Source organism: Balaenoptera ricei, chromosome 15 (genome assembly GCF_028023285.1).
Source record: "Balaenoptera ricei isolate mBalRic1 chromosome 15, mBalRic1.hap2, whole genome shotgun sequence".
Lineage (NCBI taxonomy): Eukaryota > Metazoa > Chordata > Mammalia > Artiodactyla > Balaenopteridae > Balaenoptera > Balaenoptera ricei.
The window spans coordinates 83,995,095-84,567,653 of record NC_082653.1 but is presented as its reverse complement, the minus strand read 5'-3'; the positions used below and the strand labels follow the sequence as shown (position 1 = coordinate 84,567,653).

The following is a 572,559-nucleotide window of genomic DNA, read 5'->3' as shown; positions in this document are numbered from 1 at the left end:
TCAGGGAGCTTACGTTCTGACAAGCGGGCAGTAAACAATAGAAAAAGAAAAATACATGGGGTGTTAGGTGGTGGTAGGTGTTAAGGAGAAACATAAAGCAGTGAAGGGCATTAGAAAATGTTGGGAGGGGCCGTGTAGCGTGGCAGGTAGGACCTCGCTGAGACAGGAGCAAGGAGCTGAGGTGGAGGAATGCATCACGCGGAGAGGAAGCATTCCAGGCAGAGGAGCAGCTGTGTGCTGGCATGTTTGTGAGGCTGACAGGCAGCCAGTGGTGGAGGTTGGAGTAAGCAAGGGGGCATATGGGAGAGGCGGGGCCGAGGGGCGGATGGAGATGGACCGTTTTAATGTCCTTGGTTTTCACTCAGTAACATGAGAAGTGCTGCAGGGTTCTGAGCACGGGAGTGACATAGCCTGACTTTAACGGGTTCTCCCCAGCTGCTGTGTTGAGAATACATAGAGGAGGGGACTGAGGGCAGAAGCAGGGAGACACGTGCAGTCATACAGGCACAAGGTGCTGGCGGCTTGGAACGGTGACACGGGAGCAGTGGTCAGTTTCTGCTTTTATGTGAAAGGGAAGCTGGCGTTGTTTGCCGGTGGCAACTCCTTGGTAAATCTCAGCTTTGTCCTTGGATGGCAAGAATATAGCTTTTTCACGGGTGATCTTTTAGTTAAGAGAAAAATGTCTTCAATTGCAAACTCTTAAGTAATATTGAAAAAGCCATTGGGTGGGTGTGGTTTTTTTTTTTTAATATTAGTTTGAGCATTTATACTGATCTAACATTGAATTTTAATAGATTCCTTATTCCATGAAATTTTCAAAATGCTTTTTAAAAATAACTTTTTGATTTTAGGGTCCTTGTGAGGATAATTCTCATATCCAGAAGATCAGGTATGTGTTGAATACTTTCTTGACTATGCAAGGAGTAAACTGGTCCAAAAGAAATCAGGATTAAGAATTAATCCTGGGGTTTAGTAGTGGGGTTAAATTAGTAGTGGGGTTAAAAATAACATAGTTAGGGTAGTTTATGAAAACTAAAAACATTGTAAGATTAAAAACTTTTTAAGATTTGCTAAAAACTTTGTAAGATTTCTCATTCTCTCTTTGACCACCCTTCCCCCACAATTCCACATGGATTCCATAAACCCCACTCTTAATTCAGAGCACTGACATCCAGTCTCTGTCAGGGGAACACCACTGAATTTCGGCTGTATGTAGGAAATGCTCGTTTAAAATCTGTAACTGGTCTGAATCATTCAGAAATTTAAGTAAACTTATCACTGAGCTTAGCTACTTAACTCCTGCCTGTTAGTCATCCTTAGGATTCCTCTTAAAACAATAATAAATCATAATATTAACTTAATAATTATTAAAACAATAATTTCTAATTGGAATACTAATTACTGATAAAATACTTAAAATTAATGATCCCCTTGCTATCTCTATTACGCTATTGATTTGCTAATTATCAAATGTTTTCTTCATAGAGAATGAAAACTTTCATTTTAGCTCATCCTTTCCAAATTATCACAGTTTAGTGATAAACGAGGTTTGCCAGGTTAGTAATACAGTGAACATGATCTGTCTTAGAACATTTCGGTTCTCTCATGTTTGGGGATTGATTGATTGATTGTGTTTAACTTTCAGATCAAGGGAAGTAGGCTTTGAAGCACAAACTTCACGTTACTTGAATGAATTTGAAGAGCTTGCCATCTTAGGAAAAGGTGGCTATGGAAGAGTATACAAGGTGGTTTTCCACATATTTGTTTTGACCCCCTACTCTAAACAATGTATTTGCAGAAGTTGTTTTCATTATTATTATTTAAAGTGCTCAAAGGAAAATTCCTAGAAATCATGTATGTTTACTTTTAATTTAGATTTGTCATTTACAGGCACGTGGGCAGGTTTTAATTTTTTCCTAACCACGTTGGTGATTTAGGTGGATTCTGGAAACTCTGAGTTTTTGTTCTTTAGTTAATTTTTATTAAAAAATGTATTAGTTGAAAAAGTTTTGCTGCTGTGTTTTTGCACATAGCCTTTTTGCTAACATTCCCATTCTTCAGACCTAGAGATTCTAGGAGTTGGACTGTCAGTACAGTTGGAAAAACTATTAGTCTAGTTGACTGCGGCTGACTTCCCTGAACACATAGGAAAGAGGATGCGTAAAGCGTGGAGTCCAAACCACAGGACCGCCAGGGAATTCCCCAGGACGTGTGCCTTTAGCTTAATTTTATCTCTTTGGCTAGTTTGGATTATCTAAGGTCAGGTTAAAAGAACTTTCTTTATTCAGTTGGATTTAATGGTACAATATACTTTGTCTTTTCCTCTACTTTTAGGTCAGGAATAAATTAGATGGTCAGTACTATGCAATTAAAAAAATCCTGATTAAGGGTGCAACTAAAACAGATTGCATGAAGGTATGATTTAAAACATTTACTTATTTTGAATAATTGAGTATGTAGGTCCTTTTGAAAGAGTTTGTGCGTGTTTGTGTGTATTTGGGAAATACTTGGTGGTACGGATTGCAGTTTGCTAGGAATGGGTTACCGTAAAATAAACATCAAGATTAAATTTTTATTTGACTTAAATTTTTTATAGGCACTTTAGGTTGACCACATTTCAGGGTCATTGCTGGGGAAATTAATTTTTTAAGTAAACGATTCATATACAATATATAACAAGCTTTTTATGAAAAACACAGGCGCTCAATTCAGGTCCAGGTCTTCTCCCTGACATACTGTGTGGTCCCAGGCAAACGACCTAGTCCTCTAAGCCACTTCTGTCTCCTGCCCTTGAAATAGTGGTGACAAGAATGGTTTTATTTACCTTGGAGGTCTGGACTAACTTGTAGGAATGAAATGAGGGAATGATTATATATGAGCCATGAAAAGTGTAAAGTGCTATATGCATGTAAGTTATTTAGTTGCTATAACAACTGCATTTGTCTCTCACAAAAGTATTCCCATTATTTTAACACAGTCTAGATTCCTCGTACAGAGGGAACAAGTATTATTTAATACCATGAACATTTAACAAATTTGTAAGTAAAAACCAGCTCTAAGTATGTTTCTTCTTCAGGTACTACGGGAAGTTAAGGTGCTGGCTGGTCTTCAGCATCCTAATATTGTCGGCTATCACACTGCCTGGATAGAACATGTTCACGTGGCCCAAAGGCAAGGTGAGCGGTTTCAGATGAAACAGTTGAAGCGTTGGTAAATTTCGGCCCGTGGGTGACACCAGGCCTACGTCTGTTTTTGTGCACCCCACAAGCTGAGAATTTTTTTTTTTTAAAGAGTTAAATCAAAGGAAGAATTATTTTGTAAAGATTATATGAAATTCAAATTTCAGTGTCAGTAAAGTTTATTGGAACACAGGCTTGCTCGCGTGTGTTATCTTTGGCTGCTTTTGCAGTACGAAAGCAGAGTTGAGTAGTGGCAGCAGAGTCCCCTAGGGCCCACAGAACCTGAAATATTTACTGTCAGTTCCTGTACGGAAGGTTCGATGAGCCCTCGCATAGTTGAACAGCTCTGTTTTTGTCTTTTCTAAAATCTGCCAGTCATTTGAATAAGCTTGGTGTATTTGCATTTTGCCAGAAGGTCGTGACATTTTTAACTTGTTGTCTCATTTGGTCTTACTTATGTATTTTAGCTCTGCCTTTGACTATAAATTAGAAAACTGGGCTGCTTGAAGATTTCCTTTTGTTTCTGTTCAGCAGATAGAATTTCTATTCAGTTGCCATCTCTGGAAGTGATCTCTGACCAGGAGGACCCCAGGTACGTGGGCTGCCGTGTCCTTTCACGCCCTGGACGTTACCTCCAGTCACCTGCCTTGGGTCACCTTTGCCTTTTACAACTAGGAGCTCAGGAGTGTTTTAGACTTTCTTTTTGCTTATTTTCATTACAAAAATGTTAAGTTATTTTCTTCCTCCTCTCAGGTATTTCCTGTCAGTGTTTTTAAGTAAATGCTGCTGCTAGACAGATTGGCTGTCTCTTTTGTCAGGAGTTTACCAGTCAGGTTCATACAGGCTTGAAGGAACAGTTGAGGTACTCTGGATCTTTTTTTACGTTGGTTTTTATCGTTACTGTTTTTTTTTGGCCTCCAGAGATCAGTGTGATGTTAAAAGTGATGAAAGTAACAGCTCATTCATTATCTTTGCCGAATTCACCCCAGAAGAAGAAAAATCCTTGGGAGAATCTGGCGTTGAAAATCAGAATAATAGATTGGTGAACTGCAGCGCCAGTGTAGTCACAAGAGATGCTGGTGGATTTGCACCATCCCTTGAGCCCCAAGAAGAAGGTGTGGCTGACGGGTCTTCCAGATCGACTGTTGGGCGTCGGCTGCCAGTTCGGCATAATTCAGACCTGGAAGAGAACTTCGCGTCCACTGAAGAATCTTCTGAAGAAAACTTCAACTTGCTGGGGCAGACGGAGGTAGATGACTCTCCCAGAACCTGCCCATTTGCTGTTTCCCTGTAATAGCGGTGTGGAGGGCTGTGATTGGATACGGCCGGCCCTCCTCCTCAGCTGGCTTCCCCCGGCTCCTCCTCCCTGTCTCTGCTCTCGTGCTCCCTCCTGACACGTGGCCCTTGTATTTGGTCTTCCCTCCTTCTCTTAGTTAACTCCTCCTGGTCCTTTTCTGACCTCCCTGACGGGGGCATTTCACAGGTACACCCTGGAGCAGGAAGCATCACACACGCTCTATTTCTGTGGTTGTTTAGCATCATGCTATCAAAATATATTTATTCAGAAAGATTTTCTGTATTTTGGAACGTGACTTTAGGAGACAAGTCCTAGGCAGATCACCAGGTCAGCTTTCAGTGTCCTAATTGCAGTAATTAGGATTACACTGATGTGCTGGTACTCTCACCCTTACTGAGTGTTAGTATTTAAACTTGAACGTTAACAGGGTCTGCGCATAACCTGTCGTGTTGGGATCACAAAACTGTATATACCATCTGTACACTCCCACGGAGAATTAATTCTGGCTGTCCAGGAATATGAGGTTCTGTACTTTTATGAAACACAAAAAACTTTGAGTAGGTTCCCTGAATATAAAGGAGTTGAGTTTGAGGGACTTTTCATCAGAATCATTTCACTGCTCTGTAATAAATTTGGAAAATTTTCCTGAATGGGCTACAGTGAGCTTAATTTTTGCTTACTTTTTTCTCAGACAAATTATGAGTTATGTGAAGCCAGATAAAGTGTGTGTACACTCTGGGGTATCCATAGAGTAGTAGAATACCATACAGCCAGCCTGATGCTTTATCTTCAGCTTTAAAAACTGTTTATCTCGAGAGCAGACTAAACAGTTTCGGGCCCACGGACTCTGTCACGTTCAAGAGCTTCTTCCATTTAATACCTGCCTAACCCCAGCCGGGCCTGCCTCTGCCCACTTGGGTCATGACGCATTGTGTTAAGTATTGCTTTATTCCTCTGTCTCCTTCACTAGAGTTCAGGCTTCTCGGGCAGGCTTGTGTCTGTAGTCTCTGCCCACAGCACATAGCCTGGTGCTTGGCCTAGGGCAGGCAAGGGAGCATTTGTCCGCTAAATCGTGCAGATGGGAGCCAGCGGTGTGTCGCCCCCTAGGTGCAGTACCACCTGATGCTGCACATCCAGATGCAGCTGTGTGAGCTCTCGCTGTGGGACTGGATCACGGAGAGGAACCAGCAGGGCCGGGAGAGCATGGATGAATCCGCGTGTAAGTACCACGTGGGTGTTCGAGGGCTGGGCTGGGAACTACAGACAGACCTGCCGCCTTCTGCCTCCACGTGCTTTGGATCGGGGGAAAAATCACATTTTTAAAATATAAGTAGGTATTTGGAAGTTAATATTTTCTGCTATAGATACATAGTTTGTTGATATTTAAGAGTACTATGCTGGAATTTAGTATAATGATTTCAGGTAGAAAAGGTCTTTTAAACATTTTTTAAGGGAAAATTTAAATATTTGTTTTATTTTTTTAACCTGAAAATGTGATACTTTGGGACTTCCCTGGCGGTCCAGTGGTTAAGACTCTGCCCTTCCAGTGCAGGGGGCATGGGTTCGATCCCTAGTCGGGGAACTAAGATCCTACATGCCGTGCGGTGTGGCCAAGAAAAAAAGAAAAGACTGAAAATGCGATACTTCTATAAAAAGAAACCTTTAAAGAAACCCTTATAGAAGGGCATGTGGTCAAAAGTTTGTCTCCTTCAAGATCCATATCCCCCCCGCTCCCCTGCAGTTATACAATAGCCTCTAGAAGTACTCTGTTAGGTTAATATTTGTAGAATATTATAACACTGGTTCTCAACTTAACTGCATGTTGAAATCACCTGGGGAACTTTTACAAAGATGTTGTCAATAAAAAAAGAATAACTTTACAGTGGAAGAAACGTGACAAACACCCCCTCAGCAAGTAATCAAGGTCAGCATCAACAGCGATAACTCATGTTGATAGTATGTGCCCTTGATAAGAGGCTATGAGAAGGGCACGGTATCTCTGTGATTTTCCTCCCCAAAACCCATAACCCCAGTCTAATCGTGAGACAAACAGACAAATCCCAACAGAGGGACATTCTACAAAACACCTGACCAGTACTTCTGAAAACTGTCAAGGTCATCATAAACAGGAAAAGTCTGAGAAACTGTCACAGACCAGAGGACCCTCAAGAGGCGTGACAACTCAATGTAATGTGGTATCCTGGATGGAATCCTGGAACAGAAAAAGGACATTAGATAAACACTAGGGACGTCTGAATAGCCTGTGGACTTGTATCAGGATCGGTGCATTGTGACATGTACCAGACTGATGTAAGGTGTTGGTGACAGGGAAACTGGGTGTGGGGTAAGTGGGAACTGTCTTCTCAGGTTTTCTGTAAATCTAAGACTATTTTTAAAAATGAAATCTTTTTAGAAAAAGGGTGTTTTCTGGGACCACACCAGTAATTTTTATATAATTGGTCTTGGATAGGGCTTGGCCTTTGTTATTTTTTTGTGAAAGTTCTCTTGTTGATTCTAATGTGTGGCCACAGTTGAAATTCACTGCGGTAGATGATCAAAATAGGGGATGCAAGTGACCTGATTTTAAGTAAAGGCTCAACTAAATATCGATCATTAATCATTTGCTGTTCACTCCTAGTGACACTATAACCCTTTATTTGGCCTAAAACACAGGTCAGTTGGCCTACTCAGAATCTTAGACTAGCTTCCCATGGAGACGGAGACATAACGTCTCTCTCCAGCAGCTCCTCAGTGCCCCTCGGTTTACCATGAAATTAGAACATGCCAGACTTTGTTCAGTTCAGTCCAGTCATGGTTAAGTGGTGCGTGGGGTATTTTTAGGGCCCAGTAAAACTGGATCCTTGGCCTGCTGCATGCGCATTATAGTGCTATGTGCCCATCTTTGTGGAAAGAGAAGGGTTCATTCCAGCCCCGTGTGCAGTTGATCTTGAAGCTTACGTTTGGAAAATGAGTCTTTAATGAAGTGTGGGGTGAGAACTCTAATCTATACCATCCAGTACGATAAACCCGTCAAAACAGTGAAGGCAAGAGATGGATCATACTGCTAGCAGGATGTATATTTTTCTTTTAAAGAATGTTTTAAAATAAAAAGTTTTATCTTTGTAGCATTCCAGCCCTGTGTGTCCAGCTTTACATCAATCACATTTTTTAGGTGAATCATTCCCCACACTCCCATGAGGGGCACACCTGGGTTTGAGTCATGGCTCTGGTACTCACCAGCTAGGAGGTTTGGGGTAAGTCAGTTAACAGTTCTCAGTCTCTATCCTCACCTGTAAAATGTGGATCATCCCCATTTTATGGGGTCGTTGTGAGGATTAAAGCAGTGCCTGCAAAGGATGTAGCACTGAGTGGAAACTGCGATCACTGGAGCAGGTCTGTGTATGATTACTGAATCCTCCAGCAGTTGCCTACCGTTTGGATGTGTTAGGTGAGTTAAAAGGAAAACCGAATTAAAGACAGACCAAAGCAAGGTAGTTATTCTGAATAGTTGGGAAAGTCAGAAAGGCCTTCTTGCATTTCTTCCCAGACAGGTTGGTCACTTCAGGGGCGGGGGGGTCATACTAGAGGTACTTGTAGTGGAACCATTGTTTTTATTTTATTTTTTAAATATTTGTTTACTTTTTGGCTGTGCCACGAGGCTTGCAGGATCTTAAGTTCCCCGACCAGGGACTTAACGCGGGCCCCGGCAGTGAAAGCGCAGAGTCCTAACTACTGGACCACCAGGGAATTCCCTGGAACCATTGTTTTTACACACACACACACACACACACACGCACACAGAGAGTTTTCTGTCTTAAGTACTTGAGGTCCCTAAATTATATGCTAGACAGTGTAAAAGGAGGGTGTGGAATAGGTTTGAACTCTATAACAAAGTCGGCTCATTCAGGGAGAAGGGACCACGTGGTGCTCTCGTGCTCAAAGGTAAACAATAGGCTTATGATTTTATTTTATTTATTTATTTATTTATTTAATATATTTATTTATTTTTGGCTGCATTGGGTCTTCGTTGCTGCATGGGGGCTTTCACTAGTTGCGGCCAGCTGGGGGCTACTCTTCGTTGCGGTGCACGGGCTTCCGTTGCAGTGGCTTCTCTTGTTTCGGAGCACGGGCTCTAGGTGCTCAGACTTCGGTAGTTGTGGTTCGTGGGCTCTAGAGCGCAGGCTCAGTAGTTGTGGCGCACGGGCTTAGTTGCTCTGCGGCATGTGGGGTCTTCCCGGACCGGCGCTCGAACCCTTGTGCCTTGCATTGGGAGGTGGATTCTTAACCACTGTGCCACCAGGGAAGTCCCTGATTTAGTCTTACCAAACCTCTCTACCCTCTAAATTCCCATATTATGTTATGATATTAATAGATTAATTAATTCATTTACCTTTTCGCCCCTATACTTCATTTGTCCATCATTTTTGGAAAATGCGGCATTCCAAATCTTCCAGGCAATAGAAGCTCACCCCTTGGGCTAACATAATTTATCTTTTTTCTTATTCTGTTATTCGTAATAATGTGTTTAATCCACAGCGGGCCAGGACACCAGATTTATTAGCATTAAACCCCAGATGTCAGGGGTTGAAGGGGACTGAAACGTAGTTTAATCTAGCCACCCGATGCCTGAGAATTGTTTACAAAGCAGTTAATACAGGGGCTCTGAGTGACATGAGAGGTCCTCTCTTCCTGGTGACAGGAAGTCCATCGACTCTTGGGAGCTAATTTGCAGTGGCTTCTTGGTTTGCTGATTTCTAGGTTTGAAACCATTGTGGAGTATTGACTGTGTTGACAATCTGAATGTTGTGTGGTGTCAGGTGTTAATGTACTTATAACTACTTTCATTACATTTTTTTTTTATAAAGTTATTTATTTTTGGTTGCGTTGGGTCTTCATTCCTGTGCACGGGTTTTTCTCTGGTTGTGGCGAGTGGGGGCTACTCTTCATTGCGGTGCGCGGGCTTCTCATTGCGGTGGCTTATCTAGTTGTGGAGCAGGGACTCTAGGCGCACGGGCTTCAATAGTTGTGGCACGTGGGCTCAGTAGTTGTGGCTCGCGGGCTCTAGAGCGTAGGCTCAGTAGTTGTGGTGCATGGGCTTAGTTGCTCCGCGGCATGTGGGATCTTCCTGGACCAGGGCTCGAACCCATGTCCCCTGCATTGGCAGGCAGATTCTGAACTATTGCGCCACCAGGGAAGTCCCCTCATTACATTTTGATGTTATGTAACAAGTGAAAAACTATTAGAGAAATAAAACTTTTTTTTTTTTAACTTAAAGGTCCTTATGTTATGGCCAGTGTTGCAACAAAAATTTTTCAAGAATTGGTGGAAGGTGTATTTCACATACATAACATGGGAATTGTACACAGAGATCTAAAGGTAAGTGGGGAAGATTAAATCATTGACAGCTGCTTACAGGGATGACTTGGGTATTGGTTTACTGAATTAAATGAGATCATGTACCCTAGTTTATTTACCTCGGAGGTTATCATTACCTTTATATTGTATAAATCATTGTTCCATAGGTCTAGAATGTGAAAACTTTAGATTGAATTTAAAAGGAGTAATCTTTGGGCATTCGAAAATTCTAGCTGTCTTCAGGTAGTAAGTGTGCTTTGAGTACTAATATAACTGATGATGCTAAATGTATTTCATGCTGACAAAAATACTCATTTCTGCCTTAGAGGTAAAATGTTTCTGTAATTATCCCTCTTAAAAGAAATTTAACGTGGGAAATTTTTTTCTGCTGTTTTAAATATCTGTAATGACTATTCCAATTTTTATAAAAGAATATCAAGAAAGAGAGAAAATAGGGAATTCCCTGGCGGTCCAGTGGTTAGGACTCCATGCTTTCACTGCTGGGGGTGCGGGTTCAGTCGCTGGTTGGGGAACTAAGATCCCGCAAGCCGTGCGGCATGGCCAGAAAATAAAAAAAGAGAGAGCGAGAGAGAGAAAATATATTTACTACTTTGGCTGAGAGTTTTAATTTACTTACTTTTGGGGCAAAAATTTAATCATGGAAAATGCATTTAAAAGACTGTTTAGGAAGAAAAAGTTAATGTGCAAATCATTTTATTTTTTGAAAAAGGTTTAAGAACCAGTAGTTTGTACATTTGGGATGTATAAGGTGATGGGTTAAGTATTTTCTGGGTACACGTCTAGCCAGAAAATGCGACGTGAGTTACTGAAGTTCTGTGGCTCTGTGCAACTTTGAGATCTTATTTCAGGAGGTGAGCTAAATCATAATAACCATATACAGAATTCCAGATCTTCCCTGGGAGAAGTCGCTTCAAGTGCTGTTTGTATGTCTCCCCATAAATATTTCTGACGTTTCTTTTACAGTTGTCCTCTAGGGATAAGGGTTTTTGAGATAACTTTATTGGGGTTTCCCTTAGGAGGTGGAATTCTGGGAGCATGATTCCTGCAGGTAGAATTCCTTGGTTATTGGTCAGTCTCAAAGGATAAGAGTGGTAAAGCAGCCTGGTGAGAAGTGCCGTGTCTCTTATATTGGAACCGCGCAGAAGGTACATATATATCGGAGATTCCCCATTTCTTGTTAATATGTTAACATTGGCTTCAAATTCGAGCAAGAGATTGATTATTGCCTCTCTGCCTCCAAAACACACCTCGTGGATCGCGGCTTGACCTTCATGGTCCTGGGTATTTACCTGGGCTCCGTGAACAAGCAGCAGGCGGGTGCAGCTCAGGCCCGCGGCCAGCAGCTGGCCGGCCTTGCTTGACGCGGTGCACACCGCCAGCTTCAGGGCCGTGTTGCCCGTGGAGGAGACGGCGCAGTTGACGTTCGCCCCGTGGGCAGTGAGCGTTTCCATCGTCTCCTTATTCAGTACATCTGCAGCCACGTGCAGGGGTGTCATGCTGGACTCGTTCATGGCGTTGACCTGGGCACCGTTCTGGGCCAGGATGGAGAGAACCGGGGAGGTGCCGTACGTGATGGCCAGATGGAGGGGGGAGCGCCAGTTGTCGGCCACTCGCGCATTCACCTGGGCCCCGTGCTCGCACAAAATGCACAGACACAGGACTGCGTCGTTCTGGATGTCCGTCAGCATCCTTTGGATTCTGTTGCCTGGCTTCGTCCACGTGGTAGAGGCGATGGGCCAGTGCAGGAGCATCAGGCGGAGCGTGGTGAGGCCTCTCGTGTCCCTGGAATAGGTACTGATGGCAGATTACACTCAATTCACAGCGGGAATGGCTCGACGCGGAGAGCTACTACTTAAGAAGGCAACATTTATTTAAGATAATCCTCCGTAATTACTCTAAAGAAGTGTTTGAGAATCTGCATTGCTGTTTAATTTCTTGGGGTATCCCAGCGTCTTGGGGGGACAGAGTGGTATGCATCCCAGCACGGAGGGGCCCAGCTTCCTGTCGCAGCTCGTGTCAGCTGTGTTACTCCTGCTGGGACGGCGGCCTCTTCCAGGCTGCATCTCAGTTAGCTCTGTGTCCACAGCCCCTCAGGGCTGTGCTGAGATAGCAGCCAGTCAGTAGAATTGTGCGGACTCAAGTGTGATCCGGGATTCCCACAGAAGTGAGCCGTGAAGGGCCAGAACGCCCGCTAACTCAGTCCCTGGCGGCCCCGCACCTGCTCCTCTACCTGACCTTTTCACTCACGTGTGTGGATGGCAGGGGCTGCAGCTGGAGTTTATCGTCAGTCCCTGCCCAGCACAGGCGGAGTGAGAGTTTGACAACTCGGCCCTCATCTCCTTTCCTGAAATCTCTCAGGATTGCCTCCAAAATTCCTTGATTGTGGCAGAGAAAAGGGAAGGTCTCTTATGAGCATCTGACCGCTCCACTGGGATTAGAAGATGACTTTCAGATCACCTGTTGATTTAGTGTAAGCCCTGCACCAGGGGTGTGGGGAAACAGCAGAGTCCCCACGCTGCAGAGCTTACAGTCAGGTGTGGAAGCATTAATCCGAAAGAGCTAAGTAAACAGGCCAGTGGGCAAAGTTCTCGAGAGGTCTGCAGGCCGCATTCAAGGGGAGAAAGGGTGGGAAGGGTGTACTGAGGAATCCTCTGGGTCGTGGGGGGGAAGGTGATGGTCCAGTCCTGGGAGGACCTGCAGAGCTGGGGTGGGGCTCGGGGGCAGGGTGAGAGCACGACGGGGTGGGGGCGCCCTTCCGGAGCGTGGTAAGGATTTGGGGCTCGACTCTCTTTTATACCGTGTACTTCTCCCATTCATTCAGATGGTATTTATTGGGCACTTAGGAAGTGTCAGCATTGGTTTAGGTGGTGAAGATATATTGGGAAGCAAGATAAACTTCTTTCCAAGAAAATCCCTTGCCTATTTCCATTTTCTTATTTTTCATATCTAACTTAGGTTGTTAAACTCCCTGAGGGCTGTGACCAGGACTTAATTTGCCACAACACCATTGCTGAGCGCTTAATACTCACGATGCTTTAAGTGAGCTGACTGATTTGTGTTCCTGTATTATTTCCGGTTTTTCAGAGGATCTCATCTAGTCAGTAAGGAAATTGGTTTATTCCAAACGTGGTAACCTGTAGTCCATCGCCCATGGAGAATGGATGAGTCCAGACATGACCGGGAAGGGAACACAGATCGTGTGTGTCCTCATTTAGAAACAGTCGCCTGTTGAGTTAACTTACCTTACTTCTGGGTCTGCACCGTGTTCTAACAAACAAAGCAAACTCTGTGCCTCGCGGTATTCCGCGGCCAGGTAGATGGGGATGATGGACTGCGTCTGCTTTGGGGGGAAAAAATACATTACAAGTAGCCCAATATAGTTAGAATAATTGTGTTAGCTTGCTATTTCAAAGGAAATAATTGTATTTAGCATCTCTTTGGTTCAGTATTTCTCTGTTATGTGCATTGAAATTCTCCTTTTGCCTGTTTTAAATTACCCCAAACCAGTCAATTTTATATTGATATTATAAAAATCTGTATTTTACATAAATGCAGATTTACCAAGGCAGCAGATATAATTTACTTAAAGCTTCGAAAGTTGATTCTTGTGAAGAGCTCATTGTGTAAAATTAATGGTCATTGCTATCAAGTCCCTTAGGCCTTAAATTAACCCAGAGAGTCATTGACAAGTAGGTTTTGTTTTTTCAGGCTTCGCCAAAGTCATAGTATCAGTAGTATAACCTGCACTTTTAGGGTTTCAAAGTTAATGCTGCTTGTATTCTGTCTATGATTAGCAGAGCTGTTTATGCAAGTTCTTTATACACACACACACACACACACACACACACACACAGGCCTTTACAGCACGACTGCAAGATAAGGGCAGAGGGTGACTTTCTGAAAAAAATTTAAGTTATAAGGGTAATAATTACTGTATAAAAATTCAGAAAATGAAAAAGTATATGTAAAAAAGGGAGAAATAATTCCAGCACACAGACATAATCAGCATTGGCACGTTTGAGAGGATGAGATCAATGTTCCTCCAGCCACGCGAGCCCCAGTCTCTGCTCAGTCAGTGCCCCTGTGATCCCTGGCAGGAGTCGTCGCAGACTCAGCAGAACACGGCTTTGCGTGTGCAGGTGCTCGGCGTGGACCATCCAGCCTCGGGCACGGTGAGGGCAGCCAGGTGTAGTGAGTCCTCAGGAATCAGGTGGCGTTCCTTCTGAAGCATCACGTCTTTTTTCTAAAAGTGACCGAGACAAGGAAGAGGGTACCTGGCTCAGCAGTAATCTGTAGCCGGTGGAGCTGGCCAGAACGGTCATGGGCTCGTTGACGGGGCGGCTTCTGAGCAGAGCCCCGAGTGCGGTGCAGTCCTCCCTCAGGATGGCCTCGTAGAGCCTGGTGTGGAATGACACCGCCGCCCCCTCTTGCAGGGCCTGGGCCCCGTCAGCCACCAGCCCCCTGCTGCCTCTCTTGGTTATGTTTCCCATGAGTACAACTTCGAGAGGGGACTTAGGAATTCAGGGCAAACGCGTTACAGAATTGGTCAGTCTCAGTCTCTTTATGATTCTTTCCATTCAGTTCTAGAACTGTTGAGAATGGTATCCGTGAAGATGATGCATTTTTATATCAGAACCAAACTTTTTCACGTGTTGTTCCTGTATCTATAGTGCCAGATACAGGAGCACAGTTTCCAGGACTTTCTACTTAGTCACAAAAGCGTATCCAGATTATCATCTTGTACCTAAGATTGTTTCTGTTTTCTCTTCCCATTCACCTACTGTTAAAAAAAACCTGACAACGCTAAAATAAGGGAATTTATACAAACAAAACATTTACATTAAGAAGACCTAACTTTTAAGCTAAACACTTTCTAGTTTTTAATGGAATTCCGCCCCACCTCCAACAGAGGTGCGTTTTCCACTGGTCTCGGGGTAGTTCCATCGGGAAATGTGTTGGGTCTGTGATGATTGCTTCAGTAGAGTGAAATGTGTACCTTTAGAGTGTGACCTGGCCGTCCCCAACCCTGGCTAACATGTTAGATCATCTGGGAGCTTTAAAAAAATCAGTGTTTTCATTAAAAATAATAATAATCAAAGTCTTTGACTTGTTGAGAGGATAGTAGTTGTTAAAACCTTCTCGGTGACTCTGAGGTTCCGTCAGGGCTGAAATGCACTTGTGCACAAGCACGCTCTACATTAGTGGAATAAGCTGGGGACTGTAAGTAACGTTGATGCCTGTGTCCACCTCCAGGCAATCTGATTTAATCCGTCTGGGGAGTGGCTTGGCGGCTGAGATTTGTTTAAAGTTCCTCCGGTTATGCTAATGTGCGACTGAGTTTGAGAACCACTGCTCTCATTTTTAATTCTTGAGGGGCTATTGGCTCCTGAGTTGAAAACTCTTAACATCCACACGTTTTCACTGTTCATTCTAGAACACCGTGGAGTTGACCTGTTCTGTTTGTTTACAGCCCAGAAATATTTTTCTTCACGGCCCCGATCAGCAAGTAAAAATAGGAGACTTTGGCCTGGCCTGTGCAGACATCATACAGAACACAGACTGGGCCAATGGAAATGGAAAGAGTAAGTTTCTTTTGGTGGTTGTTTTTGTTTGTTTTTGCATTAAAAAAAGAGAGAGAGAGACATGGTTGAACGCTGTCAGTATTTAAAGAGAATCATAAAGACTTAACAGCAAAGGTGAGATTTAAAAAAAAAAGCAACTGTCATTTCCTTGGGAGCTGCAGTGCCCTGCTCAGTCAGGGGTCTTTATGTAGACAGTGCTAACCCCACCATGCTTCATCTCTGGCTTTTCAAATTACAGGAACACCCACACATACCTCCAGAGTGGGCACTTGCCTGTACGCTTCCCCTGAACAGTTGGAGGGATCCGAGTATGATGCCAAGGTAGTGTTTGTTCCCGTCTACCCTTTCAGTGGACTTACCCTGCAGTCATAAGTAACAAGAAGTACAGTAAATGCAGTGGAAGGTCTGACATCGAAGTGATTTGGAAATAGCGGAGTGTGGTAGGTTATCTCTTACATCAAACTACCATAGTGCGAAGCCTCACTTTTCAACTGAATCTGACTTTTTTAGGCTGTTTTACTATTTCCAAATCCGTGGGTGTCACAAAATAATTTTTGCAATGAGCTTTCCCTTTAAGATATCACCTTCCCCTCCGGAAGGCAGGATTCACCAAAGTCTGTTTTCAGCTGTTCATTCTGCTTTCAAGCTTAGGTAAATCAGTGCCCCCGACAAGTGTGACACTTGCTTCCCTCTGAGGTAGAATGAAGATGTGGAAAAGTTTTAATCCAGCTCGTTCCTCAAAGGAATGTTAAGTAAATTCTTTTCTCAAAATAACAGCCTAGTAAATTTTCTTCCTTTTGATGAATCATTCAACTTTTTAGTGACTGGGAAAGAGCTGCCAGAAAAACCATGGCAGCTCCGAAAATCCTACGTAGTAAACACCTTCCTAAAAGACTGTTTTTAGGAAAAGTGACAGGTTTTATGCAGAGTTTGCTAAAACTTTACCAAGAATGCCTAACTCTGAGCGGAGGCAGAGGTGGGACCAGGGTAGGCCGCAGGGACCCTCGGTGGCCTCTCATGTCTCTCTCAGGCTATACCTGGCCTGGGTTTTCAAGGAGCAGTGGAGTCAGTTGTATGGTAGTGACCGCTCTGGGTGGCCGCGATCACCCCTGCCCCTCGCCTGGCCCTCAGTCCTTCGTGCCCCTGGATGCCCCTTTTTGGTGTTAGAGCTGGGGATTGCGAGAGTACAGTCACCTGTCTGTAGATCACCTACAGTAGATCCAGCTGGCAGACACCTGCCTCTGTGAGGGACGAGCCCGCCCGCTGTGTTCCCTCCGTTGTAGGGACTGTCAATCATCCTTCTGTAGAAAATCCTCTCGCTTTTGAAAGGAAGGTGGGTGGGAATGGAAATGTTACTCTGTGTATTTCACTACTCATTGACCGTTTCCCCCCTTTTCCAGTCAGATATGTATAGCTTGGGTGTTATCCTGCTGGAGCTCTTTCAGCCGTTTGGGACAGAAATGGAGCGAGCACATGTTTTAACAGGTTTAAGAACTGGGCAGATCCCCGAGTCCCTCAGTAAAAGGTGTCCCGTCCAAGCCAAGTACATCCAGCACTTAACCAGAAAGAACTCATCCCAGAGGCCATCTGCTGTTCAGCTGCTGCAGAGTGAACTGTTCCAAAATTCTGGAAATGTATGTATGATTTTTTTAATACTGGGGGAAATATGAAGCTTAAAATGGAATTTGTTTAAATTGTGAATCCCATTTCACGAAGAGCAGTTGAGCTTAGAATCAGGTTTATGGAAACAAAATATTTCAACCCATTCTCAGAGCTGCCAGTGGCATACCTGTCAGGTAAGCTAGATGACCGCTGCCAACTGTCTGCTCTGAAAATGGTCACATGGGCTCCAGTTTCGAGCCTCAGCTTGCTAAGTCAAAAGGTTTTAGTTTTCCTTTCCAACTATGGTATATGGCCTTTTATGAATTATTGCAAAGTCTCTACTAGTAGAAAGGCACACACACCAAAGGATGTAGGACAGCAGTGATTTCTCAGGGGAGCTGGAGCATCTGTGGCCGAGACCGCCTTACCCAACCTAAGATCTCAGCATCCCAGTGTGCGAGTCTGGTTTTCTGTCCTGTGAGGAGGTCCTGCTCCAGGCAGCCCAACCCCTTCCTCCTTCCTGACATGTCGTTTCAGTGCCAGGTATAAACAGAAACTTTCTAAGACTTAAAAAAGCTTGATTCAAAGAGAAAGTCACAGGTTCTCTAGTGCTTTGCTACTCAGAGTGGGTCCTCCGACCAGCGGCATCAGCCTTACCTGGGAGCTTGTTAGAAACACAGGCTCCGGGGCGCCACCCCAGACCTGCATTGTAGCGAGATTGCCGAGTAATTTATACGCAGCGTTGTGTGGATGCACCGGTTCCAGAGTGCAGTCTCCAGACCAGCATAAAATCACCATGAATCACCAGAATTCTTAGACCCTCCCCTTCCCCCACCGACCTATTAAAAGAGACATCTGGGGGAGAAGGGGCTGCTCTCTGTGCTTCCACAAACCCTCGAAGCGGTTCTGATGCACACGAGTTGGGGAACCACTTGCAACTGGTTAGTTGATTTGTCTTTTGTTTAAGGCTTATTTCTTTTCAAGTAAAACAGTGAATTTTAGTAGATTGAACGGTAAACAGGTAGGTGTAGTGCTTTTCTCTCAGTCTCTGAAAATAGCATATGTGGTTGTTGAATTGATATCCTTGTATGGAGAGAATTTTCTAACTCCCTGTGAAGCTAGAGTAGAGACCGTAGTTATTTGTTGTTAATGGTAAGGATTTCTCCTTCTTGTAGAATTGTTTATAGAGTAACCTATGCATACCTGTACAGATAAATTTGCATAGACAGGTGGCCCTCACTTTGCACTTTGTGTAGTGCAGGACTGTGAAAATGACCACGCAGAGCTCACAGCATACAAAAGGAGCTTAAAAATCAATGGGAAAAGTTACAGTTGTTCCATGACCTTTAAAAATGTTTGTCAGAACATTAAAACTCTCTTATTATCAGTTACAGATATATGCGGAAATGAAAAAAATTATAAAACTATAATTGAGAATTAAAGTGTTTCAAGAGTAGCTTGAATAGTGCCCACCTTCATCTTGTCCTGTAACTTAGCACACGGAGTGAGCACCTTTTCTTTGCCTTGGTGACTTGTCATACTCCTTGCTAAGTTTGGATCAGTTTCTGGCATTTTACCTTTGGCACTTTTGATGTTATGGTCTGCCTCCAGGAGTTCTTTTAATGTGAAGTTTTCTTGGGGACATCTTCACCCTCTTCCTGTTCACGTTGATAAGCTGTCTGCACTCAGTGCGTCTGATGGTGGCGGGATCGGCGTTCCCGCGATCAGCTGCTCCGTCTGTAACACCGTGCGTTTGATACTCACTTCCCGCGTCCTCACTTTTCATTACTTTGCTGTACTTTCATCTTTGTTGGCCAGTTCCCTCTTTCAAAAATGTCACGTGGGCTTATCACTGGGAGACAGGAGGCAGCACAACTCCACACGCTGCCTGTGTGTGAACCGACTAACAGGTGCACGGTGACCAACCACCAGAGCCTTTGAAAGAAGTGATGATTGTTCCTGATGATGACATGTATGGTGGGTCACAGTGTTTTGTGGACTGAAGCGCTAAGGCAATTAGAGTCACTGTACCTTGGTAACTGACACTTGACCCACTTTGCTGGGTGACGCGTAATAAGCTGTGAGAACTGGAATCCACGCATATTGGAACTGTGCAAAGAGAGGCAGCCCTGTATATTTAAAAGTAAAGGAAGAAGCCGTTGTAACGGAGCTTAAAATTTTCTCTCTGTACAGGTTAATCTCACCCTACAGATGAAGATACTAGAGCAAGAAAAAGAAATTGAAGAACTAAAGAAGCAGCTAAGTCTCCTCTCTCAAGGCAAAGGGGTTAAGAGAGTGACATGAAAGATGGGGGTGTGCCCATCTAGCCTCAATAGGCTCTATAAATATGAGTGGACTTTTTAAGCTAAATAGTCAACTGGAATGTAAATTTTCAATCTTTATTAGGGTATGGCTGGTATAACTCTAATCGTATTTAGTAAGCCTGTATAAGACTTACTAAAGTGAGGTTGTGAAAGTACCTTTTAAGGCTGGCATTTTGAACCTAAGACTGCTCGAGACGAAACCTGTTCTGTTCTTGCCTTTCTCCTACCCCACACACTCCTTTTCCTGGACTTCTCACTTTAATATTACCATCCATCCAGTCTCTGAAAGTGAAAGTGTAGGCCTCATCCTCAGCTGTTCTTTCTCTTTTGAACTCTGCCTGTTGACCACCAAGTCCTCCTCTAGGTTCTACTGCAGAGACCTAAGTGTGCTCTGGACCCATCGCTGCCCAAGCCCAGGCCCGCGCACTAGCTGCACCGTTCCAGGTTGACAGCTGCTGGCCTTCCTACCCTCCACGCTGTGCTGTTCCCACGGGCTCCCTCCTTCCTCACAGACTTGCTTCCCCCCAAGTCTACATTCCTCGAAGGCAGTGATATGATACGTTCATATTTGTACCCCAGTGTGCCTGCCACGTAGCTGGCAATTGTCACGGTATATTGCATACAGTGTTGCTAGATTTTAAATAAAATGAAAACCACAGATTAATTATATGATGCATTTATTGATATTTAACCACTGGCCTAAATAAAGACTTTGATTTTAGTACAAGTCCCTTTACCAATAATAGGCACAAAACAGCACCATCCTTAAAATTTAAACCCTTTAAAATCAGTGACTGAGGTTCACTGAAGGAGCTTGAGGGCCGTGTGAAAAGGGGCCAGGTTTTCACAGGCCCTCATCCACTTCTGCACGTTGGCTGGCGCTGTCCCACTGCAGCCCCCTGTCTGCTGGAGAACGGACCACAGCACGACATCCGCCACTGTGAGTTCATTCCCAACGAGCCAGGGGCTCTTCCCGAGAGCAGAGTTCATGGAGCGGAACACAGCGGCTTTTTCTTTACTGCTTCCCTCTTTTAGCTGAAAAATAGCTATATCTACCCAGCTATCTATGAGGGTTAAATTCACAGCATCCTGCTTCTGGCCAAAGAGAGAGAACAGGAAGCGTGCAATGTTCCCTTCTCCTTCGATGGGACACATCGTTTGGACACTGAACTTCATCTGAGTCTTCGGCACTGAAAAGAAATAAGCACTCTGTGAAATGTCAACAAGAGCAGCGCCGCCGGAGGAAGTGCTTGTAGAGCGTGGCAAGGGGAGTCCCTGTTAGTCACGAACCGGTGGCGAGGGAAAGTGTATTTTCAAGAAAATCGCAGTTTTAGTCGGCCTCCAAAAGGTTAGTAATATTCAAGAAAGTTTAAACTGCAGGTTTAAACAGTGCAAACTGTAAGTTATAAAGCAACCATTTCTGGTATTTGATGATGACAGTTTTCAAGCTAGAAGGGACCTCAGACCATCTGTTCCAACCCCTGTTCCTAAGGATCTAGGCATGAGGCCTGCAGACCAGGGGTCCCATCTCCCGGGCCAGGACCTCCTGCCGCCCTCACCCTGGCTCTCCACGTGTGGCTGAGGGCAGCAAGGCCTCGATGGATGGACATGAACTCAATTCCCTCCGTAGGAACTTAACCGGGAGAAGCGCACACACCAGTGAGATAATGAATAAATGACATCCTGCCAGCCTTTAATGGGTAACGTCCATTACAAGAGGACGTCGATGTCCCCATAATGATAGGTTTTGGAATGTGAGGGCAAGACAGCCGTGACTCCCCTGCCCTGGCTGGTTAGACAGGATTCCCTCGGAGACTGCTCTCAGTCAAGACCTCCACCTTCCCAGAGGAAGGAGAGCATCTCTGGGCCGAGGTGCACCTGCTCCTCTTGGAGAACCCCCCCCACCCCCACCCCCGCAAGCTCTCTGGACTTTGCCGGCCAGCAGCTGCAGACCGCCCCTTTCCCATCCCCCACTGCCTCCCAGTCACCCGGCCCCTCCGCTTACCGTCCTTCCAAATCAGAGTGAAACCCAGCTGGTACTCATGACGGGGCTGTTGCCTCGTCTGCTCGCCGAAGCACCTGAGGAGGTTTGCCGGCACGCTCTTGACCGCTGAGTGCGTGTGGACGGTGGACAGGACCTTGTAGTGGTCACAGAGCAGCCGGTGCAGCACGAGCAGGGAGAGGGGTGGCGAGGCGGGGTTGGCGTTGATCACGATGTCCTTCAGCGCCCCGTAATCCTGGGGAGCAAACCCCAACAGGGCAGATGACACCAACAGCAACCTGAGTGCCGACACTATACCAGGTGCTGTGCTTAGACCCCCACCAGGCTTCTCTAAAGAATCGTCACCTCCCGGGAAGAAGGAACTAATGTCACCCCACCTGCAGCCAAGGCTGCGAGTGCTGGGGATGGAAGGAAGCTACCAAGGGGGCTCGGCTCGGTAGGAAGCAGGGGACGGCAGCCGACTCCACCCCTCCACCCCTGCACCGCTGCTCCCAATAAATAACAGGTGACTCCACTCAAATTAGCGCAACGTGTTAGGATTGACACCTCTATTTGTCCCTAAGTTAAAAAAAAAAATCACACGTGTAACTACTCCATTTACTAAATCTTTCTAATGCCCGACAGGATATAGTTTCTACAGCGATTTGTTTGAGTTACGTGTCAGTGAAGAACCCCTTGGAAAAGGGTCTTCGCTCAGGGAGATTTTAAAAAACTAGGTGTGAATTCAAGTGCCAAAACGCACTGCCTTTTTATTTTATTTTGTTTTTAAAATGTATTTTATTGAAGTATAGTTGATCTGCAACACGCACTGCCTTTAGATGCGGACTATCTTCTTTCTGTACATCCGCTCTTCATAACTAATGAACTCATATGATACGACAGAGGCCAGACTCTGTGGCTTTCTGTCCACAGCCGGCCACAATCTGGCCTCTGGTCTTGCACTCCTGACCGATGCCCTTCATGTGGACCTATGCTGGATGCTCTGCATTTCTCTGAGCGTAGCGTGTTACTTGATGCTGTGCCTTCTGCGGTATCAAGATTTATCTGAAGCACCGTGTGCTCTGGGAGGCCCCCCCGGCACGCTGGGACACCCGGCACAGCTGTCTTACCGACTCACCCCCTGTGCAGACTGGCTCCCTGGGGGACTGGCTGAGAGGGGTCTCATGGGCCCCCGCTGCATGCAAACACGAACTGGGCGATGAAGGGACACATGAGTGCAGAGGGACGGACGTTACCAAAAACAGCTCTGGGGGAGACATGGCGGTGCTGCCTCCGCTTGCTAGGTCTTTAAGCAGGACCGTTTTCTATCACCAATTCCAGGGGGGTGGTGCTAGCAGGGATTCTCGGGACGAACCCTCTTGCACCCACTTGTAACAAGACATTCTTTCTTTGCGTAGCAGATTGTCCTCTAAATCAACTGAAGCCTGTAGACTGACATTAAAGGTGGCTGATGCAAGTGAATTTTAACACAGCAAACTGAATTTAAGCAAAATATGTCTGAGGTATGAGACTGTGACTGGCTTTTAGCAACAAATTGCAAAAGGATCGGTGGGATTTTTGCGCCTGGACAGCCAAGGCTCTGAAATTCAGGCCGCTCTCAAAGAGTTAGGGTTGACTCGGCTGAACCTCAGAGAAGCACTGAGTGAACGACCATTTCTCCAGGGCTCGGAGTCTGCCGGGAGCTGCCCCGAGTGGCAGGAAGCAGGGACTCTTGACTTCCTCTTCTGCCTAAGGATCGCCCCCGTTCTCCACCGGGTCTGAGAAATCCAGAAGCTGCATTAGAGCCTGCCTGGCTTCACTCAAAGCTCATGAATCTGTTCTGTGCAAAGGCACAATCAGAGGAGGAATGTGCTTTTTGCACCACCTTTGAAAACTCGAAAACCAAGGCTTTGGTCACACCGGCACAATTTTCCAGCACTAACATCCACCTAGCGCGCTGATGTTCTTTATCCTTCTAGATGCACTTACCTTTCCAAGCACGGAATTTAAGTCCAATGCACCGGTCGATAAAGCAGCGGGCTCGTCAGCTTGGATTATGTTGGTTACATCCAAGTCCGCATCTGGTGTCTGAATCATCTTGGAGAGACCATCGACCGCAGCTTTCAATTCATACAGACGTTTTAAAATATCATCTTGGCGGGACTCAAGAGCTTGAAGAGATGGGTCCGACTCTTCCTAAACAGACCAACATCAAAACGTTCACTTCCTCTCACATCAAAGCAGTCTGTTTGATCACTTGTCTTCCACTTAGTTCGAACCTCCCACCTTTCAGAAGACATTACAATGAGGTAGCAGAATCATCTCATTTGCCCCAGTCCAATAGGTAATGCAAATCAATCCCCAAATGCTATAAAACAAATAATGTTGTGCCTGAAAGCCACTCTGAAATTGTAGGACTCCTATTTCAGGTGATTTAGTCTTTAAGAACAGAGAATGAGAGAAGACGAACACAAATTGTCCTTTCTATCAAACTAGTTCAAAATACTTTGCGTAAATGAATAGAAAAAGATTGGGGGTGGCGATGAGGATGTAATCAACCATTTATACTAATAGAAGGAAAAAGGGAGCACACAGGTTAAAAAAACAGTGTCCTTAAGCTTGGAAGTATGTCTGGGGGGGGGTCAAATGATTCATTCCCCAAATCATTTTCTAGGCAATACTGGCACTCACATTATCTTAGAATCATCTAGAACTTTTTCACTGCTGAAATGTATTACTTCATAAAGAGGGAATATTCACATCCTTCATTCACTGAATCTTTGCATCTTTCTTGCCTGGTACAGTGGATTAGTACACCATAAGTAACTAACAATATTGGGTTGGCCAAAAAGTTCGTCTGGGTTTTTCCATAACGGGACTTTTTGGCCAACCCAATATTTGCTGAGAAATAAATCTCAAATCTCTACAGACTTACTTTATTATTTATTTAATTAATTAATTAATTTAATTTATTTATTTTTGGCTGCGTTGGGTCTTCGTTGCTGTGCGCGGGCTTTCTCTAGTTGCGGCGAGCGGAGGCCACTCCTCACCATGGTACATGGGCTTCTCACTGCGGTGGCTTCTCTTGTTGTGGAGCAAGGGCTCCAGGTGCGTGGGCTTCAGTAGTTGTGGCACACAGGCTCAGCAGTTGTGGCGCACAGGCCTAGCTGCTCTGCGGCATGTGGGATCTTTCTGGACCAGGGCTCGAACCCCTGTTCCCTGCGTTGGCAGGTGGATTCTTAATCACCGCGCCACCAGGGAAGTCCCTACCGACTTACTTTAAAAAGCAATAACAAGAAACCTCCCAGCAGTCACACTGTGCAACCTATTTTCAGATTCACAAGCTCTCACAAAAGATAATCCATTTGAGTCAAGAGAACAAAGAACACGTTAAGCGTGAGTAAGACACTCATGACTAGACAAAAGGGTCAGTAGGCAATGACCTTGAGTTTATTATAAACATGCACTCGTGGCCTTCCCCCGCATCCGCAACGAAGAGTAGCCCCCGCTCGCTGCAACTAGAGAAAGCTCATGTGCAGCAACGAAGACCCAATGCAGCCAAAAATAAATTAAATAAATAAATTTATTTTAAAAAATAATAAAAAATAAACATGCACTCATGATACAATGTGAGTGTTGGAAGAGTGCCTGCTCACATTTGTATGCTGGTGAGTTTAAGGAACATTTTGTTTCTCCCCTTGTCACTCACAACACTGCCCTCTTCGCAGAGCCAATTCATCACCAGCGGTTGTCAATTTTCTGGAATCCAATGACTTGTAAGTGTGCCTCCATGGTCAATGCCTGAGTCCAAGACACCATTTTTCACCTGGCCTACTTCCACTGGTCACCTTGCATCCATTCTGGTCCACCCCTCCAACCCACCCATCCCTATGATGGCAGCCAGAAATCAAAACAACCTCTTAGGCTAAAAAGCCTAACCCGGATTGATAAATAGCTTGTATGAATGGTTCTCTGGTTACCTCCTCTCCCATCATTCCCCCCATTGCTCTGGGCTCTGGCCATGCTGTTCTTTGGATCCTAAAACACACAGGCCCCCACCTGCCACAGAGCTTTTCCTCATCAGGTTCCCTCTGTCTGCAACATCCCTCCCCCTTCTCTCGGCTGGTTAATGCCGATTTACCCTAGAGCTGGATCTCCACGATCTCAGCTCCCCTCACCTGCTGCTCTTGTTTAAGATCAAACAGCAGAGAAATGCAAGATGACTACCATCTGGGTGGGATAAAGAAGGATAGAGTTCAGTGTGCCAATTAAATAATGTGGTGCTGACTGGAAATAAGTGTGCAAATGTGTGACTGGTAAGGCTACCACCTGTGTGATATCCTCATGTTACTCAATATCAGTCCTCCTGAGTAATACTTCCAATCTTTTAATCCAGCCTGTATGTGTGCATTCTTTGTGTACAACTTTGCTCATTTCTACAAATGGCAGTCGGGTCCCTGCCCAACCAGGGGCGAAGCACCTATTGTATTCAAAACCCGTCAACACTCACTGAAGACTGAACCCAGTACTGCGTGTGGAATGTGGCCTGTGATAAGAGCCCAGCATAGCTCGATCTGAGGAACACAAGATGCTCAAGTTCTGCTTTACCTACCACACCTTCTAATGCTGGCCTGTTGTTTCCTTTGTTCAGGAGAGACTGTGACTTGGCATGTTGTGTTTATCCATTTGTGTTGTTTTACATGGATTTAGAAGCATTTTATTCTTTGTGTTGCTCTCATTTCCTCTGGAGATGCTAGATTTCTACTGATCTGTCCACATTGTTATCATCTGCTAAGTTATCACCTTCAAAGTTGCAAGTTCACAGTTAAATGCCCAAAGGAAGTTAGGCAGCATACTTAAAAAAAAAAAAAAAAAAGAAAGGGGGACTTGGTCTCAAAAGGGATGTTATGCTCCCCACTCTGGGGTTTTCTTTTTGATTCCATGGGACTGTCCAGTTAAGGGGCACCAGACCATGCCTCCATGGGAATCTCCAGGTGAAGAGATACTGGACCATGCCTGCGTTTTTGCCTTAGCTCTGCAGTGAGACAACAGTTGTGTTATTTGGTTTCAAACTAAACTAACCACCACTCTTCCAATCGAGGCAGAAAGGTCTTACAACAAAGGATGACAGGGAAAACAAGCCACGAACGTTATCTATTCACTCATCTTGAGTCAGAAAGGACAGAAAATCTCTCCAGCTGGAAAATTAAAATGTGTATTTGCAATTAATAAAAAAAGTCAAAGTTGAGCAGGTACTTTACAAAAGAGGTGAAATCAAAATGCCCAATAAACATGAAAAGGGGCTCGGCTGATTTAGAGGTCTCGGAGATCTGAACTAAATTACAGTAGGATGCCACTGTACACCCACCAGCTTTGGGGAGGGTGCCAGCATCAGAAATTCGTATACACCGCGGGTGAGAGCATAAACTGGGATGACCGCTTTGGAAAGCAATCTAGTCCAGTTGAAGACAGACCAGCCCACTGAGCCAGCGATCCCATCCCTTAGTATATACCCTATGCCTGCTCGTGTACAAGAATATTCTGCAGAATAATTCATAACGGCCTAAAATGCAAAACCAGCCGACGCCCGTGAGCAGCGGGACGGATAAAGCCGTGGGGGCACAGTCAAGCCAAGGAGCAGCAGACCGCAGAGCAGAAAACGCTTCGCTTTTTCATGGCAGCAAAGGGATTCTTCAAATCATATCTAGAAGAGGCAGCCAGACACTGCAGGGTACACGCTGCATGCTTCCACTTACGCCAAGACTACATGGTTTAGGGATGCATACTCAGGTGACAAAATAAGAGAGAAAAGCTGGACGCAATGACCGCGGAAGTCGGGAACTTTGGGGGTAGTTTTAAATGGGGCGCTGACAACGTGTTAACTTGAGTGGTGGTGACACTGGGATTCGCTTTATAATTCCTCAAAACGAGCATTTACGTGCTATTCGCTTTTCTGTGGGTAAAATTTCGTCATATAAAAGTTTAAGTAGTCATAAGCGCAAAAACAGATACCAGATGGATAGCTCCTTTAATAGATAAGAGTTACGGTCGTTCGGAGGCCGGCGGGCGCGTGAGGCTGGAGTGGGGTAGGCGATCGGGTCTGGTCCCCACGGTTTGTTCGAGACAGTTCGGGTCCCAAGGTCCGGGCCTGGAAGGACCCATGCCCCTAGTCCTCCAAGTGAGGGCCAGGGCGGCAGCGCGTGCGCACTGAACAAGAGGGCGGCGGGGCGGGGCGGGACCGCGGTGGAGCCAGGGCGCCTGAGCACTGGACGGGCGGGCGGTGGGACTAGAGCCTTGGCGCCTGGCACTGGGCTGGTGCGGGGCCGGGGCAAGGGCCGCGCGCTCCTACCTGCACGTGGCTCGCGGCTGGCGCGGGGCTGCCGATCCTACCGTGCACGTTGGGGAGCCGGTACATGCAGGTGGGAAGCTCTACACGGAGAGATCCACTGCCCTCGTGATAGGGCTTTACCTGGTACATCGGCATTGTGGAACCCAAGGGAGGGAAGGTGGCGGGTGAGAGACACGAACGCTCAGAAACCGTCCGAGTCCACGACAGGCTGCTGCCACCTCCTTTCCGACCCGGAGGCTGGCGTCCGGGAAAGCGCAATTCCTGTGCTCTAATTGGCCCCTGCTCATTCGACGTCATGGACTCGACCTTTGACACAACCAGTCAGCGAGAAGGAGAGGTGGGAGGCGTTCGTAGCCTTATCCGGAAGTGGCGGGACACCGTGTCGGAAGCAGCCAATGGGCGGCAGGGGGGGAGATTCCCTCCACCCCCCCAAACCGTGGGAGCGGCGGCGCAAACTGTTCCGATTCCCGAGTTAGGCTCTGCATCCATGGAGCGAGCCGACGGGCCGAGGTGAGCCGAGCTTGCAGCCTCCCCTCGCGGTCTCCCTGTCTAAGGCCCACAGCGTTCCAGACCCCTGAGGGGAAAGTGACCGCGGCGCTGAGCGAGCCGGCGGCACGGAGGCCCCAGGCCAGGCTCCTCGGCGCTCCCCCAACCCGCTGCCCTGTGGGTGCACTTTGAGGTCGGGGTCCGCGGGGGATTCGGCCCGCTGCCCGGAGGCCGCCATGCATCTGTGGACCTGAAGCCGGAGCTTGAAATCCCAGTAGACGGAATTAATTTCCTTTTTACCTGGTTGCTCTCTTTTAATTTTTAAAATTGAGGGTTATTTTCGGGGAGGCTTTAAGGCACATGCTAATTTGCGGCGGACAGTTTTAAAAAACGCATTGCTTCTGTATCTCCTTGAGTATGCGATTACCGGCAGCTACACCGAATTAGGGGTAGCGAATCTTCGGGTAGCACTGTTGCACTGTGTCAGATTCCTGAATCCAGATTCGCTGTCTGTGTTTAAATGTTTTATCTCCACCCCTCCAAATAAATATCAGGAATGGACCTGTAGCCTATGGTGTCTTGCCAAATCAACAAATTTTTTAGAGATACTTTATTCCATTTTAAGTGGTGTCATCTGCAGTTTTTCCATTTAAGACAAATTTGAGTGGAATTCTTTGCAAGGTCGAATAAGAGTAAAGATGTTTGTTCTTTTTTTTTTTTTTTAACAAGGGTTTACCGAGGGTCTATTATGTGTTATATGTTGTGGGAAATACCCAAAGATTTCCCTCCCAAGGATGCTCCTGTGTTCAGTTACACCCAAGTTATCAGTAAAACCGTTTACTAGAAATTGCTAAATTAGTGAACACGTAGACGAGAGGTAGTTCGCCAGGCAGAGGAGGAGGAGGCTACACACCTGTATGGGCAAGATGCAGTGTCTAAAAGAGCTTGTGATATTCAGGAAACAGTTGTTTGCTGTGACCAGAATGCAGGGGAATTGGCAATGGGAGGATTGGAGAGAGAGAGAAAATAAGGTAGATTGGGGTCCAATTGTGACTAGATTTGAAACTTCATATAGCGGACAGTGGGATGCTAGTAAGTTTTTTTCTTTTTTAAATAATTATTTTTTGGCTGCGTTGGGTCTTCATTGCTGTGTGCAGGCTTCTCATTGCTGTGGCTTTTCTTGTTGTGGAGCAGGGGCTCTAGGCGTGGTGGCTTCAGTAGTTGCAGCACGTGGGCTCAGTAGTTGTGGCTCGTGGGCTCTAGAGCGCAGGCTCAGTAGTTGTGGCGCACGGGCTTAGTTGCTCCGCAGCATGTGGGATCTTCCCGGACCAGGGCTCGAACCCACGTCTTCTGCATTGGCAGGCGGATTCTTAACCACCACGCGACAAGGGAAGTCTGCTAGTAAGTTCTTAAAGCAGAAAAATTATTTGACCAGATTTGTGATTTCTAAAGTAACTCTGGTGGTAGCATGGAGGATTGATTGAAGTAGAGAGAAAATGGAGACAAACCAGTTGGAAAATTCTGAAGGTAGGTACAGCCAGAACTGTGAGGGCCTTTGCTAAGGCAGGAGCTGGCAGCCTGGATTTGGAGTGGGGATTTGTAGGCAACCATAGGTATAGTTACCCAACTGGTACCCGATTTCTGAGATGGTTTTGATTTTGACACGAACACTGGATTTCCCAGCAAAATTTTGGCTTTTCAAATTGTGTGGGAAACATTGCTTTCAATTTTCAAGAAAGAAGATACTATTGTTGCAAAAGATTATTCACCCATAGCTTTAGGGGGATGTGTCTCCTCCATGTAGATCCCAGTTTAATTAGATTTTAAATGTCTGTTTCATTTGAAGTATCTATTCAGAAAACTTTCTGACAGATGTTTAAGGATTGTAGACCAACATTTATATTTGTGAATATAATAAATGGATATGTTAATATAATGAATGGATTAGACCCATTAGCTATTAACGGAGATGAATCATTTCCCACAGTTAAACCAGGATGAAAATGCATAATTGCCTCCTTGCTGTTTCTTGTAACCCGTTTCTTTAGTTCAGAACTTGCTAAGGCCATCAAACCTATCGATCGGAAGTCAGTCCATCAGATTTGTTCTGGGCAAGTGGTTCTTAGTCTAAGCACTGCTGTGAAGGAGTTGGTAGAAAACAGTGTGGATGCCAGTGCCACTAACATTGGTAAGTTTAGGAGAGTTTTAAACCACAAGAAATAATCAGTTTATGCTGTTTTATTCAAGAAATGTTTGTTAGTGTAATAAGACAATCAGGTATTGATATACAGAGAAATTATTATTTTTTAAACATAAATTTAGCGCTTATTATGTGCCTAGTATTTAGCTAGGTAGTAATAATAATAATAGCGGTTAACTTTTATTGTGTTCTTACTATGTGCCAGGCAGGCATTGTGCTAAGAACTATACAGATGGGATACCTCATTTAATCTGTAGAATGACTTTATGAGATTGGAATTATTATTATTGTTATAATTATCATCTCCATTTTACAAATGAGGAAATTAAGGCACAAGGAATTTACTTTTTTTTTTTGAGGTTATAAAGCTAGTAAAATATGGTCCCAGGGAGTCTGATTCCAGAACTTGTTCTCTTTAATGACTGTGTTAAAATTATCCTCCTGAAGGAAAGAAAAAAGAAAGAAAATAAAAACAAAACTATTTTATCTGTGCTAGTAAATAGCCAAGAAGGACTTTAAAAAATAAAATATACAAAATGACAGTAGTACATTTAAATAAATATAGTTAGGACTCAAAGTTGCATTTTGTAAGTTATAAGTACTGTCACTCTAAAGGCTTTTCGCATGGATCAATTTGAGAAATCAATATTTTAAACTTTTTAGAGCTCAGGCTTAAAGACTATGGCGTGGAGCTCATTGAAGTTTCAGACAATGGATGTGGGGTAGAAGAGGAAAACTTTGAAGGCTTAAGTAAGTTGAATTTTGCTAATCCTATTTTAAAATATTTGGGCCAAATGTCTGAGAATTTGGGGTAACACTGTCTTAGGAAACACAAAACAGCTTTTTAAAACCAGTCACTTGGGTGGGTATGGTGTGTGTTCATTGCTGTATCACTTGCGATCTCTTCGGCCTTACTCTCCACCTCTCTTTCAGCTCTGAAGCATCACACTTCTAAGATACAGGAGTTTGCTGACCTCACTCAGGTTGAAACTTTTGGCTTTCGGGGGGAAGCTCTGAGCTCACTCTGTGCACTGAGGTGATGCAATAATTTTATCCACTAACTTGACCCCTTATAAAAATCTCTCTGAAAATTAAAAAGTATGATTAGAATCATTATTGTTTACACTTTTCCATCTGAATGTCTCAACTACTAACTTCTGCATTCTGTTTTATCTTACTACCAACCTAAGTGGTAATACTTCTGAAATGTAAGCAATGAATGAACGAAATGAAGCAAATAGTGTTGTAAAAAAATTGTTACCCTTATTAAAGCAGTAACTTCTCAATTTAAAAGTGACATATAGATAATACATTATAGATGCCATATGCTATTGGTTTTAATTTATTTTGACGTTGAGGAAAAAATTTAGCTGAAGCACTTATTTAATTACACAACAGCTTCTAAGATTTTGTTAGAACAGTAGTAGCCAAACTGAGAAATAAATCTTTATTGGTGAATATGTAAGTTTTGAGATCTTTTATTTTGCAGTTTAACCAAAATAAGTATCAAAGCTTTTATCAAAACAAAACATTTACAGAACTCTCTCACTATCTACTGGGGGCCAAACCTTGGATTTTATGATGACTCCTCACCCATTTAAACTCTCTTGATGATCTCGGAGGGATCATCATCTTTTTAGGGGAGTTTAGAGAGAACAGAAGTGAGAAAATGAGCACGTGATGACCAGCACCTGGGAGTCTCTAGCTGACTGTGCTCTGCTGGCTTTTTCGTACAGTGATGTAACTATTTCTACCTGCCACACATCTGCGAAGGTTGGGACTCGACTGGTGTTTGATCACAATGGAAAAATCCTCCAGAAAACCCCGTACCCACGACCCAGAGGGACGACAGTCAGCGTGCAGCAGTTATTTTATACGCTACCTGTGCGCCATAAGGAGTTTCAAAGGAATATTAAAAAGGTACGGTGGGGCTTCCCTGGTGGTGCAGTGGTTGAGAATTCACCTGCCAATGCAGGGCACACGGGTTCGAGCCCTGGTCCGGGAAGATCCCACATGCTGCGGAGCAACTAAGCCCGTGCACCACAACTACTGAGCCTGTGCTCTAGAGCCCGCGAGCCACAACTACTGAGCCCACACACCTAGAGCCCATGCTCTGCAACAAGAGAAGTCACTGCAATGAGAAGCCCGCACACCGCAACAAAGAGTAGCCCCTGCTTGCCGCAGTAGAGAAAGCCTGCGCACAGCAACAAAGACCCAGTGCAGCCAAAAAATAAATAAATTAATAAATAAATAAATTAGTTAAAAAAAGAAAGGTACGGTAAATTCAGAATCCGAGAGCCTAGAGAGTGTGATGCCCAAATGTAGTACAAGATCAGTCCGGGTGGTTTGCACTCCCGTTCATTCTCTTCCCTTAATTTTTGGAGAAGTGCTTAGCTTGCTTCTTCCCCTCAAAGACCTAACTTTTGGGTGATTTACCCTTTTCTTTTCTTTTTTAATATATCTATTTATTTTATTTATCTATTTATTTATTTTTTTGGCTGCGTTGGGTCTTTGTTGCTGCACATGGGCTTCCTCTAGTTGTGGTGAGCGGGGGCTACTCTTCATTGCAGTGCGCGGACTTCGCGTTGCAGTAGTTTCTCTTGTTGCGGAGCACGGTCTCTAGGTGCGAGGGCTTCAGTACGTGTGTGTGTGTGTGTGTGTGTATGATTACAGTTTTGTAAAAACAAAGCAACTGGCCAAAATATGCATAGAAAAAAGCGTGGGAGAGTAGACGCATGAATGCTACCAGTGGTTATTCTTGGATGTGTGATCACTTGTGCTTTTTGCCATCTTCCTTGTACTTTTCTGTTTTGTACCTATATTCTTTGTAATCAAAAAACTTAAACATATGCTGCTAAAAACTTTCTTTACCTCTAAAGCAACTTGTGCGAGTTTTAACTTTATTAATTTTGCAAAAATATAAACTTTAAAAATGTTTTTTAATTTAAATATTAAAAATTTTTTGTACAGAGAAAATTTTTATTATTATTTTGTATCTTAAGGTAAAAAAAAATTGGTGTCTCAGAAAATATAGGCATAAAGAACTTGTACTTGCCAGAGATGACCATTGTTAACAGTTTGGTGAGTCTTTCCAGACTCCTTTTAGTTTCATGTATTTATAAATCTTGGAAAATTTTTCAAGATAAATACTAAAAAAATGAAATAAAGTGACATAGAATATTAAACATTTAAGTCACATGGAATTGTGTGCAGTAGAAAGTTGGTATTGTCTCTGCCTACCTCCCAGAGTTTGGTTTACATCCCTTAGACTTTATTTTTTATTTTTAATATTTATTATTTATTTATTTGGCTGCTCTAGGTCTTAGTTGCAGCATGCGGGATCTTTAGTTGCGGTGTGCAGGGTCTTTAGTTGCAGCTTGCAAACTCTTAGTTGTGGCATGCAGGTGGGATATAGTTCCCTGACCAGGGATCGAACCCGGACCCCCTGCATTGGGAGTGTGGAGTCTTAACCACTGGACCACCAGGGAAGTCCCTATATCCCTTAGACTTTAAATGCGTACATGTGTATACAATCTTTATACATATGTTTCTATTTTTCTTTAAACAATTGGGATCATATTATATATACTGTTCTATACCTTGACTTTTTAATATAGTATATTGTAGATACCTTTTTTTGGTCGATTGGTAACTACCTATTTTTTATCATGGCACCATTATGTGGATATAGTGTAATTAATTAGCCCCTGGTTGATGGTTGCTTAGGTTGTTTATAATTTTTCACAATTACAGATTGTTTCAGTGAACATTTTCATAATATATCTTTTTTAAAAAATTTTTAAAATTTATTTTTTATGTTTATGTTTGGCTGTGTTGGGTCTTCATTGCTGCGTGCAGGCTTTTCTCTAGTTGTGGCGAGCGGGGGCTACTCTTCGTTGCAGTGTGCGGGCTTCTTACTGCGGTGGCTTCTCTTGTTGCAGAGCTCAGGCTCTAGGCACACGGGCTCTAGGCACGCGTGTTCAGTAGTTGTGGCTCGCGGGCTCTAGAGCGCAGGCTCAGTAGTTGTGGCACACGGGGTTAGTTGCTCTGTGGCATGTGGGGTCTTCCCGGACCACGTCTCAAACCCGTGTGCCCTGCATTGGCAGGCGGATTCTTAGTGACTGTGCCACCAGGGAAGCCCTTTCATAATAGATCTTTGATTGTTTATGCCAGTCTTTCTACAAGGATAAATTTCCAGAGGAGGGATTTCAAGGTCAAAGGGAACATACTTCTCGATTTTTAGAGCAGAAGGCCTGGACATTCTGGAAATGAGGGAAGTGTGGTGAAGAACCTCATCCTCTGATTTCCCTTTGGTACCACGTAGGGAGATTCAACTCATCGCTCATTCTGTCAGGAATAATTTGCCTTATTTGTGAGATGATAGGAGAACCTTGAATTGACTGTATAACTTGAATCATGCGCTTCTTGTAAGATTGAAGTAAGGTTGAGTCCTTGCGTTTGTGTTTTTTAAACAGGAGTTCTCCAAAATGGTCCAGGTCTTACACGCCTACTGTATCATTTCAGCGGGCGTCCGTTTAAGTTGCACCAATCAGATTGGACAGGGTAAGAGGCAGCCTGTGGTGTGCACCAGTGGAGGCTCCAGCATGAAGGAAAATATCGGATCTGTATTTGGGCAGAAACAGGTAGTGGTGGCCCGTTTTTTGGTTTTTTGTTTTTTTTTCTTGATTCAGGTGCTCCAGTCTCTCACCTGGAGCTCTCCGGCAGTCTTTTCACTGATCACCTAGCCTCTAGACTGAAGCTCACTCGTATCCATCCACCACCACGCAATGAAAGTAATCATTCTAAAACAAAAAACTGGGTGGCCAGTTGTTTAAAAACATTTTATTGCTCTAGTGATTATGGCAGGTTTCTCCTGTCCTTTCCAGTAGCATAGAGAATAAAATCTAAGAATTGATTTTTTAAAAAATTATGTCCCTATCACAAAAATTAATCTTAGGAGCTGCAAGTTTTAAAATCATCCTTTTACTCTCTCCTTGAAAAAAAAATATTGTGGGCAATGTATTGTTTATGGATGAGTAGGAGCACAAGTGTTTCATCTTGCTAATAAATCAAAATTATTTATTATAGAACTGCAAAATGCAACTATTGAGATTCTTTGTCCTCTTGATGTGGATAGCTTGGCTAGGAAGGAAAACACACGAAACCTTCGTTATATCTTTCTTTCTGAAGTCAGGCTGGTTCTCGCTTTATTAGGAAATAACTGTAAACCTTGATTTCTTTCAGTTGCAAAGCCTCATCCCTTTCGTGCAGCTGCCCCCTAGTGACACTGTGTGTGAAGAATACGGGCTGAGCTCTTCCCAGGCTCTGCATAACCTGTTTTGGTAAGTTGATTGGTGCCAGGAAAATTACGATCAAACAATTTTTTTGAGTTTTTTTTTTTCCCCTTTGGTTTTGTTTTTAAAGATTGTGATTTTAAAGCTTATAGTTTCTTATTTCCATTATAAACTGTAGGCAGTATTGTTGCTGAGAAAGAGGATTTATATGGAGGAGCCAGGTTTTTAATGTAAACAATATTCTGGGTAACTGGTGCATTTTAGGGGGTTTCTTATTAAATTAGCGTTTGTGTAAGAGGCTCTGTTTAGTGAACAATTAGAATAACTCTTCAATTATGTATAATGTTTCACTTTGTCAGGGCCTGGCATAGAGGGACAGGGGCGCTTTTTCCTTTAACTCGTGCCTTACCCAGAATCCAATCCAGCATCATTAGTTTTAGTGTAAGAAAAATAGACATTTTTCCATAAGCAGAATTGGGCCCATATTGCTTACCCTCCCTCCACTTGCCTTTGGCTTATCCCTGAAATTAAAGATGGGGATTCATTTTTTATGCTAAGGTATCATTCTTATGGAAACTCAAATATCCCTGGGGTAAATCTCAGGTGAAGCCCTTAACCAACGCCATAGGTGATAGAAGTTTGCTAACTGAGAACAGATTTTATGTTTTATATTTATTTTTTTGACCGCACCGTACAGATCTTAGTTTCCCGACTAGGGATTGAACCTGCACCCCCTGCACTGGAAGTGCGGAGTCTTAGCCACTGGACCTCCAGGGAAATCCCAAGAGAACAGATTTTAAAAAGGCGGGGAATGTGGGCAAAGAGCCTGGATACAGGTCCTTGGGCTCCCTGGACAGCTTGGTGGGGACTGCACGAAGGTTCTAGAATGTGAGTGTGGGGTGAGACCCACTCCTTGTGTGGAGGCCAAGGATTTAATAGGGAAAGCGAGAGCTGAAACGAATCAGTTTTGAACCCGCTGGGTTGCCCATGGAGGATTTGTTAACGATGGGAGCTTTGGAACATTCCAGAGGGTCTGTGTTCCTTAATGATTCACCAGAATGGAGCACAGATACACGTTACCTGAAATGTTAATACTTGTCAGCTCGTCACCAGGGGTTATGTTTTTATTTTTCACTTTGAGAATGTGCTGTTTGTTGTGTGTCTGATCCTTTCTGCTCTGGAATCCCGCCCTAATGGCATTAACATTGAACAGTATCTCAGGTTTTATTTCTCACTGTGCTCACGGCGTGGGAAGAAGTTCAACGGACAGACAGTTTTTCTTTATCAATCGGCGGCCTTGTGACCCAGCAAAGGTATTTCAGAATATGGGGGGATTAGTTTTTTCTTTTAGCTTTTAGTTTTAATTTTATTTTTTATTAAATAACATTTTCTGACACAGGCAATTTACATGGAACTTGGGACTTTGACTCAGAAACATTACTTTATCTTTTTTTTCATTCTTCTAATCAATTTTATTCTAAAAACATGTTTTTATGCAAATATATTGATATTATTTATTTTAACAGACAATGCTATATTGTCATTTTAAAATATTTTAAAAAATATCTTTAAAATGTCTCGCTGTTAATTTCTTTTTAAAAAAATTTTTTATTATATTGGGGTATAGTTGATTTATAGTGTTGTGTTAATTTTAGGTGTATAGCAGAGTGATTCAGTTATACATATATATGTGTCTATTCTTTTTCAAATTCTTTTCCAGTTTTGGTTATTACAGAATATTGACTACAGTTCCCTGTGCTCTACAGTAGATCCTTTGTTGGTTATCTATAAATTATCTTATTTTAGGCATTTAAAAACGCCTACCATACAGTGGTTTCAATTATATATATGTGCACGTGCATACATATGGACACATATTAATAACCAATATATTTATTATCGTAAAAATTATCACTATTAGAAGAAAGTAAACATTTTAAAACATTCACCATTATCTAGACTTTTTGGTATAGACTGACACACGTGCACATGCTTTTGTATTTTCTCTTTGTTCTGTCCATTTTCCAAGAAAATAAGGGCCCAGGTTACTTCTGCCTCAAACTTAAACTGATCATCTTGATGTGATTATAGCACTTTTAGTAGCCAGTTTTGACTTTGCATCTTCAGCAACATTATACCTAGCAGTGAAAGCGCCGAGTCTTAATCACTGGACTGCCAGGGGATTCCCCAAAATTACTTCTATAAACCAGATATGGTTCAGCTTCTATTATTTTTCTTTTCTTTTTTTTTTTAAATATTTTTTAGCATATATAGCGTAGAAGTTTTTATTTTTATTTATTTTTTTCTTTTTTTGGCTGCGCCATGCAGCATGCGGGATCTTAGTTCCCCACCCAGGGATCCAACCCGTGCCCCCTGCATTGGGAGCACAGAGTCTTAACCACTGGACCACCGGGGGAAGTCCCTCAGCTTCTAAATTTTTAACCTATATTGTAATTGGTGTGATTTTATGGCTTATCCCTAATGCCATTTAATAATCTCATTATAAAGTCATATAAATACATTTCTGTGTACATTTGAATGTGTTTTATGAGCATTTAAACCACACCTCATTTTATTGACATTTCTTCAAGAGCATCTTGAGGGCTTCCCTGGTGGCGCAGTGGTTGAGAATCTGCCTGCCAATGCAGGGGACACGGGTTCGAGCCCTGGTCTGGGAAGATCCCACATGCCGCGGAGCAACTGGGCCCGTGAGCCACAACTACCGAGCCTGAGCGTCTGGAGCCTGTGCTCCGCAACAAGAGAGGCCGCGATAGTGAGAGGCCTGTGCACCGCGATGAAGAGTGGCCCCCACTCGCCGCAACTGGAGAAAGCCCTCACACAGAAACGAAGACCCAACACAGCCAAAAATAAAAACAATAAATAAATAATAAATAAAAAATTTTAATTAAAAAAAAAAGAGCATCTTGAGTATGGAAAAAGATTCAGTTTTATGAATCTATGATTAAAGATACCCCCTTGAGAGGAAAGAGGAGACTTTTTGGGTGATGGATATCTTCATTATCTTGATTATGGGGATGGGTTCGTGGGTGTATATATATATCAGAATTTATCAATTGTATACTTTTTTTTTAAAATTAATTAATTAATTTATTTTTGACTGTGTTGGGTCTTCGTTTCTGTGCAAGGGCTTTCTCTAGTTGCGGCAAGCGGGGGCCGCTCTTCATCGCGGTGCGCGGGCTTCTCACTATCGCGGCCTCTCTTGTTGCGGAGCACAGGCTCCAGACGCTCAGGCTCAGTAGTTGTGGCTCACGGGCCTAGTTGCTCTGTGGCATGTGGGATCTTCCCAGACCAGGGCTCGAACCCGTGTCGCCTGCATTGGCAGGCAGATTCTCAACCACTGCGCCACCAGGGAAGCCCTCAAATTGTATACTTTAAGTGCAGTTTGTTTTAGGCCAGTTATACCTCAAGAAAGCTGTTCAAAATGTATCCTTTTAATGGTTGGTTAGAGTAGCATGTTATTAGAAACTGGGGGAAGGAAACATTTATTCTTTTCTATGTTTTTTGTATAGGTTTCCAGACTTGTGAATGAGATCTATCACATGTATAACCGGCATCAGTATCCATTTGTTGTTCTTAACATTTCTGTTGATATGGGTAAGTTCCACTGACATTTCAGTAAAATTGGTGACTTACTCTTTTTTTTTTTTCTGGCTGCACATGGGCTTTCTCTCGTTGTGGCGAGCAAGGGCTGCTCTTCGTTGCGGTGCATGGGCTTCTCATTGTGGTGGCTTCTCTTGTTGCAGAGCACGGGCTCTAGGCGCGCGGGCTTCAGTAGTTGTGGCACGTGGGCTCTAGAGCACAGGCTCAGTAGTTGTGGCGCACGGGCTTAGTTGCTCCATGGCATGTGGGATCTTCCCGGACCAGGGATCGAACCGTGTCCCCTGCATTGGCAGGTGGATTCTTAACCAATGTGCCACCAGGGAAGTCCCTGGTGACTTACTCCTAAAAGAATAAAATGAGATTATAAAGCTCTGATATGACCAGAAAGAGACTTTTATAGTAACAATTAATGGTGATATATATTTTTATAGACTTAAAAAAATTTTTTTAATTAAAAAAAAATCTTTTTAGACTTTTATTTTTTATACAGACTTTCCTGCTTTCTACTAGAAAGTACGTTAATTGTATTATTCGGAAAATGTGACTTTTTCATGTCAGCCGAGGGAGAAAGTAGACTAAATGTTCTCCCTGATTTTGAAAATAATTCATTTCATGTAGTTATTTTTCTTCTGATTGCTAATATTATGGTTTATTGTTATCCAATATTTTTTTTAGGTGCTTAGAAATATATATGTGCACACCTTAAAAAAATGTATATATAATGATATATATATATCTATCCATATTTTTTGGAGTGAGAAAATAATTTTGGGTAATTTTGTGCTCTTTATCCTTAGATGTGAACATTTTCTTTTCCATGTCATTAAAGTTTATTCAGAAACATGATTTTAATATCTGTATTGTATTTCAATGTGTGGATATATCTTGATTATAAACTTTTATGTTTGTGCCTATTTTAGTTGTTTTCAGTTTTTAGAAATTCAAATAATGTTCTTATAGATAAGTCATTACCTATATTTTTGATTATTTCTTTAAGATAAATTTCTAGAAGTAGAATCATTGGGTCAGTGAATGTGATCCTGTTATACCGATTTACACACCTACCAACAATGTACTAGGTATTATAATTTTTAACCAGATTCAATAGGTGATAAAAATGACATTTTAGTTTGCAATTTTATCATACCTTTTTATGGGTTTATTTGCTTTTTTTCTTTTGCAATTTACCTACTCAAATGCTTGCATATTTCATGTGTTTAAAAAATTATTCATCTTTTCCTTGTTTATTTGAAAGGGCTAGTTTTATAGTATGAATATGAATCTGGACACGGCTTTTGGCAAGTGCAAGTGAATAAAATAGTCGATGGGGAAATCTCTCTTGTTAAACGTGAACTTAAACACAATTGGCATCTTTTCTATTTTGCTGTAGAATGTGTCGACATCAACGTTACTCCAGATAAGAGGCAAATTTTACTACAGGAGGAGAAGCTTTTGTTGGCAGTTTTAAAGACGTCTTTGATAGGAATGTTCGATAATGACGTTAACAAACTCAACGTCAGTCAGCAGCCGCTGTTTGATGTCGAAGGTAAGAAAAACACAAGTGTATAAACAGCTTCTAAAACTTGTAGCTGTTGTGATACTTTCCTCATTTTTCCGGAGGTAAAGTTTTTTTTGGCATGAAACAAAATCTATCAGATTTTGATCGGTACCTACCACCTCCATCTCTGTACAATGCACAAATAGACATGGAGATGGGGGGCAGGCGGGCCTAGAGGAGTATCTGCCCCAAGAAGTGCATCTGGCTGTCAGAGGGGGTAACGGCCAACTCAGAGAGGACGTGTCACCCTAGAAAGTATGTAGCTGCAGATTTAAGGTAATCTGGATTAAAACGGTTGCAAGCCACCTCCGTTATCACCCAGGGATACATTCTTACCAAGACTCACCCATTCTCCTTTCAATAAACACGCCCCCATTGGAATTCCCTGGCAGTCCATTGGTTAGGACTCAGCACTTTCACTGCCGGGGCCTGGGTTCAATCCCTGGTTGGGGAACTGAGATTCTGCAAGCCAAGCAGCGCGGCCAAAACCAAAAACCAAACAAACAAAAACACTCCCCGATCATGACGAGCCTTTTGTTAATTTCCAGAGTTCTGAAAAAGTTGATTCTGACCATTTTTGCCCGTTTTCTCCTATCTTTTGTGGAGTAGGGAATTTGGGGGGGCCCTTACTCTGCCGTTTTCCCTCACGGCCCCCCTGTGCATTCATCTCTGAGTAGCATGTTGAGATGAGACTTGGCCCAAGGCTGGTTTGACCTCTGTAAAAATATGCACAATCACTGTTTTACTTCCTGGTCCTGAGTGAGCAGCCTGTCGTTTAAATAGTTGGTTTTATTCTTTTGCATCCAAACCAAGTGCATCCGGGGCACCTTGGGAGGAGTCCACAGCTGAGCCCCAGCAGCCTTCTGTAGCAGAGGCAGGAGCTGGCGGCTACCCCTTCTGACAGCCAGATCCACTCCTTGGGGTGGATACCCTTCTCTAGGCCAACCTGCCCCCGACCTCCACGTCTGTTTGTGCAGAGACTGAGGTGGCGGGTCCCCATCACTGTGTCCTCCGGGGTGTGGGGGGGGAAGACCAGAGCAGCTCAGGAAGCTGAAATTATGTTTGGTGGAAAGCTCAGGTGACAGTGGGAGGAAGTCGTTCTGGGATGAGGCTTCGTAACCCCAGGGTACCAGGAGCCATAAGCCAGGGGTTAAGAGGAGGGGCGGGACCCAGAGTGGCTCTCTCCTCGCATTTCCTAACACCCGGGGGGTTGGGGGGCGGAGAGGCTGACTTGGAAGACAGTGAGGTGCGCTCTCATCAAGTGCCACGGTCGGCAGTTGTGACAGTCGGAGAGTATGGTGGGGACACAAGCTCCTAAGGGTGGGGAGGGGCTGCTGGGTGGTGGGAGAGGCACACAGGAGCCCTGCCATGAGTGCAGCCGAGCTACTGACCTCACATCTCTGCCTCCCACTCTCTGCATGGGATAGGATGGCTGCGTGCGTGCGTGTGTGCGTGTGCGCGTGCGCGCGCACGGGCGGGGGATGGGGCGGAGGATGGTAGGGAGCGTCACATCTTTGTGGAACGGGCCGGTGGTGGCAGCTCTGAGCGCACGCACACACACACACACGCGCGCGCGCACGTTTTCAGAGAGGCCACCCCATACAGAGAGAAACTGCTCAACTTACCTCTGCATCTTGAGGCACAGTCAAATCAACGCCCTCTTCTTAGCCCTTTCATCGAAGGACAGCATCCACACAGAAGCAAATGTGTCGTGAGTGCATCCGCCCTGAGATCAGGAAATAGCACCCACAGAACCACCTTTGTACCCCTTTTCAGACACTAACCCCCAGTGGGAACTGTTTTCCTGACTTCTAACACCATGGATTCGTTTTATCTGTTTTTAATTTGAAGGCATCCAGTATTTACATTTTTCCATCGTTGGTTTCTCTCTCAATATTTTGTATGTGAGATTCATCCAAGTCCTGTGTGACAATTCATTTATTCATTCTCGTTGCTGTACAGTGTTCTGTTGTATTTAAATACCACGACTTATTTGTGGACAAGTGGGTTGTTTCCAGGATTGGGCTGCCATGAATATAGCTGTCACGAATATCCCCATCCATGGTTTAGGCCAGCACAGGTAGACATTTCTGGTAGGATAACAGTGCGGGGTCACAGGTGTGCATGTTCAGATTAGATGTTCCCAGAGAGTTTTACAAAGCAGTTATACCAATTTCAACACCACCAGTAGTAATTAAGCATCCCATTTGATCCTCAGCCTTGTAAACATTTTTTCTTTAAATTTTACCTGTTCTGTTGAGTATATAGTGGCATCACATTGTGGTTTTAATTCGTGTCTCCTTTATGGTTCATGTAGAACTGTGTTCACACATTGGATCAGCCATTCGGAGCTCCTCTTTTGTGAAGTGCCTGTTCACGTAAAAGTATCCACTTATTCTATTTCTGCGCAGCCCCTGATGCCCTTCTCTGTTCACATCTGCTTAGGTCACTTAATAAAAAGGCATTCAGCAGAGGTGGAGAAGCCCGTGCCAGAAAAGCAGGATGATCCCGCCCCGTTAAGGACTCGCGGGGAAGAGAAAAGGGCAGTGACCATTTCCAGACTGAGAGAGGCCTTTTCCCTTCGTCACACAGTGGAGAACAAGTCTCGGGGCCCGAAGGCCACTGACCCAAGACGGATTTCTCCACGACAGAAAAGCAGCACCCCATTTCCTAGCGCTTCAGGGCCCCTCTGCTCCCGGAAGCACATCTCTGAACCTCGGGAGGAAGGGATGACTTCCACTCAGGGGCCCTGTGACCCGATGGGCAGAGTGGACACGGAGGAGGGCTGGGGGCACAGCAATGCATCTGCTGGCTCTGAGGAGGGGTCCAGCGCCCCAAAAACGGGCAGCCACCCCAGCAGTGACCATGTGGCAAGCTCCCCCAAAGATGGGTTTTCGCAAGAAAATGTGGAGTCTTTGGAGAAGTTACCTGAAACTGACCATCGTCCTTCGGGCACGAATTGCCACTTAGACCACGAAGAAAGCGGCTCCCGACCTAGAGTTTTGCTGCAGCCTACTCACCTCTCATCCCCAAATGCAAAACGTTTTAAAAAAGAAGGGGTTCCTTTAAATCCCGATGTCCCTCCAGAGTCCGTGAAAACTCAGAACGCTTCAACGTATGAGGTGGATGTAGCTGTTGAAATTAACAAGAAAATAGTGCCCCTTGACTTTTCTATGAGTTCTTTAGCCAAACGAATAAAGCAGTTATGTCAGCAAGAACAGCAACGAGAAGGTGGACAAAATTATAGGAAGTTTCGGGCAAAGATTTGCCCTGGAGAAAATCAAGCAGCAGAAGATGAACTAAGTAAAGAGATAAGGTAACACTTTTTCCACTCACCAGCTTCTTTTACTTGCCTCTCACATCCATCACATTAATTTTCTTTAAAGAACTCTTTCACCAGGCAGTTCTGCAGCCTGAAATCTTACAAGAATTTTTTTCCTTAGATTTTCTCTGCGTATCTTTTCCATCGGTCCAAATCAATCAAGGCCTTCTTGACCCCAATTTTATTCCTTTTCCTGGAGGTTTTCAGCCCATGGTGACTTCTCCCTGCATTGAATTCAGGGCAGCTTTGGGGAACATTGCTATTTCCCATCTTTCCATTTTAACATGTATGAGGAAAAATTATCACATTATCAAAGCTATGATTTCAAGAAGATTGCATCAGATAAGGCTAAGTAAAAAAGTCAGTTTAAAGAAAAATCTTCACAATACAGATAATAGAAAACACTGGTCACCAGCACTTTCTTGACAGTGGTCATGTCCAACATTGTGACTCTTAAAAATGATGAATTCTTTTGAAATAGTTTTTATTTTTAAAATTTTGTCTTTGTTTTGTGTCACCAGTTACTGAAATGTGCTGTGTCCTGTGCACAGTGCAACTCAGCAAGTACATTGCATTTTTATAGCACTTTTAGCCTGGACCACACAGGCTTTGCCTAATTTCAGTTATAAATTCTTCACCGAGTGTTATATAATTTCTTTGTTATTCATAGTGCCTAGCTTACACGGAGAAGGGTTTTCAGGAACCTTTCTTTCTTTTAAAAAGTGTGTAATTAATGGAAATGAACCTCTCTGGTTGTGAACTCAGAGGGAGCCAGTGAAGAGAGCCAGGTTACTTAAATATTTTTAAATTTATTTTATTTTATTTTTATTTATTTATTTATTTACTTATGGCTGTGTTGGGTCTTTGTTTCTGTGCGAGGGCTTTCTCCAGTTGCAGCGAGCGGGGGCCACTCTTCATCGCGGTGCGCGGGCCTCTCACTATCGCGGCCTCTCTTGTTGCGGAGCGTAGGCTCCAGACACGCAGGCTCAGCAGTTGTGGCTCACGGGCCCAGTTGCTCTGCGGCATGTGGGATCCTCCCAGACCAGGGCTCGAACCCGTGTCCCCTGCATTGGCAGGCGGATTCTCAACCACTGCACCACCAGGGAAGCCCCTTAAATATTTTTAAATAGAGATTTTAAAGTTTGCGAACATGTATTGATCACCTGTTACTGTGGTTTTTGAATGTTGGTATGCCTAAGAATCTCTTGGAGAGCTTGTTAAACAAGCAGGACCTATGTATGGCCAGATTCCAGTGTTTCTGCTATAGTAGATCTGGTGGATCTTGGGTGTGGAGCCCAGGAATCAGCATTTTTGACAAGTACCCCAGAAGGTCACATTGAGAAGCTGATCCACAAGGGCCTGGCATTGGCTTCTGGCTTTCAGGGCACGGCTGTTGGATTGGCTGTACTTCTGAGCTATTGGTCTGATGAGGTTTACTTTTTCCTGAGAAGCACAGGAAAAAGTACTGAGCTAAAGATTAGGCAGCAGTGAAGATATTGAGGTTGTGTTTACCAGCTCCTGTTTCTGCATTTTGAATTATAACTAAATATACCAAGCTGTAAAACTTTGTTTCTTTAAGCCAGATGCTAGGTTCTAGTTTATGGTGGGAGATACACCTGCCAAAGACACAGAAGACCCGGGTCTTCAGGCCGGCACAAGTTCTTCCCCTGGGCAATCTGCCTGGGCAACCGGAGCAGACTCAGATGGTTCCTGGAAGAGCAATCAGAGCCAGGGAGTTGGTATTTGTGCCAATTACCAGTTTATTGCCTCTCAGTTCCAAATCCACTCTTTGCCCTGCTTTGCAGTCCTAGAGGCTGAACCATGTAAGCATTTCTCCTGGTGCACTGTTAGACTTGATCAGCAGGGGGCGCTGTGATGCCCTTGTCTTTTCCTCCTACAAGGCAGCCACTGGCAGCAGGCAGGAGGCCCAGCAGTGCTCACTCTGCTACTCCAACCAACTTATTTTCATTCATAAATAAATGAAATGCAGCCACGCCTGTTCCAACAAAGTCTGAAGCTCAGCCTGGGGTGGGCAGGGGGTGGGGGGCAGGTGCTCCCCATTAGAAGGATTGATATCCACTATTGACAAAAAGGTACTCATATACAGGTAGCCCTCCGTATCTGCCGGTTCTGCAACTGCAGATCGAAAATTTAAAAAAATTCCAGAAAGTTCCAAAAAGCAAAACTTGAATTTGCTGCGTGCTGGCAACTATTTTACATAGCATTGACATTGTAGTAGGTATTATGAGTAATCTAGAGATGATTTAAAGTATATGGGAAGGATGTGCATAGGTTATATGCAAGTACTGTGCCATTTTATGTAAGGGACGTGAGCATCTGTGCATTTTTGTATCCTGGGGGTCCTGGAACCAATCACCTGCATATACCCAGGGACAACTGTACATATTGGTGGGAGTGTAAACTTTTATAGATCTCCTATCAAAGTAAAGTGTACATATATAATAACACATCTAGGGATTTATCATACAGATACATCCAAAGTAGAGAAGATCTATGTACAGGGATGTTGCACCTTTGTTTGTGTTTCTTAAAATGGATACAACTGAAGTGTCCTTTAGTAGAGAGTTTGTCAGACAAATTGGTACATCCACATAATGAATTCCTACATGGACATTAAAAAGAATGAAGTAGGTCTATATATATGGGTCTGAAAAAATATCTGAGATTCATTGTTAAGTGATGAGAGTGAAACGTTATGAAGAATTGATTCCATTTTTGTTTTTTTTTTTTAAACAGTGTATAGTCAAAGGTCTGGAAGGATATGGACCAAACCATTAATAGTAGTAACTAATGTCACCTGGAGAGTTGGAGGAATGAATAATGTTATCCTTAGAAAGTGGGATTTTTAGGGACTTTGTCTATTTTATGTTTTTGTACCTTTTTATTAGTGTTTTATAAGCAGAGAAGGAATCTTTTAAAATGTCTTCTAAAATGGGAATTCCCTGGCAGTCCAGTGGTTAGGACTCCATGCTTTCATCGCTAAGGGCGCGGGTTCAATCCCTGGTTAGGGAACTAAGACCCCACAAGCCGTGCAGCGCGGACAAAAAAAGAAATTAAAATGTTTTCTAATTAATATTTTCTACCTGCAGCAAAACGATGTTTGCAGAAATGGAAATCATTGGTCAGTTTAACTTGGGATTTATCATCACCAAACTGAATGCGGATATCTTCATAGTGGACCAGCATGCCACGGATGAGAAATACAACTTCGAGATGCTTCAACAGCACACTGTTCTCCAGGGTCAAAGGCTTATAGCGTAAGTTCATTTCAGTGTTCAGAATTTTCAGTGTTGTTTCATCCCCCAAATTTAAGATCTCTTAGCTATAGGTGTGTCTATCTTTATCTCTATCTAAACCTATCTATACCTATCTATCTATCTATATTTTTTGGCTGTACGTATCCTTGCAGCAGATTTTTATACTTTTTGCGTAATAATAGTCATACCTGCCATTTATGGAGTGCTTATTTGGTGCCAGGCACTGTTGAAGCAATTTATATTTAATCCTCACAAAGTTTGAAGTAGTTACTATGTATTACCACCAACATCTTACAGGTGATAAAACTTAGAGACGTTTAATAACTTGCCCAAGGTCACACAGCTAATGGATTCTTTAAGTATCAAAAGATACTTAAAGTTCTTTTAAGCTGTTCAAAAATGCTGATCACTGGTTGGCCAGAAAATCCTTTTGAAGAAGAGCAATTTATAGTACAGAGTATATCTACTTAGAGTACGTGGAATTCACGCGTTCAGAAGGTCAGCAGTGCCTGTGTGTCTGTCCTCAGCTATGGTAGAGCAATTCCAGTGATTAGTCACTGCAGAATTTGGTATTTATCTCTCTTTTGCCAAATTGAATGTTTTACACTGACCATTTTACAAGGCGGTGTGATGGTGTAGCATATAAACCAGAAGTCTTTTCTGAAGCGAAGTCGTAAGGAGAGGTCTTGGATTTTCATTTGGGAAATTAAACTACATAATTAACTCAGATCCCAACAGCAGCAGATCCCAGCATGAAGAAGTTACCACTAAAACAGCCACTCAGCTGGAAAACATACCTAGTTTATTTGCTGAGTACTCTGTATCCTACAGAATGGCTTAATTATATTTATTTTCAGTAGGAGTAAGTAGTAATAGTAAAGACATTGAATGAGCCACTTTATAATACTGAGCTATTCCTGCCCCTGTTACAGAGGTCGTTTATTTTTTAGCCATTTGGTGTAAGTACGGTCTCGTTTGTGGCATTTCAAGTTGACCTGGATAATCACAGGCCACTGTGGGTCCCACATGGATCACACTTCAGGATGAAAGGATAAAGACCACAACTGCATCCTTTCCTACCTGCCCTGCATAGTTTGGCCCTGATGACCTCTTCAGCTGTTCCTAAGCCCTCTTCTCCTGTTCTCTATACTCTGGCCATCCTTCCTTTTCCCTTGACAGGCCTGATGAATTCCTACAGAGCCATTAAGCAGAATGAAGCAGATCTTTGTGTGTGGCTCTGGGAACATCCATGGTCCATCCTAGGGCCTTTTTACAGACTGTTGTCTCTGCCTAGAATACTTGCCCTTGCGCCCACCCCTCACCCCCATCACCTGCTAACTGCCACTCAGCCCCAGATCTCAGCTCAAAGGTCACTTCCTCAGAGAAGCCTTCCCTGACGCCCTCTCTCTCCAGGCCAAGTCTCACATGCTCTGTGCTCCTATGGCCCTGGGTGTCTCTTCTTCCTGATTCTCAGTGTAGTTTGTAATTATAATTTGTTTGTTTGACTGTTTGATCAGTGTCTTTTTTTCCCCACTAGACTGTTTGTTTCATGAGAGCAGAGAACGGGTCTGTGTTTGCTCACCTTTATATCTCCTGCCTTTAGCGGTGTCTGTCTTACTAAGCACTCAGTAAATCCAAGAGGAGAGATGGATGGATGAAGAATGCAGGCAGGGGGGACTTCCCTGGCAGTCTAGTGGTCAAGACTTCGCCTCCAGTGCAGTGGGGACGGGTTCGATCCCTGGAGCTGAGATCCCACATGCCTTGGGGCCAAAAAACCAAAACATAAAACAAAAGCAATATTGTAACAAATTCAATAAAGACTTCAAAAATGGTCCACATCAAAAAATAAAATCTTTTAAAAAAAAGAAAAAAAAAGATGCAAGCAGAAGGAGCAGGATAGCAAAACAGATGCTGTTTCTTCTGTTTTCAAATGTCTGTAGTGACCGAACCCAACTTTTCAAATCGTCTTTATTGTGAGGAGGAAAAATAGCATTTTTAGGTCATATTGTTATCTTGGAGAAGAGAATTTTTAAAAAGACAGTCATTGGGGTGGTACGGCAGATTGAGGAAAGGCAAACTACTTTTGGAGTTACTCTAACTTCTAAAAAGAACTTAGAAAAAAAAGAAATTAAAAGGAAATGCTCAGAGTTTTGTGACAGGAGACGCTCATAGCTGAAAGCATGTTATTCGTGTTGCTTTTTGAAATGAATTCAAAGGATCACAGAATGGTTATTTTAGTTTCATTTCTGCTTTAGAGCCAAATGTTTGACTTCAAGGTCTAGTTTGGGTCTCTGTTTTTCAGACCTCAGACTCTCAACTTAACGGCTGTCAATGAAGCAGTTCTAATAGAAAATCTGGAAATATTCAGAAAGAATGGCTTTGACTTTGTTATCGATGAAGACGGTAAGTTATTACTTAGGACTGTAGAACTGTGTCCTTTTAGAGCTGAGAACGATCTTTTTTTTTTTTGATAAATTTATTTATTTTATTTATTTATTTTTGGCTGTGTTGGGTCTTCGTTGCTGCACACAGGCTTTCTCTAGTTGCGGCGAGCGGAGGCTACTCTTCGTTGTGGTGCGCAGGTTTGTCATTGCAGTGGCTTCTCTTGTTGCAGAGCACGGGCTCCAGGTGTGTGGGCTTCAGTAGTTGTGGCGCGCAGGCTTCAGTAGTTGTGGCGCGCGGGCTGTAGAGCGCAGGCTTCAGTAGTTGTGGCACACGGGCTTAGCTGCTCCACGGCATGTGGGATCTTCCCGGACCAGGGCTCGAACCCGTGTCCCCTGAATTGGCAGGCGGATTCTTAACCACTGCGCCACCAGGGAAGCCCAAGAACGATCGTTGAGGTCATACACTTCAGCGTATTTTATAAGAGATGAACATGCTTCCCCGCAAAAGCGTTTTGCTTCTGCCCTCTCTTTCAGATGTTCCTTACAAATAGCACCCAAATGAAACGGATTTTTCAAATGACGGCTTTTTCTCCAAATTTTCTTCTTTTAGCGCCGGTCACTGAAAGAGCTAAATTGATTTCCTTGCCAACTAGTAAAAGCTGGACCTTTGGACCCCAGGACATAGATGAACTGATCTTCATGCTGAGCGACAGCCCCGGTGTCATGTGCCGGCCTTCCCGGGTCAGGCAGATGTTTGCCTCCAGGGCCTGTCGGAAGTCTGTAAGTAAAGAAAGCTTGTCTGCAGGAGCCTGGCGGGTCTGCTCCAGCTCGTGGGCCTTGGAAGTTCTCAGTTCAGCCCCTGATTTGTCAGCCTTATTAAATGTGGGTGATGGTCGCTCTGGGCTGTGTACGTAGAGTCCCATTGTCCTCAGCCATTGTAACACATAAGCCCTGCACGTCTGCCCGAGGTCAGACCTCCGACCCATAATTACTGCTCTTTCTTGGCGTCTCTGAAGCAGTGTCCTCAGAGCCTTCGTCACTCCCACGCAGTTAGCTGGGTATCCACGTGGTTCGTCTGTGGACCTTATGGGTATTAATGACGCTGGTGGGTAAAGATTAGGTGCTGCCAGCCCTCAGGGGCCCTGCACGAGATTATCCAGAACCCTGCGGTCAGCTCGCTCTTCACAGGAGCCCCAGGGGCGGGCACTGCGTGTTGTCTGGCTGCCGCTGCTCAGACTGGTTCTAGAAGACGATAGCAGTGGTTGGTGATGAGCCTGACGTCAGAGCGGAGCGCGTGTGTTTGCGTCACCTGGCCCCCCCTTCCCTCACTCACTCAGCAGAGACCCCTTGAGCCCCCGCTGGGTGGCCGGCCCTGGTCCGGGCTCTGGGGGCACAGGTGACCCGGCAGATGAGGTCCTTGCCCTCGTGGAGCTTACAGTTTAGTGGGGGAAATGGAAATAACGTTAAGAACGGCAGCCTCAGGTACAAGTTCGGTACAGAAAACAGTATGGGGGTGGGGAGTGAGCACCGGGAAGCGAGGTGGGTAGTCGGGGTGAGGCTGTCTGAGGAGGTGACCTCCCAGCTGACGCTTGGAAGGTGAGCTGGAGCCCCTTGGGGAAGAACTTTCCAGATAGAAGAAACAGCAAGTGCAAAGGTTTGGCGTGTTTGGCGAAGCCAGAGGCTGACCCCGTGTGACTGGGGCGGGGGACCAGGATGGGAGCGGGGCCCCGTCCGGGGACCCACTTAGGGTCCTTGGGATCCTGGTCCGAACCTGGGCGTCTGCGCTGCACGTGTCAGGAGGTGCTGGAGGGTGACCATGGGGAAGAGACCACAGAGAGGGTGTCATAACGGAAATGAGGGAGGTGGGGCAAGGGCTGCGGCATTTTCACCTTTGGGGGCGGTGGGGTTCAGCCTTCTCTGTTAGACACGTTGTATTTGAGATCCTATTAGACGTGAGAGGAGGTGTCTGAGAACAGTCAAGTCAGTGAATCCAGAGCCAGGGGAAGTGTCAGTGCTGGAGAGGAAGGTTTAGGTTTTCTAAGTTACTCCCATGGCATTGGATGAAATTCCTCCAGGCAAGAGTTTGAGGAGAGAATAGGGCCCAGGACCTGACTTCAGCCACAAATGGTTCTTTGATAAAGGCCTAACCTTGATCTTCCCATCCTGGAGTCGGGGCTAAGAGTCAGAGCTGGGCCTGGCCTGTGCTGATGGCCAGGCGTTCACAATGCCGTGTCCTCGTGTGACGCAAAGATCTTTGGGGCCGCGGGCCGCTCCTCAGTCCCCACACTGGCGGGTCCCTGGCGCTGCAGCACTGTCTCCACGCAGCACACGGGCTGACAGGGGCGGGCTGTCCTCTGTTGCACCCGTGGGCCCCGTGTCCTACGCTCGGCTCTAGCCACGCCGACCACACCATCTCCTTCCCGCCTCAAGTCCTCGCCCGCTGTCCCTCTGCCTGGATGTCCCTCTCCGCACGCCTTCTTCACCCATCTGGTCCCCTCCCATCCTCGGGCCTCCCTGAGCACCCAACTGACATAGCCTCTCCCGGGTGCTTAGGCACAGCCCGAGGGCTACAGAGGACAGACAAGGCGAGCTGTTTCACTGCGGGGAGGCAGGGACATTTGAGCAGCAGCCTGCGGGAGAGGGAACATGAGAGATGCAGATATCTGAGGGAAGCATATCCTGGGTAGAGGGCACAGCCAGTGACAAGGTCCTGAGGCAGGTACTCGCTTTATGGGCTTGTACTAGAGGCAAGGGGGTGCCAGTGTGGCTGCAGTGGGGGCGGAAGGGCTGCTTGCTCGCTGGTGTGGGCACTAAGGCCAGTGAGGGCCAAGTCAGGTGATGCACTTGGGCTTTTATCCAGGTGGGGGGCGGGGCTTCGAAGAGGAGCCACGTGATCTGACGCGCCTTTAAAAGGAATCACTGGCCGCCGAGTGGAGGACGAGTTGAAGGGAGAAAGAGGAAAGCGAGGAGGCCCGTCAGGGGGCCGCTGCAGTCACGATGGTGGGAGGTCGGGGCGGCTGGGATGTGGATGCTGGTGGAGCTGGCGAGACTGGTTGGCCCTGGACGGGAGTGGTCGGCGTCTCTCCTGAGGATGTGCTGCCACGACAGAGCCACGGAGGGGCTGGATTTCACAAAGAGGCCGAGGGCTGAGATACTAGAAGGTAGGGTTCTTCAGGGGAGGACTTTTCAGAGAATTGTTGCTTTTGTTGTAATCTTGTCCAGCCTCTTTGTAGAGAACAGGGCTTCTGAAGAGTTGCTTTTCTAAACAAAAACCAGTAAAACTTTAATTTAAGCCATCATGTCTCACATGCAGGTGATGATTGGAACTGCTCTTAACACAAGTGAGATGAAGAAACTCATCACTCACATGGGGGAGATGGACCATCCCTGGAACTGTCCCCACGGAAGGCCCACCATGAGACACATTGCCAATCTGGACATCATTTCTCAAAACTGACAACATTTCTCATTTTAAAGAGCTATTGATCTTATTGCAGATTTTTCTGTTTTGCAAGGCAGGGTTTTAAGTAACCATTTTGGGGGTTTGTTTCTAAATGAACCTGCTACTTAAAAATGCATCAGATCCGTTTAGAAATGATCTTGAGAACTTTTTCATTCCATATGGAGCATGGCTTGCAACATGTTTTGTTTCACATTTGAACATACGTGTGTGTGTGTGTGTGGTGTGTAGCCGCAAGAGCATGTTTTACAAAAAGAGAGCACTTTGGAAGTCACCTAGACCTCTGCTCTGGCCCGACGTATTTTAGCCTGCCACTTTCAGCTCTTAATGATGATTAAATCCGTAATGGTTTAACTTCATAAATTGAAAATTATGATCCTTTTGAGTTAGTCATTCTCAACCCTGATGCATATTAAATTTAGAAGATAATCCAAAAAAACTCAAGGGATATACTCTGTCCAGCTGGAAGAAATCGACCACGTGGGGTGATGTCTCTCTTGTTTTTGTTTTTTTGTTTTTGGTTGCGCTGCGCTGCTTGCGGGATCTCAGTTCCCTGATCAGGGATTGAACCCAGACCACGGCAGCAAAAGCCTGGAATCCTAACCAGGAGGCCACCAGGCAGGGCACTCCTGGGGGTCTCTATTTTTAAATGTTCCCCGCTGCAGCCAGGGTGGCAAAGAGCGTTGTAGGCAAGGGGAAATAAAAGACTGATTTTTCTGTAACTTTGATGCTGTGATTTGGTTTTCTGGGAGTGTGAACTGCAAGATGGTCTCGTTACTGACTGGTACTGGAGGTAGAAGAATCCCTGTCTGTTGTCAAGTGGTTTTTCATGGAGTCTCGTCCCATTTGAACTCTGCCAGAAATGGAAGTAAAAATGCCCTCTGCGGGGTCCAGATGGCAGTTGGGGTACAGTGGCCAGTGTGGACCTCCCACCCGCACTCTGCTCTTGACCTCTCTGCCCAGACAGTGGGCTTCCTTCCATTTACAAACTTAGAATCCCTTAGGTGTAAGGAGACAGTCAAGTAATGATCATCGCCACTTGTGCAAGCACTGCGCTGGTGGACCTGTCCAAAAGATTTAATATTTGCAAGAACTCTGCATTTTGGGGTTTGTGGGAGGCAGGCCTTCTCCAGAGACCACCTGTCCTCATCCCAGAACCCTTGAAAACCTGCTCTATGTGGCCAAAGGGGCTCCGCAGGTGTGAGTAAGGGAAAGGTGGTGAGATGGGGCGAGTACCCTCGATTGGCTGGGTGGGCCCCGTCTAGCCCGTGGCTTCTGAAAAGTGGAGAACTTTCCCCAGCTGGGCCAGAGAGAGGAACGTTGCTGATTTCGAAGACGGAGGAAGGCGGCCTCTAGAAACTGGAAAAGGCAAGGACGTAGATTCTCCCTTGGAGCCGCCAAAGGAACCAGTCCTGTTGGTTTCCTAACTTACAGAACTGTGAGATGATAAACTTGTGTTGCTTTAAGCCTCTAAGTTTGGGGTAATTCGTTTAGGGCCATAATGAAAAAGTAACACCTGAGTTATTCTAGTGTTAAGCGAAGATAAAGGCTGAGAGAGGCCTCGCGGGCGGCAATTAGCAGAGCTGGGAAAACCCAGGTCAGGTGCTTCCAGCTTCAGAGCTCTGCTCTAAGGGCTGAGCACGCGCGGCGGCCCCTTTAAGAGGGGGGCGGGGCCCGCGGCTGCCTGGAGACCGGCAGGATCAGGACGCCGCGCCGCCTCCGTCCGGGCTTGGCGGAGCCCCACGGCGTCCGCAGCGAGGTGAGCGCCCCCTGCGGGGTCCCGGGGTCCCAGGCCGGTGGCCGTGCTTGCGCCGCGACGGGCGTGACGGCCAGGTCCGGCTCTTCCTCGGCCTCCGAGGACCCGAGCAGGTGCGCGGGAGGCGGGGAGGGCCCTAGGAAGGGGTAGGACCGAGCTGGAACCCCCAGCTCAGAGAATGCGCGCCCCTCCTGTGCGGCCTGAGGAAGGTCAACGGTCGATGATAGAGTCTCAAGGCAGGGAGAACAGAAGATATACAAAAGTTAATGGGAAACACGCCACGAGAAAGTAAGTTTGCCCTGTTAGCAGCTCAGGCTTCACTGATGGAGGACCAGAAAGCCTATGGTAAAGGAGAGCTTAGAAGCGAGAGCAGCTTGCTTCGCTGACAGTCGTGGAGTGAGGGTGCGGGGAAGGGAGGACTCATGGAGTCTTGACGGAAGAGGGAAGCCGGACCATGTTGGTGCGAGCAGAGCCTAGAGGTGGGGTGAGCGGGAGGATGCCAGAGGGTGCCATGCAGGCAGAGGAGGGCATGGGGCGTCCACTGCACCCCGCGGGCACGGGAAGGGGACCTTGCCTTGCACTCCGGGACTCACCTGTGCGTCCTGCTGGATGCACCGGGATGTCTTCAGTGGGGCCAGTTCGGGAGGGCCACGGAAACTATGGCTTTGGAGCCCTGCCCCTCAGCTCTAAGACCTTGGGCAAATAATTAGCACAAGATTTTTTGCTTGACCCTGGCAGTGCTGTCCTAGGGAGTAGGTAGCCGATGATTTCAAGTTCAGAAACAGGAAAGTGAAAAAATAACCACTTCGTTATTGATTGTGCACACTGTCTGATCCATAGGGAGTTTGTGCATCATCTCATCCTTATAACCAGACAAGGTGCTGTTGTTCCTGTTTGACAACTGAAGCAGAAGGACATCAAGTAACAGCTGGGAAGGGGCAGTGCAGCTCACGAGCACTTTGCCATGCTGACGTACAAAGAGACGGGCTTTTAAAGCATGATCTGGTGGCATGTAGGATTTTAGAGGTTAAGTCGGTATTTTTCACACACAGGATTGCTCTTCTTACTGGAGCACTATTTGAAAAGAAGTGGTAGATGGTGGTTCCAATTTAAAAAATTTTAGGAAACAACCAATGCAATATTGAAATAGTATTATTTTTATAAACTGGTGAGACTCGATACTTGTAATTTTTCAGGCTGTAGGAAGAGAATGATAATGACATTGGGGTTGTAAAACGAGACATAATTTTTATTTTTCAGGTAAAACTCATCAACGCCTTGAAACAAAGAGCTTTCAACCAAAGGAGTCATTTGATACTTACCTATATAAAGCAAACCTTAGGTCTTCTAAAGGCAATGGTGAAAGAAAAGAAAAGAGCAGATAAAAAAGGGGATAAGTTGGCCTGCTCTCCCTCGTCTCTCTCTGATTATACAGAGTTTTCCAAACAAGATGGCAACGCTGCTAGGCAAGATATGTCCCCAGGTGCTGTGCCACCGTTGGACATGCAGCTCAAAGAACCAGGACTCAAGAGAGAGTGCAAAAATGATAATCTGCAGAATGAAGATACCACCCAGTATGAAGAGCCCATTCTGACCAAACTCATAGTAGAAAGGTGATTTTTTTTTCTTTTGAAAGGTGATTTTAATGAGCTGCATCGTCCATGCTCCCTTTTCTACGACTTTCATGCTCTCTGTTCTCTGTCTCTTGATAATCTTTTTTTTTTTTTTAAATGAAAGCTTATTTATTTATGTATTTATTTTTGGCTGTGTTGGGTCTTAGTTTCTGTGCGAGGGCTTTCTCTAGTTGCGGCGAGCGGGGGCCACTCTTCATCGCGGTGCGCGGGCCTCTCACTGTCGTGGCCTCTCTTGTTGCGGAGCACAAGCTCCAGAAGTGCAGGCTCAGTAATTGTGGCTCACGGGCCCAGTTGCTCCGCGGCATGTGGGATCTTCCCAGACCAGGGCTCGAACCCGTGTCGCCTGCATTGGCAGGCAGATTCTCAACCACTGCGCCACCAGGGAAGCCCCTGATAACCTCTTACTGTAGCTTTACTTCCATCTCCCTAGATGACGGTAAACATCTATGTCTTTAGCACTGTTCTCTCTCCAAGAGTTTTAGGTTCAGATTTTTACCCCCCTAGTGGACATCGTCCACTGGACTTCAAACTTTGTGTCCCAACGCAAAGACTGCAGGACTTGAAGTACCATGATCTGGATTTGAGTCTTAGCTCTAGGACATGAACCCTATCGCCGAACCTTTCTGAGCCTCAGGTTCTTAATGGGGGGAAATAAATGAGTATTCGCACCTTAGAAGGTTCCTCTAAACGTTGCTGTTTCTCTCGCAGCCTTTGGCTCCTCCCTTGGTCCCTGTTTCTATCAGGGCATCCAGGCTCCAAGTCACAGAACTAATCTCTTCCCTCCCCCTGCCTTTTGTGTTTCTTTTTCCTCCGTGCTTCTCTCATTCGTCCTTTTCACTGTGCACAGACTTGTCTTCATACCTCTTGCTTGGGCCATTGGACTCACTTCCTAAAGAGTCCCTGCTTCTAGCCTCTCTCCCCAGGCCTCCTGTGTAGATTTACCTTCCTAATGCTGACTTGGTTTACATCACTCCCTGTATTAATTGTCTATGTAACAAGTCACCCCAAAACATGACAATCAAAGCAATAAATATCACGTAGTTTATGGGGCTCAGGAGTCGGAGCAAGCAGCTTTGCTGGATGCTGGATGGTATTGGGTTAGGATCTCGTGAGGCTCAGCGAAGATGTCAACCAGGGTTTGTCTAAAGGCTTGGCCGGCTGGACAGTCTTTCACAGTGGCTCCCTGCAGTGGCCGTGAGTCTCAGTTCCTCATCACGTGGACTGTCTCCACAGGGCGGCTTGAGTGTCCTCCCAGCATGGCAGCTGGCTTCCCTGGAGAGTGATCAAGAGAGAGCAAGCTTGGGAGCCTCAGTGTCTTTTATGACCTAGTCTCGGACGTCACCTTCTGTCATTTCCACAACAGCCTAGTGGTCACACAGGTTGCTTCCCTGGCTTGACTATTGTATACAGTGCTGCTATGAACATTGGGGGTACATGTATCTTTTTGAATTAGAATTTCTGTTTTTTCTGGATATGTGCCCAAGAGTGGGGTTGCTGGATCATATGGTAACTGTATTTTTAGTTTTTTTAAGGAACCTCCATACTGTTTTCCGTAGTGACTGCCATTAATTAGAATTTTTAAAAAATGATTGCTGAATTTTATCAAATACTTTTCTGGCATCTTGATATAAACATGGTTTTTCTTCTTTGATTTACCGATATCATGAATTACATTTATAGGTTTTCTAATGTTTACTCTTCCTTGGATTCTTGGAATAAGCCCAATGTGGTCATAGCTGTCACAGGTCCGTTTGTTTTCCACCTCACTTACCTCAGAGCTTAGAGGCGAGCTAGGTGACACATCACACATTATCCATTCAGTGCTGAACTAAAAATCTGGGTGCTGTTCTCGGTACCTCCCTTCCCCAAAGGCAGCACGTCAGCAAGCCCTGTTGGTTCTATGTCCAGAATATATCTCGAAAATTTTAAAATATTATCATAGTAAAATACACATAGCATAAAATGTACTATTTTAACCATTTTAAGTATAAATCCACAGGCATTAAATACACTCACCATGTCATGCAACAATCCCCACTACCCATTTTCAGAATGTTTTCATCACCCCAGACAGAAAACTGTCCAGAATATTCCATACGCCTCCATCTCTCTCCCCTCCCACTACTCCCTCCCGGCAGTTAGCTCCCCCCCACACACAGTCCGTTCTCCACGGCAGCTGGAGTGATCTTTTTAAGACGTAAATATGGTCTTGTCCAACCCACCTCTTAAAACCCTCTCATGATTCCTCCTAGAGCTTTTCGATTTTATAGCAAGTCTTTATCACAGCCCAGCCTCTTCTTCCCCTGGTCTCCCTCCCATCCATTGCTCCCCTACTCAGTGTGGTCCAGCTGTGCAGCTGAACTTGAGCCGGCAGGCTCTTTCCTGCCTCAGGGCCTTTGCACTTGCTATTTCCTCTTCCTGGGGATCCTCTTCTCCAGGTTCTTTGTTACAAGTAGCCGTCTCCTTACTCCTGATCATGTTCCCCGATCATTTCTTTCACAAAAACTGAACACGATCTGGAATGATCTTGTTCATTTGGTTCCTTTTTACTGTCTGTCTCTCCTCTTTGAACCATAAACTCCCGAGGGCAGGAACTTGTTCACAGGTGCAGCCCTGGTACTTAGAAGGGGGCAGGCACACACAGTGGTCCTCGGCGGGGAACGCTTGTTGAGTGAATGTGAGATATTTGTACTTTTTCGTTGATGTTCATTACGTATTTTAACACACAGTCACTGAGGTGTGCTCACATGATTCATTGCCTTGAGCTTCATTTCGTCGTAGCTATGAAGGGGAGAAAGTCCGTGGACTGTATGAGGGAGAAGCCTTTGCCATCTTTCAAGGCGGCTGCACCTACCGCGTGAGTTATACCTTTTGGGACTGGGCAGGGCACACAGTGCAGGGTGATAATTTTAGATTTGCATCTTCGGAAAGTCCACTGATTCCCCAAAAGAAATTGGAAGTACTTGATGCTGATTTTATTTTGAACCCTGAGTACATATTTTAAGGTAAAAACATGACTACTTCAGTACAAAGTAGTCATTTTAGATTTTTTCCTTTTGCCAAGTTTTATTTTGTACAAACAACATTAAGGTCACTAAAGTAAAAAACAAAGAGTAAAAATCCCAGTATCCTTTTGCCATAAATGTTTTCAATTTGTTGTGTCTTTTTTTTGGGGGGGGGGGGGGAGGCGGTGCACCACGTGGCTTGCGGGATCTTAGTTCCCCGACCAGGGATCCAACCTGCGCCCCCTGCCGTGGAAGTGCAGAGTCTTAACCATTGGACCACCAGGGAAGTTCCTCTTTTATTTCTTGAATGGATGGATCAGTGCTTTTACATGGGCGTATTAATTTTGTAGATAACACCTTGAATCTTTTTTCAGTTAGGAAGACATTGCTGTATTAATGTATGGTTTCCATAACTTAAAAGTTTGTTTGTGGTAAAATGTACATTAAACTTACCATTTTTAAGTGTTAGTTTCAGTGGCATTAAGTACATTTACATTGTTGTACAACCATCACCACCGTCATCTCCAGAACTTTTTCATCATCCCAAACTGAAACCCTGTTCCCATTAAACACTAAATTCCCATTCCCTCTTCCATAATTATTTAAAATATTGCATAGTGCTCTAATTTACCATTCAGAACTATGCCATAATCATTAGATACTTTTGGGGTGTTTTCATTTTTTGTCTTTATCAATGAGGCTACAGTGGCAGTAGTCATTCATCCGTTCGTTCAGATTATCCAGGAAACGTGTGCTTATTATAGGAGAACAGATTTTTGTAGTTGAGGTCAAAAAGCATGGGTTTCAGTATCCTGATTTTTCCCATTAACATATAACATGTTCATTTTCCTGTGTTGTAAAAACTCTTAAAAATGCCATTTATGGGAATTCCCTGGCGGTCCAGTGGTTAGGACTCTGTGCTTTCACTGCCGAGGGCCCGGGTTCAGTCCCTGGTCGGGGAACTAAGATACCACAAGCCATGCAGCTGGCCAAAAACAAAACAAAACAAAATAAAAAAACCCCACGCCATTTATTATGGCTGGATGATACTCATGAAAATGACTGTCCCGTCTGGCCTCGGCCAGTTCTGGCCTTTATAGTGTTTCTTTTTTTTTTTTTTTTTTAAATATTTACTTATGTATTTATTCTAGCTGCGCCAGGTCTTAGTTTTTTTTAGAAATTCACGTTCTTTTATTTATTTATTTATTTATTTATGACTGTGCTGGGTCCTAGTTTCTGTGCGAGGGCCCTCTCCAGCCGCGGCAAGCGGGGACCACTCTTCATCGCGGTGCGCGGGCCTCTCACCATCGCGGCCTCTCCCGTTGCGGAGCACAGGCTCCAGACGCGCAGGCTCAGCAATTGTGGCCCACGGGCCCAGTCGCTCCGCGGCACGCGGGATCATCCCAGACCAGGGCTCGAACCCGTGTCCCCCGCACTGGCAGGCGGACCCCCAACCACTGCGCCACTATAGGGAAGCCCCTATAGTGTTTCTTTATCCTGATGAGAATCTTCTTTCACCGCTGTGGTGCTTCTACAAGGCACCAGTGTGTATACCACCCAAAGATAGCTAGTGCTTGACCACACGGGCTAAACCCCTCCCGGGCTGCTGAGGATGTGATCACAGCTCCTGCTAACCCTGGTAACCTGGTACCTCAGGTACGCCGTCACCTGGTGGCTCAAGCCGGGCCAAGCAGCCTTGCCCTTCCCACTAATGAGAGGCAAACACCCCTTTATTTCTGGAGGAGCCCCCTTCCTCGCTGCCAGCTACCTGCTTTGTAAACTTTGCATATTTTCCTTAGACTCAGATTCTTCCGATTGAAAGTAATCATCGGTTGGATCCCCTTTAAATGGTGAAGGAGGCAGACCCAGTGGAACGACCCAGTAGCCCCACGCCCCACATGGGTCAGACCTGCATTGGTCACATGTTTAGATCACAATTTCCTAAAGAGAAAACTTGAAAACAAACATTTCACGAAACACTTGCCCTTCCCGTGTAGATGAAGCGCGATCCTTTCTGTTCTATCAATACTCTGTTAAAAAAAACAAAACAAAACAAAACTCTGCTTCTTGCGACCACGGTTGATTCCATAATCCAAACGAGCGCCTCAGCCTGCAGTAGGAAGATCTCTGGCTGCCCCCAGTTTCCCTGAGCTTCAGCCCTGCCTGATGTGCGGCCAGGGCCAGGTTCACCTGGATGGATGACATAACGGACCTTCTCGCTAGTGAAGTTAAGGCAGTGGTTCTTAAAGCGTGTTCCCAGGGACCAGCAGCAGCACCTGGGAATTTGTGCAGAGTACAAATTCTTGGGCCCCAGCCCAGACCTGGTGATGAATCAGAATCTCCAGCGTGCAGGGTGGGCCCAGTAATCTGTGCTTTCACCTCCCCGCACCCCGGTGGCTCTGATGCACAGTTGAGTCTAGAACCACTGCGTCAGGACACTGTTTACAGATTCTCGGTTCTCTCCAGTCATCAACCCCTGACCTCACCACCTCTAAAGAAGTGATTCCGAGGAAGAACTGGGTGTAATGTTACACACGTTTTCTCTGATTGCATTGTGACATTCAGGTGTGTTAAGTTTTTAACAACTAGTTCCTATACATTAACAATAGACACTTTAAATGAACGATATGGACAACTGTACATTATGTACACTTGTGTTTGTGTCAATACACACACACACACGTACTGATAATTCCCAGTAAGGGAAAACAAAGTGTGATGTTGATGTTGACAAATGTCATAATTTCTGATATCCAGATAATGGTTTTAATCTAGTCTAAATAATTTTCAAAAGACCCTTAAACTTTGAAATGCAAAGCCCAAAGCATATGAGTTCTTTTGAACTACAGAGTTTTCCAACAGCTTAATTAGGTGAGGAAGGCTGAATTTACAGCTCAGTTTAACAGCTGCGCAGCACTGCCTAGTGTCAGTTTTAGGGAACTGGGTTTTTTTTGGACTCCTCCTCAGATCCTTTTTAGAACAGGATGGACGCCAGTGTGGTGCCAGCTCCCAGCTGAACACTGGACAAGCATATTTGTGGAACATGGTTCCATTTTAAAAGCTGAATCCCTGGGTGGCAGTTGTGTAAATCAAGATTGGGCCTAACGCTTTGTTGCTCTGTTTCAAAGGGTATGTTTTCAGAAGGACTCATGCATGGACGGGGGACTTACGTCTGGGCCGATGGATTGAAATATGAGGTAAAGTGTATAGTATGTTATAGTTCTAAATGAATTATGTGATTTAATGGTCAGGTTCCCACAATTAAACATACTAGTTTCATAAAAGTAACTCAGCACATGGGTTAAAAAAATATCCATAGAACCAAAGAACAGAGGTGACAAGTAAGTTGTTACCGCAGGGGACCCTCTGTAAATTGTCACCAGTTTCCAGTTTCGTTTGTATATTCTAGAGGTATTCTTCAGCCTCTCCCACTTTTTTGCAAACACAAATAGTTTGTTTATTTTTTTTTAAGATTTAATTTTATTTATTTTTGGCTGCGTTGGGTCTTCGTTGCTGTGCATGGGCTTTCTCGAGTTGCGGCGAGCGGGGGCTACTCTTCGTTGCGGTACGCGGGCTTCTCATTGCGGTGGCTTCTCTTGTTGTGGAGCACGGGCTCTAGGCGTGCGAGCTTCAGTAGTTGCGGCGTGTGGGCTCAGTAGTTGTAGCGCATGGGCTTAGATGCTCTGTGGCACGTGGGATCTTCCCGGACCAGGGCTCAAACCCGTGTCCCCTGCATTGGCAGGCGGATTCTTAACCCCTGTGCCACCAGGGAAGCCCCACAAATAGTTTGTTATACACTCTCTTCTGTACCTTTTTTCTCTAGAGACCAAACCATACCCACTCACTCAGATCTCTACTGGCTGCTTGTGCTGCATTCAGGCCTCACTTAACGGTCTTGCCGGGTTGGGGAATGTGTGTTTTTAGACCAGTGCCTCCACAGTGCGTGTGGGTCTGAAACGCTGCCCTGAAAATCACAGTTGCAGAGCTGCTAACGCGATGGTGTTCATAAGTGGTAATGAAAGTATTTAAAACAGGGGATGTAAGGCTCACATGCAAACAACAGCCAGGTGAGGGAAAGAGGCACGTTTGGGCCAGGTGGGCAGCTAAGTGGACTGGGCAGTGGGAGATGAGGCTGGGGAAGAGCGAGGGGAGGGTCCACCTTCATCGTCACGGAGGGGAGAGAACAGCCGAGGTCCAGGACGGCCAGAGGATTGAGTCCCAACTGCCGTTTCAGGCCAGTCTTTCCCAGGAAACTCCCCACTGCCCCCAAGCCCCGCCTCCTGGCCTGGACCTCTGGTTCATCAGCTCTGGAAGGTCAGGTGGGGCTCATTCTTGCAGACACAGACCCGCCCCCATCACAGACACACACACACCCAGTCAGGGGAGGGTTTATGGGCAGGATTCAGGCTCTCACAGAAGCCTCCTCTGGGAGGTTGGCTGGCCTCTTGGGACCTCTGCTGGGACCTCGCCTCCAGGAGTTCATGTTCCTGGAAAAGAACCCGATGCCTCTGGGCTGAGGTGTGGGGGCACCGCACGCTGGCCGCTCATCCTGGGGCAGGCGGTTGGCTGGTGTGTCTGCAGTATGTTAGGGTTTCCACCAGTGATCCCGGAGCCTGGCTAATCGTCAGCATCTCCTGGGGGTAACACTGGAACCCAGTGAATTAGCCGCCTTCGAGGCGGGTTCCAGAATCCAAAATTCTCAAGGCCAGGCTTGGAAGCCACCACTGTACCACGTCACCTGCTGGTTTCTTGGAGCTTAGTCTGCACACAGCTTTCCCGATAGCTCATTCCGCCTGGGCTTCTGCCCGGTGGAGGGACCAGGTGTGGGAGGATGGGATGTGTAGAGATGGGAGGAGGGGGGTGAGAGCTGGAGGGGGTATTCAACCGCTTCCAAGGGAGGAGAGACCGGCGTGGTATCCGCATCTCCAGCAGCCCACAAGACGAGGGATCTCTCCACTGCTTTCTTTCTGCCACACTGATGACCATTTTGCCCTAGGGGGACTTTGTGAAAAACATCCCCATGAACCATGGCGTCTACACATGGCCGGACGGCAGCACCTACGAAGGAGAAGTGGTCAACGGCGTGAGACACGGATTCGGCATGTTCAAGTGCAGCACGCAGCCCGTGTCCTACATCGGCCACTGGTGCCACGGCAAGAGACACGGCAAGGTGGGTGAGGCAGCCACGTGACCCCTGGCTATGAATAGGATGTGCAAACACAGAGAGCAGGAGGTGGGGGGCTGTGAAGAGTATATTCACTTTTTTCCTTATGAGGTGAAATTCACATCACGTGAAATTAACCATTTTACAGTGAACAATTCAGTGGCATTTAGTACATTCACAATATTGTGCCACCACCACCTCTGTCTAGTCCCAAAACATTTTCATCATCCCAAAATAAAACCCCCTACCCATTAGGCAGTTACTCCCCACCTCCCCAGCCCTGGGCAACCACCGATCGGCTTTCTCACTCTATGGGTTTACCTATTATGGATATTTTGTATAAATGGAATCATACAATATGTGACCTTTTGTGTCTGGCTTCTTTCACTGAGTATCATGTTTTTTAGGTTCATCTGTGTTGTAGGTAGTTCATTCCTTTTTTACAGCTGAGTAATATTCCACTGTACGGATAGACCACATTTTGTTTATCCATTCATCCATTGATGGACATGTGGGCTGTTTCCATCTCTTGGCTACTGTGAATAGTGCTGCTATGACTATGAGTGCAAAGGTTTATTTGAGTACTTGTTTTTAGTTCTTTTGGGGATATACCTAGGGGTGGAATTGCCAGGTCCTACGGTAACTTGATGTTTAACATTTTGAAGGACCACCAAACTGTTTTCCATGGTGGCTAAACCAGTTTACACTCTCACCAGCAATGTAGGTTATAGGTACTTTGAAGCGAGGTTGCTGTTTTTGGTACTATTGTTTCACTTTTATATAGGATGATAAAATACTGTAGCACTGTTTTTAGAAAATGTCAAAAGAAAAAGAAAGTCTGTCTTCATAATTATCACCTTACTCAGATTTAGACTGTTCCCTTGTGTTCTGCATTCTGTTTTTTTTTTTTTTTTAGCTCAGAGCAGATCAGTTCAGATATTTGGGAGAGTTGGGGATGGTGACTTCTAGATGGAGGTACCAGGATGGCTGAAAGAAGGAACAAGTTAGCGTGATAATGAGGAAGAAGGTGGAAAACTCACACACACACAGAAAAAAACCAATGAATAAACAAGCAATTTGAGGCCATTTAGCGTAGATCCAAATGCTTTGCACAGTGGCTACTCCCACTCCCTTAATGGAATCGTCAAAGAAAAATTATGCCATGTTCACTTATGCTCGGAGGCAGTAAAATAAGATGTCAAAATGGATAAAACAAACTGGTTTTGGTACATAAAAGAGAGTGACCTTCAGTTATAAGGAAGGTACTACTCTTCACTTTAGGTGACAACAAAATAAGATTTCTTTAGGTACTTATTTGACTAATAATTACTGAATATACTGAATGTAATGGATGTAGTCGTTTCATCCCGTATGTGACACTTTGTCATTCAGGGGTAACTGATTTGTGACATTATCTCATTCTCACTTGGTGGGCACTTTACAGTATTCTTAATCACAAACCAGAAACATAACACGGATTATATGTCTTACCTAAGGATGACATTTTCTGCATCATTTAGACTCCTTAAAATCATACATTTGAATCTTTACCTTTAAAAAAGCATTTGTTTTATGAGGCTTGATGATTTTATAAAATGATATTCTTTGTTCTAGGGCTCCATTTATTACAATCAAGAGGGCACCTCTTGGTACGAGGGAGACTGGGTGCACAACGTCAAAAAAGGCTGGGGGATAAGGTGGTAGGTATCCCCCCACCATGTTTGGGGTGTTGGCGAAAAGCGTTTGTGGGCCCAGATAACTTTCACATAGGCTATTTAAAGATAAGGCGCAGAACTTCCAGAGAACACGTTTTCTATATAAGCAGGGTGGAATATTTAAATTAACCCCAATATAATCTTAACAGGGATGAAGTATTCTTCGGAAAATTTAGAAAAACACCATATTAAATATGATGTCTAATCATACTGTTTCACTTTATTATACGTAGAAACCGCCTCCCTTTGTTTTCTATATTAATCATGGGTCTCCATTATTAGTTTCATATTTTCTGAGGGATATTGACATATCGACTTGATCTTAGATTGAGCTGATGGAGCCAAATATTTTAAAGATTAAAATATTTGGGGGCAAAATATTAACCAATCATAATACTATAGGGAATTACTTAAAAAGATTAAAAACACTATTCTTACCCACTGTCACCTTATTAAGTAATCAGAAGTTTTTACAAAGTGATTTATTCTACCCCTCCCCCCACCCAGATGATTGTTTTTATGGACCACATGCCTATTCATTGAATTTAGATACAGGGAAGATAGTATGGGCACAAGGATTGGATTTCTTCAAAGGTATTTAGGGAGAAAGTTTAAGAAAGTCTTAAAGGTAAATGTTGTACATGAGATAACTGATTTTTTTTTTGTCCTAGTTACAAATCTGGAAATATATATGAAGGTCAGTGGGAGAACAACATGCGTCATGGGGAAGGCAGGATGAGGTGGCTGACAGCTAATGAAGAGTACACCGGTCAGTGGGAGAAGGGGGTCCAGGTACTGTGCTAGCTGGTTTTACTGGTCTTAGCAGAATACACCCAGAGGTGGGTGCTCTGCTGATCCTCAGCCCATGAATTATTTGGTGTAGGGTATTGCCTGGTCATCTGAAATTCAAGCTATGTTAAATTTAGAAACTCACAAACTCATGTTATGATTACTTATCTAAATCAGCCTTTTTTTAAAAAATATATTTTGTTGACATATAGTTGATTTACACTGTTGTGTTAATTTCTGCTCTACAGCAAAGTGATGCAGTTATACATGTATATATGTTCTTTTTCATATTCTTTTCCATATGGTTTCTCACAGGATATTGAATATAGTTCCCCGTGCCTTACAGTAGGATCTGGTTGTTTATCCATTCTATGTATAATAGTTCGCATCTGCTCATCCCAAACTCCCAATCCATCCCTCTCCACCCTCCCCTCCCCCTTGGCAACCATAAGTCTGTTCTCTATGTCTGTGAGTCTGTTTTTGTTTTGTAGATACGTTCATTTGTGTCGTCTTTTAGATTCCACATACAAGTGATATCATAGGGTGTCTTTCTCTTTCTGACTTACTTCACTTAGTATGATAATCTCTAGATCTATCCATGTTGCTGCAAATGGCATTATTCCATTCTTTCTTATGGCTAAATTGACCTTTTTTTTTTTTAAGTGCTGTTTTATTAGTATTTAGTTTTCTCTAGAGGTCTCACACACAAGCAAGTTTCTTCCATTGGCAAATTCATAAGTCACATGACTCTTGGGAGGACTATTATTTACATTTTATTTTATTTTATTTATTTATTTATTTATTTTTTGGACTTACTTGGCTAGACACAATTTTATTGGGTACAAGATGATCATTTTTGATAAAGCATTATAGTAGAGATCTTAAATGAAGAGAACAAGGCTCAAAGAAGTTTGGTCAAAAGACCAAAGCAGATCCAGACTTGCCACCTGCCTTGGAATATGGGATTATTACCTGTTACCATTTCTCTGCAGTGCTTCAAGATGCTACTTGTTACAGCGCTTGAGAAGCAGCTATCCCCTAAATGACGGTACCTGCCTCAGAGGGTTATTATGGAGACTGAATAAATACGAAATAGTGCCTGGCATATATAATAAGCTATTATTGAAGGCCCCAGGAATCCCATACTACAGCTCAAAGCTCTTGCTTGTCTGAAGACTGGAGGGGTAGGTAGGCTGGGGCAGCTGTGTCTGGAAGGTGTCCAGAAGGGCACCACATGATACACAGAAGGATTCTCAGTCCTGACTCTGCCCTAGCCTCAAGACCCCAGGAGGAATCCGCCTTTGCCCCACTGACAACCCTCCCTCAGGACAATGATATGAGGACATGAACTACCCGTAAATCAAGGACAGAAGCCCAGGGAAGCCACGAGGTGCTCAGCACTGTGCTTTTTTTTTTAAAAGAGATTGGAGTTTATTTATTTATTTATTTATTTATTTATTTATTTATTTATTTATTTTTGGCTGTGTTGGGTCTTCGTTTCTGTGCGAGGGCTTTCTCTAGTTGCGGCAAGTGGGGGCCACTCTTCATTGCGGTGCGCGGGGCTCTCATTGTCGCGGCCTCTCTTGTTGCGGAGCACAGGCTCCAGATGCGCAGGTTCAGTAGTTGTGGCTCACGGGCCTAGTTGCTCCGCGGCATGTGGAATCCTCCCAGACCAGGGATCGAACCCGTGTCCCCTGCATTGGCAGGCAGATTCTCAACCACTGCGCCACCAGGGAAGCCCCCAGCACTGTGCTTTTGACACAGAAAGCCTACCCTGTGAACACCAGCGCTGTGTTTGTCTCCCCCTCCCCCTTTTAGTTCCAAAGGTACTGAAGCCTCTTAACTCTGATCGTTTTACAGAACCAGTACCAGGCATTTATCAGAAGAGGCCAGGCTTCAGGTTTTCATACAGCCCTCCCTTGGCCAATACTGTAGTAGGCCTTGCTCTTCTCCAGATATGGTGAAATGAAACACCTTGCTTCAAGGTCCATTCCCTGTATCTACTTGCATTTCCCCTCAATATAATTTCCTGATTCTGAGGCACTCTCACACCTCATTTTCCCCTAAAGAGGGAAAGCAAAAAGTCAATTCCTCTTACACTCAAAGACTAATGTCCCCCTAAAATAAAGAATCAACAAGGTCTCAGCTCAAGTTTAGTAAAACTACAAAAGACCAAAAGTGACATCCTACTACTATACACATCAGTTTGCCTGCCCCATAATACAGCTCAGGCCATTCCCTGCAGAGGAAGCAAGGCTGGCCTCCCTAACCCCTGCCGGAAAGGCCTGTCCTGTCCCACAGCACATCTGGGCTGAGTGTAAGGTCTTGTGTTTGAAGCATGACAGTGGTACAGAAGAGGTTTTGCTCTCATGGCCACCTGCTGCAGCCTGGCCCTAAAATGGCCCAGCGCTCACTTCTGCTTAGAGAAATATTCTTTGCTCTTCTGGACATCAGGCTCGATGGTATCACTGCCAGGCTTCCAGCCAGCTGGGCACACTTCCCCATGTTTGTCAGTAAACTGGAAAGCCTGAACTAGTCTCAGTGTCTCCTCCACAGAACGGCCAACAGGAAGGTCATTTATGGTGATCTGTCGAAGGATACCTTTATCATCAATATTAAAAAGGCCCCTGAATGAGATGCCTTCATCGGCCTTTAAGACCCCATAGTCCTGAGCAATGATGCGCTTGGGGTCTGATATCAAGGGAATGTTCACGGGTCCCAGTCCTCCTTGTTTCTTGGGTGTGTAGATCCATGCCAGGTGACAGAAGTGACAATCCACAGAAGCACCAATCACTTGGCAGTTGAGTTTCTTAAATTCTTCTGCCCTATCACTGAAAGCAGTGATCTCCGTGGGGCACACAAAGGTGAAGTCAAGAGGGTAAAAGAAGAACACAACATATTTTCCTTTGTAGTCAGATAGGCTGATATCTTTGAACTGACCATCTGGCATTACAGCAGTTGCTTTGAACTGGTGGGCACGGTGCCCAATTTTGGCATTTCCTGAAGACATATTGCGATCAGCACTTCTCACAAACCACAAAGGACAGTCAGGAAGCACACACACTATTTACATTTTAAAAGCTATGTATTGGGCTTCCCTGGTGGCGCAGTGGTTAGGAATCCACCTGCTAATGCAGGGGACACAGGTTCGAGTCCTGGTCCAGGAAGATCCCACATGCCGCGGAGCAACTAGACCCGTGCGCGACAACTACAGAGCCTGCGAGCCACAACTACTGAAGCCCGTGCGCCTAGAGCTGTGCTCTGCAACAAGAGAAGCCACCGCAATGAGCAGCCTGCGCACTGCAACGAAGAGTAGCCCCCGCTCGCCGCAACTAGAGAAAGCCCGCGCACAGCAATGAAGACCCAACGCAGCCAAAAGTAAATAAACTAAATAAATAAAATTTTTTTAAAAAGCTATTTATTTCCTGCATAGAAAAGGAAAGCTTTCTATGGTTAATTTTATATAGTTTATATAGCTAGGATTTTCTGATGACATCTTGTATATTAACCTACTAATTGGGGACCTTGCTAAACTCACATAATAGTTCTAGTCGCTTTTTTGTAGACTCTCTAGGACTTTCTAATCTAGATAACCATGCCTGCAAATACAGTCAACTTTATATGTTTCTTTCTAATCTGTATGCCATTTCTTTCTCTTGCTTTATTGCACTGGCTAAGACCTCCAGGGTATTTTGTGATATTGACTAGGAGTAGAGGGAGTGGACATCCCCACATTGTTCCTGATCTTAGTGTGAAAGAATTCAGCCTCTCATCAAGCATGATGTTAGCTGTAGGTTTTTTGTAGCTACCCTTTATCAGGTTGAGGAAGCTCTTTTTTAATTCTTAATTTGCTTAACAGTTTTCATCATGAATAGATACTGAATTTTGTCTAGTGCTTTTTCTGCCTCCAGTCAGATGATCATGTGGTTTTTCTTCTCCAGTCTATTGATCGGTTGAGTTAGATTAATTGATTTTCAAATGTTGAGCCAATCTTGCATTCCTGGGACAAACCCGACTTGGTCATGATGATATCATCCTTTTTATATCTTGCTGGGTTTAATTTCCTAATGTTTTGTTGAGAATTTTTATGTCCATGTTCATGAGGGATATTGATCTATAGTATTATTTCCTTATAACATCTTGTCAGCTTGTAGTAATCAGGGTAATGTCAGCTTCATAAAATGAATTGGGAAGTGTTCTCTTCAAGTTTTTGGAAGTTTGTAGCATTGGCATTATCTCTTCCTTAGCCATATAGTTGAATATGCCAGTGAAGCCTTCTGGGCCTGGAGTTGTCTTTGTGGGATGATTAAATTAACAATATATTAACTATAAAATCAATTTCTTTAGTAAATAATGTGCTATTCAGGTTATCTATTTCTTCTTAAGTAAGCTGTGGAAGTTTGTGTTATACTGAAGGAGTTTGCTTGCTTCATAGAAATTGTTAATGTTATTGGCACAAGGTTGTTTATAACATTCCCTTATTCTTTTAATATATATAGGATCTATAGTGATGGTCCCTCTTTCTTCTAATATTAGTAATTTGTGCTTTCTCTCTCCTTCATCAGTCTTGCTAGAGATGGATCAATTTCATTAAAATTATCAAAGAGCCAGTTTTAGTTTTGTTTTCTTTGATGTTTTTCAAAATAACTGATATCTATTCTTGTTATTACCTTCCTTCTGCATGCTTTGGGTTTAATTTGCTCTTTTCCTAGAGTTGTATGGATGCTTTATTGATTTGAGACATTTCTTTTTTCCTAATATAAACATTTAATACTACAATTTTTCCTCTTAGCACTGCTTTATCTGTATCCCACTTATTTTGATATATTATGTTCTTTAAGTTTTGTTCAGTTCAAAATATTTTCTAATTTCCCCATGACTTTCTCTTTGGCCTATAAATTATTTTGAAGTATGTTGTTTAATTTTCAGATATTTGGGTATTTTCCCAGATACTTTTCTATTGTTTTTTTTGTGTGTTTAATTCCACTGTGGTCAGAGAACATACTGTCTATAATTGCATTTCTTTTCAGTATGTTGAGGTTTATTTTGGTCTATCTTGGTGAATGTTACGTGTATTTCTGATTTGGTTGAGTGGAGTTTTCTATAGATATCAGTTAGATCAAGTTGGTTGATAGTGTTGTTCAGATCTTCTATATCATTACTCATTTTCTGTCAACTTTTTCTATCCATTTCTGAGAGAAGCGTGTTTAAGTATCCAAGTATAGTTGTGGATTTGTCTATTTCTCCTTTCAGATCTATCAGTTTTTGCTTCATATATTTTGACAGTTTGTTGTTATGTGTATACACATTTAGGGTTGTTATGTCTTCCTGGTGAGTTGACCCTTTTTATAATTTTATAATGTCATTCTTTAACCCTGGTGATTTTTATTTCTCTGAGCTCTACTTTTTCTGATATGAATATGGCCACTCCAACTTTGTTTTCTTTTTAATTTTAATGGTGGTAAAATATACATATAACTTACCATCTTAACCATTTTTAAGTGTATATAGTTCAGTGTTAAGTACATTCACACTGTGTTCAGCCGTCACCGCCATCCATCCACAGAATTCTTTTCACCTTGCAAAACTGAGACTCTGTACCTATTAAACAGTAACTCCCCACTTCCTCCTCCCCCCAGCCCCTGGCACCCACCCACCATTCTACTGTCTGTCTCTGTGAATGTGACTATTCTAGATACCTCATCTAAGTAAAATCATATAGTATTTGTCCTTTCGTGAACATCCTATTTCACTTAGCATACTGTCTTCAAGGTTCATCCATGCTGTAAGCATGTGTCAGAATTTCCTTCCTTTTTAAGGCTGAATCATATTCCGTTGTATGGATGGACCACATTTTGTTTATTCATTCCTCAACAGACACCTGGGTTGCTTCCACCTTTCGGCTGTTGCAAACGTTGCTATGAACATGAGTGTACACATTGTTTGTTCGATTCCCTGCTTTCATTTCTCTTCAGTATGTACCCAGAATTTACAGAATGGTATATATATCCAAGCTGTCTAAGCTTGTATAACAATGAATAAAGTCAGATAGGATTTAAAAAAAAAAAAAAGAATGGTGTATATATAGAAACATTCCATTGTTGAAAAAATTGTGTATGTCTTTATATATGTATATAATATGTTGATTTAGTATGATTGTATGTGCATGGGGAAAACAGAGATGAATTTCAAACCCAACTAGTGGTTACCTCTGGAATGTGGGATTGAGGAGGGAATATTTTTATCAATCTGTATGTTAAAAATAATTAAAATTTAAAATAATATTAAGCCAGGCAGTTTATATACACCATTTTCAATTATTACATCCAACCTGTGGTAGGTGTTATTTCCCTTTACAGATGAGACCCAGAGGGCTTAACTAATTAGCCTTACGTCAAAGGGCTGGTTTGTAAATAACTGAGCTGAGGCTGAACCCAGGTCTGTGAGACTCCATCACGCATGCTCTTTGCCCCTTCGAATGAGTCCCTGTATTTGATTCATACCTAATTTTAAATGGATTTAGGTAAAAAGAGGAAACATTTTGAGCATTTCTCATGGAAATTTGCTTTCTTTTCAGAATGGTTTTGGCACACACACGTGGTTTCTAAAGAGAATCCCCTACTCCCAGTATCCTTTGAGAAATGAATACGTAGGAGAGTTTGTGAATGGATACCGTCATGGCCATGGAAAGTTCTACTATGCCAGTGGAGCCATGTATGAAGGAGAATGGGTTGCCAATAAAAAACATGGCATGGTGAGTACAGACCTGTGAAGATTACATTTTAAAGATTATGTAAAGGCATGTCATCCTCTGTCTAGTAAAGTGCATTATCCATTTTGCATAGGATAACTTACTGTTTTGTTAAGACGATTACATAAATTTTAAAATAACTTCTAACATATCAATTTCCTTTGTATTTAGAGGCTATTTAATTAGTCTGGTGTGTGTGTGTATGTTAGGGTGGTTTTGGTTGCAAGTAACAGAAAATCTAACTTAATCTTCCATAAATGATAAAGAATAATGTGGGTTTCAGTGTTGGTTTGATTCAGCAGCTCCATGACGTCAGGGTTTCTCCTCCATCCATCCATGTCTCCTACCATGTCAGCTTCACAATTATGCTGCCCTCCCTTATGACTGCAAGATGGCTGCTGTGGTTCCAGGCTTCACGTCTACATACCCCACTAAGTAGAAGGAGAGAAGAAACTCTTTTTGGACAAGTTTTCCACAAACATCTTTAGCTTCACTGAGCTGAACTGGGAGTCATTTGCCCACCTTTGAGTCAGACCAACCACTGGCCTGGGTTTGATAAATACCAAGAGAGTCCCCATTCTGTGATAGGCACCTCTGCTGGTCATCAGCATACTTAATAAGCCACATTCTGCGACCTAGGGGTGCTTAAAGTTGGGGAGAGGTTGTGGGGCAGATACAGTGAGAGGAGAGAAGGGGGATCGGGAAGAGGAGAGGATCTACATGGTGACAAGAGACTCCAGGAGCCTGACTGTATGTGGACTAAGTGCAGATCTTTTTTTTTTTTAATTAATTTATTTATTTATTTATTTTTGGCTGTGTTGGGTCTTCGTTTCTGTGTGAGGGCTTTCTCTAGTTGCGGCGAGCGGGGGCCCCTCTTCATCACGGTGCGCGGGCCTCTCACTATCGTGGCCTCTCTTGTTGTGGAGCACAGGCTCCAGACGCGCAGGCTCAGCAGTTGTGGCTCACGGGCCCAGTTGCTCCGCGGCATGTGGGATCCTCCCGGACCCGGGCTCGAACCCGTGTCCCCTGCATTGGCAGGCAGATTCTCAACCACTGCGCCACCAGGGAAGCCCTAAGTGCAGATCTTAACAAGCAAACAGAAGCCTCCAAACCCTTGAAAAAGATATTGATGTACATTTACCAGTGGTTTTCTTTTTCTAGAATTTTAAAAAAATATTTATTTATTTATTTGGCTGCATTGGGTCCTAGTTGTGGCATGCAGGCTCCAGGGCATGCGGGCTCAGTAGTTGGGACACACGGGCTCTCTAGTTGTGGCACGCAGGCTCTGGAGCACTTGGGCTTAGTCGCCCCACAGCATGTGGGATCTTAGTTCCCCGACCAGGGATTGAACCCACGTCCCCTGCATTGGAAGGGGAATTCTTAACCACTAGACCACCAGGGAAGTCCCTACCAATGGTTTTCTAAAAACACTTCCTAAGCTGCAAAAAGTTATTTTTCTCTCTGCAGGGCCGATTAACTTTTAAGAATGGGCGTGTGTATGACGGCCCATTTTCCAATGACCACCTAGCAGAGTTTCCAAATCTTGAAGGTGAACTGATCAGCTACCTGGACACGACTCCAGAATCTGCCCTCAGGAGCCAGTATCGCAGATCCTCCAACAGTGCCGGTAGGGAGCGTCCACCTGTCAGCTAAAGGCAAATTAATGTGAAACATCGCATCGAAAATACACCTAATATTTCAGAAAACACAAGTTTCCTGTGAGCAACTGCTTTCTTACAGGTTTTTGAATACTCCTGCAGAAAATCATTCTGCAGAAAATCACACTTCTGCAGAAAATCATTTTGACATGACATTGAAATATTTTAACATTGTTTTTCACATTTATCCTGTATATTTGTCCTCATCTGCTAGAAATCATCAGAAAGCTTGATGGCAGTGAAAGTAATTCCATGTTAGGCTCGAGCATCGAGCTGGATCTCAGTTTGTTGCTGCAGATGTACCCGGAGAGAGACCAATCAGAAGAAAAGAAGCAGGTAAAAACCTTCTGTATTGTTATAAATTTGTATTTTAGGCTAAAACATTAGCAGACTCTCCACAGTCCTGGGAAGATGCAGTTGATGACTGCTGTCATGTATTGAATGTCTTTTATTTTCTAAGAATTTTTAAATTAATTAATTATTTATTTTTGGCCACGCTGCGTGGCTTGTGAGATCTCAGTTTCCTGACTAGGGATCAAACCCAGGCTCCCGGTGGTGGAAGTGTGGAGTCCTAACCGCTGGACCACCAGGGAATTCCCTGGTTTGCTAATATTTTGTTGAAGATTTTTGTCTGTGTCCATGAGGGATATCGATCTGTAGACAAGAGAATTTTATCGCTGTCATTGAGATAGGATGAAACAGGATATGATTGGACAGAGCAGTATGAAAGTAATTCCACTGTCCAGATAACAGCATGACTTTCTACTCTTACTCAGAAATTGCACTTTACTGACCTGGGGATGGGTGGGGAGAATATAACATTTATTGAGGTAAATGCTATTGCATGTGTTACCTCGTTTAATTTAGAAAACAGGTTTTCTTTTACCTTTGCTCTTATCAGGTAAGATGAAGATATGTATGGCTTTCCCTTTTCAGGTAGAATATGCTATCTTAAGAAATATTACAGAATTAAGAAGAATCTATAGCTTTTACAGCAGCCTAGGATGTGATCACTCTCTGGATAACACCTTTCTGATGACAAAGCTTCAATTCTGGAGGTTTCTAAAAGACTGCAAATTCCATCACCATAAAATAACCCTTGCCGATATGGACAGGGTACTAAGTGGTAAGTATTCCAGATCCTTCACATCTGGTTTAAAGAGTAGTATAACATCGCAGCACCCTGACACCAGTTAGGAAATGTTGAGGGAGTGAGGAAGGCAGATGTTGGGAGAGGTGTTACAGAAAGCAACACATGGTCGTGTTCCCAAGGTGCTTAAAATGTGACTGAGGAGAGAATCTCGTGAAATAACAGCAACAGTCAAAGACCATCTCTAGCAGGGACAGCAAAGTCGGCCCATGGGCCAAATCCAGCCCAACTCCGTGTTCTTGTAAATGAAGTTTTATTGGAACACAGCCATGCTCATTTGTTGTCATCTTGTCTGCGGCTTCTTTTGCCCCACACCAGCAGAGCTGAGTGGCTGTGACAGAGGCTGGCCCACAGAGCCTAAAATATTTACCGTCTGGCCCTTTACAGAGAAGCCTGCCTATCCCTGAGAAAATAACAACAAAGCCCCAAAACCACCCAGTTGTCAGGTCAAAAGCAGAGAGGATCAGGGAGGGCTTGGAATAGCCTAGAAAAGGCTTTAGAGGGCTTCCCTGGTGGCACAGAGGTTAAGAATCCGCCTGCCAATGCAGGGGACACGTGTTCGAGCCCTGGTCCGGGAAGATCCCATGTGCCGCGGAGCAATTAAGCCCATGGGCCACAACTACTGAGCCTGCACTCTAGAGCCCACGAGCCACAACTATTGAGCCCGTGCGCCACAACTACTGCAGCCCGCACGCCTGGAGCCCGTGCTCTGCAACAAGAGAAGCCACTGCAATGAGAAGCCCGCGCACCACAACGAAGAGTAGCCCCCGCTCGCTGCAACTAGAGGAAGCCAGCGCGCAGCAATGAAGACCCAGTGCAGCCAAAAATAAATAAAGAAATTTAAAAAGAAAAAAGAAAGAAAAGGCTTTAGATAATCTTGGGCTTGGGCTTGATTTCAACTTGAAAAGTCCCTGCAGTAAAATTAACAACTTTGAAGGCTTTATTCCTTTCAGCTGAATTGTGGCAGGCAGGCAGGCTCGAAGGCCTCAGATCACCTTCTTGATGTTAGAACTAACGCCTATTTACTTCAAATTTCAGTGTCTGAAACACACTTCAAACCCACTTAGAATTAGCAGCGTTAATCAGACTGTGGCTCAGACCACTTTGAAAAACACCAGGATGAGGTATCTCATAAGTTTCTTGTAAAGTGACCCGATGGAGCTCTTCCGTGTGGACCTTAATGTTTAGGTGGACGCTTATATGCTGTTCAGGGTAGTCTCTAGGAAAAAAATGTACTCCATTGTATTCAGTTCTTTGAGTTGTGTACCAGCAGCAAATAAGATAGAAGGTTCTAGAGACCACCAGCCATCCTCCCCAATGTTCTTGTTTTAGCCAATAAGGACATACCAGTTGAAGAAATTCATTCTCCATTTACAACAATACTTTTGAGAACATTTTTGGATTATCTCCTGCAGTTGGCTTACCACATCCATCACAAAGAATACCAGTAAGTACTCCTTCTGGACCCTGTGATAGGATGAGGGCTGAGCTCACCGTTAGGATTGTTATGATATTGTTCTGTTTTCTTCGATATTATTATTTTTCATACTCTTGAAATGAAGGATCAGAAACAAAAGTTTCCCACAAATATTAACCACACAACCGCGAGAAACGAGATTAAATTCTGAAAACCCTTCTGACGTGGGTCATGTTTCAATTCTGCACATAGCCCTCAAGTTTTTATTCAGAAATAGTCACCACCAGCTCTTCCTTAGACCAGAATTTCCTGTCTTTCTTAGAGCAAAATTGATATTGTATCTTTAAAAAAAAAAAACTATTTTGAAATAATTGTTGATTTACAGAGTGTCGCCAACACAATTCTCGTAACACAGAGGATTCCTATACACCCTTCATCCAGCTTCCCCTAATTATTACATCTTACAGAACCACGGTACACTTAACAAAATTAAGGAATTAACATTGCTACAACACCATTAACTAAATTACAGGTTTTTTTAGGACTTCCTGAGTTTTTTCCCTTTTCTGTTTCAAGACCAAATCCAGGATCCCACCTTGTGTTTATCACATCTCCTTAGTCCCCTACAGCTGTGATAGTTTCTTTGTCTTTTATGGCCATGACACTTCGGAAGAATATTGGTCAGTTATTTTGTAAAATGCCCCTCGATTTCAGTTTGCTGATGTTTTTCATCATCACACTGAGGTTATGAGTTTGGGGGAAGAATACCATCCTATCAGGTAAATGATGTCGATCTGTCTCATTACTGGGGAATGTTAACCTTGATCACGTGGTTAAGTGCTGCCAGCCAGGTTTCTCTACTGCAGACTTACTGTTTTCCCCGTGCTATACTCTACTTGTTAGAAGCCAGTTACTAAGCCCACCGCATACTCAAGGGGAGGGGAATTAAGTTCCACCTCCTGGAAGGAGCAGTGATTATGGTATCTTCTTAATCACAGAGACAGAAGCCCATCACTCTTTCTGTCTTTTACAAAACTGATGAATGAGAACATTCGCCCAAATGCCTGCCGTGTAAAAGGTAAATACAAAACCAATAGGATTATATTTACCATAATTTTTTCCAAAATAGAGTTTTGTAATCATCTTTTGAATGTTTATTTTTCCATTACATCTTTAGGCAATTTATTCTGCGAAGCCCACCGGACACTCTATTCAATGAATTACGTGGATAAGTGCTGGGAGATCTACACAGTTTACTGCAGACCAAATGCAGCCCCTCCCCATGAGCTCACAATGGACATGAGACACTTCCTCTGGATGTTGAAGGTAACCACTCATGGCTGATACTGGCTTTATATTTATAGGTACTTTGATTTTAATTTAAGAAAGGCAAAATATTCTAGCTATGATGTGCAAGGAACAAGGTGAAGGTCTGAGATAAATTTTCGTAGCCATCAGCAGAGGAGAGTAACTCTAATGGCCTGTGATAGTGGAAGGAAGAGAAACAGAAGGAGCTTCTGCCCAGTGGGCTTCCCAGCGAGGGGCGAGGGGTATGGTCGGCGGGGCCTCCAGCATCTTTATTGATGCAGACCTTTCCATTTAAAGGAAGATGGGGGGATGGATGTCACTTAAAAAAAACTATTGTTCATCAAAAAAGTGATTTAAGAAAGTTATTAGTTTGGAAAATAGTGAGAATATCTAATTTATACAATATTCTCATATTCTTGGTAGTTTTTCTTTCATGATATTTTTAATTTATACTTGTGGGTAGATAAAGGATAAAACTAAAAGGATTGACTACTAATAAGGGATAGAGTGATTTTAAAAATTTAAGTGTCACATGTATACAAAAAACTGGTTTTACAAATTTAAATGTCATATATATGAAAAACTAGTATTGATAGGAAATATTTTTTTTGAAGTATGTGGTTTTTTGGGATAGAATATTATACAGCTGTTTATTCACTTTCCCTCTTCTCCGTGGTCCCTTATTATTGATGAAATGAGGCCATTTGTCCCTGTAGATTGGTCAGACTTCAGTTTTGGTTGGCTGCATCCTCAGAGAGTTGATGACAGGTGTTCCTTTTCCCCTTTATTTCTATCAAAGTGGTCACTAGAATTAGAAGCTTGATTAGATTCAGGTTTTGTTTTTTAAAAAGAAGCTGTTTAATTTTTATTTATTTATTATTTTTGGCTGTGTTGTGTCTTCACTGCTGCACGCAGGCTTTCTCTAGTTGTGGCGAGCGGGGGCTACTCTTCGTGGTGGTGCACGGGCTTCTCATTGTGGTGGCTTCTCTTGTGGAGCACAGGCTCTAGGCACGTGGGCTCAGTAGTTGTGGCGCACAGGCTCAGTAGTTGTGGCGCATGGGCTTAGTTGCTCCGCGGCATGTGGGATCTTCCTGGACCAGGGCTCAAACCTGTGTCCCCTGCATTGGCAGGCGGATTCTTAACCACTGCACCACCAGGGAAGTCCCTCAGGTTTTGTTTTTTTTCATGACAAAGCTGCAGGTGCTTCTGGCTAATTCCTGTTGTGTCACATCAGGGATGCTCCCTTTTAGTGATGCTGAGATCAACCAGTGGGTCATATGGTGTCAGCAGAATCCTTCCATTTCAACATTCCCTTTCACTAGTGGTTCGAGTAGCCCTGACAGTCATTGCTAACATCCGTTATTTCCTTAAGGGTCCCACAATAGTAATTTTCTATCATTCCATCTGCATTTCTTAGCTGTGAATCCGATATAAAGAAGAACTTTACCTCATCAGCTATTTGATGACTCTGAAATACACAGGAAAGGAAGGATAAGTGCTCAATTTTTCCCTTTATTAATTTTCAGAATGAGTTGATATCCTGGCAGTTCTTCAACAGTGACTAATGAGCTTTTGAAAATATCATTATAACTCCTGGACTTACACATATTTGATGTGTTTCAATCCACTGCAGTCTTCCCTCCATCCCCCATGGTCAAATTGTCCCATATTTGGCCAGTAAGAATCTCTCCAACTTGCTACCTGCTACCTTGAGTTCATCAGTTTTAAAAAAATTTCCACTATTACTTGTTTAATCATTGCTTCAGAACCATTTTTTCACTCTGGGACTCTAGCTAAAATAGTTTATAATACTATATCCTCTGTATCTCTTTTCTCTATTTTCTCTTTGTGTAGCTTCTTTCAGCATAGTTATTTTGAGATTCATCCATGTTGTTGCATGTATAGTTTGCTCTTTGTTATTGCTGAATAGCATTCCATTCGATGGATATACCGTGATGATTTGTTTATGCATCCATCTATCAATGGACATTTGGGTTGTTTATAGTTTGTGGCTGTAGAATAAATATAGTATGAACAACTGTGTACAAGTTTTTCTGTGGACAAGTTTTGATTTCTATGGGATAAATGCCCCAGGTGGCAATTATTGAGTTATATAGTGAGTATTTGTCTAATTTTTCTTAAAAGACTGCCAAACTATTTTTCATAGTGGCTGGATCATTTTATAGTCCCACCAGCAATATTTGCCAGTATCTGTCTTTCAATTGGTGTATTTAGAGCATGTACATTTAATATAATTGGTTTGTTAGGTGTAAGTTTGCCATTTAATTTTTTGATTTTTGTTTGTTCTCTGTTTTTGTTTTCTTTTTCCTTCCTTCCCGTAGGTTACTTAAACATTTTTTAGAATTTCATTTTGATTGATCTAATAGTGTTTTTTTGAGTATCTATAAATATATTAGACTTATCATAGTCTAATGGTGTCATCATTTGACCAATTCGAGTGAAGTACAGAAACCCTTACTTCCCTTTACATCTTTTTACCCCCTACCATTTATAATATAATTGATATTTCCTCTACCTATCTTTAGAACATCAGATAGTATTATAATTTTTGCTTTAACTGCCAAATATAATTTATAAAACTCAAGAGGAAAAGGAAAGTATATTGTACTGATCCATATTTTTGCTTACAATATTTGTTCTTCCTTCCTGAAGTTCCTGGATTCCTTATCATTTCCTTTCTATTTAGAGAATTTTCTCCAGCCATCCTTTTCAGGTAGGTCTGCTAGCAACAAATTCTTAGTTTGCCTTCATCTGAGAATGTCTTGAATTCCCCTTCAGTCCTGAAGGATATTTTCTCTGGCTAGAGGATTCTGAGTTGATAGTCCTCTTTCAGCACTTGAAAAATGCTGTGCCCCTTCCTTCTGGCTCCCGTGCTTTCTGATGAGAAATCTGCTGTCATGTGAATTTTTTCCATTATAGGAAGGTGTCGTTTCACTATCACTTTCAAGATTTTTCTCTTTGTCTTTAGTTTTCAGAAGTTTGATTTGTGTCTTGATGTGAATTTCTTTGGGTTTATCTTATGTGGGATTCACTCAAATTCTTAGATCTGTAGGTTTGTGTTTCTACCAAGTTTAAGAAGTTTTCAGCCATTATTTATTCATGTACTTTTTCAACCCACCTTTCTTTCTCCTTTCCTTCTGTGACTCTGATAACATGAATGTTAGATCTTTTATTACAGGCCCATGGGTCTCTGAGTCTGTTTTTTTCAGTCTATTTTCTCTCTGTTGTTCAGGTTGGATAATTTCTATTATTCCATTTTCGGGTTCACTGATTCTTTCTCGTATCCCTTTCTTTATGCTGTTGAGCCCATCTATTGAGTTTTTAATTTAATTATTATAGTTTTCGGTTCTAAAATTTCCATTTAGTGCTTTATTTCTTCCATTCATTTGCTGAGACTTTCTTTTTTCCCCCATTTGTTTCAAGCACGTTTGTAATGGCTCATTTAAGCATTTTAATTAAAATCTTTGTCACTTAATTCTGTGTTCTCTGTCATCTTGGTGTTGGCATATGTTGATTGTCTTTGTTCATTCAATTTGAGATCTTCCTGGTTCTTGGCACCATGAGTCAGTGATTTCCCACTGAAACCTGAACATTTGAGTATGTTATGTTATGAGACTCTGATTTATTTAAAACCTTCTGTTTTTGCTGGTTTCTGATGAAGTCCAATTATCTATTTTTTTCTTTTCTCACTTGTGCTTTTGGTGTTAAATCTAAGAATCCATTGTCAATCCAAGATCATGAAGACTAACCTCTATGTTGTCTTCTGAGTTTTCTCTCTTACTTTTAGGTCATTTTGAATTAATTTTTGTACAATATATGGTCTGAGGTAGGGGGTCCAACAATTCTTTTGTGTGTGGATACCCAGTTGTCCCAGCACCATTTGTTGAAAAGACTGTTTTTCCCTCTATTGATTGGTCTTGGCATTCTAGTCAAAACTCAGTTGGCCATAGATGTATGGCTTTATTTCTGGATTCTCAATTGTGTTTCATTTATCTGTATGTTTATCCTCTTACCAGTACCACACTATCTTGATTACTGTTGCTTCTCAATCATTTTGATGTAATTTCTTTTCCTCGCTGAAATATTTTACAATCTACTTTTATCCTTGTTCCGAAATTTCACAGTGATGCAGCTTTGGCATTTGTCTTTTTACATTTATTTCGTGAGCTTTAACATTGGAAACCTGTGCCCTTCAGTCCTGCAAAATGCTCTGGAATTACTTGTTCAGATTTCCTGCCTTGCATTTTCTCCATCCTTTTTGTGGAACATGGGTGTCAAACCTCCTGGACCAATTTAATTTTATTTTAGTCTTTCTCTCTGACCATCCACATCTTTGTCATTTTTTGTTCTCCTTTAGGAGAGATTTCCTGCATTATCTTTCCCCTTCTATTTGAGTTTCTGCTATCAAATTTCTGATCCTTTGTCCCTTTTTTTAAGCATTTTGTTTGTTTTTAAAACATGGATGCAATCTCTCTTATTCCACTAAAGAAATGAATTGGGGGTGAGGGAGCTAAATGGAATTTTTTTTTTCTCGGCTTTTTACATTGCCTCTGTTCCTTCCAAGTCCCGATCTCCCTTCCCCACCTCTGTTGGTTTTGTTCTTTGGCTTTTATATTAAGGCTTTGCCCATAGCATGTGTGGTGAACCTTGGCTGTCCACTCATAGATAGGACTGTGGCACTCTAAGGCTGACTGGGGGCTTCCCTGGTGGCACAGTGGTTAAGAATCCACCTGCCAATGCAGGGGACACGGGTTCGAGCCCTGGTCCGGGAAGATCCCACATGCCGCAGAGCAAACTAAGCTCGTGCGCCACAACTACTGAGCCTGCGCTCTGGAGCCCGCGAGCCACAACTACTAAGCCCATGTGCCACAACTACTGAAGCCTGTGTGCCTAGAGCCCGTGCTCCACAACAAGAGAAGCCACCGCAATGAGAGGCCTGCGCACCGCAACAAAGAGTAGCCCCCGCTCGCCGCAGCCAGAGAAAAGCCCAAGCACAGCAACAAAGACCCAACGCAGCCAAAAATAAAAAAATAAAATAAATAAATTAAGGCTGATTGGAAGCTCTTGTGGATGAGCGGCACTTGTCAACGATTCGGTTTCACTGTGGAGTAACCAAGCCAGGAAACTGCCCCACCTCTCCCCTTTCTCCTCCCCAGCCTACAGTTTTGTCTTTTGTTTTTTGGCTGTGCCGCGAGGCATGTGGGATCTTAGTTCCCTGACCAGGGAGTGAACCCAAACCCCTTGCACTGGAAGTGTGGAGTCTTAACCACTGGACTGCCAGGGAAGACCCTCCACCAGCCTACGGTTGACAGAGCTTTTCTCTTGGATGTTCGATTTTCCAGGGGAGGATTTCTCCTAACTCCTGCCTGGGGGATATGAAGCCGGTTTTCATGGTTCTTAGAGTCGAGTGGAGGGAAGGGTGAGTGTGAAGGGAGGGCCCTGCCCACACGCACTTGCCCCTCATTCTTGCTTTCAGCAGGACTGTGACTTCAGGGGAGCCAAATGCGCTGTGCTTCAGTGTCTCCAGTGAGTCAACCTTCTGTTTTCAGTCTAGATGCGGAAAGGGTCTTCACCTAGACTTTCTGGGAGTCTTCCTGTGTTCAGCCTTACCTGAGGCACGGCTTTCAGAGCCGACTCCTTCCTGAGTTCCGACTGGACTCGACTTGCCTCTTGACTCCCTGAGCTCTCTGTTCCTTGTTCTGCTAAGCCCATCGGTCCAGCGCTTTCCCACCAGTAGAGCTGTGTTGACATCTCACATCTGGGTCATCCACTCTCCCGTTCTCTGTCCTATGTTTATGCCTCTAAAAAAATCTTTATTGTTGTCTTAGAGGGATTAGGGAAGGAGTAGAGAGGTAAATACCAATGTTAATCCAGAATGCTTTTCAAAATTACCAGTTTTTAAGATACTTATTTCTAGACCATCTCCTTAAAGTGCTGTATTGGTATAAACTAACTTTAAAAATATATAGCTGTTTGTAATTATCGGCCATTATGATTTGATTGGTTGTTTCTTTTACAGAGCTTTAAAATGATAAATAAAGAATTAACAGCAAGCAAATTTGTGGAGGTCATAGCAGAGGATAATCCTTTCATGCATGATGGAATTGACAGCAACTTTAAACTTGAGGTTTGTAAAGAGGCATCACGAATGGTACAGGTCCAACTCAGGCTGTTTGTTCTACCTTGGATACCAAGATTGGATTGGCACCAATGGTGCCAGCACGGCCACCTCTCTGGGTCCATGTCTGACACTGAGTCACACCTGCTGCTTAGCTGTCCCCTGAATACGCCCACCACACCCCTACCTCAGGACATTTGTACTTGCTAACCTCCGCCCCCACCACCTGTTTTTGGCTTATATAACACATATCTTGCCTGTAGTTCTGAAGGCTAACAGTCAGAAATCAAGGTGTTGCTGGAATTGGATCCTTCTGAGGGCTGTGGGGAAGGATCTGCTCCAGGCCTCTCTCCTTGGCTTGTTAGAGGTCGTCTGCTCCCCGTGTCTCTTCACATTGTCTTCTATGTTTCTGTCTGTGGGTCCAAATTTCCCTCTTCTTGTAAGGACAGCCGCCATATTGAACTAGGGCCCACCCTAATGGCCTCACTTTAGCTCAATTATCTGTAAATCTGAGGATACTGGGGGTTAGGACTCACTCCAACGCTTATTTGGGAGGCACAGTTCAAACCGTAACAGTCTTCCCTTTGCAACCCCCCTCCCCATTCATATCCTCCTTGTGTACAAAATACGTTCACCCTATCCCAGCATCTCCAGAGGGCTTAGCCATTCCAGCACCAACTCTTACAGGTGCCACTTCTCTAGTTGTCCAAGAAAGAAAGAAATACTTCTGAAAGTGACTGTCCTCAATTAGCTAATATAAAATGTTTCCGTCAAATAGAAAAATGACTTACAAAGGAGAGAATGTACATCCTCACAGATCTTTTAAATGCTGTAGTTTTTATTGCAAACTGGTGTGCGGCCATGATGCCTGAGTGCTGAACAAGGTGGTACCTTCTGGAGAACAAACACCCAGAAGAACTGCTGGTCCACCTCGAGGTGTGTCAGGATGAATAAGACCCTTTATATTTTCTTATATTTCAGCTGGTTTTCCTGGAATTCTTTGAAGCTCTGTTAAGCTTCGCACTCATCTCTGTTACTAACCAATCGACTAAATTCTATTTAAATTTTCCAAATGATGACTTGTCTGGAAACAAAGCTGGAAGCACTTATACAGTGATAAATCAGGTAACAAATAATACCTCAGAATTTACAGAGTAAGGAATGGGTTTTATTCTGGAATGGTTAAACCATCATCAAGACTATCTTGGGCTTTTGTAACCCTTCAGGAAATAACTTAAATAATTTAAGACTTCTTTTCACGTTCTGAAAGGAGTGTATTGTCTTTTTTCTACATTAGGGAAAATGTATTTTCTGGTCATGACCTATGATAGTGGAGATACGTAATGAGTGTCAGAGCGCCTGCTGACACCCTCAGGGGTGTGGGGCTCCCCTGGCTGGACCACGAGGCCTACGGCATCTGAGGTGGTTTTTATGAAACGTTTCATCCCATGATCTAGTGTTTACAAGAGTGGCTCGCCCGTCCCAGAGCACAGATGCCAAGGAACAGCTCCCGAGAGTGTGCAGGATGCTGGGCGCCTCCCAGAGGACAGGACCTGCTCCTGGGGCTGGACACTGGGCTTCCCACCAAAGCCCTGGGGGAGCATGGACAGCGTGGGCCGTTGACCGAAAGATCTAGCCGCTGGGTCAGATGGAGCGGGGGTTTCAGGGTCGTGGGCTGGAAGGGTTTCTGATCGTTGAGTCCTTCATTCGGAGCCACAAGGGAGCGTGTTGGGGGCCAGCGGAACCCCCAGCGGGGAAACTCGCCAGAGCTGCTCGCTCAGGGAGACCTCTCACTGTTGGTCACCTAAGGAGCGCCTCTGACCACGAGTCCCAGGATGTGCCTCGGACCCTCGTGCAGGTTCAACGTCAGTAGCACAGAGTCCACCCGATCAGCAGATGCGCGCCCTCCAGGTCATCCGAGAGCCTGGCCACAGGCGGGGTCTGGGGCTCTGCTCGGAAGGAAGTGCAGGAAGGAAGTGCAGCGTCCACCTTAAAACTCATCCAGGCCGTCGTGGACGGCAGCACCGCGGACTCCAGCAACCACACACAGACGCGCTGGCCTCGGGGCAGCCTCAGAAACCATCCGATCAAGTTCACGTCTGGTTTCCAATCTGGCACCACACATCCATCTAGATAAACAAGTCCTATTATAACCATACAACGGAGAATGAGCCAGCAGTGAAATAACTCATGACACATGGCAACAGCATGGGTGAATTAATTATGCTGGGTGAAAGCAGCGAGACAGAAAAGGATACATACCTCTGTGATTCCAATGACAGAAAATTCTAGAAATGCCAAGTGATCTGTAGTGACAGAAAACAGATAAGTAGTTGCCCGAGGATGAGGGAAGAGGGCTTCCTGGGGCACAGGAAACCTGGGGTGATGGATACGTCCCCTCCCTGAGGTGATGGTCTCACAGGTGTGGACACATCGAAACTCACCGTCATAGTGTGCGTTATGTGCAGGTCATTGTAAATCAATCATACCACGTTAAAATCACGTGCACGTGTGTCTCCACGGAAAACAGAAATCCTCTTATGTGTTTGTCGTTGATCAGAACACCCAGAACAGGAGTCCAAGTGCGCTAAGAAGCCAGGAGTCTGAGGCGCAGTACGGCAGCACTAAGTCGTCTTCAAGCAAGTTAGGAGTCTTGCTTGACATGAGCAAGATAAGGAAATCAGAGGTTTGTATTCACAGCGAACCATGAAAACAGTGCCGCGGCCATGGTATCTACCGCTGTTGCGCACCTGCTATGTGGTGAGGGCTCTTCTGGTGCCAGGGTTCTGGCGGGAACACACAGCCCGTCCTCTCGTGGGCATCACATTCCGGGGGAGAGAGGGACGTGGTGACGCGTGAGGAACAGGAAGAGTGAACACCCTCGGGGTGCTTACCAGGTGCTGCGCACTTCCCAGGGGTCCGCTCATTTAATGCCCGGACGACCTGTAGGTGCTTCATCGGCTCCAAGGGGGAACTGAGGCACAGAGAGGTCGAGTAACTTGCCCACCATCACAGAACTGGTAAGCAGTGGAGCTGGGGGTTTGCACGCAGGCAGTTCGACTCCAGGATTTACACCCGTTACCGCAGTGCTATACTTCTTTACACTTGGGAGGGATCAGTGAGGCAATGGAAAGCGAGGCAGGCGGTGGAGACTGAGAGACAGGGTGGGGCGGGAAGGGAAGGTCTTCGGACGAAGCCACACTTGAGCGCAGCTGCGGGGAGACTGTCCTGTGCGGGGGCCTTGAGGCGGGAGCACCTCTGGGGTGTTGGAAGGGGTGCAGCAGCAGGCGTGGCCACGTCGGGGTGGCCCAGGAAGACGCACTGAGTGAGGCAGTGCCCGGCCGGGAGGGGGCCCTGAGCAAGGGGGGTCAGTAGGCTCACGATGGCTTTGCTGTTGACAAACCCGTAAGGAAGCTCTTGGAGTTATCTGCATGTATTTTGAAGGCTGTGGAGTTTGAGAGGGAAAGAGAAGGCAAAGATGATTCTAAGATTTTTTTTTTGGCCTGAACGACTGGAAGAACAGAGCTGCCATTTATCATGAAGGGGAGGACTGGGGTTTGAGGGGGAGATGAGTTTTGGGGGAGAAATTAAAGGGTTGGGTTTGGGCATGTCAGACTTAAGGTACCGGATGAGACATCCACGTGGTGACAGCAAGTGGCAGCTGGTAACAAAGTCTGGAGTTCAAGGGTGAGATCTACTGGAGATAAAAATGTGGGCATAAACAGCATGTATTGATATATGGTTTTATATATATATATAGAGAGAGAGAGAGAGAAAGAGAGAGAGTAATTAAAGCCACTAAGAGATGGATTAATACTTTCCCAACAGACCCAGGGAGTATTTTCTAGTCTTTGGTTTCCTGGGGGAAGCCTTCCAGCAGATACAATAGCTCTGTTATTCATTTCCTTAACAGGACAAATATACAGGTTAAAAAGTCAAATTTTAGGCAGATTAAAAAGTCAAATTAGCATAATGGCCTCATTAATACTTTTCTAATTGTTTATAATGTAGAAAATTAGTTTTAGTCCATAATGATGCAGAAGTTATATTTTGCTTTATGATTTCTTTTTTTTTTTTTTTAACGAAAAAGCCCAAGATCAAGAAGTCTCTAAGTGATGGAAAAACTTCCAAAATGAATTTTAAATCTCCAGGAAAGGAGCTAACCTTTCTTTTATCTCAAAATGGTGAGTATTTTAATTACACAACTTTGGTATTAGCAAACTGTTGCTTATAAATGATTTAACATTTACAAAAATGTACAACCATCTTTTTTTTTTTTTTTTTTTTAATTTATGGCTGTGTTGGGTCTTCGTTTCTGTGCGAGGGCTTTCTCTAGTTGCGGCAAGCGGGGGCCACTCCTCATCGCGGTGCGCGGGCCTCTCACTATCGCGGCCTCTCTTGTTGCGGAGCACAGGCTCCAGACGTGCAGGCTCAGTAATTGTGGCTCACAGGCCTAGTTGCTCCGCGGTATGTGTGATCTTCCCAGACCAGGGCTCGAACCCGTGTCCCCTGCATTGGCAGGCAGATTCTCAACCACTGCGCCACCAGGGAAGCCCTACAACCATCTTTTAAAATATAATTAGGCTGGGACAGCTGCTCCCAACTCTGCCCCCTGGCTTGACAGAGTTCCTTTTCAAGGCATTGATCTTTTTCCCCTTTTCTTTCCCCAGTTTTACTGAGATATAATTGACATACAGTGCTGAATAAGTTTAAGGTGTACAACATAATGACTTGACTTACATGTATTGTGACATGATGACCACAATACGTTTAGTTAACATCTATCATCTCATAAATACAAAAAAAAAAATTCTTCTTGTGATGAGAACTCTTAGGGTTTATTCTCTTAACAACTTCCACAGATATCATTCAGCAGTGTCAGCTACAGTCATCGTGTTGTACGTTACATCCCTGGTACTTAATGTACCTTATAACTGGAAGTCTGTACCTTTGACCACCTTCCTCCAGCGTCCCCCATCTCCCTCCTCTCGTAACCACACATCTGATCTCTTTTTATATGTCTGTATTTTTTAAAAATAGATTCTACTTATAAGTGAGATCATACAGTATTTGTATGTCTCTGACTTATTTCACTTAGCGTAATGCCCTCAAGGTCCATCCATGTTGTTGTGAATGGCAGGCTCTCCTCCTTTTTATGGCTGAGTACTATTCCATTGTGTATATATACCTCTTCTTTATCCATTCATCTGTTGAGGGACACTCAGGCCGTCTCCTGTCTTGGCTGTTGTAAATGGTGCCACTGTGAACGTGATGGTGCAGCTATCTCTTCGACATAGTGTTTTCATTTCCTTTGGATATATTCCCAGAAGTGGAAATGCTGGATCATAGGGTAGTTCTTCTTTTATTTTTTGAGGAAACCCATACTGTTTTCCATACTGGCTGTACCAGTTTACAGTCCCACCAAAACTGTACAAGGGTCCTGTTTTCCCACATCCTTGACAGAGCATCTCTCTTCTTTTAGAAGCAAGCCATTCTAGCAGGTGTGAGTTGGTGCTTTTTTTTTTTTTTGGCCTTGTTTCGTGGTTTGTGGGATTTTAGTTTCCCAACCAGGGATTGAACCTGGGCCCTCGGCACTGAGAGTGCAAAGTCCTAACCTCTGGACCGCCAGGGAATTCCCTCTCATTGTTTTTATTTTTTTTTTTTAACATCTTTATTGGAGTATAATTGCTTTACAATGGTGTGTTAGTTTCTGCTTTATAACAAAGTGAATCAGCTGTATGTATACATATATCCCCATATCTCCTCCCTCTTGTGTCTCCCTCCCACCCTCCCTATCCCACCCCTGTAGGTGGTCACAAAGCACTGAGCTGATCTCCCTGTGCTATGTGGCTGCTGCCCACCAGCTATCTGTTTTATATTTGGTAGTGTATATAAGTCCATCTCATTGTGGTTTTGATTTGCACTTCCCTGATGATCAGTGACGTTGAGCACCTTTTCATGTACCTTGCTTTCCCAAGGTCGGTGCTAAAGCTCGAGTTTGTGGTCCTTCCGTGGCCCACAGATTTGGGCCAGCTTTCTGTGTGTGCTCACTAGTCACCTGCCAGAGCTCACTCTCACCACCACAGGGAGCTGGCCACAGGGTGGAGGTATGTGTGGGTGAGGTGCCTGGAGCCCTGAGGGTGCCTGTGGGCCACCTGGTGCCACTGACTTACTTTCTCCATGGATTTGCCTTTTCTGGACATTTCCTAGAAATGGAATCATATTCTTTTGCATCTGCTTCTTTCACTTATAATTATTTTGGGATTCGTTCATGTTGTAGCACATAGTAGTATTTTGTTCCTTTGTATTGCTGAGTAGTATTCCACTGTGTGGATACACCACATTTTATCTACTCATCAGTTGATGGACGGTTGGGTGGTTTCCATTTTTGGCTATCAGGAGTAACGCTGCTATGAACACTGGTGTGCAAGTCTTTATGGATATGTTTTCATTTCTCTTAGTCCTTGTAAAATCTGGTACTGGTGGGACTTCCCCGGTGGTCCAGTGGGTAAGACTCCACGCTCCCAATGCAGGGGCCCCAGATTTGATCCCTGGTCAGGGAACTAGATCCCACATGCATGCCGCAACTAAGAGTCCATGTGCTGCAACCAAGACCCAGAGCAGCCAAAATAAATAAATAAATAAATATTAAAAAAAAAAAAAAATCTGGCACCGGCATCAAGGTTCTCCGCACTAGTCTTCCACTCTTGGGCCCTTCACAGTGGCTCCTGGATGGAGGGTAGATGGGTCACACAATGCTACGAGTACCTGTGCCCATACTCCTTCCTCTCCCATCACTGCCATCAAACAGCAGATCAGCCCAAGCTGTAGACACAGTCAAAGAACAATTGCTCTCTTGAAAGATCCCCAGTCTTATTGATATTATAGAACCAACCAAAGCATTATCTTCCTGGAATCAACTATATTAAACACATTCCAAAGTGCATATCTGCTGGCCTTAGTAGATGTGAAGCAACTCCTTACCAAGTCAATAATTTTACCTACCTCTTAGTCAATTCAGAGTTAAAATCCTTCTTAAAATTTTCTTGGAATTCCCTAGAGGTCCAGTGGTTAGGACCCTTGTGCTTTCACTGCCAAGGGTGCGGCTTTGATCCCTGGTGGGGGAACTAAGATCCTGCAAGCTGCGTGGTGCGGCCAAACAAAACAAAATAAAATTTTCATAATGAAAACTGCCTTTAAAGACAAAGTATGCAAAAGCCAAGAGTTTTTTTTCTTTCTCTGAAACATGGGAATGTTGTAAATTTTCTAAGATTTTAATTTTAGAAAACCAAAATATTTAAGCTATTTAGGAAAAAAATAACAGGTACCAGGAGATTTGAAGGAAGTGTTGACAACCATGGCTGTGGTCAGCTGACACCAGCCTTGTTCCAGGTGGTCCCTGAAGCATTTTGCAGTTACCTTAATCCTCACAGGCCCACGAGAAGCACAGTGTCACCCACCTTATGGGGGGATGAGGACACTCAGCCCAGCACAGGAAGTGACAGAACTGGGGAACAGGAACACAGACCCCAGAGTTACTGCAAGACTGTATTAATGCTCATTTTAATCAAACTTTCTTCCAGAGAAAAAAGAAAAATCCAAGGATGAACAAAAGGAAAAATCCAACACATGGAGCAGTAACATGTACATCTTTTTTGTGAACACTCTCTTCCAAGCACATAAACATGAAGAAACCCTCAAGGAGAAAGTAAAGGAAAACAGGCTGCACAATGAAGCGATGGCCCATCAGAGGAAGATGGAGAATGAGGAGCTGGAGGCGAGGTAACTCAATAAAACCTCTCGGCTCCATCCCTCCCTCCCGGGCTCTCGGGCATCTTTCTTTCCTGTCCTCTGTAGCCGCCAGAAGCTTCAGGACCAAACACTTTCATTAAAAGTCTACAACCTCTGGGCTTCCCTGGTGGCACAGTGGTTAAGAATCCACCTGCCAATGCAGGGGACACAGGTTCAAGCCCTGGTCCAGGATGATCCCACATGCTGCGGAGAATTAAGCCCGTGCACCACAACTACTGAGCCCACGAGCCACAACTACTGAAGCCCGCACGCCTAGAGCCCACGCTCCGCAACAAGAGAAGCCACTGCAGTGAGAGGCCTGCGCACCACAATGAAGAGTAGCCCCTGCTCGCTGCAACTAGAGAAAGCCCGCATGCAGCAACGAAGACCCAACGCAGCCAAAAAAAAAAATGAATAAAATAATTTTAAAATATATATTAAAAAAAAAAAGTCTCCGCCTTCCGAAGGGCGGCACGTCCTCCTGTGGGGCTGGGAACCCGTAGCCACCAGTTCTGTCCTGGTTGTCTAAGGCATCCCCAGGCATCCACGAGGAGGCAGCGTGACGTAGATCCAGACTGCCCGGGTTCACATCCCAGCCCCATCACTTATATCACCTGGGTGACCTTGGGTGAGGTCTGTCCCTGTGTGCCTGTTTCTGCATCTTTAAGGTGGAGGTGATACCTCGTAGGACTGTTGTGAGGACTGAGTGAGCGAGTGTTTGTGAAGCATCGAGAACAATGCTTGGTGCGTGGTGAGCACCTAGCAAAGGCCGCACGCTTACCTTTCTAGAACCACCGTCCAGGCTTCGTTCCATGCAGACAGGTCAGTCCCAAGTGCAGATGTCTGACCTCTGTAAAGGGCATCTCAAGCCCATTGGTCTGTGGAAGAGAGCATTAGACTTAAGGAAAACGGCTACAACAGTATTTTTTTACAACAGTATTTTAAAAGGCTACTTAGTAGCTAAGTTGCTTCAGAGACAAGTGCGTCACAAGTCACCTTAGATGTGTGAAAACTTTGTCTTAAACTATCTAGCTGATCTTTCCGAGCCTGCCTGGAGATTAGGGTATTTCTGGGCGCGGAAAGTTTGCCCGGCTCCCCGTTTGTGGAGACTAGGGCTACTTCACAGGAAGACTTGGTATTACCGCACACAGCTTTTGATTGCACACCTCCCTGGTGCGATCAGGCTCTTCCCTCTGCCGGATCGTTCATTCATTCATCCTTCCATCAAACCGTGATGGAGCCTATGAACTAGCGAGTGGAGGAGTGGAGCACAGCGCCAGACACTGGAGACACAGTGGTGAACAAGACAGGCCCAGGCGCTGTTCCCTCTGAGCTCATGGTCTCCAGGAGACACAGGGAGGTTGGAGCTGAGGGAAAAGCCGTGAGCGCCTCTGGATTGGTCACCAGGGAGTTCTGAGACTGAAGGAAAAATAGCTAATAACCGAGTCAGGGTGAGGGGGGAACGGCATGGGTAAGATTCCGGCCTGTCACAGGAGGAGAGGAGAGAAGAGAAGGTGCAAGGCCAGCGTTTTGACCCTTGGAGCGTTGCTAGGAAGGTGTGGACTGATGAGATGAGTTTTTTGGAAGATGCAAAACCAGGGGTGCTCTCACATGAAGAGCTGGCTGGCTGTTTACGTGAGGGATGCAAGAGCAAGAGGGAGTTGGGCAGACAGAGGCGGGAAAGGGAACGGCTGAGCAAGGGCTGGTTGTAGAAATCCGACATGTGCAGGAGCCTTCCTGGGCCTTAGTTTGCCCATCTGTAAAGTGTGAGGGCTGGACTCCACCTTTAAGGTCCTCCCACCTGTGATTCGAATTTAGCAACACTCCAGGGAGGTGAGGGTTTATAAGTGATTACAGCAGGGAGAGAGAAGGAAGGGAGGCGGGAGAGAGTGACACAAACACAAAAGGGACACTGGGAAGAGCAGGACCCAGGGGCCTGCCCAGGTCAGAACCATCCTTAGATTCAGACCCTCAGTTGTCCTGCTGTGGGACCTTGGGCAGTTCACTCCAGCTCCCAAGGGCTCAGGTTTTGTCTTTGTGATATGGGGATAGTTAGTAATAATAATGCTAGGTGACACTGTCTCTGGGTTTTTGGGGATACCGTAGCCAGGGAACTGCAACTCAGAAAAAAACAACTACAATGTTGATTTGCATACATATAAAATAATCTCTGGAAAAATAAGCAAGTTTGCCTCCAGGGAGTGGAACTGGGTGAGTGGATGGTAGAGGGCAGAGAGGGCAGAGAGGAGAGGAAGGAAAGTTGTTTTCTTTCTTTTTTTTACTGTTTTTCTTTTTGAATTTTGAACCACATGGCAAGTCAGAGAGCAATGCCAGGCCTTCGTGTTTCTGCACTGGTCACAGCCAGGGGCATACCAGACTTGAAGGCAGAGGGCACATTAGCAAGGGCACGTTCTGGGTATCTGGACACCTGAGTTCTGATTGAGGTCTCCCACCAACACACCCTGGATTTATTTTCTTCACTCATAAATGTGGAGACAAGTGGGGGCTTTATAGAGGGTAAAGCAAAATCTTAGGACCCTGCTGGCTTGCAGGGATTCGGATTCTACCAGTGACTAGCTGGTGAGCTTGGGTAAATCACTTAATCCCTCAGAATCTCAGTGTTCTCATCTGAAAAATGGGGATTAACGCCACCAACCTAATTGTTGTGAGAATTTGATAAGATGCTGTGTGCGGGGGGACAGTCCAGCACGTGGTAGGTGCTCAGAAAGAATTACTTCCGGGTGGGGGAGGGACGGACTGGGAGTTTGGGATTCGCAAATGCAAACTATTACATACAGAATGGAGAAACAACAAGGTCCTACTGTATAGCACAGGGAACTGTATTCAATATCCTGAGATAAACCATAATGGAAAAGAATATAAAAAAGAAGGCTTTCAGAATGTGTGATGCAGGGAGAACGCGTCAAGAAGCACAGCGTGTCCAGTTTACAGTACAATCTGACCAGCGATTATGTAAAAATACCTGAGCAAGAGGAGGCTCAAGGCAGGCATCCCATGTGCTGGGAGGCGGTGGCGTGACCCGGCGGGTGCTCCTGGCGGCCCTCTGGTGGTGAGGAGGGAGACTGCGTGTCAGCGGAACGGCCTGAGCGTCTCGCATCAGGACCTGGCTGATTCCAAGTGTTGCAACCTGGAACAGGAATGTACACTTGTAAAATGTAAAACGTACACTTGTAAAATTAGTGCACGTATTCCAGAAATATATAAGCTCTTGAAATATTTATTTTTGGCACATACTGACGTTATATATAGTATATGATATATATATTCTGTTTGGGGATATTATATATGTGTATGCATATAATATGATTCTGTTAAGCAAACTGTTTTGGAACTTGCTTGTTTCATCTAAACATATATTTTGAATAACGTTCCATGTAAGAACATATAGTTTTAACACAGTCTCCATTTTTAAAAACTTTTATGGAACAGTTGAAAGCATAAAATATACTAATCTTAAACTATCTAGCTATTGCACCAGTTTTTATTTCAGGCAAAGTGATGACAGTTTAGTTCTGTTCACAAAAACTGTTGAGATCCAGGTATGGACTACTTTACACCACATACAACATAAAATTTGTTGAAATTTTGAAATTTCAAAGACAAAAAAAGATACCTTCTTGTGTTTGCTTCTTGTTAGGCTGAACAGCTTGAGAGAGGAAGAGACCACAAGGCAAGACTATGAGGTCGCCATCACTGTGATCAAGGAACCAGTGGATGCCCCATCCTTGAATGTCGCGCCGAGCCCCCTGAAAGAGGACACAGTGGTGTCCCAGTCCAGCAAATCCATTGCAAGTAAGAAGAAGAAAAAGTAGACATCACTGGGTTTGTAAATGAGCCACGAGAACAAGCAGGTGTGAAGGGAATTTAGAACCAAAGCCTGTGACAAACTTCCTACCCAATAAAATTATTTGTGTTTTACGTCTTGTCTAAGTGTTTCTTGAAATACCACTACCTGGGCCCACTGGGTTTTGGGTTTCTAATATGGCTGGATCACTGAAATGCCTGCGTTTTGACAACTGAGCTGAATGAAAATACACACATGTGGGTATTAAATGAGCGTGTATTGTTTTTTTTTTTTAAATCCAAGTATAAAACTAGTGATTAAATTTAGAATCTGATAAAACCAGTGGGGAGTGAAGTTGTTTAAACATTTCTTTAGGCCTCCCTCCCCTGAGCCTGGCACGCCTCCTTTGCCCCTTGTAACTGCCCTGTGCCCACATCCTACCTGGCCTTCACATGCTGCCTCTTATATGGCCTCTTCCCTGGTCCTTTCCCATCCATTCCCACAGCATCGCAAACACCACTGCATGGACAAAAGGCCGAACAACGTAGGATAAAGAGCCAGGTGTGCAGTCAGCAGTTAAGTGAATACTTTAAGTCTGTTAGGGAAATGTTACAGCTAATAGTTGTGTTAAATATAAGAGTAACCACCAAAAGCATAAAAATACAACCTAAAGCTTCCAAACTAGCAAAAAGGAAGGAAACTATCATCTGACATAAAGCTGGGAAAAAGAATAAAAAAAAGAATGGAAACAGAAAATGCAAAAGATGGCAGGGAAAGTACAAATCTACCCGTCATCACCAAGCAAACAGGTTAACTCACCTCTTCCTCCCCTTCAAAATCCCATAAATAGATTGGGTTTAAAAAAAATAAAAATTCACTTCAATGTTATTCTTTACAAGGCAAACATCTTAAACAAAACCAGATAGAAAGGATGAAAATAAAGATACAGAAAAAGATGTACCAGGACAATCTAATCAAGATGACCGGAATAACAAGCAATATTAAGAACAGACAAAACAGAATTTAAAGCAAACATCTGCATGATACAGATAAAAATAAAGGTAACAGTAAAAGCCCCAACAACCAAAGAGATGCATTACTCACATACATCGTACATACTAGCCTTGCAAGAGCAGAGAGAATTACAGGGAAGACTACAACCATGAGGGAAGAAACAGATCAGGAAGACACACACTTAGTAAGGATACAGATAATTTTACCAACCAAACTACAAAGTTGGAACTAACAGAGTTAGCAACAAGGATGCAACAGAGAATAAACACAGACAAAAACAGTGACTACGTTTTAGGTTGAAAACTGCAACAACTTCAAATAATACATCAGAGGCCATGATCTATTTTTGCTGCAGTTACTAAGTCAGCAATAAACACACAGTAAAGAAAGCCTAAGATCACTGGAAACTAAAACATACCATTTTAAGTAACTCACGGGGCAAGAGGAAATCATAAGGGAGGCTGTGAATTAGCGGGTGACAGTGACAATAACTGCAAACAGATGAGAAGTCATTTCCCTGCTCCACCCTCCCTCCCTCACAGGCTGGGTGCAGGGGCGCGGTGGAGAGCTCCTATTAGGGCCGGGTTGGTACCGGTTTTTCCAGACCATGCCAGTTTTCAACCAAACTCTGGGATGTCCAGACCACCAAAAGTTAAGTTAAATCAAGTCCTGCCAGGCTTAATCTCAGTTGTGAGCATGCAGGTGGGGTTGTGCCTACCTGGGAGTTCTGCGTGGCTTTATGTTTGGAGCACACCGGGGCACTTGCATTACGTTCTTTGTCTGATGTTTATCTGTGGTCTAAAAATCACATTAGTGCTCAAGATAAAAACCAAGTCCAGCAATTACTTTGGGCAAATGCCTCACAGTTTACCACTTCAGGCCTAGGGACCGGGGAAGGAATCCCAACTCTGAGCACCTTTAGCTGCTAGAATATTCCTGAGGATGAACCAGGGACCCATGGCTGGTGTGGTCTACAAACAAGCAACCAGAGAGACTCAATGCAAGACCAGAATTTTAAAAACTTTAACAATTTATTAGTCTTATTTTCCAGTAAAATAGTCACATAATGTCAAAAGAATGGAATGAAAGAGATGTAGCTGACTACCTTTAATTCCACATAAATATTTAAAATCTAAAAACCTCAGGGGATCATCAGGCTGAGTAGAAATTTGATTCTTCAAAGCAAGTATTGCTTTACTATTGTCATTAATCCAGTCAATAATATGACCAATAACCTGCAATGGTAAACAAAATGCTTGCTGAGCTGTTTTTTTAAAAGATGTTTTGGTGAGCCCTTGTCAGTCAATCCAAGAAGAATATGTTACTGAACTGCGTCGCACAAAGCTTCTTGACCTCTTCTGCAAAAAGAAGAGAAAACGGTAAGGTACAGAAATTCTCACTGGAAAGGTTATATAATATATATCAGTACCTTAAATTCCCTGGAGTAAAGTTGGTCATAAATAAACGTCTGCATTAATTTCGACCTTAAATCTCAGAAGCCTTGATAAATGTTAAGCTCAAACCCAAAGTGTCTAAGACACCCGCAGGTTGGGGGGTGAGGAGCACAACTTCTAAAATCTTGAGGAATCTGATTCAAAAACACAGAAACTCTAGCTGCAACCCTGAATTGTGGGTCAGGAGCTCCAACAGTGGCGTCATTATCTGGACTTTACTCAATTCCCGTTTTAAATGAGGTGTGTAGGGGCTTCCCTGGTGGCGCAGTGGTTAAGAATCCGCCTGCCAATGCAGGGGACACGGGTTCAAGCCCTGGTCCAGCAAGATCCCACATGCCGCGGAGCAATTAAGCCCACGCGCCACAACTACTGAGCCTGTGCTCTAGAGCCCGCGAGCCACAAATACTGAGCCCGCATGCCACAACTACTGAAGCCCGTGCGCCTAGGACCTGTGCTCCGCAACAAGAGTAGCCACTCCAATGAGAAGCCCGCGCACGGCAACAAAGAGTAGCCCCCACTCGCCACAACTAGAGAAAGCCCGCGTGCAGCAACAAGACCCAACACAGCCAAAAATAAATAAATAAATAAATGAGGCATGTATTCACTGAGGTTGTTTCTAATGCACAGACTATTAATACAAGTATTGGTATCAAGAGAAAAGTGTAATACACCCCAGAAGATGTCTGCAGAAGAAACCTCACACCTGATTGTCCTTACAGTTGACACTTGGGGTGCACCGCCCCACTGTCCCACTCCCGAATAGACCAAATGATGATTTCTTTTAAGCAACAGGGGCATCTGCTTAAAATCTCAACAGTCATGATTTGTCCTATTTAGCATGCTCCTTAGTACACTGAAAAGATAGTTTTTAAATATCAGTAGCATTAAAATTCTGCTCAAATACCAAACCCTATTTACCATTTACTTCAATGAGGTTTGCATTTTTTTGATTCAAAATAACATACAGCTCCCGCTGGTCAGACTTTTTCCCAACAACCCAATAATCACTCATTGCTTTCACGATGATTTCTTCATCTTCATCCACTCTGTAAGAAAAGAGTTTCAAAACGCGATTGTTTATTTTATATACATAGCTGGATTGTGAAAAACATTCTAAAACAAGAAACAGGAAACTTGAGCCATTTGAAAAGTTCAGGGAGCCCCCTGTGAGTGACCAGCCCCTTCTGGGCTTAATGATGTTTGGAACTGGTGCCCAGGGAGGTGGTTGAGACCTCTGAAGGGGCCTGGGGTCACTCGGTTTTTGAAGATGATTCCTTTAATGTCTCTTATTAGAAAGTGGACGTCTAATTGGTGAGGTGGTTAGAATTACCTTGTAAAATCACTGTTGATGTCACCCAGAATCTTCATTAAATCTGGATGAACAGATGTAAGTGACACACTGGGTGTTTTCCTCATGTGAATTGTACTTTTTTCTGCTAAATTCATATGGTTGAAGTAGATAAACTTAAACTGGGGTTCTTTTTCAGACCTGTGAAAACATGTTATTGAGGTGGTAACATTCTGAAAGAACAATTACCCAAATATACAACTACACTGTAAAAACTCTAAATGTGTAATGGCTAAGGTGGTATTTTCAATGGCTGGGCCTTCAAATCAAGAACCTCAGTTAAGACGTAACATTCAGCAGTAACTTATTTGGTATCCGTGAGGTATTCAAAATGACTGAATTTCCCAGCAAGCTCAAGTATGTACTTTTAAAACCCCAAATATTTTAACCATTATGTGATGATTTTTTTTTCAAGTACAGTGTTTTATAAATGGCAGTCACTCAGTTATTTGTTCACTTAAAAAACAAAAAACAAAGTAAATCAAGGCAGGTCATTTATCTTCCAGTGAAGGGATCAGCAAACTATGGCTCTAGGACCAAACCAGGCCCTGTTTTTCTAAAGGAAGTTTTACTGGGACACCCATATGCCTATGTATTGTCTACAGCTGATCTCGCGCTTAAAGGATAGTTGAGTACTTGGAACATACACAGCCCACAGAGCCTAAAGTACTTACTATTTGGCCCTTTGCAGAAAAAGGTTGCTGACCCCCGTACATCTCATTTATCCCGCAGCTGCATGTATGTAAACGGCCACAGAACGGAAGCTTAGCTCTGTGAGTAACAAAGCTTCCATCATCCTACTCAGAGATCATTCTAAAACGTATGAACCTCCTCTGAAGTATTTAACTGGGATTTACCCCTTTATTATTCTGGATGACTGGGCAATGCTACTTCGCTGTCTCCCGGCTCAGAGTCTGAGACCCCTCGGGGAGCCACCCTGATGGCTGGGCCACGCGGCTCTCAGGGCCTCCCCTCCCTCACCTCTCGCTGTGCCTTAAATTCACAATCGGGGGTCTGGGTGAGAGCCTGGACAGCCCTGCCACTGGGGGCCAGAAGCCTTCTCTGCTTACCGCAGGCGGAGCAGCCAGGCGCTGGGGGGCTGAGCGTGCCGGAAATCCGACCTCCGGGGAAGTGGGTTACTACTGTAATACTCTACCTCTAGGCAGAGGAAGAATGTGGACGATTTAGTTCCCAGGAAAATGAAAACAGAATTCTTATAAAACCAGAATTTGTTTTTAGTAGGCCCCTAAATCTAAGAAAAGCAAGTATAACTACAAGAAAAATTGTCTGGAAAGATGAAAATTTTAAAAGAAGTTTGGAAAGAGTTGTAAATTTAGTTGTTTGGACAGACTAACTTCTATGACCTTCGATCAGGCTTAAAGTTCTGGTTATTTGTCTAACACTCTGTGTGGCGTTCCTCTTTCTCTCATTTATAACATGTACAACACTCTTCTAAGAAGATCGGAATTCTTCCCTTTGTAACCCCACATGGACATTCACATGAGAGATGTTATTTAGGTAGTTAGGACAGGGGCAAATGTGGCCTCTTTCCACTCCACCCACCATGAAGGATGATGTAAAAACGAAAATAGAAAAAAAGTTAACTTGCAATGTACTGTTTTTTTTTTTTTTTAAAAGCTCAACTGTTTGTTTTTTTTTTTTTTTTTAATATTTGTTTTTATTTATTTATTTTATGGCTGTGCTGGGTCTTCGCTTCTGTGCGAGGGCTCTCTCTAGTTGCGGCAAGTGGGGGCCACTCTTCATCGCGGTGCGCAGGCCTCTCACTATCGCGGCCTCTCTTGTTGCGGAGCACAGGCTCCAGACGCGCAGGCTCAGCAGTTGTGGCTCACGGGCCCAGTTGCTCCGCGGCATGTGGGATCTTCCCAGACCAGGGCCCGAACCCGTATCCCCTGCATTGGCAGGCAGACTCTCAACCACTGCGCCACCAGGGAAGCCCAATGTACTGTTAATAAAAGAAAACAAGATCTGCTCACATTAAAAATAGTGGGGATTCCCTGGTGGCGCAGTAGTTAAGAATCCGCCTGCCAGTGCAGGGGACACGGGTTCCAGCCCTGGTCCAGGAAGATCCCACATGCCGCACAGCAACTAAGCCCGTGTGCCACAACTACTGAGCCTGTGCTCTAGAGCCCGTGAGCCACAACTACTAAGCTCGCATGCCTAGAGCCCATGCTCTGCAACAAGAGAAGCCACCGCAATGAGAAGCCCGTGCACCGCAACGAAGAGTAGCCCCCACTCGCCGCAGCTAGAGAAAGCCCACACGCAGCAGCAAAGACCCAACGCAGCCAAAAACATTAATTTAAAAAATAAAAATAAAAATAAAAAAAGAAAAGATAACAAGATTGCTCACATTAAAAATAGCAGGGCTTCCCTGGTGGCACAGTGGTTAAGAATCCGCCTGCCAACGCAGGGGACACGGGTTCGAGCCCTGGTCTGGGAAGATCCCACATGCCGCGGAGCAACTAAGCCCGTGAGCCACAACTACTGAGCCTGCGCCTAGAGCCCATGAGCCACAACTACTGAGCCCACGTGCCACAACTACTGAAGCCCGTGCGCCTGGAGCCCGTGCTCCACAAGAGAAGCCACCGTGATGAGAAGCCTGCGCAACGCAACGAAGACCCCACGCAGCCAAAAATAAAATAAATTTATATTAAAAAAAAGAGGTCACAGGGATATCTCCCATGAGTAAAGAGCATCAATTTCACTGAGATGCCAGAGACTTAAGTGTTTAAGGACCAGTTATGTGAAAACCTTTCCAAACTTCCAAAGCCTACCTGGAAAGGTTACTGTGAGCTGTGAACCAGGGGAGGAAATGACCGGCTGTTCAGTGCGCACCTAACTGCTCGCAGAGTTTCGCCTGTGGACTTGGGCAGCTGGCTGGGAGCAGGGACCAGCTGTGGTTTTCATTTGTTCTGGGCTGTGTTCCAGAGAGCTGAAGGTTGCCAGATAGATGATTTCTAGCTGAATACGGCTACTGGACATTCCTCACTTATCAGACCAAACTTAAGGCAAAGAAGACTTCCTCCATCCCGCTCCGCCATTAGACACCACTGACCACAGCCGGGGCCAGGTCTTCCCATCTCGCTTTCCTCCTGCTCCTGCCCGTGTCCAATCCCGGGTCTGCTCATAACCGACCTGTACTGTTAATGGTTACACCCCTCACTTGTGGTAGGAATCCCAGCGCACTCAGCCTCCCAGGCAACTGGGTTACTTTACACATTTATTCAAGAAGACTGATAAAAAAGGATTATAAAAAAAAATTGCTCACGGGACAGAGGTTCCGTTTCTAATAACTTTCTACATCCTCCTCCTCCTTCCTGCCTTTTCAGATTTAATATTAGAATTGGCTGGTGAATAGGGGTGTGTGAAAGAAACAAAAACTAAAGTCTCAGATTCAGAAAACTATCGATTTGGGGGAAAATTTTAAGTTACAGCCCTCCTGCAAGCCCTTAAAAATTCTAGGTGAATTAGAGATTTACCACAGAAAATAAAGCCAGGAATGTACCAGAGATAAAAATGGGACATTTTTACAATATTGGGGTGGAAAGCTCCAAGTGTGCCACTAAAGAGAAATCCAAAGGCAATGATTAACAAAACTGACTGAATATAAAGGAGAGAGGATGCAACATGACTAAAGGGTATTACATTAGGAGTAATACCTAACGTAAAAGTAATACCAGATGTATTGTAAAAGTAATGCCTGATGTAAAAGAAAAAAGACAAAGCACTTCAATGGAAAGAGCCGGAGGACGGGGACAACTTGTGGAGGAGACAGAAATGCCCATGAACAGACGAGGAGATGCCCAACCTCAGTGTCCCTGTCAAAGTGCGAGAGCACGGAGAACGGGAGCTGGTGGCACCGGCGGGAGGGGAAGATGGCCCCACCCTCGCGGGAGCCGAGCCACGCGGTAAATGTGCATTTCCTTTGCCCCAGAGCTCAATCCTAGGGATTTCTCTTGAGGAGATAATTAGGTGTTTAAGTACCAGACTGTTCAATACAGAACTGTTTGTAATACTAATAGCCATAACCAGCCCTAACCATTAAATGGGAGAACGATTAAGCAAATAGGACACACTTTTCCTATTAAATACTATGAAGCCATTAAAAAGAATGAGGTAGGTCTGTATTTATTGGTTTAAACTGATGCTCATACCGTATATTTATTTACTTATTTATTTAAAGCTACAGATTTACAGCATGATATATTTTCAAAAGTCCATGTGTAAAAAATACCATGTGTGTATGTCACCGTGTTTATATGTGTGTACAAGTCCAGAAAGACAGAAGCCAAATAAGATTTCCAATATTTCTATTTTGGAATTGTTTAAAAATTGAGGACATAAATTACTCTCAAAAAAAGAAAAATAATAGAATTTTAAGTTCTGGAGAAGAAAAATACTGAGGTGGCCCACAAAGGAATAGAAACCAATCACCAAACAAACCTACTTCACACCATTCTTTAAAGGGCTGACCTCAATTTCATAAGGAACGTTAAGAGCTGCAGTTTATAAATCTGGACTCAACGCTGAACACTGGCGCACAGCCCCGTGGGCACTTTCTAGCGGGGGCTGCAGCTGAGACAGCAGAGGTCCCGGAGCTGGCCTCTGGGATCAGGACGGCTGGCTAACATAGCCCCCTCCGCCCCCCAACAATGCCCCTGACATGCTGCTGGCTGGGGTCTTTCCTCCCTCAGGGCTGCCTCTAATTTCTCTGGGATATGACTTATGGAGGTCCCAGGACTGGCATGTAAAATGGCTTGATTTGCATCAGAAGGATTTCTGGAAGAAAACTACATTATCTTTTGTACTCAAAAGCTTTTATCTTTAGTCAGTTGATGGTTACGGTTTGGCAATCAAAGCTCCTCATATATAAAACATCTCAGATGCATCGAGAACCATCTTCAGGTCATGGTTTCAAAGATAAGAACAACTACGTTCCTAGAATTCCTGTTATTGGGCACACCCCTAAATTGTGTGGCACTTATTTCACCATCACGTTTGCCAGGTACCCTATCCTCCAGGGGCTAATGGTACTGTTCAGTGATTCTCCTAACAGTCAAGAAATTGTCCGTTAGACAGGAATTGACAGATCTGTGCCCAAACATACATGGCAAAATGCCGATGGAAGAATCTAAGTGGGGGTATATGTGTATCCACTGTACAATTTTTTCAACCTATGTTTGAAAATTTTCATAATAAAATATCGGAGAGAAAACTGCTAATGATAGGTTAATTAATATCCAAGGCCATCTCCTTTCTTCTGTACAATCCCAAAGAGGGTTAACCTGATTTGTAAAATAAAAGGTACCAGACAGCAAGTTTACCTCTGGATATTTGTCAATGAGTTACTTGATATTCATCATATCTGCCGAAAGCACGGGCAGAGCAGTTAAAATGTCCAGTCATCTCCCAAGGGTTTGGGGATGCAGGTAAGTACACTTAATCATTCTCCACTCATAACTTGCATGATCCAACACAGATTTAAGTCACATGCTTCCTTCAAAATTGAAAATCTGTCAGGTTCATGGTCAAAAAGTTAGATTAAACAGCACTGTCAAGATGTAAGCTGGTCAGGCACTTGCATTCCTTGGCTGTATCTTTTCTAAAACTAAGTAAGCTGTCAGCAGTAAAAATCCACTTGCAGATACAAAACCTACCCGTGCTTTCACCTGGAGGCCGTGTGGGACCTCTCTGTGGGCTGGTGCTTATGTAAGACCACATACATACAACATATGATCACTACAAGCACAAGCTTATATATAAATTCACAGCATTTTAGTAACTTCTCAAACACGTGGGAAGCCCATATAAAGAAGCCTTTTATTACTTAAAGTACTTTCCATCTACACACTTTACCTTTACAGTCATTCGACTTTGCACTGAGAAGAGAGTAGAAAGAGGTTCACTGACTTTTCAGGGTGTTTTTAGAACCAAGGTGAGTTTAACCTCGAGTCTCCTGATACTCAGCCTAGAGGCTTTCAAGATGCCAGACTCAGCACCAACGCCTACTGGCTTACGTCACAGGCAACCTCACCAGGAACATTTCTGCACAAGAGGCAAAGTACTTTCCATCTATGCAAAGCAAAACCCTGCTGATTACCTCTGCCAGTGTGGATTTCACAACCTGGGCAGGTCATGTGGGATGTGAGGTGAACTCACAAGGCCAAGACCACAGGCAGAGCTAGCACACCTAACCCCACATGTTCACACCACCATTGCGGAGGGCTGAGGGGACGCATTAAGAGAAGACCCGGCTCCGACCGTCATTGTGGGGCAGAAAAACTCAGGAACAGCTCCCCAGGAAGCTTTGCAGACAGGACCAAACAGCACATTTGTTCTCTGGATTCAGAGTTTATATGAACCTTAACACCATCCATGTTCTAAGCAAAAACCACCCTTATTCTTCCAAAGCCAGTTAAATGCTTGAAAGCAAACGCAAAGCAAAGTACAAACCCAGATATTCTTTTGTTGATGTTAAACTGCTCACAAATGTCAGAGGCCAGCACTGTGAGCTGGGGCCCGACAATGCTGTCCAGTCTTCGGCAAAAGTCCAACGTAGGCTGGATAGAGGCTAACAAGTAATTCAAGAAACACCAGTGAGTGTCAGGACACTGTGTTAAAAAGGTCAATTTTCATTTTACCATCTTAACAACAATATTCAAATGAAAACGGTACTGATCTGGGAAATAAAACAATTAAATGATCAGATCCCCCTCCCCTCCCAAATAGAAGAGAAACAGAGGAGCCAGAATTAGTTATATTTAAGATGAAAAAGAGGCAAAGACCTATCTCACTGTGAATGTTGACTGAAGCACTCCCTGCGGGGTAGTAAATTGACTGCCTACCCCCAGCAGACCTAGGAAGGTCAAATATTTATTTAACAAACACTACACAGCACTCACAGGCCAGGCACTGTTGGCGCTTTACAAATATTCCCTCATTTAATCCTAAAGCCCCCTTTGAGATGGGTACTCCCGTAATCGTTTCAGGGGCAGGAAGGCACAGAAAGGTGCCCAGGTCCTACTGCTAGGAAGCAGGAAAGCTGGGACTTCAACGATATTAGAAATAGCTGGTTAAGATGGCAGAGGCCCCAGATGGAGGCTTAATACAGCCTCCCTGTTGCTACGACAACTTGTTTATCATATAGGAACAGACCACAGCAAAGTGTAAAGAGAAAAGGCTCAGCTAATCAGGTGAAATCAGATACAGGTGTGTACCTACCGTCAATCATAAAGCACACAGCTGCACTCATGGCCTGCGGGAGGAGGGGAGAAAAGAAACCAAAGATTAGAAAATGGTACAAAAAAAGACTTAAATAATCAAATGCAGTGGCCTTGTTTAAATCTTTATTTAAATATATCAACTTTATAAAGACTTTTTTAGTCAACTGGAGAAATCTGGATAGGGGCTGGATAATAGATGGTATTAAGGAAGTTATTAACGTTATTTTGGTCCAGTGTGATAATGGCAGGGTGGTGATATTAAAACTGAGGTCCTTATTAGTTAGAGACGCAAAATGAACTATTTATAAGGGAAATGAGATGATTTAAAATGCTCTAACAAAAATCCAGAACATGGGGCTTCCCTGGTGGTGCAGTGGTTAAGAATCCACCTGCCAATGCAGGGGACACGGGTTCCAGCCCTGGTCCGGGAAGATCCCACATGTCGCGGAGCAACTAAGCCCGTGCACCACAACTACTGAGCTTGCGCTCTACAGCCTGCGAGCCACGACGACTGAGCCCGTGTTCCACAACTACCGCCCTCGCACCTAGAGCCCGTGTTCCACAACAAGCGAAGCCACCGCAATGAGAAGCCCGCGCATCGCAATGAAGAGTAGCCCCCGCTCACCGCAACTAGAGAAAGCCCGCGCGCAGCAACGAAGACCCAATGCAGCCAAAAATAAATAAATAAAATAAATAAATTTATTAAAAAAACCCAAAACACCAGAACATGTAGAGAAGAGAGATGAAACATTAGCATGTTATTAATTAAGCTGTGTGATAGGTACCTGGGTATCCATTATTCTAATCTATTTTTGTGAATGTTTGATAATCTCCATTAACACAACTTAAAAAAAAACAGCAAATTAATGTCACCTCATCTCACTTTTTATTATAGCAAATACTGCAGTTATGACATGAGTAACAGGAACCTACAGCAAGCCAGATCATAAATAAATAGCCCTAAATATATAAATTTATCAAAGCAATGTATAGTGTTAGAAACAAGGTCAAACAGAACATATAGGCTTATGATGAAAATGCAAAGGACTTCCTTCTCTGAGGCCTGTTCGCCCGGCAACCACTGTTAACGTTCTAGATAACATGGTCAACACCACTGTCGCCTTTGGCCGTCATGAGGGATGAGGCCCCTCTCCAGCCGCTCCCCCCACCCCCAGAGCTTACAGACCCTCTAGTTCCTCCACTGGATGGTCACCTTACAGCCTCAAATGGCTCACTTCTCACGCCACCAGTCACAGGCACAAGCTCCTGAACTGCCACTTCTGAACGAGAATATTAACATTGCCCCTGTCCCTGCACCTCTCCCCACTTCTGCCTCTCAACCTCTATCAGCTGTTAACTTTATTTTTAAGTGGCCAAAGTTAATAACATTTATGCTATTTTGCAACCGAATCATAATTATTATTTGCCCATAAACAGGGTGCAAACTGGGAGACTTACAGGCCAGTTCCATCCAATATAGGCGTTTCTTTGTGTTTAAAGTAATTTTGACTCAGATGCCAACTGGTTTTCTACCAGAATTCCGATATCCAGCCTCTCCTAAAGCGTCAAGAGATCTGGGACCGCTGGCTCTTCACTCTGGTCACTACCTGGCAGACCTGCACAACGGCTGGTCTCCTTGGGACACGAACTCTGTGTGTCACAGGGTCCTGAAGTCTGATCCAGCTTGCTTCCCTTATGTCTGCGCCTCAGGCATTTGCACAACTGATCCCTTACAGGTTGATTTTTTTTTAAAAAAGTGCCTGGGGTGGGATGGGGAGGGTGGGAGGGAGGGAGATGCAAGAGGGAAGAGATATGGGAACATATTGTATATGTATAACTGATTCACTTTGTTATAAAGCAGAAGCTAACACACCATTGTAAGGCAATTATACTTCAATAAAGATGTTTAAAAAAAAAAAGTGCCTTTTCAAGTCTCTATTTAAAAAGTTGAAGAATTTCAAATATATTAAAAATGTACACAGAATGGTACATGTGAACCCCACTGACCATCGTTTTCTCAGTCACTGTCACCTCGTGGACAATCCTGCCCCATTCACCGCCCCGGTCCACATATTAATGCTCCCTCCCCAGTGAAACACCATCACTGGAGAAAAATATAAAAAACAATCACTTAAATTTCCAGAGGAAAATTGTCCTAACGGCAGACAGCAAATGGAGGAATGGTTATAAAAGACAATCTACTACATCTTAGTATTACAGTCTCCCAGCTTTATAGCTGTAAACACATGTATTAAAAAGAAGAAAGATCTCAAATCAATAATGTAAACTTCCATCTTAAGACCTTGGAAAAAAAGAGCAAACTAAACCCAAAGCAAGCAGAAGGAAGGAAATAACAATGATTAGAGCAGAAATAAGTTGAAATAGCAGAAATAAGTTGAAATAGAGAACAGAAAGACAGAAGAGGAAAAAACGAAATCAAAAGATGATTCTCTGAAAAGATCAACAAAACTGAAAAATCTTTAGCTAACCTGTCTAGACCAAGGAAAAAAGAGAGAAGACTCAAATTACTAAAATCAGGAATGAAAGGAGACATCATTACTGACTTTAAAGGAAGAGAAAGATTATAAGGCTATAATATTATGAAAAATTATACACCAACTTGAATAACTTAAAATGGACAAATCCCTAGAAAGATACAAACCACTGAAACTAACTCAAAGAGAAGTAGAAAATCAGAAAAGATCTATAATAAGCAGAGACTAATTAACAATTTAAACACTACCCACAAAGAAAAGCCCAGATGTAGATGGCTTCAATGTAACCAAACATTTGAAGAAGAATTCACACCAATCCTTCACAAAGTCTTCCAAAAAACAGGGTGTTAACCCTGATACCAAAACCAGACAAAGACTTCAAAAGGACCCCTGAACTAGCAGTTGGTGTGAGAAGTGAAGGTGATCTTGGGCACCCTTGAACTTTGCTTTACCATAAGCCATTGAATTGTGCACTTAAAATGGATGAATACACGCTGTGTGAACTGTATCTCAGTAAAGCTGTTTTAAAAAAAGACACAGGGACTTCCCTGGTGGCGCAGTGGTTAAGAATCCGCCTGCCAATGCAGGGGACACAGGTTAGAGCCCTGGTCCGGGAAGATCCCACGTGCCATGAAGCAACTAAGCCTGTGTGCCACAACTACTGAGCCTGCGCTCTAGAGCCCGCGAGCCACAACTAGTGAAGCCCACGCGCCTAGAGCACGTGCTCCGCAACAAGAGAAGCCACCGCAGTGAGAAGCCTTTGCACTACAATGAAGAGCCCTGCTCGCCACAACTAGAGAAAGCCCGCGTGCAGCAATGAAGACCCGATGCAGCCAAAAATAAATAAATAAATAAATAAATTTATTTAAAAAAAAAAAAGACACGAACTCTTAATGTAACTGAAATGCCATCATTACACCTAAAATTACATCTATGGTTGACTCTAAAAATGAAAATCCAATACACAACACAGCAAGCCAGGTTCGTGTTTCCTTCATTAAGGGATCAAAGTCATTACCCCTGAGTCATTCAAAGGAGAATGAGTTTAGCCTGACATAAAAATGGACATTTCCCCTCCAATTACTGCTCTAAATTATGCCTTATTTTAGTTTGGCTCATTTTCAGACCACACCTTTTTGTATACTTTCCCTACAATTCCCTCCTCCCTCCCCACTCCTTATCACATCACATACTGAATCAAATCTTTTTTTTTTAACTTTTTTTTTTTTTTTTAATTTTATTTTCTGGCCGTGCCATGCAGCATGTGGGATTCTAGCTCCCCAACCAGGGATCGAACCCGTGTCCCCTGTATTGGAAGCACGCATCTCAACCACTGGACTGCCAGATAAGTCCCTGAGTCAAAGCTCTTAGTCATACTACCTTATGAATGAAGCCTCTTTTCATTATGGGGCCCCTGCCCCTAATACAGAGCCAGCCCCCCACCCCTCTGGTCCACTGTGGAAGCATCTCAGGTGAGAAGTCCCTCAGCAGACCTGAGGAGTGCTGTCATCTCAAGCCTTCCTTTCACTGTTCTCATGGGTAAGATCCACTGTTCTGGATTCCAAGGTGTTTTTTTTTTTTTTTTTTAAATTATTTATTTATTTGTTTGTTTTATTTTTGGCTGTGTTGGGTCTTCGTTTCTGTGCGAGGGCTTTCTCTGGTTGTGGCAAGCGGGGGCCACTCTTCATTGCGATGTGCGGGCCTCTCACTATCGCAGCCTCTCTTGTTGCGGAGCACAGGCTCCAGACGCGCAGGCTCAGTAATTGTGGCTCACGGGCCTAGTTGCTCCGCGGCATGTGGGATCTTCCCAGACCAGGGCTCGAACCCGTGTCCCCTGCATCAGCAGGCAGACTCTCAACGACTGCGCCACCAGGGAAGCCCCCCAAGGTGTTTTGTTTCTTGGTTTCCTGACTTGTTCTACTGAGATACAACCTCATGCAACATCCTAAGAAAGGATGCACAGGGAGCCTTTTGAGACTTTTCATGTTTAATCTCTCTCTCTTCTATCTCAGCCACCATTCTACACCAAAAATCATTTCCTCTCAGAACTCGAAAGTCTTTCTTCCATTGTCACCTGACATCTAGTGCTGGTAAGGAAACTGCTAATCTCAGCTTTATCTTTTATAGGTGACCTGGTTTTCCTTCTGGAAGCTTTGAGGATCTTCTCTACACTTCTGAAATTGCCCACTGTTGTGTGCAGGCATGGGTCATTTACACTTACTGTGCTAGACACTCAGTTGGGCCTTTCAACCTGGAAAACGTGTTCTTCTTCAGCTACACATTTCTTCATAAGACCACTTTACTAATTTCCTCTCCTCCACTTTGTTAATTAGATGTTGAAATTCCTCTCTCTCATCTTTCTGCTCATATTTTATCGTTGGTCATTTTATCTTACATTCGGGGACAGGCCAACATCTTTAACACTTCTAATAAATTTCTGAAGTCAACAATTACATTTTCAGGGGGAGGGGAGATGAGGGGTTATTGCTTGGTGGGTTGGGAATTTCTCTTTGGGGTGAAGAAAGGTTTTGGAAACAGTGCTGATGGTTGCACAACATACTGAATGTACACTGAATTGTACACTTAAAAATGGTTAAAATGACAAATTTTATGTTATACATATCTTACCATAATAAAAATTTTTTTAATTATATTTTCAATTAACCTAAGCTTAACATAACCCCGAATCTCTGTCGTCCTATTTCATTTTTATAGATACAACTTCTCTAGTCTTCGTGGATGTTAATTTTTAAAAGTTCTCTTCTGATCCCAGAATCATTCTTGCATCTCTCAGGACCCACAGTTTTGGTTTCCCAGTCACACTTCCGGATGAGGGAACCGAAAGGCTGACGGCGTGAAGAGGCCTGGCCTGGAGCTGAGGGCAGCAGGTGCCGACATCCACGTGAGCCGCTCCAGCTTTCCCCAGGTCATTACTTCCTTTCAGAAGCTCCTCAGTTTGCATCCAGGGGTAGATGCTCAGCTGTCTGTGTTGAGCATGGGGAACAGGTGGCTGGCTGGCTTACATCCAACACTTCACTCACTACCCTTCTTGCCAAGCCCACTGCCCACTCCTGACTCCTTGGGTCACTGCCTGCCTCCAAGCCGGAGCTGCTCAGGCCCCTCGGGGCGGGCGGGCTCCCGCCTCAGCGCACCCTGTCCTCCACTCACATTCCAGGCTGCAGCTTCCTCACTCTCCGCTGCCAAACACATCTTTCCATCTTCCCGGAAGTTACAGGATCCCCCTCATCCTCTGATTTCACCTCCTTCCTGTGCACTTACCGCATCACCTCTAAGCCTTTATGAACTAAAATGTAACTGCACTCTCAGGCAGGAAAGAAGAAAAACAACACAGGCTCAGCCTTCTTTCTTGAACCAAAAACTGCTTTTAAAAAACCCAACCTGGGACTTCCCTGGTGGCACAGTGGTTAAGAATCCGCCTGCCAATGCAGGGGACACAGGTTCGAGCCCTGGTCCGGGAAGATCCCACAGGCCGTGGAGCAACTAGGCCCGTGTGCCACAACTACTGAGCCTGTGCTCTAGAGCCCCTGAGCCACAACTACTGAGCCCGTGTGCCACAACTACTGAAGCCTGAGCCCATGCTCCACAACGAGAAGCCACCGCAATGAGAAGCCCACGCACCGCAACGAAGAGTAGCCCCTGCTCGCCGCAACTAGAGAAAGCTTGCGTGCAGCAACAAAGACCCAACACAGCCAAAAATAAGTAAATAAATAAATTTATAAAAAAACCCCAACCTAACATAAATATACATCCTTACAAGATAATATCCTGACAGAAACTCAGACTATCCTTATGGAATTAGCAAGTCCTCAGCTTTCAAATCAGAGCGAAGGCAGAATCCACTGGAGTGTGGGCAGGCATCGAACAACAGGCAACACGGGCCTTGACGGCCTCTGATCTGTCCACATGCAGGACTTGAAACATGTGAGTCACAGCCTCAGACAGTGACTCTTGCTAATCACAGAACTACTGTTTAATGGGGACTGAAAGTAACCCTCTTACTCCAGAAAGCACCCATTTTGAGTTTTACAATAATCAGAACTTGCGACACCTGTTCCAAGAAACACATACGAGGTCTGCCCACCGACTAGTGTACCCGTGCAAGAAAGATTTACTTTAGTATCAATCTGTAACCCTGGAGAGAAAGACCACGGTTACCTTATAAACAATTAAATGCAGAGCTTCATAAGTGTCATCTGTATTTACAAAAATTTTGGGGAATCTGCATTTTGCTTCTGGATCATTAAGGTTCAAGGGTCCAGTGAGAAATCTGAAAAGGAAGCACAGAGATGACTTGATTCAATTAGGCAGATTATAAACAGGAATATATAAACAGTGCATTCCTATAAGGGTGTTAGTTAATATATGGCCTTTTTGGGAAGCTAGACATTACTTAGAAAACACCAGATCAGAATATAAAAAAGTAATCGTTTTAATTCATTGGAAACAAAAGAATTTCCTTTGTTGATTATTGTCAATAAAGTAGCACAAAGGTAATTCAGTGTTCATGATTTTATCTTTACCAAAAACGATAATAAAATCCAATACTGTCTATCAAAGGACAGAAGTCCTACCTTCCATAGTGTTGAAGATTTCCGGGCATTTCTGCCCTTATTGGAGAATCCCTTCCCGCCAACTGTAAACAAATTTAATGTTGACAAGTGACTTATTAGATTTCCTATATTCAAAGCTTTGAAAAACAGCATTTACTAGTTGGCTCCATGCCATTTTTCTATATCAATTTTCCATATTCCTCCCCACCAAAAAAAAGGGAGGGGGGATTACAGGGGTACAGAAAGAACTCACTGGTTTTAAACAGAACTATCATAACTTCACTGTGCCCTAAATTCCACATACTGATTTAGTTCCTTTTACAGCAATAATTGAAATCTCCCATGTGTTTAATACGTGCTAGGCAATGACATAAATCACGTAATTTCATCTCATATCGCCCCTATGGGGAATGCCGTCTTCCTATTTTCTAGAAATGGAAACAAGTTTGAAGAAGTTCACCAACACACCTAGCCCCTGAGTGGAGGGGCCAGGCATCAAACCCAAGCCTGTGTGACCTGAAAGTCCCTGCCTTCAGCCATGACATGGTGCCTCCTCATAGATCTATATTTGTAGCCCATTCCTGGTTTCTTCTGCTGAAGATACACTACTTCAATATGCATAGGAAATGAAAAAAAATTCCAAATCTAATAGTCACATTAGCTAACACGTATTATTCCTCTAAAACTTTTTGATGTTCTTCTAGTCTATATAAAATTCTAGCATGTAACTGAAAATGAAAGACTGAAAAACAGTGAATCCAACAGTGAAAATGCACAGCTAAGTCTCACGCGTGCAGCCTGTACCGAGAGAAGTCCTCACACATCCGTGTCCTCACTGCCACTTCATACATTCCCATTTTATAAGCCCGGCTCTTTAGACATATAATAACGCACCAATGGAGTGTTCTGCTGTTACAACAGCACCGTCCACCATGGGAAAGCCTCCTGAAGGATCCTTCTGAGGGTGTGGTTGGAAGCAGGTGCTTTAGCATTAGGCAGACCCCAAGATCAAGTCCTGGCTCCGTCACTTACTAGCTGGGTGACACGGGGTTAAATCATGTAAGCCCCCCAAGCCTGGGTCTCCTATCTGTAAGATGGAGATAAGGTACCCGGCTTTCAGGATGGCTGTCAGGATGTCATGAGATAATGCGAGTTTGCTGGGCACTTACACCGTGTCTGGCGTGTGGTACACACTCCAGAAACGTTAGCCACTGTATTCAAACTACCCAGAAAGGAGCAAAGTGCAGGACCAGGTCCTTCTCAAAACCTTGAGATTTCTTATCAAAGAGACTTTTTTCCTGTTGTTTCAAGTCATGGCCTTAAAAAACAGAGCTAGGGAGAGGGTGCGTGTGCGCGCTCCTGGGTCAAAATGATAATGTTATGGGTTACGAACACTTTTCACTTCCAACCTAACTAAAGCTAAAAAAAGATACTTTGCGGAAAACACTGCAGTATTATTTACAGTTCTCTGCAGAAAACTGAGAAATTAAGTGCCAGAATGGAAAAGTCAGGCAGGAAGTATATAGTCAACTCAAAATCAGATCTCATGTTTGCACATGAAAAGACCACAGAATCAACCACTGTTTTGTCCAAGATCCCTGGCATTTTCAGAGTTCCCAGAACCCGACCTAAAAATCCAGTTTTTCCTCTACTCAATGAATTGCTCCCCTTAAAAACATAGCTTTGCAATTGCATTTGAATGTAACAAAATAAAGAAAAGCTGACATACGTGGTTTTCTGTGCTAAGTGACACACGCTAAATATATACAGTTGGCCTTCAGTATCTGAGGTTTCCACATCTGCAGATTCCACATTTGTGGATTCAACCAACCGCAGGTTGAAAATATTTGGGGCAAAAATTTCTTTTGAAAGTTCCAAAAAGCAAAACTTGAATTTTCTGCACACTGGCAACTATTTACACAGCATTTGCATTGTATTAGGGTTTATTTTTTCAATTTTATTAGGTATTATGATAATCTAGAGACAGTTCAAAGTATAAGGGAGGATGTGTGTAGGTTACATGCAAATACTATGCCGTTTTATATAAGGGACTTGAGCATATGTGTGTGGATTTGGGTATCTGGGGGGTCCTGGGAGCAAGCCCCCATGGATACCAACGGACAGCTGCATGACTAAACATCACACTAATAATGTAAAATATATGGATTAAATTAATTGAATGCAACACTCTTGAAAAAAAAAATGTAAAATATAGATCAGAACTGCCCCACCCACCAAGTTACTCCACCCCCAAATCTGTGTATGTGTGTGTGTGTGTGTGTGTGTGTGTATGTATATATATATGTCTGTCTATATATTTATCCATCTATCTATTTATCTAGAGATTAGTACCCCATCATACCTCAGGTTCGATATGCCTTGGAAATAGAGATGTGGTGAGGTATTTGTATAAAATTCTCATGTCATCTTGTTCTAATCCACTCCTGAAACATCAGAAAAGCACTGTGTTAAAAGTCTGGAATTGGTCTTCTGTCTTTCCATTGCTCTGTGATAAAAGTTCATCTCTCTCTCTCTTTTTTTTTTTTTTTTACATGATATCAAGAAGCCCTTTCCTTGATGGAAAGTTCAAGAATGGAATGAATTAAACTTGAGTCCAGCACTAGAACTCTACCCTGACCTGCTAAAGGCTACTACTACATAGTCCTGCATTTTATATGCCATTTGAAGTAAAAAGTCACAGCAGATTTGATTTGCCTTCCACGTGGGATTAGCCAGGGAGCGTTAGCAGCCGCGACACTCCCTTCGGGTAGCAGGTTTCTGCCCACGCTCTGGGTTACACGGGAGGGCCACTTTCTTTCACCCCGCATCCTGAACACACTGCTATGCTGGCTGTAGACGGGGAACTCAAAACGCTATGTCTCAGAAATGTATTTGGATTTTAATTCTCTCCATTCAGTGTAGGCAAAAAGTGGGAAGAGAAAGAAACTTTTGGGCACACCATCCAATCTGAAACGAGGCAAGAATAAGTGGCACCTGGGAAAGTGCTGAGAAACTAGCAGGTGTTGTTGGACTCTACCTGAAACCGGTTTTTCAGATAAGGATATAAACAGACAATGAGTCTGTATCTGGGTTTTTTTTTCTATTCAAGATAATTGAAAAAATCCTTGAGGAAGTCTAACTTGATATAAACCAAGCCTCTGCACCACATTCCAGGGGCTCTGTCTTCTTTCCCAGTGGAATCGCAGGTCATGTTAGAAGTCCGGCCTGGCTCAGCACAGAAACGCTGCCTGCTTCCCTGGACTCCTCCCGTTTGTCTTATCTCCTCCTCCTCCTACACCACCCTCTCCTCTCCCATTTTCAGAATGTCTGTCCACAGCTAAAACTCTAAAGGGGCCAAACACCCTGAAGCAGGTTTGAAGCTTCCTGCCAAGTAGAACGAAGTCCCGGGTCCAAAGGTGAGGCCAAAACAGAAACAGCTGAGAACTGTCAGCGCTTGGCCTGTGACAACACCAATTCTGCAAGTAACCTGCAGCTGACCGGGCAGATGGACCTTTCAAATCAAACACACAGAAGGTACCCAACTCTTTTCTTTTGCGGAGATAACTGAGGGCAGGGGAAAGAAAGAGAAAGACACAAAACAGGTTCTGGATGTTACTTTCCTTTCAAGACATAAATCCTGGTGGAGAGAGCTTGCTAATGGTAAGCAGCAGACAGTATGTAAAGAATCACGCTCTGCGCAATTTCTTCCAGAGCTGCGCTTCCGGAAACGGTAGCTACTGGGTACATCTGGCTACTGAACACCTGAAATGTGGCTGGTGGAAATGAGTGTAAAATACACACTGGACTTTTAGGATTGAACACAAAAAGAATAGCTCGTTAATAATTTTTTATAGTGTTTACATGTTGAAAAAATCTTTGAGATATATTGGGCTAAAAAATATACTGTTAAAATTGATTTCTCCAGTTTCTTTTTATTTTATTGTGGCTACTAGAAAACTTAAAATGATACTTGTGGCCTGCATTATATGCTTATTGGACAGCACTACTCCAGACCAGAGGACACTGAACAGAAAACACCCTATAAAAGGAAATGGAAGACATTTCTTAACTACTTACTATGTGCGCTGTGCTTAGGGCTTTGCATTTATTATTGCACTTAAGATTTAAGGCTAGGCATTAAGTAATTTGATGCTGGTTTTCTGGGTAGAAAATTTAAAAAGAAAATAAGTCGCAGCCAGCTGTTCAGAGCATGAAGCAGCAAGTAGGTGATTCCCATTCTGCCTATGGGGAGGCCTGCCCGGGGTTGTGGAATGTCCACTAGCTCCGACTGTAGCAACCCTCTTCCCAGTATCTGCCACCCCCATCCCTATTCCTGCTCCCCAACAAAAGTCAATGAAGTAATACTGTGTTATAATTATGCCGGATGTTACCATTGGAGAAAAGTTGTTACAACTGCATGTCAATCTTCAATAATGTCAAAATAAAAAGTAAAAACAAACAAAAAAACCCCCCAAAAACAAGAGTTCCTTTCTTAGCACAAGTAAACAAATAAAAGCAAACAAAACCCTGTACTGACAGGTCCACATGATTCAGGACTCTGTCACTGGCTCACGTCAAACAGGAAACAGCCTACTGGTGCTCAGAAGTACAGATGTTCTCAAAGTTTCTCAAATAGTCATTTGATATGAATGATTTAAAAAAAAAAAGAAAAATTATTCTTCTGCTCAACTGATTCATTTGTGTGCATGAGATGCTACTACTTTCTCAAGACTGATTTTTCTTTCTGTTTTAAATATCACTCTGCGCCTTGTTTTTACTTCAATGCTAAATGGACTTCACCTGTTTTGCTCTAAGACCTCCACACCTGCTCTGAGTGAAGCCTCAACTCCAGCGCTGTGAGCTGCGCACAGCCGTGGTCCGGGATCTGTGCACTCCTCCAGAGCCCGCCAACTCTGTTTCTGGTGGCGATGCCAAGTTATTCGAGAATCTCTTTCAGCGGGAGCGTTACCGAGAATGAAGTGGCCATCATTCGACAGAATCCTTCACGGTAGGATCAGTTTAGTCTATAATACAGACTATGTCACTGTCAAGTGTTGAATGTAAAATAATCTAGCCAAGATCAAAGAGTCTGGTCAACTCTGCTTAACTTAAGAAAGAGCTAAGGCATTTATTCATAAAAGCATTCACCCCTGAAAAAGGAAATCAATTCACTAAAAAGAAAGTCCTCTCAAAAAACAGGCCAAAAACTCTGGGCGAGACAGTCAACTGACACCCTCCTCCCAACAGAGGAGGGGCCACTGCTAAATCCTTTCACAGCCGCTGCTAAAACCAAATCCACGACTTAGACGCAACACGGTCCAAACGGAACTCTAAGGTATTTCCTACCATCTGCTTTGAGCTCACCGTCAACGCTCTCGGAGCACAAACAACGTGCCAGAAGATACAAACACAAAAACCGAGTGCACTTGAGCAGCTGCCGGAGGGCTTTCAGCTGGCGGCTCCCCGCGGACCTCAGCGGCTCACCACAGGCAGACCGGGCTCAGCTGCGCACAGACAGGCTGGCCCCCCGTCAGGTCTTCAGGGACCTCTCCCCGCGGTCTCAGGCACGTTCACACAGCTCCTCCGGAGTCCGTGTTCGGGAGTTGAAAGGTTTTAGTAACAGTTTGTTTGCTTCTTGAGTATCAGTGCTTTCATCAAAGAAATTATGTATTTGTCCCTGCTACAGGACGCAAACACAGTTTGATGACAGTGGGTTACTTCTTGGTTTTATAGCACTTATAACTTGTTGGATATTTTTAAAAAACTAGCTTCCTTAAAAGAAAGTATGAAAATTATGCGGCCTCCCTGGTGGCACAGTGGTTAAGAATCCGCCTGCCTATGCAGGGGACACGGGTTCCAGCCCTGGTCCGGGAAGATCTCACATGCCACGGAGCAATTAAGCCCGTGCGCCACAACTACTGAGGCTGTGCTCTACAACTACTGAGCCTGTGCTTTAGAGCCCACGAGCCACAACTACTGAGCCTGTGTGCTGCAACTACTGAAGCCCGCACACCTAAAGCCCGTGCTTCGCAACAAGAGATGCCACTGCAACGAGGAGCCCGCACTCACTCCAACTAGAGAAAGCCTGCGTGCAGCAATGAAGACCCAACACAGCCAAAAATAAAAATAAATAAAATAAATAAATTTATTTAAAAAAAAAGTATGAAAATTATGCTTTCCACATTTACCATACTGTTTCTTTGAAGATGTTTTTGGAAAAATACCAAAATAAAAATAGGATTCTTGGGATTTCCCTGGTGGCGCAGTGGTTAAGAATCTGCCTGCCAATGCAGGGGACACAGGTTCGAGCCCTGGTCCGGGAAGATGCCACATGCCGTGGAGCAACTAAGCCCGGGTGCCACAACTACTGAGCCTGCGCTCTAGAGCCCGCGAGCCACAACTACTGAGCCCGTGTGCCTAGAGCCCATTATCCGCAACAAGAGAAGCCACCGCAATGAGAAGCCTGTGCACTGAAATGAGTAGCCCCCACTCCGCAATGAGTAGCCCTGCTCGCCGGAACTAGAGAAAGCCTGCGCGCAGCAACAAAGATCCAATGCAGCCAAATATAAATAAATTAATCAATTAAAAAAAAATAGGATTCTTCAATCTAACATTTTCTCTATCTTCCGTGGAACCAGTTTTAAACTCCCCTGCTTGGTAATTTTAAACAAAATTACCCTAATTTTGGTTTAAACAATCACTGCCTTATTTTAACAATATCTAAAAAGATGCATCCTACCCCTCCACCCCCCACCAGCTATTACTTCCAGTTTGACAACATGATATCAACGCAGTCATTGCTATTTTTTATGATCCTAAAAGACTTTCTTCTTCTATACACCAAGCTGTAGGGTATACCTACCAGATGAGTTGATCATTATAGAGAAAGGCAGTGTACTTGACTATACTCAGGCTTTCTTCCATTCTATTAATAAAGGACTGGATTTTCAAGTAAGTCATTTTATCCAATGGGAAGAAGCTGATCCCGCCAAAAATGTCAAGTAGATCACATGACTGCAAATGCAACGTTTGCAAATACTGTAGGAAAAAAATAAGGCATAAAAGTTACTAATACTATACTGAAGATAGTACTCTGACAACTGAAAATAATTAGTCTTAATTTATGGTACAATTACATGCTAGCAAACAGCACACTGCCAAGACCAACACGGAGGTGAGCCACAGGGAACTGGATTTGAAATCAGTACCAATTTCAAAAAATTAAGTTCAAACATAAGTAGTGCTCATTCAGCATTGTGTTATCTCTCTTTGAAGCGTTTAAGTCTTCATATCAGTGCTCCTCAGATTAGACTGACCTCCACACATGATACCATCTTATACTAAAATCATGCTGGAAGGGCATACAGTCAGTGTTGATGGACAGAAAAGAAATGAAGACAAGAAGAGGAAGAGGGGACAGTCAGAGTGAATAATTATGGTCATTAAAGTGAAGAAACAAGAAAGAAAAGTACTTCATAAAAACAAAACAATTCAAAAATAGACATCAAAGGTAGTGGTGGGAGAAAGATAAATTGAGAGTCATTTCTCTAAGATAAACTGGATTTGACCAGGGGAAGGTCAAACATGCAAAATTTACATTGAAGGAGAATGGCAACTGTGTAGACACATTCACATCAGTTGGGAAAGAAAAATCACACTAATCACCACTAAGGGAAGAAAGTCTGTGTCACAGCCACAGACTTCACCTTGAGTCAATACAGATTATGCCTGTTTAGTGAACATAATCGATCTGTAAGGATGTGAGATTTTGCTAATTAACCGATCCACCACACAGGAAGTTTGCTTTTGAGTAAAGCCCACAGGGACAGACACAGGTGGGGCAAGATGAAGCCGAAAGACATCTCCAAGATGCTCTAAGGAGCCGTGTACAAATGTCAAGAAGCTCTGATCCAAGAGTGCAAATCTAATGAGTCTCCTCACTGGTCTGATCCTGTCACACTATGCCTGAGGCTCTTTGCCATTTCCAACTTCTAGGGTTTTTTTGTATGTGAGAAACAAACCTGTCTGTGTCTCTCTCTAACAGTCTGTTTGGACAACTACCAAGATTACAAATAAAATTCAAAATACTTACCCGATGGAAGAATTTCTCTAATCTTTCTTTTAGGAGCTTGACACCTCCATCTTCCATGGCTCTCAGAAATGTACCATTAAAAAGCTAATGGTGTAAAAGATTAAAAAAAAAAAGTCAATTTCTTATGTCCTTCAATTTCCCAATATAACAAGTTCTTCTTTTCCTTTTACATTAATTCTGCTAATTTCATCCCCCAGTTCCTTCTGAATATAGAAAATACTTACACGAGAAAGCCTGAGTTATAAGTCACAAAATACTGAAACACTGTTAAGTGATACTGTAAATTTTATAAAATCACCTAACTGTTTTAGGCATTTTTTTTTTAAACCTGAACTCACACCTAAGTTTCAGTTTATATAAATAATATCGCCAGACTTCTTCAATCATGCAAATACCTGCACTATGTACTTTCCGCAAGAACACAGACTCTATTGTTCACTAATGCAGATATACTCCTAGCACAAGTCTGCGAAGAGAGAAGGGCTCAGTACTGAGTAAGTGCACGCATAAACCTCAATACTGTTTCAAAGGCCCCATTATTTCCTCCCCCTAAAATGGACACATAGTCACCTTGCAGTCATGTAAAGAGTTAAGAATTATTTTAAGCATCCCATGTAAACTGGGGTAACTGGCTAGACTCTCAATTCAGAAAGCATGTCACGCTTACCTTGTACATGCTGTAGCACTGTTGGAGCACCGAACTATAAACCTTGTCCTACAAACAACACAAAGACATGGCACAGATCTTAATTTAAGGGAAAGCAAAAAGTCTTTGCATAGCAAAGGTACAGTGACTCTTGGCAAAGCAATACAACGCTCATAAACTTGGTCCTATAGTAGTTGTGTGCTGAAAATAAGAGGTATTTAAATTCAATTATGAACCAGTAAGCCTAATTTTTAGTAGGGCTTTAAACACAGATGATCAGTAGAAGGCATTCGTAAGAGACGGTACATATACATTTTTATAAGATTGTGCTAATGGAAACGATAAGCATAAAATTTTGCTGTGTGTACCCTGAGAAACTTCTGCAGAAGTGACATAGCTTAAATCTGAAAAAATAAGTCACTCAAGATACTAACAAATTTTTTTCTAAAAATATGAAATAGAAAATGACACATTACCAGCAACTCCTCCTCTTGGTATTCGACAACTGGTTTTCCGTCCTTACTTTGCTTTTCAATTATGGGATTCCTAACAACCTACAAAGTTTGATCAACTGAAATTACACAATGTATCAACTATATGTGTTTTAAATTTTCCCCTAAATTAAAAAACTTGGACATGTCCCAACCCAAAACTTCTTAAAAGAGCCCCAATAACAAATACACCAAACAGGAGTCTGATTTTTAAACTGCCGCCAACTTTATGGTAACTCTCTTCAGATGCAATGACTGGAGGACTTTCCTGAATTCCTAACGGTAAAGATCACCCATCACTTTATGATACAAATTCAAAAAGGTGTACTGTGTATGTAAATACCATGACCATCCAGAAATTTTCTTCTGGTTCGTTGAAGAACTGTCTGTTCTTCTGTGTATGTAAAGATTTTGCAGGTTTTGATGGACTAAAGGTCCTAAAAAGGTTAAAAGAATGTTAGGGACAATTCTCCAGCATAAGTTTTAAGAATTCACTGAACTCTGCAAAAGCACATTGAAAGGTATTACCTTGTAAACTGTACAATAGCTTCACATAATCCGACATTTCTAATTTTTTCATTCTTTTCTACTTCATTTGGATAGTAAAACAAAATTTTATTTTCCTCCTAAAGTATGAAGAAACAGAATCACAACATTGACATAAGCATTTTTTCCGTCTTAGCTGTTGAAAGTGCTACATTTACTGTCAATCTCTCACACCATACACCTTAGCTGGCAAAAACAAAAGCCCCTTTTTCAGAAAAACAAAAATTATCTTCTCCTCACGGTGTAAACAACGCCCACCTGCCTGAAAGGCAACTGTGATATTCAGTAAGTCACATGCCATCTGAAATAGCATTAGACAACTATTCTGAAAACTCAGTCTTTGGATTTCTTTCCTCATGCTAATTTGTAATACACCAACGCTTGTTAAGAAACAAGCGTGTGTGCAGGTGCACAGACTTACACCTCCCCACAAATTAAACCCAGCAGGTTCACAGGCATTTGGACTGACAGCCTTTAAAAGGACCGTGATTTCCTGCCAACACAACCTACCGCCGGACATCCGTTGAGAAAGTCACCGTCCCCACCTTAAAAAATAACCATTAAAAAAAACCCACCCGCCCCCATCCGATTTAATTTATTAATTTGGAAAAAAAAAACCTTTCCGAAGATCCCCCCAAGCCTGCATTTAAAGGACTACAGTCTCCCACTCTTGTTCCACGCTTCTAGGCGGGGACTTCTAGCAACAAAGACGTAAACTCAACTTTAATCACCCAGGATTGATGTAGAGAAGAGAGACTCCACCTGTGTGGAGTGATTAGCCTGACGAACCTTCACTCAATACACAGGCTTTGATCCAGGACCTAGAACAGACCCTGCCCGCGTTGTCTGGCCCCCGCCGTAGCCCCTGGCCCGGGCACACACCTGGCACAAAGCAGCCCGGTAAATGCCGCTCGACGAGGGCGGGGTGACAGGTGCTGCCCGGCTCCGGGAGGGCCGGGGCCGCCTCCCGGGCGCACCCCGCGGCTGCTCGGGCCCGACGCCGTACGACCGCCCCACGCCCTCCTCAGCCGCTTACGGACGCCAGCGCGCGGCCCCGCTCCGCTTACCTCTCCCTCGCGCGGCCCGAAGCGCGGGTTGTAGATGAAGAAGCTCAGTAGCGCCGGCGGGAACTGCTTCTCCTGGGCCGCCCCAGCTCCTGTGCCGGCCGCCGCTGCCGCCATCCCGGCCCGGCCCCCCAGCCTCGGGAGCCTCCCTCCGCCCGCCCAAAGACAGCTGCCGCGAGGAGACCGCACTTCCGCCTCGCTCGCCGTCGCCCCGGAAGTGGCCGCTGCCGGCCCGGAAGAAGAATTCGCAGCCCACCTTCAACTTCTGGCGCGCCTCCGTGGGTTCGTTCCCGTTTGTGTCCTGGGTAGGTGTTTCTTATAACTGTAAGAGTTAAGTTGAGGGTGAAATCGGTTTTTGTAGTTTGTTCGCAGATTTCTGGCCTGGCTGAAGGCGAGGGTTGCGTGTTTAAAGAAAAATGAAACGGACATAGTTTTCTGTAGAAGGGAGTGTGAAGGTGCAAAGGAAGCCCCTGCGTTAGGGGCGGTCGTGCATTCAGCCAGGCAACTTGCCCATTTTCATCATCTACACGGTCCCTCCGGGCATTTGTGGGCTTTTTATCCCCCCTCTTTGAGAGACCTCAGGTGACCGCTGAATCAAACCAAACCGTACGGACTGCGCCGTACGCGGATTCCTCTGGCTTCAGGGAGAAAGTTTGCTGCACATGGCGAGGCACGGTGTGTGGCCTAAGCGGGACAGAGCGTGGCATCTCCCCATAGTGCCCAGTCCCAGACCTTGGAGCGCAGGGCATCGCCCTTTTCAGCTTTTGGGGCCTGTGAATTGTGGCAGTTGGAACGGCTCAGTATGTCTGGCACTTGGAGTTCAAGCCCTTGCAGCAAACCGCTTGACCAAACTCAAGATTTTAGTTTAGGTTATCCCTCACAGATTAGGTTTGGAAACAGGACTTCTTATCCAGCCTGGCAGAATAGACCTTCACGTTTAGGGAGGCGGTGTTGGAATTTGGACATGAGACAGATCTGGGTACTTATTCTAGCTCTGTCACTCCTTAGGCGTGCATCCTTGGACTGATTATGTAACCTTTCTCAAGTCTCTGTGTCTTATATGTAAAATAACTAATAGTAAATGCTTTTCTAGTTGGAATTTCACTTTAAGAATTAAATGGGTGGGGCTTCCCTGGTGGCGCAGTGGTTAAGAATCTGCCTGCCAATGCAGGGCACACGGGTTTGAGCCCTGGTCCGGGAAGATCCCACATGCCACAGAGCAACTAAGCCCGTGCACCACAACTACTGAGCCTGCTCTCTAGAGCCTGCGTTCCACAGCTACTTAAGCCCAGGTGCCACAACTACTGAAGCCCAGGTGCCACAACTACTGAAGCCCACATGCCTAGAGCCTGTGCTCTGCAACAAGAGAAACCACCACAGTGAGAAGCCCGTGCACCGCAACAAAGAGCAGACCCCGCTCTCTGCAGCTAGTGAAAGCCCGCGTGCAGCAAGAAGACCCAATGCAGCCAAAAATAAATAAGTAAAAAAAAAAAAAAAAAAAAAAGGTGTGAATTCCCTGGTGGTCCAGTGGTTAGGACTTGGCACTCTCACTGCCTGGCCTGTGTTCAGTCCCTGGTTGGGGAACTAAGATCCTGCAAGCTGCACTGTGCCGGGCAAAAAAAAAAAAATTAAATGGGACTATGATTGTATGTATAGTAGTTACCAGCCCTTAATCATTATTCAACAAAAGACTACTGTCCTTACTTGCTTTAGTGTATGACATTCTCCTGTTAGAAAGACTTGTTTTGACATTAAAGTAATAATTTTCAAAGAATTTTAGGGTAGCAAAATCCCCTCTCCCCTTTTTATCCCCCCCCCAAAGTCTGTCAGAACTTCTAATATATTAAATAGACACAGAGCTACCCTGCTTGAATGTGAGAGGATTGAGATCTAAGAGTACATCCCTCTGGCCTTTTCCAGGAACTACCCGCCCCTCAATCTCTATCTCCCTGGGGGACCCTAAGGCACCTGCACAGGACCCTGGGGCTCCAGGAACCATAATTTGAAAACTCCAGGTTAAAGAATTCTTTCCTCTGTCTCAGAACAAATGCTGTTGGAAGAGTAGTAGAAAGAGCCCAGGGCTTAGGTGGGAACACCTGAATTTTAGTTCTGGTTTTGTCACTTACCAGTTGTATGACCTTTGACTACTCACTTAACTTCTTTGACCTCAGTTTCCTCCTCTGTAAAATGAGATTAATACCTGCCTCAAAGGGTTATTGCAAATATTACATTAGATGATACAAATGAAGTGCAAAGTCCTATGTACATGTGGTGAGATAACATTTTATAGCATTATAGCATTCTCCCCAGCAGGCCTCTACTTCCTTGATTACTTTGCCTCCTGTGCCCCGTTCAGTCAGTTGCATTGATTGCCACAGGAGAGAGATGATATAAAAACAAAAACAAACAAACAAAACCAGAAATCAAAATGCTTTTAAGTTTCAAAAGCCAAGGAAGCAAGAAAGCTTAGGTAGTGATGCATCCCCCTCTCTCACACTCCTAGGGTGTTGCCTGGGTGTGAGGTGGGAGAAGTAATGATGATAGATACTTAGATGTGCTTGGAGATCTCAGAGGAGAGAGGATGTGGATGTGTACATTGTTCCCTGTGGAGCTGGGGAGGTGGCAAGCCTTGCAGAGTTCCCCTCAGTGTCAAGCATGATGCAACAACAGTAGGGTAGCTGTGGCCACGTGAGTGTCTAGGCGGTAAGCGCTACTTTGATGCAGGAAGCAACCAAATGTTTTACTTGTGCACAGAAGTAATTCAGAGAAAGCCAGACCTGAGATGCCATAAGATGAGGACAAAGAGAAGCTAGCTGTGGCCTAGGTGGAACCACCACCGAAGGCCACAAGACTAGAGAGGAATGAAGATGACTCAGTGGTCACTAGTATGGACTGAGCACCAGATACTCCTTTCCCATGAAGGGCTTTGGAGTACCCACTTCCTCTCTCCAACCAGGGAAAGAAGGGTGAGGAGGAGGCTGATTGCCTTATGTCATCCTGAATTATTATTCTGTCGCCCAGCATGATGGGGATTCAAAACTAAGTCCAGTTATAGAAATAGAAAATTAGATCCTTTGCACAGACAATTTGTGAACTCAGAAGGGGAGACCAAGTTGGAGACATAGGACGTTCCTGAGCATCCTTTGTCCCACAAATGCACTGAATGTACAGCTACACACAGAGTCGTTTCATCTGAGAGAAATCCAGAAACTAGCTGAATGACTCCCACATGGAAGGTGAATGAGAAAATACCAACATCAAAACGGGCAAGACGGGAATAAAGACACAGACCTACTAGAGAATGGACTTGAGGATATGGGGAGGGGGAAGGGTAAGCTGTGACAAAGTGAGAGAGTGGCATGGACACATATACACTACCAAACGTAAAATAGGTAGCTAGTGGGAAGCAACTGCATAGCACAGGGAGATCAGCTTGGTGCTTTGTGTCCACCTAGAGAGGTGGGATAGGGAGGGTGGGAGGGAGGGAGATGCAAGAGGGAAGAGATATGGGGACATATGTATATGTATAACTGATTCACTTTGTTATAAAGCAGAAACTAACACACCATTGTAAAGCAATTATACTCCAATAAAGATGTTAAAAAAAAAAAAAAAGGGCAGCAAAGTCTGAGACACACTCTTGCCATATAAGCCCCACCTCCTGCACAGCTCCATACAATTGGGAAGAAATCCCCAATGCCTAGCTTCTCCTTGAGGAGTGACGGGTTTGGACTGCACATCCAGCACCTCAACTTTTAAGAGTCTCACTGAGGGCCAGTCCCCCAAAACACTTGACTCTGAAATCCAGTGGGATTTGCATCCACCAGACCCACAGGACTATAGCAAGCAAAGGAGCAGTTCTTAATGGGCACATGAGCACGTGCAATGGCTGTTTCCCCAAGGCTCAGTGCAGAGGGAGCAGACAAAAATGCCTATCGTTCTGTCTTTCCCTGGAAGGGATTTGACTGCATACTTTCCAAGCTGCTGCCTAAGGGTCTCCTTCTAATTTAGCACTCATCTAAAGGCTGGCTGTGATCCTCCTTGAAACCCCAAATAGCTGATGGGTGCTTTCCCTGACTTTCCCACTGGTTCACTCCAACAATGAAACCAAGTCACCGTTTCTTCCTGGAGGACCTTGTCCACACATCTAGTGCCCCAGCTGCCACCCAAGTGTGGACCCCCAAGTTACCTGGCTTTGATAGCCAACCAGGCTTACATTCACAAGTCCCACAGCACCACATCAAACAAAAAGCAGTTTTTAAACAGATTCAAGAGCACCTCCTAGTGGCTGTACTCCTGGGCTCAGTGCAGAAGGAGTAGGCTCCTCTGGACGAATTTCACTGTCCTGTAACCCGATAGAATATCAATAAGGAAACATTGGACTTAAACTACATGTTAGACGAGATGGCCCTAACAGACATACACAGAACATTCCATCCAACAGCAGCAGAATAACCATTCTTAAGCACACATGAAACATTTTCCAGGATGGATCATATGTTACACCACAAAATAAGTTTTAATAAATTTAAAAAGATTGAAATCCTATCAAGCATCTTTTCCAATGACAAATGGTATGAAACTAGAAATCAGTTACAAGAAGAAAACTGGAAAATTCATAAATATGTGGAGATTAAACAACATGCTTTTGAAGAACCAGTAGGTCAAAGAAGAAATCAAAAAGGGAAATAAAAAAATCTAGAGACAAATGACAGTGGAAACATACCCTACCAAAACTTATTGGATGCAGCAAAAGCAGTTCCAAGAGGGAAGTTTGTAGCAATAAATACCTATAATAAGAACAAAGAAAGAACTCAAACAATTTAATTTGAAACCTCAAGGAACTAGAAGAAGAACAAACTAATCCCAAATTTAGTAGAAGGAAGGAAATAACAAAGGTCAGATTGAAAATAAATAGATACTAAAAAGACGATAGAAAATACCAATGAGAATAAGAGCTGGTTTTTTGAAAAGATGAACAAGATAGACAAACTGTTAGCTAAACTAAAGAAAAGAAGGAGGACCCAAAGTCAGAAATGAAAGAGAAGACATTACAATTGATAATACAGAAATACCAAGGATCATAAGAAACTACTATGAACAACCAACAAATTATATAACCTAGAAGAAATGGATAAGTCACTAGAAATATACAGCCTGCCAAGACTGAATCATGAAGAAATAAAAAATCTGAACAGACTAATTACTAATTTGGACATTGAATTAGTAATCAAAACTTCCCAACAACAAAAGTTCAGGACCAGATGGCTTCACTGGTGAATTCTACCAAACATTTAAAGAATTAATACCAATACTCTCAAACTCTTCTAAAAAACAGAAGAGGAGAAAACACTTCTAAACTCATTTCACAAAGCCAGCATTATCCTGACACCAAAGTCAGAAAAAGATACTACAAGAAAAGAAGATGACAGGCCAATACCCCTGATGGACATAGATGTAAAAAACCCGCAACAAAATATTAGTAAACTGAATTCAACAGTACATTAAAAGGATCATACACCATGACCAAGTGGAATTTATTCCAGGGATGGAAGGATGGTTCAGCATCCATAAATCAATCAATATGATACACTACATTAACAAAATGAAGGATAAAAGTCATATAATCCTCACAGTGGATGGAGGAAAAGCATTTGACAAAATTCAACATCCTTTTATGATAAAAACTCCCAAAAAACTGGATATAGAAGGAATGTACCTCAACATAATAAAGCCCATAAATGATAAAACCACAGCTAACATCATGCTCTACAGTGAACAGCTGAAAGCTTTTCCTTTAAGATCAAGAACAAGACAAGAATGCCCACTCTAATCACTTTTATTCAACAAAGTACTGGAGGCCCTAGCCTGAGCAATTAGGCAACAGAAAGAAATAAAAAGTCATCCAAGTCATAAAGGAAGAAGTAAAATGGTCTCTTTTGCAGACAACATGATCTTATATAAAGAAAATCCTTAAAGACTCTACCAAAAATCTGTTAGAATAAACAAATTCAGTAAAGTTGCAGGATATAATATAAATACACAAAAATTAGTTGTGTTTCTATACACTAACAAAATATCAGAAAGTGAAATTAAGAAAACAATCCTATTTACAGTAGTATCAAAAAGAATTAACTACTTAGGAATAAATTTAACTGAAGTGAAAGATCTGCGCACTTAAAATTATAAAACATTGATGAAAGAAATTGAAGAAGACAAAATAAATGGAAGATATTTTGTGTTCATGGATTGGAAGAATTAATATTACTAAAATGTCAATACTACCAAAGTGATCTACAGATTCAGTGTAATTCTTATCAAAATTCTAATGGCATTTTCCATAGATATAGGAAAAAAAATCCTAAAATTCATGTGGCACTACAGAAGACCCCATATAGCCAAAGCAATCTTGAAAAAGAAGAACAAAGCTGGAGGCATCTCATTTCTGTATTTCAAACTATACTACAAGGCTATAGGAATAAAAACAGAATGGTATTGTCATAAAACAGACACATAGATCAATAGAACAGAATAGAGAGCCCAGAAATAAACCCATGTATATAGATCTCTATTTTAAACAATACACACAATCAACTCAAAATGGATTAAAGACTTGAGCTTAAAAGCTGAAACAGTAAAACTACTAGAAAAACACAGGGGGTAAACTCCTTGACAGTGGTCCTGGCAATGATTTTTTGGATTTGGCACCAAACGAGAAAGCAACAAAATAAAAAATGAGACTACATCAAACTAAAAAGCCTCTGCACAGCAAAAGGAAACCATAAATAAAATGAAAAGTCAACCTACGGAATGGAGGAAAATATTTGCAAACCACACATCTGATAAGGGGTTAATATCCAAAATATCAAGGAATTAATACAACTCAATAGAAAAAAAATAACACAAAAAATGGGCAAAGGATCTGAATAGACATCTTTCCAAAGAAGACATCCAAATGGCCAACAGGTAAATGAAAAGTTACTCAACATCACTAATCAGGGAAATACAAATCAAAACTACAATAAGATATCACCTAACACCAGTCAGGTTTATTTTTAAAAAGGCAAGAGATAGTAAATACTGGCCAGGATGTAGAGAAAAAGGAACTCTGGTGCACTATGAGTGGGAATGTAAATTGGTGCAGCCACTATGGAAAACAGTATGGAGATTCCTCAAAAAGTTAAAAATAGAACTACTGTGTGATTCAGCCATTCCACTTGTGAGTATATATCCAAAGGAAATGAAATCACTATCTGGAAGAGATATCTGTACTCGCATGTTCATTGCAGCATGATTCACACTATCCAAGGTATGGAAACAACCTAAGTGTCCACTGATGGATGAATGAATAAACAAAATATGGCATATATGTACACAATAGAATATTATTCAGCCATGAGAAAAAAGGAAATCCTGCCATTTGTGACAACATGGATGAGGCTGGAGGGAATTATGCTAAGTGAAATAAGCCAGACAGAGAAAGACAAATAGTGTGTGGCATCACTTATATGTGGAAACTTTTAAAAAAATAAATGGAACTCAAAGAAACAGAGAGTAGAATAACGATGGTTGCCAGGGACCGGGTGGTGCTGGTGAGGGAAATAGGGAGAGGCTGGTAAAAGGGTACAGACTTTCAGTTAATAAGATAAATAAGGTCTAAGGATCTAATGTAAACATGGTGACTATAGTTAATAACACTGTATTGTATAATTGAAACTTGCTAAGAAAGTAGAATTAAGTGTTTTCATAAAAAAAAGTAAATATATGAGGCAATGGATGTGTTTCTTAACTTGATGGTGGGAATCCTTTCACAATCCAAGCGTATATAAAATCACCACGTCCTACACTTTAAATATATCACAATTTTAAATGTCAACTATACCTCAATAAAGCTGAAAAAAAGAAAAAGAATTTGTGGACTCAAAATTCCAGGGGAATAAGATACAGGCACAGTTCCAGGTAAGAAGGCACAGTTCCAGGGAGGGAGGTTCTAGACATGTTCTCACATATGTCTGTCTCCCCGCTAACAAGAAAAGTGAGCATGTCAATGGAAGGACCCAATTGGAGTCATCCTCTTGTTCCTATTGTGCAGTGCAATGCCTGCCTTAAAGGACACAGTGTAAGTGTATTGATGGATCAATTATGGAGGTAGGAACAGGGAGGATGGAGAAACGGACTTTTCCCCTTCATAGTTCTGTCTGCTGCATGCTGTGTGGACAGAGCTCAGGTACAGGCTGATCAGACGTTCTACTGAGTTCTCTCCTCCCTACGCTCATCTCAGTACTGAGCTCCAAGAGGAAACTGCTGACTAGAGGTCTGGGTGTGATATACACCTCCAAGGCCACCTGTACAAAGAGCCACTTCCTCTCTGCTGGCAGAAATAACAGACCCATGAGTCAAGTAATCGATCTTTTCTCTGTTGACTTAGAGCCCAGAGACTGTGTCATTCAGAGGTGACCTTCATCCTGAGGGTACATCTCTCTCCTGCAGTTAAAATTGTCCTCGATCTCCGTCTCCTCCTGTGATCACCTGTAAAGGATCTTCCAAAATGTGTGATTCTTTTTATTAAAAAATGAAAAACCTGAAGGAAATTTGGTAAATCGGTGTTCAGTTGGAGAATGAGAACCATCTAGAAAAAATATATATATGTGTATTATATATAATGTAACTTTTTAGATATGAATTACAGGTATTATGCAATTATGTAGTCATGTAATATATACAGTGATATATATAAATATATGTATTACAGGTACTATGAGCTTGTGAGGTCTGGTTCAATAGTCTCTATAAGGCTGTTGCCTTCATCTGATGCTGAAGCTTGAAATCTGCAGAGCAGACAGTCAGGAAGGGAAGATGGATGTAAAGAGGGGGAGAGTGAGGACAAACTGGAACCCCTAGGGACAGACTGGAACTCATGTCAGTCTCTCACTGCTCCCAACTCTGATGTCCTTCAGGAAAGGCTGGTGTCCTTTGTCACAGAAGGAAGCGCACCTGGAGCTGGAAGCAGGAGGGCCCCGCAGCAAGGAGGGGAGCCAGCAGGTAAGCTACCCCCGCACCGACCTCTGGAGCATCAGTACCATGGCTGCTTCACTCCCACCCTCCTAATCCCAGGCAAGATGTCTCCTGCGGCCCACCCTGACCAGATACCTACAGCCTAAGCAAGATGACATATTACAAAGCAACCAGATAGTTCCTGCCAAGGTTTGATACAGTGAGGCGGTAGGTACACAGGTGTTTGCTACACCTCTGTGTAGTCTCAGATGTATGTTTGAAATACCTTACAATTTAAGGTGTGAATCCATCTACATTCATTGTAGAACCCGTAAGAAAACGATGTCAAAATCCACCCCCTTCCAAAAACAGTTGACATTTTGGAACCAGTTAAAACATTATGTAAATGAGTAGCCTTTCCAGCGAATAAATTAACAGGCCAGATGGAAACGATCCCGGTGATTCCAATTTCATCTGTCTTCTTAAGTGTTTGCAAAGTAATACCATACCTTAACATTAGCAGAAGAGATATAAGATAGGTTTTTGCTTGAAATTGGATTCCCGAGTACTCATTACACAAAATTAAACTGCAGTCGTTACACGAAATTAACTATGTAGCTTGTAAACCTGAACAACTAGACAAATATTTCACATCTTCACCATTTTGCTACACTTTGTGTTCGAGCTGGAAAGAACTGCAAAAACCTATACGTTAAAAAATTGTTTATGTATTTCATAATGTGCAGAGGCTGAAGCAAAATACTAAATAACGTTTCAAGTATTTTAATAATTTTCATTAGTCTCAACAATTAAGCACATTCACGAAGCTGACTTTGCGATCGTGTTCTGTTAAATTGTAACTACCAAACTATAAACTAAAATTATAGTTAAGTAAGAATAGTCCAAATTAAAGCCACTGTTGCCACCCTATTTTATTAGCAATTAGGGAAAATAAGAGACACCAGGTTTTTCAGCTCTGTGACCTGCTAGGCAATCTAGGCCCTCGTTTCAAAGACAAAATAACATCATTCTGCTGCTGAGAACATGCTTTCTTGAGGTGGGTTGATTGGGTGAATTCTACATGTCTGTTTTTTGTTTTCTCTAGTTACTATGCTCCCCCACTGAAAAAGCCTTCATGCTCATCTCATTGTTCTGTAATCCTACCAGCTGGAGATAACTACTGTTAACATTTTGCTATATGTCCTTTCACTCTTTTTTTTCCATGAGGCACATATTGAATAGGACCCATTTAAAAATTAGTTGTTTGTACTATATTTACATGATGACTAAAACTAGGGAAATTTTTGAAAACATTTTTTGTTTTCAAATTATACTTAACACTAAAATTTGGAAATGCTACTGTTTCTACAAAATTTCAACTTAGAAAAATAACCCCCAAAATGAAAAGTGCTAATTCACAGATATGTTCAAATGCCCAGAGCTGTTATTACCTGCATTCAGAGTAGAATACTCACCCCCTGCCCCAAACACCCCAGATGCAAACAACATAATTAAAAATTGGTATGAATCAAGACCACACAAGATTATTGTTTCATTTAAGCATACCAGCTGACATTTTTTGGGTGTTAAATATAGAGAGATGGCTCCTTTTGATTGCTGTTTATTATCTATCAACAGAGACTGAAATTAAATTCCTAAGACTGGGTTAGAAGAATGAAAAAGTGATGTAATTGAAATGGGCAAAAATAATTTGAATTGTACTTTTGAAACAGTAGAATGAACACAATTCATGAATAACGGACCATCATTCTATGTATGGAAAATTTGTGGCGATTCATCCTTTTGTATACATCCAACCTCTAAGCAGTTTCCCCAAGACATTCAGAACATCAGTACGATCCAATGACACAGTGTCCCCTGGGTGCTCCAAATAACCCCTCCAGTGATTATTCCCATGCAGATCCCCTCTCGAGTGACAGAAAAGAAATAACAGAAATCCACGATCTTTACCTAGATGCTGTGAGGCTGCCTTTGCTGCTCCAGTGGATGATGGATTGCTTAGTCAATTAAAAGCTCATCACCATTATTTAAAAGCGTCATCATTCACATTGTTTCTCCGAGGCATATGGTAGCCAGAGCCCCATGGAAAGAGGGCTACAGGATCACGCTGAGTTATTTAAAGTGTCCCCCTTCAGAATGGTTGGGATGAAGAGCCCTCAGCTGGGAAGGGCCAACGGCGTGAATAGAAATATCAGGAGGATCAGAGTATCCACGTGGTGCGGCGGTGAAGGCAACATGTGGATTGTTTTAGGAATCAGGGCTCTTAGGTCATCAGTCCTGGCCCGGAAAGCCCTCTGCTGGTACCTGCGAGACATTGTCACACACCCAGGGAAGCTAGAGGTGGGGAGGAACTAACCCAATTCCTGCCAGGGTGGCCGGGGAAAGAGGAGAGCATGAAGGTGCAGGTGTGTACCGGGAGAGGGGAAAAGAGAGCCGTGAAATGACACAGCTCCATTCTTTGGCTCTCCCCAAAGAGTGCTTCATTTTCAGGCTAGATTTCCCCAGTTTGACTCCTCTGAAAACAACCTTTGTGGGTTTTGTCCCTTCAACGTGACTTAATATTCTTCAAATCTTCAAATCGATACACTTTCAAATGTCTAATAGCCTCATTCTAAAGCGGCGATATTGAAATCAGGTTTGTGCTACTTTTATTTTCCTGATTCCTATTAAAATAAATACACGGTTATTAAATTTAACACTGTTGACCCCTGTCCCCCTAAAATCATCTTGAGGCCCCCTTGTGGTACATGCCCCACACTTTGAAAAGCTGCTCTGCCGCAACCCTCCAAAAAACAGAAGTTCAGAGTTGCTAAGCTACTTAGCAGGATGGCAGCAAACCCAGGAGAGGCCAGGGCGTTGTTAACTTGTGTGTTGGGGTAAAAAGTGCGAGCTTTTAAACAAGCTCCCCGGGAAGATGCCTCGCTTCCTCCCAGGAGTCCTCAACCCCGGGGGTCAGCCCAAGAGAACAGCTTGAACCTGCCACCTGGAAATCAGCCTAATGAGAATTTCCTGGCTTGAGATTGCCCCACCCTAATGAAAGTCCTGTAATGGGACCCCGAGGCTCGCCTCAAATGTTCGGGCAATTCTGGGTGTAATTGGCTCAGGTGGTATCAAATAAGAGCCAGGAAAGTAGTGGCTGAGAAAGTGGAGAGGGGTAGGGAGAACTGGGGGTGTGGGGGAGAGAAAGGGGGGAGGAGAAAGGGAGGGGGAGGGGAGAGACAGGAGAATGGGTCAGAGCCGGCAAGTGTCTGAGAGCTTGTTTTTCTAAGAAAAAAAAAAAAAAGCTTGAAAATATGTCTGCCTGTCTCAACCAGCATAGCAAGTCTTAGCTTTAGGGCCACGGTAGCCTCGCACTTTTTCCTGTCTTGTACTGTTTGCTTTAACTTAAATCTCGCTTATGGCAATCTAACACCCAGTAGCAGAAAACACATAAGCAAGCATGACTTTCTGCTGGCTAAAATCTCTTCATAGGCATTTCAGACTCAGATAAATCGCTGAGAAAACCCTAGCCTGACGCCCGGTAAGACCAGAATTCTTCCTAAAAGCCTTCGGTCTCCAAATTACTTTCATCCCTCTACCTCTCAGAGGAAAAAAACCACACCCACACATCAGCAGATGATGAGAAAGATGTCTTTATTGGATGATTTTTTTAAAAGGCATTTTTTGTCTGCTGAGGATCTTACGGGAGTCATCAGGGCATACCCACCACCAAAAGGTCACGGATGACTGTCTTATGACCTCACTAAAACAATGGGCAAATTGCAGAAGCATTTCGGGGGAAATTAATAAATAAATTAGGAGGAGGATGCGGGGTGTCCCAGTTCCTGGGGCTTTGGAGGCCTTCCAGCTGATTCTATCTCCATAGTCTGGGCCCTTTAAGAATGTACCATTTCCTGGAATTCTAGAACAGAAGAGGTGAGAACAGGGTCAGCGAGGATGGCTTGGTACTTTACAGACGTGCTATGGCCAATGAGAGTTCTGAAGAGGAAAGGGAACGAAGCAGATTGTCAGATGATGGACATGGCCCCCTCCAAGGGCACAAAAGGAAGAAAAGGTGTCACTGCCCACCGGTCCTGACAGTCTGCAGCATTCCATCTTCCTGCCTAATCTAACAAACATTTTAGCTTTTTGATAGAGCCCCTTGTGTTAGAATTTGCCAACCCAGTTATTTCTCTCTGACAATAAGTGAATTCAGTATAGTGGCCCATCACAATCTGTGCTCACTCAACCTTTTGTCTGGTCAATTCAGGACAGAAATGGGAGGTTTTCTTTTTCTATTAAGTAGCTACGTATTGCATATTTAGGAAACATTTAATAGAGCGGGACTTTGAACTAACTTTTCTTTACTGAACCCTAACCTTACCCCCCAAATTTATATTACTAAAAGATAATAATAATAATAATAAGGTGTGGATGCTACAGACTGAAATTGAAAACTGGGGGTTTGCTTTATATTTATCGGTAAGTTTTGCTTATTTGGAAATCTTTCATGGTTAGGTTTAAATAAATCAACTTTCCCTTACCTAAGTTATTTTTCTGACCTATCTATACAAGGTGCGTTAAGTCCCATGTAGTAAGTTATAGTGGTATCATTTTGAATAGATTTTTAAAATGAGGATCTAATGTAGCAGTTTTACATTTTAATTAGTACCACCATAAGAACCACACATAAGTTCTCCTGAGTTGACATGCACAAAGTAGGTGAAAATCATGTAACCAACATGACAAAGTCAGATAAACATAATCCTACGGCCATGCAATTATGCTAAAATTTGAATATAAGGCTCTGCATACAGAAGACTGCATAAATGATGATTGATTTATTTGTTCTCTAATATTTCAGGCTACTGTCCAATAAAACGTATTTGTTTAAACCCTTGAAAGCTAAGAGGCTTTCCTACTCAAGTCAGTAGACTCTTTAGTATGAGACATACTTGAGAATATCAGTCCTTCCCTTATTCAGAGAGACTCACATGCCACTGGTGGAGATTCCTTACATTATTTTCAAGGTGCATTAGGGTGTCTTGCAAATAATTGGCCAGGAAAGTAGCTAGTACCCTGGTCAGGTGAAGAGTATTTTCTGGTTCATAGACAGTGACCAGTGGGACCAGCTTCTATGGTACATCCCCAGGCATCACACCAGAGTGTTGACACACATCATTTGCATCCTCATTTTAGTTCTGATTTGCAGATGAGGAGACTGAGGCTCAGCAAGGTTAAGAAAGGGGGATTTTCACCCATATCTGTCCGATCTCATGGCCTAAGCTCCCTGCCCCGGATGCTGCCTGAGCTAAAGTCTCTTATGCTGTGTACAGGTGTGAACATACCATCAGCCCCAATTTTCCCGTCTCCATCATTATCTGCAGCCGCCATCAAGGACTTGGTTTCTGACTCAGTCAGTTCTCTAGCACCACTCTCAAACTTCTGGAGGAAAAACCTACAGGATAATAGAGATTGGGGGACTGTTTTGAAAACCCACACACATTTCTATGCTTACCCCTTTCTCTTGAAGCAAACCATCTGTTCCAACAGTTGCAATAATCAGTCAAGATCTTAGCAGGCAAAGGTTTCCTTCATTGTAGAGAATAACAGTGGGCATTTTGTTTTAAAACATCTTTCCAGAATTTTGTTAAGACCGTTTGCCCAAGAAAACCTCTAAGACTAATGAATTTTTGCACCCACGGTCTTTGGTGCCCATGTTTAGTGTTTTGCGTGGGTAGATATGTGGCCCACCGACTCATGTTCTTCCCTTTCACGAGAATCTGCTGAGTGTCCAGCATCAAGGCTGGACACTGAAGGATACCGAGGAGGCTGGCCCCCACTACACCCCAGCCCCACCTAGCAATGTTGGGGTGCCGGATGGGCTTAGGACAAAGCTTACTTCAGCTCTTCTTCATCCAGGTACCCACTCTGGTCGTTGTCTATGAAACGAAAAACATCCTTCACCTGACTGGCTGACATCTTGGCGAGGCCCGATGTCTGGAAGAATTTTTGGGGTTCAAAAGTATCCGGGTCTGAAGAACAGAGAATGGGTTATTCTGATGCTCACTGGATTGCATTCTGTCTTTGGGCCAAAGTGCTGAAAACATAGGTTATTAAAAATACTACTTTTCACAATAGCATTGAGCTACAGGGACCAAGATTTTGAGGCATCCAAGACTGGATGGCTTTGTGCTATCATCTCCTTTCCCCCTTCCCAGCTTTCCCTCTCCACTTGACTTTGTCCGTCTCCCCTTCTCTCGCCTCCTCTCCTCTGTGCCTCCCCCTGCTCTTTTTACTGGCTGTGTATCCAAGATGCCAGCATCACTGGTCTAGTTGGTGGGAGAAATGCAATCATGGGATTCAAACAGGCTACATGGCATCCACCGATTCCTTTTTTTCACGTTTAGTAAGTTTCTTTCACTTTACGGAAATGTGATCGTATGTTCAGATCTCATATTTTTATCATTGTAGTTATCTAGTTAATAAGTTTTTCTCTGATCCCATGAATTTTCAGCAAAGTTCACATTTTAATTTTTGTAGCTTTTCGGGAGGTAGAGGTACGTGAGGGAAACCCACCCCTGCCTTGTTTCCGCTTTACCTTGGCACTCCTGCAGGGCTGCTGCAATGTCATCAGCACTAAGGACATCTGTGATGCTCATTTTCCACCTGTTCACACAGAATAAACAAGATGTGGTGAATGGCAAACAGAAACATGCACATCTGGGGGGACTACACCCCCCCCACCCCCAGGCCCACAGAAAATGCAAATTTGTTGAAAAATTTTAAAATGTGATAAGCATAGTGTTGTATTAAGAGCTGGGACAGAATATCCAAATAAAAACCAAATATCGAAAAGATCCCAGTCCCCTGTGTCTCAGTGCCCTCTCCTGAATGGAGTTAAAGATGAAATTTAAAAATACAACCTAAAGAGCAATTTGATACTGTTTTCTTGTAAAAATTATAATTACATCATCGACCACTTACATAGTCATCTAGAAGTAAACCATTCAGAAGTAAACCATGCTACAAATGCAATAGCATTTTAACACACCAGCCAGAGAAATGCAGTGTTGCAAATTCCATTTAGGGAAGGATAGAGCTTGGGCTGCTTGCAGACCTTCTATGGAAGGGTTGCTATCTGTCCTGAAGAATGGGAATCAGAGACATCAAAAAACCCATTTACCAGAGATCAAAATCCATCCATGTGTCAACTCCATGGGAAAAGAGAATCTGAGCACAGCATGCACCAACCTAATATGAATGTGTGTAAGAAAGAAGAGTCTGGGGTCTGGTAGGTCCACCAGCTACTCACCGTTTTAGATTTTCCTCTAAGAAGAATCAGGGAAAAGAGTTGAAAGAGCCAAAAAAAAAAAAAAAAAAAGATGCGGTTTTGCTGCCTTACTGACCTACCTTATATAGGATTGAAAAAGCGATAGTAAGAACCTCTCAGATTTCCTTTTCAAGGATCAGGTGGACGTAGCTCAGATGTCTTGCTTTACTAATTAAACCTCTTTTTTTTTTTCCTATTTATATCTCAAGGGAATGTGGGTGGGAACAGCCAATTTTCAAAAACAAACCTCAACAAGCCTTAACAAAGGTTTCAATTCTGCAAACCAACCCTGCTGGCAAAGTGTAAAGGCACCAGAGGCCTGGTAAAGAGGAGACAGTGGTTGAAGTGAGGTAAACACATCTGGGGGTGCTCTGTAAACTGAAAAGGGCCCCCCAGATGTTAGAAGCTGCTGCCAGAGGCAGGTCTGTGGTCAGCCTCTGAAACTGTGGACACGTGAGGCCGACCTCAGTCTAGGCCTGACAGACTCGAAGTCAGTGTCACATGGATACGAAGGACTTGTCCAGCCCGGGGGATGGCACTGGTTAGATGACTTTCCAAAAAAGTCTTGACTTTGGTTTTTCTCACCTATATCTTTTTTTTTATTATTAAAGTATAGTTGATTTACAATGTTGTGTTAATTTCTGCTGAACAGCAAAGTGATTTAGTTATACACATACATACATTCTTTTTTAAGATATTCTTTTCCATTATGGTTTATCATAGGATACTGAATCTAGTTCTCTGTGCCATACAGTAGGACCTTGTCAGTTATCCATTCTACGTATAAAAGCTCACATCTGCTCATCCCAGCCTCCCACTCCATCCCTCCCCCAACCTCCTCCCCCTTGGCAGCCATAAGTCTGTTCTCTATGTCCGTGATCCTGTTTCTGTTTTGTAGATAGGTTCGTTTGTGTCATATTTTAGATTCCACATATAAGTGATATCATATGGTATTTGTCTTTCTCTTTCTGACTTCACTTAGTATGATAATCTCTAGCTGCATCCATGTTGCTCTCAGCTGTATCTTAAATTGCACACACTGAAAAGGCAAAAAGGAGGAAAACAACCCACCATTCCCAACCCCATCGGTAAAATTTGCAGAAAATATATGAGGCCAGGACTTGGGACCTCATGATTTGTTTTTGTTTGTTTGTTATTTTTTTTTGTTTTACTTTTAGCAAACACTTATAGAGTCTCTATGTGGCCATCAGTGTGCTAGACTCTTTTTTAAAAACTGTGGTAAAAAAACACATAACATAAAATTTACCATCTTACCCATTTTTAAGTATACACACCGTATAGTAGCGTTAACTACATGTTCATGGTTGGACAACAAATCTCTAGAACTTTTTCATCCGACAAAACCGATCTCTATACCCATTGAACAAGAATCCCCATTTCCCCTCCCCGAGCCTCTGGCGACCACCATGCTACTTCCTGTCTCTAAGAGTTAGACTACTTTAGATGCCCCTTAGAAGTGGAATCATGCAGTATTTGTCTTTCTGTGACTGGTTTCTTTCACTTAGCAAAATGCCCTCAAGCTTCATCCATGTGGTAGCATATGACAGGATTTCCTTCTTTTTTTAAGGCTGAATTCAAGTGTTTTAAAAGTCAAAACTGATCCCATGTTGCAAACAGAATTATTCAGTGGTTTTTTAGAGAAGGGCCTCAGACTCTTCCCCGGGGGGTACAACCTGGATAGTCATCTTCAGTTTGCTCCCAGATATATTTCCCTACCCCCATCCCTGCTCTGTACTTTTGCTAGTGTCATCAATGGAAAGTTTCTCTCAGGAACAACTACAGCATTTTTTTTGCATTTTATAAGGTTTTTATTTTTATTCTTTTAATGAAATATAGTTGACTTACAATGTTGTGTTAGTTTCAGGTATACAGCAAAGTGATTTAGTTTTTTATATATATATATATATATATATATATTCAGATATATATATATATATATATATTCAGATATATATATATATATATATTCAGATATATATATATATATATATATATATTCAGATATATATATATATTCTTTTTCAGATTCTTTTCCCTTATAGATTATTACAAAATATTGAGTATAGTTACCTGTGCTATACAGTAGGTCCTTGTTGGTTATCTATTTCATGTATAGTATTGTGTATATGTTAATCCCACACGCCTAATTTATCCCTCCCCCCCTCTCCCCTTTGGTAACCATAAGTTTGTTTTCTATGTCCCTACAGCATTTCTTAAATTACCAAACCTCAGGTCAGCACCATTTCTGTCTTGCCCACATGATGTTGCCCCAATGCCTAGCACATGCCTGACCTAGTTAGGTACTCGGAAATTATTTGATGAATAGATATATAAAAACAGCAAAAAAGAACTTGAAAACAAGATTACCAGCCAGCATCCACTTGCCCAGCCTTTAAAAAAACAGTTTCTGAAAATAAGTCTCAAGAAATTAGGTTGCTGACATTAAGTTGCCATAGAAACTGGCTGAGTCCTTTCTTTCTGTGGAAAGGTTTACAACCGTCCACAGAGATAAAGACATTTTTAAAAATCTGCTCATTTAAATGAAAACAGTATATGGGTTAAACCAAGACACTTTAGATTTTCATGCTGTTTTTCTGATAGAAACTAAAGATAACAGAGACCCAGTAAACATGATGTCTGAATCAACAGTGTAACCAGGATTCTGACTTGAATTCCACCATGTGCAATCTGGGGGTCAAAATGTTGACTCACACAGAAGGACAAACAGTCTGTGATTTCACTAATATGAGATCCCTGGAGGAGTCAAAATCATGGAGACAGAAAGCAGAAGGTGGGGGCCGGGGGGGGTGGGGGAGGGGGAGGGGGAGTTAGTGTTTAATGGGGACAGAGATTCCGTTTGGGAGGATGAAAAAGGTCTGGAGATGGATGGTGGTGATGGTTGCATAACAGTGTGAGTGTACTTAAAGCCACAGAACTGTACACTTAAAATGGTTAAAATGGTAATGTTTATGTTATGAGTATTTTACTGCAATAAAAAATGTTGATTCAGTAATCTTCCTTATTTTGGCCACCAACTCACAGCTGCTCCAGGGAAAGAGCAGAGGGAAGCTTTAGAAGTAGAAGACCTTAGCTTGAGCCCAGATCTGTCCTTTATTAGTTGTGTAACTCTGGGTCCCAGTTTCCTCTCGTGGGAAACAGGAGTAATGCAAGTGTCTGCTCCGTCAACTTCCCTGGGTTCTTTTGAGGATCAAGGGACCAAGTGCAGGTCTGCAAGTGTCCAGAGAGGTCTCAGAGTCCCCTGTTGAATCCCACCCCTGTCCTGGGATTGCAAGAGTATTTCCTTTGTGTATGCATTCCACTCGATTGGTAGGGACTTCCCAGAGTGGAAGGGATGGATGTCTGGGTCGACTAGCAATGTCTGCAGAGGGGAAGCCCGGCAGCAGGGAGCGGGGAACTTGGCGATTCTGGCCAGGCTGTGTGTTTGGACTTTGCTACTGCCAAGGGCCCTGGACTCTGAGATCGCACTCCTGTCTCGGATATTTGATGCTGTCCCCAGTCACCTGTTTCAATCCAAATCCCTGGTGTGCCTCTTAATCCTGCAGACTTCCTCTACTCTGAGCCCACACACCTGCTGATGGTGTAGCTCTGCGATGTCGTCTTTCCAGCCACACTGGCCTGACCCACTGGCCTGTCCGAGATGTCATCACTGCCTATGCCCAACCCCAGCTGCCTTGCTGGTGACTAATTTCCTAGAAGTGTCTGAGGCTTTTTCGGTGTGTGTGATGCTATAGATAAAAGCACAGCTGACCTACTTCCATACTTTCTCAATGGATGTCACCTCCTAACATTTCTCAACTTCATCTTCTCTCCATGCCCCACTGTCACCACCCTAGTCCAAGCCACCATCATCTCTTTGGGGAATAATTGCAGTGAACTCCTAACTGGCCAAGCCTCATCCACTTGGGTTCCCCTTCCAGCCTAACTGGGTGGACCTTTCTAAAAACCCACCTGTGTTAGTTTCCTAGGGCTGATGTAACAGACTGAGTGGCTTAAAATCTGTTGTCTCAAGTTCTGGAGGCCAGAGGCCCAAATCAAGGTGACAGCAGAGCCGTGCTCCCTCTGAAAGGCTCTAAGGGAGGGTCCGTCCCTGCCTCTTCCAGCTTCTGGTTTTGCTGGCAGTCCTCAGCATTCCTTGGCTTGTAGCTGCATCACTACAATATCTGCCTCTGTCATCACATGGCCATCTTCTCCCTTTGTGTCCTCTTCTTAGAGGGACACCAGTCATAATGGATTGTGTTCACCCTACTTTAGTATGACCTCATTTTAACTAATTACATCTGCAGTGACCTTATTTCTAAATAAGGTCACATTTTGAGGGATGGGGATTAGGACTTCAGCATATCTTTTGGGGGAGAGGACACGATTCAACCTATAACTTCAAGCATATGGCTCCCCATCCCTCTCTCCCGCCTCTGCCGCCAAACCACAAGTCCTTCACTGGGTTCCACTTGTTCTTGGAATAAAGACAGAAGTCCTTCCCATGGCCTTGAAGGCCCTGCCTGATCTGTCCCCTGAGGACTTCTCCAGCCTCATCTCACACTGTCTCCCACTTCAGTCCCTCGAGTTACCTTTCCACCATCCATGGCCTCTTTGTACTGTTGACTTTGCCTGAAACACTCTTCTCCTTCTTCTCGCCATAGGTGTCTCATACACAGCCTTTCTATCTCTGCTCCAGCGTCACTTCTTCCAGGAAGCCTTCCTTGACTCCCAGACCAGGTCAGACCCCCCACTTCACAGGCGGTTGAACCACCATGCTTCTCTCTTATAGCAAAATCACAGCTGCACGGTCCCACTTGCTGTGATTGCTTGAATAGTGTCTCTCTGCCCACTGGCCAGTAAGATGCATGAGGGCAGGGGCAGGGGCTGTGTTTGTTCAACTCTGTTTCCCCACATGGACACAAACGAAGACCAACCAAATGAGAACACGCAAAGGCTATTTATTCAGAGCATCCTGAGGCAAGGGAGTCGATCACCATCACTTGTGTTTGGCAGAGCCCCGAAGGCAGGCAAAGGAGCAGGAAAGCTTTATTTTATTTTATTTTTTATAAATTTACTTATTTATTTATTTATTTTTGGCTGCGTTGGGTCTTTGTTGTTGCATGCGGGCTTTCTCTAGTTGCAGCGAGCAGGGGCTGCGGTTTGTTGCGGTGCGCGGGCTTCTCATTGCGGTGGCTTCTCTTGTTGCGGAGCATGGGTTCTAGGTGCGAGGGCTTCAGTAGTTGTGGCACGTGGGCTCAGTAGTTGTGGCTCTCAGGCTCTAGGGTGCAGGCTCAGTAGTTGTGGCACACGGGCTTAGTTGCTCCGCGGCATGTGGGATCTTCCTGGACTAGGGCTCAAACCCATGTCCCCTCCATTGGCAGGCGGATTCTTAACCACTGCACCACCAGGGAAGCCCAGGAAAGCTTTATAGTGGAAAAAAAGGAAGGCTCTGATAGGAGGCTGTCAGCCGGGGAAGCCGGAGGCAGGCTAGTAGAAGCTGGACATCCTATGTGAGTACGTCGGGGAGTGTATTTGGCTTTCTCTGATTGGTCCTAAGTTGGAAGCAGGAACAAAAATGAGGGGAGCTGTCAGTTATTAGTCAAGTCCCCATTGTTTTGGGCCGACTGTTACAGGGGTTAGTTTGGCTTGCTGGATTACTTGCTGGAGATAGTGTTCTGACTTCCTACAACTCTGACTTATAGGCTGGTTTCCTGGCTGGTGGGTCAGAGTTCTGTTTTCACATGTGCTCTGACCATTGTCCATTTTTATATTCAGTCTCTCACCAGCACCTTCCTTGTCACATTGTAAATAATTCAGTAAATACATTGAAGCGAATGGACTTGAGCAGGTCTCTTATCCTGAGCCTCAATTTCCCCCTTTTATAGTGGAGATAATAATACAACCTACTCCATCTATAGGTTGTTGACAGGTCATCCATGTGAAGCACCTGGCATTGGGCCAGGCACTCAGCGAACGAGGAATAAATGGTGGCCGTTGTTGTTGCCGTTATTGCTGTTTTAAAACAAAGACATCCCAGGCAAAACTCATCCAAAGAGTTAGAAAAGGAGAGAACAGTAACTGGGGGTGAGGAGATCCCGGAGAGTTGATAATATGTTGGTTTTTGATCTGGGTGCTGGTTACATGGGTGTGTTTACTTTATGGATATGCATTGAGCACTTTTCTGTACCTGTGTTGTACTTCAATAGAAAGTTTACTTTTAAAAAGTGGTTGTGGGACTTTCCTGGTGGCGCAGTGGTTAAGAATCCGCCTGCCAATGCAAGGGACACGGGTTCGATCCCTGGTCCGGGAAGATGCCACATGCTGCAAGCAGCTAAGCCACGAGCACAACTACCGAGCCTGCGCTCTAGAGTGCACAAGCCACAACTACTGAGCCCACGTGCTGCAACTATTGAAGTCCGTGTGCTCTAGGGCATGTGTGCTGCAACTACTGAGCCTGCGTGCTGGAACTACTGAAGCCCGTGCACCTAGAACCCATGCTCCACAACAAGAGAAGCCACCACATTGAGAAGCCCGAGCAACGAAGAGTAGCTCCCACTCGCCGCAACTAGAGAAAGCCCGCGCACAGCAACGAAGACCCAATGCAGCCAAAAAAAAAAAAAAGTGGTTGTTACTCCCCCAAGGTTGAGCAGAGAAGGACGGAGGGTCCTGCCCTGTGACTTTGGCCTTGACGTGTGGTGGGTGGAGGAGGTGGGATCAGGCGTGGCCGGCTGCAGCCTCTCTCTGTCCTCTGGGCTGAATGATCATGGGGTTCTGTGGACTTCCACCAGAGGAGACCCAGATGCTGAGCTGGGGTGCTTCCGATGTTCATAGCAGGGCTGTGATGAGAGATGCTTAACCAGAACCAGGCTGTACCCTCTGAACGAGGAAAATTACCTCAGAGCTCAGAAAGAGAAGTCATTCTGGCCCTAAAGGGGATCAGAATATGCTGCCCAAAAATATGCCACTTGGACCACTTTGGGCTGAAGGCAATTGAGAAACAACAAATGCAAGAAGAGTTCTCTTCTCTGCCCTTATCTGCCTAAAGCAGGTTATAAATTTCCTGCAAGAAAAGTGCTTTTCCTGTACCAGGAAAGGGAGAGCAACTCATCACTGGCGGTGGAGAGTTGACACCAGGATGAGTCTGCATAAACAGTCCTTTCTAAAAGAACCCTTATCTTCCGTTAGTTCCCCACATATTTCCTAGTCACTTCCCCATGATCTGTCACCCCCAGAAGCCCAAACCCCCGTTCCTTTGTCTAGTCACTTCTCCAGAATTTATCATCCTTTGTTAAAATGGTATGTAAGCCCCCAAGTTTAATTGCTTCTTTTTTTTTTTAAACATCCTTATTAGAGTATAATTGCTTTACAATGGTATGTCAGTTTCTGCTTTATAACAAAGTGAATCAGTTATACATATACATATGTCCCCATATCTCTTCCCTCTTGCATCTCCCTCCCTCCCACCCTCCCTATCCCACCCCTCTAGGTGGTCACAAAACACCGAGCTGATCTCTCTGTGCTATGCGGCTGCTTCCCACTAGCTATCTGTTTTATGTTTGGTAGTGTATATATGTCCATGCCACTCTCTCACTTTGTCCCAGCTTACCCTTCCCCTTCCCCGTATCCTCAAGTCCATTCTCTAGTAGGTCGGCATCTTCTTTCCTCTGAACTCCCATGCAGGTAAAATAAAATTGTACCTTTTCTACTGTTAACCTGTCTTTTGTCAGTTTAATTCACAGGCTCCATGAACTGAACCTAAGAGACTGGAGGAAAAGTTTTTTTCCTCCCTGACTGCTGCCTTCATCTCATCACTCTGTATTTTTTTTTCTTGAGAGCACTTACCATGGTCTGAAATTATCTGGTTTACTTCTTTGTTTGCTTGGAATCTGCTGAAAAGTAAGGACTGTATGTATGTCCTGTTCACCCTCAATCCTCAGGGCCTGGCACTTACTAGCACCAGGGGCCCCCGCAGTGGAGAACAGAGGGCCTGGCCTCATCTGGGAGACGTGAGTAGTCATAAGGTGGATCAGGTGGGAGTCTGAAGTCTTACTTAAACAGTGGCCAGTGTGGTTAAAAACATCCCTCATGCTTTGTCATTCTCCATCTAGTCTAAGGGAGTCTCCAAGGTCTTGCAGGACTGTGGCAAATTTGAGGACATTAAGAGCTGAGATTCTTAAATGTTGGTGATTAAATTCCAAGGCCCATGGGAAAGCAACTCCTGAGTGACAGGTTAGAAAACCTGAAAAAATCTGAATTTCAACATCAAGCTGATGCCTCTGTACAGTGATATGGGTGGAAATCTAGAGCTACCCACCTGTTCCCCTGGATAATTCACTTCAGACCCAGGGTCATGTGTGGCCTGGACCTGTTTCCTTAGGGGGAATTTCTTTTTTTTAAATTGAAGTAGAGTTGATTTACAATATTGTGTTAATTTCTGCTGTACAGCAAAGTAATTCAGTTATACATACATATATTCTTTTTCTAAAATATTCTTTTCCATTATGGTTTATCATAGGATATTGAATATAGTTCTCTGTGTTATACAGTAGGACCTTGTTGTTTTTCCATCCTGTATATAATAGGTTACATCTGCTAACCCCTACCTCCCAGTCCACTCCTCCCCAACCCCCCTCCCCCTTGGCAACCACCAGTCTGTTCTCTGTGTCCATGAGTCTGTTTCTGTTTTGTAGATAAGTTCATTTGTGTCATATTTTAGATTCCACATATAAGTGATATCATATGGTATTTGTCTTTCTCTTTCTGACTTACTTCACTTAGTAAGATAATCTCTAGTTGCATCCATGTTGCTGCAAATGGCATTATTTCATTCTTTTTTATGACTGAGTAGTATTCCATTGTATATATGTACTTAGGGGGAATTTCTAAGGGCAAGACAGGATACAGTAATTTAAGATATGATAATGTTAGGATAGCTTGACTTAGCATAACATGTATCTGGACTACACTTAGGATAGTAAGCACTCATATGATACCTGGCTAGGCTGGGGCACTTTCAGTAAATGAATGAACAAGCCACCAGCCTGGCTTACATGCACTGTGTGTGTGTGTGTGTGTGTGTGAAGGTTAAATACAGAAAGAGAGAAGGAGAAGAAGGGGAGGAGAGGGGAGAATGGAGAAGAGAGAAGAGAAGGAAACACGGGCCCTCCTGTCACTCGAGCCTGGGGGGACTTGTAACTAAACATCCACTCGCCTGGCTAACACTTCTCAGATCCCAGGAAAATGCTTCTTCACATCTCTTGCTCTGTGTCCTCAAAACAAAAGACAACTGTGTCTAAAGATGTGGAGGCTGTGCCTCTCCGATCCCAGAGATAGGGGACGAGGGAAGATTTGAGTGGCGGGAACCTTAGGAAACAAACAAACAAAAAGACAAAATTAAGTCATCAAATGCTTTTTCTCAGATACGGTGAATATGATAGATTCTCATATAACAAAGTATTGTTTCCTGGTAGTGCTAAATGTCTGTTTTTTTCCTTTTCTTGGTGTTTTAATTTGTATTATAGTTATAGTTAATTTGTATGGACTAGTTCCAGAGGTATTCACAGAGTAGCTTGTTAGTTACAACAATTGCACATGGTGACTAGGAAAATTTGCAATATTAAACAACTCATGTTATTATTTTTTTTTTAAATGGCAGCTGCTATTCTTCTCGTCATTCTTTTTTTTTAATTATTATTTATTTATTTATTTATGTCTGTGTTGGGTCTTCGTTTCTGTGCGAGGGCTTTCTCTAGTTGTGGCAAGCGGGGGCCACTCTTCATCGCGGTGCGCGGGCCTCTCACTATCGCGGCCTCTCTTCTTGCGGAGCACAGGCTCCAGACGCGCAGGCTCAGTAATTGTGGCTCACGGGCCCAGTTGCTCCGCGGCATGTGGGATCTTCCCAGACCAGGGCTCGAACCCGCGTCCCCTGCATTAGCAGGCAGATTCTCAACCACTGCGCCACCAGGGAAGCCCTCATGTTATTTTTGATTTGTGTACATATAGGTCTAGATGTTGCATGAGAGAAGTGGTATATCAATTTTTTATTTGGCAACTAGTTAGACATTGAATATTAGAATTGTGAACTGTCATGTTTAGAAAAATTTAGCAAGGTTTAATGAAATTCAGTGAGTATTTTAAAACATTAAAAACTTTCATTTTATTTAAATCATTTTGATTAAAAATTTTGGTTTTCCTTACCTATAATTCATAGTTTACCTTTTATTTGTAATAGCTGACTTTGAATGCTTTAGAAGAAAACAAGTTTGTGAAAACATACAAAAATAATTTTGATTTTAAAATCTTTTACCTTTAATATGCATTTTTGATGAAAATATATTCAAGTGTCATAGTTTGAATACAGTTGCATTTTATTATTTATTCTTTATTTATGTTTGGCTGTGTTGGGTCTTCATTGCCGCGTGTGGGCTTTCTCTAGTTGTGGCGAGCGTGAGCTACTCTTCATTGTGGTGTGCAGGCTTCTCATTGCAGTGGCCTCTCTTGTTGCGGAGCACAGGCTCTAGGCGTGTGGGCTTTACTAGTTGTGGCACGAGGGCTCAGTAGTTGTGGCTCGCAGGCTCTAGAGTGCAGGCTCAGTAGTTGTGGCACATGGGCTTAGTTGCTCCACAGCATGTGGGATCTTCCTGGACCAGGGCTCGAACCTGTGTCCCCTGCATTGGCAGGCGGATTCTTAACCACTGCACCACCAGGAAAGTCCCTACAGTTGCATTTTATTTTTCAGTCCTTGAGCTCATTATTGACAGTAGAACATTAATTATGTGAAAATTTTATGATATCATTACATAGTTTTTGCTAAAAAGAAAGGGAAGAAAAACAAATTCTACAAATTTAAAATATAATAATTTATGAATTTTGTACATCATTGTTTTTTGTTTTTGTTTTTGGTCACACCACATGACATGCGGGATCTTAGTTTCCCGACCAGGGATCGAACCCGTGCCCCCTGCAGTGAAAGTGTGGCATCCTAACCACTGGACTGCCAGGCAATTCCCCTAATTGGATGAGTTTTTTTTGTTTTCGTCATTGTTTTATTATTCATCCAAACATTGTTGACTCGGCAATACTGACATATAAAATAATAAAAGCTAGTCATTTTTTATATTTTGCCTATTTTGTTCATGCAAAAAGCCGTACACAGCCTATCCACTTAAAATGTGTGTGAAGCACTTGTGTATCTCACGTCTCAGAACATTCCTGAAAGACAGGTATTGATGCTTCCTTATAGATGAGGAAGCTAAGCTAAATTCCAGAGAATGTGCCAGTCCTCAGCTTCCTACTGAAATCTTCCTGGTTCCCTGCTCTTTCTACAGTGCCTGGACTAACTGCTTAGTTTTGTAAGACACAGAGAGCAGAGTCCCAGTGAGATGATCGTTTTTAGGAAGGGCCTGCCCTGGCCCCAGTCAATGGAGAGGCTGCTATGAGAATGTATAAAGAATTCTGCAGATGTCAATCGCCTTTGCCAAAAATGTTAGAAAAAAACAAAGAAGCCGTAGCTGTGGTTCAGTTGCTGTGAGAAGGCATTTGTCAAGGTCGGAGGACAGCACGGTGTACGCTAACGCTTCTTTGCATCGCTTGTAATTCACACATGTGGTGCGTGGGCCTCTGTGCTGTCACCCTGGGCCAGCAAATGCCAGGGCCGGGAGCGAGGGCAAGAATATGTGGAGAGGGAAGGATGGATCAGCTGTGTCGAATGCTTCTGCGGGGTTCAGATGAGGCCTGAGAATGTCCATGAGGCTTAGCATGTGGGGACGATGAATGCGCGTGTTTTGGGGCAATGCAGGTGGGAGCTGCTAGGTGGGAGGAGGCGGGAGGTGAACAGGTGGGAGGGAGACCGAGGTGGGCAGCAGGAGGGGATGCAGAGCTGCAGGAAATCTTTTCAGATGTCAGCTGCCAATGGCTTTGCAGAAAGTTTGGTTTCAGGAGAGGGTCTGCGAGGGCCGAGCACCCCACTTGTGGGGACGATGTATGCGCGTGTTTTGGGGCAATGCAGGTGGGAGCTGCTAGGTGGGAGGAGGCGGGAGGTGAACAGGTGGGAGGGAGACCGAGGTGGGCAGCAGGAGGGGATGCAGAGCTGCAGGAAATCTTTTCAGATGTCAGCTGCCAATGGCTTTGCAGAAAGTTTGGGTTCAGGAGAGGGTCTGCGAGGGCCGAGCACCCCACTTGTGAGAACGTTGATGCGTCCTGGGTTTTCGTTCTTCTTCTCTCTCGGGTCTTCCTCCAGCTTTCTGTTAGGCCTGTATTCTGAGTGTTTGGAATGTTGGATCCATCGCTCCAGGCTTCAGTAATGGTCCAGCTGGCATTCTGGGTGTCCTTAGATCCCTTATGGGCATCAGGGCCCCCCATACCCCCTCCCTTAGCCTCCTCACTGGCTCTCAGAGGACAGCATAAGCCACAGCATTTTTTACCCAAATGTTGCCAGAGAGGACAATTCCTTCTCTCCACCTTCCCTTCTAACGCCTTAAAATCATCCCAGAGATGACAGCACTTATGTCTTTCTTTTCCTCTTTGAGATTTACTTTAATGACTCAGTGGAATTGATGGCAAACATCTATTAATTCATTTGCACATAAGCCTTTGCCTGGCTCTGTCTTTGCGGGCTTTGAGAAGCATTGTAGGAAGAAAAGGCTGACATTGAGATGTGGGCCAAGCTTTCCAATCCACCAGCACCTTCTGAGCTCACGGGCTGCACTCCCCTCTTGAACAGCCTGCGTTTACTGCCACGGATCCTCTACTGTCTAGGAAGCCCTCCGTTCTCCTGTGTCTCTCCTTAACTCTCACATCCCTACCCCACTCACAACACTTCTGACACCAGATGTGTGTGTCTGGGTTTCCCCACAACGAGCAATTCTCTGCGACACCAGCTGGGTGTCCTACAGTTTAACTCAATTCTGACACTATCCACCTGGAGTCTAGGCCGTCACCTGTGCTTCTGACTGATCAGCTGTAAATCAGAGGTTCCCACGACCCCCTCCTTGGGTTGGATTAATTTGCTAGAGCAGCTCACAAAACTCGGGAAAACAGGTTACTTACTGTTTACCAGTTTATTGTAACTGGATATGATCAAAGATACAGATGAACATCCAGAGGGGAGAGATGCGTAGGGCAAGGTAGGTGGGAAGGGGCACAGAGCTTCCGTGCCCCCTCCAGGCAAGCCACTCTCCCGGCATCTTCACATGTTCACCATGTGAAGCCCGCTGAACTCCGTACTTCGGGGATTTTTATGGAGGCTTCCTCACGTAGGCATGATCAACTATTAACTCCATTTCCAGCTCCTCTCCCCTCTCTGGGGGATGCAGGGTGGGGCTGAAACTCTGAGCTTCTAATCGTGGCTTGGTCTTTCTGGTGACCAGCCGCCATCCAGGAGCCCACCAAGAGTCACCTCATTAGAACAAGAGACTCCTATCACCCCCGAAATTCCAAGGCACTTAGGAGCTGGTGTCAGGAACCAGAGTTAAAGACCAAGTATTGGCACAAAAGATGCTCCCAGTGCTCTTATCACTTAGGAAATGCCAAGGGTCCAGCAGCTGTGTGCCCGGAGCTGGGGGCAGAGACCAGTATATATATTTTCTATTATCTCACGTACACGGTGAGATCTCTGGCGCTCTGTGATGTACATGATCGTTTTATATTTATTATTTCTACACCAGTAATATTTAATTAATTAGCCAACCAGTTAATTAATAACTTTTATTACTCATGCCAGGCATGTAATAGGTACTCCATAAAAATTTATTGCATATAAGACAGACTGTGTACCAATATTTTGATAAGCTATATTATAAGTTCTGTGATGTCTTTTTTCTGGGATTTCTTTTCTTCCTTAATACAGGTAACTTATAAGGAATCTATATAGTTTGCATTTGAATGACTTGAATATCCTTTAGTTCCACTTTGATTTGACACAAAGAAGCACTAGTAGGTCTCGAGTATCACCTGTGTTAGAAGCCTCCTGTCTGTAAGAGGAAACCCGATATCAAGAATTTGAAACAAATTAACTTCTGTGGAAGGAATGTAAAGAAAACGTTGGGTAGCTTGGCTAGAGCATTATCAGAGCAGCGTGTTGAATTGTAATGAAAATTTTTGATGTGCTGTTTCAATTTTCAGTAGCAAATCAATGTGTGTATAGAGGATCTTATTAAAAAGTTTATTGCGTAAATGATAAGAAAAGTGACGTTCTAAGAGCTTGGGCGAATTCCCCAAGGTCAGACAGCTGGAAAAGTCAGAGCGAGGGCGAGCTCCTACGTCTTCTGATTGTGTATCTGTTCAAGATCACGCCTAGATAAGAACATGAGGGGCCCCGGAGGCTTTAGAACAATCTCCTAGATTTGGACCTGGCCTTGATGTCTGTGGTCTCCAGAACTTCTGGATGACAGTGCCCCCTTCCTTGAAGTTTCTCTTACTAGATGGTTTTCCCGGGTCTGATTCTCAGGGGATATCTGTCCAATTCAAGGAGCTTCCCTCCCCCCCCACCACCATAGCACCTGTATGTTAGGAAAGAGCAGGCAGATATGAAGAGGGTGCCCTGGAGTGAGAGCTGCGGCCTCTCTCGTTATGTTGGGTTTCGTTGCTATTTCTCCTTAATTAACTCACTTAGTCTCCATTAAGTGTTACCTGCAGCCCATCGGTAAGTTGAGATGGAGATGCTCACATTTCTCGTTCATGAAAGAATCAGCCTTCTAAAGCATTTTGTTTCTTCTCTCCTCTAACATTTCATATGTGCCTGAGCAGTTTGGGGCTCTCCTAATATTTTTTGTCCTTGGTCAAAAATAGATACATTTATCAAATACATCACAGAGTTGGTCAGATAGCAAAAACTTCAAGGATAGGTTTTTACTGAAAAATACTCAGAAACTTCTTGGCAAGAAGTCTTTGAACGTGGGGACAGCCCCACTGCTGACACGGGCTGTGTTGTAGCAGGTGGTGGTGGTTGTTGTTGTTTTTAATTGGATGGGAGGGAGGACGTGCCTTGGGAATCCCGACTCCAGTGGAGGAAGCTGGAGTGGAAAAGCTGGGTCATATAGTAGTTTTAAGACACTGTCAACCCGTTTTCCAAAGAATTTTAAATTCAGGAGAGAAAACATGTTGAAAAGTAACCTAAGAGCCCAAGAGATCTTATCGGCACTTGGGTAACACACCTGTTCACACAGAGAAAGCAACTCCAGCAGTGAAGAGAGTTCCAGTCCCTTCCATGTCCTCACCAACACTTGGTATGGCAGGCCTTTTTTAAAATTAGGACATTTTCATTGATTTGTAAGTGGGATTCTCCTAATGACTATGATGTTCAGCATCTTTCCATGTGCCTATGCTATGGACCGAGTGTATCTCTCCAAAATTCAAAGGTTGAAACCTAATCCCAAGTATGAGGATATTAGGAGATGGGTCCTTTGGGAGGTGATTAGGTCATGAGGGTGGTGCCCTCATGAGTGAGATTAGCGCCCTTATAAAACAGACCCGCAGGCATCTCCCTTGCCCCCTTCTGCCATGTGAGGACACAGCTGGGAGGCACTGGCTGTGAATCAGGAAGAGGGTTCTCACCAGACACCAGATCTGTCAGTGCCTTGATCTTGGACTTCCCGGCCTCCCGAACTGTGAGGAATAAATTTCTGTTGTTTAAGCCACTCAGTCTGTCGTATTCTGTTATAGGAGCCTAAATGAAGTAAGACATCCATATTGAGAATTACAAGCATACCTCGTTATATTGTGTTTCACAGATATTGCATTTTTTACAAATTGAAGGTTTGTGGCAATCCGGCATCAAGTAAGTCTATTTGTGCTATTTTTCCAACAGCATTTGCTCACATCATGTCTCTGTGTCACATTTTGGTAATTTTTGCAATTTCCAAACTTTATCATTATTATTATATTTGTTTTAGTGATCTGTGATCTTTTTTTTTTTCTATTTTTTAATTTATTTATTTATTTATTTATTTTTGGCTGCATTGGGTCTTCTTTGCTGCGCACAGGCTTTCTCTAGTTGTGGCGAGCGGGGGCTACTCTTTGTTGTGGTGCGAGGGCTTCTCATTGCAGTGGCTTCTCTTGTTGTGGAGCACGGGCTCTAGGCGTGCGGGCTTCAGTAGTTGTGGCACACGGGCTCAGTAGTTGTGGCTTGCAGGCTCTAGAGCGCAGGCTCAGTAGTTGTGGCGCACGGGCTTAGTTGCTCCGTGGCATGTGGGATCTTCCCTGACCAGGGCTGGAACCCATGTCCCCTGCATTGGCAGGCGGATTCTTAACCACTGTGCCACCACGGAAGTCCCCGATCTGTGATCTTTGATGTCACTACTATTATGACTTGCTGAAGGCTCAGATAATGGTTAACATTTTTTAGCAATGAAGTATCTTAAAAATTAAGGTATGTACATTTTTTTTTAGACATAATGCTATTGCCCACGTAATAGACTATGGTATAGTGTAAACATAACTTTTATATGCACTGGAAAACCAAAAAGTTATTGTGACCCACCTTATTGCAAGATTCGCTTTATTGGGGTGGTCTGGAACTAAACTTGAAATGTCTCAGAGTCTGCCTGTAGTTTTAAAGGTAGGATCAATAACAGCATATTTGTACACCAATGAGAAAGATTTATTAGGCAGTGAAAAATCAGTGACTGAGAGGAGAGTGATTGGAGTGATGTCCTTGAGTGTGATGGGGTCCTGTGTCCACATGGAGAAGCTGGCTTAGGTAGGATGGGGCTGGAGCATCTTATACATAAGGATAGAAGGCAGAGTATGTGGGTTGCAGGTGCTGGTGGTGGACAAATGGGTTTGGGAGAGGGGCAAAAAGCTCTCTTCTGATGGTTTCTGTTTTCTCAGTGAAGAAGTAAGTTCACCTGCTGAGGATGAAGATGTTTTGGGGTTTGAGGATTGAAAGAGTGATCTGGGGAAGAGAGAGAGAGAGAGAGAGAGAGAGAGAGAAGACTAGAGATATAGAGTGTGGTTTCTTTGTGAAACATTTCAGACTTCAACGACCTGTAAAACGTAGCAGGCAGTGCCCGTAGTTTGATACCACTGGATCTGACCTGGGATTCCCATTAACCAAATTTGGTGTCATCATGACCCAGCCACCTGATCTAGTCACCTTGAGCCTCTTTATAAGTGCTCACGGTATTTTTGACCAGTGTCAGCACAGCTGAGCAGTATGATTCGCCAGTGCCCTGAATTATTCATGTTTTTGACCTATTCTAACGAGAACTTTGCCCAAAAGGCTAAATTATTAAGCACCTGGGTGTGATCTTGGAGGATGCTGCCTAGAAAACCGGGACACGGTGAATATTCTTGCTGGTTTTGCTTCTCACGGGAGTTGAGCCTTCACTAACGACGCACAGTTGCTCCCCAAATGAAAGATGGTGATGCCGAGTGGCATTAACGTCACAGAACCCAGAGGAGAGAAGAGAACCCTGACTAATTAGAGGAGGAGAGATCCCCACCTGGCCTGAAAGTCAGCGCTTTTTTAGAGCATCATGAAGGTGTTGTGGATGATGACCACACCATTCCCTTAGCTTGTCAGGCCGAGGCGTTTTTTTTAAAGAAACATGAATCACTTCTAGCGACAGAAGAAAATGAAATTCTGGAAATAAAACAGTTCAGCAGTGCCCTAGGGATCCATGAGGGCTGTTCAGCACTTAGGCAACACATATCCTGTGCATTTAGAGAAAGTGAGTTTAGATGTGTATTTAAGTAAATAGATAATGACAACACTGAACTCCTTAGTTCTTGAGTCATTTTTGGAAAGCAAAACGAATACACACATCTAGATGTGAGGTAAATGTGCCAACTTTTAAATAATGGTATAGTTGTCTTCTTTTAGTTTTCCATTTGCATAAAGATTTTAATTGCTGCAGTTCTGTAACTGCAGGGCAATTTAAAGACTTCATGAATATTATATGTACTTATGCAAAATTCCAGAGCTAAAATTTTCCATATAAATAACACTAGGTTTTCCTGCTTTGTAGTCAAGAATTTCTAAGGATGTTGGGTATTATTAAAAGAACATTGGGGCTTCCCTGGTGGCGCAGTTGTTAGAATCTGCCTGCCAATGCAGGGGACAAAGGTTCGATCCCTGGTCTGGGAAGATTCCACAAGCCCATGTGCCACAACTACTGAGCCTGTGCTCTAGAGCCCGCGAGCCACAACTACTGAGCCCACATGCCTAGAGCCCGTGCTCCGCAACAAGAGAAGCCACCACAATGAGAAGCCCACGTACCGCAACAAAGAGTAGCCCCCACTCGCCACAACTAGAGAAAGCCCACGCACAACAACGAAGACCCAACGCAGCCAAAAATAAATAAGTAAAATAAATAATAAAAATTAAAAAAAAGAACACCGTACGCACACTGAAGCATTTACAGGTAAAGGACATTCTGTCTAGGATTTATTTTTTTATCCAGCAAAAACGGGGTGGAGCTGGGAATAAATGGAGAAAAAATATTTATGGGCAATAGATGCACAGCAATTACAGTATAGTATGGAAAGCTTTTCTGCTGTTATTTCTTCAAATATTTTCTTTCTCCTACTCCCGCTTTTCTTCCTGGATTCAATTACACATATATTATTATGCCTCTTGAAGATGTCTTATAGCTCACTGATGCCTGGGTTGTTTTTTTTTTTTCCCCCCAGAATTTTTTCCTTCTATATTTTAGTCGTATCTTTTCTGTTGCTGTGTTTTCAAGTACATTACTCTTTTCTTCTACGGTGTCTAATCTGTTAATACCGTTCAGTGTATTTTTCATCTCCAGAAGTTCAATTTCGGTCTTTTGTATCTCTTCCGTGTTTCTTCTTAACCTGCTCACATTTTCCTCAATCTTCCTGACCATATCAAATGTAGTTGTAGTAACTGTTTTAATGTCTTTTTCTATTAGTTTTATCTGTGTGATTTCACTTGATTGATTTTTCTCCTCATTATGGGGTATAGTCCTTGCTTCTTTGCATGTCTGGTTATTTTTGACTGGGTGCCAGATATTGTGAATCTTACCTTGTTGGGTGTTGGATATTCTTCTATTAAAAAAAATATCTTCTCGAGCTTTGTTCTGGGACATAGTTAAGTTACTTGGAAGTAGTTTGATCCTTTTGAGGCTTGCTTTTAAGCTTTGTCAGACGGAACCAGAGCAATCTTTAGTTTCGGGCCAATTTTGCCCCACCTTCTGAGTACTTGACTTCATGCTCCGTATATTATGGAGCTTTTCATTCTGCCTGTTGAGACAATTCCCAGCAATCTATGGGCTTCTGCCTGCTTATTTCAAGCATTTCCCCCCCTGACTCCAGGTAGTTTCCTCCTGTGCATGCGCTGATGATACTCAGCTGAAGACTCAAGGGGGCTCCTTTGCAAATCTCCAGAGCCGGCTTTCTAAGCACCCTCTCCTCTGTGGCACTCTGCCCTGCAAATTCATGCTGCTTTGCCCCCCCCTCGCGAACTCTTAACTCAGGGAGACTTCCAGGCTCTGCCTGGGTCCCCCTCCTTGCACCGCAGCCTAGAAAACTCTTTGCCTCGTTTTCCCCCTCTATCAGGGATCATTGTCCTATGCTGCCTGCCATCCAGTGTCTAAAAGCTGCTGTTTCTTATGTTTTGTCCAGTTTTGTAGGTGCTTAAGGCAGGAGGGTTCATCCAGTCCCTGCTATTTCATCTTGGCCAGAAGTGGAGGAGATCGCCACAATTTTTTTTTATTTTAATAGATCTTTATTGGAATATGGTTTCTGTTGTATACCAAGGTGAATCAGCCATATGCATACATATGTCCCCATATCCCTTCCCTCTTGAGCCTCCCTCCCATCCTCCGTATCCCACCCCTCTAGGTCATTGCAAAGCACCGAGCTGATCTCCCTGTGCTATGCTGCTGCTTCCTACTAGCTATCTGTTTTACATTTGGTAGTGTATATATGTCCATGCCACTCTCTCGCTTCGTCCCAGCTTACCCTTCCCCCTCCCCGTGTCCTCAAGTGCATTCTCTACATCTGCGTCTTTATTCCTGTCCTGCCACTAGGTTCATCAGAACCACTTTTTTTTTTCTTTAGAGTCCATAAATATGTGTTAGCATACGGTATTTGTTTTTCTCTTTCTGACTTATTTCACTCTGTATGACAGACTCTAGGTCCATCCACCTCACTACAAATAACTCAATTTCATTTCTTTTTATGGCTGAGTAATATTCCATTGTATATATGTGCCACATCTTCTTTATCCATTCATCTGTTGATGGACATTTAGGTTGGTTCCATGTCCTGGCTATTTTAAATAGGGCTGCAATGAACACTGTGGTACATGTCTCTTTTTGACTTATGGTTTTCTCAGGGTATATGCCCAGTAGTGGGATTACTGGGTCATATGGTAGTTCTATTTTTAGTTTTTTAGGGAACTTCCATGCTGTTTTCCACAGTGGTTGTATCAATTTACATTCCCACCAATAGTGCAGGAGGGTTCCCTTTTCACCACACCCTTTCCAGCATTTATTGTTTCTAGATTTTTTGATAATGACCATTCTGACTGGCATGAGGTGATACCTCATTGTAGGTTTGATTTGCATTTCTCTAATAATTAGTGATGTTAAGCATCTTTTCACATGCCTCTTGGCCATCTGTATGTCTTCCTTGGTGAAATGTCTATATAGGTCTTGCGCCCATTTTTTAATTGGATTGCTTGTTTTTTTGATATTGAGCTCCATGAGCTGTTTGTATATTTTTGAGATTAATCCGTTGTCTGTTGTTTCATTTGCAAATATTTTCTCCCATTCTGAGGGTTGTCTTTTTGTCTTGTTTATGGTTCCCTTTGCTGTGCAAAAGCTTTTAAGTCCCATTTGTTTATTTTTGTTTTTATTTCCATTACTCTAGGAGGTGGGTCAAAAAAGATCTTGCTGTGGTTTATGTTGAAGAGTGTTTTTCCTATGTTTTCCTCTAAGAGTTTTATAGTGTCTGGTCTTACATTTAGGTCTTTAATCCATTTGGAGTTTATTTTTGTGTATGGTGTTAGGGAGTGTTCTAATTTCATTCTTTTACATGTAGCTGTCCAGTTTGCCCAGCACCACTTATTGAAGAGACTGTCTTTTCTCCATTGTATGTTCTTGCCTCCTTTGTCGTAAATTAGGTGACCATATGTGTGTGGGTTTATCTCTGGGCATTCTATCCTGTACCATTGATCTATATTTCTGTCTTTGTGCCAGTACCATACTGTCTTGATTACTGTAGCTTTGTGGTATAGTTTGAAGTTGGGGAGCCTGAGTCCCCCAACTCCATTTTTCTTTCTCAAGATTGCTTTGACTATTCAGGGTCTTTTGTGTTTCCATATGAATTGTAAAATTTTTTGTTCTAATTCTGTGAAGAATGCCATTGGTAGTTTGATAGGGATTGCATTGAATCTGTAGACTGCTTTGGGTAGTATAGTCATTTTCACAACATTGATTCTTCCAATCCAAGAACGTGGTATATTTCTCCATCTGTTTATGTCATCTTTCATTTCTTTCATCAGTGTTTTATAGTTTTCTGAGTACAAGTCTTTCACCTCCTTAGGCGGGTTTATTCCCAGGTATTTTATTCTTTTTATTGTGATGGTAAATGGGATTGTTTCCTTAATTTCTCTTTCTGATTTTTTGTTGTTGGTGTATAGGAATGCCAGAGATTTCTGTGCATTAATTTTGTATCCTGCAACCTTACCAAATTCATTGATTAGTTCTAGTAGTTTTCTGGTGGCATCTTTAGGATTTTCTATGTATACTATCATGTCATCTGCAAACAGTGACAGTTTTACCTCTTTTCCAATTTGTATTCCTTTTATTTCTTTTTCTTCTCTGATTGCCATGGCTAGGACTTCCAAAACTGTGTTGAATAAGAGTGGTGAGAGTGGGCATCCTTGTCTTCTTCCTGATCTTAGTGGAAATGCTTTCAGTTTTTCACCATTGAGTATGATGCTTGCTGTGGTTTTGTCATATATGGCCTTTATTATGTTGAGGTAGTTTCCCTCTATGCCCATTTTCTGGAGAGTTTTTTATTATAAATTGTGTTGAATTTTGTCAAAAGCTTTTTCTGCATCTATTGAGATGATCATATGGCTTTTATCCCTTAATTTGTTAATGTGGTGTATCACATTGATTGATCTGTGTATATTGAAGAATACTTACATCCCTGGGATAAATCCCACTTGATCATGGTGTATGATCCTTTTAATGTGTTGTTGGATTCTGTTTGCTAGTATTTTGTTCAGGATTTTTGCATCTATGTTCATCAGTCATATTGGTCTATAATTTTCTTTTTTTGTGATATCTTTTTCTGGTTTTGGTATCAGGTTGATGGTGGCTTCATATAATGAATTTGGGAGTGTTTCTTCCTCTGCAATTATTTGGAAGAGTTTGAGAAGGATCGGTGTTAGCTCTTCTCTAAATGTTTGATAGAATTTGCCTGTGAAGCCATCTGGTCTTGGACTTTTGTTTGTTGGAAGATTTTTAATTACAGTTTCAATTTCATTATTTGTGATAGGTCTGTTTATATTTTCTGATTCTTCCTGGTTCAGTCTTGGAAAATTGTACCCTTCCAAGAGTTTGTCCATTTCTTCATGGTTGTCCATTTTATTGGCATAGAGTTGCTTGTAGTAGTCTCTTAGGATGCTTTGTATTTCTGCAGTGTCAGTTGTGATTTCTCCTTTTTCATCTCTAATTTTATTGATTTGCATCCTCTCCCTTTTTTTATTGATGAGTCTGGCTAAGGGTTTATCAATTTTGTTTATCTTTTCAAAGAACCAGCTTTTAGTTTTATTGATCTTTGCTATTGTTTTCTTTGTTTCTATTTCATTTATTTCTGCCCTGATCTTTATGATTTCTTTCCTTCTACTGACTTTGGGTTTTCTTTGTTCTTCTTTCTCTAGGTGTTTTAAGTGTAGGGTTAGATTGTTTATTTGAGATTTTTCTTGTTTCTTGAGGTGAGATTGGATTGCTATAAGCTTCCCTCTTAGAACTGCTTTTGCTGCATCCCATAGGTTTTGCATCGTTGTGTTTTTGTTGTCATTTGTTTCTATGTATTTTTTTATTTCTTCTTTGATTTCTTCAATGATCTCTTGGTTATTTAGTAGCACACTGTTTAGCCTCCATGTATTTGTGTTTTTTTACAGTTTTTTTCCTGTAAATGATTTCCAATCTTATAGCGTTGTGGTCACAAAAGATGCTTGATACTATTTCAGTTTTCTTAAATTTTCCGAGGCTTGATTTGTGACCCAAGATGTGGTCTATCCTGAGGAATGTTCTGTGTGCACTTGAGAAGAAAGTGTATTCTGCCACTTTGGGGTGGAATGTTCTATAAATATCAATTAGATCTATCTGGTCTGTTGTGTCATTTAAAGCTTGTGTTTCCTTATTTATTTTCTGTTTGGATGATCTGTCCATTGGTGTAAGTGAGGTGTTAAAGTCCCCTACTATTATTGTGTTACTGTCGATTTCTCCTTTCATGGTTGTTAGCCTTATGTATTGAGGTGCTCCTATGTTGGGTGCATAAACATTTATCATTGTTATACCTTCTTCTTGGATTGATCCTTCGATCAGTATGTAGTGTCCCTCCTTATCTCTTGTAACAGTCTTTATTTTAAAGTCTATTTTATCTGATACGAGTATTGCTCCTCCAGCTTTCTTTTGATTTTCATTTGCATGGAATATCTTTTTCCATCCCTTCACTTTCAGTCTGTATGTGTCCCTAGGTCTGAAGTGGGTCTCTTGTAGACAGCATATATATAGGTCTTGTTTTTGTATCCATTCAGCCAGTCTGTGTCTTTTGGTTGGGGCATTTAACCCATTTACATTCAAGGTTATTATGTGCCTATTACCATTTTCTTAATTGTTTTGGGTTTGTTTTTGTGGGTCTTTATCTTCTTTTGTGTTTCCCGCCTAGAGAAGTTTCTTTAGCATTTGTTGTAAAGCTGGTTTGGTGGTGCTGAATTCTCTTAGCTTTTGCTTGTCTGAAAAGCTTTTGATTTCTCTGCCGAATCTGAATGAGATCGTTGCTGGGTAGCATAATCTTGGTTGTAGGTTTTTCTGTTTCATCACTTTAAGTATATCCTGCCACTCCCTTCTGGCCTGCAGAGTTTCTGCTGAGAAATCAGCTGATAACCTTATGGGGATTCCTTTGTATGTTATTTTTTGTTTTTCCCTTGCTGCTTTTAATATTTTTTCTTTTTAATTTTTGTTAGTTTGATTAATATGTGTCTTGGTGTGTTTTTCCTAGGGTTTATCCTGTATGGGACTATCTGTGCTTCCTGGACTTGGGTGACTATTTCCTTTCCCATGTTAGGGAAGTTTTCAATTGTAATCTCTTCAAATATTTTCTTGGGCCCTTTCTTTTTCTCTTCTTCTGGGACCCCTGTAATTCGAATGTTGGTGCATTTAGTGTTGTCCCAGAGGTTTTGAGATTGTCTTCAATTCTTTTCATTCTTTTTTCTTTATTCTGCCCCTTGGCAGTTATTTCCACCATTTTGTCTTCCAGTTCACTTATTCGTTCTTCTGCCTCAGTTATTCTGTTATTGATTCCTTCTAGTGTATTTTTCATTTCAGTTATTGTGTTGTTCATCTCTGTTTATTTGTTCTTTAGTTCTTCTAGAGCTTGTTAAACATTTCGTGTATTTTCTCAATCCATGCCTCCCTTCTATTTCTGAGATTCTGGATCATCTTTACTATCATTACTCTGAATTCTTTTTCAGGTAGATTGCCTATTTCCTCTTCATTTATTTGGTCCTGTAGGTTTTTACCTTGCTGCTTCATCTGTGACATATTTTTTTGCCATCTCATTTTTTTTTTTTTTTTAATGAGTGGGATTGTGTTCCTGTCTTACTGGTTGTTTGGCCTGAGGCTTCCAACACTGGAGTTTGTAAGCTGTTGGGTAGAGCTGGGTCTTGGTGCTGAGATGAGGACCTCCATAAGACCCCACTCCCATGAATATTCCCTGGGGTCTGAGGTTCTCTGTTAGTCCAGTGGTTTGGACTCAGAGCTCCCACCGCAGGAGCTTCTGCCCGACCCCTGGCTTGTGAACCAAGATCCCACAAGCTGTGTGAGGTGGCAAAAAGAAAAAAAAAAAGAGAGAGAATAACAAAGTAAAAAATAAAATTAGACTAGGAAACTAACAGATATGTTAGAAAAAGTATAAAAATAAAAATATAGATGAATCAACAACCGGAAGATACAACCGTATCACTATAGTAAAAACGAGGAGGAGGGAAAAGAAAAATAAAAGAAAAAAGGGGGGAAGGGCTTGGCTGCGAGGTTTGGGCGGTGGGTGAGGCCAATGCTCAGGACCCTCAGGGCTGGGGGCTGTGGGGGGTGGGGCTTAGGCTCACGGAACAGAAGGGGCCCAGGCGTGCCCCCCACCCTGGTCTCAGAGGGCAGGGACGTCACCTGGGAGCCCAGCAGGCCTCCTGGGCTCGAGTGGGCAGGGCAAACACCCTCTGCTCCTTTCCGCTCCTCCCGCAGGGCCCCTCCCGCCAGCCTCTCCTGATCTCGGGGCCTCAGGGGTGTGGATCCTGTCTGGCCTCCACTTCTCCCCCCTCAGTCCCCCGACGTCCTAACAGTTCACTTGGGGGTTCCTCCCATCTCCTTGGGCGTCAGGGTCCTGCCCCAGTGGCTGGCAGCCACCCTAGTTGTGGGGAGACCCTAACTCAGCGTCTTCCCACACTGCCATCTTGACTCCACCCCCCCACAATTTTTTTAAAAAATTGTAAGTTACTAGGAGAATTTTTGGTTAAAGACTATATAATGCATTAAGCTTCCTGATAATAAGTAAATAAGAAATTTAAATAATTTTTATGTGTGTATAGATGCCAGAATATTTATTTCCCATGGAACCCTGAGTTCTCCAGACTCCTTGGTAATTCTGTTTGTGGGCATAAATTTTGCAGCTGCCTGTAGGTGTCACCAGAGGAAGGCAAGTCAGAGGGCACAGAAATCCTGGAGTGAAAACCACAGCATCATAGCAGAGGGCAAAAAAATGAATGGAAGAAGGTTGTAGTTTAAATCAAGAAAATCAGTCCACAAAACCAAAATGTGTTAACAAGGATATAATGAAACCCTTCTTAAAACAAATATTGTCATAAGCAACCAAATTAAACATTGTCCAAGTTAAAAGCAAATGAGGAGGGCTTCCCTGGTGGCGCAGTTGTTGAGAGTCTGCCTGCCAACGCAGGGGACACGGGTTCGAGCCCTGGGTTGGGAAGATCCCACATGCCGCAGAGCACCTGGGCCCGTGAGCCACAACTACCGAGCCTGCGCGTCTGGAGCCTGTGCTCCGCAACAAGAGAGGCAGCGATAGTGAGAGGCCCGCGCACCGTGAAGAAGAGTGCCCCCCGCTTGCCACAACTAGAGAAAGCCCTCGCACAGAAACGAAGACCCAACACAGCCAAAAATAAATAAATAAATAAATAAATAAAAAGCAAATGAGGAAAGATTTGGTTATATGTTCAGGGATTCAGACTGATTTAATTGAGCTCACATTTGATCAAATTCTTCTTTTTAAAAGCTGGGGGTTTGGGCTGGAGCTTAAGCACGTGTTTCTCATAAAGGGCCCTTTGTGTGTCTGTGGGTGGGATATCATTAATTGAATACAACTTTTGTTGTTCAAGTTGCTGAAGATAGAGTGTTGATCAAGGCACAAGATCCCCACTGCCATGAAGCTAACCTTCCAGGGAAGGGGGACAATAAACAAACAAGAAAACACTAATGTGCAAATAAGACACAGCGGAGCGGCTCAGTGTTACTGCCTTAAGAACTCATGTTCTCATGTCACCATATGCCCAGCACTAGGGAAACAGTTTGGAGATTTATTTTTTTATTTTTTATTTTTTATTTTTTTAAAGGAACTCCTTTATTTATTTATTTATTTATTTATGGCTGTGTTGGGTCTTCATTTCTGTGCGAGGGCTTTCTCTAGTTGTGGCAAGCGGGGGCCACTCTTCATCGCGGTGCGCGGGCCTCTCACTATCGCGGCCTCTCACTATCGCGGCCTCTCTTGTTGCGGAGCACAGGCTCCAGACGCGCAGGCTCAGTAATTGTGGCTCACGGGCCCAGTTGCTCCGCGGCATGTGGGATCTTCCCAGGCCAGGGCTCGAACCCGTGTCCCCTGCATTGGCAGGCAGATTCTCAACCACTGCGCCACCAGGGAAGCCCTGGAGATTTATTAACATGTGTCTGAATCTCTTTTTGGCAAAGCATTTAGACATGTTTCTTGTTTAAGTGGCTGAGTTGCTTTGTATCCTAAAAGCCAACCAACTCCAGCAGAGGGAGACATGGTGATGTCTGGGACCCTGTGTTTTGCCTGCAGGGGCCGCAGGTCCCGCCCCATCCTCCAGTACATTCTGGGACTGGCACATGCACGTTGCATAGACAGTGCCAGGCAACCCGCAGAAGAGCTGGGATCCAGTTCCAGCTCAGCTGCGTTTAGAAGCTGCGTGATCTCAGACAAGCCCCGTCGTCTCTCTGCGTCGGTTTTCTCAGCTCTAATGGTCCTAATAAGACCTGCCCCTAAGTGCAGCGAGAGGTGTTTGTAAGGAACACGTGGAATGAGGTGCCCCAGGCAATTCTGTGTACTGTATACATCTCCACATATTGACTTTCCTGTCTTGGGCAGGTCAACTGCCCTCTCCAAACCTCAGTTTTCTCATCTGTAAAGGGGGTTGTAATAGGTCTTTCCGTAAGTTCTAGTTCTGTTCAACATTTTGCCTATAGTTAACAACACTGTGTTGTACACTTGCAAATTTGTTAAGAGGGTAGATCTCACGTTAAGTATCCTTACCACAGTAATTTTTTAAAAGTGTTTTCATCCAGGCGGCACCATAAAGAAGCCCAGTCAGTGGTGTCTGGCTGAGCTCGCAGGACCCCAGACCCTCCTCTTTCCCGGCTGCAGTTGAGAGGACTGCTGACCGCCATGGCCACTCCCTGCTGTCCCCTCGCTGGCTCCTACTGCCCCTAGGCCACGGGCTCCTCTTCCTGTCTCCACATCCCAGGGCCGGCGGGTCCAGGAAGCCCACCCAAGCCACAGCTCTCCAAGCTGTTCTCTGCCAGGCCAGGGCCCGGAGCGCTGCCCTCACGTGGCGAGAAGAATTAACCTTACCCCGAGAGATGGCTGCCCTTTGCCCTGGGCTACTGGGGGGTGATTTTTCTAGGCTCCTGGAATGTCCTGCCTGATAGGAGTGTCTTTGTTTGGGGGGGCTCTGGCCATCGGACCGTCGAACAGTGTGATTTATTGTAATTTATACCAAAGAGAAACAGAGCCAGACATTGGTGATGGGCAGCATGACAGATTTTATTCAGGCTTTTTATACAGGAGGGGCTTCTGTATAAATTGAGCTCAACCCTGATCTGTGCAGAGGTGACTGGGCGTGTTTTAAAGGGAGGGTGAGAAAGCATTCAGGAGGAATGGGCAGGGGCTCACGCAGAGTCAGGGGAGTGGAAAATGACGAAGAGTGGGTGAGGGGGCTGTTTTATGAGGACTGCTGGGCAAAGCAGGCGTCGGGCCAGAGTGTATCTCACACATTATTTTGGCTGCCTTGAGCTTTCCCAGTGACTAAAGCTTAGTCAAGGAGCATCTTTGTCAGGGTTTGGGGGCAGGTGTAGCCCTCCCTCCAGGAGGGGCTAGAGAGAGCAAAGCCACTGGGCTGTGTGTGATGGAGCCCCAACAAAACCTCTGGACACTGGAGCGTGATGGTTGGCAATACTCTGTGCATGATGTCACCTGTGTGATTCCATGGGAGGGAACAGCAGAGTCTCTGCACACGGAACCCTCCTGGACCTGCCCATGTGCCAGTTCCCTTGGCTGACTTTCTTCTGGATCCTTGATATCATAAACCATAGTCGTGGGTACAGCAGCTCTCAGTGAGTTCTGTGAGTCCTTCCAGCAAATTACCAGACTTGAGAGGGGTTTCGGGGAATCTCCCGAACTTGCAGTTGGCATCAGTAGTGAAAATGCCACTGTCGCCTCTGACTTTGTAGTTGGGTAACTCTCGCAGTTGGACTCCACTCCTTGTGTCTCGATGGTTGGACACCCCATCTTCATGGGGGGGCATGATGTGAGGCTGGGAGCACGGTCTTTGCTGTGAGGTCCTGAGGCCGGGGCCTGGTGACCACCTGACCACTCTGGATACACATGCTGTCTCAAGATTTGAGGCATATTTGTCGAGCACACACAATGATTGGTGTCTGCTGATACTTTCTGTGCATCTTGCAGAAGGGACTTGGGGGGTCATCATCCTGCCTGTCCCCATCTCACCCGTACCGGCGTCTCCCGAGGCCACAGATTCTGTGATGCCCGTAGAGAAAGTCCCAGATGCTCTGAGCCCGCGCCACTCTCTGGGGGCACAGGCCTCGCTCTTCACATGGGGCTGCTCAGCCTCTAGGCAGTCCCGCTGGTTCCGCAGCCTCTCGCCCCTCACCCTGTAATTCTTCACTATTTTATACTTCTCTACTTTTTATTTACTTTCCCCACCACATCCTATTTCCAATGGATAAATCTGGACTGAAACCCCAATTTGGGGCTAAGTGACATAGTTTGGGAACCAAGTCCATGCTAAAAAAGGGTTCATGGGAATAGAATGTGGGATTACAAGTAGTGAATTCACATGATTTTTAAAAATACCACATAACTTCCCTTCACATGATGCCTCTTGATCCACAGTCTGACAACATAGGCAAGTGTACACAGTGTTATCAAGAATATCAGTCTGTTAAAAAATAAAATAATATTATCCAGATTTGACGAACAGCCTGCATTTTCTTTTATTTTCCCTTTAAAAAATTAACTCCACAAGGAAAGTAAGGTATTTGCTTTTCGTATTCACCGTAATATACATTGAACACATATTCAAATGTCTCAGAAGCACCCAGAGAAGGACAAAAAAATATATCAATGCGATAACATGAGATTCAGCAGGCCCACGAGGAAATCTGTGGTTCCGGATCTAAGGAAAGTGAGCCGACCCTGACAAAATACATTTGGCGAGGGTGTGAGTCACTGCTGATTCCCAGTGCAGACGGTCATCAGTCGTGTTTATGCAGCTTCCATCTGTGAATTGTAAACGATTTGTAAAATGCTATATCTGGCTTCAAATATTAATAATTCATTGAGGTGGGTGGTGGCAATTAACCACACCAGTGGTACACACACCCACGTGTTTCTGAAAACTGAAGCTTCAGCAACATCCCCCTGAGTCTCAGAGAAGATTCCCTGAAGCTGGGTAGCAGAAATGGCTTGGAGAGAGAGGGGTGCCATGAAGGGTTTCCTAAGGACTTGATTCAGACCAAGGTCATGATGATGTTGGTGAAGGCAGAGGAAGCTGTCAGTGGCCTGTGTCATTTATTTGTGTTTGTCCTCTTCCTATCCTCATCATGGCAAACGCAGAACTCCCACCACATGGTATGGCTTGGGTTATGTCCACCCACCAAAATAAGATACGTCGAAGTCATAACCCCCAGTACCCAGGAAAATGACCTTTTTTGGATATAGAGTTTTTACAGAGGTGATCAAATCAAAATCAGGTCATTCGGGTGAGCCCTAATTCAATATGACTGTGTCCTTATAAAAAGGGGAAATTTGGACACAGACCCACCACAGGGAGAAGGCCATGTGAAGATGAAGGCAGAGATTGAGGTGATGCATCCACATGCCAGAAAATACCAAAGATGGCCAGCCAACCACCAGCAGATAGGGGAGAGGCCTGGAAAAGATGATCCCTCACAGTCTCAGAAAGAACCAACCCTGCTGACACCTTGATCTTGGACTTCCGGCTTCCAGACTGTGTAAGAATATCCACCAATTGGATTGGTTGGTTGGTTGAGGGACGCTCAACCTGGGGCCGTTGCCTCCCCAGCACTTCCAGCCTTCCTGGCACGTGGAGTTGTCCATCAACGTCGCAAAGCTAAGTGTGCTAAGGCCAGATTGCTTCGGATCAAGCCCCAAGTGTATCATGTACAAACTTTGGGTAAATCCCTCTGGTGCGGGCAAGAGGGTAGGGTGAGGCACCAACAGCGTCTACTACATCACCCCTTAGTCCTTTCACGTCCTTTCTTCCTCTCCATGTTCGCCATCGAAATGCCTACAGTGAGGAAGAGAAAAAAATCATGCATTGTCCTTACTAAATAATGATAATATTTCTTGAAGGACTTCCTCTGTGCCCAGCACTGTGTGACATATGATGTAGTTACAGTTATTAACTCCATGACTTTACAGATGGGGAAACTTGAGGCTTGAGGGCTGTGCTCAAATTTGGTAAATTAGATAGAGTTGGGGCTGAGCTGAAGCAATCTGACCCTGGCACATGTATCCTTGCCCCCTGCAGACAAGGGCACTCCAGGAGCAAGGGGTGCAAAAAACATGACCTGCCTCACTCTTTTGGCTCCAGCAGCAAGAATAAGACAAATTGATGTTTCAATAAACATTATTATTTTGTAAAGTAAATGAAGTTGCCCTTTTCATGTGTTTCTCAGTTGACCAGGTGGGGGAATTCTCACTGGAAAAGTTTTCTCTGGGTGAAGAAAGTGTTGACTATTGTACATTTTAAAAGTTGCCAGTTTGTTATAAATCAGGCTGAGAAGGAGCACGTTGAAGGCAAAAATATGAAAGACTGTAGTCCAAACAGGCAAGACCAAGGATGTATTTTTTACAGACTTTGCAGAGAATTCTTGGATCAAGCTAGCAACTCGGTGGCTGATTATAAGACGAGCTATGAGGAGTCTAACTCCTTTAGTCACGAAAGCATCTGGGACCCTGCTACCCCATGGAACCTTCAACCACCTGTTCTCCATGATCAGAGGAGACCTTGCACCCCAGGTCCCGGCTGGAAGGGCCTGACCGCTCTCTGGAGAGCGGGGATGGAAGGGAAGGTGATAAACGTGTAGAGGTTGTTCAGCTGGGGTGATGCTGGCACCAGGTTGATGAGCAAGCCAGAGAGGAGCCCCTTCCCACCCGCAAGCCTGAACCGCCCTGAGCCTGAGTCTGCAGTGACGGAATGGATTCCCGCCCTGCTCTGGGGGAGAGAGATGAGTGATGCCTGCACCCACCAGCCTTGCCTGGAACAGGGCATGTTCTGTTTCCCTCTCGAGGGCCCAGCAGCAAAAGCCTTTGCTTTCATGAGTGTCGTGAGGCAAGGAAGGTTGAGGTGTGAGAGAAAGGAGAGAGAGCATCTGATCCTTGCTCAGTAAAGGGAAAACATACAGGTCAGGTAAGTATATTCACATTGCACCACCATCCATCTCCAGAAAGTTTTCATCTTTATAAACTGAAACTCTGTCCCCATTAAACACTAAGTCCCCATTCCCCCCTCCCCCAGCCCCTGGCACCCTACTCTAGGGCACCGACAGCATTCCACTGTCTGTCTCAATGAATTTGATGATGCTAGGGTTTTCATCTAAGTGGAAACACACAGTATTTGACCTTTTGTGACTGGCCCTTTCACTTGGCATCATGTCCTCAAGGTTCATCCATGTTGCAGCATGTGTTATAATTTTCTTCCTTTTTGAGGCTGAATAATCTTCCATTGTATGGATGGACCACCATTCATCCACTGATGGACATTTGCGTTGCTTCTATCCTTTCGGCTCTTGCGAATAATACTGCTATGAACATGGACGAGCAGATATCTAGCCCTGTTTTCAGTTCTTCGGGGCGTATACCCAGAAGTGGAACTGCTGGATCTGCTTTTGTTTTTGAAGTGGGTCAGCACTGGGTAGGGGAGCCAGGGCGCTTCTGCTCTAATCCGGCACAGCCGTGGGATGTGATAAGTTAGTTTGATTCTCAGAACCTGCGTTTCCTCAACGGTAAAAAGGAATAATGATAGTAGCACTAATCACAGGATTGTTGCGAGAGGTATTTAAAATCACGTGTTTTGTACATTGGCTGGTGCTGGGTGCCCACCCAGCTGTCCATCATTTTCACCATGATTGTCGTCAGCTTTAAGATTCGGGGAAAGGGGGGAGCATGCTTCGTCACGTCCACCAGGGGTCGCTATTGCCCTCGGGGCTGAGTCCTGGCTGGGCCGTAACAGCCTCCCGCCTCCGCCCTCCGTCAGCTCCCACCATTTGGCCCCTAACTCTCTACTCTCTCCCAGTTCCTTTTGACTCTACAGTTCCAACTGTCTTCCTGTGTCGCTGCTTTCACCCAGGAACAAGAAGTTCCCCAATGATCCAGGCCACATCACCTTATCTGGTTACCCGTGCCCCATTCCTCCCAGCGGGAGTTCCTTCTGCAGGAATTTCAGGCCATCATGTGGGCAGATTTATCTGGGCCAGATGATGTCCTGCTGCAGGTAATTACCATGTTCTGTTTCCCTCTTGAGGGCTTTTATGAGAGTTAAGTGAGGCCATGTGTGGGGAAGTACTCATAAACATTTGGGACAGCTGCCGTGAGTCTCAGGCCTGGGCCCCGAGGAGTCCTTCCTGGTGAGAACCACCTTCGGGATTAACTGCAGTTTCTGAGCAGGAACGGAGCATTTAGGCGTCCACAGGGTCCGAGCAGATGCGGCCCTGGGGGAGAGGCCCTGGGCACCGTGACCACCTCTAAGGGGGTGCTGGGTAGCTGCTCCTGAAGCCCGGCCCATGGTCACTTGCTGGGCCTGAATGTGGGCTCAGCGTGGCCAGATATTCTCATTTTTCAAGAGAATCTGAAAATGCAGATTTTTTTTTTTCATGTGAAATCTCCAAAATTTTCAATATGGGCAGTTAGGGACAATTTTTCTCAGGCTCTGCATGGGCCAATCAAAACACTCTGCAGGCTGGTCTTGGCCCGTGGGTACCACATTGCATCCTCTGATGGGGTCTTGTTTAAGACGTGGTCGGTGGCTGATGGTAAATACCACTGGCATTGACCATGGGGATGACCTGGGTTTCTGGCTGCCGGGTGCTCTTTGGCGCTCACCTCCTCAGGGACAGACCAGGACTCCCGGCTTCTCCTGTGGAGAGTGGGGGGAGGGGTCCTTTGAGTGTCTCCCCTGGGACCCAAGCTGAACCAGTAACCTAGAGATTCAAAAAGCCCCACTTGTATCCCACTTCCCCGAGCTGTTCAGCTTCACTCCTTCTCCCGCAAGACTTTTTGCCCAAGGAGCAAGAGACACTTGATAACCCACTCACGGCATCAGTGCCAGGCTCTTAAATGTAAGGAACATCATAACTCCCTCTGTCGCCAGGATGGCATTTCTGGGTGCTCCCAAATGACCCAAGAAACTGCTAATTGTACACTGATGGTTCAACCACCCCTTGAAAGGTCAGCCTCACGCTGTCCATGGACTGTGTGGGTGGTCCTCTGAATGGAGGGACCCTGTGCAGGAGTCAGAGGCAGGGGCTGGGAGGAAAGAGTGTCCCTGTGGGTTGGGTTGGAAAGTCCTGATGTTCAGCTCTTCACACCACCCAGTGAGTGTGATTGCAGCTGTGGAATCCAACACAGATGCGCTTGGCAGAGGGGCCTCTTAAGGGGCTGAAATGGGACTTTGCAGGGCGGGCTAGTATTGAGGTGCAATAAGCAGCCAGACACCCTGCCCCTCCCACCCGCCCCACGTGCGTCCAGGGGACGGGACTTACGGTGGAGGTCCCAGTTTGCCTTCGCTTCTGACCCCGAGCCGGCAGCTGGATCAAGCAGTCCTGAGGACGTGACCCATTTCCCTGATTTGGGAAATGCTAAAGTGTGAAATACTGAATGCAGCTCTCCCAGGCACATTTATCCCACACCTCCTCCCCCAGGCTTAACTTCCATGGCATGAACGAAGTCAGATTTTAATGAGGATGATACAGCCAAGGGCAAAATAATTCTGGTTCTTTCTCTGTAGCTCCCCAAAGAGCTGACTACACACACACACACACACCCCTTTTAAATCAGTGCAGTTGAAACAGAATTGCCTAAAACAAATGAAGGTTATCACAGAAACATTTTTTGTGATTCAGAAATTTTGTATCCAATCGAGGGAAAGCTATTCCCCTTGCCAATCCCAAGAAGTGAAGGTAACCACAGATTTCTCGAGCACTTCATTATGAGAGGCGGCCTCTGTCTCTGGAGAAGGGAGAAACATACAAGTTTGCCGCTGGAGTCTTCTTCTGCTGATGCCAGGGAGGAATTTGACGGGCATCCATCCTGGAGGGTAGCTGAAGTCATAAGAGCTCTGTACTCTTTACCTCACCAACAAAACCGCCACTATTTTTTCTCCGTTTCCTAAGTTCTCAGCAAGAGGCTTTCTCCTCATTTCCCTTACCCCTGCAGTGGGCCTAGATTTGAGAGTTCACAGTGAATCATAATCACACCTGGCCTTCTTGGGTCCTAATGATGGACTGGGCACTGCACATGCCCCAGACCAGCTCTGTCCAGCAGAACCTTCTACCTTGATGGACGTGTTCTGTATCTGCTCTGTCCAATGCAGGAGCCACTAGCCACATGTGGCTATTGAGCCCTTGAAATGTGACCAGTAGGACTGACAGACTGAAGTTTAATACATTTACAGTGAAATAGCCATATGTGGCTAGCGGCTATCACATTGGACAGTTCAGCATTAGACCCTCGAAGCAAGCTTGTAAGTACTGGTGTTATTCACCCATTTTGCAGATAAAGAAATAAAGTCTCCGAGGGATTAAGTAACTTGCTTGGGGTCACAGAACTAGCTCTAACCATGGTCCCAAGTCTTGTGTTTGGAGGGAATGTTGCTTGGGAAGCTTGATTCTCAACTCTCCTTCCTCCCCCACCAGGGACCTGGCTCAGGTGTGCAAATGAAGGTGGCTTTCTGCATGCTACGTTTGCTTAGTTAGTCCTTTCTTTCCTTTTCCCCTCCTTTAAAAAATGTCTTTTTCTGAATATTGAGGAAATATAGGTGCATCAGGGTGAAATTACAGGAAACAATAAAAAGAAAAATATTTATCCATAATTCCTTCAACTAGATGAAACCACTACATACAATTGCATCATAAGGAAAAAAATACCTAGGAATAAATTTAACCAAGGAGGTGAAAGAACTAACTGTACACTGAAAACTATAAGACACTGATGAAAGAAACTGAAGAAGATGCAAATAAATGGAAAGATATTCTGTGTTCATGAATTGGAAAAATTAATATGTTAAAATTTCCATAATACCCAAAGCAATCTACAGATTCAATGCAATCCCTATCAAAATTCAAAAATGGCATTTTTCACAGAGATAAAACAAAGAATTCTAAAATTTCTGTGAAACCACAAAAGACCCCAAATAGCTAAAACAATTTTGAGAAAGAACAAAACTGGAGGCATATGCTCCTTGATTTCAAACTGTATTACAGAACTATAGTAATAAAAGCAGTGTGGTATTGGCAGAGAGAAAAAACAGAAATAGATCAATGAAATAGAATAGAGAGCCAGAAATAAGCCCACACTATATGGTCAATTGATCTACAACAAAGGAGCTAAGACTATACAATGGGAAAATGACAGCATCTTCTATAAATGGTGTTGGGAAAACCGGACAGCCACACGCAAAAGAATAAAGCTGGACCGCTGCAGGTACACCCGTTTTACTGTGCTTCCCTTTAGTGCACTTCACAGATACTGCATTTTTTACAGATTGAAGGTTTGTGGCAACCCTGCATCAAGCAAGTCTATTGGTGCCATTTTTCTAACACCTTCATCAAATATTATCGTTTCTTTTGTTAAATTAATAGACAAAGCAATGGTATCTTGTTTTTATTCATTTTTTTTCTAGTGTGTGTGGTCATATGTATCATACAAATATTCATTTTATATATATATTTTTAAATTAATTTATTTATTTTTGGCTGTGTTGGGTCTTCGTTTCTGTGCGAGGGCTTTCTCTAGTTGTGGCAAGCGGGGGCACTCTCCATCGCAGTGCGCGGGCCTCTCACTATCGCGGCCTCTCTTGTTGCGGAGCACAGGCTCCAGAGGCGCAGGCTCAGTAGTTGTGGCTCACGGGCCCAGCTGCTCCGCAGCATGTGGGATCTTCCCAGACCAGGGCTCGAACCCGTGTCCCCTGCACTGGCAGGCAGACTCTCAACCACTGCGCCACCAGGGAAGCCCTATATATATATTTTAAATAACTTACTTTCATTATGTCTTAGTATTTTTCATCTTGATTTGTGTGATATCCTGATATGATAAAGCTACTTAGTTTTTGTGGGTTAGGCTTGTGGCAAATATTTTCCCAACTTGTTTGCCTTTTAACTTTTTATGATTTTTTTTTTTTTTTTTTTTTTTTACTAGTATTTCATTACCAGCTCCATCATGGTTGGTCCCCCTGGTTTCAAGCGTAAAGTCTTCTCTGTTCCGTGGCTGAGCTGGCTTCAGTGTGCCCGATGCTTCTGGTGGGAAAAAGCACTCCTATCTCCCAGCCTCCGTGTGCGGAACCCGAGGAGCATGAGGCCATTTGATCTGGGGTGAAGCCTGAGAAGGAGGAGGGAGTTTTGTGCAGGGAACTAAGGAGCCAGGGAAGGGAGGAGAGGAAATGGGGCGCCGGCGGGGGTGAGGGGTGAGGAGGGGTGGCAGCAAAGAGCTGGTCGTGGGCACAGACATGGGGAGGAGAGGGGCCAGGAGCTGAACGACGCCGCTTAGGAGTCCAGGTGATTGAGTGCCACAGGGGCAGGAAAGGGGCCTTTACCCTCTTCCTTCATTCATATGTATTCATCCACCCACCCACCCAGTCATTCATTCATCCATCCACCCACTCGCCCATCCTTCCATTCATTCATGCATGCATGCATTCATGCCTTCCTGCTTTCAGCGATGGGGCAGGAATATGAGAACAGGCCTAAGTATAATGTGGTGGGATGGGTCAGGAGCTCAGACTGAGCCACAGGTCTGGGTGGGTCTCGATCATCCTCACACCTGCAGCCACGGGGCAGACAAGTCCCCGTAGGGACAGAGTGACAGCCAGGTGAGGTCCCAAAACACAGGCAAAGGGCACTGGACCTCCTGTACACGCCACAGGAGCGATCGTGACAGCAGACAACCTAGCTCTATCTTCAGAGTAGACAAAATATTGTGATGAGTGAAAGTGAAATCCACAGCCCCCTAACTTCAGTTCAAGTTCATATTCATGGGTGAAGCCTCAGATGACAGTCTCTTTTTTTTTTTTTAACCGACAAATGGGTTTTATTTGGCCTGCGTAGTGTTAGATTACAAAGTATTTTTTTAACTTTTTGAATTCACTCCCAATGAACTTAACCTAAAAATCAGGATTTCTCGTTCTTTTGAAAATCAAGCAATCCGATGACACTGGCCCTGCCCCCACTGGACACTGACTTCCCATCCCCCTCCTCCAACCCCCAGCTGCCTCTCTTCTGCTTTCTGTCTATGAGTTGGGCTCCTCCAGGGGCCTCATGTAAGTGGGATCATATGGTATGTGTCCCTCTGTGCCTGGCTTATTTCACTTAGCATCATGCCCTCAAGGTTCATCCAGGTTAACTTTACTTTGCCACTATCTCAATGTTGAGTGGAATTTCCCTTTTCTAAGCTTTTTAACTGCTTCCTTGTCCCAGGCATTGCAATCCAGGCAGATCAGTGTCTCCACGGGATCCCACAGACAAAGGCACCCAGTCATGGGAGGCCGGGCAGCCACGAGGGTCGGCACAGAAAAAAAGAGACACATCCTTTTGTAGGCTGCTCCTTGCTGTATCTTTTCACTCCTGGATGAGATGCCACATTGTGGGTTGCCACAGTCTCTCGCCTTTGGTTCTGCCCATGGGGACCCATGGCTGTGTCACCCCACATGCTGACTTGGCCATTGGTCCTGATGGGACAAGGACTGTATGCCTTCACGCGATGGGGACCCAGAGCCACAGCTCCCAGCTCCCTAGGCCTGGGGACTGTCCCGCCTTCACAAGAGGTTTTCATCTATGCTGAGAACTTCAGGGAGATTCCCAGGCAAAGACGTGGGCAGCGAGCATGTCCTTGTGTGGCGTCGAAAGCATGGAGCCTCAGAATGGGGTGAGATGGAGTTTAATTCCAGAAGGCTCTCCCACATGAACGAGGTCATCTGGATGGGACCAAATCCAGGCTTTTTGTCTTTGGGTCCTGAGCCGCCTCCAGGGTGACTCCAGCATTGGGTCCCCTTCATAGCCAGGGCTCTGGCTGGGGAAGCAGGTGAGGGAGTGGGGCAGAGCAAGAGCTGTTGGTGGTTTACCTAATTTGATGTCCCATTTGGGTCCCTGGATTAGAGGTTTGAGCACACTCCCCTGGCAGTCGGTCCCTGAAAATTCCTGCTAAGACAGCATGTTTGTCAGCCCCCAGGACACCTGCCTGGCTGGTGGGGCCTCCCGGGACTCATAGCTCATCCGACGCATCATCCAGAGTGGGGAACTTTTTTTTTTTTTTTTATCAATCCTTCCATTACTTTCTTTTAATTCAAACATTCATAGACGAAGAAAGGTTTCCATGCTTAATTTTTTAACATAATATACAGAACCACAATACTATTTAAATTTCAAATTATGGGAGATCACATTCAAATGTGCTTAGATTTGACGAGTTGCTATGACAATACTGAGAGATTTCACGGAGAAGGTATTTAGAATTTGTAAGATAGTCCAATGTCTTTTTGCTACGTGGGCCGGGGTGAGCGTCATTCTCCCCATGCTACAGGTGGGCACACCGAGTCCCGCGGAGCGTGGGGAGGAGCCGGGAGTGGAGCCCGGGGCCGCCTTTTCCAAGCGGTGGGAATCCTTGGAACTTTAGAGCGTCCTCATCTCAAGGCTCACTCAGTGATCAACTGCTTCCTCTTAAAGATGGGGCCTCGGGGGCACTGAGGCTGAGGGAGGTGCTCAGGGTCACACGGCCACTCGGGGCCAGGCCACCTGGAGAACTGGAGTCTGTGGTGTCTTGTTTGAGGCCTATCTGGGCACCTCTGCCCCACCACACAGGCATGCGTGGTCTCGTCGGAACGGAGGGTTCTGAGTTACTCAGAATAACTTAGTTATTCTGTAAAGGAGGCCTCGATACAGTCGGGTGGGACAGGGCTCCGGGAGGTGGAAGGAGGTGAGAGATGGGAGGCACCTGGAATACACAGCCCATATTCCTGGCACCTGGCCTGCGGCCCTGACTGGCACAGGTGGGCTGGAAGATCTGGGGCCAGGCGCTAACTCAGCTGACGTCCCCAGCCAGCGTTTCTCAGACTAGGGCCTGATATCTCTACAGGAGTATTTAAAATTCTGTTTCAATTTTTATCATTTTTTTGGCTTTTATAAAATATGTTTTAATTTTACAATCACCAATTGATGCTGTACTAGGAGAGATGAGACTAACTCCTTTGTGTCTTGTTTATTCAACTGAGGTGTAATTAACATATATTAGTTTCACGTGTACAGCATCATGATCTGCCATTTGTATAGACTGAGAAATGATCACCACAGCAAGTCTAGTTAACATACATCACCTTTGTGTCTTCCCACCTCCCTTTCCCTTCTCCAGGATTTTTACCTGACAAAGTTTATCCCATTTACATCCCATTCAGCTACCATAATTTCCTTTCCAAAAGAAAGATTTGTGGTTGAAGCTGCCAGATTCTGAAAAAGATACAGAGACCCTTAAGGGTTATGTTTTTCTTTTGTTTTTAACATAAGATGTGGCCCAACCTAAGTCAGCGCCTCATGCTTTTATCTGCCATCTCCACAGAAGTTCCTCATAGATGGGTAACGAGTGTGTGTGTGTGTGTTTATTGAGGTGAAATTCACATAACGTTAACCATTTTAAAGTGAACAATTCAGTGGGATCAAAGGCATTCACAATGTTGTACAGCCACCCCTCTATCTTGTTCCAAAACATTTTCATCACCCCCGAAAGGAAACCCCACACCAATAAGCCATTGCTCCTCACTCCCCCTCTTCTTTCTCCCCTGACAGCCACCCATCTACTTGCTCTCTATGGATTTGCCTATTCTTAATATTTCATATACATGGAGTTATAGAATATTTGTCCTTTTGTGTCAAGCTTTATCTGTGTTGTAGCAGGTGTCAGTACTTCATTCCTTTTCGTGGCCAAATAATATTCCATTGTATGTATAAATCACATTTTGTTTGTCCATTCATCCAGGGTGGGCATTTGAGTCATTTCTACCTTCGAGCTATTGTAAATAATGCTGCTCTATCCATCCTAGTGGGTGTGAAGGGATTTGGTGTTTTTATAGGATGTATTTGGCATACAGTCATTAAGGAAATCATATCAAATATCCCGTTCTAGAGGAGCCGGGGTATCTACATCTAGAAGTAGTCATCACAGGTAGACTTTTTTATGTATATACTATCTATAGGCATGATTGGATGCTAATGGCAACTGAAGCAATATTTCAGATTTACAGACCTGGCCACAGATAGCAAAGGAAGGCTCTCATTTCCTTCCCCAGAATATAAATTTTCTCTAATTCACAAAGATGTCTCAATGAAAGATGTCAAAATTAATAACAATAATATCCAGAATTTATTGAGCGCTTAACCACATGTCAGATACTGGGCTCTATTGTATGAAACAGCTTCTATTTTTATCTCCGTCTTACAAATGAACTCCCTGAGGCGAAATGGCTATTAAATGGGAATTAAATGGCTGTTTGGTGTCCTGGGGTTGGTAAGTGGCCAAGCAGAGGCCAAGGCTGGGCAGACTGAGCCCAGGGCCTGTGCACTTAACCGTGATCCCATGCTGTCTCTCAAGGTAATCCGCCCCCTTGCATTCCAGGTGCTACAGGAGGAGCTGTGGTCTCCACGCCAGCAGCAGAACCCGGGAGTCTGGAAGCCCTGTGATGGCCCTGGGGAAACCAACCCCCTCTGAGCCTCAGTTTCCTCATCTGAAAGCAGGAGGATTGGACTGAGTGCTGGAGGTCCAGCTGCTCTGACACCCCAGGACCCTCCTCACTTGGGGAAGAGAGCAGACGCCCTCACTTTGCTGCTGGACAGAGTAACCTTCGTGTCCTTTGGGGAGACAATGTTGGTCATCGCCATGGCTGGGCTGAGAAGTGACAAGCAAGAGTGAGTCTCTCTGTCCTGGACTATTTTGTCCCCAGTCTGCCTCTGCTAACACTTGAAACCAAAATGAAGCCTGAGAGTTTGGAGTCTGGTGATGAGGGAGGCGTTCTCAGAAACGGAAGGAGAGGAAAGCCCCACATTTCAGGCCCGTCCCTGTGTTGGCCCATTCACACCTGTGAGCTGGGGACAGGACATGCACTCCTGGTCACCATCCCCAGGGCTGACTTGCACTGGCCCCCCTGCCAGTGGGGACCCACAGACACTGAATCCAGTCCGACTCCAAGTCTGGAATCCAGAACTTCTGGTCAGCAAATGCATTCTCCGTTTAATCAGGAAAACTGGATCCCTGGACCTGGCCTCCACCACTCTGAGCTGATGCTTTGGAAAGAGATATTAGATTTGCAGCCACGGAGGACGGTAAGGAAAAGCCTTTCTGCCTTGTCATTATGACTCTTTTCAGAGGAAGCCAGAAATAGCCGTGCTGGGGAGGGGGTTCTGCCTGGGAATGGTCCCCCCAGAGAGCAGGTCTCAGTATGGACTCAAAAGAACTTATCTAATTAACAGATCAGAGAACTTGTAAATCTCTTTATGACTGGCCAAGGCAACTTCTCTTTTCTATCGTGAACTAACTCATCTCTCTGGGAGCAGGATGACGCAGGCAGGAATCAATAAAAATAGATGCCGGGGATGAGGGTGGGGTCCTGGGTGAGCCTCACACCCTCTCTGGAGCTGCTTCAGGTCAGCCTTATGTGTGATGTTTCAAATTTTCATATGGAGAAGGTATTATGTGTAACCCGTGTATTACTTGGGTAATTAAATCTTAAATTTTGAAAGACCACTCAATTGGAAACCACCGTGGTTTTCCTCCCACAGTCATTAAGAATGTCCTGATTTGCATATTACTGTGTTCCCAAATTCAGGTCTGCCTTCCCTGTTTTGTTTTCTTCATAAATGTTATGTCTTTGAAATTATCTCAGGCATTGGTTTACTTTTGGGGAGGTCTGTCTCCACTCATTAGAATGTAACAATAATAACATCATATAGAGCTTATTCTGTGCCAGGCACTGTTCTAAGTGCTTTGTATGTAAATTAATTCATTTAAACGTCACAACCAACCCTAGGAGGGAATGTCACTTTAACATCCCCATCTTACAGATGAGGACACTGAGGCTCAGAGAGGTGAAAAGATTTGCCCAAGGTCACCAACGCTAGAATTTGGCTCTTAACTGCCAGCCATGCTGTCGCTGGGACCAACTTGCTGGTCCTAAGGGCAGATCTCATAGCTGAGGGATCTTTCAAGGGGAGTTTGTTGACTGCCCTGTGGGCACGTAGTGAGGAGGAGGAGGAGGAGGAGGAGGGGGAGGGGAGGAGGAGGGGGAGGGAGAGGGGGAGGGGAGGGGAGGAGGGGGAGGAGGGGAGGAGGGGGAAGGGGAGGAAAGTGGTTGCATCTGTGCCTGCTGGTCCACAGGTGGTCTTTCTATCAGCTCATCGCTAGGGTCTGGCCTGAAAGAGGGTCCTGAGCCCACCAAGAAAGGGCCCCTCAGAGATGCTCAGGCCTGGCCCGGGCCTCAGTTCTCCAATTAGCCCCCACACTCCAGGGACTTGACGTCAGAAATCACCTCCCCCCAGGTTTCTGGCAGCACACACTCGGCCTCCAGGCTCCTCCTGGAGAAATGCAGAGAGATTCCCCAGGCTCACCTTTGGGTGCTCCTGGATGGGGCCCTACGGGTGTCCGGGCAGCAGGGTGCTGCCTCCTGCGGGATTCCCCGCCATTACACACCCTAAGCTGAGCCCATGCACAGACCCCCGGGCCTGGCGTCCAAACAGAGCCCTGCCAGATAATGACCTCTCGCTATTTTTATCTTGAGAGAATGCACCTGATATTTGCAAACAAAACAGGATAAGTGGCTAAATCTGGGGAAAGTGCTTGGCCAGATCGAATTTCTTATGATTTAAGCAGAAAGTTTAAACTTCTCCTTAAGCCCAGAGCCAAGGACGAAGGCGAGTGCTGGGCTGCGCCCCAGGGTGCAGGGTGAGCCAAGAGACGAGCGGGCAGCAGAGGGGAGCGGAGAGGCTCTGAAATGTGCTAACTTGTCCCTGCTGTGTGCAGACGGTGCCCGGGGGCAGGGCCCTCCTGCCAACGTCTGCGGGATAAACCAATCCTGCGCCATGCAGCTCAGGTTTTGTTTTGGGGCAAAGGAACAGAAACAGCGTTGACTCAGATGCTGGAAAGAGGAAAAGAGGGTGGGATTCCCTGGTTTGTTCCCTCGTCAGTGGAGGGGGTCTCGTCTCCCGGACGCTTGGGGACCCCGCTGATGTTGGACCCAAAGCTGCTGACTGTCCCCCGGGTTGGCAGATTTCCAGATTTCTTCCAAATTGACGAAAGGGAATCTTGTACTTATTTTATTTTATTTTTTTCGTTCAATAGTGTTTTTGTATTTTAATGCAAAATGTTTTTCTTTATTGTGTTAAAACGCACATACCATAAAATTTAGCATCCTAACCATTTTCAGGTGTACAGTTCAGTTGTATGAAGTGCATTCACATTGTTGTGCAGTCATCACCACCATCCATCCCCATAACTCTTGTAAATCTGAAACCATCCGTATTAAACACTAATTCCCTCCCCTCCCCCAACCCCCAGCCAACCACCATTCTACTTCCTGTCTCTATGAATTTGATGACTCCAGGTACCTCGTCTAAGTGGAATCATACAGAATTTGTCCTTTTGTGACTGGCTTCTTTTACTCTGCATAATGTCCTCAAGGTCCATCCATGTTGTAGCGGGTGTCAGAATTTCCTGTCTTTGTAAGGCTGAATCATATTCCACTGTATTACCACGTTTTGCTTATTCATTCATCTGTCGATGGACACTCGGGTTGCGTCCACGTTTTAGCCATTGTGAATAATGCCGCTATGAACAAGGGTGTGAAAATATCTCTTCAAGACCCTGCTTTCAGTTCTTTGGGTGTATACGCAGAAGTGAAATTGCTGGATCATATGGTAATTCTACTTTTAGTTTTTTGGGGAACCATCGTCCTGTTTTCCACAGCAGCGTCGTCATTTTACACTTCCTAACAACAGTGCACTAGTGTTCTAATTTTCCCACATCCTAGCCAACACTTGTCATTGTCTTTTTTTTTTAATATAGTAGACATCCTGTGGGTATGAAGTGGTGTCTCATTGTGGTTTTTATTTCCAGTTCCCTAATGATTAGACATGTTAAGCATCTTTTCCTGTTGATCATTTGTATATCTTCTTTGGAGAAATGTCAACTTGAATCCTTTGCCCGTTTTTAAAAATATTTATTTATTTATTTATTTGGTGCACCGCGTCTTAGTTGCAGCCGGTGGGCTCCTTAGCTGTGGCTCGTGGGCTCCTTAGTTGTGGCATGCAAACTCTTAGCTGCGGCATGCATGTGGGATCTAGTTCCCTGACCAGGGATTGAACCTGTGCCCCATGCATTGGGAGCACAGAGTCTTATCCACTGCACCACCAGGGGAAGTCCACCTTTGCCCATTTTTAATCATATTGTTTGCGGGGGGTGGGGGTTGTTGAATTGTAGGAGTTCTTTATATATGTTGGACATTAACCCCTTATCAGATATAAGCTTTGCATCTATTTCCCCCCATGCCACGGGTTGCTTTTTCACTCTGTTGATAGTGTCCTTAGATGCACACAAGTTTTAAATTCTGAGGTATTCCAGTTTATCTATTTTTTCCTTTGCTGCCTGCAGATTTGCTTAACGTTTAAAAAGCCGTTTTCTTGGAAACCACCATGGTTTTTCTCCCGCTGTTCTTAGAAATGTCCTGATATACATATCATTGTGTTTTTCTAGTAAGGTCTTCCTTCCAAGTGATTCCCACGGGTTCTGCCTTCAGGACATCCTGGGAGATGGTGTCTGTGGCCTGGTCATCTGCACCCCCCAGGGGCCCACATCCATCCTGAAATCCCCCAGTTACCCACCATTTGGGGTTAAGGCCCCTTGGAGAAAGGCAGCCTGTTCCTGGGATCGTGGCTCTTGGACCTCTTTTAGGCAGAAAGCCCTGGGTGATGGGCTTCCCGTGAGAGCTGGGCCTGGTCTCAGCACTAAGACCAACCCAGGAGAGATGTTCAGAACCCCCAGTGTCACCCTGACCAGAGGCATCTGGGCTTCCTCAAGGCCCCCTGAGGGCCAGGCCCGGCATTGTGGCCCAGGCAGAAGGCAGCACTGCCCACATGTAGAGAAAGCTCCAGAAAAGACCTCTCGACCCTTCTCTGCTGGCTCTCACCTCTGGACTCACTGTTCTCCACATGCATGTTCCTTCAGAGGGCCTTGAAAATGGCTCATTTTGGTCAATCTTTTTCATTCTGGCACTAAGTCATTTTCTGCCAAAGACAGAATCTATTTTGGACTGCCTTTTTTTGGCCTGCTTGCTTCATACGTGTGGGTCTCCCGTGGGCTCCACATCAGAGATGCTTCATCCCCTTGCTGGTTTCCAGAAACGGAGCCAGCCACACGGGGCGAGCTGTTCTCAGGCACAGATGGCGCCTGCGGTGAGGGCGGTGGGGAGACGGGCTCTGGTTCTCCTCTGCCTGCACCGGCCGTGGGGACGCGGCCGTACTTCGAAATCAGAAAGGGGTGACCACAAAACCCCTTTTAAAGCCACCGTCCCAAAGCCCTGGATCTTGTAAACACGTCCCACAGTTGCTTTCCATTCCCTGGGCTGAGATGGTGGTAGTTTGTACGTTGACATCTTTTAAATTCAGATGTCTATGCATAGATACCCTCTGCTACATTGGTGCCAGCTGATTTGGGGGGTGGGATTTCAGGAACAAAGGCAAGGTGCTCTCTCTGGGTCTGGCCCTGAGCAGCTGGGGAGGGGGCGGGGGGGGCGGGGGGCCTGGAGAGTCAGAGGGCTCAGGGGCTCTGCTGTACTTCCTCCACGGCCGTCCCCCAGGGCCCACGGCACTCCCTGGTGACTCTGGGGTCCTGTCACTCCCCCACACTCTGCGATAACCATTTCAACCTCCCCCTTCTCTCCTCCAACCTTGGATCTCTGCCCCTTACCTCCCCCCAACACCCCCTCACCAGTGGCCTCGCCTCCCCCTTCACAAAGATCCTGGGAGCCTCCAGTTAGAAACGCCCAATGCCCCTCTTCCCTCCCTCCATCCGGCCCCCCCCATGGGACTTGGACCCCTCCCTCTTCCCCCACCCCCCCCCCATCTTTCCGGCCGCTGGATCCTCCCTGTCGGCTTTTCAACGGACCTCAGCCTCTCTCATTGGAAACAAAACAAAGCACACAAAAAAGAACACTCTCAGGACCCCTCACCCCCTTTAATTAACACCAGCTTTCTCTCTTCTCCCTTTCACAGCCAAACTCCCCAAAAGATGTCTCTGAACTAACAGCCTCCCATCCCCCATGCTCTCTTGAGCCCCTGTCTGTCCCCACCCTGCCACTGAGGTCACCAATGATGACCTCCATGTCACTAGAGCCGGGGCATTTCAGTTCTGTTCTCACCTGTCCTCTTGGCAGGAGGGATGCCAGAAGGTTCTTTCTGCTGGGCTTGGTGGAGTTTCCTCTGCCTCATTGGAGCTGCCTTCCCAGTCTCCTTTTCAGGCCTCTCCTCCTGCACCAGGCTGGACGCTGTCCTCCTTCACCCTATGCTGTCTTCTGTGATATTCTCATCCCACCCATGACTTCACTTACAGTCAATTCCTATTATTCGAGGTCATTATATTCTATAAAATCTCCGCCAACACTGAATTAGTGAACACAGAACCATTGCTCATGGGGAAAATATGGGGTTAGGTTCCCACCAGCCTCTGATCACATTTTCATCAACCAATCAATACATAACCTCATTCTTTGGGAGATTTAGCTCTGTCCATGCCTCCACTGGAGAGAGGCAACTAGAGGCTCTGTGTGTAGAACCTGCCTGGACTTTGCCCCCATGAGCCTCTGCCCTTGGCTGACCTTAATATATGTCCTTTCGCTATAATAAACCGTAACCATGAGTACAGTGGCTTTGCAGAGTTCTCTGAGTCCTTCTGGGAAATTATCGAACTTGAGGCTGGCCCTGGGCTCCCTCGAACTTGAAATTGCAAAAGTTTGGCAGCATCCATGTGGCCCATGTAGGTACCTGTGTCCCACAGTGTGTGCTCCCTTCTGGGGTCCTCTTGGGGTCCACTAATGGCTCAGGCGCTTCCCCAACCTTGGCTCTTTGAGCGCCTGCTCTAGCTCCTGGGGTTCTTGGAGACGCTCTGGGACGTGGCCAGGGCACATCGTCTCATGCTGGTCTGAGACTCAAGGACGAAATCTTGATGCATGAAAGTGCTCAGCTGGCCAGGCCACTCCTTAAATTCGTGGGAGACTAAAAACAGGCCACACGTCCAAAAGTAGGAGAAGGGCAAAATAAATTATGGTACATTGACCAGATGGGATGTTGTTACCGAGCTCTTAAAAATAACAACCACGAGGACTGCAGCCATGTATGAAAATGTCCACAACATTAAAGTAAAACAAGCAGAATCCAAAAGTGTCTCTGTGCTGACTCAAACTGGGTAAAAATACACCTGCAGGTGAACAAAGACTGGACAGAAGGCAGAAAGATGTATGTGTTGGTGTGGACGACTTTTATTTTGTTTTGTCCTCTGTTGTTGTTGGTGCAGTTGATGTAGCTTGAGGCAGGGCGTGAGTACAGAGCCTCACAAGGAGGGAGACAGGCAGTTCGCCTCCCGCCTCTGCACCGAGGGCTGGCAGGGTGAACATCTCGGTCCGCGGTGCTCTGCACGCAAAGGGGCTGGGCCCCTTCAAGGGGGTTATACTGATGTGCTCACAGGTCCACAGACACTCAGGGCTGCCATCTGGACCTGCATTTCCCCCAGCATGAAACATGTCCCACCTAATTTCAAGGTAAGTGGGGTCTTTTTTTTTGCTGGTGGTGATGATTTTTATTAAGGTAAAACATATCTAACATAAAATTTACCACTTTAGCCATTTATTAAGAGTATGGTTCAGTGGCATTAAGTACATTCATATTGTTCTGCAACCGTCACCACCATCCGTCCCCAGAACTTTTTCGTCTTCCCAGACTGAAACTCTGTATCCATTCAACAAAAACTCCACATCTTCCCTTCCTCCAGCCCCTGGCAACCTCCCTCAAACTTTCTGTCTCTATGAATGTGACTATTCTAGGAACCTAGAATAGGTTCATGTCAGTGGAATCATACAACATTTGCCCTTTTGTGACTGGCTTATTTCACTGAGCCTAATGTCCTCAAGGTTCATCCATGTTGCGGCCTGTATCAGAATTTTCTCCCTTTTAAGGCTGAATGACATTCCATGGTGTGGATGGGCCCCGTTTTGCTTACCCCTTATCCTAGCTTTGAGCCTCCCTGAACTCCCACACATCATGGGTCCATCGGAGCATCAGGAATGTCATTAAGCAAATGGGGTGACAAACGACCATGGACATGCTTATTTCAGGTATCTCTCTTGTTTATGTACCTGTGCCGTTGTCCCATCGGACCTCACTCAACAAACACGGGTTCAAAGAGAAAATTATTAAGAATTTCAAGACAGTGAGAGCAGAGCATGAAGCTAAACATGGGACTCCTCTGAGCGTGGGGTCCTGCCAACTGTACGTGTCACTCACTCAGGAAGCCGGCCCTGCTCTGCTGACTCTGCTGGGACTGGGCAGATTAAGAGCATAGCGAGGAAGAAGATGGGGTGGGAGGAAGGCAGCAAGCAGAGGTGACAAGGAGTGCGGTCAAGGGCATTCATTCTGATGGCATTGTGGGCACTTAGAAGAAACCGATGGTACCCAGGGCAGGAGCCTGCCCTACTCCCCACAGGTCTGTGCAAAAGGAGAAGCTGCAAAACGTATTCTTCAAAGTCCACTAGGGATGCAGTTCGAAGATCAGCCACTGTTATCAGTGGGCCACCTCCTCTCACCTCCCTGAGGAGTAGGCAGGAAGACATGAAGCTGAAAAATGGAAAGGGTAACAACACTAAGTCCTGGTGAGGACTTGGGGAAATGGGAACTTGCACGCTGCTGGTGGGAGCAGAGGTTGCCTCCCTCACTTACCAAGCAATCAGCAATCCCTGGTGACTGGAGGCTGCTCATCTCACAACCCAGAACTCGTGTTCCTAGACGTACTCCAGAGAGAATCTCTCGTATGGGGCACTGGGAGCAAAGAGCAAGGATGTTCACTGCAGCATTGTTTGTAATAGCAAAAAATTGTCAACAATAGAAATGACCTTATTTATTTATTTATTTATTTATTTATTTATTTATTTATTTATTTATTTTTGACTGTGTTGGGTCTTCGTTTCTATGCTAGGGCTTTCTCCAGTTGCGGCAAGCGGAAGCCACTCTTCATCGCGGTGCGCAGGCCTCTCACTATCGTGGCCTCTCTTGTTGCGGAGCACAGGCTCCAGACGCGCAGGCTCAGTAGTTGTGGCTCACGGGCCCAGTTGCTCCGCGGCATGTGGGATCCTCCCAGACCAGGGCTCGAACCTGTGTCCCCTGCATTAGCAGGCAGATTCTCAACCACTGCACCACCAGGGAAGCCCAAAATGACCATATTTAAACAAAATAAAAATGGGTATGTTGAAACAAAGGACGTCTATAAGGCAGTTAAAATGAACATCTATCAAGAATAAATCTCAACAACATGTTGGGTGAAAAACCAGTTTGAAGACTATGTTCGGTGTGAAAATGTACATTTGAAAACAAAAACAATACTCTCCATCGTTTATGGATTCGACTGAGGTAGTGAAAGTAGAAACGCATGGACAGAAGGATACAGGCCAACTCCAAGTTAGGGATTTTGCCTCCAGGGAGAGGAAAGTGAGATTCCGGAGGGATCCAAAGGGGATTTCTTAAAAATCAGAAACATGTGAAACAAAAACGTTGACATATATTTATTCTGGATGGAGGGTGCATGAGAGTTTTTTTTTTACTCTGTATAGTTTTCTGTATGTTTGAACCGTTCCATAATTTTTAATAAGAAAGAAAAAATAAGCAGTGCTGAAAAGTTTTCCTTTTGTTTTTCACTCCTCCCCAGTCTCTGCCTTTTAAAGACAGGGAAACTGAGAGCTGCGGGTGGGGCGACAGGATTGGAGGCGATGGGGTGGGGATTGGTAACAGGAGGGTGGCAGACAGATGAGACCAGCCCCTTCCTTCTCGGCTCCAGTTTGGCTCCGCCCCCGCCCAGCTGTATCCACGGCAAGCAGAGTCCGTTGTGTTGGCTGGACCAGTCGTCGAGTCAGGCTGCCGCGCGCCACCTAGTGGCCAATCTGGTGGCGCGGTCTGTGAGGGGGGTCCCCAGGCGTGAGTCAGAGGGGCCGCACTGAGAGGCGCTCCTTAAATATAAAGAGCAGCGTTGTCCTGTCGCAGCAGGTCCCTTATAGCTGCGTCTGCTGCCCTTAGGGCAATGGCGGTTCATTTCAGAAACTGCTTTCATCAAACTTACACTGTAGCCATTGACCATCAAGTGTTTTCTGAGCATCTTCTGGAGCACTGTGCTGCTCTGGGCATTTACGGGTGTGTCTCTTCATGGGGACCCCCAGAGCCCGTGGTTACAAATTCCTTAGAGACCCCAAGAGAGGAGAGTTTTTTATGACATGCTGGTGTGGACTTATATATAGCGTATGCCCCTTCTTTTATATGGGTTTTATAGATTTGTTTCAATCTTTTTTTTTTTTTTTTTTTTGCCGCACCGCTAAACTTGGGGGATCTTAGGTTCCCCAACAGGGACTGAACCTGGGCCCTCGGCAATGAAAGTGTGGAGTCCTAACCACTGGACCGCCAGGGAATTCCCTAAATTTGTTTTACTTTAAAAGCAACATAAATTTGTGGAGAGTGTGGAAAATCATCTCACCACCCATGCTTAACCAGAGCTAACATTTGGGCCTCTATCCTTCCAGTATCCCTCTGCTCCATTCATTTTTTTAAAAATTAATTAATTTGTGGTTTTTTTTGTCTGCGTTGGGTCTTTTTTGCTGCGCGGGGGCTTTCTCTAGTTGTGGTGCGCGGGGGTTACTCTTCTTTGCGATGCACAGGCCTCTCATTGTCGTGGCTTCTCTTGTTGCAGAGCACGGGCTCTAGGCATGTGAGCTTCAGTAGTTGTGGCACGCAGGCTTAGTAGTTGTGGCTTGTGGGCTCTAGAGTGCAGGCTCAGTAGTTGTGGTGCACGGGCTTAGTTGCTCCGTGGCATGTGGGATCTTCCGGGGCCAGGGATCGAACCCATGTCCCCTGCATTGGCAGGCGGATTCTTAACCACTGCGCCACCAGGGAAGCCCTCCATTCATTTTTTGAGGGGTTTGTTTCTTACAAAACTGGAAATTCACGGCCCCTGAGTGATTTTTCGCCAGGGCTCTGGAGACAGGTACGCCTGGGTTACAAGCCCAGCTCCTCAGGCAAAGGAATGAATTTCTCTGCACCTCAGCCTTTTAACCTGTAAAATAGGAATATTAACTGTGCCTACCTCACAGGGTCATTGGGGAAATTTCAGTGATATAGACAGTACAGTGCTGAGTACATAGGAAGCAATAGAACCTCAGCCATCGCTAAAATTATAGCAAAGGATAGCATGGTATAATTACAATATTTTGCAATCCACATTTTTCGTTTAATACAGCCTGAGCATTTTCCCTTAGTTTTCTCCTTTCCATGTAGGGAAAACCCCAGCTCTTCTCTATATGTTTCTTTCACCTGTGAGTCTCCTTTACGAAGAGAAAACACTTCACTGTGACAATTCTGGTCAGCAAATGAGAAGAGGTTTTTCCCACAATACGCAATTCTCTGTGACACCAGCTGGGTGTCCTACAATTTAACTCAACTCTAATGTTGTCTACCCGGAGGCAGTGTCAGATCCCACAAGTTAAGTGCCCAGTCCCGCAAGACTGCCCCCCACCCCCACTCCAGTGCCAGTCGCAAGCCCAAGTTATCACACATGCTAGGTTCCAACAACGCCCTCCTTGGCTTCAATTAATTTGCTAGAGTGGCTCACAGCACTCAGGGAAACACTTACTTACGTTTACCAGTATATTAAAGTTATAATAAAGGATACAGATGAACATCCAGATGAAGAGATACATAGGGTGAAGTCTGGGAGGGTCCCAAGTGTAGGAGCTCTGTCCCCATGGATTTGAGGTGTGTCACCCTCCCAATGTGGATGTGTTTGCCAGCCTGAAAGCTCTCTGAACCCCCTCCTATTGGGATTTCATGGAGACGTCCTCACATAGATATAAATTATTTTTTTTAATTTATTTATTTAATTAATTTATTTTTGGCTGTGTTGGGTCTTAGTTGCCGTGCGCGGGCTTTCTCTAGTTGCGGCAAGCAGGGGCTTCTCATTGCGGTGGCTTCTCTTGTTGCGGAGCATGGGCTCTAGGCATGCGGGCTTAGCAGTTGTGGCGCACGGGCTTAGTTGCTCCGCGGCATGTGGGATCTTCCCGGACCAGGGCTCGAATCCATGTCCCCTGCATTGGCAGGTGGATTCTTAACCACTGTGCCACCAGGGAAGCCCCCGATATGGTAAATTATTAACTCTATTTCTAGCCTCTCTCCCCTCTCTAGAGGATGGGGGGATAAGGCTGAAGATTCCAAGCTTCTAATCCTGGCTTGGTCTTTCTGGAGGCCCCCATCCAGGAGTCCATTAAGAGTCACCTCATCAGAGCAAGGGATGCTCCTAGTGGTCTTCTCATGTAGGAATTGACGAGGGTTTTAGGAGCCCTGGGTCAGGGAAGGGGTCAAAGACAAATATTAGAAGGAGATGCTCTTAGTGTTCTTATCGCTTAGGAAATTACAAGGGGTTTAGGAGCTCTGTGCCAGGAACCAGGGGCACAGGCCAGTATATAATTTCTATTATCTCACACCCTATATCCCTAAATATTATTTAAGAACGTGATTCTTAATGATCACATGGTATTTAAACATGCAGACGTATCTAATAACTTATTTAACCAATTCTCCACCTTTGGATTTGAGGGTTCCTGACTTTTCCCTTTTACAAACAATGCCACAGAGGATGTTCCTTATTAGTCGCTTCCTTTATTGATGATTTGTTCCTTTCTATGTTCAGAAAGACCTTCCCCTCCCCAGGATCAGATAAACATTTTCAGCTAAATGTGCTTTGTGCCTTTATGGCTTTTAATTAAATTCTTTAATCCATCTGGAATGTATTTTGATACCATAAGGTGAGAGCTAAGAAGTCTAATTGTATTCTCATTCACTATAACCCAACCAGTTGTCCCAGCATTATTTATCAGAGCATCCAATCCCTCTGCACTGATCTGTGAGACCACCTGTAGTAGATTCTAAACTTATCTCCATGCTGGCCTTCTGTTGGGCTCATTGCTCTGGCTCCAACCCCACATACATGGGCTGGATGTTTGTGGCTCTGCTGGTCAAAAGGCATCACTTTGCTGAGTCCCACAGAAGTCCAGAAGCGCCGGCAACACATGACAAACAGGAGTAGCCAAGCCTTGGGCTCTTCTCCAGTCTGCATTGACTGCCTTCACTATCTTTTCCCCACCGCGAAAAATCCTATATTCCTGTCAAGACCAGAACTCACCTCCTCCACGGTCATATCCATACTTAGAAATGTCTCAGCACTTATGTATTCAGCCTCCTCAAGTGCAACAGATTGTGTTTTCCGAAGAGGGCCTCACCAGTATATTTATCCATCCTACGTGCTCTTCTTACAAAAATTGAGTGACTTGCCTCCCCCTGAGAAGTGGAGTCTCTGTGCCCTCCTCATGAATCTGGACCTTGTGGCTGCCCCATCCAATGGGGCACAGCCAGAGTGAGGCTATGTGACTTCTGGGATGAGGCCATAAAAAGAATACAGCTTCCTACCCACCCCTCCTCCTTCTCCTCCTCCTCTTCCTCCTCTTCCTCCTCTTTCATCTTCTTCTTCTTCTTCTTTTCCTTCTTCTTCTTCTTTCCCTCTCTCTCTCTCTCTCTCCCCTTCTCTCAGTGCTTGCCTTCAGAATCCAGCCACCATTTTTAGAGGAAGCCCAGGTCACATGAAGAGGCCATGTATAGGTGTTCCAGCCCACAGCCCCAGCCTATCAACTGCCAGATATGTGAGTGAATGAGATGATTCCAGTACCCAGCCTTCCAGTCTTCCGGAATTCCATCTTAGAACCCAAACATTAAGAAGCAAAGACAACACAATGGGGAATTGTTATTTAATGGGCACAGAGTTTCTGTTTGGAATGTTAAAAAGTTTTGGAAATAATGGTGATGGTTGTACAACATTGTGAATGTACTTAATGCCACTGAACTGTATACTTAAAATGGTCAAAATGATAAATTTTATGTTATTTATATTTTACCATAATTAAAAATAGTTTTAAAAAACCCAAGAAACAAAGACAAGCCATCTCCACTTTGCCCTCTCAAAATTCCAGAGGCACAGAAATCACCCACACTAAGTCCTGAAATAATTTGTTATGCAGCAGTAGCTAACTAATACAGGCATTCTCTCCTGCCTTGCAAAACAAAACGAAACAAAACAAATCCAAAAACAAACAAAAAACCTCTGGGGAATAATACATGCCTTTTCCAGAAATAAATTATAAGCTCTCAGAGCAGAATCTCTCCCTAAAGCACCTAAAATACTATAGGTACTCAGTAAATGTTTATAGACTTGAACCGACGGTGCTCTAAGGTACCCCGGTGATCTTCAATTCTTTAATAGTGATTAAAGTTACATCCTCTCTCAGAGACTTTAAGTAGCTCAGCCTATTGTAGAGAATTCAACTAACAGTTACTGGGCTCTCCTGTGTGCCCAGCACATCGTATTCGTTATGGTTAAGTACACAGGTTTTGGAGTCGGGCAAACCTGGGTTCAAATTGTAGACATCATACTTATCAGCAGTGTGGACTTGGGCAAGTTATGTGATCTCCCTGGAGCTCAGTTTCCTGAACAATAACATGGGTGTAACAGAACCTATTTCAAAGAGTTGCTGTGAGGATCAAACAAGATAAATGCAAAATAAATCATGAGCAAAGGTTTGGCATGTATTTAGTGCCCAAGAAATGTTGACTCATTCACTGCTCATAACAGCTCGAGAAAGTAGGTGTATAGTAGCTGTCTTATTCTCTTCATCTCACTGATGAAAGCGGTGAGCCTCAGGGAGGGGAGGCAGACCTGCCTATGAGTACATGAGCAGTGAGGGGTTGGTCCCTGTGTCACCTTGCCAGGGCTGTCACCACAACTGCAGACTGGGCGGCTTAAACAACAAAAATTAATTTTCTCCCAGTTCTGGAGGCTAGAAGTCCAAGGTCAAGGTGTCGGCAAGGTTGGTTTCTTCCGAGGCCTCTCTCCTTGGCTTATAGATGGCCATCTTCTCCCTGTGTCTTCACCTGGGCTTCCCTCTGTGCACCTCTGTGTTCTAAATTATAAGGACATGACTCAGAAGGGATGGGGACCCACCCATATGACCTCATTTAATTTAATCACCTCTTTAGAGGCCCCATCTCTAATTATAGTCACATTCTGAGGTCCTGGGTTTGAGGCTGCAACACATGAATTTGGGGGACACAGCTTATCCCATAACAGCCCCCCTTCTGTTATTTTGGGGTTCTCATTCTGAACGAAGTGGACGTTTAGAGACCTCAGTTCCAGCATCTCCTGGTTCTAGGGCTGCATGTCTAGACCAGGAGGAAACACGCAGCTGGGGAGGTGCGCTCGGGGAGAACAGTTTATTTTACGCAAGGCGAGGCTGACCCTCACAGCCTTGGCAGGACTAGAAAGTGCTAGAAAAACTGTGTGGAGTGATGATTGTTCAGACAGGTCCAGGCTGGCAGCGCTCACCTCCACACAAAGACCTGGGAGAAGGGAAAAAGTATCTGTTAGCTAAATGGAAAAGAACCACCCTTCAGTTGATGACTCCCTGGGGATTCTGGGGGTGCGAACTGGTGGGGAGATGGCTAGACAGTAAAAATTTCCATCCGCAGTGGCTGTGCAAATCCGCCAGGGCACCCTAGTGGAGGAAGACAGACTTTAAGTCAAAATAAACAGGCAAGATAGTTTCAAACAATGATAGGGACCATGAAGAGAGTGAAACCATGTGATGGGATAAGGGAGTGACAGGAAGTGCCCCCTTCACACAGGGTGGTCTGGAGGGCCTATAAGAACAGGTGGCGTTTGAGCAGAGGCCTGAAAGAGGAGGACTGAGTTATGGAAAGATCCAGAGCCGGCTTTCCCTACCTCGGCCCTTGGGGGGCAGGGTAATTCCTGGCTGTGGGGGCGTCCTGCGCCCTGTGGGGTGATGGGCAGCCCCCAACCCCTGGCCTCTACCCACTAGATGCCGTAGCAACCTCCTCACGTTGTGAAAACCAGAAATGTCTCCAGATATCGCCAAAAGTCCCCTGGGAGGCGAAATCGCCCCGTGGAGATCCACTGACCCAGAGGAAGGGCATTCCGGGAAGAGGGAACAATAAACATGAAGGTTCCGAGGTGGGGACAAACAGCAGATTTTCTGGGAACAGAAGTGTCCGGAAGTGGAAGTTTTCAAGGAAATGAGAGTTCAGGGGTGGAGTCCAGGGAGGGAGGGGATGAGGGGAGAGGCAGGCAAGAGCCCGATGCTATGGGGAGGGGGTGGAATGCCTTCTGACCTGAGAGAGCCCTCCAGGGTGGGGTGGGGTCGGGGCACAGGTCAGAGGGCATGTGTATGAGTGTCCTGGGGTTGCTGTAATAAATCACACAAACTCAGTGGCTTCAAGCAACAGAAATGTATTCTCTTATTCTGGAGGCCAGAGTCCAAAGTCAAGGTGTCAGTGGGGCCACGTTCCATCCAAAGGCTCCAAAGGAGGACCCTTCCTGCCTCTTCCAGCTTCTGGTGGCCCCAGGTGTTCCTTGGCTTGTGGCCGCATCACCCCAATCCCTGCCTCTGTCGTCATGTGAGCTGCTTCCCTGTGTGTCTCTGTGTCCTGTGTCCTGACACCAGTCACTGGAGTTAGGGCCCACCCTAAATCCAGCATGATTTCAGCCGGAGATGCTTAAGTAATGACATCTACGAAGACCCTGTTTCCAAGTCAGGTCATATTCTGAGGTTCCAGGTGGATGTGAATTTGGGGGAAACACTACCGAAGCCACCCCAGCAAACAAGGAGGAGGCGGGGGGGCTGCTGCCGTCCCCAGACAAGAAGTGGTGGGGCCTGGACCACAGGGCACCCGGGAGATGGAGCGCCGAGGTCAGGCCGGGCCGCGCACACAGTGCACACCCCACGTTCTCGCCGGCTGTGTCATGTTGGGCACACAGGCCAGGCCTTGCCCCCAGCATCTCCCCTCTCACCCACCGGGCGGGATCCAGGCCACCCTAGCGCCGTGGCCACCTTCTCCTGATCCCGAGCTTGGCGCCGTTTGGGGCTCCCCTGCTTTCTCTCCTGCATCACGCGGGGGTTCTCCTGGGCGCAGAAGTTTCTGAGAAAGCACGAATTAGTCCCTGGCTCCTGCCTTCCCCCTGAAGCTCTCACATGAACGTGAATTCAAGAATGGAGGTTAGGAGCCTTGATCTCTGAGCCAAGGGCTACATAGAAGAATGTCGCTGGGCTCCCTCAGCAGCGCTGGGCTGGGCTTGTTCTTCAGGTTTGGGACAATGGAGGGTTTTTGCTTTCTACAGAAACAAAACCCAGAGCGCTGGGTCCTGTCCTACTGGAAGGTATTGGGCATCGCTGGCAAATGGTCCCAGGTGTTCTCGGCGTGCCCCTCGCCCCACACCCAGAGCCCCGCCCTCCTGGGACCGCTCCAGGAAGGAATGTTCCACCCGAGGGAAGCCTGGCCTCTCTTATAGTGATCCTTAGGGTGGGGGCCAAGTGCAGGCAGGTCTCAGGGTGAAAATGAGGCATTGAGAGGTCAAGGGAGGGGTGCAGAGGGGAGTGGGCAGGGATGGGAGGAGGGGCACGTCCCAGATGGTCCCCTGGATTGGATGTCTGTGCCACTGCTTAGCCCACAAATACACGCCTCCTGCCAGCACTTGCCCGAACTAGGTGGAGAGCCCCGGGACTCCGCCCGGAGTTGACGCTCAGAGCCCAAATTCTTGGACGCAGACACTGACAGTAATTGACCTGCCACCCCGTGCCACCTTGCCCTTCTGTGACACTCACTGCCCTGTGTGGGAACAGGTGTGTTACTGCCCGTGCCTTCCGTTGAGACTCAACACACAAACCGACAGTGGGCAGACCACAGATGACAATAGAACTCTGACCACCACCTCTGCAGCCACCGGCCCCAGACAGCTGGGACTCCGTCAAGAACTGCCCCTTCCTGACTCTTTGTCCCCACTTCTAACTTAGGACCAAACAGAGCAAGCCACACAGCACTGCTGCAATCGCACAGCATGTCCGGCTGCAGCATCCCCAGGCCGACAGCCTCCTATCAGGGCAGACCTGCAGCCTCTCCTTTCTTCCGCTGTAAAGAAGGAGGAGGCATCTCCCCGCCTCTTGGCTGTTATCCTGGTGGTTGCACCTCTTCCACGTGGCCCGTGAAGGTGTTTTTTTCCTTTCTCTTTTTCTAAGATGGAATTCACATCACATGAAATTAACCATTTAAAAGTGAACAATTCAGTGGCATTTAGTACATTCACCATGTCGTTTAAACACCTCCTCCATCTAGATGCAAACATTTTCATCATCCCGAAGGCCCACCCACCCCCTCCCCCGAGCCCCTGCAGCTTGGTGGGCCAAGTTTATGCGACGCCGATCAGATGATTTTTAACACTCCCCTTCTCTATAAGACAAAATTGTTTTCAGTAATAATTATGTAAAGATGATCATTTCCTAGATTTGTTCCTTGGTTTTCAAACCATCGATTTAGGAAAGAATTCATTTCTATTTTTAAAGATATGATCCAAAGTCAGTAAACTATTTCACATGTGAACTGAACGTTACACTTAATAAAAAAAATCACACCTCGCAATTCGCACTTTATTTCACGGTTTTAAATTTTAAGCCCAAATGCAAATCCCCAAGTGGCCATGTGAGAGGACAGAACCGAAGAAGCTCACGTTCTGGGTCTGGTCTTTACGGTCTCTGTCCCTGAAGATGAAGAGACACCACAGGGGTGAGAGACACAAACGGTGCCAAAAGTCGGTTCCAGCAGCACTGAACTGTTACAAAGCGGTCCGTGCATGGCGGGGCCAGCTGTCTAACTGGGAGCTCTGTGAGTTAACTTCCAGGTAGAACGAAATGCTTAGAAATAAAGACGTGCAGGGACTTCCCTGGAGGTCCAGTGGTTAAGGATCCGCGCTTCCACCACAGGGGGACACGGGTCCGATCCCTGGTCGGGGAACTAGGATCCCGCATGCTGTGCGGTGCTGTCAAAAAAAAAAGGATGTGCAAATTTGAATTTCAATCTATGATATTAAAACCCAACACTAGGGACTTCCCTGGTGGCGCAGTGGTTAAGAATCCGCCTGCCAATGCAGGGGACATGGGTTCGATCTGTGGTCCGGGAAGATCCCACATGCCACGGAGCAACAAAGCCCGTGCGCCACAAATACTGAGCCTGCACTCTCGAGCCCATGCGCCACAACTACTGAGCCCACGTGCAGCAACTACTGAAGCCTGCGCGCCTAGAGCCCGTGCTCCGCAACAAGGGAAGCCACCGCAACGAGAAGCGCGCGCACCGCAACGAAGAGTAGCCCCCATTCACCGTAACTAGAGAGAAAGCCCGCATGCAGCAACGAAGACCCGAAGCAACCAAAAAAAAATTAAAAAAAAAAAGAAGGAGGTGCATTATCTGTTGAGGACTTAATAACAATAAGCTTGATCCAACATTCATCTGCTTTTTATGATCACCTTGTGCCAGCAACTCTCAACAATGTCAATGATAAAATACTCCTCTTCGGAAAAAAAAGAATTACAGTTGGTTTAAGTTTTATGCAATTTGCTGCAGTTAGTGTTGGGTTGGTTTTTTTAAATTATTATTATTATTTTTTGGCTGCATTGGGTCTTCATTGCTGCACGTGGGCTCTCTCTAGTTGCGTCGAGCGGGGGCTACTCTTCCTTGCATTGCACAGGCTTCTCATTGCGGTGGCTTCTCTTGTTGAGGAGCACGGGCTCTAGGCGTGTGGGCTTCAGTAGTTGTGGCACGTGGGTTCAGTGGTTGTGGCTCATGGGCTGTAGAGCACAGGCTCAGTAGTTGTGGTGCATGGGCTTAGTTGCTCCGCAGCATGTGGGATCTTCCCAGACCAGGGATCGAACCTGCGTCCCCTGCATTGGCAGGTGGTTTCTTAAACACTGCACCACCAGGGAAGTCCCATTGCACCTCCTTGACTGCAGTTGGAAGGTGGGGTCTGCTCCCCCTACACTGCCCTTAGTTTGCCATTGGCTGGGGGCTCCTGGGAGAAAGACTGGAAGCAGCCTCCCAGCCCCTCACTGGACATGGGGAGGAAGGCTGCAGCCCTGGTGGTTGTTGGTTATCTGCATGTAAATCAAGGAGAGCATATACTTTACAAAAGAAAGGGAAGAGACAGTAAAAACCCAACACTGAAGCAGGCATGGATCACTTCTGAATATACATACAGACCAACAATGGCCAGACCATATAGTAAAATAGAAGTCTGACCCCCAACCTCTGCAGCAACCAGCCCAGAGCCATCAGGACTTGATCACTGACTGCCAGCTTCTCGTGTTCAACTTACTCTGGTGTTCATTTCACCATGTGCGTAAATCAAATCATTATATCGCACACTTTCCCTTAGTGCTGTGTGTCAATTATATCTCAATAAAACTGGAAGAAAAAAATAAATTGGATGACTAAATGCAACATGGTATCCTGGATTGGCCCCAGGAACAGAAAAAGGACATTAGTGGAAAAACTGGTGAAGAGGTCAAGCTGATACCACATGGCCCCAAGCCCTCACTCTAGATGACATTGTTAGACTGTCCGGCATGGCCCAAGGCCCCCAGGTGAATGAAGACCCTCTTATCAGCAGGACATTCCAAGGCTTACAGATCACCTCCTAGGAGCTGAGGGCAAAGGCCAGACCTATCTGTGGGCAGGGTCAGTCCTTTACTGCATACAGACTATTTAGCTAAAAGCTGTCTTTGGAGACTTTGAAATCACCAGTGCCTTTCAGGGAAACCAAGAAGGGGCCAGGGAAAGCAGGTCTGAAAATCCCAAGTTGAGTTCCCCAGAAACACTGGGGGACCACGTTCATGGTTCTTCATCATCCTTCCTTGAACTTGCCCATCAATGGCTCCCTGGGCATCTTGATTAGGGGACCTTCCCAAACAAGAGTGTTTGGTGGCTAATTAAAAAACAAAAGAAAGGAATTTAGGGGGAAGGGGGGGGTCTCATCCCCAGGCCCAAGTGTTTGATAGAATGGCAAGTGCAGAAGTGAGTGCCGGCACCCCTCCCTGGTTAACTGTGGGTTTGTCTCCAAGGGGTGGAAGTTCATTTTTGCCTTAATTAGGTGAAAACTCTGCTGCTATCATGTAATTGCTGTGCTCACACCAAAAGTCAGGGCTGAGTGGCCAGCCCTTGGGAACTCAAGCCCAAGGCCCTGCCAGCATCTCCATGGAGGGAGGCCACAATCTGCTCTTAGCTCAGGTGCCTGGGGCTCAGAGCTTGTATCTGAGGATCTGACACTGTCTGGGTGTTGAAACACAAGTCCCAGGAGTTGTTGCAATTGTGATTTTCACCATTTCTTGAACACCCAGTTATGTGAATACAGTTCATACATTTTTTGCATTTAGTCCTCGAAATAATTCAAAGAGCTAGGTCCCTGTTTACAGAAGAAACTGAGGTTCAGAGAAGTAAAGTAACAGACCCGAAGTCACACAGCTAAAGGCAGCAGAGCTGGGTTTGCACTGAATGAAGGTGGGGATAGTTGAAATTCCTTGAAACCCAGATTTTAATCACTAGCATTTCTCTTATTATAGATGCATAATGGTGTCTTCACTCAAACTTTAAGGTAGAAAACCGTGTGCCCAAGTGGAGGGCTCTGCAGGCCAGCCGAAGAATTTTCCTACAACACACGAGCCATCCACATACTATACACACTCCAGCTCAAAACTGTGTGTTTCAAACATTAATAGAAAGTCAGAAAAACAAATATCGTATATTAATGCATATATGTGGAATCTAGAAAAATAGTACAGATGAACCTATTTCCAGGGCAGGAATAGAGATGCAGATGTAGAGAATGGACATGTGGATACAGTGGGAGAAAGGGAGGGTGGGATGAATTGGGAGATTAGGTTTGACATAAATACACTACCATGTATAAAATAGATAGCTAGTGGGAACCTGCTACAGGGAGCTCAGGTCAGTGCTCTGTGGTGACCTAGATGGGTGGGATAGGGGGGGAGTGTGGGAGGGAGGTCCAAGAGGGAGGGGATGTAGTTATGCATACAGCTGATTCACTTCGTTGTACAGCAGAAACTAACACAACATTGTAAAGCAAGTATACTCCAATAGGGACTTCCCTGGTGGCACAGTGGTTAAGAATCCGCCTGCCAATGCAGGGGACATGGGTTCGATCCCTGGTCCGGGAAGATCCCACGTGCCTCAGAGCACCTAAGCCCGTGAGCCACAACTACTGAGCCTGCGCTCTAGAGCCCGTGTGCCACAACTCTGAAGCCTGCGTGCCTAGAGCCTGTGCTCCGCAACAAGAGAAGCCACCGCAATGAGAAGCCTACTCACCGCAACGAAGAGTAGCCCCTGCTCGCTGCAACTAGAGAAAACCTGCGCGAAGCGACGAAGACCCAACGCAGCCAAAAATAATTAAATTAATTAATTTAAAAATAATTATACTCCAAAAAAAAATTAATAGAAAATGTGAGGTATAGTAAGGCCAGCAGATCAAGAGATGATGCCGTCGAAAAAGAATTGGTTACTCACAGTTCCCAAGAGGAGGGGGCACACCATGCCATGCAGGGTCACAGGGGGAAGCGCCAGCGTTGGTCAGGGGGCAGGGGGAGGGGGGAGCTGGGGGCAAGACCTTTTATTGTGGCTTTTGCAGGAGGGAATGGGCGAGGCAGGGTGAGCAGGCTTAATATCGGCTAGTTTGGATCATTTCAGCAGACTCTGGGGCAGAGGGACTGTCCCCAGTTGTCTGGTACCTGCCCTGGGTGATGAGGGCAGGGGGATAGTGGCCCAGAGTGTGCGAGCCCCATAGAGGACGGGGTTGGGGGGTGGGCTCTGGGTTGGTTGGTTTGCATAGGAGAGGAGCACCTGGGTCATTTGCTATCTCCAGGATTTGGCTAACCCTGGGAGCGGCGGTCCCTCTAGGGTTAAGAAGGCCCCAGATGTGAAAACATCAGAACACAAAATGAAAGACACGATTGATACACTGTAAGAGCTTTTCATCCTCCTTTGATCACAAGTAAACACTGGACGGCAAGAGAGGAGCAGGACTTCACCGGCCTGATAGGGGAGTGGAAAGGGATTTGCAAGCAGAGGAAATGCTGTGAGCAGGTAAGGAGCAGGAAGATGCAGGCGTGTGTGCCATTGACGTCTGGAAAGGCCTGGAAGGGCAGATGGGCCAGGGCACCTCTTCCTTTTCATGCCAACCCCTCTGCATCCTATCAGATTCCACATCATGGGGGCACCATACCCCACAACGCCTCTCACACCTGAGCCTTTGCATCATCTCCATTGCTCAGCTCAAGCCCAGGCCACGGTCAGCTTTCCCCTGGTGGAACACCGTAGCCTCCTAGCTGGTTTCCCACCTTCCTGATCCTCCCTCCCTCCTCCGACTTTGTAAGACGTCAATCAGACTGTGTTATTTATTTCTCCATTCAAAACCTTCAATGGAGGGCTTCCCTGGTGGCGCAGTGGTTAAGAATACGCCTGCCAATTCAGGGAACACGGGTTCGAGCCCCAGTCCGGGAAGATCCCAAATGCCGCGGAGCAACTAAGCCCGTGCGCCACAACTACTGAGCCTGAGCTCTAGAGCCCGCGAGCCACAACTACTGAAGCCTGCGTGCCTAGAGCCCATGCTCCACAACAAGAGAAGCCACCGCAATGAGAAGCCCGTACACTGCAACGAAGAGGAGCCCCTGCTCACCGCAACTAGAGAAAGCCTGCGTGCACCAACAAAGACCCAACACAGCCAAAAAAAAACCTTCAGTGGGGGACCTCCCTGGTGGCATGGTGGTTAAGGCTCCACACTCCCAATGCAGGGCGCCCGGGTTTGATCCCTGGTCAGGGAACTAGATCCCACATGCATGCTGCAACTAAGAGTTCGCATGCCACAGCTAAGGAGCTGGTGAACCGCAACTAAGGAGCCCACGAGCAGCAACCAGGAGCCCATCGGCTGCAACTAAGGAGCCCGCCTGCCACAACTAAGACCCAGCACAACCAAAGTAAAATAAATAAATAAAATGTTAAAAACAAAAAATGTTCAGTGGAATTGGAGATTTGGAGATATTAAGGAATTGTTTATTTTTTGTTGATATTTGTTTCAATCGAACATGTTTGTCTTTTGGAGGTGCACCACGAAACATTCGCAAATGAAAAGGTAGGATGTCTGGAATTTGCTGTGTAGTAATATGGGAGGGGCAAGGAGCAGGTGGAGGTGAGACCAGGCTGGCCTTGAGTTGAAGGTTTGCTAAAGCTGGTGACAGGTGTGTGCAGGGGGGGGCTGTCCTTACACTCCATCATCTATGTTTGTAGGTTTGAAATGTCCCCAGCAAAAAGTTGAGTGAAAAAACCCTTCAGCAGTCCCTAAGAGTGGCTGGACAGATTCCAAACCCTGGAGCTGGCAACTCCTCACCCCGTGACCTGCCCTCTGTTCTCCCCAGCCCACCTCCTCTGGGCACTAACACATGCCCTGGGCCCCACAGCAGCCTCTAACACTTGCCCCTGGTCTTTCCCTGTACAGAGAACACATACACCTAAGCTGGATACCCCCAGGCTGGCTAGGTGCCTCCAGGGCTCTCTACCTCCTTTACAGCCCCAAACACCTTGTATTTCTAACACCTGTTTCCTTATCGCTGGCATGCATTCATTCAGTCAATCAGCCAATGAATAGTTCTTGGGCATTTTTAGTAAGTATTTAATCCAGTCATTGGTGGTACAGGGGGGATTGTGTATATTTAACCCGGCCTAGGACCTGCCTTGTTACAACCCAAGTGGTGGGATAAAAGGGCTGAGATGGGGAACATATGATCCACCTGGAACTCTCTCCATGGCTCATAGACATCTGAACAGCAGGAATAAAAAGGCAAACGGTGGGCGTTGTGTGTCTTTGAGTGAATGAATTCAGAGGTGTTCAAAATGTCCCAATGTCCTTTCAAACGATCCACACGTTGGGCCTCACCGTGATCTGAGGGAAAGTCGTCTCTTTAAGAGTCTCTGAACAGGGTCCACTGTTCCCTCCTCCATGCAGCTCTGGCTGAGAAGTAGGACTCCCAGGCGGCAGCCAATCTTGAAGCAATAAAGGAGAATTCTGCAGACGCCACATCAAGCCCTGGTGATGTGGGACATAAACCTTTGACTACTGCCTGTCTCAAATGCTTTGCAACCCCAGACCTGTTTTTTTTAAACGAGAAACTCTAGTGAATTTCAGGGGAAAAAATACCTACACATCATTAAACCCCACACTCTCTCCGAATGATCTTTTAATCTTTCTTGAGGGCCTTGGGTTTGTACACAGCTGTAATCAGTAGGTACAGATATTTGGGGTTGTGTTTTTTTTCTTCTTTTTCTTAGTCTGTTTTTTACTGCAGAGACTCTGTATAGTGTGGCTGGTTAGCTTGAAGACTGTGCAGCCAGCTGCCTGGGTATGAATCCCAGTTTGCTGTGTGGCTCTGGGAAATTTACTTAATCTCTCTGTGCCTCTGTTTCCTCATCTGTAAAATCAAGTTGGTAATAGTACCTACCTCATTGGGTTGATGGGATGATTAAATGAGTTAATACGTGCGCATGGGCCAGGGCCGTGGCTAAAGCAGATGGGCAGCTGCACAAGGCAGAAACTCAGAGCCACCCACGTGCCTCCCTTTTGCTTTCTGCCCCGCCCCGGCTGCTGTATGCAATTGATGACCACGTTCTGTGGGTTACATCTAGGGAGGCTTTCTCCAGTCCTCTCATTTCTCTTCATCTCTGTCCTCGCCACCTAGCCCATCACTTCCGGCTTGAATGACTGCAGTGTTCTCTCTCCTGACTGGTCTCCCCTCTTTCCTCCGTCCTGATAACTTTTCAAGATAGTGATTTTGTTTCCTTTGGATAAATACCGAGAAGTGGGATTGCTGGATCATATGGAAGTTCTCTTTTTAACTTTTTGAGGAACTTCCATACTCTTTTCCATAGTGGGTGCAGCAGTTTACATTCCCGTCAACAGAGCACAGAGTTCCCTTTTCTCAACACTTATCTCTTGTCTTTTTGATGACAGCCCTCCTAACAGGTGTGAGATGATATCTCACTGTGGCTTTGCTTTGCATTTTCCTGATGATTAGTGATACTGAGCACATTTTCATGTACCTATCGGCCATCTGTATGTCGTCTCTGAAAAATATGTCTGTTCTGTTCCTCTGCCTACTTTTTAATTGGATTATTTGTCTGCTTTTGCTATTGAGTTGTGTGAGTTCTTTATATATTTTGGGTATAAACCCTTTATCAGATATATGATTTGCAAATATTTTCTCTCATTCTGAAGGTTGCCTTTTCATTTTGTTGATGGTTTCTTTTGCTGTGTGGTTTTTTGGTTTGATGTAGGTCAGTGTCCTTTATAAAGGCCCCCAATATTTAACTACCCTCCCCTTCCCCTTGCATATTCAGTCCCCCACCTGCATGTCTCTGAGATGAACCTTTTCTCAGAGATGCCGAAAAACACGCGTGGGGAAAAGTTTCAAGTGACGGCCCTGGTACATTTGGTAGACTGTCCGAACCTTCTGCCTTTTTGAAGGATGTGTCACTCAAAAGATGCTGATGCCAAGAGAGAACGGAGTGCCGTGGGAGCTGTATCTGTGCTGTTTGGCACGTGGTCTTTAGCCACATGTGACTATTTACATTTAAATGTAAAATTCAGTTCCTTAGTATGGCAATTCTTCAGAAAATTAAACATAGAATTACCATATGACCCAACAATTCCACTTCTGGGTATAAGCCCAAAAGAAGTGAAAGCAGGGGCTTGAACAGATATTTGCTCACAGTATTATTCACAACCAAAAGGTAGAAGCAACCCGTGCCCATCAATGGATGAATGGATAGACAAAATGTCGTCTATCCATACAATGGAGTATTAGCTTTAAAAAGGAAGGAAGGGCTTCCCTGGTGGCGCAGTGGTTGAGAATCTGCCTGCTAATGCAGGGGACACGGGTTCGAGCCCTGGTCTGGGAAGATCCCACATGCCGCGGAGCAACTAGACCCGTGAGCCACAACTACTGAGCCTGCGCGTCTGGAGCCTGTGCTCTGCAACAAGAGAGGCCACGATAGTGAGAGGCCCGCGCACCGTGGTGAAGAGTGGCCCCCGTTTGCCACAACTAGAGAAAGCCCTAGCACAGAAACGAAGACCCAACATAGTAATCAATCAATCAATCAATCAATCAATCTTTAAAAAAAAAAAAAAAAGGAAGGAAATTCTGACACCTGCTACAACATGGTTGAACCTTGAGCACATTATGCTCAGTGAAAGAGCCAGTTACAAAAGGACAAATACTGTATGATTTCACTTAGATGAGGCACCTAGAATCGTCAGCTTTACAGAGTCAGAAAGTAGAATGGCATTTGCCACGGGCTAGGGGGGCGCGGAAATGGGGACTTGGTGTTTAATGGGGACAGAGTTTCAGTCTGGAAAGATGAAAAGCTTCTGGACATGGATGGTGGTGATGGTTGTACAACAATGTGAATGTGCTTAATGCCACCGAAAGGTACACTTAAAAATGATTAAATGGTTAAAATGGTAAATTAAAAATGGTAACTGATTAATGTGGTAAATTTTATGTTATGTGTATTTTCCCACAATAAAAAACATCAGTTCCTCAGTAACACCAGCCACATTTCAAGTGCCCAACACGTAGCCAGTGGCTACCATAGCTCAAAGATATACAACGTTTCTGTCATCTCGGAAAGTTCTATTGGCCAGCCCTGATACCAGGATGTCGTTAAGGAGGAGCTGGGTGCCATGGACCCCAGTGGTTCTCCTTATTGATCTCATCATCATGGGTGAAACATGAAGACAAAGGGAGCCTGATGCTGAGGGAGTGATGCCCCCTTGGGCTTTCCTATCATCCTCCTGGATGGTTTGAGCACAAACCGGAATTGATCACATAAGCAGAGCCCTCAGCTCTGTGCTTACCTTTACAGACAAAAGAGATGTGTGATCTCACCCATCTTTATAGAGACTGTAGCACGTCCATCTCCCTCCAAATGGCTTCAAACTTATTTTCCCTCATCGAGGAGTCTTTGCACCCTTGAAATTTGCCCTCACAATGTACACCGGGGTTCCTTGAGGACAGAGGCTGCATCTCACCTATTGTTTGCTTGTTTGTTTGTTTGTTTACATTCTGTAGCACCTATTACAAAGTTTGGCACAAATTAGCCACTTGAGACATTTTATTTTTAGTTAAAAAAACTTGTATCTGGGGACTTCCCTGGCGGTCCAGTGGTTAAGACTCCACCCTTCCAATGCAGGGGGAGCGGGTTCGATCCTTTGTCAGGGAACTAAGATCCCATGTGGCGTGGCCAAAAAAAAAAACCCCAAGAAACAAAAAACAAAACAAAAAACAAAACCCTTGTATCTGTGCCAGGATTCCTGCCACAAAGGCTGAGATGACTTACAAAAGGAAAATGTGCAATAAAATCATCACAGTTCAGGAGGAAGGAAACAGGGCCAATTAAATGGGGGAAAAAAAGTGACAGTTAAGGACAAAAGAAGTCAAAAGGCAAATCAAAGGCTGACGTAGTTGCTGTGCACAAGCCTCTTATTTGGCTCAGAGCTTCCTGGCAGGCAAAGTAAAGAGGGAGATGCCATCAGTCACATCTGTCTTGTTGTCAGGGACACCAGATATCTCCCCTTTACTGCATCAGATCTGCTCTCAGCCCTTCTCCAGGCCAGTCTCTGTCCCACATAGTGGCGCTGTATGGACCGTACCAGCAGGTTCCTGTGCCCTCCAGCTTCTAGCTGGGTTCACTCCATGCAGAGCTCTGGCGTGAGATCAGAGGAGAGAGGAGAGTGAGGTTGGACTAGTCATCTCCCCCTCCATCCCCAGCTCCTCATCCTTCAAGGTCAAGTTGCCTTGAGCTGGCTGTCCTCTCAACTGAAGGTCATCCCTCCCTCCCTAGCTCTCTCCCCTCCTGGGTCTGGTAACTCCTTCTTCCCTACTCCTTCCAGCCAGGGGTGATAGCAGCTTGACTGCTGTTATCCACACCTTTGTAAATAGCTCCGTTGTAAACAAACCCTCCTAAAATGATCCTATTTTGAGTGTGCCATCTGGATCCTGATGGGACCTTGACTGATACAATATCCATTTCTCAGGGGAAGCAAGCTCTTTTGGCCCTAAGTTTGAAAATAAATGTCTCATGTGGAGTGTGATCTAGGAGATAGGGAATGGGGGTGGGTGGGTGGTGGTGGACGATATCCCCCCAGCAAAATCAGCAATGAATGTCAATGGAGTTTCCTTCATGAGCGCCAAGAACATCTTATTCATTCATTCAACAAATAATTCTTGAGCACCTATGATGCTCAAGATGTTGGGAATTACACTCATGAACAAAATGCAACCCCGTGAAGACAGCTCTGTAAGAGGAAGAGCTACTGCATCCCCGTATATGGTCTTGGGAGGGTGGTTCTCAAACATCAGCATCAGATCCCCCTGGAAGGCTGGTTTAGACACAGATCACTGGCCCCGCCCCCAGTTTCTGTTGCCGGAGCGCCAGGCTGGGGCCTGAGAATGTGCATTTCTAACATGTTCCCAGATGATGCTGATGCCTCTGGTCTGGGTACCACACTAAATTCTGATGCCCAGATCCCAAGGGTGGCACATAGAAGGCCTCTTGGGATGAGCATATTCTTCAAACCCTCTATCAGTAAGACATCTTCACCTTGGCTTTTGTAGGCCACTTGGGGCTGTATTCTCCAGCCAGTGTCCAGGATGCTAAAATTAACCACTCTGAGTTAACTGGGGCTTGGTCATAAGAAACCAGGGGGATGTGCCTTTATGAAAACAAAGGCACCCATTCCAGGAGTCTGACTAGCGTGGGAGTGCTGAAGGATAAGACCTAAACCTTCTAAGTGTCTGAATACCCTCTTCTGTGTCCCTTTACTCTGACAGAGACTGCCAACTCTCCACCATATCTGCTGTTCCTTAATTCCCCAGTAAATGAAAGCCCCAATTCTTAGCTGGCCACACAGCCACCTAGAAAAAAGCCTACATTTCCCAGCTTCCCTTGCAGGTAGGTATGGCTATGTGTCTAAGTTCTGACCAATGAGTTGTTTTTTTTTTCAGTGCATTCTCAGCCCATGCTGCTTTATTGCCAAAATATATATATACACAGGTGCAAAGTTTCCAACTCTTACAGCAGTTTCTTTTTACAGCAAAGAATAAAATTTCTTCTAAAATCCCAAAGGTGCGTAGATTAGAAAGCAAGCTGCCTTCTGTAAAACTTCATTCAATGAAATTCTTTTAGCATTATCTTATATACCAATGGGGCAATGGAGAAGATGCTGAACAGCAAGTAAAAGTTTTTTTTTAATTGAAATATAATTCACGTACCATAAAATTCACCCTTTTTAAAGGGAATTTCAGTGATTTTCAGTGTCATTAACAAAGTTGTACAACCATCACCACTATTGAATTCCAGAATGGCTAATGAGTTTTAAGTTTCCAGGAACCTTCCCTGAAAGATAGCTGTGACAAACTCTTTGCCCCTTATTTGTCCTTTCTTCCAGTTTGTAATCTGGGATGTGAATATGATGGCTGGAATTCCAGTTGCCACCTTGGACCATGAGGATGGGACCACACCCTAGGGATGACAGAGCAGGAAGCTGAAAGGAGCCAGGACATCTGGGGCCTTCATGCTGCCAGGACTGTTTGCCCAGACTTTTAAATGAGAAAGGAATAAACTTTTGTCTTGTTTAAGGCTCTCTAATTTGGGAGTCACCGATATTCACAGCTGAACCTAATTCTAACTGATAACCAGTAATCTGATGAATCAGCCTGGGTTCTTAGTTGTAACCACAGAAACTAATTCTAGCTGGTTTGAACAGAAAAGAGATGTGTTAAAGGGTGCTAAGTAACTCACAATCTCCAGAAAGGCTGGAGAACCTGGCTTGGAGTCTACACCACCAGGAACAAGCCCAAGCACACTACAGAACAGGTTTAGATGGGAACCCCGTTAGAATAACATTCCCTTTGATTCCCTCCCTGCTTCAAAGTGGATATGCCTGCTCCCATTTCTAGCCTCTTGACTAGGCACCCGTGCATCTGACTTGTGGAATACAGTCACATGGCAGGGCCCTAGCTTCAAAGGAGGCTGGGAAAATGATTGGCAGCCTCCCATGGCTGGCACTGGGAGCCAGAAAGAATGATAAAAGGCCACGACACCCATCTCTGGCATTCCACACAGCTGTTGCCAAACCAGAATCTCAGATGGCTTTTCGCTGCACGGAGCCTCTGATTTATGTCTGTGTGGAGGGGATCTCTGGTGGACAGGGGCTTATCTCTAGGATTTAATCAGCCGCACCTTTTAATGCTTTGCATTGCCTGTCACTTTGGATGTAATTCAATCTGTGTGGTGCCTCTTGAAATTCACCTCCGTCCTTAGGAGAAGTGAATGCATGTGTGGCGAGCTCCTACGGGGCACAAGTAACTCCTGATCCAGCAGAAAATTCCCCCTACAACTCCTACTCCGGAGTTCCGGCTTTCTCTTCTTTATCCCTGAGAGGAGAAGGGCTCAGGCTTCACGACCAGGACAGAGGAACTGTCTCGCTGTAAGGCCTGAACTCAATGCAGATTCTTCATCCACAAAGAGAGCTTTGGGCTCCATGCTTCTGAAGACCCTTCCAGCCCAAACTGATGTTCTGGGCCTCAGTGCTGCTGCATTTTCTAAACTTCCTGGGGTCCCTCCGGGATGCAGGTGTTGTTGACACCAAGGACCGGGAGCCAGAAGACTTTCCAATTGGCCTCGTCTCCTTTTCTATGAAAATGCCTGCTTGCTCAGCAATTCCACTTCTGGGTATATATACACCCCAAAGAATTGAAGGCAGGGACACGAGCAGATATTTGCACACCCATGTTCCTAGCAGCATTATTCACAAGAGCCCAAAGGGTGGAAACAACCTAAGTGTCCACCAACAGATGAGTGGTCTACCCTTACAATGGAGTATTATTCAGCCTTAAAAAGGAAGGAAATTGACACCTGCTACAACGTGGACCAACCTTGAGGACATTATTATGTTCAGTGTAAGAAGACAGTCACAAAAGGACAAATAGTACATGATTCCACTTATATGAGGCACTTAGAAGAGTCAGATTCATGGAGACAGAAAGTAGAATGGTAGTAGCCAGGGGCTGGGGGAGGAGGATGGGGAGTTATTTAGTGGGGACAGAGTTTCAGTTTGGGAAGATGAAAAGGTTCTGAAGATGGATGGTGGTGATGGTTGCACAACGATGTGAATGTACTTAATGTACACTTAAAAATAAAGTGTTGCATTGTATGTCATATATTTTACCATAATAATAATTTGAAAACGTCGGCTTGCTCAGAGCCCAGTGTCTTCAAAGACCCTCTCTGCTGGATCTCACTAGCAGGGCTAAATCCAAGTAACCTATTGCCAAAACATCCCATCAACTCACTCAGTCCATAAATAATTGTAATCAATACAGAGAAAAATAACCAGTCAACCCTTCCCTGTTCTCGCATAAGGGAGACAGCACCCGCTGAGCCCTCAAACCTGACTCGTGGAAAAGTGGCGATTTCTGCTTAGATATTCCAAAATCTACATAGGAAGTCTTGTCCCCAAACAATCCAGCTCATGACTCCAGCTTCCTTCTGAACATAGACACACATACCCAGATTTGAATAAAGACATAACAAATAGAATTTCAACTCCATGTATCTATACCTCGCACAGGAACAATGCAGAACCAAATGGAAAAGCTACCCGCCATCACCAGACAGCAACAATCTTTCAAGTCAAATTTAAAGAGAATACATGGAACATAGCCAACCACCCCACCAAAAATAAAACACTCCACTGCCCTCAGCCGATTCAATTATCTCTCTAAAAAAGGGCTTTTTTTAACACCTCCCAGCAAGCAGCAGATTCAGCGAGTTGGTGAGGATAACAGTACATAATCAAGCAAGTAGAGCCCAAGGTGTAAAATAAAACGCGGACTGGCTCGGCCAGGAGCAGCGGTGCCCTCGCACCATGAATATAAATGTTTAGAAATGGATATTATCGTTTTACTGTCATCTGGAATATTTTCCTCTACGGAAAGCGTATTTTAAAAATTCTTCACGATTCTCTACTTGGGAAGCGATGCTGGTGACCAAGTCTCTGTCCTTGACAGGATATCACCGAGTCGAGTCTGTAAAAATCCACCAGCTTAAAAACAAAAATAAACACACAAAGAAAACAATCTTCCCTTTTCCCTATAAAATAATTCGGGCTCATTATAGAAAAGTGAGAAAATACCAAAAAAAAAAGAAAGAAAAGAAAAGAAAAGAAGAAATGAATAAATAAATAACGGAAGAAAGAAAAAAATGAAGCATCCATAGTTCTACCTTTCAGACATAAGCATGTTAGTATTCTAGTGTTTTGGTGATTTCCGTCTAGCCCTTATGAATATGTATGATATGCATATGAATATGAACATGAGATTATGCTGCCTCCTTTAACTTAACATGGCAACATGGCATTTTCCCTTGTTAACACGGTCACTCTGGTCTTGATCCCCTTCTTGCCTTTTAAGGCCTTTTGGCCTCTGTCCTCTGGATGGACTCTCTCTCTCTTGCCTCGCACTTCCCTTTCTCATCCAGCCTTACTGCGATGTGATTTTCCGCTATTTATGCCTCCTCACTGGAGTTTCTGTGCTCGGGGCCTGTGCGAGGCCATCAGACCCTTCTGGGCACCCAACAGCCAGCCCCGCTGGACCCTGGTTCTCTGGCCAGGCCTCTCATCAGCCAGGGCAACCTCTGCATTCAGTCTCCCCCGCCTCGCCTCCAGCTCTTTCACCAGCCTGGATTTAAATGGCTCAGGAGTCCTCGGGTCTTTTCCTTGAAATGCTTTCTTGGAGGGCAAAGGGGTTTGCAATTGGTTTTCCCCACGGGAATCATTAGCTTCCACGGCTTCGACTCCATAGCTATCTTGATAAGAAGAAAGTCACAGGTGCTTGTTCTCAAAGGAATCTGGGGCGTGGCTGAGCACGACCCACATGAACACAGCAGGAGCAGAGGAGGACGAAGCCTGGGTCCAGGGATGCCCGGAGACGTCCCTCACACCCACGCCTGACACTCCCAGAGCAGGAAAGCCCCGTGTCCAGCTGAAGAGCTGCTGGAGATATTTTGTCTTCTCAAGACCCAGGACAGACCTGGTGTCGGTCCCTGATGCCCAGGTCCCCTCTGCCCCGTCCTTCCTCTGGGTCTCCGCCAGCCCACCCAGCCTGGGACGAGCCTTACCTGTCCACAGATGGCAGCCTCGCCCTTCATGAGGAAAGCTGAGCAGCTGGGACAGGGCCCATCTCCCCCAAGAGGAAACAGGTGTGAGGAGGGAGACTATGGCCTTGGACCCAAGTGAAGCCCATGGCGGAAGGTCAGCCTCCCTATGAGCCCTTCCTGCTGCTGATCAAATATCACCCCACAGCCTCATCATCCGCAGGGAAAATGAAGATGCCCCAATTCCCACATCTGTAAAATGGGCACGGCTCCGACCCCCAGAGGGTCATTCTGGGATGTCATGAAGTAACGCACCATAAATGCCTGTGTGTCACCCAGGACACAGCTCCTGTCTGAGCATCCTGAGCAGAATCTGGCTTGTCTGTCCCTGGAATCAGAGAGAGGGACACACACTTGCCCCCCGGAAGAGCTGTGGTTTATGGTTACAGCCCAGATGTGCAAAGAGCAGCGAAAAGACCTGTTTTAATCAAATCTGGCAACTTTAAGAACGACCACACCTCCCTCTGCTAGTAAGTAATACATTCACTGAGCAACAGAGGAGGAACCACACGTTCAGGCCCAGCCCGTTGGCAGATGTTGGAACCGCCCTAAGCAGCTTCAGGCTCAAGTAGGTGGGGCGCGGGGAGGTGCAGGAAGTCACCTGGGCCTCCCTGACTTGGGCTCCGGCAGTCGAGGTGGGGGTGAGGGTGCCGCTGGTGACCCGAGGCTTCCTCCTGGGCGCTGGGCCCGAAAAGGAGCACGGGCAGGGTCAGGCACCAACTGCAAACAGCGGCCTGTGCTTCATCTGGGTGACTTTGGCCCCAGGTTCCGGCCAGCTGGGTTCTGGCCGAGTCGATTCCTTACTTGTCCTCGTCTTTGGGGTCCCGTGAAGGCCTTGTTTCTCCGACATCTGGGGGCAGACAGACAGAAAAAATACGGAAGGTTCCTGCTTCTTCCGCTCCACCCTGGGGCACCAAGGGCACCTCGGATGGGACGGGGTGGCATTGCTGGGGGAGCCGCCCCAGGGGTCCCTCTGCTCTGAAGCTCCCAGGCCTCGCTTCCCAGTGCTGAGGAAGAGCCAGAGGATGGTGTGCGTCGGCGGATGGGTCCAGGCGAGGCGCCCGCCCGCCCGCCACCCTGTGCCCACGTGCCAGCCCCGCCCTGGTGAAGCTCCCCCCACCCAGGCTGGCCCGGAGGGGCTGATGCCGGCGGCCACCCCTGTACGGCAGCCTCAGCTTTACGGGTCTGGGCCAAGGGGAGCTGAGTCAGGAGGGGACCCCAAAGCAGCCTTGGCGCTCCCTGTCCTAGGACACCACCCCCTGAGGGCAGGGCCCTCATCTTGTTCACTCTGGTGCCTCAACCCGGCCCGACACACCACAGCCGCCTCCAAAGTGTGTTGACATCACAAGTGAATGACTGGTGAGGAGCAGACGTGAGCAGTACACACGCCCTGCCCTAGAGAAGCCCTCGGTCCACAGACACGGGGGAAGGAGTCAGTAGAGGGGTGTGGAGAGCAGCCCAGGTTGCATCAGCAACAAGAAGGAAGGGCCTTCTAGATGGAGGGAACACCTCTGAGGTGAGGGGTCGGTGGGAGTGGGAGAGAGGCAGGGCAGGAGGAGAGGCCAGCAGAGGCTGAGGAAGGCCTGCTGGCCAGAACAGTGGGAGGCCCTTGGTGGACAAGTGCCACTGATGCCTTTCGGAAGAGGACTGGCGTGTAGACCTTCATGCAGGAAGAAGACGCTGCAGAAGGCGGACTGGGGCAGATGGGAGAGACGGGGGAGCGACACAGAGACCGTGAGCTCAGCCGGGGACCCAGCTGGGCAGTGACGCTCAGGTGGGAGCAGAGTGGGCGTGGAGAGACGCAGAAGGAGTTACAATAAAACCCTGTGACTGGCTGCATGAGGATAAGAGGGCTAAGCCTGCACCAGATTTTCCTGGAGAAGCTTCCAGGGGAGAGTGGATGCACATCTGGCCCCGCCTTGGGCTCACCCTGCAGACTGAGGTGGTGCATTGGCCGGACACACGGACATCAGCCCACCTGGGTCCTGACACGCCACGAACCCACAGCCATTCAACAGTGGTGGACGGAGATCCCACTGGCGCCGGGCACCTTCTAGCAGTGGGGATGCAGCCGAGAACTCAACAGGTAGGGGTCCCTACATGGGACTTCTGTTCTAGTAGAGGGCAACAGGCGCTAAGCCTGAGCACAGAGAGTGAAAACTACTCTAGGGAATGACGACGTCGAGTAGGGGGTCAGACAGTGACAGGGACGGGTCACCAAGGGAAGCGACAAGCAGAGGTGTCCATCATGCTCTCTGCCCAGTGCAGTGACTGACTGCAGCTGATGCTCGGTGAATACCTGAGGGTCTGACTCAGGAGCAGCCCCGCGGGTGCTGGCTGGACCCACGGGAGGGAGCCACCAAGAATCCTCGCAGAAGATTGAAATAGCTGAGAGTCGGTTTCAAGGATCTTCCGATACTCTGAGGGGTTGTGCAGGGCTGAGAAGTGGCTGGAGAGCAGTGGACAGAGCTGGGCTTGGGTTCAGGACATGAGCAGCCACCAAGGGGGCGGGGCAGCAGGGAACTGTGTGCCGGGATGACGCAGCTGCCAGCATCACCTTGGACCTGGAAAGATGTGCTATATCCTGGCTGCTGGGGCCCCAGAGGGCATGCCTGGTCCAAAGTCTTCATAGTGGGAGGTGACCTTCCTACTACCAAGATTCATATCATGGGGGTTTCTCAATATGGGAAGGAATTCAGCTTCTGGGCAGGCCAAAGAGAGAAAAAAACCCGAGTGTTCATCCCAGGAGGAGAATCTGTCTTTCGCAACAGATTTATTTTATTGAGCAACTACTGCCTTCAGGGTAGTATTTGTTTCCCCACCTCCTCTCTTCCCCCATCCCCACTTCTGTCCCCGCCAGGAGGCATCCCCTAATAGGGCCTCTCACCTGAGGGGTACGCATAGGGCAATTTGGCTCACAGCTCATATTCACAAAAGTCCTTCAATGTATGCTTTTGACATTATTCAGTTTTGATTTTGAGATTCGCAAGGACCCTGGAGCCAGGCTGCCTGAGTTTGGATCCTGCCTCTGCCACTTACTAGCTATGTGACCTTGGCTAAAGTACTTAACCCCTCTGTTTCTGTTTCCTCATCTGTAAAATGGGAATGTCAATAGCTTACACCAGTCACAAAAAGCCACATATTGAATGATGCCATTTATAGGAAATGTCCAGATTAGGTAAATCCATAGAGACAAAAAGTAGATTCGTGGTTTCCAAGGAGTAGGAGGAGGGGTGCAATGGGGAGTGACAGCAAATGGGTACAGAGTTTCTTTTAGGGATGATGAAAATATTCTAAAATTAGATAAAGTTTAAAGAGTTACCATAAAATGCTTCGAGCAGTACCTGAACTATAGAAAATGATTTCTAAGTCATTGTTAAGTAAAACTCACTTCCAAATGAAGGCATTCACCCTGATGAGCTTGGGAAAAATATGCTCATAATGTGATTTTAAAGTGGTATTCCATTCCTGAATCTCACTGTCTGTTGAGTACTTTTATAAATCCTGTAATTATCTTGAGGATAGCATTGTTCATTCATTCATTTTTACCATAATGGGGCCCCACCTCCATAAATGGGTGGTGGCTCAGGGCTCTGAAAGGCCACCACATCTGGCGAGCTGTCCTTGACTCAGTCAGCTTTAGACAGAGGATCTAGAAGGCAGCAGAAGGTGAGGACTTCATACAAAGGCATTTAGAAGGAGAGCCGAGGATGAGGTGTGTGGCCTTTGTTTCATTGGCAGAGAACTAGGAAGAGGTGATTTCCAAGCTGCATGGTCTCTTTATTTGCTCAAAGCTGAATTAAAGTAATGCAACCACAAAAAGGATTCAAGTCAGCAAGCGGCAGTCATAGAAACCCTATAGAGGGTGCCCTATGGCAAGACCACTAGTGCGCATAACAAGTGGCTCTCTGGGAGGAAAAGAGCCTTTATTAGTAATGTTTGCCAATTTCCATGGTGTAAATACTCAAGCTATAGACATGATATCACTGGAGTCAGAGTTGGCAAGAGTTGTGCAGTAGTACAGTATTATATAGCATTTCTGCTATACTATATAGCTACAACAGATGTAAATAACCTTAAAGCATAGATAACAGTAAATGTAGCAAAATAATTGACTTTTTAGTATTTATAACCTTTGCTTTTTAATAACAACTTTGAGATATAATTCACAAACCACAAAATTCACTCCTTTAAAATGGATTTTAGTATATTCACGGAGTTGTGCAATGATCACCATTATTTAATTTTAGAATATTTCCAACACCCTCCAAAGAAACCCCATACCTATTAGCAGTCACTCCCCATTTCTTCCCTTGGCTCTAGGCAACCACTAACCTAATTTCTGTCTCTATGGATTTGCTTAATCTGGACATTTCATAAAAATGGAATCATACAATATACCTTTCATGACTGGCTCTTTTCACTGAGCATAACGCTGAGGTTCATCTGTGTTGATTGGTCTCACTGAGGTTCATCTGTGTTGTAACATGTATCAGTACTTCACTCCTTTTTATTGCTGAATAGTATTCCATTACAAGGATATACCATATTTTGTTAATCCATTTATCAGTTGATGGACATTTGCGTAGTTTCCACCTTTTGGCTATTATAAATAATGCTGCTATGAATGTTGGTGGACAAGGTTTGATGTGGACATATGTCTTCAATTATATTAGGTGTATATCTAGGAGTAGAATTGTTGGGTCATATGGTGACTCTATGTTTAACATTTTGAGGAACTGTCAGACTATTTTCCAAATCGGCTGCCCATTGGCACCTCATTTCCTAAATTTTTCTTTTACGTTTTCAATCAGCCATCTGCTGTCACTGGCTCAGGAAGCTGCAATGTTAAACAATTGCCACTGATCGTTTTCAACAAACTGGGGGTAGTGCTGTTTGCACTAAGGGAGTTCTGAATCCTGTCAAATAAAGACAAATCCTGAGAATGATGCCTTTCTAGGGAGCTGCCTGACAGGTCAAATAGTGACAGTTTTCTGGGGATGCAGCTTTCGGGAGAGCTCCAAACCTGTTCTGTCCCCTCCAGTAGCTTAGCTAGGCTGTTCATTTTCACAGCTACCATGGTTGTGAGGCTGATGTTTTTCAAGGCTACCACGGAGATGGGAGAGAAGAATGTGGCTACAGCAAGTGAAAACACCACAAAGCTCACTGTTCTTACTGAGGTCAGCCATTTTTCTTTAATAAATACTCCTTGTGTTGTTGCAAACCTTTGGCTAATTTCTAGAGTTCTGAAGAAGTTGATTTTGACAATTTTTGCTAGTCTTCTCATTGCTTTCCTTTCTGAAAATGCTTCTCCTTATTACTTTTGTTTTTAATATAATTAATTTAATTGCAAGTTTATATAAATTAATTTTCAACAATGGCTGTGTCTAACAACTGGCATGCAAAATTCCTGAAGATTTAACAATTGGCTTTCACAAGCTGGTACCAGCTGGCTCCAGTATACCACTGACAGGACCCTCACAGATGCACCCATTTGGTCCAGCTCAGCGCTGCAAACATTTAGGGAACTCGCTGAGTGCCAGATCCTCAGAGATGCATGCTCATCCAGTACTAAAGTGAATCCATATCCCTTGAATCCAGCCCTCAGCCAGAGCTTGCTGGCAGGACAGACAATGCCTGTAGAATCATCCAAGTGATGGCTTGGCATGCAAGAAAAATTGGAAAAGGCCGAGCACAGGTGAGAACAGCTATAGAAACACTGAAAGATATTGCTTCTCATCTTAGGGATCTAATCCCAAATTGTGCCAAAGGTTGTTTTCTGATTCCTAGAGGAAACTAAACAAAGCAAACAAGTTCTTATTTGCTTTATAAATTCTCTAACTGGACGTCTTCAAGAGAAGCACTGGGCAAAGATGTGAGCAGGGAGGTAGGTGGTAGGTTAAAGGTTTCCATTAGACACCGTCCAAGGAATGTGCACCTTAACCCTTGCTCTGTGAAGTGGAAAGGAAAAAAGTTTTTAAAAAAACTTTTCAGCTGGTTGAATAATAACGAAACCTGCTTTGGGATTGTGGTCTGACATGTGGTCGTTGGAGCTCACTTTAATTATGATTAACAACCACAAGGATTATGAGGCAGGGCTTTGGTTGGGCCAGCACTGCTGCAAACAAATCCAGTGACTCCCCATGGGAAACAGTGTGAGCATTCCCTGGCTTTCTCAAACTCAAAGTCCGGAGCTTCCTGATCCAAGGAGAAGCACAACAGGGTGATTGTGTCTCTTTTCCAGACCTTTGCCTTCCTTTCCTTTCCCACATAGAGATCAGCAGACAGCCATATACACTTTAACCCAGTACTTCCACATTCCAGCTATTTGTTTACTTAGGTGTTTGTTGGCTTGCCTTAATCATTCAACAAATATCCCCTGGGCATGGTCCATGTGTCCACACGGGGTTAGCCCCCCGCAGAGAGCTGGCATTTGGGATGGACATTTGAGGAGTCCGGAGAATTGGGGAGGCTCCCCCGTGCTGCCCCATCTGATAAGATTCAAAACAGTCCCTCTCATGCACAAACTGGGCTATGAGTGCATTCTCCGGAAGAGCCCAGCATTTTCCCAGCCTCCAGGCTTCTCTGATCGTTGTCACTTCTACCTGGAAAGTATTTTTTTCTCTACCCTTTCTGCAGAAGGATGCTCTCCTCACCTGTTGGCTGGGTCTTGTCACTTGGTGGGGAGAGGCGGGCACCCGGGACCAGGCACCATTGCTTTGGAGAATTCCTACTGGAGCCACCCCCAGCTGACACGTGCCCAGTTCCTGTCCTTGGGGAGCTTATAGTCACAGGAACAATAAAATATGGCAGCTGGGCTAGCAGTCTGTCCAGGGCCAGGGAGGGGCACTGGGAGCTGCTAGTCATTTCTCCTGAGGTTGGGAGAGGCCTTCTTAGATGACATCATTCTTCAGGTGAGTCTCCACGGTGGAAAGGGAGTGTGCCAGGTGGCCAAGAAAGGACAGGAAGGGCACTCTTGCCAAGAGGAACAGCTTGAGCTCAGGAGCTGAATTAGTGGGTGCGAGGGGAGAGGTATTCTATTCTTGTTGAATTGAAATAAAAAAGCCCAAAGCTCCTTGGTGGCTGATAGGTCAACCTAAGAAGAGTCTAAAACGTCTGTTGCAAGTAAAAAAGGCAGAAGGCAAAACAGGCCTATTTTTACACGTTTTGAAATACTGAGAAAAAAATTCAGAATGGATTCTGGATGCTTTTCATTGTCTTCTTTATACTTTCCTTTTTAAAAAATTGTAAAATAATTGCTGGCATCACCTGCTGCTCACGCACTTCTTGGTCTGCAGGGGGCGCACCGGCGGCCACCCTCCCTCAGCCAGAGTGATGGGCGGGGCCTCCCAGGCGGGTGTGGAGCTGGCGATTGGCGGGATGGGCTGTCTATCACGGCGTCCCGCCCCCCCTACGTCACATGACGCAGCCCATCATGGCGGTGGGAGTGCGGCTGCGCTGGCCCGCGGCTCCGCAGAGCTGCTACCGTTGCTTCTGTTGAGAGGCGGCGGCGGCGGCGCAGGCGGGCGGGCAGGAAGGATGGTGTTTCTGTGGTTGGAGCGGTGGGTGCGGACCAGGATCTGGGCTGAGGTTTGGCCGAAACGACGTGTGCTCAGGAGCAGCCGGCGCGGGTGCCGCTGAGGCAGCGGAGGGAGGCAGGACTGACTGACGGACGGAGGAACGGAAGGCAACCCGAGAGCCAGTCTCCGGGGCCGCGCCGTGGGCGAGATGCCTGGGCCCCCGCCGTTGCTGCTGCTACTCCTGGCCGCCGGCAGTGCCGGGGCCGCGCCACTTCCGCAAACAGGTGCAGGTGAGCGGGCCCGAGGCAGGGACGGGGCTGAGGGGACCGGGCTGCGGGGCCGCTGCGACGGGGGTGGCTGGGAAGGAGGCTGCAGGCCCGGTCTGGCCTCGGCGCCGAGAAATCGGAGGGCCTGCCGGGGCGCGAGGCCCGGGGAAGCGAGTGATTAGGGAGATTTTGCAGCAGGGACGTGTGGCGGGGTTGGGGGGGGGGCGCGGGCTGCCTCTCGAGGGCCGAAGCGGGGGCGAGGCGATGCGGATGGGGCTGGGGAGGACTGCGAGCGGGGCGGCAGCGACCGACCCCTCCCGGGGTAGACTGCAGCACCGGCTCTGGACCTGTTGCCTGAAGGTCCTCAGCCTACATCCCTTGCCGGCAGTTCTGCTTCCTTTTCCAGATGTCACCTGCCTCCTGTGCTTTTCTCACATCTTATAATAAGAACCGTTTCTTAGCCCTAATCATACTTAAATGCAAATGACTTGGAGAGCTGCGCAGAGTTTCCTTCGCTCCCTGTAACTTGTTCTGAAGTTGTAAATTGATTTTTAGACGCTGTGCGTTTTATTCAGATTGAATCTCTGGGGATGAGAAGGAAACCACTCTATAAATATCTCTACTTTAGGAAGCCAGTGATTAGAGTAGCAGCCTTTGAATAACTATTGACAAAATGGCCCAAGGGTGATTGAAGTTTCTATTTTAGCTACGTCAGTGTGTGATTTTCTTTTTTTCTCCCCATCGTTTTCGTTTGTGGATTATTTTCTCAGATAAAACTTCAGTCCAGGAAAGCATCTCAAGTTGGATAATTTTTTTTTTTAAGGAAAAAAATAATCTAGGCCAATTTGCCATTATCATCTGTTGCTTATCTTTGAAATGAGGAGAGACTGAAATTTCATAGAATCATGGAATTTTAGAGATGGGAGAGACCCTAAAGAAAATTTAGTCCAATTTCTTTCGTTTTGCAGTTGAAGATAGTGAGGCCCTGGGGGTCAAATGACCTACCCAAGGTGACACAGCTAAATTTTAGGAGGAACCACAACTAAAACCCAGGTCTTAGATTCCCCTAGCTGTGTGATTTTTCTGCTTTACCACTTCAAGTCTCATATTAGCTGTTTAGAATACCCTTGAGGTCAAGAGTTATTTTAGAATGATGTTAATTGGGTGCAGAATGTGGAAGGTACTGTCCCTAGTAAAGACATATTTTTCAAACACATCTCCAATGGAAGCTAAATATAATTGTTTCCAGAGGCACACCAGGTTATGTCATTGAGTGCCCTTTAGTTGGGTATAAACTGTTATCATTGTACCACGTAGTGTATTGCTAAATTTCTGCCACTGCCTTAGATCAAATATGTGTAAGGTGAATTCTGTTTTGTGACCTGATAGATAAGAAGAGTGAATATTATGAGGAATGTATAGGCAGCCCAGGTAAGAGTCACAGCAAGTACCTGGGAAATTATAAAAGACTGTAGGGAGAAGTGTCGATGTTGATATTGAAACATATTCATAGTGAAATTGAAAATTAGCACTAGAATAGGATAGTGGATAAAGATTACATATGTGAAAGGGATTCAAGAAGTTTCCAGATGACTTTGCTCTTAATCGAAGTTTTACATATTTTGTAAAACAGATTCTATTTAGGAAACTTTGGAAATGTGTCCGCTTATAAACCTTTTTTTGGCCAAACCGTGAGGCATGCAGGATCTTAGTTCCCCGACCAGGGATTGAACCCGTGCCCCCTGCAGTGGAAGCACGGAGTCTTAACCACTGGCCCACCAGGGAAGTCCCTATAAACCTCTTAATGTGTTTATTCCCTTCTTTTACTATTTCATGGAGGTATGAATCAAAAAATTGAATTTTTTTTGGAGTGTTGTAAAACAAAGCAATCAAGAAAATTAATCCATAAATAGAAATATTAAATCTTGGCATTAAAAAAATGTAAAAAACTATTTGGTGACTTGTAGCAGCTTTTGTAGATTTTCCCTTTGTAGATTTTCCCTCATGTTCTATTGCTTGGAGGGTGTATGGTGAGACTTGTGGCCTATGGATGACAGGTACCTACTAGGGTTAAATTATGTGGAAAAGATGCACAATCACACATAGATTTGGGAGTTTTTATTTCCATTCAGAAGAGATTGTTAATCCTGGTAATGGGGGTAGATTCTTGACCAAGAAGAGTAAAGAAACCTTTGAGCTAATCCTGATAAGTGAGTTCGCTGGTTAAGAAAGAGGAACCCCTCTGGAACATACATAGTAGATGAAAGAGCAGTTAAACATTGAAAACAGCTATCAAGCTTTTGATTATCTGGGGGCCTGTACTCCTTACGAAGGGAGAGCTGGCCATTTTCAGATTCAGAGTAGATCCATTGTATATGGTCTTTGCCTCCTTGGCCTTACTCTGCTTAAAGTTCAAACTGGTTAATACTGCCTTGGAGAAAGCATAGCTTATCAACAGTAGGTTGGAAAAAATACTTGAATTGTATCCTTTGCCAGCCTGTTTGCATGGGGAAATGAGACAGTTAACTGAAATTCAGCATTTAAATCGAAGTTCATTTATCCCACGTTTCTTTGTCATCCAAAATCATTTCTAGGTTCTAAAGTTGAAAAAAGATATTTACCCATTCAGTCATAATAAGCTTTGTAAATATGTAGATTGCCTTTGCCCATCAGGCAAGAAGGCATTTCTAGGTTGAATTTTGGGGGGAGAATCTCTTTATCACTCTGAGAGTCCCTTATGTCCTCCCTGGGGGGGGGGAGGTCTTTTCCTGAGAATCTGTATTTCTGCAAGGGCCCTTGTTATATAGACTGAGATCCTGCTGGTCCTCACTTAGGAAGCTTACGTAAAGAGAGGAAGTCCACTGTTTCACACACAGTTCAGTTACCAAACTAAGATTACAGTTAAGAAATTCTTTTTCTCCAGATCACAGTTATCAGACCTTTCTTCTCTTGGCAAATATTTATGTGCCTTTTGTAAGATTCTCAGAATTCACATCATAAAGAAAGATGTTGTATGCGTGAAGGCATTCCTCTAAGTCCACAACTTGTTATTAATATTAGGATAGTGGTGAGACAAGGAAACTCACTTCTATTGTTCTGTGGCATATTAGGTCACAGAGTACAGAGGAAGCTTTTAGCAGTTCCAGATAAAGGACCTCACGGAAGTCTGTGAAGCCGGTGGGACTCAGCTACTGATTAAACAGCAGCTTGTGAAACCGGGGCTTTTGTTTTAGATTAAGCAAACAGGCTTGTATCTTGAAAAAGATTTCTGAAGTAAAGGAAGTGCTTTCTAAAGTGTGAATTTTTGTGTTTATTTTAACAGCTTCTGAGAGCTTTCCATGCAAATTCTTGTCAGGATATATGGCTCTAAGGCTTGAGATCTGATTTAGACCCGGGAATGCTGTTAATTGCTTTCAGTTGGTGATATTTTGGGGTTAACTAAATATGTTCATTTGCATAGTAATAGGAAATCTGTCCAGCAGCTTTGTAGCTAATCAGCATCGAAGTTATCAAATCTCTACAGTTTTGCTGATATCAATGTGCTGACTGTTCACGCAATTCTCTTGAAATTTAGAGTCCTTGGGCCCTCTGTGCTCCCGTGGGCTGTGTCACTTAGAACAGCTGTACGTATAATGAAAAACACTTTGTAATGTAAATGTCATGTAGGGGATAGCCAGGGTTCTGAAACTGTTAAACAGACTAGTCCTCAAAAAAGTCCTTGTAGGTGGACATATAAAAATAATCCACCTTTTCAGCTCAGTTGAGAGTAAAATTCATGAACCAGTCACAGGAGGAGCAGGCGTTGTGGCCAGAGCTTGGACTTTGGAGTTAGTCTGGGTGTGAGGCCTTCCTCTGCCACTTTAAAGCTTTTAAGACCTTGCCCAGTCACTTGACCTCTCCAAGCTTCTTAGAATTCAACTATTAAAAAAGGATGATGATAATATTTAAGGGGTTGCTGTCACATGATAGCCATGTCTGCTACAGGTTAGGACCTTGGCAACATAGATTCCTTCATTGCTTCAGATTTCTTTGTAAATTGGGTGGGTTATCCTAGAATTGACTAATGGTGGGTGGTATGGCTCCAAAGAAGGAAGTCACCGTGGTAGCTGCTTATCATGGAATTGCCTAGAACTTATGGATGTAAAAAAATCTTTGTTTCTCAAAATAGCAAATTATATGATGGGTGAAGATCCTTTAGAGAGAAATCTGGCTTATTGAAGTATGATGTATAAGCTGGTAGTGTTACTTCTTGAAATTCATAGTCTTGGGGAATTATGCTAGAAAACTTTAAGATGATCTGGATTAGCTTGCTTTTATATAATAAACCTGTTTTTGGACATCGAGATGACTAAAGCTCTTGCATGTGAACAATTGCTGGTTTTAATTTACTTAAAGGAACCACGGGCAATCTAAGTTTGGTTGATCCCAAACAAAATTGTATACTCGCAGAAAGCGTCCCTGAAGGCAGCCCGTTCACCCAGACTGTGGTAGGACCAGCACAGGGCTGAGGCTTCCCCTTAGAAAATGTCATTCGGAGAGGCGAATGTGACAGACTTGCTTTCTCTCTCTCTCTCTCTCTCTTTTAAAATTATGTATTTTTGCAGTCCTCTAGCGGTGCTTCACTCTTTGAAATTTTTATTTATTACTCAGACACGAGGAAAGGAATACTATAGAAAGGAGAAGCTGGACAAACGTTCCTGGTCTAAAACAAACTACTGTATCTGGGGTGGTTTTTAGATTCGAGTTTCTGCTTTTCTGTGAATCCTCATATGAAGACGCTGTAAGAAAGCTGAGGAGATGTGGTAAAACCTGTGTCAGAGCAAAATGTTGGAGTGAAGTATTTTTAAGTTGTAGTAAATGACTGATTGGGAACCATGCCTTGGCATTACAGTTCTTTGCTGCAAAGAACAGGCATATCAGAAAAATAACCTCAGTATTTCAAAAGAAGGTTTTGTGCAAAGGTTAGCCCAGTGCAGAGATTCCAGATTTCACTGGACTTTATTGTGATTCAAGTGGGCAACATGAGAACAGCTGATGCCGAGTGTCGCAGGTGCCTGAGACACACAACACGGTGAGCGCCTTTACTTCTCTGAAAGCCTCTGCCCTCCACCCTGACTGCAAAAGAGCGCTTCGTACTCTTCTGCCTTCCTGGGGCTTCAGAGGGGTGGTGGTAAACCTTACATTTTATTTTTAACAGCTTGGCAGATTTTGCATTTTACTATATTATATGTTTGTTTTAAAAGGCTTAAATTCCCATCACCTCAAACAGATGTGCCACGACCAGGTGCTATGGTGCAGCTGGAGTAGCTCTGGGCACCCGGCATCTGACCCCAGTTTGGGAAGCTTTGGGCAGGGAGGTCATGGCAGCTGAGTTTCTGCTGTCCCAGCCTCCGCTCTCCCCCTCTCATGGCACTTTCTTAACAGCTAAATTGATCTGCTCATAGTTTGCAAAATATCCTGTGTAGAGTTCCATCTTCCAGCGCTTCATATTCTGTTTGCAGTTGCCTGACTCTTCCCCTTGTATCTTTTAAGTGCTGTCATCTCTTTCTTTGTCTTTTTTTTTTAACCTCTTTGCAGCCCCAGTTTCCCTACTAAGACCTTTCTCCTTGCCCAGGCTTGGTGATTGCCACCCCTAATGAACTCTTAGAGTGTTTCCTTGTGGGACAAGATGTTCCAGGGGATGCAGCATCAAAACGTGGGAACTTTCTAATTTATTTTCATTTCGCCCTTAAAAATTTTTGACTTATGTGACTTTTGAGGGATAGACTGTATTGGTACACTAATGCATTTGTATGACTTGTAAATAAATTAACATGAAATGGAAGGACTACGAAGAAAATTTACTGGTGGGTTGCGTCATCAAAAAAGGTTTGCGTTTGTTGTACCAGCCTACCACTTGCACTTAGCAAATACCACCTGTTTCTTTAAGTCCTGTCTCTTCACCTGGATTGTAAGCTCTGTGTCTCATCGCCTCGGTATTTCTCGTGTTTGCGTGGTTTTGAAGGTTGTGGGTGATGCTGAAGTATGAGAGAGATGGTGCTGGAGAACTGAGTTCACCAGACCAGTACTCCAGAGCGTGCGTGTGTTAAAAGGAGGGGGTGTCAGCTTAGACCCTGTCATTGTCCTGCGAACTTCACCTTCATCCAGCCCCAGTCCTTCACCTGGAATGAGGCCATGGATAGTTGTTTTATTTTTAGCCATAAACTTTTTCTTTTAGAACAAATGTAGATTTACAGGAAAGTTGCAAAGATGGTACAAAGAGCTCCTGTGTATCCTTTGCCCAGTTTTCCCTTTTGACATTGGTAACAACCAGGAGCCGGTACTAATACATTGTTACTAACCAGCGTCCAGACTTTACTCACATTTCTTTAGTGTTTCCCTAATGTCCTTTTTCTGGTTCAGGATCCCACAGTATGTCTAGTTGTCGTGGCTCCTTGGGCCCCTCCAGTCTGTTCCCTGTTTTTGATGATCCTGACATCTCGAGGAGTCCTGGTCAGGAGTTTTGTAGAATATCCCTCAGCTGGTGCGTGTTTGATGTTTTTCTAGCTGTTAGGCTGGGATTCTGTGTTTTGGGGAGGAAGACCACAGAGTTGAAGTGCTGTTCTCATCACCTCATGTCAAGGGTACGTGCTTTCAAGACTACTAGCCCCTTGATCCCCTGGCCGAGGTGCAGTGTGTCAGCTTCCTCCGCTGTCAGGTTACCCTTTCCTCCCTTCTCCGCGCTGAGCGTATGCACAGCCCGCACTTAGTGGTGATGAGTTCCGTGCCACCTCCTTGAGGTAGAAATTACCTGGGATTCTGTATAGGGTATTTAACTATTCTTCCCCATTTATTTCCTTATTCAATTATTTATATCAGTATGGACACATGGATATTGATTTTACACTTTGAGTTATAATTCAATACTGTTATTTATTTTGCTGCTTAAATTGGCCCCTGGGAGCCCTTTCAGTTGGCTCCTGTGTCCTATAGACATATGTCCATCTTTTTTTTTTTTTTTTAAGCACTTCCTTGTTTTCTGGCGCTATAAGAAGCTATAGGCTCACCTTGTATATTCCCTGCTCCAGCCCTAGGATCAGCCATGTGTCACGTGGCTTCCTTTTATTGGAGACTGATATTAGAAACCGATATCTGGGCACTGGATTTGCTTGCTGCTACTGGTACATTTATAATAGGGTTTTTCTTTTTTGTTTGTTTTTATTTTAGCATCTTTATTGGAGTGTAATTGCTTTAAAATGGTGTGTTAGTTTCTGCTTTATAACAAAGTAAATCAGCTATACATATGCATATATCCCCATATCTCCTCCCTCTTGCGTCTCCCTCCCACCCCTCTAGATGGTTCCAAAGCACGCAGCTGATCTCCCTGTGTTATGCGGCTGCTTCCCACTAGCTATCTGTTTTACATTTGGTAGTGTATATATGTCCATGCCACTCTCTCACTTCGTCCCCGCTTACTCTTCCCACTCCCTGTGTCCTCAAGTCCATTCTCTACGTCTACGTCTTTATTCCTGTCCTGCCCCTAGGTTCTTCAGAACCTTTTTTTTTAGATTCCATATATATGTGTTAGCATACCGTATTTGTATTTCTCTTTCTGACTTACTTCACTCTGTATGACAGACTCTAGGTCCATCCCCCTCACTACAAATAACTCAGTTTCGTTTCTTTTTTTGTCTGAGTAATATTCCATTGTATATATGTGCCACATCTTCTTTATCCATTCATCTGTCGATGGACATTTAGGTTGCTTCCATGTCCTGACTATTGTAAATAGTGCTGCAATGAACATTGTGGTACATGACTCTTTTAGAGTTATAGTTTTCTCAGGGTATATGCCCAGTAGTGGGATTGCTGGGTCGTATGGTAGTTCTATTTTTAGTTTTTTAAGGAACCTCCATACTGTTCTCCATAGTGGCTGTATCAATGTACGTTCCCAGCAACAGTGCAAGAGGGTTCCCTTTTCTCCACACCCTCTCCAGCATTTATTGTTTGTAGATTTTTTGATGATGGCCATTCTGACTGGTGTGAGGTGATACGTCATTGTAGTTTTGATTTGCATTTCTCTAATGATTAGTGATGTTGAGCATCCTTTCATGTGTTTGTTGGCAATCTGTATATCTTCTTTGGAAAAATGTCTATTTAGGTCTTCTGCCCATTTTTGGATTGGGTTGTTTGTATTTTTGATATTGAACTGCATGAGTTGCTTGTAAATTTGGGGGATTAATTCTTCGTCAGTTGCTTCCTTTGCAAATACTTTCTCCCATTCTGAGGGTTGTCTTTTCGTCTTGTTTATGGTTTCCTTTGCTGTGCAAAAGCTTTGAAGTTTCATTAGGTCCCATATTATAGGGGTTTGATCCTCTGCTTCCTGTATCTAATCCCAGGTGTTGGGAAAAGAGAGAGAGCGAGTGAGAGATTTTGGAGGGACAAAGGGCCTCTAAGAGACAGATGACTTGGACGGACCCTGCGCACGTTTGACCCTGTCACTTGACCACCTTTTAACCGCCTATTAATACCATCGTAAATGCTACACATCCCACACTTGTGGTATAATGGTATTGGCAAGATGTTATTTTTATTTTCAGAGCAATGGATAATTTGAAAGATTTTATTGACTCTCTCCAAGAGCAGCCTAATCTCTAAGAATATGAGGGAAACCTTGTAAGCTTAAGAATCTAGTTAGAGAGAATTATTTTAGGGGGCCTGTCAGTCAGCTTTGGAAATTGTTGAAAGGGATCATAGGCAACTCCTTTAATTGGTGAAAGTTCAGATAAAATGTCCAATGACAAGTCTCTTGGAGAGTACAGGGGGCTGTAGACTTGCTGTGATCTTTTTACGGAGCTTTTTGTTTCTTTTCATTTTTGATTATGGAAAATTTCAAACATACACAAAAGTAGAATAATTAATATAATGAACCCTCATGTGCCCGTCACCCAGCATCAGCAACTTTGAATTTATGGTGAATCTTGTTCACGTGTACCTTTCCCACTGGCCCAGCGGCCCCCACTGTTTTGATATAAATGCCAGACACGGTACCAAGTTCAGCTGAAATTGTTTCAGGAGAAAGTAAAGATGTTTTTATAAAACAGGATCATTTGCATCAAGATCACCCAGGTACTTGTAGAAATGCAGGTTTGGGGGCCCCCAAACAAACCAGCTCAATCGGAATTCTGGATGTTGGCCCGGAAATCTGCATTTGTAGTACTTTTCAGGTGATTTCTCCAATCCCAAGACACAAAAATTTTTTTTTTTCACACACACACACTGTATTTTATTTTTACAAGAGATAAATAGACTGACACCAAGCATTGTAAATGGATGACCACAACAAAAGCAACAATGATTGCACTTACCAAACACGAAACACACTCATACTATGTCATAATATTGACATTCAGTCCAGTAATCCTCCACTGTAACAGCTCCTTTACTTTGCAGTGAAAATTGATTTGTATATTCTTTGCCTCTGAGTCCTTGTGGGATTTTTTTTTTTTAAATTCAAACAGAAAGTCACAAAAATTATAATCATCCTCATCAGTTCACTCAGTCCCATGTAATTAATTTTTTTTTTCATCTTGATCTTTTGTTAGCACTTTTATGAGTTCATCAGTTTTTCATTAGAGTTCTGAAAATGCTTATTCATTCAGCTCAGCAGTATAGTCAGTTACCAGAAACCTGTACTTGTCAAAGTCTTTTCTATGAATTCCTTGAAGATGAACCCCTTTTATAGGAACATATTTGCAAAAGCATCAGAGTACACCCAGAACTGTCTGTAAATGACAAAAGACTTAAAAATGACCACGGTTAAAGATTTGATGAAAGTTCATAATAGTGTAGTTGACAAGGAAATTTAGTTATTTCTGAGATATACATTTTAAAGTAATAACTAGAATTATGACTTATAACATTATACCAGAACATATAAGATTTTTAGAAATTTCACGTGATGTCTGAAACATTTATATTAACATATTTCCATACAAATAACCCAATGAAAGTTTAGCATTAGTTGTTTTGTTTGTTTGTTTTTTTATACTGCAGGTTCTTATTAGTCATCAATTTTATACACATCAGTGTATACATGTCAATCCCAATCGCCCAATTCAGCACACCACCATCCCCACCCCACCGCAGTTTTCCCCCCTTGGTGTCCATATGTCTACATCTCTACATCTGTGTCTCAACTTCTGCCCTGCAAACCGGCTCATCTGTACCATTTTTCTAGTTTCCACATACATGCGTTAATATACGATATTTGTTTTTCTCTTTTTGACTTACTTCACTCTGTATGACAGTCTCTAGATCCATCCATGAAAGTGTTGTTTATTTATTTTTTTTGGCTGCATTATGCAGCTTGCAGGATCTTAGTTCTCCGACCAGGGATCAAACCTGGGTCCCCGGCAGTAGAAGCACGGAGTCCTAACCACTGGACCACCAGGGAGTTCCCCCGAGACACAAAATATTTTATCTTCTACTAGAGACAAAATAATATCAGTTATTTAATAGAAATCTGTTGACTTGTGGAGCTAATGAGACTCAAGGAAGGAAGAACAATTTAAAATTAAAAAATTAATGTCAACACCTAAATCTGAAGTGCTCTCTGCTCCTGACTACCATACATGAATATCATTCTGAGGAATCCTCCTGTGAAAAGTATGTGTGCTATAACCACAAAGGAATTTAAACAGGGTAGAACACACTTACAGCACTTACCGCTCCAAAGACCTTTTCTTTCTTTCATTTTTTTTTTTTTTTTGTAACTTTAGCCCCTTCTCTGGGAGTCAGTATAAATAATAACCTCTTTACATTTTATAAATCTCTGTATAAATAATCAGTATAAAAGAACTGTGAGCTGGTAGCCTGACAGTCAGATGCCAGTACTGTGAGCTGTGCACCTCATGGTGTAGACGTTCCTGCCCTGGCCTGCCAGGGTTCTGCCCGCTGCAGCTCAGACCAGCAAGGAAACTAAGCTTGAGCAGGTATAACTCATGACATTCTTAGTTCTCCAGGTGACAGATGTGCATGCTTTGTGAGAGTCCCTTATTCTTGACCTGTACAAGAACTTGCAGGGTTATTTTTTTCCAGTATAATACCATGTTGTTAACATTTTGCTCTAAAAAAGTTTGTTTTTCTAAACTGGTTTATTTTGGAATAGCCTCGGGTTTGTAGCCCATTTTGTATTTTTCAATAGGTACTTTTTTTAAAGCTATTTGGCGTATTTTGATGTATTTGCTGTGGGTGTATTGATATGTACAAAATATTTTTATGACGAGCTAAAGAAAGCAAACTATCTCTCTCTGAAACTGCTACAGTATGATGATTGTATAATCAGTTGGGTTTGATTAAGAACGTCATAGGCCCGGGACTTCCCTGGTGGCGCAGTGGTTAAGGATCCGCCTGCCAATGCAGGGGACACGGGTATGAGCCCTGGTCCAGGAAGATCCCACGTGCTGCGGAGCAACTAAGCCCGTGCGCCACAGCTACTGAACCTGCGCTCTAGAGCCCGCGAGCCACAACTACTGAGCCCGCATGCCACAACTACTGAAGCCCTCGCATCTAGAGCCCGTGCTCTGCAACAAGAGAAGCCACCGCAATAAGTCCGTGCACTGCAACGAAGAGTAGCCCCTAGTCGCTGCAACTGGAGAAAGCCCGCCTGCAGCACTGAAGACCCAACGCAGCCCTAAATAAATAAATAAATAAATAAAAAGAACATCATAGGCCCACACACTAGTACAGATAATTCTGGACTCTTTTTTTTTTTTTTTTTTTTTTGGCAACGCATATGACTTGCATAGGAGAAAAGAATTTCATTCTAGGAATCTAGGATAGTGATTTTTTTTTTTTTAAATAAATTTATTTATTTTTATTTTTGGCTGTGTTGGGTCTTAGTTTCTGTGCAAGGGCTTTCTCTAGTTGTGGCAAGCGGGGCCACTCTTCATCGCAGTGCGCGGGCCTCTCACTGTCGCGGCCTCTCTTGTTGCGGAGCACAGACTCCAGACACGCAGGCTCAGTAGTTGTGGCTCACGGGCCCAGTTACCCTGCAGCATGTGGGATCTTCCCAGACCAGGGCTCGAAGCCATGTCCCCTGCATTGGCAGGCAGATTCTCAACCACTACGCCACCAGGGAAGCCCATAGGATAGTGATTTTTGAGAGAGAAGTTCCTCTTATCCCAAAGTGAAACCACTAGAATTTAATTTTTTTTTTTTTAATTTTTAAAAATTTATTTGGCTGTGTCAGGTTTTAGTTGCAGCACGCGGGATCTTTCGTTGAAGTGCACCGGCTTCTCTAGTTGCAGCGCACAGGCTTCTCTCTAGTTGTGGTGTGTAAGCTCCAGAGCGCGTGGGCCCAGTAGTTGCGGCACGCGGGCTCTCTAGTTGTGGTGCACAGGCTTAGTTGCCCCACGGCATGTGGGATCTTAGTTCCCCGACCAGGGATCGAGTCCGCGTCGCCTGCATTGGAAGGCAGATTTTTAACCACTGGACCACCAGGGAAGTCCAGAATTTAATTTTTAAAAACTCGTGTTGTTTTTTTTTTTCTCCTTGAGGTCCATGTTCAAAGTCCATCCTGAAAGTGTCTTTTACCCCTTTTTGCTACACTGAACAGGAGGCTTGAGTTTGACGTGATATAACTGCAGCCTTTAATTATGGCAAGTAAATCTGTAAGACGTTTTGGACTTAGAAGACAGAAGAGGATGAGTTTGCAGTCATTTTGCACATTTAAAATATCTACCCTAACCAACCAGTAATTGTAAAATTCTGTAGTTTCAGCTTATTGCAAAACCGAAGGTTGTGATCTACTGGTTACCTCTCAGATTAGCCTCTGAATTTAAGTGTAGTGTGTTTTTCACGCTGCAGATTCTTCCTCAGAACCCTCAATAAATTCAACCTGCGCTCCTTTCAGAAGGAAAAAAAATTCCTCTTCCTGGTGCTGCCTGGCAGTGTACCTCCCTAGAATGGTTCTGTGTCAGCAGCAAGTGTTGCTTTCCAAGGATGCAGGCTGCAGGTTCCAGGCGCAGAGCCCCACTTGACTCTGACTTGAGACTGTTACTAAAACGCAACACCCGGACACTGATTGCAGGTGAGGCACTGAAAAATAACAAACGTACCAAAATAGTCCCCTGGGAACACTCCACCAGAGGCCTGATGCCGCAGTGCAATCCAGAAGTCTGTAATTTAACTTTGTTGGCTTTAAAAAAAATAATTTCAATAAAAGATCTGATTACTAATTTTCACTGTAGAGGCACTTGGCGAACTCATGCAATTTTGGAATTATAATCCTTTTGTATAGAACTTTAGAGCTGAAATGCCAGTTTGCAGGTGAGGGAGCTGAGGCCCAGAGCCGTGAAGCAGTAAGTTCGATCCCGTACAGCCTGTCGGAGGCCGACTTCATTCTGGGTTGAGGGGACCTGACATCCAGTGCACCCTGCTCTCCCGTTCACTGCCTCGTGCTTGCAGGAAAACTTTTATTAGTGTGGTGCACACGCATAGACTGATTCCAGTTATTTTTCCTTGGATATTTATTTGTATTTATTATCTGAAAGTCCTGAGTGAAATTTAAAAATATTTATGATATACTTGATTCTTGAAGTACTAAAGATAATTCCGTATTGAATTAGGAAACGTGCTAACGTCCATAATTAGGCTCACAAAACCACATTCATATTTAATTTTTTTAATTTGTAAGAACAACAACTTCCACCTATGAAGTGATTTGCACTGTTTAATTAAAGGTGATTTAAAAATATTTCTGACTTGAAAGAAATGTAATCGTAAACTTGTAAACATTCGCTTGTGAACATGAAAAATACTTAAACACTGTGATTAAATAAATGCTTTTGTGGAGGCGTGGACCATGTCTAGAGTCTGCTGGAGGCTGTGGATCCCAAGAAGAGTGCTCGAGAGCAGATAGTTTGTGTGCACTTTGAAGAGTCACAGGCAGATGTCAAGAAATGTATGTGGCGTCGTAGACACGTCATTTTCCTCCTCTTTCTCTCAGCTCTTTAAGACCACCTCCTTGATTGATGCCCTTGATCCCATCCTTCCTCATCTCTTGCTTCCCTCCAGGGCTCAGTTAGCAGCAGCAGTAGCTTCCATGTTTTCTCCTGGACCCTCTCTCTCAGTTCACATATAAAAGATGACAACTTAATGTATATATTTTCCCGCATAGCTTTATTCTACTTTTGAATAACTTTATTAGTGTAAGTTCTCAGAAGTAGTTAAAAAAAAAAAAAAAGTGAACCATTCTTATGGTTCTTTTGCTACTAATCACCATATTTCTTCTTCTTTTTTTTTTTAAGAAATCACTGATTTATTTTATTTTTTAAATTTATTTATTTTTGGCTGCGTTGGGTCTTCGTTGCGGTGCGCAGGCTTCTCTTGTTGCGGAGCATGGGCTCTAGGCTCACGGGCTTCAGTAGTTGTGGCACACGGGCTCAGTTGCTCCGCAGCATGTGGGATCTTCCCGGGCCAGGGCTCAAACCCGTGTGCCCTGCATTGGCAGGCGGATTCTTAACCACTGCGCCACCAGGGAAGTCCAATCACCATATTTCTTTCCAAGACACTTTTTAAGAGGCTTTCCTCCTCTGCCTTCCGTACACCCTTGTCTCCATCTGCCTCTACAACGTCCTGTTTCCTGTTTGACCCTGTTTCTTTGTCCCATCCCCATCCCTTAAATGTTGTTCCCACCCCCTTGGCCCTCTCGTTTCTATTCCCCTCCCCATCTCCTCTCTATTTGCATCAATTAGTGCATGTAGATATTTTTTAAAGTGAAAGTGTTCCAGGGCTTATAATAAAAATAGCTTAGGGAACCCCTGTCCCATCCTGTTCTTCTTCATCCCTACTCTCTGCTCCCCTGGGCATTGCCCGCCAGCTCTTTTAGACATGTTGCTAAAGAACAGGCTGGAACCACTATTTGTTGGTTTCAGTAGGTACTGAATTTCTGCTATGGAAGAAGAGGATTTGTATACTTACACACGTACACACTCTCCCCCTCCTCAGCATCGTTATTTACAATTTTTGGTTAAATCAGCATTCAGCGTTCATATTTTTATGACTACAGATACTATTCGCAGCTGAGCCTATAGTGTTTCTGATGATTAAATTTCTTCCGCATCTTTTGTTTTTGCTGGATGTTATCATTTCCTTAGCTCTTCCTGAGTGTATCATTAATTTGTCCCACGCTCCTTGGCAGGAGTTGAAACGTCCTCTCGGTGGGTTGGCTGCGCCCTGTGCGGGGCTTGGGTGGCTCTCCCACTGCCCCCAGCGCTCTGCTGCCAGGTCTGAGGCCACCTCATTTCCTTTCCCACGTGGCCTCTGTTCCCTGCCTTGGATAGAAGCTTTTGAGACTTTCTCTGTAAATTCCGGAAGGTTGCAAAGCGATGCCTTGGTGTGAGTCTTTACCGTTCATCCCACTCATCAAGGTGGGTACACAGTGGGCCTTTTGAATCTGGAAAGTGGCATCCTTTAGTTCCAGAAGAATTTCATACACATATTTTTTTAGGGAATTATTTCCTCTTCCTTTTCTTTGTTCTTTTCCTCCTGGAACGTCTGTTAGTTGAATGTTGGGCTTTTTTGGAGTGAGCTTCGACTCTCCTTTTGTTCATGTTTTATCTCTTTGTTCTACTATGTGACGGCCTTTGTTTTTTCTACTACACTTTATTTCCAGGAGTTTTTCCTTCCTCCTCCACCCCCTTTCTAAATAGCATCTTCTCATGAGTGTAGTATCTCCTCTTATTTCTGGGGATATTAATTATAGTTTTGTAGTAATTTTTAGGTTTTTTTTTTTTAACCACTGTACAGTCTGCCTCCTTCAGATCCCTTTTTCTCTCTTTGGGTTGGTCACTTTCTTTCACCTTTTTTTTTTTTTTTTTTAAATTTTATTTATTTATTTATGGCTGTGTTGGGTCTTCGTTTCTGTGCGAGGGCTTTCTCTGGTTGTGGCAAGTGGGGTCCACTCTTCATCGCGGTGCGCGGGCCTCTCACTATCGCGGCCTATCTTGTTGCGGAGCACAGGCTCCAGACGCGCAGGCTCAGTAGTTGTGGCTCACGGGCCCAGCTGCTCCGCAGCATGTGGGATCTTCCCAGACCAGGGCTCGAACCTGTGTCCCCTGCATTGGCAGGCAGATTCTCAACCACTGCGCCACTAGGGAAGCCCTCTTTCACCTTTTTTAAAGAGGGTTTTCTCAAATGTCAGGCGATCCTTGAAAGCCTGCCCGTGTTTAAGAATGAGGGACACTGATGGGAGGTGTCCCCTGCGACCCTTTCCCTTCACACTCCTTGTCGCATCTGCCGCCAGGCCCCGGGCACTCCTGCCTCAGTGCCCTGGACTAGGAGTGTGCCCCGAGCATCACCACGTGGGAGCCGTGTGACCTGGGAGAAGCACCTTTGCCTCTCCCGGCTTCAGCTTCTTCACTTTAAAGCGGGGCTAATAATAGTACCCACCTCAAAGGGTCGTTATGGGGTTGGATGAGTTTAGAACAGTGCCTGGCACATAGTAAGCACCATTTATGTATTAGCTATTTTTATAACCACCTGGGGCCAAACCACCATCATTTCTCATGTGAATTATTCTAATATCAGAATGTGTTCCCTGATCATTTCATATAAAGTAACAATCTCCCACATCCCCTCCCTGCTTTATTTTTCCACATTGCTTATCACCATCCGAGGTACCATATATTTATTAATTTGCCTGTGGTCCGTCTCCTGCACGAGAACGTAAGCTGTGAATGCAGGGGCTTTGTTCTCTCCACTTCTGTACTCCCCAAACCTGTGGCAGTGCCTGTTCTGTAGAAGATGCTTGGTAAACACTTGCTGAATGAATCGATGTGTTGGGTGGGGCTTACTGGTGGGTAGACTTCACAGTCTGGTGATGGAGCAGCTGTTTCCATAAGAGACACCTTGTCCCCAGAACTCTTCTAATTATCTATAGGTCTCTTGACTTGGGCTGGACACCTGAGTGTCTGGAAGCACCTAGTTATATTGGGTTTATTTTTCTGTATAATATAAAGACAGCATCAGAGGAACATTATCAGATAGGAAGCCCTAGGTAATCTTGCCTTGATGTTCCATAGACCCTTGTCCAGTTCAGTATTGTAAGCAGTTTCTGGCTTAGTTATGAAGGTAGTACTTTATTATGGAGAATTTACACAAAGTAGGCAGAAGAGTGTAATGAATTCTCTGTACCCCTCCCCCAGTCCAACCATCCCTATGGCCAGTCCAACTGCATCTGTACCACCATCTGCTTCCTCTAAAGGGAGAACTTTTAAAGACATGGCCAGAGAATATGTGTCAATTATATCGGCAAGACTTTCAATTAGACCTTAGGAAGCTGGAAAGGTTCTGAGACCATAGACTCTATCAAGGTGTTGTAGGAAATATTAAGAAACAGGTAGGGCTTCCCTGGTGGTGCAGTGGTTGAGAATCTGCCTGCCAATGCAGGGGACACGGGTTCGAGCCCTGGTCTGGGAAGATCCCACATGCCGTGGAGCAACTAAGCCCGTGTGCCACAACTACTGAGCCTGCGCGTCTGGAGCCTGTGCTCCGCAACAAGAGAGGCCGCAATAATGAGAGGCCCGCGCACCGCGATGAAGAGTGGCCCTCGCTTGCCGCAACTAGAGAAAGCCCTCACACAGAAACGAAGACCCAACACACCCAAAAATAAAAATTAATTAATTAATTAATTATTTAAAAAAAAGAAAAGAAACGAAACAGGTAGACATGTTTTTCTAGGATGTTTGGGGTCTGCCCTGCCTGGGAAGTAAGGAGCACACATCTAGGTCATCTCTCCTTTCCTTTTGGGCCGTATTTTGCAGAAAGTGTACCGGCTAAGTGTTGTGAATACAATACTGCCATTGACTTGCCTGCACGATGCTACAGATTTCAATGGGAAGTTGTATGGAAAGACAGAATGTCCTTTTCCCCAGACATTAATGGTGCACTGAAGTGGCCAGTTGTGGGGAAAGAAGCCCTGGGAAACTGGCCCAGGGTTTCTACTTCTGGGACCAGATGCTGCCTGTTCATTAGCTGGCTTCCTGGACCACAGGGAGGTCCTGATTCAGAGCCGTTACAAACATCTGACACTGTGGATGACTCCACACCTTAACTATGCCATCAACCTGATTAAGATTCTAATTCATAAAATATTATCCCTGCCGTCATTTTCCTGGGGTATGGGCCCAGGGTAGTCTGGCAGAGGTCATCTAAACCTGACATTCCTTTGGCCAAACTGTGCCACCTGAGATGAGCTCTTTTGTGGTGTTCTCCATCCTAGTTAGTGATTTTAAAATTGGAATAAAATGAGCCTCTGATAACAGATTTTAATGGACACAGCTGAGAGAAACAGCGACTTCATGTGAAATGATCTCATTCACCGGTATTCAGTCAGCACTCAAAGTATATTACCTTTCTGCAGGTGTGAGAGAACAGTGGGGTTGGCTGACCTTGGAAATCGTTTTTGAACAAGAAGAGCACTTCACTGGTTAGCACACAGCATGGTTTGTTTTTCTAGGCTGTTGATGTCCTGGCTTAGGGGTCTTTGTGGAATCTCTGATTCATCAGCTAGATCATCAGCGCACTATTTACTGTTTCCTGCGGTTGGGTATATTTAGTGCTGTGCTTCATTTTCCCTTCCTAATATTAGAATTCATCAGGGAGATTCCAGAGTGTTTAATGTTATTATAAATAGGTGTATTGTTAAATTAAGAGGCAAGGAAAACACTTAGTGACTGAAGATTCTGTGCACAGGAAACCTTTATGATAGATGGGTTTGTAATTTTGAGGTGTTAAGTAAAAATGTGTGATTTGCAATGATTGTCTGAATTTTTTTCCTTGAGTAGTATGATTCATTTGACTGGTCTCCCAGATGTAGGGCTGCTTGTCAGGATGTTGGAAAAGGAAGGTGGACTTGTTGGTCCTACCCTTAAAAAAAAAAAAAGCCTGGGCTTGATGTCAGGTCCAGTTTGGAAGATTGCTGGTCCTTAGCTTCTCTGAGTTCTGCCAAGTTTCCTTTGTCTAGTCAGCCCAGTGGGCACCAGCTTTAATTGTCAAGTAGACACATAAATCTCTCCTGTGCATTTCCTGAGTGTGAGGGTGGAGAACAGAAGGGTTAGGTACGTATCTGACGCTCGCTTTAACTGCTGTAGAGTCCGTTCCCATTTTCAAACCACTGCGTCCTGGGAAGCCAGGGAGGAAGGCTGCGTGTACTTGTCTCTGGTGCTGGCAAGAATGGATCCCCTACCAGTGGGGATGGTGTTCCTAAATTAATAAATTTACAGTGTTCAGGGCTGAACTCAGTCCCCCTCCAACTTCAGAAGGTGACTGACTATATTTGGAGATCAGGCCTTTGAAGAAGTGAATATGTTAAAATAAGGCCATTAGCTCTTTAGTTGCTAATCCAATATGACTGTTGTCCTTACAAGAAGAGGAAATTTGAACACAAAGAGACATCAGGGATGCTCGCTCAGAGGAGAGACCACGTGAGGACACAGCGAGAAGATGGTCATCTGCAAGCCAAGGAGGGAGGCCTCAGAAGGAACCAGCCGTGCCGACCCCTGGGTCTCGGACTTCCAGCCTCCAGATTGTGAGACAGATTTCTGTTGTTGAAGCTGTACAGTGTCTGGTGTCCGGTTATGGTGGCCCGAGCAGACTAATACGCAGGTTTAGACTCGTGTCTTAGAAGGCATCTGTTAAGATTCCCTGTTAGTGGGGGTACCGACAGTGGAGGCTCCTTGTCCAGCACCATCGGGGGCCCGTGGAGGAGAGGGTGTCCTTGGACCCTCTCTGCCGGCATGGGGTGAAACCACTCTGACGGCTTCCAGTGAGATGAGATGTGCAAAGGGCACGGCGTGTGGAAATAAATACCCTCTATCACAGGAGAATGTAAGTCGGGGGAAACCCACTCCTTAAGAAAACTTATTTTTTAAAGAAAACAACTTAAGAGTTACACTGCTAAACATGAATTGCAAAATGGGCAAGTAAAGAGTGTTTGTGGGAGTTGTGTGCAACCTGGGGAACGAGTGATAAGCCATGACTGGGGCAAGGGAGGGACACCCCAGTGCCGTGGACGTAGGGTGATTAGTGATGGGGGAGAATCTTTGCTGAGTAAGAGCATAAAATTACTGAAGGAATGCTACTTGTTGGTCTTATTTGTTTGACCCTGAAAGCATGAGTTTATCCTGTTAACCAGTAGATTAATGATGGATTTCTGGTGGGGGAGAAGGTGAACTTGAAGACTGAGGTCACAGAGAATCCATCTGGAAGGACTGGGAGAGGTCCGTCGTCGCTCCAGGTGGAGAGCTGGGGCTAGTGATGAGGGTGCAGGGCGAAGAGGTGAACGGGGGCTGGAGGACCAGGGACGCTGTAAGGCTTGTTAAGGGGTTTGGACTTTTGGCCGACAACCGTGGGAAGCCCCTGGTACAGAAGTCAAGACGTGAAAGGGTGGAGCACCTCCTCCTGTGTCCCCTCCTCCTGGTCTCCCTCCCTGTAGGTGCCCACTGTCGCCCACTGGTGACGTTGTGTACACACTGTTCCGACCTGTTCTGTTTGTTTCTGTTTTTTTTTTTTTTTCTTGTTTTCATTTAAACATACATCCTGGAGATGGGTTAAATCGTATCCCCCTCCCAGATTCATATATTGAAGTCCTAACCTCTGATAACTCAGAGTGTGATCTTATTTGGAGACAGGGTCTTTACAGAGGTTATAAAGTTAAAATGAGGTCATTAGGAGGGCTGTGATTCAACATGACTGTGTCCTTATAAAAAGGGTAAATTTGGGCACAGAGATAGGCACAGAGGGAAGGTGATGTGAAGATTCCCAGGGAGAAGACAGACCTGGGACAGATCCGTCTCTCACAGCCCTCAGAGGAACCAGCCCTGCTTCATCTTGGACTTGTAGCCTCTGGAATTGTCCGTACCAGTTCGTACTTTGTTACACCATTTCTAGCAAACTATGACACACAGATTGTAAATTGTTATATCTACTTTTTTTTCCTATTTTAACTTTTTATTTAATGGACGTGAAGAAATTATTTAATAAATGGAAAACTTCAAACATACACCAGACTAGACAGAGCCTATAATGAATTCCCACGAACGTACCTTTCACCCACATTGACTAGGCTTGGGACCATCTTTTTTCGTAATACCCCCATCACTTTCTCTACTTTCATACTATTCTGAACCAAATTCCAGACATTGTTAAATAGGTCACTATCTCTGAGAGATAAAGACAACTTTAAAAAGAGAGCCATTATCACTCTCTCCTAGGAGAACTAGATCATGCTTCCCTAATATGGTCAATTGTCAGTGTTCAGATTTCCAATTGTCTCAATGTCATAATTTTTTTAAGGTTTTTGAATCATGATTCAAATTAACACCTGTACATTGCAGGTTGGTTTGTCTTTTAAAATCTCTTTTAATTCCTTCTCCATCTCTCTTTCTCTCTCCTTGTAATTCATCAGGGTTTTCTCCTTGAGTGTTTTTTGTATCCTAAATTTTGCTGATTATGTTCTTGTGAAATTTAATATGTTCCACTATTTTCTTTATTTCCTGTTAATTGGTATTTAGATCTAGAGGCTTGGTCAGATACAGGTTTGATATTTTGTTACTATTGGATTGTTTGTTTTGGGTAGTACTGTGTAGTGGGTGGTGGTGTGTTGTCAGGTTGTCTGTCTTTTTGCATTATTAGCTATTGATACAAATGTCCTGTCATGAAATATTTTTCTTTTGGGTTTTTTTTTAAACAGCTATTTAAGAATGTAAGCACTATTCTTAGCCAGCACGCCATACCAAAACCAACAGTGGGCAGTCTTTCCCCACAGGCCATTGTTTCCTGAGCCCTGTTCTAGGGTCTGTATACCTTGGACATAATAGGAAATATCTGTTTGGTCTTTGTCCCCTTTTCTGGCACAGAGCTCCTGAAACCCTTGGAATTTCCTGAGTGATGGGGTGACAGGAGCACCTCTTGTTATTAATAACAAGTGCCTTCCAACCACACCCGAATTTATGCTATTGAAGTGACTCTTGGCCCCTAAGTAGCTTCAGGATGGGGGCCGGTGGCCAGAGGAACCAACCATGTGATTAAAGGGTTTGAAGTTTCAGTCTCACCCTTTACGACTTGAACCACTGGCTAACCAAATAGTAAATATGGGGAGATTTTCTTTGTAAACATCAGTATATCAGCTGGTAACCAAAGAGGGAATGACAAAATTAGAGTATCAGCATTTTGCAATCCCTCATGGATCTAGACATTGATCATTATTTCTTTTTATCTGTGAACCTTTAAAATTTTTAATCTGAAAAAGGATTCACAGGTGACTTTTCAGTTAATTACGCATGTGTTCAAGTTCTAATCATGGTTCTAGGCAGGGATTTATAATGGTTGAATTAATAATCAGATAGCACTCCTCACTCTGCGTCATTACTGAGAAATTGTGTTCCCCAGATTACCTGTTGATAAAACAGATAATATGCACCTACCTCTCAGAGTTTCTCAGGTTTTCTGCTTATTAAATTAAGTGCTAGGTATCTATTAAAATGGTTTGGAAACTAAAATGAAAACTCATAGACTGTACCTTGGAGATGCCGTGTGTTTTTGCATCGGTGTCCTGGGGAGGTGTATGAAGTACCCCAAACTCCTTGTTCTCAGTTTGTAATCTGCGAGGCGGCCTCAGTGTGCGGAGACACTCCTGTCATTATTGATGTTTTTCTGTAGGCAATGATTGGTTTGACTTAACACGTCTCTGAATGCTGCAGACTTGAGAATGTCAAAAGAAAACTGTCTTTCTTCATAGTTTCCAGTTGTCGCAACCAGGAACCTTCCAGGGGCCTGGGTTGTAGTTTGACCACTGGGGCCACGGGGATTTTAGTTGTAGTTCCTCCAGTCTAGAATTTACTTCCTCTCTGAGGTTTATGCAAACCCATCTCACCTTGCAGCCTGTAGGAGGCTGGTTTGATTTCTTCATTTTATACAAGTTTTTCTTTATTGTATGGAAGTTTTCCTCTGTTGGTATACAGTTGTGTTTTTTTTTTTAAAGCATAGGACTTTGGGCTGATCAAAAGAAAAATACAGTAAATAAAATAGTGTCTAGAAGTGGTAAAACTGTAAAAATTTCTACTAGAGGCTATCTAGTAAATTTCTCAGGTAGTGATTCAGAATCCTTTCAGTGGGCCTGGTAGACATTGAGGTGGAGTGGACTTGTATGCTTTGAGGAAATCTGAGTCCAGGAGAGCAGAGGCCCCTGCAGTGTCTTAACAGAAATAAATACGTTATCAAGGTCGGGCAAAACTCCGCATAACTAGATATTTTTAACACGGGTATGACTTTTCATGCCTGCCTGATGACTCACAGAAGACAGTTTTATGGATCAGATATTGAGCTGGCCCTCAGGCAGTTTTGATCAAATTTTATGATAGGGTGTGATGCTAAATTATGGATGAAAAGAGAGAAAAAAGTTGTTTACTATTCATTCTCTGGAGTTTGGAGAAGTATGAACTGTCTTAATTACAGTGAGAGGCTTCTGTTCGAAGCACTTAGGCTGTTTTTAAATGTTAAAAACAATGAGGCAAATCAGTGTGGTATCAAGGGACTTGTACCCAGCACCCCTGAACCCAGAGTCTGGCCCAGCTGCCTTCCCACCTCGTGTCCTTAGGCACATCGGTGTCCTCGTCTGTGACATGGAGCTGGCGTTGTGATGATCAAATGAAATAATACTATATCAAATCTCAGATATGACCGATAATGACACACCCTTATTTTTGTGCCATTAAGAAAGAAGAAATGCTGCCATTGAAAACAGCTTCTTTCGAGTGTAAGATAGCCCTGAAATTTAGAGATCTTAAAATGCAGTGGGCAAACCTCATCTTAAAAGCCAGTAAAATAGGACTTCCCTGGTGGTGCAGTGGTTAAGAATCCACCTGCCAATGCAGGGGACACGGGTTCGAGCCCTGGTCCGGGAAGATCCCACATGCCGCGGAGCCACTAAGCCCGTGCGCCACAACTACTGAACCTGTGCTCTAGAGCCAGGAACCTAGCTACTGAGCCCACGTGCCTTGAGCCCAGACTCTGCAACAAAGAGAAGCTGCTGCAACGAAGAGTAGCCCCCACTCGCCACAACTAGAGAAAGCCCGTGTGCGGCAACGAAGACCCGATGCGGCCAAAAATAAATAAATAAGTAAATAAATTTATTTAAAAAATCAGTAAAATACAGTGTATATGAAAATGCTTTGCCACATAAGCCTCAGGAGTCGTATTTAATCCTTATTATGAGTCAAGGGGAGTGAAACAGAGTTATAAGAAAATACCAGTGGGCAGCACAGGCCGAGCTGGGTATTGGTTCTAGAAGGTCGGCTCTCAGTGGCTCAGGCTCCTTGCTTCGCTTAGTTTTCCAGATGGACACCAGTGTCCCTTGTTAGGGAATTCTGCCTTCTTCTGTGTTCATGTGTGGATTTCCCTCTGTGTTCGATTTTGTGGGTTTAGAGCTTGCAGGTGCTTGACAACCTTTGGTTAATGACATTCTTTTTAAGGAGGAAGGCTGCAGCAGAGTCCGAGCCCCCTTGTGACAAAGCAGGTTCCAGCAGTGCTCATTCTCCAGTAGACTTTTGTTACCGGGAAGGAATCCACTCCTGCTTCGCACCTGATGTGCCGACTCCTTTAGGCTTCTCTGCTCTTCACTAGAGAAGAGCCTTTTATGTTCAGGAATGTGTTTTACTCACATAAGAGTTTGGTTAGTTTTCGCTTTCTTCAGGTACTGTGATCTCATTTAAGAAAAATGGTGGCATCGTTCCTTAACTTGTCTCCAGGCCTCCTGCTTTGTGCCTCTGAACACATAATTAGCCGTTGGTGGGGATTTTAAGGAAAAGTTTATTTCTGACTTGCCTGTGATAATCATTTCACAATATATATGTATATGAAATTACCATGTCGTACACCTTAAACTTACACCATGTTATGTGTTAGTTATATCTCAAAGCAGGAGAGAAAAAAAGAAAAGTGTATTTCTTAGTAAAACACTGGTAGGTAAGACTTAACAATTTGCTCTAACAAAAAAGGGTTCAAACTAGCCCTAGTTGAGTAAGATGCTTTCCAGATAACTAAGTCTTTGCTGAAAGTAAGCGGAGAGAATCTTTCTGCTCTAGACAGGGGTTGCAGACTTTTTCTGTCAATGGCTCACATGCAGTATCTATTACAAATTCTTTTTTTTTTTTTTTCCCCGAAACAGCCCTTTAAAGATGTAAAAATCATCCTTAGCTGCCCCCGCCCCCGCGAGCAAAAACTGGTCACAGGCTGTAGTTTTCAGTTTCTTTATTGTGACAGGAGCTCCTTGGAGAAGTGGCTGATTCTAAAGCCGGAGGAGGGAAAATATAAGAGGAGCCTGGAGCTTATCATATAGCATCAGAGAGTGACGAAGTATAGGAGGAAAAAAGTAAAGGATGGGGCATGTCTGAAGGACCCAGGAGTCAACTTGAAACAGCTCCCAGGGGCCAAAGCTGGAACAATTTGAGCCACAAAGAAATGAGAATAATGGATTATAACCCAAAGAATAAAATAAATATCTTATGAGTTCATAACTTTGTAAATGACTGAATAAGTGTGGAGGAGGGACAAATCCTCCTTACAGAAGAGTACCAAGTAATAAATGTGGAAGGAATAAGGGAAATAGAAAAATCACCACTAAAACATCACAGTGTTCATTGCTGCAGGGAAGACGCACAACTCCGGTGAAAACTATGGTGTAAAGCTTCCCGGAGACCCGGGGTGTGTGAAGAGCCTCAGAGTGTACCCCCAGGTATCAGTTACTGTAGTCCTTTTGACCTGTGTCTACACATCCTGGGACACTCCTCCCTCCGGGAAGTACAGCTTAATTCCCTTACCCGTGCGTGTTCCCTGGACTTTGTGACCCGCTTCTGAAGAGAGGCGTATGCGAAGGGAAAAGGGTAACTTCACTGTGGTCAAACCTGGCAGAAACCCTCTGGGCCAAGGGATCCAGTTTCACGTCACTGGTAATGATTGTGCCAACATCACATGCCCCAGATACGATGTCATGAGAAGGACCTTTCACCATGTGGTGTTCTAGATTCTTCCCAGATATCTGTAACCTCAGTCCAGTCATGAGAAAACATCAGGCAACCCCATTTGAGGGACATTCTACAAAATAACTGACCAGTACTCTTCAAGAGTGTTGGAGTTACGAAACACGGACAGAGAGACATCAGAGATCAGAGGAGACTAAGGGGACATGATGAGTAAATGCAACATTGGTGGCCTGGATTGAATCCTGGAAAGGAAAAAGGGTGTTGATGGAAAAACTGGTAAAATCCAAATAAAGTCAGAAGTTCAATTAGTATTGATAGTATTGTACCAGTGTTACTGTTTTAGCTTTGATAAATACACTATGTAAGATGCTAATGTTAGTGGAAGCGAGGTGAAGGGTATATGAGGACTGTCTGCATTGTCGCTGCAACTCTTCTGTAAATCTGAAATTATTTCAAAATCAGAAGTTTTTAAGATTTTTTTTTTGATTTGTACCAATTTTAAAGTCTTTATTGAATTTGTTACAATATTGCTTCTGGTCTCGAGGCATGCGGGATCTTAGCTCCCTGACTAGGGATTGAACCCACACCCCCTGCATTGGAAGGTGAAGTCTTAACCACTGGACCGCCAGGGAAGTCCCCAAATCAGAAGTTTTTTAAAAAAAAAACCTCTAACTTCTTATCCTCGGTTGGTCATCAGCTTTATCTTGAGCATTTGAGCATTATTTTATTAACTCTTGGTCCCATTTGTATCTGGCAGAAAATATATTGATTCACTTATTAAAGTTGATTTTGGAATGCGCATGTTAATATTGTTTATTTCTCTTTCCAGGGGAGGCACCTGCTGCAGAAATTTCCTCATATTTTGTGATCCTGTCTGTGTGCAGTTTAATGATATTAATAGTGTTAATTGCAAACTGTGTATCCTGCTGTAAGGACCCAGAAATAGACTTTAAGGTGAGCACAGATGGTAGGAACATTTAAAGTCATCCTCTGATACATTTACCAGTAGAACGGCTGTATATCACTGTTCCTTGGGTGCAGGGGTTGGCAGACTTTTTTCTGTAGGGGCCAGATAGTAAATATTAAAGTTAAATAAAGAGCTATTGTAAATAGTAAATACTGTGGGCCATACAGTCTCTGTCATGGCTACTCAACTCTCAACTCGGCCATTGTGGCCACACGAGCCACAGACAGCATGGGAACAGGTGGTCACCGCTGTGTGCCAGTGAAATCTCGTGTACAGAATAAAGTAGGTCTGGATTTCGCTCACTGGCTGCAGGTGCTGGCCCCGCCTCAGAGCATCATTGACAGTAGCCACTTGCCTGTTTTAATTTAAGTTTTGTCAAGTGAGGAATAAGGAATGAGGATTGAATTCACTTGCTATAAGGCCTATAAGGAGAAGCAGGCTGGTTTTGATTTTTTTCCAAACTATGTGCTGGTGAATTTGTGGTTGTTGAGATCATTGAGGCCAGTGTGTTTTGTGTGTGAGGAAGAGCATCTTTCAGTTTACCTTGAGCCCTGAGTTCCCTAAGGAGGAGAAAAGAAGGGTGCCAGTTGTAAAGCTTGCCCAGGGTCGGGGGTGGAGGTGGGGGAGGTGATAATATAGAAGGACTGTTGTCGTAGCTGCTGAGGATGGGTGGAGTCTGCCAGAAACCAGCTGGGATATCCCCTCTAGAACTTAGTGCTGGCATGTGTTAGGGCTCAGTGAAGACTTATTAAAAAGGAGTACATAAAAGAAGGAAAAAAAGGAATGTGCACATGCAGAGGAAATGGTCTTTAATATAGAGCTTTACCAACTGGACTAGGGCTGTCCCAGGAGTCCTGAGGACCATGGTTCAGATCAGGGGAAAACCTTTTTCGTGGACGTGTGGACCTTATTTCTCGAGCCTCACACCTGTTTCTGTCGTGTGTTCCCTTTACCTTGGGTCTGGTGGCAGCTCTGAGGAGAGAAGATGTGCTGTCCCTTTGGCTGGGCGCCAGTGTTATACACACAGAGGATGGAGGGTGGAGGACTGGGGTGGGGATCTGGGGGAAAAGGCTCATGAGCACAGATCATTTTCTTTAGAAGATTTCGCCCCAGACATGGAGGACATGAGCGCCTAGGCCCTCGGATCAGTGCAGACACTTCTGTGGGAACCCAGCGACTGCGCCGCACGGGGGCACAAAGGTGGGCAGAGAATCCGTGTCCCTTGACTGTCAGTCTTGCTAAGGGACTTTGCACAGACACTTGGCCCTTTGGGGACAAAGATAAAGCCTGATCAGTGTTTCTGAAAATGAAAGCCAGTTTCTCTCTCACATCACGGTACCTCATTCTTGCCTTGAATTGTTCTAACCCCCCCTGATGCTTAGTGTGGACCCAGGGCATTTATGACGACACAGATTCAGGGAGGGTGTGTTTTTATTGGGCTTCCCCAGGTGATTCTGATGCAGGCGGCTCAGGGACCACACCGTACAGAGGATCCTCTCCAGCTTCCAGACTGTAACCGAAGAAGAGTGTCACCATCTATCATTCGTGGGTTTCCTTTAGACTTAGAAGTGTGGCGTTTCAGAACTGAATGGTCCCTGGGAAGTCATTTACAGGCCAAGAAGCTGCAGTCTTTTACAAGTGACCCGGTCTTCTCTCACGACCCCATTGTTGTTATTATTGTTGTTATACTGTTGTTGTTGTTGTTTTTATTGTTGTTATACTGTATTACTTCTGTGAATCTTTAGAATCATCTGCTGCCTAATGGTATATCCTGCCGCTGCCAAGGTTAGGAGTGATGGATGAAGTCTTTTTTTAGGAATGTCCGAAGGGGAAATTGGACAAAGCTGTTCTGTATAGAGGTGACCTCACAGATTGAAGTGTCCTGCTCTCCCCTCCCCCGATACAAATAGTGATAGTGTCCTAATGCATTTGACAACGTGTATGACATATATAAGAATATGCCCTCTCACATGCATGTGAGAGCATAAATGTTATATCAGAGAAATCCACCCTTGCAACTTTCAGCTTCTCCCTTGCATGGGGGCGGGTCGGGTAGAGGGAGGTCGTAGAAAAGGGAGCTGTGTAGACGAGTGGAAAACAGTCTCTTTCAGCTTCTGTCATGGCGCCTGGTGGGGTAATGCTCATTAATTATCTGAATGAAAGACCTTGATAATCATCTGTATCTATGTTAAATTAACATGGACACCACGGTAGGCCCAGCTCACTGGAATGATGATAGGAAGAGTCAGGATAGCTTTCTGCTGGACAGTCACTTAAAAGGTTTCCACAGCTTTATTGGTGCAGCCTCAATATTAAAGTTGCCATCTTTAGAAAGCTGGATGTTCTTAGAATGTTCATTGCACTTATGTGATACAGAGTTTAATACTGACCTTCCTGGTTCAGATCCTGATGATTTTTTTACCCAGTTTAATAATTTATCCATTATTACTCTTTCCAGAGAAATAGGACTCGCTTAAAAATATCTTTTCTGAGTCTTTTAACTATCTTTATTTTGACTGAAATCACACAGCAACTAGAAGTACATATACGATTGAAAAATAAATGTTTTGATTCAATATGCAGACAGATTTGTGAAAGTGAATAATAGTAATAAAAAGAATACCTTAAACTATAGTAACTTAAAAATAAAATGTTGAAACTGGAAGAGTATTTCCATTTTAAGTTCCAGGGTCATTTTAGAAAACTTTGCATTTAACTTCCAAGTTATCAGTTTAAAAAATTACATAAAATATGTATAATTTATTTTCAGATCTTATTTATTCTGCTATTTTGAGTTGGAGAACACAATTACATATGCTTTTTACTTGAAGTCAGTACAAATTGGAAAAAAAAATTATGGCAGTGTGTTCCAAATGAGTGAATAAATGTTCATATCTTAAATGTTAGCAGATGTTTTTGGTATTTACTCTCAAGCTGATTTATATTAGATATAACATTGCTCATCCTTTATTTTAGGAATTTGAAGATAATTTTGATGATGAGATCGATTTCACACCACCAGCAGAAGATACTCCCTCTGTTCAATCCCCAGCAGAAGTTTTCACACTTTCAGTACCAAATATTTCACTACCAGCTCCATCACAATTCCAGCCTTCTATAGGTAAGACCTTCCATCCTGATGTCATGTTTCCATGAATAATTTCTGAGAAGTGAGAAAGGGAGCCTTACTACTAATCATAAAAAAATTGGACTGCCTGTCTCATCTGCTTGCTAATCTTTCTTCCTTCTGCTGTCTGGTGAAGCTGAATTCTAGTGGTCAGGCCCATTGCATTCCCGCAAAAGCTGAGTCCTTTCCTTTTGGACCTTGACTCTGGCATAAGAGTAAATTGGTCTCCTCGATTCTTCAAAATGGAATACTCTGACAGAGGCTGCTGGCCTCTGTGTTGGTAGACAGGCTTCTCTGCCAGTTCTCAACACTGCCTGTCTGGCTGAGTAGGACACTGCTGTTTTCTACTGGGATGTCCTGCGTTTGCGGAGGAGAGGTATATTTGGATATTACTTTCCATGCTAAGATAGAGGATAGAGGTTTCATTAGTTGTTAATTAATTTCTTATTATAAAATAGAATATCACTAGTGGTTCAATAATTAGGGATTTCTAATACTGCTGAGAAGGTTCTTTAAGTCTTTGTAGGTACCAAGCCTGCCTTGGTACTGCACACACAGCGGTGTATGGTTAGGGCAGTATAAACTGAACAGTTGATTAATATTGCTGTAGGCTATATTAAAAAAAAAAGCTAGCTAAAACATGACACAGCTGGTGTGTTTCATACAAAATATTTGTATATGGTGTGAGGTAATGATCCAGGTTAATTCTACAAGTGGATAGCTAGTTGTCCCAGCAACAAGTTTTGAGGAGACGGTTCTTCCCCCCTTGAATTGTCTTGGCACCCTTGTTGAAAATCAGTTGACCATATTCGTTTAGGTTAATTTCTGGACTTTTAGTTGTATTCCATTGATCTATATGTCTATCCTTATGTCAGTACCACACTGTTTTGATTATTGTAGCATTGTAGTAAGATTTGAAATTGGGAAGTATGTGTCTTCCAACTTTTTTTTTTTTCTAGATTGTTTTGGCTATTCTGAGTCCCTTGCAATTCTATATGGATTTTAGGATCAGTTTTTCCATTTCTGCAAGACAGGCCACTGGAATTTGTGTGTGTGTGTGTATGTGTGTATGGGCGCGTGTGTGCCCATGCATGCCTATCATTTGATTCCCGTCTCATTCCCTTTTGTGTATATTTTTTATATTTTTAAAAAGTGATTATAATGGAATTACAATTACCTTAAATTTATAACAACTGAATTTGAATTTATAACAACTGAATTTATATTCACCAGCATATAAAACCTGTTCCTTCCCTTTATGTTGCCACACATTACAGCTTTATACATTGTGTGCCCATTAACATAGATTTATTGTTGACTCTTGAACAATGAGGGGGTTAAGAGTTCTGACCCACACCCCACACAACCACCCCCCCAGCCCTGCACACAGTTGAAAATCTGTGTATAACTTTATAGTCGGCCTTCTGTATCCATGGTTCTGCATCCAACTGTGGATTGTGTAGTACTATAGTATTTATTGAAAAAAATCTACATTTAAGTGGACCCATGCAATTCAAACCTGTGTTGTTCAAGGATCAACTATATAATTTTTTAATGCGTTTGTCTTTTAAGTCATATAAGAAGTAAAAAGAGGAGCTACACACAAAAATACAATAATACTGGCTTTTATTTTACCTATGTAGTTACCAGAAATCTTTATTTCCTCATATGACTTCTAGTTACTCTTTAGTGTCCTTTTATTTTAGCCTGAAGGACTCCCTTTAGCATTTCTTATAGGGCAGGTGTACTGGCAGCAAACTTCTTAAACTTGTTTATCTGGGAATGTCTTAATTTCTCCTTCATTTTTGGAGGACGGTTTTGCTAGGTATAGAATTCTTGGTTGATGGTACTGTTCTTTAGTACTTTATATGTGCCATCCCACTGCCTTCTGGCCTCCATGGTTTCTGATGAGACATGGAATTGTTATTGAAGATCTTATTGAAGATCCCTTGAACGTGATGACTTGTTCTCTCTTGCTGCTTTCAAAATTCTCTATCTTTGGTTTTTGATAGTTCGATTATAATGTGTCTTGGTGTGGATCTCTGAGTTTATCTTACTTGGACTTTGTTGAACTTCTTAGATGTATAGATTCATGTTTCTCATAGATTTGAGACATTTTTTACCATTATATCTTCAAGTATTCTTTCTGCTTCGTTTTCTCCCTCATCCTCTGGGGCTGTCATTATATTTATGTTGGTCCACTTGATGGTATCCCACAAGTCCCTTAGACTTCATTCATTAATGTTTTCATTCTTTTTTTTTCCTGCTCCTCAGATTGGATAATTTCATTTGACCTCCCTTCAGGTTTACTGATTATTCTGTCTGCTCAAATATGTTGTTGAAACCCTCTTGTGATTTTTTTTTTTTTTTTTGGTTATTGCACTTTCAGCTCCAAAATTCTATTTGGCTTCTTTTAATAATTTCTATCACTTTATTGGTCTTCTCTATTTATTGGGATATCATTCTCTCAGTTTCCTTTGGTTCTTTGTCTGTGGTTTCCTCTAGCCTTTTCAGCGTTTTTAAGACAGTTGATTTAAGGTCTTGTCCAGTAAGGCCAATGTCTGTTTTCTCAGGGACACTTCCTTTTAAATATCTTTTGTACCAGTGCATGTAGCATTCTTTGTTGTTTTTTATTTGGTTTGTAATTTTTTGTTGAAAACTGGACATTTTGAATAATATGCAAAAAAAGAAGAAAATAGAAAGGAAACAAACGACAGATGCTGTCTAGGTCCTGGCAGACTGGCTCTGTGTTGGGGCAAGTCCTCAGCCTGGCCGCTGACAGCTCTGCCTTAGCCTTCACTTCCTGCTTTGCTGAGCATGAGACTAGCCAGAGGTGAAGCCTCTGTTCTTCTCGGGTCTCTTCTGAGTGTGTGTGCTTCCCTGGGCATGCACGTGGCTCTCTGAGTTCCCCTGTTTGTGTAATAATTGCTTTTTTTAAAAAAGCCCATATCCCCCCAAACCCCCCAAATTTCACTGGGCTTTTCTGCTAAAGCTCCAGCCTGTCTATTATTGCCTCGGTTGTTTGTTTTTTTTTTTGCCCCAGGCAGCAGCACCTTGTCCACTTGGCTTTCGTTGTTTTTGAGGCACGTGAAGCCTCTCCATCCTGATAGAGCCCAAGTTAGGTGGAACAAGGGGCACCACTGCAACAGGCCTTCCAGGAAACCCCAGTCAGGTCAAAAAGAAGCACAGTTCCTGGGGAAGAAGGTCACTGTGCTCCCTCTGGAACCAGCACCCACTCTGGCACATGGGTCATCTTTAAGATGTGCTGCAAGGGAGGTAGGACATGGGTAAATTAAAGGCCACAAAGCAAGTCTCCCTGTTTCAGTGGCCTTCCTCCTGGTTCTCTTTGGTTGCTATGAACCTTTACCACCCTCCAGAGTTCTGATAAGGTTGATGCTGACAGTTTTTTGACAAGATTTTCAGTGTTTCTAGGGAGGGACAACCCTGGAGGTCCCTACTCTGCCATAAGAGTAAGGACTGAGTAAAGGCCAGTGAGGTGGTGGTGACTGGTGGTTATAGTAGGGTAGTTGGTCAGAGGATTCAGTGCAGGAGCTTAAAGTCAGGGCAGGATACTCATTCACAAATACTGTCAGTTTTAAAATTTGAGACCGTTTTGGCATTATTAGTTTGAGAGAGATGTTTTATGTATTTATTTCTACCTTTATTATCACAAACATTAAATTTATGTTGGTGTTTGTACTTTATAGGTTATATATTTAATATTTATTTCAGTTAAATACTTATCTTTAGTTTTCAATGTTCTTTTTCCTACAGAAGGTTTGAAGTCTCAAGTTGCCCGCCACAGTCTAAACTATATACAGGAAATTGGAAATGGCTGGTTTGGAAAGGTAAAGTTTGTTCACTTTCATTTTTTCCCCTCCTACTTATACTGTTTAGAATTTAAAGCTAATTAAGACTTGTGTTACGTGACAGTCCACATACTGTCTACACACTATGGTACCTATTGAATTTCTCCATTGGCCCCTGAAACCATGTGGAAGTGTGAGTGTCAGCATTCCTGGGTGTGTGAGTTTTTCCAAGAAGGTCTTTTATTTCTATATCAGAGACTTTTCTAGTTGTTGGCAGACAACGGTAAGAAGGGAAAAGAGATGGGAATTTTAGAAGCTTTTTGTCCTCCTCAAATTATTTGTTTCTTCTTTCTTCTCCCCCTTCCCTTATGACACTTAAACCACTTTATAATAGACGGATAGTATGGTTATAATGAAAACCATTGTGAAGAACTCTTGTGTTTCTCGTAGCCTGTCAAGTGACCTATAATAAGGTGCTTTGTCGATCTTTTTACCACAGAAGGAATAATCTTTTTATAACAACTATTTCTATGATGGAGCAATCATTCTTTGTAAAAGGGTGTAACTGAGTGATCATTGCATCATAAGCAGGGCGGTCACGACCAGAAGATGTATTTGCTCTGTAGTCAACCATCTCATGCTTCTTGTCTTTCCGATAAGAGTTGTTTGTCCTGTATCTTTCATGTCATCCAAACTTTATTAGTTACCAGATCTTCTAAGCCATTTAGCAAAACCTATTACGTATCAGACGTTGTTCTTGGTGCTGGGAGTACGATGTGGAGGAAGATGGTAAAGTCCTGGCCTGTGGAGTCCTGGGAATGTAGCAGCAAACGAGATGGAACCCTTGCCCTGTCAAAGCTGAAATTTCTAGTTGGGGCTGGGGGGTGATCAGACAGTAAACAGTCAGTGGTAGGAGACAGGCTCAGAGAGGGGTAGGGGAGCCAGGGGACGTGAGGTATTTCCTGCATTTAGAGACTTTGACTTTTCCTCAGAGGGGGCTAGGAAGGTACTCCAGGATCTGGGGATGAGTGATATCACGTGGCTTACAGGTTGAGAGGATCGCCATGTTGTAGAGGGCCACGGGGAAGCAGGGAAATTGGTAAGAAGGCTGCCGCAATTGTCTAGGGAGAGTTGCAGGCAGGCTTGGACCTGGATGATAGCATGGAGAGGTCGAGGTTCTAACAGGAGCACACAGGACTTGGGATGGAGCAGATACGGAGTCTGGAGAGGGAAAGAAGTTAAGGATGACGGCTTTATGGCCCGATTGGCAAGAAGCATGGAGTTGCTGTGAACTGAGATGGAAAAGATTAGGGAGAAGCAGACGTGGAGGAGGAAGATGGGTTCACTTTTGGATACATCAGGGGTGAGATGGCTCTCAGATGTGCAAATGGAGATACCATGTAGGCAGTTGGAAATGCAAATTGAGAGTTCAAGACAGAGATACAAACTTGGGAGGATTCAGTATAGAGGTGGTACTTGAGGCTAGATGAAATCACCAAGAATGCTAACACAGAGGAGAGGGGGAGGCGCAAGGACCGAGCCCTGAGGCCCTGCAGTGGAGAGATCAGCACAGTCAGGGAGACCCTGTGAGGGAGACAGAAGAGTCAGCCAGTGAGTAGGAGAGGGCACAGGAGAGAGGAGCATTATTCTGAAGGTCTGAGGAGGAGCTCCAGAAGATGAATTGCAGTAGATGCTCGGACACACTGAGCAAGATGAAGGCTGGGAGAATTAGGACCCAGCAGCATGCAGTGCATGGTATCCTCAAAAGATTCAGTCCTTGTGACCTCAAAAGGGCCATGTCACATCCTCACGTGGGGTGGGTTCCAGGGAGAAACTGGAGATAGCACATTTAGACAACTCTGTTAAGGAGTTTTAATCTAAAAGGGAACAGAGAAATTATGAGCTGTTTGTGCCCATCCAAGGGTCAAGGGAAGGTTGTTTTTTTTTTTGTTTTTTTTGTTTTTTTAATTTTATTTATTTATTTATTTATTTATTTATTTATTTATGGCTGTGTTGGATCTTCGTTTCCGTGCGAGGGCCTTCTCCAGTTGCGGCAAGCGGGGGCCACCCCTCATCATGGCACGCGGGTCTCTCACCATCGCAACCCCCCTTGCTGCAGAGCACAGGCTCCAGACGCGCAGGCTCAGTAATTGTGGCTCACGGGCCCATTCGCTCCGCGGCATGTGGGATCTTCCCGGACCAGGGCTCGAACCCGTGTCCCCTGCATTGGCAGGCAGACTCTCAACCACTGCGCCACCAGGGAAGCCCCCAGGAAGGTTTTTTGATTGTTTTTTTTTATAGTATATGCTGCTATTTTAGCATGTTTATATGGGAGGGGGGACTGATACTGTGGGAGGGGGTGTAAGCGTAGAAGGGATCCATAGCATTTTTGTAGGACTTGGTCTTAGGCACAGAGACAGTTTCTCTCCTGAAATGGGAGCAGAAACAGGATGTGTACACAGGTGCAGGTGGATTTGGTGTTAAAATGAGCAGGTTCACTTCTGATCATTTTATTCAGTAAATAGAAGGCCCGTTTGAAATGCAGGAGTGAAAAGATGTACATGAAGTTTGAACAGGAGGAGAAGGTGGGAAGGTATATCAACTGGGGAAATGGGAGGGGTGGTGAGCAGTGCTGAGGACCCTCCCAGATTTAAAATGAGACCACTTATCATGGCTTTTGTCTACTTTTGATGCTTTTTATTGTAGGCAAGTAGATGGATTTAAGCAGCAGTGAGGCTTGGCTGAGCTAATAGACCTCAGTGAGAGGGCGCGGGGGTGATGGGAGTGAAGGGTCGTGGGCTCTAAGCTGTCAGGGAGGGTAGCGGGGCCTGCAGTCAGGACAGGAGGGTGGAAAAGCGGGATCATTAGTGGGTTGGGGGGCAAGTTGTGCACTTGTTGGATTAGACTGTTGAAGTAAGTGAGCTGGAAATCGAAGGACGGGTAGAGAAGAAGTTAAAATTCAAGGTTTTGGACATAACATAATTACTAGCTAGGTCTAGACCCCTGGGAGTGTTTGCTGAGATGGGGTCGTAGGAAAGATGAGCAGGATTGAGGTCAGAGAACTGAGAGGTCCCGGTGTTGAGTGAATAGTCCCTGCAGACGTTGCCCTCCAAGGATGACAACAGTGCTGGCGACAGAGAGGGAGACAGTGAGCCAGATCATTGCACTGGTCCTCTAGTTATTCTCCCCTGTTTGCAAATCGACACCATGGACGTGTTAGGCTTGTTACATCTGTGCAAACTGGTTATTTGAAACAGACAATATGGCTTAGTTAATTATCAGAGTTTCCTGTTCTATGCATTTTTCTGCCCTTATATTCCTAATATAACATTAAATTCTGTTTAGGTTCTTATTCTCTATTTTCAGGGCATTAAAATTAATCTATTTTATAAAAATATAAAAAACCTATTTTAAAAGGAAGCCTTTTAGTTTTGACCATTCTCAAATTAGATAAAAATCTTTACTTCATCATCATTTTCATCTTAAATATTGTATTTTGGAGTGCCTTTGTATTGTCCTATATTAATACTTAATATATCACTTGTAGCTTGTTCTTATTTTCATTCGCATTTTGTGTTCTGTTAACTTCAGTGGAGTGTTTTTTCCCTGTGTTTTGACTGAAGCTTTAGTACAAGATAAAGGCCTGGAATAACTGGCATGCCGTGGATTTTTAATGCAATGATAGTTTGTACACTGGCTGTTTGTCAGTTTATTTTGTCCTATGTGAAGTAGACATAACAAAATAACACAACTCAGTTGAAGTGTTTTTGAGAAATATTTGGGTTATATTTGAACCAAACTAATAAATTACTCTTCTGTAATGTCATTGGCAATTTCCGTGAAAGTATAAAACATTTTTAAGTAAATAGAAAAGAAGTACATATAAATATATGAATGTTGTAAAAGTCTGATGACTGTTTTAAAATTTAAGGAAAATATTTTAGCTTTCCAAGCTTTTTGTGAGGTAGTATTTAAAATAATAGAAAGCCATCTGACTGTTGCTTAATTTGTTTTCCTGTATTCCATTTCCTGGTAAGTGTAACATACTTCTTTATCATGTTGATGGAAGTGAAGTGAAAAACTATTCTTTGGTTTTAGGTGCTCCTTGGAGAGATCTACACGGGCACTAGTGTAGCGAGAGTAATAGTGAAGGAGTTAAAAGCAAGTGCGAGCCCAAAGGAACACGATACTTTTTTGAAAAATGGAGAACCATACTAGTAAGTAAACTGTAACGAATGTTTTGTAAACGTGGTTTGTGGTCTGTTGAAAATCAGGTGTTTAAAACGCCTTTGGGATTTCTGCTTGTAAAATACAAAATTTAAATAAGATCCAGAGTCTCATAAGACCCAAAATGTCCAGGTTTCAGCTGAAATCACTCATCTTTCCAAGAACCAAGAGAACTCAACTCAAGTAAGAAAAGACAACAGATGGTGGGAATGTAAATTGATGCAGTCACTATGGAAAACAGTATGGAGATTCCTCAAAAAACTAAACGTAGAGTTGCCAAATGGTCCAGCAATCCCACTCCTGGTCAGGTACCCAGACAAAACTCTAATTCAAAAAGATACATGCACCCCTCTGTTCATAGCAGCACTGTTCACAATAGCCAAGACATAGAAACAACCTAAATGTCCATCGACAGAGGAATGGATAAAGAAGATGTGGTACGTTATATACGATGGAATACTACTCAGCCATAAAAAAGAATGAAATAATGCCATTTGCAGCAACATGGATGAACCTAGAGATTATCAAACTAAGTGAAGTAAGTCAGACAAAGAAAGACAAATATCATATGATATCACTTATATGTGGAATCTAAAATATGACACAAATGAACTTGTTTACAAAACAGAAACAGACTCACAGATATAGAGAATAGGCATGTGGTTACCAAGTGGGAGGGGGGCCAGGGTAGGGATAGACTGGGAGTTTGGGATTAGCAGATGCACACTGTTATATATAAAATGGATAAACAACAAGGTCCTACTGTTACAGCACAGGGAACTATATTCAATATCCTGTGATAAACCATAATGGAAAAGAATATGAAAAAGAATATATATACATTTACAACTGAATCACTTTGCTGTACAGTACAAATTAGCACAACATTGTAAATCAACTATACTTCAATAAAATAAACACACACAAAAAATAGAAAAGACAACAGATACCAACACCAAGATGACAGAGGTGTTAGGATTATCTGACACGGATTTTAAAGCAGCTATTGTAAAAATGCTTCAATGAGCAATAAATTATAGTACCCTGGGACTTCCCTGGTGGCATAGTGGTTAAGAATCCGCCTGCCAGTGCAGGGGACATGGGTTTGAGCCCTGGTCTGGGAAGATCCCACATGCCGTGGAGCAACTAAGCCTATGTGCCACAACTACTGAAGCCCACATGCCTAGAACCCCTGCTCTGCAACAAGAGAAGCCACCGCAATGAGAAGCCCATGCACGGCAACAAAGAGTAGCCCCCGTTCGCCGCAACTAGAGAAAGCCCGTGTGCAGCAATGAAGACCTAACATAGCCAAAAATAAAATAAATAAATAAATTTATATTTTAAAAAAGTTATAGTACCCTTGAAACAAATGAAAAAAGCAAAGTTTCAGCAAAGACATAGACCACATAAAGAAGACCAAAGTGGACACTTTAGAACTGAAAAATATAATAAAGTAAAAACTCAGTGGATGAGTTCAACAGCAGAATGGAGAGGACAGAGGAAAAAATCAGTGAAGTTGAAGATAATAAATATCGCCCAGTTCAAACAACAAAAAGAAAACAGGTTTAAAAAAATGAAAAGTGCCTCAGGGACTTGGGGGACTTGAACAAAAGATCAAGACATCCCAGATTGAAAGGAGATAGAAAGTGGATAGAAAAAGTATTTGAAGAAATATTAACTGGAAAATGTTCCACATTTTGAAAAGACAAACTTACAGATTCATAAGTTGATCAAATCTCAAACAGGATAAACCCAAAGAAATTCATGCCAACACACATCATAATCAAACTTCTGAAAACGAAAGACAAAAAAATCTCAAAAGCAGGGAGAAAGAAACACCACCTCACCTGTAGAGGGGTTACATTGGAAAAGAGGAGAAGTCTCAAATCAATAACCTAAGCTCATACTTTAAAGGACCAAAAAAAGAGGAGCAAGCTGAACTCAAAGCAAACAGAAGGAGTAGATATTAAAGATAAGAGCAGAGGTCGATAAAAGTGAAAACAATAACAGTAGATAAAAATCATTGAAACATAAAGCTGGCTCTTTGGAAAGATAATAAAATTGACAAACCTCTAACAAGACTGACAGAGAATAAAAGAGAGAAGACACAGATTCCTAATATCAGGAATGAAAGAGACCCTACAGACATCAAAAGGATAATAAGGGACAAACAGCTCTACGTATATATATATTTGACAACTTAGATGAAATGAACCAATTACTCAAAAAGCACAAACCACCACAACTCACCCAGTATGAAATAGGTTATTTGAATAGACCTATAATCATCGAAGAAATGGAGTTTGCAACTTAAAAACTCTGAAAAAGAATCCCCAGGCTTAGACAGTTTCACCAGAGCATTCTACAAAATGACTAAAGATGAATTAATGCCAATTCTACACAATATTTTCTAGAAAATAGAAGAGGAGGGAACACTTCCTAACTCATTTTATGAAGCCAGTATTACACCAATACCAAAACCTGACAAAGATAGCACAAAAAGGAAAACTATAGACCAATATCTGTCATCGATGTTGATGCAGAAATTCTAACCAAAATATTAGCAAATATATAAAAAGCTATATATCATGACCAATTGGAATTTATTCCAGGAATGCTAGTCTGATTCAGTATTTGAAAATCAATCAGTGTAATCCACCATAATTACCGGGTAAAGAAGAAACATCACATGATCCTGTCAGTTGGTGGAGAAAAACATTTGACAAAACTCCACACTAATTCTTCATAAAAACTCTTTGAAAACTAGAATTAGATGAGACTCTCCTCCACTTATTAAAGAACATCTACAAAAAATCTACATCTAGCATCATACTTAATGGTGAAAGACTGAATGCTTTTATCCCTAAGATCAAGAAAGACGTAGATGTTCGCTCTCATCCCTGCTATTCAATAAGAGCCAGAAGTTCTAACTAGCTCAATAAGGCAAGAAAAGGAAACATTCAGAAGCCTGTAGATCAGAAAGAAGGACATAAGTGTCTGTGTTTATATGCAGAAAATCCCAAGGAATCTCCAAAAAAAAAAAATCCCCTAGAACTAGTAAGAGAATTCAACAAGGTTGCAGGATGCATGATCAACATACAAAAGTCAGTTTTATTTCTGTGTACTATCAATGAACATGTGGAAACCAACTTTTAAATAAAATAACTTTTATATTCACTCAAAAACAAAAAAGAAATACTTAAGTACATGTACAGGACTTGCATGCTGAAAACTATAGAAACTGATGAAAGAAATCAAGGTCTAAATAAACGAAGAGACATACCATATTCATGGGTTGGAAGATTCATGAAGATGTCCATTCTTCCCAGTCAGATTCCTGCAATTCCTTTCAAAATCCCAGCAAGATTTTAAAAACCTATATACAAGATTATTCTAAAATTATATATAAAGGCAAAAGTAGAATAGCCAAAAAAATTATGAAAAATAAGAATAAAAATTGGAGGAATCATTTGACCCAATTTCAAGACCTCTTATATAGCTACATAATTAGGACTGTGTTTTTGGCAGAGAGATAGACAAAACTCAACAGTAAAAAACAAAAATAAACAATCTAAAAGACATCAAGTGACACCAAAGAGGATCTGTGGATAGCAATGAAAAGATCAACATCATTAACTAGGGTAATTACGATCATGATGAGAGACCACTTCACAAGTATTAGGAAAGCTAAAATAAAATAGCAACGATACCAGATGCTGGTGAGGACGTGGAGAAACTGGATCTCTCCCACATTGCTGGTGGGAATGTAAAATGGTACAGCCACTTTGGAAAATAGTTTGACAGTTTGTTAAAAAACTAAACATACGCTTACCACTGTATGTATTAGTCAACGTTCTCCAGAGAAACAGAGGCGGTAGAATCTGTAGATAGATAGCTGGTTGGATGCATAGATGGATAGATAGATGGATGGATGGATAGTTGGATGGATGGATAGATGGATGGATGGATGTATGGAAAGATGGATAGATGGATGGATGGATAGATGGATGGATGGATGGATGGATGGATGGAAAGATGGATAGATGGATGGATGGATAGTTGGATGGATGGATAGATGGATGGATGGATGTATGGAAAGATGGATAAATGGATGGATGGATAGATGGATGGATGGATGTATGGAAAGATGGATAGATGGATGGATGGATGGATGGATGGAGAGATGGATGGATGGATAGCGAGAGAGAGAGAGATGGATAGATAGGTAATTTATTTTAGGGAAATGGCTCATGCAGTTATGGAGACTGGCAAGTCTGCAGGGTGGATCAGCAGACTGGAGACCTAGAGCAGAGCCACTGTTCAGTTCATGTCCAAAGGCCATCTGCTGGCAGAATTCCTTCTTCACTGGGCGAGGCTAGTCTTTGTTCTTTGGACAAAGCCCACCCACATTTTGGAGCACCATCTGCTTTTACTGAAAGTCCACTGATTTAAATGATGATCTCATCCAAAAACACCCTCACAGAAGTGTCCAGAATAATGTTTGACCAAATATCTGCACTGTGGCTCAGCCAAGTTGACAGAAAATTAACCATCACATCTTGTAACCCAGCTGTTGCACTCCTAGGCATTTATCTCATAGAAGTGAAAACTTATTTCCATACAAAATCTCGTGTGATTATTTATAGCAGCTTTATTTCTAGTAGCCTCAAACTGGAAAAACTAAAATGCCCTCCATAGGTGACCGGTTAAACAAACTATGGTCCATCCATCCAAGCCATGGAATCCTGCTCAGCAGTAGAAGGGAAGGGACTGCTGGCGCAGGCAGTGACTCGGGTAGTCTGGAGGGCATTGTGCTGAGTGAAAAAATCAATCTCAGAAGGCCACATACTGTGTGATTTCATGTACATAGTATTCTCAAAATGAGAACACTATAGAAAAGGAAACCAGATTCGTGGTTGCCAGGGCTGAGGAATGGTTGGGGGCGGCGGCGGTGTGACTATAAAGGGGTAGCATAAAGGCGTAGCATAGGAGATCTTCGTGGTGGGGGGCAGTTCTGCATTTCTGTTGAGTGGTGGTTGCACAAATCCACACATGTGATAACAGGACTTGCAAGCACACACACACCGCACCCTAGTGTCAGGGCCCTAGTTTCGGGATTGCACTGATTGTGTCAGGTGTCACCAGTGGGAAAAACTGGGTGAAGGGAACATGGGACCGCTTTGTACTATCTTTGCAACTTACTCTTAATTCATTATTGCTTCAAAATAAAGTTTTGAAGTTTAAAAAACCATTTTGGCGTATCTTTTTTTTTTTTTAACTTTGTTTTGGACAAAATATTTTCCAAAAAGAGTTTGTGTGTACTGTGATTTATGAAAATAGTATATAAGCTAGATGGCCTAAGAGGTAACTGAGTATTTTATTATGTGGATTGAAATGCTCATAGAATATAGTTTGCCTTCTTTTAAACGATGCTTCAAAATGATATCTATAAAGTTAAATTACTAAAGTTAAAGATTCTTATGTTAGGAGATGTTTTAATTTGGGAAAATGTTCGCCTGATTGGCTTTCAATTACTTAATCATTACATAACTTAGAATACATCTGTTAAATAGAATCTTATTGTGGTCTTTTCAGTTGATCATATTTAAATCATTAAGAATGTTAAATTTGCGGTTACTGTTTGAACAATTTTACTAGCCTGCTCCCTCATGAACAATACTATGACTTTTATTTTTACCAGTATTCTTCAACATCCAAATATTCTTCAGTGTGTTGGACAGTGTGTAGAAGCAATCCCCTATCTTCTGGTGTTTGAGTTCTGTGACTTGGTAAGTTTTCAGTAGAAATTCAAAGTCAAGTATTCAGAAGTTTTTTACCAAAGTGTTTTTGACAGATAGAAATGCTGGATGAGGGACTGCTTTCACTTCTGTTCCAGCTAGTTAATTCCAAAGAAAAATTATTAATAAACTCGATATATTAGCTTTCAGTGGGTTATATTATAGTAATCCCCCCAAATCTCAGTGGCTGATAAGAGCAAAGTGGTTCTCATTGGCTCTGGGTCAGCTGCAGCTCTGCTCTAGGCTATGTTCACCTCTACCCCAGGGTCAGTGTTTTATTCTATCTGTAGACGCTGGGGAGAAAAACGTGTATTCTGGTGGTCTGTACAGTATGTCTATATGGATCTTTTGGGTCAAGTTTATGAGGCTGTTCAAATCTCTTGTATCCTTCTGATTTGTGGGGAGGGGGCAGGGATAGAGGGAGCCTGGGTCAGTTTTCTATGAGTTATTGAGAGGCATGTTGAAATTTCCTGCTCTGATTATGGATTTTCCTTATTTTTCCTTATAGTTCTAGTTGTTTTGCTTTGTACATTTTGATACCCTGCTGTGTCAGGGATCCAGATTTAGAGTTGATATAACTTCCCTTAATTTGAAACTTTTATCATTATGAATGCACTCTCTTTAAGATTAAAAACATTAGTGAGGATTAAGTCTGTTTTTATTGATGTTAATATAGTTATGCCAGCTTTCTTTTGGTTAGAATTTGCCTGGTTTATCTCTGTCAATCCTCTTCTCTGGTTGACATCTCTTGTAATTAGCTTACGGTTAGAATTTTATTAACCTGTCAGTCTCGGTCACTTAACATGGAACAGGTCATCCAATTATGTTTATTGTACCTACGAGATATTTGGAATGTTATGTGCCTGTTGTGTATTATTTTTTTACCCGCTTCAACTTTTCTTTTTTGCTTTTTTTCTAACCTTCTTTTAGATTCTTGAATTTTTTTGTTTTTCAGTTTTCCCCATCTACTATTTTAGATACTGTTTCTTAATTTTGTGTATGGTTACACTAGAAGTTACAACATGCATATTTAGTGTAACAAGGTCTAAAATTAATCAGTATTTTAACCCTTCTCCAGAGATGCTGGGACCTCATAAAGCTCTCTCTCCATGTAAGGAAACCAGAGTTAATCCTACTTTTCTGTGCCCTCCCCACATTTTCCCCCATCATGGAGGGTGCTTCCTGATTGAACACTTGGTGTAGAAAGGCAGCGTGCTGTTCTCAAGGGACCCAGAGAGAAAACTGGCCATTGTCCTCTAGGTCTCCTACTTAGAGGGAGCAGACACGTGATAATTGCCATTTAGCCTGATTATTTAATAGAGGCACGAGAATGAAGAGGAAGGAGTTCGCAAGGATGTTTCTCATAGTTTTATTGCGTAGCTGGTTTTGATTATCTCAGAATTATCAGAGCTATGGTATGTATGATCCTCACTTATCATAATACGAAAATAACTCCTTTTAGTCTAGCTCTTGGTGACCAGTATGATAGGTGACACAGCATGTGAGGGAAGAAGACCAAAGATGCATTTTTATGTCATGAGACAAGTTTGCTTGTCAGAGTTCTGCTTTTCTGAGACATTTAATGGTATCTTTTTTGGGTCCCTGATATTGATTATAAATAAAAATGGGAACGTTCTTCATGAGTGACTGTAACAGAAATAACAGCAGGAATCACCATCTTCTTGAAGTAGCACATTTCCAGGCTAATCGAGGTGGTTTATAAAACTAGCTCATGTACTTTGGCATTTTCTTATTCTTCACCCTGTTTGTCCATTCCTGAAAGTTTTACTAGACAAGGTTGTTGTTTTTCCTGGAATAGTAAAAGCTTAATGTTTTCTTCTAAGTGGGTTCAGGTAATGGGTTTAGTTTTAGTGCTGTTCTAATTTGTTTTTTTTTGTTTTTTTATTTTTGTCTGCATTGGGTCTTCATTGCTGCGTGCGGGTTTTCTCTAGTTGCGGTGAGTGGGGGCTACTCTCATTGCGGTGGCTTCTCTTGTTGTGGAGCATGGGCTCTAGGTGCGAGGGCTTCAGTAGTTGTGGCACATGGGCTCAGTAGTTGTGGCTCTAGAGCGCAGGCTCAGTAGTTGTGGCTCATGGGCTTAGTTGCTCTACGGCATATGGGATCTTCCCGGACCAGGGCTCAAACCCGTGTCCCCTGCATTGGCAGGCAGATTCTTAACCACTGTGCCACCAGGGAAGCCCTCTAATTTGTTTTTAAATGAAGCTGCCTGGTTTTCTTGGGAATAGTTTATACCTTATAAAGAAACACTAAGACATCACAAAAAACACAAATAACTCCTTTACAATTACCATGAATGACCCAGTATTGACAAGATTGTATTACTGTCACTGTACAGACATTATTTTTATGTAAATATGATAAATACATGTTTTTCGTTAAGGCAACATTCTTTTTTTTAAATTTTATTTATATATCTATCTATCTGTTTATTTATTGGTTGTGTTGGGTCTTTGATGCTGCGCGCGGGCTTTCTCTAGTTGTGGCGAGCAGGGGCTGCTCTTCGTTGCGGTGCGTGGGCTTCTCATTGCAGTGGCTGCTCTTTGTTGTGGAGCACGGGCTCTAGGCATGCAGACTTCAGTAGTTGTGGCTCACGGGCTCTAGAGTGCAGGCTCAGTAGTTGTGGTGCACGGGCTTAGTTGCTCTGCAGCATGTGGGATCTTCCTGGACCAGGGCAGGATCCTGAGTCCCCCACATTGGCAGGCGGATTCTTAACCACTGTGCCACCAGGGAAGTCCCCAACATTCTTTTTGTAGAATTTTTCCCTCGTACTTTTCTATCTCAGATTCAAATGCATATTCTCCAAGTACTTACACTAGACTAAGTATTCAGAACATACATATTAACTTACCTACATTTCTGTTGACTTTCATGTTTTGGGATGAAGATTATGGATACAGCCCTCCAGAATTAGGCAATGTGACTTCTTGAAACACATTTTATGTGACTCTCGTAAGTCATGTTCACTCTCCTCAGTCACTCCTGAAGGCTGAACATCTAGAAAGAGCCCTCATCCCCACCAAAAGCTTTCACTGGCAGTGCAGAGCTAATAGCCATTTTTATTTAAGTGCACTGCCCAAGGGTACATTGATCAATAGTAAAATTAAAAAACAATAATTTTTCTCCCTGAAATTAAAATAGAATTTCCACATGATCTGGCAATTTCACTTCTAGGTACATATATCCAAACAGTTGAGAGCAGGGTCTTATTTTCTTTTCTTTTTTTTTTTTTTTTTTTTTTTTTTTGATGTGGACCATTTTTAAAGTCTTTATTGAGTTTGCTACAATATTGCTTCTGTTTTACGTTTTGGTCTTTTGGCCTCGAGGCATGTGGGATCTTAGCTCCCCGATCAGAGATCGAACCCGCACCCCCTGCATTGGAAGGCGAAGTCCCAACCACTGGACCGCCAGGGAAGTCCCTGGGTCTCATTTTCATGCCCGTGTTCACAGCAGCATTATTCACAGTAGCCACGAGGCAGAAGCAGCCCAGGTGTCCATCAGTGGTTGAACAAGTAAAATTGGGTCTATCCATACACTGGAGTATTATTCAGCCTTAAAAAGGAAGGAAATTCTGACACATGCTGCACTATGGAAGAACCTTGAGGTCATTATGCTCAGTGAAAGAAGCTAAGTCACAAAAACACAAATACTGTAGGATTCCACTTATATGAGGTCCCTGGAGTGGTCAAACTCACGGAGACAGAAGGTAGAAGGGTGGGTGCCAGGGGCTGGGGGGAGGTGGGGATGGGGGAATTAGTGTTTAATGGGGACAGACTTTCAGTTTGGGAAGATGAAGAGAGTTCTGTGGGTAGACAGTGGTGATGGCTGCACAACAGTGTGAGTGTACTTAATGCCACTAAACTGTCCCCTTAGAGACACTTAAGGTGGTACTTTTATGTTACGTGGTTTTTACCACACAAAAGACATTGGTAATTACTACTCTTATGGAAGGGGCTGTACCGCTGTTAACTATACTGGGAGGAGGCTGGTATGCCCTTGGGAAATCTGTCAGTCAGCACTTGGAATGTCCAGCCTCATATCAAGGTAAAGGCCGTTAACCCAGGGAGCCCCCCACCTTGCCCGGCAGTGATGTCACATTTATCTCCGAGGGCAGTTTCGTTCTCATCATCTCTGGACCCTAGTAAGTTGCAGAGGGACCAGCTCCTGGGCAGCGAGGGCTGGGCCTCGACTGGGGGCACTGGCCCTGCAGTTAGGTCCTCGGGGCTCAGTGTGTGCAGAGACCAGGTGGCAGAAACGGTCAGCTCGTGTCAGCCCCGTGAGCCATAGAGGTGCCTTCCTGCCTGGACTGCAGGGCCGTTCCCAGCACACCCCAAAGCCTGGCTTCACCTGAGCCCTGCTCCCAGCCTGGATGCCCCAGAAGCCTCCCAGAAAGAGGCCAGACTGAGCAGAGGGGCGTCGTTCAGGGCAAAAGCACCTTCCGGCCAGGGTCCCGAGGCCAGAGGCCTGTAGCCCAGGATTGGTAATCAGCAGCTGCAGCCACAGTGAAAGGAGCCACTATCTTCACATGTTCTTAGTAGGTCAGGAGCTATTGAGTGAATGTTGGCCTCTTCCGTCGTCACCAGGCAGTGATCATGCTCAGCGATAACATCTTTTAAGGAGAAAGGAGAGAATATTTTCACACTTACTTAAGTCATTCCTTGTGAGATAGAATTACCAGTCTCTGAAAAGCACTTTATCTTAGAATTTTTATGAAAGAAAATGAAAACTCTTCTGAGTTTGGTAGCTGGACCAGAGTCACCGATGTGTACTGCTGATGGTGCAGTGTTCGTGAGGGGAGAGATCACTGCAGCGTGTTGTGTGTAACTTGTGGCCATAGGAGGTACACCATGCTCTCACACGTGCTCTCACAGGTCTACGCGGGCAAGATTGTTCGGGGGTAAGGGTCACTCAACAGAAATGTATGAGCACCTGTTGAGTACAAAGAGCTGTGCCCGGTGCTCCCGGGAACACGGGTGAGTCACCCTGATCCTGCCTTCCCTGCCTGTAGAGCCAGGAGGGCCTGCCTTCAGATGCTGGTCCTGCCACTTACTTGTGTATCACCTTGGGGAGTTACGTGACCTCTTTAAGCCTCAGTGTAGACATCTGTAAAATGGGGGTGATACTGCCCACCGTGTAGGCATAGTAGGTGCTCAGGAAGTGGTAGTTATTTTTATTCATTTTTAGTTTCTTAATTGATAATTTAAAGGTTTGGGTAGTTCTGTGTAGCAATTCTAACTAGGCCTACTGGCTCCTTTGGGAAGGCTTCACAAGGGAAGTGGCGTTTGGTCTGAGTGTGGACAGGTGTGTGGATGGACTTTCCTCAGCAGGAAAGGGTCGTAGGAACAGCGTGAGCCAGGCAGGGAAGCTCAACCGTGCATGTGGTCCGGGGTGGCGGGGGGGGCGATAGATGGTCCCACAGTGGGTGGCGTGGGGACCGGGTGAGAGAGCACTGCGTTAGGAGAGGCTGGTTGGCATCCGCTGGGAAAGATCAGCTGGAAAGGGGACAAGCAGAGACCAACTACTTGGAGGCCAGACTGCAGGCCCAGGTGATAAAGACAAGGAAGTAGATCACCTCCACTCCGTCTTATCTCCCGTGAGAGTCAGCAGTTTCTTCCTCTGTCACCGGACTCTGAAGCAAGAGATGATAGTCTTTTCTTTGCAAGGGAGCGATCTTGGTGTCGTGTACAGATTTCCACAGTCCTCTGCGGGCCGGGCTTGCTTCAGCCGCTCAGGAGAGGCAGGGATGCAGGGTCCCGGGCTCCCAGGGCTGTGGGAAGCTTGGCCGCTGCCCACACAGGGGTGGCGGTGTGAGGAGGGCGGGCTCCGACCTGTGCCTTGTGCTGGGCCTGAGGTGTTTGCTTCTCCTTCACTGAGTCTTCTTGACTCAGTCTTCTTCATTTTACAGATTAGAAAACCGGGCTGCAAGAGATGAAGGGCCTCTCGGGGCCACACCCACGCCCGACCTCAGGACCAGGCTTTCTGTCTTCTCTTCTTTGGTTAATTGACTTGCCTGATGTCACATGATTGCTTGTGGCAAAGTGGGGATTTTAACTGATGACTTAATTTTATTCTATGTACTTCTGTATCAGGTAGTTTAATGGCTGTACATTTGTCTTCCACCAGTGGGAAGCCTCCATTTTCGAATTGGCCTTTTGTACAGAAAATGCCTAGTCCACGTCCGTGTCTTATTTGTAAATGAGTTTGTTACGTAAGCCCATGCACTGGGACCCTCCCATGCAGAGATGGGTGATGTGCCCCTGCCACTCGGGAGTGGCAGTAGAAAAGAAAGGACATGGGCTTACCGTGGAACAGGGGTGCACATAGACGGTGTCTCTCACTTGGAGCCAGCAGCAGGGACACGTGCAGAGCAATGACACGGCATCGTCAGGCTTGAAAGGGGGCGGCTGGTAGGGGCGGCACATCCCCGGTCCCCGGGCCCTGCCAGTGGCTCCACTTCGCCACATGTGGCTGCTGCCCTGGGCCCCGAGGCCCTGGCTCTTTGTGAAAATAGGTCCGGGCCTTGGTGATGGGTTGGGTGTGGGCGTCGGAGAGAGCAAACTCAAGAATGAGGGCTTTGGTTTTTGCCTGCTCCACTGGGAAAGCGGTGATGCCATTTCCTGAGGTGGAACAGATCGTCGGAGCTTTGCACTGGGCGTGTTAGGTTTGAGGTGCCTCTTAGGGCATCTAGGAAAGGGTGTCGAGTCCGCAGCTGGACAGATGAGTCTGGGGCTCAGGAGGTGGAGGGGTCTGAGCCAGAGAAATGTATGAGAGGTGATTTTCAAAGCCACAGGATGATAGGATCACCCGGGAATGAGTGTCACGGTGAGGAGATATGAGGACCACAGACAGAGCCCTGGGCGTGCCGACGCCTACAGACCAGTAAGGGGGAAGGTCCAGCACAGGGACCCCAGAAAGGAGTGGCCGGTGAGCTCGGAAGAAAGCCAGGAGACCGGTGGGGAAGGAAGGGACGGGCCCCTCACTTGGTCCTGCCCAGCAGGAGCAGCTAGAGCCCAGCCTGTTGGGGGGCGGGGGGTTCGAGAGAGATTGGGAGGCCAGGAGGCAGGCCAGCCGGCACAGACCCGGCGTTTGAGGCGTCTGTCCATGAAGAGGGGAGGGAAGTGGGGTGGGAGTGGGAACTGGGTTTGGAGGCAGAGGGGCACTTGCTGGTTCTTTGTGGGATTCACCTGAGAGGTATTTGAGCAGAGAAGGGATGGCTCAGGGAGAATAATCCGTGATAACAGAAGGTGCTGTGCAGGTGTGGATGTGGGGGGCGGGGCGGGACTCGAGTGGTGGAGGGAAAAGTAGGCGCAGTCAGAGGGCTTGAGGGAGTTAAGAAACCCTCGGGCTGGGGGCGTTCCCAGGGCTCCCGCCCTACCTCCCTGTTTCATTTTGTCAGTGAACACCGAGCACGCGGCTGTTGCTGCCATTCTTTCCTCCTTTCACTCAGATTTTTTTTTTTTTTTTTTAAATCTTTAAAATTTTTGGCTGCATTGGGTCTTCATTGCCGCGCCGGCTTTCTCTAGTTGCGGCGAGCGGGGGCTACTCTTTGTTGCAGAGCACGGGCTTCTCACTGCGGTGGCTTCTCTTGCTGCAGAGCACGGGCTCTAGGTGTGCGGCCTTCAGTAGTTGCGGCACACAGGCTCAGTAGTTGTGGCTCACGGGCTCTAGAGCACAGGCTCAGGAGTTGTGGCGCACGGGCTTCAGTAGTTGTGGCTTGCAGGCTCTAGAGCACAGGCTCAGTAGTTGTGGAGCACAGGCTCAGTAGTTGTGGCGCACGGGCTTATTTGCTCCACGGCATGTGGGATCTTCCCAGACCAGGGTTCGCACCCATGTCCCCTGCATTGGCAGGCGGATTCTTAACCACTGCGCTACCAGGGAAGTCCTCAGAGTTTTGTTTAAAAACATAAATTTTCCTCCCAAATCCTTCTATTAAATGTATAAACAACTAATTTTTCAGTTATAAAGCTATTTAATTGTTGGGTTTTTACATTGTATTGAAGTTAATTCATTGTTCTCAGTGTCCTGCGAAAAGCTGGACGAAGCCCTCATGGCAGCTGATGCTGGGATTTAAGAGGACCCTTGTGAGTAACCATCTAAAGGTCTTCGAGTGACTCATTCCAAGAAGTCGGCCAAGGGGCTGCTCTGGTATCTGAGATCTTAGTATAAGCACTTTGCTGCCATCTAGTGTCATACATTTTTCTTTTTGAGTATTTTGCAGAGGGGCACAGTTTAGGGAGGATCTAAGAAATTTTTAAAACTTGGATAAAGGAAACTTTATTTTAGTTCAGAATACATTGCTGTTCTCATTGTTTTTCCTCTTCAAATAATGGACCAAAGTAATAATCCCTGTCTACTCACTAAGCATCATTAAAACATAAATAAAATAAGCCAGATATCTAAATACAGCTTTATCTGTTTTGGATAGAATGAGCCAATTTTTAGTACTTATATAATATAAAAATTTTTTCTGTAATTAAAGATTTTGTGCTGATTTTTCTTTTAAATGGTGGTGCCAGGAGAGCTCTGAGGCTCTTTCTAGAACATAGAAAAAGTCCCTCTCAACCCATCACAGGTCTCATCGTCGAGAAACAGTCATCGGGCTCCTCAGTAATCGCTCATGTTTACTCCCCAGGTTAGAGACGTATTTTCCGGGATCGAGCTCACTTTGCCTCCCCCCAGTGTGGGTTGGGAGAGGCTTTTAGTTTTTGCCAAGCTGGAAACTTTCAGAGCGTTAGCGGTCTGAAGCAAAATCCCCTTCTGTTTATTATACTTTATCTTCTAGTGAAATCTGGGGAGTGGCCTATTGTGGGGAGAAGATAACTTTAGAACAGTGAGTGGTAAGGAATATGCTTTAGGTAACCTTGAAAAATAACTACACCCACTCTGCCATTCCTGCCTTCATGGCCAAAGTCACTTGGGAAGTACTTGCTGTTTGCCCGAAGCTTCTGTTTGTTTTGAGAAGTGGCCAGATGCAGCACAGCATAATCCTACTTTTGTGTGAGGGTAGTTTTTTCCTTAGATGGATATTGCAAGAAAGGGGTTAGACAGATGCATGTAAGTGGTCATTTCACTGGTAATGTAAATAAACTTCAGCTCTTGGTTTTCATATGAGCTACCTTATGAAAATCCCATTAACCTGTAGCCTGGTGCTTTTTGCTGGAGTTTTTCTGGGTTAATTTAATTGTCGCCCAAAGCTGGGTTTATTCCCACCACTCCCATGCTGGACAGAGCCTAGCCTGGGTGAAGGTGGGGTTGGGATGAGGAGGGACATGTATTTTTAAAGGGGAGGAAAAGGTGTCTGTTTCTCCGCTGGAGCAGCTTGTAATTGCTAGGGGAGCAAAAGGGGAAAGCACCACATTCGCAAAGAAACAGGAGGACCGTGACGTGGGTGAGCACACACCTTGGTCCCGAGGGGAGCAGCTGCTGCCCTGGCAGAGCAGTTCACTCAGTTTGGGAGACTCCTCCACAGCTGTGTGATTGGCTTTAATTGACTGGACATTCATTCTTATAGAATAATCGGTTTGATCTACGTACTAATTTGATTTGCTCACCAAATAGAATTTTCTTGACAAGTTGGTAAACTGTAGAAGTGCAGCCCCACTGTTTGTTAGCTCTGTGGCCTTGGGCAAAGTTCTTAACCTCCCGAAGCCTATTCCACATCTGGAAAGTGTTTTAAATTGTGAGAGTTATTTGAGGGTAACAGGTGTGGAAACTCCAAGAACAGTGCTTGGCACACGTTCGAAAGCTCCGGTGGTAACGGTTATTGATATCAACATTGTCGTTCATATTAAGATGATGGAAACTGGGAATGAAAACAAATTTAGATTCTTGGTGTGGACCTAGAAGTTACATTAGAATGTATTTATTATTCAGTGTGGACAAATGCTAGTAAAGGAATATTGTGTTTTAAAGTTTAATTCTGGGAGGAATTTGCTATCTTCAGTAGCAGTTATAAGAAATGTATCAGAATCTTTAATTGGTTGAGAAAAATTTCCTTCCTCCGGAGTCTTTTTTGACTCAGATGTAAAGAAAAGTGAAAGCTGTTGGCTTGCTTTCTAAGTTTTATTAACTGATTATATAAAGCTTAAACTTGGAATTAAATCACATCAATAAATACTTAATCATGTGGTAAGCAGAATGTGGAAGATTGCCTCAAAAGTGTATTTCCCAAAAGAGATACACTATAAATCCCCCAAGACATACCGCCCTAAAATTAAAATCATGAAACAGAAACAGGATAAGATAGGGGAGTTCTGTGCAAATACGTGGGGTACTCGGCATTGAAACACGTGTGCTGGGTGTCTAAATGTGAATTTGTCCATTTTCCTGCCGGTGCTGCTGTCCTTTGAACAGGCTTATTTAAATTAACATCACAAATTTTTCTGGAGTGGCTAGAATGTTCTTTCTCGCAGTGGTCTCTGGGCAACACAGGGCCCTGGGGAAGCCGGCAGAGAACTGAAGCAGTTACCGGCACTGAGAGTACTTTTTCCTCCTCTTCCACCCATTTTTCTTTCCTCATCTCCCTCTCTGTTGCTCATGAGTGCTTTGGTGGTGGCCTTTGTGATGTGATGTTCTCCTGGAATCCCTGAAGGTGGTGTGGATGGCACTTCTTTTACTCTCCATCTCATCTCTTAGTTACCTGGAAATTTCTTTACTTCTGCACTTAAATTGTGCATTATTGCCAATTTATCTTTTTTAAGTGTTGTTATCTGTGTGTTTATATAACAAAGGTAAACTAATGTTTAATTTAGAATGATCCTAAAAGGAGAATAGTGTTTTCTCTACCTTTGAAGTATTTGGTTGGAATTGCTTTTTTGTAATTTCACACTTGTTCAGGGTGAGATTATTAAGCTCAAATCGAAATAATTTCCAATAAGTAATCTTAGCCTCTCGGTCAGCTGAGGCGTGTGTGGAGATGCCCGTTTGTTCCCCCGGTCCTCTCTGGAGACTGACCTGGGCTGGTTTCCGCAGGGCGATCTGAAGGCGTACCTGCGCGGTGGCGAGCCCGAGCCGGCGCGGGGGGACGCGCAGACCACGCTGCTGCAGAGGCTGGCGTGCGAGATCGCGGCGGGGCTGGCGGCCATGCACAAGCGGCACTTCCTGCACAGGTGGGTCCCTCTGCTCGCGTGCACCTCCCGCACTGCTGACCCCAGAAGTGTGGGAAGAGGCCCTGCAGGAAGCTCAAGGAGGACCAGCTGTAACGTGAACTCTCGATGTGTAAACAAGGTGTCCGCTCCTGCCCAGTGTCAGAATAAGGGTTGAGCTGGGCTCCATTTAAACCAATGCCGGGGAACAGAGTGCCTCAATACAGCCTAAGGCCTAGAAATTAGTCCCAGAATTTCAAAGAATGCGAAAGAGTGCAGAGGGAACAGTTCCAGTCTTGCATCCTCCTCCTGTCAGCTTCAGGCTCCGACTCCACCCGCTGGGTTTCACGGTGTGGTCCGCCTCCCGTTCCGGAGATGGGAAGAAGGGGTCTGAGGGGCTGACATCATCTTCTCATAGAAGGTCACAGCATTGGTCTCCGACCAACACAACCCAGGCCAGGCTGGGGGTGATCGGAGGTTGTGTGTGAGCGGCACAGTGGTCGGGATAACACATTTCTGTCCAAGCCTTTCTGTTCCTACTTGAATAGCTGCAGCTCTCTGGAGCGCATCGTATCTTGTTCAGATCGTCAATGTAATTTCCGTAATTAAAACAACAAAGGGCTTTGAGTCCTGTCTGAGATGATGATTCTGTGAATAGCCTTTTGAGCTCTGATTTATGTTTAAAATTATTTCTCAGGTCTCTGGACGAACTGGGCAGTGTCTCTTTAGTTGACTTTAAGTCATTTAACTCTTAACAATCCAAAGACCTGAAAAGGAGCGCCTGTGTGTACTGACGCGGAGATGTCCATGAAGTATTATGTATTTTTTAAAGCAGGTTGCACAGGAGTATATTTATAATATGACAACGTTAAAAAAAAATAACTCTTTTATTTGTAGGGGTGTGTGTGTGTGTGTGTGTGTGTGTGTGTGTGTGAACAGGCATGGAAAAATACCTATCAAATTCTCAACATTACTTCAGGGTGGGAAGAAGGAAAATTCACATTTTTCTTACACATCTGTCTTGTCTGGCTTGCATAGTGAGCAAATCATTCTGATAAAGTGCTTTTTAAGAGACCCAGAAGATCATGAGTTTCTTCAGGCCCAAGGCAGAAACCCTTACACAGAACTTCAAAATATAAAGATCTATTTGTTTTATAATGGAGAAATCTTATATTTTGTTTTTTAACTTCATAACAGGTTAATTCCCAGCATATTTGTATTGTTAATCTTTTGTGAAACACAGATGATTACTACCTAATACTTGGTGTAGGAATTTTTAGATTTTGGAGAATGGAGCATTTAAAAAGAATATCATATCAGAATCAGCAACATAAAGTTATCAAAGACAGCTAGAAATTGTGTTTAAAGCCCAAGTCGGTTTCTACTCTTGTATTTTAAAAATTGGCAAGGATGTCAGAGTAAATGTTATCTTCCTGTGAGTTTCTTTAGGTTAAAGTTTTACTTAATTTAGAATCTTGTGAACTTTAGAACAATTAAAGTTGATAAATTTACTCACGTGGTTTGGATTTAATTCAGGTGCATAAACTCAAGGTAAAGAAAATTCTTGAAACCATTGACAACTGTTTCATTTTATTTTAAAAAGTAGCCATATTTTATGTAAAATTTCCATTTGGGGCAAAATTGTGTGCTTTATTTTTTTGTTGGTAGCACAGCGTAATAGCATCTTTTAAAAATTGAAGTATAGTTGATTTACAGTATTGTGTTAGTTTCACATGTACAGCATAGTGACTCAGTTATATATATATATTTCTTTCAGATTATTTGTCATTATATCAATAGGTTATTATAAGATATTGAATACATAGTAGCATATTTTTAAGTTGGACTTTAGAATATTTATTTGCTAACTCAAAGTCGGACTTTCTGTGTTGGTTGAAAATAGAATATCCTACATGTCCAACTGGAAGCTCATCTAGTAAAGCACCCCCAATTAAATTTTATTTTTACTTATCGTCTAAGAGGAGACGCGTGCCTGGGTCTTGGGTAGCCTGTGTTTCTGCAGTCAAACGCGTGACATTCGTGAAGGCCACGTAAACAGCAGGAGCTGCCAGTGTGTTACGCTGCACACCATCCTGCCCTGCTGGCCGAGGGCCTGGGACTTCCTGTCCCCAGCCTGTCAGTCTCCCTGAAGGAGCAGCTCCCATGAGAAGCCACCAGGTCACTGCAGGGAGCTAAGTGCACAGAGCATCCAGCCTGCGGCGTGGGCCTTGTGGTGGCCCACATAGCTGGAGACCTGTGTGACGGTGGCCTTGAGGAGTGCCCAGGTGGCAGCTGTGCACGAAAGGACCTCTGTAGGATTTGCCCAGTTTTAAAGTTAAAGTTACTCTCTGCTGAGAAACACCGAGGTGACTAAGTCATCCAGCCCTAAGAGTGTGGGTGTCCAGTGTTACAGGAGCCCAGTGTTCCTATAACCCAGCTTACACAGAAGGTACGTGTGAGGGGGTTAGGAAGGACTGCGGTAGACCTGTGGGCTGGCTGTGCTGTGTGTCGGGGAAGAGAAGCATGATGGGGGCTGACCTGATAAGCAGGGGTGAAAGCTGTCCAAACCCTAAGCAGAGTTGCCTTTTTGTGCCATGTCGGAGTCCTCTTGCCTTAATCCTCTACCTATATCTCTGTGAGCTGCATCCCCCCTTCAAGTGGTAAGCGGCAGAGTCTCTTCACAACCCACGTAGAGATTTTTCTTTTTAGACCTTCGTGGCTGCCAGCGGCAGGTTGGTGCTGTTAAGTGGCCTCTCCTCAGCTTTACCAGTGTGAGGCACGTTCCGTAATCCTTCTGAGCCTGTTTCTTCTATGAAATGGGGATAATCTTGCCCTGAAGTGCTCTGGTCAAGATTACATAAGGTAACGTGGGCCAAGCCCTAGAAGAGTATTCTGTAACTTTCGGTTGTTTGTTGCTCTTTTGATCAGGAATTCAGGGTCTCTGGGAGACCCTAAGTGGTAACGTGAATAGAGGAGAGGATGGTTTTGGAAATGGCTGCAGCCACACCGAGCTGTTTGCATGAGAGCAGTCCTCCTGGAGATGGGTAAACTCTCATTCCAGTGGAAGCAGAGAACAAGTGGTGATGCTTCCTTGTGACTCAGGATGGGAAGCTGTTTAGAACCCCTTTCCTCTGTGAACGCACGCTTCCCGCATCTGGCGGCTCTGCTCACGTGGCTGGGTCCCACTGACAGCTGAGGCCACCTCGAGTGCTGCCAGCCAAGGGGGACGGGGCCAGAGCTTTAGAGCCTTTCAGGGCTGGATCGCTTGGCAGCTTTGCCACTAGACCTGTTTTTCAACTTGAAGGAAGAATATACTGGGTATGTTTGTATTTCCTGACCCAAACCAGCCATTGACGTCAAGAGTTACCTCTGCCATTAAAAAGTTACACCTTTGCGTTTTCCTATTCTTTAGCTTGGCATGTTGTTGGCCTTCAGAGAGTGTTTATTTTTACTAATTTTGAATTGAATTATATCATCATTTAGAATCTGGATAACACTTCAATGTTTTGAAAACATTTCATATTTAAAAAAATTTTATTCTTATAAAAACCGTATGAGTTAACCCTTACAGGTTAGGCCCCCCCTTTTTTTGGCAAGGAAAATTGAGGCTCTGATGTGTCAATTGACTTAGCCCAAAGTCACATAGTTCTTAGCGGTGGAGCCAAGATTCGTTCCCAGGTCTCTGACTTTGTCCAGTGCTTTTGCCACTGTACTCTGGTGACGGGATGTTTGGGGTAGAGGGAGGGAGCAGGTTTAGAAGAAATTCTCTCAGTCACACCATTGTTTTCCTCCTCATTACCCCTGGTTTTCAGGTAATGAGAAGCACTTCCTCCTTCTCTGAGAGCAACAGTTGAATTGTATAAGAGTTTCACAATGTTGTTTATAACGAGAGCCGCAGGTCTTTTGCAGGTATAACTTTTCATCTTTTATCTAAGCTTCTCCTTTCCTGTATCTGAAGACCTGCAGGAAACATGTGTGAGGAGAGAGGCGAGGAGGGAGGCAGCTGGGTGGTCCTGGAGTGGATCTAGTGGCCTGAGTGGAAGGTGCCAGGGGCTCTGCAGGTGCCCTGCTGGCCTCGCCCTGCTGCCCCACCACAGATGACACGCAGACGCCCCGGCCGGAACGCTGGCACCCAGCTTTTAATGCTGGTCCTAGGACACAGGTGTTGGGGAGGTTGAGAATGATGTGTTGGGGCTTCCCTGGTGGCGCAGTGGTTAAGATCCGCCTGCCAATGCAGGGGACACGGGTTCGAGCCCTGGTCCGGGAGGATCCCACATGCCACGGAGCCACTAAGCCCGTGTGCCACAACTACTGAGCCTGCTCTCTAGAGCCCGGGAGCCACAACTACTGAGCCCATTTGCCATAACTACTGAAGCCCATGCACCTAGAGCCTGTGCTGTGCAACAAGAGAAGTCACTGCAGTAAGAAGCCTGTGCACCACAACGAAGAGTAGCCCCCGCTTGCCACAACTAGAGAAAAGCCCCCACGCAGCAACGAAGACACAACACAGCCATAAATAAATAAATACATAAATAAATAGAAGGATCTGTTTACAGGGGCTCCAGAAATTCTGGTTGGAGGTGCTCAGAGCCTCTGCGGCAGGACCTGCAGGGCCGCACGGGTGCAGCTCTTGGTCCAGAGGGTCAGGCTGCCTTAGAGCCTTGTATTCTCCTGCCCGCGTGTGGCCCCCCTCCCTTTCTTCCTTCACTCCAAAAGACAGGGACCACTTCTCTCCTTGAGATGGGAGGTTTCTACAGGCACTCCTCGTTTTATCACGCTTCGCAGATGCTGCGGTTTTTTACAAATCAAGGGCCTGTGGCGGCCCTTTGCTGAGCACGTCTGTCAGCGCATTTTTCCAACAGCGTTTGCTCACTTCCTGTCTCTCTGTCACATGGTGGTAATTCTCGCAATATTTCAAACCTTTTCATTGTTATTATGTTTGTTACGATGATCTGTGATCAGTGATCTTTGATGTTACTTATTGTAATTATTTCGGCATTTTTTAAGCAATAAAGTATTTTTTAATTAAGGTTTATACATCGTTTTTTCTTTTTTGGACATAATGCTCTTGCACACCCAATAGACTACAGTGTAGTGTAAACATCACTTTTCTATGCACTAGGAAAGCAAAAAATTCATGTGACTCGTTTTACTGCGAGATATGCTTTATTGCGGTGGTCTGGAACCAGACCCGCAGCATCTCCCACATGCGCCTGTATACTGTCTATAACAGTAGGGGGGTCCCGAGGTGTTCCCCAGACGCCTCCACAGGCCTGATGGCTTCTGGATGGTGCGCCGTGAAAATACGGCTTGTAAACATAGTGTAAAGAAGAACTGAACACATCTTAACTGGCAATTGAGATCAGCATGTTTATTGAGGAGCAGCTGCACACACGGCACCGTGCTCTGACTGGTAATGGATTGGTGGTGGTGGTTACTGATGGTGGAAGACGGAAATACTGACCCTGGCAGAGTCACTTCAGTTCTCTGTGCCTCAGTTTCCTTTTCTATAAACAGGGAACATAATAGTGCCCACCTCAAAGGCTTGTCGTGAAGATTAAGTGAGTTAATACGTGTCAGGTGCTTAGAGAAACACCTTGTGTAAAGTGCTTGGCGCACATTAGCCATTATTGTATGATCGGATCAGTGTCGTCGTACACACCAGGCTGTCACTGAAGTACATCAGCCTTAGCTGCTGCTGTCCCCATTCTCATTATTGTGTTACATTTCAGACATGTGAGCTTTGGAAATTAAAATCGTCGAAAATAAGAATTTGATAAAGTTTTTGGTCTTCAACAGTCATATAAAGACAAACGTTTTAAATTTTGGACTATAGAAATTCAGCTTCTGATTACTTTTATTTGTGATTTAAAACTATAAATTAGGTATCCGATTCTATTTTAATTTAGTGGCTTTTTTATTCATGTGCCAGTTGATAATTAAAAAGATTCTAAGGGGTAAAACTGAAATCCAAAAAATGTAATCTGATGTTTTTATGGGAAGTTCCTTTAGAAGAAGTAGTTTTTACTTTTCAAATTAGGTGTTTTTGAAAATTAACTTGTTCTTAAATAAACTATGTAAGTAAGTTGTTTTACGTGAGTCTTGAAAATATGCTCTTTGCCTCCCTCTTGGGGAGGTGGAGTTTGGAAGAGATGAGAGTGATTTGGAAAGGGTCTCCTTATAATGCTTGCATATCTTTGAAAAAGGAGTTAAAAACCAAACATTTTTAATAATGTAGATTATTTTCGAGCGCTTGAAGTTGTAACTTTATTCTTCTTTACTTACATTAAAGAGACTACTACTAGACTATTACTCAGGTAATGCAAGTTATTTAAAAAAAATTCAGACAATTTAGCCAATTTAGAATTCTTTCTTCACAAGGACTCAGAGGCAAAGAATATACAAATCAATTTTCACTGCAAAGTAAAGGAGCTGTTACAGTGGAGGATTACTGGACTGAATGTCAATACTATGACATAGTATGAGTGTGTTTCATGTTTGGTAATTGCAATCATTGTTGCTTTTGTTGTGGTCATCCATGTACAATGCTTGGTGTCAGTCGATTTATCTCTTGTAAAAATAAAATACAGTGTGTGTGTGTGTGAAAAAAAAAAAAAAAAAAAATAAAGCCCGTGGTAGAAAAAAAAAAAAAAAAAAAAAAAGAATTCTTTCTTGGTAACTCTAAAGATACTAGGAAATGAGCCATAAATCTGGTATTAATGCAGAACAAGGTACGGATATGGTCAGTATTTAACCTTAGCAGTCCGAGTGATTTACAAAAAAATCTGATCATCTCCATTCTTTAAGTAATTAGGAATATGGTATTACCTTTTTCTGTGAAAAAGGATTTTAAAACACGAATTATTAAGCAGGGAGCTCAGTACACTAGCTGCTTACTCAAGAAAGCCTTTATCCATAGCAATTTCGTGTCACATCATCCTGGGTGTTGATTCTCCTTGTTCTCGTGTTCACTTCGCTCTTTCTGTTTTCAGTGATTTAGCCCTGCGGAATTGTTTTCTTACCTCGGACTTAAATGTGAAAGTGGGAGATTATGGAATAGGATTCAGCAGGTACAAGGTAAGCCAAAGGTTTAAGGGTCCTCTCCTTGACGTGATTTAATTTCATACTCATGAAGTGGTCGTATCACGAAATGCCATGCCTTTTTGGAAAGCGGGGTAAATAATTATTGCTACCTGTATAATAAAATACACGTCATATAAATATTTCTCTGTTACATGTTCAGTAAAATTTCAGCTCAAATTCGGTAAGCTTGGGGTTTGGATTTTTAAACTCTGTTATAACTATATCCCCAAAGAAAATAAATGAAGTACGTGAGATTTTCATTTGTGTGTGTTTGCGTAGCCCAGCTGAGTGAGGTGCCATAATGTGGGGCAAAAAAATATCACGCAAATGTAAGTCAGTTCTTTGTCTACATGGTAGCTCTAGCGTCTTGAGCGCTTGCTGTATACCACCCAGGCACTATGAAGTACTTGCCTGCACGATCTCATGTAATCCTCACTGTAAAGGGAGGTAGGTGTGTCTTCCTGATCTTAGGGATCAGGAAGACGGCTCAGTACGTTTGTTGCTTGCCCAGAGTCACAGAGCTGGTAAATGGTTGAACGTGGACTCAACCAGTCTGTCTGACTCGAAAGCCTGCCCTCTTACTCATTAACCGCCCCACTCCCCTGTTCGGGGATACGGCCCAGCATAGTTTACAAGATGTTTTGCTCAGAGTCGTGTTCTGTGCCTCAGACACGGCGTACCTTCCTCTTCCAGGAAGGATGACTGAGCAAACGTTCATGGCTCAGAGACCAGCTCATGAGGCCCAGGAGGCTTCAGGGAAACCCTCACCCACCTTCTGCCCAGAAAGTCGGTCTCGTGCCCCCTTCTTTTTCTGACATGTTTTTTTGGGGTGGAGCTTGTGTTTTCTGAGAATGACCTGGAATTAAATCATTGAGCTCACTAAAAGTGTTATAAAATTCAAAATTCTATATGCTTTCTAACAAAACAGGAGGATTATATTGAAACAGATGATAAAAAATTTTTTCCTCTGCGATGGACTGCTCCAGAATTAGTAACCAGCTTTCAAGACAGACTACTAACTGCAGATCAAACTAAGTATAGTAATATCTGGTATGTATTGATTTATCATTCTGTTAGGCTTTTGTTGTTAGCAAAGTCCTGACTTCTTTCTTCTCAAGTACTTTCTTAAGGGAAAGTAATTGAATAAGACAGAGGAACACCAGAGTGCCTGATGGTGTGAAAAAAAACAATTTATTGACATCATAGCAATTATCACAGTTGCCATGATGCAGTTAACTTTTCTCTTACCCATTTGACAGTAATAATCTCCATAAAAGCAGGAACCAAGGCTATTTTCTTTGCCTACTACAAGGCCTGGCTTACAATAGATGTTTAGTAAATATTTATTGAAGTGAATGAAAAAAACAGAAAGGTTTGGACCATTATGTAATACTGAGATGTATGTCAGTTTAATGGAAGTTGAAAAAATGTATATGAGTCTTTAGCAATTTCTATTACAGCTTCTTTAATTTATGTCTACATTTTTTTGTGTTATTGTCCTGCTTTTTCTATTTTCTTTTTCTCTTCTTGCCTTCTTTTGATTTTTTTTTAAACTGTTTTTTCCTGTTAGCTTGGGAGCTGTATACTCTATTCCTATACTTTTATTGGTTACCCTAGAAATTATAACATGTATACTTCACTTAACTTAGTCTAATGGTAGTTCTCATCTTGACCCTGTTTCTGAGCAATACAAGGGCCCCAGGCTACTTTAACATACTTTAACTTGGTTTAGTTTTACTCTACACACACACACGCAATTATACGTCCTTGTTGGGTATGTTGATTTTTTCTTTTAACCCCACAAGACATTACTATTATTTTTTTAGCATCAGTGTTTGTTTAGGTTTATCCACGTAATCAAATCACTTTGCTGTTTTTTGTTTTTTGTTTTTAAATCTCAGACCTTCCATCTGGGATCACTCTCCTTTTGTCTGAAGTATGTCCTTCAGAATTTCCTTTAGTGAGGTTCGACTGGTAATAGATTCTCAGGTCTTTCTCCGTAGGTCTGAGTGTACCTTTATTTTGTCCTCGTTCTTGAAGTATATTTTTACTTGATGACAGTTATTTTCTCTCAGCATATTGAAGATCTCACTCCACTGTCTTCTGGCTTCCATTGTTGCTCTTGAGAAGTCAGCTGTAAATCTCCCTAAGCTCTTTGAAGGTAACGTGACTTTTTCCTCTCTGGCTGCTTTTAAACTCTTCTCTTTGTCTTTTGATTTTTGTAGCTTCACTATAGTGTGTATTGGTGTGGATTTTTTTGTTTTTCTGCTTGGGATTTATTTGGCTTTTCATATCTTAGGTTGGTGTTCACAGCCCTTATTTACCCTTCAAATACTGCCTCTGCCCCATTTTTTCTCCTTTTGGAAGTCTGATTAGATATATGTTATACCTTCTTGCTCTGTCTTCTGTCTCTTATTCTCTCTTTTATATATTCCATCTCTTTGACTCTCTGTGCCACACTCTAGATAATTTTTCAGACCTGTGCTCTATCTACTAATTCTCTCTCTTTTTAAAATTCTCTCTTCAGCTGTGTCTATTCTTCTACTAAATCTCTCTATTGAATTCTGTAGTTCAGATATTGGCTTTTCGGTTTTAGGAGGTCTATTTGATTATGATCTACATCAGATAATTCCAGTATCTGAAGTCTTTGTGGATTTGATCTTGCTGGCTCTTGATGGTGGTTTGTTTCCTTGGGGACTTTTTTATGGTGAGGATCTTGGAAACCCAAAATTGAGAAACATTTTTCCAGAGGGGGTCCACATTTGCTTTTGTCAGGTACTTGGGTGTCCCGTCATGTAAGGGACTACTCTAATTCAGGGCTTTATGTATCCAGCTCAAGATCTTTTAGAGCACTCAGATGGTGTGAGTTTGGGCTGTAAGTCCAAGTAAGGGCCAACTCTGTGGTTACAACTTCTTTGGGACTACACTTCCCCGCCAGCACACACACACGTACTCACGCTCCCACATGTCCACTAATTCACAGGACCTCAGTGCCAAGGCAGCTTGCCTTCCAGGCCCGTGAGAGAGGCAGGGGGCAGGTTTATTCCCACTGTGAGGAGGTCTCTGTGAGACCCCTTGCCTTGTGCAGGCCCAGGGCTTTGGCCTGTCCACCACCACCATCACCCGCACTGAGCCTGGTACACCACAGACACAGAAGCCCAAGTTCTGTGCTTCAGCAGATGCTGCAGTCAAAGGTGGTTTTAGCGTTCTGCTTAGTTCACTAAGCTCTAGATTTTGTCCAGGTAATTCCCTGCTATCTTGTCTGCTGTTTGTTTTGTTTAAGAAGTTGCTTTTCATGCTTCATTCATATTTTTACTGTTCTTGCAGGGTGATTGACCTGAAAACTTAGCCTACATTCCCAGAGACAGAGCCTCCCCCTTGTTTCTGACGGGTTAAACAGCCTCTGGTGGCAGGGCTGGCAGTGGTGCCAGCTTCCACGAGAGGCAGGGACCAAACTGCCCTGTGCCAGGGGTGAATGAGAGGGTCCTCTCTCAGCGAGTTTGGTGGAAGAGGGGATAAGAGCTACAGGACATTTTTCTTCCCAGAAGAAAGAGGCTTGCTGGTCCTCAGGGAGACACAGGCCAGTGCGAGGCAACGAGCTGGAGAGAAGGGAATGCTGGCGGTGACCAATGGCGCTTGTCCCCGAGGAGACTGGGCGGGAAAGACTAGGGCATAGAGAGCTGCAGGGCAGGGTGGGCACACGTCTCCTCTTTCTCTGTGGCCTGTGCCAGGAGAAAGGGATGCTCAAGGAAGATGTTAGGAGTCGGGGAAGTGGGGAGTTGAGAAGAAAACCCATGCTTCACGGTCTCTGAAGAACTGGGGAGGGGATTGGTTTGGGAACAGGCCTTGCTGGGAGAGAGAAAGGTAGCTACATCGGGGATTTGGAGAAAATAAGGCAGGTAGAGGTACGCGCCCAGGGTCAAACCAGGCTTGGTGCTGATAACACTCATTTTGCCCCTCATCATAGGTCACCTTTGTGGTCTTTAGCATTTCACGTAAACTACTTATTTTCCTCGGTCAAATAAATTGTTAATTCCCTAAAGTCGTTGACAGTATCTTAAACTTCTTTGTATCCAAAACAGCCCTCTGCCCCTAGCAGTTCTGTGCCAGGGAAACTTCTCCCTTCTTGAATTGGATTGGGAGATTCGGGTCCTTTTATTTCCTTTGGTTGAAATGCCCTCTCCACTTAGATACTGAATACGTTGATTTTTCTCACTGATTTGTGAGATTAGTGTAAGAGAGGTTAACTCATACGTTATATTGTACTCTACCACGTCAAATAATAAACTTATTTACTCAAGTACGGCTCGTTATTCACACACGCATTCTGGTGGGCATTGATCATAGTCACGGAAACCATCAATAGCCAAACCTGGCTGGACGTCAGAATCACGAGGGAGCTTTTTAAAGATGCAGCCACACCTGCGTCCACCGACGAAGAGTCCTCGGGGCGGGTGGGGCGGGGAGGGTCCCAAGTACCAGCATCCGGATGGCACCGACGGTCAGCCAGGTTTGGGAGCCGTTGCAGAAAATAGACTGTAATATGCGGCAGAAGTGGAGGTGGTGGGAACGGACGCAGGGATCACACAGGGAGTGGAGAGGAAGTGTCCCTCTGGCTTCAGCCACAGAGGCCGTTTCCATGGGGACAGCACTGGGTGCGCGGGCGAGTGGGCCGGGTACTGCGAAGGTCAGCCCTGCCCGTGGTGACGGCTGTGTACCTGGAGGTGGTGAGGGGCTCAGGCAGGTGGCCGTTTCTGGCAGAGTAGTAGGGGGCGTCCTTCCGAAGAGCAAAAAACCCTGGATACTCAGGAATAGCTACAGCAAGAAATACATGGGGCAAACAGGGAAGGATTGTTCATGTCAAGATTTCCGACGTTTACTGCTGTTGTGAATGGGATGTTTTTTCCCCACCAAAAATCTCAGAACTCAGTGTATTTACCTTGTACCTAGCTGTGTTACTGAACGCTTAAAAGTCATCGTGATGATCTTTCTAATTTCTTGAGTTTTAAGGTCGACAGTCATATTCGCTCCTCCATGTAATTATGCCTCTTAGCTCCATCTCATATTTTTTTGCATTGGCCAAAATTCCTAAAGTAATATTCCGTTAGTAAATCTGAGGAGGTATTCTTGTTGTGGTCCTCATTTTAATGGAAATGCCTGCTTTTTAAATCATGTTAAAGAGCTATCTTGAGGAACCTTTTCAGTAGACACCTTGTGCTTGAAATTACTAGTGACTGTACAAGTAAAAATGTAGGTGTTAAAACTTTGACATCCGAAGAGAGAAAGAAATAACCGTGTTCTTTTTTCCGCAGGTCCCTGGGTGTGACACTTTGGGAGCTTTTTGAGAATGCCGCTCAGCCTTACTCCAACCTTTCCAACTTAGAGGTTCTCAACCAGGTCATTCGAGAGAGAGACACAAAACTCCCAAAGCCCCAGCTGGAGCAGCCTTACTCTGACAGATGGTGGGTAACTTCACGTCACGTTCTTTTCAGAAGATAAGGAAATCCTGTCTGCATGGGTCTTAGTTATGTACTCTCTAATTTTGAACAGTAGATGTTATGAAAAGCAATCGTTTGTATATTATTCATGACTGATTTTAGAATTAACATCCATTTTTTTTAATGTAATCCTATTTTAAAAAAATGTGTAGAGCAAGCAGGAATTTATGTATTACATGCAATAAGAAAAATGTTAAGTCTGAACTAATTAGAAAAGTCAATTCTAAGGGAGTTTCCTGTTGTGGAATTATTTTTAAATGAGGCTGTTTGTTTAAGTGATACCCGACGTGCGAGAAGAGAGATGGGTGGCATAGACGTGATCATATTTAAATTGGCACATGAGACTCATTTGCATAATGTATGTTGACATTTGCAAAACAAATTTACTTCTTATGATGCTCCAGACCAGTTCTTACTCGGTTTCCAATTAGGATCGGGCTCCCCTGTGTCAAGGCCTCTGTCTGCGTCACCCTGTGCCCGGCTGATGTTGCCCCTGGAGCTCGGTGCCCTTCCGTGTGGGCGTTGCTCAGCCCCCCTACTTGCTAGAACTAACTCACCCAGAATAACTGGACATTCACGCCGTAAATTTAATACCATGACATCGTCTTTGTCTTCCCTTCCACTCATGGCTACAGTTTAGGATGCTGGCCGTATTCAGCCAACCCTTTGAGGACCAGCTCCTGGTTGCCACCGTCTCTGGGCTTCTTTCTCTACTGTTTCCCTCCACCCTCAGCTCCTTTCATGACCCGAGGAAACCATGTGCTGCAGGAGATCATGGTGTCACTTTTTGTTGGGGGAATAGTTAGAGATTAGTCACAACAGCATCTGTCTGTGTGACTTCTTGCAAAATAAAGTGAGTAAATCTCAGAACATTGGATACGTGCATCCTTTACTAAGCAGAATACCTATGGCAGTTGTGTTAAGAGGAGAGCGTTTTAGAACTGTTTCTAAATTCGGTGGCTCAGTCCCTGGAAAACGCCAGAAGAACAGATGACAAAGCAAAAGAATTGCAGTGACACTGTGCAGTGTCCTGAGGACACAGAAAAGTAGCGGGCCAACTTTTCTCTTTCTCCATTTTCCCTTTCACACTGATATCGCCGTGAGCTGAACTCCTTCAGGTGGTCGGCAGTGATTAAAGTGTCGGGGCTTCTGGGGTGTTGAGTTGGCCCAGGGGTCCTTGTGAGGTCTTTCCTTATTTTAAAACAATGTATCATCCGTCCACTAATCACCTGTCTGTGTCGCTCAGGTATGAAGTCTTACAGTTCTGCTGGCTGTCACCAGACAAGAGGCCGGCGGCCGAGGACGTGCACAGGCTGCTCACCTACCTGCGGATGCAAAGCCAGAGGGACCCGGAAGTTGACTTTGAGCAGCAGTGGAACGCACTCAAGCCAAACACAAACAGCAGAGATGCTGCAAGTAACGCCGCCTTCCCCATCCTCGACCACTTCGCCAGGGACCGGCTCGGTCGTGAGATGGAGGAGGTCCTCACCGTGACCGAAACCAGCCAGGGCCTGAGCTTCGAGTACGTCTGGGAGGCGGCCAAGCACGACCACTTCGAGGAGCGCGGCCGGGGCCCCCCGGACGAAGCCGTGTCCTACACCGGCATCTTCTTCGCCACCGAAGCATTTGAGAGTCCGCTCTCAGATCCCGGGCCCGGGAAGCAAGATGACAGTGGCCAGGACGTCCCCCTGCGGGCCCCCGGAGTAGTGCCCGTCTTTGATGCCCACAACCTTTCCGTCGGAAGCGACTATTACATCCAATTAGAAGAAAAAAGCGGTAGCAACTTGGAGCTGGATTACCCACCTGCACTGCTCACAACGGAAATGGATAATCCAGAAAGGGTCGGTGACACAGCGTCCCAGCTTCTGACCCTCAGGAATGTCGAATTTGAGGAGTCCAGTACAGATGAGGATTTCTTCCAGAACACTACAGACCCCAAGGATGCCAGGGTACCCGAGGATGTGCCAGTTACCAGGGGCCCGGAGAGCCCTTTCAACAGTATATTTAATGATCTTGACAAATCAGAGGCTTTGCCCAGTCACCAAAAAATATTTGACTTAATGGAACTTAACGGAGTCCAAGCTGACTTTAAGCCGACCACCTTAAGCTCAAGTTTGGATGACCCCAGAGAGTCGGTAATTACACGCCACTTGGAGAAGGAAAAGCCCCGTAAGCTTTTTGACTGTGAGCCTCTTTGCTCATCAGAAAACCTTGTGCATCAAGATGGTTTTGATCAGCTGGATGTTGAAGAATTGTCAGAAAACTTTTTATTTCTTCAAGAGAAGAACTTACTGAAAGGCTCCTTGTCCAGCAAAGAACACATAAATGATCTTCAGACAGAACTTAGAAATGCTGGTTTTCCTGAAACCATATTAGAAAGTCCGAGTAGAAACTCTCTAGATGCTGAGCTTAAGTTTGCTGAAAATAAACCCGGCTCTTCTTTGCTGCAGGAAAACGTCAGCGCGCAGGGCAGAGGCCCGGGCGTGGCGCCCAAGGACGGCACTGGGGACGCGGCCTCGCCGCCTTGCCCGCAGGTGCAGGTACCTCCTACCTCGCTCGAAACAGAGGGGCCGCCTCACGATGTCCCTCCAGGTGTGTCCCTGAAGCAGGGCGGAGCCAAGCCCCTGTGTTTGGATGTCGGTGTCCGTGAAGACGGTGTCTGCCGAGACGTAAACCCAGACCCCGCGCCCGCCCCGGTGGACGCACCCCTCACCGGCGACAGGTCCCGAGACCTGACTCCCCAGAGGGAGGGGGCCTTGAGACCGACCCAGAGCGACTCAGGCCTTGTCCACAGCACTCTTGCCAGTAAGGTGAGTATAGGGAACAGCCTTCCAGAACTGAGGCAGCACTTACAAAGTCAGCCACCTTTGGAAGACCACTGCCGTCGAGGCCTGCCGGAGAGAGCCTTGGAGGCCGTGGGTGCTCTGAGCCAGCTGGGCTGTAACGATGCTGCTGCAGAGGGGCGGGGCTTGGTGTCTGCCCTCTCCTTGGACTCTGCCAGTCAGGACAGCCTTCTCGAGGACAGCTTGTCGACGCCCATCCCGACTTCGGAGCAGTCCGTGGAGACCCCAGGCTCCCTGGACTCGGTGGATGTCCGTGAGGTTCTACTGGGCTCCTTGGGCCCTCACACGCCGCAGAGACTCTTGCCCCCCGATAAGCCTGCGGACAGCGGTTACGAGACGGAGAACCTGGAGTCCCCCGAGTGGACGCTGCACCCGGCCCCCGACGGCGCCATAGCCCCCGACGCAGCCTCGGCGGGCGACGGCGTTCGCGGGGGGCCACCTCCCAACCCCATCATCGTCATCTCAGACGCAGCCGATGGCCACAGGGGTGCAGAGGTCACCTCTCAGACTGCTGCGCCTGGCTGCCAGGGCTCGTACCGAGACTCCGCTTACTTCTCAGACAATGACTCTGAGCCCGATAAGAAGTCGGAGGGGGTCCCGGGAGCCTCGGCCTCGGCCTTGGGAGCGGAGCAGCCCCCGCCTGAGCCAGGCGCCCCAGAGCAGAGTCCCAGCCCCCCAGACGGCTGCCTGGAAACCAGCAGCAGCCAGCCTGGCCAGAGGTGTCCCCCTGCTCCGCAGATCGCCGGTCACCTGGAATCAAGAGAAGCGGCAGAACCAGCACCCGCTGGCGCTTCCAGACAGATGCATCCCCCCGACGACAGTGAGGCCGGCAGCCCCTCAAGTCTGCTGAACTCGGAGCTGAGCAGCGGGGAGGACCTCGAGGCCCAGGAGGAGCCCCCCTGCACGCTGGCTTCCACCGGGACCAACACCAACGAACTCCTGGCGTTTGCAGATGCCCCCCTCCGCTCTGGCGGCCCAGCAGCCCCGATGGTGGAGAAGGCCTTGCGCGGCCACTCCGAGGGCCCCAAGCTGAAGGAGCCAGACGTCGAAGGGAAGTACCTGGGGAAACTGGGCGTGCCAGGGGTGCTCGACCTCACCGAGGATGGAATCGACGCGGATGAGGAGGACGAAAACAGCGACGACTCGGACGAGGACCTGCGGGCCTTCACCCTGCACAGCCTCAGCTCCGAGTCGGAGGACGAGGCGGAGCACCTGGTGCCTGTGGTCCTCGGCTGTGAGGACGGTCGCCACCTGCGGAGCCTGCTGAAACCCTCAGCCTCCGCGGACCAGCCGCCCGACGACTGGAAGAAAGAGAAGAAGGCGGTGACGTTCTTCGATGACGTCACAGTCTATCTCTTTGACCAGGTATCTGTTGTCTCTCACCTCCAGGTTGTCCTGTTAGAGAATTCCAGAACGTGTTAGGGGAACTGGCGTGCTTGGTTTTTCTGATTGCCGTTTCGAGGCCACGGATTGTTTTGTGATTACTCAGAAAAAGGAATTTGGGGTTGGTCACAGTGTCACTTCCAAGAACACGCAGAAATGGGGTTTGCACAGGGAACTCCTGTCACCTTACGGGAAGAAGATCTGCATGCTCTTCCTGGGTGTCCTGGCAGAGTCCTGCTGAAGTTGCTTACCCTATCCAGACCAGATTTTTATACTCTGACAGTCGGCAGTAATGCCCGGCGTGCAGGTGCCGCTGGAACAGTCCGAGGCTCACATGTAGCCCTGGAGACACTGACCAGCGGCCCGGCCTGTGGAGTGGGGACAGGGACGGGGCAGCAGGACAGAGTCTGTGGCCCTCCCGGCCAGGGGCTGGCCCTGCCCTCCTCCCTGCGGTTGGGCAGGCTGCCTGCTGTCACCACTCAGGGGGCCAGCCTTCGGCTTCTTTAAAAATGAGGCAACCTACAATTCAAGCTTTTTTTTTTTTTTTTTTAAATGTTCTTTGTTGACTAGTCTTTGTAGCCCTTGAATTTGCTTCTTTTTTTTTTTTTTTTAAACCTCTTTATTGAAGTATAATTGCCTTACAATGGTGTGTTAGCTTCTGCTTTATAACAAAGTTAATCAGTTATACATATACAATATGTTCCCATATCTCTTCCCTCTTGCATCTCCCTCCCTCCCACCCTCCCCATCCCACCCCTCTAGGTGGTCACAAAGCACCGAGCTGATCTCCCTGTGCTATGCAGCTGCTTCCCACTAGCTATCTATTTTACATTTGGTAGTGTATATATGTCCATGACACTCTCTCACCCTGTCACATCTCACCCCACCCCCTCCCCATATCCTCAAGTCCATTCTCTAGTAGGTCTGTGTCTTTATTCCCGTCTTGCCACTAGGTTCTTCATGGCTTTTTTTTCCCTTAGATTCCATATATATGTGTTAGCATACTGTATTTGTTTTTCTCTTTCTGACTTACTTCACTCTGTATGACAGACTCTAACTCCATCCACCTCATTACAAATACCTCCATTTCATTTCTTTTTATGGCTGAGTAATATTCCATTGTATATATGTGCCACATCTTCTTTATCCATTCATCTGTCGATGGACATTTAGGTTGCTTCCATGTCCTGGCTATTGTAAATAGAGCTGCAATGAACATTTTGGTACATGACTCTTTTTGAACTATGGTTTTCTCAGGGTATATGCCCAGTAGTGGGATTGCTGGATCGTATGGTAGTTCTATTTGTAGTTTTTTAAGGAACCTCCATACTGTTCTCCATAGTGGCTGTATCAATTTACATTCCCACCAACAGTGCAAGAGAGTTCCCTTTCCTCCACACCCTCTCCAGCATTTATTGTTTCTAGATTTTTTGATGATGGCCATTCTGACCGGTGTGAGATGATATCTCATTGTAGTTTTGATTTGCATTTCTCTAATGATTAATGATGTTGAGCATTCTTTCATGTGTCTGTAGGCCATCTGTATATCTTCTTTGGAGAAATGTCTATTTAGGTCTTCTGCCCATTTTTGGATTGGGTTGTTCGTTTTTTTGTTATTGAGCTGCATGAGCTGCTTGTAAATCTTGGAGATTAATCCTTTGTCAGTTGCTTCATTTGCAAATATTTTCTCCCATTCTGATGGTTGTCTTTTGGTCTTGTTTATGATTTCCTTTGCTGTGCAAAAGCTTTTAAGTTTCATTAGGTCCCATTTGTTTATTTGTGTTCTTATTTCCATTTCTCTGGGAGCTGGGTCAAAAAGAATCTTGCTGTGATGTATGTCATAGAGTGTTCTGCCTATGTTTTCCTCTAAGAGTTTGATAGTGTCTGGTCTTACACTTAGGTCTTTAATCCATTTTGAGTTTATTTTTGTGCATGGTGTCAGGGAGTGTTCTAATTTCATACTTTTACATGTACCTGTCCAATTTTCCCAGCACCACTTATTGAAGAGGCTGTCTTTTCTCCACTGTATATGCTTGCCTCCTTTATCAAAGATAAGGTGACCATATGTGCGTGGGTTTATCTCTGGGCTTTCTATCCTGTTCCATTGATCAATATTTCTGTTTTTGTGCCAGTACCAAACTGTCTTGATTACTGTAGCTTTGTGATATAGTCTGAAGTCAGGGAGCCTGATTCCCCCAGCTCCATTTTTCGTTCTCAAGATTGCTTTGGCTATTCGGGGTCTTTTGTGTTTCCATACAAATTGTGAAATTTTTTGTTCTAGTTCTGTGAAAAATGCCAGTGGTAGTTTGATAGGGATTGCATTGAATCTGTAGATTGCTTTGGGTAGTAGAGTCATTTTCACAATGTTGATTCTTCCAATCCAGGAACATGGTATATCTTTCCATCTATTTGTATCATCTTTAATTTCTTTCATCAGTGTCTTATAATTTTCTGCATACAGGTCTTTTGTCTCCTTAGGTAGGTTTATTCCTAGATATTTTATTCTTTTTGTTGCAATGGTAAACGGGAGTGTTTCCTTAATTTCACTTTCAGATTTTTCGTCATTAGTGTATAGAAATGCAAGAGATTTCTGTGCATTAATTTTGTATCCTGCTACTTTACCAAATTCATTGATTAGCTCTAGGAGTTTTCTGGTAGCATCTTTAGGATTCTCTATGTATAGTATCATGTCATCTGCAAACAGTGACAGCTTTACTTCTTCTTTTCCGATTTGGATTCCTTTTATTTCTTTGTCTTCTCTGATTGCTGTGGCTAACACTTCCAAAACTATGTTGAATAATAGTGGTGAGAGTGGGCAACCTTGTCTTGTTCCTGATCTTAGTGGAAATGGTTTCAGTTTTTCACCATTGAGGACAATGTTGGCTGTGGGTTTGTCATATATGGCCTTTATTATGTTGAGGAAAGTTCCCTCTATGCCTACTTTCTGCAGGGCTTTTATCAGAAATGGGTGTTGAATTTTGTCGAAAGCTTTCTCTGCATCTATTGAGATGATCATATGGTTTTTCTCCTTCAGTTTGTTAATATGGTGTATCACATTGATTGATTTGCGTATATTGAAGAATCCTTGCATTCCTGGGATAAACCCCACCTGATCATGGTGTATGATCCTTTTAATGTGCTGTTGGATTCTGTTTGCGAGTATTTTGTTGAGGATTTTTGCATCTATGTTCATCAGTGATATTGGCCTGCAGTTTTCTTTCTTTGTGACATCTTTGTCTGGTTTTGGTATCAGGGTGATGGTGGCCTCGTAGAATGAGTTTGGGAGTGTTCCTCCCTCTGCAATATTTTGGAAGAGTTTGAGAAGGATAGGTGTTAGCTCTTCTCTAAATGTTTGATAGAATTCACCTGTGAAGCCATCTGGTCCTGGGCTTTTGTTTGTTGGAAGGTTTTTAATCACAGTTTCAATTTCAGTGCTTGTGATTGGTCTGTTTATATTTTCTATTTCTTCCTGGTTCAGTCTCGGCAGTTTGTGCATTTCTAAGAATCTGTCCATTTCTTCCAGGTTGTCCATTTTATTGGCGTAGAGTTGCTTGTAGTAATCTCTCATGATCTTTTGTATTTCTGCAGTGTCAGTGGTTACTTCTCCTTTTTCATTTCTAATTCTATTGATTTGAGTCTTCTCTGAATTTGCTTCTTGACTCAGCTGGATTGTAAGTGAAGCTCCCGTTCCAGAAGGCGTAGGAGTCCTTGTTGGTTTCTTCTTTGATCTGCTTGCCCTCCCTTTGTATTTAGTCCTTGGAACCGAGACCTTGGTACCTCAGCCTCTCGTTCAGCCTTGGGCCTCCTGGGCCCCACGCTTGAGGCTCTGCCCACACCCATGGGGGTCCTGGGTGCTGCCCCGCCTCTTCCCTGGGGGCTGGGTCTGCTTTCAGTTGCTCGTTACTTTACGTTTTGTCGTTTCTGTGTGTTCTCTTTCTACGGTGTCGCTCAAAAAAATTTGAACTGTGGCATGTGGGGCAGGGAGGGTAGAGGTAGGTAAGTGTTTGGGAAAAGAAAAAGTAGACTCCTGGCCCCAACCTCAATTCATCAGATCTGTGAGAGGGGCCGGGATGCTTATACACATCCCAGCTTCAGAACCTGAGGGCTCAGGGAGCCTAGGAAACTGGTTTGCCGTTTTTTTACTGAGAGTGGAAGAGAGACGGGATCACCTGGCCCCAGATTTTGTGTTTTGTTATCAGTCGTTCGAATTCACGCATCCCTTTCTTCACCTTCTCTGTGAACTTGAATTGTACGAGACTTCACCACAGAGCAGACGATCTGTAGGTGGGATAGAAAGAGTTACAAAGTGTTTGCCGTGAGCAGTGTGGGTGAGGGCTGGGGAAGATGTCTGGGGGTCTAGTTGCAGCAGAGGGATGGACTCAGCTCCCGTGGAAGCCCCCGCCTGGGCTACAGAAGGGCTGCACTTGTGTGACGACTTTGCGTTGGGGGGAGATGATGTTTTGGTGGCTTCAGAAGACAGGGCAGGATGGCATAAGACCAAGATTCAAGGCATGAGAATGAAGGTACAGAAATCAAGTGTAAGACATACATGCTTAATAGCTGTGAGATTTGAGAAGGCTTAGTGTCGTAGAGAAAGTTGGAAAGTGGGTGAAGTCCAGAATGAAGTCCTGAAAATCTCTCTTTCTGTGATCTCTAGTTAGTTTTCTCATGCGTCCCATGCAGTTTCCTTGGAGTAGTAACAACTACCTGCTGGTTCAGGCTGGTGGCTGGTAGATTTTCTCCTGCTCTTACTGTGCAGCTTAATGAGCTGGTTTTGAAGTAGTTTTGTTTTTGAGTAGTTTCAATACCTTAACTCCAGAGTTTTAACTGAGCACTCCTGGGTTTTGGCAGCTCTGTGTCTTGGTTATTTCACTGTTGGTTCAGCAGATGCTTGGTGAACACTTACTGTATGTAAAGCAACTTTCTCGTAAAATCACGGCCCAGCGAGTGAGCGGTCTGGGTGCCGGCACTTCACGCGCAGGGTCTCCTTAGCTTCCCCCCACATCGGTGGTCTCCCATGTGCCTCTCGTGGGCCCTAAATGAGCCTGGCGGGGTGTTTGACCCTCAGCTCTCACGCTGCCCCTTCCGGATGCACAGTGTTCTCAAGGCCAAAATGGCGGACAGTGATGCTTCCTTGCAGTGAACGGGACGCGCGGTTGCCCTCCGGCCTGTCACAGGGCAGGTGAGCTCTGAGCTCAGTCCCATGCGTCACAGCGCTGGTCGCTGTAACGACGGGCCGGGGCTCGGCAGTGTGGCCTTGGGGCCGTGTAGAGCCCCGCTCGGGACACCTGGGTCGTAGTCTTACAGCCAGGAGCCCCCAGAGGTGTGAGGTGGACTGCCTGTCCTGGGGCAGACGGGGAGCCTGGGGGCCTGTGTGCTGCTTTTCTATGTTCACAAAAATATTCTACTGGGATTTTGATGGGAGTTGCATAGTTTGGGGAGAATTGACATCTTTACTGTGTTGAGGCTTTCAACTCATGAACACAGTATGTTTCTCCATTTATTCAGTTCTTCTTAGTGTTTTGTAGTTTTCAGCAGACAGATCCTCTGCGTGTTTTGTTAGATTTATATCTAAGTATTTTATTTCTTGGGGAGCTACTTTAAAAGGTAATTTAAAAATTTTGGTTTCCATTTGCTCCTTGCCAGTATATAGAAACGTGATTGACTTTTTAAAATAATTAATTAATTCATTAATTAATTTTTTATTTTTGGCTGCGTTGGGTCTTCGTTGCTGCATGCGGGCTTTCTCTAGTTGCAGTGAGCAGGGGCTACTCGTAGATGCGGTGTGCGGTCTTCTCATTGTGGTGGCTTCTCTTGTTGCAGAGCACGGATTCTAGGCACTCGGGCTTCAGTAGTTGTGGCACGTGGGCTCAGTAGTTGTGGCTCGCAGGCTCTAGAGCACAGGCTCAGTAGTTGTGGCACACGGGCTTAGTTGTTCCGCGGCATGTGGGATCTTTCTGGACCAGGGCTCGAACCCGTGTCCCCTACATTGGCAGGCAGATTCTTAACCACTGAGCCACCAGGGAAGTCCCTCAACACATTTTCTGATTTTCCTTGAGACTTTTCCTTTGACCCACGGATTATTTATAAAAAATATTGTTTAATTTCCAAGGGTTGGAGATTTTTTTTTTACCTTTCTGCTACTGATTTCTAGTGTAATTCCATTTTGGTCAGAGAACATATTTTGTAGGGTTTCAACTCCTTTAAATGTGTTATTTTGCTGTAGAGCCAAGATATGGTCTATCTTGGTGAATGTTCCATGTGCACCTGAAAGAGTGTGTATTTTGCTTCTGGTGGGTGGATTGCTCTATAAATGTCAGGTGCAGTTGGTTGTTCATTTCTTCTGTATTGTTGCTGATTTTTCTGTCTACTTGTTCTGTCTATTACTGAGAGGGAAGTGTTGAAGTCTCCGGCTATAATTATGGATTTGTCTGTTTCTCTTTTCATTTCTGTCAGTTTTTGCTTCATCTGTTTTGTAGTTCTGTTGTTAGCTTCATACACATTTAAGATTATTATATCTTCTCGGTGAATTGACCTTTTGTCACTATATGATGTCATTCTTTATTCCTTTCTCTGATATTCATAAAGCTACTGCAGCTTTCTTTTGAGTAGTATTTGTGTGATGTCTCTTTTTTCATCCTTATATGTACCTGCATCCCTGTACTTGACAGTAGTTTCTTGTGGATAGCACATAGGTGGTTTTTAAAATCTATTCTGAAACTTTTTATCTTTTAATTGGTATTTTATGCCACTTACATTTAATAGAATTATTTGGATTTGGATTTAGGTGCACCATTTTATTCAGTGTTTCTGTTTGTTCCTCTGGTTGTTATTTCTTTTCTTCCTCTTTTTGCTTTCTTTTGGGTAATTTGAACAATTTTTAGAATTACCTTTTATCTATTGCATTTCTTACTATACGTCTTCTCTTAGTGTAGTTTTTGGAGTGGTTCTTGGGATCACAATGTACATACTTAACTTTTCACAGCCTCCTTAGAATCAGTGTTTTACCATTTCAAGTGGAATATAAGAATCCCTGTACCCTGTGGGCCCTTCATCCCCCCCATCCCTTTTCTTCAGGTTGTCTGATGTGTCATATGTTTATTCATCAAAAACCCCATCACACAGTGCTCTATGCTTTACTTCTAGTCATCAAACATGTTTTAAGAAACTGAAGAGGTGAGGAATAGTATTATATTCACTCAGATAGTTACTACTGTTCTTTTTTCATTTCTGATGTTCCAGGTTCCTTTTTATTATCATTTCCCTTCTGTTTGAAGAAGTTTGTGTGGCCTTTTTTTTTTTTTTTTAACAAATTCTCTTAGTTTTTCTTCATCTGAGAGTGTCTTTATTTTACACTAATTTCTTAAGGATATTTTCTCTGAACATAGATTTCTGAGGTGATAGTTCTTTTCTTTCAGCATTATCCCTGGCTGCTTTCAGGAGTTTTTTTCTTTGTCTTTGGTTTTCAGTAGTATGATTATGGATTTCTGGATTACAGGCATGGATTTCTTTGTATTTATCTCATTTTAAGTTTGCAAAGCTTCCTGAACCTGTAGTTTTATGTATTTCACCAGATTTGAGAAGCTTTCAGCCATTGTTTCTTCTTTTCTTCTTCACCACACTCTGTCTCTCTGTTTCTGGGACTCCAGCATTACACCTTTTGGTAATATCCTAGTGTATAGGCCCTGAGGCTCTGTTCTTTTCTTTCCCTCCAGTGTTTGCTTTTGCTGTTGTTCAGATTGGATCATTTCTGTTGATCTACTTCACATTAACTTATTCTGTCCTCTCTCATGTCCATCCTGCTATTGAGCCCACCCAGTGAGTTTTTAAATTTTGGTTATTGTATTTTTCTGTTCCGAAATCCACAATTCGTTATTTTTATCTATTCTTTTGCTGAGACTTTTCCATTCATTTCCAGTGTGTTTTCCCATACTTTGTAGGAGCATATTTATAATAGTCTTTTTCAGGTAATTCCAACATCTAAGGACATCTTGGCATTGGCATCTGTTGATTGTTTTTTCTCCTGGGAATTGAGGTTTTCCTTATTCTTTGTTTGCTGAGAAATTTTAGATTGTACCCTTATTATTTTATCTGATTCTGTGCCTTGTTTAGATTCTATGGAGAATGTTGATATTTTCTTCTTAGAAGGCGTTGACCCAGTTGGGTTCAGGTCACAAGTTCCAACCAGCCTTCTGGGGATTGGGGTCCCCTTTCAAAGCCTTTGTTGTGCTGTGTGAACCTGTCCTGTGCACGTGCCATCCCCTGGCCAGACTGGACCATGGCAGTGGTCTCCCTGAAATTCAGTTCTCAACTCTTTGGTGTGCTGTTTAGGGTCAGATCTACCCTGAGCAGCTGGGGGTAAGCCGGGAGCTCATAAACAACTTGATGGGATCCCTTTTCTGAGCTCCCCTCTCCCTGGGCTGTCCAGTTTCTTGGCCTTCTCTTCTTGGTCCTCTGGCCAGAAGGCTGGGCTTTGGGTTACCACAGTACACTGTGCAGCTGCGCAGCGGGAGGACAGAGAGGGAGAAGGCGTGTGGGTTCTCCAGGCAGAGAGGAAGCTCACCGCCCTCAGAATTACAGGTGCCTGCCACCCCTGCTGCTGTCACCCAGGATTGCTTAGGCTGGGAGCAAGAGAACAGGGGGAAAAAAGCAAACCCCTGGAATTTCCTCTCCTCTTTCTAAGCATCAGAAGACCCCCCTTCCTGCATCTGGAGCCAGAACCCACGTGGCGGGGGTGGGGTGGAGGGGTGGGGTTGGTTCACCGATGGCTTGGTGTCCTTTGACTCCAGCGCTCTTCCCCAACCTGCCTGCTGCGTCTCCTCCTCCGAGGTCTCCTGTGGCCGCTTTGTGTGTCTGCCCAGGATTTAGAGCCTGTTCCACGGGAGAGATGGGGCGCGGACTCCCGGCCCACCTTCCCCAGGGGTGGGAGGGACAGGTCACAAATGGTCAGCGAGGGCCCCTGCCCCAGGGCTCCTGAGAGCAGGCACTCGCTGATGGGAACTTCTGCTGGGCTTTTCAGGAGACCCCAACCAAAGAGCTGGGCCACTGCGGAGGAGAGGCGTGCGGGCCGGAGCTGAGCAGCCCCACACCGTCGCCAGGCTCCCCCTACCCGAGCAGGTGCATGAATTCCGAAAGTTCCACTGATGAAGAAGGTATCTCATTGGCAGGTTTAAAAAGCAACTAAACATGAGTGTGATGTGAGCTGTTTCTGAGGATAACTTCACATGTCGCTTTCAAAGACCCCCTCTGACCCCGGGGGGGTGGGGTGGGCAGCTCTGCCGTCTGTGCCCAGGGTGGTCTGTGCCCCTCTGAGCCCACCTGGACGCCTGCACTGCCCTCTCTGTTCCTTAAAACGAAGTCATGAAAGGAGAGTTACTTTTATTTCTTACTTCCAGGTGGAGGCTTTGAATGGGATGATGACTTCTCCCCGGACCCTTTTATGTCAAAGACAACGAGTCACCTCCTGAGCTCCAAACCTTCCCTTCAGACATCCAAGTACTTCTCCCCGCCGCCGCCGCCCCGGAGCACGGAGCCCAGCTGGCCTCACGTGGCGCCCTACTCCAGGTTCTCCATCACGCCCGCCAGCATCGCCAGCTTCTCTCTCACGCACCTCACAGACTCGGACATGGAGCAGGGAGGTGAGGAGGGCGCGGAGCCAGGGGAGGGCCGGCTGCCCGGGAACGGGGTGCTCTCCCGGTGTCGGCAGAGAAGGTTGTACAAGTCTTTACGAAGAGCTCACAGCCTTGACAGCGTGCTCCGGGGCCTCGCCGCCCACCTCCGGGCTCCGTCTCTGCCCTGCTGGGCCGGGTGGCCCTGCGGCTGCTCCACCACCTTTCTTCTCCGTTCTCCCTTTTTTCTGCTAGCCCCCAACCCCCATCTCCCCTCCTTTCCCCCAGAGGAGCAGCTCTTCAGAAAGCTCATGCTCTAAAGAACACTTGGCCCTGACTTCGGGCTTGAACCCAAATGCGCTCTGGCCCTACCCCGGGAATGTTGATTTTGCCATTAAGTCCTAGTCTTCGTGTGCCACCAGAAGGCCCGGGGGAGGTCATGGGCCGGGCACATTTGAAGTAGTGGTATCTGAACATATGGACCCTTTTTTCCCCACAACTAGATTGAAGATAAATGTTAATAGGTACACTTTTTTGATGTGAAGTTTGCAGATCAAATAATAACTGCGAAATATAAAGGCTTTTATTTGTGTTTGTCCTGGGTTTAATTGTGCCGATTAGATAATGCCCATGACCTAATGATCTGTCGGGGGCAGATGTGTGGGGCTCAGAGCCAACTCTCTCCCGCGCCCAAAGCATTGGCATTGAGCAGCGTGTGAGCCGCGCAGATGTGTCTGCGAGAGAGCCTGGCAGGTGCTGCTGTCGCAGGAAGCGGCGAGCGGCCGGGCAGGTAGCTGAGAGCCACACTTCTGGCTCCAGTTCCTCTTTCTGCAGCGAAGCTCAGACGCCGTCCACACTGCTTTTATCTGTGATGATCGTTTTAAAACACAGCCTTGCTTGCTCTCTCCTAACAGGAAGCAGCGAAGACGGGGAAAAAGATTAGGTGATGCTGAGGCACCTCGGGCCCAGGCGGCTCCCCGGCGGCGGCGTTGTTCCCGGCTGCCCAGCGGCGCCCACTCGACAGCTGCTGACACGGGACGGGGAGGAGGACTCAGGAGGCCGAGGGAGCGGCGCGGCGGGACGCCCGGCCCAGGCGTGGTCTCCCAGCTGTTCCAGCTCGTCCAGCTCGTCCAGAGCTATTTGCTGCCCTCGCCGCCCCGCTCGCTGGAAGGGCCCGCGCTCCTGCCGTCCGCGGGGAGCCGGAGCCTGGCCGGCATGGGGGGGCTGTCGTCTCCGGGCGGTTTCTGGTTCCCGCGTGGGGTGTTCTCCGCGTCCGCCCCTGTGCGTCCCATCCACGCACAGGTCCCCGAGGACCACGATGGGATTGGCCCCAGTGAGCCATATTTATTGTTTTTAAGGAAATCACTACTTGCTTTCTGTGATTGCACTGCGGGTAAATGTCCTCAGAGTCCCTGATATTGTACAGAATCTTAAATTATTCAAGGAAAGTAAGGCAGGTCAAGCTGGTGCTATCCACTAGTTTGATTTTTTTTTCTTCTGTTTTATAGTTTGTTTGCTCTGCATGGTACTTGTAAAACTTAAGTATTTTGAGTGTTACGCTGTCTTTAGAAATTGTTGGAATTGTACATATGGTACTCTTTCGTAAATGATAAATGATTCTGAATGTTAGTGTTTTATGTTCTTGTAGGAAATATTTTTGATGAGTCCAGGAAGACTGCTCTGTTTGGCTGATGGAATGAAACACGTTTCTGTCTCTTCCCTCTAAGGTGGCTTTTTCCCTGTTGCAGTTGAGGCTCCTCTGAGGGGCTGACGGGTCTTGCAGCCCCTCTGTGTGATTCTCCCACCCGCCCCTCCCCCAACTTTTAAAAAACCCTTTTGGTACAAATCGACAGGTGGTTCCCTGAGCTCGGCTTGGTTGGAACATCCAGGTCCCCCCGTTGTCCCCAGGGGCCACGAGGCCTCCTCCCAGCTGGGCCCCAAGTCACTTCCCCTCAGAGCTGGCTCTTCCGCTTGGTTTCTAGAAGCGCAGACGGCGGTGGCTTCAGGGCCCTTGTGTGGTCACTCCTTCCTTCAGGAGCATAGAAGCTGCTCCACAGAGGGCCCTGGGGGCCAAGGACGGTTTGAGTTCCTTCTGTCTGTGCCCTTGAGGTGCTGAGCTTCTCATAGCCCCCAGAGCCAGTCCGGATCGTGTCCCGTCCATGTGCGGCTGGCCGCTGTAACCGAGGCAATACACTACGTCCCGCAGCCTTGAGGACGACGGAGGAGCCTCCACAGCCAGCACGTCCTCTTGGTCGGGCCCTCGGGCAGCCCGAGTGGCCGTCGCCCCCAGACGCCTCATCTGCACTGACCCTCCCCTTCTGCGTGAAAGGACCAAGCGTGTCCAGAGCAGCCTCACGACGTTGGCAGGTGTCGGGTGTTGGTAATAAAAAGCTGACGTCACTCTGCGGCCCTCGAGCTCTGCTCTGCCAGCAGCGTGGCAGCCAGTGTGTAGGGTGGGGCCTTGGGGCTGGGTCCCCGCACACCAGCCCCTCAACCCCAGGGGTTTCCGGTGCTGACATGCTTTCCCGACTCGAGCGAGAGTCTGGGATGACCCGCCAGGCCCGCCTGGGGCTGCAGGACATCGGTCACGGGGACTTGGGGACCCGATGCAGGTGTGTGCGCCGGCTAGAGCTGACGTAGTAAATTGTGACCTATGTTATCAATTCTGGCTCGCCCCCTTTTATACTAGCAATGACTTTCCAGAGCGGCAGGGGCGCCCTTCCCCTCCCCCGGTGTGAGCACAGAGCACTGCCAGAGCCGGACCCTGGGACGTGCATGTTGAAAACACAGTTAACAGGGCATTAGGAGGTGATTTTGCCAAAACTGTCATAACTCTCAATTTCTTGCTGTGGAGACTTCCAGAGTTTTCTGAAGTTTTACATCTACCGGTCTTGGTTAAAAGAAAAATGAGAGGCAGTTACACTAGTTTTTTTAAATTTACAGGTTTATGGAGTTCAGGTCTAATGACTAAAATCAAGTAGATCCATAGACTAGAGAGTCTTCTTATACAGTCAGCCTGTGGTAAATTTATTGATGCTTTGGGGCTGTACATTTTTCACTATGATTAAGGAGATTTTTAACAACATAATTCCCATTTTAATTTATTTTAAGGTCTACATCACTCTGATAATGAATTGCCAAAAACATTTTATACAGGGAGCTAGGGGTGGGGCTGGGTTGGAGTAGTGGGTCTTAGTGTGATGTTGCATGGTCGGGAAGATTTTATATTTATAATAAACATGGGAATTAACATGTTCTTTTGAAATCTCAAGCAATACACAAGAAATTATGTAGATTAAAATTTTCTGCCCATTTTTGAAATGTCAGCATGTGCTTTGTTGTTTGTTTCAGTTTTCCTTTCACTCGGTTACCGGTAGTGGGTTTTTAAACCGCTTTTGTTCTAATAAGTTACACAATGAAATAATATCAGTGGAATTCTCTAGATAATGTGGGTGAGGTTTGTCATACCTGGTTCACAACGATATTTCCTGGCCTCCTTTGGGATCTGTCTTACTTTGGTGGAGTTTACGTATCTCAAGTCCTACAATAAAAATAATCTAACCTTCATCTCCTTCCTAGCTAGATGTTAATTTGTGTTATCAAAGGACTTGGTCATAAGCCAGTAAGAGCAATGTAGAAAAAGTGCTCCCCCAAAATCCTTCTGAAACTTGGACTGTGCGTCTGGGTAAGAAGCCATTCATCTTAAGGGTGAAGAAGCTCCAGGAAGCTGAATGGAGAACAGAGTATCTGTTCTATTTTTGAGTGTACAGGCGATTGTTTCTATGAAAATGGGTTTATCTAAGAAAGGTCTTTGTATGTCTTGCTGCCTGAAACCGCTTTCAAAGCCTGTTTTATTAACACTTTCCACAGGGTGTTTGTGGGGTTAATGACTTTCTGTACGTTTGTCCTGAGGGCCCAGGTGCAAGGGAGGCAGCTCCTGGTTTTACTGTACTCAGCCCGTCATCTGAAAATTCCAGAAGCGAACCAAGTGTGAGGCTGGAGATGCCGGGCTTCAGTTACGAGGGGCTTCAAGATATTAGCCTTAGGAGAAGTAGCCTTAAAATAAGAGTGGGTGTACACAGTTACTTCAGACGTAAATCTCAAAAACAACGTTCCTAAGTAGTAGCGGGGTTGGCTCAAGCTTTGGCTATCAAAAAGGAAAACTCTCTTTAGTATGTAAATTAATTCTTAAAAGATGCATGGACAGTATTGAATCACCAACGACCTGTTATTTGAATGGCTGGAACATGGTTAAGTTCAAGTTGGCACAGGCGTAGATAGACGGTAACAGCAGCCCGCTGTGAGTACCCACACTGCTTCATTCCAGCCGCAAATGAGGACGCATGGGGCCATCCCACCTCCCAGGTTTCCCTGTTGTGCTTTAACACAGTTGTAAGAGGTTCACGGCACTATAATAGTTAATGAACTTTCAGTTTAAATCGTGTACATTTTTAAATTGTAAGATTTTTACTGTATATTGATGCATAGTGTGATTCAATAAACTGCTTGTAATTTAAAAACTATTTAATATTCAAAATAAATATAGTTATATATTTATAGATTCTGTTACCGCATTGATTCTGTGTGTTTTCCACGGTGTAAGGCCTGGGGTGGGCGGTCTGGCACTGCCCCACTGTGGGTGCTTGGAGCCTGCAGCCCTGGGTCACTCACTGCCCTGGTCTCTAGAGATGGGATGCCCTTTTCTGTGACAGACCTAAACCCCACGCTCCCGAGAACACGAAGATTTGCATAATCACCGGAAAACTAGCACGGACTGTTTGCGCTGCCATGAAGTGTACCTGTAATTCAAACCTTTGGACTTATTGATGAATTTCAGAAGCATTTTCGTGTTTTGTTTTTTTTTTAGTATTTATTTACTTATTTGGCTGCACCGAGTCTTAGTTGTGGCACGCGGGATCTTCGTTGCCGTGTACAGGATCTTCACTGGGGCGTGCGGGCTTCGTAGTTGCGGCACGCATGTGGGATCTAGTTCCCTGACCAGGGACTGAACTCCGGCCCCCTGCATTGGGAGCGGGAGCGCGGAGTCATAGCCACTGCACCACCAGGGAAGTCCCAGAAGCATTTTAATTTCTGAGATCCAGCCTCGAAGGAGCGCTAAGCCCAGAGGCTAATCAGCTCAAAACCAGCCTTTCTGTTCCCCGAGTGTCCCCTCCTTGCTGTCCTGGTCCCAGCTGTCACAGGCAGGGAAATGGGCCTCCTTGTACCAAAATAGGGGCCTGGCCCCAGCTCAGGTTACACCAACTGCAGAGTGACCCTCAGCGAGTAGATGGAGGAGACCTGTGAACTCCCATTCCCAGAGCCCAAGACAGGCAGCGAGTGGCAGTGTCCGGGGGAAGCGCGGGGGGCAGCGCAGACCCTGGGCCTGCGGGGCCGGAGCCGGTGGGAGCCCAGGCCCGTGTGCCACCGCGGGTCCTGCTGCACTCCAGTGCCTCCCATCAGCCCCCAAGACCCCTGTGCAGTTGCTGCTTTTAACGCCTTAGAGTGCTCCGGTCAAAGGTGAGGAAACAGGCAGGGGACGATGAAGTAAAGCAGGTGGGTGGCAGCCGGTTTTGAGCTCGAGCTGCCTCTCGCCCCTGGGGACCTCCTAAAACCGATGACCAGTTATTTCTCGGTGAGCTGCCCACAGGCGGCCGGGCAGGTGCTCCCCGGGCAGGGCTCCGCCCGCTCGCACCTGGCGCGGCGCCGCGGGCGTGGCGGCGTCGGGTCCTCAAGCCCCCGGTGCTGCAGGGCCCTCCCGAAACGCGGGGTGAGGGCGCGGGGTGCCTGGGCTACTGCTCTTCGGGGCTGTGGCCGCCGCCCGTTTGAGAAACCCGTATTACTGCAAAACGGCTTTTCCACGAATCCGACTTTGGCTCCGTGTGCTGAGCCTTAACCCCAAGGCCAGGTGCGGCGGCCAGGTGCTTCCCCTCCGCGCCGGCCGGCTGGCGGCGAGGCCCGCGGAACTGGCTCCGGGGGGCCTGCGCCGGGCGGGGAGGCGGCCCGGGAACCCTTCGCGGGCGGGGAGGGGCCCCAGGTCCCCAGCCCGCAGGTGCGCCCCGCCCCCGCCGCGGGGCGGGGACACGCGGACTCCGGCCCCGCCCCGCGCCCGCCCCACGGGCTCATTTACATGCGGCCGCCGCCCCGCCCGCGGCGCCTAAAGCGACGTGTCCTTGTCCCCCGTGGGCAGCCCCAGCGCGTGCGGCCACGGATCCCCAGGTAACGGGGGTGGGGTGCGGGTGGGGCGGCGGGGAGAGGACCCTGGGGCAGGGCCGGGTGGCGTCTGGAGGGAAACCTGGGTGGGGGGTCCGGGTCTCGAGCTCTGGCCGCGGCCATCCACGTGTTGGGCCTGGGGACTGCGGCGGGCTCTGGCCACCGTCCACCTCTGACCTCCGACGGCCGCCTCACGTCCACAGCCATTCTGGCACCAGTGTTGTCCCTGCATGTGTGACGTCCAGTGGGGCAGGACGGTGAGTGTGGTGGCCGGAGTTGGTGCCTGTCCGTCCAGGCGACCAGGAGGTAGTGCAGCCTCGGGCAGAGGGCCTGCCCTGGGCTAGGATGGGGCCGCGCCTCTGGGCGCGGGTGTCAACGGCCACCTAAGCTCAGGAGGCACTCAGGAGGCGGTGAGGGGCATGGGGCCGGAGAAAGGTCCAGGGGTCAATACGTGTCACCCAGGGGGAGAGGGGGCCACCAGACCAGGGAAAGGTCTGAGGGGTCAGTGTAAGGTCAAATAGGGGCATGGGGGGTGGGGGTGGGGTCAGCTCAGGGCCCTGCGAGTGACTGGGAAGGACCCTGGCGTCACTGTGCACCAGCTGGGCAGCCGCCACTGGGGACAGCTGCCCTGAGCGTCCACTGGCCTGCCGAGTGACCGCGGGGTGGCCTGTGTTCTGGATTTCAGCTCCAAAGGCGCCCCCCTCAGAGCCACCACCCCCAGGACCACCAGTCTGGAGCCATGAAGACCAAGAGCCGGCCTCCCCGGCGCCGGGCGCCCCCGCAAGACCCAGAAGCCACCCCAGGGGAGCGGACGCCCGACAGGCCACCGCCGGGCTCGGGGCCAGACGCGGCCAAGGCTCTGCGGAGCCGGAGGGCGCGCGCGCAGGGGGCGCGGGCGGAGGGCGGGCGCCGGCGGCCGGGGCCGGGGAGCCGGCGGGAGAGCAGCGTCCAGCGGCGGCTGGAGAGCAACGAGCGGGAGCGGCAGCGCATGCACAAGCTCAACAACGCCTTCCAGGCGCTGCGCGAGGTCATCCCGCACGTGCGCGCCGACAAGAAGCTCTCCAAGATCGAGACGCTCACGCTGGCCAAGAACTACATCAAGTCGCTGACCGCCACCATCCTGACCATGTCCAGCGGCCGCCTCCCGGGCCTGGACGGGCCCGTCCCCAAGCTCTGCCAGCACTACCAGCAGCCGCAGCCGGCGGCCCGGGGCGCGCTCGGGGCCTCCGAGGCCCCGCCCGAGGGCCACCTGCAGAAGTTCTCCACGCAGATCCACAGCTTCCGCGAGGGCTCCTAGCGCGCCGCCCCGCCCGGGTCAGCGGCCCGGCCTGCTCCTCCCAGCCCTGGGCCCTCCGCGCCCCGCGGCTCCGTTCCCCTGCACTCTCAGCGCAGCCCTGGGCACGTCCCAGGGCCCAGGGACAAGACCGGGGAGTGGCCTGGTGGAGGCCACGGCTCGGGGCAGCATGAGGCCCATGCCTCCACAGGGTCCCAGGACCTGCTTCGTCATCGTCTAGGCCGGAGCTGGCCGGCCCTTGTCACTAACTCCTCTTCACTCCCGCTGCCTCCCGAGGTGAGGGGAGATTCCACGCAAAGGTTTGCTTGGGTAAGTTCCCCAGTTACTGCTCAGGCCCGGTCCCAGGCCCAGGCCCAGGGAGGGGCCTCCCCCAACCTGCCCCGTAGCCTCCTCGTTCGGGGTAAACTGAGGCACGGAGCAAACAAAGCCCGCGGCGTCGAGGGGAGTGGGGCTGAGCAGAGGTGCTTGGAGTGTCCAGTTCAGCATCTGTCGGGGAGAAGCCCCAGTCAGGTCCCCTCCCATTAATTCTGAAGGAACCTTGTCGCGGAGAGGGGCTGGGGTCTTTGCTCCCACCTGCGGGTGGGGCTCCTGACCGTGGAGGGTCTGCGGCCCGGCACCGAGGGTACCGGAGACGGGGCTGGGGGGTCGGGCAGAGAGGCTGCTAGGCCGTGGTTCCCCGGAGCGGTCAGGGGTCTCCTGCAGGGAGAGGGTCTGTCCCCAGGCCTCCCTCGGGGTCCCACCCAGGTTTGCTGCTCATTGTCGTGTTTGCGGTCATGTAAGTGGCAGAGGGTGGTCTGACAGACCTCAAGATGTTCTCGGGTCCTGGTTGCACTTGGGGGCCCTGCGGGGAGGAGCCTGGGGTGGCACGGGCTCCCCTCCCCCAGCGGGTGCTGCTCCTTAAAGACGGGACTGAAGCTTGGCAGGTCCCCACCGCCTCGGGCCACGCTTCCTTCTGCGGCGTTCCCGCCCTGCTGGCTCTGACAGGCTTGGTGACTTTGCTCTCAACCCTGCTGGCAACTCCTCTCCCTTGTCCGGCTGCCCACGGCCAACATGGGGAGGGGACAGGGCCCTCTGCATCTCGGGCAGGAAGCCCAGCCACAGGGCTGTGGAGAGGCTGGAGCTGGCCTGGCACGTGGGGCCGGGTTCCCCGTGCCCAGACCTGCCGCAGAGCCGTCGGGGGCCAGGCGCCTCTGCATGCTCTGCGTGGGGCTGAGCCAGGCTGGGAGCGGGGCTGCCGCAGCTGAGGACCCAGCCTCCGTGTACAGCCTCACCCTCCCGCCCCGGCAGTCCCGGCCCCGGCCACGTAACGCCCCACCCAGCTTGGCGTCAGCCCTGGCCTCGTCAAGGACAGCAGGTGGCACCCCTGGAAAGAGCCATGAGGTGCTTCAGTCCCAACTTTCCAGGTCAGACACCAGCCGACACCCCAGGCCCCCCCAACACCCCCGGCGCTAGGCCCCAGTGCCTGGTGGCCCCCGGAGGCCTGGTCTGGCCCTGGCCCCGTCGCCCCAGCCGACCTTCAGCATGGGTGGGGGGACCCCAGGTGTCCTGGCCTGCCCCCCAGGGGTGGCCACGCGGGAAGGTCAGTGGTCAGGGGCCCACCAATGGGAACCGAGATTGAGGGCAACTCTGAGCTCGGGACAGATGGGGCCCACACGGCCCGTGTTAGGAGAGGGAGGCCTGCAAGCCTGGTGCCCCTTGTTCTGGCCGAGCTGAGGCCAGAGCAGGGCTCAGCGCGTCCCTGAACTTGCCGAATGAGCCGGCAAACTGAGCCGAAAGCCTGGGGTGGGGTGTGCCCAGCAGAAGCTCCGTCCAGGAGCCCGTGCCTGGTGACCAGGGGCCTGTGGATCACCACCTTGCAGGACAACAGCCTTTGTGACTCTGTCCCTCTGTCCCAAACTGGCATCTGCACCCCCTCTGCTTCCCAGAGGGTTGCCTGGGCCTAGATGTGCAGTCTTTTCCACCCGAGGCTGGAGGGCACTTGCCTGCCCCGTGGCCACATCACAAAGGAGCCTTAAAGGTCCCAGTCCAGTTTTGGGGTATCGAATATGGGGAAGGGGGTGGTGAGGGGACAGGTCTGGTGAGCCTGCTGCCAGGTCCGCTCCGTCGACCCTCGTCTTGGACTCCAAGCCCAGGCTGGACGCTTCTGTCCCGCGAGAAGGCCCTGCCCTACCCTTCCCGGCTGTGCATTTCCTGAAGTCAGAGACTCACGCACTCTGAGGCCGGGCCACCCGGGCAGCACCGGGGGCCACGGACCCACCTGCAGACTAGACCTGCATGAGCTCGGGGGTGACAGAAACCAGAACTGCGACTTTTCTATAGAGAAAACCTACCTGGAACTGAATGGCCAGTGCCCCCCCGCTATAATTATGGTGAAAATGTTTCTTAAATGATCCCAATTTGCTTTTATTTTTCCTAACAACCTCTTCAAAGTACTAATGAAACCAAAATAAAAGGTTTCACGGCAGTTGCTACTTTTGCCCCAAGCTCGAATGGGTGGGGAACTGTGCATTTTAACCATAGTGCAGCAATAAAACATATCGCGTCCTTGACAGTCTGGCCTAAGTTTTTATTGAATAAAGCATCCGAGGAATCGAGATGGTTCGGTGAGGCTGAGCAGGTCAGCAGTTGGTGCTCCGCAAGGAGGGGACACGGTCGCCCTGGAGAGAGGGCAGGGTGAAACCAGCGAGTCACAGCAGGACGACAGGGCGCTGCCGCAGAAGAAACGGTGATGCCCGCTCGGAGAAACCTGACAACCACGAGTGTAAACAGACAGGAGGGCGCCGCCCACCCGGCCCTTCACTTGCTTTGCCTGGGCACTGCCCCCAGACTCACGCCTCCCGGTCCCACCTCCAGGAGACGAGGCAAAGGCAGAGGCCACCGGCTCCCTCCAATGCCCCTCAGGAGGGGACCCAAGGGAGACCTCCTTAGAGTCAGCTTCTGGGCGGCAAACACTGCACCACAAAACAGTGCACAGCCGAGCCCTCCTGACGGGAACGCCGGGGAAGCTGGCGGTCAGCTCGATCCATCTCAAAATGAGCAGAGACGGGACATGCGCTCTGATGACCCCCGGGCAACGTGTCTGGCTGTGGGAAGCCAACTTGAGGCTGCACCAAATGGGGCCTTTTTCTGATTTAAAAAAGAAAAAGCAGCTGAGAAGCTGCCTGCTGGGAGTGGGGCTGCCTGGGGGGTGCCTCCCTAGGGCTCTGCTCCGGGCTGAGGCCTCCAGGCCCCTCTCAGCAGGTCTCCACCCGCCCCACCCCCTGCGACATGATCCGATGTAAAAGGAGCCCCCAGCCCCCAACCCCATCAGAGGAAGGGCTGGCTGAGGACCGACGACGGTGACTCTGACTCTGCACTTGGACAGCTTCTCGCAGCCACGGGCGGCCCCTCCGTCCTCCGACCACCCCAGGAGGGCCCGGCCCACCCGCCCCTCCCCAGCACTTATTTCCAACCTTCCAACTCCTTCCTTAACTTTTGAAAGGAAACCCCGTTTGCGAATCTTGCTCTGAGAACTGATCAGGTCCAGGCAAAGCCACCCTGAGCCCCACAGCCATTTTTCTTTAGGGGGCAGGGCCGACGCCGTCTGGGGATGCCCAGGGCTCAGGGGTCCTTCGTGGGCTCTCTTCCCCAGGGGCAGTGCTCCTGGAAGGCCCCAGGCTCCCGTCCTGGAGAGGGAGGAGGCAGAGAGGGAAGGGACGGGCAGGAGAGGCCGGGGCGAAGGGGTCTGCACCCCACACCCCACGTTCTTCTCGCAGCCGGGGACACACAGCGTCCACAGGGCTTCACATTTCTGGGTTGTTTCAGTGCCTCCCAGGTGGCCATGACCTCAGGCCAGGTTCCCTCCCCAGTCTCGAATCTGGGCCTGGAGATACCACTTCTGGGATCCACGTTTCAGCATGTTCAGCACGAGAACAGCTCACGACAGGACGGCTTGCATCAACCTTGGTCTTTCAAACCCAGCATCACACCTGCTCCAGGTGAGGGGAAGCGGCCTCAGCAGCAGACGGGATTGGGGGTCTCCTGCGGGGCACCGGCCACCTTCGAGGGCCCACTGGGGAGGCCCTGCTCCCCTCTGCGCTTGCCGGCCGTCTCCTGGGATGAGCTCCTGGGGGCCCTGGTGGCACTGGCCCGGACGGACAGGTGATCCCAGCCCCCCTGAAAGGAGAGAGCGGAGTGACCTGGGGTCAAGGGGCAGAGACCATCCTTCTAGACGGTTGGACTCTTGGGGGGCTCTGCCTGGGGCCTCCCACCTGAGAGCCCTCAGGGCTCGGAGCCCCAGGCCAGCACAGCCGCCCCGTGCCCAGCCCTGCTCACCCCGATGCCATAGTCCCAGCCCTGCCCCTTGGGCTCCAGGGGCTGCACACCCGTGCGGCGACACACGGTTCCCCGGCTCAGGCTGTGGCTCCCCTGGACTTTGTTGGCGATGACCCAGACCTGGAATGCAGACCCACTGAAGGCCCGGCCCCACCGCTGCAGGGGGCCGTGGAGACGGTAGTGGGGAGACCAGAGCAGAAACCCGGATGCCCCCCAAGTCCCCGACCCCAGGGCAAGCCCAGACCTGGTCCAGGGGCCCCACGGACACGCGGCGCACATTGTTGGACACGTGTTCCCAGCTGGTGCCCTGCGGGTAGCTGGGTGTGACCCCCTGGCGGTACCACAGGTTCCCTAGGAGAGAAGCGCCAATACCGTGAGGCCCCGAGCGTCGGGATCCACTTCGGGGTCTGCAAGGCCGGGGGGTCTGACCACGAGACAGGCGGGGTCTCCCTCTGCATCCCCCCCGCTGCCCGGGGCTCCTGCTGACCCACAGCCGGAGAGACCCTGGCCGGAGCCAGCCCTGCCCTCCCACGTTTGCCTCCCCCTCACTTCCTAATTGTCCCGCTGTGCTGGGCTGGCACCCTCCTCTGCTTTCTATGCATGAGAAACCAAGGACAAGGAATTCTTTAAACAATAAAGAGACCTGGTCTGGAATAAAATCCCTGGGTTCCAGTCCCAATTCCGCCTTTCCTCGCCTTGCTCAGCTGTGACAACAACTACAGACCATTAAAGGGCACGGGCGGAGCTGGCTGGAGGTGGCACGGGGGGCGGGGCAGGGATGGCCTGGGCCGGGCAGGTGAGCTCCGCCAGCCCCAGCTGCCGCGGGGCTCCCGAGTCGCGGGCCTGGGTGGCACCGCCTAGAAGATGCTCCCAGGCCTTGGCACTGAGTCCTCCTCCCGAGGTGCAGGCAGGCCTGAGCACCGGTGGGGGGGCTGGTGGCCCCGACCCTGCATGACCTGGGGGAGGGGCCTGCTTGGAGGCTGACCTCAGGCTGGCGGCCTCTCATGGGGCTTAGGAAGGTCTCGTGTTGGGCCTGGGGCGGGCGAGGGGCTGGGCTCATCCGGTCGGGGCGCTCAGGGAACCCCAGACCTCCCCTGGTGACCTCTGGGGATCAGAAACCACTTGCCGTTCTCGTCCAAGGCGAACACCGCTGTGCGCCCCACGGACACCTGTTTCAGTCTCTGTTTGGGAGGAGATGGGATGAGGTACCAGCAGTCGCCTGCGATGGGAGATTGGATTTGGGATGCAGCACCAAAACTGTCACCCCGGTGCTCCTGGAGCACGTGGCCTCCTCTGCAGCTCACAGGGTCGAGCAGGTGCGGCCGGCCTCTGTCCCCAGACTGGCCGGACCACAAGTGTGAGAGGGCCCAGCGCGAGCTGACCCGTGTCCTGCTGTCCCTTCGATGCCCCGCCTGCCCAGGGCCCTCCCCAGGGCCCGCCCGAGGCTGTGGCAGCTTCCAGACGGTGGGGCCCGATGGGCCGCTGTCCCGAACAGGGCCAGGAAGGTGCCCGGCCCAGCACGCGGTGGAGACCCAGCCTCAGGGCCACTGTGCGAACCCACTGCCCCTCGTGGAGGCTGGCGATGCGCCAACCACCACCCACCCGTCGGTCCATCCATCCCCGTGCCGGACACTGCCCAGAAGTCCAGCCAAGAACAAGCCTGCACGGCCTGCGCTCCCGGAGGGCAGCCAGGGTGGACACTGTGGATGGGCTGTGCGGGGTGCCCAGGGCTGGCCCCGAGGGGCAGGAGGCCAAGGACGGTGAAGGGCAGCCCCATCGCCAGGTGACCACCCCTGGGCCAGTCCCAGCGGAGGGGGATGGCCTCGGGGGAGCCCAGCACGGCCCCCGCGCCTGGTCCACAGGTGTGTTCGGTAAATGCTTGTTGAACTACACGGAGACCCGTCAGCCGGCTTCCCCGGAAGCGGAAGCAGCTCCAGCCACCCCCGGGCGCCCGTCACAACATGGCAGCGGTGGCGGCAGGTGGGGATCCCCCCGAGGGGTGGCACTCACCAGCCGGCTTGGACGGGGACACGGAGCCACGGTAGAAGGCGGAACCGTCCCTGGCCACGGCCCACACCTGGTAGCAGCCCCCGATGGAGACGGAGGCGAAGGGCTGGTCGGTGCCCACGTGCAGCCAGGAGGAGCCCTGCAGGCGGGGAGGAGGGACACTCAGGGCAGCCGGGCCCCGCCTCTGTCACCCTCCCGGGCTCCCGGAGCTGGCGGCTCCTCACGCCAACCTCGTCCTCAGCTCCAACTGCCCGCAGGGCTTGGCGACCCCTCGGGCCACGAGCGGTGTCCACCGGTCCCAGGGAACGTCCTGGGCAGAGGCCTGGGGAGGCCTGATCCCTGCCCGACTCCACCAAGGAGTCCCATCTCGGTAAGAATCCGCCAGAGCTTCAAGAGGGCTGGCAGGTGGGCAGGCCCTGGGCCCCACCAGGTGCTCACCGCGGGGTTGAGCTCGCACACGCCCAGACGGCACAACACGTCCCCCTTGTCGCTGACGGCCCAGAGCGCGATGCCGGGCCCGCTCCCGTGGGCACCCGGGGTCTCCGGAATGATGGACACGTCCCCCAGGGCGATGGGGGCCACCTCCAGCCAGGGCCCGCTGGTCACCAGCTTGCACTTTCTGTGCGGCAGGAAGAGAGCAAAGCCCCGGGCACCCTGATGCCGCCGTGAGCCTCAGGGCCGTCTGCTCGGGACAGCCAGGCCCCTGGCCCCGGGGAGGGCGGGGGCCGCAACCTCCGACCCCCCCGAGGAGACAGTGGGCGGCACCCTTCACGCCGTCCGCCCCTGCCTGGCCTCCACCCCCCAGCCAGGCCTTCCTCCCGTCCTGCGGGTCCTGTAGAGCCTGCCAACATTTCTCTTGTTTGTTCTTGAAAACAAACTCTTCAGAAACAGCACTGGGAGCCCGGGGGCACTTCCTGGGCTGACATTTACTTTGATCCTCTTTTCTCCTCCCGCCTCTAACCTCCCCTTTGCTTCCACAGGGACTGAGGCCGAGGCAGGGAGGGTCATGGCGGCACCCCCCAGTTACCTCCCTCCTTACCTGGTCCAGCACCTTCTCCTGACGAAATCCTTCATGGTTTTGTGCCCGTGGTACAAGCTGCAGAGGAAGAAGCTGACGTTGAGATCATGCCGTGGAAGTTCCTGGAAGGTGACGCTGCACGCACATCCCTTCCCCAGGAGTTACAGAGCCCAGCCCTCAGTGTGAGCCGAGGCGGGGCTCGGGGGCAGCAGGTAAGGGAGGACACCGTCCTGCTGCTTCAGATGCCTCTGGCCCCGCCCGGGCCTCCCTGCGGGGTCTCCCTGGGGCTGGCAGCTGCCCAGCTTGGGGGTGGGTTCTAGCTAAGGGGCCTCTGAGCCCTCCCCACCCCCAGGCGCCATCAGAGCCCTTCTGGGGAGCAGTCAAGCTCAGGGCCCGAGGCCAAAGCGGGGGGGATCAGTCCAGGATAAACCAGCCTGGGTTTGCTCAGAAGCCAGGCTCAGGCCCCGGCTCAGTCTGGCCCGGCTCCGTCCTCCGTCTGGACATGAACTGTGTACCGTGAAGGGCCTGCACTGCCGGGCAGGGGGCCGGGACTCTGCCTGGCTGACCAGGCCTGACACCCGGGGTCCCAGCCCCCTCCCCACGCAGAGAGAGACATGCTTACGCAGGGAAGTCGCTGGCGTACTGCCACCCCTCCTGGTCTGTGCCCCCAGGGACGCTGAAATCCACGAACCAGTCAGAAACCTGGGGGACGGGCGGGTCAGTGCGGGCGGACACCCCCCACTGCAGCCCCCGCCCCGCCCCAGCCCGGAGCTTACCCAGGCCCACTGCAGGGACGGGGGCTTCGTGCTGGCCTTGGTGCACTCCTGCAGGCCCGTGGCGTCACTCCACATGTACCGGTCGGTGGGCAGACCCCTGTGCAGGACAACAGGGCCGAGGTGACGCCAGAGAGAGGGGAGAACGGCCCCCCCGCCCAGGCCCCTGGGACGGCTGCATCTCTGGAGGGGTGAGGGGGCGGAAACAGGATGGCCCCAGGGCGGCGACAGCAACGGGGGGACCCCACATCACACGGGGGCCAGGCGCCAACCAACCACAGCCAGGCCACCCCCCCCGAGGAACCCCACACCTCGTTCTCTCGTGATGTGGGTCATCGTGTCCCGAAAAGACGTTGAAGCCCTAACCCCAGTGCCTATGAGTGTGACCTCATTTGGAAATAGAGTCTTTGCAGAGAATCAAGTTGAGATGAGATGGTTATTGAGTGGGCCCTAATCCACTACGACAGCGTCCTTACAAAACGGGGACATCTGGACCCAAGTTTCCCAAATTGGGAAGACGACGTGAAGACAAGGAGAAGGCCATGTGACAACTGAGTCACCAGACAAGGAACACCGGAGGCCCCCGGAAGCCAGGAGAGAGGCCGGAACAGATCCTCCCCAGGGCCCTCAGGAGGAAGCGAGCCTGCTGACACCTGATCTCAGACTCCGCGGCCTCCAGAACGGAGAGAATAAACGTCTGCTGTTTAAGCTGCTCTGCCCGTGGTGTTTTGTTACAGCAGCCCCGGCTGACTGATACACTCCCAGCAACACACAGCGCACGGTGGTCTCCGCGGGCGGCTGTGGCCCTGGCTTTGCACTCTCTACACGGGCTGGGGAGCCCGGCGCTGCTTTTCTTCTCCCGAGGACCAAGTAGGGAGTGAGGAGGAAGGGGAGAGGCAAGCAGGTCAGCATCCCGTGTGGACCCTACACACAGCCGGGGTGGAGGCTTCCAGAACACATGCAGGCAACGTGTATCAGCTCCCTTAGAAGGGCTCAAACCCTGAGTTACTGGGGTGAACAGAGAGACTCACAAATATTTACACACGAGGAAATCCTTTAAACTGTCCAGACGACAGCAAAAGGTCACAAACAGTCTACACGTCCAAGACCGAGGAGAGGTGAGATAAGCCAGGTCCACCCTCGGGGATCAAATTGGGAGGCTGTCACAGGCCATCTGTACATGTCTGACTGTCCCCCTGCCACCAGCAAACGCAGGCACACTGGGGACGGGCAGGGGGAAACACACCAAAATGCTGATAGTGGCTACTATTTTTGGTTGGTGGGATTAGAGTTTATTCTTCATGTTATTTGAAATTTCTTCCTTTCATCAATTTTGAAAAAACAAAGGAAATTTAAAAGTTTGTGCCATTTATCATAGACTCAAAAATATGAAATACCATTTATAAAAGATGTCAAGACCCCGTTATAGAAAATCACAAAACCTTATTAAGAAGAAATTAAAGATCTACATAAATGGAGGTATAAACTGCGTCCAGATTTTGGAGATATAGGAATGTGAGATAACGTTTCTACCCAAACTGACCTACAGATCCAAGGCCATCCTGACCAAGACCCCAAGAGCTTTTGAGGACTGCTTCTGAAATTCATCTAGAACTGATCCAGGAAGAGCCAAAGCTAGATGAAGAAGATGAGAGGCTTTGACAACTTCCCATAAAGGGACGGCAGCTGGAACAATGTAGGGTTAGCACAAGGATGCCCAAGGCTTCACGGAAGAGAAGGGCTTGGGAACGGCCACTGCCCACATGGACGCTGGAGTTAAGGCAGAGGTGGCCACTGTGATGCAAGGGGGAAGGACAGTCTTTTCAATAAATGGTGTGGGTCACTGGAGAGTAAAAAACCAAAAACACTTGATCCCTACCTCACCCTATATACCAAGTAGTTCAGGCCAGGGGGTTCTAGACCTAAATGGACAAGACAGAGGAATAAAGCTTCCAGAACAGGGTGGACAAAACATACCCCACAGGCCTAATCAGGACTGTTTCAGCACAGTCTACAAAGTAAGGGTGGTTTTTACATTTTTAAATGGTTGAAAAAAATTCGAAGAAGGATAATGCTTTGTGACACGTGAAAATTCTGTGCAATTCAAATTTGTGTCCAGGAATAACGTCTTATTGGGACACAGCAATGCTCATTCGTTTACGTGGCTGCTTTCAAGCGGCAGCTGCAGAGTGAGTCACTGTGACAGAGACCCTAAGGTCCACCACACCTGAACTATTTCCTATCTGGTCCTTTATAGAAAAAGTTTGCTGACTGCTGTTCCAGAGATAGAAGGATGTATTAATCCCCTTGGGGTTAATGAGATTTCTTAAGAGGTTTTTTTTAAAGGCCCCATCTTTTTTTTTTTTTTTTTTTTTTTTAAGGCCCCATCTTTATGTAAAGAAAAGGATGATCAACAGGACTACATTTAATAATTAAGTCACCACTAACGGTGAAAAGCAAGCTGCAGAACAGGAGAAATAACAGACAAAGGGCTCACACCTTCATATGTAAAGAGCACTGGCAAATCAAGGAAAAGAGATCATCTGACCAAAACATGGGATAAGGACTCGAAGGGGCATTTCACAAAGGAGGGTATCCAAGTGCCAGTACATGTATGAAAGGTGCTCTGTCCCATTAGCCCCCAGGAAACGGAAACTGGAAACAGGAGATATTACTACACACTCACCAGTGTGGCTAAAACATAAGAAACCAGCAAAGATGTGGGGCATGCCCTGCCTGTGAGAGTGTGGACAGGTCCACCCACTGCAGAGAACTGGCTGTTCCAACACCAACTGGGAGGACTGCAACACCACTCAGCCCCCACAAGGTAAAGGGCATGGTCCCCAGCAAGACTGCCCCCACTTGAGATACCAGCCATACTGCACTTCTGACCAACTGGCTACAAATTGGGGGTGGTTCTCATTACCTCCTCGGGTTTGATAATTTGCTAGAACGACTCAGGGAACTCAGGAAAGCTCTCTACTTAGGATCGTAGTTTTACTATACAGGATGTGAAATGGGACCAGTCGAAAGAAGAGACCCACAGGGCCAAGTCTGGGAGGGGCCCCAGCGCAGAGCTTGGATGAGGCTCAAGTTTGAGAACCGCTGTTCTGGCCGGCCGAAACCCCTGCAGAGGCTTTAAGAGCTAAGAAATACCACAACTAGCTTACTTTCTAAAATGAACGAACCAAATACCCCAGGACAGGGTATGAGAAATACGTTTCTGTGCTGAGTGGGCAGGAAATAAATAGCTGCATACAATCTAGATTTTCTAGAGTGTCCCGCTTCTGGACCAAACACAACGTATTGACTGTCTTGTCCCAAAGCCTCACATTTGGAGAATTAAAATAATTTCGGTGGAGGGTGTGATGTTCTCAGCAGCTTCAGTGAAGCAAAACTTTTTAAGAAAGTTAAGTAACCACCCCACTCAAAAAAAAGCACCAGAGGGGATGGGGAGGGAGGTGGCGATGTTCTATTTCGTGACCCGGATAGTGATTACGCTGGTGTTTGATCTGTGAAAACTTGATGATATATATGGGCATATCAACATATTTAGATACATCTCACCGTATGTACGTATATGTGTATGTTTCACGCACTTTATGTATGTTATGCTCTTAGTAAGTGAGTTTTTAAAATACGCATTATACTTTAAGGGAGAAAATCCTGTAAGCAGTAAGATCCAGTTAGTTCCACATCTGGGGCCAGACGCCAGCTCTCCCGCTACAGCAGATGCGCCCGTTCAGCTCGGTCCTGTTTCCGCGGGCGCCCGACTGGCTCACCTGCTGGTGTAGCCCGTGACAGGGTTCCAGCGCTGGTTCTCATAGATGTAGACACACTTTACGTCCGACTGCGTGTAGATGTTGCTGGTACTGCTGGCCAGGCCTGGGGGTGGAGAGGAGGATGCTGGACCCAGGCCGCACCTGCCCGCCCGACTAGGTGAGAGCAGGCGGGAGGAGAGGGCCGAGAGGAGTTCACAGGCCGGCTGAGCTTATCTCCCAGGGGCTGGCCGGCTTGGGTTTCTCTCCTCTGGGATTATCCTGGGGTTGCATGCCCTGGGTGAGAAGAATCTGACACTCCTCCACCTCATGCCCTGTTCTCACCTGCTCCTCTTCCCCCACCTTCCAGCCCACCCAGCTCATTCCTTACTAACAAAGGTGCCTTGGACCCCTCATGTAACCCCATGAGCCCCACTTTCCTCATCTGTAAGACGAGGACAAAAGTAATTCCTGCCTCACAAACAGGGAAGCTGTTAAACCTGCACGGATGTGCGTTCCTGGGGTCTCAGTGGACCACAGTTCTACAGGATTAGCCACCTCCACTGTAGGGCGTGTGGGCTGTGGCATGGAATGTCCCACTTCGGTGTTTGTTTCTGCCTCCGTTTACCAGTAGGAGACACAGGGACCCTACCTCCAGAACTCGGGGAGCCCCCAGGGGTTCAGCAAGCTCTCGTCCCCTAAGGCACCACCCATCTAAAGGGGAGCTGGAATCTGGGCCTGGGAATCAGGAGACTGGCCCTGGCGGCTGTCTTTCTAGAACCTTCACGGCCTCCAGCTCAGCAGTGGGTGCCCAGGAAGGCCCATTGGGGGGCGAGGCCTGGTCTCTGGGCTCTCACACTTTGTGCGTTGGCCCCGGGATTTGGAGGTTGGCAGTGGTGAAGGTCACCTGTCAGCCAGCTGTCAGCTGAGCGTCAGTACTGGCGCAGCGGCTCTGGCTCCGGCGTGGGGCGGGGAAGCCAGCCAGGGATTAGAGGGGGGACCGGCCCGTGCGGGATGCTGGGGGCAGGGCTGGGGGAGCCGGTCCTGCCACCCTCACCTTGGAAGCAGCCTCCACCGTAGCCACCCGTGTACACCCAGGCCGTGTGGTCGTAGCCGATGCCCCACACCACGCCCCGGCTGTTGGCCTCCACCACCCGCAGGTGGCCTCCCATTTGCCGCCAGAACCTGGAGATGAGGAGGGAGGGAGAGGAGGGGAGAAACCATCCTGAAGGGCTTTCCAGCAGCTACCCCGCTGCTCCGTGGCCTCCTGGGATGTCCTGCTTTACTCACCTTCGGCCTCCAATGACAGACTCTATTGAGCACAAGGGAACCCGCCTGGCTTCCCACTGGGAATTAACCAGCTAAGGCGAACCCTGAGCTGGTGCAGGAGCCGGTCAGGCCCCCAGCGAGCGGGGGCTTCAAGAGCCCCTGATCCCTGGAGTTATGCAGACGGGAGCGAGGTCAGCAGCCTGAGTGCCCCCTGCCTCCTGGGGTCTGGGACGGGCGTGTCACGCCAGACCAGGATGAGCCACCACTCGGGCCAGCACGGCCCCCTGGAGTGCAGGGTGCAGCTGCCACCTGGGGCACGCTCCTGCGGGCGGAGGCCCTGCCACTGTCCAGAGGCAACTCGTCCGACTGGGCGCCGGGCACACAGGGCCGCCAAGAGCGGACGAGCGAAGGGCGGACAGACATCCCCTCTCCCTCCTGTGCAGGGCCTCCCAGCCTCACCCACATCCCCCTGGTCCTCACGGGCTCTGGGTGACCTTCTGGGCCAGGGCCCCAGCTCCGTCAGGCGCAGCCAACTCACATCTGGTCACAGGGCAGCCAGCGCTCGGGGGCCTCGAGGTCTGGGCTGGGCTCGCTCACGAAGATGTCCCCCTTGCAGGTGACGGACCAGATGGCCTGCGGGGAGGGGCGGCCGTGCACCCTCCGGCTCTCGCAGCAGCACAGGTTGAGCAGGGCGAGCTGGCGCGGGGAGGGGGCTGGTCAGCGAGGCCGGGCGGCCCAAGCCCGAGGCTCCCTCACCCCCGCCCGCGGGACCCCCGCCCGCTCACCCAGTCGCTCATGTCCTGCTCGGTGGCAGCGGCCAGGCGCACAGGCCACCTCTGCCGCGTCCTCTCGGGGGTGTACACGGCGAAGGAGTGCTTGGCCTCATTGAGCACGGGGACCAGCGCCGTCACCTCGTTGAGGAACACGTGGATGTACTGTCGGCAGAGGACAGGCAGCAGGGCCGTCACCGGGGAACCCGCGGGGCTGGGGGTGCCGCGGGCCCCTGGGTGGCGCCCCCCTGTGCTGTGGCGACAGGGACAGCTGGGTCACCCCGATTCGAGAGCCGACCCCTGGGGGTCCCGGGCCTACGGGGTTTAGTGGTGGGTGGGCAGGTTCTAATGGGGAGGCCTTGCTCGTGAGCAAGAGCCTTAGTGATGTTTTCGATGTGGACGAGGGCATTTAGAGCCAGACTGACTGGGTTCAAACCCCAGCCCCGGAGGGGGCGGTTCTGTCTCCAGAGCCTGGTTGCTTATCTGGAACCCGAGGGCCCGTCAGCGCTGCTGGGGGTGAGGCCAGCACACGCCTGCCGGCCACTGCCCGGTGCGGCCACCGCAGACGGGTGCTTGAGAGACGCCACACGCTGTCCTGGGCCAAGCACCTCGGGGCCCGTGTCCGTGCCCACTCCTGCACCCCGGCTCTGCAACCCCTCCCCTGGGACACCCCAGCCCCCTGTACCTCCCCTCCCCTACACACCCCACCCCTGCACCTCCCCCCCTCCCCTACACACCCCACCCCTGCACCTCCCCTCCCCTACACACCCCACCCCCCTGCACCTCCCCCTCCCCTACACACCCCACCCGGCACCTCCCCCTCCCCTACACCCCCTCCCCCACCCCCGGCACCTCCCCTATGGCGCCCCCACCCACCTTCTTCTCCTCGTGGATCATGTAGTAGATGAAAAGGATGCTGTCCCGAACTCCATCGTGGCCCGTGAACTGTTCCAGGGCCACACGGACGTCCACCCACTTGTGGGGTTTCCAGTCGCACCACCACTGCAGGGCCCCCGTCTTCACCCACACCGACTGCAGCACAGCGGGACGGTGGGACGGGGTCACAGGCAGGCCCTGGGGCGCCACACTCCGGCCCAGTCCCCGGCACCCCGGGGCCACTGTGCTCCCTTCACTGCCGCACTGGGGGCTCCTGCCCGGCCCTCCCGGCTCCCCCCCTTCACCCTAAGGACAGAAGTGATGCCATCAGACACCCGCCAGGTGCCAGGCCCTGAGCCAGTGAATTCTATGATTCTCAAACAGTCTGTGGGATCGGCACCGTTAGCCCATGCTCTGGATAGGGAAACTGAGGCCCGGGAGGTTCTGTGCCTGGCCCGATGTCAGAGTGAGTCAGCGGCAAAGCCGGGACCCACACCCCCCGAGACGCGGCCAGGTCCTGTGTGCCTACGACGCAGTGGGGCCTGCACGGAGTTCCTGAGGGCAAGTGAATCAACAAAGGGACTCATCTCTTCATCTTTGATTCTCCACGGGCCTGGAGGGGCCGGCTTCACATCCGAGATGGGCAGACAGGAGGCGGGCTGCCTCCGTCTGTGTCCCTCCCACCTCACGTCAGGGCTGGCCTGCAGCGGGCGCCCGATGGACGTGTGCTGGGGAACGTGCCCCCGGGCACTGCCCACCTGCTCCACGGCCTGCTCGTAGTGTCGGAAGTTCTCCAGCTCCCGCTGGGTCCTCTCGGTGAGCTGCTGGAAGATCTGCTTCCGCCAGGCGGCCGTCTGGGCCGGCGTGATGGGCAGCGAGAGCATCTGCATGGAGGCGCGCAGGCCTGCGGGCCGGTCGGAGCCTCAGGGCTGGGCAGCAGGCCAGGCCTCTCTGCTCTTTTCTTCACCAGCCCTTTCTTTCTGGAAAGCTACCATCTCTGTAAAATGTCCCGTGAGCCCTCCCTCCCATCATTCACCCTGATGGGAAAGCTGATGTCCCCCAGGTCAGCCTAGAATGGCCACCACTGCTGGGACAGGGGGAGGGAAGGGGATCCAGGCCCACGCCCTTCCTTCTGACGGCCTGGGCTGGTCTTGGAAGGCTCCAGAAAGACGGGCTGAGCACAGTGGGGGCATCAGGCCTGCTCCACCTCCCCTGGGGCACCCTCTGGGGCGCTGGGCCGCTGCCCTTACCCGAGTGGGCGGTGAACCACTTGAGCGTGGTGTGGGCCTCCACGGCACAGCCTCCTCCGGACACCCAGGCCCACAGCGCGTGGCAGTCGGCACTGTCGGGCTCCTCCAGGCCCAGCGGGAGAAGTGCCAGCGAGGAGAGGTTGGTGGTCTCGGGAAAGTCAGCGGCTGCATGTCTGGGTCCTTTCTTGGGCTCCTTCAGGTCGATGTTGGTCCAGGGCAGCTCGGCCGGGGCGGAGGCAGGGCCGGCGACCTCCACATCACGCTCAGGGTCAGGCCCAGGTCTCTCGGCCTCCGAGTTGCTTGGCACATGGGACTCGCCACCACCCCTCACCTCGTCGCCAAAGAAGCAGCCGGCGCTGGAAGGAGAGGGGCAGACCCGTGATTCCCTTGGGGGAGGACCACGTGCTGTGTGACCCCCGGCCAAGTCACGGCCTCTCTGTGCCACACACACCAATACCTACTCCCCAGGGAGCTGGAACCCCTAGGAACTTTTTTAAATTTTTGGCTGCGTTGGGTCTTCATTGCTGCGTTCGGGCTTTCTCTAGTTGCGGCGAGCGGGGGCTACTCTTCGTTGTGGCGTGTGGGCTTCTCATTGTGGTGGCTTCTCGTTGCAGAGCACGGGCTCTAGGTGCATGGGCTTCAGTAGCTGTGGCACGCGGGCTCAGTAGTTGTGGCTTGCGGGCTCTAGAGCACAGGCTCAGTAGTTGTGGTGCACGGGCTTAGTTGCTCCGCGGCATGTGGGATCTTCCCGGACAAGGGCTCAAACCCGTGTCCCCGGCGTTGGCAGGTGGATTCTTAACCACTGCGCCACCAGGGAAGTCCCACCCTCAGGAACTCTGAAAGGTCCCCAGGCCACACCCAGACCAACCAAATCAACGTTAGGTGGAGATCTGGCAGTATTATTATTTGTTATCGTAAAATATGTGTGATGTAAAATGTACCATTTAAAATTGTAAAATGCAGTGGCGTTAAGTACATTCACAATGTTGTGCAACCACTACCAACTTCCAGAACCTTCTCATCACCCCAAACAGAAACCCTGTACCCATTAAGGAGTCACTCTCTAGCCTACCCTCTTCCCCCAACCTCCTGGCAACCACTAATTTGCTTTCTGTCTCCATGGATTCGCCTATTCTGGACACTTCATATAAACGGCATCGTACACTATGTGACCTTTTGTGACTCACTGCTGTCACTTAGTGTAAGATGTCAGGAGTCATCCGTGCTGTAGCATGTGTCAACACTTCATTCCCTTGTATTGCTAAATAATATTCCATTGTATGGATACGCTATGTCTTATTCATCCATTGATGGACATTTGAATTGTTTCCACGTTTCAGCTATTGTGAATAGTGCTTCTTTTAATATTCATGTTCAAATTTTTGTTCGAACATGTTTTCGGTTCTTCTGCACATCTATCTAGGAGTGAAATTGCTGGGTCCTATGGTGACTCTATCTTTAACTTCTTGAGGAACTGCCAGACTATTTTCTAAAGTGGCTGCCCCATTTTACACCCCACCAGCAGTGCAGGGGAGTTCTAATTTCTCCACATCTTGTCAACACTTGTTACTGTCTCCCTTTTTGATTACAGCTATTCTGGTGGGTGTGAAGTGGTATCTCATGTGGTTTTTTTTTTTTTTAAATGTGGTTTTGTTTGCATTTCCCTCACGTCCCACAACGCTGAGCATCTTTTCCTGTGCTTGTTGGCCACTCGTATCTCTACTTTGGAGAAATATCTATTCAACTCCTTTGCTCTTCTGAGTTGTTTTATTTTTTTGTTTTTGAGTTGCAAGAGCCCTTTATATATTCTAGATAACAGACCTTGTTAAATATATTATTTGCCACTATTTTCTCCCATTCTGTGGGTTGTCTTTTCATTTTCTTGATAGTGTCCGTTGATGTACAAAATTTTAAAATTTTGATGATGTCTGATTTATCTATGTTTTCTTTAGTTTCTTGTGCTTTGGGTGTCATATTTAAGAAGCCACTGCCAGTATATGTATAGCTGATTCACTTTGTTATAAAGTAGAAACTAACACACCATTGTAAAGCGATTATACTCCAATAAAGATGTTTAAAAATATATATATATATATAAAAGAAGCCACTGCCAAGCCTAAGGTCATGAAGATCTGGCGTCAGTGGTTCTGGAAATTCTCAGCTGATTCCAATGTGCTGTTCCCTTTGAGAATGACCAGCTGAAGAGCCTAAACCCTCAGGTGAATGTGAGCAAACCCTGCCTGGCCAGCCTCCGGGCATCTCTAGGCTGACGGTGCAGCCGAGCGCTGACCACCAAGCTGGGGGAGCAGGGGGTGTAGACCAGCGTCTGAGGAGGGCCCAAGCTGCAAACGGATGGCGGCCGGCTGCAGAGTGCTGTCCCGAGGGCCCTGGGCCCCGTGACCGGGCAGGTGAGCGCTGGGGGCGTCCCCAGCTGAGATGCTAAGTCGCCTGCCTGCGTTCTAAGGGCCAGCGGGCAGGGCTGGGACGGGTCCACACACTCTAACCCCTGGGATCTCAAGGCGTGGTCCCCAGAACTGCAGCAGGAGCACACCTGGGACCTTGCAAGACATGCGAAATCTCAAAAAAGTAGCTCTGGGGGCGGGGCGTGGAGATCCTCGGGAACGAGTTCTCCAGGTGATTCTGGGGCGCGTCTTAGTTCAGGGCCTCTCCTCCAGGCTAGAAACCCTCCATCTGCTTCTCTGCTGTCCTTTGACACGGGGGCCTGAGCGTCCTCCCCGCAAAGAAGGCTTTTCTCTCCCAGACCTTGAGGCTTCAGGACCAACAGGCCAGCCCTGCTCGGGGACGGCCCCCGGCCCCGACACGGAAGGACATCCTGGCCTCGCCCGGCTGCCACCTCCCGCCTCCTGCCTCCCGAGTGCTGCCCCCGACCTCGGCCGAGCAGGACCCCAGGCGCAGGAAGGGAGGAGGCCACGCGGCCGCGGCTCTCGTGGGTCGGGACCTGCTTTTCTCCCGCCTGGGCTGAGGCCGGGCGGCAGCCTCCTCCAACACTGCCCCCCCCACCCCGGACCGACCGCGCGGAGCCCCACCGCCTGCTCACCTGAGGAGGCTGGACAAGCTGCCCGCGCGTGAGCCGTCACACTCCCGGCCGGCGACGATGGCCTTCCACGTCTTCCCGCTGAGCTCGCTCTGGGTGACGCCGTGACGGAAGTACAAGGCCCGGTCCGCCCAGCCGATGCCCCAGACCTGGGACAGAGAGAGGTGCTGCTGGGGGGGGAGGGGGGGAAGGGGCGGGGGCAGACTGGGGCTCCCTTCCCTTGGCGGGGTGGGGGGAGCGCCCCAGGTCTGGAGGACACGTCTGCAAATGCAGGCATGGGGTGGGTGGGTGCGCCTGTGTGGGTGGGCTGGGAAGGGGCTGGGGTGGCCGTGAGCTGAGTCCCGGACTCAGATGCAGGACGCGGAGCCCCGAGGGGGCTGGGGGAGGGTGCGGCTCCAAGGTCACGAGGAGCAGGGACCCCCAGCCTGGCTCCCCGACCTCAGGCAGACTTGGGCCTTTGGGGCAACAGCATCCAGAGGAGGTGCTGGTGCCGGTCGGCACTGTGCGGGGACATGAAGTCCACCCATGTCCCCATCTTCCCTGTGGCCTTGGTGGGAAGGGAGCTACTCCCCAAGTGAACCCAGAGGATGGTTCTGGTCCTTTTAAAGATGCAAAATAACCTCCTTGATTCTGACCTCAGTTTTATGGGGAAGGTGGCCGGGCGAGCACTGAGGAAGGAAAGTGTGCTGGGCAGCTGAGGGGCCCAGGGGAGGGGCCTGGGAGCAGCCCCTTGGGAGCCCTGGCCTTGGGGGTGCCTGAAGGCGGAGCCGTGGCCCCAGGTGGCCTGGCTGGGGGGCGCTGCGGCGTCTCTGTCACTTGGTTATCGCACGTGGCCTCCGTGCTCAGGCCCATGGGCACCAGCTAGCACCCGCCTCGCCCCTGCCCTTGCGTGCCCAGCTCACCTGGGCAGGTGAGGCGTGTGTGAGGGCACAGGAAAGGCCGGCCCCCCCGCCCCCAGGAGGAGCTTTCAGAGCATTGGGAAAGGTGTCACCTTCACACCTTAAGTCTTAAAACTAGCCCAACCGCGTTATCCACCAGAACGAGGCTTTGCTATGGGAACCGTGAAGGTGATGTTTAAAAGATGCTGCTCTTACAGAGTTGGAAGATGTTTTGTCCTTTACTCAGTGATCTGATTTCGCCCCGAAACTTCTCAACAAAACTTTCCAGTCTCCAGGATGAATGTCCCTCCCCAGATCCGTGCTCGCTACCACTGCTCTGAGGGTCCTCGGGGGAGCGACCCAGGACAGTGGGGGCTCCAGGACTTGGGGGAAAGCAGCCCCCTCGGGTGCCCTCACGGGCCTGGAGTGGGCAGAGGTGCTGGGATGCCCTCCCGTGTCAGCCTCCTGAGCATGCCCAGTGGAAAGGGACGGCGGGAAGCATGGGGGCCCCATTCTGATTCCTCTGCCGCCCCCCACCCCCACCCCTGGGGACCAAGGCTCGGGACCACACACACCTGGTCGTTTAGCCCCACGTTCACCATCATCATTTCTCCAACCATCTCGATCCAGCTGGTGCCGCAGGGGTTGTGAGAGTTGACGCCTCTTCGGAACCAAACCTGGGAAAGTCAGAAATAAACACGCCTCCCTGGAGGGCCACTGAAATAGAAGGGTTTTTGTTTTAAGGCTTGGGAAGAACAAATAAATAATTTGGTCCTTTGGTTCAGGCCACAGATGAGCACAGCACATTGTTCAGAAAGGATGCCCCTGACGTGGGGTTAGAAAGAGATGATGGAAGCAATGCGAAATCAGCTTATTTCACTGGACTTGCCTCTGATAAAGTCAAAATGACAAGCTCTGGACAGGAGAGAGGGGAGGCATTCATTTAGCTGAGGGTTTCAGAAAATTAGCTTCTGATTATTTGAAATGTTACAGCCTGTTGCGCAATAAATACAGTCATTCTGCACTTTGTACAGGGGCGCAGGCAATGTTTGGGGGGTCACCAAACATCTTGGAGATCACCAGTGACGTCAACAACAGAATACGCACGGTGCCTGGCTGACACTGGATTTATTCCAAAGGGTGTAGACCACTCTCCCGAGAACAAAAAACCACATAACCCTCAATGTTAAACGGAGCCCTTGGACCCAGCCCCCAGGGACCCCGTCCTACCTTCCGGTCCTTGGTGACGGCCCAGACGACACCGACTCCTGCGGAGACATGCAGGATTCCGTTTTCAGACGTGGGAGGCTCCACCACGGACCACGAACTTCCTACCCGGCCCCAGAAGACAGTGCAGGTGGCCCCCATCACTGGGAGCTCCGGGGAGAAGGTGGGCGCCCCCACCCTCCTCTCCCGCGCAAGGTGCAGGGCTGCCCACCTTTGGGATTGTTCCTGTTGATTCCTTCCCGGACCAAGGCCTGTCCCTCCCAGAGCGACACCCACAGCAGGTCGTGCGGCCCACAGCTGATCTGAACCGCCTCCCCTGGGGTGTCCACCAGGGACCACGATGAGCCTTCGGGGTTGGAGTGGCTGACGTCCTCTCTGTACCACACCTGGGTGGAGAGAGAAACCCAAGGGGAGGGTCAGGCAGGGTCAGGCCGGGGCTCTGTGGCCGGGTTGGCTGCCTGAGCTTGGCTTCATTTGCATCAGCCCGTGCACAGCCCAAGCATGGGGTCTCCAGGGGACCAGGGGTCTCCAGGGGACTGGGGACCAGGGTGCCGGGACTGTCCAGATCTTGCTCACCCTGCCCCCACTGCCATTGGGATTCTCGACCAGATTAGATGACTCCTCCACCCCTGCTAAAAAATGCGACACTGACACCAGTATTTTGGTGGTCCTAGGGGACAGAGACCTCTTCTGTCGTCTGCTTGTGAGAACTCCAGCCCCAGCCCGGGTGTCCTGCGCCCCCTAGTGGCACAATGCGCTCAGGACACCTGTCTCTAGGGGAAGCCGGGCCCCAGCGGCTGGATGAGAAAACCCCCAAGCCCCCTTCAAAGGAATGTCTAAAACGTCCACTTCTTTTTCTCCTTAACCTGAAGACAGGGAGCATAATCAAATATTTAAGACTGAGCCACCCGCTCCTATTGTCCAAACTGGCTGATTTCATCTGGAGGGGGCGGCACATTGCTGGCGTGGTCAGGAGGTCTGGGGCCCACGGCCTCCCAACCCTGTCACCTTGCCCTTTTTTTTCTTTTTAAAATTCTTTATTAGTTAGTGGGATTTATTACTCATACTAATTTTATTTGTAAACTTTAAATTCTATGCTATCTGAACAGACTGCCTTAACACTTGTGAATTATGTGACATGATCTCACTTATAATAATGAATAAAACATTTTCAATGATTTAGTACAGACAGAATTTTCCAAGGAAAAAACACAATGGATTGGTTATAAGCCTCCATCATGATCACCATCACTCACAAATGCGTGTGCTATGGGCCCTGTTTGCACATGATGGTTTGCTGGGTGCTTCTTCGAACACCTTATCCAGTGAATAAATCAGCCGCTGGGTCAACTGCCTTCCTGCACTGCAGAACCCGGCCTTGGCAGCCCCGCTTCTGCTACCTGCTGGTTTGGGCCCAACTGTCTGCCCAGCTCCTCCAGGAGCCCCGGGTCCTGGTCTCACCTTTTACGGACCACAGGAGTGATGCGGGGCAGTGCTGGCTCACACCTGGCGCTGCTCTCAAACCCGTCCTCCCCTCTCTTTGCATCCAGGTGGCGTGGCCCCTCGATGGGGGCTCTGTCCCCGGCCAGCTCCCCACCACCCTTCAGTGTGGCTCAGAGAAAACAACTACGGGTTGACCTAAGCCCAGACCAAGCAGGACCTGAAGGTAAGCCTGATAAAAGCCTGCTGTGACTGCTCCAAAGCCAATCAGAGAATTTTGGTCAATTTGTGTTAAGAGTACTGAACAGTCACGAAGTACGCTCTACAGCCACAGCCGAAGTGTTGGGTCACCTGCACCCAGGCCCATCTATGTCACTGTCACTGCTGCTGTCAGCAGTGGGTTTTATTCCTTTGCTTAGTTCACAAGCTCCCCGAGAAAAGAATCTCCTCTCCTCTCTGAACATCTACCCACCCACACAGCTACCCCCACCCACCCATCCAAACAGCCATCCATCCATCCACCCACCTCTCCACTCATCAATATGCTTATCCACCAACCCACCTGCTCATCCATCCGACCAACCATCCATCCATCTATCCATCCCCCTATGCATTCATCCACATAACCATCCATGCATTTATCCATCCACCCACCCATACACGCACACACACGCACATCTATACCCCTATCCATCCCTCTACTTATTCATCCATCCTCCTACCCAACCCCCCACCCACAATACTACTGGAGACCACCATTTGGGAGGCACCACAAGGCAGCGGGCAGGGAGCTGAGATTCTATCTCAGGAGCCAATATTGATGCTGTCTGAGCCCAGGGTGGACACGGTCAGTGCTCCCGGGGCTCAGAGGAGGGACAGGCCAGGACCAGCCATGCGGTGGGAGGTCAGAGGCTTCTGGGAGGAACAGGACCCCATGGGTCCCCAGGACAGCAGGATTCACAGGAGGGGGACTCTGTGGGGACCCCGGTAACAGGCTGACTGCTCAGGGCAGCCCCAGCTGCGGGGACAGGAGGCGAGGAGGAGGTCCCGGGGAGAGCCCTCCTCCCGCCTCCACCTCTGGGAGGACAGCGGACGACAGCTTCTCTCCTGCCCGCTCCCTGCGGCCAACCTCCTTCAGCCGCCTCCCATGCCAGGCCAGGGGGGCACAGGCCTCACCTTCCCCTGCAGAGACACGGCCCACACGGACAGGCGGCCCACGGGCTCGTCTGTGATCTCCCAACCCCCCACAGAGAGGTCGCTGAAGGGGTCAGGCAACTGCTGGGGGTCATCCTCCGACGGGATCTGAAACGAGGAGGCGTGAGGCAGTAGCAGTCAGTGCCTGTGGGCACCTGGGCCAGGAGGTGGCCCTGCTCCCCGCCTGGTGGACACCTGGACGTGCACACTCCCACCCCGGCTTCCCCTCCGGCCCTCAGCACGCTGCCTTCCGTCCTCCAGCTCGGCCCCAACTGACTTCGCAGGGCCGGCAGCATCAGGACGGAGGGTTCCCGGCCCTGGGCCCCCTCTGCCATGTCGTCCCCCTGTTGGCTGCCAGGCCTGGGCTGCTGTCCCCAAGGAGTCACTCCTGCCCCCGCTCTGCAGGGGCCTGACCGCTGTGGCTGCCCCCCGCCCCCGATCACAGAACATGGCCCTGCAGTGGCCGTCACCTTGCTCCCAGGCTGCTCCCAGCCCCAGGGCCAGGCAGGCTGGGCTGGCAGCCCCACCTCGCGGCATGGACCCTGCAAAGGGGTCAGGCGAGGGCCTGAGGCCTTCCTCTCGTTCGAGGGCACCTAGGACCCCAATCCAGGCCTTGCGTCCCTAAGTTGGTTTTTGTGGGTCACTGGAAAAATACAAGAGCCGGAGCGGCTCCCACGCGGGGTGGGGGGCAGGGGAGGAAGACGTGCACAGACTGAGCCTGCGTCTGGGACAGGGCAGCCTGGAGACCAGGTCAAGACAATTCTGTGCTGTCCTGGGCCACGGTCTGGCCCGGCTCCCCGAGCGGCCATCTCCCAAACGAAGGGCCGCCCAGGGCCACAGCCTTCCGAACAGGAGAGCAGGAAAGGCCAGGCCCCGGGGCGGGCATGGCGTCCCCTGAGCAGGGCAGGGAGGGTGGGGCTGAGGGCCGTGTGACCCTCCCCACTACAGGACTGAGCTCTGGGCCCCGCCTCCTGCCCCCAGCCACACGCAGGCCCCCGGACCTTGGCCCAGGTGTCCCGGGACTTGTATCTCCTGTACCGGGTCCACCGCCGGCGCCGCACACAGGAATTCCACTTCTTGTCCCTCGTGTACGTGTGGGGGAAGTCAATGGCATATGTCCACCCCTGCAATACCGAGATGGGGGGAGGGTCCGTAAGGCTCTCGAGGAAGGAGGTGAAGGAGCTGGGGAAGGGGGAGCAGGATGGAGGAGGGGCGCGGCCCGAAGCAGCGTCCTCCCCATGGATCCCGTCCCGCAAGCGGGGAGCACGCGGGGCCCAGGCTGAGGTCTGATGCCACGGGGCGCTGGGGAGAGCGCTGGGGGGACGACGGGCCGAGCCCAAGGCGCTCCCTCCCGCAGGGGGGCCCCGGCGGGACCCGAGTGCACCTACCCCTTTCTCTGTGGGCTCCCCTCCAAAATTCTCGTCCACGTACCAGTCCGACTCCCACTCCCAATGCGGTGAGGGCAGCGCCACCCCATCCAGCGGCCGGTGCTGGAGCCCACTCACGTCGCTCCACGGCCAGCGGTCGCTTGGCAGGAGCGCCTCGCAGAAGCCGCCCATGGGGTTCCAGCGCTGGGGGCCGGAGGCAGAGACCAGCCTTAGGCCTGGTGGCCAGGGCCTCTCCAAGGCCAGCGGGGACCTCCTCTCGTCTCCGGGGCGGGAAGGGAGCAGAGGGCCTGGCTCTGCGTCGTGAGCCAGCGGCCCAGCCCGGTCCCAAAGGGCAGAGGACCTGCCGCGCCGAGCAGTGGAGGACACGGCCTTCCTGGGCTCCTGGAACCCGGCCGGAGCCCCGTGCCTGTGCGGACCCGGCCAGCTGCCTGGATAGGGACCCACAGGGGCTCTGGCCTCAATGACTCGGACGCTGCACCACTCGGACCTCAGCAGAACGAAGGAGATGAAGGCGGGAACAGGCCGGGAGCCTGGGGTGCGGGGGCTCTTATCTCCCGGCAAAGCAACCAACCCAGCAACCCCGCCGCTCGGGACCCCACCTGATTCTCATAGGCCTCCTCCCGGCAGCGGATGGGGACGTCGCTGGCGCCCACGCGCACGTACACCTGGTTGTCGCAGGCGATGCCCCAGCAGCACGGCGCGGCCGCGCTGACCCGCTTGAACTCCAGCTGGGCGTCCCTGCACAGCTCCCATTGCTGCCCGGCCGTGGACAGCGTGAACACCCTGCCGAAGAGATCCACCGCCCACAGCTCCGAGCTGGGCATGGCCGCGGCGCTGCGGGAAGACAGCGGCGGGAGGGCGAGGGTCAGCACCCACAGCCGCTCCCGGCCCGGGGCCAGCCGGGCCAGGCAGGCAGCCCGGGCCATGACCGTCTCCTGCCACAGGGGGCTGAGTGGCCCCCCGCAAAGCAGGGCCAGAGCCCAGCTTCAGAGTCCAGGGCCCTTTTCTGTTCTCTGCCTTTCGCCCTTCTCGTGATGGGGATTTTTTTTCAAACACACAAAAAAGTCCAGAGGACAAAACGTGTAACGTCCGAATACCTACTGCCCCCAATTTAATGAATGTTATTATTATTGGGTCATAGTTCGTTCAGATCTTTCTTGTCTAAAGAAGAAGTGAGAAGTTGTAGATTTAATGAATCCCAAACCTACACGCGTCCTGCTGCCTCCCTGGGAGGCCTCTGCCCCACAGTGGACAGGGACCCCCTCGTGCTGGTCCCCCTGTGACCGTCCTCTGTGCGTTCGTGGGGCGTCCCCACGGGCCCGGCACCTCCCCCCACCCCCAGAGCCCTGCAGGGTCGCGCAGGAGCCCTCTGGCCGTGTGCGTGGCAGGGATGGGAGAGTCCTGTCTCTACCCTCCTTGTGTGACCACCTCCCTCTCTCTCCTTCTGCCATTCTCCACTCCTGTTCCTTCTTCTCTCCTCTTCCTTTCTTTGCAGAGTCACGGCTATGCTCTACCACTGACCCTCCCAACCCCAGGGCTGGCAGTGCTGCTGGGACGTAACTCCTCGAGGTGTGGCAGGGCCACGTGGCCAGGCCCACGGCAGCAAAACAGAGCAGCTGGACGAGGGCAGTACAGGGAACCCCAGTGAGCAGCTCTGCCGGACAGGGCGCCTCCCACACCCAAGACCCATCGCTGCCCCAGGGCGAGGCACGGCTTGCCTGGTTCGGAAACCAGAGCGACGGGGAGACAGAGCCTGGGCGCCTGGAGGCCGAGGCCAGGCTGTTCTGCTCCCGAGACCCGCCGGGGCACCAGGGCGCTTCAGAAAGCGTGACGACTGGAATGACAACACGGACGATGGAACGCGTCTGGAAACAGGAGCATCTGCTACGAGCAATTAGGCTCTTTCGGAAAAAAGTGTGTCTTACAAACACGGAGAAGAAAGAGCGTGGGCGGGAAAGGAAGTGACTGAAGGATAAAGAACAGGAAGCAGGGAAGTGGACCAGGCACGGAGCGGGAAACACCCAGAACAGGAAGTGGAGGAAGACGACGGGGGTGGTGGGCGGGGAGCCTGACCGGCAGAGTGGAGGAGCTTGATCCCTCCACCCGGGGCCCCAACGCCCAGGTCAAACACACGGGAAGTCAGGACGCTAGCCTTCTGAAGCCATTTGAAAACCGGCATCTGTATCCGGGTGCCTGAGATGGGACCCCTGGAAGAGCTGTGGCACCCCCAGATGCCCCTCCACTCCTCCCTGGGCAGGCCTGAGGGTCCACTCTCCCCGCTGAGGCATCTACGCCGTGACTAAGAGTGCCCAGGGCCACGCCGGACCCACACCATCCCGGCCCCACCACTTTCTAGCATGAACAAAAGCCCACTACTGACTAACCTCTCTGTGCCTCGATTTCCTAAGCTGTAAAAGGAAGAAAGGAAGACTGACCCAGTTATGTGGTTGTTGTGAGAACTGAATGAGATAACACAGGCACAGAGTTATAATAAAGTGCCCAGTACCCAGCAAGAACTCAATGAGTGTTACTGAAGTCATTTTATTACTTGCCATTTGCTCTCACAAGCTGCCACTTATCTTCTACCTCTTAAAAACAAAAAACTCAAAGCCCTTTCTGGTCAGCCTGAGTCTTCAGCCTCTTCACTTCCTCTGCATCTCCCAATGCTCTGCACAAAGTGGGTGTTTGGTCAAAGTTATGGAAAATCACCGCCACCTACATTCACCACACCACCACTCCCTGAGCTAAGATGGAAATATGGCTCCAAGGAAGCCGAATGTCACCAGTTACTTAAGGTTAAAAGTAAGGTCCTAGGAGGTGGATAGATATGTGATAAATCAAGTATGGTAAACTGTCAAGAGTAGAATCTAGGTGGTGGGTGTGTGGGTGTTTACTGTATAATTCTTTCAACTTGGCTGTATGTTTGACAATCATCATAAATTGTTGGGGAAAAAAAGTAAGATTTTTACATGGGGGAGGGGAGATGTCGGTTCCCATGGTGACATTTTAATATAAATACAGTCTTCAAAGATATTTCTTGGCTCACAGGTCACTGTACAAGTAGCCAGTTAAGTCAGGCTCAGTCTGCATGTTGAGCTCAATGAATGGTGATGTTGAACTTGGATACAATTTCCTCCAGAGAAATGACTAAGCAGATAGACGTACTTCAGCCTTCTGGGCAACTACCAGAAGACTCTACTGCAGAGAAAAGATGGGGGGGTTATGTTTGCAAATTCCCTTTGGTGTGGAAATCCCGGTATCCGTCACTTCCCACCTAAAGATGACACAAGGTGGACATCCTTGGTCAGCCTCGCCTCCTTTCCATGCCAGCCAGGATGTAGTCCCAAGTTCTCCCAAGCCACTTCCTGGCTGTGAGGTGATGGGGTAACCTGTCCAGGGACATGGGGGTCACTGGATCAGAGGACTCTTGAACGGGAGGTTGGAGCATTAAGTTCCACGATTCTGGGATCTTGGGATCTCTTTGTTTTCTAGGGGTGGAGTGAGGGAGGCAACATCTTCCGAGAAAGCAACCTCCGATTCACCAAGAATTTCTGCACAATGAATTCCAGGTGGACCTTCAGTCATTCTGCTCAGTAGGCCTGCTCACCACCCACAGAGTCATCTACCTTTCTGCTCGGGTTAATTAACAGATCCCTTCAGAGATGTAAAGGTACCCAAGGGAAGGTGGGGGTCGAGGGAGCGTGGAGTGCGGTACAGGGAGGGACACGGTCCCAAGGGAGTGCCTAATGCATTTACTTCCCAGGCCGCCTTAGGACTGCTTCCTGCCCAAGATTTCCTGCGGGTTTTTTTTTTTTTTTTATTACACCCTGTCACACCCACCCCCTGAACAAACAGAGAAAACTGGCTACTAAAGCAGCTCACTGCCCGCCAGTTGTGGGAGCTGCTGGAAGGCGACATCAGGGTCTAAAGAGGTGGGAGAAAACAGCGGGACATGCACGCTAGTTGAGTCCTTCCATTCCCACAGGGAAGGAGGTGCCCTGAGCCGGCAGCTCTGAAGATAAACCCCCGGCTCCCATCATCTGGGCGGTCAGCCTGGTTTCGTTCCGGTTCCGTGCCCTTGGGCGACAGGTGGGTCCCCTGCCCGGCCACCAGTAGCATCTCAGCGCCGGGCCCTGACCATCTGCCTGAGCTAATCCCACGCCAAGCAGCTTTGCTCTCACCACTGCCCAGAGGAGGGACAGACGGCCTCCTCGCAGCTCGATCCTCTACACCCGCCAATCACTTCCCAAGTCACTCCAGCGCAAAGGCTGGTGGGGGTGTCACGTTCAGGGGTCGGGGTGGGGGTCCGGGGGCGGCGCCCCGCCGGGTGTGCAGGAAAGAGCACTGGCACAGCCCCTTCCCACCTCGCTGCGCGTGGGGCAAACGCTGCTGCTGCCTCCGCCGCCCCAACCTGTCCGGAGGGGCGGGGGCGCCCGTCCCACCTCCTGGCCGCCGCTGCACTCACCTGGGCCGGCGCCCGGCGTGCGGAGTCGCGGCGATCGCGCCTCTGAGGCCGGGAGAGCGAGCCGGCGCTCCCCCGGGGCTGGCGAGCCTGTGGGCAGGAAGCGGCAGCCAGGCCCGCGCCCATTGGCCAGCCTCGCAATAACGCAAACGCCGGAGGCGCGCGATTGGCTGCGGCACGCTGCGTCACCAGCCGGCCTTGGGGTCTCGGCGGGGTCGCGCGCCCGCCCACTTCCGGGGTCTCGAAGAAGTTGAGTTTCGGGCTGCGGTGGTGGGGCGAGCTGCCCGCGCTGCCGGGACCGAGGCGGGCCTGCAGACCGCCCGCCGCCCCCCCAGGACCTGGCTGGTCGCCCCCTAAGACCGCCCGCCACCCCCAGGTCCATCCGCCGGAGCAGGCGGTGTGTTCTCTGGGCCGCAGGCGAGGAGCGGGCCCGGGTCGGGAGGTGCCTGGGTGCGCGGCTCTGCAGGGACCGGAGGAGGGGGGAGGGGAGCCGGCTTCTGGGCGCTTGGTCTCGGGCATCGAAACAGGTGTCTAGGTGGTTTCCATCTAACTGAAATGTCTGAGTACACATAAAGTTTTAACCTTCTTGGGAGAAATCGTGACTACGGCATGGTGTGGTAGCAATAACAGGTCACCGTTTTGTTCAGGCTCTTGTGCTGCCAGTGACAGAAGACCTAATTCGAGGTAGCTTATATAGTAATACTGCCATGTGAGCGCCGGCTAGGTGCCAGGCTCTGGTGTAAGTGCTGTACGTGGACCTTGGGATGGAGAAAGAAAAATAAAACCGAAACAAAAAGGAGATGCGACTGATGAAAGGCCAGGCACAGCCAGACAAAGGTTGAAGCAGTGTCACTTGGACCTAGAGTCCCTCCCTTCCTGTCTGGTTCTTGCTCCTTCCTGAGGACGCACTGGGGAAGCCCTCCATGGGTTGACTCCAGAGGGAGAAAAGGCAGAAGCCTCTGATTCACCCTGGATGGCGTTATGGAGTTTTGTGTGTAATGAGGGAATGGCATTTGTGGACTGGCTTAATCTGGAGATGTGGGTTGTTATGGATGATATGTTTGTGTCCCCCCCAGAATTCATACCTTGAAACCCTAATCGCCAGTGGGATGGTGTTTGGAGACAGGGCCTTTGGGAGGTAATTAGGTCATGAGGGTGGAGCCCTGATGAAGAGACTAGTGCCTTCATAAGAAGAGACACAAAAGACCTCACGCCTCTTCCCCTTGTGAGGATACAGTAAGAGGGTTGCTGTCTTCAAGCCAGGAATCAGGCTGTCCCCAGACGCCATCTCTCCTGGTGCCTTGATCTTGGACTTTCAGCTTCCAGAATTGTGAGAAATATTTGTTGTTTAAGCCCCCAGTCTGTGCTATTTTTGTTGTAGCAGCCTGAGCTAAGACCCATAGCATAAGGGCTCAGCCAGACAGAGGGGGTGGTTCCTCAGAGGAAAATTAGGGTACTATTAGCGGGAGCGGGAGTGGCCGCTAGTCTGCAGAAACATTAGTCTCAAAGTAGAGACCACTGGATTCTGTTCTGTGTGTGACACTTTGTAGCCATTTCTTCTCTCTGGCCTTGGTTTCTACTTTAGAAGAAGCGTGAATTCGGAGCTCTCCAAGGTCCTTGCAGTGCTCATGGGCTGTGACAGAGTTCAGTGCCAGTTTTCCTGGATTCAGGGTCTGACCCAGTGGACCCTCTGCGGACCCATGTTCCTCCCCATCGGCCACCCCCACCCCCCAGTCCTTCCAGCCTTCACAGAGCTGACCCTTCAGTTATTGTCAGGAGGTCTGCATTTCTCTGCCCTCACCACAACTGATTATCCTCATTCCTATTTCTGCTTTTTTATCTTAACTTTCATTTCCTGTTTCTTTTTTTAAAAAATTTATTTATTTTTGGCTGCATTGGGTCTTCACTGCTGCACACGGGCTTTCTCTAGTTGCAGTGAGTGGGGGCTACTCTTCGTTGCGGTGTGTGGGCTTCTCATTGCGGTGGCTTCTCTTGTTGCGGAGCACGGGCTCTAGGCTCTTGGGCTTCAGTAGTTGTGGCACGCGGGCTCAGTAGTTGTGGCTTGTGGGCTCTAGAGCGCAGGCTCAGTAGTTGTGGCGCACGGGCTTAGTTGCTCCGTGGCATGTGGGATCTTCCCGGACCAGGGCTTGAACCCGCGTCGCCTGCATTGGCAGGCGGATTCTTAACCACTGCGCCACCAGGGAAGTCCCCATGTCCTGTTTCTTCTCCATCCTAACCCTGCCACTTCTCTCCTGGGCCAGACACAGTGGGTTCAGGTTCCAGGCCCATCACTTAACTATGTGAGTCACTCACTCTCTGAGCCTGGGTCCTCCTCGTCAGCAAAATGGGAATAACACCACCACCTGCCTCTTTGGGTTGGAGGGAGGATGAAGTGAGAAAGTGCATGTGGAGCATTTATGGCGGTGCTTGGCACCCACAGGGCACTCACATATTCCTAGTATTATTCTTATCATCTCTGTGTAGCTGGGTTGGTGCACTTGCCATTTGCATCACTGCTTAGTGGAAGTTCCAGAAACACTTGAGCAACAACCCTGGATCCAGCACCCTCCCAAATGATTGATGGAGAGATGCTTTCAAGGTGACGCACGTTACCGTGTATATTCTGGTATTTGGGACAGGGAGGGATGGCTGGACTGATGCCAGGATGGGCTGGCTAGACTTTCCCAGTGGTTGCCCATCAGCCATAGGCAAGAGCTCAGGCTCTTCCCAACAGCTTTCCCCCCGGCTCCACGTTTTGTGGTAGCCTCGTCTCCCGTGAACCTGTAAGCTTGAGCCTTGGCAGAAGTCCCTATGCGGGCCCTCCCCACTCCGTCAGACCCCTAGGCTTCCCCCACGCAGCTCCCACTGTCACAACGTCCCACCCACCTTCCTTCTTCCACTGTCCATTCTCATTCAGGCTCAAGTCTCAAATCAAAGGTCAAGTCTTACTGAACCCAAGGGAAAGCAGATCTGCGTTATTATGCCCTCATACTTTGTACTTTCTCCATTCTAGCCCCTCACATGTTGTACTGTAATTGTTTGTCTTCCCATCTGTCTCCCTGACCACACTGTGAGATCTCCAAGGGAGTGTCTTTCTTACTGACATTGGAATTTCCAGAGCTTTACCATTGCCTAACACACAATAGGTACTCAATTTTTATTAAAGGAATGAATATCCCTCCCTCAGTCCCCCAGATAATGGGTAAGTCATGCACTAAAAAATGTTGGAAGAGCCTGAACAAAAAGGGTATAGATTAGCAGAACCGGCCCTCACACATCTCAGCCCCCTGCGTCTCCCCCCACCTCCACCAGCACTGTGCGTGGCTCTCTTCACCCTCTCATGACGCAGTAGGCTCTCCGCCATGTGCCAGATGGAGGTGGCCAGGTTGTTCCTAAACTCTCTGATGGCATATCTCTTTGTTAATCACTGTTTGAAGTTTCCTTTCTCTGTGGAAACTATTATTCACTCGGAGTAACCTCTTACTCACAAGTGGTACACAGTGTTTTCACTTTAATTCTGCTTACAGTCATTCCTCCCGTGTAAAGCCAATCAGTCAGATGTCTGCTGTGAGCCTGGTACTCCTAGGGCGGGACCCTGGGCACACTGCCTTCTCCAGGTCCCTTCTCACCACTCAGCCGGCGGTGCCCAGCTCCCGGGGTGGCCCACACCGCACAGGTCCTTCCTTTACACTCTGCTAACGAAATTAATTTCAACACTTTCGTTTTTCCTTTGATACTTACGGTGCTAGATGAAGCAGCTAAATATGTGCTGTTTCCCCCATCTCTGGCAAAGGGAAACTTGCAGAAACGGTCTGTAGAAAAATGCAACTCAAAGTTCATGTGCACGTCCAGATTCACATATCCAAGTACAGGCGATGATGCCTTGAAGTGAAGACGTGATGTTTTTGTGTCTAAGAGAAAACGTACAAAACCTCTAAAAGCAAACAAACAAGAGTGAGCAAAACCTGGAAGCCAGTGAGAGTCGCTGCCCCAGCCGCCTGACCCTCGCCCAGTTATGCAAAGTCATGTAAACACAGCCAAGTCAAGCGTTCATTTGACAAACATTTTAGGAGTGCTTACTATGTGTTAGGCTCCGTGCAAGCGCCGTTGGGAGTTCAGATTGGTCAAGAGACCTTTTCACCTGGAGCTGAAAAGGTCCAAGAGGGGAGAGAGAAATACATTAGAAGGCAGGAAAGACTGTAACCCGTAAGGGTTTTTTTGAGTTGTGTGTATAAAGGCAATTAATTAGGGGTTAAGGAGGAGAAACTGATAAGGTCAGGGGTGAAGTACGAGGGTCAGGAGTAGACCAAAAGATGACCCAGGGTAATTTGCTTAGCATAAGCTATGCTCCAGGAAGCAAAATAAAACTTGCACTCATACCTTCAATCCCTAGTGTTTATATACCTGTAGGTATGTGGGTCTCTGTATTTATCTATTATCTGCCAGAAGCTTCTTAGGCAGGACCCACCTTCCACTTGCTTTCTGTGTTACCCTGCGCTACGCCACATGACGGCTACTGGTTGACAGCAGTTTGAGGAGCTTCTAATGGCACTAAACTCGCACAGAATGTTCAAAAGCAGACCACCAGGGACTTCCCTGGTAGCGCAGTGGATAAGAATCTACCTGCCAATGCAGGGGACACGGGTTCGAGCCCTGGTCCGGGAAGATCCCACATGCCGCAGAACAGCTGAGCCCATGTGCCACAACTACTGAGCCTGCGCTCTAGAGCCCGTGAGCCACAACTACTGAGCCCGCATGCCACAACTACTGAAGCCCGTGTGCCTAGAGCCCATGCTCCGCAACAAGAGAAGCCTGCGCACCGCAATGAAGAGTAGCCCCCGCTCGTCGCAACTAGAGAAAGCCTGCATGCAGCAACAAAGACCCAACGCAGCCAAAAATAAATAAATTTATATTAAAAAAAAAAAAAAGGGCTTCCCTGGTGGCGCAGTGGTTGAGAATCTGCCTGCCAATGCAGGGTACACGGGTTCGAGCCCTGGTCTGGGAAGATCCCACATGCCGCGGAGCGGCTGGGCCCGTGAGCCACAATTACTGAGCCTGCGCGTCTGGAGCCTGTGCTCCACAACAAGAGAGGCCGCGATAGTGAGGGGCCCGCGCACCGCGATGAAGAGTGGCCCCCACTTGCCACAACTAGAGAAAGCCCTCGCACAGAAACGAAGACCCAACACAGCCATAAATAAATAAATAAATAAATAAAAAAGGACAAAGATAAGCATAGATAAAAGACTATAAAAATGAAAAAAAAAAAAAAAAAAAAAAAAACAGTCGTCCCGTAGACCCATTCAGTGGCAGGGCTGAGACTGATGCCCAGGGCTAGGTACAGGAACTTTACTGTCCCTTCCATCTTGCTTTGGCCCCGGGGGGTGGGACGGGTGGTGAACACTGGTCACCAGTGGCAGCGTTCTCACCCCCTTGCATGGTTGCTGGTCTCAGATCCCACATGAACAGAGAGCTCACCCTGCCTGGACTGGAGACCCCTGGCAGGAAGCTCCTGAGGTCCCCTCGCAAGAATAAGTCCCAGCAGCAGCTCTTCAGTTACTTGCAAGCCAATAAATGCGCAGGTGCAGAGAGAAAAACTCCAGGCTCCTGCTCTAAAGAGCTTGCTGCTTACCCTCCTAAAACACCAGCTGTATCTTACTGCTACCTTGAATGCCTTGCATATAAAATTCCTGAATTCCTCTTTCTGGTCCCCCATTGTGTTTCCAAGTATATATTTCAGGGGTCAAGTACTCTGTGTGAAATCTCTTTTCCAATTTATATTTTACAGTTATGGTCACGCCTCTTTCCCCCCAAGTAATAAAGCTCATCTATTAAAGGAAGGTTTAGGAATGCAAATTTCGGGGTTGTTTGACAAGCTACTTCACTGCCTGGTGTGGTTCTTTGGGCATCATGGTAAGTACTTGACAGATACTAGTGAACGGTGAGAGGTGGGGCAGGTCGTGGAGAGAGAGGATGAATCTGATTTAGGTATTGAGAGGCTTCCATAGGTTACCTAAGATAAATGTCGCCTGATCCGAAGGAAGGCCAATTAAGGAAAGCTTCATAAAGGAAATTCCTCCAGAAAGTGAAAAGGACCAGCAAGGGGTCGGGAGCAGCAGGGGATCCCCAAGCAGGGCCTCTGACCACCAAGAAGGCAGGCGAGCTTGCCCTGAAACCACACAAGGAAGCCACTTCCATCCCAGGTAGAAAGGAGTCAGTTGGATAACTGTGTATGTGGGCCAGGGGTCTATGAGAGCCCAGACCCTCGTCCGCACTTGACCAAGGACGACCCTCGGGCCCAGGGTGGGAGGTCACGTGGTGGGTCCAGAGGCAGCTGGGGTTCACCCTTCAGCGCCTGGCTCCTGACCCCTACATTGCTGCCTCTCTGAGCAGTTTTCTGATTTCTCTGACGGGGCGACAGTTTAGCAGAGGCTGGAATACAGTAAAGGAACGAGGATGTGGCTCTCTCAGGGGAGAGGGAAGTGGACAGAGGGAACGTCAAGTGCAAAGGCCCGGGACCAGCAGGGAGGCCAGGTGGCTGGAGACCCGGCGCAGGACACCTTGAGGGAGACGGCCCCTGGGTCTACGGCAAAGCCACAAGCTCATAGTGAAACTCCGAAGGGAACCGTTACTATGATGTGTACACAAAGGGAGCTGTAACTGCAGAAGATGGGGGAGTAATAGACCGTGTTTAGGTTTCACTGATTTCATTGAGTAGGTGTGGCAGACAGACCCTAGAGTGGCCCCCGAGATCTCTGCCCGCCATATAACCCCCTCCCTTGAATGGGGGCTGACCCGTGACATCCTTCTAGCTGGCAGAACACTGTAAAGAGAAAGGGATTTTGCAGGTGTAATTAAGGTGCCCAATCAGCTGATTCTGAGTTAATTGAAATGAAGATTATCCTGGTCGAGCTTGGCTTAATTAGGGAAAAGCCCTTTGAAGAGAGACTTGGCTCTTTGAGGCTAGGAAATCTCTCTCCTGCTGTCCTTGCAGAGGCAAACAGCCGGGCTGTGAATAGCCTCCGGGGACCGGGGGCAGCCTCTGGATCCCAGGGCAGCCAACAGCCAGCAAGAAGCCAGGACCCTCAGTCATCAGCTGTGAGGAAATGAATCCTGTAAACACCTTGCATGGGCCTGGCAGCGGATTCTCCTCACTGAGACCTCCAGGTAAGAATGCAGCCCGGTCAACCCCTTGATAGCAGCCTTGTGAGACCCTGAGCAGAAGACCAGCTAAGCTGAGCCCAGACTCCTGACCCACGGAAACTGTGAGATAATTAATGGGCATTGTTTTCAGCTGCTAAACCTGTGGTCCTCTCTTGTGTAGCACAGAAAACTAATACAGTGGGCGACTGCTAACGTATAGGTATGCTGTCCACCCCACGCCCCGCCCCGTCCCGATTATAAAGTGGTGCTGTGTACTTGTTTCTGTCTGTGTAAGTAGAAACCGGTAAAGGCATGGACCAAGGGACAAAGCTAGTGGCTCCCAAAAAGCAGGAAGTGTCCACACTGGTGGTCACTCATGAGAACCAGGAGGGGTCTGCCCCAGCACTCACACACAGAAGCCAGGTAACGAGCAGGCCCAGCAGGGTGTTCCCAGATCCTGCGCTCCCCAGGTGTCCTAAAGAGAAACCTTAACCACGAAGATTCAACCCTTCATTTCTGGGCGATGGAATTTCTAGATGGCCTTGCTAATTTTAATGCAATACTAATAAGACACACATACTGTTTAATAATGCTAACAGATCAAGTCACTAATTCATAATGACAGGACCAGGTCAGTCAGTCGATCAGAAAAACCCAAAGATGGATACGTAATCCTGTATTACCAAGCAAGATTTTACAAATGCATCGTTTTAGGGGAGACACAAGGTGGCAAAGAATTAAAACCTATGCGAAGGGTTTGAGCTTTCAAATCTGATCGATGTAGCAAATGGCATTTACATATAAACAGCAACTTTCATCTGATGGCCTTGGGAAGAGCCGTCTAGGTCCAGCCCTATCCAGGAATTACTCCATCTATAACCAAAATGCCTTAACTCGGCTGATTAGAGATGGTATTCTTCTCTGGGGCCGTCAATCCTGGAAAAATATCAAAGTAAAGATAGCTGTAACCCGAAAAAGGTATTTGAAAAAAAAATAAAGGAAATAACGAAGATGTTAGTTAAATCCATGATGTTGATATTTGGAGTAAGAAATTGGTTTTGTAATCATCACATTAATACAAGCTTTATCTGCTGTCTGAGGTGTTTGCAATATTCAAAAGAATCAACCATGCCATATTTATAACTTCAGGTTACATTGTTTAAGAGAATTACTTTAATTTATTTGTAATCGTTGTTTAGATGTGCAAAACAAAGAAAGATGTGTAAAATTTGGTTCATTGGACATGAGAGTTACATTGAGCATTAAACAAAGTGCAAGGAGTGTGGATGCTCCTGGGACAATTGGGAACCCCATCAGCAAGTGAAGGGGATCTGGGTATGGAATCCCAGCTGGGGGACGTGGCCTTCCAGCAAGCAGGGACATATATTGATCAGACAGAGGACAGAGATCATGGGTATCTGAGTGGAGGAGCAAAGATCTCCAAGTGGAAAAAACAAATTGCGCAACAAGACAGAACACGTCCCCACGTGGGGAAAAGGCAACCCTAGTCTATTACATATACATGTAACTGACAGGAAAGATGACAAGATCCACTCCACACCATTCACCAAGATTGCTGGGTGGGGGGCAGCAGGGGGACGGTCAGGTCTCACCGAATGTCAATGCTTGATGTGCCGCTGCCCTGTGCAGGGGCCCCAGGCAGCAGCCGGTGCTCGGAGGCAATAACCACACTTGGCTGATGGTCGCTCACTTGGTGCCACGTGCTGTGTCCTGGACCTCTCACAAAGATCGGATGAGTACGTGCTATTAGTACCTCATTTTACAGTTGAGGAAACTGAGTCACGAGTGGGCTCCTCCTTAGCAGGCTAAGGAGACAGAGGAGTGGACCCCAGACTGCCTGACCTCCTGGCACCTGCATCGTGGAGGCTCTTAGGCATGGTGTGAGGGGCGCCTGGAGAGATGGGAGGCCTGCAGGTGACAGAGGCCAGGACCCGCAGCCCCGAGATGGAAAAGCAGGCTGTGTCGCCTTTAAAAGAAAGATCACACGATTACACCTCCAACAGGCTACAGGTAGGAAGACAGGAAGGAGACCGGTTTTCACTAAAGGCCACTCCTCCTAAATGAAAGAGGGGTAAGGGTTACGTAGTGGGTAGCGCCAAAGACCAAAACTTACGCTACAGCACCCAGCTCTGCTTGCTGTAAGGATGTGCACTGCAGGTAACAGTTCAGTTTGCCAATGGGTTCCTTGCGCAAGGCGGTTCGTGGTAAGCATCTGGGAACCCTCCCACGCAGCACACCTGTTACCGCTTTCCACCTGCAGCAGCTGAAAGTACGGACAGCCCCGGGAGCACAGGACACGCCCCGGACTGAGTGCACACCTCTGGGATCCTCCCGCCGGCTCCCTGCACAGGCCCCGGGTACCCCCTCCTCCTGGCGGAGGTGCACGACCCCACTCCCCTTTCCTTGGGTCTTTGTCAAAACGGCAGAAGGAACTTGTCCTCAGAAAGTAAAGGGAGGAACCCGCGAAAGCAAACGAATGAACAGTGGCCCCATTTGAGGGGGGCCAGGCTCCTGGAATTTCAGGGGTTATTCGTGTCAGCATTCTCCACCCCTCCAGTCCAGGCTGACACTTTCTAGGGACACAGGAAAAAGCCTGACACTGGGCCTTTGTCTTTGGTGCCGGTCACATTTTGTCCTCACCTGAGTGGCTCTCCCGCCCCTTCTGACCATAAGTTATGGTTTTCATCGAGGATCCCCTGGGCAGTGCTCTTAAACGGGCTTCTCACCGAACCCTCCCAGCTCCCAGAGGTGAAATCTGGTTGGTGGCACCTCGAGCCTCTTCCTAGTGGCGGGACTCCAGGCTCAGAACCTGAGAATCTTGGATTGTGAGCCAGCATTCTGTCCCCACAGAGGCCCGGCCCTGCCCAGCTCCTCCCGGCCTTCCTGTCGCACGATGGCCCTGCCCCCGTGGCCTTCTCCATCACTCATTCATGTCGGCCCCTGCCCATCTTCTGCTGGAGCGTAAGGGGACTCTTCCTGGCCCCCGTCCTCAGGCTCCCGCCCACCGCCCAGGGGCATCTCACTGACGCCAGCCATGTCCACCGTGCAGGCAGCAGGTAGGAGCCACCGAACAGGGCTGGAGAGGGGGGCCAGGGTGGGCCTGGCCGGAGGAGGGTATGGAGCAGGTGGGGTGGGGGAGAGGGGCCCTCACGGCAGAGGCGGCCTCTTCTTCCTGAGGACCCCTGCCCTCTGCAGTCTTCCGGGCCGCTTGTTTTACAAAGCCAGGGCCCCATGACGACATGGTTTCTTCTGCTTCTCTCTGCGGCCTACAGGAAAACTGAGTTATGTGGCAGAATAGAATAATGACCGAGAGAGCAGGAGACCAAGACTCTCCCAGGCCCTGCAGGGCCCCTTAAAAATCACTCACGATGGGGGGAGGCGGATGGGTGACCCACAGAGGTCCCGCCCTGACCTAAGGAAGTGACCTCTCCCCTCAGCTTGGGAGTGGTCATTTGCTTGCCCCCAACCAAGGAAGATGCCTGGTTGTCACCAGATTCAGTGCTCTGGTAAATGGTAACGAGTCCACTTGGCGGCAGATTTCAAAGGGAAGTACTTTCTGTAAATCTGAGTAACTTTCACTGACGCCTGGCAGAGGGTAGAAAATTTGAGCGGTCCATCATTTCCCCTGAATGATATTCTGTAATCACAGAAAACACCGAGTGAGTCCCAAAGAGCGGTCGTCATCTTAACGAATGTCTCCCCTACTTCCTGGGCACTCTTGATTTTATAAAACCAGGAATGGCCTTCTGGAATGGTCCAGACCTATTTCTAGCCTGAAGCGGGGTTGGGGGTGGGGTGGGGGACACACCTCACAGTCTCTGGGCCGGAGCTCAGTCTGGAGGCAGAAGGACCTAGGTTTGAACCCTCACCTGGGCAAGTGACCCTGAGTTCCATTAGACATTCATTGAGCACCTACTACATTACAGGCACTGGGAAGACAGAGATAAGATACAGAGGAGGGTTCAGTGGACCCAGCTCAGTGGGGATGTGGCCTCTTTCCTCCAAGTTGGGGGTGATACCTGAGTATCACAGCCTTGATACGAAGTATGAGTCCCCACAGCGTCCAACGCACAGCAGGAGCCGGACACACGTTGGTTTCTCCCTCGAAGTTCCATTTAGAATTGGCGATTCTGTCATTCTGGAAGGTGATGGGGTAAAACTGCCCCCACAGAAGAGAGGTTGTTGTATTTCTGAAAGGATGGTGGACATCTTCGTGTAAGAAAGCCCGGCTCCCAGAGGTGAAGTGACTTGTCCAAGTCACACAGGGAGTTTGTAGAACCGTCAGGATGGGGACCGCATGCCTCCTCAGCATCCAAATGTGGCTGAAGTTTTCTTGGACTCCGCCTGCCCTCAGTCAAGAAGTCCTGGAGGAGCACCCTGTTCTTTTACTCTGAATGTGGCAGACGTAAAAGGTGTTCAGTTCATTTTGCGCGTGGTTGCCATAAATGTGTGGACTTTTGTGTTTTAGCTCATCGTTAGTCCAGATACATCACTGACATCTATTGATACTGCAGTGCTTTTCAGAGGTTTTGAGTACAGCTGCTTGGTAACTTATTTAGATAGAAACTTTCTATTCAGAACTCACTCTCTGTTCTTGCGAGAATTGCTAGAAAATGTTGACTTAAAGAGATGCTTCTGTGTTTCATTGCACAAGTAAGTGTGTTCTACCGGGCAGGATTATGCAGTGAGGACCACCTCTTAGAGACTGAAGGGCGTAGTATGGATTTAAATATAGTAATACATCCAGGCAGACCTCGGGGGTATTTTGGGTTTGGTTCCAGACCACCGCAATAAAGCGGGTCACACAATTTTTTCTTTTCCCAGTGCATAGAAAAGTTATGTTTACAACACACTGTAGTCTGTTAAGTGTGCAATAGCATTAGATCTAAAAAAACAATGTGCATACCTTAATTAAAAAATAATTTATTGATAAAAAATACTAATCCTCATCTTAGCCTTCGGTGAGTCGTAGTAGTAACATTAAAGATCGCTGATCATAGATCACCATCACAAAGATAATAATAATGCAAAAGCTTGAAATATTGGGACAATTACCAAATGTGCCGCGGAGACATGAAGTGAGCAAATGCTGTTGGAAAACTGGCGCCGACAGACTTGCCGCGGGCCTTCAACTTGTAAAAAATGCAGGTCTGCAAAGTGCAGTGAAGCAAAGTGCCCTAAAACAAGGTCTGCCCGTGTATTGTACTTGTGATAAGACTGACCTCGTGATTTGCATGAAATTGTTGTTTGTGTTGTGTAAAAACATCTGTGCTTAATTTCTAAAATATTTAGAAAGATTTTCCTGGTAGAACTGTAAGATTTGCCATCAAACGGAAAACTCGGTTTTCATCTAAGGTAAACATTTAGCAAATATTTGGCAAGGGCTTTCTCCAAGCCAGGCACTTGTAATCAGTTACAGCCTTGAATTTGGAAATGATATTTGCTTCCTTTTTTTAAAATTTTACTTTATTTTTGCCACAATCCCGACCACGTGAGGTGCTCGCTTCTCAGATGTGCAGGCAGCCCACGTGACGGGTTATCAGCACTTCTCAAAGCCTGCCAGGAAGGGCGCAGCCCCGGTTTTGGTTTCCTTTGGCTACATCTGAGGACAGTCCTTGGTGACAGTCAAGGTCTGGAGGACAGTGGCACCTTCCCTGGCCCCCTGGCCAGGGGCCAGCACGTCCCCTACCCGACAAGGTCCCCTGCTGAGTGCTCCCAGCGAAAACATGTACGGATAGCAGTTAAAATCATATTCTCACTTCTATGGAACTGGCAATGCTAAAAAAATTCCTTTGTTAATGTATGCATGATATAAAAGTGGATTGGGAGCAGAATTTCAGAGACCTGAAAAATATGCACAGAGGAAGGTATGTTTCCAAGCCTTCTTCAAGAAGAAAGTGTTTCTGTTAAAATCAGCACACGGTGGCTGGCTTTTCTCTCATGCGTTTGTCATGGAGGCCACGTGCGGGCATCGTTAGGGTCACCTGTGCTGGATCAGGGATCCAGAGATCCACCTTCCGTGGCCGGGAGATGGCGGAAAGGTCACGGAACCTCTCTGTGCCTCAGTTTCCTCGTCAAGCGATTGGGGGATGTTGGTGCCTACTTCTCAGGATGGCCCCAAGGATGAGCTGAGATAGGAAGTAGCTTGGAGGTGAGGTTACTCCCGGAGGCTGGCCTTGCTTCCTGTTTCATATAGAAAACAGAAGCAATCAGAAGCGAGCGTCCCCTCCCTCCTCCCGCCCACCTGCCCGAGTGCCCACGTGCTCCACCTTCTCCCGCTTCTGTGGGTGGCTCGTCTGGGACTCTGCCAGGGACCCCACCCCCTTTTTCCTCCTCCCCCCCTCTTTCTCTCACACCCCCCTAGTCTGCATCCAATTGTTCCCACCAACTTACAAACTGTGCTGTTACTTCCCCTTTCCCTTAAAACACTGGCAAACTGGCAAACACACAAAAGCTGGTCCTTCCGGCCTCCTCATGGCTGGCTCTCCGACCTCCTTCCAGACTCTGCCCACCTACTGGACCAGCCTCTCTGAACAGCAAAGTAAAATCGCACACCACTCACTGCACCGCCTTGCCTGCCTCACTCCCTATGCCCTTGACCTGCTCATTCTGACCCCCGCCACCCCATTGGAGTGTCAGCTCCACAAGGCAGGATGTTGCCAGTTTTGTTGCCTCCTAGGGCAGAGTGTCTGCTCCAAAATACTTGTGGGTGAACTGCCACTGAGACGGCCCAGGTCTTTATCCGAAGGATAGTGCTTCACGGACGCGCACACTTGCCTTTGGTTAGGTGTCGCTTCAGGATGTGTGCATTCCAGGTCCACCTGGGCTGCTCAGCCTTCCCACCCGTCCCGTCCCCTCCTGTTGGCTCCTCCTGACCCACATCCAGGTCCTGGCACCACTGTCACCTGAGCTTGAGACCCGAGCGTCCTGAGTCTCCCATGTCCACCCAGGAGGTCGCCAGGTCTTAGCGGGCTCTTCACCTCACGCACCTCGCCTCTCCTCCCCGTTCCTGCAGCTGTCCCTTCCTCGTTGATCCCCCTGCCCCTCTCACCCTTCACGCTGCTGCCGAAGTCATTTTTCTAATAGGAGATCTGATGCTCCTACTTCTCTGTTTCAACTCCCAGCGGTTCAGCGCCCTCCCAGGGCTCCGGCCGCACCAGGTGACCTAGAGTCTCGGCAGGTAGTGGGCTGCTGCTCTCTGGGACCGCAGTTCACTCTGCCTGGAATGCTCGTCCCTTGGTCCCTCAGGACCAGTCACTGCTGGCCATACTTTCAGGTGGGGCACTTTCGGGGCACCCAGGGTTCACGGGCACCTCTAACTCTCCCCCCACAAGCCTCGCTTGCTGCACTGCTGTAGTGAGGCTTCCTACTGGACCGCTCCTTTTCCATGGCCAGTTATCTTTGTTCCCCTCAGGCCTTGCTTGGGGGAAGCTTGGAGAGCCGGTCACCCTCCGCTCAATGCAGGAATGACAGGGAGGGGCCTGCTTTGTTGGGAAGTCCCACATCCTGTCATTCACTGAGACGGATTTCCAAGCTGGGGGGCACTACTGGGGGTGAAAATCTATTATTGGAAGAGAAGGGAGCCTGAGGCTATGGATTCTTCAGAGTTTGATCTGTAAACACAGACACGTGAGGAAGGGAAAAGTAACTATGAAATTGAAGGGACATCTGCCAACTTGAGTCTGATAGGAAAGGCTGAGGGGTAGGCGGGGAAGGATGGGGGCCCCGCAGGAGTGTCCACAGCTGACGAATCTTAGGAGGCCTGCCCTGAACCCACTTTTCCTCGCTCCTTGGTGGGCTTGGGGTTGCGCCTCAGTTTTCCCTAGGGCGGGGGGGGGGGGCAGTCTTGATTTTCGCTGCTCTCACCCTATGGTTGGTCGCAGCTCACAGCTGCCCCTTCGAGCGCAGGGCCTCCCCACCGTAGCCAGGACCTCTGCTGGCCGGAAGTCCTTGGCCACTCGGGGCCAGCCTCCATTCTGGACCTGGCTCTACCCCCAGTGCCAGCCAGGCCCTTACCTGGCCGCCCCTCCTCTCTTACCGCTGGATTGTTGGGCTACACTTGCGATAAAGAATCTCGATGAAAAAAAAAAAAAAGAATCTCGATGGTCTCTTAAGAAAAGTTAAAAATGAGGCGGGGTCTGAGAGTTGTCCCCGAGCTAGAGCAAAGTGCGGGTCACGTGAGAAAGGCTGGGAAACCCCAAACGCTGCAAAAGGCCCGGGGAGGGGTGCAGGGGGAGCTACAGGGTGTCAGGGGCTGAAGCTCACACATCTGTTTGTTTAAAGTTTTATTACAAAACCATTAAGCTCTAGCATGTGCCATAGTGCTTCCGTGAGGGCGTGGGACTGAGCGGCCTTGGCGGTCCAGTCTAGGTCACTCCCCCCTTCTGAGCCATCTCCGGACTGTGGACCAGGGGTCATTACTTCCTTGGGTTGCCGTGAAGATTACCGAACCGAGGAGCAACAGTGGGACAGAACCTGCCACGCACCGGTGCCCGATATTTAGGGTTTGTCCCCAACAGGGGAGTTATTAGTAATCAGTGGCCACAACCCCTATAAATTACTGAATTTAGTTTGTCAGAAAGAAAACCGAGGAATTGAACACCAGCTGAGCACGAGCAGGCACGATGCACAGGCTCGCTCAGAATGCGGAGGCCCCGGCCTCTCTGCCCCGGGCGGTGACAACCAGGGGTCGGCCGGGGGACTCGCCCCGCCAAGCACCTCCTCCAGGCCGCCCCTGCCCCCCAGGCCTCAGCCCTCCTGCGTGGTGGGTGGGCTCGGGCCCCCGAGGCCCAGCGGGCCAGGAGTGTCGGGAGGGACAGGTCGACAGGCCCTAAGGTCACGCCCCTAGTGCGGCGTCTCTGGGTCGGCGTGGGGGCGGGGGATCTCCTCGCGGTGTGAGGTCTGGGGCCGCGGATGCCGGGTGGGGACGCCCGGACTGGAAGCCCGCGGGGCGGCTGAGAGCGGGCGCGGCTCCTTTAAGACGCCGCCGGCCCCGCCCCGCCCCACCCCACCGCGGGAGCCGCGCCACGTGACCCGGGTCTTGTGACCGGCGGGGGGAGGCGCGGGGGGAAGCCCGCGGCACCCGCCTCCAGGGGGCCCAGCCCCGCCGCCGCCGCCGCAGCCCGCGAGGAGCGGGTCCCGCCGCCGGGCGTCCGGGCGTCCCCGCGAGTCCGAGTCGCAGCCGAGTCAGAGCGCGAGCGGGAGCCGGGCCGGGCGCGGTGGGCGCCGCCCGCCATGGACCACAAGCCCCTGCTGCAGGAGCGGCCGCCCGCCTACAACCTGGAGGCCGGCCAGGGCGACTTCGCGTGCGGCCCGCACGGCTACGGCGCCATCCCCGCCGCCGCCCCGCCGCCGCCCTACCCCTACCTCGTCACAGGTGGGCCCGGGGCCCGGGGGGCGGGGTGGGGGTCGGCCGGGACCGGGGCTGGCCGAGCGGGCGGGGCCCGGGGCCCCGGGAGCAAACTTTGGGCGGAGTTCTGTGTCGACCTTTAACCCCGAAACCAACTTTTCTCCGGACGCGGCGGCGGCGGGGGCGCGGCCGAGGGGAGACCCGGTGGCGGGCAGTCTCCGCTCCGCGAACCTGATGTCGGGACCCCGAGTCTGGGTGCCGCCCGAGGGCCCTCAGCCCACCTGCTGGGTCGCGCGCGCCCGGCTTGCCCTTCCCGGGAAGCAGCACCACCTCCCTGCAAATTAACTTTAATAACGAGATGCTGTTTGCAAGTTAGCACCTGATAAAGCCCATAGTAGGCACTTAGTGGACGCTGTTGTTGTCTTGATTTTGAGAAGGCTGCGAGTTTTTGGTGGGGAGAGGGGAAGGGCAGGAGAAGTACACCTCAGACTCCCCGAGTTTTCCTGCCTGCCCCCTTCTGATGTGCTTTCCTGCCCACAGGGTTACCCACGCACCACCCCAGGGTCTACAACATCCACAGTCGAAATGTCACCCGGTACCCTGCCAATTCTATCGTTGTCGTTGGAGGCTGCCCTGTCTGCAGGTACGTCATGGGCCTGGGGGCCCCAGAAACCTCTAAGAACACACTTACTCAAACTCATAAAGGCAGGATCGTTTGGGGACACGGTCAGTCTTGGGACAGGCTGCTCACTGGGGCATGGGAGAGAGTGGGTTCAGTGGTCCTTAGGTCCATGCACCTTTCATGGGGCAGAGGGGGCTGGGTTCTCTTTCCTGGGGGAGTTGCGTGCTTTTGGGGCCACTGAGCCCCAAGTAGGTGGGATGAAGAAATGGTAGCAGTTGGACTGGCAGCCTCTTATCCCCGGTTCTGGAAGCTGCAAGTTTGCTCTGCGGTTGATTCTTGAAGGTGGCAGAAGGTTTCCTTCTCCCGGAAGGGTCAGTTTGAAGTGCATGGGCAGGAGAGCCCTGACTCAGGTGGCCCGTGTTGGAGGAGCTGGAAGGCCAGGGGGCCAGGGGAGCGGCCGCTGTCAGGGCTGCTTCATGCCATCAGGACCGTTCCCTGCATGAGGGCAGCAACGCCGAGGTTCTTTGGGGTGGGAGCGATATTTCAGATTCTCAACCTTGAGCCTCCAGAATTTTCTGTTTTTGTAGGGCCTGAGAGGCAGCTATTAGATGCTTGTTCTGTGTGGGTCCTGAGGATTGAAATTCAGATAAGACTTGGTCCATGCCCTTGGTGGATTCGACTAAATGGACAGTTTAGAAAGTCAGGGCAGACTTGGCAAGGACCGGGTTTTCAGCCTTGGGGGGAGGGGGGGTGGCGGAGGAAGTTGGAGTTCGTGAGATGGAACTGAGAAGCCCTGGTTTATACTTAGTCTTAATTTCAAAAGTGTATCAGGGACACGCAGAGTGGAGTCGAAGGGAAGTTAACAGTTTGAGTCACAAGGGTCAGTTGTGTGGGGAGACAAGGGCCTGGGAAGAGGGGGGATGTCCGGAAGTGGGCGCAGGAGGCTGGACCCCCGGAACCAACCGTGGGCTTACTAAAGGGGCTGTGGGCAGGGGAGAGCCCTCTGGGTTGCGTGCCGGCCAGGTGGACCTTGATTTGCAAATCCTAAGCAGGTGTCTGTTCCGACACATCTGGTGATACTCTGGCCTTTGGAGAATGTGAATGGGGAGGGGAGACAGCTGGCCGCCTCTGGAGAGGAGCTCTCTGCACCGGGCACCTGTGGGCGGCAGAGTTCTTGGGGTTGGGGGCATGTGGGTGGGCTTGGAGATGGGGGGCATGGCCTGGGAGGCCCGTCATGTGCTGCTGGGCAGGGCAAGGGTCAAGGCTCGGTCCCTTGCGGAGAGAGCCATTGGGAATCCTTTTGGAAAGTTGCACAGAGAGGTGGGCGACGGGAAAGCCGCTGTGCTTGGCTTTGAGGCTGGTTCCGGGTGCTCAGAGCCTTGCTGTGTGCACGGCCCTTCTGTCCCCAAGAAGCCTAGCTGGGCGATTCCAAGGGCCTGTCTTCGGGCGGGAGTGGTTCTGAGCGATATCCTAAGTTTAAGGAGGGGTTTCAGGCTGGCAGCTGAGGCGGCTCCGCACCTGGAGCAGAGCCCTCTGGCCGGGGTTTCAGCGTCTCCCCGCAGGGCCCAGCCTGCCAGACGAGCTGGGCTCAGATCCTGGCCTCGCCAGCTGCCAGCTGGGCCCGTTTCCCCATCTGGGAGATGGGGTGTCTGCTGGGATGGTCCAAGGCTCTTGCTGGCCCAAGGCCCTGGGCGTGGAGGAGGGGAGACCAGCAGTGGGTTTATGGGGCACAGGTCCCCCAGGGTTGTGAGCTCCCAGGCCGCTGCAGGACGGGGAGCGTTTCCCCTGACCCCTCCCTTGCCCTGGGGTGGGAGCTGTCACGGCGGGGCCCCCGGCTTCTGCCCTCAGCCCCCAGCGTGCAGAATGCGGGTCACCGTCTCTCTGCTCTTCTGGGGAGGGGCTTGGGCTCAGGGCTGCTCTAAGGCTGAGGGTGGGCGCCTGCATCCGGGAACAAGTTTCTTCCCTTTTGTCGGGATCGCCGTCTTCCCGGCCTCTGGGTGGTGGGTGCAGCGATGGGGAGCAGGTGCTCTGAGAACAAGTTTGGGGGCCCGGGTTGGGAGCAGACACTCTGACTCCCTCCAAGGCGTGTCCTCCGTGGGCCCTTCTGTCAGCTTGAGGACAGATGCCGGCGGTTAGGGCCCTCCCGGCGCTTGGGCTCTTACACAGGGGTGTCCCGGCCCCCTGCCTGCAGTGCCCTCTGCTGCCGGAGAGTGGGCTGGGGGCCCGGGGAGGTGGGCAGCAGGAAGCAGGGGAAGACCGGGTTCTTCCAAGGAAGCTCCGCGGTGGTTTGGGGAGAGGGTGCCTAGTCCCTGGGGACAGCCCGTGTGGCCCCTGTCTGGCGGCGTTGGGAGACAGGCGGCTTCTCATGTGACCACACTTCCTTCCTTCCCAGCCAGCCCGCCAGGCTCCGTCCCTCCCTGGGAGCTTGGCAGGGGTTTGCCCAAGTCACACGTCTGTGATTCCCTCTGAGTGAGGCCTGGCGTCAGAGGCCTGTGCCACTTGTCACTTTGCCACCGTCTGAGCTTTCCCTTAAGCAGCCTGACCCTGTCTTCCCTTTTTAGCCGCTATGAGAGCGTTTCTTTCTACCCCCGCAGACAGTGAGCGTGCGCCTCACCCCACCCCTGCCCGCCCGCGGCCCCTGTGCACTGAGCACCGCCTTGGCTGGTGGGGCTTCGGCCAGGCCTCGGGCCTCTGTGAAGCTGTCCTCCTCCGGGGCGTGGGCTGTCCCTGGATGAGGCCACCTCGGGTCTGGGGGCCCGGGGCTGCAGTGGGAGGGCCTGTGCAGAGGGCGCCGGGCAGCGCGGGTCGGAGGCGGGAAGGTGCGTCGAGGCGCCGGGCCTGGCTGCACCCGGCTCCCCGCTGGGCGTCGCTGGGCGTCGCTGGGCGTCGCTGGGCGTCGCTGGGTGTTCGGTCTTGGGGGTGACCAAAGAGGCAGGAGGGAATCCAGGAACGGCTGGGGTCTTGGAAGCCAAGACAGGGGCTCAGGGAACAGCTGTGGAGGTCAGGTGCTGCCCAGAGGTCAGGACAGTGATGAGGCCGGGGCTCCGGCCTCGCCCCCGGGAGCGGGCTCTCCCCGGCCCGAGCACTGGTGAGCCGGCCCCGGCTCCCGGGCTGCTGCGGGCAGGGCGTGCCGACCGTGGGGGCCTGGGAGCGCTCGGGGCCTCTCCGTCCAGCTGTGCCTGGACCGAGCCTGGGGTCCGGGAAACCCGGGAGCCCCGGGCAGGCCTTGCCACCTTGCAGGCCTCCCGCAGCGTTTGTTCTGCTTGGGGAGGCTCAGGGCTCCCCGGCCGCAGGCTTGCTCAGAAGCGCCCCTGGGGTGGCCAGCGGCTCCCCGCCCCCGTGGGACCCCGGGACAGTTGGGGGTATGACGTGGTCTCTGGAGGGGGCTGGCCAGGTGCTGTGGGGCATCATGCCCCACCCCTGCCTGTCTGCAGGCTCGTGGCCACCTGCACGAAGCCCTCTGCACCCCTCTCCCGGCTTGTCTGGGGTTGTTCCTGGGGTGCATCCTGACCGGAGGCTGCCTTGTGCTGGGAGCAGTGGTGGCACTAACTGGGGGGCGCTCAGAGGGTGGGGAGGCCCTGGGCTGGGGTCTGGACTGTTCCCAGCCAGGCCACTCGCTGCCTGAACGAGGCTCCAGGCTCCAGCTTCGTGTAAGGGGGACGTGATGGGACGGGGAGGACGCTGTGAGGAAACGGGGGGTGGTGAGGATGGGATGGGACATGTGGGTTGCAGGGTCTCGGCTGCGCTCGTCCTGGGGCCCCACCCAGCCCAGCTCCCTGAGCAGATGGGTGTCAGTGGAATCGAGTGACCACTCTCCCTGTAAGGTCAGAGTCAGTTAAGGAAGTGTTTTCAGAATCAGTTCCCAGATTTCTCCAGTTTCCATATCCTCCCCACCCGCATTGCTCAGGAATGGGGGCGGGGCCTTTTAACCACAGCTGGAGCTGCTTGCTCAGTTTGGATTCTGAGCCAGTGGATGAAGAGGTGAAACTCACTCTGAAACGGTGAGGGCTTTTGAGGGGCTTGGAGAGAGAGAGAGGCCAGGCCGCTTAGGAGAGGCTGGCAGGACAGGCAGGGGGTCGCCTCCCTCCTACGTGGCCCCAGAGGGACAGGCTTCCTCTGCAGCCTGCTGTCGCTGCGTCAGGACTGACCTAGAGACCAGACTGTGTTCTCGGTTCAGAAGATTTTGGATTCTTAAAAACAGTAAATCATGCCAGCACTGCTTTTGAGGTTTGGGCGGTACCCATGGTCAAATATTAACATTTCTGCAGCAAGACACAAATATTCCCATTAAGGGGACACATTGAGACTATAAATGGCCACACAGCAGTTCAGGTCACATGTGGCTGCCAGCTGGGTTTGTTACAAACTTATAAAAAAGTTCCGCGTTCAGAGCTTTTGGCATTTGGAATTGTGGGTAAGAGGTGTGGACTGCGGGTAGCAGGTCCCTTGGGCCCGGAAGCCACGTTGGCGGGTCGGGCCGTGGTTCTCCGTGGAAGGTGTGAGTGTGGAGCAGACCTGCTGGCAGGGCCCGGATTCTGCCCACCTCCCTGGCTGCTGAAGGGAAACGGCCTGGCTCTGCCGCCTTCTTGGGGTGGGCTGGAGGTGAACGGGGGAGAGGGCGTGGGGTCTGGTCCCATCAAGCCCGGACTCCTGACTGAGGGTGTCGGAAAGGGGAGGCCCAAGCTGCCTGCCCTGCTCTGGCTCGAGCGAGTGATGGGCCTGGACAGAAGGCGCTGCAGGTTTGTGGACTGAGGGAGTGTGTCCCTCCGGCCTGGGGTGCCGGGCCTCCCCCGGCTGGTCTGGCTGCTGCCGGGGGGCCGTGCCCACGCGGGGCCGGTCCACTGGCCTCATGGCGGGGAGGGCCCGGACGCGAGTGACCAGCCCTCCTGGGCTTCCTCCAGCTTTAGACAGTGTCGACCAGGGTCTGGGGTCAGGGTGGAGGATTAGGGAAGAGGCAGGTGGGGGGCTGTGGCTGTTTGACCCTTGACCCCAGAGGACAGGAGCAAGTCGCAGACAGGCCGGTTCATGTGGACGCGGGCACCAGGCAGCACAGGGCAAGCCCCCGCCCCTCCACTGTGGGGAGACGGCCGCCACTCAGAGGGCTTCTCCGGCCAGGGGGCGCTGGGTGCCCTCCAGGGCACCGAGGGCGGCAGGGCGGGACCCCGCCTGGCCCCAGCCTCCTCCTGGGATCTCCTGGAGCCTTTGAGTGGACACACTGGGTTCTAAGCTCTGCCTCTGAACAGCTTTGATCCTTAAGTGAGAGAGTACAGAGCGCCTGAGATAGTACTGTCCTCGGGCCTCACCGGCCCCTGGAGGGGACACGAGGCACCCTGGTGACTCAGAAGGTTCTCAGCTGGTGCAGGTGACCCAGCTGTGAGGCCTAGTTCAACTCTGTCCTGTGCTTCTCCTCCCTTGGACATTCTAACCGAACAAACCGGTGTGAGCCTGGGGATTCCAGCTGTAGGTGGACCTGGTTCGGTGCCTGGAGGAAGCAGGGAGACGGGGCCATGGCTGCCCGAGTGGTCCCCGGCCGCCTCCAGTTATGCTCAGGTGGCCTGATTAGTACCAGTAGGTGTAGGAGCCGTCGTGTTCCGGGCCGGGGGCAGCCTGTCACGGCCTCCTTTGTGTGGAGCCACAGGTGGTGGCTCAGGGCCTCCTCGAAGCCCCCGCTCCCTACTTGGGCCACGTGGCCTCGGGTGTTTTCTCAGCAGGTTCTTCTGCCACCTGGTCTGAGGGGGCCTCGAAGCTGGGGCAGGTGGGGTCTGGATGGGCACGGGGCACGGTGTGGTGACCCGACAGCCTGTGTTGTACTGTCTGCGCCGGAAATGGCGGCTCGGCTGACAGATGCTGGCCAGCTGATGCGCCTTCCCTTGGGGCGGGCCTGGCCTGTGGGCGGTGTCCAGGTGTCCGTGAGTCTGGGCTCAGCAGGAGTCTCCGCTGCAGGCCTGCTCAGAGCCTTTCCTCAACTAACACGGGGCGTGAGGCAGGTCCCCAGGACCCCCCACCCCACCCCCGCCCTTGGTCTCTCTGCAGCGCTCCCAGGGCTTCCAGTGGCCAGGCCCGCTGGGAGGCGCTGCGGGAGTGGAGTGTCCACCGCACGCTCTCCTCTGGGGCAGGGCTTGGAGTCGGCGTCCCAGCTGAGCTGCCCCTCGCAGCCCTGTTTGCCCCCCGCCCACGCTTGTTGGTTGGGCTGAACCTTTCTCCTCTCCATACAGGTGGCCAGAGGAGGGTCGTGGGCATAAAGGATCCTTACCGTGTTTGAGTGTGATAAGTGGCTTCAGGAAGCCCAAGGACCTTGGTGTGTGTGTGGGGGGATGGGCTGGGGTCCCGAGGGCGGGGCACTGGTTTTGCGCTGCAGCTGGGGCCGGAGAGAAGCGCCTCTGGGGGGCGGGCATCATCAGGTGTCGCCCGAGGAGCTGAGCACAGGGCCCCTGCTTCCCCCCTTTGAAAAGGCCCCGAGACCCGGGGTGGTGCCCTCGTGGGCACATGGTGGGGGGACGGCCCCTTGCGGTCCGAGGGATCATGCACTGTGCATGTTGAAGGTTATCGTGACTTTTTCCGAAGAGGAAGCTTTGAGATTAAATTTCTCAAGATAAGTGACATTGTGTGAACGTGGTGTGAACAAGGCTGATTTTAGTCTTTCACTAAAATCTGCTCCCCCGCCCCCTGCCCAAACCAATAAAAATCACACAAAATTCAAACTCTATCACTATTTTCGGAACTTCCCTGTAGGGAATGGGAAAATAAGTCTAAAACTTTTCAACGTTGGGAAAAAATATCCTAAAGTGATTTGGGTTTCTTGGTCTTGTTCTTTTCAGAGACATACGAATTTTTATAGAAACCAGCATTTGCCTCTTGTAAGAGAAAACGTGGCAGGTTGTATGGCAGCCGGATGTTCTTGCCTTTATCAGTAGGTGCTGGTGCCTCCCAAGCGGCTCTTCTCTCCTCTTCACGTTTTCTGTGCAGCGACCGCTGGCAGCTGGCCGTCCCCTCCACGACCGGCGCCCCAGCTCTGGAGGCACCTAGGCTTGCGGACGTGGGCCGGGGGCGCCTTGGGGACAGGGGTCCGCTGGGCCGGCAGGCCTCGGGTCTGCGAGGGCCCTAACCCGCGTGCCCCCTCTCTCTCCGCAGGGTCGGGGTTCTGGAGGACTCCTTCACCTTCCTGGGCATCTTCTTGGCCATCGTCTTGTTCCCCTTTGGGTTCATCTGCTGTTTTGCCTTGAGGAAGCGAAGATGCCCCAACTGTGGCGCAAACTTTACTTAAAGGGAACAGCACACCCGGCTCCCCACACCCAGCTCGCTTTTTCTAATGTAAATGTCGTGTACAATAGCTTTATGGGATTCAGCTTCAGGACTGTGCTGTAAAGGGAGGTGGGCGGACTGGGCGCTGCCAGGAGGAGCCGAGGGCACAGGGGGCGGGAGTGCGGACGCGCACGGCACTGCTCCCAGGTCAACGACAGCTCAATAAAGCACTGCTTTTATTTTTCGCAGTCTTCAATTTGAGAAAGGTGAGAAATACTGTTTTAAATAAATGAGATCCATACCATTGTTTACCTGGTTTTGCTTATTCAGTGTTTGCACACTGCCACTTACAGAAATCAAGTTTTGTTGTTACGAAAACTTCAAACATATACAGAATTGAGAAGAGCGTTACCTCTCCTAACCCAGCTTCAACATTATCCAGTTCACACCGACCTGTTATTCCTCAGTAGGCATTTACAGCTCAAAAAATGTGCTTGTTTTCAAGTTTGTATTATTATAATGAAACCTAATACCTTGACATTTACAGAGCACGCACCCCAGTGCCCAGGACCTAAGGCAAGGCCTCCCGTGCTGTGTGACGCAGGTAAGTGACGGCTGTCGTCCCTTCTGTGGAGGTGTAGAGGGTCTGGGAGAGCCAGGTGGGCCTGCAAGTGGCATCTGATAATCCCAGGACCTGTGCCATCCCTGTAACCTAACCTAACACAGCCAGAAGACCCCCAGCAGCGGAGCTCTGGGGGCCGGGCCACGGTGTGACACCCCCTGCCCCTTCTCCCTTATTAACAAGCTTCTACACCTCACTCCCTCCACACTGTTGAAGATAGAGGGCTTCTGTGAACCCTACTCTTATTAAACGGTGAGAGGAGCAATGGGCCATGTGACTAATTTGATTGTGTTTTCTTGGCTGGTGGAAGGGTCTGCTCTCAAAAGACAAGTGTGCTGCTTGACAGATGCCCTTAGTCTGCGGGTCCTGGGAGCCCTCACACAGTCCCAGACCCCCACCACCAAGGGGTCATAGCCGACCAGCCACGAGGAAGACGGGACCAAGAACCCAAAGCGTCACACGCTTACACTGGTTTACCTGCATTTGACCTTGACCAATTTCAAGCTTATAGAAGAAAAATATTCATGGCAAAGTGAAAAGCTGTGGTCAGCAACAAGCCCCCCTCCCCTGCCCCCATACAGTGGATGGCCTGCGTGTGAGTGTTCATCACCACTCTCCACCCCTCCAAATTGGGCATAGTCCCTGACAGCCAGAGAGAGACCCTGCCACTGGCTCCAACTCGCCTCGCAGCTGCAGAAGCCCAGGTTCCGGGTGTGCCAGGGTGGGGCTCAGCCGAAACGCAGCCTCCCACTACCTTCGTGGCTCCCAGAGGTCCTCCTGGCTTCAGCAGCGCTGCTGGCAGTTTCAGCACCTGACTGAAAAGTGGAGGAACTTGCACCCCAAGAGGTTTCAGAGTAAATTAGTGATGGAGGCAGCTTTGGTCAACTAGCTTAGTGAGAGGACCCTGGGTTTCTACACACGGAGTCCCCAGATGCATGTGTTACGCTGTGAGCCAGGCCCATGTGTGGCATGGCCTGGCATGTTTTCATTGGTCATTCCAGTTGGTAACTCAGAACGCCGAATTCAGTACCTCTTAGAAATTATTCAAGTGCTAATATCATGGCTGTGTTAGGGACAGGTGAATTCTCAGTGCTCTAGCGATGTGTCTAAATCGCGAGAACTTGCGGGATGCTTCATCTTGGGTAGGGCTGCATTTGATTAAGCAAACATTTTAAAGTGTTTAAGTTAAAAAATTAAATTTTATATAATAGTCTCATAATTTATATTGCTTAAGATTATTTGCATGCTGGGATGCAAATTTACACAGTGTTTTCTTTAAACATCGTAATGCTATTTAAGAGCACATGCTTTATAAAATAAAACTGTGATCTTATTTGCATTCAGGTGCAGAAAGCCAGTCACAAAAGCATCAACTATCCCTTATTCTGGCTATTAAAAAAAAAAAATCATAGAATATTAAAAAAAAATGATACAATAGGATTGGAACTAAATTTACAGTTCTTGAACAGAACAGGAAGAAAATACTTTAAATGATTGAGTTGTATCTAAACTATGACGGATTTATCTTAAAGACAGAAATGTGTAAACCCAACTATGTTAAATTAGAAAATGCACTGATTTGCTCAAGTGGAATACATGTAAAATCAGGCACCCTCCGGTGAAGCTTTACAACAGGACAGCACTTATTACACACGTATACCTATCATTTCCCAAGCGAGAACCGAATGGGGAACCAGAAGAATCTGGGGCCACCTTTTCATCAAATGACTGGTGCTGAGCGATCGTTTGTCACCGTTGGTCGGAGTTTCACAGTAGCAAAGGGATTTTCTCCGCTGGGGAGGCGGGGGGGAGAAAAAAATTGTTGGCAGAAATACTTCAAGACAGGGATTTGGTTCGGAAAAAGAGCTAATAACCCCTGCTCTTGCTCTGTGAAATTATATAGCTTATATAAACCCCAGACATTCTCTGAAGATGGAAGTTTTGTTCTGTGACAGTTCTCTCCATGCGCCCATTATAAGCTGCTAATTTCGTTTTGGCCACAGAGGGGCCTGATGCTGAGAAAGACCTCACGCCTGGGGGTCCTCTGGGAGCGGGGCCTGGAGGGCCTGCCCAGCATCTGCCCTGATCCAGAAGGGAGTTCCCCTGGCCTCGTGTCGTGTTTGGCACTTAATAATGCAGCTGCTGTCCTAGAAGCCTCTCCCACCACCACCTCCCCGCCCCACACTGGACTGCAGAGAGGTGCGCTGCCCTCTGTCAGAAATGTTTAAAGCTCTGGATAGTTCTGTAATGGGCGGCGGGCTTCCCTGGCGGTCCAGTGGTTAGGACTCCACGCTTTCATTGCCGAGGGCCTGGGTTCAGTCCCTGGTCGGGGAACTGAGATCCTGCAAGCCCAGTCCTCCTGGGCTGAGCAAGGGGGAGGGCCCTTGTGGAGGAAAGTAACATACCTGAGAAAAGGAGGCTTTGCAAACCCATTGGCATCATTCTGTGGGAAAGAAAAAGAAGTTTATGGAAGGCTTATGAAATTGGGACATTTTTAATATGACCTGAAGGTAAAGACATCTAAAGCATAAGGGACTGCTTAAAGCTATTATGCATGTTTCAAAGTGCCCTGGAGTCTCAATTTATTTGTCTCATTTATCTAAATTCACTCGGAAGAGTAAGGGCAAGAACAGAAGACATTCTGAAACACAGTGAGGTACCCTCACAAATGCTGGAACATCTTAGAGGGAAACACAGGGTCTGCTGCTCCCTGCCTGTGGCCTGAATTCAGGTGCAAAACTGTAGTGATTATGGTTGGCTTTTTGGGAGCCCGGTCCTGAATGATGCCATGAGAAACAGTAAAAAGAAAACGTTGGGTTTCGGTGCTGTAGACTGGTGCCAACTGCCAACCAGAGATCTGATCTTGTAGAAGTTCCATAATTGCGGGAGAGAGAGGACGCAACAGTGCAGGCACTGTCTTTGCCTTCAGGAATCGCCAGAGCCCTCTCGGAGCCCCGGCCTCCGGCTCCCAGGGGCTCGGGGTCTCCCAGTGTGGCCGGGGACCAGGTGATCGTGTGTCCTCTTCTTCATTCTACAAAGAATCTGCTTTAAATCTGCTCTGGCTGTTGTAAGAAATCACTGGCCCAAACCGGCGGGCTTATTCAGATGGCTGCCCAGGAGAGGGCGGTGTCATGCCGTCTGACCAGGGCCACCAGGCCAGCTCTCAGGATGCCCCATGGTCTCAGGGCTTGCAGACCTCTGAGCTCCTCTCACTTCCCGTTGCCAGTTGCCAGCCTGGGGCTGAAGGCCACGCCTGGAGTAAAAGCCAGGCCAGGGCTCCCTTGGGATGGCCTCTCCTGGGTGCTGGATGTACAGACTCAAGGCAGAGGGGGCTGGGGGCACCAGGGCTACTTTAGACCTGTGCCTGCTGTCTCCGGGCCTCTGGGGACCTCACACCTTGACCTTGAACCTGGGGCCAGCAAGGTCATCCCGAGGGGGAGCCCCAGCACCAGGGGCAGCCAGCCCAGCATCCGGATTCAATGTCTCCCTCTCAGGATTGAAGCACAAAGCAGCTGCCCTGCTCGTTAGCAAGTCCTAAAAGGGCCTCTCCCCACAGGGCGCGCCGGGCTTGCTCAGCAGGCCTCGGAGTGAGCAGTTTCTGGTGTAACATTCATGTTACAGGATGAGTAAGGGCTAACATGATTTATTTTAAAAATACCCCAGAATGCCTGTCGTGCAGTCCCACACGTGCTCAGGGCGCTGGCATTAACCTGCTGCCCAGAGCAGGTGCCCCCAGGCTGGGGAGGCTGAGTCCAGGCTGTGACTGTGGCTCGGGGGAGGCCGGCTGCGTCCTCCCGGCCTGAAAGGCCCACGTCCTGCCAAGCTGGACTCGCCAGATGCGGCCTCCGCAGGGCATGTAACAGAAACCACCTTCCTGCCTGTCCTTGGGGCAGGACACTGTCCCCCTCCCCTGCGTGTCCTCAACTTGAGCAGCGCCCCCGCTGCCCTCAAGGCAGAAACCTTGGAGCCCGACTGAACTCTGAAACGAGCTTAGCCATGGTTTCACAGGCTGTGTTATCTGGGTGACACGACTTGGTGAGAGAAGCAGAAACACTGGAGGAGATGCACTGAAGTCCAGCCCTGGCGGTAAAGTGGCAAGAAGTGACAACTTGTGCTATGAGGAAAGAGAGCAAAATGACTCTTAAGACGGCCGCCCGAAGCTACTGGGCCCTGGCACGTGCCCCAGCGAGCCCACTCCTGGTTGGTACAAGCAACGTGCACGCACATTGGCACTGAGACACCCGCTAGGATGCATGGGGCAGCCCTACCCTAACAACAGGCAAAACATCCTCTGACATAAATTGTAGCAATGTTTTCTTAGGTCAGTTTCCCAAGGGAATAGGAATAAAAGCAAACATAAACAAATGGGACCTAATCAAACTTACAAGCTTTTGCACAGCAAAGGAAACCATAAACAAAACGAAAAGACAACCTACGGACTGGGAGAAAATCTTGGCAAACTATGTGACCGACAAAGGCTTAGTTTCCAAAATATACGAATAGCTCATACAACTCAATAACAAAAAAACAATCCAACCCAAAAATGGACAGAAGACTTAGACATTTCTCCAAAGAAGACATACAGATGGGCAACAGGCACATAAAAAGATGCTCAACATTGCTAATTATTAGAAAAATGCAAATCAAAACTACAGTGAGGTTCCACCTTCACACTGGTTAGAATGGCCATTATTAAAAAGTCCACAAATAACAAATGCTGGAGAGGGTGTGGAGAAAAGGGAACCCTCCTACACTGTTGGTGGGAATGTAAATTGGTGCAGCCACTATGGAGAACAGCATGGAGGTTCCTTTAAAAACTAAAAATAGAATTGCCTTATGAATCAGCAATTCCACTCCTGGGCAGATATCTGGACAAAACTATAATTCAAAAAGATAAATACACCCCAATGTTCATAGCAGCACTATTTACAATAACCAAGACACGGAAACAACCTAAAGTGTCCATCAACAGATGAATGGATAAAGAAGATGGGGTACATATATACAATGGAATATTACTCAGCCATAAAAAAAGTGAAATAATGTCATTTGCAGCAACATGGATGGACCTATGGATTATTGTACTAAGTGAAGGAAGTCAAAAAGAGAAAGACAAATACCAATATCATATCACTTATATGTGGAATCTAAAATATGACATAAGGACTTCCTGGTGGTCCAGTGGGTAAGACGCCACACTCCCAATGTAGGGGGCCCGGGTTTGATCCCTGGTTGCGGAACTAGATCCCACATGCATGCTGCAACTAAGATCCCACGTGCCACAACTAAACATGCCACAAAGAAGATCCCACATACTGCAACTAAGACCCGGTGCAGCCAAAATAAATATTTTAAAGAAATAGAATATGACACAACTTATTTACAAAACAGAAACAGATTCACAGACAGAAAACAAACTTATGGTTACCAAAGGGGAACAGGGGGAGGGATAAATTAGAAGTTTGGGATTAACAGATACACACTACTATACATAAAATAGGTAAACAAGGTCCTACTGTATAGCACAGGGAACTATATTCAGTATCATGTAATATACCATAATGAGAAAGAATATTTTTAGAAGAGAATGTATACATATGTATAACTGAATCACTGTGCTGTATACCTGAAACTAACGCGACGTTGTAAATCAGTTATTCTAACAGGAGGGATGACAGCCTCTGTTGAGACACCAGTGGAACCACAGGAGGACACAGTTCTGTCTGCGCAGGGCCAGACCAGACAGGCACGCAGCGTCCAGAGGAGGGCAGTCTGGACTGTGAGATGGGACAGTGCGGGGGACTTCTGGAGGGCTGGTCACGCTCCAGTTCCTGACTGGGTGTTGGTTATATGGAGTCACTTTGTGAAAAGTGACTTTTCTTTCCTTGCACTTTTCTGTATATGGTATTCTTCAATGTTTACTAAAAAAAAATAGGACCTTTTCAGAAAGGTGTCCTCTTTAACACACCTGCCAGCGAGCTTATTGCCACGGCTGCCCTCCTCCCTGCTCCCTTCTCCTCGGCGAAGGCACCTCCTTTGCCCAGCGAGGAGCTCTGGATCCGCTGGCCTCAGAACTGCCCGCACGGCCCATCCCCCGCCAGCTGAGCCGGGAGCCGCCTGTCCCTCTACCGCCTCCCCCAGTCTGCGCTGAGGGGTTTGGGGTCTCCCCGTCTGCCCCCCACTCCGTCTTTCCCTCCTCCAGCGCCTGGCACATGTCGCCCTGTCCTGCAGCAGCACCGAGGGCTCTGGAGGCCCTTCTTGGTTGTTCTGTGACCCATCTCGGCACAGCTCCTGGCATGCCCGGGGCACCTCCTCTGTCACAGTGCGGGCCACACAGCATGGGCTCGGAACAGCCCCGCCGCCGCCCGCCATCCGGGAGACGCTGGTCCTCACTCACCTCTCGGGCTTTGCTCCGAGTTCGCAGCACGCGTCCCGCCCCAGCTTCCCTCAGGCTTCACAGCATGACTCCCAGGCGCTGGTCCCTCTGCTGGGCTGCACCCGTGGCCACGGCCTGTCGCGTGTTCTGTGTCCCCTCTTGGCAACTCCCTGCGAGTGGCCAGGCTGCCTGGGGACAGCGGGGCCGGGGAGGCCTGGGGACTGGATGGCGAGACAGCCCACAGGCGGGAACGGACGGGACACGCCTGGTGACGTCTCCCGAGAAACCCCAAACCCCAGTCCACCTGGAGGTGGCCCTTGCTGGCTGTCACGGTGTCCGCGTCACCCCCCCTCCCCACCACCCCAGAGCTCTGCCTGGGTGTCTACTGCGTGCCCGTGTGCCTTGAAGAAGACGACGCGGTCCCAGCCTACGGGTCAGCTCAGACCCGCGGCCACAGGCAGACACACAGAGATGATGGAACTCGCGGCCCGGCCAGGGCTCTGTTGAGAAGCCTCGCGGGGAGCCCTCCACTCCCCTGGGGACCGAGCCATCCTGCAGACAGCAGGGCCTGAGGGACGGGCCCTAGGGCTTCCTTGGTGCCTGCCCTCCTGCACGGCTGCTTCCACGGACAGAACGTCCCTTCCTCTCCGCCGCCAGCTGGAGAGCAGCTTCGCATGGCCCACAGTGTGAGCAGCCCTGAGTGACAGACACTGCTTTACCTGTTAACAACTAACTCAGTCCTCAGCTGCAGGCTGGACTCTCCCAGTTCACAACCTCTGACCCAGTTCAACCCCTTTATTCTTTTTTTTTTTAAATTTATTTATTTTTGGCTGCATTGGGTCTTAATTGCTGCGCACAGGCTTCCTCTAGTTGTGGAGAGCAGAGGCTACTCTTAGTTGCGGTGTGCGGGCTTCTCATTGCGGTGGCTTCTCTTGTTGCAGAGCACGGGCTCTAGGTGCACGGGCTTCAGCAGTTGTGGCACGCAGGCTCTAGAGCGCAGGCTCAGTAGTTGTGGCGCATGGGCTCAGTAGTTGTGGCTCACAGGCTCTAGAGTACAGGCTCAGCAGTTGCGGCACACAGGCTCAGTAGTTGTGGTGCACAGGCTTAATTGCTCTGCAGCATGTGGGATCTTCCTGGACCAGGGCTCGAACCCATGTCCCCTGCATTGGCAGGTGGATTCTTAACCACTGCACCACCAGGGAAGCCCAACCCGTTGATTCTTAAATGGGGAACTGAAGCCCAGACAGGGAAAGCCAACTGCCCTGGTCATGGGGCTCTTTTCTGAAACCAAGGTGCCCACTCGGTGAGGTGGGGGGTAGGGGTGGGGGGTGGAGGCAGCACCCACTCAGCGCAGCTCTTACAGGTCAGCAGACACGCTTTGAAATCAAAGCGTGTGGGTTTGAGGGCTTGGTTTCTGAATAGCTATTTAAAGCCCAGTTATCGGATTACTTAAAAGCTGCTGCCACTAAGGCAGAGAGCACGTGACCGACCCCCAGCCCCTGGGTAGTGAGAAGACGGCATCTGATCTCTTGAGATGGGACGTCCCAGGGCAGCTGGGTCCACCTCACTGGGTTCACGAACATTCTCTGGTGGGTGGCTCCCAGGTATACCCTAGGTATCCTGGTGTTTAAACAAAACTCTACGTGTAACTGACAATATTCTGATGGTTGTGTGTGTGTAAAAACTACATATAAAAGTGTTAGGCTGCTTTACCAGCTCCCACGGACCCCAGACTTTGGCTGAGACAGAGCATACTTTTCTCCAGTGTTATCAGCTGGTGTAAACAGTTTAGGAAAGATAAATGACCAGCCCAGTTGGACGTAAGAACCTCTGAGATACGAAATTCCAGGGCTGTGTCTCCAGCCCTCAGGGGCTCCTGGAAGGGCCTCATCATGTACCTGCTTCTCGACCATCACCTTCTGGATCAGGTTTCTAAATGGAATCTCATTCTCTTTTGTGTGATCTATGACTGACTGACTGACATGGCAGCCACTCACTGTGTGACTAGATTAAAATACAAATTTAAAATTAAAAACTCAGTTCCTTACAGTTGCACTCTCCGCTTTTCAGGTGCTCAGCAGCCCGTGTCCAGTGGCCACTCTGCTGGGCCGCCCAGTTCTGGAGCATTTCTGCCTGATCCATAATCTCTCTGGGTTTGTTTACTGATGCACAGATGATTGGATCCTTTGTCTGCTGCCTTTGCAAGAGGCCACCGACGACTAGGTGGCCTATTAAAAACAGGCCTTTTCACCTGCTCCCCAGGGGCTCTCTTTGGGGCAGAGCCGGTCCTTCTGTCCGCTCTGCTGTGCTCTTGGACTCCCGCTCTGACTTGGTAGTGATGAAACGCAGTAGCTTGTCTAACGGACAGGTTGTAGGCAGCGGAGGCATCTGAGGGTGTACACCGCTGACAGTTGCAGCTTTTTCTTTGGCACTTTGCAGAGGATACTGAAATATTACTTCAAAAGATGAAGCGATAGAAATGGAATACGAATCAGTCATTATACCTCATGATGCGTCTGTGAACGCCCTGTACTTACTTTTGGGTTATTACCGTCTTCAGCCCAAGATTAGATGCACGTTTTACAGATATGGAAAATTGAACGTCCAGAAGAGTCAGGGTGACTGGGTGGGAGGCCCTGAAATGACGGCTGGCAGTGCCTCGTTCAGGAAGTGCACGAACCTTGTGGCCTTTGATGATTTTTAAAAGCCAATTAATATTTTCTTGTGGCCTTTATTAATTGGCATTTTCCATTATTCTCCAGATCAGAACAACATAGTAACCTATTGGTACCCCTTAAACAGCACACAGATGACAGTGGTACTTGTCGCATCACAGAGTTCTGATGGAGGGACACCTACACGCTGCTGACCCGTGAGGATGAGAAGGGCGCGGAGGCGCTATTCATGGGCTCACAGGGTTCCTGCCACAGGCCTGCAGCTCATCACAGCCCAGGCAGCAGTGCTGGGGCTTGTTAGAAGCATAAATGCTTCTAAGGTGACATAAGAAAATGCTATGATCCCACCATGCGGGTGGGTGCTGGGGAGGGAGGGGAAAATAGCTGTATATCTAAATATATCAATATTTATCTATATCTCAAAGGAAATATAACGAAATGTTAACAGGAGTTATCCCAGAAGTGAGATTATAAATAGAATTTTCTTTTTAATACTTGTTCTATGTTTTCCAAATTTTCTACCAGAACAAAAATTCTCTGGGTTATTTTTATGAGCAGAAAGTGTTATTTTTAGAAGTAGTATTTAAAATGAGGTGTAATGATTAGATGTTTTAATTTTTACAAAGAGACCCTGACCAAACTTGGACTTTGCTGTTTAGCCAAAACCTGTAGCTTTGACTGCCAGGTGGATTTAAAAGGAAACCTCATTTCAGCATATGTTTAATGTACCCAGCAAATGGCAACATCTGAGGTGAAAAAATATTAAAACATACTTTTGTTTACTTAAAGCATGGGATGGATAAATATTAATTTAAGAGTTCATCCTTATTTCTGTCTCAAGAGTGGGATAATTTATCAGTTTGATTATTTGCAAAGTAGAATTTTAGATAAAAATTTTACCATAAAGCCATTCCTTAATATAGTAGTCAAATAATAAAATATATAAATACCTCCATGAAAGACAACTTTTATCTGTTTTTTAATCAAAAGTGGGAAGGGGGTGGTTTCTCAAGTTGTAGGTACTTTAACAAACCATAAGTAACTTCGTCTTTAATTAATACAGTCATACTTATGGGATGCTGATTATTTTTAATTATTCAGAACCTCCAAAATAAATATTTATATTTTTCTAGTAGTTAAATGTGTAAGAATGTTTTTTCTTTCGAATGCTGGCATGTTAAAGAGCTAATGTATGTGCTCGTTATATAAATTATCCAAAAAAAAAAAGGCTCCAGGATATGTAAACATGAGTAAACCAGACCTGCTCCCAGAGCTGAGACAGAACAGCGCTCTCTCCCGTGTAGGTACCAGCTGTTAGTCACCAGCTCTGTCAGTTCTTCCCCTTAAGTACTGACAACTCCTGTCGCCCCACCCCCAGCACTGGACGGGGCTCCTACCGTCCCCTCCCTGGATGACCGAATGCCGCCCGGAAGGATGGGGAAGGACGCAGTACAGCCCAGGCGGCCTGGCTTGGGGAGCATCACCCCTGGCCTGCCCATCCCGCCACTTCTCCGCCGTTGCCCCGACCGCACCCAGCCACGCAGACCCCGCGACACCGTCGGAATGCTTTGGGTTTCATCAGAGCTCTTCCTTCAGGACTCGGCTCAAATGTTTGCCTCCAAGAAGCCACTTCTGATGCTTCCCAAGAGCCTGAGCCAGGGCCCTCCCCGCCTCCGGTCACCCTGCACCTTTTCCACAGCCCCAATAAACACCGCTCACTGGACTCAGTTCCGGGGTTGATTCCTATTTGTTTCCCTGGAGCCTAGCCCAGGGCCTGGACCGTAATAAGCTTATCAATAAATGTTCCATGGACGAGTTCCAGTGCGACCCGCAGATCCCTTCCACGAAGTGTGCCTTCACGTGCCATGTGATTGTGTTTAAAAAAGTTTTGTTGGTCACAGTAGTCTGATGCCATAGAAATGTTTGTTGCCAGTGTTATAAATGTGACCTCGCTGTAGCTATCAACTCTATACCTGTTCCCTTTTAATGCAAGGTTTCACTTATTATTAAGAAAAGTGTTCGTCAACATTCATTATTCTGACATTTGCAAAATCAACGGCAACTAATCGCCATTGGAATCACAGAAGGAGGGCGTTTTCATTAGATACTTAGAGCTTTTAAATATTCTTATATGAAATAAAATAAAGGCCACTAAAATGAAAGACTGAAAAAGGCCTTCCAGCCTGCAAGACAGAAATAGGGGGCCTATCATCAAAAAATCTACAAACAATAAATGCTGGAGAGGGTGTGGAGAAAAGGGGACCCTCTTGCACTGTTGGTGGGAATGTAAATTGATACAGCCACTGTGGAGAACAGTATGAATGTTCCTTAAAAAACTAAAACTAGAACTACCATACAACCCAGCAATCCCACTACTGGGCCTATACCCTGAGAAAACCATAATTCAAAAAGAGTCATCTACCACAATGTTCACTGCAGCACTGTTTACAATAGCCAGGACATGGAAGCAACCTAACTGTCCATCGACAGATGAATGCTTAAAGAAGGTGTGGCACATATATACAATGGAATATTACTCAGCCATAAAAAGAAACGAAACAGTTATTTGTAGTGAGGTGGATGGACCTAGGGTCTGTCATACAGAGTGAAGTAAGTCAGAAAGAGAAAAACAAATACCGTATGCTAACACATATATGGAATCTAAAAAAAAAATGGTTCTGAAGAACCTAGGGGCAGAACAGGAATAAAGACGCAGAGGTAGAGAATGGACTTAAGGACATGGGGAGGGGGAAGGGTAAGCTGGGACAAAGAGAGTGGCATGGACATATATACACTACCAAATGTAAAACAGCTAGTGGGAAGCAGCCGCATAGCACAGGGAGATCAGCTCTGTGCTTTGTGACCACCTAGAGGGGTGGGATAGGGAGGGTGGGAGGGAGACGCAAGAGGGAGGGGATATGGGGATATATGTGTACGTACAGCTGATTCACTTTGTATACAGCAGCAACTAACACAACATTGTAAAGCAATTATACTCCAATAAAGATGTTAAAAAAAAAAAGAAATAGGGGGCCTGACCGGAGTGTCAGGCGATGCTGGCCTCACAGAATGAGTTAGGAATTCTCTCCTCTCCACTTTTAAGGAAAGTCTGAGTAGGATTGGTATTAGTTCTTCTTTAGACGTTTGATAGAATTCACCAGTGAAGCCATCGGGTTTTGGGCTTTGTCGGGAGACCTTAAGTTACCGGTTCGGTGGGGATGGGATGTGGTGGGGAGGGGCTTCGGGTGTGGAGCTCTGCCTGGAGGCGGCCCCGGGACCGCGCAGACCGGGATCCGCAGGGTGTGAGCTGAGGACCCCTGCACGTGGTCTGGGGGCCAGGGCAGCAGCTTCCACGAGGGCCTGCCACGGAGGAGGCGGCCCAGGGCGGCCAGGCCACCCTGGGCCTCGGGAGAAGGCAGTGTGCTTGAAGCTCTGCTGCTCAGCAAGTGGGAGGGGATACAAAGGGGGGGACCGTGTGCAGTGCTGCTCCCTGGCTGGTCCCCGTGCTTTTCAAGACAGCCTCCTGACGCTGACAGTCTGTTATGACCCAGCCAACAGAGAGGTTTAAAAATAAAGTTAGAGCTCATTTAAACTGCCAAATGCTTAATAATGGATATCATTACTGACTATATTGATATCTAAAACCAGGATTTTTCAATCTATCCATCCAGTGTGGTAAGAGCCACACCAATGCTTTCTTCACTGAGCTTTATCCACGTGGTAAAAATACTGAAAATTAAAACATGTTATTTTCTAAAATCGGTGCTGTTAGCTAAAATGTGTTTTCATTTATAATTCCAGTGCTAGCTATGATTTGGGGGCAAGATTCTTCTACCCTAAAAGGCACTATACAGGCAGACCTCATTTTATTGCGTTTCACTTGACTGTGCTTCACAGATGCTGCTTTTTTTTTTTTCTTACAAGCTGAAGGCCCGTGGCAAGACTATCGGCATCATTTTTCCAACGGCATTTGCTTACTTTGTGTCTCTGCATCACATTTTGGTAATTCTTGCAATATTTCAAGCTTTTCATTATTATTATAGTCACAGTGATCTGTGATCAGTGGTCTTTGGTGTCACTACTACGACCCACTGAAGGCTCCGATGATGGTTAGCATTTTTTATCAATAAAGTATTTTTGGGCTTCCCCGGTGGTGCAGTGGTTGAGAATCCGCCTGCCAATGCAGGGGACACGGGTTCGATCCCTGGTCTGGGAAGATTTCACATGCCACGGAGCAACTAAGCTCGTGTGCCACAACTACTGAGCCTGTGCTCTAGAGCCTGTGAGCCACAACTACTGAGCCCGTGTGCAGCAACTACTGAAGCCCGCGTGCCTAGAGCCCGTGCTCCACAATGAGAGAAGCCACTGCAATGAGAAGCCTGCACACCGCAACGAAGAGTAGCCCCCGCTCGCCGCAACTAGAGAAAGCCCGCACGCAGCAACGAAGACCCAACACAGCCAAAAATAAATAAATAAATAAATTAAATAAATTTTAAAAAAATAAAGTGTTTTTAAATTGAGGTATGTGCATGGCTTTTTTAGACATAATGCTATTACACACTCAACAGACTCCAGTATAGTGTAAACATAACTTTTATATGCACTGGGAAACCAAAAAGTTCCTGTGACCTGCATTATTGAGATGGTCTGGAACCAAACCTGCAACATCTCTGAGGCCTGCCGGTACAACCTGCATCCATGGAGCTGGGCGGTCATTATCAATGGCTGCTGACATCACGGAAGGAAACAAGCAAACACGTGTACCCACCACCACTGCTGGTGAAATGCTCTACCAAACAAAACGGCAAACTAACAACAACAGACTCTGATCAAGGCGGGAAATATAGGACGAAGGGGAACTCAGTCAAGGACACCATGTGGACGCAACCAGCAAAAATCCAGACTGGGGACACCCTCCAGGACCAGTAACCTGGGTTTTCTACAGAGAGATTACAAGGAAAAAGAGACAGGGGAGACCTCTAGATATGGAAATTAGACTCATCACAAGACTGAGCCACCAATTACAACGGAGGGAGCTGGCCTGGGTCCAGATTCGAACAACTATACTGTCAAGAAATTTTTAATGAGACAATCAGAAATTTGAAGTGACCAGGTGATGATATTCAGGAATTACTGTCAATTTTAAAAGATATGATAATTGGCATTGTGGTCAGGAAAAAAAGAGGATCTTTAATATATTTACAGATGAAATGATATGATGTCTGTCGTTAGCTTCAAACTGATCTCGGAGTGGGTTGGGGAGAGATGAAACAAGATTTATAAATGAATTGTTAAAGCTAACCTGTGGGACCAGGTCATTAGATTATTCTGTCCATTTTTATGTGTGTTTGAATATTTCCATAAGAAAAAGTTGAAAATCAAAACCAGGAGAAGGCACTACAGACAGACAGGTCACACCTGAACAATGTGTCGTCTCATGTGCCTGGATTCTGAGTTTTGTGACACGTAAATTGTAAAGTTTTTTTTTCCCCAGCAAAAGGAATTGTTATGCTTTCAGAAATGCCTTAAGATCATTTCCAAAGAGTTTGAATATTGTTTTAAAATATACTGGGGCCTTTAATAAAATAGCATTTCACATGTGCCCTTCCCAAGCAGTTTGTCCAGTTTTGACATCTACTGCTAACAAAATGGAAAAGCTACATTTTCTTCTGAAAATAATTTTTGGAGTTAGTTGGGGTAATTTGCAAACAATCATGCAGTATGCTTATCTAAGAGGAGAAGCCAAAGACATTTTTGAATGCGATTTCAGAACAGTGCATTTCCTGGACCAAAACATGTGCTTCGGCCTGTGAGGAGGCCGGCACGGTCCCCGACACCCGCGCTCGCACTGTAGCATGGGCCCATCTTTGGGAGCGTTCCCATCTCCTGTGACCGACTCCGCCCCCACCCCGCTCGGAGCTGAACAGAGGCCCCCACTAGGGGTGACCACACGGGCGGAGCCGGGGAGACACACACCCCACGGGAGGCATGGCTTCTGCATGCACCACAGGAAGGACCACACGATAACGAAGGATAATGAAAAACAAGCAGACACGGTGGCCCAGGCTTACTGCGCCAACTGCTCGTATCCCGCTTCTCTCCGGAGCACGCTCACTTTCTCACTCTGCAAAACACCTCTGGCACAAATTCTCTTCTTTCCAACTTGTTTAGCACCACCCTGCCCGCCCCGTCCGCCGGTGATCTGTCCTTCGGCACCGAGTGACAGACGTCCCCCAACACAGCCCTCGAGTCTGTCCTCCCAGCTGCACCCGGGCCCCGGCCCTCGGCCTTCCCGTCGGCACAGTGGACCCGCATCCCTGCCCCGGCCGGCCGGCTCCTCCCCGTGTGCTCTTCTTCCTTCTCAGTCATCCCCTTTCCTCCATCCTTTCCCCCTTCTCTACTGTATAATCTACGCTGAAAATAAACTTAAAAGACGAGGACGCCCTCTGGAGGCTCTGCCACCCTGGAACCCTCGCCTCCCTCCTCTGCTCCCTGAGGGTGCCGAGTCCACCCCGTCAGGACTTTCAAACATCCCGCTCCTTCTGTCTGGGAAGCTCCTCCCCTTGACCCCTGGGTCTCAGGTGTCACCCCCTCAGAGAAGTGCTCCGCTGCGGGCTCTGTCATGTGCCGCCCAGATCCCCTTCAGGACTGGGACTGATTCTGGCTGCGGGGAGATGGCCCTCGGCTGGCAGCGCTCCTCGGGAATCGCTCTGGCTAAGACCCCGGCCCCCAGATGCTGCCCCAAATCCAGGCAGCTCCAAGGGCCGTCCCAGCCCGGAGGTCTCGGCGGGGGCAGTGGCGGCACCGGGCCAGCCTCTCCCTTCCGTACGGCGCCCGGGCGGCTCTCATCGGCACCCGCACTCGCTCTCAGAGTCAGCTTCCCAGAAAACCCAACCCCTGACCTCCATCCAAGACGTCACCTGATCCCTCGTCACCTCACCTTGCTTCATTCCTCCACGTAGCTTCTAGCATTGATATTTGTGTTTATTTCTCATCGTCTGCTTCTTATCACTAGAACCTAAGTTCCAGCAGAGCCAGGGGCTGGTCTTGTTTATCTTTGCGTCTCCAGAGCCCACACCAGGGCCTGGCCCAGAAGACAGAGTTGTCAAAGGAACAGACGAAGTGACTCAGCCTCTGTGCCTCTTACCGGCTTGTTTACGATTACAGATAACGTACACACAGGGTTTACACAGCACACTTTCCGAAGGTGTAATGATCAGATCACTATGTTCAACCTTACGTCTTCCTTCAGAAAACAATATGAAAACTGAAGAAAATGCAGAAAAAGGTCACTACAGGTCTAAAGGACTGCAGCCATGACCAAAAGCAAGGAGAGCTTAAAACCTGATACAGTCTGGCAAACAATGGACCTACTGTGTGTAAACTGTCATTTACAGATAAACTAAAAACAAAGGGGGGACTGAAGTTAAGGAAGTTGAAAGGCTGTGTGGCAGGGGAATCTGCAGGCCCTGGGAGGAAGTCTCCACCCCACCTGAGGCTCATCACCTTCCTGTGTGGAGGGAAAAGCACCCCGCATCACCAGAGCCTGCTGTTCAGGATCGGGGTACACCGGGCCTTACTCACAGGAGACGTGGTTTCTGGTTTGGACACTGGCGCTTTAAAGGTAGAAGCGTTTTGGGAAACAACTCCTTTCTTTTCTGCAGCCGCCCCCGTGGATGAACGTTCTAAGTAATCTGGCGGGGGAATGACGACGCTGCTTTTCTCAGACAAGTTCATCGTGCTCATGCTTCGTACTGATATCAAGCTAGCGAACAAGAACCAGAGGATACAAGTTAGATGAGACCTGGCCCCTGCACCCCAAACATGCCCAATCTCCTATGGCCAGAACTACGGTGGATTAATAATCCAATACGGTGAGGGAAGGGGAGATTACAACACACACACACACTATATATATGACACTGCAGTGTTTCTGCTGACTTATAAATGTACACTCGAAAGAAATCCTTTAAAAGACATGACAAAAGAAAAGGAGAGGAAAACTGGCTCAATTAGGGGCTGGCTCTTAATTCAAGGAGTTCAATAAGAAAATACAGCAAATGCCTTGAGCAAAAGCATCGAGCACTTCAGACTAAAAAATCTCAGAATTTTAACATCCTAAAAATATTTAGTTTCATTCCTTGGCCACTGGCAGCTGAGCTATTCTGCAAGGGATGGAGACACACAGATGGCTCGGAGCAAGTATAATGGAAGGACTTGCGGGGGGCATCAGGTGCTGCCTCCACGGTCCGCCGGGGACAGCAGGATGGGTCAGGACGGTTGCTCTGACATGGGAAACACTGTGGCCAAGGTGGTTTGTGGTCAAGACGATGCCACATTCAGTTTGGACATGTTTCTGAGGACCCACGCCACATACAAACATTCACGTCTTGGCTGGGAGAGACCTGTCTGCGTTAGTCTAGTCTTGGCTCCACCACTTCCAGCTCCTTGAGCAAGTTATTACACCTTTCCGTGCCCGTTTTCTCAATTTTCAAGCAGGGACCTATCTCACAAGGTTGTATGATGATTAAATGACCTGGTCAGTGTAAGGCACTTTGGACAGTTCCTAAGTGACGGTGATAATGATCATTATCTGGGTGGGATACAGACGTGGGGGGCGGTGTCGGCACAGAGGTGCTGAGTGAAGCCCGTTGTTGTAATTCGAGCTTAGGGAGCAGACACGGTGGCCAAGGAAGCACTGAAAAGGAAAAAAGAGACTGAGGGCAGATCCCGAGGACACCTATGTCTAAGCACAGGGCAGAGGAGAGATCTGAAACGGTACTGAAGATGGATGGCTGGTGAAGTGGAGGGAAAATAAAGAGTGCAAGGGCAAGAGAACATTCCAGAAAAAGTGTTCATCAGTATTAAAGGCTGCCGAGTAAGACCAAGACAGAGCACACGGGCCTTGGATTCAGCTGTGGTGGGCGGTGGGGAGACTGCTTCTGAGGCTGAAGGGGGGTTCTGGGGCGCGTCTCTTTCCAGCAGATGGTCAGTGAAGTGTGTGGGCAACAGAAGTCAGGAAGGAAACAATCATGGAGCAGCAATCCCCCACTACTCCACACCATCTGCGGCTTCCCCGTGGGCTCTGCTACACATCCAGATTAATTCCGACACGCCTGAGAACACGAGGTCGAGGTGCGTTTTCTGCCCCTGGGCCATCTGAGCCACAGGCAGGTCCTACCTTGGCTCGGGCACGCTCACGGTCTCCTTCTCGTTTTCCTCCAGCAACTTTGTGTATGACGACGGGAACCAACCCCTCCTGCAGGTGAAGAGTGGGGAGAAGAAGACCTTGCTGGGATGCTCACAGCAGACAAGCAAGCCATAAACACACCCAGGAACGGCTTGGTGACAGCTCAGGGGCAGGCCGGGCCACTTTCATCACAGTCTCTCATAGGTATCTTACATACAGCATTACTTTTATTTGGATTCCCTTTTTGTCTTTTGTTTCCATATTGGTTTTACTTAATACCTGAATAATCTACACAGAAACTTGATTTAACCTACTTCCTGTAAAGCTTATGCACGTACAGTTGAAATGATGACACTGGCATTTAAACTATTCACCTGCTAAATCTTAACAAAGTATATCTTGAGAAATCTGAAGTCACGTGAAAAAAAACATTTAAAACTACTTTCAGAAGTGACTCCTATTTATGCATCAAATTCATCTATACGCGCACACACATACAGAAAACAGCTTGGGAATGACTGGGAATAGAATAACCGCAGTTAACTAAACTATAACTATCACTAAGCTATGAGCCTAACTGTGGTGAAAATGCTAATCTGCCCACAAGGAAGACCTGCTACGAGGAGAGACAGCGGCCCTCTCGGCGGGGGACCGCCGGGCCCCGTGCGGAGGCCCCTCCCGAGACCTACACTTTGGTGTCCTCATGCTCTCCGTACAGCCAGCCGTCCTTCTCCTCGGAGACGAGCAGCGTGATGACGTCTCCCTGCGCGAAGCTAAGTAAGGTCTGGTTAGCGCCGGCCGTGTGCGGAAAGATGGTTTTCACTTTCTGCTTTTTTACCCTGTTCAGTCCGGTGGCAACAGAAACCGACCGCTGTAAACTGGGGTCATCTGAAGAACCTGTCAAAAATGAACCGAGCAGTGATGGCTTTTCAAGGAAGGATGATCAGGCAAGTTCAAAGGAGCCAACCCCAGGAAACCACCCGCCCCCATCTCTCCAGCACCCTCATTCCACTGAGACGCCAAGCGGATTGTATTTCCACACCTCCACCTGTGCCTCAATGGACAGGGACAGCAAGGGACAGCAGCAGAGCCATGGCCCGAGGCCTCTCAGAGGAGGGTCCCTGTGGCTAAAGGCTCTTCTCCAGACCGAGAGGATAAAGCAGTGTAGCCAAGCTTCATCTGCACCGATTCAATCAGGATGGCTCTTAAAGAGGCAAAGTGCTCCACCACCAAGTGGCCCACTGCTTTCCTTGCCCCGCTCCCCGAGAACAAATCACAGAGGCGCTGTGAGGCACCAGCTCAGACCAAACTGTCCAAGGCCTGTGCCACAAAAAAGAGAGAAACTGGAAACGTAGACGTTCTTGCTGCCACGGCTGCTCACCTGCGAGCGTGGCAGGGATGTGGTGAGGACGAGTCACGTGTACGGACCCCTCCCTAGGTGCCGTGGCAGAGGCGGGAACCAGACGGAACCAGAAGCGGGCGGCCTGGCGCCATGGCCTAGCGCTGCGCTATGTCGCGTCCCAGCTCAACGCAGCCTGGTATGTGCCAGCCCCACCCCGCCAACCCCAAAATTGGAATGGAAATATTTGTTTCCAGATTTTTTTTCCACTCAAATTTTGCTAGCCCACTATTTACTATAAAACAATGCAAAATCTCTTTCTGCATCATTCTCGCAAATTCTTAACAACTACAATGTAAACTTTGCTATCTCTTCAACATGCCGCATACTCTAATTACCTCGGCTGTATTGAATTCAATGATTTTCATTTAGTTTTTACCAATAAGAACCAAAGAATCATTTGAATGATTGGGCTGCACACAGCACTGTATATTTTAACTGTATGTTATATGTAACTTATAGTTCTTCAAAGGCAAATGGCTACAGAGTATCATCTTTCCAGCTGACATTCTGAAAATCCCATCTCTTCCCCAAGAGCTGCACGCGCTGGACAGCCTGCGGGCTCTCGCGAGCAGCACGCCATGTGACTGCCACAACTTCACACCCAAGGGGCCCGTGAGTCCCCCCCACAGAGACGGGTCTGGCGCCACGACAGTCTCGAGGTCCTGGGTGCCGAAGACTCTGTGTAGGCAGAGTGGAGCCTAACCAAAGCCAGCTGAAATGCCTGCAAACGATAACTGGTCCCAATTTACTGAAATGGAGTCAACCGGGTTAAGAAATTTAAGCAGGTAGAACCTAAGCCCCCAGAAAGCATGAAAGGCTCTGTTAGAGACGATGAAAACACTGATTATAATTCAAACGAAGCCTACTGCTAAGACTGATAACCATTAATTTTGTCATGTGAACTTCTACAGTTTGTTTCATTGAAAAAAAGAAATTTTAGTCCAATTGCCACAAATACGTAACACAGCGCAAGGCTCTGTAAGTTATATCCCATTTCTTTTAAAATATAACACCTTTCAATAGGATGTTCACTCTATGTAAACATCGATCTGTATATAGAATTAGCATGTGTCAAAGCAACGTGTCTTATGGTTTTAGAATAAACCTAGACCCCATCAGGAGGTGTGAGTTCCTCCAAGCCAGTGTGGAGCAGGTGCTACCATACATGTGTATTTACCTCTATCTCAAGGCACACTTATCCTAAATATTTACAAAATTTTAAAGGTACTTTAAAAGAAATCCAACTAAGTATCTTACCTGTTGAATTATATTTTCTTTCTGAATTCTGTGCGACTGTGGCTGGGTTATTAAACATATCAATCAAAGGGCTCGTTGACGCTCTGGCTGAAGGAGCCGAGGGGATCTTTGGTGAATATTTAGAAAGGGTGTCATAATCTCGCCCAACCTGTGAAAAATTCCTTCTTAGTTTAACATTAGTATAACACAGCAATGGCATTAGACAGATCCCCAGGACTGTTCTGCATTACATGCTTTAAATTCCATTTTTTTCCCCAAATTTTTTGTAGGGCAATGCCCCTTTTTGAATTATTTCAAGAACACCATGTCCTTTTTTCCATTTTTGTCTTTTTTTTTTTTTTTAAAGCAGTTACTCCCCATTCCCCCCCCCCCCTTGAAAAGCACTCATCTCCTTCCTGTCCCTATGGATTTTTAGGTTCCCTTTTAAGTGCTGCTTGGCTAAAGGCATCTACATTTAAAATTATTTTTCCACAGAATTTTGAGTGCATTACTCCATTACTTTCTAACATCTTGTTTTCCAGAATCAGTGGGATTCTCTCTTCTTCGTGAGTAATCTATTTTTGCCCTCCCTGAAAGTTTTCAGAATCCTCTCTTTATCGCTAGCATTCTGCCGTCTGTTGAGGTTCTGGTCTTTTCCATTCAGCCAGGATCACCCTGCCTGCGGCGTTAAAGGCCAGGTTACCGCGGTCATCTCCACCGGGACCTCGGTTACAGCAGGGCAGGGGGAGAAGTGGTGGGAAACGACAGTGTGTACCCGTGGGCCAGCCGCGGCCTAAGAGAGGGAGAGGGTCGATGTTTGGTGCCCACGCTGCTGGAAGGATAAGTCGCCATTTACTGGACGGGAAAGACTGAGGAGAAGCGGGGTTAGAGGAAGAGCCTCAGGTATGTGGTTTTGGACACGCTGAGCGGGAAGATCCCCACTTGACATGCGGGCGGTGAGGCCCCAGGTGGTAGCTGGACGTACCTCCTGCGTTTCAACCCAGCTAACATTACGTTTATCCTCTTTGATTTTTTCTTTTAAATCCGGTTTTTGCACTGTATTTTGGGAGAGTTCTTTGGCTTAATTTCCCAAGCTGATCCATTCTGCTAAGGAGCCCAGCTGTTGTTTTGGGGTGTTTTTGGAGGGGACGAGGGGGAAACGAAAAACTTTAATTTTAGAAAAATTTTGAACAGGTACATAAGTAGAGAAAACAGCACAATAAATCTCCATGTACCCAACACCTAGCTTCAACAATGACCAATCCATGGCCATTCTCGTTTCCTGTATGCCCCATCCATCTTCCCCCACAACTGGATTATTTTGAAGCGAATCTCAGACATACCATTTTAACTATAAATAATAATCCTTTTAAATTTCTAAGACAGCTGACTCTTCTCTGTGGTTGTAATAGCCTTTCATCTCTTTTCTCCTCTGCCCTGTTGGCTCTGTTGCCCCTTTTACTGGGCATTCCAGTTTTTACTTTGGTGTGTCTTTTTATGACACTGGTTTCCCCCACCTGTTCAGTGACCGCTGGTTGTCTGTCCATCTTTGTACTGGGTGGCGGTCCCCATTCTGTTTACTGTACACGACAGTCTGTATTTTCCCTGTGCTCCTGACGGCATGCGATGTGGGGAAGAGGCGAGACACACCCCCAGGAGTGAGCCCCACCCTTCAGTCCACACATGCGGTTTCAGTTCACAGACGAAAGCCCGGGCTGCCTGTGGTTTAGCACAAGTGGGACAAGCGGAGGGACCAAGCAGCCTGGACAGCCTGAACCAGCTCCCCAGCCGACAACACACAGGACACCCCAGCTTCTTCCCCGCTTCTTGGATCCACTGGCTCTGAACTGACGGCTCCACCCTCCGCAGGAACCTTGCCCTGCACGTCTTCCCTGGGCCTGAGATGTCCTTCTATTTTCATTCTGCACACGCTGACCTTGCCTTGCTCGCTCTGGAGACTCCTTCAGCGTTTCTGGTCCATTGACAGCACGTGCTCTTTATTTGCCCACGCGGCTATGGATCTATTAGGCAGGTTGATGGCTGGTCATTAATATCTTTGCTGTCATTTCACAGGGCTTTATATGGACAGGGAGGGTGGACTGACTCATGTGTTCAAACTACCTGCTGGATTCGAATCTCCACACGTGTTTGTGAAAAAATAATAAAGCCCATGTTCAAAGAACAGTGAACTACGATGCTTGAATTCATTACCTGGAATACTGGGGTGATTGTTTTTTTCCTCAGGTGCCTTATGTAGTGATGAATGGCACCAGAGTTTTGCTAATCTGTGTCCTAAGACACTTTACACTTCCTTCAATGGGAATAAACTTATAAAGTTGGAATCATTACAATTAAAAACAGTATCAGTAAAAATCTCCAAAACAAAGATTACAGTGCTAACACACTGTGAAACATTTGCACATCTAGTTTCAAATCTGAAGGTAAGGGGATAAAAGAAAAGGTAGGCCCTAGAAGTAATACAGGAGGACCCGTGATTTCCACTAACAAAGAAGGCCTTGGTCTGTCGTGCAAATTTGGCTGAAATCTTATTAGCAAACATAAAACCGAAATCTTGAGGAGACAACCAGCTCTTACCATGCTGCTTCTCTCGATCATGGGTGAAGGCAGAGGTGTTCCAGACATTGGGGTAGAGATTGGGGTCTTAATTTCTTCGATCATATTCATGATTTTCTCTGGTACTTTGGTGGCATCACCACATGTTTCTTGCCACTTAGGCAGTTTGGAATTGATCAATTCTGCAGACTATAAATTCAAAAGAAACAAAACCAAAGACAAATGTGTACTGTTGGAAGGACTGACACAAATTACAAACACTACTAATGTATTCCTGGCTTACCACTGGAAGTGTGGGAGCTATGAGTTAAATTCAGTGAGGAGCTTAAGCACCTATGGGTATCTGCTGTGTCTTATTTGCTGAGGATGTAGGCTCCTGTTCTAAAGGAATTTACCGTCTCCCTCAGGGTGAATACAGAGTTCAAGACTAATACCAGGATTGTACATGATTCAGAAGAAGTTCAAAAACTAAAAGGGAAGGTGGAGCAATCCGTCTTAATCCCCATGTTCCCCCCGCGGCCCCAGAACTGCCAATCCCCGCTGTCTTCCTCCCACGAGAAGCACCTCTGACCGAGCGACAGGACCAGGAGTGGACTCTGTGCGTGTGTGTACGTTCGTGTGCACTAAACACTGTCCTACGTACTTCATCCTTGTTAATTCACTGCATCTGCCCCACAATCCTAAAGTAGGTACCATTCTCATCCCCATTTCACAGATGAGGAAACTGAGAACTTTGAGAGGCTAAGTAACTGGCTAACACAGCTTTCTGTGGTAGATCCAGGACCCTGAGGTTTCAACTACTGGGACCTCAGGGAAACCGGATTGGCGTGTTAGAGGAGTGAATCAGACCTGCCCTGAGAAGTTCCTCTACGGGACAGAGGGACTAGAGCAGAGCACGGTGGGTCTTCAGAGTCAGGGGCACTGCTGAGGGGAAGCCCCGCCCACAGGCCGGCTGGGGCTCTGGGGCAGGCCGACCATGGGCTTTGCAGAAACGCTGGGCTGCAGAACAGAGAGATGCAGAAGGACAGCGACGAGACCCCTTAGCCCCAGAGGCAGAGGCATCTGTCCGGGTTCCCACAGCCTGGCTCTCCCTCCAACTGGACTCCCAGACTCCCCGGAGCCTTTCCGAGAACCCCTTTTTCCAGGGCGGCAATCTAGCTGGAAAAGGGAAGTAGGGGATCTTTTTTGAAACTATTTTCATAACCACCACACTGTTTTCATCTAGGCTCTGTGTCCATCAGAAGTGGGCTGGGGGAGTTGGTGTAAATCCTAAGCCCCGCCCCTCACACCACCCTGTCTCCTGCCTGTGACGCAGACACACCGGGGACCAACTACTAAGCCTGCTTCACCCAGGACTGGGATCAGGGAAGGCACAAAAGCGGTTTCAGAGACTTGAAGAGACTTCTGCTAGAGAAAGGAGGAGACCTGGCTTGCGTCACACTAAAAAACGTAATAGGGACTCAAGGTTAAGTGTAAGAAAGACTCTGTCAACAACTAGAGCTCTCTGGAAATAGGCCATGTTGCCTCATGACACAGCAAGTACCCCATTGCTGGGGGGTGGTGTCACCACAGAGAGCTTCAAGGTTGCTTCTGTGCCCCTCCGGCCCACGACCCTGCCCCAATAGGACACTGTCACCATGGAAACATTAGTACATACGCACTGGTGACAAAAGCGCTCATCTAATGCAGCATATTTTTCTTTCCTGTAACAATCTGAGACCTTAGGTATTTAGATTTGGTAGCTGAATATTCCTTAAAGTTTCAAAAACTTTATGGAATATGTAACCTGTGATATATGCATACCTACAAGTCCAAGTTTTTTTTCCCCCTGAAAGGAGGAAGTTGCGCTATATTCAAGCTCTTACAAAGCTTCTCATATCACGGAGTGCTCTCTAAATTACTTTATTATGAATAACAATGAATATTTGACTTCAGTCAATGCTAGTTCTGGATGCTTACATAAGCCCAATAGAATTCATTATTTAAAAAACAAAAAGAGAGAGGAAAGGAAATTTAACACACGGTTTGTAATGATTCCTGCAAATATAACCTCACAACTGCACGCGCTGAAGGAGGGGGATAAATCCAGTCACGCAGCTGATGCGACCTTGAACAGACACACAACCTGAAGAGGAGTGAAAAAGGAGCCCCCACCAGCTGTCCTGAGGCTGTGAATGGGGTCTGTGGCCTGGGATAGAATTTCCAGCAGCCCCATCTACATGGACCCCCAAGGTGAGCATCTCAGGCCACCCAGGTGGGCTGGACCTGGGGCCTGCCGGAACTCACCCCGTGGTTCTGGGGAAGACACTGATGTTGAAGATGCGTCCGAAAGAGTCCGAGAAAAGCTGACTCATGGGTGAGAAAAGGAAAACAGTGCCGTTTCTCAGTTATTCATTAAATATGAATGTGTTACTAAATTAAACAAGCATTTGACCATTTCATCGACATTTCTAAAAGTTTACACATTCAAGTTGGTCAAAAATTATTTCCTTGGGGAACTTCCCTGGTGGTCCAGTGATTAGGAATCCACCTTCCAATGCAGGGGACGCAGGTTCAATCCCTGGCAGGGAACTAAAATCCCACATGCCATTTGGCAACTAAACGCACGCGTTCTAGAGCCCGCGCGCCGCGATGAAAGGTCCTGCATGCCACAGCTAAGATATCCCGTGTGCCGCAACTAAGACCCAATGCAGCCAGATAAATAAATAAATAACTACTATAAAAAATTTATTTCCTTGGAATCTTCTCCCTGGCAAAATAAGCCTTTTGCTTTATATTTGGGCACGTATGGAAGGTGAAGCATTTCAAGGGCATTTAAATATGAATAAAATTAGTCCACACAATGCAATTTGCCACCACACCCACCTGTAAGTGATATTGATGAATGTGATTTGCGAAGCTGCAGTGTTTGTCAACTAGGAAGCAGAAGCGCCTTTTCTCTTCAAGTAGAGCTTCTTTGCAACCATCTGCAATAAATTTCTGGATTTCATTCTGGCGAGAAGTAATGGTTTCTACATACTAGGAAAATAAATAATAATTATACAAGTATGACATGAGGAATCAAATAGCTACACAACCTGACACTTATCTTCTCCCATCTTTATGCTTGGTTTATTTTGATAATGGAGTAAGTGCTAAATGCAGATAAACATTAGACAAAACGACATACTTGTAACCTGATCTGAGCAGATGGCAAATTCTCATTAAGATCCCTGACTCATGCTTGGAGAGAAGTTGCCAAAGGCCTTACATTTCACTGGGCAATTTGCACAAAATATTACTTTGTAATTCAGGGATATGATCATGTTTTATTGGAAAATCGTGGGACCAAAAAGTTCGGAACCAGAAAGTTCAAGTTCAAATCCCAGTTCCAAGTGCCAACCATGTGACTTAACCTAAGCCTCACTTTCCCCATCTGTAAAATGGAGATAGTAATGCTTACACTGGGGAGTCCCTGACCCTCCCTGAGTTGGGAGAAGATGCCAATGCTCTTGACTAATTATCCTTAATTCCAGGGAACTCTGCAGCCTTCAGCTCCTACCAAGTTGAAATGCTTATTTTTAACTTTCAACAGCTGCACAACAGTGACGGATAAAGTATAGACTGACTGAGGTAAGCACGCTTCCCAGTTAACTGTATAAATCATCAACCCCAAAATAAAGTAAAATAGTGCTGAAAAGTTCACCTCAATCTCCTTGTGTTCATATTTGAGTGCATTTCGTCCTCCTTGACTTTTCCTTCTGATCTTCTTCAATTCAGCTTGAGATTTCTCCAAAGAATCTAATTTATTCCTGTGTTCTGCTTGGTATCTTTTGAGAGTCGCCTGTAAGTTAAACGTTGCACTTATTTTTACTGCAGCACCAGGCAAAGTGTCAGGCGGTTACTCTTGCTGCGTTTCCACTGGGCGTGGTGGCAACAGGCGCACGCTTCACGCTGCCCTGCCTGGCTGCAGGTATCCCCACTTCACACCACCCCCCTCCACTCCGTCAACTTCAATGTCCTGTCCTGAAGTTCCCCGTTTATACGATGAGCCCCTGACCAGAAGGGCAGCTTCTCGGAGGAAAACAATGTCGTTTCTTTCTTTCATTCCTTTTTTCTCCAAGGTTTTTGGACCCTGGGTAGCCTGTAAGTGCTTTGGTGAATAAATGAACAATATCAACTCACACACTCCTGACTGTTTTATGACTTAACGATTTCAAGAAACAGAATGAACAAGAGCCATCGCTTCCGGTGATTCTGAGGGCTGTGAAACAGAGTGTTCTGGAGCCTCACAGACCTGGGTTAGAATTCTGGCTTCATCCCTCATTTCCTGTGTGATCTCAGCAATTACTTAATTTTTCTGAAATCCATGCTTACCCTCTAATCTGTACAGTGGGGATAGTAAGAGTACCTATGTTACAGAGTTTCTGTGGGGATAAAAATCAGGTAATGCACGTAAAGAGCTTGGTATTACATCCTCCTGGCCGCAGAGCGCGTGCACGCAGGGCAGCAGGACGACTTCAGGGTGACCCCCACCGCTTACTGCCATGCGGGGCTCGTGGAGAAGAAGGGGGGCTTCGGGTGGCCAAGGAAGCAGCTACTGTGCAGCAGAAAGGCGAGGCGGAAGGAGCAAACTGCTGGAATCGACACTGCCGTAGGGCAACAGGGGAGAGACACCACGATGGGACCCGGAGCCCCAGGGGGCCCCAGACGGCATCCTCCCACACGGCTCACGTCCGCAAGTGCCGGTGTGTGAAAGCAACAGATGCACTAACGCAGATGCAGGTGTCATCCACATATGCGTGTTCCTTGAAAACAATGTTTTCCAGAAGTGTATGATTCCCTGCAGGATTTCCTGCTATGCTTTTTAGTAAAGATCCCAAGCGTTAGCACTTGGCCCACTCAGCCCAAAGGGACCTTGTCGGTGTTATGTGGCCGTGTACACACTCGACGGCCAGCTCCATCATACCTGCTGCCGCTGAGTCAGCAGTGGGGGAAGTTGTCCTCGAGCTCAGCCATCAGGCAAGTGCAGCCTTCGCGAGAGCTGGGCCCCCGGCCCCGGGCTACCTCCACCCACGGGAGGTGCAGCACAACTAGGTACTCACGTTCATATATTTTACATCAAGTTCCGTCTTCTTCTCCAGCTCATGGATAATCTCCTTATGGAATTTTCTGAACTGTGAACGCAAGGAAATGAAAAATTCAGACCAGGTGTGAGACTTGAAGTGAAATAAAATTTAAAAATAAAAAAGTATATTTGGTAAATATAAAAACAGTTCACATACATTTTCATCAAGGCTCTCGTTGAGTTTCTTGTGGATACTCGAAATCTCTATGAGAACGTGGCCTGTGGACAAAACCAGGTACGTTAGGGCAAAAAGCCACTGCGTGGTTTTTGTAAAGATACAAAGGGAAGTAAAGTGGTGGATGAAGCCCAGTCCCCGGCTGCTCCCAGAGCAGGTGGGCACCAGCCCCGTGGCACTGGGAACACCGGCTGCGTCCTGACAGCGGGTGTGGGTCAGATGGACGCAGCTGACAGCAAACTTACTCCACAACATCGCTCGTCAAAAGCACGCCAACTCTGTCTTCAAACTCACGCTGTTCTCTCGCCATTTACTCATTCCCTACGCTGAATCCTATTTATCTGGTTTAATTGTTAAATTCTCTTACAAGAGATTATTTTGGTCATTATAGTACTAACTGTAGGAACAAGTGACTTATTTTCATCTAATCCTGGGTAATCTGATTATCTGTCAGGCATAAAAGATAGAGGTTATTTTCTCTTTCTCATATTAGTTCTCGTATCATTCTGGAAAATCTCAACGCCACGGGAAACTGCAGCAGGGACAGTGTTCTGCCTCGCGTCTCCTGGGGCTGCACCGTTCTCTGAAACGACTACACAGAAGAGAATGTTCCGGGACAAAGGAATGTTGCTCCAAAAAAGCAGCGAGATGACCACTTGATTTGCAAAGCACATGTCTTGCGGCTCGCGGCAGAGCGCTGCCTCCCCGCTTTTAAAGGTGAACAAGAGCCCCCCTGCCAACTTCTCTACAGGAACCAAATGGGTCTGACACCCAAAAACTGGGAGAGAAAGAGTTATTTGGAACCACCACCAAATCATCCCAAACCACAAAACGTGCCAAGCGGACCATCCTACGGTTCGGTGGGCAGACAAAAAGGAGTTCTTTGGGCAAACTGAAAGGCTGTGGATGAGGGAGAATGAAAAGGACGACTATGGTAGACACGGGGGAAGAGGAAAAGATTACTGACTAGACTCTGGCTTCAGCGAGCACCTCTATGCGAATGACTTTAGTACGCCCGGTTCTGGAAACATCTGAAGACATCTGACTCTAAGGGGGCAGCCCAGGCTCTTCCCCCATCTTCAGACTCAGAAATTCCACCTGTCCTGAACACGTCCACCTGGATGTCCCACTAGGCGCCCCGTATTCAGCAGGCCTACAAGTGAACCCCACCCTACCCCCATCTTCTCTAATCCCAGCTCTTGGCTGCCAGCCAGCCAGTCATGAGGGGTCGACACCCCGCCTACGCGTCACACCCAATGACAAAGACTCATTCCCTTGTGCCATCACTTGGGCCACCTCCGGCATGGAACCATGCCTCTTACTCACCCTGCTTCCTTGGGCAACAAATATGCCAGCCCTCCCCTGCCCAGGAGAGAAGGCACTTGGGGATGACGTGAAGTCGATGTTCGCTCGATGACCTGTTCTAGGAGAAGTGGGGAGGGGTCTCCCCAGGCCCTCTGCCCCACACGTTTACACCTGCCAGTTGGACCTCTTAGGAGGCGCCCTCCTCCTTCAAGCTCTTCTTTCTCATGACTCCCAGCTTGTTCTCTTCTGGATCTCCTCCCTCACAGGTGCCAGGGATCTTTCCAAATCTACATGTAAGATGTCACTCCCTCCCATGGGGTCCCAGATGAAACAACTCCTCGGCCTGAAGCCCACCATGAGCAGTGTTGCTTAAAATAACCATGGTGGGTGGTGGGGACAGAGCATCTCCTGGAAGGATATAACCATGTTAATAGGTGAGAGGTACATGTAAGTCCCTAAGCACCATATGATTCTAGGAACATCTGCTGGATAAGCATGAGAGCGAGGGCAGACACGTCCCCAGCACTCATGGTCCACCTGCCAGGGTATCAAGGTACCCGCTCTGCATCCTCAGTGACACTGACTCCATTTATCCCATAATTCAGTTCTCCTAAAGCTCAACATGAAACAAATAAACCAGAGTTCTTCACAAAGGAAACCTTTATATGACCAAGAATATAATTACATTAATATGTCATTTCATATATTGAAATAATCTGAGTTACCTTCACATCTATTTTAAATCCATAACTCTGAGTTGGAGATGAAAAATAAACAACAAAAACAAAAACCACTTCAATTAATTGAAAATCAAGCACTCTATCCCGGGCAAATCAGATCTACTTAAAAAAGAAAAAGGTCTAAAAATAATTTTGCTTAAATCATTCAGAGTGATTCAGGCTAGAAGCAAAGTGTTCACATTTTTTTTCATGTTGTCATGAACTTTATTTTTACAACCTTATATAACATGGACCTCCGAGAAGCATGTCAAAAGTATGTGCTTGTGCGGTGCCCTCGGGAACGTCAGCGCTGCTAAAGCCGGTGCTCCGGCCTGAGGGCCCCGGCCACCCGAGCCCCCTCCTCACTCTCCCCCTCCTGCCCACAGTCTCTCCCCGCCCCGCAGGCGCCCAGTGAAAAGGCCCAGTGAAACAGCCCATTCACTCTGCGGGCAGAGACGGAACACCTGACCTTCCCCCCGTTATTCCTGTCCCTCACAGTTCGTGGAATTTAAATGCCAACCTCATAGCAGCAGCCACTGAGTCCTCAGTCATAAAAAGGATTAAAAAACATCTTTACTGTGATTTTGCAAGCTGCCAAAAGAGTATCTTGAAACAGAAAATGAAAACAGCCTTTATGTTCAATCTACAGAAGTTTATTCTTAACATAGCAAGTGTTACTTTATGTCTGAAATGTGGTATTGCACGTTTTACTCTTAGCCCTGTAACCTACTTTTTCATAAATTACATTTGGGAAGAAAAAACATTTTTGAAACGAGAGGGTGCAGTCGAGAAAGCACGGCCCAGATTCTAATGGAGCACAACTAAGTAAACGCCTAAACAGGAATCAGCGTGTTGATCCCAGAAATTACAGCACCGTATGTACTGGATTAACCATTTCCTTTTTTCCCTTTTAGGTTCTGAGTCAATATTTTGGGAAGAAACTCATAGTAAGTACAGTAATGTAATTCGGTCTGAATAAATTATATTCTTAAATGGCAATATTAAGGGAATTTAAATATATACAAATTTTTCAAAATCATGAACTTGATACAACTAAAAGTCAATGTCTACCATCAATTTTTCTCTAAAATTCATACAAATAGCAGCTACTCATGGTATCACTCTAATTTTAGGAACTATGAACAAATATGTCCAACATTTTGGACAATACTGTATGAAGATACGCATTTAGCCAATAGGCAGTATGGACTTTAAAAGTTAAACAAAAATTTAAAAATATTACTAGTATGAACACAAAGAAAGTTTTCATCTGAAATATAGGTTAGTCATTGGACTATTAATATATTTTCAACTAGATAATTCTTCATCAATTCACAGCATAAATTTAGAGGAACCAGATGGACACTACTAACAGACTTGAGTAGCACAGAACGTGTAGGCATAAATATTCTTTTTCATTTACATTTGATCGTGGATAATCAGAACATTTATTATTTCCAGATAGCATAGAGCAGTGACAGGAGCACACTACTTCCTCCATGTGACTTTGAGTGGAATCAGACAATAAAACGACAAGATGGAAGCCAACCCACTACTGGCCTAAAGTTACACTGTAATGGATTAAAGGAAAATTGATAGAAAAAATGTCACTGGAAAAAGGATATACTTTTTCTGAGAGTTTTTCAGATACCCAATGTGATTCAGAGAAAATATAATGAAAGTAAAAGCAAATTACACATAGATGGGATACGTTAAAAAACACAAGTATGTACTCAGGGTCACCAACACTGTTAGGAGAGTCGGAGTAGTACCTACCAACATGTGACCCAGCTTGGAAGGCTTTGCCAGCATCTAAGAATAGCTCCCAATGGCTGTTCTCGAGTCCCTGGATGCAGGTGGAGGTGCTCTTCTCTCGTCAGTATTGAAATTGTGCAAATAAACAATGTGCACATAGATAGGCACAATGCCAAGTCAGTGATAGGGTGAGCATTTCATCCAACGTTCCTCCAAAGTCTAGCTTTTGAATTAATCAATCATAGTTCCACAGTTCTAATTAACACCTTGCATGGAGACTATAATTATTCTACCACTGATCATGATTTATCCCATCTGATGAAAACAAGTGAGACAAACTGAAGTTATACAACAGAATTATATAGTGTTCCAAAGTTCTTTCATTGTCAGAAATGAAAGTAAAGTGCCAAGTAACAATTGACTTTGATAAGAAAAGATGCATGGTGAAATCTCCAGGGTAGCTACTAAAAGAATAAAGTTCATATAACTATCAAGCTAATAGAGAGGAGAAAAAATAGTCAAAAAGAGGACTAGAGAAGAAATTAACATAGGACAGAGAGTAGAAAGCAAAAGTAATTACACTGGAGGTAAATGGAGTATATAGTTTAATTAAAAGACAAAGATTGTTAAGGATTAAAAAAACAACACCCAACTATATTCTGCTTACAAGAAACACACTTAAATACAGAAAGGTTGAGAGTAAAAGGATGGAATCAGATACATGGCAAACACTAACCAAAAGAAAGCTGATGCAGGTACATTAAAACCAAATAAAGAAGACAAAATAGTCAAAGAAGGCAAGAAGCATTATTAGAGATAAAGCAGTCATTTCATAATGGCAAAAGGTTCAATTCATCTGGAAGATAGAAAAATTTTGTATTTGTGTGCATCTCAATGTAGTCTCAATGTTTCTAAACCAAAACTGAATTATAAAAAAGAAACAGATAAATCATAGGAGATTTTAATATACCTCTCTTAGTAAACTGATAGAACAAGCAGACAAAAAATCAGTACAGATATAGATGACTGAATAATGCAATAAATAAACTTGATCTAGTGAACATATAAATAATACTATATAATACATATAAAGAATACATTATCTATATATACCCTACATATAAAGCTTATCCAATAACTTCATTTTAAAGCAAACACAAAATACTAAAAAGGAGCCAAAAGAAAGCCTCTTGGTATTTCAAAAAAACTGAAATTATACTTAGAATGTTCTTTAAATGCACAATTAAGCTAGAAATCATTAACAAAAAGGTAACTAGAAAATGTCCATATATTGGAAATGAAACAGACTTCTAAATAACCTGTAAGTCAAAGAAGAGAGCACAATGGAAGTTAAAATGATTTTGAAATGAAATGATAAAGAAAATATAGCATATAAAACATGTAAGATGCAACTAAAGCCATGGTTACAGGTAATTTTATAGCCTTAAAATGCATATATTAGGAAAAAATGAGTGAAAAATCAATGCTCTAAGCACCCATTTCAAGAATTTAATGAAATACTACCCAATAATGAAAAGAAATGAACTAGACATAAAAATATGGATGAATTTCAAACACATTATGCTCAATGAAAGCTACATACTGTATGATTCCATTTATAAAACATTCCAGAAAAGGCAAAACTGACAGTCATCTGATAAACAAATCTGCTTACCCTATTACCCAGCAATTCTACTCCTAGATATTTTTCCCAAGAGAAATGAGTGCATTTGTTCACCAAGACATGCACAAGAATGTTCACAGCAGTTTTATTCATCATATCGCCAAGCTAAGAACAACCCAAACATCCATCAACATAAGAATGGATAAACTGTGGAATACTCACACAATGGAGGAGCAGGGAGACCTCAAACTGTATACAAATTCCCCTCAAATCCTTGACTAACACTTAAATTGCACATGCTCAGGGTGAGACTAGGAAATGCAGCAAAAGCAACAGTTGGAAGGTTGGAAAGCTTAGCGGATGTTCTCAGGATACACAGTGTTGGGAATACAGTTTGGAATTCAAGGTCTGGTAAACACCACAGGCTTCCCACTGAAATTGAGAAGGGCTATACCTTAGGAATGAGGACTAAGTCACAGGACTAAGGGCAAAACCAAAATAGATCCACCAGAAAAAAGTCCAAAATTAAGCCTCCACAAAGTCAGGTGATTCATCAGTAACTTAACTGTCTGCTAGAATAAAACTCCACACTCTTAAGAGGAGGATAACAGAATCCAAAGTCTCTACAATATTTTACCACAATATACAGAATAGGGAAAAAAAAAAAAAACAAAACAGTAGACAGGGTGAATGGTAAAACTACAAACAAACTCTGAACTCTTTTTCCCAAGAGTTAGTATGGTCATTTCTTGGTATTTAAAATATATTTCATAACTCTAATGATATTTAAGTTTATTTATAACTTATAATAAAATATGTTAACATATAATATAAATTTATAATATAAAATTATAAATTTAAAAAAAAAATTATAAATTTATAAAATTCCTAATAATTCCAAAGCTATTTTAGATGTATTATAGGATTGAGAAAGTGTGTAAATATGTTGATGTTACCAGCAGCCAGGGTTCTCAAACATTTCCAAAATACATAAATGTAAGTGCATTTGCTCATTTATTTGTGTATGAATATATGTGTGTATACATATATATATACACACACATGTCTATTTGTGTGTGTGTATGTACACAATATAAGCTATACACATGTATTTATTTCCTAGCTCTGTTGGCTGAAAGGACCCAGATGACATCTCAATAGCAATGAGCACACCTAGTACCCAAATCTTGGTTTCTAAAATCATTCCCCACTAAGGGGAAGCAACACTCCTCAGAAAAATGGCTGTGGATTCCACAGCTGAGGCGTAAAAGGACAAGATGAGCCCGGAACACACTGTTACGCAAGAGTAAGGAAGTGCACAGGAATGAATGAATGAGTAAAAGAGTCAGCTCAAAAGAGCTCCTACTGGCCAAACATGGGACAGTTTGAGCACCAAAATAAGGACAGTAATATATTATAAATCATTGAAAAATTCGTAGAATCCATGAGACCATAGCAATAATAAATAGATAAATTTAAAAAGAAAGAGATGAGGGAGAAGAGAGGGCTCCTGCTACAAGTGGAATGCCAAGTGCCAACTGGTCAGTATGAAGGGAATGTTAGAGCTGGAAAATCATCACAGTAGAGTTTGCAACCATCACAGTAAAGACTGGTTTGGGCAAAAATCATTAATAGGTGCTAAATTTAGGATACAAATGTTGATGAGGAATAAGATATTTACATAGTCTGACAGTAGCAACAGAAAAAAAAAGCAACTGTACATTGGAGAAATCAGACAACACCTCCACTGGACAGTCAAAAATAATGCCACAAATGAGAGGCAGGTAACACTGTGTGTCCAAATTGATACTCTGAGCACAAATTGCCTCAGATAGCATTAATATAACCTGAATCTAATCATGACGACCTGGCATTTGAGAGTTATTATCTTGCGTTCCTGACTATTCATCCCCTTTTAGGGTTTCTGATACAGGGCTATCTCATGCTAGTTCTTTACTGCCAACATTAAATTTATTTGCTTATTGTTGGAGAAGAATAAAATGATTTCACCCTTCTCTGATGGTTCATTCAGTGCTAGCTGACAAAGGTAAGGAAGAGATGAAGAGGTCTGTTGACAGGAGAAATGATATCAATGTTCTACTTATTTAATAGTAAGACCTCTGAAAACCTCGATTTTAGAAAATAGTAGAAATGGCCAAAGATCTGAAAGTAACAAGTCCTCTGAGCCAAACAAAAGTTGTAACCACAAACCTAAACACCACTCCTGCCCCCGACCCCACCAGAGTGGAGTCCCTTTTAGATACAGAACGAACAAAACCTACTTTTATATAAAAGTCTAGAAGAGATTGCCTAAAGGATGTTGGTTTTTCATAATAAGAGGCCAGCAGCTACTGCTGATCTCTTAGTGATAGAACACAAGATCTTTAGCAAGAAGAGCTCATGAAGAAGACGAAAGGCTGGTAAAGGAGTCTGGAAAGGGCCGGGGTACTGTGAAAGCTAAAAGACTGAAGCATCTTCAGAAAGTGGGGTCCTCTGGACTGTCATCCCCCACAGAGAACTCAAGGGACACGAAGACTGGGCAAAGGTCAGAGTCTGCAAGAAGTTACAATGGTGCCAGACAAGCCTCTTAGCTGTGCACACCTGGGAAGTTACTTAACCTCTCTCCAGGTAATCTCACCTGTACGGTGGTAACTAGAATACTTACTTCATAGGCTTGGGTGAGTGTGATACTTTCCTGTGAGTTGAAGAGAAACACTGGCTGGTAAGGTGTGTGCGTCCAGACAGAAGTAGCAAATTAGTTCAATAATGCATGATATATGCCAACAGCATGGGGCCCACACTCCTCAACATGCCATTTTCTGGGTGAGTACTTGTTTTCTAGAAATAAAATCCACATACTAGGTTGTCAACTTGTAACTAGTCACCGTGTTTCATTATTTTTTGTTCCTTATACATATACACCTATACATTCTTTAGTATGCCTTATTGTACTATGTTTAAAATGCTTCGGAATAACTCTTAAAACTTACAGAATGAGAGAAACAGACACCGACCTCTCCTAAACTCATCTCCTCCCTCCCCACCCCCCATTCCCAGGGTCCCCAAAGGAAAAACTGTTACTCTCCTATTATCAAACAGAACACAGTTAGAGAATATACTCTGCTTTCCTCCACCTCACAGCCTTTACAGTACTGTAGTTAAACAGTATCTATCAGGATTGATCCATGATGAGAAGAGGCACATCTGACCACTGCGGGTTAGAACGAATTGCAAGGGCACTTCTGGTTTCTGCTCCAACGCGTAAAAAGCCTGGAAGTCGTCACTCCCTTACTTACAACAAGAAACAAGCTAAACAAACTGAAGAACAACTCTTAGATTCATCAGAGAATGAAGTTCACAGGCTGATGTGGAAAATCAGAGTTTACCAAGAGCAGAGACTGATGCTGGAGCCATGGCTGCCAGGAACCCAAACGGTAGCTGAGGATTTGCTGGAGGCTCAGTGTGGACCAGCTTGAGAGCTAAAAACAACAGGCGGCTCACGTTTTCATGAGTTTTATCTCTAGGAGGCATCCTCGCCACCAGGTTTTTATTGTTAGGAATGGAGAAAATTCCTCTGGGGCTTCTGGCAGGGGGAGGGGGAAAACGACCATTTTGAAATCTGCCCAGAGTTGTTCTGTTCTTGTTCTGTTCTGTGTAAGGAAGGCTAGCCCTCCAGGGAAACACTTTTCGTCAGCTTTATCTGATCTGGGGAAGGACAACTAGCTACCTGCAGCCCCTCTAGCCTTCCTGTCTCAAGTAAGGCGAGGGAAAAAAAGGCTAAGAAACTCTTCCGAAGGTCATATCCCAGATACTGTGGCCCACTGTAAAAACCAAAAATACCCAACAAAACAAAACAATGGAGATTTAAACATGAGATTATAGAATGGTCTCCCTCTCCAGTACTTTACCACCACATCACCCATCAACAGGACTCCAGGATAATAACAGTGGATTATAACTGACACTCCATTTAGAAGGATTTTCAAAAGAAACCCAAAGACAACAGGGGAGACAAAGCCAATGGAGAAAGGATAGTTCTTTCAACAAAGGATGCTAAACAACTAGACATCCACTTGCAGAGAAATGAATCCAGACACTGACCTTACACTTTTAACAAAAAGCAACTCAAAATGGAGCATATACCTAAGTGTAAAATGCAAAACTATAAAACTTTTAGAAGATAACATCAGAGAAAATACACATGACTTTGGTTTAGCAATGAGTTTTTAGATATAATGCCCAAAGCATGATCTATGAAAGAAAAAAACTGGTAAGTTGGACTTCATTAAAATTACAAACTTATGCTCTACAAAAAACACTGTTAATAGAATGAAAAGACAAGCCACAGACTGGGAGAAAATATTTGCAGCACACGTATCTGATAAAGGACTAGTATCCAAAATACATATAAAAAAATACATATAGACTGCTTAAAGCTCAAACATAAGAAAACAAACTCAGTTAAAATGCAAGATATCCAGGTGGCCAATAAGCATATGAAAAGATGACCCACACCATACGATTAGGGAGCTGCAAATTACAACAACAAGACACCACCGTACACCTATCAGAACGGCTATAATCCAGAAAACTGACAACACCAAATGCTGAAGTGGAGCAAGAGGAACGCTCGTTCATTACGGGTGGGAATGCAAAATGGTACAGTCACTTCTCAAGATAGTCTGGCAGTTTCTTACAAAGGTAAACAGTCTTATTCGATCTAGCAATTGTGCTCCTAGGTGTTTAACCAAATGACTAGAAATATTATACCTATGGAAAAACCTGTACAGTGTATGAATGCCTACAGCAGCTTTATTTATATTGCCAAACCCTGGAAACAACCCAGATGAGTGGACAAACAAACTGTGGTACATCTGTACAACTGGATATTATTCAGGGATTAAAAAGAAACCAGCTATTATTTAAACGTATGTTGTTTAGTGAAAGAAGTCAGTCTGAAAAGGCTGCATGGTACACAATTCCAACTAAGTGACATTCTGGAGAAGGCAAAACTATAAAAACAGTAAAAAGATCGGTGACTGCCAAGGACTGGTGGGGGGGTGGCTGTTTATACACTTGTCAACCTCATAGAACCCCAACATAAACTATGGTCTTTAGTTAATAATACTGTACCAATACTGGTTCATCATTTGTAACCAATGCAAGATGTTAAAAACAGGGGAAATAGTGAGTGGGGGAGAGAGTGTGTGTGAGAACTGTGTGAGATCTATTCAATTTTGTATAAACCTAAAACTGCTCTAAAAAATAAAGTCTATTAATTAAAAATAAATTCACAGCAGCCATCTGGAACCTGCAGTGATTAGGAACCAGCACCCTGCTTGGAGGAACACACACGTAGTGTCTGAACGTTTCTGGCAGTTACACATGGAAGAGGACTTGATCTTCTGATCCCGTTACCTATGTGCCCCCCGGTGCCTGCCTGGAACACACCGGCCTTAAAAGTCTGGTTGTTAATGAACACACTGAGCAAACAAATGAAAGGGTGACTGCAGCGAAGCGTGGAAGTTCAGTGGCGGCAGGAGAAGAAAACCAGCAAAAGCTGGACCTATCAGGAAGTGGCATCTGTAGTGTTTGATTGTATCGGTATAACTATACTGATTAGGAATATACAGGGAAAGTGACTTGTGTGGAACCCAAATGCCTGGCCCCTGACTTGTGAGCGCTGGGCACCCATCTGCAGCCACAGCAGAGCCGGCCGGCCGGCTCCAGGTGGGGCTGTTTCCACCCTCAGGGCTCCAGGAGCAAGTTCCTGTCATCTTTTGTTTCCTATCACCAAGACTTAGTAACACTGAGGTCCAGTCTCAGAGGCTTCTGAGTCACAAACAAGATAATTTTTTTAAAAAAAACAAGAGACATATTTGTTTATAAAATTTTCATTTTGCCAAGCAAGAAGCTACAATCCCAGACTCTGTGGGTTCAGTGCTGGACACCTGGCAACCCGAGTTGTGAGGATTAAGTGCCTAACAAGTGGAATGGGCCAAGAGCAAGACACACGCTAGACACTCAGTGTTTGATTCCTTCCAGCTTCCTGATAAAAAGTGGGAGAGGAAGGGAGAGACGAGGGAGAAGGGAGGAAGCTGGTATAAACTACTTATTTTGAAAGTTTGGCAATAGAAGAAAAGTGAATTAAGAAGGTAGCTAGAAAAAGAAACATTAAAACATTTTTTCTTTTTTAAGAAACATTTTCTTTTTCTAAATAAGGTCTGAAGAAAAAATGGAAACTAATAAACCCCATACGACTGACACACTGAATTAACTTTAAGCTTATGTAAAAATGCTTTTAAAAATAAAATATTACTATTATCCTAACAACAGGACTTAAATCTCAATGGGAACTATCACTAGAAAACCTTCTGGATATTTTAAGATCAAGTCTTTTCAGTTAGGTATAGAGCAAATGCAATCCCACAATATCAGAGATCTAGTCTTCTCAATACCTAAGGTAATACCTAATAGAGATGTCCCCTCAGAAAATTATAACCAAGTATTATGTCAAGGAGGGTGGAGATTCGGGGCTTAGGTGATAATTCTGTCATTAGATTGATTCAGGAAGCAAACTGAATGTTTATTATCCACTTCATTTTTGATTAGCAATTAAACTAATTTAGCCTACCTGCTACACATAAGTGCTGTCAAGTTAAACAAAGTACAGGATTTGCAATGAAAATATTTCCCAAGTTGGATTTTAATGTACTGCTCTTATTTTAGCTAAAAGAACAATGTGAATTTATTCAAGTGTATCAATTATATCACACAAATAATTTATCAATTTTGCATCCATATACAGATTATAAACAGTTGTCTTCTTTACATGTGAATGTAAAATACAGCATGAAAAGATTAAAAGTTTTCTATAAGTTATTACATCAAGTGAGGTAAATTAACATTAATTATTTATTTTCCTTTTTCATCAATTAGTAGATTAAGGTTAAAATACAACCATTTTGATGCCAACAAAAATGATAGCAGGTGCGCATTATCAATAATGAATGAAGCTGACAACCAGTTATTCTTATGGAATCACTAATTAACTGCAGGCATTTTCATTTAAGCTTGAAAAATGCTACATCTGAAAAAATTTTAAGTTCTTTAAATTAAAACAGGACCCCCAAACACAAAGATGAGGACAAAACACAGGTAGAGGAGGCACTAAGAGACAGTTTCCGTCCAGTATTACTGAGTAAAACCATCTTAAATTTTTAAGTGAAGAAATTTTTCAAAAGACTATGGTTTTTTGTTGTTTTCTTTTAAGGCAACCAGTTCTAATTAGGCAAGTTTAAAAACACAAAATAAAAGTGGACTACTGCTCCCAACTTTTGGATGGAAAGCCATTAATCTAAAACCATACTCCCCATGTGGATGTTGGTTAGTCCTATTATGACGTGAATTTAAGGGAGATTCCACAAAATCCAGAATCCATTTTATTATATCTCTTACTCCGAAGGGACAACTGAGCAAACAGGATAACTTGGTGCTTTCACAGTTCAAAAGTATTCCTCACCTTCTTCCACTTCAGACGGGAAGATGACAACTGTATGATCCTCACGGGCAGCTTACAGGTGTCAAGTCCTTGCCTTGTGCCAAGCACGGTGCTAGCTGCCTTACAGAAATGGCCTCATTTAGTAATCACAGCCCAAGAAGTAGCTCTATTACCTCACGGTACAGAAGGGGAAGCTGAGACTTCGAGAGGTTAGATGATTTTTCCCCAAATTACACAAGTGCTAAAGGTGGTGGGGCTGGAATTTGAACTCATGTCCGACCCCGAGCCTGTGCTCTTAACTACTTTGCATCCTCACTCAAATATGCAAAAGGAATTAGATTTTCCCTACCGGGTACCCTAGGACAGAATGATGCCCAGTACGTGTGAATTACAGGGACAGGCATGTGTACCCAACATCCACCAGAACACTTTAATTATTAGGGCTGTTTGAAGATAGAACAGGCTACCTCTGGGGGGGCAGTATCACAGAGGCACGGACGCACTGGGTGAGGGCCGGCCTGGCCGCTTGAAGCCATTTCAGCTCAATGTTTGGTTTGTGCAGGAAGTAAAACCAAAGTAGTAGGACTGAATCCCCAAGGCAGCCCATGACAACCAGCCTCCCCACACCTGTCACAGCCCAAACACACCACACACACAGGCCCTAACTCCAAGTCAAACAGAGCGGTCGATGGCCACCTTGCCTGATGCACCTAAACTTTTGAAACAAACTAAAAAAATGCTTTAGGAAAGGAACTAGGGAGGCATAAAGAGATGGCGATCCACTGCAAACGGCAGGGAACCCCACAGCCTGCAGCACAGCTACACTGGGGAAGAGCGCTCAGAACAGGGCTGGGCTGCCAGCCCGACTGGCACGTTCCTGCGGCTGTGAGGCTTTATGTGGGGTGGGGAGGGCTGGTCCCTGCATCCCTGGTTCATCTGTATGATGGACATGTAAACAAACAGCCCCCGATACGACCTGGCGAGAATCAAATGAGAACACAGAGGTGAAGCATCTGACTCGCTGTGATGCTTATAATTGTTGGTTTCTTTGTGACTGAGGGAAGCCACAGGGCACCTTGCGCGAGCGAAAGAGGGCCCGTCTTGCCCACAGGGATAAAAAGCTACAGGCACAATGAACTCCGGACCCACGTTTCCAGCTGCTGCCTCAACATTTCCGCTTGGTCTAACAGGCAGCCCAAACCTAAGACATCTACGAACAAACCCTGACTCTTCATCCACCACACCCCCTCACAGCTGGCGGCCAATGTACAGCAAAACCCACTGCCTCTCCCTTCGATCCCAGGCCGACCCAGCGTTCTGGCTACCTGCACTGGGACAACAGCCTCCCAACCCGTGTCCCTGCTCCCACCCTTCTACAGCCTATTCTTTGAGCAGAGCCGGGAAGAACCTTGCCCCTCCAGAGTTCAAAACCTTCAGAAGCTCGTCACCCTCACCTCAGGCCAAAAGGCAACGTTCTTACCATGACCCACAAGGCCCCACAGGGCCTGGTCCCACCCGTGCAGCCCACCTCCAGCCCTCATCCCCTCCCTCTCCCCATCTTTAACTGCACCTCAACCGACCGGCTTCCCAACTGGGACCCAAGCTCACCAGGCCTCAGGAACGCTGCACTTGCCGGCCTCCACGGAACGGTCTCCTGGGACATCCGCTCTCCCTCCTGACTGCATGTCCCTGACGCCCCACCCAAACCAGCTGCGCCCACCGCTTTCCTCCATCAGTGGCCCCTCGCCTCATTACTGCCTGGCAAATAGACCTGTTTACCACCCACTAGAACACAAGTTCCCGAGAGCAGGGACTTGAACGTACTGACTTATCCCTAAGTGATCAGAACACCGCCTAGCAGACACTCACTGAATTGAGCATACTGCTATGCAAATGAGGGAAGAAACACTACTGTGATCCCCTGATTACTGAATATTTGGTTTTATGTGCTTTTCAGAAAACCACAGAAGGACTTTGTAGTTAAAGGACAATTTTTCACAAGAGCAAAGAAGAACAAACCCTGCACTCGTCCCGCTACCACAATGCTCACTCTCCTCCCCAGCGCTGGGACTCCACCTCGGTGCCAAGAGAGGACAATTTAAAGAAGTGAAGTGTAGGCAGCCATCAAAATGATGAGTAAATGGATTACTTATGAATTCAAAGAAATACGTGTGGAATGTTAAGTTAAAAAAGCAGTGCTCCCTCAATGTTCAGAGTAGCACTCTTTACAATAGCCAAGACATGGAAACAACCTAAGTGTCCATCGACAGATGAATGGATAAAGAAGATGTGGCATATATCAATATATACAATGGAATATTACTCCACCATAAAAAAAAAAGGAATGAAACAATGCCATTTGCAGCAACACGGATGAACCTAGAGATTATCATACTAAGTGAAGTAAGTCAGACAAAGACAAATATCATACGATATCACTTATATATAGAATCTAAAAAAATGATACAAATGAATTTATTTACAAAACAGAAATAAGACTACAGACATAGAAAACAAATTTATGATTACCAAAGGGGAAAGCAGGGAGAGGGATAAATTAGTAGTCTGGGATTAGCAGATACAAACTACTATATATAAAATATAGGTACTACTGTATATAGCACAGGGAACTATATTCAATATTTTGTAATAAACTATAATGGAAAAGAATCTGAAAAAGAATATATATATATATATATATATATATATATATATATATATGACTGAATCACTTTGCTGTACACCACAAACTAATGCAACATTATAAATCAACTATACTTTGATTAAAAAAAAAAAGCAGTGCCCAAGATAGTTTATATAGCCACGGGTTTTAATTATTTTAAAACAGACATTTTAAAATAATAAGGATAGAAACTGTTTCTTAGGTTCATTTTTCAGTAAAAGTATTAATTTTTTAAAAACTTGAAGTGTATTTTAATACTCATTATAAAACAAGTTCTAAACTTCCTAGAGGATTCATAAGTTGTTTTAAAATATTAATATGAAGTGGAAAGTTGGGCAGGATTGAGTAGAGAATAAAAGTGAGATAATATTAAAGCATTTAATCATATATATATATGGAGAGAAAAAAGTCACAAGTTTCTACTGTTATAAAAATGGAAGCTGCTATCAGCTATGGCTTTGAGTTATAAATACCCGAGACATATACACATATCAGCTTCACTGCACTCAAGAGTTACAGGAATAGACTTATTCTGGACACTAAGAGTCCAGTTTTTAGTTGTAAAGAGCGTGCCATTTAATTTGCCTTTTTAGTCATCTCATAATTTTTATCTTTGAACTCATGCTCCTAAAATATTAGTCAGCTTTTAATAATGCAAAACCTTTTAGTCCTAATAATACTAACTCTTACTTCAATTTGAAATGAGACATACAAACACAGAATCTGTAGCCTATCACTCAAAGTAATAAGGCTCCAATTCTAACCTACACTCACGATCCCCTCCATGAGCCCTGAATCCCAGGCAAACTGAAATATCCCCTGTCCCCTCCACCAGAAACCACCCCCTTCCTACTCAGGATTACAGCATCCCCTGACTCAGTCTGCCTCTGCCTCCTCCACCTGCGTGTGGGTGTGATCGCCTCCTCCCATGAAGTCCTGTATAGCCTTTGTACCTTTTACTCTTGCACTGGGTCCTGTATTAAAGCTATGTATGTATATATTTTCATAATCTCCCTTACTAAGCTGTAGATACCCTGAAGGTGGGGACCAAGTTTATTAATGCTGTAAATGACAGTCATGGTTTCAAGAAAGCCTAGAAAAACCTGATTCATAGAGTTAGAATGCAAGAGCCCAACACCCTTATCTGATACACTCATTTAGTCCATCAAAAAACATTTCTAAGCTCATCCTAGAGCTTACTTCTCACTGAACATTTCACTGAGCGGGGCAGTGGTGGCACATTTGTTGTGACTGCTGCCATCTCCCCCTCTGGAACCTCCCTAGAGCAGACACTGCTAAAGGACCATCAGGATACCTCCCCCAGCCTCAGAATCCTTCTCGAGACATTGCTGCAAGCACAGCTCTTCATAGCTCCTTTGCAGGTTTTACAGGAGGACTTGTCCCAAGGCCATTTTCTATACTGACCCAAATGCCGGCTTCCTGTCACTTCCTCCCACTGGATTTCAGGAACAATACACAAGCGACTACACCCTTCTGTTGCACACCCTGTCTTCCAGATTTTAAAGACTACTTTTGTAATTTGTTCCCTGTGTAGAAACCCAACTTTTGTAGGGTCCTCTTTAAGGAGTACAAAATCACAAATTCAAAATTAAGTACAGGTTTTAAAAGATGTCGTGAAACTGAGAGGCCTTAAAGCTTAAACTCGGAGTCTGTGGGAAACCCTGCACTCGCCATGGAATCAACCAACTGGAATTTAAACCCCAGCTTCATTCCTAACTACTTGTGTGAAGTTAGACAAGTTATTTAACCTAAGTTTTCGTTTTCTTGTTTATAAAATGGGAATGATATCTCCTTCCTCAGAGGACTGCTGTGAGAATTACATGAGACTCTTGAATTTTGTATTTCCATTAACGCCAAGAAAATTCATTAAAGTTTTTTTATATTGAGGTATAATTAACATATCATATTGTATTAGTTTCAGGTATACAAAATGATTCAATGTCTGTATACACTGCAAAACATTCACCACAAGAAGTCGTTACCACCTGTTACCATACGTTACCAAAACATTTTGTGTGTGTGTGATGAGAATTTTTAAGTTATACTCTCTTGGCAACTTTCAAATATGCACTACAATATTATCGACTATAGTCATCATGCTGTACATTACATCCCAATGACTTACGTATTTTACAACTGGAAGTGTGCACCTCAAAATTCATTTACTGTGTAATTCATTCTGAGTCGGGCGGGGCCAACTAAAACCCTTCACAGGGGCTGGGAAATGGGTACCACTAGCCTCTTGAATCATTACAATGTCTATTATATTGTTTTTAGTATGAATTAATTAGGATATCCCATATATTGGGGACTTCTCAGAAGTGGCATACTTGGGGTTTTTGGTGGTAGAATACACATAACCTAAATTTACCAATAGTGACATTTAGTACATTCACAATGTTGTACAACCATCAACACTATCCAGTTCAAAAACATTTCACTACCTGAAAAGGAAACCCTGTACCCATCAAGTAGTTATTCCCCATTCTCCCCTCTCCCCAGCCCCCGGCAACCACCAATCTGCTTTTTGTCTCTTATGAATTTGCTCTAGAACTTTTGTATGAATGGAATCTTACAATATGTGGCCTTTTAATCTGGCTTCTGTCACTTGGCACGTTTTCAAGGTTCATCCATGTTGTAGCATGCATCAGTACCTCATTCTTTATGACGGAATAACACCCTACAGTATGGATATACTACATTTTGTTTATCAATTCATCAGTTGCTGGACATTTGGGTTGTTTCCACCTTGTGCCTGCTGGGAATAATGCTAAGATTTTGTATGGGCATATGTTTCATTTCTCTTGAGGAGACATCTAAGGAATGGAATTGCCGGGTCATAAGGTAAACTGTATTTTGAGGAACTGACAGACTCTTTTCCAATGCAGCTGCTCCATTTTACATTCCCACCGGCAATGCACAAGGGTTCCCATTTCTCTACATCTCTGCCAACACATGCCATCGTCTCTTTAATTACAGCTGCTGTGCGGTGTGAAGTGGTATCTCACTGTGGTTATGATGTGCAAATCCCTAATGGCTAATGGTGTTGACCATCTTTTCATGTGCTCCTTGTCATCCTTACTTTTTTTTTTTTTTTCCTTCAATTGAGGGATAGCTGATTTACACTGGCATCCTTACTTTTAATAATCTTGTTAAGGCATCCAGACCAGGAAAGAGTACCTGAGGAAGTGCATTTACTTCCAAGTGGCTGAAGACCAAAAACATTCAGAACCCCATGTGCGCTAACAAGGAATCTATCACACACCCCCCCCCCCCAACCCCGAGGCTGTCACTCTCCTCCGCAGCATGCCCGCGTGCTTGGGAACATGTGGCCAGCAGGGTCAAGGCAGGCCTCACCCGCACCATGATTCTAACTACGCCTGTCTCCGCCGTGTCCCTCTCCCTTTAACTTCGCTGTCCTCCCCCCTCAACCTCCTGCAGGGGCCATACCCTTTGCTGTGTCTGGTGCCTCTGACCAGAGCCACTCTTTCTTGCTGTGAAGTCCCTTCCCCTACTTGTGTGTTAGACCTTTGTGTTTTTGTTTGACTCCTGATTTCAGGTCCAGCATAGCGCCATGAATAGAGTAAGACACCGCGGGCATTTGTGAGAGGATGCGGGTAGCCCTCGTGAATGACGACAGAGGCGGTCACGAGGCAGAGCCCCCAGGCCCCTGCCTCGTGGAGACCTGGACAGTTGCTGCGGCCCTCTGACCACTGTTCTTTGGCCACGGCTGAGAGCCTGAGAATAAGGAGTCCTACCCTCTCCCCATCCGGAGTTGACAGGACACATGATATCCTTTGAGGAGAAAAAGACCAATTTAAGTAACTGTGAAAACTGGGTTTAAACAAGATAATTTTCCCTTCACACACTTCAAAATTCAGAGATTTAAGAGAACGGGCAAGTATCGTGAAGTGCATTGAAAAATAGGCAATGACATTTCAGACTGACATTCAGGATGTGCCCATCATGCCGTCAGGAAGCATTAAATGTTAAAATGACTGATCTCGATTTGACATCTTAGCTTTTATACTTGTAGTTTTTACTAATTATGATATATCATCTGCACATATGGTTACCTCAAAGCTGGGAGAAGGAATGCTTTTCTTATAATAACTTCTATAGAGAGGTACAATTTACAACACAGAACATCCTCTCACAGTTTTAGAAATTTATATATACTTATACCAATATGCCTAGATGATATATGGACTTATATGGTATGTGCTCATATAGCTGTTATAAATTATACATTTATAAATTATAAGCCTATCTTTCTCTACAGTTAGATCTTTTTTTGCTCCCAAAGAGGTGCCACCTGAAGATTGAAATGGCAAGTCATTTGCAAAGTTGGAATAAATGGTCATGGAATAAATGCTCCTAATACAAAATACAAACTCTTGATTAAAGCTGATGAAAACACAAAATACAGAATCATACTCACATGATCAATCAGTTTCAGACTATATTATGGTTCACTATTTAACACAATCTTTTATCTGCTGAACTATAATGGACAGGACAATCTGACTGCCATAAAATAAATCACATCAGAAAAAGTCCATCTTTTCGACGTGTAGAAAATTAAATCAGTGTAATAGGCCACACAGCTGGCAGGTTACCTGGGCTCAAATTAACCAGCCGTTAACCAGTTGGGTGACTTTGGCAAGTTATTTAACTCTCTTTGAACCCCAGTTTCCTCATCTGTAAAATGAAAATAATAATAATAATAGTACCCACTTCAGAGAGCTATCACGATGAGTACTGGAGTTAATATGCATACATCAGGTACAATGTTAAGCAAATAAAATAAATTCCCTATTAACTGTTTCCTTTTTTTGCAAAAAGGATTTTAATCTCTTTAAAGTGAGCCTCACCTGCAACTAAAAGATAAATGGTTTTGGTCAATAACAACTGCTTTGACTCAGCTTAGCTCTCTCATTGACTCTGGCATGAATTCTTTTATTTTATCTAGACCTTAGGAATCTATTTATGATATTTCTCTGAATGAATAACATTTAAAAAAAATATTTCAGGTATTTTTTTCTGCTCTTATTTTTAAGACCCTAGACTGTCAGGTTGGATTTTGAATGTCAACAAGACAAAACTGTAATAAATATATTTTTTTAAATTGCATGACCAATAAACATTCTATCAATAACAAAAGAAAACCTATGATTTTCTAGGTTCCCTGATGGTGAGGAGATAAAATCTTCTGTTTTGTGATCAATTTAAGAAACTGGCCCAAACAATTTAACAGATGATTCAAAATAATGTGGGCTTCACTGGTGGCGCAGTGGTTAAGAATCCACCTGCCAATGCAGGGGACACGGGTTCGAGCCCTGGTCCTAGAAGAACCCACATGCCACGGAGCAGCTAAGCCCGTGTGCCACAATTACTGAGCCTGTGCTCTAGAGCCTGCGTGCAACAACTACTGAGCCCATGTGCTGCAACTACTGAAGCCCACGCACCTAGAGCCCATGCTCTGCAACAGGAGAAGCCATCGCAATGAGAAGCCGACGCACCGCAAGGAAGAGTAGCCCCCGCTCGATGCAACTAAAGAAAGCCCAGGCGCCGCAATGAAGACCCAATGCAGCCATACATACATACATACATACATAATGTAATAGCTGGCTGAATTGGAACATAATAACATAGTCTAAATTTATGTAATGCTGAGGTTCTCATACCTCACAGGAAATTTGTCAACTCCCTGAAGAAAGTCCCCTGTTATTCCTTCAGAAATAAGTGAGAACAAGCTTTATTTTTCTATGGTTTAAAGATGAAAAAACTGGTTCAAAGTTTCTTTTGAATATTTTGCCAAAATATTTTCCCCTGACCATTTCTGTTTTCCCTTTCCGCCATTTCCATATTTCCTAAGTCTTAAAAAATAAATGTCATTTGATTTAGGGACAAAACTGGAAGCTTTAGACAAATTTCAGTTTCCTCTTTTAAATAAGCACTGTTCCTTGAGTTGAACTGTGTACCTGTGATAAGGATTTATGTGCATGGCTACAGGTACACACCCTGACGACCTGACTCACATGAATTATTATTCATATGACTTCCTATTTAACAAACACAGTGGATTAAAATATTTTACCTGCCAAATCCTGACTACAGAGCTCTGGTCTTTGGCTTTGCATTTGTCTGTTCGTTTGTTCCTCCCAACAGGGCAAGGCAGTTTCACCCCAGAGCTGCTTACACGCTGTGGTTATTGGGATCATGCTGTTAATGTGTGTTAAACCCAAGCACTTAGTAACAGACTACAGGAATGATCCCGAAAGTATAGTCTTAAACCCAAGCACTTAGACCGCAGATGGTAAGGAGCTGCTTTTTCTTTGGAGAAAAGGATATCAAATCCCTCACACGATGGCTCTGTCCTGACTGACTTAAGCAACTGGATGACCTTAAAGGCCTTCTGCTGTCAAGTAAGGGCCTGCAAGGGGCCGGGTTGTAAACAGTTCAGGTCTCCTCTGTTGCAACCGCTAAGCTCTGCCACTGTAGCTGCAGACAACACATGAACAAGTGGGCACGGCCGTGTCCCAATAAAATTTTAGTTTCAAATCGGTGCTGGCCAGCCCCTTGGTTCTTGTTTGCTTGGTTAAGGCACAACTGATAAAAGGTGATGCTTTAACAAAGCGAATTTGAAGGCAACTTCAAAATATATGCTAATTCTTACTGTAATCTTCTAGTGGTTCAGCATTTAGCATAAAAATGACTAAAATTTGGCATTTCTCTTGAATCATTAGAATTTTTCTATTACTTTCAATTATAGTTGAGAAAAAGCAATGACACATTTCCTCAATATTCTCTATAATAGGAGAACAGACTCTATTCATAAAGGACCTTTTATTTTCAAGAGAAAACCATTAGGAATGACTCTTGGGAGAAGGATGTGTATCTAGCCTATTTATAGAAAATTAAAACCTGCCATTATTTAAGTTTTAGATAATTAGAATAGCTTACAAATTTTAGACATTTAAAGATATTTTCCATAAAGTCTGAGTCACTTTCCCTGCAAAACTGGCAGAATACCTTTGTTAGTATGGATACAACAGAAAATAAAGGAGCATTTCATTTGCACATTCTAAATATTTTACAAGAATTTTATCAAATGGTAAATCATATTCCATCAACTATTTTTATTTTCTAAGAACTAAACATATTTAAATGAGAGAAGCTCCACCATTGCTTGGCATTTCTACTTTTCATTTCTTGGTGACTTCCAATAGCAAAACTTTTACACCTCCATAGGTGACCCCAACATGGAAGAGAACATGAGATGACAATAAAACCCATACAGAAATGTTTCCACATGAATGAGAATCAAGAGGCACAATAAAGCATCAGCAGAATTAGACTGTCAAGAACTTCAAACTGGGACTTCCCTGGTGGCGCATTGGTTAAGAATGCCTGCCAATGCAGGGGACACGGGTTCGAGCCCTGGACCTGCAAGATCCCACATGACACGGAGCAACTAAGCCTGCGTGCCACAACTACTAAGCCTGCGCTCTAGAGCCCGCGAGCCACAACTACTGAGCCCACATGCTGCTACTACTGCAGCCTGCGTGCCTACAGCCTGTGCTCTGCAACAAAGAGAAGCCACTGCAATGAGAAGCCCGCACACCACAACAAAGAGTAGCCCCTACTCGCCGCAACTAGAGAAAGCCCACGCACGGCAACGAAGACCCAATGCAGCCAATAAATAAATAAATAAATTTAAAAAAAAGAACTTCAAACTGCACTGATAATAAAAAGAATCAAAACAGAAAAACAAAACTTTATTAAAAGTTGATTGGCAAACTCAATAATAAAAAGACAAATAACCCAAGTAAAAATGGGCAAAAGATCTGAATAGACATTTCTCCAAAGATGATATGCAATGACCAGTAAGAACATGAAAAGATACTCAACATTAGCCACTAGGGAAACGTAAATCAAAACTCAAATGAGGTAGTACCTCACACTCACTAGGATGGCTATAATAAAAAAGACAGACAATAACAAGTGTTGGCAAGGACTTAAAGAAGTTGGAACCCTCATACATTACTGGTGGGAATATAAAATGGTGCATTCACTTTGAAAAACACTCTGGCAGTTCCTCAAAGGGTTAAATTTAGAGTTAACATATGAGCCAGCAATGCCACTCCTAAGTGTATACCCAAGAGACAGAAAAACATATGTATACACAAAATTTGTACACAAATGTTCATAGCAGCAGTATGTTTTAATAGCTAAAAGGTAGAAGCAACCTAAATATCAACTGATAAAACAGATAAACAAAACGTGGTATATCTATACAATAGGATATTATCATCCATAAAAAGAAAGGAAGTACTGCTATATGTTACAATGTGAATGACCCCTGAAATCATTGTGCTAAGTGAAAGAAACCAGTGACAAAAGATCACATATTGTATGATTCTATTTATGTGAAAAGTCCAGCAAAACCAACTCCATAGGAGACAAAATATATTAATGGTTAAATACGACTGGAGTTGGGGGTGAATGGGAGGTGACTGCTAATGGGTATGTGATTTCTTTTTGGAGTGAGGAAAATATTCTAAAGTTGACTGTGGTGATAATTTAAAACTTTGTGACTATACTAAAAACCACTGAACTATACACTTTAAATGGGGCAATTGTACTATATGTTAATCAGATCTCAATAGAGCTATTATTAAAATGATAAAAATTAATTCACAGATTTCAAAAGAACTAAATAGAATTTATAGTAATGAAAAAGAATGACAAATTGAAATCTCAACAGAATAAAAAAAGTAGAAAATAAAAAATTTAAAATGACATTTACAATAGGACAAAAATGTCATAAGTATCTAAAAATGCATGTATAAAAATGTGCAAGACTTCTACAATGAAAATTACAAAATAGTGCTAACAGAAATTAAAGAAGTCCCAAGTAATTAAAAGGATGTACCATCTTCATGGATTAGAAGATTGAGTCAGTTCTCCCTAAATTCATCTATAGATTCAATCTATAGTCAAAAATTCGATACTTTTTTTTTTTAGTGAGAATTGACAAGCTGATTCTAAAGAACATGTAGATGCGGAAGTCCTATAATAGCTAAGACAATCTCGAATAAGATCTACTTACTTTACTTGTTATCTCCTACTAGATATCAAGATTTATCATAAAGTTACAGTAATTAAGACAGTGTGGTGTTGCTGCAAGGACTGCAAATAGAGCACACAGACAGCAAAGTGTGTAGGTGTGTTGCCTCCCTGTTTCCCAGTGACAAACCCATGTGATGTGTTACAAATATGAATAATTGAAAGAGGAAGTGCAGCAAAGACATTAAAAGTGGTAACAATGACTGTAACTGGAGTTACAGAAGAAATACCTGCCTGTGGGAACGTCAACACTGCTACTGTTTGAGAGCCCCTGGATGTACAGCCACAAGAATGGAGTGAAGCCCAGAATCATCAACATAATTGAGGAAAGCGGTTGTGGTGAAAAGGATGAAGGTGTTTCAGAGAAAGTGATACCAGCCAAAAAAACTTCACATTAAAAGAACTCTCAAGGCTGTCTCACAACACTGAAATCACCGAGGATAAAATGCCGGAAGCTGATCCAAGCTTAGAAAGGAGCATGACAATTTGCAAAAGCATATTGTATCTTAAATTATACAAGAAGGCGACAAGAGTTGTTGAAACGACTCAAGTTTTTTACAAATAAATAAAAATGCTTTAACTATCAGTGTTTCTAATGCTTTAAAGTACTGTGTACTAAATAAATATCAGTTTTATTTTTTCCATTTCCTTACACATTTATAACTAAAAGTGAGTTTTTAATGTTTCTGACAAACATTTTTAAAGGTCACAGGACAATCATAATTTTCCCCATTGATTATTAAGATGGCTTTGCATGGTTTTAACTTGTATGGTCATCTTTGTGGTCCTACCTGTATTTAAAATTGAAGAATTTGAAGAGTTAAATGTATCATTTCAGAATTTAGAAAAAGAACAGCAGAATAATCCCAAAGATAGTACAAGGAAGAAAACAAGGGTAAGAGTAGAGATTAATGAAATAGAAAATGAAGATACAATGGAGAGAACTGAAATAATTTGTTCTTGAATAATCAAACAAAAACGTATATTCTTACAAACACATCACCTACTTTATGGAAGAGAATAATGTCAATGAAAAAAATTGGTACTGATTTTTGAGTTCTCAAATACTTGTGAACATATGAAGCGGCAACAGAGAGGCATCTTTCTGGTCTGTGAAACTTTAGAAAACACAAGGCACATTATCTCATTTCATCTTCAAACACCCAGAACGTGTTGCTGGCCTCTCCCTTAGTCCTGCCAACCACTCATAAGGTGACGTGTTGCCCAGGGTGGTGTAAGTTGACAGCGGCACTGTAACAACACAAGCTTTCCTGAGCATCTCTCAGGTGTTGGGCAGTCTCAGGGGAAAATAAGATCTGGCCTGGCCTCCCCGTCCTGGGTCACAGGATCGTTCCCAAGCAGCACCAATGCCGCCTACCATCCTCTCGCGGAGGTCACGGCCTCCACAGCCCTTGCTCTGCCTTGCTTGGCCGCAGAGCACATGGCTAAGGACACAGGACCCAATGTGGTTGCCCATGGAGGTTATCTCACCGCCACGCAGAAGGCTCTGACTGCCAAGTTTACCCTTATGGTCTACCAGCCTCCCCAGGGAAATGCGGGGTGGGTGAGCATCCGCCCCGCAGACCTCGGAGGAAACATCTATCCACAAGGCTCCTGAGGATGAGATGAGGCAACACACGAAGGACCCGGCACACAGCACGCACTCAATGAGACCTGAGTTTCTATGTGAAGCACAGCTGTACAAAAGTCAAGCAATACGTGTAAGAAGGCATACATATGTAAGTAAAACTTCTGTTAGTTCCATCTTCCTCAACCCTGTAACACCTGGTGTTTATGGTCAGGACCCTAGTGAAGCCACCATTTCCGAGGGGGCCAGTGAGCTCCAATCACCACACCTGCCAGCCCCTCCCCAGTCTTCGGCTGCTCTGACACCAACGATTCCCTCTCATCTCCTTCTTGAAAAGGTCCCCGTCGTGGGGTTCCCGCTTTCTTCCTCTTCAGCAACCCGTGATTGGCTGCCTCTTTCCTTTCCCTTCGCCTCAGTGAAGTGCAGTAAGTGCAGAGGTGAAGAGCTCAGATCCTCAAGTCGGACCACCTGCTACTGTGTGACCCAGGCACACACTTCACCTCTGGGTCTTATGTGGAAAACGGAGACAGCGGAAGTGCCTGCACCCAGCTCTGTGCAGGACGGCCCTGAGGACTAAATGAGATGCTGAACTAAAGGCCCTGTCGGGCACTGGGTCCTGTGCCCGAGGAGAGCAAGCACTCAATGTTGGCTCTTAGGCACAAACTCACCGGAAAAAAACGCTGGAAAGAAACATGGCAGTGATGAAAGAGGCTGTGAGACCGTGCAGGTACGTCGGCAGAGAGGAAGATGAGAGGAGGAAAGAAAGGAGAGAGAAACGGAGGCAGGGAAGATGCCCCAAGAGTTCGTGATGAAAAGATACCCAAAGGCTTGAGAAGAAAAGCAAAAGGACAGAAAAACAAAAACTACCCCACATCCCTAATTCATCTTCTGTGCTTGGGAGTCCCACTTCCCAAATAGGAATAGACTGGGAAGGATGGCTGTGGTCTACTGGAGAAACAACAATCATAAATAGAGTGTGAAGTACACACATGATAGTAAAACCACACAACCCATGTGGGAGAAAAACACTATCCCAATCAGAGACACAAGCAAAACTCAGCAGCACTTTGCAGCCCACGGCACAGCTAAAGCAGTAACATGTGTGTAAGTTCTTTCCTTTTACTGAAAGCCGTTGAAACAAGACCTTTGATAACCAGAGCTGCCTGACTGGTGGCACCATCGGGTGTCCTCCTAACAGCTGTGCCCTCTCCCCCTCGATGTATCCCTTGGCCAACCATGCCTGGGAAACCTCTGTTGCTGCTGGGTCATGGGCGTGTGATCCAAATCAGGCCAGAGGGAACAAGAGGGTGTGTGCTGGGGCTCCTGGGAAAAGGTTTCCTCCTCTGTAAAGGGTGCTCCTTCCTGCTTTTGGACATAGTGGGAAGAGGGAGGATGTGATACCTGAGACTAGCAATGGCAGGGCAGCCATCTTGGTACCATGAGGAGCTGGGTTTTAGGATGAGAAGAAAGAGAGAAAGTCCCAGAGTCCTTAGTAATGATTAACCAAGAACCCCTCGTTCCTGGCCTTCTTATGTGGGATAATAAACATCCTTATTGTTTACACCACTGTTAGTTGGGTGTTTTGTTACTTGTGGGCAAAAGCATCTTAAATGATTCACACAGCACTGGGTGAGCTGATGCCGAAAGAGGGATATCAAAATGAAAACACCCATAGCTACAAGTCAGAAATGGTACTGCTGCAGCTCTGTGCTACTAACAGAGGCCGACCCAGAAGACGAAAAGTAAAAGGCCAATCAACAGCCCCCCCCCACACACCTCTTCTTTCCTCTAAAGTGAGAAGAGACTGAAATGCTTAGCTTTGCCACCCTGATTTACATTAATAATGTATTTGGCCAAGTTTTCCAAGTTGAATCCTCACTACAAATTTCTATGAATTAAGTAAATATTTTTACTCAGAGGGTATTTTCCTCCCAAAGCAAAAATTTTAAACGGAAAATTGTATAACTATAGGATTTTTTTTTGCGGGGGGTGGGGCGTGGGAAAAGAAAGACTTCAGAGATAATACTCTTCAGGAATGAAAATTTTGAAATGATTCATAATCTTCACATATGTAATACCCCTTCAGTTTTTAACAAATGGAATTTATAACATAAGTTTCATAATAAAGTATGAAGACCGATACCAAAAAGTCAGTAACTAGATCAGAAAATCTTCTTGAGAAACAAGAAAGGTACAATCAACTTTAGGTCTCTCTTTAACAACAAAATAAAAAACTAAGCAAATCAAAAGAAGTAAATGTTAGGCCTCCAAAAGCAACTCCTACTAGGATTGCACTTTATCATGGAATGGCTGCAAGTGAGTAGGAAATTAACTACATGATAGAGTGAATATAAGCAAAAGGACAACTTGAAAAAAAAATGGCAGCAAGTAATTTCCATTCCCTCTGAATGAAATACAAACACATGAAAGAAACTGCACCATTGCAACATATTTTCCTTATTGAAACCGAAATTTTAAGCTCGTGTTTATAACAACATGGTTGCTGTGGAAACAGCTGATTCAACATTATAAACTCACAGCTGAATCAAATAAGGTGTGGAACAGAAGTCTTATTTAAACAGTGGCAAGAACCATAAAACAGTAAAAAGGCAAACTGAATGACGGTGAGTCAAAGCGCCATATGTGTTAACGTAAGGGTCATAGTTTTTTTCCCCCGATGCCTGACACAAATAGGATGTTTCTTTTTAATTTAGTTCTATTTTTGGAACCCTATAATCACCCCAATCAGCCCTCAAATGTCCTAAATTTTACTATCTGCTTCTGTCTACATAACACAGTGTGTATTTTATTAAATTGATCCACTTTGGACAGAGTTACTATAGTTCAGACCTTGCCAGAACAACAGAATACAAGTCAGGGCTTTGAAAATTTTCTACACGTAACTGATTCTATTCAGTATCGCAGTAGTGACTTATTCATCACCCAGCATCACTTCAGGCTTAGCTTTTGCCTACAGGTTTCAAGACTATGAACTCTTCCGGGACAAAAGCTGTCAGAGAATGTTAACGAGCGCCCAGATCCACTGCAAGCGCAGCAGCCCAGCCCCCAACCCCAGAACCATCATCACACCTTGAATTTGTTCCTTGGCTTTTATGGGTCAGTTAGGAGTTTTCCAAGCAATCCTGAAAACCCTCAAGACACTTAACATACGAATGGTGTGAATTATTTGAACCTTAAACATGTGCTCCTTTGCCCCTCTGCTTCCCTTTCCACTTTTTAATTGGAGAGGAACACACCTCTCTTTAAACACACACTTTACCAATCCTTTCCTCTGGTTTTCTGAACCTTTCAAATTCTGACAAACATTTTAAACTCTGAAATGTTACCCTCTGTCAAGTAAAACATATTTAACAAGTTATTAAAATGATGGTTATGTGCGGGGCTATTAAAAAAAAAAAAAAAATCCACCTTTCCCCGCTTCGGAGATGGTACAGCGAACCGGCTCTGTAAACAGAAGCCTTGGTGCTGCCGAGGGTGCGGCTGCCCTCGCCCTCCGCGTGTGCACAGGGGATCGATTCATACCAGCAAAACCGGAAAAATCACAACCGAGAGTGACTGTGGAAACAGCGACGGCCAAGAGCAGAAGGTAAAGGGGCTGGACTCTGCAAGGTGAGTCACAGGAAACGCTCTGCCAGAGGCCGGAGGCTGCGTGCACATCCCCTTCAGTTAGAAATGTGGGTCAAGGCTCCCCCGGCTTCACGCTTCAGGGATCAGCAGGGAACTAGGGCCCAAACCTCAGAGGCAGAAGCCCAGTTCCTAGTGGCCTGCCCTTAACTAAGCCTCCACTTTGGACAGACCGCGGAGGAGTCAATCACTGCAGAGGTGAACAAACCGGAGTGCTGGGCTAGCCCTCTTTTGCATTCTGGATTTGGGCCACTTCGTATGTTCTCATCAGGGCTCACAGGAGGAAGGCTCCGGAACCGCGCTCAAGTTGGGTTTATATGTAACGGACGGTCAGCTCACCCAGCTCTGTCGACACAGGGGACCCGGTGGCAATCTCACCAATCTTGGCCACTCCATCGTAGTAGGCTTTTCCCGCCAGAATCATAGCTAGACAGGGAAGGTGACACACACAATCATCACTTACACACGGAAAGGAGGAAACGACACAGAGGTTTTCTTCCAAACACCCCGGAGTCCCTCGCGGCTGAGGCAAGTGTGGCTCTCAGGGGGCAGGGCTTGAGCGTGAGAGCTGTGCCGGGGGCAGAGGTCCCTCCACTGCACTCCTGCAGGCCCCCCACCCACCGGAAAGCCCTCACGGGATCCTCGCCTCCGACCAGCCCTGGGGAACCTTCAGCAGCGGCAGAGGCCGGGGGTCCGGAGAAGGTTCTGCCTGCTCCTGATGCCAGCTCCAGAGGGGATATGTTCCTAACACGGAACTGGGGCTGGAACACACCCACTGCAGCAAGCTGGTCACTCTACAGCAACACAGGTCTGCAATACTGTTAGCTAGAGGGGATTGTGTGGGCTGGCCTAGGCGCCTAGGCCTTCTATGGCATTTTTACTTTTTCTATTGAAAAAGATATTCTGAGACACAAGCAACTACCATACTTGTTGCAAGGAGAAAAATCTATGAAATCTGAAATATATTATTATTTCAAAAAAAAATGAAATTACCTGAAAAATAACTGAATGCTCTGCTTTTTCTTTCTGCTCCTTTTTGGCAGAGACAGGAAAACTCTTACTGCTATACAAGCTGGATTCTAATGATCTTAAAAATCACATTTCTCCTTTCAAACTGATTCTGAAAACTACATTATAAGGTACAGAAATCTGCTTTTGATTTGTTTTTCTTTTCCTTTTTTTTCCCTTTCCTTTTTCTTTTTTTGGGGGGTGCGGGGAGGTTGTAGGTGGGAGCCAGGAGCAAGACAAATCTGGGTTTGAATTCTACTGTTACTTCCAACAACATGACCTTCTTGGGCAAGTTAGTTATCCTTTTTGAAACAAAGGATTTGAATCTATAAAATGCCCTAGCAGTGCGAGTATTGGACAAACTAATGGAAGCTGCTAATACCCATTCCTTCTGTCACTTTACACAGGCTGGGTTTCAGGAGACGGAAGGCGTACAACAAGCAAGCTTTTCAATAAGATCTAGCCTATTTAGTGTGACTTTGGAGAAAATATTTTATCTTGCTCAAAGGCTAGCTTCATACACAGACATCACTTTGCCCGGTAGCTTTGGAGATCACAGGATTTGGGAGATAAAAGAGCCCTAAGCAACCCCTCTCAGGTTCCTTTCCTCTCACTGAGAAGAAAACCTGAGGCCACACCAGTTTATAATGGGTATTGTTTTTAAAAGATGGATTTTAAAAGGTATTTCAAGTTTTAAAAAGGTGGGGGAGGAGGTCACAGAATGAATTAATGCCCAAGTCCCGCTGAAGATACTGCAGGCCAAAAAAAGTAGTATTTTCATGGCAAATTAATCTATTTTTGCATGTCTTGTAGAATTAAAAAAATTATGAAAGTTACAGCTTTTACTACATATATATACAAGTTCAGGAAATCTAATGCTCTACTCTATTATTATTTCATAAGACTAAGGATAACCATAAAGCGTAATTATAAAAAAGAGCAATAACAAATAGCATTTATGTAAACTTTCCAAATCATTACTTAAATTAATCTACCAGACTACATTAAGACATAGGGTGGTGATGTTATCACCCCGTTTCACGAAGTGGAGCAGAGAAGAGATATTCTGGGACGTGCCCAAGGTCAATGGCGAAGCAGAGGCAGTGCACACAACCCCGGCAGCTCTAAATCATGGTGCTTTTTGACTCTTTGGTCTCAGCTGGCACTGAAAAAGAGATGACTCCACCGAAAAACAAGGTTTATAGCCAGTAAACTGTCAAGTTAATATATGTAATATTTTAGTGGGAAGATTTAAAATTGCAAGGTGCTGATAAGCTGAAAAGCAAATTAACGGGGGAGAATGGTAATACAGGATTACACAACACTTAAATAAAATTTTTGGTTTGCATCCACACATTGAAATTTTTTCATTAACTGTTGACTTATGTTTAAAACTATTTAACCTTCTTAGTCTAGTAAAATATCCTGCTTTTATGATAAAGCTGCATTAACTTAAAAATTATAATTTATCCAGAAAAAAGAATAAACTAATATTTTCATAATTCTGTCCCCTTTTAATGTGGATACATTAGAGATTTTCTACCATTTACTGTTTTAAGGAATGAAGCTTATTAATTTTTAGTGGTTGATCAACTACTTCATCAATCTAAACTATACATTTCTACCAGAAAAACTTTCCTTAAAATATCAATATGATTTCACTACGTTACAGTTCTGCTCAAAAGCCTTCAATGGCCTCCCACTGGCCACAGGGTAAGCCTGTCACACTCCACGGAGTTCATCGTAGATTTTTATAGTCATGGCCTTCAATGAGTCACACCTCCCGGAATTCCCAGCTGGTGTAGTTGTCTAGGACGCTGATAGGCTGTTTGGTCATGTGACTTGCTTTGGCCAATGGGGTACGAGCAGGCATAACTCCCACGGGGTTTGTACTCTTGGGACAGCCAGCTATGCCTGAGAGAGGAAGTGAGCTCAGCCCCAGTGCACTGCAACTGTACAGTCCCAGGTGTACAGACAACTGTACTGCCTTTACAGGACGACTGAAAATAATGAACTACTGTTGTCTTAAGCCACCAAGCTTAGAGGCAGTTTGTTATGCGGCAATAGGTAACAGATGCTGTATCCAAATGCAGTCATAGTAGGACCTTGTTCCACCTTATGTTTAACTGTTCCCTCACAGCTTCTCACCCATGCTAGTGTGGACCCCAGGGCTCGGCTTGGATGCTGTCTTTTCTGCCTGAAGCACTAGTAAGCAGCGTCTGCCTACTGAAACCTAACGTCTGTCAGCTGGCTCAGCTCCTACACGGCCTCCTGCCTGCTCCATACTCCACCGGCCTCTGCTCAAACTCTTGTACAAGACGCTGCTCGTCCTATGCTCTTCATCAGCTGTGCTGCTGCCCTGGGCTATAATCTAACTGTTGACTGCACATCTGGCATCCTCGACTATACTACAGCTTCTTACCAACGACTTTACACATTTTATTGAAGTTTCTCAATGGCTTCAGCCAAAAACAGATGGCCTGCAGAAATCCTGGAACACCTTATGAAATGCAGAATAGGCCCCAGGAGGTGTTAAAGCGGTAGAGGCTGCTGGGGAGAAGCCTTGTTAGCAGGAGGCTAAGCTGTGGGCTCTTCACTGCGTCACCTTGTAAAACTCTGCCTCAGAGAGGCAGCTCATGCTAGAAAGAAAAAAATCACTGCAGGTCAGAGTGATTTCCTTCCCGGGGATGGATAAAGCGATGACTTTGTGGTCTTGTGACTAGGTAATCATCAGGAGAGAGTCAGCTTCCAAAACAAGGCTCCAGTTCTTTGAAGGAGGGAGGGGGCACCTATAGAAGTCACTGGTACTGCTCGAGGGAGAGGGAGGGAAATCCCAGGCCTGCTGCATTTCCTGACACTGAACACGTCTGGCCAAGAGCACAGAGATCCAGAAGGAAGTCAATAAGCAGTTTACTTTTGCAGTGACTGAAACGATAGCTCGTCCGCAATCCAAAGTCCCGAGTCACGCCAGCACCTCCCCTTTCCTGGAGCAGGCTCACACTGAGGGTGTGAGGGCGCAGGTTTACTTTCAAAACATCATCAGGGAGCAGCCAAAGGTGGGGTATCGTGAAAGAGAGAAAGAAGAGGGGAAAAAAAGACACAAAGCTTGGTCTGAAGCCTTCTTCAAATCTCAAACCGCTGGAAACTAAATTTTCTACTTATGTTACGTGCTGGTCTTAGTGAACCAGGGTAGATGGTAAAACTGGGATCTGAATATTTTGGGGGTGACACTTGCTACGTACAGAGAATTGTCCTGACCATGTTAGAATTTGGTGATTGTTAGCATCTTGAGTTTTCAAGGTGATCACTGATAAGGGACTTCCTTGACGGTCCAGTGGTTAAGACTTCACCTTCCAATGCAGGGGGTGTGGGTTCGATCCCTGGTTGGGGAGCTAAGATCCCACATGCCTCGGGGCCAGAAAACCAAAACATAAAACAGATGCAATACAGTAACAAATTCAATAAAGACTTTAAAAAAATGGTCCACATCAAGGTGATCACTGATGACGTTCCCCTTTTGGGAGGGGAATATATGTGTAGATGCACATTGGCTTCCTCAGATGAAATCTGTTCAAACCAGCAAACAACTCTGGTTCACAGAGAGACAAAAGCCAATGCCTGAGTTCATTTTAAATTAAGCACTCATTTTGAAATGAGAATCTAAGTTCAACCTTTAATTTAGATGTCTTTCCATTCAGGTTAAACATTTTATTTCTCATATTACTATCAAAAGTGATACACCCAAAGACAAGAAATTCTTCTACATAAATAAAAAGGAGAATAATTCCTATGCTTCAGGATCTTAAAATTTTAAGTACACTTTTTATATATGTTATTAGTTTACAAAGAATTTGGTGTAAAAAGTAGAAAACATGTTTATGTCAATGATATAAAAGATTAAGCAGTGTCAAAAAGCAAAATCTGATATTTAAGATATGTCACTTTTGGTAGCCTATTATTCAACTTACTCATTTCAAGTATACTAATATCCTATCATTGCAAAGTTCTACAGATTAATTGTAAACAGTTGCTACCAATTTAAAGATATTTTTAAAATTCAGTAGCATTTAAAAATAATTAAGTAAAATATTTAATGAATGGCTTTCATATGCACTCTATATTTATAAATTTAGAAAACAGACTTACCATTAACAGCTTTTTCATAATTTTTTCCTAGGTTTATTAAATTTCGTAGCCCAGGATTGAACTGTTCCATAACATTCTGACAAACAAACAAAAAAACCAAATTAATAAAATAAGCGAACAGCAGACCAAGTAATCTCTAGATGGTGTCACTGCATAGCCTAGGATCCCCACGTGTGCCTGATGGTACCGTCCACAAAGTCATGATTTGAAAGTAGTGAAGAGCACTTCCATCCTAACTGATGGAGTGGCGAGGCGCATGTGACCCTGGCAGTTCCCTGCCTGCCCAGGAGCTGCCTAGAATTTACTGTAAATGAAGCAGGTAGCAGACATTCCATCTCTACAAAGCACACCCTGTGGGGGCCATGAGTCCAGAAGCTGATGCTCCCTTTTGGGTTTAGGTAAGTTAATGGCTGTCATGATAGTGCTAAGAAACAGGGGCGCATGATAGGAACTTAATTATATGGGCAGTGTTTTGGCTATCAGTAGAACAGGAATTTCCAAGAGATGTTGTTTTTGCTCTGCCTAATTACTGGGGAAGGGATGGGGGTGGGTGTTGCTGACGGCCCTAAGACATAGGCCAGCCTAGAACTTTCTTTCTAGGTGGTCACTGGCATTTTTTTCCTAGCCATCAGTTCATTCATTATTCATGGAGTGTGCGGTAGGTCCTGTGCTCACAGCAGTGGAGGGGGAGACGTGGTTTCCCATTATGGACTTCATGATGCTCTATCTCTACAGATGTCATGGTTTTCATTTTTAAAAGTGTCATTTCTATATCACTAGAAGGTCATAAACATAGAGAGAAGTGCTATGACAAGTATAAAACAGGCGACTATTTAGAACATTGGCCTAAATTTAAAATGCTACCCTAAATCTGAAGTACAGACAAGAAATCATTCCTATGGGTCTCTGGCTTCTTGACCCAGAACACATGGTGACAGTATATCTGTCCCACCTACAAACCATAAGCTTCACAATATGAATCATTCCAGATAGACCAGCCAAATCCCTTTACCCCCCTCCCAAAATGTGTACCTTGTTTGTAGAGGACCAAGCAACAAAAAGAATAAAAAAACCACACAACATCCAAAGGGGCAGATACTTGACACATTATTCTTCGGGATAAAAAGGTTCTCCATTACGAGTTAGTAGAGAAAGACTATAATAACTTTATTAGACAGTATAAAGGCTTATCGTGAAAAAGAACCCCTGCCCCAACCCTTCCCCACCCCTGGCCTTACACCCATGTAACAGCTTGCTTGCAAGTGCTCTTTTGTATTTGCTGCCACAGTTTTGATGAATATTCTTGACTTCTCAATTTTGGACAGTAACTGCTGGCTTTCTGCTACGGTAGACAACCCTACTTTCCCTTTCCCAGTCTTTCTGATATAATTAAATAACAGTTTCCTGGGAAATCAACAGTCAAGGTTTATTATGACTCTGTAAATACTGGTCACTACAATGCAAGGAATGTACAAGAATTATGCTTCCTTTCTTGATATACTCTTTTTGTTTCTCCTGGGATTAAGAATTGTCTCATTCCCACCCCCGCCTTAGATTTTTCTATGTATCTACCTTAAATGTTTCCACACGCTCCATCGGATCTCATAGGAGCCTATCACTGTTTTTCAAATGTACAAAGCTGTCAGCTAATCTTCCATTCCATTTTTTTCCCCAGAACTTCCTCCAAGGACTCTCCGTCCTCTTACTCAGTCTGGCCTGACCGTTCCTGCCACACTGTTGCCCTTGCATGTCCCTTTCTGGTCCCCTGTGTGACAGTCTCATTAGCTGGATTCCACATCTTCCTCCTTCTTCATTTTATTGCTATCTGCTGGAGATCATTCTCCAAGAGTGACTTAAGAAATGACGCAGGAGGTAAATTTGAGTCCCCACGTGTCTGAAATTATCTTTACTTTGACATTTAACTGGTATTTCGCTGGGCTGTGTATTACAGGTTGAAAGTGATTTTCCCTTAGGATTTTAAAGATATTGCTCCAGTCTTCAATATCTAGTTTTGCTATTGAGAAGTCGGCTGTCATTTGTATATGACTTTTTTTTTCTGGTGGGGGGCAGGTGGTGGGAGGGGGCTTATTTCTGGAACCCTTCTCTTTATCCCTGTGCTCTGAAACTACCCAATGGTCTGTCTCAGTGTGGGTACTTTTTTCATTTATTTTACTGGGCACTCAACAGACCCTACCCATAGAGAAAATTATGTCCTTCAGGTTTGAAAAGGGTTCCTGTTTTGATTCTTGCCTCGTCATTCTCTGGAACTCTGAGGAGGATTTTATATGACCTGGATTTATTCTTTAATCATCTTACCCTTTTTCTCTGATTTTCCACTTTTTGTTCTATCTCTGACAGATATCCTCAACTGTACATTCTAACTCCTCTTATGTTTTTCAAACTTTTGATATCATATTTTTAATTTGGGCTCTTTCAGGTATTTTTGGTTATTCCTTTTTAAAAGCATCCTGTTGTTTTATGGATGCAGTATCATCTCTTATCTGAATAAACTGTGATTTGGGGGATATTTTCTGCCAGCTCCCCATATTGTCTGGTTATTTCTTCTCATTGTTTGGTATCCAACTGTCTTTTGTGCTGGAGGCTTTCCCCAAATGTCTGGTGATGCTTGACTGGCAGTCTGTGTTTAGGAGTAAAGCCCTAAATGCTGGCTGGAAGCGTGTGTGCGTGCGTACTGGGTGGCTACTGACCAGTACGCTTCATTCAGTGACTGGACAGCCGGTCAGCCGTAAAGAAACTGGCCAAGTGACGGTAACCAGGGGCCACTGGGTCTCTCCAGAGAAGTTTCTAATTTCCTGTCACTGGGCAGGGGAAGGGGCAATCACCAGGTAGTCGGCTTTCCCAGGTCTGGAAGGGGGTTGGGAATCCCAGAGGTTTCCTGTGCTGATTTTTCCTGAATTCCAGTACCTCAGCTGGTGTTTCCAAGTCAAGAGTGCCTCTGATTCAACACATCCTGAGACTGAATCTGAAGGCTGCCACGCCGCGGGAGCAGCTGTAATAGTGGTGGCTGGGGCAGGAAAGGGGACCTGGCAGTTTAACCACCTGTGTAACTGCTATCTTAGCCCTGCGTGTCCCCTCCATCCCTACCTTCTGTGGGGCCTGTTCCCCAGCCTTTGGGGTTCTCTGGGGTGAAGGGCTCAGCTCTCACTGGTACTCCTCTCTGCAGGTTCTTTCGGTTCTCTTAAGGCAGTTACCACACCTCCGTCTATTTCTAACAACCCAAATTTCTTTAGACCTTTTGTCAACTGATATTTCCTTTTTCAGGTCTCTACACTATGGATTTACAGGCGTTTTCTTTAAGTTCCTTTGCCATCATTTTAATGTATTCTCAAAAGGAAGAGAAGAAAAAGACTTGAGGTCAATAGGCCACGCTTAACTGGAAGTCCACTCAGCTTGTTTTCCTGGAGCCAGTCAGCTGTTTGAGCCTCATTCACAACCAGTAGCCATGAAGCTCCAGAGCCGATGCTGACCCCTCACCAGTCCCTCTGCAAGATGGTCAGCCTCAGTACCTGATCACGGGGACCTGTCGCCACAGCTGCTATTTCTATCATCTTTCCTCAAGTTCTTTGTTTTGTTTTTAAGCTTTTAATTTTGAAATAGTTTAAGAGTCACAAGAAGTTATAAAAACTGTACAAAGAGTTCCCATGTATGCTTCCTCCAATCGTAACTTATATGGCCATAGTACATCATCAAAACCAGGAAACCAACATTGGTACAACATCATTAACTATAGACCTTTGGATTTGGATTTACCAGTTTTCATGTCTCTAATCTGCGGGGTGTGTGCCTTGTTCTATGAAATTTTATCACACGTATAGATTTGTATAACAGTCACCACAGTTATTATACGGAACTGTTCCATTAGCACAAAGATCTCCCTGATGCCACCCCTTTACAGCCACACCCTCCCCACCAATCCTAAGCCCTGGCAACTGCTGATCTCAGTCACAATAGTTCTGTCATTGTGAGGATGTAATATAAGTGGGCCACAGTATGTGACCTTTTGAGATTTACTTTTTCACTCAGCACAATGCCTTAAGAACCATCCCAGTTGCTGGGTGTATCAAGTTTGTTCCCTTTCTTTGCTATCAGTGGTCCAGAGAATGAATGTATCACAGTTTATCCATTTAACTGTTGACCATTTGGGTTGTTTCCAGTTTTTGGCAATTACAAATAAACCTGATATGGACAATCATGTACAGGTTTTTGTGTGAACATGAGTGTTCATATCTCTAGAATAAACACCTGGGAGTTCAACTGCTGCGTCACATGGTAGGTATATGTTTAACTTCGTAAGAAACTGCCAAACTGTTTTCCAGAGTTGGCTGTACTATTTTACATTCTCATCGGCAATGTATGAGATTTTAGTAATTTTTAAAATCTAATGACTTCATTAGAAAATGGTTGCTTTCTAATAAAAAGATAAAACTATTTTTCAAATACCTCATCTACAATCCTTATAATAATCTTACAACACCAAGTCTGTATGGTAAGAATATAAGTTCTAATAAAAAGATAAAACTATTTTTAAAACATCATTTAAAGTTCTTAAAATAATCTCACGTGGCTGAGTCTAGATGGTAATATGTATAAGGAAATCAATACAGAGCAAGGTCCGTCCACTAGCAGATAAGCAGTTATAAAAAGAAGCTAAGATCTGTGTTTTTTCTTAAGATTATTCTTTGTTCAGCGTATTCAAATAATGGGAAAGTATAATTTGATTTCTTGATATAAATCTTAAAATGTTTACATATAACTCCTATCTTAAAATTTCAAAAACAATAAAATAATGAGAACTTCCAAAGTTAATACCAAGCATAAACCACTATCCAAATGATTCAACAAGAAAAAAGTTCAACTAAGACAATCAGCTTCAGAGAAAATATAAGAATTTTTAAGCTTGGAAGTTCAACATACACTTCAATTCTTTATTTTAGGTTTAGCTACAGAAATGTTTCCCCTGGAAATTCTGGCCTCTCTGAACAGTGGAAAATCCATTTCTACACTGGCTGTTGGCCATTAATCTAGTTATTTTAGCTGAAGTACATGTATTTTTAAACCCAGGAACAAAAAAGCAGTGCGGCTGTCACATTCCACAATCCATAAAATTTTTACAGTGGATGTCCTTGTGAATTGGATGGGTCCTACATTTTGGAGGGAGGGCAGCAGTTGGGTCAAAGGTCATGCTGTGTCAAGGCTTGTCAAGACCTGAATTGTTTATAGAGCCTCAAATTTAGAGAGAATCACCAGCAGTAATGAACAAATCCATTTTAAGTTTGGCACTAGGAATAAAAGGTTTAAGATTCCAAGTACAAAAACAAAATAAATTATAAAAGGCATTATCGGGCCAAGAAGCACTATTTTGGTACCATCTATAACAAAAGCTTAGTATGTATCCCAACAGTTACTGCTTGGCAAGGAGGATAATGTGGCAAACCAGTTTGAACCAGAATGACTTTCATCTTCATGCAGGGAAGAATACGGACCATCTAGGCTAAAATAAGATGACTGGCAACATCACTGTTGTACCTGTGCTGTGTCTCATAATGAGGAGGGTTGGTCCTGTCACAAGAGCTCCGCGGCACTGGAGAATCAGTGCTTAGCTACTTCCAAACCTGCTGAGGAAGAGGCCACTCGGACCCTACAGGCACTTTCCACCAGATTTCTAGTTGGTCCATTTATCTCATACATTTCCTCTGCCTCCTGTACCGTTACAGATCATAATTTTAAAACGAATTATACAATCTTACGATGGTTTTTAACTTTCTCACCATTTAGATTTTTCTTTCATTACTGAAAAATTATTACCTTTACCAGTATGAAACTATAGACTATGAAACATAAATACAATTATGACTAGCTAGATAGTTAAACTGAGCTGATTTTAAATTCCTAAGAATTAGTTTCTCTTTCCATTTCTTTTTCCAGTTCTCTACAAGACCAAGGACAACTTATTTGATATTTCAGTGCTTAATTTTCTCAGTTGAAAAGTGTGGGTTATATTTACACTGGAATAAGCTTTAAAAGTGATTTAAGAATCTCTAATACAGAGTTTTTTTTATAACTTGATTCAGGTACCGTATGTCTCTGAAAATTTCGATATTTTATTCTAAATAATCTCATACGAATTAATTTAGCAATGGCACAAATGCTTAAACTAATCAAGGCACATTTTAATTTCGTGTGACAAGAATACCTGTTCATAAGGGCTAACTGAGAATACTTCTAGATAGAAGTCATTTGTAAAATATCTCGCTTCCTCTTGCATGTGTTGTCGGAAGCTGCTGTTCCTAGACTAACATCATCAGTATGTAATTATGTCCCCTGCCTTTAGGGAAATTACTGATGAGTAAATTTGGCAAAAAGACAGATGCCTGTGGGCTAACTGATGGTCAGAAGAGCCATGTTTTTCATACCCATCTTGAATGGGGAGCAGAAGCCAAGTTAAAGGAAAGTTAGACAACTAAGATGTTTTTTGTTTGAAATATTGAGTTAGAGCAAAAATACTCATATTCGAAGATATAAATACACAACAATGCTTCCCGTCAGTCAAATGTGAACAATGTTTTGGCCCCCTCAGTCTGTATGATCTATCTAGGCTACCAGCTAGCAACTTGTATTACGTATCAATTTGTATCATTTATAATTTGTAACATGCTACCCTAGTAGCAATGAACCTGAGGGGTGGGGGAATACTGCATAAAAAACACTTTGGCCTTGAGTCCTCCGGCAAATCACATCCCTCCTTGCTGAGCCTCAGTCTCCTCCTCTATATGGGAAAACCTCTAATTTCCACCTCATGAGGGGTAAGAAAATTCACTGAAATAATAACTAATATTTATGGAGCACCTATTGTGTGTTCTTCAAGGCACCTGACACTTAGTGCACTGAATCAACTGTAGTAATTAACGTTGCAAGACAGAAGATAGAAAATATTAGTCAACTCTTCAGATGGATGAGCATTCCTATTTACACAGAAGTCTCCAGGCACTACCGCTTCCTTTCTGTAACATGAAAACAAACGATCCGGGCTCTCCTGCCTCAAAGCGTCACGTCAGGATGAGAGAGACCGTGAACACAAAAACCTCCAGAAGTCTGCAGTACAAAGGAAACTGGAGGTGTAATTATTATCTGCTTTATTCAGTTCAAAACTCTTCATTCCTTTTTTCCTTTTGAGATACATCTTGACACTCTGCAGTCTATGTTTCAGGCTCTATGCCCAGCACTTCACACGGGTTTGCTCATTAGATCCCAACAAGGCGGTGGTGATCCTCCCCATTTTACAGATGAGACATGAAGCTCTGAGATGTTAAATGTAAAAACCTCGCCGAAGGTCCCACAGGCAGTGAGAGGCAGAGTCAGGCCCGGGCACTAACCTTTGCGCTCACCACTCAGGCCTCCAGACAAGTTCCTTGAGAACTGTGCAATAAAGTGAGATGAAAACGCTTTTATGACAGAGAGCGCTATTTTAGGGTGAGAAATTATGGGAGTCTCTACAATATTTTCTTTTTCTTTTTGGATGCCTTCTTGGAATCTTACTCCTGATTTTAGATGAATATAATTAATTTTCCAATAGCATCACAATATGGACCAATTCTACACGGGCAAATATTTCTCATCTTCTCCTTTTCTTTCCCTTAAAAAAAGGAGGGAGTGGGGGAGAAAAAGAAGATTCTCCAACTACCTGCAGTCCTCCTAAGAATTCATAATGGTTAACACTGTCATATTAATTTCCTTTGCTGAAAAGAAATCAAAACGTTACAGAACTACATTGCAAAACCACAAGGTGTTTTGACCACCCCCATCCAAGTCTCATATCCCTTTTTTTGTCTCCCCAGAGAACCACTAATTAAGACTGAAAACTTTCTAACTCATATTTATACACACATATATTTAGTCAGCATTGATAAATAATTTTGCTTTGTACATTTAATAAAACAAACAGTATCATGTAATACATTTTACTTTTACATCCTTTTTTAAATTCAGTGTTATGCTTCTGAGACCTGTCTACCTTGATATGTATTAACTGGGTTTATTCCGATTTAACTTCTGTATGGTATCCCTTTGTGATGGCTAATTTTACGTGTCTGCTACAGTACCTAGTCCACTGAATACTAATTTCGGTGCGGCCGGGTAGGAATTTTGTCCATGTGGTTAACTAGCAGTAGACGTGAAGAGATGACCCTCAGAAATCTGAGTGCGCTTCCTTCCGTCGGTTGAAAGGCTCTGAGAATGAAACTGAGGTTCCCTGAGGAAAAAGACCTTCCGCTCGTAGACTCCGGGCTGCCGGGCTGCCCCACAATTTCACACCTTCCAGGCCGCACAGCAGCGTGAGCCCGTTTCTGGACTTCCTCTACCGAGCGACATTTAGGCGGCTTCCAGGCTTTTTCTAACACCAACTGTGGGGCAAGAAGCTGTCGATGTCTCCTTGTGCACATGGGTGAGAATTCTCCTAGAAACACAACTGCTGGGGCATAGGGTACATGAAGATTTTTCGGTTTTGTCAGCTACTGCCGGGTACTTTCTTCGAAGTGGCTGCTGCAGTCTGTGCTCCTACCACCGCTGCGCTATTTTACCACAATCACCAACACTTGGTGTTATACTTTTTTTGCCCAATGGGTGAAAAACAGTACTTTTTTTTTTAAGTACCATAAACCGTTTCCCTTGTCAGCATTAAAAAAAAGGACACAGGACTGGAACTATCTAAGCAGGGGAAGAGAAACAATGAAAGGTGGTTTTTATCCTCAGCTCTCAAGTCTATCATGGGGTCAAGTCATTAGTGACTTCTGTCCTTTTCACCACAGGGTAAGAAGAGGCACCAAAAGCATGGATCATGCCTGCAATCAAGCCAGTCTGGGCTGTGGCCTCCCCTCCCTACCCCCATCTCTGTGCTCCAGGCCAATGGCCTCTGGGCTGTGCTCGGAACAGGCCAAAGCAACTCCACTGCGGGATCCTGTACCTGCTCTCCTTCTGCCTGGAGGCTCTTCTCCTGGATACCCGCCCACCTGGGTCTCAGAGACAGCTTCCTCCACCCTCCCCCTCCCGCCCTCGGCAGCCCCCTCTCCAGCTGTTTCTTGCTTCCCTTTCATCAAAAGGCTTGTCACTACCTTACAGGATATTACCTGTCTACTCTGCCTCCTTAGTAGAAACTAAGGAAATTAAGTAAATTAAGGCCAAGGACCACTGCACCTCCAGCACCAAGAACAGTACCTGGACTATCTAATGCCCAAGGTGTACTCGCAGCAGCAGTTTTTGAATTCTTTTAAAATTACATGAGAGATGTATGTGCTTGTGGACGAATCAGCTGCATCATGCGCCTTCAGCTCATCGGAACACACAGACACAATGAGCCGGTGGGCTGATTAGCCACAGCAAGGATTGCTGGAGTGAGGTAATGCACTGCTCGCGGCTTCATTAGCTCAAAGTAACAGCTCCAACAGAGGCTCATAGAAGCTGCAAGATTCTGCCCTCTACCTACCAAGTTATAACAGGCTTACAAAATCTCCAAGTGCCACATCTTTCCTTGTGAACTTTGCTTCCCAACCCTATGTTTTTTCCAAGTTGACATTTAAATTACTTTTTAAGTATTAGGCGATAACACAGTCCTTAAAAAAATACGTTGCTGGAAACAACCCAAATGTCCATTAACTGGTGAGTAGATGAAAAAACTATAATTTTATAGTTTATAAGTTACACCTCAATAAAACTATTAAAAACAACAACAACAACCACCCAGCAACAACAAAAACCCTGCTGTTCTCGACATCCCAGGCTGCTAAGGGTTCAGGCTCTAAAGCCTCAATGCCGAGCAATGCCACAAAGCTGTGGTTTCTAATTAGCCTGCCCACAGAAGATCCAGATGTGCTGAGATGCAGGCCATCCACTGTCCTCTGTGAATACTGGTCCAGGACCAGAGAGAACAATGCTCCTGGTCTGCGGAGCACGTCTGCCCATGTAGCTGTTGGCAGCAACTTCCGCTGCTCAGTCAGATCCATTAGTAGAAAAAGATAACCCAGCTATTTTGAGACCAATCTCCTGCTTGGCAGTTATCTTTCCAGCTATGATTGGGGAAGGAGTTTGGCAAATGTTTCTCCAGGCAAAAAATCATTACCGTGTCCCTCTAGAAGGACAGTTTCATAGGAAATCTTCAGCCCACAGAGGGAACTCCCCTCCATGAAACTTTCACTATGACTTAAACCCTGTTTTGCCTTCCTTCTTCCTTTCCTTTCTTTATTCATAACCAGGCTTTGGTTTGTAGATAATTATTTCTGCAAAAGTGGTCCTTCATTCAGAGGGCAAAGGGCAAGCCAGAAATGAAGCCACGAGGCGCCAAGGGTTCCATGGCTCCCCCCCAGCAACATGACCTCTGCACCAGAAGCCACTGGGCTAGTGGTCAGGAAAGAATAGGGCCACCTCTTTGGGCTTAGCCTCTCCTAGAACATTCTGAGAGAGTTCTGAGAGCATCTGGTAGATCCCAAGCTCCTTAAGAACCAACCAAGTGATGAGAACCAGTGTGATGAGAACCAGAAAGGTACGTCTTGCTGCCTCTTAAGATCCGTTACTAGAAGCAATTACATCTCCGGGACCTTTTATTTCATTGTTTAAAGAAACAGATTTCTGTGACAAAACTCCACCTTCCCTACTCATTTAGGCAGCAAGAACTGCTCTGAAGCCAAAGCACAATTAAGCAAAACAAAAAAGGTCCCAACATACTGGTGTGAGAAAGAAGTGTGGTCTGTAACTGTTCAAACGTTCTGGAAGAAATTATCAAGCATGTCAAGAAAACAAAGTCCCAGAGCTATCCCACCCAGTAAACTAGTGTACTAGTTTTCAATCGTTATTTTTAAAGAAAATTGTGGAGGGAGAACCATGTTATAAGCAATCGGTGTTCATGACCATCTGATAACATAACTTGGGGAAAAAAAATGGCCTGAACCCTATTCAACACTTTCAATGAAAGAAAGTTTCATTTTACTTTAAACACTAAAGTTTCGCATGTGTCTATGAGGGGGATCATTTGAAACCATATTTCCTTGTAGTTTTTTTTTTTTTTTAATTTATTTTTGGCTGCATTAGGTCTTCGTTGCTGCGCACGGGCTTTCTCTAGTTGCGGCGAGCGGGGGTTACTCTTCGCTGTGGTGCGCGGGCTTCTCATTGCGGTGGCTTCTCTTGTTGCAGAGCACGAGCTCTAGGTGCGTGGGCTTCAGTAGTTGTGGCACGCGGGCTCAGTAGTTGTGGCTCGTGGGCTCTAGAGCGCAGGCTCAGTAGTTGTGGCATGAGGGCTCTAGAGTGCAGGCTCAGTAGTTGTGGCGCACGGGCTTGGCTGCTCTGCGGCATGTGGGATCTTCCCAAACCGGGGCTCGAACCCGTGTCCCCTGAATTGGCTGGCGGATTCTTAACCACTGCGCCAGCAGGGAAGCCCTTCCTTGTAGTATGTATGTATGTATGTATGTATGTATTTATTTATTTATTTTTGGCTGTGTTGGGTCTTCATTTCTGTGCGAGGGCTTTCTCTAGTTGTGGCAAACGGGGGCCACTCTTCATCATGGTGCGCGGGCCTCTCACTATCGCGGGCTCTCTTGTTGCGGAGAACAGGCTCCAGACACGCGGGCTCAGTAATTGTGGCTCACGGGCCCAGTTGCTCCGCGGCATGCGGGATCCTCCCGGACCAGGGCTCGAACCCGTGTCCCCTGCACTGGCAGGCAGACTCTCAACCACTGCGCCACCAGGGAAGCCCCCCTTGTAGCTTTAAGTATAGATGATTACACTGGGTCCAAGGTCCAGCAGGTGCTATACTCCATATAGTTGCATGTATTTCCTGGCAGCGCTAAAAACCCTTTCCAGGCTGAGAGTAGGCAATCCTAGCTTACTAACTGCCAATGCTATCAGACATGGTAGCAATGTCTGGCCCTCACTGGCCTCCATCAGCAAGAGGATTTGGGGACCCTACCCCAGATTTCAAGCAACTTTTGGACCTTGAACTTCAGAGGAAGTAGTACCTGTGAGACTGAAGTAAAAAATCACTTCTTGAAATTCCAGCTATGACAATATTAGTATCCATTTTTGCTTGGTTCCTACAGGTCCATGTTCTTATTTGAAAGAATGGAAATAATCCTTCCTATAAGCCACAGTGCTAGGACAACTCTTACATAACTTTCAGTCAGAATCTGGAAATTTGCTTCTTTCCTGGTATTTTCATGTGTGTGTGTGTGTGTGTGTGTGTGTGTGTGTGAGAGAGAGAGAGAGAGACAGAGACAGAGACAGAGAGAGAGAGAGGGGGGGTGGGGCTGGGGGGAGAGGGAGGGAGATAGATCATGGCAAGTATTAGATAACACGTACTTATGTATCACTCCACTAACTTGTAAAGTCCCCACGTTTGGGCCTTTGAAAGAACTACACATTTGTTCACTCTTTATTACACACATACAGTGAGCCTAACCTTATGTTGGATGTACAGAACCCAGAGATGAATGAGGTAAGAGTTCCAGCCCGTGAAAATGCACGGTCGGGACGTCCCTGGGGGTCCAGTGGTTAAGACTTCGCCTTTCAGTGCAGGGGATGCAGGTTTGATCCCTGGAGGGGGAGCTAAGATCACACATGCCTCACAGCCAAAAAGCCAAAACATAAAACAGAAGGAATATTGTAACAAATTCAATAAAGACTTTAAAAATGGTACATATAAAAAAAAAAATATTTAAAAAAAAAAAAAAAAAGAAAATGCATGGTCTGAGGGAGACAGGTATGAAAAAATACCCAGGCAATCTAGATTGACATGGTGAAAATAAGAAATGCAAAACACCTTTAATATAACTTGAAAATCATTTAGAAATATATAACTTTACCACAGATAGATGGCATGTATTAAGGAAACAGTAACTGACTAGTTACTGGGTTTAAAATAGCTGTTGACAGACATACACTTTGAAGGCTACAGGGCGCGCTAGACCATTTGGTTAAGTGTTCTTGCCTGCCTGGTTATTAATTTTAAAAGGTGTGTCATGCAATAAAAAGCAAGCAATTAATTTACAGGAAAGAATGTCTCATGTGCTCAGTTGCATTTGTTTAGAAAGCCCCCAAGTACTTAATGAGCAACAGGAACTTTACCAGATCAAAGTACAGTTGACTTTTGAACAACATGAGGGGTAGGGGTGCCCATGCTCCCCACAGTTGAAAATCTGAGTATAGATGGCCCTCTGTATCCACAGATTCAATCAATGCAATGGTGCAGTACTGTAGTATTTACTATTGAGAAAAATCCAAGTATAAGCGAACCTGTACAAATTCAAACCCGTGTTGTTCAAGCGTCAGCGGTAAATTGCTGATTTCATATCGCAAGTGACATTCCTTTTTTTAGTTCACTAGTTCTTTCCAAACACCACTCTTACATAATATCTGGAATATTCTAATGCACTGCCCTCAATAAGATCCCGTGAGACAGGTCATTCTGCTTTGCATTAAAATCCCAGCCCTTGGGACTTCCCTGGTGGTGCAGTGGACAAGACTCCATGCTCCCAATGCAGGCGGCCCGGGTTTGATCCCTGGTCAGGGAACTAGATCCCACATGCATGCTGCAACTAAGAGTTAGCATGCCACAACTAACGAGCTGACAAGCCTCAACTAAGGAGCCCGCCTACCGCAGCTAAGACCCGGTGCAACCAAATAAATTAAAAAAAAAAAAAAAAAAATTCCAGCTCTTGCAATCTGAGAAATATTGTTCAAAAACCCAAAATAATGTAAAAATAGTTCAAGTTTGTTAAATACAGTTCTGATACCAGTAAGGGGAATCAAAACTTCTCAAACTTTTGTTGTTTTGTTTTCATCTACTTCTCTCATATAGCCAACTTTCCAAAGACTTCTTACAAACTGCCTAAGAAACTCTTCTTGACCTTAACCTGCTCATACATCACTCTTCTCCTCCTTTCTTCCAATACTGGGACAAAGCAAACAAAGTCCGAAGAACGGAACTGGTAAAGGCAGGACACCTCTGGTACTGCTGGAGGTGGGGGGAAGGGGCAAGGAAGCAGAACTGATGATCCGGGGCAGGCCACGGTGGAGGGGAAAGGCGGGCATTGTTGTCCTGTCATAAACTATAAACTCGAGAAAAGCACAGGCTCTGTTTCTTCTCTAGGGTGGTTTCCAGTGGTGACCACAGTGCTTGGTACCGCCTGGGGCACAAGAAGAGAGCTGCAGAAGGAAAGAATGTAGGTGGGAAGCTTAGTCAGTGCATCCCGAACAGATGCTCAGAACACGGCAGCTGTGATTGTTAGTGCCACCTCAGTCTCACTGGCCATGGAGCAGGTGAGGATTTAGTTACAACTGTGAGATAAGCATACATCCGTACTTATTCAACAAACATTTCTGAGTTCTTACTGTGCCATCAGCACAATGAGGGATTTCAAAAAAGCCTCAAGGAGTGTACAGCTCATTGACTGAGAGACAAATTTGTGCCAATAATATTAATACTATTCTTTTACCCGCCTATGTGTCAGTCACTCTACTAGATGCTGAGGATAAGCAGTAAACAAAGCACATGAAAATCAATGCACGGAGGGTGGTGTGGTCCAGCCAACACAAGCTACTACTGCTCGCAGCCAACACACTGTTCTAAGAGCTTCGTTTATTATTATGTTTAATCTTCACAACAACCATATGAGGTGGGTACTATCCTCACCCCTGTTCACAGACGTGAAAATTGAAGGCAAGGTCAAATGGAGGAATATGGCATTATCAAGTACATACCAGAATCTGGGGTAACACAAGGATGGACTGGTTTGCTGAAGAAGTCGTCTGTCTCAGGGGCACAACAGTTGGACTGAGTGTCATGTAAGAACAGTGTTTTGCACGTTTAAAGTGTTTACACACTTAGAAATATACTGTACCATCAGACATAGTTACAGCCGGCACCTCAAGCTGCTCCAACTGTAAGATGAAGCCCGTGAAAAAATACACCATTTGGTCAACTGAAACCATTAAAATTTTTTTTTTTAATTGCAGCACTTGAATATAAGGAATTATCATTGCGATTTTCCTGATTCTCTTCTGTCACTGGAGTTTCTGCGTCCAGAAATGGATTGGTCTGTTAGCTTAGGTCTCAGGCATCCGAATCTGATAGGTGACCAGGGTTGTCTCTGGTCTTCCTCTCCCCTCCCTCCTCCCAGCCCCCCAGACTGGAGCTTCTCTTCTCCTAACTCAGGAGGGGGCTGCTCCATCCGGAAGGCCACAGGGAAGCACTTAGGGTGCCTAGTGGCTGGACTCGTCATCTGAGCTCTGTCCTGACCCCCAACCCAGGTCTTTTTCATGTTTATTACAGGCAATATGTTCTTATCATCTGAACTTTTATCCCTTCTTACTTTGGCAGGTTGTTAATACCACTTTTGTACCTTTTCTGGTCCTTCTTACTGCTTTCGTACCGTTCAAGGATACAGCTGCACCTCGTAGTGGATCAGCTGCTTGCAACATCAGGAGTAAGACTTTGAAAAGATAGTTGTAAGAACTAGAATTTGGTTCTCAGTTTTGTTGAATCTTTCTTCTGTTGCACTCATAGTCTCAGATTAGTAAAAGTTAAAAATGTACCCCCATGGGGCTTCCCTGGTGGCGCACTGGTTGAGAATCCGCCTGCCAATGCAGGGGACACGGGTTCGAGCCCTGGTCTGGGAGGATCCCACACACCGCGGAGCAACTGGGCCCGTGAGCCACAATTACTGAGCCTGCGAACTAGAGAAAGCCCTCGCACAGAAACGAAGACCCAACACAGCCATAAATTAAAAAAAAAAAAAAAAAAGTACCCCCATAAATAAAAAATTAAGAGAAAATGGTAAGATTTTAAATTAGGTTTACCCTCAGAAGGTTAATTTGCAAAACAGAGGTAGAAAGTGGCACATTTTACCTTAGTTTTTAAAACTTTTTATCCATTAAAATGGAATAGATTTATCAATTTCTAGGGTTTTTTTTTTTTTCTTAGCTTAAGTATTATAAAAGTAACCCACTCACATAAAATGTAAACACTCCAGAAGGTAGAGTGTAAGAAGTAAAAGCCCCCTGCCCCCTGCCCTAGAGCTAACCACAGCTAGCCCTTAATATTTTTAGTGGAGGAATTGCTACTGTTGAGGGACTTTTAACCTCCAAATTACCATATAAATAAAACCAGTTTAAGCAACAAACCCAGAAGTATCTTCACCCACTGGCTGTTCTCTCTCAGAAGACAGCTCTAGAAGGCCCTGAGCAATCCCTTACATCTCTGAGGTGTGCTTATTTATTTTGCTTCCTAGATTGGGAACACATTTTGGTAATATTTTTCATTTATTTTGGAACGAGAGAGAAACCAGCAACATTTTATCTCATTTCCACAAGTCTTACCTTTAACAATAAAGATCTGAGTTACAACCAGACAAAGTCCTTAATATAATGATAAACCAGAAAGACAGACTCAAGGTCTGGAAAACATAAAGAGAAGTATAAAATCAAGGCTGAGGAAAGTAAGAACAGAAACATACAGGCCTCAGGGGCCACAGAGCTCTAATTACTCTGGACACATCTACAAGTACAAAGTTTATAGGGGAAATTATACCCAGTAGTGCTAGACATGAAATCTCGGGTGTTCTCCCAGCCAATGTCCACAAGCTACTCTATGTTATAGGTATACATGTTTTACTACTTTTTTTTTAAACCCTCTAAAGGTTATAAAAAAAGAAAAAAAGAAAAAAAGGAAGCAGTTTTAAAAGACCTACTTAATTGGCTGAGGTTCAGGAAAGGTACATTCTCACACGATCAGATTACAGCATAAATTGGGGCATGTTTTCTGGAGGGCATTTTGCAATGTATCACAAATATGCTCTACAATGTTGACTACCTTTTGACCCACAACTCCTGCTGGGGATTTAGCTTAAGGAAAAGATCCCAGATTTGTGCAAAGCTTTACCTGCAATGATGTTCAGTGCAGTACTTTAATAGCAAAGTATTGGCAACGATCTTACATCCAAGAAAAGGGGAGTGGATCAATAAATTCTGATGAAGAATGGAGAGTCATCAAAGGGATGAAGCACGCAGTACTGACTGACATGGAAAGATGTACTGAAAGATACTGGAAAGAGTGACAGTAAGAGTTAACAGTGTGGGATTCTGGGTGACTTACTTTCGGTGTAAATATTCATAGAAATTTTGGAAATTCTCAGGTATCAGAGAAAAATATAGTTTTAAAGAGCCTCTGAGATTAAAACCAACACACACATGTAAATTAATAAAACATGAACGACTGTGGGAAATGCTGAGAAGTATAATCTGGGGGACTTGTTCACAAGCATTACAATCTAAGTGGGGAGAAGACCCAAATTAAAAATAACAGGGACTTCCCTGGTGGTCCAGTGGCTGGGACTCCACGCTCCCAATGCAGGGGGCCCAGGTTCGATCCCTGGTCGGGGAACTAGATCCCGCATGCATGGGGGATCTACTAACTACAGTGGAGTTAGATCTACTAACTACAACTACTACAATAATATGGATGAATCCAACAGACACATTGGGTGAAAGAAGGCGGACAAAATAAGCCAAACTAATTAGCGCTGCTAGAAGTTAGGAGAGTAGTTATCTTGGAGGGGATACAGTGACCGGCAGGGGCCATGAGAGGGACTCTGGGGGCTGGTCATGGTCTACTTCTTGATCTGGGCGCTGGTTACACACGTGGGTTCAGTTTGTGACAATTTAGTGAGCTCTATACGCCTAAGCAAACCTTTCAGTGGGCATATTAAAGTTCAATAAAAAGTTTTAGAAATAAGAATGGATAAACAACAAGGTCCTACTGTATAGCACAGGGAACTATTAAACCAGAATGGAAAAGGATTTTTAAAAGAATGTACATATATGTATAACTGAATCACTTTGCTGTACAGCAGAAATTAACACAGCATTGTAAATCAACTATACTTCAATAAAAATTAAAAATAAAAGTTTTAGAAATAAAAATATATACATTTGCAACTGTTAACAGATAAGTTAAATGAATATTTGTGCTGCTTTTATAATGATTTTTACTTTTGAACTGCAGAATAAATACCTGTGTGGAATGTTGAGGGGAAAAAAATCCAACTGGTTGCAATTGCACAGACATTAGGTTTCCCCTGCAGGTCTGCCTGCAGCTCATTACAACAGAAGTGCAAGGCAAGAATTAATGCCTAATCCTGGAATAATGTCACAAGTGTAAACTCAAAAGCAACCTGTAACTTGGTGTCACAAGTCCAAGTGGCCCCAGCCTTCATTAGAAAGGATGTTGCTCTGTCTGCTTAGCAATGTTACTGTAGTTCTAAAACCTCTCTCCAATCAAGAAAAATGTTATGACAAGAAAGGACATTCAGTGTTTGGCTTTGTGCTTTCATTTTACCATACAAAAAGCTACAATACTGGGCTGTGCAGTTTAATATTTGATACCTGGCAACGCTTTCTGCCGCTACCTGGCACCTGATTCTTACAATCCCCTTTTTTAGTCATGGAACCAAGAGCAAGTTGTCTGGTCTTCTGCAAGTCCCATTTTATCTTCAGCATACCTGAAGAAAGTAGTGTTATGGTGGGAACACATGAAGATATCAAGTAGCCTACACAGCAACAACAATAAACATAAACAGCAACTGAAAGCTTCAAAAGTTAGACCTATATGCCACAGTCCACACTGGAAGCCAACCAGGCAGGAACTTTCACTTACATGTCCCCACTTGAACCCAAGTCGAGAAAATAAACCACACTTACACAAACAAAACCTAGCACGTAGGCCTAGACTGCTCGCTTTACCCAGTGAAAGAACAAAAGTACCTCATTTTCTTATTTAAAGAAGGTTTGTTCAAAGCATGTCAATGATGATGAGTTAACGATGACAGAAACTTCTGGGTGACATCTTAGATGACCGAAGTATGAAAATGTATTTGGTTTGTGCATTTGTTGGCCACTACAAGCTAAATTTCTATACAAAAAGGAGAGGGATGGAGGCTGGCAGGGGAACTGGCACGTGGGCACTGGTCTCTCACAGACTCTGGGCCTCACTTTCTCAATGGTAAACAAGATCCACGTCCGCCTAGAGGGCTGATGTACACTTCGAATGAAAGTGTCAAGGGAGGGAGAGGGGAGACTGGCACAGGACAGGTGCTAGCGAAATTAATTAAATGTTCATTTATTCAACAAATATGTACACCTACTAGGTGCCAGGAGCTGTTCTAATTGCTCAGAACACAACCAAACAAAGCTTCTTTCCTTTGGGAGCTCACATTCTAGTTGGAGTAGGAATAAACATACATGATAAGTAAATATATATTACATGCTAAGGTCATAAGCACTGGGGCGGGGGGGAAGGTAAAGTAGGCTTAGGTGGGATTGGGAGACGGATGGCGTCATCTGGGATTTTAAAGCTGTTTGAGTGGGACTCTGAGAAGGTGGCATTTAAACAAAGACCTCTGTGTCCCTTTCCTCATCACTGCTGCTTCAGCAAGATGAATGCAGGGGTGACATCCCTGGATGACATCACATCCAGCCCTCCTCAACTTCCTGAGACCAACAGTTCTGACTTCTAGGAAGGTTGTGGTTACTTTTTTGCGTGCGTGTGGTTACTTTTAATTAAGGGTTTTTTTTGAACTTTACTTCTTCCTTCTACCACTAAAGCATGTACTCAACAGACAACCATGCAAAATCACAAGCAAGCTGCTGAGGGAAAATCATGGGCATAGCATAGGTGGAAGAGTGGGGAGGGAGAGGGACCTTTGGCTTAATTCTAATTAGCAACAGTGACACTACCTGACATTTTGGGACTTAATACCATGCCATTTGTTTGTGACGCCGTAAAATACACATCTTCCTGGGATTTAGCATGGCTCTCCAGTAATCATTTGTCTAAGTATACATTTTAGAAAACTCAGCAAATGTTTAAATAAATATTTAAAGATATTTGATACTGCATACAGAGGAACACAACACTTTATAATTCCCCCTTTTCTCTAAAGAATTTATTCCTTTATTTCAAAGTCAGAGAAATTTGAGTATTAAAAAAAATCTAAAACCCATGTAAGTCATAAAATCTCATTTGCAGGTGGCTTTTGTAAACACACCTGGTTAGGTTGTGTTTCTATTAGTAAAACATTCTAGTTTGCCAGCTAACATAAAGGAGATCTCTTTTCTAGGTTCATCAACACTGCAGGGAGATTTTTACCATATTAAACTTAAATTGTTTTCAGCTTTGGTCTTTGTGGGGTGGGGTGGGGGAGGGGAAGAGCCCAAAGAGGAGGTGGTGAAAAGATGCTGGGCTTTCAATCAGACCTGTGGACGTAAAGTTTCACTGTGCATTCCCATCATAGTCAAGGCGTGACCTAGCAGCATTCACTTCATAGATTACATATAAACTTGTTGTCTGGAGCTGTAAATTATTATCCCACCACCCCAACCTAAACATGACCCCAAAACGTTAACGAGGAAATGGTGATTAAAGTCAGTCAATAAACATCTGTGAGCTTTTCGTATCTTTTAAGACACCTGGGAGTAGAAAGCAATAAGGTACTGGTCTCTAATCTTCAGTGTATTACAGCCTTTCAAAATAGGAAAATGATTTACAATGCTTTATGTCTATAAATACACATAACCAAAACTATAGAATCCACACTTTTTCCCTCCTGCCTCAGTTCTTTGGGTAATGCGACATTGGCATTTGTGGCACTGTAATTCACTTGAGTACAGTCCCTTCACTGAGTCACCACTGAAAGTGAAAGTCAGGAAGAATTGGGAGAAAAAGCAGAGAAGAGTGACTTCAGGATTGCATGCCAGAGTTGGTATCTCAGGTTGGAAAGATATATGTGTCTGTGTTTTGGAGGCAGGAGGAGCGCAACTCCACTCAGATTTGCAATGATCTGCATTCCTCACAAATGTCCAGTTTTACCATCCTTAACTGGCCAGCCATCAAGAGTAGCCACTACTCCCAAGTCCAAGAGTAAAAATGTTATATTTACACACTTTGTCAACATGCCCCACTTCCTACCCCACCATCTTCAGGATCATTTAAATATCAAACAATCTCAACCCAAAGGTAAAACTTTAACATTCAAATTTCTGGGATTTCTAAAAACTGCCCTCTATTAAGCAAACATGAATAAGGAACGGATTTTGGTCACATTTACTTACTGAGCCCAAAAATACCATGACAACTGTACCTACTGTATCTATCTATGCAGTATAATCTACATATGACAGTATTTGTGTATCCAGATGAAGGGAACCAATCTTTTAAACTTCGAAGGATTATGAACTTATTTTCATGCTTTTATTCTTATCCAACAAAAGTCAATAAACTCTGGTTTCAGGAATTCACTCAGACCTTGCAAAACTAGAAACTAAATTTTAGGGTTAAAAAAAAAAAAAAAACTATAAAAATGACCCAACTGTGGGTCTTAAAAATGGCTACAAATGAATTTAGAGAACTTGAGTTCCATGAGCCTAAGCCGAATTAAAACAAAAGTTGTTTTGTATTCTATTAATATCAGATGATTAAACACATATCTTATTTCAACTGGAATTCATTTATAAGTACCTAAACTTACTAAACTGGCCACTAATCCTAAATCTATGTTCGTTTCTGGAAACATTCTCTCGTAATAAGTGCAAGTTAAGAGAATGACCATCGACGCATTCCTTGAGGTTAGGTCAATTTTATTCAAACCTCGGGCGTTCTTGGACTCCCATAAGCTCACAAAATAATCGACGTCTAAAAAGCCAAGCTGAACTTAAAGCTGTGTGAGACAGGGTCTCAGCGGGAGCGCCCCCCGGAGGCCCCCGCGCCGAGCCCAGCTCACCTGGCGCTTGTTAACTACCTGGGAGTTTCCCCCCCACATTCTCAGAGGAAACCCGAGCTTGGCTCTTTGCTCTCCGAGAGCTTAATCGCCGCAGCCACGCCGGCGCGGTCACCGACCCCCAAGGAGAAGCTGGGCAGGAGGACGCGCCCCAGGGGCGACACAAGACGCCCCCGCCCCCAACTCTCCCCACAGACGTTTGCTTGTGAAATGTGTAATCTGTTGGGCGTCTCCAGCGCTGGGAGGGGAGAGGAGGGGGAGGGGGGAGGGGAGAGGAGGGGGGAGGGAAGGACATTCCCGCGTAAAGTCCCCTCCTCACCCCGAAGGTGAAAATTCCCGACCGTCTCCCCCGGCGAGGACTGCCGGCCGCCGGCGGGGCCTCCCCGCTTCCCCGGCCTCGAACCCCGGCGACCCCACTGTCCCCGGGACTCCCGCCCTCGAACCCCGAACCCCGGCACTCCCAGGGTCCTGGGCCGCCCCGGGCCAGCTTACCCGGTAGGTGCTCTCCGTGAGCCGGTTCACCTCCTCCGGCCCCCGCGACATGGCTGCAGCCGCCGGGCTGGAGAGCGCGGGAGGACGCGGCCGGGCCTCGTGGCCGCCCGACCCTGGGCGGCGGGAGCGCCGGGGCGCGGCTGAGGGGCCCTCGAGGGTCAGCCGCCTCCACAGCCGTCGGCCGGGGAGTGCAGGCGCGCGCCTCCGCGTCCGAAACGTCAAAACTTGCAGCGCTACCGCCACCGCCGCGGCCGCCCTGGAGGAGCCGAGGGGAAGCGGCCCAACCCTGCTGAAGCGAGCACGGCTTGCCAGGCGGCTCCACCTGAGGCGGGCGGGGTGGGCGGGGCGGCCGCGAGGCGGGGCGGCCCGGGTGGGCGGGGCTACCCTACCTGAGGCGGCAGGGGCAGTGGGAAGGAGGCGGGCCGAGCGGGCGGCCCGTGGTGGGCGGGTCAGTGAGGCCCGTGTGGGCGGGGCAGAGGCGCACTGGGCCAAGTGAGCCGGGCAACCCTCCTTGAGACGGTGGGTGGGCGGAGTGTAGCGGCCCCATGTGGGCGGGGCGAAGGTGAGCTGGGTCAAGTGGGCGGAGCGTCCCCACCTGAGACGCACTGGCCGGCTGGGGCGCCGGGCCCGGACCCCGCGAGGCTGTTCTGCTTGGAGCCCACACCGAAGTCCGTCAGGCCTCTGTGGTCCTAGAGTCCTCTAGTGTCCCTCGCAGTGCTGGCGACGAATGCCCTGGCACCCACGCTCTCCGCGGGCGCTACCCACAGCTGCCTTTTGGGGACTCGGGAAGAGGGTCCCACGTCCCCCAGTTGTATTGATTTCCCTGCTTGACCCCTTCCTGCGCACCCGTGTCCCTGACCTCAAAGATCTGCGGGACCCCAGGACATAGGCTCTCATAGGTGGAGGAAAGGGGCTGCCACTTAGCCCTTTTTGGAAGCTCCTGATATATGAAAAAATTAATAAATGCCACGATCTGGTTACAGAAATAGCAGTACGTTTTTAAACTTTGCTCTGAGAAGGACCTTTAATTCATTGCGATGTAACTGTGCTATTCACAAGATCGTGCTATTCACAAGATCGAGATTTAGAAGACCGTGGTGAGTGCAGGTGTTGTGGATTAACTCCCCGTTCTGTCTCCATCCCAGCCCCAGCCCAGACCCTGAGGATCCAGAAAAGGCTTCTCGAGCCGGAAACACAGCTTCGTATCTGAGACACTCACCCAACAAGGGCAGGAGATCTTATGCTGGATTTTAAAAACTTCTTTCTGGGTGCAATTTCATCTTTTATGGGCTGTTAGGTCATGAGGCTTCTAAACTGCTCCTGTTATAAAATTCACTGGGAAATGTACACAAAGAAAGCACTGTGTGACCTAGGTGGGAACACCAGAGCATGAGATGCAGCTGGACTTAGAATCAACAACTTGGACTCTGGGACAATGTTATCAGGTTTTGCAAGCTATAAAGCATATCATGCTTGGGAACCAAAAGGTTATGTGTCCTTGGGTGTTGGGGGAAATAACACAACAGCCCTAGGTTTCAGGCAGTGGAAGCAGCTGCCTCTTTCCTTAACAGATTTCTAGCATTTGACTCTTAAGATTTGCCAGGTGGGTTTTATTTGCCATATTGAGTGAACTGATGACCTTATCATTATCACCGTTACCTATTGGGCTCTTCAAGGATGTCTGTTGGTTTTTATTTGAACTTGAAAATCGCTGCCTTAACTTTGCAGGTCGGTTACCTTTTGTTTTAGAACCTCCCTCTGTGCCTTCTGATGAATGGGGTCATTTCACCCTCTGCTGCAAGACAGTCAACCGAGGAGCCGGAAAGAGAGCAGAGGCTTAACCTTTAACACCCCACAGCTCAGCATTGTGGTTTGGGGCAATTAATAAACTGCCATAAAACCAGCACCCTCAGATGGCCCAGTTTGATTTCCAAGGTTGGAATTTGATTGAAGGACCAGGTTCACAATTGTATGCAAATCTTCAAACAGATATTTAACTGTCATATTGAACTCTCCTTTATGGAAATAATTTCCTGGTTAGGACCGTCCTGCTCCTTTAGAAGTCTTAGAGAATGGTCAGCTCTTGGTCTATACCGACATCAGGACTAGTGCCGCTCAGTCCCAAATAACAAGAGAGTATTGATTATCTGCTCTGTGCCAGGGGCTCTCCTGGGGGCAGGAGGAGTGCAGAGTGTACTGGCCTTGACCCAAGCCTTTCATACATGTGCAGGAGGTAGAATTTAAGGAGGACTGCAATGAAAGCTGTAGTAGAGGTACAGTCAAATGTGCTATAGGTTTAAAAAGATGGGAGCATTCTCCAAGGGCCATTTGTATTAGGCTCTTCAGGTGTGTGGTTTCATGCAAACTTGAAAACCCTCAGTCTTAGTTGTTCTGAGATTTCATGATGCTCAGCGTGAAGTAAAGTGAATCAATAGAAAGGAATGACTCAGGAGAAGGTGAGAGGCAGATTCTGCCTGCTGAGAAAGCACTGCAGCTGCTCTCCAACTGCTCGGAACCCTGGCCCGAGGGGCTGGCCTGGCCTCACTGGAGATCAGCTCCACACCTCCAGGGGCGGGCAACCAAGCTTTCCTCTCTTAGCTCCTGCTTGAGTTTAAATAACCAAACATCCTGTTTATGTTAACAAAAGTTGGAAGATGCAATTGCCTGTGACAACATCAATAAGATTTTGAAAGCCACGCTCCAAACAGTCTCTTGTTTTGAGGTTTATGCCTTTTTTTTTTGGCCGTGTCGTGCAGCTTGTAGGATCTTAGTTCCCCCACCGGGTGCCCCCTGCATTGGGAGCACAGTGTCTTAACCACTGGACCACCAAGGAAGTCCAAGGTTTATGCCTTCTTCTGAACTTACCTTGGGGCCTGCCAATGGGCTCTCTGCCTTGATGGGTGCCCTGGGATGTCCACAAGAATTCCACTATGTTTTGTGACCAAAGGGGTCCGTGCTGATAACAGTAATTTGGGGCAAATTACCATTTAAAGACCCAGAGATTAGATGTGGCTTTAAGTGTTCTTATTCTGAAAAAGCAAATGTAAATTGAAAACTCACTTGCCTTTCTGTAACTTCCTTCCAATCCAAGCAGCACTAACTTCTCCAGCATGCCAAATTTATTTCTGCGGTAGAGTTGTTTTTTTTTTTCTCCTAAGTTCCCCAACCAGGGATTGAGCCATGCCCTCGGCAATGAAAGCACCAATTCCTAACCACTGGACTGCCAGGGAATTTCCCTGCTGTAGAGTTTTTCACTAGCTGTTCCCTCTGCCTAGAATGTTCTCCCCACTACAGTACTTCCCTGTAATGTGGATTTCAGCCTACAGGGACCTTCCTTCACCTGAAGTATTGATAGTATTCAGGCCATCTCTCACACAGCATTCTATTTTAATTCTAATAGTGCTTATCACTAGCTATGGTAGGCTGAATAAAGATTCCCCAGGACGTTCAAGTCCTAATCCTCGGAACCTGTGAATGTTACTTTATATGACAAAAGGGACTTTGCAAATGTGATCAAGATAAGGATTTGGAGAGGAGGGGATTGTTCTGGATTATCTGGATGAGCCAGTTATAATCAAAAAGGTCCTTATTAGAGGAACCCAGGAGAAGTCGGAGGAGGAGGCAATGTGATCGCAGAGACTGGAGTGATGTGCTTTGAAGATGGATGAGGAGGCCACAAGCCAAGGAATACAGGAGGCCACTAGAAGCTGGAAAAGGCAAGTATGTGGATTCTCCCCTCAGAGCCTCCAGAAGGAACTAGCCCTGCTGACATCTTGGTTTCAGCCCTGTAAGACTCTTTCCAGACATCTGCCCCAGAGCTACATGAGAATAAATGTGTGTAGTTTTAAGCCACTGAATTTGCAGTAATTTGTTACAGTGGCCAGGGGAAACGAAGACACTACTAATCTTTTTCTCGTTCATCTTTTTGTTGATCATGTCCTCCCACCCACCACCCACCATAAGAATACAAGTGTCACAGGGCAAGGATGATTTTTGCCTTGTTCACTGCAGGCTGCTCAGTCCCTGGCACATAGTAGGTGCTCAAGAACTGTTAGGAGGATAAACTTATGAGGTAGTCAAGATGCTCTTCATTTCATAAGAAACAACTACAGCGGGTGTTTGCTTTCTTCAGTTTTCAAGAAACAATAGAATAAACCACTGCAAAACGGATTGTGGGTTGGAAGTCTAGAAGGGAGTATACAGACTCTATTCAACAACTATCAAAAGGTAACAAAGCATTGGCATGAACAGAATTTGATAAAAAGCTGTGAATTTTCTAGCACAGTAAATCGCAGAGTAAACACCCAGTCACTGTTATATATTTATACATTAAAAATGTTAGTGCTCAAAAAAGGTACATATTTATCAAATTCATAAAAACACTAAATGAAGGACTTCCCTGGTGGCGCAGTGGTTGGGAGTCCGCCTGCAGACGTAGGGGACACGGGCTCGAGCCCTGGTCCAGGAGGATCCCACATGCCACGGGGCAACTGGGCCTGTGAGCCACAACTACTGAGCCCACGAGCTGCAACTACTGAAGCTTGAGTGCCTAGAGCCCGTGCTCCACAACAAGAGAAGCCACTGCAATGAGAAGCCTGCACACCACAATGAAGAGTAGCCCCTGATCCCCACAACTGAAGAAAGCCCTTGCATAGCAACAAAGACCCAACACAGCCAAAAATAGAGAAGGAAAGAAAGGAAGGAAGGAAGGAAGGAAGAAAGTTAAAAAAAAAAACCCAAAAAACACTAAATGATGTATCTAAAGCATAGGGGTGTATTCAACTCTGGTATAAGCCCTTCTAGGAATAAGAGTTAAATGCAACATGTATTAATTTACCATAAATGCTATATGATCATGAAGTTTCAACAGACTCCATAAGATATATACGAAAACCCATTTTGTCACTTCAGTGATATTCGAACCATTTCTGCTTTTCAACTTTATTCTGTTTAGAAAGCTCAAATCTTAATCCATCCTCTCTGTTGCTCAAGAATTATTAACAAGTGTCCTGAAAATGTTATTTTGTTTATTTCTAGAAGTGATATTTTATCCAGCAACACTTTAATAGTTGTTGTGTTTTGTGTCAACGAACACTTAAGTTTGTCATGATGAAATCAGAGCTGGAGGTGTTGAAAGGGCTCTCACTACTGACTGGTAGTTTAGCTGGGTGTAGAAATCATACCCCTCTTTTACATTTTTCACATCTTTATCATTCTGTGCTGCATTCCAGATAGTTTCTTCAGAATCATCTTCTAAATCACTCATTCTTTATTTGGCTGTGTTAAATTCCTATTTAACCTGTCCTTTGAGTTTTAAAGTTCAAGATTTGGACTTCCCTGGTGGTCCAGTGGCTAAGACTCTGTGCTCCCAATGCAGGGAGGCCTAGGTTCAATCCCTGGTCAGGGAACTAGATCCCACATGCCACAACTAAGAGTTCGCATGCAGCAACTAAAAAAAAGAAGAAGAAGAAGATCCTGCAAGCCATAATGAAGATCCCATGTGCTGTGGCTAAAACCTGAAGCAGCCAAATAAATAAATAAATAAATAAAAATATTTTTTAAAAGTTCAAGATGGTTTTTCATTTCTCTACATTCTATTATATTCCTTTTCAACTATCAGTTTATTTTTTTAAAAAACAGCTTTATTGAGATATAATTCACATATAACGTACCCATTAAAGTGTACAATTCAATGGTTGGTAGTTTATTCATAAAGTTGTGCAACCATTACTGCCATCAATTTTAGAACATTTTCATCACCCTGAAAAGAAATCCTGTACCCATTAGCAGTTTCTTCCCATTTCTCCCCAATCCTCTCCCCCAGTCCTACACAACTACTACATCTGCTTTCTGTCTCAGTAAATTTGCCTATTATGAACATTTCATATAAATGGAATCATACAATATGTGGTTGTTACAATTGGTTTCTTTCACTTAGTACAGAGTTTTCAAGGTTCATCCATGTTGTAGCATCTATCACTACATCATTCCTTTTGATTGCCGAATAATATTCCATTGTATGGATAAACCACATTTGTTTATGCATTCATCCATTGATGGACATTCAGGTTGTTTCCACTTTTGGCTCTTGTGAATAATACTGCTGTGACCATTTGTGTATAAGTTTTTGTGTGGATGTATATTTTCACTTCTTTTATGTACATGCATGGGAGTAGATTTGCTGGGTCATAAGGTCATTGTGTGCTTAACATTTTTAAGAATCACCAAACTGTTTTTCAAAGTGGCTGCATCATTTTACATTTCCACCAGCAATGTATGAGGGTCCCACATCTTTGCCAACACTTGTTATTGTCTTTCTTTTTGATTATAGCCATCCTACAGGGTTTGAATTGTGGTTTTCATTTGCATTTCCCTAGTGGCTAATGATGTTGAGCATTTTTCATGTACTTCTTGTATATCATCTTTGGAGAAATGTCTATTCAGATCCTTGGCCCTTTTTTAAAGTGTGTTATTTTATCTTCTTCTTATTGAGTCATCAGAGTTCTTTATTTATTCTGGATACAAGTCCCTTATCAGATACATAGATTTACAAACATTTTCTCCTTCTCTGTGGGTTGTCCTTTGAAGCACAAAAACATTTTAAGTCCTGTTTTTTTCTTTTTGTTGCTTTTGATTTTGGTGTCATATCTAAAAAACCATTGCCTAACCCAAGGTCACAAAGATTTACCCCTATATTTTCTTCTAATAGTTTTATAGTTTTAGGTCTATGATTCATTTTGAGTTAATTTTGGGGTGTAGTATAAGAAGAGGTCCACTTTCATCCTTTAGCCTGTGGATATCCAGTTGTTCTAGCACCATTTGTTGAAAAGATGATTCTTTTCCCCACTGAATTGTCTTGGCACTCTTATAAAAAGCCACTTGACCATAAATGTAAGGGTTTATTTCTTGACTTTCAATTCTGCTCAATTGATCTATACATCTATCCTACCACTACACTGCCATACTGTCTTCATTACTGTAACTTTGTAGTAAGTTTTGAAATTGGGAAGTGTGAGTCCTCCAACTTTGTCTTTTTGTTTGTTTGTTTTTTGTCTTTTTCAAGATTGTTTTGGCTACCCTGGGTGCCTTGTACTTCCAAATCAGTTTTAGGATTTGCTTGTTAGTTTATGCAGGAAAAGCATCAGGAATTTTGATAAGGATTTTATTGAATCTGTAGATCAGTTTGGGAACTATTACTATCTTAACCATATTACATCTTCTGATGCATGAACACAGAATGTCCTTCCTTTTATTTAGGTCTTCCTTCATTTCTTTAAACAACGTTTTGTAGTTTTCAGAGTACAACTTTTATACTTTTGCTCAATTTATTCCTAAGTATTTTATCTTTTGGATGCTATTATAAGTGAAATTGTTTTCTTATTTTCATTTTCAGACTATTAATTGCAAGTGTACAGAAATATAATTGATTCTTGTAAGCTGCAATATTGCTGAACTTGTTCATTAGTTCTAGTAGTTAGACTGAGGAAATTCCCTTCTATTCCTAGTTTATGGAGAGTTATTATCATGAAAGAGTGTTGGATTTTGTCAAATGCTTTTTCTGTGTCTATTGAGATGATTATGTGTTTTTTTACCTTTATTCTGTGGATTTGGTGTATTACAATGACTGATTTTTATGTGTTGAATCCACCTTGCATTCCTGGGATAAATTCCACTTAGTCATGGTATATAATACTTTTATTGTTGCTGGATTCAGTTTGCTAGTATTTTGTTGATGACTCATGTCTATATTCATAGGGGATATTGGTGTATTGTTTTCTTGTGATGGCTTTGTCTGGTTTTTATATTAGGGTAATACCAGCTCTACAGAAGGAGTTGGGAAGTGTTCCCTCATCTTCTATTTTTTGGAAGAGTTTACGAAGAATTGGTATTTATTTTTCTTTAAACGTTTAGTAGAATTCATCAGTGAAACCATCTAGGTCTGAACTTTGCTTTGTGAGAAATTTCAAAATTACTAATCCAATCTCTTGCTATAGATACTTCAGTTTATTTTTTAGAGTGTTATTTCCTCAGGTTTCTATTCCTTCATGTCTTTAATCATTTACGATATTACTTTATAGTCTCTACCAGATAATTCTGTGTGGTTTTTGTTTGTTTGCTTGTTTCATCTTGCCTGGTTTGGTTGTTTATTGTTTCATTCATCCATGGTTGTATCTGCTGATTCTTTGGCATGGTGGATCCATCATTTCCTTATCTATTTTGGTAATTTTTAATTATGAGGTCATCTTTTGTAGCGATTCGTTTGTCATTAGGAACCCCATGTGACCTGAATTGTAAAGTATTCCTCCAGAAGTGTTTTGTATTTGTTCCTGCCAGGTGCTGAAAGGAGCTCCCCCAGGAGACTGTAAAATTCAGACTCTGCGCCTGCCCCATATCACAGGCTTGGGCTGTTAATTTCTCTTGGGATATTATTTTTTTTCTGCTCAAGACCCCAGTTAAGTCAAATTCCCATGTCCTCCCCCTGGGCCAATAAGTATTTAAGTATTTTTGAGTGCCCCTCTTATTGACACATGGTCTTTTGAGGGTCCCACTGTGTGAATGGGTCTTAGTATCTGCTCTCCTTTTTACACAGTCCTTATGTAGGTAAAACACCTAAACATTTGGGTCCATTTCCAGCTCCCATACTCCCATCCACACCCCTAAGAGCTGCCATATCCTCTGTTCCAGGGCTTGGTTTTCTTCCCTTTGTGTTTTTGGTATCTGTTTTCCTTTTTTCTTGCAAACTGAGCTATGTATTAACATATTTTTGTTACGTTTTATCTATAATTTAAAGTATTTGTAGCTGGAGAAATTCTGGGTCAGTCAGCCAGAAACCTAAAAGGGCCTTTGTAGTTTCCTTGTGAGACTGCTTATGGAGTGATAAAGGCTGGGCGAGCAGGAAGGATCGTGTACCAGTCTGTCTCTATCTGTATGCGGGCCTGGGCAAGGCATTTTTCACTTCTTGGTTTCAGTTTTTTTCACCTCTGTAATAGGGTAGTTGGTCTTCAAGTTACTTTTAGTTCTAAAATTGTCTGTTTTTTTTTTTTTTAACTTCGGTCCACAGTGCTGATTCTGAAGTCTTTCTTTTTCTCTAGGTGCAGGTTGGCCTCTGTAAAGAGAGGCTCTTTGCCAGAGGCCAAGATAACCTGAGCATTCTTTATTTTTCCAAGGGCAGAAAGGGAGACACTGGTCTGTTGTCCTGAAAACACCACAGTGATTTGGCTTCACGGGGAAATGGTCAATCTGTGGAAGTGGATCTGCCTGGCCTATCTTCTTCTGCCTTGTCTTGATTTTTCCATGGGAAAGCATCAGCAGAGAGAGCTCCAGACTTTCTTTTCCTAAGCAGATTTGTTTTCTGTGTTTAGCAAATTCCAAACATCGTCCACATCTGCAAGTTTCCTCTTTGTAGGACTTAAATCGTTGCTGGGTATGCCCAATATTTTCCCTTGATAAACAAGCGCAGTAAGTTCTGGAACAATTTTACCTTCACTTGGGAATTTTTCTGAGAGAGAAGACTTGGGGAAAGATGCTCTGAAGTGCTTTTACAGAAATCTATTGAGCCAGATAAGCAATTCTCATTTCCTTCCCTGTCCCTGCTGTGAAGTCACAAGGAAAACACCTGGATTGTCAAGCAGTTCCCCAACGTGAACAGCAGGGGGCGCTGAGGGGGTGGAATATAAGGGAATATTCTTTTCCACTAGGATGATCTGTCTTTCAATGTTTTAATTCTCTTTCAGGGAGAGCAGAAGCCTGTCTCTGATGAACTTTTTTTTTTTTGTCTGCAAGCCCACTTATCACACATCCGTCTTTGTATCCATGTGCCTGCTGGGTACCACCTCATCACATGGGGCCCCTTCAACTTTGGGCCCTGGCATTTCCAGTGAATTTGTTTCCAGACCAGCTCAGACCTCTGTAACCTTTCCTTCTGTCTACACGATGCCTCTGCTCTGACTCTGAATTTCCATGGATCTATGAGAGCAATAAACGATGAGAGAATGCAACCCTTTACTAAAAGGGGAAGTATTATCCCCGTGGATCTTGAAATTCAGCACAAAGTGAAAATTTCCATTAGGCAAATGCATACAATTATAAATAATTAAGCAAAGGCCTTGAGTAGTAATTTATGTGTTTCTTTAAAAATGTCCCCAACCTATTGACATTGGCCAGGAAGTACAAGAAATCTTGAGAATCAATGGAAACTCTGCTGAGTGCTAAAGGCAGACTTTGCCACGTAAGCTGGTTTGTAATGTCCCATTAGTATCCAATGACTATAAAACTTTTAGGATGCGTTTGGCTATGATGTCAGGCGGTACCTGGGGCCCAGAAGTAGGAGTCACAGATTCATGGTAGAAAGAGCTTTGCTATTTTAATACTCTCAATAGGATGCACTTAACAATGAAAAGCATGCATTCTGGGCTTCATCTGTTGTGTTTACAGATATTTAAAGTCTACAGTTGCTATAACCTTGGTAAGGCAACAAGCAGGCACATAATGGCAAGTTTTCTACTATGTGGGCTGGAGTTGGGAATGGCAAAATAGACACAGTTCTGGCCAAAGAGATGAAGTAAACAAAGATCTGCTGAGAGGGGGAAAAAGCAAAAGAGTTGGGGGTTCAGGCAGCCGTTTGCTTGGCTCCCTAATAGCTTCCCAGAAAGCAGATGTGACGTCGGTGCTGCCATCTTCCAAGCTCGAATTAGCAAACGGGACTGACATCAACAAACTGAGATTGGCGAGTGGAGAGAGAGAGAAAAGGAGGACCCTGACAGTATCAGTGAGCACTGAGTTTTCTGTTCTTTGTCGCCGAAAGCATTCCTAAAGTGACGTTCATTGTCATTAAAGTTTGGGAGAATTTGAGAATGTATTGAAGTCAACATACGCAAATGAATCTTCAAATGAAAAATCCAAATGGTGAAAAAGAGCTTCTTGAAACTTTAAATATATTTACATTTCTTCATCTGGGGGATGACCGTATTTTGGAGATAAAACAAAAAAGACCCATGGACTGTCAAATAAGAACGTGATTATAGAGACCAAAGGGGAGAATGTTATTAAAATTGGGACTCTCTTGGAAAATCCCCTATTGTGAGTTTATATCCTTAGGCCACTTTCCAAGAGCACTTTTATTTTACTTAAATCGAAGAACACAATTTTACACCCACTTTTCCAAGAAAAACATTTTTGAATCATTTTTCAAAGTTGGCAAATAAAAACCTTGTAGAGATAAATCACCTGCTTTGCTTAAATCACCTCTTTTGCTTTTGAGTCAGCCATTGTTCCCACAAAACAACGATGACAATATCCCCAGGGGCCCTGAGTAGAAAAGTCTTCACGCATTATTGTTAACTAAAATAATAGAACCATCTCTAGGGCTGTAACTGAGTTCATAATTCTTGGAAGATTTCTCCTATAGTAGCAGCTTTCTTCTAAACGCGAAAGGATATGAGATTTGGGCACAAAACATCAGCGCTTCTGAGGTCATGAAACATTTGGATCTTCGATATTAAGCAGACAAAATATTTGGGTGTATTTCCTTTCCTTCTGACTGAGCCAGATGTTGGTTTATCGGGTTGACTCTTGGGCGTAGACTCAACGGATTCTTCCTCCATGTAGAAACAGCAGCTGGGAAAAAGGAACAGCGTTTGTGCCTTGTAATGTTGCCGGGCTGTTGTCAGCCCGACTTGACATCGGGGTAGCCCTAGGCTCCTGAGGCCTGTCCCCACTGTGACTTGGTGACAGGGCTCTCCTGCTGCCATTGAAATGGGACAGGGCACCAGGATGGTGTGCCTGACATGGTGGGAAGGGCGTTGGATGGTAGGCCTGGTGAATTTCGTTTCTGTTTAGTGATAACAGTCCCTATGTGACTTGGAGCAAGTCACATCCTGTCCCTGGGCCTCCATGTCCTGATAGAATGAGGGTGGACAGTCCTGCAGATGACCCCGAGGGCAGCAAGAGGCCTCTGTTGTGGCATTTCTCTAGAGATGCCGCTACCCGGCCAGATTCCCTCTCGGAATACACAGGAGCGAGAAGCAGCTGTGTAGGCCAGCCGGTCACCCTGTCCTGGGACTGCTGGCTGAAGGGAGGTCACGGGTTCACATTCTGAGGCTGCAGCCTGCCCCTTCCCTCCCCTGCCAGGCTGCCTTTGATCTCCAGATCACTTCACTCCACTGTCAACAGAGATTGCAGCTCACGCTGAGATCTGCGGGCCTGTTCTTTCCCCCTCACCTTCAGGCCCTGAGCCTGTTGGTCAAGGCACATGGAATTTCCACACCCCTCACAGGTTGTGCAACTACTGTACAGATGCATTTTAAGTTTAATTATTGTTATCATTACTTTTTGCAGAGTGAACACTTGTTGATTTACTATGTTTTTCGATGGCCCACCCATCTGAATCACTGACGTTTAGCAATCGTCATGGGAGAGAAAGGGCCAGGTGACCAGGCTGAAAGCAACCATTCCTGGGTAACCATCTGGAGAAGACTGCTTTGGAAGAAGCCAGGAACCTGATGGAATTTGAACCCACACGTAAGAGATCTCCATTCCCTGATAGATTTGTTCTAACCTGGTTTGCCTGCCTCTCTGTGGAATACCTCTCTCACCTTTCTGCCTTTTGAAATCATTTCTCCTGGCCTGATTTTGCTGCCTCTGCACTGGTGAGTAAGCAAACCCTCTGGTCACCTGCTTGCTGTGTGTCTTTGGGCAGGATACTTCCCCACTCTGAGCCTTTTTTTTCTCATTTGAAACATGGGAATGAGATGCTGTGAGCTTTACACACAGGGCACTGATGGAGGCTGCCACAAGGTGCTGAGTGAGGGGTGGGCGTTCTGAGATGCCCCTTCGTCGACCTTCCTTATGTCGGCGGCCATGTCTCATCTGTAGGGTTTCACTCCAGCTGGGTCACTCCAAGGAGCCAGATTCTTGCTTGTTTGGGTGGGTCACAGTATGACTCACCTTGACCAGCAGCTCACCCTTGAGTCACCAGGAAGCGAGCAGGAAGCCCGGGATGGATGTGACATCATCGGTAAACACAGCCAGTCATGGATATGGGGGCAGCTCTGTTTGCCTTGGAGATAAACGCCACCACTCTGGCTGGTGCTCAGTGGAGGAGATGAAGGACGGCAGGCCCTGGGCATTCACTTGGTGTGATGACGTGTCTGTGGAGGGACCCCAGCATCTCAGGGTGGGAGACATACTCAGGGGTCATCCTGTCACTTTGCTACAGGAATCGAGAGGGGGGAAGCTGTGTCCTTAGCTGTGCAGGGAAAGGGTGCCCAGAGGCAGCCGTTCCTGTTGCCTGGTTTGCTGCTCTGAAGCTGAGCTCTAGTCTCCCCTGGGGTCGCTGTTATTTAAAGTCCAAGCAGAGAATCCCCTAATGCCCTGCTCCTGTCCTTATGTGTCTCAGCTCGACGATGGTGGCTCCCTTGAGGGGAGGGTGGGCTCCGAGCTCAGTGCCTGTGTCCATCACAGCAGAGAGCGTATAGAGACCAATCTTCTTCCCCGGGTAAACAGAATACCCATTGGGACTGGAGTTTGCCATTTTCTTCAGGGCCATATCATTCTTGGTGATGACATGCTTCTGGACCCCAGGCTCTGGCCCAGCCCGGCCCCCGGTTGATGTGGCAGGTGCCCCTGGCTCCCCCCAGGGCTCTCCCGGGGCCAGGCTGGTGAGGCACAGGACCTGTAACATGCCCCGTGAACCCTACTGGAGTCTGAGGCGGATGGAAAGGTCAGGAAAACGATCCCATCTTTCTTTGAGGATTTGCTATTTTGTTCATCATAGTTTTTCTTTTTTTTTTTTTTTGCAGTAATTTTGATTTTCTAAAATGCTGCATTAAGATATCTTGCTCACCGAGTCAATTCTGCGCTGAGTCAACCGTCTCCCTCGCCTCACTTGTCTAGTCCTGTTCTTCCTGAATGCCCTCTTGTTGCTGTCCGTGAATCAGAGAGGCGTGGATGGACAGAAGGAGATGATCGCCCTGGGCCGCCCAGCCCTGGAGTTCCAGCTTGCCCTGCAGGGAAGGTCAAAAGGACTGTCTTGCTCTGGGGCTTGCATAGACTTGGAGCCTCTTAAACCTTCCTGAGCACCAGCTGCCTCCTGGGGTCCAGGAGGGCCCGGTGGGGGTGCCCGCTGCCCTGACTGCCCGCTCTGCCCACTAGATGGCGCGCCAGTTGCACGGGTGAGCACGGGGCCCCCTCCACCCCTGCCCCACCACCCCAGCTTTTGTGAATTGCTGGCCAGTTTGGAGAACACCTGTCCAGTTGACCCCACCGCGGGCCCAAAGCATAGACGAGACTGAGGCACGGAGAGGCGAGCTGAGGTGACATACCTGATGCCTTTAACATATTAACGTTGGCTGTGGGGTCTGGCATTGTACCTGCCATACCCAAACGCCCTTTCCTCCTGGATCACTTTTTCTTGGTCTATTTTAGAGGCACCTGTGCCAACCTGGTGAGAGCCACTGGACCCCTCCTTGGAAAAAGTTTGAAAATAATTTCCTGGGCTTCCAGAACAGCCCAGGAATAGATGAAGCACCTCTTTCCTGCATGTTTGCAGTATATGCGTTTGATTTGGGATTTAGAGTTAACTCCTAACATTCTGTTTCAGATATGAATTTAACCATGTAATCCATCCATTCCTTGAAAAAATATTTATTGAGCACCTACTATGTGCAAACCACTAGAGATACTTGCCTTTGTGGAGCTCATGTTCTGGGGAGTTGGGGGTGGCAAATGATAAAAACAGGCAAAATTATAGTAGTTATTAATGCTCTAAATAGTCCCAGTTCTCCCCTTTCTGGGCACATGGTAGGATTTTACTCCCTGGTCTTGTGATTGTGTGAAACCATGTGGCCAGTTCTGCCCAATGAATTGAGAAGTGATGTTACTTCCAGGCCAGAGCATTTAATTGCTGACGAGAGACCCTCCAGAGCCTTCCCTCTGCCCCTGGACGTGGAAACTAGAAACATTTCAGTTGGAGGTTGTGCGGTCAGCCTAGGTCCCTGAGCCTTGTAGCACAAGTGAGAAATCAACATTTGTTTCTTTAAGTCACTGAGATTTTGAGGGTGTTTGTTATTGCAACAACAAAAGAAATCTTAAATAATTATTCAAAGGTAATTTGGCTAACTTCTTTTCATTTTATATTTATTAATATGTTACTTCTATGATGACAATAAAAATGATATTCTTAGGAAAAATAAATAAAATGTCTATTAGACCCCAAGTGGAGATGTGTGGGAGACACTGGATAATTGAGTCTAGAGTTAGGAGAATATAAATTTGGGAGTCATTGACGGAAAGATGGTATCAATAGTTTAATGTCTCAAAACACTTTGGCTGGTTATAATGAGAAACTTTGAAGTGCAGCGTTATAGCCAGGGCCGATTCTAAGGGCTTAGATGAGGATTACGGAAAACGATGTGGTGAGCTTACTGTCACCTTTGATGGTGTCAGGGAGGTTATTCTGTTCTCTTTGCTTTAGGAATGTCAAGGACATGGTCCATTGCATCATGCAATGCTCCTCCATCCTAATAAATTTCATCTTTTGCTAAGTCCTGGGAGAAGTTCTGCTTTCCCTGAGGAACTGACATGCTTCCTCTTTCCCCAAAATGAAAATCATGAAAAGATTGTGTGTCTCTTTTCTCTTCAGTTGCCAGGGAGCTCAAAGCCAAATTTGAAACTCAACTTTACTACATTAACCACTTGGCCCTGTAAAGCCTGCATATTTGTGTTTTTACTTTCCCTCCCCCTGACTTCTTACTTTAAATTCACAGTCTTAGTTTAAAAAATTTTTATTTTATCATGTGTTCTTGCTAGAGTCGTCTCAAGTCTATATGGAATGAGGTGGAGTGTAAAATAAAGGAATGTAACTGAATAGAGTTGCTTTTTAATAACAATGCAACTCATTTATAAATGAAAAAGATATTGAAAATTTGTCTCTAAGGTAATTTCCAATATGCAGTCTTATATTCCAGCTGAATTTCATTATAAAATTGAAAATGTGTTCCTCAAGGGAAAAGAATCCTAGTCCTGAAATGTTATAAAAATCACACTTTTAAATTGCAGCAAATATGTAAATTCACCTATCTTAAAGAAAGCAAGTGATTGTAAGATACTGACAATAATATGCAAAATAAGTCATAGAATACAAATGCAAAAGAACTAGAGTTGTTTTGATGTTTTAGGACAAGGATTTAAAGCTTGCGGGGTGGTGGTGGGGGGAAAGAACGTGAATGTTCCTAACAGGACACGCTACTCTGTGAGACTCCACAGCCCACCTTTGTCCTGGAATTACTGAAGCAGGTTTCTCAGGGCTTAGTCAGCCTTCACTTTGCCACACACCTATAAGCACCTGATTTATTAGTCTGTCAATATCGGCTCTTCAAATCAATTCGTTTTTTAAACTTATTTAAAGAGGAACTGGTCTAAATAATATACAGTAGGTGTGAATTCATGGATTTGCTGTTTTCTTAATGCACATTAAAATCAATGCATAGCTATTAAACAAAAAAAATGATATAGTGTGTTCCCCTAAAACACCTCTTTCACCACATGCCACCCCACAGCACGTGAGGGGTTCTGCTCCCAGCCTTTGGAAGTTGCAAGTGGGTCTTGAAAACAACTAGATAAACTAGGCTGAAGGGAGGAGGGGTCCTGGCATCAGCTGAGATACATGTGTAACTGATTCAGCAGAGGGGGGAGGCTCCCCCCCAGTTAAAGAGAAAATGAAGTGAAGTGGGGATATTTTTGCAGAACACACGTGACAGAGTCCTGTAGAGTGAATGCTGAATAGAGCCCTTGAGAAAGATCTTAAGAAAGCCAGCTGGGATGAGGACACCGCCCTGCAGTATGGTCACCGCCCGCATCTAGTGCCCCTCCGGCTCTTGCCTGTTACGATGCTCACCCATTTGGGCCAGCTGTACGAACGACATCATTGGTTTCCAATAGTAAATCTGACTCTTGGCTTTTAGAACTGTGGTTCTCAAATGCCGTCCCTGGACCAGCATCAGCATCACCTGGGCACTTGTGAGAGATGCAGATTACTGGGCCCCACCCCAGCCCTGCAGGGATTCCGATGGATGCTGGCGTTTGAGGACCACTGTTGTACAGTCGACAGAAGGTCATTGGCAAGGAGACCTGCGTTCTAGTCCAGGGCTGTAGCCAACACGCTGTGACCTAACGTCAAATCGCTCACAGACTCAGTTTCCTCATCCATAATGTGAGAAAATGCCTGGTTCTGAGCGGAGGTTCCCAGCCCAGAGGTCTATTAGAATTACCTGGGCATCTTCTCAAATATGATGTTGCTACATCAGCTGCTACTATACAGTCAGCTCTCCGTATCCGCGGGTTCCACAACCGTATTCAACCAACCTTGGATATACGTAGTATTTATAACTATTTACATAGCATTTACATTGTATTTACAACTATTTACATAACATTTACATTGTATTAGTATTATAAGTAATCTAGAGATGATTTAAAGTATACGGGAGGAAGGGCAGTATGTTTTATGCAAATACTGCACCATTTCATATAAGGAACTTGAACATGCTTGGATTTTGGAATCCTCTGGGGTCCTAGAATCCCTCTTGGATACCGAGGGATGACTGTACTTTATGATTCTGTTTATATTAAGGTCTGGAACAGGCAAAAACTAATCTGTGATGGGAACAATCAGAACAGTGGTTGTCTGAGGGAGATGGGAGGGGTGATTGGGAAGGGGCAGGAGGGAACTTTCTGGGCTGATGCTGCTATTCTGTCCTGATGGGGATATGGGTTACACAGGTGTATGCATTTGTCAGAAATGTATTGAATGGTACGCTGAAGATTTGTGCATTTTACTGTATGCATATTTTACCTCAAAAGAAAAACAAAAGGGCTGTAAACAAATATTGGACTCTAGTTAATAGTTTCTGTGCCTAAGTGTTTAGGGAGGAAATGCACTGACATCCCAATTCATTTTGAAATACATCAAAATATTAGATGGCTTGTTGACTGGACAGAGAAATGGCTAGTTGGATAGATATGTGATAGAGTAAGTATAATATTCGATAAGATGTTAGTTGCAGAATCCAGGTGGTGGGTATATGAGTAATCACTGCAAAGTTCTTTCAATTTTTCATTAAGTTTGAAAATGTTTATCATAAAATGTTGGAGGGGAAAATTCTGATGCTGGTATTCTACACTCACGTCTATTAGCTCAGGATCCTTCCTACCATTGGAAGGAAGGAAACTTCTACCACTGGAGGGAGGTATATTTCTCTCTCCAAGGTAGCAGTTTTTAAGCCATTCGTGCAGACATTCTGGGGAGAGGTGACACATGGGGAGGCTGTTGGTTTTTACTCCTGACAATGAATTTATTGGGCTGGAATCTTCCAACAGGTAATGATAATGGGAAAGGCATAGGTGGTGCACCTGGGCTTCATTGCTGTTAGAACCATCCCACCCCTCAGCTGCAGGCATTTGGGGCCCCAGCTGCCACCTGTTCTCTGGGTGCAAGATTAGGGCTCCCCTCTGCAGAGCTTCTACTTGCCTCCGCCACCAGGGGGAGCTGTCACCCCAGCAGTTGCCTGCAGCGCCCACAATATTCAAACCCACAGCTTGGACCGATTCTGTGTCCCTCTGAGGGGATTACAGGGCTCCTCCCATCATGCCTCGCTTCCCCTGTTAATCCATCACCCCCAAAAGGACCAAGCCTCCGAGCCATGGACCGTCTTTCCAGAGCTGCATGTTCTCTGACTCAACGCACCTCCCCACCCCCATCCTTCCTCAAACTTGACTTGATGGCACCGTGAGATCCATGGCCAGCAAACTCCCTTCTGGGAGTGTTCTCCTGGCTCTTACCTGGCTTGCCGCCTCGCCTGGTGCCCTCTCATGGGTGCTCTTCTCTTACACCCCGCGCACTGCAGAATCCTGCAGGGGTCAGTATCCTCCGTGCTCCCGTGACATTTCCTTCTCATTCAAATCCCAGCCATATCACCTGCTGTCCGTCTGCTGGTCATCTCATTCGCTGGGGACATGGTTCCTGGCTTACCGTTTCCTCCATCCTCCTGTCTTATTCTCCAGGACCCATGTGGATGGACCATACTACCCCCTGGTCTCTCGCTACCTTGATTCCCTCACCTCCAGTGATCTTTCCAACAGTCCGATCCAGCCACCCCTTCCTGTGGTCACACCTGGGACCCTGACTTTATCTGGAAAAGAGATCCAAGCATCTCTCCTGCCCCCACTCGCTCTAGCACTCCCGCCAGCCTCATCCGGAGCTCCCACCATCTCACGGAATGACTCCCTCCCTTACTCATCATCCCTCGTTTAATCACCTCCCTTGTCTCTCTCCTGCCGTCATCCCCCGCTGAGCACACCCCAGCGTGGCTGACACACACACTGGCCGGCTCTTCTCCATCTTCTCCCAGCATCCCTGTGCTGCCCAGCAACCCCACCACTTTCCCCGCAGGTCGTTCTCCCACTCTCTGCAATGAGGCCTTCGTACCTCCTCTTCTCTCCTCGGCTGCCCACGCTCCTACCCGCCCCCTTCTGCTTAGCGGACGCCCACATCTCTAACTTCATCCAGGAACTACAAGCCAGCAGAGTGAGCTCTCTCCTTCCTGCCTCCGTCTGCCCGCCGCTTTCCATTCCCACTTCACAGCGGAAGAATCGTGCCTTCTCCTCCGTGAAGCCAGCTGCCCCCCGAGATCCGGTGCCCACCCCTTCTTGCTGCTCAGGCTTGCCACTCTTACCAGATCCTGTTTCCTAGTCAACTGGAAACTTTCACTAGAGGGCGGAGAACTGGCTCTATAGTTGGGGACCCAAATGTCACTGAATTTTTCTAATTGCCACCTGGCTAAGGACGGGCCTGGGGGGGGGGTGGTGTCTGGTCTTGGTACAAGTCTTTCAGGTGACCCTGGTCTTTGGTCCACACATGTCCCTCTCGGGGTGGCTTCCGGGAATTAGTGAGCTCTGACACAGAACAGCATCTCAAAGCTCTCCCAGACCTGCATGTCCTCATCCAATCCCCCCACCCCCACCCCGCCCGGTCCAGGCATTCTCACCCCTGGCAGGTGAGGAAAAGGACACCTCTGTGTCCACGGAGGACATACCTGAGACAGCACAGCCAGAGCTCCCGGCACTCAGAAGACACTCGCCACCCCGGGACGGTCGCGCAGGCGTGTGTAGGGGGCACGTCTGAGGACGCTCCTGCCCGGTCACTGAGCCCGGGGAGGTGAAGGCGCCCGGGGTGTCCTCGCTCAGGCAGGGGTCAGGCAAGGCGGTCAGAAACCCAGCAAAAGGTTGCGCAGCACCCGGGGTAACGGGTGAGATGGACACAGAGCAGCGTTTTTAAAGCCGAGAGCTGCCTGGAAACAGAAGGACCATGAGGCCCACAGTGCTTGCATTTGCGGCCATTAAAATACCTGCACACAAAACAACACAGGTGTTTCAGAGCACACATGGAAACAAGTGTACACGTGGAGCCCATCGGAATGGTTATCTGTGGAAGGGGGAGGGGGGGTAACAGATAGAGACAGGAGTGGGGTCTTGCATGGGGTCCTGCTGCCGTGGGCCACAGGCTGGACTGAGAGTGGGGTGCACTCGGTGTTCTCAGCTGAATTCCCCCCACCTAACCCAGCAAGGTGACCTCACCCGTGACTCCCGCTCCAGTCTCCCCTGTGAAGTGTGGGTACAGCTCACAGACCCACACTTTCCTGGGCCTCACAGTCCCTCGGAAACAAGCTTCTGTTGGTAAAAGCCAAGAGGCCACTCCTTGCTGGGACCATAGCTGAGGTCCCAACCATTGAAAAGCAAAAAGGTTCCAGCACCCACCACCTGCTGGTGCATTTCCCTATTTCCAGTGACACTCAGGACCCAGGTCTGCGCCTCGAACTCCTGGGGTCTGGTCGGCCCAGTCCTGGGGAGCCACGAGGGTTTGTGTGTTCAGTGGGGGTGGGGACACCTCCGGGGGAAAGGTATCGGCACGCCTGCCTGAGACGACGGGGCCCAAGGGGCTGGTCTCAGGGCCGGGAGTCCCGAAGTTAGTGAGCTGGGACTGGAGGGGGCGTCCTGGTCCCTTCTGTCTGCAGACCTGTGGTCTCACACCAACGAGCTTCCCGGGAACAGCGTCTGATTCCAAGCCACCAAGGTGAGTGAGGAGTTGGGAAGAGTCGCACGTGGTCAGGGGGCTCTTGGGGGCCCAGGAGGGCCACGCCACTGCCTATGCCCTGCCGATGGTGGCAGGAGGGGATGGAGCTCCAGAGGAGGAGCAAGGGGCAGCCGAGGGGCCATTGCCACGCTGTGGTAGAGAGACCCTCACTTAAGCTAGACCTGTCTCCTCAGACCCTCACGAGGAAAGTGGAGGTTTGCTCTACTTTTATGTAGAAATCCACCCAGATTGGACATTCTCACGAGAATGTCACTTAAACGGAACAGACGTCAGTTTGCAGGTGAGAACTTCCGTGTTCACGGCCCTGGGACACACACCCGACCTTTTCATGGAGGGAATCAGGAATTTGGAAAATTGCTGTCATTTTTGTGCAAAGGAAACTCAAATGTTTCCCTCTGTAGAAACCTGTAGTTAGAAAAGAAGGCAAGTTGCCAAAGGGGGGTTGGGGGGGTGGGGGAGGGAAGGACCGGGAGGTTGGGTTGAGCAGATGCAAACTATTATGTAGAGAACGGATAAACAACAAGGGCCTACTGTAGAGCACAGGGAACTATCCTGTGACAAACCATAATGGAAAAGAATATAAGAAAAAGAATGTATATATATGTATAACTGAATCTCTGCTGTACAGCAGAAATAAATATAACATTGTAAATCAACTATACTTCAATAAAATTAAAAAAAAAAAAGAAGGCAGAAGTCTGATCTCCTGTTTCTTGCAGGTGAATTAATCGCTTCTCATCTTGTAATATTTACAGAATAGGGATGACGAGCTGAGGGGAAGGAGAGAAAACAACCTCTTAAAAAAGAGGAATTTTTAGGCACAAAAAGGAAACTGTATTAATCAAGGTTCTCCAGAGAATGGAACCTATATATATAGATATATATATATCTATCTCCCGTGACCCAGCAAAGTTAATACATATAATTAACCATCATGGAAACCATACCTGCTAAGGAAGACAAGATGCTCCTTAAAAAGGAGGAGAGGGCTTCCCTGGTGGTGCAGTCATTGAGAATCCGCCTGCCAAGGCAGGGGACACGGGTTTGAGCCCTGGTCCGGGAAGATCCCACATGCCGCGGAGCAACTAAGCCCGTGCACCACAACTACTGAGCCTGTGCTCTAGAGCCCGCGAGCCATGACTACTGAGCCCATGTGCCACAACTACTGAAGCCCATGAGCCTAGAGCCCGTGCTCCACAAGAGAAGCCACCGCAATGAGAAGCCTGTGCACCGCAATGAAGAGTAGCCCCTGCTCGCCACAACTAGAGAAAGCCTGTGTGCAGCAATGAAGACCCAACGCAGCCAAAAACAAACAGACAAATAAATACATTTAGTAAAAAAGAAAAGGAGCAGACACAGATGATGAGGCTGGGTAGGAGCCTTGAGTGGCTGCATAGGAGGACTTCTGGGTGTGGGCCAAGTGGGTCCTTCTAGAACCTTCTAGGAACTGTTCCTCTCAACTTATGGTCTAGCACACCTTAGCATTGGAAAGCACAATTCCTGCTTTGCTGGGATTCCAATAGAATGGGAAAGCAGAAATGGTTGGTTATCTTTAAGCTGAAATTTAAGATGTTTCCCAGGGTTCATTTACAAAGCATTTCATTTAATAATAATAACTTTTAGCCACCAACGATATTATTGTTTTTCCAAAAAAAAAAAAAAAAAAAAGAAACGTTTCTAATGGGCTGACCATGAGTTGCCAGCTTTGTGTTGGCTCATGGTGGAATAATCAGGCCAGGCCAAGCTTGGGGGCACCCACATTCATTTTTGGGTCCTTCCTCCCATACAAGGTCCAATGCTGCCTAGACTGACCCCATGGAAGAAACTGCTTCTGAGGTCGGGGCAAAGCTCTCTCCCACTTCCCCCTTCCTCCTGTGGTCCCACGTCTCACAGGTGCTACAGCAGGACCTGGCCATCCTCTCTGGGCCTAATGAGCCAAGTGGTGGGCTGCTTTGCAGACAGCACTGGTGTGGGAGAGATGGCCAAGTGTCCACTAAGTCCTGCTCTCCATCTTAGAGTTCAGAGCTGGGCTGGTGCTATGGACTGAATGTCTGTTCCCCCCCAAATCCATATGTTGAAACACTAATCCCAAGGTGATGGTATCAGGAGGTAGGGCCTTTGGGAGATGATTAGGTCATGAGGGTGGAGCCCTCATGAATGAGATTAGTGCCCTTATAAAAGAGACCCCAGGGAGCTCCCCTGCCCCTTCTGCCACATGAGGATACAGGGGAAAGACGTCATCTGTGAACCAGGAAGTGGTGCTCACCAGACACAGAATCTGCTGATGCCTTGGTCCTTGACTTCCAGCCTCCAGAACCGTGAGAAATAAATGTCTGTTGTTTACATGCCACCTGGTCTATGGTATTTCTGTTACAGCAGCCTGAACTGACTGAGAGAGGTGGGAAAGGGAGGCCCAGCCTGTCTCTGTTTTCCAGCAGCACCCATCGCTTCTCATATTTTGGTGGGCTCATACATGGCAGGCTGTGTTTTCCCAAAAATGACATTGACACTGTTTCTGGTCTCATCTGTACTTGCTTCTCTCCCCTTGAGAGGTGGACCAGGGGTGGGTCTTTGTGACAGCCTCAACCAATAGAGTAAGCAGATGTGATCTGTGGGGCTTCCGTGCCAGGACCCAGAAGGTGATGTAGCTTCCGCCTGGCTCTCTTTTGTGACATGTGTCATTTGGAGCCTGAGCCACTTTGCATGAGTTTGGCTGCCCTGGAGCTGCCATGCTGGAGAGACCACAGGGAGCTAAATGTGCACAACGCCCCTGGTTGAGTCCTCCCGGTCCCCCTCCCGCCATGTGAGAGACCCTGAGCCAGAGCCACCCAGCTGAGCCCAGACTATCCCACATTTGTGGACCAAAAAATGTTTGGTTATTGTTTCAAGCCACTGTTTCAGTGTGGTTCGTTACACAAAAACAGATCAGTGGAATACCATGTGGCCGTGTTCACCAATAGCATGTGAAGCAAAGTGAAGCGGGTTGTTTCCAGATCAAGGTGGTTATGAAGTAGGGAGATCATATATCTGAGTTTGCCCTTACTGAGTTTATTGTCTTGGTATAATTCTTAATAACACCTCCTTTCACTCTCAAAAGTGTCCTGGTTTGGGAGATATGTTATATAGTCACCCTTTAAGAACCAGATGTGTCGTATAACTCTCTTTCCTTCCCTTGGGTTGGTGCAGACAAGCACAGTAACCTTGGAGGAGCCACAAGATGGAAGGGACCTGGGTCACTGAATCACTGCATAGAGGATGATTCCAGACCCCAATTCAGGACTCTAAGTGAACAAGAAATAAACTCCCAAGGTGAGTGACTTTCTTTGAGCCCTGACACAGTTTATTTGTTATAGCAGCTAGCATGACCCTTAAATTAGTTATGAGCAAAAATTAGAAATCTCCATCCTGGTTTACAAAGCGAGAGTACAAGATGTCAGTGTCAGGAATCTGAGCCCGTTCGTTTCACACCTTCAAACCCCTAAATTGTGTGGATCCATAGCCAAGGTTGTGCAATTTTTGTGCACAAATAAATATATGTATATCTTTTAACCATTCATCACAAGCATGAACAATGTTTCAGTCAGTTTACTTCCCAGTTTTGTCTTTAACAGATCAGATGTGCTTGTGACTGTGGATTCTTCAGGTTGTAAAGGAAGAAAAAATCATCTGTGTTCAAGATGACTGTGGGCTTTGGGAGTCAGGTGGGCTTCGTGTAAATTAGTGTGAAGATGTTCGCTAGCTGTGCTGCCAGGAAAACATCACTTAAACTGTGTCCCAGGTTCCCTGAAATGATGATAATAATATTGACTTTCCTCTCCTTTTTTTCTCCTCTTTCCCTTTCTTCTTTCTCCCCTTCGTAACATCTTGACAAGTTCATCCATGCACATATATGAAATAAGAGGTCCCAAAGTGCATACGGTGAATGGTACGTCTGCCTGGGTGACTTTCAGTCTTCACCTTGAACTTGGAGTAAAGTGGTGCTACAGAGAGATGATGGGTCAGGACCCTCGTCCTGGTGCAGCAGATGCTCTTGGTGCCTGCCCCACCCCATGTCCCCACGTCCACCTCTGACGTCATCTGCAGCTCAATGGAAAGCTGGTGAGCTCAGGCCATGTGCAGGGGTGGCCCTGCCACCAGCGGGCCCCAGGGACAGCTTTCACCAGTGGGAGCAGGAGCTGGTGCACAGATGCCCCGGTCTGTGGTCTTGGAGGGACGAGTCTGGGTCACAATCTCCTGGGTGCTCAGGTGTCCTGGGTGGATTGAGAGCCGGTGGCCTTCAGGGGTGACAGCTCAATCACCGTTGATGAGCTTTTCCTTCTTCTCGCCTTATTAGATTCCTAGGGCTGCCACAACAAAGTGCCACAAACTGGGTGGCTTAAAACAACTGACGTGTGTTGTCTCACAGTTCTGGGACTAGGACTGCAGAATCGAGGTGTTAGCAGGGTCGTGCTTCCCCTGAAAGCTGTAGGGCGTTCCTCCCTTTGGCGTCCCTGGGCTTGTGGCTGCGTCGTTCCAGGCGCTGCCTTTGTCATCACGTGCTTTCCCTGTGTCTCTGTCTTCTTGTAAGGACTCCAGTCACCTTGGATTAGCAGTCCACTCTACTCCGGTATCACCTCATCTCAACAAACTGCAACGACCCTACATCCAAATAAGGTTACGATCTGAGCCTCTGGGGGTCAGGACTTCCCATCTCTTTTGGAGGGACCTGTTTTATTCTCTTTGCTCCCTCCTTCCTCTTTCCCAGGATCACCTCCGGTACAACTACCTGACCCAGTCCTTGTCACAGGCTCTGCTTTTGGGGGAACCCAAACCCAAATACCTGGGGCCCGTCTCCCAGCTTCACGGTTCCCCAGCTCTGTGTCCTGACTTACTGTGTTGTGAGGTGTGTTAGTCTCTCCGTGCCCTGACACGCTGGAGGATTGTCACTCAGGTCCCCGTGTGCTGCAGATCTGGGGGCTCTGCAGGGCGGCAAGCTGAGCGCTGATTCTGGGACTCCTGCTCCTTCCAATTCTAGATGCTGCCGTCTTGAAACATGGCCTTCACAGCGAACGTCGGAGGGGAAGAGAGAGGGTGGGAGGTTGACAGAGGCTTATATTTGGGTGTGGAAGCAGCATGCATGAGTCCTATGCATATTCTGTGTCCTAGAACCAGTCCACCGGGAAATGTCATCCGTGTGCCCAGGAGGAGAAGGTGGGCTGAGGGAGTATCTGGTCTGCTTTTGCCAAACTCGCCCTCTGAAATTGCAGTTTCCTTGTCTATAAAATGGGATTGACTTTTGCCCTGTATCCTTGATTCTCAGCTCTGATTTAGGAGAGTTGCTCGTGACAGCCTGGCGGCACACAGCAGGGACAGACAAGTGAGACTCTGGTGCTAGTTTGTATTGCGGCCAGGTGGGGCAGCCGTTTGATTGCCACGACATCAGCTGCTCGTCCCTACGGGGCCATCCCTAAGGAAGGATTATAATTCCCAACCCACTGACATCAGGCTTGGCCATGGGATGAGATGTGAGTGGAGCTCCTGGGAGTCAGGAAGGATCTGTTTCATTCTCTTTGCTCCCTCACCCCTCTTTCCCAGGATCCCCTCCCATTTTCTTGTCCTACATTACCCCTTCCCTCTGCTGCAAACCCAGAATGTGCCAGTAGAAGTGGCCCCTTTAGCCTTGGTCCTAGAATAAAGAGGACAGGGAGAAAAACCACAGCTGACCTGCAGCTAACAATGAAGATGATGAGAAACCAGCCTCTCTCCCTGTCTCCCTCACTCTCTCTCTCTTTTTTCTTACTTCCTTCTTCCCTCCCTCCCTTCCTCCTTTTCTCCCTCTCTTTTTCTTTGCCACTGAAATTTTGGGGGCTGTTTGTTACAGCAGCATAACCTAACCTTTCCTGATTGATACATCAGCAACACCCTCATCTGGCCTTGTCAATCTCCTCCTCCCTGACATGGTCCCTGAGTAAGAAAGTGTCTCTTGACTTGGGTCCCAAATCCTGGTGTGGAAACTTTGTGATCCAAGCTGGATCCTACGGAGCCCCCTCTTTCCCAAGGTCCAGGAATTTGGGACAAAAGTCCAATTATTCATATCTGTCAGCCCCAGAAGATGTAATCAGAGAGAAGCAGAAAACAAGACAAACCATATCGGCCCTCAGACCCTAAGAACCAGCTGGTCTGGACTGAGCACCTCACTGCCTCATGAGAGAAGAGGGTGGGGGTGGCCGGCCCAACACTCTGTTACATCCACATGGGAGGATGAGGAGGGGGCCAGGGAGGAGGGTTGGCCGGGCCTGAGTCTCATCACTCCCTAGGTTCATCAGGATCACAAGTCAAAGGAGAGAGGTGAGTCCTAGGAACGTGTGAGCCCTTAGATAACAGTGACCTTCCCACTAGCGAACGGGCTCCAAACTGGCCCTGGACTCGGACCCACCCATCGAGGCTACCCCCCCTCCCTCGCTCACAGAGGGGGGCTGGGGTCACGTCAGGAAAGCTTCCTGAGTGAGTTTTCACCCTAGAAGACACGTGAAAGCCAGGTGAAAACATGTTTGCAAAACTGCTTTGTAAATAGTGAAGCGTAACGCATACGACGGATGTAATTTTAAGAGCGGTGGAGGAGAACGCTCATTTTAATCCAGGGAGGTTTCCTGAATCAGAGCTCCCTTTCCCGGGTCCTGACTGCTTGTGGAGAATGCTGACGAGGAGACGTGGGAATACTTCTCTCAGTCTAGAACAGGCAGCTGGATATTTTGGTAGTAGGTTTTCCTACGGTCCAGGCGGGTGGAAAACTTCATCTAGAAGTGCCTCCCGTTAGTGTGGAATCAGCGGCATCGGATGCCTCTGGAGACAGAGGCTGCTCATGGCTGAGAGCTGCTTTCAATTCCACCTCTCAGCCAGCAGGACACAGAAGCTCCGAAGACCTTAAAGGAAACCCAGGGGCAGCCATAAACTCTGTTTACAACCTTCTAGGGCCCGAGAGAACCGCTGAGGAAAAGGAGTTGCCTAAGGAACCAGATAGTTATTCTATTATTATTTTTTTTTACCTGAAAATAAAAACTCACCGCTGATCATGAACCGGGCTAACCACGAGGTCTCCAGCCGGAAGGGTCGCTGAGGCCCTGGAGGTGGCTGGCCGGGCCCTCGGGAGCAGTTTCTTCTCCTCCGGGGCTTGGGGTGAAAGCGTACTTTTTCTTACTCTCCCTCACGTCCAGCCATGCCCACCTCCAGTTTCTTCTCCGGGCGGCGCTCACATCCTCATTTCCGATGGTGCTTCCCCTCCATCGCTCCCTCTCCTTTTTTTGAAAATTTATTTATTTATTTAATTTATTTATTTTTGGCTGCATTGGTCTTTGTTGCTGTGCACAGGCTTTCTCTAGCTGCGGCGAGCGGGGGCTACTCTTCGTTGCGGTGCGCGGGCTTCTCATTGCGGTGGCTTCTCTTTGTTGTGGAGCACAGGCTCTAGGCGCACGGGCTTCAGTAGTTGTGGCACATGGGCTCAGTAGTTGTGGCTTGCGGGCTCTAGAGCACAGGCTCAGTAGTTGTGGCGCACGGGCTTAGCTGCTCCGTGGCATGTGGGATCTTCCCGGACCAGGGCTCGAACCCGTGTCCCCTGCATTGGCAGGCCACCTTAACCACGGCGCCACCAGGGAAGCCCTCCCTCTCCTTTTTACAAAATGTATTTCTCCATCCACCCACTTCCTTTCTGCCTCCTAGGAGTGATGACCAATGCACCTAAGTGCTAATATCATGTAAAACATGCCAGAAAGTGCCAGAGCACAGAGAAGAAGACACCCGCTTCCCGGGCCTGGCAGCCCCAGGCGCTGTGGCTGGACGAGGGTGGACTACGGCCCAGGGCCCAGGCCCTGGCTGACCCTTGGGGGCCTGGTTGCCGAAGCAGCTCCAGGACGTGGTGGGCTTGATCAGCTGGAGGCAGAGTCACAGAGCAGGGGTCACAGGGCACTGAGGGGCCGGTGCAGGAACTGCTGGTGAACGCTGGACTCCCTCCCGCAGGGGCTCAGGGCCCAGGTAGACAGGTAGCTGGGCAGAGGGCACGCTGGGGAGATGTAGGTGAGCGGGGCAGAGGGCACGCTGGGGAGATGTAGGTGAGCGGGGCGTGGGAACAGAGGGGAGCCTGACACCCTGCGAGGCACCCCATACCCGGGGGGCTAGGAGCTGTTCTAGAACCCTCCACAGTGCTGCTCTTTTCTCCCTCACTCACCCCTGAGCCTTACTGGGAGCAGTGGGTGAGGTGCAGACACAGGTCCCTTTCCCTCCCACCTGGTAGGTTACCGGCGAGGGGCCGGTGCTCACTCTTCAGGGGACATCCACCCATCCGGCAGACACTGACCGAAGTCTTCTGTGTCAAGCAGAGGGTTTAAGCTCATCGACTCTGGGAGCCCCCACCGCTGACAAGCTGTGTGACCTTCGGCAAGTGACTTAAACTCCCTGTGCCTCGGTTTCCTCATCTGTAAAATATATTATTCATGAAGGTTAAATGAGGTAACATTTGTAAAGCATTTGGCCGAATGCCTGGCATACAGTAAACATGATATGTGTGTTTGTTCAATAAAAATAAGCCGGGAGACCAGGGATGTTCTTGACCCCGTGCAGCCCTCACATCGGGGGTGGAGACAAACAACAGACATGTGAACCAATAAATGACAGAATTGCAGTGTCAAGAGGAAATTAAATCAGCAACAGGATAGAGGGTAAGTAGCAGGCAGGGGAGTGTTATTTTAACCAAGGAAGTTAATGAAGTCCTCCCAGAGGATGTGGTATCTGCATGGAGACCGAAATGATGACCGGGACCAGCTGTGCAAAGATCAGAGGAGTACAGGGACTCCCCTGGTGGTCCAGTGGCTAAGACTCCGTGCTCCCAATGCAGGGGGCCCGGGTTCAATCCCTGGTCAGGGAACTAGATCCCACGTGCTGCAACCAAGAGTTCGCATGCTGCAACTAAAGATCCTGCACGCAGCAACTAAAGATCCTGCACACCGCGACGAAGATCCTGCATGTCGCAACTAAGACCCAACGCAGCCAAATAAATAAATATTAAAAAAAAAAGATCAGAGGGGTGGATTCCAGGCAGCGGGCACAGCATGTGCAAAGGGCCAGTGCGATGGAGGAAAAGTTAGGCAGGTGTGGCTGGAGCGTGGGGGCCAATGGGAGAAGAAGTTGTGTGTGAAAGAGTTTGGAGAGAAGAAGGTCCCATTGGGGCTGGCGGTCCGGGGAAGGGATTGAGGTTCTTTTCTAATTGCAATAAGGGACTGTGTTCGTTTTCTAGGGCTGTGGCAACAAAGTACCGCAAACTTGGTGATTTAAGACAGAAATGTATTTTCTCATAGTTCTGGAGGCCGGAAGTCCAAAATCAGGGTATTGGCCATGGTCCCTGCAAAGAATCTGGGTCGGGGGGAGCCTTCCCTGCCTCTCCCAGCTTCTGGTGGGCCCAGGCGTTCCTTGGCTGTTGCTGTATCCCTCCAAAGTCTGTCTCCGTCTATACCTGCTATTCTCTGTGTGTGTGTGCTCTGTGCCCTCTTTTTTTTTTTTTAAAGAAAGAAATAGAAATTTAAAAGATTTTATTGAAGTATAGTTGATTTACAATGTTGTGTTAATTTCTGCTGTACAGCAAAGTGATGCAGTTATACTCTGTACCCTCTTTATATTAGGATACCAGTCATTGGATTTAGAACTTAAATCCAATATGATAGCATCTTGAGATCTTTAAATTAATTACATCTGCAAGGCCCTATTTCCAACTAAGTTAACATTCACAGATACTGGGGGTTAGGACTTGGACACTGTTCAACTCACTCAGAGACCACTGGAAGTTTAAGCAGAGGAGAGCTATGATCTCACTTATGATTTAACAGGATCACGCTGGCTGCTGTGTGGAGAAGAGCATGAAGATGGGGAGGCAAGTGCGGGCTCTTGCAGGCAGCTGAGCCAGAGATGACGGGTGAGAAAGAGAAAAAGGCATTTTCCTGTTGGACATAAACAATTTCACGGATCACCAACCTCAGACAAAGCCACTCCGTGACCACAATGGGTTAAGACAGCAACAAGACTCTTCCGAAATCACGTCTGAACACAGACAAAGCATGGACATCATCCAAACTGCAAAATCAACCAAACCTCTCCTATCCTGGCTAACGTGACTCTTTTTTTCTTTTTAAACTTATCACAGTTCTAGCTTCGTCTCATCCTTCTTACCTTCTAGATGAGAATTATTAAGATGTCCAATCATAGCACCACCCCTGATTCCTGATAGCATCTAACCCAGAGTGAAGGCTTGATTCCCTGAATCCTCCCCCAGATCATATGACAGAAGCCCAAGTCCTGTACCAGGTCCTGACTGAGATGCCCCAGGGCTCCCCATGGTGTGTGTTCACTCTTGCTGCATCAAATTAACAAGCCCAACTTTTCGTTGACAGCTGTGCTCCTGGTGGTCTCTGGTTGAGGGGCAGGGGGGGCTTCGTGGGTGTGGGACCAGTGCCCTGAGCTTGGTGTAATGCTGTGCTGCTGCCATATTGAAATTCCTAATAGTTTCTGTTTTTGTTTTTTTAAAATTAATTAATTTATTTATTTTTGGCTGCTTTGGGTCTTTGTTGTTGCGTGCGGGCTTTCTCTAGTTGCGGCGAGCGGGGGCTACTCTTTGTTGTGGTGCGCAGGCTTCTCATTACGGTGGCTTCTCTTGTTGCGGAGCACGGGCTTTAGGCGCACAGGCTTCAGTAGTTGTGGCGCACGGGCTCAGTAGTTGTGGCTCGTGGGCTCTAGAGCGCAGGCTCAGTAGTTGTGGTGCACGGGCTTAGTTGCTCCGTGGCATGTGGGATCTTCCTGGACCAGGGCTTGAGCCCGTGTCCCCTGCATTGGCAGGTGGATTCTTAACCACTGAACTACGAGGGAAGTCCCTCTTAGTTTTTGAACATGGGGCTCTGTACATTCAATTTTCACTGGGCCCTGCAAATTCTTTAGCTGGTTCTGCTGAAGAACGTTGACAGTGGCTAACACCAGGGTCATTGTGGTCCAGAGAGTGACAAGTGGGTGGATTCAGGACTTTTTTGGCCCCCCACCAAAAAAAGTGAGAAAATGCAAGGAAGAGGGAGAGAAATCCTGAATGTGGGGCTGGGTACACTGTGCCCTTTATCTAAATGGAAAATAATTGGGTGGTGAAGTCAAGCAGGTTTGGGAGTGGGAACGGGGAGCCAAGAGCCTCCATTGGGTGAAAATATACTTCTTATCACACATTAGGAAATAGGCATGGGATGTGACATTTTAAAAAATTGGTGACTCACTATTGTACTACTATTCTGCAAGATATTACCACAGGGGACAGGGGCAGGGGAGGAAGAACTGAGGAAGAATTGGGACTTGGGGGTCTCTCTGTATTATTTCTTAACTGCATGAGAATCTACAACTATTTCAAAATTAAAAGTTTAATTAAAAAAATCGGTGACCCAGAAAATCAGGACGTGAATGGAACGCCAGGCAGCTCCGGGCAGGTGTTGCTCATCTGTATTCATCGGTTCTTGAACCTGCAAGGAGTTGGGGGGCAGCTGACACAGGCGGACTCAGCCCAGTGAAGGGCTGTGGCTGGGGTCTGCAGGGACAGTGGCAGCAGCGGTGGCACCTGAGCGTCCTTCCTGGTGTTCTCGAGTCGGGGCTGATGGGGTGGAGAGCATCTCATCTCTCCGAGGTCCTGCCAAGCGCCGGGCATGGACTTGACAGAGGAAAGTTCCTTGAAGAAAGTGACTTGGGCACTCAGCTCCTTTAGCCGTTTCAGGTCACTGCAGTAGGGGGGTCAGGCACGGGGAGCTTTGGGCTTGGGCATCGTGATTGGGAGCAGAGGCCAGAATGACTTCCGTTGGTCTCCACTTTCATGCTTCCGTTAGCAAGAACTCGTGCTGCTGGGGGTCAGGGTGGAGCATCTCATCTTGATATTTGCAGATTTATTCGTGGAACTCCCCACACATCTGGATGAGAATATATGACTTGCCCCCTGGAGGAAATAGTTAAATGAATCGCTAAAGCACAAAACATTCCTGTAAAATTGCTTCCATATTTTATTAGATGCAGGTGAGCATGAATTATTGTGAAGCCAACAGGAGGGTTTGCAAATTCGGTTCTTGCCTTTCCACAAACAACTCTTCTATGTCTAGATTGTTATGGAAAGGCTTTAATGAATGTTGGCTTGTGATGGGACTGTTGAATAACTCATTCACTTATCCATCCGTCCATCCAGCATTTATTGGGCACTCACTGTATGCCAGGTAATGCCAGCTAAATTGCAGCTCAGGTATCATTCTCACTGACCTGCCTTCAAAAGACACCATCAGATGTACAAGGTCCTTGTGAGATGAGCCAATTTGGGGCTTTACTGTCATGGGAGGGACACCATGCTGGGGGAGCGGGCTTCCTTTCATGTATCTCAGGAGGCCACTGGTCACAGAGAAAAAGGCCCATTTCCATATACCCCTCCACGGTTGGAAATGCTACTTACATTAAATTTCTCTTTCTTAGAATCTCATTTGTGTCAAGGTGTGAAATTTCTTGGGGGAAAAATGGACACAGTCACATAAAATTAGCTTTCAAGTTGAATGGATCTTATTAGTTTCTCACCCTCCATGTACTTCTGCCAAACTGATCCTGGCTGGGCACCCACGGGGTCTGGTTTCCACCCAGAATGCTCAGGACGGGGGTCCGGGGAGCTGGGGATAGGAGAATAAACATCATTTGTTTCTCCTCTCCTATTTGGCAGTTAAGCATCACAGCATGGCTTGTAGGATCCCTGGAAACCCGAGGGATTGGGGACCCTTTCACCATGCTCCTTCTGCCTCCACAGAGAGGAGGTGGGGGACAGGAGTAGAGTTTACCTCTCTGAGCTGGGGATGGGAGCATGGCCACCAGTGACAGGGCTGGGCTCAGCAGAGGGTGGGGCTCACCCCACTGGGACCCCGGGCTTGGAGGGCTGTCAGTGGCACTGCAAGCTGATGTTTTGGGGGCGGGGCGTGGAATCCGCCCCGCCCCGAGGAGGGAGACTTCTTGAAGAAGAGCAAGAGGTGGGAAGGGCGCCCAGAGGCGTGGCCTCTGCTGCACGGTTGATGTCTGGGGTTCTCACGGCAGCCTGTGGGACGCCTGAGCAAGGGAGTCCCTCCTGCCCCCAATTTGTGGGCAGAGAAATAGCTCAGCAAGTCCAATAACATGTCCAAGATTACCCAGTGAGTTCTGGAGGCTGGATTGGAACTTACCATCCTTTCTCTACACCACGGCTTCCCGGACAGAAGCTCTGTGTTGACCCCGCCCCAAGGCAAAACAGTGCCGATTGAGGGTGTCTGTGAGGAGGCCCCTGGGCAGGGAAGGGTGCCCTTCACTGCATCTGTCCTCAGGTGAGGTCAGTTGAGAATGACCCGGGAACGTCTAGAAGCATCACCTCCCCTCTGAAGACTACAGTTCATGATCAGGCCAGGCAGACACACGTGCTCTCCTTTTCATTCCAAGTAGTGGGCACCTGGATTGCTCAGAAATTCAGGAAACAGAGTTGGTTAGAAACAGGAATTCAAATGAGTTGCTCCTGAAATGCAAAGGGCCCAGGGAACCAGTGGGGGAGGAGGGGCATCTGCTTCTTAGGAATCAAGTGCTCATCAGCAGCCCTTCTGGTTCAAACTTTGAAATTCATACTGAAAAGGGGTGGATCCCTCCTTCCTCGGTCTTTTGTTCTATTCAGGCTTCAGTGGATTGAATGAGGCCCACCCACATTGGGGAGGACCATCTGCTTGACTGAGGCCACTGATTCAAGTGCTAATCTCATCCAGAAACACCCAGAAAGAATGTTTAATCTGGGCATCCCATAGCCAGTCAAGTTGACACATTAAATTAACCATCACAGCTTGGAAAGTTTTTTCCTTTCATTCATGAAATTGGAGGCATGGTCTTTGTAGCTCAGCTTATTTCCTGGGGGAGGAGAGGAAACATTGAGAGCTACTGGGGCCCAGGTCAGGGCTGAATTCTTTTTTTTTTAAATTTAAATATTTATTTATTTATTTGGCTGTGCCGGGTCTTAGTTGCAGCACACAGGATCTTGGTTACGGGATCTAGTTCCCTGACCAGGGATCGAACCCAGGCCCCCTGCATTGGGAGCGTGGAGTCTTAACCACCGGACCACCAGGGAAGTCCCAGGGCTGAATGCTTGGAGTCAACAGTAAGGAGTGGAGAGAGGAGCCTGGGCAGCTTTGGTGAGGAGGGTTTAAATGCCAAAAGACAGGAAAACGTATATGAAGAAGCATCCATGTGTGATATTCTTCGAGAGTCATAGATAGGATATAGATCAGAATATCTTTTGATAGTTTTTATCTAATGGCATTTCTTGGAAGGTGCTGCCACACGGGGCTGTGGGATTAACTCAGATACATTTAGAGAGTGGCCATCAGAATCTGAGAACTCAGGTGTTGTGTTCAGTTGCACCTCCTATTAAAATAATCACTCAAGGTCTGAGCTCTTGTGTAATAAAGAATGTGACTGGTTCTTGGGAGGGAGCTTCTAAATCTTTGGAATTCCCTGAGTGATAGGAGTGCCTGTTATACATGGTGGACTCCTAGGCCCACAGCTAAGTTTAGGTTATTGAGACGACTCAGGATGGGGGTGGCCAAGCCATAGAGACCAACCACGTGACTAGCAGGCTGGGTCCTTGAGCCAGGTGATGTCAGCCTGCTACGATCTGAATGCTTTTGTCTCCCCAAAATTCACATGCTGAAATTCTAACCCCCAATCTGATGGTATTTGGAGGTGGGCCCTTTGGGAGGTGATTAGGTCATGAGGGTGGAGCCCTCATGAATGGGACTGTGCCCTTACAAAAGAGACCCCAGGGAGCTTCGTAGCCCCTTTGGCTATATGAGGACACAGTGAAAAGATGGCCATCTGTGAACCAGGAAGCAGGCTCTCACCAGACACTGAATCTGCTGGTGACATGATCCCACACTTTCCAGCCTCCAGAACTGTGAGAAATAAATGTTTGTTGTTTATAAGCCACTCAGTCTATGGTGTTATAGACTGCTGTTTATAGCCACCCGGTCTGTAACAAAATATAGACTATACAGGTTATATAGAGAGTCTATATTTTGTTATAGTAGCGTGAATGGACTAAGACACAACCCAAACTTTGGGGGTGGGATGGGGTAGGAGGGTTGGAGATTGAGTTCAATCACCTGGCCAGTGATTCAACTAGTCCTACCTACAGTGAAACCCCAATAAAAGCTCTGGGCCCTGACACCTGGTGGAGCTTCCCGACTGTTGAACACACGGGTGTGCTGGAGGGTGACACACCCAGACTTCACGGGGAGAGGGAACGGAAGGTCCTCCCAGACCTCGCCATGGGGCCTCTTCATCTGGCTGGGCCTGATCTGCATCCCTTATAATAAAACTGTGACCAGAAGGGCAGCGCTCACCTGAGCCCTGTGAGTCATTCTAGCAAACAGTTCAACCTGATGGGGGTTGTGAAAACCTTCCAGATTTGTGGCCACCGGGTCAGAATTGTGGGTGGCCTGGGGGCCTCCGAAGTGTGGCTGGTGTCTGCAGTGGGTGCAGTCTTGCTGGGGACTGGCCCCTTGAACCCGTGAAGCTTGTGCTGACTCCACAGGGTCAGAGTCGGAATTGCACTGCGGTGACTGCAGAGGCAAGAGAACACCGTGCCCTACTGCATTTCCTTCAAGCAAGAAATGCCTTTTGTGAGCTTATTTTGCGTCAGGCATGGCAGTGGGTGCCACACATCCCACCTAGCTGCTGAATGTCATGTTACTAAAGGAATTCATGAAGCTTAGAATATCGCCAGTGTCAAAGGGGCGACACTGTGAAAAACACACGGAGATCGGAATTACTATTTTTAGGAGGATGCACAGATTTGGAGAACCAGATTTTCACATAAATTCATTAAACCAAGGAAGTCTAAACGCTTCATGAAGTTAAGGGCTGCAAAGTAATCTTCAGGCTTGCTTTAAGAGGTATTCTGTTTGTGAATAACTTGGAGTCGTTTCTGGCTAGAGAAAGGATGCTGGCGGCAGACATCCTTGCTCTGTCCTTAGGTCTCCTGGGATGTGCCAGCTGCACTGAGTTTGCTGACTACTAGGTTGGGGTAAACTGTTGGCAGGAACTTGGGGTGTGCCCAGGGCATAGTCTACTAAGAGCAGGAGGAAGGGCTTGGGGATATCCTGATCCTCATGGGGACGGGTGGGCACGGGCAGAGAAGAACTGGTGGATGAGGGTCTGCAAGTTCCTATACTGAGGTGTTCCTGGCCTGGAAGCCAGGCCCCCTGTTTCTAAGGTGGTCAGTCTCTCTTGTAGGGACACTCTCACTGCATTAGGGTACCTCGTGATTCAGTATGATCTCAACTCTAACCTTAATAATTCCATCTGCAAAGACCCTGTTTCCAAATAAGGTCACCTTCTGAGGTTCTGGGTGGACATGAATTTTGGGGGGACACCATCCAACCCATTACACCCTCTAAGTGTCAGTCAATTGGCAGACAGACCAAGGGGACCAGAAGAGGCCCATTGTCAGCATTATCACAGTACAGCTGAGCTGGGAGCTTATCTCAATGGGAAGAGAGAATATTTATAAACTCCTGACACTGTCCCCAAACACAGGAGGCCCAAGGTCACTTCCTTCTTTACTGTGAAGAATCTCCTGAACATCCTCTGCCTTTCCTGCTGTCCTCAGCTCTTTGGGAAGAAGCTGAATCCCTTATTTAAGGTCTAAAGAGATTGTCTGAACAAAGACTAATGGGTTAAGCCCAGGGACAAGATGACAGATTGTTCTCTTCCGCTGTGTCAGCCCCAAGGAAGGCTCTAAAAAGAGCCGAGGGTGCTCTGGGCTGGAGCAGAGGGCTGGAGGTGGCCCGCCGCGGGCTCGCCCCTCTGTCTGTCCGTCCCGCCCCGACCCCAGCTAGACCCCCAAGCAGAGAACAACGCTGCTGCAGCCGAAGAGCAAATGGTTTCTGACTCGAGGCAACTTGTTATTCTTTTGTTCAAAGAATAAAAGCACAGTTTGAGACCAGAGAGGGGAATTAGGCCCCTAAGAGTTCTGAAACCGGAAGGGGGTTCCCTGCTCTTTGCCTGACTTCCTCCACCTAGACTCCAGCTGGGCCTGTGAGGGGAGTCTGGTCTGCACCACTACACGGGGGGGCCAGAGCGGAAGGCCAGGTCCTGCTGCCCAGGTCTGTGGGCTGGCAGAGGAGGGGGCTGCCACCCCACGTGAGAGGCAGGAAGGACTGTCCCTGCTTCCCCATCCGCCAGGCCCTTGCCCAGGGTGAGCGGGCAGAGGGTGGTCTTTGATTCACGGTAGCACCAGCCCCGCCCTTGACAATCGATCACAGCGGTCACTTGTCCACCACGACAGGGATGGAGATGGGAGAGCCGGGTGGGGGCTTCGCCCACAGTGTCTTTCTGGGAGGTGGAAGTGAAAGCAGTTTCTATTTTATGGGCCAAGGTGGGAGCAGAGGAGGGGAGCTCAGCCTCCTCCTCAGGGGGTGGCCAGGGGTGGGCTTCCCTTGGGGCCCGACAAGGTTCGGGCACCTGCTGAGTTTGGATCCGTGAATACCGGGCAAGGCCTGTGGTCTCCGGCACCCAGTGGACTCAGCCCCAAGAGGAGGTGGTGCCCAGGATGGCTGGTCCCTGGCTCTGCCCCCACTGAACACTGCAGGGGCCTCCTGGGGGGGCCGGAGCCCGCCCAGTGCAGAGCTGAGGGTTGGCTGAGGGCCAGGGCGGTGCTGTGGTGCTGGGGCCACGGGTGCTGGGCTCGGGGCTGGAGGAGGACATCGGCGATGCTCAGCTTCTTCCCGAGAAGGCCCTGGTGCAGAGCGCCCACGGCGATCCTCCCAGATCTCTGAGCCGCTGGTGGCGTGGGGGGCTGGGCGGCGCTGCAGAACGAATGGGGAGCGGAAGTGGGTGTGGCGAGGGCGGGAGGCAGCCTGGCAGGGTCTTACCTTTGCGGTCTGCCTCTCTGACCGGTCCGGAGTGAGGTGGCCTCTCCATGCTGTGTGCCTGTGCCCAGGAGGCAGGCTGGCGGCTCTCAACGAGAAGCACCAGATTCGGCCGGGCCGTGGCCCACCTGAGTGGGACAGGTTTTCCTCTCTCTCTCCTGGCTTGGCAGAAGGGCTGCCCTGGGGGACAGTGTGGGTGGCCCTGGGGACCAGAGGGAGATGAGCTCAGGATCGCAGATCTTGAACCAGGGGCCAATCTGAGGAGAAGTAGGAGGATTTGAGGGGTCATGAACCAACCTCCCAGGGAGTCCCCACGGCCAGCGCAGGGCACAAGGCGGCCCGGGGTGGGGGGTTGGGTTGGAGGAGGGCCCAGCGTAGGCTCGAGGAGCATCTGCTGCAAGCAGGAGTAAATAATGAAACACTGCAGCTACTTACAGAACCACCATCTGAAGGGTGCTTGTGGATTTCTTTTTTTTTTTTTTTTTTAATTTATGTTTGGCTGCGTTGGGTCTTTCTTGCTGCACGCAGGCTTTCTCTAGTTGCGGCGAGCAGGGGCTACTCTTCGTTGCGGTGCGCAGGCTTCTCATCGCGGTGGCTTCTCTTGTTGCGGAGCACGGGCTCTAGGTGCGCGGGCTTCAGTAGCTGTGGCTCTCGGGCTCAGTAGTTGTGGCTTGCGGGCTCAGGCTCAGTAGTTGTGGTGCAGGGGCTTAGTTGCTCCGCGGCCTGTGGGATCTTCCCAGACCAGGGCTCGAACCCGCGTCCCCTGCACTGGCAGGTGGATTCTTAACCGCTGCGCCACCTGGGAAGTCCCGTGGATTTCTTTTGACGTCTCCTTTGCACCCGTGGAATGTCTGCCTCCTGTGTTCCCACCTGCTGGAGAAGCTGAGACTCCAGGCTGGCTGTTTTAGGTTTGGTTCCTGGCTGAGCGGATTGCCCCAGAGGCACGGACTTCTTCGGCCCCCAGCGTGCCCCAGCCAGCGGGGACTGCGGAGTTGCTGCCAGGAAGCCCTGTGCCCGCGCCTGCCACACGAGCCATTCACTAGGTTGTGTAACAGACAATCCTAGTTAGGAAAAGAGAAACCACCTGGGTATTTTTAAAAAGAGTGAATTTGTTGGTTACTCTAGTGATTAGAGAGTGGAGAAGCCAAAGGGTAAAGTGAGGCAACTCAGGGATTAGCAACGCAGGAGGCCGCAACCATCGCTGGGACTGGAGAGGCCAAGGGAGGAAGTGGTTTTGCTGGACCCCGGGATCTGGAGCCATTTGGTGGAAGGGGGAGTCATGGCAAGGGCCACGGACCCTCGGGAGCTGGGGTTGCAGAGGGAGGGACTGTGCAGCCAGTGCCAGAGACGTGCAGGAAAAGGAGCCGTGCGGAGAAGTGGGGGGGACAGACCCTGACTCCTTTCATCCTGCTTTCCAATTTTAAAATATTTGGATAAAATACACATAACAAAATTTACCACCTTAACCGTTTTTAAGGGTACAGTTCAGTGGCATTAAGCACATTCACATTGTTGTGCAACCGTCACCACCATCCGTCTCCTGACCATTTTCATCTTGCACAACTGAAACTCTCCTCATTGAACAGCAACTCTTAGTCAGCTTCTCCCCCGCTCTCCCCAACCACCTTTACTTTAGCTGCCGCATGTAAGTGTGATCTTTCAGTGTTTGTCTTTTTGTGACTGGCTTATTTCACTTTGCATGGTGTCCTTAAGTTTCATCCATGTTGTAGCATGTGTCAGAATTTCCTTCCTTTTTAAGGCTGAATAATATTCCATTGTATGGATGGACATTTTGTTTATCCATTCATCTGTTGATGGACACTTGAGTTGCTTCGAAACCTTTTGGCTCTTGTGAATAATGCTACTATGAACAGAGGTGTACAAATTTCTCTTTGAGATCCTGCTGTCAGTTCTTTTTTGTATAAACCCAGAGGTGGAATTGCTGGATCCTATTGTAATTCTAGGTTTGATTTTTTTGAGGAAGCACCATACTGTTTTCCACGGAGCTGCACCATTTTACATCCCCACCAACAGCACACAAGTGTTCCAGTTTCTCCACGTCTTTGCCAACAACTTGTTATTTTGTTTGTTTTTTGTTTTTGTTTGTTTTTTAAATAGCAGCCATCCTCATGGGTGTGAGGTGATATCTCATTGTTGTTGATTTGTATTTTTCTAATGATTAGTGACTTTGAGCATCTTTTCATGCACTAGTGCCTCCTATTAACCAAACTTACCCAGAAGCCAGAGGGCAAGTGAGCTTGGGAAGTGTAGTTTTTCGCATTACAGAGTAGAGCAGGGAAGGCAAGGCCCAGGTGACAGCTGTGGGTATGTGCGAGGTGGGTGGGTAGAGCAGGCGGCACTGTAAAGCCAGCAAATATCCCAGGTAGTGGAAGCTCACAGAGAACATTAGTGACATAAGGGACTCAATCTCCAGTGCACCTCAGTGTCCTGAGGAGGAAACCAGAACCCAGGGAGGGGTAGGGACCTGCTGAGACCTCTCAGAGAGCAGGTGGCAGAGCTGGGGTTTGAACCTGAGTCTGCCTGACTTCCAGATGAAAGCTCCTCCCACTCTGTGATCCCTGCCATCCGCATGATGTCTGCAAGGATGAGGTTCACTGGTTATGAATGTGCCTTGCATTTTCACACCTCATGGCTTTGCTTGTGCTGTTCCCCCTGCTTGGAATGCTTTTCCCTCCTCGCCCACCTGGCAAACTTGGACTCTCGGCAGCTCAGCTCAAACGCCCACTCCTCTAACCTGACCACTAGGGAGAACAAACCCCAAACCATGAACTATTGGCTCAATCTGTCTAAACGGCACAGAACAGTGATGGGGTCCCTGTCTTCACTCCATGTTGGATGCCTAATGTTTTCCTTTTCCCAGCATGCTGTCCATAGACTTCTGATGACTCTGAGTTTCCTCTAGGGGTCTCCCCTCACCGTTTCTTGTGGATTGGGTAGTGATGACACCCCTCATCCCCAAGTTTATTATGCAATCCATCTTCCTGGTCACAGTGACTGGCCCTGAGACTTTAGCTGAGCCCTTGGACAAGAGAGACCATCTTCCACAGGGCTGGCAAGGCCATGAAGACACCATGGGGACCAGGCCTGCCTGAGAGTGAAGCCAACAGAGGGGAAAGCACAGTCCTAGGCTGCAACAGCAGTGAGTCTTGACAACATTGTTTCTGTGCCTGGATACAGCTATGCCTGAAGCCACCTTTCACCTGTAGACGCTAATAAGTTCCCTCTTTTTGCAAGACCAAGTTGTGTTGGGATTTCAGTCACTTACCTCTGGAAGCCATGATTAATGCATGTGCCTTGCGCCCAAGTCCTGGCCTTACATGCCTTGTTGATTCAGAATTCCTTGGCTCGCAGCTCTGTAGGTCTGGTCCCCAGGACACATGGTCCTTCTGAATATCCTGTAGTATGTGGTTTGCACAGAGAAAAGCAGATCAGAAATCGGTGGGATACCACCTGTGGGGTTTCAGGTCAGGAGGGCACACTTTTCCTGATTCCAGGCTCGGTGTCTTGCCCAAGGCCCCCAGGTGGTGGGTGGTGGAGCTGGGACCAGCCAGGTGGTCGGGCCCCTCGGCTGCTTTGCTCGAATCTGGGTCTCTGGCGAAGGCTCTAGGGGGGTCTCCTTGTTAGGCCAGGATAAGAGACCCGTTCCTCTTCCTGAAACAGCCACAGAGCCGAAAGAGCACTGTTTGGTGAGAGAGCAGAGTGCTGAGGCTTGGAGGCCTCGGGGGCCCTGCCCTGCTGAGACGGGCCTGTCCCCTTCCCAGTTGCCCAGGAGGCCCACTGCAGGGCACACGGTGCCCTGTGCTTCAGGGACAAAGCCGGAAAGACGCCCCGGCGCCTCGTCAGCTCGGCACCAGCCCCCGCCCTCCCCGGGCGCTTTACACATTCAAAACCTATTTTACAAGTAGCAGCTCATCTGATTCTTTTTAATGCACTTCCAGGCAGCACAGATGTGCATCAGGGAAAGAATGTTCCTTGAACCAAAGTGCTTCTGTGGGCCTCACGATCCTCTCCCTTGGCGCCCACTGCCAGGCCAAGAGCCTCCTATGAATCATGCATTAGTTCTGGTGATGGCTGCGCGCAGAGGGGGCAGCTCTTGAAAAGGGAGGGGTGTGCATTGTGCACTCGGGAGGCAAGGGTCAGGGACTCCAGCTGCGGGCAGGGGAAGACTCTGAAAGGGGGGACGGATGGAGGCTGGAGGAGGTGAAGCTGGCAGCGTCCAGAGCCCTGCCGCCAGGTCACGTGGGGACGGGGCCCTGGCTACTGCCCCGCCCGCGCTGTCATCCATATGTGACAGACTTTATCCTGAATGGAGGATCTGGCGCCTGAACAGTCCCAGATGCAGGGAGGTGGGGTGGGGAGGGGACCGACAGATACAAAACAAAGCGCAGGGCGGGGGCGGACTCTCCACAGGTGAGGAAAGGACGAACGACCAGATTAATGAGAGATGCAGAGCCACACGGCAACTCCCAGATCAGAATGATCGCACGGAGCTCCTGAAAACACACAAAGACATAAATTAAGCCTTGCAAGCGCCTGTCCCAAAAAACGTGTCAGCCAGACAGATGACAGAGGGAAGACGTCTGATGTTTCTGTCGTTTGCAAAAATACATGTTTTTGATTTGGAGGGGGAGGCACCAAAAGCCATGATTTAACTTTTAAAGGAATTTTCAAAGGTTGTTTTTTTTTTTTCCAAAGCTGAAAAATGTCCCTGGAAGGGAACATGAGCCACGTGTTATTGAGCGATGTCAGTCTCTCCCTTCAGTGATGTGAAGGAAGCACAGGGCTACACCAGCCAAGTGGGTATTCCCAACCACGGTGGTCTCCTGTGGGAGGGCCTGGTGTGTGTGGGGGGGGCAGAGCTCAGCTCCAACGTCCATTACACACTGAAGGCTCATATGCTGAAACACTCAGGATCTTTCTCTGACTCATGATGTCAACCCACTTCCTGGGCAGTGTCCCTGTGAGTCTGGAAGGCATGGAGCTGCCTGTCTCAGGGGGCAGCCCCTCATCCCCAGCACCCTACGGATGAGGACTCAGGGGAAACCAGCAGGAGTGGATCCAAGGTTTGTGAGGCCTGAAGCTCAGCCCATTTGAGGGATTCTCTTTGAGAGAAAGGATACATAAATACAATATGGATTTAGGTATGAAAGCAAATGTTGATTTACAGTGAAAAAGGAAATCACCACCAAGTACCGGAGCCCTGGGAATCTAGGTCTTTTTCTTCTGCAATGTCTTTAGGCAATTTACGAGACATGTTTGCTGAATCCAAGCTGACTTCTCTCCCCACCTAGAACACTCTATGACTGCCAGCATCTTCCAGCTCTTCCAGGGGCCCAAGCAAAGGAGGGGTCCTGACACTGGGGCTTTGTTAGCTTTACCAAAAATCTGCCCCTGGAAAACAACGCTGCCTAGAAAAGTCCTGTCTCTGCCTTGGCTGGGTCCGCCTGCGATGGGACCCAAGGTCTGTGAGTAAATGAGAGGCAGGAGGATTTGGAAAGACCCAGGACTCCTGTGCTCCGGGATTTGGGGGCAGTTGCCCAGAGGCAGCCAGGCGTGGGTTTGCAATTTCAGCTGATGGAAATCTGGCCAATTGAATCATACCCTGTTGGGAGAAAGATCACACAGCGAGAAGGAGCTGGTAAGCCGGAGCCTGGAGACAGCTGTGGGCAGAGCCGTCCAGCTGGGGCCAGGCAGGAGGCATCTTGGCTCTGGCATCCAGGTTGTCTGCCAAGGCTGATCCGTGGCGTGGGAGAGGGAGCCTCCGGCTGCCTAGACCCAGAGCCCCCGCCCGAGTTTACCTCGCTCTCCTCGTTCTGGTTCCGGGCTAATCAGGTGAATTTGTGGGCACCACAGTCATTCTCCTGGAGGCCTGCCTGCCGGACAGGAGAGTGCGGGTAGTGTGGAAGGAGGTCTGTCCACCAAAGTGGCCAGCCGATGGTTGCCTGGCTCTCCTTAGAGCCTGCCAGAGGGAGAGAGGGTGCTGGCCTGTCAACCTGCACATCTGATAGCTGTGTTTCTCAGGGCAAATCATTAAATTGACCTCGTGGTTTTTATTTATCACTTTCTTTGAACTTGGTTCATGCCCGCTCACCCCCAAGAGAGATGGAACCATTTCACTGTGCCCACAAAATCACATCTGGTGCAGAGCCAGCGCCATAAATATCACTCGAAGGAATGGAAATTAGATTTGAGCCTGCAGGAGAAGGCCAAGCCCAGACAGTAATGCATTCCCAAGGAAAATGGTCACCTTGTGAGGGCCAGGCTAGGGGAGCAGCTGTCCTGTCCTGGGTTCTCTCTGATGTCTCACAGTGAGCCGTGGGTTTTTTTTTTTTTTTAATTTTTATTGGAGTATAGTTGATTTACAATGTTGTGTTACTTTCTACTGTAGAGCAAAGTGAATCAGTTATACATATACATATATCCACTCTTTTTTAGATTCTTTTCCCATATAGGTAATTACAGAGTATTGAGTTGAGCTCCCTGTGCTATACAGTAGGTCCTTATTAGTTATGTATTTTATATATAGCAGTGTGTATGAGCCATGGGTTTGAAGTGAAAACTGCCACAGAAACGTGGTTATCCCTTTGTTATGGGCTGAATTGTATACCGCATCCCCCCCATTCATATGTTGAAGTCCTAGCCTCCAGCAACTCAGAATGTAACTCTATTTGCAGATAGGGTCTTTAAAGAGGTAATTACATTAAAATGAGGTTGACAGCCAGCTGGGAATGCTGCTTTCAGGGTCATGGAACCAAAGGTTCTGTACAAGCCCAGCGGAAGGCTTGTCCAGCACGCTCCAGGGCTGCCCTCCCTGCCTGCTTTCCGCTGGCACCACGTTCACTCAGGAAGGCCCTGGTCTTCTCTGCCCTGTTTGTCCCGGCTGTGACTTTCCTCATGCCACCGCTGGAGGCGGCCCCTGATATGTGTTTGGAGAACACACACAGGCTTTCGAATTCTCTACCGATGTGGAGTCAATCACCCTCAGCTTTGGGGAGAAGCCAATGGGGCCAACAGCCAATTACAATTCCATTTACACTTTGTGAGTCGAGATCATGCAGATGTCAGTGTTGTTTATTCCAAGGAGCCCATGACCGGAGCGCCAGCCCAGCCCAGGCCGGCCCCTCCAGGGGAAGCCACAAGTCTATTTCCAGGCAGGCTTCAAATGAAGCAAAGTCTCCACTAGCTGTGACCACCACTCTGCTGCCCATCACTTCTGAGAAGATCCTGAACTCCTGCCCAGAAGTCTCCATTCTGGAAGACTGCATGTTTGTGGAAGACTAGTGAAACAGGATGTACCCAGCCAAGGAGAAAGAGCAGGGCATTGTACACAGATGAGGAGAGGGTCATTTCTTAACCAGGTCCCATTTAATGTGGGCTCAATAAATGTACCTTTCAATTGAAAAAAATATTAAGACGAGGTCATATGGGTGGGCCCTCACCCAATAGGACTGGGGTCTTTATAAGAAGAGGAGATTAGGACACAGACACACAGAGAAGGAAGACCACGTGAAGACACAGGGAGACGACGGCCATCTACAAGCCACGGAGAGCGGTCTTGGAAGAAATCAACCCTGCTGACACCTTGATCTTGGACTTCCAGCCTCCAGAACTGGGAGAAAATAATGTCTGTTATTGAAGCCGCCCCGTCTGTGGACTTTGTTAAGTCATCTTGAGCAAAGTGATACATTCCTCACCCCACCCTGCTGGCCCCTGTGGAGTCCTGTGGATGAGAAGGCCTACATTCTCCTGGAGCTGCTCTCTTCTCTCTACCCCCTTCCCTGGAACGCCATCTCTTGCTCACATGGCTGTGGCAGTCTCCTCCACTCTGCAGCCAGGGTGAGTTTTCTAAAGCCCAAACTGACCACCTTCGTTCCCAGCTTGAAGGCCTCCATGCCTCCCCACTGACCAAAGATAAACCTCAAACTCCTAAACGTGGCACTCTGAGCCCCCCTCCTCCAGAGCTTCATCTGCCCCCATGCCTACTTCCTACTTTGCTACAAATTGTCTGCACTCTCCCCTCACCACACATTTTTGGGCCTCTGTGACTTAGTTTGTGTATTAATTTGCTAGAGCTGCTGTAACAAAGTACCACAGATGGGACGGCTTAAACAACATACATTTATTGTCTCACAGTTCTGGAGACCAGAAGTCCAAGATCAAGGTGTGGGCTGGGTCAGTTCCTTCCAAGGGCTGTGAGGATCTGTTCTAGGCCTCTCTCCTGGGCTTGTAGATGGGCGTCTTCTCCCCGTGTACCTTCCCGTGGCATCTCCTGGTGTGACTGTCCCTGGGTCCACATTTTCCCCATATAAGGACACAGGTCATATTGGACTAGAGCCCACACTAATGACCTCATCTTAACTAATTACAGCTACAAGGACCCTATTTCCACATACAGGCACATTCTGAGGTGCTGGGGGTTAGGACTGCAACTTATGAAATTTTGGGGGACACAGTTCAACCCATTACACGTGGATATGCTGTTGTCTCCATCTGGTATGTTCTTCCCCTTGTTTCTTTTTCTGGATAACTCAGTCATCCTGGAAGATGTAGTCCCAGCTGGACCCTGCCCGGCCCCATCCCCTCCCCATCCTCCCCATCCCCTCCCCATCCTCCCCATCCCCTCCCCATCCTCCCCATCCCCTCCCCATCCTCCCCATCCCCTCCCCATCCTCCCCTTACTCCTGACCTGTGCATCCAGGCCCCATCCCCATGGGCCCCGCCCACCCTGGCCCCGCCTTGACCACGCCCCAGCACCACTCCTCTTGCACCCTTCACCTGGCTGTCCCAGTCTGCACCTGCCTCACGCCCCCTCCCTCGCTCCCCCCAACCCCAGGTACCTTGAGTCCCCCTCTGCTTTGTCCTTTAATTCTGCTCATCATCTTCCTTCTCCCTCTGCTGTGGTTTGTTTCCAGAATTAATGAGACTGAAATTACTTTTCAGAACTTTTGGGGGATTCGGGGCGTCCCTTCAGGAAGCAGGAGATGACTGGGGGAAGCCTGGCGCTCCTGAGTCCTTAAATGATTCTGGGGCCGAGGCGGCTCCCTGCGGGAGCGCTTCTGCGGGATGCAGTCTGCAAACAAGGATTGTTGATGTGCACGCCACCGGGCCTGGGGCGGGAAGGGGCCAGCGAGGTTCCTGACAAGGAGGAATGTTAATGACAGCAGTGGCTCACCTCTGGGTAATCTACCAGCTGTGTTCTTGCCACTGGCTGAGTTGATCCTTATTAACAAATGAAAGGGACTTCCCTGGTTGCGCAGTGGTTAAGAATCCGCCTGCCATGGGCTTCCCTGGTGGCGCAGTGGTTGAGAATCTGCCTGCCAATGCAGGGGACATGGGTTCGAGCCCTGGTCTGGGAAGATCCCACATGCCACGGAGCAACTAGGCCCGTGAGCCACAACTACTGAGCCTGCGCGTCTGGAGCCTGTGCTCTGCAACAAGAGAGGCCGCTATAGTGAGATGCCTGGGCACCGCGATGAAGAGTGGCCCCTGCTCGCTGCAACTGGAGAAAGCCCTCACACAGAAACGAAGACCCAACACAGCCATAAGTAAATAAATAAATAAATAAAATAATAATAATAATAATTAAAAAAAAAAAAAAAGAATCCGCCTGCCAATGCAGGGGGCACGGGTTCAAGCCCTGGTCTGGGAAGATCCCACATGCCGCGGAGCAACTAAGCCCCTGCACCACAACTACTGAGCCTGAGCCCCCGAGCCACAACTACTGAAGCCCATATGCCTAGAGCCCAGGCTCCGCAACAAGAGAAGCCACCACAATGAGAAGCCCGCGCAACGCAATGAAGAGTAGCCCCTGCTCGCCGCAACTAGAGAAAGCCCACGTGCAGCAACAAAGACCCAACGCAGCCATAAATAAATAAATAAATAAAGGAATGAAACAAAGCAACAAAAAACCAATGAAAGGCAAAAAATTCACGCTGGCATTGTTTCTATCCCATTTTAAAGACTGGGAAACTGAGATCTGCCTCTTTGGAACAAGGAGATGTGACAGGAAAGCGGGGAGGAAACCTTGAGCGTGGACAGGGAGTTGGGGTCCTGTTCTGAAACCACAGGAAGGGGAGGCCACAGAGGGCAAGGTGGCTGGGAACCAGCACAGCTGTCTCCGTGCTTGGCATCTGGGCCAAGCTCAGCACCTTGGCTGCGTGAGCCCAGGACCAGCCGCAGGCCTGCATGGGGCCCACCAGACCCCCACGTGGTGAGAGAAACTTCCTTCCACCTCAAACCCTGGGCTGAACTGACCAAAAAAGGACCTTCCACATTCTCCAGGTTTCCTTTATTTGAAAAGCTGTGTTCAATAACCCCATCAAAGCTGCCAACTGACCAGATTCAGAGAGCGACTGTCTCAAGGAAACAGTAAACTAGACGAAAGATGACTTTCTCCTATTTGGTTGACATGCTTTATGTGTGATCGCTCCTATGACAACAGAAGGTATATAAAAAGGCTCAGTTACGGTTTCTTGGAAATAATAAAATAACTTGGAGGAACTGGTATGCCAAGGAGCCTGCAGATGAATGTCTGGCTGTAAAAGAGGACTAGCCTCATGTTTTGTCAAGTTTCAGCTCAGCTGTCTGGCGGGTGAGGAACGAAAAGAGGGATTATTTCGAGAATGGTTTAGGATGCATCCAGAAGGGTCCAGTTCACTGTATGATCAACATTCAGACTTGAATGGAGGGAGCGAGCATTACAGTTTTCTTGCTTTGAATATCCTTTTGGGAGAGAGCAGTTTTAGGACTGAGTATAAAATCTAATAATTATCAGCTACTCCTGTATAGAGCAGAAATCCATGCTCAGACACTATAGCATGTTGTGCCACCTGGAGGTGAGGGGTCATTATCTCCACGTTACAAATGGGAAAACTGAGGCTCTGCAGGCACAGGGATTGTCCAAGGCCTCAGAATAAACAGGAAACAGAGCTGGGAATCAACCTAAGAATCGGCTAACTGCCAAGCCTCTGCCCTGTGGTCACACTGTAATATAATGATTTAAAACTGACTGTTCTCTTCCAATTGTACTTTAAAAATATGTAATAGGAAAGCTCCTTTAAGAAGACTTGGAAATAAAAGCTTCTGTTACCAAAATAAAATCCATTTAAAAAAAGCCACTCATTAGAACATAATGGGATATATTCATTAAAATTATTGGCTCAACATTAGTTTTCTCTGCACTTGCTAATTTTAAATATTTTTAAATATGTGGCAAGACAGACCTGAAATTATTTGTTTAATTTATTACGGTAACATCTTAGTGTTTAATGTATTTCCAACACCTTTGTAAAGCAATATCTCACTTTGGTGTCTTTTTTTCCCCTTCTTTTTCTTTTCTATCTAAAATTAGAGTTGGCTTAAAAGACATGGAAATGCAGGGCCAGTGTGGAGGTGGGACTCTCCCTTCTAGGAATGTTTTATTCCAGTTCCTTGAGTTAATTTTTTTTCCCAATTTTATTTGGGTATAACTGAAGTATGTGAAACCCTACATAAAGTGTACAATTTGATCCACTTTGACATATATATATATATCCATCACTGTACTCAAGATAAACATTTCCATCATGCTCCCCCCCAAGTTTCCTCATGCTCCTTTGTAATTCATCCTTCCCCTTCCTACCCCCAGGCAACCACTGACCAATCTTTTGATTACTTTGCATTTTTTAAGAATTTTATATAAATGAAGTTATACAGTATGAATTTTTTTTTTTGCTCAGTTTAGTGATTTGAGAGTCATTCACACTGTTATATATCAACAGTTTGTTCCTTTTTCTTGCTGAGTAGTATTCCACTGAATGGATATACCACAATTTCTTTATCCATTCACTCATTGATGGACATTTTGACTGTTTCCAGCTTTGGCTATTTTGAATCAAGCTGCTTATGGACAGGTGTATGAGACTTTGTGTGGACACAAGATTTCATTTCTCTTGGGTAAACATCTAAGAGTGAAAAGACTGGGTTATATGGCAAGAGTATCCTTAATTTTCTAAGGAAACTGTCAGACTGTTCTCAAGGTGGGTGTACATTGTACATTCCCATCAGCCAAGAATGAGAGTTCCCGTTGATCCACATACCTGTCAATTCTGGCATTGATTTTTTTTTAACATCTTTACTGGAGTCTAATTGCTTTACAATGTTGTGTTAGTTTCTGCTGTATAACAAAGTGGATCAGCTATGTGTATACATATATCCCCATACCCCCTCCCTCTTGCATTTCCCTCCTACCCTCCCTATCCTACCCCTCTCGGTGGTCACAAAGCACCGAGCTGATCTCCCTGTGCTATGTGGCTGCATCCCACTAGCTATCTATTTTACATTTGGTAGTATGTATATGTCAATGAATTCTGGCATTGATTTTAATGTATAGTTTTGGACTGTGCCAGGGAATAAACTATTGGCTTATTTAATGATTGTCTATCTCTAAGTCCCATCAATGTTACCTTCTAAATATCTCTCCTTGCTCACTGCTCCTGCCTTATCAACTCTCTCCTAAATGGCCTTCCCAAGGGTACTTTCTCCCCTTCAACCCAGGTTCCATGTGCCAACCAGTGGGGTCTCTTCACGATGCAAAACTGGAGGTGCCTTTACCTTGTTTAAGACCATGTCACAGTTTCCAAATCGTGAGAATACATGTCTCCCAGAATACAACTATAACCCTGTAAGATGTGCCCTGATGGCCTAACCCCATGCCCCAATTCCCAGAATCCAGCCTTCCTTCTATTCTTTTAGTGGTTAGATTCAGCCAGAAAACATGCTTTGTTTGGTTCCTACCTGATGTACCCACATTGTTTTATGATTTTTTAAAAATTTGGAATAATTTGTCAACATTAAACACATAAAAATCCATAAAAACATTAGTGGGCGGGCATTCCCCCGCAACAGATGTGAGCCGGAGCTGATGGCCGCTCCTTTAAGACAGGGCAGGTACCTGCCCACGCCTCACCATGTGCCCCCGCCCCCTTCCCGTGCACCTGCTCATCTCCACTCACCTTTGCTAGATTCACACCTGTTCCTCTTTCAGATCGGACCTGAGAAGGGGAAGCCTCTGAATCTCCCATCCTGCCGCCTCCAGCACAGGGAACCCACACAGGCAGGGAGGTCTCCATATAGCGTGTGTGCCACGGGCCACGCCCCCTCTCCTTCTGGGCCTTGACTTCCTGAAATTGGTCTGCTGACCGCTCAAGACTCCTGCGATGTGAACACAAAGCCGTTTCAGTCTCTTAGGTGGGAGGGTAGGGGATTGAGGCCGTTACAGCAGCCTTGCAAACAGGAGGATATGATGTGCGAAATAGGATTTTTCAAGTCTGCAGCAAGATACAGATTAGGTCAAGAGAGGTAAGAATTCTGGAAATTACTTCAGCTCCTCCTTTAGTAGATCTAGAAGCAGGCCTGGTGGTCTGAATCAGGGAAATCTGCCCCTTCAAGCCCAGTGGCTTTTGCAGGAAGAGGGGTGTGGGCACAGGGAGCTGAGCTGTGTCATTCATACACGCCTCTCCCTGCACTGGAGGTGCACATGGGTGGGGGCAGTACACAGCGGCTTCTGTTTCATTTTCTTTTCAGGATCTGGGAAGTGGGGAGGTGGCCTCCCAGGCGGCCCGCCCCAGCTGGTAGGAAGAGGAAAAGCCCTGAGGCCCCCTCCTCCAGGTGCCCCTGTTATGTGACGTGGGCGGAACCAGAAATACATTCCCTTGAGAGGGATGAGGAAGCTGGACTTCTGCCTTGACCTGGGGTTGGGACCTGTGGGCAGGGATACGTGGGCTGCAGGCCTGACCTCCTGGGCCCTGGTCGGGGATGGGGCACAGCACCCCTCCCAGAGGCGAGAAAGGTCAGGGTCGACTGCAGCTCTGACCAGGCCCCAGCAGAACAGACCTCCCCCACCCCTTCACCCAGCAATGGGCCCTCACAAGAGGCAGGTCTGCACACAGACCCTGGGAGCAGGGCCAGCTTTGTGGGCGTGTGGCCTGTGCAGTCCACAGGGCCTGTGCTCAGAAGGGCATGTGCTTGGTTTAATGCTCTGCTGTCACCATCTTGACATTTGTAGCAGTGTTTGAACCAAGTACCCCATATTTTCCTTTGGCTCTGAGCCCTGAGAATTACGTAGCCAGTTCTTCTTAGCAGACACCGGCCACACGTTCATCTGAGGATGCGATAGAGTCCAGGGCCCCTTTCCCCTGGGGCTACAAGGTCATAAAACTACCCACCGTCCACATTAGCCAGATACCACCTTGAAGGGTCGGGGGGACTTCGGGGAAACCGAGGACAGAGAAACCCTGAAGAGACTACAGAGACTATTTAGATTATGGAAGGATGCCGTGTTTACAAAATTGGACTAAATTTTGTTTTCTCCTCTCCCCTCCCCTTCCTCCAGCTACAAGGGGGTCTGGGGGGAAGATCTGATTACCTTATAGAGAATATTTATAGAGGAATAAAGAGGCTACACTTTTCACATCTGCATGCAGTGGGAATCTGTGTGATCCTGCTAAAATGATGTATCTCTGCTTTTCATCCAGTTAGCAAGATCGAGGAAAAAGCAATGATAGCCTGATGTTAGAGGTATAGAAGTAGCAGTGGTTAAACAACAAAGAGGAAAAGGAATTGATAAGAAAAAGTAAGGTGCCTCTAGACTTGCGTGCTGGTGACCTGGCAGCTCCCTGAGGAGCTGCATGCGCCCCCCCCCCCCCAATAAGTTGGAAGAGAGGATGAGAGTGATGGAAGTTTTGTTCTGTTTTAGGGAAAAGAAGGAAAGGAAGCCGCAAGCGACTTCCTCTGAGGAGGAGGGTCCAGGACTCAGGAACAGAGAATGTTCTGGCCAGCGCAGGAAGGACAGACCATTAGTCCAAACAGCTCCATTTGCTGGAAAAGCTTCTTACTGTAAGCCTCAGAGAGGCTGGTACCAGCGTGGGGAAGACACACATAGCAATGGGAGGAAGGAACAGATGCTTCCTGAGAAGAGGACCAGAAACCAAGGTTTAGCAAAGAAGAGAGGAATCCTTGGAGAATCGGTCTATGAGAGAAGGCACCCCATTAGTCCCAGATTTATTTCTGTAAATCTTGCTAAATGTTATATTGCCTTTCCCCATGTCATGTACAGAGTGATTTTAATGAAGGATAACAATTTTCATAGAAAAAGTTATAGGTTCCAAGGGACCACTGGGGGTCATCTGTCATAGCCTCTGGACAGAACCATATCCTAATGATCCCAGAGAGAAACCTGTGCTGCTTTTAAGGTTCTTCAAAGATGGAGCATCTGTAATCTCCCTCGGAGCTCATTCCAGTGCTCTGGAAAGCAGCCTTCGTGTCTAACCTAAATCCGTCTGCGGCAACATTTCCTTTTGTTTGAGGCTCAGAGGAGACAGAGTGAAGCAGGACCTCCAGCTGAGGCTGATGGTCCTGTCCTGGGGGGAGTGTCAAGCTTCAGTTACCCAGAAGGAGAGCAGCATTATTCCTAACCACACAGAGGTGTGGAGGAAGGACACTGGACAGCCCAGCGACACCTTCCTCAGGAGACCCAGCGAGGTGAGACAGTCTGGCAGCCCAGCCTATCACAGGGACCCCGCGTGGTGGAGAAAGCCTGTCCACATTCCCCTAGACTCCCTCTTGGACTGCCAACCTCTGAATCCCTTCTTAGCCACTTGGCTTACCTTCCCCGAGCTTCAGTCTTATCGTCTGTAAAATGGGATATAATGGTACCTACCTCACCTGGTTGTCATGACAATGAAGTGAGACAATGAACAGAACACACCCAGCCCAAAGCCCAGCATGTGGCAGGAACTTGGTGGGTGTTAGTCGGACTGTTTTCCAGGAGAGTCAATGTGCTGGATGAACAGATAAGTCCCCCCTCCCCCTTAGACCTGCCTCTCCAACTGGTTACCACTGGCCATGTGTGGCTATTTAATGTTAACTTAAAATTAAATGAGATTAAGAATGCAGTTCTCGATTGCATGAGCCACATGGCAAGTGCTCAAGAGCCTCACGTGGCCAGTGGCTACCATATCGGATGGCGCAGACAGAGAATATCATCCTCCATCATCGCAGAATGTTCAATAGGACAGCGTTGCCTTAGGTCAGCGAGCAGAGGCAGGTCCCTAAAAGGAACAGAAATAAATAGGGAGGGCAGGTTTTGATGGGGTGAAGTTTGGGGTCCCCAGAAGGGGTCCCTCCGGGCATCAAGTAGGAGGCATCACTTGGGTGGGAACCAGCTGTGGGGCGACAGGAGGGGGTCTGAGAACACACAGCCCTTCCCAGCCCACCTGTGGGAATCCAGGACGCTGGCTTCCTCCTCCACCCTCCCCAGACAGTCCATGGATGCGGCAGTCAGTGGGGTCACTTATGAGCCAGGGGACACGTTGGATGCCTTCCCTGGCCCTGGGGAGACCGCGGAGGTGGCACCTTGAATTTCCTTGGCAGTACAGCGAGAACAGGCAGTCACGCTGAGTCCTCATTTGTCCTCCCTAAGTGCTAAGTGATCCGTGACACACTGAGGCCCCGACTGTTTCTGAAGGGCTCTTTTAAGAGATCGCCAATAAAGTTCTAAAAGGATCGTGCCTGTTTAGGGGGAAGATAATGCCAGAGTGGAGCCAGGAGTTTGTCAGAAGAAATTCCAGCCGGGTGAGCATTCAAGGAAGGAGATGAAGTCAGCGCTGGGAGACGATGAATTAGATGGCTGGATGTGTCACTGTGATAATGATGAATAATAAATGACCCAGGAGCTGCTGTAACTCACAGAGCAGGAGCGGAGATTAGGGAGGGAAATATATGGCCTTGTAGTGCTGGGGGGAAAGAGAATGCCTCAGACGTGCCCTGGTCTTTTGAAGAGAAACCTTCTCGAAGACATACTCTGAAAAAAAAAGAAAAAAGCCTCTTGTCAAAAGTGTCCGAATTTCCTCGAGACAAAGGATCTCTGGCTGTTACAGACGATCTCTCCATCTAGCCCCATCCTTCTGCGATCCCTCTTCCCGCCTCCCACCAGCTTCTGCCAGCCAGAATTAGGGCAGCAGTGGGGACAGGCCACTGCCCCACCCTTCTCTGCAAATGGGCCATGGCCAGGGTGAGAAGAGCCACCAGCTGGAAAAGGACATTGGGAAATGGGTTTCAAGAGTTTCACAAGTGCAGGGAGGCTGCTATTTTTATTAGGGTCCAGGGGTTGCCTTCTTAATATCCATTCAGAGCAACCACTGGAAAAGACAGGAGTCAGAAACAAAATGGGCCTCAGGTCTGTGGATCGATGTCGATCTTTACTCATTTATTCATGGTCTTCAGGGGAGCATCAGCACAGGCTGTGTGGGAAGGCACTGAAGGGGGACCTGCAACCCCGCCCTCCCTCCCAGGCTCTTCCTGCCAGCTTGCAAATGTGCATAAGCATCTCCCAGCTTACACAACCCTGCCTTGACCTCCCTTCTCCTTCCAGCTCGGCCCTGTTTCTGGGCTCCCTGTCAGAGCACAGACTCTCGATCAGCTCCCTGCCCTCGCTGAATCCATGCCTCTCCACGCCCGCCGTCTGCTGCCCCCGCTGAAATCACTCACGACAAAGTCACCTCTGAGCTCTGGGTGTCCAGAATGAACGGACGTTTCCGGTCACCTCGCTGTGCTCTTGGCAGCGTCCAGCACGCTTGGCCGTTACCTCCTTTCTGAAAAGCCTTTTCTTTGCTTTCTTGGCTTCTGTGACCTCACTGTCCCGTGGGTCTGTGACCTGTGCCGGGTCTTAAATTATAAAGGTGACTGAGTGACAACAGGGTGAGGATAATGCCATTAAAAGGAAGTTTATTGTTACTCACCGTTCCCCTGGAAACAGAGGCACACATCCATGCAGGGCCCGGTGGGAAAGCACCAGAGTCAGGACGCAGAAGCAAGAGGAAGGGGAAAGCACAGGCCACGTCCTTTATTGCGATCCTCGGGGGAAAGGCAGGGCCGGGGGAACAGCCTAGGATTGGCTAGTTTGAATAATGGCGGCAGGGTCTGAGCTACAAGGTGGTCTCTAGACGTCTGGTGATTTAGGGCAGAGGAAGTACTGGGTTGGTGGGTGAGAGTTAGATAAAGGAGATGGTTGGAGGTCTGGACTTGGGATTGTTAGAAAGTTTGTAATATGATTTTCACATGCCCGTGAAAGCTAGACCACAGGGGTGGCGTAAACAATTTGACTATTAGTTTGGCCCCATGATTAATAGATGCCAAATAAACACATACAGAATCTAAGAACACTCAGGACAGTTTGCACCAACCTTTTTGCAGCGTTTAATAGGCCTTGGTGGAAGTATATTCATCACAGAAATTGACAGATGCTACACATCAGGGCTCCCCTATACCAGAGAGCCGGCTGTTAAACATTTACCAGCACACCACTGCCATGGTTCATCCGCTCTGTTGTCTAAGCCAACGTGGGAGGAGAGGTTGGGGTATTTATCGCCCCGCCACCCCGCCTGGCTGTGCCTCCGGCATTCTCCTCCTGCCTGGCAGTGCCCCTACAGCTCCCCGCCCTCTGGGCTCCCATCACTTGGTCCCTCTGCCCTGAGCTCGTAACAGCTTCCCACTGTTGCTAGAGCCTGGGTGCCTCACCCCCCCGTAACTCAGCCTCCTTGTTAGCCTCTCTCAGCCAGGCCATTTGTGCATCGTGATTCTCACCAGGCTCCCAAGTTGACTAGGCTGCCAGAGGCAGATTTTGCTGGGCAGAGCCTGCCCAGATCCCCTGGGATATACTTCTCAGTGGACTCCAGCCTGATAGCCAGCTGCCAGCATCTGCACTTCCCTGCCTGCCTGAACGCTTTCCCTGAAGCTGCTCATAGCTGGGCATTATCGCCTCCTGAGAGCCACCCTCACCCAGCGACCGCCAGCAGTTAGAGGATAAATGCCTGAGCTTCCCCTGTCCTCTCAGGTGGGTGACTCTGGCCTGTGCCACATTCCAGAGAGTTCTTCAGCAGGTCAACCTCCATTGCCCACAGGGGCAACTGGCTTGACAGCAAACACCACAGACTAAGTGGCTTAAGCAACAGAAATTTATGTACTCACAGTTCTGGAGTCTGGGAGTCTGAGATCAAGTTGTCAGCAGGGTTGGTGTCTGGTGAGGCCTCTCTTCCTGGCTTGCAGACAGCTGCCTTCTCACTGTGTCCTCACATGGCCTCTTCTCTGTGCTAAGGGTGCTGCTGGGGGGGAGAGTTATTATAAGTGTACTAGGGAAGAACAAATCTGACTCCACATTGGATCTGTTTCTTTTTACTTTAACCTTTTGCTACCAGATGCCTATAGCCTGAAATATATATTCTCAAGGTATAGCACTTTTCCATTCATACAGAGATAAAAAGTTGCAGAACAGAGAATAACATTTGTCTTGTTGGAGGTTTACAGGAACACTGTGACCTGACCTCTCTGGACAGCTGCAGGAACAAAGGATTCTGGCACCAAGAAGTGTGCAACGACCAGCCACACCCACTCTCCTTTTAGCATAAAAGAAGCCTGAATTCTAACTTGGGTAAAATGGTTCTTTGGGACACTAGTCCATCATCTTCTTGGTCTGCTGGTTTTCTGTATAAAGTTGCTATTCCTTGCCCCAAAAACTAGTCTCTTGATTTATTGGTCTGTCGTGTGGTGAGTAATGAGCTTGGACGCCATAACATAAAGACACCAGTCCTATAAGATTAGGGCCTCACCTTATGACCTCACTTAACCTTAATTACCTCCCTAAAGGCCCTGTCTCCAAACACAGTCACATTGGGGGTTAGGGCTTCCACATATGAATTTTGAGGGGGACACAATTCAGTCCAAAACACCTGCCCTGCCTCACTCCCACCCCCTGGGTGGGTGCTTCCTGGGGTCTGGAGTCACCTCATCTCAGGCCTGCTCTAAGACACTACTGTATGTCCCAGTCCTTCTCAGACTGTCCTCTCTAGACCACAGGCTCTCTAACCAAAGATGGCACCACCACTCTTAGTAAAGGGGACAGGCCAGTGTGGTGAGTCCCAGCTCCCACCAAGGACTCCCAGCCTGGGGGTGGTCTCTGCCCTCCTGGCTCCCAGCCCAGGCCCCCTGCTGCTTTCCTGGCCTCTTTGTTGCCCCCGTAGGGGATTTGGATGGTTCCAGCTAGCTTGCACCTTCCAGGGGGTGGGAAGCCATCTTTGGGGCCAGTCATGGGGCTCCTGAATCCCAAATCCCAGATACAGCCGATGGGGAGGGCAGGGGAGGTCAGGGGAGGCCCTTCTGCTGTCCAATCCTGGAGGGCGGAGGTCTGTGCTGGGGCTGGGACAAAGCCTGCCCCGACGACCCCTCTCAGGCTCTGGCCTGGCCCAGCCCTGCCGTGGATGAGAAAGGAGGGTGTCCCCTCCTTCAGGGTTCCGGGATCCTGGAAGGGAGAGAGGTCTCTCAGAGCAGGCAGCGTGGCTCATCCATTATTCATGTAGCCCTGGGCTGCCCTCTCTAGAGCAGCTCCACTTGGATGTGAATTCCAGTCTGGTTTCAGAGTAGCAGGGACCCAGTGCTGTGGCTGCCGGCCGTAGAAGGGGAGTAAAATGTTCCTACCTGATCCAAAAGGGCCTGGGTATTTGGATCCTGGAGCCTCAATCTGGAATGCATCTATGGCCTGTTTTAGTTTGGACAGCTACTCCTTTTTGCCATCCACCCTGATGGTTGGGGAGGGAGGCACGTTTCAGTAAGTGCCTGCAAGTCTCTCCCTCTATCCAAAGGCCCCGTGGCCTGCCTGGTCCAGGTCACCACTCTGCATTTGGGTGTTGAAGGCTGAGGTTAAAATGTTAGGCTGGGGCTTCCCTGGTGGCACAGTGGTTAAGAATCTGCCTGCCAGTGCAGGGGACACGGGTTCAAGCCTTGGACTGGGAAGATCCCACATGCCGCTAAGCAACTAAGCCCGTGCTCCACAACTACTGAGCCTGCACTCTAGAGCCCATGAGCCACAACTACTGAAGCCTATGTGCCTAGAGCCTTTGCTCTGCAACAAGAGAAGCCACTGCAATGAGAAGCCCTCACACCGCAATGAAGAGTAGCCCCCGCTCACTGCAACTAGAGAAAGCCCATGTGCAGCAACGAAGACCCAACGCAGCCAAAAGATACAATAAATAAATAAGTTAAATAAATCTTAAAAATAAAAAATAAAAAAATAAATGTTACGCTGTAGTTTGTACACAGTGGAAGAAGGGGCCGGGGCTGAGTGCTGCATGTCGGTCACCAGCCACCGGCCACATGTGGCTCTTTATATTAAAATTAAAGTTAAAATTCAGTCCCTCAGTCAATTAGCCACATTCAAGTCCTCAACAGCCACAGTATCGGGCAGCACAGATACAGAACACTGCCATCGTCATAGAAAGTTCTCTTGGCCAGTGCTGGCCTAGTGCACTCAGCCCTGGTTGGCCCTCTGGGTGAGCACGTGTGGTTCTCAGCTCTCATGGTATGGAAGTGTCCCCTGAATGCTTGTTAATCGTGTAGCTTCCTGGAGAGCAGCCGCTAGCCCAGCTCCCAGTGCCTGTGGCCTCCTTCCCTCCATGCTCTCCCATCTTCTTCTCTGCTCCTGGCCCTTGGCTGGCCCTTCCTAGGTGCCCAGGGCGAGGCTGGCCCATGGATGGCTCTTCCTGCCACTGTCAACCCCTACCAGGGTGGGGGCCGGGGAGTGGACGTGGGTGTCCCATGTGGCCGCCCCTCTGCACAGCCTGCGTGGTTCTGGGGGTGCTGCTGCTCTGGGACTGTGCCCAGAGTGGGACCCGTGTGCCCTGGGGAACTGCCAGGGGGTCTGCAGGGGCCTGATCATTATGGACTTCATTGTGTCCCATCTCCCCAAATTCGTTTGTTGAAGTCCTAACCCCTAGTACTTCAGAATATGACTGTTTGGAGATATAGTCTAAAACAGGGGTCCCCAACTCCCGGGCTGTGGACCGGTACCGGTCCACAGCCTCTTAGGAACCGGGCTACACAGTGGGAGGTGAGCGGCGGGCGAGTGAGCTCCCCGTTGCTCGCATTACGGCCTGAACCATCCCACACCCACCCCCGTCTGTGGAAAAACTGTCTTCTATGAAACGGGTCCCTGGTGCCAAAAAGGTTGGGGACCGCTAGTCTAAAATATATATATATATAATATTACATTATATATTATATTATTATTATATATAATATAATTATATTATATATTATATATAGTTAATATTATATTATATATATTATATATAATATATAATATAATATATATATATTACTACCTACAGCCCACCTCCAGAGCTCCTGAGTCCACAGGTCTGCAGTGGGTCCAGAAATATATATTTTTTAAAACTCCCAAGATAATTTTTTTCACTTTTTATTTTGAGTTAATTTGAAACTTACAGAAAAGCTGCAAAAATAGAACAGAGAGTTCCCATATACCCCTTACCCAGCTCCCCCTACAGTTACCATCTTACCTGTCATACAGTGATGAAACTCGGGGATTAACATGGCCACAATACCAACAGCTGAACTACAGACTCTATTTGCATCCCCCTGTTTAATATTCTTTTTCTGTCCCAGGATCCTACCCAGAACACATTGCATTTCATTGCTATTTCTCTTTATTCTCTTCCAATCTGAACTCCCAAGTTGATTCTGACACAGTGATTCAAGGACGTCACCCTGGGAGACACTGGTCCATGGATTTATCCTAGGAGATAGCAAGATGCTGAGGAACTGGGACCCAGGATGCTGACGGAGGGGAGGAGAGATCGGGGAGATCCAGGAGAGGCGGTGCTTCAGGGGACCAGGCCTCAATGTTGCGCGTGCATGTCTGTGTGCACATGAGTGTGTGCAGACACACGCATGTGTGTCCATGTGCATGTCCATATGTCTGCATGTGCCTGTGTGTGCAAGTGTATGAGTGCAGGTGCATGTCTGTGTGCCTGCGTGTTTGTAGGCATCTTTGCGTGCACATGTGTGTGTGTGTCCATGTGTGTAGGCACGCATGTGCGTGTGCATGTGTGTATATAGTTGGGCAGTGAAGGGCAGGGAGACCAGTGGATCTTGAGGCCTGTAGGGCGGCTGCCAATGTAGGGGAAGCCCCCTGAGAAAATCCAAAAGTCTCTTCACTACCAAATAAATATTTAATGTAATAACAAAAGACTAATGTCAAAGATTTTTAAAAACAAAGTGAAACTAAAATATTATACATCATGAAAAGCCGGTGAGGCACATGAGGATGTATAAGGTGCGTTACACATCCTGCAACTTGATGATCCAGGGCAGCCTTTCGTGGTCTTGGAGACAGATGCTAATTAACTTCAGGCTTATTAGGTTAAGTATCAATGTTAAAAATGTAAGAGCTACTGCTAAAATACTAGAAAAAGAATGTATACCTTCTAAAACAGTAGAGGGGAGAAAAGGGCAACGTTTACCGAGAGCTGGCTGTATGCTGGCGCTGCTCTGGGTGAGTTCTCTCCACGGTCTTCTGCGTTAGGTTTATTTTTTTATGTCCATTTCACAGGCGGGAAAGCGGAGACACCGAGAGGTCAGGGAGCCTACACTGGGTCACCAGCTCCAAGAGGCAGAGCCAGGATGGGGGTCCAGGCAGTTTGGCCCAGTGACCTCGAGCTCATCATCACTCTGAGAAAGAAAAAAGAAGCAAAGGAAAAGTATGGGAAACAGAAGCATGTACAGGGCAGATGTTCTTCTAGACCCGGTCTACGTGCTGAAGGGAAGGAAGCTGGGGCTCCGAGGCTGCATCGCCAAGGTCACGTCAGGGGAGAGGGTGAACAGCGTGGGGGGCCCAGTGTAGCCTCCCAGCCTGTCGCCCCACACAACCCTTCACCCTGAGTGGGCAAGTATTCCTGACAGCAGCAAAGTAGTAAAAGTACAGGACTGCCTGTGTCCTTAATAATAGAAGAGGTGAGTCACTGTAATCAAACTGGAGACCACCCAGGACTCGCATCGCGGACAAATCATAGAAAGAACAGCAGCTTTCAGATGCTCCGGGAAGCTGAGCCCAGAGCTGAACCTGGGAGGCGGGGGAGGGGGTCTCATTTTGGGGAGCAGGATTTTTAAGGTCCCTGCTTCATCACAGGTCACCCAGTCAGCCACCCTGGGTACGTCATTTCTGAGATTCATTTAAGCAATATTTGCTTCTCTACCACGTTAAACAAATCTGAACCTTTTTTTGAGGGTAAGTCATAGAAGGACATTAAGTGCAGAAACGATATTTGTTTGCCTTGCAAACAAGCATGCTTCCGGTTTCACAATGAGACCATCTAGGTATGTGCAGGCATGTATTTCATTGTTTTCTGACGGCAGAAGTAATATATGTTCATTCTCTAAGCTTGGAAAATACAGAAAAGGACAAGAAGGAAATTAAACGTCACCCATAATTTGGAGACTACAACTGTCAGCACTTCTACATATATAAACATGTTTTTTAAACATGAGAATATGCAATTTATCGTAGACAGTATTGTATTATAATATGTGTTTAGAGATACATACACACGTGGAAAACATTAAAGAAAAGGAATGATTAATACAAATTAAGGATAGTGATTAATGGGGGGAGTGAGAGGGCTGTGATGGGGAGGGACACACAGGAGACTCACATGAACGGGCCATATTTTTATTTTAAGCTGGGTGGTGGGTACTTGGGTGTGTATTGTTCTTTAAACTATATATAAAGATGATATATACTTTTTGGCATATGATATAGTTTACAATTAAACCATTTTGTTTTCAATGGCATTCTTCCCCACTTGTTTCTTTGACAAACACTTGGTGAGCACCTCCTGTATTCCAGGCGTTGTCATCCACTGGGGATCAACACATAAAGATCTCTTCCCTGGGAGCGTGTGTTTGAGTGGAAGAGAGAGACAACAGAGATCAGGAGGGCCAGAGGGCAGTTTGTAATTTTCATAGAATGGTCAGGGGATGCTCACTGAGAAGGTGAAGATGGAGCAGAGACTTGGAGGAGGTGAGGGAGGGCGACACTTAGGTCTCTAGGGAAAGACCCTTCCAGGAATCGAGAACAGCCAGTGCAAAGGCCCGGAGGTGGGAGAGTGCTGGGGGGAACTCTCGAACCAGAAGGAGCCCCTGTTTTGCAGCAGCATGGGGGCGGGGGATGGAGGAGGATGAGAAGGAAAAAGAAAAGTAATCAGAGGCCAGACTGGGGAGGGATTGGTCAGCATTAGAAAGACTTGGCTTTTCTCCCAGGGAAACGGGCGCCACTGGAGGATTTTGAGCAGAGAGCTGGCGTGAGCTGGCATGATTTCACAGGGTCACTGTGGCTGCTGTTGAGAATGGATTTTGGGGGGGCAGAAAGAGGGAGACCACTTAGGAGGCTTGTACAGTATCCAAGGAGAGATGGGAGACGGGGGTGGTGAGACATGGTCGGATTCTGGGTCTTTTCTGAAGATGGATCCCACGGGACTTCCTGTTGGATTAGGCGTGTCGGAGGAAGAGCAATCAACGCCACTGCCAGGATATTTGATCTGAACAACGAGGAGGCTGGAGTGGCGATCTTCCCCCAGGTGAGGAAGGCTACGTGAGGGGCAGAGGGAGGCAAGAGGAGAACCACGGGGAGTGTGGAGGGTCCTGGAGGCCGAGGGGAGAGGTACCAAGAAAAAGGGTGCTGTCAAGGGGTCAGATGAGCTGCAGATGGAGAATCAACATCAGATTCAGCAACTTGGGGCCGTTGGCAACCTTGACAACTCCAGTTCTGGTGAATGTCACAGGTTGAACAGTGACCCCCCAAAATATAGTCCCTGGTACCTGTGAACATGACCTCATTTGGAAAAGGGTCTTTGCAGATGGAATTAAGGTAAAGATCTTGAGATGAGATTACCCTGGATTTAGGGTGGACCCTAAATCCAATGATGCGTATCTTACATGACGCAGAAAATGAGAAGACACACAGGGAAGAGGGCCACGTGACAACAGAGGCAGAGACTGGAGTGACGTGGGGTCACCGAGGGTTGTTGGAAGCAACCAGAAGAGGGAAGAGGGACCTGGACCAGATTCTCCTTCAGAGCTTCCGGGAGGAATGAACAGTGCTGACACCTTGATTCTGGATTTCTGGCCTTCCTGAGCTGAAGTTCTTTTAAGTGACCCAGTTTGTGGTGCTTTGTTACGGTCGCCCCAGGAAGTTAATACAGTGGAGGAGTCGGGGTGTAAGCCTGGCTGGTTTAAGAGGAGGCGGGAGGAGAGGAATGGGGGTGGGGGCTGGGAGGGAAACGGGGTCAAGATGAGGTTTGGGTGTTGTGGATGCACGTGTGGCTGACAGGTAGGGGTTTAGGGAGGGACGTTCCCTCCTGGCTGCTTTGATTTGCCTGAAACACAGAGTGACCATTTTCCATGTCTTCACATTTTATATCATTTTGGAGTTTTTAATATAAATTGATGGATTACTGAAGACCATTCCATTATTCACCTGGTGAGACACGCTTAACTTTTGATAGCAAGCATCATTTCCCACCATTCCTTTGAAGTGCCCAGGGCGTCCTGACACCACCCACACACCCTCCTCTCCAGAGCCGGGAAGGAGCTCTCGGCCTGTGGGCTCTGAATGCGGTGTGGACAGGCGTCTAGTGCCCCGGGCCTGGAATCCAATCAATTTCTGGGGCGATGGAAGCTTACAGCTGTCGGGGTCTCAAACAGCCAGCTCTGTCTTGCAATGGCCTCACATACTCGTTTAAAATTCCAGAATTTAATCATCACGCTTGGCATAAAAATAAGAGGGGTGGGTGGCAGGACAGGAAAATATGGATGGAAACGCACAGGACCACAGGCCTCAGCTTGAGGTGGGAAGTACATTTATTCCCCCGGCTGAGCAGAGTGGATTCTGGCAGTGAAACCAATTGCTTTGTTCAGCTGGGCACCCAAGTGCCAGCCGGCCCACTGCTTCATCCATGTGAGTGCAGCCAGGGACATGGGAGGGACATGTCCTGCCAGGGTGGCAAAGCCGGCCCTTCTGAGAGATGACACAGACCTCCCAACAGGGCCTGTGAACGAGGCCATGAATCCTTGCCAGGGTGACATCTGTCCTGGTTCTCTCCGGCCCATGCGAGGGTTTCTTCAAGGCAGTTTTGACTATGTACACACACATATTTTGCTTGGAGTGCCAATCCTTCACCCCTGGGAAAGCTGGAGCGTCCTTGTGTCAGTTCATTGGCTCAACCCTTCATTCATTAAAGGCATTACTGAATGCCTGTCATGCGTGGGGCACCCTGCTTAGTGTCAAATAAAACAACCAATTCCCAAATACTGTTTCTGCCCAAGGCCAGGTGATCCAGGTAATTGACTGGAGGGTTTAGACTCTCCATGGATTAGAGGTCCTTGTGCAGAGTAACACATTTGGATGGGTTTAGCCCCGGCTGAAACAAGCTTTAAATGTGGCTTCCCGTGAATAATACAGCGAACCATTCATCAACTCTGCACACCTCCAGGGCCACTTCCGGGGGTGCTGCTGGGTCTTCAAAATGTTTCCTCTCCTGAGGAAGACTGGTTGCTCCAGGACCCTGGTTTTGATCAGTGTTGCAAGTGTCTTCTTCCTCAAAGCCAGGCAGCGGCTGAGACTTTAACCTCATCATCGCTCCGTGTTTCTGTATCGCTGCCCTGCCAGTGAATAAATCCATCAGGTTCCACGCCCTAACCTTCACTGCTCTAATCTCCCCCTCCCTTCCTGGCTTGTACCGGGAGGCATCCCTAATGAGAGGTTTGTCCGCCTGGCAAGCAAGGAAGCCAGCCCGGCTCTGTATTACCGGTGTGGGGTTTTCGTTTTTATTTATAGGGCATGTTGTCTGGGGTGAGCCAAGGGCTGGATCTTCCAGGGTGTCACGGAGGAACCATGCCCACACATTTAAAAAGTCTTATACCTGTCTGAACAAGAGGTTGCCAAGGGGAAATTTACCCAACTAGTTGTTTTTTTATTATGATGAGAGAAAAAGTGTCCTGGCTGATAGCTGAATGAGCATGCTGTAACACGGGCACAAGAACAGAGTTTGCAAAGAGGCTTCTACATGTTCACAGGGAAGGCTCCGTGGAGAAACTCTGTCCTTTTCCACCGCCCCACAATTTTTCCTATGATTTACTTTGGTGCTAATGTCATGTGTTCCGTGGCTGTTTCTATAACCTATTCACAGTTAGAGTTGGTTCCAGTGGAGGGGCTGATACTACAGAAATGGCAGAAAGAATGTATTATCTTCCAATACCTTCTTGTCTTTTTAGACCTAGGCTAAGTAGAACTGGATTTCTACTCTCCCCAACTTACCCTCATTTCAGGCTGTGCGAAAAGATGAGAGGGGTTGGGATTATGGCAACCCGCCTCAGTTTCTGTCGGGAGGCTGGGCCTCTGGGCAGGGAGATGTTGACCAGAGAACAGTGCAGTGGGAGGTGCCATCATTCATACAAAAGCCACGTGGCTTCCAGCCACTTTCAGCCAAACATCTTTTTTATTAATATTAAACGAAAGTGCTTTTGGCTGTTAAGAAAACAACTCTATAAAATGTGTAAGTATAATGATCACATCCTCAGTACAGTTGATAAGATCTCCTGTATGGAAAACTGGCGCTTTTACCCTTGCTTTTTATCATTTGCGAGTGTGATAGGTAATGAGAACATCAATTTACATGGATTAATAAAAATAAAATTTACTGCATTTCCCTGATATTAATATCATCTTGGATTGCATGACACCCCTTTTCTCTGTGATTAATTCAGGTTTTTGAAAAAGCTTTGCTGTATTCACCTAAGATAGCAGTTCAGCAGGGTCTAATTGCCAGGGCCTGGTGGCAGAAATTGGTACCAGTTTGTCGACTGGCAAGGGCAGAACGGACCAGCAGGAGACTGCTGGTCTTCAGGCATCGTTCAGCTTCCTGGCGTGTGGCTGAAGATCTTGCTTGAGCTGAGGGCACAGGCATTTTGGAGGTTCTGCAAACACCTGCCATGCATTGAGAGTGCAAACTTTGGAGGGAATGAGGGCAAGTAAATAGGGTGACGTACATCCTCATTAAGACAGGTGTTTGTGGGAACTAGAAAATGGTCTTCCTCTGTATGTGTAACTTCTCAAGGCCAGCAAAGAGGATAGATCATAAGAGATGGTTGATACGGCATTTTCTCCCCCAGGAACGTCTATTAGCCAACAGATCTGCACATCTATGGTACAAATAGTAACTGACACTCATAATTAGGACCCTCAGGCAGCAGAAATTCTTGGCGAGACTTTGTTTACTGGAACCCGATTACATTATGGTCACTGAGGTTTTAGTGCGAAATGCATTTGATTGTTTTATAATTCTTTGAGAAAGGGAGATCCGTGTAAGGTACATATGTGGTGCTCCATTAACCAGGATATCTGATTGAGACAGAAGGTCTCATCTGCCAGCCTTGCTGAAGAGTGGAGTTGGCTGAAATGTGCTCCTAAAAGGTTGAAAGGGTAGTGCACTGAGTGCGGCTTCCCTTATGGTGGTGATGGTGGGAGACGGAGAGGACAGGCTGGGGCTGCCATGAGCTGGCCACGGGGGGATGGGCAGAACCCCTAACCCGTGGGGTCTCTGTACAGTATGCGGAAGAACTTGTGGGCAGTGGTCCCTGCAGATTATGACATGCAGAAATGTGCCTGGGCCTCAAAGGACCTGACATGTCCCACCCTCATCAACCAGCCAAAATGTCTGCCCAGCGTGGGACTCTGGGGCATTCTGATGCCCAGTGACTGGGACACGTGGGCAGAGTCCAAAACTTCCTGCGTGGGCTGCGTGGGGCTTGGAGGGGCAGTGGCCTGTCCCGTGGCAACACGACAGGGCATGATCTTAGAAAACAGCCCCCTGCCTTCTGGAGTTGGGCTTGTCCCCGCACCTGTCTCCGTGTCCCAGCAGCAGTGGTCCTCTTCTGTCCTCTAAACTTAGCAAGCTCATTCCTGTCTCAGGACCTTTGCATGGGTGGTTCTCGCCACCTGGAGTGTTCGTCTCCTTGACATTTGCATGATTGGCTCCTTAGTCATTCTATTTGCATGGTGGATGCTGTCTTAATGTTGACCTTCCCTGACAACCCTCCCTGAAGTGGGTTCACTTTCCGTAATGTAATCTTGTTTTTATGCACATGTGGCTCACACCTAATATCTTCTCAGTTACTTGTTTGGAGTTTTTGCCTGTGTCTCCCTGAGGGCAGGGTACTGCTGGGCTCTTCTCAGCTGTGTCTCCAAGACAGCCCACTGTGGGTGCTCATTACAATTTGGTGAAAGGAACGAAGTTATGAATTGTCCTGGGTGATGGTGGTTTGACTATACATCCAAATCCATCCATCCATGCATCCACATACATCCAAATACAGGAGTGGGAGGTCCAGAGCTAGGGCCCCCGGCTGACACCCAGCCCCCAGTCCTTCCCTGCCGTATGGATGGATGACGACGTATAGGAGAATACCTTTGGGAGACAGGAAAACGCCCGCAATGCGGGTGCTGCTTCAGGACAGAGGGAGGCTGGGCACGCTGAAGGCAATGTCCACCTCTGGTGAGTCACTGGCAACAAGACTTGCACAGCCCCATCCCTGGACCACTAAACAAGGGTTTTTCATGGAATTGAGTCACAGGTAACGAAAGGAAAAACAAATAAAAAACGAACCAGTACATACAATGGAATATTACTCAGCCATAAAAAGGAATGAGATTGAGTTATTTGTAGTGAGGTGGATGGACCTAGAGTCTGTCATACAGAGTGAAGTAAGTCAGAAAGAGAAAAACAAATACCATATGCTAATGCATATATATGGAATCTAAAAAAATGGTACTGATGAACCTAGTGGCAGGGCAGGAAAAAAGATGCAGATGTAGAGAACGGACTTGAGGACACAGTGGGGAACGGGGAGGCTGGGATGAAGTAAGAGAGTGGCATATATACACTACCAAATGCAAAATAGATAGCTAGTGGGAAGCAGCCACAGAGCACAGGGAGATCAGCTCCTTGCTTTGTGTCCACCTAGAGGGGTGGGATAGGGAGGGTGGGAGGGAGATGCAAGAGGGAGGAGATATGGGGATATATGTATACATACAGCTGATTCACTTTGTTATACAGCAGAAACTAACACAACATTGTAAAGCAATTATACTCCAATAAAGATGTGAAAAAAAAAAAAAACAACGAACCAAGAAACCTACCAAAGATCTCCCCAGGAAACATCAGATCATGGGAACCAAGAATTAAGGACATGTTCCCAGAGAGGGTTCCAGATTCTCCCGGGAAGGTGTGGTGGAGTAGAAAGATAAGAACTTGGGTGGACAGAACCCAGAGAGAGTTGGCCAGAGCCCAGGTCTGCGCTGGGCACACGTGTGGCCTCAGGGAAGTCCTCTCTGTGGCTGGCCTGCAGGATGACTGACAGCTGCCTCTCCAGCCTCTTCAGGGATGCAGCAAAGGCCTCACGCTCCAGCGGGCACAGGGGGGCTTTGAATGTGGTGTAGATGTCAAGCTGTTATTACTGGACACAGGCCCTGCTCACAAGCTGATAATCATGACTCAATTTCTCACAGCAACACTGGTCTAAATTATGGCAAACATGTCCCGCTCCAGGTTGGTCCTTGTAGTCAGAGGCTCCTGTATCTCAGACCAGTGAAGAAACACGGTCCTGCTTGAGTAATAGAAATAGTAGTAATAACCTTGAGACTGAATAATAGGAAAAAGAGTAATACCCACGATGGCGATACTGACAGTTTGCATTTATACAGAACATTCCATAGGCTGGATACCATGGTAGATGTGTGTACGCTGTATCCAGTCGACGCCAGCCCCTCGGAGTACCCACTGTCATTGCCCATCTCACCAATGATGCAACGGAGACTCAAAGAAGTTAAATTTCTTGCACACCCAAGCTCACTGCGCTGCAGATGGCAGAGCATGGATTTGAACCCTGGAGTCTGACCCCCAAGCCTCCCTCGGAGCCACCAAGACTCTTGGTCTTCTCCAGGGGTAAAGGAGACCCAGGAGGGCTGGTAACATGGAGGAAGTGGTGGGGGCATTTTGCTCCCTGTCTGAGGCTGAAGATGGTGATGTGGTTCATGGAAACACTCACCTGTGGCTGATGTTTGGAAAGGTCCCAGCAGGGCCTCCATCTAGTGCTAATGATTCTGAAAAACAGAAAGGGTACAAAAGAGCTTAAAATGCAAAATTCCCAAATTCAGGAGGGAGAACATTAAAACTCTCATCTCTATCAAAGGAATACTGTGGCGAGAGGCTCCTTTCCCTCATGCTGATTGGACAAATTCCCTTAACTGCTTCTGGGTCCTCCTTGGCTGAAGGTGAAGGTTATTGTCAAGAACTTCTTATCTCAAGGTTGAACCAGGTGGCCTTATGTGCCATAAGTAATATAGGGTGGACCCAGTGAAACAGCCAGACTAGCTCTCAAAGGTCCCTGGGGCCTCCAGAGGGGGATGGAGGAGCCAGACAGAGCTGGTTCCAATCTCTATCTGCATCTTCCTCACGTGGGACCTTGGCAGGTTACTCAACTCTCTCTGGGCTTCAGTTTTCTCTTCTGTACAGCGGGAGCAGTGCATCCATCACAGGGCTTTCCTGAGAAGCAGGAATAGTCTTTGTGATGTGCCTAATGTTGAATTGGTTTTCAACACAGAGTAGCATCTCTGATGATTAGGATTTTATGATTTTTTTTTTTTCCCATTCTGCGCAGCATGCAGGATCTTAGTTCCCTGACCAGGGATCGAATCCGTGCCCCTGCAGTGGAAGCTCAGAGTCCTAACCACTGGACCGCCAGGGAATTCCCTAGGATTCCATGAATTTTGAACAAGGTGGCAAGTGGAAAAGCATGTTCATGGGTGTCTGCCCCTACTGTGCAGTACTTCTGAGAGCCCGGGACCCTGTCTGCCCTGACAGAGGAGCTCCTGTCCGAGCCCCGATTTGACCAGGATCCTGCCCCACAGGGAGTATGATAGTCATGTAGACCAAGAGGTTCTCACCATGAGTGAACCCCCAACGGGCCATTCCCTCTTGCACATCTAAGAAGGCCCCATATGGGGGCATAGTGGGGAGTGAGCAGGCTAGGGGAGATGGCTTGGTGGGCTTCTGGGGTGTACAGTGGCCACCACCTGGGGGGCGGAAGAGAGGCCCTGTGGGGAGGTCTTGACAAATGTGGCCTGTTGGAGACTGTACCGGGATGATTAGGGTCTCACCAAAATTCATGTCCTTCCCCAAACTCAGAATGTGCCCTTATTTGGAAATACAGTCATTGCAGACGTAAATAGTTGAGGTCACACTGGAGTAGGGGTCTTCATCCAATGTGACTGGGGTCCTTACCATAGGAGGAGAAGAGACACAGAGATGCACAGAGGGAAGACAGCCATGTGACAATGGAGGCAGAGATTGGAGTGATGCAGTCACAAGCCAGAAGCCAGCAGACAGGCATGGAGCAGACAGATGCTCCTTCAGAGCCCCCAGGAAGGAACCAGCCCGGCTGACACCTTGATTTTGGACTCCTGGCCTCCAAACAGTGAGAAAATATATTTCTGTTGTTTTAAGCCACCCAGTTTGTGGTACTTTGTTACGGCAGACACAGGAACTAATACAGTGATTTTCAGAGGGTGTGGGGAGAGGATCTGCAGAGATGGGCCCCCGGGCAGAAGAAGAATGAGGTCGTGAGCTCCAGCAAACAGCACCTGTGTGTGATGCTGCAACAGACAAAGCAGCTGGTGCTGAGCTCCAGCAAACAGCACCTGTGTGTGATGCTGCAACAGACAAAGCAGCTGGTGCTGAGCTCCAGCAAACAGCACCTGTGTGTGATGCTGCAGCAGACAAAGCAGCTGGTGCTGAGCTCCAGCAAACAGCACCTGTGTGTGATGCTGCAGCAGACAAAGCAGCTGGTGCTGAGCTCCAGCAAACAGCACCTGTGTGTGATGCTGCAGCAGACAAAGCAGCTGGTGCTGAGCTCCAGCAAACAGCACCTGTGTGTGATGCTGCAACAGACAAAGCAGCTGGTGCTGAGGAGGCACACAGGCTAAGGGAACAGAATAAATTCAGAAACAGCCCTGCATATGTATGGACATGGGCATGGTGTTTCAGATCAGTGGGGGGGAAGTGAGACTCTCCAATAAACGGTATTACGATAACTTAGAGTAGTCTGGAAAAATGAAGCTGGAGTCCCCTACATCACTCCTTCTGTGAAAATGAATTCTATATGGATCAGAGGCTTAAATGTATTATTAAAAAAATAAAGCCATAGTTTCTGGGATGGAATAGACACACTTTTCCCTATTTGTCCAGCTAAGTACAGCTAAAACACTTGGATATTATATGGAAAACAACATAAGAAGGCTCTGAAAGGTGGAGGGAATGGCATGGTGGTGAGTTACCTGTTTTCTTGTGGCCTCAAATATCCCAGACTGGGTGCTGGAGAAGCTGGCAACCTAGAAATGCCAACAGGTGTAGATTAAAAAAGCCCTAAGAAAAATCTGATCTCTCTCTAGACAGAAGGACCAGAAAAGGGGCAGCTTAGCAAAGTAGGAATTTTTAGACAATAATTGCTAAATTCCTGCCAAACACTGCAGAAAACACTGCAGTCCCACCCCCACCCTCCAGCAAAGGCTGAGTGAGGAGCCTGCCGGGTTGTAACGAGGCACTCCCCTCCGGCCCCCTCCGCTGGGATGGTGGCAGAGAAGGCCCTAGTAGGGACTTTCATCCCTGCTGGTGGTAATGAGACCCCTCCATCTGTGGGTTTGGTGAAGACTGTGTGTGGAGCCTGCGGCCCCCCTCCTCGTTCCTGCTGGGGTGCCGTCAGGGGAGGCCTAGAGGGGAACCTGAACTTCCACCCTCACCTTGAAGTAATGAAGTGGCACCAACTCCTTCCCCTGACACAGTGATGTCAGAGGAGGCCCGATAAACAGATAATAATGCCCAGAGGCTCGAAACACAATACCAAAAATATCCAGGTGTCCATAGAAAAATCACTCATCATACCAAAATCCAGGAATATCTCAACTTGAATGAGATAAGGCAATCAACAGACATGAGATTATCATACTAAGTGACGTAAGAAAGAGAAAGACAAATACCATATGATATCACTTACATGTGGAATCTTAAATACGACACAAATGAACATATCTACAAAACAGAAACAGACTCACAGACACAGAAAACAGACTTGTGGTTGCCAAGGGGGAGGGGGTTGGGGGAGGATGGACTGGGAATTTGGGGTTAGCAGATTAGATTCTATCAGATATGGAATGAATAAACAAGAAGGCCTACTGTATAGCACAGGGAACTATATTCAATATCCTGTGATAATGGAAAAGAATATAAAAGAATATGAAAAAGAATGTATATATATGTATAACTGAATCACTTTGCTATATAGCTGAAATTAACACAACACTGTAAATCAACTATACTTCAATAAAATAAATTTCTAAAAAATGCTTCAGCAAGAAATAATGAAAATGCTTGAACTAAATGAAAACATAAAACATCTTAGCAAAGAAATAGAAAGTCCCAGCAAACAGATAGAATACATTAAAAAAAGAACGAAATGGATAATTTACAACTGAAAAATACAATAATCAAAACAAAATCTTGATGGAGAAGCAGAATGATGGGACAGAGGAAAGAATCAGTGAACTTGATGAGAGACCAATAGAAATTACCTGGTCTGAACAACAGAGAGAAAATAGACTAAAAACAACAACAACAGTGAAAGAACAGAGCCTTGGGGAACTGAGGGATGATAAGACAAGATCTAACATTCACTTCATAGGAGTCCTGGGGGGAGATGAAAGAGAGGATGGAGCTAAAAATTATTCAAAGAAATAAGGGCTGAAAACTTTCCAAATTTGGCAAGAGACATACACCTATGGATGCAAGAAACTGAGTAAACCCCAAACAGGATACACACAAAGAAATCCATGCCAAGACACATCAAAATAAAATTTCTAAAAACTAAAGGTAAATAAAATATCTTGAATGCAGTAACAGGAAAACAACACCTTACCTATGTGAGAAAAATAATTAGAATTACAGTAGATTTCTTACCAAAAACTATGGAAGGCAGAAGAGAGTAGCACAATATTTTCCAAAAGCTTACAGAAAATAACTGTCAATTCAGAATTCTATATAAAATGAAAATATCCTTCAGGAATGAGGGGGAAATTAAGAACTTCTCAGTTGAAGGAAAACCAAGATAATTTGTCACTAGCTGATCTATCCTAAAAGAATGGCTAAAGAAAATTCTTGAAACAGAAATAAAATGATAGAAGGAATCTTGAAACACAAAGAAGGAAGAAAAGACAACAGAAAGAGTAAAAATTTTGGGGTAAATACATAGACTTCCCTTTTATTCTTGAGTGTTCTAAATTATGTTTGATGATTAAGCAAAAATTATAACACTTTCTGATGAAGTACTCAATATATGTAGACGAAATATTTAAGACAATTATAAGTGGAGAATGTGATGGGACATAAAGGGAAAGTAAGGTTGCCATACTTCATTCGAACTGACTGAATGTTGACATCAGTAGACTATGATCTGTTATGTATGTATAATAAGACCTTCTAAAAAAGTATAGAAAGAGACACATTAAAAAAACACTATTTATAAATCAAAATGGAATTCTAAAAAATGCTCAAGTAACTTACAGGAAGGTAGAAGAAAAACAGAGAAATGAAAAACAGAGAGAATGAACAGAAAACAAAAAATAAAATGTCAGACTTTAGCCCTAACATATCAATAATTACATTAAACGTAAATAGTCTGAACATACCAATTAAAGATAGAGATTGACAGAGTGAATTAGAAAACAGCCACACTGGAAAATATTATAATTTGGCAGTTAAAAAAAAATCAAACATACACGTAGCATATGACCAAGCAAATTGTACTCCTGGGTATTTATCCCAGAGAAATGAAACCGTGTTCACAGAGAAGCCTGACTGTTCATAGAACTTTATTTGTAATAGCCCCAAGTTGGGAAAAAACCAAAATGCCCTATGATAGGTGGGTAACCAGTTAAACAAACTGTGGAACATCCACACCATGGAATACTACTCAGCAGTAAAAAGGAATGAACTCTTGATACAGGCATTATCAAGGTCTCAAGGGCATTATGATGAGTGAAAAAAGCCAATCACAAAAGGTCACATACCGTTATGATTCCACTTATATAAAGTTCTCACAAGGACAAAACTATAGAGATGGAAAACAGATTAGTGATTGTGCAGGGTTATAAGTGATGGGGGAAAGGAGGACAGGTCTGACAATAAAGGGACAGCATGAGGATGATCTCAGTGGTGATGGAAGAGTTCTGTATCTTGGGACTTCCCTGGTGGCACAGTGGTTAAGAATCTGCCTGCCAATGCAGGGGACACGGGTTCAAGCCCTGGTCTGGGAAGACCCCACATGCTGCGGAGCAACTAAGCCCATGCGCCACAACTACTGAGCCTGCGCTCTAGAGCCCACAAGCCACAACTACTGAGCCTGCGAGCCACAACTACTAAAGTCCGGGCGCCTACAGCCTGTGCTCTGCAACAAGAGAAGCCATCGCAGTGAGAAGCCTGCTCGCCGCAAATAGAGAAAGCCTGCGTGCAGCAACGAAGACCCAACGCAGCCAAAAATAAATAAATAAATAAAATTTTAAAAAAATTAAAAAAAAAAAGAGTTCTGTATCTTGACTGTGGTGTTGGTTACATGAATATGCACAAGTGGTAAGATGGCATAGAACACACATTGCACCAATGTCAATTTCCTGGTTTCCGTGTTGCATAACTTTTAACTATGTAAGCTGTAACCATTGGGGGAAACTAGATGCGAGGTGACAGGGACCTCTCTGTACTATCTTGCAACTGCCTATGAATCTATGATTGACTGTTTCGGACTAAAAAGTTAAAAACAATAAAGGCATAAAAATTACAGAAGAGAGCATGAGTGAAAAAAATCACCTAGAACTCAGAAAGAAAGAATCAATAAATTGAGCTACATAAAAATAAAACTTCCATTTGATAGAGTAGACCATAACAGAGTCAAGAGATAGATAAAAATATGGGAAAACATATTTGCAACATCTGTGGCAGACAAATGTGACAGGCCAATTTCCCAGCCTCAAAGAGTTCACATAAATCAATAAGAAAAAATAACCCAATAGAAAAATGGGCAAAGGATGAGAACGGCAATTTACTGAAAAATAAATACAAATGGCCAATAAATGTGGGAAAGCTGCCTAGTCTCATTTTTAATGAAGGAAAGCTAAAACAAACAACAGTGAAATGTGTTGTGCAGTTATCAGATTGACAAAAATGGAAAACTGTGATGCCCTAGGGCTGGTGATGATGGAGAAGTAGACACTTTTCTACCCGGTAGGTGGGAGCGTAAATCAGTGCACTCTTTCCAGAAGACAATTAGGGAATAATTATGAAAATTAAAAATACTCCCAGCAACCCCACTTCTGTGCAGCTATCCTAAAAGCACACTCTCAAGTTTCTCCAGATACATGCCCCAGGATATTTCTGCACCAATACATGGATTGTATTTATAAAATGGTGCCTGGCACATAGCAAGTAAGTGCTGTGTAAGTGTTTATTAAATAAATCAATAGGGGAATTCTACTGCAAAGCTCTCTAAAAGGAACAAATAGCATGTATACGAAAGGACTCCTTTTTGTATTTAAAAATAAGTATATGAGCTTGCATGTGGATATTTGCACAACACACGTGTGTATTTCTGTATGGGAGTGGGAAGGAAGATTTTACCTAATTTCTTAACTTTGTTCCTGTGAGATTGAAATGTTGTTCAGGAAATATTCACTCCCCTCCCTCTTCCTTTTGTGGGTGAAGTAGACTTCTCTGCTTGAGTTTGGTCATGTGATTTGCTTTAGCCAATAAAATGTGAGCAAATGTATAAACAGGCTTTACGTATGCTTTTGTGTTTTGGCTTGACATCTTGTGCTTCTGCCACTGGCGTGACAAGAACATGCTCTGAGTGATCACTGGTCCTGGCTACAGAGAGACCTGGAGACCCACAGACTGAAGCAGGGCTGCTCCAGTCAACCTGCAGACCTATAAAGAGAAAACTACTTGTCACCGTAAGCCACTAAGATTGGGAGATTACTTGTTACACAGCATTATTACTATAGTAGGTGACAAATGTAGTACCTCTCTAAACTTTTTGATCATTTCCAAATCTTACATATATGTGCATGTATATATTTTTTACTTATCTATATATATATTTTTACTTACCATATATGATTATTTTTTTATCATTTATATTGAGTTTTATTATTAAAAATGTCAGTAGGATTTATCTAGGTGGAGAGATTATGGTGATTATCCATTTTGAATTTTCTTTAAAAACTAAAAAATCTTAATAAATGTTATATTTTTAAAAAGGAGATTTGGAAAGTGGTTGGAGCAGAGTCTTATCCATGACAGTTGCAGGGAGACTTGGGTGCCACATAAGAGAGAAGTCAACAGTTCTTTGCTTTTCACTGAAGTCTGCACATCACTTTGCAACTGACACAGAGCCACCTGCACATGAAGAGCTTGGTCCGGGAGGCTGCCTGATGCCCCCAAGGGCCTGGTACGTGCCCAGATGCCATCCCTAAGCAGAAGGGCCTTTCTGGGGCTGTGCCTGGATGGCAGTGGTGGAGGTGAGGTGACCCAGGGAGGAGCAAAGCTTGGGAGAAGTGAGACCAGGACGCCCCTGGGTGTGGGGAGAGGGTGTGCCACTGCCAGCTGTCTGCAGGAGGCTGTCAGAGGAAGTCAGGTCCAAGGTGGGGAAGTAGAACTCACCCTGCAGGCAGCTGTTCCTGATACCACTACACAGCCCTGGGGGCCAAATGTCAAACTTGGGTCTGAGGGCTTTGGGGTTCCCACCGGCCTGGAGCATACGAGCCAAAGCCCCAGAATCGCACTGGGCTTGCTTCCGTAACTCACTTTCATCCTGGAGGCAAATGGTGCCCTGGATGGGCCTCTGCTGCTCAGAATCAGGATGTGCAGCTGGGCCAGGACAGCTGTCTCTGAGCTGGGGGCACTCAGCTGAGCTTGCCTGGGTCCAGACCTGGTGTGCTGGGTCATGCTCTGCCAGACTGGCTAAGGCTGGGGAACCCTGTTTCCCAGACTCTCCTCCCCTAAGTGATTTCGGGTTAAAGCTTGATGTGAGAGGAACTTGTGTAAGATTTGGAAGGTAGCAGTAACGCAGCAGCCACTACTCTCAGAAGCTCGCGAGGCTTATACTACTGACACTGAGCATGGGTACCAGCTCGTCCTTACTCCCCTCTGCCCTGTGTCCAGCTCACCTTCCCAGCTGCTGGCGCTGCTGACCAACTATGGCGCCAGGCCCCCACGAGTGTAGACATCAGCCTTGGCTTTTGGGGATACACGGTGTTAGAAGCCGGCCCAGCTGGATGTGCTTCCTCTCCAGGGAGCTCCTACCCAACAACGCAGGCCTGGCAGGATAAGAAAAGAGATGGTTACACCTCTCTGGTCTCACATGCCTGAAGTCAAGGTTGTCTTATGACTGGTGTGAATGCAGCTAAAAGCCAAACAACAGGATGCAGGCCTGTGTAGGAAAGGCAATTAGCAAAGACATTTCTTGCATCTCTGTTTTCACTTACCTAATTCTTATCTAATTAAATAAGATGCTCCGCTTACAGTAAAGGCAGCCACTCCTACAGACCTGGAGACTTGCTCAGCTAGGGGACTTTGTAGCTCTCACTTACACGGCTATTTGTAACAAAAGTTCTTACTTTTGGTAAGAAAAAAAAAAAGTTTTCCTCTAGAATAGAAACAGAACACAGAATTTTGACTTGTGAATGTGCAATTCTTCCTCCTTTTTGGTACCCCTTAGTGGTGTTGATCTATTCTTTAGCCCGTGCGATGTAAAGAAAGTTACAGAACACATCTCAGAAGCACCTCTGGATTCTGTCTGCATTCACCGAGATGTCATCTTTGGACACTCACCCCGTAAGCCCTCAGTGCTGCCCTATCAGCAGTGCCTTTTTTGTTGTTTTTAAGTAAATATACGGGGACTTCCCTGTTGGTCCAGTGGTTAAGAATCTGTCTTGCAGTGCAGGGGACGCCGATTCGATCCCTGGTCGGGGAACTAAGATCCCACATGCCGCAGGGCAACTAAGCCTGCGTGCCGCAACTACTGAGCCCACGTGCTCTGGAGCCCGTGTGCCACAACTAGAGAGAAGCCCGTGCAGCGCAACGAAAGATTCCGCATGCTGCAACTAAGACCCAACGCAGCCAAAAAAAAAAAAAAAAAAAAAAAAAATACGGTGGATACTCCGAGTTCTAAACGTTTTTTTCTTCTCCTCTCCTCAGACTTTCTCCCTCTTTCCTATCCAAATTGGCATGTGAATGCATTTGCCTCGGATAAGTTGGGGACAGGGGAAAGCTAATGGAAACCAGTGAGTGTCTCCATTGTGATTGGCACCCAGGCCCCCTCAGTCTCATGAAAATGTTCTGGTTTTTATTTCAAAAATGTATAAAAATGATTTCACAATACCATAGGTGCTCAGTTATCAATCAAACTGAACGGAAGAGGTTAGGATGAAGAGTAGCAGTGTCCTGATCACCGCCCCTCACCCCCACCCTACTTGCTCTGGGACAACCTCTCTGAACAATCCCTGCCTAGAGTTGCTCTGGTGGCAGCTGGAAGGCTGCACGATATGCCTCCTCCTCTGCTTCTTCATTTGTCAAGTTAGGGAGTGACTACTGACCCTGCCGGGGTCCATGAGGACTTAGTTGATTTACACCACCCTCTTCTCCTCCTCTCCCAATGAATGACAGTTATGTTCTTTTTCTTTCTTGTGTTGGTTCCCTGAATGGGGTCTTTTAACACCAGGCGGGGCATGCCAACAACTGGGCTTCCTTCGAGGGTGCGTGGAAGGTGCCCAGATGCCCTGAGCCCCCGCTGGAGGAAGGCAGTTCTGGGGCGTGCACCCCCTCTGTCCTGACGGCCCAGTGGTCTGCCGGGGCGCAGGTTTCATAACCATCCCACTCCCGGTCCTCCTCTTGCTCCCCCACTCCTCTGAATCCTGTGTCATGCCTCCCCTGCCTCATTTCACGGTTCCATGTGGCCCCATCCACTTTCTCGTCTTCCAGAAACCTGCTGAAGTTTCATTCACTGATAACTATCCCTCGTGGGTACATTCCTTCTTTATTTCTATCCTTTACTCAGTCTGTCTCTGCAACAGGAAAACCACATCAGCTTTTTAACAGGTCTCAAGACGCCAAACAGAGGCTTGAGGTTGGCAGCCAGAGCCAGTCCGGGCAGACAGTCTACAAAGGGAACCTGTGCACGATCTTCCAATGGCGGCCTACCTGGGCCTTTCTGGGTTCCCTTTATAGATATTCCAGACGATTCCGTCCATTCCAAACCTCCTCATGGCTTTAAAACAATTGCTCACCCCGGGGCCATTTGGGGAGTATCAAGTCATCTTTTAAATGGTGGAGATGAGTTGGCTGTTGGATGAAACCAACCTACGCATCTCCTTCTCCCACGAAGATGGTCTCTCTGTCCATGAGTGGACATCCTTCTGTCAGCCTGGTCAGTCATTCAAGGGGGAACCAGTTCTTGTGAAACCAAGTGAGAGTTTTGAATGATTCCAAAAATCTCTGTGAACACGTTTTCCATCTGTGAGTCTTGTGAAAATCCCATGAGGTTGTGTTATCCCATTTTCCAAAGCAGACCAATGGCTACAGAGGGACTCTGCCCCAGTCTCTGGACTGACCCCAGGTGCTGAAGTTGGGTTTCTAGACAGGTCTGGCTCCATCGTACTGAGTAACTCCCAAGCCACTGCGCCCCACCCCCCCATTCCCTGCAACCCGTGCACCCGCACCAATTCATGGCTGTCCTGGTTACACACTCATTTTCTACCTGTCAATCTTTGGGGACTAAATCTATTACCCAAAAATGTTGCCAAGCCTGAGCAGCCATTGTGGTTGATAACGTGCAGAAAGCCTGAGGTAGCCCCACATTGTCTGTGGGAAAGAGGGGGGTACTATTCTCAGGGGGGTAGGTCCCTCTCCTCTGTGAGCTGGATTCTTGTTCTTCAAACAAAATTCTGCAGGATAAAGTGTCACTGGCTCTGGTTTACTTTTATCTTTTTCCAAAGAGCTTTAATTAAGACTTTAATAGAACTAAAAAAGGTCAAAGTGTAGTCAGGGCCCAAATCAGAGGTAACAAAACCAAGCTGGATCCAGGATGAAAATGCTGCCTGGAAAATCCGCAGCTGGGAGCAAACCAGTTTCACCTGGGCTTGCGATGGGTGGGGCTCTGAATGAGGATGGGAGGTGCCTGGACAGGGATGGGTGGAGCCTGGGTGAGGATGGGTGGAGTTCTGCATCTTCTATCAGCGATTGGAATAGGAGTAACAAGAGGGCAGAGCAGACATGTGAGAGGAGCTGTGATTGAGGGGGAGGCCATGACATTTGGACTTGAAACAGCTCTGGCACTTTGCCAGCTGTATAAGATGAACAAGTTCTTTGCTCTGTCTCCTCATGAGTAATAGTCACCTTTTGTGCAGATCAAATGGTTGGTACATGCAAATCACTTTGCACAGTGCCTGGCACACAGGTGGCTCTAGGACTGTGCTCTTTTCTTTCCTTCTTCCGGATTTCCCATGCTCTTTCCTTCCAAGGGCTGGGCAGTGCACAGGAATTTATGTGTGCATGCATGAGGCCTGAATGCACCTGGATGTGTCCTCCCCTTGGGGAAGGTTTAATGGACCAGAAGCCAGGAATCAGGAGACCCATTTTCTGGCCCCAGCAGTGCCTCTGACCTGCTGCTGTATGACCTTCAGCTTTCCAGATGCAGTTGGAGGGTTTTGGACTAGAGAAGAGTTTCCAGCTTCCTTGAGTCCAAGGAACCCTGGACCCACAAGAACGCCCCTACAAACCCCCCAGAGTCCTCGGTTCTTGCCCCGTGGGTGCGGATGGTGGGAGATCCCCTGCCCTTTAGCTCCCACTAGGTTGCCGTGTGTCACTCTCATGGCTCACGGGCCTCTGGGGGGGGGGGCCTGGTCACAGTCCCTGCCCACTGGGGGGATCTGATGCCCACAGGCCAAGGATACATCTAGACCTAACCGAGGGTAGCCAGGGTGTGCCCATGGGGGAAAGCTGGTCTCCTCCCAGCTCCAGGCTGTGTCCACTGGAGCTGGAGGGAGCATGGCTGCCTCATCTCCTGTGGCCAGCAGGGGGCAGCATCACACACCAGGCGTGAGCAGGGCCCTAGGTGGGGGTAGGAACAGGGGGCTCTGTAGAGCTGGGAGAGGTTAAGACTGACCCCTCCCTTCTGCCACTGGCAGTTCTCTGGCCCCATAGTAACTAGAAATGAGCCCAAGGGATTCTTTCTCCAAATACCCTTGGGTCCTTCACTTGGGGCAGGCACACAGCACACAGTGTCTGTCTTGGACCTGAACAGAAAGACTGGATAAGAATGTGCAGGGCCATCGTCCAGCCACATCTGAGGACCATTTTGCGTCCTGGGGCACATACTTCCACCCAGCTAGCGCCTGGCTTCACCTGGTTGAAGGTGGTGCTTAATTGGTGCTCCCTGGCGTGGCCGTGGAAGTCCTTCCTTTTGCTCCCCTAGTGACAAGCACGCGGGATGAATCAACCCTCTCGGGAGAGGCCATTTCACAGTTATTGGTTTCATTAGGATGTTTTTCTTTCTTTCTCATCTCTCCTTTTTTCTGGATGGGATTATGGCCGCTGCTGCCAACCGTTCCCAAATCTCATGTCAGGCGCTGCCGGCCGACCTGCAAGGTTAATTGGGTCAGAGCCTCATTGGGTTGCAAGCTGCCTGAGCATTGTCTTGGACAAGGGCAGGCTGCTCAGAGATTAAGTTCTTCCACGGTGATGGTGGCCTGTCTTTCCAGGTAAAATATGAGCTTCTGTCAACATTGGTGCCCTCCAATCCGATTCTGGAATGTCAGGGCTCGCCTGCTCAGGAGTTGGGGCGGGGGAGGGGGCGAGGACAAGGAAGTGACACCAGGCAGACCTGATGCCCTTGACCCAGATGCTGCTCTGAGGCCCGCCCGCCTCTCAGGGGAAGACTGCACATGTGGGGGCAGAGAGTCCTGGGTTTGAATTCTTGCTTCTCGTCCTACCAGCGTGGTGACCTTGGGTGGTCACTTGGCCTGCCCTAGCTTCAGTGGCCCCTTCTGGGAGATGGGTCCACAGCCATAGGGCCGTGGTGCAGGTGGACTGAGCAGAGACGAGGCAAAACACCAAGGACCCACTTAGTGCCAAAATGCCTTAGTTCTCTCTGCTCCCAGTATGGCCCCCTGGGCCTGGAATTCCTCCGCTTTAGTGTTGAAGCGAGCACAGCACACCCCTCCGGGGGGGTCACCTGAGCATAACAGTTTAAACAGCATGTGACCAGCCAGCCTGTTTTAATGTGGCCGCTACACTCTTTCCCCCCTTGTCTTCACTCCACTGGGGAATGTCAGCCCAGTCTGGGGTGAGTTGGCGTGGGGCCCAGGCTCCCTTTCCTTCGCCTGACAATCACCTGCCAGCCCTTCCTCTACCTGCCCGGCAGCCTCTGTCCTGAGTCTCTTGTGGTGCCGAGGCTTTGGCTTGGGCTCTGGTTACAGTGGCTACCAGGGCGAGCCCTGATAGGAAAGCGAATGTGTTTTTTTGTGTCAGGAAGAACATTGTGTGAAATAGGGAGGAAGCTGGTGGGTGTCTGGCCTGGTTCTAGGTGCTTGGGAGACATCAGTGGACAAAATCAGATGGAAAAGTTGTGTAGGGTAAGGGCTGAGAGTGCAGACAGGTAGGGCAGGGGGCACTGCTGGTGAGGGGTTACAATATCAAATAAGGCGAGGCCTGTTAGGGGAGGCCTCAGTGAGAAGGTGACATGTGAGCAAAGACTTGAAGGACACAAGAGAAGTAGGCAAGTGGAGACCTGGGGGAAGAGAGTCAGTGCAAAGGTCCTGAGGCTGGAGTGTGCCTGTGTGTTTCAAGCCCAGTGATGGGAGCTGAGTGAAACCACTGAAGAGTTTTGGTTTTCACTTTGAATGAGATGGGAGGCACTGCAGGGTTTTGATAAAAGGAATGACATTACATGCTGTGGGGAGGTGAGGACAGAGAGGGTCAACCAGTTAGCAAGTGGTTACAGTAATCCATACGTGAGATGGTGGTGGCCTGGACCAGGGTGGTTGCCGGGAGTGGTGAGAGGTGATTGGATGGGGGTGTGAGGGAAAGAGAGGAGCCGAGGATGGCTCCAGGCTTTGGCCCAGAAGGATGGAACCTGCAGTGAGGGGGCTGCCATCAACAGGATAGGGAAGACAGTGTGAGGTGCAGGTTTTGGATGGAAGATCAGGGGTGCAGTTTTGAGTTTGGATGTCTATTAGACGATCCCATGGAGATACCCAGCAGGCATTTGGAGATAAGAGTCCAGAGTTTGAGAGGAAGATTGAGGCTAGGGATGTACAAATGGGAGTCATCAGTCTATGGATGGAATTTAGACCGTGAGACTGAACGAGGATGAGGGAGTGAGGGCATATGAAGAAAAGAGGAGGACGGAGGTCTGAGCCCTGGAGCCTTTCAAAGTCAGGAAGTCAAAGAGAAGAAAAGGAACCAGCCCAGAGGGCTGAGAAGCTGCCAGTGGGGGATGAGACTGTGAGTAATGGGGGTCATTGCTGACCTCGACAAGAGCACTGTGACGGGCTGAATTGTGTCCCCCCAATTCAAATGTTGAAGCCCTAAGCCCCCTAGTACCTCAGAATGTGACTGTATCACCTTTAAAGGGGTAATTTATGGTGAAATGAGGTCACTGGGGTGTCCTTATAAGAGGAGAAGATTAGGACACACACACACACACACACATAGGGGGAAGACCATGTGGGGACACAGGGTGAAGATGACTGTCTACAAGCCAAGGAGAGAGGCCTCAGGAGAGACTGACCCTACCAACATTTTGATCTTGGACTTCCAGACTCCAGAACTGTTGAAAAATTTCTGTTGCTTTAGCCACGGAATCTGCTGTACTTTGTTATGGTGACCAGAGCAGACTAATTCAAGCACCTTCAGAGGAGTGGTGGGCAAACCCCAAGTGGATGGGCTTAAGAGAGCATCGGAAGAGAGGGATAGGGATGGGAGAATGTGGAGAACTTTTCAGAGTTTTACTACAAAGAAGAGCAACGACAGGAGTGCTAGCTTTCAGAAGAAGTGGGACCAAGGGATTTTTTTTTTTCCCCTTTCCTTTAAAAACATTTTTTCTTCTTTTTTTTTGACAGGAGACAGAACAGCTTGTTTTAATGCTGCTGGGAATGATCCCGTAGCCGTCACAAAAGTGATGATGCCGCAGGAGAGAGAGGGCCTGTTGCTGGAGTGAGGACCGTGGTTGGTGGGAGGGAGGGTCTGGGGCCCAGAGGAAGACCTGGCTCAGAGGCCCAGATGGTCCACGCGTGGAAAAGGCAGAGTTTATGGGAGCAGCTTATCAGGCAAGAAAGAGGATCGCGTGGCCTGCCCAGCACACCCTTCGGTTATCTCTGCCTTTCACTGTCTTTGTGCCTTTTTACAACTCGGTAAGTTGTAGAACATTGATAATGATGCAAATGATTCCGTCCATCGAAATGCAAATGAAGTGCGGCTCTTGGAAAGCAATTTATTACCGCCCTCTGGACAGACTGGTTTTGCATGTATTTGCAAATTCATTTCAGAGTCCTTTATTGTGATTCTTTCAATTCTCCTTTAAACCATCGGTAACATCTTACTGGTTCCCTCATTAACTAATGAATTAAATAAGATCTTTGGCAGGTGTTCGTTTTATAGTTGTATGAGAGTCATTATTTTACCTTAAAAAAGTATCCTTTTGCAAGATGCCAATAGATGTGATGAAATAAAATTCATATTTTATGGCAAGACGAGAAAAATTTAAACAGAATTTTTATTTGCCTGTTTGGGCCTCCTCCCTCCCCTTTAGTGTGGACTGACTAGGTGCACTAACCACACCTCTTTAGGAGATAATCTTCCTTCTTAATCTTGGAAGGGGCCACGTGAACCATGACCCACTACTTGCTTTGTACATGCAGATCTGGATTGTGTAAACTGTCAATAATAAGTCAGTTGATATATAAACCTTTGTCCAAAAACTTATATAACTGTGCTTTGACCTCGAGCAGGCAGAACAGTCCTCAGAGCTTTCTGAAAGACTGTCTCCTGGTTTATAATCCTCAGGTAGGCTGGAATAAAATTTTCCATTTCTTTTTTAGATGGAGTACTGATTAATCTTTTTGTTGACAGATGCTGGGTGTCTTTGTATATTCTCTTTTGATGGGTGAAAATTTCTCACGATATTGGAGCTTGGAGCAAAAGCAGACCCCCGCCGCATCCCCCCCCTCCCCCCCGAAACCCTTACCTGGAAAGCGCTGAGTGCAGGAGGGAGACACGGGCCATGTGGAGCGACTCTGTATGTGCGTCCATGAGCTAAGTCCTGGCAGGGCGATGGCCCAACCTTCCCGAGAGTGCCAGCCCCCTGGACCTGTGTGGGTTGGAGGGAGCCTCCATTGTACTCTGGCTGCAGGTAGAAACATGATACAATCATATTTCACCCCCAAATCACCACTAGCCCAGAAATGCCTAATTTGGTTTATTTATTCATGTGACTACAACCCTGATGAAGGTGGGGCAATCCAGTGGGCTTGTGTGACCCCAAGGGGACAATGCCTCCTACACAAATTCTGGCCCTGAGCCAAGGCTGCTTCGGGATGAAAAAAAAAGACACTGAGCTCAGCCCCCAGCCCACCTCCCCTCCAGGACACCCTCTGGGACCCATATCTGGTGCGACCCTTCTGACATATATAAAAATGCCTCAGTGTTCCAGAATCTGGTTATATTTGGTCTTGTGCAGGCTTCTCAGAAATATCCATCTTACTTCTGGGTATACATATATATATTGATTTGTGGCCTGTTCCAGTCCTTAAAACTCTACTCAATTTTTCAGGCTTGGACCAAGTGCCACCACCTCCAGGCGGCCTTACCAGATTGCTCACAGATTGAATTGACTGCTCTCTCCTCTGTAGCTCAAATCCCCTTCCCACTTTGAGTACATTTAGATGTTTAAATTCTGTTTCCTCTATTAGACTCACTCATTCATTCATTTATAAATCCATTTGGCTGAAGTTGACTGAGCCCCTGCCATGCACAGGCCTGGTGCCTTCCGGTGCCTGTATCCCCAGGCAGGTTTACGTTCCTAGCGCTGAGCACAGCACCTGCCTGTTGGGTAACAGGTGTTTGGTAAATAAGTAGATGCTGTGAACCCATCTGCCCAACCCTCCTGCGCTCAGCACATCTTTGTTTAGATTTTACCTGCGCCTTTGCTGATCACACTTTAATGAACATTCCTCCTCCTTTGATGGGAGAGCTGTGGCGGTGTGGTAAAAACTGTTGGTCAGACTGTTGGAGTTGCCTGCTGCTCTGGCCTGGGCCCCCGGCCGCTGGGTTCCCACGCTGGCTGCGCTTCAGACAAGCCTGCCCAGCCCCGCCGTCCTCCTCCACGGCCTCTGAGAGGTGAGGGCAGTGGGCTTGCTTGAGCCTGTCCAGGTGGTGTAGCTGCTGTCATTACCTGCATCAGTCTCCTGGGGCGGCCGTAACAAAGTACCACCAAACGGGTGGCTCGAAACAACAGAAACTTCTCTCGCAGCTCTGAAGACCAGAAGTCCAAAATCATGGCGTCGGCAGGACCCCACTCCCTCCCCAGGCTCTAGAGGGGATCCTTCCTCACCTCTACAGGTTTCTGGGGGCTGCTGGTGCTCCTCGCTGTGCCTTGGCCTGTGGACACATCACTCCAATCTCTGCTTCTGTCTTTACTTGGCCTTCTTCAGTGTGTCTCCCTCTGTGTCTCTTCTCTTCTTTTAAAGACACCAGTCACTGACGTAGAACCCACTCTCATCCAGTACAACCTCACCTTAATGACATTTGCAAAGATCCTGTTTCCAAATAAGGTCACATTCTGAGGTTCTGGGTGAACGTGAATTTAGGGGGACACTATATTCAACTACCACACAGCCCTTCTGGGCAGAAATCCGGCATCACCCTCATTCCCGGAGCGCTGCCATGGGTGTGCAGGGAAGGGAAGAGGACCCGGATGGTTGGGCCCCTCTCATGGCAGCCGCCTGCCTGATCCAGTCACGACTCTCCTTCAGCCCAGGCCCCGAGGCCCCCCGATCCGGCCGTGGTTGAGCCAAGAGTCCTGCCCAGGCTTCTGGTTCTGGATCCGAGTCTCTTCCGAGAGACACAGGTTTCTTCCACAGTGTGTGCCCTGGTCGTCCTTGGGCTGCCCTGTGTCCGGGTGAGCAATGTCAACTGAGGGGGCCCAGTATGGCATTTTGTAAGCACAGTGTGACATTCCTAGGTAGCTCTCCAGCCTCTAGGGGCAGAAGCCTGGTTTCTGACACGTAAATTACTGTATTGTTGCAAATGTAAGTTGTAAACACAAGTAAGCCCATGTCACAAATCCACTTTTATTAAAAAATGTAACTTTTCAGTGTTATGGGTCCATTTTTCACTAAATGAGGAAGATGACCAAACCATCTGAGCAAGAAAAATAAAAGACAACTCTTTACCAATCAGTGGGGACCCTAAACGCATGAGTGAAAATGAAAAGAGCCATTCCAGTATTTTATGTTAAACTCTGGATATGCCTCAGCTTGTAGAGAAGTAAGTGAAGCACTGGTTCTTCGTCAGGCTGTTCAGAGCGTCGTCCTTGGGGAAGAAGTTGGGCGAGTTGGGCCTTGTCTGTTTATGTTCATCGCTGTGAGCATCTCTGCCCTGAAGCGCCAAGCTGGGGCACAGCCCCGCTGCACAAAGGTCTCTTCTGATGAACACGGTGTGTGTGAGCTTCTTACAAAGGTTACGGTGTCTGGACTTGGGTGGCCGGGGGACCTGGGTGCCTGGGGCTAAGAGCCCGGTGGGCTCTGCCCCGCGCTTCCCAGCTCAGCCTCTCTGAGCTTCAGTCTCCTCCATGGTACCCTGGGAATGATGCCAGCAGCCACCTCAAAGGCCGCTGTGAGGATTAAATGCCTCCTTCCAGGAGAAGGGCCTAGCACTGGGCCAGCACGCGCAGTGGGCGCTCCGTGAAGCCCGCCGCTATTACCCACATTTGCCTGATGGGCGCACGCACAAGTGTGAAATCATCAGCCCACCTCATAGGTGGGCCTTTGCCTCCCTCAGAATCAGTCCTGGCAAGGAGCGTCTTCTTGCCTTGCAAACATCTGGGTCATCAGATGTGAACCCAGGAGGTCTGTCTGCTCTTGGCATTAAACCCTCAGCGCAGACCCACCATGATTACGGTTCTTACTTTTATCTGCTCTTTAAAGTAAACAAGCAGTTCACACCCCGAGAGCTTACAGATTGGTAGGATATAAATACATCAATTTGTTTTAAGCTGTCGGAGAGAAGAATGACATTTTTAGCATTGAGAAGGGCTGAATCATGGTCTGGAGGGATGCAATTGGATTGACTGCTTTGAGGGGTCAAATGTAATTTTAGAATAGAATTAGTATGATTCGTGATAGAGCTGTTACACCTACCCACCCCACCCCCCCAAAAAAATTCAGTTCCAGGCAAGGATTATGTCTCTTTTTATTTAGTCGTTTTTCCGAAGTTTAAGATGTGCTTTTGGAGGGCTGTGTTTGTGAGTTGTGAAGCATCTGAAATCGCCTCTTCCTGCTGAGCACGTCTTTGTTCCAAATGCCAAAGTCATGGGGAAGCGCCCGGATGACACCTGAGTGATGGCCCAACATATCCCATATCCCGGAGGTTCCAGTCAGTTCCTTCCATTATCCCACCGTTTCTTAAGGGAGTGGACTGGGAAGAGCTCAGTCAGAACAAATGGACTCACAGGAAGAACTGAAGGGAGGCACCCACGAAATAGCTGAAAGACTTTACAGCCACTGCGCCTTGTGTACTATTATGAAGGAGGAACAGAATTCCAAAGCTCTTAACCTTGGTTTCCTCATCTGTTTGACGAGGCTCATAGTGACCTGGCTGCCTTCTTTTTTTTTTTTTTTTAATTATTAATATTATTTTTTTAGTTTTGGCTGTGTTGGGTCTTCGTTTCTGTGCGAAAGCTTTCTCTAATTGCGGCGAGCGGGGGCCACTCTTCATCGCGGTGCGCGGGCCTCTCACTATCGCGGCCTCTCTTGTTGCGGAGCACAGGCTCCAGACGCACAGGCTCAGTAGTTGTGGCTCATGGGCCCAGTTGCTCCGCGGCATGTGGGATCTTTCCAGACCAGGGCTCGAACCCGTGTCCCCTGCATTGGCAGGCAGATTCTCAACCACTGCGCCACCAGGGAAGCCCACTGGCTGCCTTCTTGATGGACATCTTGGGGGTCAACTGAGGAGAAGGCGCCTTGGAAATGTGAAGGTTGCCGGTTATACCTCGGGGGCAGCTGGGTGCCTGCTGCACTGGGACTTCCCCGGCCCCTCTTCCTGGCTTTCTCTTCTGCCTTCCCATAAGAGGGATTGATTTCCGAGTCTGAGGTCACGTCTACCGACCAAGGCTACTTTGAAAGAAAAACCAGCTGGATTCGGGCCAGGTGCCTCTTTCTTGGCTTGTTTTGGGGGAAGAAAATTTTAGAATCAATAATCAGAGGTTTGAACTAGTTAAACTTTATTTTTCAAAATAACCAGTTGCAGAATTGAAGCATTACCCACCACACACCCCCCATTCCAAAGCCCTGACTCTTCCACTTGCAGCTCTTGCAGTGCCTTTGTGGGGATGAGTCTTCACCCCGAGGTCCTTTGCTGTTGAAGGAAGAAGGTGCAAACACCCAGACGCAGCTATATCTATGTAATAGGTTAGCCAGTAGCACAATATTTCTGGATGATCTTCAAACTATTCCGCTCAGATTTATTTCAAGTGTGGATTTAGTTTCTCTCCTGCACTGTTACTAGTTGGGAAGGACGAGTTTTGCCAAGGTAATTTGTTCTACTCTGGCCCAAGTGGGATGCAGAAATGGGAGACATGAAATCTTCAAAGTGAGAAAGTAAAGAGCATAAATTCTCAAGTGTAGCACCTGCCAGCATGGGAAGGTCCCAGGGGAAGGCTGTGAAAGAATTCTATAAAGTTTTAATAGCTTAAGACCTAAGGTAGCAGAATTAAATGCAAGCTGGGGACCAACTCTTTTCTCGATCATATAAAATGTGGGGAAATCTCCATATGAACTCTGGCAGCTCCTTGGATCTGGGGGCAGAATGTGGGTGGATGCTTTGGAATTTCAAGGCACACGTGAGTCCTTCCGATCTCATCAAGAGAGATAGAGCCATTTGCTGGACGTGTGGAAGAGTACGACTGGCCCGTGGCTGCAGGGCCCGCGTAACAGCAGATACATCACGGAGTAGAAGATTTCAGCTTCCCAGTGACGAGCGCAGATTCCTCATGTCTGTGCCGCATCCTTTAGGGCTAAGAAAGACCATTTTCTCTTCCTTTCTGCTGTGCTGTCAAGCAATGCTGTCGAATGTTGGCTTTACTCCCTTGGCAGTCATGCTACCTACCTACCTACCTGGCTGCTTTGAAATAATAAAACAGCAGTCCTCCTGGGCTTGCGGTTTTATTCAGGGAACCCAAGCAACAGTGCGTTTGTAACTGGATGGCTTCCGTTCCTAAAGCAAAAGGGAGCCTAGGGCCACAGGCCGGACGGCATCAGAGCTGGTAGGCACCGGCTCCCCAGTGAGCAGGGCCAGTCACTCACCCTGGGTGGATGTGGCTGTGAGCTGAGCTCTGTGCTTTGGGCCTCGGTTTTCTTGATGAAACAGCTCTGAGCACATTGGTATCTGGATCAAATATCTGCCACATTTGGAGACAGGGCTGCTCCTCCAGGGCCTCCGAGATGAAGTACAGATGCCTCAACCCGGTAGCCAACATCCTCCATGATCTGGAGGTGCCTGTCCTGTGGCCTAGTCCCTGCAGCGCCTCCTGCCCAGCCGTTACATATGCTGCAAAGGACAACTCCCCATCCTGGTTCATACACTGCGTCATCCTGTCTAAGTGCCTTTGCATGTGTTATTCCATCTGCTCTGATGCCTTTTCCTGCCACCTCTGTCAAAATCGTACCCATTCTTCAAGGCCCACCTCGCCTGCCATCTCCAGGGTCCCCCCCGTCGCTCCCCTCCCTGTCCTCACCAGCTCTGCAGTACCTCCTATTGTGGTCTGCTTCGAATCATGCCTGTCTGAGTTTCTGCCTCTAGTGCTCGGTTTAAGATTCCCAAGAGCAGGAACCTATATGGCACATAGTAGGTGCCAATTAATCTTAGTTAATAGTATGGCCTTTGCAGTCACACCTACTTATATTCAAACCTGAGTTCTGCCTCTTCATAGCTGTGTGACGTTGGGGAAGTTACTTAACCTCTCTGGGCTTCAGTTTCCTAAAAATATTTTTTTCTAGTGCTTCCAATGTGTGAGGCCCAGTGCCAAAGGCTTTACACACATTATCTTGTTTATATAATGTAATTCCTCCTTGATGGAGACAATCATAGCACCTCTTTACCTGGGTTTTGGTGGCGTGATCATGAGATAATTCTCAGAAGCTGCTCATGGCCTTGGGCAATTAACAGTCCAGCTGGTGGATAAGACCTCTCATGAGAACAGGTGAGTAACTCACTGAGTACTGTGAGTCATTCTACAGAATTATTGAACCCAAGGAGGTTGTGAAAACCCCCGAATTTGCAGCCAGTTGCTCAGAAGTGCAGGTGACTGGGGACCCCCAGAAGCGTAGCTGGTATCTGAAATTAGGGCGGCTTTCAGGAAGCCCTTAACTTATGGAGTCTGTGCAAACCTCTGGTGGCATCGAATTCTGGGTTAGCCAGAATTGAATTGCGGTACACCCAGTTGGTTTCCCCTTTCCATCCAACAGGGAAAATATTCCCTCACATACTCCTGAAAGGAGTCAGGAGCTCCTGATCCTTCTCTCTGTCAGTGGAGGCTGGTGTGGCCAGAGAGTTTTGTTTTGCACAACTAACCCCCACGCTGCGGATAAGCAGGCATTAGCATGAACCCTTGGCCTGAAAAGACCAAATACTTCTTATGTCCTCAACTAGAGGTGCCCCAAACCACTAAATGGCCCAGAAACCAAAGGCACAAATGGATGCAATCACCCTTCCCAAGTGGCAGAGGAGCCCTAAGAGAGCGTGTCTGGTGGGGTCTTCATTGCGATTGGGGGTGACGGTGTGGACGCAGGTTGAGGTTTTCACACAGCCCCACCGTTGGCTTGAGTTCCTGGCAGTGCTCTTTGTAGAGTCGCTATTTAACTGGGTGACTTGCCTTGGCAGCTAAGGAGCTCTCCGATCTAACATATTTGAGGCTTAATCACCCGCAGCACCAACGAAGCCCTGCTCTTTTTGTGTGGCTAAAAAATTACAACATCCAGACATGGCTCAGTCATGCTCTGTCTACACTGCATTTAAAACACCTTTGCCCACGTGGAGCATCCACACAGGCCAGGTCTCCTATTAGGAGTGTGAGCTTCAAAAAGAAAGCACAGGGAAAGGCTCAGACCTCACTCTGGAAGGTCTTACTTCATGGGAAGAGACACTGAAATTCTTGATTCCTCTCATCACATAGCCTAGAGTGGAGGGGAGTGGGAGGGAGGGAAGGGAAGGGAGTCGTGCAAATGGACTTGAAGGGCCGAATGTGTATTTCTGGAGTGTTCAATCCTCCAGCGCTTGCACACCCTCTGAAAGGGAAATGCATGGTTTCAGTAATGGATCTAAATCCCTCTGAAGGTCTTAATCTCACTGTGTTCACTGTTGGCTGGAGCAAAGCCAATACCCCACATGGCCGGTTCCCAGCTGCTGCCTCCTGCCTTTGTTTATTTTCTTTTTGACGCATAAACATCTGTTTCCTCGAGTATCTATCATCCAAGAATGGAAGCCTTGTGTAGGCAGGAATCTGGTCTGTCTTTTTTCTCTGTCGCACCTCCAGACTGGGCATGTTGCCAGCACATAGTAGGAGCTTAATGAATGTTTGTCAAGGAAACCTCCTAACTGGCCTCCCTGCCTCTGGCCTCACCCCCTTTCACCTGCCTACTTAGCCCATCACCTGTGTCACTGCTCAGGTAACAGGTGACCTGAGAGGATGTTTATTTCCAGCCCCCAGATCTAGCCTGGCCCCCAGGAACCCCCCACCCTGCTTGTATTCGGTGATTCCCACTTCCCTCTTGTGCCCTCCTTGCCATGGATCTTCAAGGTCTCCTCAGCCTGGGGTGCCCAGACCCTCTCCTTGCCTTGCCGTCTTCCTTCTTCACACGTTTTCTCTTCAGCTCAGCCCCCAGAGTGCTGTGCACAGTTGTAACCACTGAACGAAAATGTCAGCCACCAGAGATCCACCATGCTGGGCCCCGCACCAAGCAAGGACTTCTCTGTTAAAGACTTCCCATGTATATAATGTGCCAATATAAGTTCTTTTTGTAATAACTTGAATGGAGCTGCAGCCAGCTGGAAAAAAAAAATCTGTTTTTCATCTAGCGGAAAAAACAATCCAATATTAGGGCACTCAGCCATTTGCACATCCGGATCCTTTTACCACAAATGGCTTAAGCACCCAGGCACGCCACTGTGCCCCTTCTAGACGGTCTGGGCACCAGAGCCAAATGAAATTCCAGGCGGCAGGGGACAGAGCTCTCTGTGGCTTCCTGGAACTGCAGTCGCTGAGGAGACTTGATATTAGCAGCGACTGCAAATGGCCAGGAACCTGGTAATTGCTCATCAGAGTTGGTATCCGGAGGCCGGGTGGGCAGAAGCCGGGAGAGACGCGCCTGCAGACAGCAGAGATGCCGTAGGTGCCGGGAGGCAGGTGGGGCAGGCGGTTAGGGTAATGCGAGCTTGACAGCGGTCCAAAGGACGTGTTTGCAGACATGCCTGTCATTCTCCCCTTGGGTTTGCCATTCTGCGGGGGAAGTGGAGGTGGGAGGGTAAATAAATTTTATGCTATTGAAAAGCCCTGCTGTAACTGCCTGCTGAAGTCGGGGGTCAAATCCCCAAAGACCTTTACCAGTGGAGCCTGTTTCCTATTCATAACCTCGGGAGGGTGAGAGTATCTCCTAGGGGTCTGCATCCAGTAACTGGTCACCTGTAGCCCATGCACACAGCTTTGCCTGGGCCTCGCTAACTGAAAGCATCGATTAACCCTTTACTGCAGCCATCTGCACCTATTATCTGCAAAATATGACTTTTAACTAAATGAACAAGAATAGCAATGATAATTGCCAGTTGCTAATGCAACACAGTAGCTCAGACGGGGCAATGTGATCATGAAGGTTTAGGGAAGGGTGGAAATAGACGAGGGGGTTGCGTCCCCCTAAAGACAAACCCTGCTGGTTGCCACCGTAGTCTGACTTGGGTTCTCCTTCAACATCTCACAGAAATTGCCTGTGAATATTTTCTTCATCCAAAGCCCATGGGGGCCCTGACTCTCAGTGGCCACTGACCTTTGCTATCAGGTTTACTCGGCCCCAGGTCCCATCACTGGAAGTCTGGGGGTTTGACAAGAGATTCGCTGGAGATTACATAGGGTTGCTTTAGTTCCTACAGTCTGTAAACTTGAAATGTACAAACCCAGTCTCCGACCCAGACTCATGGGCACAGGCCACTTGCAGCCTTCTTTTCTTTAGCACATCACAAATATTTCCAGCAGAAGTACTCTCTCCCCAGCATCCTTCTTCCCTGGTGTCCAGGTTTTTCACGGTGCTTCCTGGCTGCGCAGAATCCCCACTGGGGAACTGGGACGAGAGCCTTTTTCTTTACGCTTAGCAGCATCCAACGTACCTGTTGGGAGAAGAGTTCGGGCTCTCCTGCCATCTAATCTGAGGGACTAGTTCACACTAAGTTATTAAAGACTGACAATTGGTGCAGTGCCTTGACATTCCCGGAAAAGATACATTAGAACTGGATTTTGACTAAGGATGAGGAGGGGCACCACAGTGGGCATTGGGGGAGATGTTTGGATAGAAACTTAACAACAGTTCACAGTGGCTCTGCTGTCACAGAGGCTGGGCCACAGAAAGAGGAAGCCGGTGTAATTTCTGAAGCCCCTGATGTGCCTTCAGACACCTCTGTGTCTCAATTTGCCTTTTTTCTTCTTCAATTTGCTTTTCACATCTCTCTGTGTGCAACCTGTTTCTCTGGAGGTAAGGGGCTCATTCCTTGCAGGCAGGGAGGGGTCTTCAGCCTTTCTAGGCCTCAGTGGGCCAGGCAAATGAATTTGGGAGTAAGAACAGGAGCAACTGCTCCTGAGCTGGGAGGTGGTCCTGTGAGAAGGGGGCACCAGGAAGGACAGACAATGCCACTCATCAATTCCTCTCATTAACTGAGGGCTGCTGTGTCAGGCGAGAGGCAGGGTCACCAGAAGGGAGACAGGTGTCTGTCAGGCTATGTGGGACCAGCCCTGAGTGACCAGATCACTCCCACAGGGCCATTCTAGTGGAGCTGCCAATCACTGCACCTTAGCTCAGGGATTGGCCCAAGGGGGGGTCATGTGACTCAAGCTAGGCCAATAAGAGTGCTTCCCTGGGACTTTAAATGTGGAGCCAGGGGAGGAGTATTCCTTCCTCTTGGGCTGCTAAGCTGTGAGAATGTGAGTTCAGAGCTGCCATGGTTGAGCATCTTCCATTCATAACGAAAAACCTTATCAGCAGTGGGAGGGGAAGAAGCTGATGTGTGGAGGAAAACAGAAGCAAGAGACTGGGTGGGGAGGCCTGGTGGTGTTCAATCCCCCAGAGCCAGCTCCCCATCCCTATGGCATTTGGGGTGGGGGATGTGGAGAGGTACGGGGAGAACCAGGAGAGACATGTGGCAGAAACTGAGATGTAGTGGGGGAGGATCGAAAAGAAATGGGTGGTCGCCCATGGAGAATGACAGCAGGAAACCACCTGCTGGTGTGGCAACTAGGATCTCACCATGCCCTTGACGGTGCAGCTGGGAGAGCTGTTGCTGGCCAGAACGCTGCCCACTGACCTACAGCTGCCAAGAGGGGTGCTTTTTCCTAATTTGCCAAAGGCACCGTATGCAGTGACCTTGGGAGTCATTCATCGAGAGTCAGCCTCTGCCCTACATACTAGATGGATGTGTGCAGGGCAGAGACAAATGCAGTCCTTGTCCGCACAGTGTCTGGTAAGGATTTGGGCATGTAATGTGCAGTAACTGTGCCTGTGAAGAGGGTCATGGGAGAACTACAGGGGCTGTGGGAGCTCAGAGGGGGAAACATCTGGACCAGCTTCGCAGAGGAGGCGGCAAGGCTGGTTAAAACCTAGGTGGATCACAGCCGCTGAGTGCCTTTGCGTCTACAATATTCATGCCTCAGTCAGGTGGAGGCTTCTGTATTTCTCAGTGTTTTCATATCTCTTTTATTTGACCCTAAACACAACTATTTCAGGAAAGGAAGGCAAATGTAATAATTGACTCTTGAAGTGGCCTAAGGCAAGGGAAGAAAATATCATTTCTTGAGCATCTACTATGTGCTAGGAACTTTTCAATGACCACATCTACACTCCCACTCCACTGCAAAGTTGATGCATTACCCCTTTTTATTGATAGGCAGACTGAGGCTCAAGGTGACACAGATTTTTGTCTCTTAGTGCAGAGCTCACACCTCTCCAGGAAGCCATTTCCCAGCATTTTCCATTGGATTGAATCTGTTAGGACTGTCAGAAAAAGAAATCTTGTCATATACTAGCTCCACCACCAAAGGGGATTGACTGGCTCATGTACTGGGAAGATTCAGAGGGAAGATGGATTTCAGGGTTGGTTTGATTCAGCAGCTCAACAATGTTATCAAGCACCCTGTTTTCATTCAGTCTTTGCCTTCCAAGATAGTAGCTTGGTCCATAAGCGGCTTCCCTCATGGTGGCAAAAAGGCCTCCAGGGTTCCAACCCTTACAACTGCTACCATATCTCCTCTTGAGGCTCTTGCAGAAAAGCAAGGAAACTTTTCTCCACTCCAGGAAGTTCCTAGAAAATTTTCCTTAGGTGTCATTGCTCCAAATTGGAACACATGTCCATTTCCAAGGCAATGTCAGGAAAGCTTTGGGCTGACCAGCTGAGTCCTGGGTCACCTGAAACAGTCACTGAGGCATGGGGGATGGGATCACCCTGACTGTTTAGATGGCCAGAGCTCACCCCGTGCAAAGGTGGCCAGCTCGGTGTTTCATGGGAGTCTGGTCCTGTTATGTGCTTGGAAGGAGGATGCCGGTGGGCAGCCAACAGAGCCCCCAGGGATGCTCATGGCTTATCTTCCATGTTCATAGGACTGAACAAACAGTTTTGCTATTCACTGAAGCAGAAGAGCCTCTGATTGGATGCATGGGTGCATTTCTGGCCTCTTAGGGAAGGAAACAACCAAATGAAGAGGCTCTCAGAGGACTTAGTGTCCTCGATGGTTTCTGGAGGACATTTTTTGTCAGTCCCAGCAGAACTGTGCAGTCAGAAACAGAGCCCACATCAGGACCTGTAATCGCCTAATTAATTCAGGCACAGGGGCCCTTTGGCAGGTGGGAGGAGGGTAAGGTGGGTGCCTCTGCCTGGGTGCTCCTGGAGCTGGCTGCACCAGGCCCTGGGCAGTCATGGCCGTAGGACAACTCACCCAGGTAGGGAGACTTAGGCACCCAGAGTGTTTGGCAAGGTGCTCAACTTGGCACCCAGCCTCCTCCAACCCAGAGGGCACATCAACTCCACTTTCATGAGGTGCAGACAAAGAGAAGGCTGTTAGTTAATTCTGAGCCCTAGGCTGTTCTGTGCATTTTCTCCTTTGCTGCCTGGAACTGGTTCAAGTTCACCCAGGTCCTGGCTTGGGGAGCGCCCACAGGCTGCTCTTGATTGCTTCATTCATTTACTTATCCAGTAGTCATTCTCTGAGCCAGGCATTGGGGGAGCAAAGACGGGTGGTGGCCCATACCCACTAGAGTGCAGGGTCAAATGGGGGAGGGGAGACGCTCGGGAGGGTGAATCGAGGTGCATCCAGGTAGAGAGAAGCTTGAGAAGCTTGGCTGTCCTGGGCGGGGTATGGGTGCTGGGCTCTGAAAGGACTTGGCATTGTTGAGGGATGGAGGTACGGTGGGAGGGGATGGGGACAGGTGGTGTGCGTGGACAGGGAGGGGATGGTGCTTGCAAATGAGACTGTAGGGTAACCTGAGGCTGGACACTAAAGGCCTCAGCAGAGCTTCTCAAAGGAGTAGGAAATGCAGAGCCTGCCAAGCCTGCAGGCAGGCAGGTGCACAGGACCAAACGCGGCTGTCTGGCAGGCTGTGGTGGTGAGACGGAGCAAATCAAAGAGGAGGGCACGTGAGGAATGCTGGGTCAAGGCAGAGATGATCTCCCAGTGGATGTAGTGGGTGGCAAGAGTCAAGGTTACCCTCAAGGTATCTGTATCTGGCTTAGAAAATTCAGTTAGAGGACAGAGGTGCGGGAGATGGGCTTGGGTGCGGGAGATGACGGTTCAGAATTGAGGTGCACTTGGGACACCCAGGAGTGTGCAGAGGGCACAGCACAGATGCAGGGCAGGGATGGGGATGTGGGAGTTGGTGCACTGCCATTTTTATTTTGCACATTCCCTTCCAGCCTCTGTTCCTGTGAGAGGCAGTTTCAGCTCCCGAGTACTGACAACCTGGGCCGAAGTCCAGCAAGTTAGTGAACCGAGCCTCATTTCCTCGTGCGACGTGGGGATAACAGTCTCTACCCCACAAGGCTGTCTCAAGAATTCACTAAGATGATGAGCTCAGCTGGAGCCTGGCATGTGCCAGGCAAGCACACACGACACAGCCACGGCCGTTGCAATGACACATCTACGCGGGTAGGATGGCTGTGGCATCAGGGACATCGCTTTCTAAACTACACCACCTCCCCAACCCCCAGACAGGAAGAGCCCTGGTAGGCTGCCTCCACAGGAAACACGGGAAGTGATGCTTCTGCTGTGCTCTGAGAGCGAGGCTTTGCTGTGGGAAATTCGTTTTTCCAGGTGGTTCTCTCCATGATAGAAGCGGCCGTGCTGCTTCACGTCAAGCACGTGGGGAACACAATCTGGTCTCCTGACTGCCCTTCCCCCCTCCTTTCTGCTCTGGGGGCAGGACCACTAGACACAGGGTCAGGTGGTTTTTTGGTTTTGTTTTGTTTGGTTTTTTTTGGTTTTGACGATTTTTTTTTTTAACTTTTTATTTTATATGGAGTATAGGTGATTAACAATGCTGTGTTAGTTTCAGGTGTACAGCAAAGTGATTCAGTTATACATGTATCTATTCTTTTTCAAATTCTTTTCCCATTTAGGTTGTTACAGAATACTGAGCAGAGTTCCCTGTGCTATACAGTAGGTCCGTGTTGGTCATCCATTTTAAATATAGCAGTGTGTACATGTCAATCCCAAACTCCCTAACTATCCCTACCCCCCACCCTTCCCCCCTGGTAACCATAAGTTCGCTCTTTAAGTCTGTGAGTCTGTTTGTTTCGTAAATAATATTTGCAAACGGTGCGACCAACAAGGGATTAGTCTCCAAGATTTACAAACAGCTCATGAAACTTAATATCATAAAAACAAACAACCCAATCAAAAATGAGCAGAAGACCTAAATAGACATTTCTCCAAAGGAGACATACAGATGGCCAAGAGGCACATGAAAAGATGTTCAACATCGCTAATTACTAGAGAAATGCAAATCAAAACTACAATGAGGTATCACCTCATACCAGTCAGAATTGCTATCATCGAAAAATCCACAACCAATGCTGGAGAGAGTGTGGAGGGAAGGGAACCCTCCTACACTGCTGATGGGAATGTAAATTGGTGCAGCCACTGTGGAGAACAATATGGAGGTTCCTTAAAAAACTAAAAATAGGGCTTCCCTGGTGGTGCAGTGGTTAAGAATCTGCCTGCCAATGCAGGGGACAGGGGTTCAAGCCCTGGTCCAGGAAGATCCCACATGCCACGGAGCAACTAAGCCCATGCGCCACAACTACTGAGCCTGTGCTCTAGAGCCCGCGAGCCACAACTACTGAGCCCGCGTGCCTAGAGCCTGTGCTCCACTACAGGAGAAGCCACCGCAAGGAGAAGCCCACTCACCGCAACAAAGAGTAGCCCCCGCTCACTGCAACTAGAGAAGAGCTCACACACAGCAATGAAGACCCAACGCAGCCAAAAATAAATAAATAAAATAAATAAATTTTAAAAACCCCAACAACTAAAAATAGAGCTACCATATGATCCTGCGATCCCACTCCTGGGCATATATCTGGAGAAAAACATGGTGTGAAAGGATACATGCACCCCAATGTTCATTGCAGCACTGTTTACATACAATAGCCAAGACATGGAAGCAAACTAAATGTCCATTGACAGAGGAACGGATAAAGAAGATGTGGTATATATATATAATGGAATATTACTCTGCCATGAAAAAGAACGAAATAATGCCATTTGCAGCAACATGGATGGACCTAGAGATTCTCATGAAGTCAGACAGAGAAAGACAAATATCGTATGATACCGCTTATATGCGGAATCTAAAAGAAATGATACAAATGAACTTATTTATAAAACAGGGTCAGGTGGTTTTACATAATGTAATTAACTCACACGATAGAGGATTGTTCTGCAATGCAGCACCGGCACCAGCACCCTGATCCATCAGTGCTTCTAGCAAAGGGAGCTGCCTGACCCTCGGGAATGACAGGCACTGCTTGGATGTTCAGACAGCTTGCCCTGGCTTTAGACAATGACAAGCGTACGTCGAACCCAGTGGAACAGCTGATCCAAATCTCCTACTCTGGTGACTCGTGAGTTCAGTGGAAATAAAGGGCAGAGACAAATAGCGAAGGCCTTGCCCTCACCATGGGGCTGACGGGACCCAGGCTGCAGGGACCACCTGGGGGTCCTACCTCGGGACCTCTGTGTGTCCAGAGCGTCAGGATCTATTTAGTTCTAGCCTCAGTCAGACCTCAAAGGCTGTTCGCAAAAGACTATCCAAAATTCAAGGGATGGATTGAGGATCAGTGGTGAGAAGAATTTTTCCAGTGTAAATTCAATAACATCTGTTTGGCTTGCATCGGTTGTATTCCGTAGAGTTTCTCTGCTACCTCACCAGGAGAATACTAAATAGAGGGTTTGGCTTACACCTTTAATAATGCCAACAGAACGAGAGGCGTGCATCTGAGGATCTATGAGGCTCTGGCACGCATTCCGTCCACAGTATATTTGGCAGGTTCTTCATTCACCAGCATGATTAACCCCCCTCTGTGGACTCGGCAGTAGGCTAGTGGCTGTGGGGGCTAAACAGGCACCCTGGATGGACAGATGGATGAATGAGTGAATGAATGAATGAACAAATGAAGAGCAGGACATGTGTCCTGTCCTCAAGCCATCGCATGACTCCTCACATTTCCTTGCCACGTTGTAACTAACTGGCAGCATTTTCGCTTACCTGTCCTGTCTGGTCCATGTTGTAAATGCTTCGGTAGAGTCAGTCACAGTGTGTGTGAACATCTGTCTGTCCTCCTACCAACACCAGGTGAGGCATGACGACTTCCTGGTTCCCTATGAGCAGCTTCACTTTTCTGTGTTTTAGCTGAATTTTGTTGGCAGAAATGACAGCCCAGTGTCTGGGGGGAGAATTTAACCCCAAGTAGACTTTGTGTCTCAGCCAATAGCAGACACTTCCCTTTCACTTGGTTTATTAGATCCTACCCTAGGTGGAAGAGTGGGCTACTCCCCACTCCTGGAGGGCGTGCACCACACTAGAGAAAATCTTAAGACGACGCATGGGGAAGGAAGTGCTGGGTGGAGCAGGGCAGACTAGGGGCACTCTTCATTTGAGCAAGGTGTGCCACCTGGGAGAGTTATTGCCAAGGACCCTTGCTGAGACACGCTGCCAACACCAGAATTGAAATCCAGGGTGCCCAATTAATTTTGGTTCCCATGACAACTGACAGGGCGAGCCCCACCTCCCCCCAGGCAGGGAAGTATCTCTACAAGAGGCCTGGGGAGAGAGAGGAACAGGGCGTTAGAAAGGACGAGCAAGGATGCCACTTTGGTGGCCGTGGCCAGGACCTCAAAGGTCCTTGAAGGGGGTGGGGTCCAAACAGCCTTCCTTCCATTGCGATCCTGAAGACCAGGAAATTCCCAGAAGAATCCACTGGGGCATGCCTATTCTGTTCAGGGGAGGGAGAGGAAAGACTTCAGGCCAGGGATGAAGAACTGAGGCTGGGGCAATCTCACTTAAATATCGTTAGTTAACTTTGTGATGTCTGGAGGTCACACTGGCTTCAAGAATGTCACAGTTCTTAGGTCCTGAGTTCCAGAGGAACAACTGATTGATGGGGGGTGGGGTGTCTTAGCTCCAATTTAAATGTACACATGTATTTAGGTTGGCTAATTTAAGAGAAGGCAAAACAAAAGAAAATATGTGTGTGTTGGAGGAACCCTTGATCCACGGCTGCGGGCCTTTGCTTTGAGCTATCTCTGGCTCGCATTCAAGAGTCTGTGCTAATTGACATTTGTCTTTTTCTCTCTGTGAAGGTTGCCATCCCTGTGTCATTAGGACACTGGCACCACAACTATTTCTGATGCTGAGCGGTAGTTTCTTTCTGTCAGGGCCAGACACTGCAGCAATTATCATAAAAGAAAAAAACAGTCGGATAAGGAACTTGCTTTGCAGGCTTAACGAAATTAATAGACTAGTCTCGTGACCAGAAAGACTTCCCTTTTATCAGCACCAGAAAGTTCTCAGGCATCTGTCTGCATAGTACAAAAGGAGCCCAGATCTCTTTATTTCTGTTCAACTCCTTTCCCCCACCCCCAAACCCTGGCTCAGTGTTAGAGAAGACACACTCAACAGCAACAAGACGACTGCCCTGACAAAGAAGCAGAGAGCCTGGGAGATGTATCTGAAAGGCTAGTGAGAGGAGCTCATTTTTCTGATTCCATTATGGGCACCATCGGTTAGAGAAGCAATTTTTAAAAAGTATTCCATCTTCATGCAATGTAAGGTTTTGAAGTGTTTGCCCCCAATTACTGCAGCAGTAGCGGGATGTGGATTAATTTGGAAATAAGGAAAAACTTTGGGTGAGGTGGAGAGGGCTACTCTGGTGGGAGGTTGGGGGCACACTTCCCAGGTAGCCAAGTTAATGGGGATTAATGAGCTGCCAGAGCAGAAGAATCAGCTGTGCCCTTGGCAACCAGCCTGAACACGCTTCACAGAAGGCCCAGGGATGCCTCCCTGTCCTGAGAAGCTGAGGCCTTGGTTCTCAAGCGCGCCTGGTGTGGCTTCCTCCTCCAGGATGATGGCGGCATCGGTGGTGTGTGCCCCTCAGCGCACGGCTAGGAGCGGCCTCCGCAGCGGGGCTGTGGATGAGCACAGCCTCATGGCCACAGCGTCACCCTCCCTCCTCCGTGCGGGACAATGGAAATGACCCACACGGGACAGGCTGACCCAAGACAAAACTGGGTCTCGACTTCACTGCTCATTAGCCTTGGACAGATCCTTTGCCCTCAATGAGCCTCGGTTTTCTCATCTATAAAATGGGCACAGTGATGGCACCTATGTAAAAGAGTAATGAGGATTAAATAAGATATCAGATGTGAAATCAGAAGCTGTAAAGTGCTCTTACACTTGCCATATTGTTGTTTTTAGCTGCTGTCCACTGTGCTGTGTCAAGGGCACCTTTGGGAAGAAGAAAGGAGTGGGGAGAGTCCAAGAGGAACAGAGACTGCTTCTGATGCCCCAACGCCGTCTTCTCCTCCCATCCCAGTCACTAGAGGCCCGAGGGTGCTCTGGCAGCCATTCTTGATCTGAGTTAGGATTCTTCTACCTTCCTGAAAAAGTGAGATGGAAACGCCCAGGAACCTCCTGCTTCCTCTGCGGCTTCATCAGGTGCTCCCACCTGGGGGCAGTCCCTGTCCTTCTCGTAGCCAAAGACCGTGAACAACTTGATGGCAGGAACCAGGCCACTCGGCCGACGCATGGGCACAATGTGGTCCACTTGGCCACTTTGCTGAAGGAGCAGCTGAGTCCCCAAGGGCCCCCCCAGGAGAGGAAAGTTGTTTCACATTTCTGTCTGATTTCCTATTATCAAAAAATGCCCCCAACCTGTAAAATGCTGTGAAAAATGCTCCAGCAGACCCTGGCGGACACCAATTAACCTCAGAAACAGGAACAGGAAAGGAAACGCACTGCAGCAGGATGGATCTCCCCGTCCCCTCCCCATCAGTGATTTGGAGATGAAGAGGGCACATTTTGCTCGCTTATTGAACGTGTAGCAAAAAAAAAAAAATGAGTAAAAGCTGAACAGAACAGTCAGTGGAGGGTCAACTGTTCGCTTCTGAATGGTGCTCGGGCAACAGGAACAGTGCCTGCTCACAGAAACAGCGCTGTCTGCACAGACGAACAGGACACAACAGTCTCCTTGGGCGGCATGCCCGATCAGGGTGGTGCACCGAGGCTGGGAGCAGGGGTCGAGGCTGTGCCATGGGAGGAAGGCAGGCGCTGGCTGGGCAATCAGCCGGGGCAGGTGGGGGCTGGGGCTGGAATTCTGGCACCTAGACAGCCAGGAGGCCGTTTCTTTGCTGGTCTCCAAGCAAATAGAGAAAGCACCGCCTGGTCAGTGGGTGTGATGCTTGTGATGTCCGCACAACGGCCCCCATGAATTCACGCTCAGAGCCAGCATGACTCATGGCCTTGAATCAGCCATTGTTGAGTCTGAGGGAGGCAAAGGGGAAAACAATGGAAAAAGGTGTTGGGAAGAGAACGTCCTGTTCTGTCCTCCGGTGAGAAGTGCCCGTTTGGCAGAGTCGTGGCAGGGACAATGGTATAGGAGATGCCCTTGAGAATTCTCCAACTGTCAGGCTGAGAGGCAGAGAGGAGTGGGGAAGTCGCTGTCACTGACAATGGGAGGAGCAGAGCAAGAATCCACTCATTCACAGTTATTTATTAAACTTCTCTCTGAGACAAGCACCGTTCTAGGCACTGCACATACCCTGGTGATCAAGACATCATCCTTCTCGTGGCGCTTTGTGAGGTCACAGACAATGAAAACGGGTGCTGTCACATTACTTTTCCTTAAGCTCCTGGAAGCCAATACTCAGTTCCACATAGTGTGTTGAGATCATTGGAAAAATTCTGTCTTAGTGCATTTGGGCTATTATAACAAGATACCATAGACTGGGTGGCTTCTGAACAACAAACATATCTTTCTTACAGTTCTGGAAGCTGGGAAGTCCAGGATCTCGGTGCCAAGACATCTGGTATTTAGTGAGAGCTCCCTCATTCACAGACGGCGCCTACACCCTGGGCCCTCACTTGGTGGAAGGGGCTAGGGTGCTCTTTGGGTCTCTTTTATTAGGGCACGAATCCCATGTATGAGGGCTCTGTCCTCATGACCTAATCACCTCCTAAAGGCTCCACCTTCTAATGCCATCACCTTCGGTGGTAGGTTTCAACATATGAATTTGGGGGGGGGACACAACCATTCAGACCATAGCAGATTCTAAGATGAATAAATAATACATGGTCCCTGCCCTCGAGGAGTACCCGTCTCATGGAGGAGCTAGCGGGGCAGTAGTGAAGCATCCCAAAAGAACAGGACAGTAAGGGAAAGAAGATTCACCTTGGAGGGCTGAATTATGGACTCGAGACCTCCTGCATCAGAGCTGAGGAGGCAAAGTCACCTTAAGAGAGAGTCCTCAGTCAGCAGGACTGTAATTGAATTTAATGCATAACTTCTATAAAGAAATATTGTGTTGAGCAGAAGGAAAGTCATTGGAGAGGATCCGCTCCCCAACCTGTCCCGGCACTGCCTGGAGATTCGGTGGCACCCTGGTCTAGTCCCCAATGCAGGGATGTTCTCGTGGCACAGAGGCACTTCCTGGGCTACCTGTGGGTGGCAGGTTGCATTATTTGTACAGAATTCTTCCTTCCTTCTCTGCCCTTGCTGTGGCTTCCCTGAGAGGAAATCTACTCCCCACCGGTTGTCTTTGGCCTTGGCTTGCTTCAGCCAATGGAATGCTAGTGGACATGATATGAGCAGGGCTTTCAACACCCTTGCATGGTTTGCCTGCCTCTTATGCTCCTGCCATTTGCCAGGAGAAGAGTTTCCCCCATTAACCCTTTCAGTCTGGGTCCCAGAATGAGACACACGTGGAGCTGACCTGAACCCAACCTGCAGCCTGAAATAGAGCCTATGGAGTCCACCTGCAAACATGTGAATAGAAAATGAACACTGTTGCTGTAGGTCACTGAGCTGTTAGGTTTGTTACGCAGCATCACCATTCTGGAAACCTGACTGATACATAGAGCCCGATGTGGGTAAATGCTCTAATCTCAGAAGTGGCTTAATTGCTCATTTCTGCTCTGGTTCCTGGCTCACTAAGCCACCTTCTACTTATAGTTTAGCTTCCTATACAGTGTGCCAATCAGAGAGAAGGAGCTGGTTGGGTCTATGTTAATATTATTAGTTTGATTTCTCCTCATTAATTATCACTTTGGCTTTCCACATCAGTCTTGTGAGTGGTTAAGAGAGGCAGGCCTGAGGCTGATCCCCTCTGAGACCCCGGCAAAGTTCCTCGTGTGGGGCTGCAGGGTGTGACTGAACACTGCACCCTGGTGAAGGCCCTGAGGCCATGTCCATGGAGCCTCCTTGTGGCTTGACAGCCAGCCAGTCTTCCTCAAGCCATATAGCCCGGCAGCCAGAGACACTCTTCAAAGACAAGCTCACAAATCACTGTAACACCAGGTAGCATCACCAAGATGAGATAATCATGCCTGATTACAGCAGTGGCTCTCAATTCAGGGAGGGGATGTATCATATGATATAAAATCTCATCATTCCCAGTGGCAGGGTCCTAACGAGGGGGGTTGGAGGGTGGCGTATAATCATGGTAACAATCCCTGGTCTCACCCCATTGCCAGTTGATGACCACTGTGTTGACAGGATCAGAAAAGCTTCGTGGGGGATGCACCATCCAAGATGAGCTTTGGAGGAGGGGTAGAATTTTGTGATGCAAAGACGGGGGTGGTGGGGACTGCAGATGGAGAGAATGGTGTAGGCAGTAGCATGGCCAGCGGCAGGATGTGTGTACAGAATGAGTTTGGGGAACAGCAAGGCGAGCTGACCTCTGTGGCTAGTGGACAGGACACAAGCTGAGGCTGCGGAGACTTGAAGCTGGGCAGTCAGGCCTGTGCATCATGGAGGGTCCAAACGCCTGGTTGTGGTATGAATGCTGTGGCGGGCAATGACAAGGCACAGACCTTGGCTCCTTGCACCATAGTCCAGGGCCCTTCAGGCAGGCCAGGCAAGCAGACTCCAGGGGCCTGGTATGATCCTGCTGCCCCGAGAACCTGGGCCCACTCCAGTGGCTGCAGCCCCTAGCTGGAGGAACATCTTGTCTGGAGCTCGGGGAGGGCAGGCAGGCCAGGACTGACCTCACTCCATCCCGCCAGCTTTGCTTGGCCTGGCTGATCTCTGCTCGTCCCTGTGTCTGCCTGGCTGTCAGCCTCAGCTCTGGGTGCACTGGTGTGTGGTTTGCTTCTCTGGCAACGGTGTGTCCCCGGTGACCATGGCTGCCCCTGAGGTGCGAGCCGGTAAGCAATGTCCAGCAGCCCCTGGGCTGGCTCCCGGCCCCTGGACGGGGCATCAGTTCTGCTCTTCCTTCTCCCTTCTTGGAACAGAAGAGATTGGGCAGACCCGAGCTCAGGGGAAAATTGTCTCCACTGAGCCTGGTCACTTCCCCCAACTCCCCTGTCGCAATAAAGATCCACGTGGCATGAGGGAGGGGCTTAGGCTCTGTGAGCCATGTCGGACTCAACATGTAGGACTTGCAAAGAGGGTCAGATCCTTCTATGAGCCAAGGCCTCTGCCTGTCTACCCTTGGCCTCTGGCTGTCCAAGCTGCCTCCAGAGATGATTCTGTCTAGAGAAACCAATCTGTTCATTCATGCCCTCAACAAGAATTTCCTGAGCATGGCCGGGCACTGTGCTGGGCCTTGGCAGGACAGTGATGAACAAGACAGACCAGGCCTCTGAGCTGACCCTCTGGTGAGGCATATCTGGGCCTGCAAGGCAGGTCTGCACCAACGATGAAGAAAGATATCTGGTGCCCATTTTGGGCTGGGCTGTAGTTGGCAAGTCCTTAGCTGTGGCTGAGAGCCTGGAGCCCATTAAGCGGTACTGATAAGATTCCACGGCAAATGGGACATTCTCTGCCTGACAAGGGCGGGGGGTGGGGGACATGTGCCACCACCCCGTCACTGTCCCCCAGGCCTGTCCTATCTTGATCTGTGCCCCACCTGACTTCCAATGCCTCCTTCTTCCCACTCTACCCTTTCAAGCCCTCGAACCCCATTTTAACCAAATTCCACACACTTAAAAATGTTATAATGCTGTGCACTGGGGAAAGAAGTGGCTGTGGTTCGCCCTGGTTTGTGAAGCCACTGAGGAGGCGCCACCTTGTATCCAGTGGCAGAACTGCCATCCAGGCAGCCCTGCAACAACAAGACTGTGTCCCTCCCACTAAGGGCCAAAGACGGGTGGTTTGGTAGGAAAAGCTCTTTAAAATTTTTGCGTGAATGACAACCTGCAGTGAACTCAGATAAAAACAGAAAGGTGCTGAATAAATATTAGCCTGTCTCCCCATACACTGTCTTGACTGGTCTTATCAACAGAAGGTACTCGATACTTTCTGGTTGAATTGCTCTGCTTTCAGTCCTTTCCCCTCCAGAATGGCTCAGAGTCTATGCAGGGAGGATTTGTGCCATTATACCACAACCCAGCAGCTTCTCAACGGTATGAACCCAAGCTAGAAGTTAATAGTGCCTGGTTTGTCTGTTTTTATAAGTAAAGTATACATTACATAGAGCAAATTGCATCCTTTTTAGTGTATAGTTCTATGAGTTTCAACAAAGGCACAGAGTTGTGTAACTACATCACCACAAAAAGTTCCCTTATGCCCCTCAAATAGTCAAACCTTCTACCCATCTCCTGCCTCTGGCACCCCTGATCTGTTTTCTGTCCCTATAATTTTGCCTTTTCAGAATACTATATAAATGGAATCATACAGTATGTAGCCTTCTGGGTTTGGCTTCTTTCAGTTAATAATGCATTTGAGATTTAACTCTGTTATTGCCTGTATCAGTAATTCATTTCTTTTTATTGCCAAGTGGTATTCCATGGTATGGATGGACCACAGTTTATTTATCCCTTCCCTAGTTGAAGGACATGTGGATGGTTTCCAATATTTGGTTTTTTTTTTTGGTGATTATGAATAAAGCTGCCATAAGTATTTATATTCAAGTTTTATATGAACATAAGTTTTAATTTCTCTCAGGTAAATACCTAGGAGTGGGATTTGCTATCTTATGATGAGTATATGTTTAACTTTATAAGAAATTGCCAAACTGTTTTCCAAAGTGGCTGTATCATTTGGTATTCCTGTCAACAACGTATGAGAGTTTCAGTTATTCCCAACCTCAGAGGTGTTTGGTGTGGTCAGGTTTTTGTTTGTTTGAAGTCGTTCCAATAGGTATGTCATGGTATCTTGCTGTGGTTTGAATTTGCATTTCCCTGATGACTAATGATGCTGAGCATCTTTTCATGTGCTTATTTACCATAGGTATATTTTCTCTGGTAAGGTCAAATCTTTTGCCACTTAAAAAAAAACCGGATTGTTTGGGTGTTCTTGAGTTCTTTAGCGTTCTTTATATCTTCTACATACAAGTCCTTTATCACTATATATATATATATATATATATATATATATATATTTTTTTTTTTTTTGTCACAATATATTTTTACTTTGGATAGTTATCTCTTAGAACAATTTAAAATAAGAAAAAAGTGTTTAAAACATTTACCTTGTCTTAAACTATTTTTGGAGATCTTAGTATCTTTGTGTAGATTCAAATTTCTGTCTGATATCCTATTTCTTCTGCCTGAAGGATTTTCTTTAATATTTCTTGTATTATAGATCTGCAGATAATGAATACTCTCTGCTTTTATTTGTCTGGAAGAGACTTTGTGTTTATTTTTAAAAGATATAATTCTGGGGTAACAGTTTTTTTCTCTCAGTACTTTAAAGATGTCACTCCATTATCTTCTGGCTTACATAGTTTCTGTTGAGAAGTCTTCTATAATTATTATACTTAAGCTTCTGTATATGATGTCTGTTTTCCTCTAGCCTTCAAGATACTCTCTTGAACACTGGTTCTCAGAAATTTAAATAGGATGTGTCTGAGTTTTTTGTTTGCTAGTATTTTGTGGGTGGGCTATTTATTCTCATGTGGTTCTCTGATCTTCTTGGGTTTGTAATTTGATGTTATTTTCTTTTTGGAAAATTATTGGCCATTATCTCCACAAATATCTGTTCTGCCTCACTGTCTCTCTTTTCCTTCTGAGATTCCAATTACACTTATGTTAGGCCATTCATTATTGTCCAAAACCAATTGGATGCTCTGTCCTTTAAAATATTTTTTACTCTTTTTTTGTTTTAATTTTACTCTTTTCTTTGTGTTTCAGTTTGGGTAATTTCCATTGACCTCCCTTAAAAGTTCACTTTCCTTTTCTCAGCACTGTCTAGTATTCTGATGAGCTCTTTGAAGGCATTCTTCTCCTCTTTATTACTGCTTCAAATTTTCCCCTAACATTTAGAGTTGACTCTTTCTTATAGTTTCCATCTGTCTGCTAAAATTTCTCATTTGTTCATGAATGCTATTCACCTTTTCTACCAGAGTATAGATTAACCACAGTTATTTTAAAATCTCTGTCTCAGAGTTCTAGCATCTGGGTCATCTCTGTGTCTGGTTCTTTTGATTGCTGTGTCTCTTGACAGTGGGTTGTTTCCACTTGCTTTTTGTGTGTCTTGTAATTTTTGATTGAATGTCAGACATGGTGTGTAGAACAGTAGAGACTGAAATAAATACTTATGCCTGAAAGCGCAAGCCTTTTCTTCTGCTTGGTTGCTGGTGTGGGGGTTGAGCCAATCTCATCAGGAATGAAACTGGGTTTGGGTTTTGCTGTCACTGTAGTTACCTTCAGTGTACCACCTGCTTCACATTTTTCTGGAGGTGCCTTGTGCTTAGGGTGGTGGCTGGATGCTGGAAGATTTTTCCTCAATGTTCCTGTAACACGCTCAGCTTCCAGCCTTCCTTATGCACCTGCACCTCAGAGAGGGTTTCCGTGTTCTTGCCTCTCCCCCTGCAGTAGACTGCTGCTGCTGCCACTTACTGTTTGCTAGTCTTGGGGTGGTGGACAAAAATATTTTCTGTTTCCTGGTCCAGCTTCAATCCTAGGTAGGCCCTGTATCCCTGGGTCTTGGGGCTCGAGCTTTTTCAGTGATCCAGCCCACTTTCCTATGTCAGCCAAACTCTGCCTTGTATCTTTAGTGGGTATTTTAAGGGACAGAGCTTCCTCTTCCTTTAGCAGCCGTAGGAGACATCTAATGGTATTAGTGTAAGATTCTGGGCTCAGAATGATTTCTTGACCCTCTCCCAGGGGTAGATTTTTATTCTTTTACCCTTCTGCCACCTGCAATAGGTCTTCGTCTATGTTCTGGTGATGATAGAGTTTTCTGCCCATCCCCTAGCAGCACAAGGCCTTTATTCCAAAGGACCTAAGAGTCCTGAGCACTGATATTTGTGACTCTGCCACAGTGGCAGCACTCAGTGCCTGTGAGGCTTGCTCTAGTTTTCCAATCTGTGTCCAATCTTTTGTGTGAGGCTTCCAGTGGAGGTCTGTGGAATAGAGCTTGCAAGTGGGAGTTTGCACCCATGGTTCTACACTCTAATACAAGCCCTCTCTTGGTCTTTAGAGATTTGTTAAAAAATTTTACCTGAATTCTTCTTACCCATTTGTATGGCACCTGGCCTTTTCCTCCACAGTTGATTCAGTGCTTGTATCCCATTTTTCCTTGGAAGGGCCCATCTTTCCTTAGATTTCAGACTGCTCGGTTGCCCGGCAACCTAAGTTTTCTGATGGGTTCAAGAAAAGTTATGATTCTCTTGTTGTTAGGGCAGGAGTGACATTCTTTCTGTCTTTCTGCAACCAAGGCAGAAACAGAATTCCAATTTGTACATTTTGAATGGGAAGGAACAAGAGAAGCAGTGGAGGAACCTGAGTGGAATCAGACAGAGAGATTTTTCACTAACGGAGAAGCAGAATGCCTGAGGGTTCCATTCTTCAGTAGACCCAGGGTACAGTAATTCAGGACAAGGATGAGGGATGTTGTTAAATCACATGAAGCAGAAAGGCTTGACTCAATTAGCAGTTAACAGGTGTAGCGATTCATTTAGACAAAGGCAGAACCATTTACTGGGTTGCCCAAAAAGTGCCTTCAGTTTTTAAGTAAAAATAAAAGACACATTTTTCATTTTCACCAAGAACTTTATTGAAAAACATATTCACCCTTTTGTTCCACTACCTTCTGCCATTTTTCAGGCAACTTCATAAATCCATCTTCCCAAAACTTTTTCTCTTTTTGAGCAAAGAACTTTTCCAGGTGCCTTTTACAGTTTTCCAGGGAATTGAAATTTTTTCCATTAAGAGAATCTTGTAAAGACCGAAATAAGTGGAAATCTGAAGGTATTCTGGGGAATACGGCGGATGAATCAGAACTTCCCAGCCAAGCTGAAACACTTTTTGCCTGGTCGTCAAAGAAACATGCGGTCTTGCATTTTCCTGATGGAAGATTATGCATTTTCTGTTGACTAATTCCAGATGCTTTTCGTCGAGTGCTGCTTTCAGTTGGTCTAATTGGGAGCAGTACTTGTTGGAATTTATCATTTGGTTTTCCGGAAGGAGCTCATAATAGAGGACTCCCTTCCAATCTCACCATATACACAACATCACCTTCTTTGGATGAAGACCGGCCTTTGGTGTGGTTGGTGATGGTTCATTTCGCTTGCCCCATGATCTCTTCCATTCTACATTATTGTACAGTATCCACTTTTCATCGCCCGTCACGATTTGTTTCAAAAACGGAACGTTTTCATTACGTTTAAGTAGAGAATCGCATGTGGAAATACGGTCAAGAAGGTTTTTTTTGCTTAACTTACGTGGAACCCAAACATCAAAGCGATTAACATAACCAAACCTGTGCAAATGATTTTCAATGCTGGATTTGGATATTTTGAGTATGTCAGCTATCTCCCGCGTGGTATAACATTGATTGTTCTCAATTAATGTCTCGATTTGATCACTATCAACTTCAACTGGTCTACCCGACCGTGGAGCATCGTCCAGTGAGAAATCTCCAGCACAAAATTTCACAGACCACTTTTGACATGTTCAGTCAGTCACAGCACCTTCTCCATACACTGCACAAATCCTTTTTTTTGCATTTCGGTTATGTTTTTACCTTTATTGAAGTAATAAAGCATAATATGCCGAAAATGTTGCTTTTTTTCTTCCATCTTTAATATTAAAATGGCTACACAGAAATTCACCAATTTTGATAAGTCTTTTTTTAAATGTACACTGATATGACAGCTGTCACATACAATCTAACAAATTGTTTTGAATGAAGTTAAAGAAAACTACGTGCTACTAGAGCCATCTTATGGAAGAAACCGAATGAACCTTTTGGCCAACCCAATACTTGGGTTAAGCCCGTATCTCAGCCATGCAAGGTGAGCCCACTGGAGGTGACATGGCAGGAGCCTGGTTCCCTGATATGCCTGAGGAATGAGAAAGGAGGGGTGGGCAAGCACTGACCTTCGCACAATGAAAGGCAGCTGGCACACAGTACTATGTCCCCAAGTGCCCAGTTAATGAACCCCCAAATGTCTTCTCCCCAGCAACTCTGAGACTGCTTTGTGCATAGGGAAACTTCTATCTCCTGATTTCAGCCACTTCTGGGTTCCTGCCTATTCTTTCCCCCAAATATTTTTCCTTCCATCCTTACTCTGGACTCCTACTTATCTCTCTGCTTACGGTCCTCTCTCTCCCCTTCAGTCCATCCTATGACTCAGCATCATAAAACAGAAAGCATCAACATATCCCTCCATTCCTCATAAGATGTCAACAGAGGTCCCTTGCCTAGGGTACAGTCACACACTCAAATGCCTACTGGGACAAGGCAGGAAGCGTGATTAAGTGAGGCAGGTGGGACTGACCAGGAGCCCACACAGGCCTGGCCACAGTGAACAACTCTTTCTCAACTCCACGTTACCCTTGTCAAGTGAGAATAAAGACCATGTGGACAGGTTTTCTGATTTTCCTGAATAAGCAGGAAATCTGGATTTTTGAATGAATTTTCCAATTTGTAATGCTGACAACTAATTTAAAATTTTGTCAAAAAACTGTGTGGGGCAGAGAAAACAATCTGTGATCTGGATGTGCCATGAGAGTTGCCAGTTTGCAACCCCTGGCTTGGAGGGTCAGCTCCCTAATAAGTGAGGCCTTGCTCGTCCCACCACCCAGCCTTTTCTTCAAGGCTCAGGTCAAGGTTCATGACCTGAGCCCACAGGCCAGACAGCTCTCCTTGTAGTCCACGTACACAGCGGTCAGTCTTCACACTCAGCTAGTTGCTGAATTTCCCTGTTAGCAACGACCTGCCTTTCACTTCTTATCATTCAGCCCTCCCTGATTTTCAGAGGGTATGTGCCTCCTCTCCCAATGCAAGGTCTTCTTTGACAGCTCTACAACCCACTTACCTTTGTATCTTTAAATTTCAGTAACTAATTTACTTTAAAAAAAAAAAGCTTTGTTGAGTTGAGACCATACAATTCAC

General features: G+C 46.7%; 12 protein-coding genes and 2 long non-coding RNA genes across 36 annotated transcripts in view; 7 read left to right on the top strand and 7 right to left on the bottom strand.

The window, feature by feature from the left end:
- EIF2AK1 (eukaryotic translation initiation factor 2 alpha kinase 1) overlaps window positions 1-20,024 on the top strand; it is a 30,364-nt gene extending 10,340 nt beyond the window's left edge. For 2 of the 4 annotated variants that reach the window (XM_059896245.1, XM_059896249.1), the window contains exons 4-15: window positions 852-889; window positions 1,646-1,745; window positions 2,335-2,415; window positions 3,077-3,176; window positions 3,711-3,771; window positions 4,101-4,428; window positions 5,584-5,695; window positions 9,752-9,852; window positions 15,323-15,434; window positions 15,673-15,755; window positions 16,835-17,068; window positions 19,230-20,024. In XM_059896245.1, the coding sequence (XP_059752228.1) occupies window positions 852-889; window positions 1,646-1,745; window positions 2,335-2,415; window positions 3,077-3,176; window positions 3,711-3,771; window positions 4,101-4,428; window positions 5,584-5,695; window positions 9,752-9,852; window positions 15,323-15,434; window positions 15,673-15,755; window positions 16,835-17,068; window positions 19,230-19,340 (1,461 nt within the window). In that variant the 3' untranslated portion in view covers window positions 19,341-20,024. Of the gene's footprint in view, window positions 1-851; window positions 890-1,645; window positions 1,746-2,334; window positions 2,416-3,076; window positions 3,177-3,710; window positions 3,772-4,100; window positions 4,429-5,583; window positions 5,696-9,751; window positions 9,853-15,322; window positions 15,435-15,672; window positions 15,756-16,834; window positions 17,069-19,229 lie in introns of those variants that run through there. The other 2 variants (XM_059896246.1, XM_059896248.1) reach the window with 2 other exon arrangements.
- On the bottom strand, window positions 10,586-14,352 carry ANKRD61 (ankyrin repeat domain 61). The gene is made up of 3 exons (XM_059896283.1): window positions 14,127-14,352; window positions 13,095-13,192; window positions 10,586-11,634 (listed from the first exon to the last, which is right to left on the bottom strand). Exons 1-3 carry the CDS (start codon window positions 14,340-14,342, stop codon window positions 10,692-10,694), a joined length of 1,257 nt encoding a protein of 418 aa, XP_059752266.1. The 5' UTR covers window positions 14,343-14,352; the 3' UTR covers window positions 10,586-10,691.
- On the bottom strand, window positions 20,021-27,943 carry AIMP2 (aminoacyl tRNA synthetase complex interacting multifunctional protein 2). Of its 2 annotated transcripts, none has more exons than XM_059896277.1 (4): window positions 27,691-27,943; window positions 23,331-23,537; window positions 21,366-21,597; window positions 20,021-20,550 (listed from the first exon to the last, which is right to left on the bottom strand). In XM_059896277.1, the coding sequence occupies exons 1-4, from the start codon at window positions 27,823-27,825 to the stop codon at window positions 20,162-20,164; spliced, it is 963 nt and encodes a 320-aa protein (XP_059752260.1). In that variant the 5' UTR covers window positions 27,826-27,943; the 3' UTR covers window positions 20,021-20,161. The 2 variants fall into 2 exon arrangements, with proteins under 2 accessions (XP_059752260.1, XP_059752261.1); XM_059896278.1 differs by having other exon boundaries at window positions 27,811-27,943.
- A 160-nt stretch (window positions 27,944-28,103) lies between these two features.
- Window positions 28,104-97,482, top strand: LOC132348578 (radial spoke head 10 homolog B-like). Of its 8 annotated transcripts, XM_059896208.1 has the most exons (34): window positions 28,104-28,200; window positions 29,539-29,577; window positions 30,225-30,364; window positions 31,040-31,126; window positions 31,310-31,412; window positions 32,113-32,296; window positions 34,852-35,019; window positions 35,621-35,718; window positions 36,884-36,983; window positions 39,201-39,285; window positions 40,682-40,837; window positions 43,295-44,165; window positions 47,282-47,449; window positions 49,752-49,852; window positions 50,444-50,613; window positions 56,310-56,662; window positions 59,465-59,540; window positions 62,817-62,885; window positions 64,685-64,858; window positions 66,467-66,552; window positions 67,239-67,359; window positions 73,934-74,110; window positions 75,575-75,734; window positions 75,980-76,101; window positions 76,702-76,891; window positions 78,248-78,362; window positions 79,331-79,410; window positions 79,510-79,658; window positions 85,681-85,788; window positions 86,761-86,904; window positions 88,340-88,465; window positions 89,870-89,963; window positions 93,363-93,561; window positions 97,229-97,482. In XM_059896208.1, exons 1-34 carry the CDS (start codon window positions 28,178-28,180, stop codon window positions 97,401-97,403), a joined length of 5,211 nt encoding a protein of 1,736 aa, XP_059752191.1. In that variant the 5' UTR covers window positions 28,104-28,177; the 3' UTR covers window positions 97,404-97,482. The 8 variants fall into 8 exon arrangements, 7 of the variants coding, with proteins under 7 accessions (XP_059752191.1, XP_059752192.1, XP_059752197.1 ...); XM_059896209.1 differs by lacking the exon at window positions 34,852-35,019; XM_059896210.1 differs by lacking the exons at window positions 28,104-28,200; window positions 29,539-29,577 and adding an exon at window positions 28,363-28,479.
- Window positions 69,744-70,388, bottom strand: LOC132348743 (peroxiredoxin-1-like). Its single transcript, XM_059896578.1, has one exon. The coding sequence runs from the start codon at window positions 70,364-70,366 to the stop codon at window positions 69,767-69,769; it is 600 nt and encodes a 199-aa protein (XP_059752561.1). The 5' UTR covers window positions 70,367-70,388; the 3' UTR covers window positions 69,744-69,766.
- Window positions 97,483-99,401: 1,919 nt separating the features above from the next.
- On the bottom strand, window positions 99,402-126,531 carry CCZ1 (CCZ1 homolog, vacuolar protein trafficking and biogenesis associated). 2 transcript variants are annotated; one of them, XM_059897329.1, is made up of 15 exons: window positions 126,341-126,531; window positions 125,256-125,353; window positions 125,071-125,164; window positions 124,713-124,790; window positions 124,258-124,305; window positions 123,591-123,674; window positions 122,361-122,536; window positions 117,861-117,942; window positions 115,520-115,581; window positions 115,104-115,215; window positions 108,431-108,464; window positions 107,663-107,780; window positions 101,174-101,332; window positions 100,762-100,889; window positions 99,402-99,747 (listed from the first exon to the last, which is right to left on the bottom strand). In XM_059897329.1, the coding sequence occupies exons 1-15, from the start codon at window positions 126,452-126,454 to the stop codon at window positions 99,692-99,694; spliced, it is 1,443 nt and encodes a 480-aa protein (XP_059753312.1). In that variant the 5' UTR covers window positions 126,455-126,531; the 3' UTR covers window positions 99,402-99,691. The 2 variants fall into 2 exon arrangements, with proteins under 2 accessions (XP_059753312.1, XP_059753313.1); XM_059897330.1 differs by lacking the exon at window positions 124,713-124,790.
- Window positions 126,532-126,557: 26 nt separating this feature from the next.
- Window positions 126,558-185,529, top strand: LOC132349155 (uncharacterized). The gene is made up of 3 exons (XR_009497628.1): window positions 126,558-126,642; window positions 135,295-135,379; window positions 184,323-185,529. It is a non-coding gene; the product is annotated as an uncharacterized LOC132349155 (long non-coding RNA).
- On the bottom strand, window positions 139,228-141,993 carry LOC132349154 (oncomodulin). Its single transcript, XM_059897328.1, has 4 exons — window positions 141,933-141,993; window positions 141,234-141,366; window positions 140,680-140,789; window positions 139,228-139,253 (listed from the first exon to the last, which is right to left on the bottom strand). Exons 1-4 carry the CDS (start codon window positions 141,991-141,993, stop codon window positions 139,228-139,230), a joined length of 330 nt encoding a protein of 109 aa, XP_059753311.1.
- A 40,125-nt stretch (window positions 185,530-225,654) lies between the features above and the next one.
- On the top strand, window positions 225,655-312,029 carry LMTK2 (lemur tyrosine kinase 2). 3 transcript variants are annotated; one of them, XM_059896627.1, is made up of 14 exons: window positions 225,655-226,019; window positions 252,855-252,979; window positions 255,969-256,113; window positions 259,894-259,967; window positions 264,027-264,145; window positions 269,857-269,944; window positions 280,943-281,079; window positions 288,048-288,132; window positions 289,067-289,188; window positions 293,451-293,600; window positions 294,883-297,844; window positions 306,882-307,014; window positions 307,258-307,500; window positions 308,385-312,029. In XM_059896627.1, the coding sequence occupies exons 1-14, from the start codon at window positions 225,944-225,946 to the stop codon at window positions 308,411-308,413; spliced, it is 4,488 nt and encodes a 1,495-aa protein (XP_059752610.1). In that variant the 5' UTR covers window positions 225,655-225,943; the 3' UTR covers window positions 308,414-312,029. The 3 variants fall into 3 exon arrangements, with proteins under 3 accessions (XP_059752610.1, XP_059752609.1, XP_059752608.1); XM_059896626.1 differs by having other exon boundaries at window positions 225,655-226,025; window positions 259,897-259,967; XM_059896625.1 differs by having other exon boundaries at window positions 225,655-226,025.
- A 1,612-nt stretch (window positions 312,030-313,641) lies between these two features.
- Window positions 313,642-315,877, top strand: BHLHA15 (basic helix-loop-helix family member a15). The gene is made up of 2 exons (XM_059897845.1): window positions 313,642-313,686; window positions 314,366-315,877. Exon 2 carries the CDS (start codon window positions 314,420-314,422, stop codon window positions 314,975-314,977), a length of 558 nt encoding a protein of 185 aa, XP_059753828.1. The 5' UTR covers window positions 313,642-313,686; window positions 314,366-314,419; the 3' UTR covers window positions 314,978-315,877.
- A 1,642-nt stretch (window positions 315,878-317,519) lies between these two features.
- TECPR1 (tectonin beta-propeller repeat containing 1) lies at window positions 317,520-344,738 on the bottom strand. 5 transcript variants are annotated; one of them, XM_059895768.1, is made up of 25 exons: window positions 344,657-344,738; window positions 340,791-341,025; window positions 340,192-340,374; window positions 339,805-339,927; window positions 338,786-338,911; window positions 336,381-336,555; window positions 336,173-336,273; window positions 335,518-335,619; window positions 334,068-334,213; window positions 331,010-331,365; window positions 330,518-330,663; window positions 329,760-329,915; window positions 328,899-329,048; window positions 328,652-328,809; window positions 327,902-328,029; window positions 326,869-326,971; window positions 323,090-323,186; window positions 322,936-323,015; window positions 322,335-322,391; window positions 321,734-321,914; window positions 321,299-321,434; window positions 320,415-320,507; window positions 319,533-319,639; window positions 319,289-319,408; window positions 317,520-319,129 (listed from the first exon to the last, which is right to left on the bottom strand). In XM_059895768.1, exons 2-25 carry the CDS (start codon window positions 341,013-341,015, stop codon window positions 318,968-318,970), a joined length of 3,411 nt encoding a protein of 1,136 aa, XP_059751751.1. In that variant the 5' UTR covers window positions 341,016-341,025; window positions 344,657-344,738; the 3' UTR covers window positions 317,520-318,967. The 5 variants fall into 5 exon arrangements, with proteins under 5 accessions (XP_059751751.1, XP_059751750.1, XP_059751752.1 ...); XM_059895767.1 differs by having other exon boundaries at window positions 320,415-320,469; XM_059895769.1 differs by having other exon boundaries at window positions 320,415-320,469; window positions 336,173-336,210.
- A 157-nt stretch (window positions 344,739-344,895) lies between these two features.
- On the top strand, window positions 344,896-356,751 carry LOC132348384 (uncharacterized). Of its 5 annotated transcripts, none has more exons than XR_009497451.1 (6): window positions 344,896-345,050; window positions 350,439-350,563; window positions 351,645-351,817; window positions 353,616-353,824; window positions 354,665-354,870; window positions 355,741-356,751. It is a non-coding gene; the product is annotated as an uncharacterized LOC132348384 (long non-coding RNA). The 5 variants fall into 5 exon arrangements; XR_009497450.1 differs by lacking the exon at window positions 353,616-353,824 and adding an exon at window positions 347,138-347,252; XR_009497449.1 differs by lacking the exon at window positions 353,616-353,824.
- A 4,127-nt stretch (window positions 356,752-360,878) lies between these two features.
- BRI3 (brain protein I3) lies at window positions 360,879-369,336 on the top strand. Its single transcript, XM_059896639.1, has 3 exons — window positions 360,879-361,190; window positions 361,704-361,806; window positions 368,917-369,336. The coding sequence occupies exons 1-3, from the start codon at window positions 361,049-361,051 to the stop codon at window positions 369,047-369,049; spliced, it is 378 nt and encodes a 125-aa protein (XP_059752622.1). The 5' UTR covers window positions 360,879-361,048; the 3' UTR covers window positions 369,050-369,336.
- BAIAP2L1 (BAR/IMD domain containing adaptor protein 2 like 1) lies at window positions 369,241-456,150 on the bottom strand. Its single transcript, XM_059896635.1, has 14 exons — window positions 455,834-456,150; window positions 433,512-433,587; window positions 428,697-428,783; window positions 398,367-398,428; window positions 398,187-398,258; window positions 396,788-396,925; window positions 395,968-396,120; window positions 393,124-393,291; window positions 390,550-390,697; window positions 388,580-388,787; window positions 387,882-387,959; window positions 386,285-386,465; window positions 372,055-372,092; window positions 369,241-371,442 (listed from the first exon to the last, which is right to left on the bottom strand). Exons 1-14 carry the CDS (start codon window positions 455,882-455,884, stop codon window positions 371,370-371,372), a joined length of 1,533 nt encoding a protein of 510 aa, XP_059752618.1. The 5' UTR covers window positions 455,885-456,150; the 3' UTR covers window positions 369,241-371,369.
- Between the last annotated feature and the right edge of the window lie 116,409 nt (window positions 456,151-572,559).

What these genes read in the sequence shown, in the direction of transcription:
- AIMP2 (XM_059896277.1), bottom strand. Translation starts at nt 27,825, where the DNA reads ATGCCGATGTACCAGGTAAAGCCCTATCACGAGGGCAGTGGATCTCTC. An exon ending in CAGCCGCGAGCCACGTGCAG is followed by an intron (nt 23,538 to 27,690) that starts GTAGGAGCGCGC and finishes TGGTCTGTTTAG; the next exon opens with GAAGAGTCGGACCCATCTCT. An exon ending in CACTCTGATTTGGAAGGACG is followed by an intron (nt 20,551 to 21,365) that starts GTAAGCGGAGGG and finishes ATTTCTTTTCAG; the next exon opens with TGCCGAAGACTCAGATGAAG.
- CCZ1 (XM_059897329.1), bottom strand. Translation starts at nt 126,454, where the DNA reads ATGGCGGCAGCGGCGGCCGGCACAGGAGCTGGGGCGGCCCAGGAGAAG. An exon ending in GCTATTGTACAGTTTACAAG is followed by an intron (nt 125,165 to 125,255) that starts GTAATACCTTTC and finishes TAACCTTTTTAG; the next exon opens with GACCTTTAGTCCATCAAAAC. An exon ending in TAGAGAAATTCTTCCATCGG is followed by an intron (nt 122,537 to 123,590) that starts GTAAGTATTTTG and finishes TTTTTCCTACAG; the next exon opens with TATTTGCAAACGTTGCATTT.
- TECPR1 (XM_059895767.1), bottom strand. Translation starts at nt 341,015, where the DNA reads ATGCCCAGCTCGGAGCTGTGGGCGGTGGATCTCTTCGGCAGGGTGTTC. An exon ending in CCGTGTCTCTGCAGGGGAAG is followed by an intron (nt 336,556 to 338,785) that starts GTGAGGCCTGTG and finishes CTCTCCACCCAG; the next exon opens with GTGTGGTACAGAGAGGACGT. An exon ending in CGTCCCTGCAGTGGGCCTGG is followed by an intron (nt 323,016 to 323,089) that starts GTAAGCTCCGGG and finishes CCCGTCCCCCAG; the next exon opens with GTTTCTGACTGGTTCGTGGA.
- BAIAP2L1 (XM_059896635.1), bottom strand. Translation starts at nt 455,884, where the DNA reads ATGTCGCGGGGGCCGGAGGAGGTGAACCGGCTCACGGAGAGCACCTAC. An exon ending in CCCTGTGTCGACAGAGCTGG is followed by an intron (nt 398,429 to 428,696) that starts GTGAGCTGACCG and finishes TTTTGTCCACAG; the next exon opens with GCCACGTTCTCATAGAGATT. An exon ending in GTGAGCGTGCCCGAGCCAAG is followed by an intron (nt 386,466 to 387,881) that starts GTAGGACCTGCC and finishes CTTGTTCGCTAG; the next exon opens with CTTGATATCAGTACGAAGCA.
- BHLHA15 (XM_059897845.1), top strand. Translation starts at nt 314,420, where the DNA reads ATGAAGACCAAGAGCCGGCCTCCCCGGCGCCGGGCGCCCCCGCAAGAC.
- BRI3 (XM_059896639.1), top strand. Translation starts at nt 361,049, where the DNA reads ATGGACCACAAGCCCCTGCTGCAGGAGCGGCCGCCCGCCTACAACCTG. An exon ending in CTACCCCTACCTCGTCACAG is followed by an intron (nt 361,191 to 361,703) that starts GTGGGCCCGGGG and finishes TCCTGCCCACAG; the next exon opens with GGTTACCCACGCACCACCCC. An exon ending in GGAGGCTGCCCTGTCTGCAG is followed by an intron (nt 361,807 to 368,916) that starts GTACGTCATGGG and finishes CTCTCTCCGCAG; the next exon opens with GGTCGGGGTTCTGGAGGACT.
- LMTK2 (XM_059896625.1), top strand. Translation starts at nt 225,944, where the DNA reads ATGCCTGGGCCCCCGCCGTTGCTGCTGCTACTCCTGGCCGCCGGCAGT. An exon ending in TGTTTGAGTTCTGTGACTTG is followed by an intron (nt 269,945 to 280,942) that starts GTAAGTTTTCAG and finishes TGGTTTCCGCAG; the next exon opens with GGCGATCTGAAGGCGTACCT. An exon ending in AAGTTCCACTGATGAAGAAG is followed by an intron (nt 307,015 to 307,257) that starts GTATCTCATTGG and finishes TCTTACTTCCAG; the next exon opens with GTGGAGGCTTTGAATGGGAT.
- LOC132349154 (XM_059897328.1), bottom strand. Translation starts at nt 141,993, where the DNA reads ATGAGCATCACAGATGTCCTTAGTGCTGATGACATTGCAGCAGCCCTG. An exon ending in AGCCCTGCAGGAGTGCCAAG is followed by an intron (nt 141,367 to 141,932) that starts GTAAAGCGGAAA and finishes TCTGTTCTTCAG; the next exon opens with ACCCGGATACTTTTGAACCC. An exon ending in CGGGAAAATTGGGGCTGATG is followed by an intron (nt 139,254 to 140,679) that starts GTATGTTCACAC and finishes CTTCTGTTCTAG; the next exon opens with AATTCCAGGAAATGGTACAT.
- ANKRD61 (XM_059896283.1), bottom strand. Translation starts at nt 14,342, where the DNA reads ATGGGAAACATAACCAAGAGAGGCAGCAGGGGGCTGGTGGCTGACGGG. An exon ending in ACAGATTACTGCTGAGCCAG is followed by an intron (nt 13,193 to 14,126) that starts GTACCCTCTTCC and finishes TTCCCCCCAAAG; the next exon opens with CAGACGCAGTCCATCATCCC. An exon ending in GGTGCAGACCCAGAAGTAAG is followed by an intron (nt 11,635 to 13,094) that starts GTAAGTTAACTC and finishes TACCTATTCCAG; the next exon opens with GGACACGAGAGGCCTCACCA.
- LOC132348578 (XM_059896208.1), top strand. Translation starts at nt 28,178, where the DNA reads ATGGAGCGAGCCGACGGGCCGAG. An exon ending in CCGATGGATTGAAATATGAG is followed by an intron (nt 62,886 to 64,684) that starts GTAAAGTGTATA and finishes ATTTTGCCCTAG; the next exon opens with GGGGACTTTGTGAAAAACAT. An exon ending in ACGGCAAGAGACACGGCAAG is followed by an intron (nt 64,859 to 66,466) that starts GTGGGTGAGGCA and finishes TCTTTGTTCTAG; the next exon opens with GGCTCCATTTATTACAATCA.
- LOC132348743 (XM_059896578.1), bottom strand. Translation starts at nt 70,366, where the DNA reads ATGTCTTCAGGAAATGCCAAAATTGGGCACCGTGCCCACCAGTTCAAA.